The 526,548-nt window shown below is 45.5% G+C and overlaps 7 protein-coding genes, 3 long non-coding RNA genes and 1 other non-coding gene across 39 annotated transcripts; 4 read left to right on the top strand and 7 right to left on the bottom strand.

Annotated features, from left to right (window-relative positions):
- Window positions 1–1,462: 1,462 nt before the first annotated feature.
- NT5C1A (5'-nucleotidase, cytosolic IA) lies at window positions 1,463–23,035 on the bottom strand. Its single transcript, XM_041738908.1, has 6 exons — window positions 22,854–23,035; window positions 16,234–16,401; window positions 15,705–15,834; window positions 13,972–14,094; window positions 12,020–12,204; window positions 1,463–10,514 (listed from the first exon to the last, which is right to left on the bottom strand). Exons 1-6 carry the CDS (start codon window positions 22,977–22,979, stop codon window positions 10,149–10,151), a joined length of 1,098 nt encoding a protein of 365 aa, XP_041594842.1. The 5' UTR covers window positions 22,980–23,035; the 3' UTR covers window positions 1,463–10,148.
- A 4,648-nt stretch (window positions 23,036–27,683) lies between these two features.
- HPCAL4 (hippocalcin like 4) lies at window positions 27,684–38,974 on the bottom strand. 3 transcript variants are annotated; one of them, XM_041737803.1, is made up of 4 exons: window positions 38,827–38,974; window positions 33,386–33,555; window positions 33,025–33,240; window positions 27,684–31,718 (listed from the first exon to the last, which is right to left on the bottom strand). In XM_041737803.1, exons 2-4 carry the CDS (start codon window positions 33,545–33,547, stop codon window positions 31,521–31,523), a joined length of 576 nt encoding a protein of 191 aa, XP_041593737.1. In that variant the 5' UTR covers window positions 33,548–33,555; window positions 38,827–38,974; the 3' UTR covers window positions 27,684–31,520. The 3 variants fall into 3 exon arrangements, with proteins under 3 accessions (XP_041593737.1, XP_041593735.1, XP_041593736.1); XM_041737801.1 differs by having other exon boundaries at window positions 33,386–33,584; window positions 38,827–38,931; XM_041737802.1 differs by having other exon boundaries at window positions 33,025–33,213; window positions 33,386–33,584; window positions 38,827–38,931.
- Window positions 38,975–50,551: 11,577 nt separating this feature from the next.
- On the bottom strand, window positions 50,552–52,321 carry LOC121480910. The gene is made up of 3 exons (XR_005985140.1): window positions 52,292–52,321; window positions 51,513–51,648; window positions 50,552–50,906 (listed from the first exon to the last, which is right to left on the bottom strand). It is a non-coding gene; the product is annotated as an uncharacterized LOC121480910 (long non-coding RNA).
- A 16,073-nt stretch (window positions 52,322–68,394) lies between these two features.
- Window positions 68,395–84,358, top strand: PPIE (peptidylprolyl isomerase E). 3 transcript variants are annotated; one of them, XM_041739205.1, is made up of 10 exons: window positions 68,395–68,457; window positions 69,337–69,435; window positions 71,744–71,787; window positions 72,259–72,285; window positions 73,642–73,723; window positions 74,395–74,495; window positions 76,805–76,928; window positions 82,646–82,831; window positions 83,690–83,832; window positions 83,992–84,358. In XM_041739205.1, the coding sequence occupies exons 1-10, from the start codon at window positions 68,427–68,429 to the stop codon at window positions 84,058–84,060; spliced, it is 906 nt and encodes a 301-aa protein (XP_041595139.1). In that variant the 5' UTR covers window positions 68,395–68,426; the 3' UTR covers window positions 84,061–84,358. The 3 variants fall into 3 exon arrangements, with proteins under 3 accessions (XP_041595139.1, XP_041595141.1, XP_041595140.1); XM_041739206.1 differs by lacking the exon at window positions 68,395–68,457 and adding an exon at window positions 69,070–69,160; XM_041739207.1 differs by lacking the exons at window positions 71,744–71,787; window positions 72,259–72,285 and adding an exon at window positions 69,070–69,168 and having other exon boundaries at window positions 68,438–68,457.
- A 2,148-nt stretch (window positions 84,359–86,506) lies between these two features.
- BMP8A (bone morphogenetic protein 8a) lies at window positions 86,507–118,915 on the bottom strand. 2 transcript variants are annotated; one of them, XR_005985277.1, is made up of 8 exons: window positions 118,551–118,915; window positions 107,105–107,294; window positions 106,530–106,678; window positions 99,485–99,679; window positions 98,610–98,689; window positions 98,023–98,133; window positions 89,243–89,710; window positions 86,507–88,695 (listed from the first exon to the last, which is right to left on the bottom strand). XR_005985277.1 is itself a non-coding variant. In XM_041738709.1 (7 exons), exons 1-7 carry the CDS (start codon window positions 118,882–118,884, stop codon window positions 89,561–89,563), a joined length of 1,209 nt encoding a protein of 402 aa, XP_041594643.1. In that variant the 5' UTR covers window positions 118,885–118,915; the 3' UTR covers window positions 86,507–89,560. The 2 variants fall into 2 exon arrangements, 1 of the variants encoding a protein (XP_041594643.1); XM_041738709.1 differs by having other exon boundaries at window positions 86,507–89,710.
- Window positions 118,916–123,144: 4,229 nt separating this feature from the next.
- LOC121481394 (microtubule-actin cross-linking factor 1) lies at window positions 123,145–457,538 on the bottom strand. 24 transcript variants are annotated; one of them, XM_041738684.1, is made up of 102 exons: window positions 457,304–457,538; window positions 332,857–332,918; window positions 319,824–319,913; window positions 317,682–317,777; window positions 315,633–315,710; window positions 311,847–311,939; window positions 288,644–288,810; window positions 287,516–287,628; window positions 287,305–287,411; window positions 286,773–286,892; window positions 286,526–286,621; window positions 285,757–285,884; window positions 285,580–285,673; window positions 285,218–285,372; window positions 283,903–284,179; window positions 282,613–282,741; window positions 281,710–281,787; window positions 280,936–281,097; window positions 279,003–279,107; window positions 278,029–278,124; window positions 276,821–276,946; window positions 274,160–274,312; window positions 271,979–272,133; window positions 270,301–270,427; window positions 269,575–269,758; window positions 268,964–269,133; window positions 265,105–265,283; window positions 264,305–264,443; window positions 263,437–263,630; window positions 262,077–262,239; window positions 261,055–261,138; window positions 257,895–258,002; window positions 257,594–257,692; window positions 255,822–255,974; window positions 255,222–255,310; window positions 252,276–252,411; window positions 243,248–248,701; window positions 242,578–242,727; window positions 240,534–240,749; window positions 240,297–240,446; window positions 237,275–237,508; window positions 234,671–234,820; window positions 233,202–233,435; window positions 231,501–231,704; window positions 229,492–230,010; window positions 228,529–228,705; window positions 228,148–228,271; window positions 227,132–227,340; window positions 226,437–226,754; window positions 223,051–223,217; window positions 221,410–221,566; window positions 219,246–219,363; window positions 215,375–215,437; window positions 214,472–214,713; window positions 213,433–213,562; window positions 212,569–212,768; window positions 208,462–208,957; window positions 206,333–207,804; window positions 176,809–176,970; window positions 176,447–176,617; window positions 175,621–175,787; window positions 172,737–172,896; window positions 172,042–172,368; window positions 170,984–171,068; window positions 170,214–170,455; window positions 169,138–169,344; window positions 167,646–167,765; window positions 167,108–167,215; window positions 165,709–165,927; window positions 164,603–164,806; window positions 163,872–163,880; window positions 162,681–162,912; window positions 161,510–161,736; window positions 159,916–160,038; window positions 159,728–159,829; window positions 158,992–159,093; window positions 158,728–158,901; window positions 158,482–158,637; window positions 158,140–158,337; window positions 157,454–157,582; window positions 156,596–156,769; window positions 153,228–153,383; window positions 152,913–153,119; window positions 152,660–152,779; window positions 152,086–152,255; window positions 150,827–150,986; window positions 149,823–150,017; window positions 149,352–149,480; window positions 148,344–148,487; window positions 147,608–147,796; window positions 144,936–145,056; window positions 144,074–144,237; window positions 142,584–142,746; window positions 140,753–140,907; window positions 139,834–139,908; window positions 138,632–138,649; window positions 135,626–135,743; window positions 134,763–134,831; window positions 128,651–128,862; window positions 128,034–128,144; window positions 125,450–125,579; window positions 123,145–124,618 (listed from the first exon to the last, which is right to left on the bottom strand). In XM_041738684.1, the coding sequence occupies exons 1-102, from the start codon at window positions 457,521–457,523 to the stop codon at window positions 124,362–124,364; spliced, it is 22,770 nt and encodes a 7,589-aa protein (XP_041594618.1). In that variant the 5' UTR covers window positions 457,524–457,538; the 3' UTR covers window positions 123,145–124,361. The 24 variants fall into 24 exon arrangements, with proteins under 24 accessions (XP_041594618.1, XP_041594633.1, XP_041594628.1 ...); XM_041738699.1 differs by having other exon boundaries at window positions 248,582–248,701; XM_041738694.1 differs by lacking the exon at window positions 457,304–457,538 and adding an exon at window positions 443,130–443,473.
- Window positions 301,379–309,451, top strand: LOC121481397. The gene is made up of 3 exons (XR_005985278.1): window positions 301,379–301,726; window positions 302,875–304,030; window positions 308,782–309,451. It is a non-coding gene; the product is annotated as an uncharacterized LOC121481397 (long non-coding RNA).
- LOC121481737 lies at window positions 387,434–387,540 on the top strand. Its single transcript, XR_005985395.1, has one exon. It is a non-coding gene; the product is annotated as a U6 spliceosomal RNA (small nuclear RNA).
- A 36,503-nt stretch (window positions 457,539–494,041) lies between the features above and the next one.
- On the bottom strand, window positions 494,042–500,292 carry NDUFS5 (NADH:ubiquinone oxidoreductase subunit S5). Its single transcript, XM_041739110.1, has 3 exons — window positions 500,138–500,292; window positions 498,130–498,347; window positions 494,042–494,270 (listed from the first exon to the last, which is right to left on the bottom strand). The coding sequence occupies exons 2-3, from the start codon at window positions 498,343–498,345 to the stop codon at window positions 494,166–494,168; spliced, it is 321 nt and encodes a 106-aa protein (XP_041595044.1). The 5' UTR covers window positions 498,346–498,347; window positions 500,138–500,292; the 3' UTR covers window positions 494,042–494,165.
- Window positions 500,293–504,136: 3,844 nt separating this feature from the next.
- Window positions 504,137–515,388, top strand: LOC121481462. The gene is made up of 3 exons (XR_005985294.1): window positions 504,137–505,061; window positions 505,269–505,495; window positions 515,042–515,388. It is a non-coding gene; the product is annotated as an uncharacterized LOC121481462 (long non-coding RNA).
- Window positions 511,825–522,391, bottom strand: AKIRIN1 (akirin 1). The gene is made up of 5 exons (XM_041738840.1): window positions 521,885–522,391; window positions 517,870–518,010; window positions 515,659–515,793; window positions 513,978–514,049; window positions 511,825–513,325 (listed from the first exon to the last, which is right to left on the bottom strand). The coding sequence occupies exons 1-5, from the start codon at window positions 522,102–522,104 to the stop codon at window positions 513,315–513,317; spliced, it is 579 nt and encodes a 192-aa protein (XP_041594774.1). The 5' UTR covers window positions 522,105–522,391; the 3' UTR covers window positions 511,825–513,314.
- Between the last annotated feature and the right edge of the window lie 4,157 nt (window positions 522,392–526,548).

The raw sequence follows: 526,548 nt of genomic DNA, 5'->3' as shown, positions 1-526,548 counted from the left end.
CACTGAAGATATATAGACAACTTGAGTCTAAATCTAACTCTGCTATGGGCCGTCGGTGAGTTACTTTACCTCCCTGAGCCTCAGTTTTCTCCTCATAAAGTGGGATAATAATAGTGCCCACTTCGTAGGGTTACTGTGAGGATCAAATACATCGATTTATAGAAAGTGTGTAGAACAATCTGTTTACTGTTACGACATAAATTGGTCATTTGGTCCATGAATAACCTGTTTATTAAAATTTTTTTTTTTTTTTACTGGCTTACTGGCAAATAAAGCTGACTACCAGTAAGGAAGAGGAGAGAAAGGCAAAGAAAGAGAATGCTCAGTCCGCGGGCCTCAGCTCTCTGTTCTTTCAGCTTTGCAGGTTGACAAGTGAGGGCAGAACAGAGGAAAGAGGATTAGGTCTGTGTTTCCTCCATCCCCTTGTTTCGAGGCACAGTCCTGTCTCTTCCATGTTGGGGGTTGTTTTTTTTTTTTTTCTTTTCTCCCAAATCCAGTCCGAGATCCTGCCAGAAAGTGGAGGATTCAGTTATGGCATCAGAAGGTTGAGTCCGATCGCTCGAGGCCCGGGCAGGAAGGTGTGGCGTCACCCCCTGTCCCACCACCCATCGCACCCCTGCCCTTTCCCTCGCCTGAGACCTGGCCCATGGGCTACACCCGGCGTGAGCAGCTCTGGTACCGCCGGCCTTACGGACATCCCAAGAGCTTCACAGCGAGATCGAGACATCTCAGAACACCAAGTTTCCATGGTGTTCCCAAGTAGGTGACTGCAGGGCCCCTGAAAGAATCTGCTGGACCGGAGGTATGAGGATGGATGTGGATGAGAAGCCACATTTCTCCTTCTCCCTGGTGACTGGCTGGGAAGGTGGGGAGCTTCAGGTAGGAGAACCAAGGAGGCACATTTGGGTCTAGTCCTGCCTGGAGGCCGGGGAACGGCCAAGCTACCCTTGGAGGCCTCTCGTGAGGCCAGGAGGACGGGACTATAATGATACGTGGGAGTCAACCTCCAAGACAGCCCGGTCTGTCTCCACCTGCTGGTGTCCACACCCTGCATAGTTCCCGCCCACACTGGATCAGGCTGGTGTGCGTGATCCACAGCACATGGTAGAGATGATGATGTGTCACTTCTGAGGCTGGGTCTTCAAAGATAGTTTTTGTTGTTGTTGTTTGTTTTTTTTTTAAGAGTTTATTTATTTGAGAGAGAACACGAGCAGTGGGGAGCAGCAGAGGGAGAGGAGAAGCAGGCTCCTTGCGGGGAGCCCGATGTGGGACTCGATCCCAGGACCCCAGCATCACGACCTGAGCTGAAGGCAGATGTTCAACCACTGAGCCACCCAAGGTGCCCCTAAAGAGAGGTTTTTTTTTTCCTTAAGATTTTATTTATTTATTTATTTATTTATTTATTTATTTATTTATTCATGAGAGAGAGAGAGAGAGAGAGAGAGGGAGAGACATAGGCAGAGGCAGAAGCAGGCTCCATGCAGGAAGCCCGATGTGGGGACTCCATCTGGGGTCTCCAGGATCCCGCCCTGGGATGAAGGCGGCGTTAAACTGCTGAGCCACTGGGGCTGCCCGCCCAAAGAAAGTTTTAAAGTAAGCTTGCCTTGCTTTCTCTTCGATTCCTCTGGGAGAAGCCATAGCTATGTCATGAGGACACTTGAGCAACCCCGTGGCTAACTGCCAACAGCCATGTGCGTGAGCCACCTTGGAAGCACATCCTCCAGCTCCGGCCAAGCCTTCAGGTGACTTCCGCCCAAGCCGACAGCTTGGGCTTGAGGGGGGACAACCTCACGAGACGCTCTGAGCAAACACCACCCAGCCAAGCTGCTGCTGGATTCCAGCCCCACAGAACCTATGAGATCATAAATGCTTGTTGCTGTAAGCTGCTAAGTTAGTTGGGGCAATTTGTTACACGGCAACAGATAGCTAATGTGCCATAGGACTCCCATGCCTTTGGTTTCCTACCCAGAGGGGTGATCCTTTGGTGATCCTTTTAGGTGACATATCCAAAATATTTTGCGACTAGTTCAGCAATGACATGAGCTGCAAACAATTGGCCCAGTCCTAGCAGCTCTGAATTTGATTGTTCAATGATAGGCCTAATTCTTAAATTCTTAAAAATATTTTATTTATTTATTTATTTATTTATTGACTGACTGACTTATTTTATTTGAAAGAGTGAGAAAGAGAGAGAGAGTGAGAGTGAGGGGAGGGGCAGAGGGGGAAGGAGAGAGAGAAAATCCCAAGCAGACTCGGTGCTGAGCACAGAGCCCAGCATGGGGCTCGATCTCACAACACTGAGGTTATGATCTGAACCGAAACCACGGTCTAGTCCTGGTTTGGAGGCTTAACTGACTGAGCCACCCAGGCGCCCCCAATTACAGGCACATTTATCAATACCCACTGGGGGCAGGGGATGGGGAGACACCAAAATAAAGCAGGAGATTCTCCTTTGGGCTATGGGAGAAAGAGCCATAGACCTAAAGATCATGCGTGGGAGAAAGTGACCCGTCCCTCACGCTGTACCAGGTTCTGAGGGAACCTAGTTGAGGAAATTGTTTTAAGATGAGTCTTGACAGGGCCTCAGCAGACAGAGGGGAAGGTGAGTGGCAGGAGACACGAGGGGATGGACACATGGTGCTGAGATATGGGCCCCACGTCGGGCAGGCTGCAGAGGGGGCCGAGGTGCAAGAGGAGGCATAACGGGAGGGCTGAGGCTGGAGTCTGAGTCACCCCCTTCCTCCTCCACCTCACACCCTCCCTTATCTCCTCTTCTTCCTCCCACTCCATCCCATCCTCCTTTGCTAGTTCCAGATGGGAACATTGAGTCCCTGAGAGCCCTGCTGGGAGAAGCTTGCTTCCTGATGGATTCAGGCTGAGGAATCTGCCCCCAGGGTGGTCCTCCTGCGGAGGAATGTCTACAGAGACACCCTGGCACCCAAGGGTGGGAGTGATCTCAGGCCCGTTCACTGCATGCATCGCCATTTCCTTCCCGAGGCGTCTGTAAGTCAGTTAGGGAATATGATTGTGAGGAGGGAAAACCAGGCAATACGAGTTTATTTTTAAACATCTTCTATTTCTCTGAATGGCTTTCAAGAGGCAGAAGCCCAGAAATGGTGAAATTCAGTTACAGAACAAGCATGAGGGATGAGAGGCACCCAGGCGGACGAGCACACAGCACCCTTCGTCACATGACGGGGTAAATGCCATGAGCCAGACGCAGCTGGGCCGTGGGGAGGGCAGATCACAGACCAAGGGGGGGCAGAGCTGAGAAGGTAGGGGCTCTCTTATCCCCTCCTCAGACGAGGGAACTCGCGTAGATGAAGAAGCACATGCTCCAACCATTTAAGGAGGCACTTAGGAGATTTACCATAAAAAGCAACTCAAGGAGGTTAGGTTGTAAGGAAGACCAGGGCAGCCTATGTTTGCAAAAGATATAAATAGACCTATAAAGATATAAATAGGGCTTCTGACAGGTAAATACAAGCACACGACAGGTAAGGCTTCACTTTAAATCTTGTTCTGTACGAGACGGGACTGAGATGCTTTTTAAGTAGAAACCAGAAGCTAAAGATACGTGTACTAATCAAGAACTTTGTATGGACACAGTTTAAAACACCCAGGGACAAACCAGGTTATCTCTGAAGCCTCTCACAGACCCCAGGCCCCGTGAGCCTAAGGATCACATCCTTGCACGCTCAGCTGGTGGGTTCTGAACGACTCAATTCACTGGGCCCGGGCCAGAGGGTGCAGACGGGAGACTCCAGCACTGGCTTTGGCCTGCAAGATATGTTTTGTTTGGCCTGCACAATGCTCTCCGAATTCAAAATAGTTGCCAACATTTGAAAGTCCAGATTTTTAGCTTCCCTTGAAAAATGGGGTGGAATATTTGGCAAGGCCACCACACATTCCCACATGGCAGCCACCGAGTCAGACAACAGCATGTGTTGTGCTCCATTACCCTGAAGACCCGGCCTCATCTCTCTGCTCACTTATGGCTCCCGCCTGGTTCAGGGAGGCATCAGGGTCTGTGACCAGGGCCAGGCATCCAGTCTGCAGTGACCTCATGACTTTCTGCTTGGTGGCAGCTCCAAGCCTTCAGGCCTTAGTCTTGAGCCCTTTACCCTCATATCCATGGCAGACCCATCTTAGCAGTGGACCCAGGAAGGCATATTCACCCACAGGCCAGGGGTGGGGGAGGCATAACCCTTGCCTGTAGAACTCCCACGTGTCTTACAAAGACCTCTAACTCTGCAAAGGCCAGTCACTGAAAAGTTGCCAGCCATCTTCCACTTCCACAGACTCAATTCCACAGGCATCGAGGAGATCGAGGTCAAGGGTGAGTCACTTCTGGGGCAGACTAGAACACCCAAGCAGAGGAAGGAATCCCAGCTGAGGCTGGGCTGGGCCAAGGAGGGCCGGGAAAAAGGCAGCTTTTCTTGCCATGACCGCGACATGGCCAGGGCAGCCAGGTGAGGTTGGCAGGTTTTGCGGGTGTTTAGAAAGCTCCACTCAAGTCACAGTGTGAACGACTCCATCTGGATCTGTGCAGCATAAAATCTGCCCAACTGCACATGTTGGCCCTGGGACTAACAGCGAGAGCAAAGAAACAAGTGGAGATGATGAGGCAGGTGCAACCAAACGGGGTGTCCTAGCACAGATGTGCCACTTCCTTTCCAAGCTGCAGGAGGTAGGGCTGGGAGGCAGAGGGTTAGGAGCCAAGACCTTGTTGGCCAAAGTCAGACGCTGAAAAGAAAGATAAGGAGCTTGGCCTCAGCGGCCCCCATGCTGCACATGTGCAAATGCCCATGAGATGACGGGAATGGCCAGAAGCAGTCCCAGGAAACAGGGCTGGCCAGAATAAGTAGGGGAGCCCAGGATCCCCAGGTTAACAGATATAACCACCTGTACACACACACAGAGACACACACAGACACACACACAGGTTGTCAGCAGAGATATCTGACCCATTACCCCCCCACATAAACATGCATACATGCAGCTATATCCCATTGTGCACACTCATATGAAGGTGTCCACACACACAATCACAGTGGTTGCGGGTGAGAGCAGTCAGCTTGTCTCACCGGAGGTTTTCGGGGCCCCTCTGGCGCTTTTAGGCTGAGCTACCTGCGGGGGCCCAGCACAGCACAGAGCTCCATGGGACAGAAAATGAACCAAGTCCCCGGACTTGGGCCAGCGGCAACGTCCTGGCCTCCAGCGCCACCTACCGATGCGAGCAATTTTCAGGCTTTAAAGGCCTTGCGATGGTGAAACCCAGAGAACACCAGTTCCCAGGCGCCTCTAGTTTGGGGAAGCTGCCATCCTCCCTCCTCTCTGTGTCCTGTCCGAGTAGAGTGAGACCCCCACCCCCACCCCATCCTGAATTTAGAGAATGAACAATCAGGGCCTGGCCTGCCCTCTGGAAAGCAGTATCCAACACCAATAGGGATGTCAAAACAGGGTTTCATCTTCCAACTCCAACTCGCTGGTGGGGCTGCCCGGAAGGCTGGGTTGAGAAGGATTCTGAGGCCCAGTCTGGGCTCATGGGACAAGAGTATCCTGGTGGAAGTGCTGTCTATAGGTAAGACCATGTCTGCACTTTGCATTTCTCACAGTGGATTCTGGAACCTTGGTAAACTAGATCTTCAGGGTCCTAGATTTCTCCTAATCCACAATTTCACCATGAGGGTACATGTGCTGCTCACACCCGTCTAGGACCAGAAAATGGCCGTTCCGACTTTCACTGGAGTTTTCTCTCTTGCTCACTCAGTAATTTCTGGGCCAGCTGAAGCCCTCGCTGGAGCTGTCTTCATGAAGAACTGGTTCTTCCTTCCACAGAGAGCATATGGATGACTTGTTGTTAGATCAGAATGCTGAAGTCAACACTGGGTGCTCCATTTTACCCAAAACTAAGATTTAGCCAAAGCCCATCCATCTACCAGCACTTGTCACTTCCCAAGAGGCCCCATGAGGGCAATGAGGAGCCGAGAACAACAAAGCCACGCTAAGCAGGTGCCGGACAGCCAGCTGGGCTCAGGCCTAGCCAGGGGTCCTGCTCCCTGCCCCTCACCCATCTGCTTAGGAGGGCACACTCAACTCAACTTTAGGAGTCAAGAGCATTTCAAATTACAACAGGCCGCGGGGCACGTGGAAATAGCTAAAACTTGAAATCTGAACTCTTCGGATGCGAAGGATCTGTCATGTGTGACATCAAGGCACGTAGCTAGCGCCTGCAATTTTCTGCAGCCCTAAAGATGCCCACAGATAGGCGCAGAAGCCAGAGCAGGCCGCTCCCTTGGCAGTGAAACCAGACTCTGCCTCCAGTGCTTAGGTGGATATGAGCTGGTCTTCCCCCCCGCCGGTGGGTAGACCCGGGGATATTTGCCTTTGCCCAGGGTCAGATTAATATTTTCAGCTCCTTGATCTCTGTTGAAACAACTCAACTCTGCTGCTGGGTGCAAAAGCAGCCACAGACATATGCAAACCAACGGGCATAGCTGTATTCTGACAAAAGTGTCTACAAAAATGGGTGGTGGCCTAGATTTGGCCCATAAACTGCAAAACCCTGCATCAGCCCCATACAGGGTCTTCAAATGGGGTTCCGGAGAACTTGGGTGGTGCCTCAGGAGCTCTGCAAATGTTTGGCTCTCACTTCTTCTTAGCTATGTAGGACACTACAACAAAAACGCACCCGCTCACGTGTTTTATAGCATTTTGACGTGAAGGAGGTCAACACATCCACCGTTGGGCAAGCTCGTTGGTCACAAAGGTTCTCTTGCCATCTCCTCTCTGCTGTCCAGGCTGTCCAGAGAATGGCTAAGAGCCTGGGTCCCAACGTGAGCTTCAGTGCCAGCGCTGCCACTCGCTAGCTGCATGACTTTGGGCAAGTTGCTCTCTCTAAACAAGCAACCAGAGTGGGCAATGACCAACGTGCTGGTGCAGCCTCCAGGACGCCCCTTTGGCTGAATTGTGGGAAGATGGAATTGTCACAGTGGAGGGGCCAGGGAGGCTGAGGCCACGAAGGGGCACTCAGGGGCTCAGGGCAGTGCTGTTTACCAGCTGTTACAGAGGTATTTCAATGTTTTAATCACCAGCTTGGTGCACTGGTGCACACCAGTTACACCAGTTGAATATCATTATGATGCTGGATCCATCTGGGATTTGAGCTTCTCACTGGTTTTGATTTCTCCTGGCATCTCCTGCTCCATCCCCACCATTCTGATAGGGACGAGGAGAGAGTGGTTCTGCAATGGTCTTAGCAGGCTCAGGGCAGAGTGGCAGGGCTTGTTTTTCTGCCAACTGGCAGTTTCCATTGGGTCAGGGACTTGGTCGGCAAGCATTTCCTGGGAAGTGCCCTGCAGGACTTGTCAGGGAGTTGTGCTTTGGGCTCCAGGGGCCCAGCATTTCGGGAGCTGCAGCTCCTCTGGCCCAGCCCTGCAGTCCAGTGCGGGCCGTGATGCTCACCTGGCCTTCCAATCTGCCCAGTGATCCAGAAGCAGTGCTCCTCGCCCGGGGCTCCTCCTCGCCCCTGGAAAGAATCAGAACGTGCGTCTGGCGCTGCCTCGCCTGCCCCCAGGATCCTGGCCTTTTACTCCAGCCACTGAAAGCTTTTTTCCAGGCCTGAGATGCTCATTTACAGTCTCGATAATAGAGCCAGACCCTAGTGCCCCTCACGCCCAGGGCTGTCTATGTCTATTACTCGTGGCTCCAGTGAAAGGCACGGCTTTTACTGCACCTTATCTCTCTGCTTCCAGCATCATATTTTTCTGCCTCCTGAGAGACCCAGAAGAATCAGGGCTGTTTTATCTCTAGGTCCTGGAGGCAGGACCTCCTGGTTTCAGAATCCCTGGGGTTTATCTTAATTAGGCGCCATCTGGTGCCCAACGCACATGTCCATTCTGGCCATGCAGCCTCATACCATGAACCTCGGCTGTGCCAGCGTGCAGGCTGCTGGTGGTTGTGGCTGGCTCCGTGAGCCCTAGAGGCTCGTCCAACAGGGTGACTCTGAGACTGGGGAAGGACAGAGGGCCTTTTGGGGTTTAGCCAAGATCAAAGATGACTCTCTCACTTTCTTTCGTAGAGGCTGTTCTTGGGTCTCCCAGTATCTCTGGCCGGGTACCAAACAGAGGAAGGAACTCAAAACCAGGCCCCCTGCCCTGAGGCCTCCTCTGTTGGCCAGAAGGATCCCGGCTGTGGGTGGAAAGACCCATACGAAGACATCTTCATCACGTGCCCCGCCCCCTCCATGATAAGGCAGTCAGTGGTGGGGTCTGCCCCAGACACTCAGTACGGCCTTGACCTTCCTCCCAGGCCCAGTGTCCCACACAGAGAGTGAAAACCCGGCCCAGCTCTCCTCTTCCAGCCCAAACTATTGCTCATTTTGAGAGCCACCTCTGTCTCCTCACTTTTTCCTCCACCCTGGATTATCTTTCTGCAACTACTATCTTACCCTACACTGTCCAGACCATGTACTCAGTCAGACCCTGTGCTGAGTCCTCAAAATGACAAAAGTCAGACCCCAGGTGGCCCTTCACCCCCTTCTTCCGCCCTCACCAGCAGTCCAGCTCTCCTGCACACACCTCCAGGCTCCTGCTCCCTATGACAGTACCTTGGGCTTTCCTTACAAGGTGCTTGCTCACAGCGGGACTCCCCGGGGGCTGGGCGGTCTGTGGCCCACACGGATGGTGGCTCCCCTTTCTGGGTCTTCCTGAGGGACCAGCCATCAGTGTTCCCACCCTCCTTTATAGAGAGATCCTGGCTTGTTAGCAAAAAAGGAAACTGATTCATCAAAGAGAGTTCTCCCCTAGAAGCGGTGACAAGAGGCTCCTGTAAGGGGAGGCTTCGCTGGTGCGCTGCAGGGGGAAGTGACCTCATCTTGGAGCCCCCTGCACAGCAACCCGGTGACAGGGAGCTCAGTACTTCCACTCACAGTCCCAGAGCTGGAGAATCTTGCCAGTGCACCTCCTGGTTTCAGAATCCTTCCCGTCCAACTGTTCACTGCCTCCGACCAGACCTTCCCCCGTCACTCTGGGCAGGCCTTCCCTCGGGTGCAGGCAGGACAGGCCGGACAACCTCCCACTGCACCCACTGAGCTTCTTCCCCTGCATTTGGGCCCACCATAGTGAAGCCCAACACTCCCCTCTTCCCCAATGGCAAAGCTGCTCGGCTGAAGCCTGGGGTGAGGGGGTTGGCAGGCAGGAACTACTGAACTTGGGCTAAAAGCAAAAGCAAAGAAGCATGGAGGCCCCGGTGGTGAAAGCGCCTCCTGGGGAAGACCCTGCAGTGTCCCCTGCTGGCGGAAGGAGAGTTTGCAGCAGGTTAAATTCACTCCCCTCGCCTTCCAGGAGCCCGGCCCCTGGCTGCTGCTGACCCGATGGGTGACTCTAGGTAGGGGACCACAGGAAACAGGTCATCTTGTCCAGTGCTTTCCAAACATGCAGAATTAGAGGTAGGGTTGCTGCGGACGATTTGCCCATTTGACACAGGCCTCCGACCTGAGGAGCTGGGGGAGCCCGAGCAATGGGCTGACATCCAGGCTCTGTGCTGCTGAGCAGGCCCAGGACCGGGCTGACTTTTTGAAATTCATTCTCGGGACAGCATACCTCTCTAACTGCACTGAGATACCATATGGTCCAGCAGCAGCCCGGCACAGGGCAATCCTATTAAAACCAAGCTGCTTCGGCGGTGAGTTTGAAAACCACCCCCAAGATCCGGGAATTGAGGCCCCTGAAAGGGAGGGACTTACCCAAAGTCATCAGCTAATGCCAGGACATGGCTTGGAGCCAGGCTTCTCCCTCGAAGCCATGTTCTTTGCACCACACGGAGCTAGTTTTCATCCCCAGCCCCTTGTGAGACACCCCGGCTCCTCCGACACTGCCACCCTCCTTCGTCAACTGCCCCCTGCAGCCCAGCTACTCTGCAGTCTTACTCTCCTAGATGGGATCATGGCACAGTGTTGCCCACAAGGAGGGCTGGTGAGGATGCGGGCTCAGTCTGCCTAAGTCCCTGCAAGTACCTCACTCATGAGGATGAGGGCAGACGTGGAGAGGGACAGAGTGGTGATGAGCTAGAAGGGTCCAGGGGATGACATGGTGAAGTACGACAGGGAGCTGGAACAACGTGGGCCAGTGAAGCTGGTGGCTCAGCTACGGTGCAGATGCAGCCTGCTTCATAGCCGCCGTCTGCTTGGGGGTCTGTGCCACACCGTAAGGCACATGGGCGGCCACGGTGCCCATCTCCTGAGCCCCGGCCACATGGAACATCTGGTCATCAAAGAAGATGTGTGGGCGGATCTTCTCCAGGAGGGGGCCCTTGGGTGCTCCTGCCAGGAACAAAGCCTCATCCGTCTCCAGCCCCCAGCTGCGCAGTGTCTTGAGAGCTCGGGCCCCAGAACTGGCTGCGCTGCGCGCTGTCACCAAGTAGGTGCGGATTGGACACTCCAGCCGCAGGCCCTTGGAGTAAAACTTCTTCTGCAGCCTACCTAGCGCCTCCAGAAAGCCCTTCAAGGGGCCCTGTGAGAAGGCAAAAGAACACCATGAGTTCCTCTGTCTCCCAAACATTTACCCCCCTCTCCAGCTGGGCTCCTTCCGAAAGCCCTAGTGTCTTGCCGTTTGGGGTGGGAAAGCTCTCGAGAGCCCTAAATCTCCCAGGTCTGCTACACCTGCTAGGGCCACTGTGTGTATCAATGGGACTGTAGGTACCTATGTTGGTCTGGGTGTCCCTACTGCGGTGAGTGGGGATGCCTGGGTCAGAGTAACCGTAGCAGGGCAGCGGTTACTACGTATGTCCATCCATGTGCCCACCAGGTACACGGGTGTCTGTTGTGAGGCTGTGTGAGTGTGGCCTTCTGTGTTCTTCAGCAGGGAGGATATTAAAAACATTTGGTACCTGTGGCATGGGCAACCCTCCAATCATAATGGACGCCAGCTGCAAACAACTGGGACAGACAGACCAACATGCACCTGCCAGATATCGACCCTGCCCACTGGATATGGATGGCTCAGGGTGTCATGTTCCAGTTCTCTAGGGTCAGGGGAAAGATCTACTCTCTACCATGCCTGGAACGACAAAGCTTAATGGGGATGCATGAATAAAGAAGCAAACTGCATCAGTGGCTGGAAATCAGGGCTTCTAATCTTAGAGACCCTCACTAGTGGGGGGTGACCCGGAGCACGGAGTGGTCTCCTGGGCCTCTACCGACCACTTAGTGGTCAAACTGTCCTGCCCTGCACTCCTAGGGATTTCAGACGGACTCCACAGGAACGGAAGTCAGATGAATATATCCAGGAGCCACAACTGGAGCCCGCTGAGCTCTTGGAGAAAGAAAATTGAGCACCCAGATTTTTGTGAGAAGCACAAATAGGAGCTCCCAGGAGGCCTGCAAATCCCAACACCTCCAACCCCAGGGTTTTTTCTCCAGGCCCCAGGGCATATTCTATTCTCAGGGAGACCCCAAGCAGTGTGAGGGTCCCCGAGCCTCCCGGCCAAGGGATGGATGGCAGGGGTGGCCCAAAGCAGGTGGGTTGCTCCAGACCCCACCCCCAGCTGGGGTTCCCTGCCCCCTAAGGAGCTGCCAGGCTTTTTCTTTCCTCCGGGGAGGGAAACGAAGGGGTTCTTGAGGACGTGGGAGATGACTCAAAGGGCTGGGGGAGTCTCAGAAAGGGGATGAGCGGTCCAGAGAGAAGATGGCAGCTTTGGAGACAGGGTGAGGCCTTCGGAGAGGGGAGGGAAGCTTCAGGGAGGGCCGGGGAGCCTAGAGAGAGGGGGGCACTTCAAAGGTGGGAGATAGTAAAAAAAAAAAAAAAAAAAGGTGGGAGATAGTAAAGGGGATGCAGTTCAGTGAAGGAAAAGAAGCTCTTTGAGGGAGGCCGGGGGTCAGGTGAGAGCTGACCCCTGGTGAGGGGCTGGATTCTGGGCTGAGCTTGGGGTTTGGTTCTCGGCTTGAAGTTCCAGCCCAGGGCAAGTTCTGGGGACCCGCCTCGCCTCTCTCAGGGGTCTTGGGGAGTGTGTGGAGCACCTGAGCCAAAGGTTTGTTCTCGTGGGCCTTCTCATGCTCAAAGAACCTATCCAGCCCGTGGGCTTTGACGATGCGCTCCGACTCATCAGAGAAGAGCACAGCATCCCCGTCGAAGGCCACGCGCAGCTGGCTCTGGGACACAGCCACGTCCCTGCTGGGGCTGAAGATGGTGGCAGCGGCGATCCCTGGGCAGAGAGAGGCAAGTGTTGTCTTCCTTCATCCTGGCAATAGGGGTCCCCCCCCCCGACACCTGTCTCAGCTTCCTGGGGCCAATAGGAGGCTACCTCAAGCTGTCCTAGCCCTACGGGCCTCACCCAGGACTCAGCGAGAGGCTCATGAGGGCTCATATTCAGAATATTGAAAAACTGGTCAGTCAGATGGACGGTGGCTTTGCTCTGAGTAGGGCTCTGAGGGTCCTGGCCCATGTCAGGGTCCCCCTTTCGTTGTGGCTTTGCAGGAAGCTCTAGGGGAGCCCCCAGGAAACAGGGGTCCCTCAGAGGACTCAGGAAAGCAGCTGTTTATCAAACAGTATGGAGGAATTTCAATTCTTTGATATCTAGCAAGGTCATCCTGGTGTGGACCAGCTGAATGTCAGTCCTGACTGGGAGGAAGGGTCCCCCAGGCCACTGTTATCCTTCTAGGAGATCCTCATAGGCACTTGATGTGGACCTATGGGGGGCAGCTGGGAAGTAGCCCCAATCCTGGCTTGGCCTCAGTTACTCTCTACTGTTGATTCCAGCAAGTCCATCACCTTCTCTGAACCAAGGTAAGATTAAGTGTGTCTGCAGCTGAGATCCCAGGCTGAAGGCACCCCTGCTTTACTGCCACAATGACCACGCATGCCCAACTCAGGGTTCCTTGGGGCAACCTTGAGGATGACCATCAAGGGCAGTACCAGTGCCATCTGACTATGTACCCAGACTCTCTGCAATCCTGGGCTTCTCCAGGAGTCAGGATGCCCCAGACTGGAGCTGCACTGGACAGCAGAGCCAGCCCGAGGAGGCTGGAGGCCTGGGGCTCTCTTCTCTGGTGGTCATCGCTCCAAACCTGCTTCTGCCCTGCTCTTGGGACTCTAGGCTCACAAGGGCTGGACTAGAGTGGAACTCTGGAGGAGAGAGAGCAGTGCCAGGCAGCTCTCAGCAGCCTGAAGCTGCTCTAAGTAGGGCCGGGCCCTGGGCAGCAGGCCAGGCACCTTCTCAGCACCTGTAACACTGGGGCTGAGGTGAACCAGGACCACCCAGCTCTGAGCAAGGCCTCCCTCCTGACCCTCCCTGCTCGCTGGCCTGAGCTCAGATTTCAGACATACAAAGGCACACATGCAGTGGGGCAGCCCTTCCTCCTCTGTGGGCCTCTTTTCTTCCATGAGCAAGACAGATACACACCCCGTCAGGAGCACCAACACTGTGGATACCTCCCCAAGCTGCCCCTTGAGAGAGACACTTGGAGGGAAATTCTCTTGGTCAGTACCTGTGGCTGGGTCTCCTAACCCGACCTCAGCACTGGGCCGCCAGCTGCTGGAACGCTAGCCATTTCCCAGACCCCAGTGCTCAGGATGAGCTAGACACCCACCTTCCTCCCCACTGGCTCAGACAGGCAGAGGCTGCTCGTGGTCACACAGGCCTCAGAACCTGGAGGATTCTTAGAAGGGAGTAGCTTTCTGGGCTGTGAGGAGGGTTTCTACGGAAAGAGAAGGCTGTGCAATGCCAATGAGTAAAAAGCATCCTTCACACGGTAGGGTCGGAGGTGGGAGAGTGGACTAGAAGGCCAGTGGGTGGAGTAGGTGGGCCTTATTCTCAGAGCTCACAGGACAGGCCGTAGGAATTAAGGAAGGCACTCCCTCTCCAATGACCACAGTTGCCCCGAGCACCTGCTCAGAGATTTAGGACCAGGCCCCCCGCCTTGGGAACCCCTTCGTCGGACTCCCCAGATTCTCCTTCCCCAGGATGACTCACCTTCATCGATGGCTTCCCGCACTTTTTCTGCATCAGCTGACAAGTAGAGGTTGGTGTGATAGGCCTTGAGGTAGCAGATGGGGCTATTCCCACCTGTCATGCAGAACCGCTCGATGAACAGGTCTGGGGAGGAGGTAGAGAGCACCCAGGTGACACCGAGGCAACCCTCAGGGCCTCAGAGTGGTCCCTCCATGTCCAGCAGGAGCCCTCTGGGTTCTGAGTGGTGATGGGGCAGCAGAGGGATTCCCCGAGTGATTTTAGGCCTCCCTTCCCCTCTCTGAGCCCCTCCATCCTTCACCCACGAAATATGGATGATCAAGCAGGACTGACTGCCTGGAACAGCTCTTGTCAGGTAATCACGGTACTATAAAAGGGGGGTCTCCAGCCAAGATCTGACCCTCCAACCATACATAGCTGATTAGAGAGAGGCAGACACGTGACCCAAGCTGGGCCAATCAGATCGTCTCCAGGCCTCGGCTGATGGTCACCTGGAAGCCCTGAGTGCACAGGTTGGAAAAGATTTGCTGGTCGGTCAGTGGCTGCTGCTCTGACCCCCCAGAGTTACTCCATTGCTCTCCCTGCCCCACCAATGGGACAATCCACATGCAAGGGGTAACCCCTGGTGCACCAGGGGCCCTAGAGGGCCCTGCTCCAGTCCTGTGGGTGGTGTCTCTTGATTTCTCCCTACCTACATCCTAAAGGAGTTAAATATTTCGAATATCATCTCTGCTCCCATCAATCTGAAATTAGGATGAAAAAATGCCACTGAACTCCGTTGGTTGCTTAAAACAAGGGTTTGTAACTTACAAATTTTGGCCACGTTCAGGAAAAGCAGAGAAACCCAGTCTGGGGAGAGACATGTGGATGGGGCAGATGGAAACAGACGTGCTGAGAGGAGCTGAAATAAGGGCTCACGTGGCCCAAGAGAAAAAGCCCAGGAGAGGTCTCCAGTACTTGGATTCAGGCTGTGGTGGGCTCAATTGTATTTCCTTCCCTGTGGTTCTAGGAGACACTTTTTTAACCTAAAATAGGAAATTGGGCAACCCAGGTGGCTCAGCGGTTTAGGGCGTGATCCTGAAGACCTGGGATGGAGTCCCATGTCGGGCTCCCTGCATGGAGCCTGCTTCTCCCTGTGCCTCTCTCTCTCTCTCATCTCTGTGTATTCTCACGAAAAAATAAATAAATCTTTTAAAAAATAAGAAATTACCATATTCTCATCAGCATAAGCTAGCTCTGGAGGGTCTATTGCTTTCAGTCAAGAGTTTGGACGAAGACAAAGTCCCTTCACTCTGACAACTCCACCTGCTTCTCCTAGCAGCCTTGTGAGGCCTGTGAGCCTCACTGCAGATGGGGAAACTGAGGCACAAAGGCAACAAGTGCCCTGCTCAATACATAGGCAGTGGGGCCTGGGCAGCATACCGGAGCCAACTTGTACCGGCTTGTAAGAGTCAGATGCTAAACATTCAGGGATTTTTTTCCAAGCAAGTAAGATTGCTCAACTGTTGATAACTTGAAATCAGCCACGGCCGGGTATTTACATCCTAAGATGGCCATACTCTGATCAGGGTTGGTTTTTCTGGTTTTGTTTTGGTTTGGTTTTCTTAAAAACCCAATTTACCAGTGTACCTCTGGGCTGCAGGCTCTAGTTGGCATTGCCTACCCCCCTGCAGACGTGTGGCCCCATCCCCAGGTGTCTCATAGGGGCGTCCCAGGGCCAGGCCCCTGATGCTCACCGTAGTGGTTGATACTGTTGATGAGACGGACACCCACTTGAGCATGGTTGTTGGTGACGAGGACGATGTCGAAGATGTCCTCACTCTCGGGGTACAGCTCTCGCAGCCTCCTGTTCACAGCCTCCAGAGCCTGGATGGGAGAGAGGACCCCCACCTCTACTCAGGCCCCCAGGACCTGATGTCTGGAGTTGGTAGCCAGCGTGGAGGAGGAGTGAGCTGGAGTCTAACGGGGGCAGAGAGGGATGGTCAGGGGTTGGCCAGGGGCAAGATGCGTGGACCTAACGTCAGCCGTCGTGCTGGTTGACTGCTGCACAGGGGCGCCTCGCTGAAGGGTGAGTGGGGGCCCCATCCACCAGCTCTACTCACTGAACTAGTTGCCTGGAGCGGGGCTGCACTGGCGCAGAGGACAGGGAGGCTTCTTCCCACAGTGGCTCTGTCCCCACACCAAGCCCATGAATTTGCCCCTTTCCTTACTCAGACCCCCAGGAGTGCTCTTGCTCCCCCAACGAAGGCACCCTAGGGCACCCACCTTCACGAAGGGGAAGGCTGGCCCGGGGCTGAAGGGCTCGTTCTCGTGTTCCAGCTGGTAGCGCACATACTCCTCCACGCCCTGCTCCGTGTAGATGCGCTGCTCCTCATCCATGCGGAACAAGGCTCGGGAGGACACAGCAATGGTGACAGCATTCTGGGGCTTGGGCTGTGGAGGTGCCAGAGGAGGGCTGTTACTCACCCTCCCCGATGCAGGTCTCCGGTGCCAGCCTGTCTGGGTGCTGGGGACAGGGAGAGGACCCAGGCCCAGCCCCTGCCCTCAGATGGCTCAGCCTTGGGCAGGGGCAGCCCTGGATCAGAACCCCCTCTGTGCAGGACCCCACCAGGAGCTCAGGGAGATGGTGGCTCCTTGCCAAGGAGCACGATCTGGTGGGAAGACGTGCCTTCAGGGAGTTTGCAATCTAGTTGGCCATCTGGACAGTGGAAAAATGAACACAGGGCATGTAGCCAGAGTATGACTGATGCTCCAGATGGTCTCCAGATGCCCCTTAGGAAGACATGGTGCCCAGAAACATGGCACTTATGTAAGAAAGTTTTATGTCCAGCCCAGATCTTTCTTCTAAGATCCAGACTCCTATATCTAACTGCCCCAGTTGACTAACAGACACTCAGACTCAACATGCTCGAGGCTGAGGTCCCACCACCCCCTGCACCTCCAAACCTGGTTCTCCACCCCCTTCCTCATCTCCATGGACTCAACCCTGAGGTTAGAGCCCAGAAGTCCACCTCAACTCCTTCCCCCTCCTCAACTCCCCTCCCTACACCAATCCATCCATCCATCCATCCATCCTTCCATCCATCCATCACAAAAACCTGTCAACACTATAGAATCCATCCACCTCTTTGTGGTTTCTCTGTCAAGGTCCAGTCTGTCACCATCTCCCGCCCCAGGTCATCCATATTGTTGTCAGGGGATGTTTCTCAAGTTCAAATCTGATGACCCCCTTTCAGTGGTACTCACTCCTCACAAACTCTGTTCCACAGGCCTGCATATGGGGTAGGAAGCCCTTCGAGACTGATGCCCTACCTCTCTGCGCTGTCACCTTCCTGTTACCCCACTTTGCTCAATCTGACCCTTCTCATGTGGGACCATACCTTCCTGTCTGTCCCTGAGCCTTTGCACTCCATGTGCCCTCTTCCCTTAGCTCTTCATCTAGCTCCTCATCCAGCTACCCCCACCTACAGGTCTCAAACTACACGTCACCTACAGGAAGTCCTCCCTCGCTCCTAGTCATGGGCTTGCTACCTCTCCCATACATTTCCCATTTTAGTTAAGTTTAGCACAGGCCTTGGGATCCCTGGGTGGCTCAGAGGTTTGGTGCCTGCCTTTGGCCCAGGGCGTGATCCTTGAGTCCCAGGATCAAATCCCACATCAGGCTCCCTGCATGGAGTCTGCTTCTCCCTCTGCCTGTGTCTCTGTCTCTCTCTCCCTCTCTGTATCTCTCATAAATGAATAAATAAATAAATAAAATCTTAAAAAAAAAAGTTTAGCACAGGCCTGACTGCTTATTTAACTATTTCCAGACAGAGTTCTGGGGAGGAAGCAGGAACCATGCTTAAGCTCGGAGGAAGCACGAACAGGGACTGTCTTGTTCATTTATTGTATTGACAGTTCTTAAAGCTGTGCCGAGCACACAGTAGGTGCTCAGTAAATTTGTAATGCCTCCGAACTCTAAGTAATCTAGTTCAAAGAAAAACAGTACTTGCCATGACAAAGCTAACATGAACTGGAAGCCTCAGGGCGGTCCCCTAATCTGTTTAGCTTGCTTGACATATAGTAGGTGCTCCTGAAACACTTCTTTGGTTGATGCAAAGTTTACGAACATTTACTGGTTCTTTGTGCCAGGTACCTGGACTCTGCCTGGGAGTGGTCCTGGTAAGTGACTTGGCACCTGCCCTCAGAGTCACAAGCTGATGGGGAAGAAGGGGCAGTGAAAACACACACAAAAGGGGCCGGAATCAGTACTTAGGACACAAGTGAAAGAAGAGTCTTGATGACAGGGGTTCACAGTAGGTTGGGGGGGGGCATTTTCATGGAGCTGGGAAGGAGGAGTCAGGTGCAGGAAGGCCTAAGGAGGTGAGCATGCCCTGGTGCATTCACAAAGATGAGCAGAGCCCAGGGCAGAGGGAGTGGGTGTATGCGAGCCCAGATGAGTGGGCAGGTGCTAGGAGGCCTTCCCCAGGGCCCAGGAGGGCCTCAGAACTCCTTCAGCACCTGCAGTGGAATAGGGAGAGGCCATATGCCACCACAGCAGCTGGATCCTTTATAATCCCTGGGGAGGATCAGAATGTGGGGCTTGCCTGTGGGTACACAGGCACCCAGGGTCCCAATACACCTCTGTGACCTGCGCATCCCTGGAACGGTGATTCCCACATAGCAGGTGAGGAAACAGAAGCTCAAGTTGGACCTCCGATGCTGGCCTGCTCCTGACAGCGCTGCTGGCCACATACTCCACCCCAGTGCTTCTCTCTGGAATCAAGCCGGGACTCAATCAGTTGACAACACTGAGTGATTACCATGTGACAGGCACTGTGCCAGGGACATGGCAGGAAACAATATAGGCATGATCCTCGTCCCTATGGAGCTTGTGATCTATCTCTAAGGCCAAGATTTGTGCCCTCTTTTAGAAGAGCATTATCCAGAACTTTCTGTGATAATAGACACGTTCAGTCACTTGAAATGTGACTAGTGAATCTGAGGAACTGGAATTTTAATTGTATTTCATTTTAATCCATTTAGTTTAAGTAGCTATGAGTGGCTAGTGGCTAATGAAGCTTTAGACCTCAGAGTAGTAAGTGGAAGACCAGAGAGTTCCCCAAGCAGATGTGGTAAGCCTCAGTTTGCATATGACTTTTACTCCAATCAAGAGGGTGTATTTGGCCAGCAGGGTCAGAGAAGGGCAGTGGAAGGACAGGTGCCTCTGCTCTTTGCTCAACCCAAGTACTCTCCCAGTTGCCAACCACCCCAGTTTGTGGGATCACAGGCTGGGTACCTCCCAACCCCCTCAGCAACTGTGAGCTTTCAAGGAAAGAAGGGAAAATAAAAGAAAAGGGGTGACAGAGGGCTGGCCAGGGATGGTAAGGGTGGGGTTGGGGGAGTGCGGAGACCCTTCTCATAAACCCAGGAAGCCTGCTGGCCTTCCAGCCGCTGGGCTTACTGCCCCAGGGACAGGCCCATCACCCCTCAAGGACAGAAAGCCAGCTGCCCTCCCAGCCCCTTCAGGCAGGTGCCCAAAGCCACTGCTCCAGCCCAGGCAGCCAGCCAAGGTCTCACTCCTTACTTGCTGAACCACAGTCCCTGCCAGGCTGCTGTGTTCTGGGTCCCCTCTGGTTGACCTACCTAGACCCCATCCCATCCCACTGCTGGCCATCCCAAGAAAAATATCCCAGTTGCCTTGGCCCCAGGAGTCTCCATTTCCCTCTTTTACAAATGGGGACGTAAGCTCAGAGAGGGACAGAGTATTGGCTCTACATCACACAGCAAAGTCAAGGCCGATCCAGGTAGGTTAAGATCCCAAATCTCTGGCCTCTGTCCACACAGTAGTACCCCAGCCCGCTTAGGCCCCTCCTTGATAGCTCCCAGATGACTCCAACCCCTTCCATTTCAGACACTTCCTTGGGACCCTGGCCCCATGCACCCCTCCCCCTCCAGAGTTGGGAGAAATGGTGAGGGAACACCATGCCTTCAGTCTGAGGTCTCTAAGGGCAGGGCTCTCTCTCCTCAGAGTGGAGGCCCCCAGGGCAGGACCCTTCTTTCAGCTCTGCCTGCTGTGACGCTGGACAAGTAGGGTCCAGAAGGCGTGAACTGCTGTGACACATACAGAAAGAGCGGCCTCTCCAGGCTCCAGGGAAGAGCTGAAGGGACAGGTAAAGGGCTGGCCAGAGCTGGGGGGAAGCCAAGCCCTTGGAGATGCCCCTGGACCTACACGCAGAGGGAGACCACCCCCTCATTGGGTTATCAGGCATTCACCGAGGAACACCTCCTCCAGAACACAGGCCTTGGGAACCCGAAAGAAGTCTGGATTCCAGAGTGGGAATTGGGTCGGGCGACCCTTCTAGAGCAGGGACTCAGCCTGGGAACAGTGGGCTCCAGGGAGCTAGGGTCCTGGCAATTCTCCGCCTTCCCCCGGTACTGAGGGGCCGGTGGGGGGGGGGGGGTAATGGAGGAGAGCCAGCTCTCATGTAGGCCAACATGATTCTCCTCCTGTTAGGTCCAAGAGAGGAAGGCAGCCAAAAGCTGTTATTTCTAAAAAGTCTTATGGGAGAAGAGCTGCTGGAGGAGAGAGGGACAAGATAGGTCTGAACGGAGGAGTTGTCTGACCCCTTGAGGTGAGAGGCTCCTACAGGCCTCCAGGGCTGAAATATTCCACCCAGGCTCCTGGGAATGAGAATAAGCTCTAATGGGGCCCAAGAGGTCTAAGGCCCCAAAATAGCCTATGGGAGGAGGAGGGGCTACCGCAGGAAGGGGTGGGGACTGGGAGGACCATGAGGCCTCAGGGGTCATGGCTGACAACTAGGCCTGAGCTCCCTGGTTCCACCCTACTTGGGGAGGAGATGCATTGGTGAGCTCCACTCACCACCCCAGCCCCAGTGTCCATCTCCTGGGCCACGGCCAGGACACTAGTCAAGCTTCCTCCTCAGGCAGGGACCAGCCTCCTCATTGGTCTGCCTGCTGCCCCCCAGAGCGATCTTGCTCGAATGAAATGGGACCAATGGTTTTCTTCCTTTTTAAAAAGCAGGTTGACTTTTTCTTTCAATGGACTCCTGGGAGAACCCCAATATGTAAATTAGATATTGCTATAGTTTCTTAGCATAAATGTATGTTACTAGTTCATTCATACATTCCTACAAAAAATTTTATTTATTTATTTGTTATTTATTTATATTTATTTTGTCAACCAATGGAAACAGCACGGTTGTATAGCTGATAAATTTGAAACTTGGGGGTTAGGCTGCCCGTGCAGACTTAAACTTCATCGTCTAGTCAATCTGTTCCGGTGTTGGTCGGTGTGTGCACACAGTATTGAGAAAGTCCTGAGTCACGCCAATAAGTGGTTGCAAGTGGTAAAAAAATTTTTGCTTTGTTTTAAACTACGGGCCTCAAGGTACTCAGCAACAACAATCTCAAGATAAACTTCTAGTAAACAGTTTACAGGAAAAGCTTTAATCTGAAGTTTACTAAAAACAACAAAAACACCTAATCAACCTGCAGTATAAATTAGTATACTGGTGTAATCAATCGAAAGTGCTAAGATGTCCATCTAATGCATTAGAGTGAACTGAGTTTTATTACACGTTTTTAATTGTTTAGGGGGTAGTTTAAAGAAAAAGGAAAATAAATTGGATCCATATGTGTGCAGACCTCCAGAAACATGGGGCCCTAGTGGAACCTCCTTTTAAAACCCCTAACCTCATTGAACACCTAGGCTCCTTAGTATGGCATTCAAGGCCCTGTGTGGGATCTCTGGCATCCCTCCCACGTGTCTCCCAAAGATCCTGCATTCTCCTACTCAGGTTCAAAGTCAGCCCCAAGGCTTTAGGGGCTTGTTTCCCTGTCTGCCTGGGAAATGCTGCCTACCCAGGCTTCACGGTGAGCTCAAAGGCTAGGAGCTCAAAGGCTAGGTCTGCAGAGCCTTCCTCGGTGGCAGTCACTCAGTCTTGTTTGCTCCCTCCGCTGCATGTAGGGTGTTTGCTCTGAGCGCTCACCACGTCCCGGTCTCCCCCAGCCCCCGTGAGCTCCTGAGGCAGGGACTCAACCAAATTCATCTCCCAGTCCCCACTGCTGAGCAGAGCCTAGAGATGCTGCAGGGAATGACTGTGGAGTGACTGTTGCCCCCTTCCTGGGGAAGGGCCCTTGGAGGGAAGCAGCAGGATGCTTTAAGGTCAGGCGGGAACCGTCTAGAGGATGCCTCTGGGCCAGCCTCCTGCTCAGTCCCCTTCCCAAGCTCGGAGAGCTCGGAATGCGCAAGGCCCAGGGGACAGCCGGGACATCAGGGATCTGTCCGATGGCAAGAGGAGGTCTCGCCTCTGTGTGGGTCTCCCAGGGCTGAGACCGCCGGGGGGCCCGGGCGCGCTGATGCGCCCTGCGATGGGCGCGGAGGCCGCGGCTGTGCCGCAGAGCCCAGCGCGGCTCCTTCCCTAAGGACGCGGGCGGCGCAGCAGCCGGAGCCGGAGCGCAGGGCCTTGAGCCAGAAGCCGGAACGCAGGCGCCGGGTCCGGAGCCCGAAGCCCAGTGGCGGGCACCTGAGCGCCCCGCGAGGGGCCGGGTTTCCAGAGTCGGGTTACCCGAGCCCGGGCCGCGCGCCCGCTCCGCCGCCAAGTGCAGTGGGCGCGCCCTGGCCGCGCGCTCGCGCAGGAGCCGGGCCGAGGACGGCGTGGGGGAGGGGGCCCTGGCGGGGAACCCGAGCCCCGGGGACAAGAAGACACCCGCGCGCAGCTCCCAAAATAAACGCGAGCCGGCGCCAAAAGCCCGGCACAGGCTGGGGCGGAGGAGCCGCGTCCCCCCCGCCCCAGCGCTGCCTCGGGGCCCCTCCGGGGGCTGCCGCCCCTCCCGCGGAGCCCCCTCCCCTGCCCTCCTCCGTCCCCAGGCCCTGCTGTTACCGATTTGGGTTTCTTCTTGGGCGCGAGGTTGTCGTAGAAAGTCTTGCTCTCCTCCCAGCCCGGGGCCGCCGCGGTCTCTGCCCCCGGGCCGGGCTCGCGGGGCGCCCGGGGCTCCCCGGGTTCCATGCTCCGGAGGCCACCGGGCGGGCGGGAGCGGCGGCGGGGACGCGGCGCTGGCGGGGCTGCGCTGCAGCAGGAGGCGCGTCCCGGGCGTGGGAAGGGGGCGGGCCGCGGCGGGGGGGAGCGCGCGGGCGGCGGCGGGGGCTGGCCGGGGGCCGGGGGCCGGGGGCCGGGGGCCGGGGCTCGCCAAACTCGCCCTCCCCGCTGCGGGCGTGCGGCCGCCGCGGGATGTGCCCTGCGGGGCAGCTGAGTCCCCAAGTGAATGCGGGGCGGGGGCGGGCACTAGGGAGGCTTTGGCGTGTCGGGCTCCCGGGAGGAGGGGCCCCGAAGCAGGGCTTGCGGGCTGCGGCGGATTCGGGATTTCGGGGATCAAGGGCACCGACAGAGGAGAGGCCTGACAACTTTTCTTCCCAGGATGGTGGTCCTCAAAGGGGAAAATGAAAACCTGAGCCTCCCCCCACCCGCCCAAAGCTGAGCCGCCTCTTTCCCGGGTCCCTGGGAACCCGATGGCCGACCCTAGTCCACCCTGCGGAGGGAGAGGCGGTGGCGGTGGACAGCTCCGTCCTCGAGCAGGACCCGGCGCCCCGCCCGCCGCACCCCAGCGGGCCCAGCTGGCAGCTACTCCCCACCAAGGCGGAAGGACGTTTGAAGTCAGTGGCGACACCGGGGCGCGTCGGCCCGGCGGGGGACCCATACCGAGAGACACCCGGGGGCTCTGAACCCACGTTCTTGCTGGCCCCTTGACGGCCAGTAGGGGGCTCGCGCTCACAGGTTCCACCTGCAGAGCTCGGGGCGGTTGTGAAGCGGCTTAGAGAGGGAGGGTAGGAAAGGGGCTTGGGAAGCAAAGCCTGTTGGACCACCATCCCTGTGCCCTCCTGGTGCGGAGCCCGGGGTGCAGCCACTAATGCCACCGAGGCATAGATCAGGAAGCAGAAGGGGCATCTCTGCGGGAGCCTCGAGGTCGGCATAGGTATATGGGAGCAGCAGAACATGCTGGAGGGCATGTGGCTGGAAGGGGGTACAGAATGGAGGCATAGGCCCAGCCTCCACCATGTCCTGGGGTGGGGGGAACCAACCAAACCTCGTGCGGGAGGAAGGGGAAAACAATAAAAAACTTTTAGGATTGGGGTAAGTGTGTTTAGACTTGTCCTTCTCCCGATTCGATAGATTGTTTCCATGGATGGCCCCCAACTCTCTCTAGTGTGCCTGCCCCTTGGCGATGTGAGTTGGTCACACAGACCTGGATGAGCCTTCGCAGGCTGCAGCGATGGGCACCATATGGCTAAGATTGGGGAGACACTCTGTGAGCAGAATGAGCTGATCAGCAGAAAAAGATGGGGAAAGATGTGCAGAGGGCAGCAGAGACGCCCTGCAAGAGAGACCGTGCTGCCTTCACAGGGGGCCGCCTCCGGTTCAGACAGCTTCCCAAGCCCCAGGTGAGGCTGTCGTGTCTAAAGCCCCACGAGATTCTCCGTGTCACTTTAACAACTGCTCCCCCAAAAGCTGGTGGCTGTTGGTTTTGTCTGACTGGCAACCTGTCCCACCCTCTTCTTCTACAGTTGACTCTTGTGAAGCATGGGTTTGAAGCGCGTGAGCCCACTTAAATGCAGATTTTTTTCAATAGATATATGTACAGTACTGTAAATGTATTTTCTCTTCTTTATGATTTTTTCTTTATGATTTTCTTAAAACATTTTCTTTTCTCTAGCTTACTTCAGTGTAAGAATAGTGTATAATACATATACAAAATATGTGTTAACCAGACTATCTTACTAGTAAGGCTTCCAGTCAACAGGAGGCAATTAGTAATTAAGTTTTGGGGGAGTCAAAAGTTATACGTGTATTTTTGAATGCTTGGTGGTAGAGGGGTGGTCAGTGCTTCTAAACCCCGCATTGTTCAAGGGTCAATTGTAGTAACAGGCCCTACATCCCTGCCTCTCTGGTCACAGGAGTGGGCCCGTGAACCAGACCTGAACAGCAGTTGAACCAGGAATGAGCCTGGGACCCCAGCTGAGCCACTCTCCTGCACTGCTATATAGGGTTGCGGGGAGATTTGGCTCTTTCTGCTCCGGGGTTATTAATTTGGGGCAACGTGAGCTGGAAACCCATCTTTCCTTGTAGCAGGTGAAAGAACGTGGGAGAAGCCCTCTGGAACAGACAGTGAGGTCACCAAGACAGAGAAGCAGAAGCAGAGAGGGGGAGAGGATGTAACACTGAGCCTCTGGATCCAGCAGTACCCAAATTCCCAATTATGGGAGCCAATAAGCCTCCCTTTTTGCTTGAGCTTATTTGAATTGGGTTTTGTTCCTTTGAAACCAAACAAGTCTCGATTAATCTAGTCCTCTTACTCACACTGACATGAGTAGGCCTCTGTCTAAGGATCCTGTCTGACTCTGTGTTCAGTTCCTTTAAGAACTTTCCCTAGATCCCTGTTTGGAAGGGTCAGAACTCCATCCTAGACTGTCCTTTCCACCCTCTTAGGCTTCTGGCCACTGTCTCTGTCTTCTCTGTCACACCCTGACCACTGGCTTGGTGCAGGGGTTCCCTGGCTCTCTGCATGCTGCACTTCCGCCAACACTTCCCCTCAGGGTTCAGCTCCTCTGCAGGTGGATGAGCTGGGAACACAGCCCTCTGCACATGACTCCAGGATCCCAGCCCCTGAACTGCTTATCCGGGGCCCCCTGACCCAGCAAGCCTGGTCCTGTTGGCTGGTCTTTAGCAGAAGCCACTTGTTCCATGAAGCCTCTCTTTACCCTTCTCCAGACCCCCTCTCCCCACACAGAAAACACAATAAGCAATAGCCTTGATGTGAGAAGGGTCGAGTTCAAGTTGAAGACTTGCCATTCCCTGAGCCTTCATTTCCGTGTCTTAAAAAAAGAAAAAGACTTTAAACATGTGCTTGGCAGAGCTGACAGGGAATCACATGGAAAGCTGTTTGGTAGCTATGATGGACTGTGTCCACATGAAGGGTCAACTGAGGCTTGGGAGGGTTTCGCAGAGAAGGACATCATTGAGACAGGGAATGGGTGTCCCAGGGAGAGGCAATGGCTTGTGGATAAGCATGGAAGCGTGAGAGATGCCTTAGGGAAATGGAGGGCAACACAGGGTGGCTCAGATGTAGGGTGAAGGATGGGGGTGGGGAGGGAGAACAGGCTGCAGAGGTCAGCCGGTGGCAGGCAGATCATGAAGGACCTTGAGGGACTTTTAAGGAGCTCATCACATGGAGGGAACGGGGTGGAGATTCTGGAGAGTTGACATGGTCAGACTTGCACTTTAGGAACATCACTCTAGCTCCTTAGGGACAGTCGGATGGCACCCAGGGCAAGCCTGGAAGCAGGAGGTAGACCAACCTGAGTTAGAGGTGATGAAGGCCAGGAGGGTAGTTTTCAGGAGATGGTAACCCAGGACCTGTGCTCCCCAAGGTAGGCAGGGAGCAAAACTACCCCCCTCAGTGAGGCTTTGGCTGGGAACAGCAGCCCTAAGTTCTTGGGCTCCTGAGTCACCTCCTGAGGTTTATGGCTGCCCTGAGGCCAGGTCAGCCTCCTTCCTCTGTCCTAATTGCTTCCTGCCAAGGAAACTGGCCCCCTCCAAGCGTCCTTGAGAAAATCCTTGTTAATGCAATTGAGTGTTTCAGGAGGAAGCAGTCACCTCCAGCTGCCACTGCCCCCAACTCCCTGCAACAAACAGTGCCTCACTGGTCACGGGGGGTGGGCGGTGGTATTCTAAGAAAAACACATCAACACTAATGCCATTCCGGGAGGTCACAGGGCCTGGGCTGGTCTCCTTGTGGATGGTGGACCAGGTCACGCACTGCACAACCCCCTTGACCAGCAGGGCAGATGGGACTGAAATCCAAGATCTGCTCCACTTGCCAACCTGTGCACCACGGCAGGCTGTATTTATTCAGAAGAAGGGGTATACTTTTCTCATTAGGCCAAAGGTGCCATCCACTGGCCCAGCTGCATACTTACAAGGCTGTTTACACTCGGAAGGGTGACTTTTCCTAATTTGCACAACAGGCATCATATGGCCTAATTGTAATCCTGGCTCTTGGCTTTTCTCCCCACTCCCTGCCATCCACTCGTTTGGGCTCAATGATGCCTTCCACTGGACAGGGGGAGAAACTAAGTCCAATGTTGTCTGCCCTAAATTAGCTCTGTCCACAGGCCCAGATATCAGCACCAGGTCATTGATGGATGAATGGACCAAGCCCCCCCCCCTCCGCCCATAAGCCAAGCTCAACCAATCAGATTCGTGCACTTGAGAACTGAACTAATTGATGCAGACAGGAGTTGTCATCTGTTGGAAAGTCTTGATAGAGTTGGGGACGCAGCCACTTTTTGAAGGGAAATCAAGGAAGTCTGAAGAGAAACTGAGGAAAGAACAAATGCCAGATGCAAATATTGCCAAAGGGAAGAGAGAGGCCCAGAGTGAAGAAGGGAGAGGCCCCGCTGCCATTTCCAGTTCTTTCGAGGCTCTGTCATTCTTGATTTTTCCCTCTTCAGGGTCCCTTGTAATCTGCCCACCCCCTTCTTTGAATTAGCTCGAGTGGGTCTCTGTTCCACGCAACCAGAGTCCTTGCTGGAACAAGGCCTTCAGTCCCAAGGAGGTGACTGAGGTACCCCCACTGTTGAGCTGTCCCCAGGCCTCTTCTCCCCATGTCCCACACCCCAGCCCTATCTCAGCTTAGGGAAGAGTAAGAGCCCTCAGCATGGTCACACCTTTTATTCACAGTCAGTGAAAAACACACCATACAGCACAGGGTTGAACAGTGAGAACAGTCACTGTGGCCACAGCCAGGAGCAGCACATGTGGAGGGGACGGGGGGCCGCACTAGAAAATGAGTTGGGATGCCCTCCTCTGCCACCCAGCTCCGCTTTTCCCCTCCACCAAGCAGGAAAGGTCCTACACCCTGGGAGGCCCAGTTCTGCCCCACCTTCTGGCAAAAGTAAAAGAAACCCTTGAAAATTTCAGGAAGAAAATTCCATATTTTTCTGAAACTTTGCAACTGTAGGATTTAAAGAATTTTTTTTCAAAAATTATAAATAAAATATGTAGGAAGTGTATTCTTTCTTCCACAGTGATCTCTAATGTCAGAACAAAACCTCACCCAGGGTGGATCTTAGGAAAATTTGTGGCTTTAGTAAATTTTTGTGTAAAAATATTTACAGCGTCAGCTTACTACCCCCTGTAGAAATGCCAGCGTGCTCTCTCACTCTCTATCTTTGCTTTCTCTTTTCTCTCTCTCTCTCTCTCTCTCTCTGTAGCAGGATGAATTTCTACCTCTAGAAATTGGCAGGAAAAGATTCAGTGCCTTTGCTTATGGGCTTCCTTTTTCTTAACTTTGGATTCAGAGGCAAGTTATATTATCCTGACTACAGCTCAAAGGACTGGAGCAGCCATCAGACGTAGACCTTGTTGATGATTTTTAGAGATAAAAAATAGGGGGCTTATCAATTAGCCCAAAAGATTGAGGGAGGATAGAATGCAGTTAGGAGGTAGATTCTGGAACCTTTCAATTCGGACTTGGTGCAAGAAGATACAAAACTTCAGAAGGAGAGTTTGAATATATCATCGTTTTCAAGGTCTATGTATTTTTGTGTGTCTGCGAGTCATGCTTCCATGACTCCTAACGTTGTGCTCTATGGCAAGTCACTCATAGGTGGCACAGGGATCAGAGGCCTGCCTCTCTTCTGAAAGCAGGGCTGGTGCTCTACCACAGGAGCCCCCGAGCACACAGTGCCTGGGACATCTAGAAGCATGTGGGAGCAAGGCCTGGCCTGCCTGTGGCTCCTCCCATCAAGAAGATGGTGGTCCTGGTTCCCAGCCTGGCTTTATGTGTTCACACCGCTGGGCTATCTGAGACTCTTTGGCCTAACTGGCAAATATTGCCCACAGCATATGTCTAAAAGCTTGGAATTATCAAACATGCTCTCATGGGTAGGACTTGCCCACCAGCTGAAGAAAAACAAGAATAGTTCTCCTGGGGAGGAATATGGTAGTAAAGACAGTGCAAGATGCTTCTGCGGTTCTGAATCAGAGGCTTCCCAGGACAGCACTGACCTGTTAGCAGAGCTGCCCAGAAGCAGACGGAAGGTGCTTGAAAATGTTGGGAGTTCAACCAAGCTCCTGTTTCTTTTTGGAAGACCACGGCCTCAGAAACTTCTTAGCAGGAAGCTTGTCAAAGACCAAAACTAACTTAGCTGGCCCCACAGTCAACTTTGTATGACTCCGAGTCAGACAGATGAGGAGGGAGAGACTCTAAAGGAAGAAACCCTCCTCGAGCCTTGGGTTCAAGTCTTGGCACCGTGCCATCCCCGACCGTTTGCTCTCACAAGGGATTCCCACTTTCTGTACTTCACTTCCCAAGTCTGGAGAGGGGGAATGAAAATCTCTATTTCCCCAGGCTGGGGGATAGGATGAGATGGAGTAGATGGCGGGCCTTTGAAAGCTATGAAGTTCTGTGTGATTGTGAGTTAGGTTAGATTCAACATTTGGGGGGGGGGGCAGGAATCCCACTTTGTAAAAAGCCTTTACCAGAAGTCTCAGTTGAGCCAGGCTGTAGAGTATCTGTGTGTCTGCGGTGCTGACTGGTAGCACAAGAACATCTAATGACCAGCTCTTTAGAGCAATGGAATATTCCTTGAGGCATTACTGGATAAAAATCTGCTGGTTATGGCCTGATGATATGAATTCCCGGCCTTACCACATGGCCAGTCATAGGCAGAAGATAGAAAGAGAGTGGCAACAAAGTGGCCTTGCTACCTCCAAGGGCAGCAAGAAGGAAGGTCCAAGGGAGTTTGGGACCAAAGATCAGAGTCCCCAAGAGTTTCCACCTGCAGAAAGGGAGGACAGATGAGCACTCAGATGAGACATCACATCTCTTTCCCGGAGATGCAATCCGGCACCGCTGACTCAGTGATCACTCCCTGCTCCTACCTTGGGCTGACAGCACCTGTGTGCTAGACTGTTTTCATCAGCAGTTCAAGAGGAAATCTGTCACTGTACATCGAAGCTAATTTCTGATCACAAGTACAGGAGGAAATAAAGTGAAAGGCTTGAAGAAGCAAGATTAATTTTCTGGCAGTCAAAGCATGCAGCTGTATAGCTCATTGACCAAAAGCAGAAAGCAGAAAGCAAAGCCAGTGCACCTGGAAGATGATGAATTTACCTGGCAGGCTGAGGATTTGGGGTTAGAAAGAGCATGTCCCCAGCACATTTTTAGGCATTTGGTCCCATAAACGCAGTCTGGCAACCTAAACAGTCCTCTTCTCCTAGCTCCTTCTGTTTCTATAGCAGAAAGAACAAGCCCACCCTTGAAACTAGACCAAATCCAGAAAGGAACTACCAAGATGTGGAAGCTACCCTTGTCTCACACTCAGCAAACCTTGCTTTTGTTTTTTTTTGTTTTTTTTTTTTTTCTTTTTCTGAAGTCAGCATCCAACCAGGGCAAGTGCAGGATAGTTACTCAGTGAATTGAAAAAGGTCATTAAAAAGGAAGCAGCAGAAGCTGCTGATGGTGACACCTTGGGACTTAGTCTGATAAGAAAAAAGTGTTACTTGGTAAGTTTGCTGGTATTTTCCCTTTTTTTTTTTCTCAGCTCTCCCTCACCGCCCCCCCCCAAGTTAGCATTCTCTATATTCATTTCATCATTTTACAAGAAACCCAGTAATATAAAGTATGCTTTAATATCCTAAACTAATAAAATGACTTTAGCTCTTTTAAAGGGTGCTAAAAAAATAAGTATTACATAAATATCAGTGTTTCTTTCACAAACCTTCCACTCCTAGACACCCAAATACTTTTCATTTCATCCCTCTGCCGCTCTGGGTGGAGCTGAGCTGAAAGATTTAATAGTTCCTTTCAAACTAACTGGCCTTAGCACATCCTCTGCTCAGCTGTGTGGGACGTTCCCATCTGAGACTCTGACCACTGGAAGTTTGCCTCATTTCCCTTAGGAACTTCCAGAGGGCACAGAATGTGTCTTGTAAACTACCATAACCCTAGCACCTAGAGGTGCCTGGTATCAAACAGGTGCTCAATAAATGTTAAGTGAAGAAAGGACTGAATGAACGCTCCAAAGGCTGGGGCCGGAGGGGCCAGGTAGAGTCGAGGGGGCAGGGCAGAGACCACCTTCAAGGAATTTAGGTCCTCAGCAAAGGACAGACCCACTTTGGCCCTTTAACTGGGATCTGTGAGACCACATCCTATAAAGCATAATCCCAGGAAGAACAGAATTCCAAAGCAGACCCTCAGCCCCCCTTCCTCAATCCTGCCTCTTGGGGCAAAAGCCAACTCCCTATGCCCAGTGGATGTTGGTTCTGGGCCAAAACTGGGGGTGGGGCTAGACCACAGAATACCTGAGGATCTGTCTCTTTTCCAGGGTGAGGTGGTCCCTCAAGGATCTCGACTGAGGGGAGCAAGGGCTTGGGCAGAGGGGTGGATGGGCCAGAGAGTGAGGCTAGAGTACCCCTCCCCCTGAGAGATCAGCGGGTTGGGAGGTGGCCACGCCCCTCCTGGCCAGGGGCCCTGCCCCTCACCAGCCTCTACTTCTGCATGTCACATTGCAGCAGCAGTACAATGGATGGGTCACTCTTGGCTGCCTCCTTGAATTCCTCCAGCGTGATCTGGTCGTCCTTATCCTGGTCCATCTTCTTGAAGATCTTGTCCACACGCTGCTGGGGCGTGAGCCCATCTTGGTTCATGCGCATCATGATCACAGTGCCCACCATCTTGTAGATAGCCTGGTAAGGGTGGAGGGCACAGGGGAAACTGTGAACACTGACAGCCGGCAGGGATGATCAGTGATGAATGAAGGGGCCGGGGATGGGCAAGGCGAACACTTGGAGATGGTGAAGCTACTAGAAGGTGATGTATGGTCATTAAGACTGAATATTTAATGGGTATTTCCCATACATGTCTAAAACCCAGCTCTTCACCTCTAACCCGCTCTTCCAGTAGCATTCCCTGTCCTGGTAAGTAGCAAATTCATCTTTCTAGTTGTTCAGGCAAAAAAACCTCGACACCATTCTTAACTCTCCCTCATGTCCAATCCTTCAGCAAAACTTGTTGGCCCAAATTTTGCAGTAGGTCCCATATCCAATATCCAACCACTTCCATGGCTCCTCCAGAGTTGCTGTTCCCATCGGCTCCTGAGTGGCCTGCAGTGGAAGCATCCTAACTGGTCTCCCTGCTTCTACTGCCTTCCTGCACCCTTAGTCTGTTCTCCACACCAAGAATAGAGAGCTCTACATGGTTTCCCATTTAGTCAAGTCTCAATCCCAGACTGTGAGAGGCTAAGTGATTGGGCTCCTGTCTGACTAATTCCTACCACTCTCCCCTCATTCACTTCTCTTGAATCCTGGCCTCTTGGCTACTCCTTGAACACTTGCAAAAACAGTCTCACCTCAGTGACTTTGCATTTACTGTTCCCTCTGCATAGAACACTCTTCCCGCAGACATTTACATAATTAGCTCCCTCACCTTATTCAGGTTGCTGCTCACATTTCACCCCATATACTGCTCCTCTATCCTTCTCCCTCCCCTTACTTTGCTTCTCTTCTTCATAACACTTTCTGCTTGACATAGCACAGGTTTTTTTCTTGTTGCTTTTAAATCTTCTCACTAAAAGAGTGTCCAAAGCAGGAACTTTGAACAGTGCCTGGCGCAAGGTAGCCACTCAATACATATTCGGTGAAAAAATAATGAGTTCGAAACTTAGGCTCTGGAGTCAGACTCCTTGGATTTGAATCATGAACCATCACTTGCTATGTTTCCTCCTCTGTAAAATGGGGTTTCTGTTAGTACCTACCCCATAGGATTGCTGGGCAAAGCACTTAGTACAAGGTCTGTCCTACACTGTGCACCCAACCAACGCTAGCTAGCCACTGGGTCCTGGGAGGCGGGGTGTGGGGACAGGTGGAGTGCATCCAGGATGCTCCTGAGGGCCGACAGGAGGGTGCCTGGAGAGGGCTGGAGAGGACCTGCCGCGAAGACAAGGAGGGGCATCACCCCAGCACAACCTGGCCTCCCGGATCGGCCCCAGCGCACCTCGATGATCTCCAGCATCTCGAGGCGCGTGATGCGCCCGTCGCCATCCAGGTCGTACATCTCAAAGGCCCAGTTGAGTTTCTGCTCGAAGCTGCCGCGGGAGGTGACCGAAAGGGCACAGATGAACTCCCGGAAGTCGATGGTGCCGTCGCCGTTCTTGTCGAAGGTGCGGAAAGCGTGCTGCGCAAACTTGGAGGCGTCGCCGTAGGGAAAGAACTGAGACGTGGAGGGAACGTCGGGGAGAAGCCCCAGCCCTGCTGTCCCTGCCCGCCTCCTCGATTGCCTGGCCCCGCCCCCACCCGCCCGGCCCGCCCCGCCCCCTGGAGTTCCCTGGCCTCGCCCGGGCCGCCGGCCCGCCCACCTTGATGTAGAGCTGCTGGAACTCCTCCAGGTTAAGGATACCGCTGGGGCAGTCCTTCAGGAAGCCCTTGTACCACTGCTTCAGCTCCTGCTCGCTGAACTCGGTGTTCTGAACCAGGTCCTCCAGCACCTCTGGGGCCAGCTTGCTGTTGGTCTTCCCCATGGCAGGGCCTGGGGGGCAGGACCTCCTTCAGTTCCATCTAGGGCAAGGCCCTCACCTCAGCAGCGATCCCCCAGGACCCCATAGGACAGGGTTCCCTTTCTCCACAACAACCCCTCCCATAACAAACCCTACGTTCCCACAGCCAGGATCCATCCTTCCACAGCAGGGTGTGGCCCCTCCTGTCACCACCGCCCTCAACAAGCCCACCTTCCTAGAGCTAGGCCCTATGGTTCACACGCCTTCCGTAGGAGGTCCTGCCTCCTGGCCCCCACACAGGTAGGAATCTCTCCCCCCATCAATGCACGCCCCACAATGGCGAGGGCTCCTTTCTCCACAGCAGCACCCCCCTCCTCACAGCTGGTTTCCTCTCCCAGCACCTAGGATCTCCGCCCCCAGGTCTCAGCGCCCCACCTTCTCCCTGATGGTGCTGACTGATGCACAGTCTTCCTGCATACCTTCCCTCTCCCGCATACACCTGCCAGAGCTCCCCACACCCCTAGAACAGAGTCTTAATCGTCTCCTTGCAACTTAGAGCTTTCCACCCTCAGCCCCTAGCCACCTTGCTGCAGGCTCTTCTCCACCTAAGGACCTGAGGAAAGTTCCTTATGTGTCCCCCCCCCCCCCCCCGCATCATCTCCCAAGTTCTCCCTCGAGGCTTTTGGAGCCACCCCAGCAGGAAGCTTCTCTCCCTCCTTCCTCTGTACAAATAGAAGTCCTAGTCGCATTGAAGGCCTTGACTCATCCTGCTTTTCATTAGTCATTCAGTCCCTGAGCAATTATTGAGGCTGACTGTGGGTGCTAGTCCCGTTCCATGATGGGGATAAAGTAGATATGGGCCAACCTTCAGTAACTCATACTTGGGTCAAAGAGGTGGCTGGCTGATTGTCAAGGGCCTTCCATCCATGCTAAGGGGCTTGGCCGTTACCCATAGGGATTTTAAAGCAAGGGCTAGGAAGATAGCATTCAGTGCACAAACAGACGCTTTCAGCAGCAGGTCCTGAACTAGGTGCAGGGATGAGAGAGAAGGAATGTGTTTAGAATTTTTTCCTTTGGCTACAGTATGCAAGACGGCCTGGGTGGCGGGAAGATGGAGACCAGAGATGGGCCTGCTGCATAGTTCAGGTGAGAGATGGTGACACTAGGGCAGAGGCCATGGAATGACGTGGATGGATTGAGACATGTTAGGAGAGGCGGTGGCAAGGCTTGGGTTGGTGACTGAATGTGGGGGGTGTACAGAGAAGTTGAGGCAGATGTTTAGATTTGGGGCTGAATGGGGGCACCTTGGTGGCTCATCTGCCTTTGGCTCAGGTCATGATCCCGAGGTCCTGGGATCGAGTCCCACATCAGGCACAGGGAACCTGCTTCTCCCTCTCTGCGTCTCTTATGAATAAATAAATAAAATCTTAAAAAAAAAAAAAAAAAGATTTGGGGCTGGATGAATGGAGGTGGTGTTGCTGAGAAGCAGGTTCTGTTCCCCACTGGAACAGAAGCTGCTTGTGTAGCCTGTGATGGAGGCAGTTTCTGCAGGAGGCATAGGACCTCCCCAGGATATATCGGGAGCGAGGCCCTGCCAGGCCCTGAAGGTGGACATTCTCATCTGACCTCCATGGGAGGAATATCCTGAGTTTCCTAGGAAACTGAGGTTCCTAGGAATCCTGAGATTCCTAGGACATGGCCCAAGAGGTAACTTTGACCTGTCTGGGGTCTCTCTGGAAGGGCACCAGACTCTGACCCCGGGGTAACCAATCATGAAGATACTCTGGAAAAGGAAGTTGTCGGGCCAGCAGAAGGATTCCACTTCCATAGCCCGCTGCATGCCAGCATGGTGGCTTCTCATCCCTACTGCCAGGAGTGCCCTGAACAACCAGATCTGAGATTGGTCTCTTCCATGCCCCCTCCCTTGCTAGGTGGCCTCCAGTTAGTTATAGGATATCTCTGGGCCTCAGATTCCTCCACAGGGCCTTGAGGAAGATCAAGTAGCAGCAGGAGTAGCAACATCCTCCCCCACCTACCACCACCAGAGGATGTGGAATCCTCCATGCTCCCAGGAGAAGCTAGGGAGGGGGAGGCATGCCATCTTCAGGAACCTGGAGGTGGAGTCCAGGACAGCTACACTGGGCACAAGGATGCTGGCAGTGCCTTTAAGCTATCTCCTTATTTTAGTGAAAACTGGAACCCGGAGAAAGGAGAAAGCTGGCTCAGAGTTACGTAGCAGGTCAATGGAAGAGTCCAGATGAACACCCAAGCTGAATCCCTGCCATCCTCTCCAAATTATGGTTCCTCTCATCCAGAATAGACCTTCCCCACTCCTGCCTGCCTTCTTGGAAAACCCTAGCTCTGTTCTCCCTCTTGGCCTCTTACTGAACTCCAGGCCACCATCTAGGAAATATCCATCCCTGGGGGTGACCCAACAGCTCCCCTGACTCCACTCATCTACAAGCAGACACCCTCAACCTGCGGCCATTGTCCCACTGCATCAACCTTTCCTTCCTCCCCTCCCTCATCCCAAGGGGGAAATGTGATCTTTGTTACCTTTAGTTTCCCCTCTTGCTTTTCCCTAGGGCCAACCGGCACCAAGTTCTGTTGTTCTTTCCTTTGAAGCACTCCTGGAACCTCCACCGTGTCCTCTGTCTCCCCATCGTCAGGGCCAGGGGCACAGCCTAGGGGCTGAGAGCCTCCTGCTGCAATGCTGCACGCTAAGCCATGCCCCTGGGCTCAGCTGCCTCAAAGGGAGTGCCTTCTGATTTCCCTGTTTTGAAGCAAGGCCATTTCTGGTTTTGGCCAGAAGTACGACATAGGCTAGAGGTGCACATGCCCACGAGGCCCCTCACACTCTAGAACCCTGTAAAATCTGGACAGGTGCCCACCTTACCTCCTGTTGCTCCCCTCACAACTACATGCTTCCCAGTTAGACCTCACAGGCCAGGACCTGGCTCCCTCTCGCATAGCTGCCTTCTCCTCCCCTAATACCCTTTCTTTCCATCTGGGCTGGTGCGGCTCTCTCATTAGGCCTGAAGGGCCTTTCTTATGATCAGCCTCCCCCCGCCTGGACAGTGGACAGTCAGCAGCACAGATTCAGTATTTGAGGGCTATGGACCTGAGCCCCACAAGTGCATAGACTCCAGAACTCTCTGACCCTCACCTGGTGCCCTAGAATTCCAGAATGGAACCTGATTTGGGAGAGATCTTTGTATGAAATCCCGGCCCAAGCCAAAAAAAAAAAAAAAGTTCTTCAAGTCTTTTGCTCAATGGCAAAGGGCTCATGGCCTCCCCGTACAACCAAGTGCGCTGGGAGAGTGAGAAAAGCCCTCTTCCCATGGTCCCGAGGTGTGCCCTCTCGTACCTGCCCCACACCGGTCCCGTTCTCCCCTCGGTGCCTGCACGGAACTGCCTGCAGAGCCCCAGAAGCTATGTCTGGAACTCAGAGACGTTCAGTGAATGTCCCCTGGTGGATTCCAGAGGACAGAAGCCCCTTCCTCCTCCTTGGGATGGCGGCAGTCTCCTGCCACTGCGCCCAGCTCAGAGACAATGGAACCCAGACCCGGGGAAAGGACGGGGTCGCCCAAGGCCAACCGCAGCCCATCAGTACAAGGCCCAGGCCTTGGGGGCATCGCATGTTCTGTTGGGGCTGCGGCCCTGCAGGACATGGGCAGGCCTCTTTGCCCACCTCTGGAGGGCTGCCCTCCGGCTCTGAGGGGGGCTGGCACTGCCCCCCACCCAAAGCCACCACCCCTTTGTGCTCAGAGGCTCCTTCCAGAGGGCAGAGCTCAGGGTCGTGGGCTTCGTGGGCTTCGAATGAGGAAGTGACAGTGAGGGTGGGAGGGATTGAGGGATGCGATAATCCCACACCCTCACCCAGCTTCAGAGGAGCTGGTGCTGAGACAGTTGCCATGGCGACAATAGCTCCCTGGTCAGGAGATTTTCTCTTTCCTCTCCTCCCTTTGCTCTCCTCCAAGCAGCAGCCATAGCAGCAGCAGCCAGGTCTTCTCCCTCTCCTTCTCACTGAGGGGCAGGGCATGATAAACAAAGCGTGTCCATGCCACATGGGCTGGTGGCCTGGGAGGGACTTAAACGCAGCTGAGAAGGGGCCTAGGCCTGCAGAGCATGTGCGAGGGGGAGGCCCGGGTAAGGAGCCATGTCCCCTTGGTGAGGACTAACGCCCTCGGGCCCCTTCTATGAAATGTCCTTATGGCTCAGGGTAATAGTGCAATGGTCCCGTTTGCTCGTACTCAGCCACAGAGCCAGAGCGTGTCAGCGTTGGAAGGCCGTTCGAGATCAGCTCCGATCCACCCCCTGTCCTGCCCCTTCCCCATTTCATGAAGAATCAGAGAGGGAAGTGACTTGGCCAAAGGCAAACAGCAGCTGAGGCAAAAGCAAGCTTTAACCCAGCTCTTCTGCCTTCCAGATTCAGGCCACCTTAGGGAATAGAGTGACACAGTCCACATGGAGCTTTGGCAGGTCCTTGTGGAACAGCAGGAACATAGAGAGGGAGTGGCTGGGCGCAAGAGGGCCAGGGAGAATCCAAATTAGAGATGTTTGAGGTAGAATAAGAGGACTTTGCGCCTGTGAGGGGTGAGGGGAGAGGGGACGGCGGGGACCTTGGCAGCAGGACAGACTGGTGTGCTGGGGGTGATGCCCCTGGCTCATCCGAACAGGGGGCCTCTGCTTAGCCCTGGGACCATGGGGAGGGGGTGTTGCTGTTGAGAGAGCGTGAGGAGGAGAACTGGGAGGGGGGGGAGCTTCTTTCCTCCCCCAGATATGCTGTGAGCTCTGTCCACCTGAGGGGTGGGAGGTGGGGACAGTGAGAGGGACAACAGGAGGTGGGAATAGGCCCTCTTTGGAGGTGGGGCCGTCTTGGGGGGCAGGGGCCTGGTGATGTGAAGTACACAGCTAGCTGCTGGTGGGACCGGATGGTGTGGGTGGGGGCTATCCGTGGAGGTGGGAGGTTGCCGTGATGCTGGGCCACTACCCATCTCCAGAGAGGAAGGGTGCTCGGTGCTTCCTCGAGCACACCCCTAGTGTGTGTGTGCGTGTGGGTGTGGGTGTGTGTGCTGGGGGTCAGAGCAGGGGGTGTTCTTACCTGAGCTGGGGGTAAGGAGGCGGCTGTGCCTCCCGCCCTGGCACCCGAGGGACCTGGACGGGGTGGGAATCCCCTGCCCAGGGGCGGCCCCTCAGACGCCATGGGGGAACCGGGGGTCAAGGGGGGCAGGAGAGGGGAGCGGGAACGGGGAGTGGAGGGGGAGGGGACAAGAGCCTCTGCCCGGCCCCGCCCGCGTTACCTGAGGCCGCTCGCCGGGTCGCTGGATGGCCGTGAGCCTCGGCGGGCCGCGAGGACCGAGACTGGCTCGCGGGCTGGCGGCCAGGCTCTCCGAGGTCCGCACCGGAGCCGCCTCCCAGCTCTTGTATCACTCTGTCTCTCGGAGGCGACACGATTTGCATAAGCCCCGCCTCACCCCGGGCAGGTCGGGCGCTGATTGGCTCCGCTGGGGCGGAGTGGCAGGCGGGGTTTCAGGTGGGGACGGGATGGCCAGTGAGGCCGGGCTGCCCGAGCGCGCCCCGCCCGCCCGCGCTGACCTTCTGCGAGTCGCGAGGAAGTGGCGGCGGGGGCCGGGGGGGTGCTGTGCCCCCAGCGGTGCCCCGCCCTGGGGTTCAGGGCCCGGGCCGCCGTCTGGGGCCAAAAGTGATGATTGAAGTGGATTCGCGAAAACAACCGCACGGTTGCTGTGGAAACGGGAGAGCCACAGCCGAGTCTCTAAGCCCTTCCCTTCCAGGGCCCCAGCCGGGGGTGGGGATGGAAGAGGGGATGAGTCACAAGATGGGACCCCCTCCGTGTCCCATCCGAAACGGGAGGAGGGCGACGAGGAGCTGCCGAGTAGCGGAGCGGGGTTGGGGAGAGCTGGGGGGGGCGGCCCACGCCTTCCTCGCCCCCGCAGCACACCCGCCGCACGGAGCGGAGGTGGGGGCGCCCGAGCGCAGCCCTACTGGCCCCACGCTCGTCGTGGGCCCCCGACAGCCCCTAACGCCCGTCCTCTCCAGACAGGCCTTGCTTGTTGCTCACGGAGCCCCCACCCCAGGGGGGCCGCTCGGGATCTCCTCCAGAGGGTCCCGCTGCCTGCCCCGCGGACCCTCCTTTCCCCACCCTCCCACCTTCCCGTCCCGCAGACGGAGCCGGTCCCCAGCCGCCGCCAGTCTCCAGTCTCCGGCCTCGGATGTTGACACAAGCCCGAGGCGGTTTACACTGAGTGGGTCTGGAAGGTTTCAGGGCCCCGGGAACACCTCTTCCCTGCACTTGGGGGTCTCCCCAAAGCCCGGCCGAGCTGCCCTGGCTGCCCTGGCAGCTGAGAACTCCCGACCCAAGGAGGCGGGAAGGAACCCTTTGATTCCGACTTGGGGGGGTTGGGCTTGGGGTGGGTAGGGGGAGGAGAGCAGGTCGCTCCCCGACTGAGCCACGTGCGGGGGAGGGACCTCTAGGCCGCTGTCAAAAGTGGGGCGGGGCGTCTGGGGATTGGTCCAATGGGAGCTGGGATGCTGAAGAGCCGCGGCGGGAAGAGGCCCGGCAACTGGCCAAAGAGCACAAGTTGAGATGGTCCTGACGATGGGGGACGAGGACAGGCCAGCCAAGAGTGGACAAAACCCCCGGGGCCAGGCTCCCTGGGGTTTAACCAGCCGACGTCTTTTTTTTTTTTTTTTTTTTTTAAGGAACTGTCCCATTCCCTCTGGAACCTGTTTTGTGGTGGCGTTCTCCCGGCTGCAGGCTGTTTCCTCTCTGGAGCCCTCACAGGATGACAGCAGTACCTGGGCCTCCAGTTAGCTGGCACCTCCCTGGCCCCTTGGCTGATGATTCACAGGAACAGGTGTTTGGAAAGCCCTGACACTGTCACTTCCTGAGCACCTTCTCCCACTTCCTGTGGGCCCCGGGGACCTAGGGATAGGCAAAAACTCACCCCTTTTCACAGTGACACGGATACTATTATGATCCCCATATACCAGATGAGGAAATTGAGGCTCAGAGCACTTAAGCGACTAGCCCAAGGTCACAAAGCTAGTAAAGCGGCAGAGCTGGGATTTGAACCCAAGCAATCTGCTCCAGAACCCACACTCCTAGCCAGAAAACAATAGTGCCTCTCCTTAAGATTTTTCAAATCCTTAAGTGCAGAAACCTTGGTTTGGAATATTCTTTGCTGATCCTCCAAGCCATGAGAAAGGCAAAGCCCAGCCTGTTGGGAACAGCTTCTCTGACTCTGAGGTGGTCAAGACATAGTAGAGCTGGTAATCATGAAAGCAAAAAAGAAGCTCCTCTGAACTGCAAGAGGGCCAGAGTGTGACCGCTCCTGACTTCCCAGTCCCCCACCCTGGAATCAGCATGGGATCCAGGAATCCCAGGTGACCAGAGAAGGCAGGCAAGCAGCAGTTGGTGAAGCAGGACATGTTGGTCTTGCTCTAGCTCTTTAAACCAGGTACGACCACCCATGCAGCCTCGCCCATGAATCATCTCAGGTGTCTTGACTGTTCCTGAGCTGCCAAGCATAACCCATCTTCACCTGCTTGTAAGACTTGAGACCCTGATCTTGATCCTGCCTCAGCCTTTAGGTTTGATGCGTAAAGCAAAAACAGTTGACATTGACCGAGTTGCTTCACTCTGTACTAAACTCTCTGCCAAGTCCTTTGTCTGTATCATCTTACTTAATCCCACAGATAACCACTGCCATTAAAAATATCTAACAATCCATTCAGACGTGAGCATTGCCAATCAAAGTGGATGCTGGCCTTGGTGCTAGACCAAAGACTTAGTAAGTCTCTGTCCTGCCAAGAGTTAGCCCCTCAGTTACCAGATCAAGGGGAATAGGCAGAAGAAAAGCTAGGGATGGGGTGGGGGAGCCCAAGGCCCATGGTTCTTCGTTTACAATCAATTTGGAAGTATTGTGGTGTTTTAACAACCAATTCAGCTGTACCGGGGACTGAATATCAGCTGTGGTATCATTACTTTATTTCATGGCAGTGGATGGAAGTTCAGAGAGGTTCAGCAACTGGCCCACTGTCATACAGCTTGTTAGCAACAGAGCTGGATTCTGATCCAGGTCTGATTCCAGAACCCACACTCTTATCACTGACTGACTTGTGTTTCTAGGAGGAGGTTGTTGGGATTTCCACTTTCTATGGCTAAAGGCTGAGCCAGAAGAATGTGATTTATTTTTTTTTATTTTATTTATGACAGTCACAGAGAGAGAGAGAGAGGCAGAGACACAGGCAGAGGGAGAAGCAGGCTCCATGCACCGGGAGCCCGATGTGGGATTCGATCCCGGGTCTCCAGGATCGCACCCTGGGCCAAAGGCAGGCGCCAAACCGCTGCGCCACCCAGGGATCCCAGGAAGAATGTGATTTAAGTTCTGACTTTTGTTGTGGCCTTGGCTATTCTCAGGCTTGGAGCCTTGACAACACCTGTTCCGTGCTGCTGAGGGTGTGGACCCTGCTCCTGCAGAACGAGGAGCGCAGAGCAGACTGTCTTCTCTCTGGAGCCCTCACAGGATGACAGCAGTACCTGGGCCTCCAGTTAGCTGGCACCTCCCTGGCCCCTTGGCTGATGGCCCCTTGGCCATCAAATGGCCAGAGATAGAGCCAGTGAATAACCCCCTAGACCTTGTGTGTCATGTAAGTCCTACCCAGACTGCCTGGAATGGTGTGCATGTGTGGGAGGACCCAAAAGGGGGCACAGAGGGAAATCCCAGCAGGGTTTCCATGTCAGAGGTCTGCAGGCTATGGCCACTTCATTTTGCTTCCTGAAGTGCTAGCCTTCCTCACACTGGGTACTGCCAAGGCCTTTGTGATGGATAACACCTCCCTAACTCCCTGGGTTTCTCAGCCTTGTCACCAGTGCAGCCTGGTGACAGCTAGGATTCCCCTGGGTCCTAGATATTTCACAGCCTTTGTGACTGGGAGACAGTGAGATCACCAGCTTTGGACTCCTTCCCTCTCCCTTATTGGCTAAGCAGGACTTTTTTTTTTTTTTTAATTGCCAAAATAGTAATCTGTTATCTTTTTTCTTTTCCTGTTAATACATGGTAGCTTAAAAAAAAAAAAAAAGATACTAAGAGAGAGGAAGTTCCCTCTGCAGTTCCTCCTTTGAGTGTTACCTACAGGGGACTTTGTGTTTTGTCCACCCCTTCATTCACCTTCCTCTGGAGAAGCCCTATAGGTGTAGTGGGTTAAACATGCAGACTGTGGAGCCAGGCTGCCCGGGTTTTCATCCCAGCTCTATCACTTACCAGCTGTGTGACCATGGGCAAGTTACTTAACCTCTCTGTGTGTCAATAAGGATAATAATAACAGTCCCCACATCAAAGGGCTACTCTGAGGACTAAAATGAGTTAGTTTGCGCAAAGGGCTTAGAACAGATTTTTGCTTTGGGGAATTACACAGGCCTGACTGTGTGCAGTCTTTATTAGAATTATCAGCCTGGGTGTCCTGCCTTCCTGTGGACAAGGGCTCAGCATGTGACTCAGGTAGGGGGCTAAATAGGCACTCTGTCCCCTGCCCAAGCTAATCTGAATCTTGAGTAAAGCAACCCAAGCATGCTAGATGGTTACCACTGGTTTATTCCAGGGCAGTGTTCTGGAGACTGTCCACTCATTCCTCCTACCTGACTCCCCAGGGGTGACTCTGATACACATCCTTTCCAAGACCTAATTCTTCTTCTTTTCCTCCTACATCCTTCTCCCAAATCAATCAATCTATGTATCATCTATCTCTCTTATCTTCCTTCCTTTTACAACTTAAGTTATCTAGAGGTGATTTCTGCTTGCTTGCAGAAAACATATATGAGTTTGGCATAGTTCTCTATCAGTTATGACTCTTGGTTACAAGTAACAGAGAATCCAGCCCACAGTGGGTTAAGCAAAAAAAAGAATGCAGTAAGAGAAAACCCAGGAGTAGACTGGACTTTGGGGATGGCTTGATTCAGGGGCTTAAACAGTATAATTAATATCTGACCTCTTTCCAAGGCATGGCTTTGCTCTTCTGTGTTGACTTCATTCTTGAGACCCACATAAAGGCAAGCTATCTGCCAGCTTGGCCAACACACTCTCAGGCTGGAGTGCCACAGAAAAAAAAAAAAGAGAGCTTCTCTTCCCCAGTGCTGGCAGCCAGTACCCTGGGCTGGTTCTCATTGACCTGGCTCAGAACCAGTCACTGAAAACAGGGGATCTGGTGCTCTGATTGGCCAGGGCTGAGTCACTTACCCACGCCTAGATAAGGTCAGCTCCTCCCAAAGCGCGTATACCCAGGGAAGATGGATGTTCTTACCAAGGACAGCAGAAGTTCCTAAATTATAAGAACACACAAGCTATACTATCAGGATGCCAGCAGGAAACAGATGGCACTCAAAGAGATGACTGAAGATCGGTCAGTAGGGGAACTATTTGCACAGTTTTGGGCCGGGTTGAGAGAAATCCGTGAGATATTATCAAGCACTGGGACCAGCACCAGTGGAGAGCCATTACCACCTCCAGGCCTCAAAGGGCGAGGGGAGGAAGCAAAAATCTGTTGCTGTAGGAGGGAGTCTTCTAGGGAGAGTTGTGGCCTCTGGTAAGGAAACACAGCATTGCCAACACATGGCCTAGTACAGAGAGACTAAGGGTGAGTGGAATAAATGCCTTGACCTCCTTCTATTCCCATGTCTCATAGGTCTCCTACTTATGTCTCCCATTGGCCAAACCCAACTGGAAGTCAGAGGGCAAAGAAGCCCAACTGATGCAGTCCCCAGCAACCTCCTAGAGTGGCACCCAGAGGGTAGAGAGTGGAGAAAAACAGAACACAAACCTAATAGGACTAGATAATATCTGTATCTATACCTATCTATATATACATGTTACATATTTGTATGTAAAATATCTATATATCAATCCAGGTGCATAGGCTTTCAAGTTAGATAGCTCTTGAACAAGTGTCTTAATCGCTCTGCAATTCAGTTTCCCAGTCTGTAAATGGGAATAATAAAAAGAAGTACTTATTGTGTGAGGCTCCAATAGGGAAGAGTGCTTAGTGAAGTGCCTGACATTCACATAAATATATAAACCATGGCTGTGAAAGTGCCGTATTAGTTGAGGCAAAGGCTAAGCTGCTATAACAAATAGACCCCAACATACAATAAGTCAAATGCAATAGAAATTTATGTCTGGTTTACATATAGTCTAGGGCTGCTGTCAGGTGGGTGGATGGCTCTCCTCCTTACAGGGATCTGGGACTGAGTTTCCATCTACTGTGTGGTTCCACCATTCCCTGGGGTCTTCAACCAATGGAAAGGGAAGGAGAGAGTGGAGGAGGTAGACAGTGAGGTGACCCAGAGGTTTCTAATTGGAGGAAGCCACTACCACCCCTAGGCTGGAGGCGCAAAAGGGAAAATGATACAAGCCCGAGCCCAGGCTCACTGCAGGGGGAAGTTGAGCAGAGCACCTGTTGCCACCACCACCAGAACCAACACTGCTGCCGCCCTGCAGGAAGTCAGGAGCTCACACTCTTGCTGATGCTACAGTCTGGAAGTCTGAAGTCACTTGCTGCTGTTGTTGGACACTAAAAGCCCAGCAACCAACGTGTGGTTACTTGTGCAGGAGAGTAGCGGTTATGACCCACAGGAAGAGGCCTGCCCCGACTCACTATAGGCAGTCACATGAGAACCTGTTTTTTCCTTTCTTCCTCCACCCTAAAACCCACACTAGAGAAGCAATCACAGGGATGGGAGTGAGTGTCTAAGAGCTCCCCGCTCCTCGCACCGCCTCCAGCTGCTGGAGCCTTAAGTCTGCCCTTCATGAGGCGGGGCTGGGAAAGAGCTTCGATGGAGACTTTAATTGAATTTCAAGAATCAAAAGTGATTGAGATAATGGGCTCAGAATTGGGGTAGGGATGAGTGGCCCGGTAAAAGGAATCAACTCCCTTGATCCAAGTGCCAATCTCCTTAGTGACCTCCTTCTGCCATTGCCAATCCCTGGCACAGCTCCTCCCTTACCCTGGCCCTGGGATGCTCAGCCACTGAGCCCAGGGAATGCCTGGTCCTTTGGCCACCTATATACACACACACCCCAGAACACCCTTCCAGCTCCAAGGGCCTTTGGGAATACAGGAGCAGATCAAGGCATTCAGGGACCGGCCTGGCCCTTCTAAGGAGGAGCAAGAATCCACCATGGAGGCCCCATAACCTCAGTCTGCACTTGTCAGAAAACACCTGGCTCACGCTAGGCCAGTCAGATGTTATTTCCTGGGAACTGGGAATTTGGAATTTGGGACGGAGAGGCACAGAAGCCTCAGTGTCATTAGAGCAGAAGCACATTGATGGCGGTGCTCTAGGGAGAAAGCTCTCTGGTCCCCTGTTATGGGGTGGGGGCTCTAGCCTGGCCTTCTGAGAATTGTCTTGGTAGTTCAACCTTGTCTTATAATCCATGAGCTACTCCATGACTCTTCTAATGCTCATCCTCTGCTCTCCGCACTCACCCCCGCGCAAACCTTTCCCCCACTTAAGTTAGCCAGAGCTGGTTTCTAGGACTTTCAGTCAGATGATTCAACTAATAAAGGCCATTTAAGGTCAAAGACAGGAGGTGCAGTGAGAGGCAGAGGCCAGCAGAGGGCATTGTGGGCTTATTTTGAAGGGGCTTTTGAGTGGCCCCAAAGGTTCTGGAGGCCTTTGAAGGGAAGATGGGTGAAGGAGCCTGGGAGTGGGGACAAGGCTTTTCCATGCAGTATTTTATGGTAGCAAGTGTAGGAAGGGCACACAAGGAGATGGTGAGATGGAAAGTTGGAACCTTTGTTGCAACTGCATCTATCATTTCACTCACTGTGTGGCCTTGGGCAAGTCATATAATTTCTTTGGTTTCCTCATTTGTAAAACTGGGATAAGACTAGAACCTACTTGGGGTGCCTGGGTGACTCAGTCGGTTGTCTACCTTCAGCTCAGGTCATGAACCTGGGGCCCCGGGATTCAGTCCCACATTGGGCTCCCTGCTCAGCAGGAAGTCTGCTTCTCCCTCTGCCTGTGTCTGTGCCTTTCTCTCTGTGTCTTTCATGAATAAATAAATTAAATATTTTAAAAAATGATATAGTATTTTTTGAAAAAAGGACTAGAACCTACTTTACAAGGTTATTGTGAGGATTAAATACAATAATGCCTCTTAAGTGCTTAGAACATTGTCTGGCAAGGGACACCTAGGTGGCTGGGTTAAGCATCAGACTCTTCGTTTTGGCTCAGGTCATACTCTCAGGGCTGTGACATCGAACCCCAGGCTGGGCTCCATGCTAGATGTGGAGACTGCTTAAGATTCTTTCTCTCTCCCTCTCTCTCTCTGCACTTCCCCCCACCCTGGCTTATACTCTCTCTCTAAAAATAAAAAAAAAATTTTTTTAATTAAAAAAATTTTCTGGCAAATACACTCTTAATACATTTTAGTTATTATTATTACTCTCATTTCACTGAACACATTATCAAATGGCCAGAGATAGAGCCAGTGAATAACCCCCTAGACCTTGTGTGTCATGTAAGTCCTACATCTGTCTTCTTTTAGTTTTCATCATTCATCTGCTGAATACATATTTATTGGGTACCTATTACGTATTAAGCTCTGGAGATATAAATATTAAGGAGTCTATATTAGTCTAGGTTCTCAAGAGAAACAGAAAGGAGATGATAGATGATAGATAGGTAGATAGATAGATAAAAAGGAATGGCTCATGCAATCATGGAAGTTAAGAAATCCCAAGACCTGCCATCAGTCACCTGGGGACTCCAGAGAGTTGATGCCTTAAGTTCGAGTCTTCATCCATCCGAAGGCAGGAGACCAGTGCCCTAACTTGGAGATAGTCAGGCAGAGAGAGCAAATTCTCCCCCACCTTTTATTCTATTTGGGACTGAATGGGTTGGATGCTGCTCACCCACATTGGGGAGGGCGGCCTGCTTTACCGAGTCCAAATGTTCATCTCATCCAGAAACACCCTCACAGGCACCCCCAGAATAATATCTGGGCACCCTGTGGCCCAGTCAAGTTGATGTGTGATATTAACCATTACAAAGACCAATATGGCAACTCCTCGCATGCAGTTTATGGTCCAACATGAGCAACAGACACAAAAAGTAAAACAATGACTTTGTAATCCCACCTTGTCACAACATACTGGGAGAGAAATGAACAAGGGTCTGTCATCAAATAAGGGGGCGCCGAATTGAATGCAGAGTGGAGATCTAGGGGAGCATCTCCAAGAAGATGACATGTAAAGGATTGGCAGTGGGCAGCCAAGGGAAAAAAGGGGAAGAATGTTCTGGAGAGGAAGTGTGGCTCATTGCATGAGCTCAGAGAAGACCTTTGTAGCAGAAAGAGAAGGGAGTCTGCTAAGAGAAGTCTGTAGCCAGGAGTTTGGATTTTATCCTAAGGGCCACTAGACTGTTTTGTAGCTGGAGGTGGGTAATGTGAGCGCCTGAAGTACATTGTTCAGGGTGACTCGGGCTTCGAGGTAGAGACCAGATTGGAGAGGGCTGCAGGTGGAGGCGGCAGTGCTGGAGTGGTTGAGGGCTGGGGTCTGGGCTAGAGCGCCAGCCAGCAGCATAGGGAGAGGGGTGACAGGCAAAACTTCAGAGGAGGCTTTGCATACCTGCTTCCATGGCCTCTGACACCAGTAACATGAAGGTGACTGGGAGCCTGACTCCCCGTTCTGGATACTGGGGACATCTGGGTGCTCCGTGGGAAGGTGCCTGTGCTTCAGGGTGCTGGGCAAGGGGAACCCCGACAGTAGCCAACCCATGGAGAGGGACGCACTAAACTTATTCCCTCTTCCTCGTAGACAATAGCTAGCTAGACTGAATTCAGGGCTCCATTCCAGATCTGAGTTCTAGCTCCTGTTCATGGGTGAGCACGGAGGAAGGGAAAGAGCCGGGCTCAGGACAAGTCGGATTCAATCCCAGCTCTGCCCTAAACTCCTGCTGGGACTTCACTACTTACGTGGCATAAGCAGGATTGTTTGTTTGTTTTTTTTTTAAGATTTTTAAATTTTTATTTATTTGAGAGAGCAAACATGAGCAGGGTGGAGAGGGAGAAGCAGCTCCCCCTTGAGCCAGGAGCCACATGTGGGATCATGACCTGGGATCATGACCTGAGCCGAAGGCAGATGTTTAACTGACTGAGCCACCCAGGTGCTCCTGTAAGTAGGATTAAAATCCTGGGCTCACAGGATTTGTTGTCAGCATCAAGTGAGACGATGCATGAAAAATTACACAGCACAGTGTCAGGCACATAGTAGGGATTCAACAAATGGAAGCTGCTTCCTTATGCCTAGAGAAAGCTTTTGTTTCTGGCTGAGACTAGAGGGCCATCTGGGGCCAGGTCATATGATCTCAGCTGGCTCTGCAGCCTCACTCACCTCCTCTCTGCAGATGGAGCCTGGTTACATGGGGCTGGAGAATCTGTCTCCAGATCTGGAAGGTGGGGAGTTTGCCGGGGGCAGAAAGGGGCAGAGCTCGAAGTGACCCAGAGACTATCATCATATCATCTCAAAATTGGAAACTCTGGGGTGACTCCTGGGAATCTACATTCTCTGTACACTAAAATTTAAGAGCTGGCTTGTCCATCTTACTTGTTTGGGGTTCAGGAAGACTCGAGGCCAAAGGAGGGGAAGTAAGAGCAGGGTAGTGGGTGTGCTTGGGTGAGGAGCACGGGACAGGAAAGAAAGGACCCCCGGAATAAATGACATGTGCCAAGGGTGAGCTCACAGAGTTGGACTGCATTAGCAGGATGTTCCCCCTGTTTAAAAAGAACAAGCGCAACACTTCTGTAATGTGAATTCTGAAAGGAGAATTTGCAAGTGGGGAGAGATATCTAAGTAAGTAACCCGGTTTTGCCCCACCTACACCCCCCACGGAGGCTGAGGAAACATTGCCAACTAACATACTAGTTGGCAAAAGGTACCCAGGAACCTCACTAACTAGGAAAGTTAATTATTTATAAGTACAAGTATTTATTAGTTCATCGGATACCATCACGAACATTGATAAGTGGTCCTCCTAAAATAACCACTTCTGAGAAACATCCATTGGTGCTCTCTGCTACTCCGCCCATGTCTCTGCACCCAGCACACACTGCCTTGCTCATTCTTTATAAAGCGCTCTGGGCTCTAGGGGGGAATCATCAGTTTATCTTTACCCTCAAATTACCCACATGTTAGTGGCTCTAAATAGTTTACCCTTTCCATCTGCTCTCCTGGTGGTGCATTATACTTGTCTGAGTAGTAGGTGGGCAGGGTTTCAAAATTTTCTTAGAAGATTCAGGACTTAGTTTATCCTTTAAAGATGAAGATCCAGGAGCAGGAGACAGTGATGCTTGGGAAAATGTTTCTTTTATTTATTTTTTTAAATATATTTATTATTTATTTAAGAGAGAGAGAGAAAGAGAGAGAGCGCACAAGTAAAGGGAGCTGAAGAGGGAGAGGGAAAATCTGCAGGTTCCCTAATAAGCAGGGACCCTGATGTGGGATTCGATCCCAGGACCCTGAGATCATGACCTGAGCCGATGGCAGACACTCAACTGACAGAACCACCCCGGCACCCCGATGTGTCTTTTAAATATCAGAAAGAGGGGATCCCTGGGTGGCTCAGCGGTTTAGCGCCTGCCTTCGGCCCAGGGCGTGATCCTGGAGACCCGGGATCGAGTCTCACATCGGGCTCCCTGCATGGAGCCTGCTTCTTTCTCCCTCTGCCTGTATCTCTGCCTCTCTCTGTGTCTCTCGTGAATAAATAAATAAAATATTAAAAAAATAAATATCAGAAAGAAAAATCTTCTGGATCTGAGGGAGAAGTATTTAAAGAGATATTAATAACTGCTAGTAATAGAAATGTTGGATCAGAACATACCCCAATTCTATTAAAAGTTGAAGGTACTCAAGTTCTGTGGCATTTGTATCATGCAGAATGGCATGTCTGTTCGGCCAAAGTTCATGGTTTGTATCAGTCGGGGTTAGAACAGATAAGCAGAAACAGTATGAATAATATAGAAAAAGGAATTTATTAAGCGATTAGAGTTTATTCAATCTTAGGGTTTCCTTAAGGGCATAGGTGGTGGGAGTGGCTTCTCTCTGCAATGTCTGGGGCCTTAACTCAGAACATCTGAAACTGAGGGCTAACGTCATCTGGGGCCGTCTTCACCTGCACATCAGGTGCTTGATGCTGGTATCAGCGAGGACCTCAGCCAGGGCTGCTGTGTAGACATGGGACCAAGATCTGGCCAATGGAATAAGTGGAAGTGATGCGATCTCTTCCAGGCCTGACCCATACAAACTTCCTGTATGATCCTTTCTTGTTTCCGTCCATCAGCTGAATGGACAGGACTTCAAAGACCTAGAAGGAGGGAAAACCCAAAGGTGGAAAAGCCTGGGTTTCTGAGGGACCGTGTAGAGCAAAGCCCTCACCGCCCTGCCCTGGACCGTGACATGAATGAGAAACCAACACCTCGCTACCAAGCCATCTATAGCCAGGAGCTGCGTGTTGCCGCAGCTAATTCTCATCACCCTAATGACCATCTCTGCTCATTTACTGAAGTGACAGATGACCAGAGGCTTTCATCTGGTGGGGTCCGGCGAGCTGCAAACAGCCCTGGTGGTTGTGCTCAGCATCCCTCCGTGACAAGAGCCCTTTGTGTAGTCACCGTGTCAAGGGTTGCTCTTGCAGCTCCTATCAGCTAACGTGTGTTTGATGGAATTTTGATGATCTCATATGTCTTTTTCTGACTAAAGGTCACAACTCAGGGGTTCGTTTGGTTGGCATTTTGTTAAGGCAAAGGGCAAACTCCATTGTCTTTCTATCACCAAGTTTATAAAAGAACTCCTATCTGGATCCATTTCTTCTGCCCCCTGTGAACTTGGAGGAGGTTCATCTCCCACCCAAAGGCAGTCCAGGGTACAAATGTCTTCCCACTAACCGAATCCGATAGTAATTCCGTGTTACCGTCCCTCTTGATGCCCTCAACAATGTAGTTGAGCAAACTCCTTCTCCAGACACTTCATTTGACTCCTACAACACACCTTTCCTATAACGTGCTGACTTCACCATGGTCCCTTCCGCAGGCTCTTCGGTTGGATATCTAATAGCTCAGATCAAACAAACCCAAATTAGAAACTCATGCTCAACCCCTCCAAATCCAGGCCACCTGAACGTATCTGCACATCAACCCATGGCCCCACTCTTCACCTACTGGCTCAGGCCAGTCACCCAGGAATCATTCTTTTCGCCTCCTTCTCACACCCCTAAACCTCTAATCAATCAACAAATCCTGCGAAGTCGAGCTTCAAATGATATACACCAGGATCAATCCATTTCTTTCCATCTCTGTTTTTACTGCTCTATTTCCAACCACCATCATCTTGTGCCTGGATGATGGAATAGCCTTAGAATTGGTTTACCCTCCTCCACACTTGTTCCTACATTGTGTATTCTCCACAAAGAAACCAGAATGATCCTTTAAAAGTAAAAACTGTCCTTTGTCCTTTCAGTTCCCCAAATATACCAAATTCTTTCCTACCTCAGGGCCTTTGCACCTGTGGCTCTCTTTTCCTTGAACATCCTTTTCATATGAATTGCTATGTCTTATGCTTCAGATCCAAACCTACATGTCACAGTCTCAGAGAGCACTTATCATCCTATATGAATCTGGTTCTCCCTTGCTATTCTCTGTCACAGCACCTGATTTAATTTTCAGTAGGACTTATAATTATATTTTTGTTTACCTGTTTATACTGTTGAAATGTCGATCCTCGTAACAATCTCCATAAGGGCGTGCCCTGTGGACTGAATCATGCCCCCCCAAAAAAATCCATAAATTGCTCTAACCTCCAATGTATTTAGAGATATGGTCTTTAGGAGGCAATTAACATTAAATGAAGTCATAGGGCACCTGGGTGGCTCAGTAGGTTAAACGTCCAACTCTTGGTTTCAGCTCAGGTCATGATCTCAGGGTTGTGAGATCGAGCCCTGCATTGGGCTCCATGCTGAGTGTAAAACTTGCTTAGACTTCTCTCTCTCCTTCTCCTTCTGTCCCTCCCCCAACCTCTCTCTCTCACACACACACACAAAAAAAAAAGATTAAATGAAGTCATAAGGTGCAAATCTAATAGGACTGGTGAGCTTAGAAGAGGAAGATCTCTCCTTCCCTCCCTCCCTCTTAAGAAAGGCCAAGGAAGGGCATAGTGAGTAGGGGGCTGGCTTGAAGAGCACCCTCACTAGGAACTGGACTGGCTAGTACCTTAATCCTACCTTTCCCAGCTTCTAGAACTGGGAGAAAACACATTTCTGCAAAAGCCACCAAGCCTGTGGTATTTTGTTATAGCTGCCCAAGCTGAGACAGCAGGTTTACAGAGTTTGCTCGTCTCCACTTTTTCACCCCTTGCACTCAGCACAGTGCCTGGAACATGGTAGACATGCAAAAATTACGTGTTGAATCATGAATGGACTCCACACAAGCTACTGGTACCACTGCTTCAGCTCTACATCTACCAAATTCCCAAATTCCCTAGACAGTAGGCCCATCTCACACGAATTTAAAGAGCAGCTTTTCCTTCCTCCTGCCCCTTTACTGGTAAGTGGAAACATTACTGGCAGATGCTCCCACCGCTTCTGGCAGATTAAGATACTTTACCCAGAACTTGACTAATCGAGATCTGCCCAGGACATGAAACCTGTTTGCCTTCCCTGGACCACCTGTAAGCAGTTCTGGTGAGAAAATAAGGCCTGATGGGGGTGTGTGGGTAGCTCAGTCGGTTAAGCTTCTGACTCTTGGTTTTGATTCACCTTGGCATCTCAGGGCCATGAGATCTAGCCCCGCATCGGGCTCCACCCCGCGGTGCAGAGCGACTTCAGATTCTTTTGTTTTCCTCCCACCCCTCACCCGCCTACTCGCAGTCTCTGGTTCTCTCTCTCTCTCATAAAAATAAATAAATGTACGAATGAATGAATGAATGAATGAATGAATCTTTTAAAAAATACAAACAAAAAAAACCCCCGAAGCCTATCCACGTGGCCCTCACTCGGGGGCCGGGTTAATGAGTAACCGGGTTTGGGGTTTGTTCCTGTTTTGGGGGAAACCCGGGCCCCTCGGGGTGGTGACCCCCCCCCCCCCGCCCCTCGCTGTTCTCTGCGGAGGAGTGGGGGAGCCCGCGCCCCGCCTCCGCCCGGAGCTCGGTGCCTCTGCCGGGAGAGCCCGCGGGGGGCGGTGCAGGGGGGCCGCGGGGGTGCGGGGTCCAGGGCTCAGCCCGCCCCGGGGTGCCAAGGGGAGCACACAGCCCCGAGTCCCAGGCCGAGCACGGCGCCCCCCTGGTGGTCGCGGGCCAGGCGGCTCCGAGCTGCCGAGGGTCCCTCTCGGCCCAAGCCCCCCGAAGTCCGGATGGGGGCGCCCCCACGGCCACATCCCCGAGGGGCCCGGACCAGCAGGCCTCACAGCAAACTCCTGACTCCCAGCCCCCCGACCCTCCTCCCCAGACCCTCCTGGTCTCACCAAAGGCCGGCTCTGTCCTCCTGTCCGGCTCTGCGCCCGAGGGCGCCCCGCACCCCTCCGCCTTCCCAGCACCCGGTCCCCGAGGGCGCCCCGCACCCCTCCGGCCTCCCAGCACCCGGTCCCCGAGGGCGCCCCGCACCCCTCCGGCCTCCCAGCACCCGGTCCCCGAGGGCGCCCCGCACCCCTCCGGCCTCCCAGCACCCGGTCCCCGAGGGCGCCCCGCACCCCTCCGGCCTCCCAGCACCCGGTCCCCGAGGGCGCCCCGCACCCCTCCGGCCTCCCAGCACCCGGTCCCCGAGGGCGCCCCGCACCCCTCCGCCCTCCCAGCACCCGGTCCCCGAGGGCGCCCCGCACCCCTCCGCCCTCGCAGCGGCACCTATCCGTCAGCAGACCCCGTGGGCGCGGCCGCGTCGTCACCCCACGCCCGGAATCCGCGCACCTGTCCCCCCGCCTGTGCCCCGTCCCGGCCGGCAGGTGGATGCGCCCGGCCCGGCCCGCGTGGCCTCCTCTGCGCCCCCTGCTCCGCCCTCCCCCACCCCCCACCCCCGTCCTTGTCCTCGCGGCAGCCAGAGCGGCCTCGCACACGCAGGTCACGTGAGCACCCCCCAGCACCTGCGCCGACTCCCCTGCCCTCCCCGGGCTGCGAGGCCCCGCACCCTCGGCTCCCGCCCACGCCCCCCCCCCCGGGCCCGGGCCGCTCCCTCCTGCCCCCCCCCGCGCCGCCCGCGGTCCGGACTGTTGCAGAGAAGCAGGACCAGGCCGCTGCTGCCGTCGCGCGGAGGCAGGTTTCCTGGCGGCCGCGGCTCAGGTGCGGAGGCAGCGAGTCCCAACTTGCGGGCGGCCTGGGAATGCGGCAGGTGCTGCTGGGCCTTGGGGCTGGGAGCCGAGAGGTCAAGCGGGGGCTCCGGGCTGCCCCGGGGTCAGGATTTCCTTCCTCCTCGGGGACTTCAGTCTCTGCTCCCAAGGCCTTCAGCTGTGGCCCGGGCCCCGGGGCCTGGAGGGCGGCCTGCCTCGCTCAGAGTCTGCGATGGAAACATCCGTCCCCTCCAAGAAGTGCCTTCAGAGCCACAGAGACGGGGACCAGAGCCCTGGGCACCATGGCCTAGCCACGTTGACGGTAAAGCTGACACCAGGCGGCCTCTCTTGGGGTTCCTAGGAGGCAGGCCTCATCCTGCCTCAGGGCCTTCACCCCTCCTCCTCCCTCTGCCAAGGTTCTGCTTCTGGGTGTCCACCTGGACAGCCAGAAGTTCCCCCTCACTCCCCGTGGGCTTGGCTGGATGTCACTTGGTGACGCCTTCCCTGACAGGCCCAGCACTCCCAGTCCCCTCCCCTGGGCTTCCCTGCCAGGTGAGGTGTGTCTCAAAGGCACAGCTTTCTACTAGGACAGTCTCATGTGAAGAGTTTCCCTCCGGACTAGAAACTCCTTAACCAAAGGACCTTATCTAACTCGGCCAGTGGCCGGTGCTTTGGCTGGAATCTTCTATGTGTCCAATTCCACCCCCTTCTCTACTGGGCTTTGTGAGGCTAGAGCTGGGACTCTGGAGCTCACATTGTGCTTTGCTCATCGTCTCCCTGTCGGAGTTGCCACAGGGCCGCCACAGAAGGCTCTAAGGGAACCTGGGGTTTGTTTAATCAGATTTGGTGGGACATGCAAACACAGAAATGACTGTCATGAAGGAGGATGCTTAGGAAATAGTACATGCCATGCAGGGCTAGGTGGGGAAGCACCAGGGCGGGTCAGGGGGCAGAGGGAGTAAGGGGGAAATGTGGGAAGGGTATTGCTTGATTGCAGCTTTCCCTGGAAGGAACAGGCAAGGGGGGTAGGCAGGTGTAGAACTGCCCAGTTTGAATAATTTCAGTGGGCTCCAGGGTACAGGGGCTGTCCTTAGTCATCTGGTATCTGGCCCTGGAGTGATTAGAGCAGGTGAATAGTGACCTGAATGTGAGAGCCCACTAGAGGAGGTGGGTTTGCATATAAAAGGCATGCTCTGGGTAACATTGACATTTTTACAATATTAATTCTGCCAATCCATGAGCATGGAATATTTTTCCATCTCTTTGTGTCTTCCTCAATTTCTTTCAGAAGTGTTCTATAGTTTTTAGGGTATAGATCTTTTACCTCTTTGGTTAGGTTTATTCCTAGGTATCTTATGCTTTTGGGTGCAATTGTAAATGGGATTGACTCCTTAATTTCTCTTTCTTCAGTCTCATTGTTAGTGTATAGAAATGCCATTGATTTCTGGGCATTGATTTTGTATCCTGCCACGCTACCAAATTGCTGTATGAGTTCTAGCAATCTTGGGGTGGAGGCTTTTGGGTTTTCTATGTAGAGTATCATGTCATCGGCGAAGAGGGAGAGTTTGACTTCTTCTTTGCCAATTTGAATGCCTTTAATGTCTTTTTGTTGTCTGATTGCTGAGGCGAGGACTTCCAGAACTATGTTGAACAGCAGTGGTGAGAGTGGACATCCCTGTCTTGTTCCTGATCTTAGGGGAAAGGCTCCCAGTGCTTCCCCATTGAGAATGATATTTGCTGTGGGCTTTTCGTAAATGGCTTTTAAGATGTCGAGGAAAGTTCCCTCTATCCCAACACTCTGAAGGGTTTTGATCAGGAATGGATGCTGTATTTTGTCAAATGCTTTCTCTGCATCTAATGAGAGTATCATATGGTTCTTGGTTTTTCTCTTGCTGATATGATGAATCACATTGATGGTTTTACGAGTGTTGAACCAGCCTTGTGTCCCAGGGATAAATCCTACTTGGTCATGGTGAATAATTTTCTTAATGTGTTGTTGGATCCTATTGGCTAGTATCTTGTTGAGAATTTTTGCATCCATGTTCATCAGGGATATTGGTCTGTAATTCTCCTTTTTGGTGGGGTCTTTGTCTGGTTTCGGAATTAAGGTGATGCTGGCCTCGTAGAACGAATCTGGAAGTACTCCATCTCTTTCTATCTTTCCAAACAGCTTTAGTAGAATAGGTATGATTTCTTCTTTAAACGTTTGATACAATTCCCCTGGGAAGCCATCTGGCCCTGTACTCTTGTGTCTTGGGAGGTTTTTGATGACTGCTTCAATTTCCTCCCTGGTTATTGGCCTGTTCAGGTTTTCTATTTCTTCCTGCTCCAGTTTTGGTAGTTTGTGGCTTTCCAGGAATGCGTCCATTTCTTCTAGATTTCCTAATTTATTGGCGTACAGCTGTTCATAATATGTTTTTAAAATCGTTTGTATTTCCTTGGTGTTGGTAGTGATCTCTCCTTTCTCATTCATGATTTTATTAATTTGAGTCTTCTCTCTCTTCTTTTTAATAAGGTTGGCTAATGGTTTATCTATCTTATTAATTCTTTCAAAGAACCAATTCCTGGTTCTGTTGATCTGTTCCACAGTTCTTTTGGTCTCGATATCATTGAGTTCTGCTCGAATTTTAATTAACTGTCTTCTTCTGCTGGGGGTGGGGTCTATTTGTTGCTTTTTCTCTAGTTCCTTTATGTGTAGGGTGAGCTTTTGAATTTGAGATCTTTCCAGTTTTTGAATGGATGCTTGTATTGCGATGTATTTCCCCCTCAGGACTGCTTTTGCTGCATCCCAAAGATTTTGAACGGTTGTATCTTCATTCTCATTAGTTTCCATGAATCTTTTTAATTCTTCCTTAATTTCCTGGTTGACCTTTTCATCTTTTAGCAGGATGGTCCTTAACCTCCACGTGTTTGTGGTCCTTCCATACTTCTTGTTGTGATTAAGTTCTAATTTCAAGGCATTATGGTCTGAGAATATACAGGGGACTATCCCGATCTTTTGGTATCGGTTCAGACCCGATTTGTGACCCAGTATGTGCTCTATTCTGGAGAAAGTTCCATGTGCACTTGAGAAGAATGTGTATTCAGTTGAGTTTGGATGTAAAGTTCTGTAGATATCTGTGAAATCCATCTGGTCCAGTGTATCATTTAAAGCTCTTGTTTCTTTGGATATGTTGTGCTTAGAAGACCTATCCAGGGTAGAAAGAGCTAGATTGAAGTCACCAAGTATAAGTGTATTATTTTCAAGGTATTTCTTCAGTTTGGTTATTAATTGGTTTAAATATTTGTCAATGTTACCCAGGGCAATATATACGTTTAATGCAATCCCTATCAAAATACCATGGACTTTCTTCAGAGAGTTAGAACAAATTATTTTAAGATTTGTGTGGAATCAGAAAAGACCCCGAATAGCCGGGGGAATTTTAAAAAAGAAAACCATAGCTGGGGGCATCACAATGCCAGATTTCAGGTTGTACTACAAAGCTGTGGTCATCAAGACAGTGTGGTACTGGCACAAAAACAGACACATAGATCAATGGAACAGAATAGAGAACCCAGAAGTAGACCCTGAAATGTATGGTGATCTAATATTCGATAAAGGAGGAAAGACTATCCATTGGAAGAAAGACAGTCTCTTCAATAAATGGTGCTGGGAAAATTGGACATCCACATGCAGAAGAATGAAACTGGACCACTCTCTTTCACCATACACAAAGATAAACTCAAAACGGATGAGAGATCTAAATGTGAGACAAGATTCCATCAAAATCCTAGAGGAGAACACAGGCAACACCCTTTTTGAACTCAGCCACAGTAACTTCTTGCAAGATACATCCACAAAGGCAAAAGAAACAAAAGCAAAAATGAACTATTGGGACTTCATCAAGATAAGAAGCTTTTGCACAGCAAAGGATACAGTCAACAAAACTAAAAGACAACCTACAGAATGGGAGAAGATATTTGCAAATGACATATCAGATAAAGGGCTAGTTTCCAAAATCTATAAAGAACTTATTAAACTCAACACCAAAGAAACAAACAATCCAATCATGAAATGGGCAAAAGACATGAAGAGAAATCTCACAGAGGAAGACATGGACATGGCCAACAAGCACATGAGAAAATGCTCTGCATCACTTGCCATCAGGGAAATACAAATCAAAACCACAATGAGATACCACCTCACACCAGTGAGAATGGGGAACATTAACAAGGCAGGAAACCACAAATGTTGGAGAGGATGCGGAGAAAAGGGAACCCTCCTGCACTGTTGGTGGGAATGTGAACTGGTGCAGTCACTGTGGAAAACTGTGTGGAGGTTCCTCAAAGAGTTAAAAATAGACCTGCCCTACGACCCAGCAATTGCACTGTTGGGGATTTACCCCAAAGATTCAGATGCAATGAAACGTCGGGACACCTGCACCCCGATGTTTCTATCAGCAATGGCCACAATAGCCAAACTGTGGAAGGAGCCTCGGTGTCCATCGAAAGATGAATGGATAAAGAAGATGTGGTTTATGTATACAATGGAATATTACTCAGCAATTAGAAACGACAAATACCCACCATTTGCTTCAAAGTGGATGGAACTGGAGGGTATTATGCTGAGTGAAATAAGTCAATCGGAGAAGGACAAACAGTGTATGTTCTCATTCATTTGGGGAATATGAATAATAGTGCAAGGGAATATAAAGGAAGGGAGAAGAAATGTTGGGAAATATCAGGAAGGGAGACAGAACATAAAGACTCCTAACTCGGGGAAACGAACTAGGGGTGGTGGAAGGGGAGGAGGGCGGGTGTTGGAGGGGAATGGGTGACGGGCACTGAGGGGGACACTTGACGGGATGAGCACTGGGTGTTTTTCTGTATGTTGGTAAATTGAACACCAATAAAAATTAATTAAAAAATAAATAAATTGTTTGAAAAAAATAAAAAATAAAAAATAAAAGGCATGCTCTATGGGCAGCCCAGGTGGTTCAGCAGTTTAGCACCGCCTTTAGCCCAGGGCGTGATCCTGGAGTCCTGGGATCAAGTCCCACGTCGGGCTCCCTGCATGGAGCCTGCTTCTCCCTCTGCCTGTGTCTCGCCTCTCTCTCTCTCTGTCTCTCATGAATAAATAAATAAAATCTTTTTTTTAAAAGGCGAGCTCTAGGGCAAATTATGTGCCATCTCTATTTTTTTTTTAAGGATGTTATTTATTTGAGAAAGAGAGAGCAGGGGGGAGGGGCAGAGGGAGAAGCAGAGAGGCTCAAGCAGACTCCCAGCTGGGCTTGGAGCCCATCATGAGGCTTGATCTTATGACTCTGAGATCATGATAGCCAAAATCAAGAGTCTGGATGCCCAACCGACTGAGCCACCCGGGAGCTCCCTATCTCTAAAGGTGATGGTGGAAGCTAGCCCTGGGGGGGGGGAGCAGTCCCTCCAGAGTCAGTAAGGGCCCAAGGAAGCAAAGCATCAAATAAAAGGAATTTAAAAGGCATGATTAATATAGGCATACCTCATTTTATTGCACTTCGCTTTATTGTGCTTCATAGATATGGTGGTGGGTTTTTTTTTTTTACACAAATGTGGCTACTCTGCATCATCAAAATCTATCGACACCATTTTTCCAAGCATTTGCTCACTTCATGTCTCTGTGTCACATTCTGCTAATTCTGACAATATTTCAAACTTTTTCATTATGATTATATTTGTTGTGGTGATCTATGTATGATCAATGATTGCGACTTGCCCAGAGCTAAATGATGGCTAGTGCTTTTGAGCAATGAAGCATTTTTGAACTAAGGTATGTACATTTTTTTTAGACTACAGTACAGCACAGACTAACTTTCATATGCCCTGGGAAACCAAAAACTTCACCTGACCTGCGTTATTATGATATTTGCTTTATTGCAGTGCAAACAGCGGTGCCTTCCTGCCAGGCAGCTGAGTCCAGGGTACAGTATCTTACCACTTGCAAAGCCAGCCCCATTGTGCCCGTCTCAGAGATACCAGCTCCAGCCAGCCAGTGTCCTGTCCCCAAAAGGTCTGGGCCACGGCCCCATGGACTGACTCAGAGACACCAGCATCCTCCAAGCAGTCCCCACCCTTAGTGGCCTGTGTTCTCTCCTGCAAACTCACATGAGTTTTGATCACTCACACCTCCTCTCTGAGCTCCTTCAGCCCCGGGGTGGTAGCTGCTTCCTGCAGTTGCTACCTCTACGGTACCCTGGTGGTTTGCTAATTGCCCCTTTAGTGACCTCATTAACACCTTTATACCTAGTTAGCAATTACTTAAATTCAGTTCTCTCTGTTCAAATAACTGCTGGGGTTCTGTCTTCTGGTTGGACTCTGGCTGACAGAGAAAATGTGCCAGGAGGGGATTTCCTATTTTTTAATTTTTTTTGGCATTGCTTTGGTTGTGTTCTTGGAGTTGAACTCAGCACTGACCTCCTTGCCTGTGGACGATGAGATGAGAGCAACTGTGGCATGCAGAGACTTCACAATTAATCAATCACCCGTGGTTGACCATAATGAAGTGCCTATTGAAAGTGCCAGGGGACCAAGTGGCTGTTTCTCCTGGTCATTGTGGCAGTGATGATGACCTCAAGGGCCATGGTGTGGGGCGAATTCTTTTAAGTGCACCGCAGTCCTTATGGAAAGAAAGGGTGTGACTATTCAGTTTCGGGATCATGACCAAATTTGAGAAGTAATGAATGTATCTTAGAAATGAAGTATGAATGTCTCAAAAATGGATACAACCATTGCTGTTACTTTGCACCTTCTCATTTGGGGGAGAAGTTTAGATGTCTCCGTTTGTATGAAGGATGGTTTTATTTTGTTAGGTAGACAGAGCTGGTTTTATGGTCTTACAGAAGTTCAAATATGTGAAGATGTGTGCTTAGGGATGCTGAATAGTCAAAGGGACGGAGGGTGCCATGCATTAAGCTGTTGTCTGTTAGCTCCAACTCACCCTTCCATACTCTGCGGGTGATGCTGGGGCAGGGACCCTGCCAACCACATCTCTGCTTTGCCAACAGCAGGCTCCCTATAGGCTCCGTCAATACGTGGTACAGGGACGGCAAGATTGAAGGAAGTAGGAACTGGCTTCTTCCCCCGGACTTCCCAAAACTGTATCATCCTTCTTCAGCATGGCCATAGCAGGTCCCTCCTGTGGGACTTGCTGAATCCAGTGTTTGATCTTCCCAACATTTGGACACCAGGCTTATTGTGCTTTGCTCAGAAGCCCAACCACAGCTGAGCAGTACCCATCCCTCCTCAGAGATCTCAGTTTCAGCTCTGCACCACCTCTCCACTAAGCTTGAGTTGTAAAAATTTAAATACCTTCCCTCAGGGATCTCTGGGTGGCTCAGCGGTTTAGCGCCTGCCTTTGGCCCAGGGCGCTATCCTGGAGTCCCAGGATCGAGTCCTGCGTTGGGCTCCCGGCATGGAGTCTGCTTCTGTCTCTGCCTCTCTTTCTCTCTATGTCTATCCTGAATAAATAAATAAAATCTTAAAAAAATAAATAAATACCTTCCCTCTGTTCTCCCAGCCTAGATGGTGGCATTGCTTCCAGTAATTGCCACCGCCAGAATACCTCATTGTTCTGTTCTTGTCAGCTAACCAGTCAATAACTTTATATCTAGGTGACAATTGTTGAGATTAAATTCTCTCTGCTCAAATAAATAGTGTGGTTTCTATCTCCTGATCAGACCCTTCCTGATATATATGCCTTAGTGGGTGACATCGCAGCACTGAAACAAATATTTTGTCAAACTAGTGGCAATACCAGTTATTGAGTCTTACCACTCAGGCTTTGTTCTAAGTGCCCTACAAGCATTATCTCATTTTCTCATCCAAGTAATCTTATGAGTTAGGAATTGTGAACCCTAATAAGAGGAAAAATAAATACTGCTACGTAGGGAGTATTAAATTGAACGTACTGCCAGGTAAAGGAGGGACACTCAATCCAGTACAGAAGTTAGGCCATGTGAGATTGCATCTTCAGATTAAGTGTTAGCAAACAACTCAGGATGCAGGAAAGGTTTCCTTCGGGGCAAGTAAGGTACAAGGGCTGAACAGGGCCTGTGAAAACTGACTCCATCCAAAGGCAAGGGTGAGCTTCTAAGGGTGACAGCCCCAGTTTCAGCAGGAGGGGTGACTGGTGGGTGTAAACAAGTCTTTAGCTTGTCAACACAGGACTGTGCGGTTTGTAATGGATCTGAGCCCCAATCCCACCTGTGACTTTTTGGAACTTCACTGACCCAAAAAGTCATGAGGTTGAGTCCAAATAGTGCAGTTGAGGCAAAGATCACAAGTACAAGTTCATCAGCAGGCTTTTCTTTTTGCTGATTCTGAGTAGTTCTCCAAGAAGCAGTTGCTTTGGGCTTGACTAATGCTTTCTTGCATTTTAGTAATAGTACAGGCTCAGAGTCACGCAGTAGGTAAGCCTAACTGCGGATGCTCAAGACTCAGCAAAAATCTCCTTATCATCTCGTTTTTACCATGAGGAACCCAAGCCACAGGGCAGTTAGGTAGCCTCTCCCTTGGCCCCACAGCTGGCCAGTGAGAGAGCCACACATTGGTGGCTTACTTTGCATGGGGAATCGATTTCATGATGCCATGTTTCCCTACAGGTACTCATATGGGCCAAGCCTTCCTAGTCAGGCAGATTGACCTCAGAGTTGGTATATTTAACCTCTTCATTATACTATTTCTAAGGGAGAGAGACCAAGAATATAGTGTTGTTAAGAACATGGACTCTAGGGGTGCCTGGGTGGCTCAGTTGGTTAAGTGGCTACCTTGGACTCAGGTCACAATCCCAGTGTCCTGTGATCAAGTCCCTGGACTATCAAGCCCTGCAAATGGGCTCCCTACTCAGCAGGGAGTCTGTTTGTCCACCCCCTCCAAGCCCCTCCCTCTCACTCATGCTCTGTCTCTCTCCCAAATAAATAAATAAAATCTTAAAAAAAACAAACCATGGACTCTAGTGCTAAGTAGATCTTTACCGGCTTTACCTTATGCCACTTAGAGTTTCCATGATCTAGTTAAGTTACTTAGCTTCTCTAAGGCTTAGTTTCCTCAACTGTAAAGCGAAAAAACTAACACATACCTAAAAGGGCACTCAGTTTAATCTATTTTAGATCATTTTTTTAAAGCATCCAATTTGTGGTCCATGACTGCCCCCTAAAGGTAATATTAAAATTTGCACTCTAGAATTCTACCGGATACAATTCCTGAAAAGCCTTCTCATTTGGAAAAGCCCTTTTCTCCCCAAACTGTCCGGCAAAAAGCCAGTAGTTTCTGCAATAACCGCTGGCCTGTAGCGTCTCTGATGTCTTCGAATTGCAAGATCAGGCTTCTTCAAACAGAATCAGCAAGGCTTGACCCAGCTGGTGCTGCAGGGCACCCGGGGCACCGAGAAGTGAGTCCCATGAGAAGTAAGTCACCTGCTACCAACAATAACAACAGCACATGAAACCCAGAGAGCTTTACAAACGAGTGTCCCCCATTTCAAAGAAATAAATTATCCCTTATACAAAGTATTTCAAATAACAACAGGAAGGAAGGAAGAAAGGAAGGAAGAGAAGAAAACTGACCAATTTATTATATTAAGCTAAACTAAGTCTGCAATCTTTTATCTTAAATTCTTTGGGGTTTGGGAGTTTAGAAAGATAATGCAGTGTATACGTTGTGTACAACACCTCCAGCAAGTCTAGACCAGCTCCCACAACCAAATATGTTATATCTTTGCAGCATCACATACCGAGTAGAATAAATAAAAACTATAAATAGGCTCACATCGGTTCAGATCAGTTTTTTTTTTTTAAGATTTTTATTTATTGACAGAGAGAGAGAGAGAGAGCAGGGAGTGGCAAGCAGAGGCAGAGGAGGAAGCAGACTCCTTGCTGAGCAGGGAGCCCAACCCAGGACTGTATCCTAAGACCTTTAGCCGAGCCAAAGGCAGATACTCAACAGACTGAGCCACCCAGGTGCCCCAATTCAGATCAGGTTTTGCTGCCAAATGAGTTTGCTGAAAAAGTACTCTCCCTAAAACAAACAAAACCACCTATTGTTCTCAGAACTTTTGCATTTTAGAATTGCAGATAAAGATTGTGGACCTCTTAACAGATGCCAAACACATCTGGGATGCTAGTATGAGAAAAGAAAATTTAGCCCGAACTTGTGAAAATATTTGCAAAACTCCTAAAAGTAAAATGCTAGCAAATAGCATCCTGTAGCGTATAAGGCAAACAGCGTATAAATTTTCACCACCTCCACCACTATTCCCTCTGCACCACCTCATCATCTCTCTACTGAATTTTTGCAATAGCTTGCTAACTGACCTCTCTCCACAGAAGCCAGCATGGCTCCACTAAAACACATTAGAGTTGTCGATCCTCTGAGCAAACCTGTGGTGTCTTCCCATTTAATTCAGAATAAAAGCCAAAGATCTTACAATCCCCTGCAAAGCTTTCCATGAGCTGATCTCCCAGCAGCCTTTCTGGCCTCACCCCCTACTGCTTCCCCACGACTCACCCCACTTGAGCCACAATGGCCTCGAGGTTCCTTACCTGGAGGGAAAGAAGGAAGACATGAGAGCAGCCCCAGGCAAAACACCACAGACTCCTGCTATTCTTACCTGAAGTACACCAGTTTTTCATGAAAAAACACTTCTCAATTTGTTATGTGGCTGAGGCACAGGGGCACAGGAGCAATTGTGTTAGGTATTGGAGACAAAAGTCAAATAAATAAATAAATAAATAAATAAATAAATAAATAAATAAATATTTTTTAAAATTATAGCACTCGTACTTAAAGGATACCTGGTCAGATTCTTCTGGAGAGTGACCTGGTTGATCTGCACTACTGCCAGGAACCCAGGGAGATGACATAAATAGATCTCAGAGCCTGATTTCTAAGGAGCATCTCCTTGGTTTGGCCTGAGGGTGGTGAGGTCAGCTACTGCGTGGCTGTGGAAACACAACAGGCGCAGGCCTTGGTGTCAGAGTGGGACAGGCCAACGCACCTGACTGCAGTGACAGCATGTGTTCTAGTCGACTTCTGACCCTGGAGGGCTGTGGCCCCCGCCTGTGGGGGGGATGTGAGGGAAGCTTAACGAGGACCTCTGACAAGGACTGGCAGGTGCCTCCTGTTGCGGGGAGGAGAGACCCAGATGAACCAGAGGCAGAGGCAAGGGGAAAGGGGCCCGTGGTAAGGGCCAGAATTAGTACACAGGTTGGGGTTGACTTGACAGCTGTGGCCGCTTGCCAGGACCCTAGGAGCCACAGGATCCATCAGTGTTTAAGAAGGGAGCTCTTGGGATCCCTGGGTGGCGCAGCAGTTTGGCGCCTGCCTTTGGCCCAGGGCGCAATCCTGGAGACCCAGGATCGAATCCCACGTCGGGCTCCCGGTGCATGGAGCCTGCTTCTCCCTCTGCCTGTGTCTCTGCCCCTCTCTCTCTCTCTCTGTGTGACTATCATAAATAATAAATAAAAAATTTTTTAAAAAAGGGAGCTCTGGAGAGTTTAGGTTTATTTTGAAAAAAGATCACCCTAGGAAAAGGCTGGAGGGTAGATTGAAGGGACACTTTCCTAGTCAACTGCATTGACCTTCTGGTCTCCAGGATTCCCAACAATCCTTTCTGGCCACAGTGGTCAGAGCACTATTTTATTATTAATTTAATTTAATTTAATTTAATTTATTTTCAAAGACATTATTTATTTATTCATGAGAGATACACAGAGGCAGAGAGAGAAGCAGGCTCCCTGAGGGGAGTCCGAAGGGGTACTCCATCCCAGGACCCCAGGGATCACGCCCTGAGCCGAAGGCAGACGCTCACCCCCTGAGCCACCCGGGCGTCCCCACAGCACTATTTTAGAACATAAAATGTGATCATGAATTCCCTGTTACAACCTCCTGTAACTGCTCCAAGCTGCCAAATCCCGCACATGGCTTATGGGGTGGCGTCACCCTTGCCTACCTTTCCTGCTTGATCTCATGACCACCCCCTGCACACTCCAACCTTTCCATCCCTCGAGTGTGCACAAGCGGATCTCCTTAAAATCTCCCTGCTTCCTCCTCTCCCGGCTTCTTCTTCCTTTAGGCTTTGGCTTCGAGGAGACTTTATTTTATTTATTTATTTATTTATTTATTTATTTATTTATTTATTTATTTAGAGAGAAAGAGAGCACGCACACCTGGGGTGGGGGGCAGAGAAAGAATCTTTTTTTTAAATATTTATTTATTTATGATAGTCACAGAGAGAGAGAGAGAGAGAGAGAGAGAGAGAGAGGCAGAGAGAGAGAGAGGCAGAGAGAGAAGCAGGCTCCATGCACCGGGAGCCCGATGTGGGACTCGATCCCGGGTCTCCAGGATCGTGCCCCGGGCCAAAGGCAGGCGCCCAAACTGCTGTGCCACCCAGGGATCCCTAGAGAAAGAATCTTAAGCAGGCCTCACCCAGCTGGTTGCAGGATGGAGAGCAGAGCTTGACCTGCCCACACTGAGATTGTGACCTGAGCCTAAATCATAATCCCCCCTTAACCGACTGAGCCACCCACGTGCCCCTAGGCTTCAGCTTAAATGTGACCTCAAAGAGGTCTTAACCCGCAGCTCTATGGAAAACAGGTGGCCCCATTAGTTTCTGCCACAAATGGCAATCTGCGATTTCTGAATTGGCTTAGTCCAAGAGTCAGGGGGCAGGTATTTCAGGCCTTGTGGATGGACCATAGGTCTCCTGACCCTGTAGTGTGAAAGCAGCCACAGGCAAGTGATGAGCATGGCTGTGTTCCAATAAAACTTTATAAACACTGAAAATTGGATTTCATAAATTTTCATGTCTGCTAAGATTATTTTATTTTTTTAAATTTGGAGTTTATTTTAAGATTTTATTTATTCATGAGAGAAAGAGAGAGGCAGAGACACAGGCAGAGGGAGGAGCAGGCTCCATGCAGGGAGACCGATGTGGGATTTGATCCTGGGACTCCAGGATCATGCCCTGAGCCCAAGGCTGAGCCACCCAGGCATCCCTGCTAAGATTATTTAAAAAGTTCTCCCCGTCTACTTAAAAATGTAAGGGGATCCCTGGATGGCTCAGCGGTTTAGTGCCTGCCTTCAGCCCAGGGCATGATCCTGGGGTGCCAGGATGAGTCCCCCATCGGACTCCCTGCATGGAGCCTGCTCCTCCCTCTGCCTGTGTCTCTGCCTCTGTCTCTCTCTGTGGGTCTCTCATGAATAAATAAATAAAATCTTAAAAAATATATTTTTTAAATAAAATAAGTAAAAACCACCTGCAGCTGCCAGGGTGTCCAAGGGCCCGCGGGTGGGGCGGGGTGGCCCGTAGTTTGCAGATGGTTTACTACCCGCGGAGCCGGCGGTTCGGCCGAGCACCCACCGCGTGGGGCCGCGGGGCTCACCGCGAGGACCCACCGCCCCGACGGGGACAGCCGGGGGCGGAGCCTGCGAGCGCCTAGGGGCGGGGCGGGGCCGGGGGCGGGGACTGCGAGCGCCTAGGGGGCGGGGCGGGGCCTGTGGATGGGCGGGGCCTGTGAAGGGGGCGGGCTGAACTCCGGCTTCCGGCGGGTGCGCGCGGGAGCAAGATGGCCACCACCAAGCGCGTGCTGTACGTGGGTGAGCAGGCACGGAGCCGACGGAATCGGGGCTCGCTCGCCCCCAGGGGTCTTCGCGTGGGGCGGGAAGGCGTCTAGGGACGCGAAGGGTGGCGAGCCTGGGTCTCGGCCGGGTCCGTGGCGGTACTGCTTGGCTGCAGGGAGCTCGGCCGCCGTAGCAGTCTCGCCGGCTCCCTTCCAAGCCCGCTGAGCTCTGATGGGGACCGCTTCGCCTGCTGGGCGCGGAGGATTGGGAGAGGCGTCTGACGAGGCTCCAGATTTTCGCTGCAGCGGGGGCTCGGCCCGGGCCCCGGCCCGGACGGAGTCCCCGGACTCACCCGGTGGAAGTGAGAATGACCTCAATAGCGAAGTTTGATGAGCGCTTTATGGCCCAACTAGGGTCGTTACGTTTACTGAAAGGGGAGCAGCAAGAGCAAAAACCCCCGAGGTGTGAAATAGCCCTGCACCCATGGGGCAAAGGGATCATCTTGCGGGAAACCCAGAGAACTGAGGCAGCAAAGGGAAAGAAGGCGAAGAGATGGGCGGGGAGTTTGTACTGTATCTTGAGGACGGTGGGAAATCTCCGAAGGAGTTGAAGCAGGGAAGTGATGGGTGAAAATCTGCACGTTCCCAGGTTTGCTCTAGTTGGCTGCGTGGAGGAGAGGGAGGCCAGCTAGGAAGCTGTTGCAGTAATCCTGGCGCCAAGATGCGCGTCCGCAGGAAGGGTGAGGAGGTGTGTTTCATGAGTTTTGGGTGAGGGAGCAAATGAGAAACGTGCTTCTGAGCCCCAGGACTGGACGGAGCAGCCCCCTCTCCGTGGCTGTCACGTGCTAACTGGGCTGCAGGGACTTCTCCAGAGAGTGGAGGACAGTGGCTCAGAAGGCGCTTGGCATCTTCGCAGGTGGGCTGGCAGAGGAGGTGGACGACAAAGTTCTTCATGCTGCTTTTATTCCTTTTGGAGACATCACAGATATTCAGATTCCTCTGGATTATGAAACAGGTGAGTCCTTTTCATGTCATGTTCACAATTCTAAGAGGGGAAAAAAATTCTAACTGCATTCTAAATATGGTTGATATGTAGGAAAGCTCCAGAGGGAGACTCATTAGGGCAGCATGACAGGGATCTTGATGCAGAAGGAATGTTCGGAGGCTTGTGGTTATAAGGTTATATGCTATGACATAACTTTGCAGAGAGTCCCATCTGTCGAGTGTGAGAGAAGATTTTCAATAGCCAGGATGCCTGGGTGGCTCAGCGGTTTAGCACCTGCCTTCAGCCCAAGGCGTGATCCTGGGGTCCCAAGATCGAGTCCCTCATGGGGCTCCCTGCATGGAGCCTGCTTCTCCCGCTCCTTGTGTCTCTGCCTCTCTGTGTGTCTCTCATGAATAAATAAATAAAATCTTGAATTTTTTTTTTCAATAGCCCAATAGGAAGATAGGTTTTGAACTACATGGAGATCTGACTGTTGTCTCAAACTACCTGCTGGGTACCCCACCACCCCCTGTTGCTTTCTTGGCAGCTGTACTGTTGATCAGGGTAGCAGGGAAGCTCAGCCCCAGCTGAAGGGCTTTGGCCTCTGCTTTCCTGGGTGATATTTCCTTCAATTGGCATCACAGGTTCATTGCAGGTTTTCTATCTTGCTTTTGCTTTCTTTTCTTTTTTAAGATTTATTTTATTATTATTATTTTTAAAGGTTTTATTTATTTATTCATGATAGACATAGAGAGACAGAAGGAGAGACATAGGCAGAGGGAGAAGCAGGTTCCATGCCAGGAGACTGACGCGGAACTCGATCCTGGGACTCCAGGATCGCGCCCTGGGCCAAAGGCAGTCACCAAACCGCTGAGCCACCCAGGGGTCCCCCTTATTTATTTTAGAGATAGCACATGAGCACAGGAGTGGGGAGATGGGAAGAAGGAGAGAATCTCAGGCAGATTCCCTGCTGAACGCTGAGCCAGACAGCAGCTCAGCAGCTCATGAGATCATGACCTGAACTGAAATCATGAGTTGGGTGCTTAACGATCTGAGCCACCCGGGCACCCTGCTCACCCACTTAGTTGTCATTTTTAAGATTGGAGTTCTAGGCCTAAATCTGTCATCACCCTGCCTAATTATTAGCAAGGTCTTTAAACTCTCTGGGTCTGGGATCTTTATCTGTAAAAAAACAATACAAGCATACTTTGGAGATACTGCAGATTGGGTTCTAGACCACCACAACCAAACCAATTATCACCATGAAACGAGTGAAATGAAATTTTTGGTTTCCCAGTGCACGCAAGTTACGGTAACTATATTGTGGTCTATCAGATGTGCAATAGCATTATGTCTAAAAAAGTAATGTACTGCCTTAACTTAAAAATACTTTATTGCTGAGGTGCCTGGGTGCCTCAGTCAGTTAAGCATCTGACTCTCGCTCAGGTCATGGTCTCAGGGTCCTGGGATGGAGCCCTGAGTCAGGCTCCTGGCTCAATGGAGAGCCTGCTTCTCCCTCTTCCTCTGCCCCTCCCCTCGCTCGTGCTTGCACTCTTTCAAATAAATAAAGTCTTTTTTTAAAAAAAATACGTCATTACTAAAAAAGGCTAACCATTATATGAGCTTTCAGCGAATTGTAAATCCTGTAATCACAGATCACCATAGCAAATATAATAATAATGAAAAGTTTGAAATAGTGTGAGAATTTCCAACATGTGACACAAAAGACAGAGGAAGTGCTGTTGGAAAACTGGTACCAATAAAATTGTTTGCTGCCAGGTTCCCTTCAGTTTGTGAAAAACTGCTATCTATGACATGGAACAAAGCAAAATGCAATAAAATAAGGTGTGCCTGTAAGGTTATATTGGCTCTCTAAAGTTAATAGGTTTAATTAAATTAACACGGTTGTGCTTGGCCTTAGATCAGCATTTTTCTGAAGAAAAAGGAGTGAGCATCCTCATCCAGGTTTGAGGATTCATACTTTATGCACAGTCGATGCTCAAAATGTGGGATCAATAATTGAGAAGTTAAATAACTTCATTTTTCTGCTTGCCTCGTATGCAGAGGTTAAGGTTTTAATTTGGCTTTGGTAGAATAATTGACTGCCTGAAAGATTGAAAGTATAGTACATTATCTAGCCATGTTTTCTGAAAGACAAAGTTCAATATTGCTGAAATGTTTAAACTGGGAAGAAGCGAAGGAGGAGATTCCTTCTTCCAAGACAGTGATTGGATAGAATTTCTAGTGTCTGGATATGGCCTGTGAGTGACTTCACCTTCCTTGCCCCACATGGTAATAAGTTGTTTTTGTTTTCCTCCCTTTCTCCCCCCCACCTCAGAAAAACACCGAGGATTTGCTTTTGTTGAATTTGAGTTGGCGGAGGTGAGAAAATTCTGTGTCACCTGTGTTTAGTCTTTGGCTAGTTTTAGTGTTGGTACTGATTACAAAGGCAGCTGGTCTCCGTTCGGTCCGCTTCTGGGCCTCTTGCTGATGTTTCCATAGAGACAAGAAGTGCTGCTTGGTAGAAAGCTTCCCTCAGTTAATCAGATTGTAGACTGTTAACAGCCCAGGCCTGCCCCTCTTGTCTTGCCCAGCTCCTGCAGCTCTGCCCATTGAGCCTCCTGCCTGGCAGCGCTGCTGATTATTTCTCAGGCCTTCTGCTCCATGACAAATTGCTGCACCACCCGCTCTAAACTCAGCCAGGAAGTGCTTTGATAGACACACATTGAACCTAGGCAGGTGATGGAGGTGTGACCCCCCCCCCCATTATGTTTTGCTTTACTGTTTTTCTTCTGCTGAGTCAGCATGTAGACCCCACAAGAAGCTAAACCTGACCTTGTATTTTCTCGGCAGGATGCTGCAGCAGCTATTGACAACATGGTATGGCTGAGAATCTTCATTCTTACTGAAGTTCCTTTTTGGTGGTACAGAGGGGCTCCCATGCATCTGTTGCTTTGCCGAACTGCCAAAGTTACAAGGTCGCACGGGGAAGTAAAAAGTGTCGTTGTCATGTGAAAAGATTCACTGTGAATTGAATAAGATTGGTCCTTACTCAGACATCCTTCCCTGTTTAACAGTAATAGAAATCCAAATCCTCATCATTGGCTAGTCTCTCACTGGCCGCCCCATGTCTAGGATAATAAATTGCAAGCTCTAGGGAAATTGATTGCACAGTGAAATCACCTATTTTGCAGAAGCAGAATTTCATGAAGTTTCAGACCAATTACAAGTGAGAAGAGCTCCCAGTAAGGATAATGGCAGGGTGTGCTACTGATGCCGATGGTTTGGATATCCTGGAGAGGTCTTTGGGAGTAGTGACAAAACGCTGGAGTATCTGTGCCTCTTTGAGATCTTTGTGATTTTCACATCCGATAGGAAGCGCAATGATGTCATGTCGCACTGTTGATAGCTTTGTTGGAAAAAACACTGCAAATTAACCACCCATTACATCTTTGCTCTACAAATTAGTACGAAGTTAAACCTGAAATTTATAAGATATTTATTTCCCTTGTTTTTAGTTTCATCCCAATAAAGTCCCAGTCCTTCCCCCCCCCCGCCCCCCCCTTTTTCCTTCACTTTTTGCCATGGAATTTTTTTAACTGCTCTAAATGGGTTTACGTGAAGTGACTCTTCCTGATGCCAGTTATCTTTGGATGATAAAGTTCTTTATTACTGTTCGGTCACCCATTCGCCGAACATATTCCTCAGCCCCCAGAGATCATTTCTCACCATTTCAAAGTAGATCTTTTTTTTTTTTTTAAGATTTTATTTATTTATGAGAGACATAGAGAGGCAGAGACACAGGCAGAGGGAGGAGCAGGCTCCATGCAGGAAGCCCGACGTGGGGACTCGATCCCGGGTGTCCAGGATCATACCCTGGGCTGAAGGCAGGCTCTAAACTGCTGAGCCACCCAGGGATCCCCTCAAAGCAGATCTTGACTTTGGAAGGTGAATTCAAGTAGTTGGAAACTATGTGTATCCAGGGCACTCTGGACCTGGAGTCATTTTCAGGAGCACAGGTCTCTGCTAGTAGGAAAGAAAGGAGATGTGTGATGGGGGGAGATTGCCTGCAAGCCCTGGGCTGCCGGGTGTGGGCACAGAGCTTGCTGTTCGGGGCTCACGGATTAAGGGAGAACCGGTCACGGGCGTGTGTCTCAGATGTATCAAAAGCAAATGCAAAGCTGTCTGACTCTCTCAACCTGACAGTTTAAGCAGCTGGGCTTCCAATCTTTACAGAATGAATCTGAGCTCTTCGGACGGACAATTCGTGTCAATTTGGCAAAACCAATGAGGATTAAGGAAGGCTCTTCCAGACCAGGTGAGGGGGGGCAACCACGGGTTCCCCATCACGTCCTCCAGCGTGGCCTTCGTTGCGTTTTTATCCATATTTAGAAGTAGGTGCTGAAGGCCACTCTGGATGGATCGGAGTAGAGGGTGGTTCGTGTTGGCAGAGTCGGCGTGAGCCAGCTTGTGGGGAATAGAGTCCCAGCAGAGTAATTGTTCCCATTATGAAAGAAACCTTGCCTGATCTCTCATCTTTCCCAGTTTCCTTGGCACTTCGTTCCTGAGATGTTCCATCAGGGGCTGGAACTGGCAAGGCTACACCTTCCCTCTTGGCGACATGTTTTGTTTTGTTTGGTCTTAAGATTTTATTTATTTATTCATGAGAGAGACACAGAGAGAGAGGCAGAGACACAGGCAGAGGGAGAAGCAGGCTCCGTGCAGGGAGCCCGATGCGGGGCTCGGCTCGATCCTGGATCTCCAGGGTCACTCCCTGGGCCGAAGGCGGCGCTCAACTGCTGAGCCACCCAAGCTGCCCACGTTTTTTCACTTAGCTTCATGAGAGCTGGACTTCAGGGCTAACGTTCCCAGGGGAAGCATTAATTACACTTGAGACTTCCGCTGAATATGTACTTTGCTGACCAAGCTAGGGAGCAGGTGGCCGGTAGCTTGAATTTCTTACCGTTTGTTCGATTCTCTTCCTTTCAGTGTGGTCAGATGATGACTGGCTGAAGAAGTTTTCTGGGAAGACTCTTGAAGAGAATAAAGAGGAGGAAGGGTCGGAGCCTCCCAAAGTGGAAACCCAGGAGGTGAGATCGAAGGCCTGCGCTTCCTTGGGAGGGGCTGGCACTTTCCACTGGAGACTTTTTTTTTAAAGCTTTTGTGGAAATTTGCAAACAGGTATGCAAAAGCAGAGAGAATGAGAAACAAGGTGGTATTGAGTGAGTGAGAGACAAGCTCTAGGTCTCTCACCTTTGTGCCCTATGTGAGGAGCTGCCCCACTCAGACCAGTCCCCTTGGGATTGAGGTCGAGGATGCGTGAGGTGAGGAAGGCGAGTGAGTGCTCCTCTGCGCCCCTCTAGCCCAGTTCCTCCTTCACTGAAGCGCCTTGCACAGGCTCCTGGTCCCCCTGGCCCTGCCCCATGCAGGGGAGGCAGGCGAGGCAGGTGAGGGTCGTGGCACCCTCCCTCCAGTGGCAGCACCCTCCCTCTGTCTGCACACAGATTCGGGGCTCTCCGTTCCCAGGAGCAGCCTGCCAGCACACTCTCCTGACTCTGGCCTCCCTCCCTGGCTGGCTCCTTCGGCCTTCCCACCCCTCCCTGGGAGTGTTGTTCTCTGGATTTCTTTCTTGGCTCAGGGCATCACTCCCCCTCTTCCTGCCAAAACAGTAGCAGTCGCTGATTTTTTTGCAGCTTCTGCTGTGCCATTGCGTTTCCTGGCCTCTGTTCCTAGTGTCAAGCTGCAGACCTTTCGGCCACAAGTGTCACAGGCAGCTTAGAGTTGCCCAGAATGGGTGCCCTCTTCTCTCTAATCTTGTTCCCCATCTTGTTGATTCGCCACCGTGTATCCACCACATATTGACCCAAGCCGGAAATTAGGTTGCAAAGCAGAGCACACCCATGGCCTTTGTAGTCAGAGATCTCCTCCTTAAAACAGCCTGCACACAACACATCGAATGCCGTCAGGTTTTCCTCTCAGACCTTCTTGAGTCTCCTTCCCCCATTTGTCCCACACGTGCCCCACCCCCCCACCCAGCCTCTTCTGCACATAATTGCAGAAGCTCCCTAACTAGTCTCTGGCTGCAGTGCTCTCTCTTGTCCTTCATCAGGATCTCCAGAACAATCTGTTTAAAGCACACACTGATCCCTGACTCCTACTAGAACTTTCAGTAGCTTTTTATTGCCTGTCCAGAGGGATAAAGTTGGGGGTGCTCTCCAGCTCCTGTCCTCCCACCTGGCCATCTCACTTCCACCCTCAGGAACACCAGTCTGTTTCCTTGTGCATCTCTGCTTTTGTGCAGGCCGCTCAGGGGTTTCTTGCCTGTCCCTTTCTAGGCAGTAATTCTGTGAGGTTAGGGGCCTTGTACTCAGCATCGTATCGAAGTGTGAGGTGGAGGGTTGTGGGTAAGAGCATGGGCTCGGGATGGGGTGGTACGATTCAGGTTTGAATTCCAGCTTCACCACTTACCACCCTCTCGGCTTGGGCAAATGACTGCACTTCATTGTACCTCAGTTTCCCCACCTATAAAATGGGGACAAATAGTGGTACAGCTTCATCTTCAGGATGGTTGCAGAGTTGAGGAGCTAACGATATATAAACGTTGAGAAGAGCCCCCTGTCCGTTGACGGGTGCTCTGTGTGTGTTCTCTGCTACTGTTGCTGGCGGCAGTTAATAGTCACCGTGTCCCCAGTGCCAGCACCAGACCTTAGCACACGTCAGCTAAACCGAACCCCAAACCGGTCATGAACATTTGACTTTTTTCTCTTTGGAACACTTGTGATGTCTGTAAAGGTCTCCTTACCGTCTTGGCCTTGTCTCCTTGCGGTAGGAAACAGGGCCTTTACCTCCCCCAAGGCCTTCTGGTCCACCAGAGGGCTGCCCTCCTGGCTTCCATTGTAGCCAGCCCGTGGTGCCGCGGGGCTGTGCATAGAGAGGAGGTGCCATCCATCTAACTGGAGTGGGGGGGTCTGCAGGTGTGGAGAGCTGCGCACTGCAGGCCAGGGTGTGGTTGTGTGGCCGCAGGCCGGGGTGCAGCATGCTGGTGTGTCTCGGTGAGTGTGATGAGGTCCCAAGCCTGTGGGGCAGGGCTCAGGTAGCCAGTGCTTGAGGTCCCCGTCACTGGGGGTCGGGCTGGGGACCATGGCCCTGGCCTCTGCCTTCTACCTGCCCTTCCACGGCCCGGGGCCTTCCCCATCAGCACCTGCTGCAGCCCGCTCGCTGCATTTGGGTCCTTGGTGTGTGTTCAGAGAACTCAGTCTCCTGGGCCGCCTGGCAGGCTCCATTAGTAGAGCACGCGACTCTCGATCTCAGCGTTGGGAGTTCAAGGCCCATGTTGGGTGTAGAGATTACTTAAAAATAAAACTTAAGTTTCCAACCTAATGATTTCTTCTGCGCCCAGGGAGAGCCCGCTGCCAAAAAGGCCCGGTCAAATCCTCAGGTGTACATGGACATCAAGATTGGGAACAAGCCAGCCGGCCGCATCCAGATGCTGCTGCGTTCAGACGTTGTTCCCATGACAGCAGGTGAGCAGGACTCCGGCCCGAGGCTGGTGGCTGAGCAGTGGGCCTTCCCACAGTTCCCACTGCCTCAGTTCTTGTGCCCCTGACACGGTTGCTGACCTCAGTTGTTTTGAGGCATCTTAGATTCTGGGATCTAGTAACAAGTGAGTCTGAGCAGACACTTTTGAAGCTTTATAGGTAGCTTTACTATTTTTTTAATAATAGGGTTTTGTGGGGGGGTTTTTTGATACAAGTAAACATGTATTCATGGTAGAAAACAAAAACACCAAAAATCCGTACATATTCCAACAGTACTAAAGGCAGTAAGTTGGAAACTTCAGTCTTTTCCCCCCTCCACCTCCAATTTTATTCTCCAGAAGGTACTGTTAACTAACAGTTTCTTGAGTCTTTCTAGTATAAATATTGAATTCTACTCTTTCTTTCTTTTTTTTTTTTTATCTAAATTTTATTATGCAGACATACAGTTTAAAAAGCCAATTTCACAAAACTTCTTTTGAAAAACAGCAGTCCCTTGGTCCTGGCCCCCAACCCTGGGGCCCCACCACCCCCATCTGCCACTCCTCAGAGGCAGCCTCTTTCTCTCTTTCTTCCTTTCTTCCTTTCTTTTCTTTTCTTCCTTCCTTCCTTTTCTTCCTTCCTTCCTTCTTTCTTTCCTTTTCTTTCTTTCCTTTTCTTTTCTTTTTTCTTGATTTTATTTATTTATTCATGACAGACACAGAGAGAGAGAGAGAGGCAGACATAGGCAGAGGGGGAGAGAGAGAAGCAGGCTCCATGCAGGGAGCCTGATGTGGGACTCGATCCCGGGTCTCCAGGATCATACCCCAGGCTGAAGGCAGCACCAAACCGCTGGGCCACCGGGGCTGCCCAGAGGCAGCCACGTTCAACTCATAGCTGGTTCCTTTGTTTTTTTACGTCTGTATTGGTACATAAGATATTTATGTGTCTACTTTGTGTTTTTTTGTTTTGTTTTGCTTTAGACATCTGTTGGCTTCCCGCTTCAGGAGATAAGGAATCAGCTTTTTAAATCCCTTTCCCTGCCTTTTACCTTCCTTATATAGTTAGCATAGGTTTGGTTAGGCCGTAAATTATCCTGACTCTATAAGCATCATACTATGGTAACCTCCTTTCATGCACAGCATTTTGTTTTCCTGGGATTTGTAGTTGTCTTGTTTTCACGCACACTTCATCTTCTGTGCATTTATTCCTGATGCTCTCCCCAATTCTGCTACCTCTGTAAATCTGTCATCATGTTCACACACACCAGATATTGTCAGCTTCTCTCTGCTGTAGAAGTTCCTTCTTGGAGCCTCTGACCCTCCAGCTTGGACCATTGCTTTCCAGGCCCACAGCACAGTGGTGTTCACCTCTTAGGTTGGACTATCTGTTGTCTTCTTTTTTGGTGTGGTTCCTTATTTTAGTAGAAGACATCCTTCTGTAGCTTCTGCAGCAAAGAGCTTGGGAGGTAAGTTTTTTAAGAGTGAAGTCTAAATATATGTACCTTCCCACTTGATTGGTAGTTAGGGTATAGAATTCTAGAGAAGTCTAGTCATCCTGATTCTTCTTCTTCTTCTTCTTCTTCTTCTTCTTTCTTCTTTCTTCTTTCTTCTTTCTTCTTCTTTCTTCTTCTTCTTTCTTCTTCTTCTTTCTTCTTCTTTCTTCTTCTTTCTTCTTTCTTCTTCTTTCTTCTTCTTTCTTCTTTCTTCTTCTTTCTTCTTCTTTCTTCTTCTTCCTTCTTTCTTCTTCCTTCTTCTTTCTTCTTCTTCTTCTTCTTCTTCTTCTTCATTCATTCATTCATTCATTCATTCGAGACAGAGAGGCAGAGACATAGGGAGAGGGAGAAGCAGGCTCCCTGTGGGGAGCCTGATGCAGGACTCGATCCCAGGATCCTAGGATCCCAACCTGAGCCAAAGGCAGATGCTCAACCACTGAACCACCCAGGCGCCCCTGTCCTTCTGATTCTTGATCCTTTATAAAAGCTTTATTTTGCTGTCTAGTCCAGAGCTGTGCAAATATAGTAGCCACTAGCAAAGTGTAAATTTACATTTAAATTAAATAAAATTAAAATCCATTTACTTGGTTACACTAGCCAAGTGCTTAAGAGCCATTAGATAGCCCTGGCCTAGAGGCTCAGAGGGGGTCTGTTCTGTGTTCTGAAACCATGTGCCTTTGGATAGATCTTGCATCTGTCTGCTGGCTCTTCAGTGGGCCCCCCACTATTAGTTTTTTCTTGCTTTTGTCACAGATTACCACAAACTTAGTGGCTTACAACAACACAAATTTATTTATTATCTCGCATTCTGGAGGCCAGAAGGCTTGTAGGCTAAAATGAAGATGGTAGCTGGGTCACTGCCTTCCCTACTGGAAGCTCTAGGGGAGGATGTTTCCGGGGATATGCAGGTTGCTGGCGGAATTCAGTTTCCTGGATCTGTAGGACTGAGTATCCCCATTTCCTTGTTGCTATTCCCAGCTTCTGGAGGGTCACAGCCCCCCTTCCTCCATCTTCGGAGCCAACAGTGGTGGATCCAGTCCCTCTCACATTTTTGAATCTCTCTAACCTCAGCTGGGGCAAGTTCTGTTATAGCCTCTTGATTATATTAGGCCCATCCGGATAATGGGGGCTGCTTTCCCCATCTCGAGGTCCATCCATAACCCTAATCACACCTGCAGAGGCTCTTTTGCCATAAGACATTCTCAGGTTCCAGGGACTGGCATGGACATCTCCAGGGAGCCATTACTCTGTGTACCACACCCACGGGCAGTGTTTGTCTGGCTGGGAAATTTCTTTCAATTATTTCTTTGCTTTTGTCTTCTCTGATTTCTCTCTTCTTTCTTTCTGGAACCTTCCTAAGTGTTCTTTTTCTATAACACTGTGCTGATTTCACAGACATAGGATCATTTCATCTTTCTGGGGACATTACTAAAGTTTTTTCTCCCTATAGTTTTTGTCTAAGGTCACTTTTTCCTGAGTTGTTATGTTTTCCTTTGGTTTTGGTCTGTTTGTTTTGGTCTTTGCTTTTCACGTTAGATGCCTTCCTTATATGTAAGAATGGGGCCCTAACAATCTGCTTGGAAACTTCCTAAACGTTGGTAAGCCTTGCTGGTGGCATCTTCCACTGTGGGGTGATTCATTTGGGGTGCTTCTCTGTCAGACCCCGGATGTCCATTTCCCTGACTTATATAGGACAGCTTGGAGTCTCCCAAGAAGAGTCTAGTCTCCTGCTGGAGGCTCTCCATCCAGCTGTTTGTCATCTTGGTGGTGTGAGATGGGGACAGTACATAAACTTTCACTTACTCTGTTTGTCACTACAGCACCTCATTCCCCAGCTACGTATAGTGTATCCCGGGCCAGAGACCTCTGCTTTAACCTACCAGGGAGCAGAACTTCACCCAGCTGCCTCCAGGGGTGGCAGAGGATCTGGGGGTTGGCTCCTTTCTTAAACAGGCTTTCAGCCAGCTTTACTGTTTTTAGAACCACCTTCACCCTTGTACCTGAGCTTCTGGCATTTCCACAACACAAAGTGAGTTGCTTCTCAGCTCTACCAACTTCAGAGTCAGCTTGCTTGCTTTCTTTTTTTAATGTTCCAAGTTTTTATTTATATTCTAGTTAACATATAGTATAATAATAGTTTCGGGAGTAGAATTTAGTGATTCATCACTTATGGTTTGCCTCCCACTCTTTTTTTTTTTTCTTTCCCCCATTGCTCATCTGTTTTGTTTCTTAAATTCCACATATGAGTGAAATCATATGGTACTTTTCTCTCTCTGACTGACTTATTCTGCTTAGCCTAGGACTTTCTAGCTCCATCCATGCCACTGCAAATGGCAAGATTTCATTCCTTTCTGTGGCTAATACTCCACTGACTCTTGGCTCTTCCATAATTTGGCTCTTGTTGATCATGCTGCTGTAAACATTGGGGTGCATGTACCAAGATGCAGCTTTCTTAAGTCTGCTACATCAGGTATGATTCATCGGTTTGTTTTCTAGCTTTCAAAACTTTTATGTTGCTGTTGTCTCCCCCCCCCCTTTTTTTTTGGCTTTTTAAACTATTTTTAAGTGTACAGTTCAGTGGCATTGATTGCGTTCACAATGTTGTGCAATCATCACCACTGTCTTCAAAAGTTGTTCACCCCAAATAGAACTGAGCCTATTAAACCACTCCTCATTCTCCCCCTCTTGCCCCTCATGGCCTCTAATCTACTCTGTGGATTTGCCTGTTCTAAACATGTTCTATAAATAGAATCATATACTCTGTGGTCCTTTCTTTTTAACTGGCTTTTTTCCCTTAGCATCTTTTCAAGGCTCATCCGTGTTCTCGTATGTGTTGGGAGTTCCATCCCTTTTCTATGGCTGAATATATCCCATTGTCTAGTTATGTCCTTGTTGTTCATTCATTTGTTGATGGGTACAAGCATTGTTTCTACTTTCTGGCTATTGTGAATAATGCCACCATAAACATTTGTGTACAAGGTTACGTTTTAACGCCTATTGTCCACTCTTGGGTACATACCTACGGGTGGAAATGTGCTCACGTGGCAGTTCTGTGTTTACCTTTTTTGAGAAATTGCCAAACTCTTTTCTACAGTGGCTGCCTCATTTTACGTACCCACCTCCAATGTATGAGGGTCTCGGTTTCTCTCTATTCCTGCCAAGACTATTTTCTGTTGATTGCAGCCATCCTACTGGGTGTGAAGCGGTATCTCATGGTGGTTTAGATATGCGTTTCCCTGTTAGCTAATGGTATTGACCATCCTTTTATGAGCTGATAGGCCATTTGTAGATCTTTGGAGAAATGTCTGTGTTATTTGCCCATTTATCAACTGGGTTGTTTGTTGATCCTGTTTAGTTTTTCTTTTTCTTTTTTTTTTTTTTTTAAGATTTATTTATTTATGATAGACATAGAGAGAGAGAGGCAGAGACTCAGGAGGAGGGAGAAGCAGGCTCCATGCCGGGAGCCTGATGTGCGACTCGATCCCAGGACTCCAGGATCGCGCCCTGGGCCAAAGGCAGGCGCCAAACTGCTGAGCCACCCAGGGATCCCCCTAGTTTTTCTTTTTTTAAAAAAAATCGGTTGCCCACCATTCAGTAGAGCTGAGCTGGAATTCAGGTATTCGGTTTCCTTCTTACCCACAGTCCCTCCTATTCTTTACAGTGTGAGGATCACAAAGGCTTATAATACATGGCAGATTTTTTAATGAAAATACAAACACTAAGCAAATACAGCGTATCAGAATCTAGCTGCCTAGGTTTTGCTTTTTTGTTTGGGGGGTTTTGTTTTCGTTTTGCTGTTTTCCTCAAAGACTTGTTTTATTAGGGTACATGGGCTAGGCGTGATGGGAAGGGGAAGCTGTCGTGGGCGGCCACTGCGGTAATACCGGATGCCCCCCCCAACGGCCACCAACGTGCCAGAGGTGCTGCGCCGCCACCTGCGTTGTAGCATCATGGTTTTCCTGATGCCGCCCTCCAGCTCCCGACCTGCATTCTAGTCCTGGCCCCGGCCACCATGCCCACTGTGCAGCCCGTCACAGGGCTCATCCTCAGGTGACCGAAGCAGCTGGGCTAGGACTGTCCGTAGGGCCCCACGGCCACCGGCACCTCGCTGGCGGCTTTGGTTGCTGCCTTCTGTGTCTCACGCGGAAGGTGAGGCGGAGGGCACCCATGGCCCAAGGAACTGCGCTGTTTTGTTTTTTGACCTCAGCACCTTTTCCTTTCTCCGCGCCAGAGAATTTCCGATGCCTGTGCACCCACGAGAAGGGCTTTGGCTTTAAAGGAAGTAGCTTCCACCGCATCATCCCCCAGTTCATGTGCCAGGGCGGCGATTTCACAAACCACAACGGCACGGGGGGCAAGTCCATCTACGGGAAGAAGTTCGATGATGAGAACTTTATCCTCAAACACACGGGACCAGGTGGGAGCTGGTTGGGTGCCATGGCGGCGTCCTGGCTGGGTCGGGGAAGCGGCTTCTCTCCACACGGGCCTCCCGGCCACACTGTGGCCCACGCTGCGCAGTCAGGCTCGGGTTCTGGGGCCCTCGGCCCTGCTGCCCTGCTCTGTCCCACGCACCTCCCCGTGAGTGTTGGTTCCCCCGCACCTTGGCCGAAATAGCTACGACGCTGAATGGTCATCTTAAAACTCACGACTACACCTCCTTGGGGCCTGGGCGGCGTTACTGTAGCCCCGTGGTTAATCACGCTCAGTCCCCATCAGACGCCCTCCTCCCTCCACTCCCAAAGCCTCCACATTGCCTTCTGAGCTGCCGCGTGGCCTCCCACATCCCCCCGCCTGCACCCGCCCGCCTTTCCTCTGGGCCAGCCCCTCTGTTCTGGCCTGCCCCCTGCCCCCGCTGTCTTGCCCCTTAGGTGTTCCTCTGCTGCCTTAGGCCCGCATCCTCGGCTAGGCCGGCCAGCAGCGTAAAGCTGCAGTCACAATCTTTAAAAAAAAAAAAAAAAAAAAAAAGATCATCCTTTGACTTGTGTGAACTATCATCCAGGCCTCTAACCCCCTTTTGAGGCATACTTCTTAGAAGAAAGTTGTGTAGACTCCCTGTCCTTTGTTGTCTGCCCCCCTTCAGCCAGACTGGTAGCCCCACCCTTTCAGTGCAGCCACTCTTACCACAGATGCCAGCAGGAGCCACCTTGCCAGGAGCCAGTTCTTGGCCTGCATCCTGGGCCGGCTTCAGGCAGCATTTACACTTCTCCATCCGCTCAGATGTCCCTCCGAGGGCCGGGCCCGGGGTAGGGGCTGAGCCACCCCTTCTCGCCCCCAGGCCTGCTCTCCATGGCCAACTCTGGCCCCAACACCAACGGCTCCCAGTTCTTCCTGACGTGTGACAAGACGGATTGGCTGGATGGCAAGCACGTGGTGTTTGGGGAGGTCACAGAAGGCCTGGATGTCCTGCGGCAGATCGAGGTGGGGGGCTGCTGGGTCCTGGGTGCGTGGCCCCATGGGGGAGCTGGGGAGGGGGGCGCTGCTCTGCTCGGTAGGAGTGGGGGGTACGTGGGGAGGGGCCGTGAGCCACCCATCACCCTCTACCCTCCCCGGTTTCTGCCCCTGTCTGTCCCCGCGAAGGCCCAGGGCAGCAAGGATGGGAAGCCGAAGCAGAAGGTGATCATCGCCGACTGCGGGGAATACGTGTGAGTCTGCACGCCCCGTGTCTGCGCCGCCCTGCGTCCCGGAGCGGTCACCCTGTCTCGGGGCATCAGTCCCCTCTGGGCAAGCAGGGCTTTGTGTCCCGGCTCCTGGGATCCACTTGGAGTGACTCTTGTGCCGAGGCGGCCCGGGCTTCCTCTGGCTCTCTCCCTGGGGCGGCCGTGGGCTGGGAGAGCAGAGGCGCCGCGTCTTCTAGGCCTCTGCTGCCGCGGCTGCTCCTGGGCCCACCCGTGTGGCTCCCGGACGTCGCTTCTGCTAAAATAAATCCTAGTTCTTGTCCTGCCGAGTCCAGCCAGTTCCTAGTTGTTGTCAGAGATTGCCTCCGTGGCGAAGCTATCCTGCTGACTTCGTCTGGCAGAGGGTTAGGGCACAGTCGTTCATTCCTCCCCTGGGTTGATTCTCGGAGATGCCAGGTACCCTTGTCAGACTATTGTCAGGACAGTGGAAATCAAAAATACCGGAGAAGTTCCTGTCTTCTGCCTCTACTCCTAAGCTCACACTGGCCAGCCTTAGAGGCAGCAAGTGTACCTACCAGTCTCAACAATTCATTTGTTTGCTCCTTCACATTCATTCTACAGAATTTTTTTAAGTAGGCTTTATGCCCGATGTGGGGCTTGAATTCATGACCCTGAGATCAAGGATCACATGCTCGACTGAGCCAGCCAGGCATCCCCATTCTACAGAATTTTTTTTTTTTAAGATTTTATTTATTCATGAGAGACAGAGGCAGAGACACAGGCAGAGGGAGAAGCAGGCTCTCTGTGGGGAGCCCGACGTGGGACTCGATCCCGGGACCCCGGGATCATGGGCTGAGCTGAAGGCAGACGCTCCACCACTGAGCCACCCGGGTGCCCCTCTAAATAATTTTTTAAATGATATTTTATAACTCAAAGTGCCTTCTCTGTGCCAGGGCCTGTGCTTGCCTGGAGACAGGAGGTCTCCTAACTGTGGGCCTAACCCAGCTGCTGCCTTTTTTGTGAATCCAGTTAACCAACACAGCGTCAAAGCCTAAAGTATTTACTACTTGAATCTTTGGAGAAGTTTGCTAGTGGCTAAAACCACTGGCCCCACCCGATGCTGAGCTCTGGTCCTGATGCAGCCACTGCCTGGAGCTTGTCAGGCTGGCTTCTCTCCCATCGCTCGCCACATACTGGCCAACCAGGGGCTTTCAAGGATCCCCCACCTGCTGAGCCCTGTGGCCACTAGACACTCTGTGGCTGGGTTGCTAGGACCATCCAAATCCAGTGGGTTGTGTTTTTCATCTTGAGCTCTGGACAAGCCAGGTGCAGGAGAGGTCTGGTGCCTCCTGGCCCTGGTGACCCCAGCATAGCTGCTGTGAGGGAGGACGGCATTCTGGCCCTACCTCTGGCTTCCATGTGCCCAGTGGACTCCCAGCCCTTGGTTGAGCTCCTGCTTGGGGTTTGTGTCCTTGTATCTTGCTAGGATGTACATGGTGACCCTTGACCCCGTGGAGCTCCCAAAAGAGATCTTCCCTTAAAGCACAGGCCCCCACTCTGAGGGCTAACTATGGCCATCACAGGTCAGTCCCCAGGAAGGCATGTGTATGCAGGGCACGGTACGGCCCACCTCCCAAGAGGGCGCTGGCTTCTGTGACAATGACCTTGCTGCTTTCTGTTCTTCCCTGGTAACACCCACTGGGCACCAGCGTGCCCCCTGGTTCGCTCTGGAGTGTCCACAGGCGTTATTACTCTATCCAGAGCAGAACCCTATACAGAGGGGAAACCAAGGCCCGGGTGACAGGCTGCAAAGGTCACCCAAAACATGGCAGCACCGGGAGAGGAAGCTCAGCCTGCCTCCCTTTAGTTTAATGGGGTCCCGGGAGGTTTACTGGGCTCTAGCCTCAGTCTATGGCAGGGGGCCCATGGCCCCGGGGGGACACCTGGTCATGGTCCCTATAATGAGCCTGGAAGGAACAGAGACCGTTTGGCTCTGCACCCCGGGGTGCAGTGGCCTGGCTGCCCAGTTCAGCCACCACGGCACACCCAAACCTCTGTTGCTTGGAAAGGCTCCGGCCCATCAGAAGTGGACCTAAGGGTACCACGCAGCCTTGCTATGGCCCAAAGGACAGAGTGCCTTCCTGGGTCGGCCTGCCCCCGTCCGAGGTGGCCTCCGGTCTGTGCACACTGCTCCACTGCGGCAGACAGGGCCAGGGGTTGCCGGTGCGCTAACTCCTCGGGCTGTGGCCCTGAGGTCGGGCCTGTGGCTACGCGAGCCCCTGCTCTGACCGCACATCTACCTCCAGGGGCTGCGGGCTCTATGTCACAGTCACGACAGCCTCAGCAACCCCCCCAGGGATTAGGGACCTGTGTTGGAGTTGTGGACAGTCTTGTCAGCTTTGGGTATAAACGATCTAGAAAGCCATGTTTTCAAAAAATATTTATTAACAGGAAAATTTTTACGGCATAATAAAGTGGCAAAGGCATATTTGAAAGCAATCCATATAATACAGCATGATCCCAATTTTGTAAAAACATCTATAATATGTAAACATCTCTATGCGTGTATCCTAAGAGAAAAGCCTAGAAATAAATTCATCCAGATACTGCGTTTATCTGAGTCATACAACTGTGGTGACTTCAGTTGTATTTTTTCCTAATTTTTCCTCCAAAACGGCATTATTTTTGTGATAAGTTAAAAATCTGTTTTTCAACAGATGGGGCAAGCCTTGTGCCTTCAGCAGGCTGGTGGGCTCCCCCTGCTTCTGGGAGCACCGGGGGCGATTCCCAGCCTGGCCATAACCGGACACTTTCCTGAGGCCTTGAGAGCAGTGAGAACACAAAGTCCTCCCTCTGTGGATCGCAGGGTGTAGATTTTGTAGGAAAAAGCATCTGCAGAACATTTTCTGAGAGGAGGTTTGGTGGACAAGCACGGAAAGGGCTAAGCAGTCAGCAAATTCGTTGTGGTAATGCCAGCAAGTTCCAGTTGCTAAGTGTTTACGTGGGACACCTTGTCCTAAATGTGATCTTCACACTCGCTTGGAAGGAAGGAACCAAGATCCTGCTCCGCAGAAGAAAAACCAAGATTCAGACCCATCTGACTCCACACCTCTGTCCTCTTGCTATGTGGCCTCTTTTCCTGTTTCTGGATTTTTCCAGAACAGGTTACTTCCCCAATTTAGAAAACCTTAGAGCAGGTATGTGCCGACAAGGCCTCGAGGCCAGCCTCATGCTCCCCAAACCGAGGCTGCTGTACCTTTCTCCTCAGCCTTTTCCTGGCAGCAGTATGGACTCCTCGTGGCTGTCCACGGGCCTGACCATCCCCCTGTGAGTAGCCTTCAGTCCCGTGCAACCAGGTACACAAGCCACGGCCTGAGCAAGAGGAAGGGAAAGGGCGGCATCTGGGCCACTCCCTCGGCTGCCGTCCTGGGCTCAGCAAACTGACAACTGGGAACAGAACGCACGCAGCGAGCGCGTGCCTCACCGTGCAATAAACGGAGGGAGACAAACGGGCTTTGTGTCCACTCACGATTGCATCCTGCTCGGGGCAGTTCCTGTTGGATCTCATTTAGAGACTGCGTGGGCTGCAGAGGTTCTGCGAGCGGCACCCAGGGAGCCAGGCAAAGGCTTTTCAGTTGTTGTGCACGCGCAGGGAGACTTAGCTCCAGGCGCTTGTGCCGTGCTGCCCGACAGGAGGTTTTGACAGACACCCCTGGCGCACTGCTGGCTGTGCCAGGCCGCCACTGGGTGCTGGCTACCAGAGGAAGTAAAAAATTGTTGAAATAATTGGCTGATTTCAAATTTACATTTGCCTGAAAGACAATCCTTGATGTTAGGAAGACAAGTGTCAGCTGAGGACTCGAATGGCAAACAGGTTCCTGTCCTACCAGCCGATCTGTGACCGCCACCTGAGCCCCAAGTCCAGGGTCATGAGGCTGTCTCCGCGTGCAGGGTGAGAAAGGGTTAGACACGTTCCTGGCAGAAGGCCCAGTGCCCACAGGTACAGGTGGGAAAGTGAAGCCCAAAGGAGGCTCCAAGTCTGGTCGCCTCACATCTGGACCAGAGTTTAGGTCCTTATACTGACGGGGAACTCACCCCCTAGCACACAGTCCAGGCACAATCTGCGTCTGCTTCTGTCCCCCCAGGTCCTGTGGAGGGGCTTTTGCCCCCCAGCAGGGCCTGGCCTCCACACCTGCTGTCTCGGGGGGCGGGGTGACTGGGGATGTGCCCCCGGGGGTACATGGTGCTTCTGCCTCCGCCCGGCTGGACCTGGGGGGTGGGGGGAACAGGCCCAGGCAGCTGGACTGGGCTGAGCAGGGAAATTACAGGCTTGGCAGTGGCTCCGGGTAGAGGAGCGGTTTCCGGGAGCGCCCCGCCTGGGCCCCTAATTACTGCCTTTCGCGCCCTGGCTCACAGGTCCCGAGGTAGAGGACACCACTCCTGGGCACACAGGGTGGTGCAGATTATGGTGACAACTTCTGGCCATAGCAGGGGCTGGGAGGCCGTGCCCTGGCCGCAGCCTGCTCAGGGTCCCAGGTGCACTGCTCTGGGTGAAGCGGATTGCCCCCTGGCCTGCACAAGATGGCAAACAGTTTCCACTTAACATATCAACTTTGATCTGCTGGCAGTGGCTGCAGGGAACTCCAGTACACGTCATTTTGAAATTCTATACAGATTTGGAAGAAAAAAATATCAGGATTGATTGGTGTTTGCCACGCCAAAGGGAAATCACGTCACATGTGCTGAGCACTGTCATCTCGGGCCACCCAACGTATCACCGGATAGGCTCAATACGGAGCTTCCCATGGGGCTGAGCTGCTCGTGGCTCAGCATGGGGACAGGCAGGCAAACGAAGCCGTCCAAATGTTTTGTTCCTACAAAGGCCAAACGTCCATGCCCTGTACCCCTTCCCCAGATGGCAGAGGCAGATCAAGACAGGAAGACGGGAGGGGGAGACAAGTGCCATCGGCCTTTGTCCTACACCATATTGTTCATTCAACTCTTTTCTCGAGTTGACCCACATGCCTGTGGCCAGCGGGTTGTAATTCAGACCCACAACTACACAACGAGGGCAAGTCCATATTCTAACAAAAGTGCCCAGAAAGCGCCAGGAAGGGGCAGGCAACCGGAGGTGGACCAGACCCTGTCTACACATACCAAGCCCTAAAATGGACAGTGAAGACCCGGAGGTGGCCACCGTGGGCCCTAGGTACCTGTTTACCACAGACCACCCTGCACGGGTAGGTCCTCAGACAGGACTTCAGTTTCAACCCAAAATGCTGGTCAGGATGTGCTTGTGAAGGAGGCTGGGAGAGAACCTACTTGATGACTCAGACCACCAGGCCTGGAGGCCAAAGGACTGTCACAAACCGCAGGCAGGGAAGGATGAAGAGGCCTGGAGAAGATCCAGCCTGGGCAGGAAGGCGAGGGGAGCGTACATATGTTGATCTGAGGACCAGGCTGGGTTTCAGGGTTCCCTGCCTCCGGAGTGGCGGGGACACAGGCAGGAGGCACAGGGGGTGGGCAGCGCCTCAGTGGCAGCCGCACGCCCTGACCACCATGTTGCGGTGCTTGCGCAGGATGACGTTGTTGCTGCTGTCGTAGTAGAGCACGGAGGTGGCGCTCAGCTTGGTGGGGGCGCAGCACGCCTTGGGGACGGCATCCGGCTTCATCAGGTGCACCTGGCCAGACGGGGTGGCGGGCAGAGGCATGAACACGGGGCTTCCCCGAGCCCCCACCCCCTGTGCCCTCCCCACCTGCAGCTGAGGTGGGTGCTGACATGGAGACGTGCCCCACCCCTTCCCCGCCCCACTGTCCTCAGGGCACCCCCTGAGCCCCAGCTGGCTCCCCTCAGACGGGACAGTCCAGCACACGGTGCCCCTCCAGGTGCCCTCCCCGCCCCTCTCTGTGCCTCTGTGATGTGCCCCACCCCCCCAGCCGTGGTCTGTCTCCCTCCCACGTGCGAGCCGGTGATGGTCACAGGCCTGGAGATGGCCCAGCAGCCTAGGCCCGCCCCTAGGGTGTGCAACGCGCTTCTCCCACAAAGCGCTTCCCACACTGGAGCCCACCTCTAAGGCCACGACTGTTCTGGACAGACCAGGACTGAGGCCCGGGGCCTGGGGGCGGCACGAGGCTCCCCGCGTGGCAGTGGGACCTGGGCCCAGCGCACTGACCTCTTGCCCCCTACAGCTCTGCTGCCAGGAACGGGCCCGAGGGAGCGGCCTGCCTTCAGCATCCAAAAAATACGTGCCTGCAGCGCCAGCGGCTGGGCAGGGGCCACATGCAGGGTGCCTGGCCGGGGGGCTGCACAGGTGAGGTGGCCTCCCCACAACCCCGGCCTCCAGCCCTGGCAGGGGCACTGAGTGGGACCCAGGCGAAGCCATCTGGTGGGGGGCCCGCCGGCAGCCTGGCCCCCGCCCCCCCAGGCCCAGCCTTGGCCCCGTAGGCCCAGCGCGGAGCCGCCTGCAGGACACTGGTTGCTCGGGGCCCAGCAGCCTCGCGGAGGCCCAGCCCGGCGGGGACGCGGCTGCCACTGCCCCCAACATCCCCACCTCCACGCGCCATGGCTGGGCTTGGTGTCCGTAGGCCCACGGGACAGAAACCAGGGGACACGGCCCCCCTGCAGCAGCCGTGGGGCTCTGCGGGCTGGAAACCCACGAGGGCCGCTCCTGACCTGGGGCTGGGGGGAAAGTCTGGCGCCGCCGGGCGCGGCCTGAGACTCCCCGCAGACGACAGACAGAAAGACAGGCCTTTGTCCCATCTGGGCCCAGACCAGGGGCTGTGGAGGCCACGGTGCCAGCCCACTTAGCTTGGTGTGGGCCCTGGGTGAGCAGGTCACAGGGTCTGTCACTGGCTGGGCCGCTCTGGGTACAAGTCACGCCCCTGCCAAGGGGGTACAATGGCTCTCTGCTCGATCCCCACACCTGCGTATCCAGGACAAGGGCCTCGTGCCGGCACCACCGGGATCGGGGCACAGAGATGTCCCAACCTGGTCCCCGCTCTCATGGATTCCGTGGGGAGGGAAGGGGACACGGGGAATATTCCAGTCGGCACCCAGGACCTCGGGGTAGGCACAGCCCTCCAGCCGAACGGCTCACCTACAGACCCCAGGTGCCCCACTCCCTGCCCCTCCCGAGGGCCGCCCTGCCTCTGCCCTGTACCAGCTCTCAGACACCCTGTCGGGGGGCCACCGCAGCCCCCCGCTGGCACCCTGCCTGCCCCGCCCTCGTCCTTCTGTGCTGCAGCCGGAGCAGCACTTCCAGAGAGCAAGGAAGGTGGTGGCACTTTGCACCTGCTTGTCCCTGGACAAGGGATTAAGTCCACCCACCTGGCCCTGCAGGCGGGACCCAAGGCCCCATGAGCGGCCCCTGACCCCCGACGTCACCTGCCGCCCGAGCCCACCCAGCCAGCTGGACTTGGGAGCTGCAGGGGCCCCTCAGCCCGCACGCCCTTGAGCCCCGGGAGGAGCAGGAAGCAGGTACGTAAAGGGCAGCTGGGGCTCACGTGCCTCATCCCACTGAGCTCCAGGCTGAAGGCGGCTCCTGGGGGGCGGGGGGAGGGCAGACCCCACCTGACGTGGGAAAGGCGGTTACCACGGAGCCAAAGCCTCCACGGTGCTGCGTCTCCTCGCCCCTGGAGCTCCCAGACAGGCTTGGGGACACAGGAGCTAGGAGTCCAGGTCCACCTTCTAGGAGGTGTCCACCCCGAGTCAGTAACACATAAGCCTTGGGGTGCCGCGTTGGTAGCAGACGGCCCCCCGAGCTCCTGGTCCCTGCGCACAGCCGGGCACCCCCCGAGGGTGAGGGACGCACAGGCTGACCCCAGACGACTCCACCACGGCCCAAGGCAGAGAGAGGGCCCGGAAGGGGGCGGACCCTCACCAGGAGCTCCAGGAAGCACAGCCCCTGGCGGCCAGTGTTGAAACCCAGAGGGGCTGGATTTCAGAGTCCTAGGACCTGAGCACTTCCAGCGGCCCCTGGGCCAGCTGCAGCCTGGCTGGGCGGGGGGTGGGGGGATGGCGGGAGAAGCCACCCCGCCTGGGGCCCCACCTGAGTCGGGAGCTGCTCACCCTCCCAGAGCACAGCCCAGAGACCCCGGGGCACCCAGGGGCTGCGGAGCCTCTCCCCCACCAGCACCCCGTGGGAACCAGCGCCCCCGAGGCCCCGCCCACCTCTCCACCCCTCCCTGCAACCTGCCCCCCTCCAGGGGCCCCTCCCGAAGAAGGCCTTGCTGCCAGCAGCTCCCCGAGCAGCTCCCCACAACCCAAGCTGCTCCGGCCACACCCGGCTCGGGCCCTGCAGCAGCGGCTGCCCTCCAGCAGGAGAGCAGCGCACACACCTGCAAACACTGCGTGCCCCCCCCCCCCCCACTACACGGTGGACTGAGCCCCTTCGAGGTGGCACGCTAGCCCAGCAGCAGCAAGCAGCCCCACCAGGGCCGGCGGCTCCTTGGGACTCCTGCCCAGGGGAGAGGGAAGGACGACTACACGCACACAGAGGAGACGCCCCTGAAGACCGGTTCCGGTGAACGGGGCACCGCTGCAGGGCACTACAGGACCTCGGCTTCAGGAGGCCGCTGCCTTTAAGAGCCGGAGACGTAGCTGACCTTCCTCACACACAGAAACAGACATGGAGAGTTAGAATCAGGAGACAGTACATTCCAGATGAAAGAACGAGACACAATCACAGCAAGACACCTAAGAGAAATGTCAGCAATATACCTGCTAGAGATTTCAAAGGAATGACCACAATGATACCGTACGTGAAAAGAGTGGAGGACGTCGGTGAGACCATTAATGAGATAAAAAAACGACCAGTCAGAGATGAGGAACACCATAAATGCGATTTAAAACACACTGGAGGGGCGCCTGGGTAGCTCAGGGGCTTAAGTGTCTGATTCTTGGTTTTGGCTCAGGTGAGTCATGGGATCGAGTCCTGCATCGGACTCCTGCTTGGTGTTCAGTCTGCTGGAGATTCTCTCCCTCTGTCCCCTTCATGCTCTTCATCTCTCTGTCAAATAAATAAATCTTAACACACACACATGATAGAATAAAGAGTAGGCTAGAGGAATCAGAGAACAAATCAGTGACCTGGAAGACAGAGTAATGGAAAGTAATCAGGGGGGCACCTGGGTGGCTCAGTGATTGAGCATCTGCCTTTGGCTCAGGTCATTATCTCGGGGTCCAGGATCAAATCCCACATCAGGCATAAATAAATAAATAAATAAATAATAAATAAATAAAATCTTAAAAAAAAAAAAAGGAAAGTAATCAAGGTCACCAGATGAGAGAGGGGAAAATTACGCAGAATGAGAATAAATTTAAGGAACTCAGCAACACCATGAAGCATTTAACATCCGCATCACAGGGATCCCAGAATGAAAAGAGAGGGAAAAGGGGGCAGAATATTTATTTGAGGAAATAACAGCTGAAGAAATAGGAGGAAGGAAACAGAAATCCAGATTCAAGAGGTAGATCCTGGAACCAGATCAACCCAAGGAGATCTGCTCCAAGACACACAGTAATCAAAATGGCAAAAAGGAGTGCTACAGAGAATGTTTAAAGCACCAAGAGGGGATTTAAAACAACAAAAAAAAAACACCCAACAGCGCATACAGGGGAACCCTAGAAGGCAATCAGCTGAGTTTTCAGCAGAAACACTGCAGGCCAGAAGGGAGTGGTATGATATATTCAAAGTGCTGAAAGGAAAAAAGCTGTAGCCAGGACAACTTTGTCCAACAAGGCTACCACTCAGAACAGAAGGACAGATAAAGTGCTTCCCAGAAAACAAAAGTTAAAGGAATTCATGACCACTAATCAGCCCTACGAGAAGTGTTAAAGGAGATTTTTTCTAGTGGAAAGAAAAGATCATAAGTAAGATTAAGAAAAGTAGGAAGCACAACAGCAGTAAAAATAAGTATGTTTATAAAACTCAGCCAAAGGACTCACAAAGTAAAAGGATGTAAAGCACGACACCATATACCTAAATGATGAGGTGGGGGGAGAGGAGTAAAGAATGGGTTCATATGAAACAACCATCAACTTAATATAGACTGCTCTAAGCAGAAAATGTTATGTACAAACCCAACGGTAACCACAAATCAAAAGCCAGGAATAGGTGTGCAAAAATGAAAGGGCAAGGTAACCACATATATTACTAAAAAAAGTCTGCACCAGACATGAGAGTAGAGAGCAAGAGAGGAAAGGAACAGAAGACATACAAAAACAACCACAATGGAATGGCAAATAAAACAAAATGGCAACATGTACATCCCTATCAATAATTACTTTGAATGTAAACGGACTAAATGCCCCAAATAAAAAACACTGGGTAATAGAACGGATACAAAACAAAAAAAGACCCATCTATACGCTGCCTACGTAAAACACCCATTTCAGATGGTGAGACACCTGCAGACTGAAGGTGAAAGGGTGGAGAAGCATTTATCGTGCAGACAGACACGATAATGAAGCCAGGACATGGGACAAAACAGACGTTAAAGACTATAAGAGACAGAGAATGACACTATATAATCATAAAGGGAACAATCCAACAAGAAGCTGTAACAATTGTAAATATTTATACACCCAATATGGGAGCACTCATATACATAAAACAGTAACAACAAACACGCAGTAAACTGACAGTAATACAGTAATAACAGGGGACTTTAACACCCTCGTTACATCAACAGATAGATCATCTAAACAAAATCAACAAGAAAACAGTGTCTTTGAATGACACATTTGACCAGATGATTTTAACATATATTCAGAACATTCCATCTTAAGAACATACACTTTATGGGATCCCTGGGTGGCTCAGTGGTTTGGCACCTGACTTCGGCCCAGAGCATGATCCTGGAGTCCCAGGATTGAGGCCCACATCGGGCTCCCTGCATGGAGCCTGCTTCTCCCTCTGCCTGTGTCTCTGCCTCTCCCTGTGTATCTCTCATGAATAATGAATAAAATCGTTAAAAAAAAAAAAAAGAATATACACTTTACAAGTGCATATGGAACACCTTCCAGAACAGATCACATATGAGTCCACAAAACTAGTCTCAATAAATTACAAAAGATTAAAGTCATACCATGCATCTTTTCTAACCATAATATTAAAGAACTAGAAACCCAACACAAGAAAGAGTCTGGAAAGAGCACGAATACATGGAGGTTAAATAACATACTGTCAAAAAATGAATAGGTCAACCAAGAAATCAAAGAGTAAAATTTAAAAATATATGGAAAAAAAAACTAATGAAAATGAAAGCACAATTGTCCCAAATCCTTGGGATGCAGCAAAAGCTGTCCTAAGAAGGAATTTTATAAGCAACACAGGCCTACCTCAAAAAGCAAAAAAATCTGAAATAACCTTATCTCACAGCTAAAGGAGCTAGAAAAAGAACAAAATCAGCAGGAGGACAGAAATAATAAAGATGAGAACAGAAATAAATGAAACAGAAACAAAAAATATAAAAAGAGACCAAGGCACCTGGATGGCTCAGTTGGTGGAACATGGGACTCTGGATCCTGGGGTCATGAGTTTGAACTCCATTTTGGGTGCAGAGATTACTTAAAAAACAAAACCGGGATCCCTGGGTGGCGCAGCGGTTTGGCGCCTGCCTTTGGCCCAGGGCGCGATCCTGGAGACCCAGGATCGAATCCCACGTCACGCTTCCGGTGCATGGAGCCTGCTTCTCCCTCTGCCTGTGTCTCTGCCTCTCTCTCTCTCTCTCTGTGTGACTATCATAAATAAATAAAAATTAAAAAAAAAAAACAAAACCAATAATAGATCGCATCGATGAAATCAGGAAACCAGGAACTAGTTCTTTGAAAAGATCAATAAAATTGATGAACATTTAGTCAGGCTCAAAAAAAAAAGAGCAAGAGAGAGAGGACTCAAAATCAGAAGTGAAGAGGAGAAATAGCACTGCAGAAATATAAAAGATTATAATAGAAGAGTATTATGAAAATCATACGGCAGCAAACTGGGCAACAAGAAATGAATACATTCCTAGAAACATAATCTACCAAAACTAGAAGAGGGAAGAAAGAAAATTTGAACAGATCAATTACCAGCAAAGAAATGGTATCAGTATCAAAAGCTCCCAAGAAACAAAGTCCAGGCCCGGGTGGCTTCACAGGCGAATTCTACCAAACATTAAAAAAAGGAGTTACACCTATTCTCAAACTGTTCCTAAAACAAGAGTGGAAGGAAAACTTCCCAATTCATTCTACAAGGCCAGCATTGCACCGATACCATAACTAAAGACACTACAAGTAAAGAGAACTGAGGCCAACATTGCTGATGAATACACATGCAAAGTCCTCAACGAAATACTAGCAAACTGAATCCAACAATACATTAAAAAATTATTCACGATGATCAAGTCGATTTATTCCTGGGATGCAATGGTTGTTCAATATTTACAAATAAGTCAATCTGATACATGAATAAGAGAAAGAACTAAAACCATATAACCGGTTCAAAGGTTGCAGAAAACACATTTGACAAAGTACAACATCCATTCATGGAAAAAAAAAAAAAGAAAGAAAAACTCAGGAAAGTAGGTTTAACATACCTCAAAAATAAAAGCCGTATATGAAAAACCCAGAGTGAACATCATACTCAATGCTGAAAACCAGAGATTTTCGTAAGGTCAGGAACAAGGGAAGGATGCCCCTGCGCCACTTTTATTCGACGTAACACCGGAAGTCATAACCACAGCAATCAGACAAGAAAAAGGGAAACAAAGGCAACCAGATCAGTAAGAAAGAAGAAAAATTTTCACTGTTTGCAGATAACATGATACCATATGTAGAAAACGTTAGAGACGCCACCAAAAAACCTGCTAGAATTGATAAATGAACCCAGTAATGTCACAGGCTACAAAATCAATATACAGAAATGTGGGATTTGTATACACTAAATAGAAGCAGCAGAAAGAGAAAATAAGAAAACAAAGTTTCTTTTACAGTTTACACCAGTTTACACCCATTTACACTTGCACCAAAAATAATAAAACACCAAAGACTAAGCTTAACCAAGGAGGTGAAAGACCAATACTCCAAAAACTATAAAACAATCATGAAAGAAAGTGGAGATGACACAAACGGGCAGATCCCCAGGCTCAGTGGCTGAGAGAAGCAGCACTGTTAGAGCCCCCGCGCCTCCCAGGGTACACACGGCCTTAACTCAATCCCTATCATTACACCCGGAGCACTTGTGACAGAACTAGAACAATCCCAGAATTTATATGGAACCACAAAACCCCCCTAGGAGCCAAAGCATCGCGAAAGAGAAAAACGAAACTGGAAGTCTGACAATCCCAGATTCCAAGCTACACTGCAAAGCCATAGGAAAACCCTTAGCGACAAGCGGCAGCGACAACGCCCCTCCCAGGGGCGATCTTCCAGCACTGAGGCTGCCCCCGCCCCCAGCACGGGAGCCACAGCACCTGTGGGAAACACCAAGCGCCAAAGGAGCAGGACAAAGAGCCGACGGGGAGGTAACAGAAGGGGGCCGAGGCCCAGCAGCTCAGCGGGGCACCCGTCACCCGGCCCCGTACACATGCGGCGGGAGGCCCAATGCACACGCCCGTCGCTCACCCCGTGTACGTCTGTGCCACAGGAGACTGAGCACGCCGGCGACACGGTGGTGCGTGTGCTCAGAGCACACAGGGACCCAGGCGGGACACATGTGTGCTGTGTGTGCCGTGCGTCTGACCACAAGCGAGCAGGTCATGTAAGTCGCGTGTGTAGCGCACAGAGGTGGGGGCGCGCCAGCAGTCAGGGTAGGTCGGGTGTGTGCGGGTGCAGGTGCACACACAGCTCGGCCACCCGGGCACTGGCTCCTGGACAGGCGTGAGCCCGGAACTGCTCGTGCACGCAGGGAAGCTCCTGTGCACAGAGCCTCCCCGACACCCGGGGCTGCCACCCACCCGGCGCTGCGAGCCCCCGCCCCGTGGGTCCGGGCAGGACGGACGCGGTACTGACCAGGGACTGCAGGATGGCGTGGTTGGTGGCGTTCATGCACGAGTCCAGCGGGAAGGAGCACTCGCCCTCACAGTAATAGGCTGAGTAGCCCTGGGGGGCGATGACCCAATCCTGGCGGGTAATGGGAGAGGGTGAGTCCCAGCGGATGCCCCCTCCTGAGCCCCGAATCTAGCACCTGGTGCGGCATGACTCGGGGCCGCCCCTTCCCCTCCCGCAGCCCCAGGCCAGGCTGCCGACTCTCGGCTCCCTCCAGGCAGGCTCCCCCAGGAGGCTCCCCCAGCAGGCCCGGCAGGGGGCGGGCACAGCTCTGTCCCCCCCATGCCCACGCCTCCTGCAGCTGCAGCCCCAGCCTCTGTTTCCCTGTTGCAGAGCTGACGTGTCATGGCTGAGGATTCAGACTGTCCCCGTTTCCCCGGTTTTACCCCAAAGCACCTCCTCACACTAAGACATTCTCCCTTCAGAAAACACATCAGAACCTAACGCACAAGAAAATTAAAGTCACCGTAATGGGACCTCCCCCCGGGGACACACTTAGGATCTTCGGGTGGGGACGGTCATTTAAGCAAAGGAGGCGAATCGGAACTTACCAGCCAGCCCAGGTCCTGGAAGCTGACGTAGAGCTCGTGCCGCCGGCACACCTGCCGGCCATCGGCGCCGTGAACGTCATCTGCAGGGACAGAAGCAGGGGCTTTTCTGGGGTTCCTGCTCCAGGCAGCCACCACAGGGAGCTCCCAGGGCGGGGACACCCTTCCGGGCACATTTGTTGAATAAACGAATGAAGTGAAACTAATGCCCTGGCGTCCTGAAGCCCATCCTGCAGCAGTGCTGGTGCCACGACCCAGCTCGAGAGCCTTCGCCAGCTCCAGGTGGCTCCCGATCGCTGCAGGGCAACCCTGCACTTGCTCAGAGCCTCCCCTGACTTCCAACTGCGGCCCCGCGATGCTCCCGTGAACAGCCAGGGGACCCTGGGCCACAGGTGGCTCCTCCTTTTCTGCAGAGACCCCTCCTGACCTCACCACACCTCTCCCGCCACACCCATTCCACCAGATGGAGGGGCTCCCGGAGGCCAAAGGGTGACCCCCCGTGGAGGGAAGGGGGCAGGAGGGCAGGGGCAGAGCAGGCCCATCCCTGATCCTGAGCGGCTCAGCCTGGTGGGACACAAACAACTGTGGATCCTCGGGGGACCCAGGGGTGACCTGACAGCCACCAGTGCCTGGAGGAAGGGGCACCTGAAGCTAAGGGAGACTTCTGGAAAAAGCCCTGGTGCCAGGGGAGGGCAGAGAAGGCGCCCCTGGGAGGCGGGGACAGAGGATGGTGGCCGGTCCTCGGGGCCCACGAGGTAAGCAGGTGTCAGACAAGCGATGGAGGGTGACCACAGGCTCGAAGCCGCTGAGGCCCCGAGGGTTCGGTCCCCGCCGCCGTCCTCGACCCGGCCCAGGCCCAGGCCCGCCCCGGACCTCACCGAAGATCCCTGGGAGGCGGTTCGGGTGCGGCAGCTCGTTGCTTTTCTTCGGCGGCCTCCTCTTCAGGGGCCTCGCTGCCCGAGGGGTGCGGACGGGACCGGGGCTCGCCCTGAAAAAAGTGACCAGGAAAGGCTGCTTGGAGCGCGGCGCCCGTCGCCCCAGCAGACCGGCCAGGCCAGGATCCACGCTGTGCCCTGGGACGGAGAGAGGAGAAAGGCAGTCACTTGCGGGTGGGGGTGCACGGGGACGGCGGGGACCATCCACCACGGCCTGCACGGTGTCCCCACCCGGAGGGACACGGTCCCAGGGGCACAGGGGGGAGGGGCCTCGCCACCACAGGGTCGCTGTTTGTGACACCGGTGAACCCTCTACACGTTCGAGCTCCTCCCACTGGTGACCTCAGGCCTCTCCACGGTCCCTGGACCACGTGCTTCCCAGGACGCCTCAGAGCCAGGCTGCCAGGGGCGCACAGCACCCCGGGTCCCACCTCCGTCCGAGGGCCCCGAGGCTTTCGGGGGATCGATGGATCTATAACCCAGGGGACTGGGGCGGCCGCCAGGTGGGAGCCACGGCTTGCTCTGCCTGGCACGGCCAAGAGCAGGGCGCTGAGTGTCCCCTGAGGCCCACAGGCGGGACACAGGGCAGCGGGGCAGAGACATCTGGCCAGAGGCCCAGGGCCAGGGTCCAGCCCACGTCGGTCTGAACCCAGTCCTTACTCACTTACAGGGTTAACCCCAGGTCTGTGGGTCACAAGAGAGGAAAGGCTGTGGGCAGGGACACAGGGGCCTCGGGCTAAGAAGAGGGACACCTGGGAAAATGGGACTTGATCCCGTAGCTGCTTAGAGACGAGGATGCCGTGAGAAACACGACCCTGGGAACGTCCCCTCCACCAGCAAGACTCCCTGGGCCCCTTGTCTTTCCAAATGTCCTCCTGACTTCTTAAAGATCTTTTATTTATTTGCGGGGGGAGGGGCAGGCGGAGAGGGAGGGAGCCTCTCAAGCAGACTCCCCACTGGCGCAGGGCCGAGCAGGAAGCGGGCCCAGGACCCTGAGATCACGAGTTGAGCCAAACCCAAGAGTTGGCCGCTCCACCGACTGGGCCACTCGCCTCCTGGGTTTTTAATTGTCAAAGTGACACAACAGCAATGCAAAGTGGCCTCAGAGGGAAAATACCACTCGGAAATCTCTCCCCACTCCAACTCGGCATTTTCATTTTTCTGGAATGTTATCGTGTCAATCAAAGCTTTACACAACAGTCACCGTAATAGTCTCTATTTTTTCCAACTTTTTCACCCAACCATGGTCACTGCAATTAAGATGTCTCCACTCCGAGCATTTCAAGCCTATAAAACTCCTTTGAGAAAATATACATAATATTTGGATATTAGCTCCACTCCAGGCACGTGGGGTACGTGGTGGCTTTCGCGATAAAGACGAGTGGCCACAGGCCCCTTCATTTTCTCTTCCTGAGGAATTTCGTTAAACGACAGGAGCTGAACACTAAGTCCATTTTATGTTTCGTGTAACGCAGAGCCAACGGCTCCATTCCGGGGACACGTCACCTCGGGGTGGCCACCCTGACCCCCCCCACGTATGCAGAGAAACACATGCGTTGAGCACACAGTACGCAGACATGCACACGCACAAGCACACACGTTGTTCCATCGGCGGCCCTCCCGCGACTCGCCGTGACACAGCGCAGGTCAAGGGCATCGCCCGCCCCACCGCGGTCCTGCTCTGCTGGCGACGGGAGCCCCTAGACAGCCGAGCTTCGGGCCGTGTCCTCGGGCCAAGATGCTCCAACAACCAGTCAACCCGGACACTGACCTCTGACCTCACCGCCACAAACAGGTGCGCTGGACCCGTTAGAGGCTCCACTCGGGACGAATCCTGCCGGATCGCGGCCCCTGCTCTGGGTGCAGGCCCTTCCGCACCCTCCGGCCCACCTCAGCCTGCGGGGTGGGGGTGTGTGACCTGGGGGCCTCACTGAGGGACCTTCAGGGCGCCGGGCTGAAAGCTGGACAGTCCCAGCCCTGGCCCAGGTCCGCTTCTGTCCCTCTGCTTAGGTTTCTCTGTCCTGGGGGGACGAGGGGCTCATCCCTCCTCTTCCCTTCCAGCGCCCTACTCTCCTCTAGCCGGCTGCGCCCGGGAAGCCCGGCCTGCCCCACGGGGCGGCTGGACAACCGTCAGGTACCCTCCCCGACGCCCCAGATGGTGCCCCACCATCCATCCCGCCCCCAGGCGGCCCCATCAGGGCGCAGGGCCCCCCTCCATTCCAGGGGCTGCCTTCCCTCAGCGTGAGGCCCCAGGGAGGCCGTTCACAGGCCTTCCTTCACCCGCAAGACTCCCCAGGCCTGGCCCACATGCTCCTGAGGGCTGTGTGCACCTCACAGCGACGTGAGGGAGGGTGCCGCGCTCCACGCCAGGCTGTGGTCTCATCATCACGCACACACATTTGCACGCACACACGCCTGCAGATGAACTCACTTTGTTCCACAGCCTCTCCTGGTTCTAAGGGAGCAGCGACACCAGCAGGTGTAGTGCTCCAGGACAGACACAGGGGTCTGAGTGCCCGGGGTGACACAGGAAGCCTGTGACTGGACATGAGGACTCCCGGAAGGGGCCTAGGGTTGCTTCTAGAAGCCCTCCTACCACAGGCCGCCGCCTCTGACAGCACAGGCTGGACTGTTCATCCACGGAGGCACCTTGCTCCCCGCCCTGTCCCTGCACCCCCAGGGCTCCGGCCCAGCTCCACAGCCTCGCTGTCCTTCCAGAAACATCTATTTAGCCGTGAGGAGAACGAGCAGGGAGGAAGAAGGGAGGCTACCTACCGGGAAACAGAATTTGGCAGCGAGATGAAAGGCCCCAGAGGAACAGTCAGAGGGGCCGCGGGAAGACGAGCTCACGCCAACAGCACGCCCTGCTCATGACGCACATTGACGCTTGTGGATTTTTCACGGTGCTGGTGAAGTGGGGCCCTGGGCACGGGGGTGGTGGCTCCTTCATCATCACCCCCCACATCTCGGGGCCCAGTCGCCAGGGAAGGACCTTCCCAGAAAGCCTTGCTGCGGGCTCCCCCGAGCTGCAGGGAACTTCATGGAGTATCACAGGGAGGAAGGCCCCCGGGGGCCCCGGGACGAGCAAGTCCTCCTCAGGACCCACAGAACATACAGGACAAACGGCTGCGCTCTCCTCTTGTTTTTAACTGAAGCCACAGCCCTCGTGAGAGAAGAGTCTGGGCGGCGGTAGCAAGTCTGAGACGCCGGGATAACCGGTCGGGCCGCCTGGCCCCACAGCTGTGCTCACCTCCTCTGGGTGAAACCCCAACGGGCTCAGACGAGACGCGTCCTCTGTGAGCAGGGCTTCCTTCCTGGGCGAGGCTGCCAGTGCTGCGAGGGTCCGAGGTGGTGACACGTGGGGGGCCGCCCGCTGCCTCGTCCACCGTCAGGCCGTTCCAGAGCTCGATCAGCATCAGGACGTCCAGTGCACGTCGCACCCGGCCCTCCCGGCGGTGAGCCGGTCCACACGGCGCATCCCGGGCGGTGGCAGGTGCACCTGTCCCCGAGTTGGGGTTTGCTGTCCTTGGTGCAGTGGTCCACGGGGCCACCACTCCGGTCCTGAGCCTGGACACCAAATCCACGGCACCCCCTTGTCTCTCACCTTCTTTCCGGGTATCGTCCAGTTGCCAGGAATCCCACGTGGCTCCTGGGACACTGAGGTGGACGTGTCCCCTCGAATCATGGCAAACCAGTCATCGCTGGAGAAAAACAGCCCCTGGGGACAACATGGACTGTCCGCTTGCCCACAGCGACAGGATCTGCACCCACCTCATCTTTGAATGGAGACGGACCCAAGCCCAGGACCGTCCCCGTGCAGAGGACAGTCCAAGCCAGGCTGACGCAGCTGCTGGCCAGAGGGGGATTCCTACGCCCAAACCGGCGTGCGCACCTTCTCAAATTCCGGAGCTGCCCGTGTGGGATTCAGGCCTGGGGGTCACCGACAGACTCGGCCTCTTCACCCTCCTCCGTCTGCAGCTTCACCGCTCACTGCCTTTCTCATATTCCCCGCCCCCCCGCCCCGTGTTCTGGGTCCACATAAACGTCAGGAATGTGGATGGCTTCTGGGGCAAACGTCCCCATACCCACGATTTCTTCCACCTCCGCCACTGAGGTTTCTGCAGCTTTGCACATGGACACGTTGGAATTCCTGGCACTTCTTCCGAAGATGAGGTTTCCTGCGGGGTTGGCCTTCCACCCTTCTGCCCGCAGAACCGGCCGCGATGGCTCGCTGCAGAGGACAGTGGCTCCCGTGACACTCCCTCACCTCTCGGGGCTGGCTCGTGATCGAGATGCTGCCGAAGGGCGCGTACCTGATGTGGGGGGCCTCCTCCTGCACCACAGTCCCGGAGGCCGTGTAGAACGCGGGCACCCCAGCACCCGCCACCCCCGCACGGATGCGCTCGGCCAGGGAGCCCTGGGCTGGCAGCTCCAGCTCCCGCTCGCCCGACAGGGACTGGCTCTGGCACAGCGAGTTCTCCCCCACGTAGCAGCAGATGCTGCGGGTGATCCGCTCAGTCCCAGTAAGAGGCCCGGCCCGAAGTCGTCCACCTCATGTCGCTGCTGACCACACGCAAGTCCCTGACCCGCATCTTGAGCAGCGCCTTGCCAGGTTCTGGAATCCCACAGAGCCCTAAGCCGCCGACCATGGTCCTGGCCCTGTGGGTCGTGTCTCTCACCAGCTCCGTGGGATCTGTGTAGGAGAATCATCGCTAGTGACCAGGCTGCACACGGCGCCCTTGGTCTTGGCCAGCACAGGCCCTAAGCGGCCGGCGGGGACACAGCACCCCAGGGCCACCACGGGCCTCCAGAAGGCTGCCATCGTGGGCTCCACCTCCGGGCTCGGGTCCAGGTCAGGGACAGACCGCCACCACCCATCACGGAGCAGGGAGGGCAGGCAGGGCAGTGACACAGGACCAGGTTCCCCCCATGTCCCAGCCCCTCATGCTCAGAGGGCTCCGGAAGCCATGTGCTTCCAGGCATGCGGGACCCAGACCCTGGACCCTGCAGCCCCACAGGGAGGGAGTGGTGCCTGTGGAGGCCTCGACCAGGTCACTGAGGGGCAGACAGACCCTGGGTCTGGGGGTTGGTGGGAAGACCGCCCTCTTCAGCCCACCACCCTGCGGGATGGGAGACGCATCACGTGGTCCCTCCTGGGCAGCTCTCTCCATGTGAGAGGCCCCAGGGCTCTGGGCAGTCTCCTTCCTTCTCCATGGCCATCCCCTTCCCAGGACCTGCTCCAGGCCCATGGCTCTCAACCCACGTAGACGTCAGTGCTTCCCACACGGGTGCCTCCAGCACTCACCCGTCCTAGATGACGGTCCATCTGACGTCCCCCAGGGCTCTCAATAACATCACCCAAAGAGCACTATTGGTTTGCTCCCTCAAGCCCGCCCCTCCTCTACTGTTACTCAGGCAGGAGAAAAAAGATTCGATTAAAATGGCCCCTGGCTGGATCCACACTTTCCCCGATTCCTCCTCCACCCGCTTTTCTCCATTTCTGCCGCTGCCAACAAGCCCCTGTCTGCTCCTGCCGCACACGTGTGGCTCAGGGCCTCTGACTTGGCTCTTGTCCCGCACAGACTACTCCCCCTGCTGATGTCGGGGACGGGGCCTGTCGCATACATGTGGTCAAGGTCTTGTTCTACAACAGCTGACGTTTACAGAGAAACTGCAAAGACCCTGCAGAGTCCCAGGTGCCCAGGGCCAGTTTCCCCGGGAAATGTTGGCATTTGTCAGCACGGTGCATTTGTCACGACTAATGAACCGATGTTGCTGTCTGATGCTGCGCTAAACATGATGGGTTCGGACCTCATCCGTCTTCCTCAATGTCCTCTTCTCCTCCAGGGTCCCATCCACTTGTTACCACTGCTCAGGCCCCGTGGGCTGTTACAGTATCTCAGACCGTCTCTGTATGTGATGACCTCGACACGTTGCGAAGTACTTGTCAGACGTTCTGTAGCGTGTCCCGCAACTTGGGTTTGTCTGACGTCTCTCTCACAGTGAGAGGGGGTTCTGGGTTTGGGAGGAAGACCAGGAGATGAGGGCCCTTCTCATGCCATCATGTCAAGGGGACACAGGATGGACGTGACATTCCTGTGAGCGTTGATCACCTGCTGGGGTTGTGCGGTCAGCTTTCTCCTCTACTTCCCCCCCGCCCCGGCCCTCCTGGACTTCGGGAAAGCGAGTCACTAAGCGGAGTCCTACTGGGGTGGAGGGACCCCTCCTCGAGGGGCTGTCTCAGAGGCCTCTTTTCTAAAAACCGGAATCAGATCCTGTCATCCTCCGCTGCTATGGAATACAGCGAGCTGTCAAGGCTCCAACACCGGGCCCCGCGTCACCCGCACTCAGCGTGCCCTGCCAGCGGTCAGTCTCCTGTCCCACCTCGCCCTGACCCGCCCGCTCCAGCCACGGCAGCCCCGTGTGTGGCCCAGAAACACCCATCCTGCACCCGCCTTCGGCCTCTCCCTCTGCACTGCTGCCCACGAAGGAGGCTCTCCCTGGCTACCTGGGGAATGAGCGCAGGCGTGAAACCTCGTTCTACAGAGGAGGAAACAGACTGGGCAGGGAAGCATCCTGCCGAGGTCACCGGGGGAGAGCGCTACAGCGCTGGGACTTAAAGCCAGGGCCCTCTGATCCGAGTCTGAGGGTGTGATCCCTTCCCTGAGGCCCTGCCACTATGGACACTCCCCACTGCTCACACCGCTCCTGGCAGGGACAACATGGACTCTCTCTTAGCAACTCAAATGGTTCTGCAAAAGGAGAGGAGGGAGACCGTGGTGGTGGGGGCCTCCCACCATGGGAACCTCACCCTCTGTGCCCTGCTAAGGCCCCAGAGGGGGTAGGAGATTATCACCCAGCCACCGGGCTAAGAAGGGCCAGGCCTCTGGGGCCAGATGCGGGGGCGGGTGGGGGGCCGCAGCCACCTCCCGCCAGCAGCTTCGGAGGAGCCCCCAGGAGGAGGTCTGCTGCCGGGCCTGAGCCTTACCATTTTCCATTTCCACATAGAGGCGGAGCCCCAGGTCCTTGTTCCGGCCCAACAACCAGCGGCCACTGGCTGCTGTCACGTCCAACACCAGCCAGCCCTCGTCCCCAGCTTGGAGCGTCTGAAGATCCAAAAAGAACAAGTCAGACTCCCTGTGGACACGAAAAAACAATTAAATGAGGGCCGGCACAGCTGCCTTTGTGTTTCCAGCCCCCACCTTGGGGCCCACTCGTGGGGCACCTACCCCGCCTGGCTCGGCTGGGCCCCTCGCCTGCCTCATCTCACCGTATCTACCGTGGGAAGGTGTTGCTGTGCCCAGTAGGGACGTGGAAACTGAGGCTCGGGAGCTCAGTGAAACCGCCCATGGTCCCACAGCCAGGACAGCAGGGGAGGGATTTGCAGCAGGACAATGCTGGGCCTCTCCCCGCGGTGACGTGAGGCCTCCGGCCACTTGCCCTTCTGTCTCTGAGGGTGTGTCCCCTGGGAAGCTCCCATCCGTCCTCTGGGGAACGTCCCCTCCACCGCCAGGCCAGACACACCCACAGAGGCTCATCGGGAGGCGGGTGCAGGGTAGGCACCTGTTGGACTGCTCCCTGACCACCTCGAACGTGCTGATGTGCAGAGTCCTGTTGAGCAGGTGGGTGCTGGCCAGCTTGTAAATCCGGAACTCAGCGGCCGTGACCGCCTCCCCCTCCGGGATCTGGGTCAGGTCAAAGTGGAACTCCTTCCAGTGGGGCTCCTGGTGGCCCAGGGTGCGGTCACGCTCCACTGTAAGACAGAGCGGGGCCGCGGGTCACCTGTGTTCTGGGCAGAGCCGGGAGGGCGCTGGGGGCCTGGCGGCCTGGGTGGGGACGGCTCCCTCCTCCTCTGCAGAGGGGCCTGCTCCCAGGCCCCGCCTCCTGGGGCTGAGAAGGCTCCGCACAGGGCCCCGCACACAGTGGTGCCGCAAGAGCAGCCTCCGCCTCTGGCCCCCAACCCCAAACCCAGCCGGCCCTGCCCCATCCCCGCTGGCTCTGGGACCCCAGGATGAACAGAGGCCACATCCCTCCTCAGGGAAGAGGAGCAGGCACAGAACCGAGTGCATTTCTGAGGCCAGTGTGTGCACATGGGAGCCTGGGGAGGGGAGCATTTGCAGCTGACACTGGGGCTGGGCCCCGTGGGGTGATGGCACATGGGCCACAGCGTCCCGGGAGGAGGACACCGCAGAAGGAAAGGCCAGCCTGCACACAGGGCTGAGGCACAGACGGCACAGGCAGGGCAAACAACAGCCTGGAGACACAGCAAAGGGCCAAAGGATGGAGGTCCTGCCTGGGGAGAATGCGGAGGAGGAAGGAGGGCCAGGGGGAGACTTGGCAGGAGCAAGGACGAGTGAGGGACGAGCGACCGCCCCTGGGGACATCTGGTCAGGTCCTGGGGAGGCTGGACGGTGTCATGACATGGTGGGATCTGAGCAGGCTTCCCAGGGGAGCTGCCACCTGCCCTGGCCTTGAAGGACGGGACAGAGTCGTGTCAGGTGGAGCAGGTGGCGGGATGGTATTCCAGGCAGAGGGCACCTGGTGGGCGCAGGTGTGGGTGCGGGGGCGCCCGCAGATCAGCGGTGGGGCTGGGCGGTGAGCCTGGCTGTGCTCTGGCTCCGAGCCCTAGGGGCCCGGGCTGTGCCTCTGGCCAGTGGGGTTCAGGGTTCTGGGCAGCAGGGGTGCGATGTGGGTTGGGAGGCGGGGAGTGGAAGACAGATGAGGAGGGGAAGGTGAGGCACAGGTTGGAGGGGGCCAAGGCGGGCCCGGTGGCCGGGCTGGCTGGGGGGGGGGGGGCGACTGAAGCCCACATGTCCCCGCTGCCCGGAAATGCCCAGGACGGTATATTTAGCAGCGTCTTACTTTAGCCTCCTGTCACTTTCAAAGGCCACAAATCTGTGTTTCCGGAAAGCAGGGGCGGGAGCCGCCTAGCACCTTCCCCAACCCCGACGCTGAGATTTTAATTACATGTCTGTGAGTCTTTTTAAAAACTGTCTCTCTGGCTACTGGGCTCAGTGACCACAAGTCACCAGGCTGGTGGTGGAGGCGGATGTGGGAGCACTTCCTGGCTTCGCGGTGGGGACCGGATCCAGGGATGGACAGGCAGGCAGCTGGGCAGGGCGGGCCAGTGACACACACGATGACAGGAGGAGATGGGCTCCCGGCCCCGGGAGCAGAAGGAACGGGATGTCCAGCCTCTGACAGGGTGGGGGGCGCACAGCACGTGCCCACCCGGGAGCCAGGCTGCCCAGGGGCAGTGTGACCCAGGGTGGGATCCGGGTCCTCCCACGCGGGCAGAGAGCGTGGAGGGCAGGGCTCTGGACCCTCACCGAGGACGTGTGCCACGAATATGGACACACGTGTCCCCTCTGCCCTACAGACACACTCACGCCCACACTTGCAGAGCTTTGGTGACATTTTGTGGACTCAGGGTCCACACGGAGCACCTCTGTCACCTGGCTGTGTGAGGCTCCCGGATGTGCAGGACGACACAGGTGGAGGCCATAGGCCGTGACAGGGTGTGGCACAGAGAGTGAAGGAGGGTGGCTGGGGGGCAGCCTCCCGACTCCTCTCAGAGCAGCCAGCAGGGACCTGCTCCCCGGGCTGGGGGCTGACAGGCGGGTCCCCGGGCCCCGGGGAAGCTTGGTCTACAGGCCCAACGCGGACATCCTGCTGGATCTGGGGACTGAGAGAAAGACCCCGAGCCTGCCAGCTCCACAGGGGGACCGTGCTCTGCGGCCTCCCTCCCTGGCTGACCCGGGGGCCCACGTGCGCTGGGTCAAGGGAGCCTGGTGCACCCAGTTCCAAGCTTCCACCCTGTGGGTTTGTGAAACTGATGAACCGGCCAGCAGTTCAGCCAGGAGACTGCCACCCTGGCTGTCCCAGACGAGCACTGGGAGGAGGGACAGTCTCAGGAAAGTCTTATTTTTCATCAGAAATTAGTGATATTTATGCAGTGTGGAACCAGGTAAAGAAAGCTCCTTTATCTGACAGTCAGTTGGGAGGATGGAAAGAGGTAACCTACAGATTCGCCCCCTTTTCAGTGGCTGTTGCTCTGAGTTAGGAGACAGGTTTTCCAAAAGCTAGTTTTCTGGGAAAGTGTTTCCGGGTACCTCTATGCCCCCTTGTTATCTGTGCAGGCCAACCCTGTTTTAGCCAAAGGGGCAGCTCAGGGCACTACCGGGGACTCTGGCAGTGGTCAGGCCAGACCCTGCACCAACCAGGTACTATGTCCCCTCATGGCCTCATCTCCTCCATGAACCACCCAGCTTTCCTCACAAGGCCATGGAAGGGCTTGGTGAACAGCCACGCAACGCTGGGAGGAGCAGCCATTCAACAGGAGTTCTGAGGGAGCTGGACTGCAATCTCCCTACTTTGTGGCAAGATAGGACACCCTCAGGAGGCCATGCCAGAAATTCCAAAGCCATGGGGAGGAGAGGAAGGGGAGATCTGGAATGATCTTTTTCTAAATAAATGTCCTAATCTGCTCATTTAATTTTCATTAGTTTTTCAGGTTCAATTTATAAACAAATTTATTAAGTTCTTACTCTATGTGAGACTGTTCTTTTTTATTTTAAGGATTTTATTTATTTGACAGAGAAAAAGAGCAGAAGCAGAGGGAGCAGCAGGCAGAGGGAGAAGCAAGTTCCCTGCTGAGCAAGGAGCCCGGTGCAGGACTCGATCCCATGCCCTGGGATCTAGACCCGAGCCTAAAGCAAAGGCTTAACTGACTGAGCCCCACAGGCGCCTCCATCTGAGACTGTTCTGAGCACTGGAAATACAGTAAGTCAGGTCTCTGCACTGATGGGGTTTATGGTCTTAATGGGGGGAGACACAACAGAAACACCACCAGCAAAAAAAAAAAAGGAAGACAGATGATGCTGTTTACATTGTGAGTGGAATATAGAGGGTTATGGGCTCAAAAATAATGAGGAAGGGGAGAGGGTACTGCGGAGGGTGCTCAGAATGGCCTTTGAGAAATAGGTGAGAGCAGACATAAATATCCTACCACATCGCTGGGAGGAATGAGTTGGAGAGGAATTTGGCAATATCCTTTTGCAGTAAGGACCCCAGCAAAATTACATATGAATGTCCACTCCCAAAGATAAATGGGCAGAATATGAAGGGCCACACACAAAGTATTCATCAGGCCAGACAACAGGCACTGCTAAATGTTTATTTTCTACATAATTATAAAAGCTGCCCAGAATGATCAAACACTGAACCAGCTTCTGTCTGGAGAAGCAGCAAATGAATTTACTTTCTGAATCACTGTAATGCGGCTTCCGGAACCAGAAACAATTATGAATCACCAACGTGTGCTAATAGGACTCTCGGCCTTCTCCTTGGTCTCTGATAAACCAACCTCCAGATCCCACGTTCGGGAAGGGCCTGCTGTGGGGAGGTGGTGGCCTCCACCCTCCGTGACCGCCATCCACATCCGACCTACCGCGTCTGAGGCTGCAACTCCAGATGCCACACCCTAAGTCCACCAGTCCTATACCAACAAAAGCTGTGGCTATATTTGTGCCCTGGACAAAATTCAGAGTCACTCAGAAGACCTAAATCTGTCTTGTTTCTGACCAAAAGTAAGCCACCCCAAGCGGCTGTTAAGAGAACAGAATCTTCTGACCTGTCTGCCCGCAAACCCTTCCCCAGCCCCATAGGGCCCCCCGGGAGTAGCCCAAGCTCTGGCTCCAGGCCCCCCCTGAGCTGGCCTGGCCCAACCTCATGGCCCCCTGGGCCTCCTGGATGCAAATGCTGCCCTCCCCCACCTCAAGGCCCTCCCCAAAAGCCCCGTCTCCTGAGTGCCCCCATCCTGCTGGGTCTGAAGGCTCCCCTCCTCTGAGGCCACTTTCAAGGCCCCTTGTCCTCCTCTGACCCCACACTGATTAACCTGCTGGCCTCTCCCTTTCTCCTGGCCCGGGGGTCCCCATCTCTGGTTCATGTTCCCCTCTGGATGGTGAGCAACTGAGGGCAGGACCGTACAACGTGGGCCGGAGACAGGAGGCTCTCAGTGGACCTTCCCGAGCTCCTTGTGCCCTGGGGGCCCAGAGGGGGACGTGTCTGCCACGTTCTCCGGGACACGGGGCAGCCTGCTGGCCTGGGAATGGCTTCCATGCTACGGCGTGTCTCCATCAGAAGCCACCCGTGTTTCCACTTTGTTGTGGGACCGGCCCCCGTTCCCGGCCCGGCCGCTGAGGCGGAGGGCAGGCTCCCCAGGCTCCCAGAGGCAGAGGCGCGGGTCCGTCTGGCTCATCCTGCGAGTGACAGGGCTGAGGGGCCCCCTTCAACCTGGATCAACCCCCAGGCCTCCATGGCTGGTGCAGGCCCGTGGACGAGCTGCAGAACTGATCACCCACCAGGTCTGCATCTGAACCAGGTCTGCTTCCTCCCACCCACAAATCTCAGTGCTGCCCAGAGGAGGCCAGGGCTGCATTTCTAACGTATTTTTAGTCACTTTTCATTACTGACTTTCTCAAGAGCCATTCCATAAATGGCTCCACACGCGTGATTGCCGTCCAGGCCTCAGATGGCTTTAGACCCCAAATTAAAAGGGAACACCCGCACACTCGGCCACATCAAGTCTCTCAAGGCCAGAAATAGATCCAAGGAGACTGAGCAAGGATATGATTCCCTGGTGCAAACCCAGGGAGAGGACCGAACTGTGGGAGTTTTCCAGAAAGATGTGGTCACAGTGACACAGCCCTCTCTCCCTTGGGGAATGGGTTCCCATGAGGAGGTGGACTGGGTGTACCTCCTTGCCCTGGGCCTCACTGCTGGAGGGACCCCCCTCAGTGGGCAGGGGCGGGCACATTCTCTCAGATTTAAAGATGATGTAAAACAAGTGGCCCTAGATTCCCTCCAGGGGTCGATACTGGGATGGGGGGGGTCACCTGTCAATGAGGTTCTCCTGTCAATGCCCATCCCCTCCCAGAATGCCTGCTGAAGCCACCTTTCTCCAGGCAGGACCCTGGGAGGACTGGAGGTCCCAGGGAAGTGCCCAGGGAGATGCTGCACCCATGGTCGGCCTCCACAAAGACAGGGAGGGCGGCCCTGCTATGGCCCACCCAACCAGGCCCAGGCTCCTGCCCCTGCTCTCAGCCCCTGCCTCCTGCCGTGTTCCTCCTCCCTTAACCTTGCCTGGTCCATCTGGCTCATCCTGTGAGTGATGTGGTCACTCTGTGGTCTGCCCTGCGCACCTGCCACGCAGGGGCTGGGGTGAGTGCCATGAGGAGTCAGAAGATCTGGTCCCTGTTCTCAGGTTGTTCATGATTCCCAGGGATTAAAGAGGGATAAGACATGGCCCTAGGGATGCCTGGGTGGCTCAGCAGTTGAGCATCTGCCTTTGACTCAGGGTGTGATTCTGGGGTCCCAGGACCGAGTTTCACATTGGGATCCCCACAGGGAGCCTGCTTCTCCGGTTGCCTCTCTTTTTCTCTCATGAATAAGTAAAATCTTTTTTTAAAAAAATTCATACATGGGGATCCCTGGGTGGCTCGGCGGTTTAGCGCCTGCCTTTGGCCCAGAGCATGATCCCAGGGTCCCGGGATCGAGTCCCACATCGGGCTCCCAGCGTGGGGCCTGCTTCTCCCTCTGCCTGTGTCTCTGCCTCTCTCTCTCTCTCTCTCTGTATATCATGAATAAATAAATAAAATCTTAAAAAAAATTCATACAACAGCAAAAAAAAAAATTTTTTTTAATGGGCAGGGGAACTAAACATTTTCCAAAGACGACATACAAATGGCCAACAGACACATGAAAAGGTGCTCACCATCACTCATCATCAGAGAAATGAAAATCAAAACCACAATAAGGTATACCTCACACCTGTTAGAATGAATGACTGTCATCAAGAAGACAAGTGATAACAAGTGTTGGTGAGGATGTGGAGAAAAGGGAGCCCTCGTGCACTGCTGGCGGGAATAACCATTAATTTGGTTACAGCCACTGTGGAAATCATTATGGAGGTTCCTTGAAAAACTGACCCAGCAAGTGTACTTCTGAGAATCTATGCAAAGGAAATGAAAACAGGATCCCAAAGAGATCTCTGCACTCCCATATTCACTGCACATTATTCACAACAGCCGGGACATGGAAACAACCTAAGTGTTCATCAACAGATAGACAAAAAAGATGTAGTATGCACGTATCATGGAATATTCAGTCATGCAAAAAAGGAGGTCCTGTCATTTGTGACAACAGGCTGCACTTTGAGGGCATTATGCGAAGTGAAAATAAGCCAGACAGAGAAAGACAAATACTGCATGCTAAGTGAAATCTTTAAAATTTTTTTTAAAAAGTCAAAATCATAGAAACAGAGAGTAGAAAAGTGGATGCCAGGGGCTGGAGGAGGGGTGGGGGATATAGGAAGAGACTGATAAAAGGGTACAAACTTTCAGCTATCAAATAAATAAGGTCTGAGGACCTAATGTAAAATATGAGGACTAAAGCTGGTAAAACAATAGCGCATGATTAAATGTGTGAGGTGATGGATGTGGTAAATAATAACTGGGAAGAATCCTGTAACAATGCACATGTGTATCAAGTCACCACACAGCACGCTTTAGATATCTTATAATTTTATATGTCAATTACATACCAATAAAGCTAAATTAATTTTTAATATGGGATGCCACTTTGGGCATACGGTCGCATTAATAGCTTTTAAGATGGACAAAGGATTTACTGTTAAATGAAAGATAAAGTAGCAAGATGGTATGTATTTGTGCCCCATTTTATTAAAAAATAAAATATTAGTTTCTGTATTGATATAATGTCAGGGGTGGTTGAGGAGACTACAACAAAGGAATGAAATGCTGGTTTTCTCTGAAGTGGAGAGAGGATTACAAGGGGCTTTCATATCATGTTTCTGAACATATGGTCTGATTTTCTATAATGAAATTCTATAATGAGCCTAATGGTATAAATTTTTTATAATGAATATCCATTAATTATATAAAATCCCAAAATAAAGGTATTTTTGAAATGAGCTACTCAGTTTACAACATACATTCAAGCCAGTCCAATTGGGCGACACTAACACACCTAGTGGTGGGCCAGGCCTCCCCCTGGGTGGAGAGGCAGCTTCTCTAGAGGAGAAGGGTAGAGGACACAGCAATCACCTGCTGGGTGGCCTTGGGAAAATCACCTAACTCCTCTCACTCTCCTCTTTTCAAAACAAAATTGTGACCAAAACTGTGATGCAAATGAAGGGACAGACCTGAGGGCCCTGGGCATGTGGTCCTCACAGGTGCGATCTCACGTGGTCCCTGAACAGCCCTGCAGGGTGGGTACGACAAGGGCCTGCATGTTACAGAGGAAGGAACTGAGGCTCCCACAGGTGGACTGGAAAGCCCAGATCACACGCGCAGCAGGTGGTGGCACCAAGATGCAGAATCTGAGTCCAGGTTAGAACCCCCCTCCCAGGTCCGTCTGCCCCCGCATTGTCCATCTGCTCCTGGTTTCCAGATGGGGAGTGTCACTGTCTAGACCACTTGATGACCATCTTTGTGGCTTATGTATTTATTATCTGCTCCCCCCAGAAGGCCAGCTCCCCCAGGGCAGGGACTTTGTTAGGTGCACCGTCACATCCCAGGAACTAGAAATGTGCCTGGCACGGAGCAGGTGCCACAGGACTATCTGCTGAGTGAATTCATAAAAATGAAATAATTCCTTGGTAAAGAACCAAAGAAAGTGACCCTGGGGCTCGTGGACACCAAGCATTGCCCCTTCAAGGTCACAGGACTGAGGAGGACGTGGGCCAGGTCCCTCGCTCCCACTCAGGCCTGCCGCCCCCAAATCCAACACCTCAGGTCAACTCCCCCGTCCTCGCCGCCTGAGGCTCGGGAATAAGTCTGGTCAGAGAAGGGTTGGGACAACAGTGAAGACGGCTCCATGCATCTCTGGCTGGACCTCTGCCTGGAGGGCTGTCTGTGCCTCAGTTTCTCTACCTAGAACACGGCAGCTGCTGCTCCTCTGCCTCAGGTGCAGAAGGACCAGGAGAGACTTGCAGAGTCGGTCCTTCCTGCCTCATTCCTCCCTCCCCGTGGGCTGGGCCATGCTCCAGTCAGACCCACGCTCCTGCCCAGGGGACAGGGTGGTGCCATGAGGAGCTGCCTCCAAAACAGGGCCACAGGGTCAGCGATGGGAGGCCCCCAGTTTTCCGGCACCATCGCTGGACTGGACGAGAAAACAGAGGCGGACGAGAAAACAGAGGCTCAGAGAAGGAAGGGAGGTGACTCGGGACAGGAAGGAATCAGTGATGGGCCCAGGGGATACCAGAACGTGGGCGCTGCCTCCCAGCTCGGAGCTCTCCTCTCCCTGAGCACGGGGACACCCAGGACAGACCCTGACTGCTCCATGTGGGTATCCGCCCCCATGACCGTGTCCTGACACGGACCCAAGGGGAGCCAAGGGTGTACAGTCTGAGACTGACTTACAGGCCGCCAGGGGCCCCAGCTCTGACCATAGCGCCGGCCTCCCTAGAGAGACACCATCAGCCACGACGCGGCTTCCTAAAGCATCTGCTTGTGACAGGTCCCTGGCCTCTGGGTCCCACAGGCTGCCGTGGATGCTCAGGGGCCTGGCAGACACCAGGTCTGGCTTCTCAGGAGCCACATGAGGCCCACAGGAGAGGTGGAGCTGGAGGCTCAGGTATGGGAGCCCGGGCGTGGGCGCCGATACCACGGTGACTCTGCCATCAGGCTCGGTGGTTCAAGGGCCTGGGGCCTGGGCCTCCAAACAAGGAAAGAATCCTGCCAGGTGTCTAACCCCTCCCCCCATCCCAGCCCAACAGCCTAGGTAATTACCAGGTAAAACCACTCAAACTGCAAGAGTTCTACTAGTGCAATTAGTACATCAGAATAAAGAAGGCCCTTCTGACAGCTGCTGGGCCCGCCCACAGCCTGGGCCTCCCCGGAACAAAGATCTGCTTGTTAATCCCACAGCGTCAGAGGCCCTAGATCTTAATGAAACACGCACAGACGGCGTGGGAAGAAGCCGGCATCTGGAATCCACAGCCCCGGATGATGTCATGGACATGCTGTGTGGCCCTGGGCTGGCCACTTTACCTCTCGGAGCCCATGAAAAGGGGGCTGGTACAACAGCTTACATGTTACCACATGGATGGAATGTGGACTTTTCCGGCTACAGAACTTCAAGCGCTAGTTTGTATTCTAAAAATAGGTAGAGACACCTTTGGGTTGGCTTTTAAAACCCATTTCGGTTGCACATAAGATGCCTGGGACATTCCCAGGACATCCCCCCAAGGCTGGGCAGCAGCGGGGACGGAGGGGGGGCAGCAGGGACCAGGCGCAGGTGCACCTGTGTCAGGGCTGATGTTCTGCTCCTCCCATCCATCAACCAATCACTCGGTAACCTGTCGACACACTGATCTCAAGCAGCCCCATTTTACAAGGAGGGATCTGGGGCTCTAAGAGGGCAAGGGACTTGCTGGAGGCCACCCAGCAGAGGCAGGAGAGGAGGCCGATCTGCGTGAGCTCCGGGTGCTGCTTGATTCACAACGACAGCTCCCACCGAGGCTGTGCACGCCTTCACCAGGGGATGCTGGGAAGCAGGACACTGGCTGGGCGGTGACTCACTCTAGTGGACGTTTCCCTTAGGGATGGGGTCAGGATGACAGTACCCACAACCCTCTTGGTTCTGAGCCCCAGGTCAGCTAGTCCAGAGGACAGGGCTCTAGCCTCAGTTCCACACATGGTCTCTTTTGTCCTGAGCCCCCACCTGCCCTTCACCAGGAAGGCAGCGTTCAGAACCCCCGACCCAAGTCCTGTGCCCGGCACCTGGCTCTCAGCAGAGGTTAGCAGCCACCTCCTGCTGCTCACTTCCCCCTCGGCCACCCTCTGGGCTGTGGGGACAGAGGTCCCCTTGGCCGAGCCCTCTGCCTGCCCTAGTAGAGGAAGCAAATGGCTGAAGACCCCACAAAGCCTGCTGCTGCTCCATCCCCTGGGTTTCTCTGCCTCAACCTCCCTGGAAGCTCTCTCCACCCCGCAGGTCTGCCCTCCTGACAGTAGAAATGTCACCTCCTCGAGGGCTGGATGTAGGGCCAACACCCCGGGCCTGGGCCTGTCCTGACTGGGCCACCGCCAGGCTGCGCTGTCCTGGGCGGACGCCGCCTCTCTCAGCCTGTGTCCTCATCCTCACCTGGGAGACGGGCATGACACCACGTCTGTTCCCAGGTTGCGCGGAGGGTTAGGCGCGACGCTGCCGGTGAAGGGATGCTGGTGGCCTTGGCGAGGGTCCGTCCCCACCTCAGCCCGAGCTGGGGTCCCTGAACCCCCAGACCCAGTCTGCTGTGGGCTCCGGCCCAGAGCCCTGGCCTCTCTGGCCGCGGACAGGTGCAGAGCGGAGAGGGGACGCTGGTGACTTCAGGTTCAAGAGCGTGTGTGTAGTCACCCAGAGACGTCGGAGTCCTCTCACCACAAACGGCCCCGGGACTTGAAGAAAACTTGTGCGGAGCGCAGGCTGGGCTCCGAGCGGGCAGCGGGAGGGCCCGCCGGCCGGTCCGCCACTGGTCTGGACGGCAGCGCGCCGAGCCGGCTGCGGGGCTGGGCCCAGGCGACCGCACGGCCGAGCTCGGAGTCGCCCTTCCCGCCCGCGGCCCCGACAGCCACGCCCTCCCCAGGAGCTGGGGCTCGGCCGGCACCGGCGGCGGCGGCGGCTCGGCGTCTGGGCTCCCGGGCAGCTCCCTCCGCGGACGGGACGGGGCGGGGCGGCCCGCGCTCACCTTCGTCCCCGGCCCGGCCCGGCCCGGCCCGGCCCGGCCCCGCCTTATCGCTGCGCCGCATCCCCGCGGGGCCCGCCGCCCGCCGGCAGGAGAGGACTCCGACCCCGGGCGGCTGCGCGACTGCGGGAGATGGACGCGCGCCCCAGCGCTCCCGGTCGCGCCTCCGCGCCGCCGCCGCCGCCGCCGCCGCGGGGCCCACGGCCCCAGGCCCCAGCCCTGCCCCGCCCCGGCCCCGCCGCCCGGCCCGGCCGCCGCACTCACCCACGTTGACGAAGCTCATGACCAGGTCGGCGCGGCCCGGGCGCCGCGCGGGGGGGCCGCCGTCCTCGTGGTCGTCGCGGGCCATGGCGCGGTACAGGCCCAGCATGAAGAGCGGCGCCGACGCCGGCAGCCGGGCGGCGGCGGGCGGGGCGCGGGGCCGGGGCCGCCCGGGCAGCCCGAGCACCGCCAGGATCTCGCGCTGCATGTCGCGGCGCTCGCGCGGGCCCAGGCGGCGGGCCGGGCAGCCGGCCGGGGGGCGCGGGCCGGGGCCGCCGCCGCTCAGCGCGCACAGCGCCAGGCCCACGAGCCACAGCGGCCCGGGGCGCGCGGCCATGGCGGGCCGGGCGGGCCTCAGCGGGCGCGCATCCGCCCCGCGGCCGGGCGGGAGCCGGGGCCGCCCCGACGGCGGGCGGCGGGCGAGCGCGGGGCCGGCGCCGCGGGGGGGGCTGGCGGGCGGCCGCGGCGCTGTCCCCGCGCGCCCCCCGCGCCGCACCTGCCGGGTCCGCCGCCCCGCGGCAGGCGAGCGCTCCCCCGGGGCCCACGCGCGTGCGGCCGCCGCGCCGGCAAAGGCTCCGCCGAGGCCCGCGGGGCGGCAGGGGCGGCGGGGGCGGCGGCGAGCGGCCGTCGGGGCCGAGCGGCGCGGACGCAGCGGCGCCTCTGCAGCGGGACCCGCCGTCTGCGCCGCGCGCCCCGCCCCCGCCGCCCGTGGGGCCCGCGCGCCGCTCGGCCCCGCCCCGGCCCCGCCCCCTCCGGCCCCGACCAATGGGGGCGCGGGGCGGGGGCGGGGCCAAGGCCGCGGCCGCGGCGCCGGGAGGCTGCTGCGCCGCCTGCGCGAGGGGGCGAGGGGGCGAGGGGGCGAGGGGCCCCTGGGCGAGGGCCCCTGCCCGCCGTCGGGGCGTCTGCGCCGCGCTGGGCTCCTCTCCGGCCGCTGGTGGCGCCGTCGGGCGAGCGCGAGGCCCCGGCCCCGGCCCCGGGCCCCCCGGGGACCCCGAGTCTCCGTCCCGCCCGCGCAGGGACCCGCAGCCCCGCCCGGTGCGCAGACCGTCGCTGGGGACCCGAAACGCCTCGGGCGGGTGCGGAGGTACAGGGCCCCGCAGGTGCCCGCCGCGCCCGGAGGTGGGGCGCTTCCTCTGCCCGCGGCCGCCTCCGCACCTCCTCGCCCGCACCCGGGCCCTCCCCGCCGTCGCCTTGCACGCGCGGTGGGCGCTTCTCCTTGCGCGACCCCTGCTCAGCCTCTGCTCCCCGCGCGCCCCCACCTGGCTCCCCGTGCTCCCGGCCGGTGCCCCAGGCGGGCGCCCCACACCCCGCGCTGTGCCCGCGCCCTGCGGGCCCCAGGGCCGATCCAGCGGGCTTGGGAGACGCGCCCGGCGTCCCGCTGGGCCGGGCAGCTCCGGGCCCTGCAGAGCGCCTGGGACGGGCTTTGCTCGCCCCGTGGCCTGGGCCCTGGCGGCTCGCGAGAGCAGCTCTGCACGGAAGCCCCCGTCGCTTCAGCCCCCTCTGCACGCTCTGCTCTTCCTGGGCGCTCCCTCGCTGCGCTAACTCACGCTGGAAGGAAGTGGCCCCTCAACTGCGCTGGGAAGGCTGAAGGACTGGGCCCGGTGACAGCAAAGGGCAGGGGGAGAAGAGTGCTCCAGGCAGAGGGAACAGCGACTGACTCCGGGGAGCATAGTGCAGGCACCGCTTGGCACTTAGCATGTGCCGGCAGTGCTCTGCCTCGCTTCTTTAATGCTAGCACACACCGGCTTGATGCCATTTCACCCCCTTTTTAACAGACGAGGACGCTGAGGCACGCAGAGGTTAAGGGACTTTCCCTGTCACACGACCGCGGAGCTGGGCTGGGCAGGTGGGCGCTCGCAGGTGAGCTGTTCAGTGGAGCCCAGAGAGCCAAGGATGGATCCAGGGAGACTAGAGGAGGGCCCCAGTGTGGATTCAGTATTAGACTTCAAAATACATTAAGAAGTCCACCAAAATTAAGATTTTCTCATGATCACTTCGAAACTGGGCTGCTTGGCTGGCTCGCTCAGTGGAGCATGGGACTCCTGATCTCAGGTTGTGAGTTCAAGCCCCACATTGGGCGTGGAAGCTAAAGGCTACTGTACATAAACAATCATTTGTTGGTGCCTTAGGCTCGGGCTCAGTCTGCCTTTTATCCAACGGGTGCATTCCCACGCTGCTTATAAGCCTCTTAAGGATGCTGCAGCTTAGCCACCGAAAGTGCCCAAGGCAGAGTCTGCTGCAGGGGCGAGTGTGGATTGGAGGGACAAGATTAGAGTCAGCGCCCACAGTGGAGGCAGGTACAATAGGGCGGGGGTGGGGGGGGGGGACAATGACTGATCGTTTTGGTGACAGGGTGGAGGGCAGAGGAGAAAGCGGTTGAGGAGGCTGCATCCCCAGGGCTTGGTGACTGCGGACAGAGGCAGGGGCAGAGTCAAGGGGGCATCCCCGTGTCAGGCTCGTTCAGGGTCTCAATCTCAGGTCCTCTTCACTGTCCTCTGGGCATCCCTCGGCGCTCCCCACGGAGTCCACACCACATCATCGGGGGCCTCACGTCTAGCCTGTAACCCTCCGGTTGTGTATGGTGCAACACTGGGCTCCCAGCTAGACTGTCAGCAGCCCAGTGCAGGGCTCATACTTAGAAATCATTTATCTCAATATAGGGTTAGCGGAGACAGTGGTGTTCTTTAAATAATGGGTCTTGGGGCACCTGGGTGGCTCAGTGGTTGAGCATCCGCCTTTGTCTCAGGTCGTGATCCCCCGGGGTCCTGGGATGGAGTTCTGTAAAGGGCTCCCTGCAGGGAGCCTGCTTCTCCCTCAGCCTAGGTCTCTGCTTCTCTCTCTCATGGATAAATACATAAGACTTTTTAAGAATAATAATGGGCCTCACATTCCCATAAACCTAAACATCAGGTTTGAGCCATTTCGAAGGTTGTCACCCCACAACTCAGTTCAATAGCAACCACCATGGGCTGCTTCTTCATGCTCCACCAGAGATGAAGCTGACCAGTCCCTGTCCCCCAGTGGATCAGCACCCCCAAATAAGGGTAATAGCCAGGTGAACATAGTCTCTACAGAAGGCAGAACCAAGGCTGTGTTCCAAGATCCCAGGCCTGCAAACTGCCTGGAAGGGCAGAGAACAAGGAGCTGGGATATGGGGGTGGGGACGTGAGTGGAATCTTCAGGAACTGAGGTGGTTTCTTGGAGAATGTAGCATCAAACAAGGGCTTTCCCCAGCTGCGCCCGTCGTGCTATGACTTTGGGCCGTTTCTGAACCTCTCAGACTGTTTCTTATCTGTGAATGGGGTCACGATGGTAGGGCTGGATAGAGAGCATTTAGCAGTCACTGGCCTATGGCAAGCAGTCAGTAAATGTTAGCTGTTGTTACTGTATCATTCAAAACCCCAGGGACTCATCCATCTCTACCCAGCAAACACCAAATTAGTATCACACGTTTAGCACTAGTATCCCAGAAGTGTAATTTTAAGCTTTTTTTTCTGTCATCCCTATATTCTCTATATGGCCTTACATGTAGGTATTTGTTGAATGGAAAATAAACTTTGTGAAGATTCCACTAGCCGAGCTTTGTTGCAAATGGAAAACCTGAATTACTTGGTTTTAAAAAAAGTGATCACAGTCCAGAATCTGAAAGGATGGAGGAGGTCAAGCAGTTTGAAGTATGCTTCTGCTGCCAGGAAGCCTAGAGAAGCAAATTTGGGTGAAAACACTATCCTGCACAGTTCTGGCAATTTGAAGTTACCTAATCCCAGGAGGAATAGAGTAAGCACTTTCTTCAGAGTCAGTACATCAAGCTGGATTTCTTTTAATCTGGATAGTCAGGTTCCAATAGCTTTGGCAAACATGTATCCATCTCACTCAATCCTGATCAGCTAAGGAGTATGGCCTAATGATCAGAAACACAGGTGGCCGGAATTTGAACCCCTCTTACCTACACCTACCTACACCTCTTACCTCAGGTTCTCTTGTTACTCCTAGCCTAATTCCTGCTGTTAGAATTACTTAGTATTTGGCTGTTCTAATTACTATAAAGCCGACTAGGGTCTGGAGGAAACAAATGCCAGACTTCAATAGGGAATCAGTGATTTGCTTTAAGGTCCATTTTTGCCATTTATTAATTCTGTGATCTTAGGCAAATAACCCTCTCTCCCACTTTCCCATTGCTGTGTCTCCATCTGCAAAGGAGAAAAGAGCCAGATTTGATGACCAACTTTTGCTTTCACTTTTGAAATTCTGTCATTTAACCAGCCTACTGTGGGAAATTGGCCCCATTCTCTGAAACCTGGGATCTTTGTGGTTTCTAGTACAGAAATCTTATATATTGCTATTTGTGTAATCACCTAAGTGAAAGTGAAGCAGATACCCTACAGATTTACATTAACAATAGCCTGATTATTTTTGTTGCTTTGTTAAAATTAAAAAGGATGAAACGAGAAAAAAAAAATCTACTAGTGAGCTCCATAATTTATCCACCAAGATATTTTGATTTGAATAATGCATTTAAGTACCCAAAACACAATCATACCCAGGGTAACATGTTATATATAAGGTAATAGTTGAGAAGAAAATCAGGAAATACGAATTTGTTACTGCAAGCAATTTTAATACAAAAGTGTGTCTTGTTTTTAAACAGTTCATTGGTAGAGCTTCAGTTTCTGCCTCAATTAAAACCAATTGAGATAATCACACAGCAACATGGTCGGAGCTGAAGAACAGCAGCTAAAAAACAGGAGCCCCAGATAGCCCCTCTTCATGGTCACTTGGTCAGTTGTCTTTATTACTCACAAAAAAAGACGGAAGCAAACGGGACTTGTTAACAGGTGTGCTGGTGAACTCCTTTAAAGGACGAGCAAGTGTTTATGTCCATATTTTCAGAATAGGCTCGTGGAATTCATTCCTCAGTTTGTGGGAAGTTGATCAACCATTTAAATAAATAGCAAAAATGCAGATAAACAAATCTGTAATTCACAGTGCCACCAAGGAGTCTCCCCTTGCCAAGGGCCTGGGTCCTGGTGAGCACAGGAGTTATTGGTGGCAGGGCTGGATAGGAAGTTACAAACCAGGACTCTTAAAAACCCCAATGTTCTGATGTCTTCTCAACAGTCATTTACCCCTGAATTCTAGCAGCTATTTGTCCTTTAAACACCCAGTACTGAGACAGTATTTAAAGTATTGCAATGAACTCCTTTTGCTGATCATGTGCAAACATTACCTAGAGGAGGTTCTCTCTCTTCAGCTAAAATCACACAGCATTAAAAACATTGGAAAAAGCAATTAGAAGTGCCCTCCCCTCAGTTCTTGCTAGTTGAGGTGTCTGTGATTTACAAAAAAAGAGTTCCTTAAACACTGCAGGATTCTTATTATTTTTTTTTAATATAATTTATCTTGCTGAGACAGCAAGTCGAGTTTATAAAGAAGATGCATTTAGGAATAATCCTAAAAGATAAAGCAGGTTTACAACCCTGCACCGCGCAGAAACCCTATTTAGAGGCTTTTTTTTTTTTTTTTAATACACATTCTCATCTTGACCTTCTCATTTGTTTTTTTTTTTTTTTTTTCTCCAAATATTTCATTTCTGGGCCCCATCCATTACAGGGTTACCAGGAGGCAAATTTTATCTACATAAATATTCACATGAAAATAGTAACTTACAAAAAGAAAAAAAAATAAGGCAGCTTCATAACACAATTATTCTTTTACACTTTTAACAATATAACTTCTCCTGTTCAGAATAAATATACACCCAATGTACGGAGCAGGCTTCAAAGTGGATAGAGGCTTGGGGGTGCTTGTACAGTGTTATCGCTTGGGACCCGGAGTCCTGGGGGAGGCAGTGGTGGTCTTCTTAGACATGGTCGGGATTTTGGAAGGCTTGTTTAGCCCTCTCCTGGAGTTGCCCTGGCCCCCTGCGGCACTGCTCTCCGAAGTGTCTGAACAAGCAGACTGTGTCTCTAAAAGGTCAAAGTCAGAGGCATCGCTTCCTCGCCGGCTACTGGCCCGACTCCCGGCCCGACTCCCGGCCCGACTCCCAGGGCGACTGGCTGACTTTTTAGGGTCTGGAATTCGAGAATAAAGCAGCAGACTTAATAGAGACAACATGGCGGGGCAGCAAGAACAAGTGATCAGAGGTCAGGGATCTGATTCTAATACCACCCGATACGCTGTGTGGCCCTGGGCAAATCAGAGCCTTTCTGGACCACTTGTATCTCATCTACACAGCAGTGGCTTGAAACCTTTCCTGCCTCTGTGAGAAGCTTGCCTCCTGAGGATTAGAAGCTTCGCTCAGCAGCTCAGTGACCTCTTGTGCCCACAGAATGGTGCCAAGCAGGGCTGCTCAGTCACCTGGGCACAGAGAGAGCCTGCTAGAGGGAGTAGGGGTCGAGGACAGGCAAAAAGAGTGCCAGAAAGGAGGCTAATTCCTAGGCTCCCATGAGGAACATCAATGGGTGAACAGATGTGATCTTCCCCTGACTTTCTCTCAGCTTGCCAGCAGCTATGATAAATAGAGTGTGTTGCAAAAATTACTAGCAAACTGCCAGTCCCAACATTGAGGAAGGCCCACTTCAGGAAGCCCCTCCTGCCTTTTACATTCTCTCAAATGTGATCATTTCTGATCAAGAACAGGGGGCCTGGCTTTAGCCGTGGAAGTATCTACTCTTAGAAGTCATGGCTGCAGTTAGTAGCTATAGCAGCAGGAGGGAAAGAAAGAACAGCAGAAAGTCTACGGGTCTCTCTGGACATCACACCTACGTGCTGCTCTCCTTATTTGCTCTGTGAAGAGCAGGGAAGTATTGCCCAGAGGCTGTAGTTCCCCAATTCTCAGCCTGGCCAAGCCCCCTCCTCTTCACCCCAACGCGCATGCACATGCAATGGGGGCAGGTACTTACCTGCCCGATTCGTTTTGGCACCTGTGGAGGCTGGGGAAGAGCTATTGCTAGTATCACCAGCAAGGGATGTTCGACTAGAGTGAAAAGTTGGTGTTGGTCGTTTCAATTTGCTGCCTGTTGATGGAATAACCTTAAAAAAAAAAAAGTTTAAAAAGGTCATATTTACTAGGTATAATTTTTGAAATTCAATTTTAAAAGGTCTACTTAAGCCTCCTTATATCTAATCGATTGAAAAGCAAATTAAAAGTCCAGGAAAACAAAGATGTATTTTGAAAGTGTCCTAGGTCACATATTTTAATAATTTTACCCCGTAAGAGGCTTATGTTCCAATTTAAAATTTCATAATGTCTTCTAAACTTCTAACTAGAAATTTACTGACAAATTCTATGTTACTGACAAATCTACCAGAAATGGAAAAAAAAAAATCCCAATAATCCCAAGTGTCAAAGTGATGGGGTTAAAAATTTGAAAGATGGGTTTCTAGCCCTAAATATTTAGTATGGAGATGCAAAGATCACTCCAACCTCTCTTACTAGATGCATGTAGGAACTTCAGTCAAGCCAAGATTTTTCTGTCTGTTTTCCTCCCTGGAAAAAATGCAGATAACCACACTCCCTCTGTTCAGCCCACCGGGAACCCTGGCCTCCTTCTCCCTGTTCCCCCCATCCTGTATCTTATCTGCACAGCCCACTCCCTTCTTTCCTTCAGGCCACGTCGCTGGAGTGGCCTATCAGAGAGGTCCTGCCTTAGTACTCAAGTACTACCTCATCTTCTCCTCTGCTTCAGGTTTTGGCACAGCAAGTGTCAGCACCCGACAGAGGGCAGCTACCCTCGTTCTGAGGTCTTGCCTGCTCAAGTGTAAGCTCTGTAAGAACAGGGACTTTGTTTTGTTCGCTGTCCCATCCTCAGCACCTAAGGGAGTGTCTGGCACAGAGGAGGGGCTCAATAAAAACTTGCTGAATTGAATAAATCCTGTGTAGAAGCACTTCCTAATGGAAAAATTATTTCCGAATGGAAGGAGATACATGTTATTACTGCTACCGGGAGGAGCAACATTTCCCTTTTGAGTGTATTTTATTTTTAAATAGTAGCAGACTTAATTTGGAGAAAGAATATTTTAAGTCTGTTCTAAATACCCATATCCCAAGATGCTGTTCTAATCTTTTTTTGATATCAATTGTGTAAACTGTTTTCCAGGACCTTTAAGATGTTCATACAAATGCAAAGAGTAAAGCAACCTATTTCACTGTGTTTCCTGTACTTCTTTAATTTAGAAAGGAAAAGCAGAAGCGGCAGAAAGTGATTAACATTCACGCACAAAGCCTCCCGGCCCACACCGGAGGAAGAGCACCAGTTTCAGAAGCTACCGCTTGTGAGTGCTGCCGCCAGGAGGACCACAGCCCCAAGACCCTGGGCCGGGAGTCCATGTCAGGGCACAGCCTGTGCAACACCCACAGGCAAGGAAAGATGAAACCTCGAAATGAACAAAACAAAAGATAAAGCAAAAAGGCTGGTCTATTAGAATCCTGTGAGTGTTTTGTACTTCATAATTAAAACATTTAAAATTTTGGAACTTTTGAGACTTTAATGAAACTTGAGCCATTAAAGAAGAAGAAGAGCAAGATAAGCAGGTTGAATCTTGGGGTTTTGGTGGAAGTGGGTCCCCAGATCATGTTCTAAACCAGACAGATTTCTGAACTGGAGGTTTAGCTTGAAGCGGATGAATCCCAAAGCAGCAGCCCATTCACACGCATTGGCTTCCTACATTTCCCGATTTCTCGGGCTGAAGCTTTGCATGATTGAAGGCAATGCTATCTTTTGAGGCACAAGAATCAGTATGTTCCAGCTGGAGCTAGAATGCATATTTTCAGACAAGCCACTGGCCCATGTTTTGTGTCTGAAACACTGCTCTTCCAAAAATGTTTTGGGGCATCTTAATGGCTGCATCCAACATGCTTAACTGCCAGGGAGTGTATCTGGATCAAGGCTTCAGACACCTGAGTGACTAGGCCAAGAAATTCAGAAGTTAAAATCGGAGCCTCAGAGCAGTGTCCACTGATACTGGGCTTGGCTGAAGTAGGCAGCACCCATGCCTCAGACCAATCTGGCGATACCAACCACCCTGGGGATGTGGCTCAGGGCAGGGGACGCCAGCCACTCTTCTGTTCTAAGCAAAGATAGAACACTGCTGAACATGCACCACAGTTGAATTTCAAGTGTTCATAACTCGTCTGTGTATCTCATGTTTGGAGACTCCAAGAGGCCCGAATTTTAGAAATATCCATAAACAACAGATCACCAGGAATGACCACTGTTTATCACCCTGGAAAACACATTGTTTTAAAGACTGTCAGCAAGTTGTTAAACAATCCGGTTTTAGGCATCTCTTATTCATCTCCAATTTTGGTGAGCCCGAGTTAGAAACCCCTGAAAAACACTTGGCTAGACGAATCAGCTGTGAGAGCAAGCACCAGAGATGGAAAAAGAGCATGGACTCGTGTCAGGAAGAGTAGCTGATCAAGGTCCGGGCATTAGCGAGGGCCTCGTCTTGATTGTGCCCTTAGTCAGCAAAACCATACTCTACCTCGGGGCTGGGCAGCTGGAAGTCAGGATAATGGCTGTCCCTGACAGGGGTGCCCGCTTTACTGTTTACCAACCAGGGTTTGTCATAACAGCGAGAGGACTGAAGTGGAGTCTGCGAAACGGAAATCCAAAGGGAAGGATGGGAACAATTGAAAATGGAACAGAAAGGAAGCAAATTGGGAACACGAAAAAATAAATAGAAGACACTGAATTTTAAAGAAACAGAAAACAAAACAAAACGTGCATCAGTTCAACAGGATACAAGGGACCAGGCAGAAAGGCAACAGCATTCCTCATAAGTAACTCATCAAAATCAACAAAGTGTATCCATTAGCTTCAGCTGCACAGATAACGCCTGGATTTCCAAAATTAGTAACTCTGGATGTAAAATAGTGGAAAAAAAGGGTTTCTGACTTAACGACCTGAGTTCATATTTTAATAAATGTCTTAAAGGTCCTGTTTTCTAATGGGGCCTAGAAAGGCTGGTCTAAGTAAAGCTTGGTCTGTAGGTCCTCACGTTCCTCTCCTCGCTGGAGGTGTTCAGAGGCTACGCTCAACAACAACCATCTGAAAATACGGGAATGAGGAAGAAGGCCACGAAGAGAGGTCGGTGCGTACCTTGGTTCCACTGGCTGGGGTGGCTGGAGACGACGGCATGGACGTACAGCTGTGATTGCTCTGACTAGCACTGGAGCTGGAGCGGGTAGGGGAAGCAGCCCGGGAAGATGGTTTGGACCTTCGACCCCGCGATCGGAAAGGAGTCATTCCCTGGGATGCTCCCTCAGGTAGGATGAATTTCTCTCTAAGTTCAATGTTGGTTCTACCTCGTGCTAAACAGGAACAAACACACAACATGCAATGTCAGTTAATCTTAAAAAAAAAAAAAAAAGTGTATCTTCGATGGTCACACAGCTGCTTGACCCCATGATAACAGCTGGATAGGCTACAGGTTTAGTGCCATCTGTGGATTCTGTTGAAGTCGAGGTAAATTCATGATGTCAGTCTGTCATGACTCTTATCCATGGCTGACAAGGAACTCATTGGCTCCTTGGTTTGCCACGATAAAGAACTTTATATACAGAATGCCCTCCCACCATCCACTGGGGTAAGCACACCGTAACCAGTCACAGAAAGCCGATGCAGCAGTGCACAAACTTCTGACCGTAAATCAAAACCCCTCTTTTCTCTCTCATAGTACATGTGTACTTTTTGCTCAGGTTTTGCAGGATACATGGTAACTAATTAGTGGAGAAAAACAGATCACCAGAATCAACATTATCCAGACTCTTCTTTCTATTTGAGTTCAGTTCATAATAATCCTAAGGGAAGGGGTCCAGGAGCTCAGTATAGTCAAAAGATCAGAATAAAATCATTGAGAAGTAAACATGTGGGAGGAGAGAGAGAAAGATCAAGACCATGCACAAACCTTGCCAGTGAGAAATGGTTAAGTCAAAAACTGAAAGCAACAAGATGCTGAAGGGACAATGGAAAGTGGGAGGAACGTTGGGGTGGAAGCAATCTGGAAACTGCTCTGAAGGCAATAGGTGTTGTCCCATGGCTTTCTGGAGCTGGGAGACCAGAACTTAAAATCTGGATTTGGTCAGAAGATTCTAAGGATGGCCAGCATAAATGTTATATGTGAAAGACACTACAAATTTAAAAGAAACCATTCCTCTGGAATATGTCCTTAGATTACCTCTCACCAAAAGGTGTTCTTCTGCAATAAGTTCCTACCTCCTCATCCATCCTACACTGTTTACTTTTTAGACCATGCTAGATAGACCTGAACACGCAGGATTGCTGGTGAAACTTGGGAAAAGGGAATCATTATATACAAAATGTTTGTCATCCTTTTCTATGTAAGATTTTTCTTACTCTGGAGAAGAACCACGACTTCAGCAGGTCTGGGGTTTCTGTGCCCACCCCCGCTTCTGCCCAACCCTGCATGTCCTCAAGGGAGCTAGCTGAGTACTCTTGGTAGACTCAGATTTTAAATCAGGTTGCACAGGTGTCTATCCAAGCAGTGTTGTTCCAAATTCCTAAATCAAATTCTTCTCAGTATACTATGCTGACATAACATACCCAAGGATCAGGTTAAAAGGGCTGATGTGGATATCACAACCTGAGTGACAATCCAGGCTCAGCTACCAACCAGGTCTTCCTGCTCTGGGCCTCAGTTTCCTCAGGCTGATCCCAAATAGTCTGTGAACGCTAAGCTGTTTCCTTCCTCCTCAGGCCCCAACAGAATGCACCCCTTAAGGCTCATTCCTTGGCCCTGGATTCTCTACTCATCCAGTTTCTGGACGTCAGTGCTTTCTTCTGTGTCTACACTAATGATACTCCAAGAGAATTTCCTTCAGCCCTAACACAGGTACTTTCAGTAATACTTTCTGTCACTAGTAACTGTGGATTCAGGACTTACGTGTTGTGTTTGCTAACGTGCCCAGGATAACAGTGGGCACACAGGAAAAGCGCTAACAGTGATGAATGGAAATCATGGCTCAGCTGAGAACTGCCTGTGACCCTGAGCCATACAAAACTTCAGACATGTGGTTTAAACCTAGTAAACATTTAACAGTTTACCTCTGCACCAACTCTCCCAAACAACAACAGAGTGATACAAGAGGAAGACTCTGAAATGCCATCTCAGATGAGGGCCATGGCATTTAAAATGACATACTGACATCACGTTCCCCAAGCACCGCACCATTTATAGTGTGATCACGTGCGGTAGGGCACCTGTCAGTCATAGACAAAGGAACTAAAGCACTCACAGAGGCAGAGGTTGAGGTCGAGGAGAACCGAGTACGGGCTGGAACTGGAAGTGACAGCTCCCACCTGGGCTCTCTATCCCAGCCCCAGCTCTTCTTCGTCTCACCTACACTACCGGTTCTCTGCCCGTTCCCCACCCTACTCAGGCTCTCATCCCCACTACACTACCTAAATCACTCTGGCAAGTTCTTACTGGTAACTTTGAACTGTACAAAGGTTGAAATATATGGAAAAATACAAAGAGTAAAAATTCCTTAATCTGACAACCTAAGGGACATACGATGCTGTGACAAACTACTTGTAAAAGGTTTTTATGCAGTGGATCCCTGGGTGGCTCAGCGGTTTAGCACCTGCCTTTGGCCCAGGGCACGATCCTGGAGTCCTGGGATCGAGTCCCACATTGGGCTCCCGGCATGGAGCCTGCTTCTCCCTCCTCCTGTGTCTCTGCCCCCTCAATCTCTCTATCATAAATAAATAAATAAATAAATCTTAAAAGAAAAAAGGTTTTTATGCATATCAGCGATGATTTCCTTAAAATAAATTTCTGTAAGTGGATTTTCTGGGAAAAAAGGATGCACACAAGATGTCTGATATTTATCAACTGATCCCCCAAATTTTATACCAATGAACAGTGTCCAAAATAACGTAGGAGTATACTGAATTTACTTCACTTTTGTTAATGCTCTCTGTATTATTAAGAGTATGTGTGCACATACTTATATGTATAGGTAAAAATCTAGTGATTTGACAAGTAAATATAACCTCTCTGCTGCTGTAATTTGCACATGGGGGGATAACTGTTCTCTTCTTGAAACACTCTCTTCCCTGGACTCCCAGGACACCTGGTTTTCTGCTTCTCCTCCTTCCTGCCCATTCTTAGACATTGATGTTCCTCTGTCTGCAGTCCTGTTCTTTTAGACTTTGAACCATGTGGTGATACGTTCACCCACCTGACTTCATTGCTGTCATACAGTCATGCCTGATTCCAAATGTATCCCCCCTGCAGACCCGTGCCTGCATGTCAGAATCTTATAACCAACGACTGATTAGACATGATCAGAGCCAGAAACTGGGAAATCAACACAGGTCCCTTCCTCCCGATGACAGGAGTTCTAGAGTTAGAGTTTTTTCTACTGATTGTATCTTCTAAAGCTTCTCGAACCCTCAGTGTATTTCTACACCCCCTGTACTCCCTTACCCTTATGTGATTCATGGAGCATCTCCTCCACCCTGGATGGCTGTAATAGGCTTCTAACTGGTCTCATTTCTCATCCCATCCCCAAAAATGGAATTTTTTTTTAAAGATTTTATTTATTTATTCATGAGAGACATAGAGAGGCAGAGACACAGGCAAAGGGAAAAGCAGGCTCCATGCAGGGAGCCCAATGTGGGCCTCAATCCTGGGACTCCAGGATCATGCCCTGGGCCGAAGGCAGGTGCCAAACCGCTGAGCCACCCAGGGATCCCCCAAAATGGAATTTCTAAATAAAAACCTGAGAACTCTGAATGGCTCCAAATCCTGCCATCGTTTTCCACTTTTTATAGCAGTTTCCCAAACTAAGGTTTCTGAGGGGGTTCCTACATAAAGAGTTCTTTTTGTAGGAACACTTTCCCCTTTTGGGAGAGCCCCAATGCAATCAGCATTTTGTAAGCTCTGGGACATCCTACAGTAAAGAAACCTGCTTAGTTTTAACCCAGTGTCTTCCAAAAACATTTGGCCATGATTTTTTGAGGATCACATCTTAGAGGCCAGGCTCTGAAGGCAACCATTTGTTTTTCAACACCAGAGGCCACCATTTTCTAAGGGACTCAGGTTGGCCACAGTGATGTTGGCTGGAACAGGACACCTAGTTACAACTGAGTTTCTAAGCCACTGTTTAATGGGCACAGAGTTTCAATTTTACAAGATGAAAAGAGCTCTGTGGATGTGTGACGGTAGCACAACCGCTTAATTGAACACTTCAAAATGGTTAAGATGGTAACTTTTATGTGTATTTTACAATAAGAAAAAAGAAAAAGAATCAGTTCTCAGCCAGATAGATAGTCTTTCAAATCTTCACAAATGGAAGTTTTCTAGATCTTCACTAATTTGTCTAACGCTCAAAATATATCTTCACGTATTTCTAGATCTTCACTAATTTGTCTAACGCTCAAAAACTACGCTCAGGTAAAGGTAGACCTATTCCTTAGGCATTATTTTCATCAACATCCAAAACATCATGATCTCCTTTGCCATGGATGGATTCATAAACTGAAATCTCCAATTTTGGCAGTGTCATGAACCTACTGAGTTGAATATTTTCACTTTACGCATGTGGCTAGAGCAATGTGCAGTTTGAGCTACCTCTCACCTTTTTAAATAGCCATGTGGAAGGAGGCAACAAATGATCGTGCACATCAGATTATACTGTCATCGATTATGTTCTCTATGGTCCAGAGAGCCAAGGAAATGCAATATAAACGAATACAGAATCTACCCCAAGTGGTGCTTCTAGAAGCCACATGAATCCTCTCAGAATCCTAGATAGCTTCAGGGAACCTTTCTTTTTGTGATGTTCACGCCCTCCCCAGTCACTTCTTACCTCTGCCCCAGCCCTTAAAGGTTCAACTCCTAGCACAACTTACTTGATTAGAAATACTCATCCTGTCACTGGTAGAGGTATGATATCTAAGACTGCTGGGAAGTACTGGACTTTGCCATTAGAGCAATCAAGAGGATTGCTGAGTGCTAGGAGGGCACAGAGGCAAGCCTTACCTTGTTTGCTCCCAGGGCTGCCGAAAAGGCTACTATGTTCCATAGAAAGTAGGTTACTAGATGGCCCTCCCAAACTTTCTGGGGGTTCCAGTTTTAAGCTTTTAACATAAGGACAAAGCAAGCAGTGTTCCCCTTGGCCATCAGCATAAAGTTACTGTAAATAGAGCAAGTACAGCAGGCAGCAAACAGGCATCCAGATTCCAAAATGTCACATGCAGTATCTCTTCTGTTTATTTGTTTAGTCCAATCATACAGGACAGAAAAAAATAAAACCTTACTAATAAATTTGCAAAGGAATAATGTTGTTTTACTGAGTTATGGTTAAAATCTTATCTATTGCTCCTGCTTCTGATGTAAAACAGTAGAAGACTTTTATATCAAGGAAATTAGTTTGCAATATAGTAACTTCTAAAACTGATTAAACCCTTTCAAGTTTTGATCAGAACAGGTGTTTTTAAAATTTACTATTATAAACTAATGAAAATTACTCTTGTGTACTGGAGTAAATGCAGAATGACATTCAAAATAGAAGCTATTCATGGGCATATCTGAATTCATATGTGAACCACACCCTTTAGCTCTAAACACTTCAAAATAGGACTATAAATCACTTCCAAAGAAGTTATATAACTGTACTGTAAACATTTCTGCTAGGTTTATAAATATGCCTTACCAACTTAATTATGGTGGCTGAACCAGCGGTCCACACACAGAAAGGGGTGTGGCACATATGTCAGCCTCGGAGACACACAGCACCTTGATCAGGAGCACATACTTTAGAGCCACACTGTCTTGGATTGGAATCCTATCTCTGCTATTTATGAGTTGTCTTAGGTAGGTAGTTGAACTTTTCTATACTTTATCTCCTATTCTGTAAAATGGAGGCAATGACAGAATCTATACCTCGCAGAAGTGTAAATGTGTTCTTATTCATAAATTGCTTGTAACAGCCTGTGACGCCTAAAAATCTATCTAAGTATTTGTTAAATACATAGAAACTCTGACGAATTCCACCGGTATGGTTCCAACAGAAGCGTTCTATGCTGTCACCTTGTAATAGTCAGAAAAGCTATGGCCTGGCTATTTCAAAGCATTCATAAAGGCAGCAGATCCCACAGAGCCAAGAGGTGCTACAGGTGAAGAAGCAAAGCCATTCTCAACGGGCTGGGGTGTGGGTAAGGGGGACAAAGCTTAAAAGCCAACCTATGGGAGACTGACTGGAAATCGAAGAGCTGGAATCAGAGCGCTTTATTTTACTCCCAGGATGGTGAACTAGAATAAAAAAAAAAAATAAAGAAACACAAAGAGACAGCAGGAAACGCAGAAACTGGTCAAGAAAGACAAACTGGCAGACAGTGGAGGAACCTCCTATGAACCCACATGCAGCTTGGCTAACAGGAAAAAGGAAAGGACGCAGTTGAAGAGGATTTAGCCACCAGAACTTGACCACCTTGCCTTGCAGCAGCCCTCACATACCTGTAGTTGCCAGTCTTCATATTCAATTCCCTCTCTTCTTCTGCCTTTGGGCTGGCATGCCTGCCCTTTCATGTTTAGCACCATCTTGCTTCGGTGATCAACTATCTTAGAAGTGTCTGGGCTCACTGCTAGATATTCTTTATCCCCTCTCCCAGCCAAGGGAGATTCCCCCCCACCGTCCTTCCCTGCATGGGACGGGCCCAACACCCTCCCGAGTTTCTGACATAGGAGTTACAGGCAGAGGGACACTGTGTTCCTGGAGCACACTAACCAGGAACCGCAAAGACTTCATTAGGCTCCTTTCCAGGCTACTGTTAACTGAACACCTTTCAACCTGAAACATCTGAAGACACCAATACATCCTAACTCTTGTTACTATATCCCTCTAAACCTGTCTCCCTCTACAGCATCAAGCCCTCCTGCTTTCTCTTCCTGGTCGACTCAGGCACCCCCAAGTTCCAATCTGTGCTGGCAGAGCACTATCTAGGCAGCTTACACAATAAAACCCAAACGGAGCCACTACTGACACTTTGTGAAAGCATGAAAGGTCAGTGGCAAGGGCGCAATTCATGCTCAGGAAGGTTCCTTACCTCGGCAGGGGTCATTTTTCACTAAAAATTCATCCAGGGCCATCCATCCTCCACCAACTCGGACCATCACGGTGCTGCGCAGGATGCGGACCAGCCGCAGCTGCTGGGAGTCCCCGAACTGTGGGTCCAAGGGAGAGTGATGAGCAAGTGTGCCTTAAAGCAGGCCAAGGCCTTCTTCCCAGAGCAGACTGTATTCAGACAAGACAAATGACAATCTGACAGTTTGGGAAGAATTTTAACTTCCCAACTTATACATTTTTTCAAAAAAGAATTTAAAATATGTAAAAGCTGGGATATTGAGGTAAAGACCAGTGTCAATAGTCTTTCCACTGGGACAAAATTAACTTTTGGTGGTCACGCCCCTGCCCCTGCACCAAAGTGGGGAGGGCAGAGGACAAATGTTAGCTCACCTTAATTCTTTTAAATATTCTGCCCAAATTAAAACCTAGTAGTACAATTGTTACATTAGCTTTCATAAAAGGTAGATGTGAACTTCTGAATACAGTGTGCTCAAAAGGTAAATGGAGAACAGCAAATACTATTTCAAGTCTTAAACCCTTGCAAGCATCATTATTATTATTAAAAGCTTAGAAGGAAATTTGATTTTCCACACAAGGTTTTCAGAAATAAGCCCTTGATATTCTCTAATTGTGATGTCACCAAGCAGAAAAGTTTCTTCAGCTGAACAAATGACTATGGCATTTAGACTAAAATTTAGTTGAAAAAATTAAAATTTAATCTACAATGCTGATTATAAATAGTATTCAACAATCATTTTGGGATATTAAGACAAGCATGACTTTCTGATATTTATTTTTTCCTTTTTCCTTAACATCCCTACTTCTCAGCCCTGTTCACATCTGGAGTTTCCTATTGCATAAATTACCCTCTCCCTAAAATAAGGTCAAGAGGCAACAAAAGGGAATCATGTGGAGATCCCAGAATACAAAATCAAACATTTGGTTGGAAAAGTAGCATCCCTAAAATTATTTAATTCAAGGAGAAAATTGCAGTTGGGGAGAGGAGTAAAGGGACTTATTAGTTCATTAAGATTTCTAAAGTTATAAAGGAGAACCATAACTTTGAAACAAGGCACAAAAATTGAAAATGCCAGAAAAGATATTTAAGAAGGACACATAACCAACCTCCCTCAAAATTAGTGTGTCTATGGTTAATTCTCTGTATTACCCTGCATTGGCTCAAGTGCACTATTTATATAGGCAGCAAGGTGACTGAAAATAACACCAGCCCCCTCCCCCAATCCTTTACTTAGAAAATGAAAATAGTCTTACATCTCTTATCTCCCACTGTTGTTAAGATTTTATAGAGGGTGACCACAGCAACAGCATGGTGTAGTATAAAAAGCACTGGAGTGGGTGCCCAGAGTTGAGAGGGAATAAACGTCCTGGATCCCGGGAAGGAAGCTGCCCCTTTGGCCCCTGAGGGCCCCTCCAAGAACAGTGACGGCCTGAGTCACTAGCCAGGGTTCTCTCTGGATCAGTGAGAAGAGGGAGGAAATAAGGGCCTCTACATCCTCCCCAGTGCATCAGGCCACGACTCCAAGAAGTACTTTACCCTTATGTTACTGTGTCCTGTAGTTTATGTCAGCTTTTAGGATTACCCCACTTAACTCATTCTTTTTTTCTCCTTCACTTCTTACGAAGGCTCTTTCTGAAGGATTCTAACTTGTTTCTGCTATAGGGAAAAGGAGGTGTAAGCCAAGCCAGCAGCCAGAGTGACGAATGGGAGAAGGGGCCACGGCAGCTCTAATACCAGGGAGGGACTGTGCAAATCTGACAGAGGTGGGCCATCAGTGAGGCACTGACCCCAGAAGTGTCTTGGGGGACCAGGGACTTTGGTTTCCTTCTCTTAACTGGAAATTCCCTTATGGTGACCTGGGCTCTGACACTAGTGTCAGCATGGGCGCCTTCAGGTCTCAGGTGCCTCGTGCACAAAATGGACTTCATGATTCTGTTCCAACATTGGAACTAACTCGTCTGGCCCTCTGCCAGTCAGTGGAGTGGCGGACGAGGATGCAGGTGCCACTTCAGAGGACCCCTGGGCCCCACATGCAGTTATTAGGAAACAGGCACAGCTTTGAGGTATGCCTTGGCATACTGATGCAATGATATTTTAAACCAGTCTGGCTGTTCTTGTCTTTTGTCTTTTTCTATCCTCTGTTCTGCCCACTGGCCCAGAATGTTACTAGAGTGAAGGATTATTGCAGTGCCTGGAACTTAACATTGATTGAGGACCTCAAATCAACTGTTAGTGTTTCTGATTTCACATCCCAAGACAGACTTTACCCATGCAACTTCCTTCCATTTGAAGACACAGGACCCCAGAGCCCTCAAAAAGATCTATTAGGTTAGAATTACCAAGTGGAGTCAAAAGCATTCAATCTCTTCTTGCAAGTCTAATTTGATCCCTTAGATTTTTGGCTGGCTGGACATAATCAGCAAACTTCAGGCTATGACCAAATCATGATTATTACACTGTGGTTCTCAGGCACCTTATAATTATAAAATATGATATAAATACATGAGGTATTTGAACAGATTGAGTACTTAAGTACCCCACAAGACTTTTTGATTTCGTGTATGCTATAGAATTCATGTTAACTGTCAAAAGACTCGTGTATAAATCAGAACTGTGCTGTCGGTATTCTGACTTCTAGCACAGAAGTAACAGACCAGGTTCTTTTTAGAAGTGGGATGGATTGATATCATAACTTCAAAGTCCCCCAAAGGGAGACTGTCTTCAGCCAATCTAAGTTCAAATAGAAAATTTCATCTTTTTAAAAACACATACACACTCTTCTATCCTGCTGCTGCTGCTGTGACAGCTTTACAAGATTAGCTCTGTTAGCAGTTTCTCCACTTGGTAAGACAACCAGATGTGACCCAGGCATGCTTCAGATTGTGTCCTCTCCCCACAGCAAAGAACAGGCAGCATGAGCTACACAGACCATTTCCACCAAGAAGGATATTGCAAGGCACACTGTACCTGATTGCCGAGGAAGAACTACAAACAAAAAGAGTAAAGGACGAAGGAAATGGAAAAAAAAAAAAAAAGAGAACATTTTGTCAAATTAACACTAAGGAATGAAAATCATGCAATGACGTTACCAGTCTTCAAGCATATTCTTCGAGAGCTCCTGCCACAGGGGCGTTGTTTTACAAATTAATAAGACCTAACTCTTCCACTCTACTGATTGCTTTTGTTAATTCATTTCTCTCACAATTTAAAAAAACCACACACACACAAACAAGAAAATAAAAAGCAACAAGCAAGCACAAGATTGCTTAGTTTTATTAACAAAATGCCCTGGGCTGGATCCAAGGCAGACTCACCCAAACTCCTCAGCTATGAGCAGCCCAGGGTGGTTTTGGTGTACTTTGAAGACATTTTGATGTACTAATGGAACCTGGATTTTCCTGTTTCTAACTTGTACAACTTCCTTGTACAATCTGAGCCCTCTTTACCAATCCTAGGTTTTCCTTAGGACTTTAGAGAATCCAGATACACTGCTGAATATTTTTTGAAGTGCTGTTTCAGATTCCTTCTATGCCTTAACCTTAGTCCTAAAAGAAGCTAAAACACAGCATAATTCGTGGTTGAATTATGTCCATAGCATAGCTTTCCAGGGAAGACTACTGAGCCTGGTGTCCCCTTGGTGCATCTGGTGCATCTTGGCTGTTTTGTAGCTCAGCTCAGAGCAGACAGGGTATCCCTTGGGACCTTGACAGAGTTCCTCCAGCCCTCTCTGCCCTGGGAGCCAGCCACTCAGGCTCACAATGACCAGCACTCTGGGGGGTATGGGTTCGTTTTCAGATAATTGGCACAGTTGTCACCATTTCCCTTAAGACTTTGGTCAGCAAAAGAGAGGACTTTGAAATGTCTCCAATATTGGAACTCAAGGACAAGCTACTACTAGCTAAATATGGCACTATTTTTCAGATGGAACTATGCAGGGCACTAAGCTTAGCCTAACAGGACACCTGACATTTGGAATCTACAGACATGAGGGCCAGAGAGTGACTACATCTTAAGTTCCACTGGCTCTGGTCTGCTCCTCCAAGCACTGGTAGTGGGAAGGTGGGATCATCTGGTCTTCTGTGTATCAGGTTGCTTTCACCTGTAAGGGCCACATAGGAAGAACCACCATCACCACCACCACCACAAAGGACCGGTTTTCTCTTCCTTACCCGGTATTTATTCTCTCCAATCTGCTCCACCTGAAACCTTTTTGCACATTTGCACTGAGCCACTTGTCTTGTGACCTATTGGTTGTAAACAACAAAAAAGAAAAATGTGAAGGATAAAACAAGATTTTCTCTTCAGAGAAACAAAGATTTTTATATGTAAGCAGAAAGCTATTCATTACATCTCTTTGAAGTATATTAGGCTTTTGATATGTGCATTTATTCTTTACTCCAAATTAATACATTACACATTTACTTCCAAGTTCCTTCAGAGAAATGTGCTATTATGCATCAAAATAAAATCAAATAAAGCAAATTATGAATAGAATTATAAATTTCAACCCAGGAACCTTTGCGTCTCCAGAAGTCAGTCTGGGGTGTTCCCGGCCGTACCCAAGACATACCCTGCTAATCTCTCCCTATATAGGATCAACAGATCCTGGGATCTCCGAGTGTTACTAATGAATTTGCTATTTTCAAGGTGATGGGTGCAATTTCCAGTGTGAAAAAGTCCTTAACTAGGCAGAAAGCTTGGTTGGTACACACACCAACTCAAGCAGTACTTCACATTTTACCCCTTAAATGCTGATGTGGGATGCCCAGGATTGAGAGAAGAGTCCTTTCTAAGTAACATGGTGCCTATGAACCAGGATGAGCGTGGTTTGTGAACTCTGGAGGAACCTTATAGATGTGACTCATTTGAGTAAGAAGTCATCTAGACAGAGAGAGCTCAACAGTCAGAGATCTTCTGCGGTGTCATCCTCCAAGTAGGGATCCCCAAATGGGACTCCAGATAATACTCTTCTAACAGATAAGTCATGGTGCTGATATGGCCACTACGCCCAACCACTACAGCCAAAAGTATGCTCAAAAAACAGTAATTTCAAAAAACAAAACAAAACAAAACAGTAATTTCCCATACCTCATCTTCAATTTTATCTGCGTCGGTTGTTGGGCGATAAGCATCCTTGTTGGGATGGAGAGCAGCCACGAATTCATAGTAATCAATGTAGCCATCTCCATCTCGGTCAAAAATGTCAGCCACAGCAGTCATCTCCAACTTGGTGGTAGGGAATTCTGGAGAAAAGTAATTGTATTTGGAACATTAAAGGGCTTACTTGGGTTGTTGGAGGGTATACAAAAATTTCTTGAAAGTAGAAATATTTATATCTTGCTTTTTTTCTGAAAAGTAAGATGTAATGTTATAAAGATTTTTTTTTTTAATACCCAAAGATACAGTACCTAAAGACCACTCACTGTTAAGTTTTTTGGTGTTTTTGCTTTAGACTCCCTCCTTCCCCATGCAATAAATAAATAAATAAATAAATAAATAAATAAATAAATAAATAAATAAAACAGTATTTCAGATATACCAAAAGATGTAAAATTACAACTACCCATAGACCTACCATCCACCCTAAGCATGTACTTATCCACTCTATCGCTGGATACTTCGATGATTTCAGAATAGTGACAATGTGGAGTGGTTGCAGTTTTCCCTATGTTTAGATAATTGCCTTAACAATTAAGGTTAAAGGTTCTTAACAAACTGCTTCCCAAAGGAATTGTGAATATCTACAGCAGCCTGGGTGATTTATTAAAATGTAGATCAGATCTCTCAGGTGGTCTCCTACTGTCCCACTGCCTCTAGAATAAGAGGTCAGATATGCTAACTCTCCCAGGCCCTGCCAGAATGGCTGCTGCTGATCCTTCCAACTTCACCTCTCACCACTCCCCCAGGTCATGATGCCCCCAACCATCTTCAATTCCTAGAACATGCTAAGCCCGTGCCCACCTAAGTGCTTTGTACCTGCTATTCCCTTGGCCTCTAACTCTTCCCTCAAATATCAGCTCTGCAGACAGGCCTTCCCTGGCCACTCATGTAAAGCAGCACAGCTGAGATGTGCTTTGTGATCCTGGCAATTCACTTAACTACATTATGCCTCAATTATTTTTCCTGCTAAAAATAAATGAGATCATGTATTTTTTAAGCTGCTATACAGATGTCAGAAACTATTATGAAAACTTTATTTTTTTAAACATTTTACTTAGAACCTCATCATTCATAAAGTTTGGTTCCTTAATCTTTTTTTTTTAAAATATTTTTTAAATTTTTTTATTTATTTATGGTGTATATATATATATATATATATAGAGAGAGAGAGAGAGAGGCAGAGACACAGGCAGAGGGAGAAGCAGGCTCCATGCACCGGGAGCCCGATGTGGGACTCGACCCCGGGTCTCCAGGATCGCGCCCTGGGCCGAAGGCAGGCGCCAAACCGCTGCGCCACCCAGGGATCCCCTTGGTTCCTTAATCTATACTTCAAACATGTTTTACTTGCCAAAGACCTGTTTTGTTTCTTAATTCCCAGCAAAATGAGGTTCTTCTTTCCATCAAAATGATGGACCAATTTTAGTAATAAGCAGTTACATTACTTCTCCTTTAAGACTATTGCTTTGGGGGATCCCTGGGTGGCTCAGCGGTTTCGCGCCTGCCTTTGGCCCAGGGCACGATCCTGGAGTCCCGGGATCGAGTCCCGCATTGGGCTCCTGGCATGGAGCCTGCTTCTCCCTCTGCCTGTGTCTCTGCCTCTCTCTCTCTCTATCATAAATAAATAAAAAATAAATCCTAAAAAAAAAGAAAAGACTATTGCTTTGATTTCAGAAAGATTATTTAACCAGAGTATCATGGGCTTCCACCAAGTGCAAGGAATCTAGGTGTGATCCATGTTTGGAACTATGAGTGAACTCACTGGATGCCAGAATGCCATCAATAAACTCCTGACGTGTTATCTTCCCATCCTGGTCCTTGTCAATTCGCCGGAAGAAATCCATCACCCGAGATTTTTTGTGATTCATCCATCGCATATACTTTTTCCTCCAGACATCAAAGTCAAAGTTGGCAAATTCCTTCAACTAGACAGAAATCGTAGGTGTCAACAAGACTTATTGTTTTGGCCCTCAAGTGTGCCCAGAGCATACCAAAACTTTCAGACATTCAGTAAAGCCATGCAGGCCTTTTGGAGGGCACCAACAATGATATCCATGTGTTGCCTCTTTGGTGAAGGCACAATCTGGATCCTTCACTTAAAGCCATGATTATTTACATGAGCTGTGGTGTAATGAAGCAGTGAGAGAAACAGTAACTGAATGACCACCATGGAAAATACGGAGCACGCAGAACAAGAATGGATAGAGCCAGCCTTGCTTTCCCTTTGCACTTTTTCAAAGGACCACCTTCTTAGACGTAAGGGAATGGATTCTATCCCAGAAGAGAAGTCCTGAGCACTCCTCACTGATGTGATTTTGAAAAGAACTATGATCACACAGGCCTGTGTTGGAAGACTCATGTTTTCCATCATTTTCTGAGATGAGATAACTTGAGTTCTGGCTGGAAGCATTAAGGATCCAACCCTGCACGCAAGCATGTTTCTTTGGAATGGCACCAGAGGGGGCAAAGTGCCCATCTGACTTGCATGTGAAGTATGTGATTCTGGCAGACAACAGCAGGCCTGTGCAGTGGGCAAGGCGATGTTTAGCCGCTTGGACTATGTTAGTGAGAGAGACTCAGGATGACTGAGATAGCATAGCAGTTTTCCCCCTGGTCTTTCAAACTCCAAAGTTGGAAGGAATAGGGAAAAAAAAGAAAAAGCCAAAACCCAAAAATGCTTAAAACTCAACTGACCTACAGAGATAACAACAAAAAACACAGAACACTCACTTCCAGGCATAGCTGCTTTGATACGCACAAATAAAAAAATATAAATGGTATTAGAGGTTTGTTTTAGAAACTAGGAAGGGTAGTACTACATTTTTTAGGTTGGTTAATGATACTTCAAAGTAGAATTTGATTTCATTCTTAGTAAAAACTAGTGGAATACCAAGGCCATAAATATTACATAATTGTGTAGCTTATTATCTTTACATAGAGGGCCCAATAATGGCCATTACTATGATTAGCTCTGTGCTTGGGAGGTAACTTTGCCAAGTCATGCTCTGGACTTTTGACCACAGCCAGGTGCTAAGGAGGGTCGGGTCAGAGGCCAGACCCTCAAATACACTGGCTGGTTGTCTGCTTGCTTTCCACAACTAGGTGCTATGGCCTAACCTGTTGTAAGTGGTCTCCTTGCCCTTGTGCTTTTTTCCTAGGGGGCCTGAGGGATAGAGTACTGGCTCACCCTGGTCTGTTTCTACTTCTAGAGAAGTAGGTCAAGACGCACAGGTCATAATAAGAGGGCCTCACCTCTTCGAGTCGATCCAAGGCGTCATTTAGCTTCCGCTGTCGCTCCAGTGCTAACAGCCACACCTGCTGCCAGCGGGCAGACAGCTGGTTGATCCGTGGGTTTTTTGCTTCGGACTGTGAAAGGATTGGCATAGGAGGTGGCGTGGGCTGACTCAAGGACTTCCCTAAAAAGAAAAATAACTACGAGATTAGAAAAGCTGGTTTTGTCACTTCACAAAGAGAAAGTGCCATATGTGTTAACTCAGGACACCTTTAAAATGGTATCCAAGCAGTAAATGTGAAAAGAAACATGGGATGTGATAATATTTAGGTATTCAGCATACTAATGTCAAAATACTGCTCCTCCTCCCAGCCAACTGGTATTCATCTCTTATCTTCAATTCATTTTGTCCTTAGCGAACTGAGGAAATGTCAACTCAACCAGAACAGCAATGGCTCTACAAGAGCTGATTTATGTCATAATTAAATTAGTGCAAACCAAATGTAAACAGCTAGCTGATGACCAAAACAACAGAAAGGCCACTGCAAAACAATCTGCTTGACCACTTCAAAATTTTATGCAATCCCAAGAAAATGGAATATAGTTTTACTATGTGTCCGTGTAATAAAAGTGAGTTTCAAAAAAATATTTTAGTTCAAATCCAATATAGTTTTTGAAAACTGAAAAGAAGGTTTTTGTTTTGAAGTAGGGTCCACAACCAACACGGGGCTTGAATTTACAACTCTGAGATTAAGGGCTGCAAGCTCTACCGACTGAGCCAGCCAGGCACCCCCAAAAGAAGTTTTTTGACAGGGATTTGGAAAGTGCTCATCTTCAAATAACAGGAATGAAACACCCGAACACAGGAGGCTAGAAACATACTGCTGCCACTGCGAGATTTCTCGATGAAAGGTGTGTGAGCAGGCTCTATATTTTTCCTTTTGTATGTCTTCGTGACCCGGTCTACGTCAGGCTGTTTGCGAGTCATCTCCTCCATAAATGTCTGCCAAACACAAACAACAGGGAACAGAGTTAAGTGTTTTCTTGGACTAAGCATCAGACAACTTCTTACAAAGCCCAAGCTCATGACAGAACAGATGCCTTTGAACACTGTCTCACACCTTTTAAGAAAAACAGTTAAGCAAGGCACTTCATCAGGTGCTAGAAACCTGAAGGGATCAAACAGGGCTTCTGATTCCAAGGAGCTCACAGCTGAGTGAGGAAAACCAGGAAGTCAGTGCAATGAATGCCACCCAGGATTCCAAAGGCAGACCAGGGTTCCAAGGACAGCTGCCTGGAGACTGGGGCCTGAGTGGAGTAGTGAGGGAGGAAGAACTGGACAAAGACTGGGTGGAAGGCAGTCCCAGGAGAAGGCATGGCACAGAGATCCAGGGAGCTTGACAGTGTAGTGAGCTAGGGCTCTGGGGATAGCTGGCCGAGCCCAAGATGCAATTCGAAGAGCAGCAGGAGGGGTAGGTAGGAGAAAGATCCATTAAGGCTTTGTGTTAGGCTAAGGTATTGGGATTTTATTTGGAGAGCAATGGTGGGCAACTGAACGATTTTGATCCAGAGAAGAGACCTGTTAAGATCCTTATTTTAGAGCTATGGTTCTGGCTTCAGTGTAGAAGGAAGAACATAGTGGGGGATGAGTCAGGAAACCACTGCTGTAACTGAGGCAAAACATGGGGAAGGCCTGAGCCAGGGCAGGAGAGACAAAACCAAGAGGTATTCTGGAAATAGGACAGCTAGAACCCGGAGGTTGGTTAGACATAGGGGGCATAAGAAAGGCAGGCATCCCAGATGCATCACACATTCCAGGCAGCAGGCCTGGAAGAGAGGGTGGGGTCGGCACAGATAAAGTGGAGTTTCTGTGCTGCCTCTGATTTGCCATAGGTCTAGACTTCAGGGAGACAGTACTACTGAAAGATGTGAAAATTTTGGATTCTAGGTGGTGGCTGAAGCTGTTGGACTAGGTAAGACGTCAGCACTGTGAGAAGAGGGTCAAGAATGCAATTTCAGGGATGCCTGGGTGGCTTAGCGGTTGAGTGGCTGCCTTTGGCTCAGGTCCTGATCCCAGGATCCTTGGATCGAGTCCCACATCGGGCTCCCTGCGAGTCCCACGTTACTGTCTCTGTGTGTCTTTCATGAATAAATAAAATTAAAATAAAATAAAAAAAAAAAGAATGCAATTTCAGCAAACACAACACTAACAAGTGGAGAGAGGAAGAGGAATCAGCTAAGACTGAGAAGGAACAATCAGAGAGGTGGGAGAAAAACAAGACAAAAGGACAGAAGTCAAAAGAAGAGTTTTCAGAAGGAAGAGGCAACTCTGTTACATGTCAAATAAGACAAAGACTGGAAGCATGGGCTGGATTTAGCCAGTGGGATGTGACTGGGACAGTATTAGTGGTCTGATGGGGATGGGAGCCAAACCACAGGGGCCTGGGGAGGGAGTGGGAAACAAGGAGAAAAGACGGGGGGGGGGGGTGCGGGGACGGACAACAGGCTTGTTTGAAAGAAGAGGAAGGGAACACAGAGTGGAAAGGACATGTCTAGAAGACTTGGAAGAGCGAGCAAACAAAATGGGAGAGCTTGAAGACACAGGAAACGAGGGGATCACAGAAAGGAGAGGGGTGGCCTTGAATAAGAAGATAATTTCTCAGTCAGGAGAGAAGGTGTCAATGCAGGCAACCTCGACTGGAAGTACAGGGGGTTCTCAATGGTAAGGCTGATTATTTACAGTCACTAAAGACTGTACGCCTGCAGTATAACTAAGCAAGATCCATGCTTGCATTCAGTGTAATGATCATGGTTAAAAACCATCTTTGAAAAAAAAAAGCCATCTCTACTTCCAAAGGATACATTATGGAGACAGCTCAACTGAGCTTTCCTTCATTCTGTTTAGTTTGATGTGCTGTCTCGGCCCATCTCTGGGCTCATGCAAGAGATCTTTCTGCACCCAGGTGTGAAACCTTGGCTCAGAGGAATAGGATGTGGCAGGCAGACTTCCAAGATGGCCCACAGGATTCCCACTCCTGGTGTCCATGCTCTGTATAATCCCTTCCCTTGAGGGTGGGTCACACCCATGGAAAGAAGGGGAGACTCACTCCCTTGATTGTATTTTACCATATAAGATCTGAGCTAACTGGAAAGCCTTTCCTGCTGGTGCTGAAGACTGACGTTGCTACACTGTGAGTGTACTGGGTGGCTGAGACCTGAGGTGGCCTCTAGGAGCTAACAGACTCCTGGGTGATGGCTAGCAAGAAAACAGAGCCCCAGGTCCCACAACCACAAGGAGTCAGATTCTCCCAACAACCTGAGGGAGCCTGGGTGAGATCTGCAGCACCTTGATTTTGGCCCAGTAAGACTCTAAGGGGAGAAGCCAGCTGACTCGTGCCCAGACTCCTGCCCCACGAAAACGGCCTGTTTTCAGCTGCTAAGTCTGTGTGCATAAACATAAGCAGCCATTAAAAAACAAAAATACACAGGGCAAAGGAAACGGGCTCCAGAGCCACGCAGGGAACACCTGCAGCCACACGACACAGCTAGGCTACCTGATGCTCGGCAATAAGGGCTTTCACTCGGTCAATGTTCTGAGGGATCGGCTCCTGGTCCCGCTGAATGAGGGTGGTCTCAGCCCACTGGATCCATGCCAGAAGTTCTTCCAAGAGCTCAGCATTAGCCACCAGTTCTGACAGGGCTGTTTCGAGACGCTGCTGGTGCTGCTGAGCCCAGGTCAGGACCTGGGGAGAGAGAAACCATCGCCTCTCTCAGTTGAGCACCCCCTTTGTCTCCAAAGTCCATTTTGGTTTTTTTTTTTTTTTTTTTTTTTTTTCCAAAGTCCATTTTGTCGTCTGATCCTACTAATGGCCTTTAGGAGGAAGACCACTCAAGAGGCCTCACTTTTACTCCAGTGACAGAGCTGAAATCAACACCCCCTGGAGGCAAATCTAGAACGTACAGCCTATTAAACACAGGACTTCTCTGGAAGGAGGGAAAAATATAGAACTGAGTCGGCTGGACTTTATCAATTACCACTGTGCTTTATCAATTACCATAGTGCTAGCACTATGCCAGCACTATTCTTCCAGACTGCAGCTCATTGCCAAGAAAACAGTCATTACTAAAACACTACCTTAACTCTTATTGAGACATTCACAGTGAGTGAGATTCCTTATCTGGGGTGTGGGGGGAGCAGGGGCGGTGGGTGGAGAAAGCTCAGTAGCATTTTCTTCCTATAAACTCACTGTATGGGGTGTGTGCCACCTTCCTCTCAAACCGGGAACTCACCTCCTCAAAGCGAGCCCGGATGATGGTGATCCAGTGCTTGATGGTGGTGATGCAATCGGGGTGGCAGACAGCCAGGATGGCCTCTCCCATTGCTACCGCTGTGCTAACATCCGCTCGCTTTTCTTCCACTTTCTTCATGAACTCCTAAACAAAAAAGGTTTGAAAACAAAAACTGAGGAAACCTACTCAGCAGCACTGTTAGTTTACACTGTGGGGACGGGGGAATGGAGAAGATTTCTATGTATTTTTTTCCTCTGTGTGTGTTCACACAGGCCCCTACAAGCCTGCATCCTGGTGTCTCTGGTACTTTCTTTCCAGCTCTAAAAGATGTCAGAAGTATAGGGTTACACAAAATGGACTGTTTCTGCTACAGATGACAAGGATGAGGGACACAGAGGGGCACTCCCTTTCCAGGCTGGGCATGATCCTCGTCCTAATATCTGGGTTCATTTCTCTCTTTAAGAAATCCTGTTTTAATTCACTTCCATGTAAATAAACAAACAATATTGTCTTGGACAAATGACAACTATAAAATACTAAATATTTAAAAAATACCAGCAAGAGAATACCAAATGACAAAATCAAGATTAAAATCTCTTGGTGGCTAACACAAAAATTAAAAAAGGAAATATTTCCCATCTTATTAGGACAGATTGTGGTCTCAGATACTGAATCCTATGCTGCAGCTTGGTAGGAGGCTCAGGGTCTGAAGCTGGTAACATAAGGAAAGCCAAACCAAGCCGTGTGCGGGTGATGGTTCTAGAGTCCACATTGTTCTTTATATGATACCATGCTGTTTCACTTGTTTACAACCAACATGCGTTACTTTTGGAAAAAGTAGGAATGACTCTCATTCTTGCTAAACCAGTAAAAGCTGGGCCCATTCCAGTTCCAGTCTTTTACATATAAGGTTGGAAATTCCCAAGCAAAAGCTGCTCTCCTTTAGAGCTGGGCAGACAGCCCTCACCCTGTGGTGGCATGGGTCACTGCACGCTGGGGCTGGATTACCTTATGGGTGTCAATGAGAGACTGTAAGGCCTCCGTGTCATCGGGAAGTGCTCCCCGAAAGCGGAGCGTTTGCTCTGCTTCAGAGAGCCACTCCAATAGCATGTGGACGGTGTCCCGAAACTCTTCCGCCTGCAAGAACCAAGCAGAGCAGATTGAACCTCTCTGCAGCCAAGGCCTTGAGCACTGGGGTGCACCACGGAAAGGGCTGCACCTGAACTCAGTGCATCACAAGTGCTGATGATCCTATCAAGGCCCCATAAAAGTTCTCTTTCACTTGTGGACGTTTGAAAACCAATTGAATTCAGTTTTTTCTCTAATACAAATGAACATTAAAATCTTGTAGAACTTTCTGAATATCAATGTTTGACCTTATGTTCATTTTGAGACTGGTTGGAACTGATCCTGATAAAGAAACAAGAATGAATCTGCTCAGATCCTCCCCCACAGGTTGCCCCCACAAAAGTCTCTGACCTGTTTTAAGGCCTGCTCCAGTCGGCTTTGTTTGGAGACAGAGAGTTTACACACAGTGTCCCAGCGAGTGCTCAGTTCCTGGAGCTGTCCTTTCACCCACGTGGTGTCATCACGACTGTTCTCAATCAGCTCTCGGCCTGACCGCTTCAGTACCTGAACGGTGCCTGTGCGCTTTCCCAGTTCCTTCTGGAAAACCTAGAACAGAAAAACAGAGAAATTAGTTTGCTGAGAAATGTTCTGAACCAGGAAGCAAAACTCGAGAGAAAAGTCATCGCTTAGTTGCGCTCTCCTCAGTAAGTTCCAGTCACATGTCTTTTATGCAGAGGGAGGCAGGACAATGTTTAAGAAAGAACCACCAGAAGAAGTGGCTCTAAAGATGAGTGGCATGGCCTTGGGTAAGTTGCTTAGCTGGAGTCCCCGTTTCCTAACATAAAATATGAATGATATTAGAACAGAATCTCCAGAATTGTGGAAGTAAGAACATTATCGGCCATGTGCATAAGAGTTTGATGTAATTTCAAGTAAAGCTGAATGCTTTTGCTAAAACAAGAGGACCTTAAGGAGGTGAACATGACAGGTGTAGGTTATACATTGATATTACTGTGAATGGTGCTGGGCTTGCTTGGGTCAAAAGCAGCTAAAGAATAGAAGTCATTTTCATTTTAGGAGTCAGTGGAAATGGGTATCTTGAGGGGCTCCTGAATTTAAATTCATTGTGTGACTCAACGGAGAGATGCAAACAGAAAGGGGGGAACCCCAAGATAAAATTTACACATTGCCAAATCTGAATCAAAGGAATTTTGTCAAGTCTTGGTGGCAGACACGGAACCCCAGTAACAGTTTAAGCACACAGAACAAGGAGTGGTCTCTCTGGGTCTAATGAGCAGACACAGGCTCATTCAGATTTCCTTTCTCTCCTGGATGGTGAGCACAAGCAGAAGGCCGGCAGAGGCAGGGGACCGACCCAATGGCTGCCTCCATGCAGCGCAGCTCCTGCCTCTCACCTTATGGGCGTCCATGAGGTTCATGACAAGGTCGAGGTCCCCATGCACAGGCTGGTCCTCGGCCAGCTGTGGCTCCACCTTGTACAGCCAGTCGACCAAGGCCTGCAAAGCATCCATGAACTGGCCAGAAAACAGCAGGGCCTCCTCCAACTTGTGCTGCCTGAGAAAAGCACACAAACCTCACTGTGTTTAGAGATCCCTTTTCTTTGGCTGGCTCACAATTCTGACTGCAGAATGGAATACTGCTAGAACTCTACAGACAGAGGGCCCTCCATGCCAGACTGGTTTAAGATAGAGTAGAAAGTAACTAAGAGAGATGCTTAGACATTTTTTTGTTTGTTTGTTTTTTGCTTAGACATTTTTAATCAAATCTCTCTAGAATGGAGTAAGTGTAGCATAGGAGATAGGTACAGCTGCCCTCCTAGCACCCTAAGAGTCCGCATGGATACACCCTAATGATCCAAGGTCTGTGTTAATCACCTTATACCACTCAGGTAGAGGATGATGGTTTTGGTCATGGTCTCAGTCAGGAGTTCAACTCCTAGCTCTATGCCAGTTGCATGATCCTGGGCTTTCTCTTTACCTCTTGGAACCTCAGTCACTTCATCCAAAAAATAGAAGTACAAATAATACAAAGATATCGTAATTCTTAGCATAGCAGAATGGGTACAAGTGGAAAAAAGGACAACTTATAGAACCAAATCAAACAGCTTCAAATCCCAGCTCTGCTGCTTAGTAGCTGAGTGACCTTGGGGGAGTTACTAAAATCTCTTTAGGATCATTTTTCTGGAAAACGGGAATAACAGTATTTCCCCTCAGTGGTTGTTACAAGGATTAAATGATTAGTAGCCTCTGTCTGGCACATGCTCAGTAGTAACCACCCAGTAAAGGTCAGGCATTATGACAGTTATATGAGGTGATGTGTGCGGAGGTTTTGCTCGCTGACACAGAGTGAGAGTGCTCACGGAGATGGCTTTAGGATCACAAACTGGTCACTGACAAATATTTGGAGTTACTAAACTTCTGTGGCTGTTGGGTTGAGTTTATGGGCTTCTCTCTGATACAGTAAGATTGAAGCTTAAAATGAGAATTTTAATATTTTACTATTCAACTTATTTCATAACTCTGATTCAATGAACTAGAAGTATCGAGATGCTTAAACCTGTTATTGGTGCATTACCTTTATTGCCATTTTATGGAATCTAATATTGGTCTTCGTCAATTTGGGGATGATACACGAAGCAAATATTCATACTCACCTCTCCACAGACTTGCCACAAACAGTATCCCATTTATCTCTGACTTCTCCTAGTAAATTGTCAAGTTTCTGAGTGTCATCAGGAAGCAAAGTCTTCTCTTTCAGGGCCCTGCCAGTTCGAATTGTGGTATCATACACAGGTTGTTTACCGCCAAGAGTTTTCTGAAACTCCTGTTTCCAAAAGGGAAAGAAAAAACTGATGCTAAGAGTCAGATGACGTTTTGATTTGGAACAAAGAAAAATTTTCAGTATTTGGGTTGGGAATCAGAGTATGAACGTCACTACCTCTTGAACTAACAATAGCTTATCCTTAAGAAATTTCTAAATTTTTGTTTATACCACACACAGTAGGGCATGGCAATTTCTAAAAGTCTGTGGTTTTTATTGGTTACTGCCTCAATCACTTTGCTTGAATTGTTACTTAAATGACCGACTCTTACGGTTGGACATGGCCTAGATATAAAACGGAATGCTGGTTTTCTCACCCGATTTTCTTTTGACTAGCTCTGACCTCCATTTTTAGCAATCTTCAGTGAACACCAAGATCAAGACTGAAGAGCCACGAACTACTTTACCTTATGCTTAGAGAGCTGGAGTTTAATTTTGTCTGGGTCATTGGATATCTCCAGCTCTGAGTCCAGGTGACTCTCTGCATCTTCTAGCCAGTCAATCAGTTTTTTCCAAGCTTCATGGAACTATAATCATATAAAAAGTAACTTATAACAGGAATGAATATGCAAACTACACTTTAATGCAAATTATTCAGAGCTGCCACACATGCAGCCCAAGGGTTGTTCAATAAATTAGTATCTTTCTTTCATAACTCACTTGTTTTGCCCGCTTCCTAGCATCATCCAGAGATCTCCCTCTTTCAATAGACCGCTGGACAACCTTCTCCCATCGAGACTGGACGCTGACCAGTAAATTCTTGATCAGAACAACGTCCTGTTTTTGGCTAAGAAACTTTAACTGATTTCCAGTTTGATCCAGTTCAATGATCTGGTCTCGATGAGCATTGACTTCATTAGCAAATACCTGAGGGGAAAATATTGCTCTTCTTAAAACTAAAAATAAGATGGAGGAGTTTCTCTTTTAACTAGTCGTCCTCTCAAAGGGAAAGCAACACCATAACATCAGAGTTACCTTGTGCTCCTCTATCTGGGAAAGGACAGTGTTTAGAATCAGGCTGGGAGGAGAGGCGATGTTGAGATTCTGCTCTGCTAGAGTGAGCCAGTTGATAAACTCTTGCAGGGAATTCTGGAATTCTGTTGCCAGGTTGAGGGCCTCTTCCAGCTTTGACTGAATTTTAATTAAAACACACACACAAAAAGAAAAAGTGCCAAATTCAGGAATTGTAGCTTTAGGGACAAAGGCGTGAATTGTACACCAAATGAAATGACCTCTAAAAAGGAAGCCTCATTTAATGAACCTCCAAACATGCCTTGTTTACAAAAAAGGGGGCAATTTAGTGTCTGAAACTAAAACTATGTATGAAAGGGAACGAGGACAACTTGCAGCTATGTTGCTTTCTCTGCCATTCCCCACTTCCTGGGACATTAAAGAACAGGGATGAAACTATTCAGTAAATATAAGTGAACAGATCCTTCCGTGGTGACAGCTGCAGGGTCTGTAACCTGTTTGGGGCAAAGCCTCACTTCCCTTTGCTGTACTTTTGGGGTGTAAAAACAACTAAATGAAATGCAGTTTACTGTAAAGATTATATTCACGCAGCGCTCTCTGTTTAAATGTGTTTTCAGAAAATATGGCACCTGAAAATGTGTGAGGCTGAAGCTTATTTTTTTTTTTTTAACTTTTATTTTTTAAGTAAGCTCTGGGGCCAATGCAGGGCTTGAACTCACAACCCTGAGATCAAGAGTCGCAAGCTCCTGGGGCACCTGGTGGCTCAGTCGGTTAAGCGTTTGCCTGTGGCTCAGGTCATGATCTCAGGGTTCTGGCATCAAGCCCTGCATCAGGCTTCCTGCTGAGTGGGAGTCTGTTTCTCCTTCTCTTTGTGCCCCTCCACACTTGTATATATGCAGTCTCTCTCAAATAAATAACATCTTAAAAAAAAAAAAGTCCCATGCTCTACTGACTAAACCAGCTAGGAGCCCCTTAAACTCATTTTTAAGCTACAAAAAGAAAAGGTAATAAAAGCCATAATATTCTAAGCAAAAACCTGACAACACTAGATATAAATTTTTAGATACTTTGATCTAAATCAGAATGGCAAAAACAATGGCTCATTTGGGGGGCATGTGCCACTGCCCAAGGACACACTCCAATTCTAGAGTCTCTAACTTCCAGCCTCAGAGATAAGCTCTACCCACACACCTAGGTGACGTCCCCTGTCCCCTGGCAGGCATAATGGAATGATGACAGGTTATTAAAAATGAATATACCTAAAATATTCATAGAAAGAAACCCAAGATGTATACTACAAATGTTAACTGTTGTTAACTGAGTCACACTGTAGAGGTTTTTCTTTGTTTTTTCAGGTTACTTTTGTAACCTAGAAAAATACTATAATAAATGTCACAAAAATAAGGACCCAGTCTAAATAAATCAAGAGGAAAAAGAAAATCTCCCTCAAATTTATCATAGAAATGCTTGGAAATTAATATAAGTTCCTAGATGACAGGAAATCTCTCCACATCATTTTATCTATCTATCTATCTATCTATCTATCTATCTATCTATCTATCTATTTTTTAAGATTCTATTTACTCACCACACACACACACACACACACACACACACACACACGCAGAGACACAGGCAGAGGGAGAAGCACGCTCCATGCAGGGAGCCTGACATGGGACTCGATTCCAGGTCTCCAGGTTCAGGCCCTGGGCTGAAGGCGGCGCTAAACCGCTGAGCCACCTGGGCTGCCCCTATATTTTCTTTAATAAAGCACCACACACGTTTAATAAATGATTAGTGATACTGAAATGTAATGTTCTTACAAAATCAGAAATAACTGTTCTTGATACCCTGGTGCTTGTCTGACCCATTCCACCAGTGATGGAAACCTTGAGGCAACCTGCTCCACTGATGGGAAAACTTTCTAGAAAATTCTTAATTATGAGCCAGAATCTGCCTCAGTTTCTTCAATTAGTCTTAGTTCTGTGTTATGCAAGAATTACAGATGATAGTCTGTCTAAAAATTAGAACAAAGATTTACACTCAGCTCCTCTAGTCACTCTTCATATTTCTGGACCCCACATTAAAAGAATTCTTTTTTCTTTTTTTTTAAATGTGGTCTTAGAACATCCAGGGTGTTTATTTATTTACTTATTTATTTTATTTTTTATTTATGAGAGATACACAGAGAGAGAGATAGAGACACAGGCAGAGGGAGAAGCAGGCTCCATGCAGGGAGGCCGATGTGGGACTTGATCCCGAGTCTCCAGGATCACGCCCTGGGCTGAAGGTGGCCCTAAACCGCTGAGCCACCAGGGCTGCCCCATTAAAAGAATTCTAAGAAACTAATGCTTCTCTCAAAATGCTCATTTAGATGGGTGAATATTTGTTTTATGTCCTTCTGCTCTTAAATTTTCACAATGATAAGGGTCCATAACTTTGCTTCCACTATACACCTAGCAGCATAGTGTCTGGTACATCCAGGCTTAATAATTATTGAATGGGTGTGGCCAATAGATGTGAACACATATTTTACATTTGATCTGCCCCGTACAGAAACTCTGTGCTGAGTGATACTCTGAAACTTGGTTTTCATAAAAAACAATGTTTTGAGGCCTTGATTCCTGGTCACTTTTTTTTTTTAAATTTTTATTTATTTATGATAGACACACAGAGAGAGAGGCAGAGACACAGGCAGAGGGAGAAGCAGGCTCCATGCACCGGGAGCCCGACGTGGGATTCAATCCCGGGTCTCCAGGATTGCGCCCTGGGCCAAGCAGGCGCCAAACCGCTGCGCCACCCAGGGATCCCCGGTCACTTTTCTTTTGAAGAGAATTTGTGCAAAAGAGTGGGAAGAGGTCACATAATTTGCCTGTGTCTTGAATTTTAGTAAAATTCTTTACATATTGCATTTATACTAGAGTACAAATTCCTCGTGGAGAATATTAGCCCAACTTCCTACATGCTCTGTTCCCACCCTCCCGATCCTAAGACAGTGACCCCAATATAACCTTGTTTTTCAGCAGGAACACAAATCTATGATTAATATGAGCTATAAGACCATCACTGAGCAGTAACAGCCAGTAATGTCGTAACTGGTAAAGGCAGAAAAAGAATGAATAATAAAAGCAAATACCAGCAGAAACTAATATTGTCAGTGCAACCTGACACAGACAGAAATAGATATTTAACAGCAAAAAAAATAGCTTGATTAGCACAAAAGTGATCCTGAGGATCCAGTTCTGCAACTTCTGGTACCATATACTGGTCTTTGAAAAATCCTTACAGAAACTAGAAGGTAATTAATTACATGCAATCCCCAAGCAAACTACTCAAGCCTAGTAATCACACACTGTATTTTGTGGTGATACCTTTCTTTCTTCCATCTTACTGCTGACCACATGCCACTTCTGTTCCAAGAGAGCTACACTCTGTTCTGTCTTTGAGCCAGACCCAGAGTCATCACGGCTTAGAAGCATGAGCCTGCCCTTGTCAAGCAATTGATTATAAGTCTCTTCCTTGGCTTTGAGCTGGGAATAGAGTTCCTGCAAATAAAAAAAAAGGGGGGGGGGCAAGAAAGAAACTGGTAATGCCAATTCCTTGAGAGACACCCACACACAGATTTATGAGCACAGTTGGAAAAGTCCAAGAAGGTCTCATTCTTGATTAAAACCCTTTTTTTTTTTTGGATTCAGTTCAACTACTGAGCAATGAATCCCACCATTCTTCATTAAAATTAAAATAATTTTGTTATCAAGAGGAAAATTTTTTTAAGGATCAGAGATCACAAAAATAGACCTCAATAATTTATTTCTTTTCCTGAAACATTTGCCTAGAAATTATGTGGGCTTTTGTTCTCAGCCCCTTTCTAAAGATATGATTTCCCTACGCCCCCCCCCCACCAAAGACTCTTAAGTAGAGACAAATTTGTGTTATGCATTTGTCTTCTTGATGCTCTTACCTTCAAATCAATACTCTTGTGCCAACCAACTGACCAACTCAATTTACAAGCTAACCAATATATTTCCAGTCAAGCTTCCCCGTCACCACTGCTGCTTGTAAGTAGGGGGTATTAAAGCCCATGTAAAAGCAGCAATCCTTAATAAGATTGTACTGTACTGTCGGTAAAAACCAGTACTTTGTAGACTCCCAGATACGTACAGGTCTGTGAATTCAGTAAGGAGCTGTGGAATAGGGGGTTATGTTCAACTTCAAGAAACGTCTATTACCATATGTGTATCAAGCTGTTCCCTAGCAGTTTCAGGAAGCCCTCCTGTGGGCTTAGATGCAGAAAGTTGGGTCTCCATTCTAGTTAGTTCCAAGAGGAAATCTTCAATTTCACTGTGGAAACCCTGGGCCTTTGAGAAAAGACATATCAGCAAGGTTAGCAGTCAATTCTCAGCTTCAAAACTAAACTTCCTAAATGACTATATGAGGAACCTATACTGAGGGAGGAATTCTGAGCTATTCTCAGGGTTGTTCTGTTGCTGGATTAACATGGGGTCAATAGCTATTTATTTCTAGAAAACAGAATCCTTTGGACTTCACTGTAACCTATCACTGATGCCTGATACAACTTGATGAATTGATTAAGGTACTACTGTATATGGATAGTGGGGGGCTACTGACTTGATGCAAGAAATAACTGAATCTGTGAGCAAGGTTTGCCATAGCAAAGACTTACTAACTTTGAATCATAAAAAAAGAGACTAGGCTACAAATCCATGAAAAACCACTCAATCAAAAGTGATACTTTCCAGACAAGTTCCAGCACGGAACTGACCTTCCTCTTAAGACATAGAGTGTTGGAGGTGGAGGGGATTCTGCTGCAAACTGCTTTCCTCTGACGGACTTAGGCATTCCGAGTGCTATGACAGGCACAACCCCACCTACCTAGCCTGGACAACATGCATACCTGCTGCAGTGTCAACTGAAGCTGCTGCTCCCTCTCTTCTGTTTTTTGTAACACGGATTCCCAGCACTGGTTCATGGTTTCCAAGCGGCTCCTTAGGCTGCTGGCGTCGTCTCCAGCACTAGATTCAAGCAGCTCGTTGCCAGCTTTGTTGACGGTTTCCACTGTGGCTTGGTGGGCTAAAACATCATTTTTTAGAACCTAAAAAATGTCGAATGACACAATTTATTTCCACGGATATCATCAGGCCTGGTTCTCTACAGTGCACACAGTATCCGAAGGCTTCTGGTGACAATATTTGGTCTCAAACTGACAGGCCTAGAGATGAAAATTGAGAGCACTTACGTGGTGCTTTGCGAGTTCAACTTCAATGACTTTTGGGTCTCCGCTTACTGGTCTCTGAGCATCTAACAATTCCTCAGTGTGAGTCAGCCAGCTCATCAGTTCCTCTAAGGCATGCTGGAACTGGCCAAGGGCCAGGAGGGCACCTTCTAGTTTGTGCTATTCAGAAAAAGATATAGAAGGAACATTTGTCAGGAGATTAGAAAACAGTAGCTAGTTGTCCACTGACAGACCCTGCCTCTGCCTCACCTGTCTGTGGGCAATTTTTTCACCCAGGTTCTCCCAGAGGTGCTTGAGTTCTGTCAATGGTTCTCGGATGATGTCTCTGTCTGTCTCATCCATAGCCTTCTTTAACATCAGTTCACCCTGGTGGTTGAGCTTTTCCATCTCAATTTGCTGTTGGTAAACTTCCACTTTGAACTCCTACCAGAGACATACTTCATGTTAACACCAAACCAAGTCTTTAAAAATGAAAAAGCAACTTTTCTTCAAAAGCCATATCTGGTTACAAACCTTCATTTCATTTAACTGATCTTTAACAGTGTTGAGGTCGGTGCCGACAGGGGGCATGGTGCAGAGCTTAATCACAGTGTTATCTAGCCAGTCAAACATAGCCTAAAATAAAAATACAAACAAATAGTCAAAAACCAAAAAAAATCCAAACCCACCAGCTGTTGGGAAAGATTTAGCATTATCTCTGCTGATGTAAGCAGACAAAAATCAAAGTACCTTGTGCTGTTTGCATTTGTAGGTGGGGGGTAGACATAAGGGAAAATGAGCTTTATTCCAATAATATGGAGATTTAAGGACAGAGCCAGTGTTATTAGGATAATGTCCAAAGTATACTACAGTCTGGAGAAACTAAATGTGAATAAAAGTTAGTATTTGTCACAGCCACCTAGCAAGCTCAGGATGTGGTCAAAGTCGTGTGCCAAGCTGTTTCCAGGTAACCTGGGTTTGGAGCCTCTGGCAAGCAAGGACTTACAGAGTACGGCCAGCTTCTCTGCATAGCCACCCTGAGGATAAATATGATGATGAAAAACATGGCAAGAAGAGTAGAAATTTGGAGATCATTACTTTTCTCAGTAGGAATGGGAAACTTCGGCTAGAAATACTGAAACAGCCCTGTCTTAGGTCTGAGAATGCTCCAGTCCTGTAAAAGTGGGTGACCCCTCTGGTGCTGGATTCAGAACGGGACAAAAAAAATACAGCACCTTGATTCTGCGGTGGTCGCCCTGGGGCCTCTCACCTGAAGAGTGTCCTGATACTGTACAGCGGCTTGCATGGCATCCTCAAGCTTTTCTAGCCTCTCTTTCCAGGTTTTGTTTAAGCTCTCCCAGGCATTATTCAGCTAGGGGGAAAAACAGACTCTTTAGTTAATCTTTGGTGTGAGTCCACTCATGTTTCATCTGAATGCCATCTCCATTTTTTCCACACCTCATCAATGCTCTTCTTCACTTCGGGCTTCTCCGTTTCTCCACAGGCAAAAATCAAATCTGCTCCAAGGATTCGAATAAACTCCAATTCCTCATGCAGACCATCTGTCTCTTCCTTAATAGTCTACATGTAAATGAACAGAACATAAGCCAAAACAGAAAGTAGAACAGAACTTCCCAAACTTTGCAAATGTAATTTATATCCCCATCAATAGCAGATGTTGAACAGAACTGTCAATTTCACAAAAGCCTTTCAATGTCCTTAATATTTCACTTACCCAAACAGTGAAGCTTCAGGCTCAGTTCATTTCTCTTTCTCACACACACAATATAGATGTGTGAAAGGTATTTCTCTATTTAACAATATATATAAAATAGTTTCGGAAAGGTGTAGTGGGCTTCAATAATTTACCAAAGGTTTACCTTTCCAGCCTCCAAGAGATTATATTCTACAGCCAAAAATCTATCATGGGGATTGTGGGATTGAGCCCCTTGTCGGACTCTGTGCTCAGCATGGAGTCTGCCTCAGATTTTCTCCCCCTCCTGTTCACGCTTTTTCTTTCTCTCTCTCAAATAAATAAAATCTTAAAAGAAAAGAAAAAAGAAATCTATCATAGGGGAGCATATCAATAAGACAAAATAATATGGTATTTCCCATTTAAGAGCTGAGAGACTGGGACGCTTGGGTGGCTCAGGGGTTGAGCGTCTGCCTTCGGCCCAGGCTGTGATCATGGAGTCCTGGAATCAAGCCCCACATTGGGCTCCCTGCATGGAGCCTCCTTCTCTCTGCCTGTCTCTGTCTCTGTGTATCTCATGAATAAATAAAATCTTCAAAAAAAAAAAAAAAAAAGCAAAAGCTGAGAGACTAACATCATAGAAATGATAGGCTATATAATCTTGGAGAAAGTCAGTTCTGTGCCAGATCCTAAAAACTGGTTCATGTACTGGCAATGACAGGGACAGGGAGAGGGAAGAGGGGCTGAAATAAAAGCAAGACAAAATACCAAGCCAGACTATGGCTTATACAAAAGAGACAAAATGAGGCAAAAAATATATTTAGTAATAGGCTCTCCAAAAAGACTAGAAAAAGGTATGTCAAAGTAACCATTAGTTAGCTCTGGATGATGATGAATCCTGAATTTATTTTCTTTTTATCTGCTCTTTTTCTACAATGAAGAAATTTACTTGAAAAACAAAACAAAATTAAAAAAGAAATTTACTTGGGAAATAATGTACACTAGAGAGGACTAAAATCAGAAGCACATTCTACTAATTTGAATTGAATTTAAAACTGATGGGAGAATTACTTTTGAGTGATGAGACTGTCCTATATAATAATTGTGGAGGTGTGTGAGTCCGTATAAGCGGTAAAACTCGTATATAGGAAAAAGGATGCAATCTCTACTATAATAAGCACATTATTTCTTCAAGTGGAAAAAAGTCCTATTAAATAGACACTACCACCACCATCACCACCACCACCACCACCACTCACCTTTCAAGGCACTAGGCCCAGGAAAGCAGTTAGTGCTGGGATAAAAGTGATTTTTCTAGAGGACAGACACACAAGAGACGGGGCTTCATTTCTGTCTCACCTCAGCAGCTTCCACCTGCTGTTTGATTATAGACGGGTCGATGCCTGGGCTTTCCAAGTCATGGACGATGTCCTGGGTGTCTCTGACAGTGGTCAGGAGAGCAGCCATGTCATACCAGAACTTCTCTGCGAGTTCAAGGACATCAAGGAACTTAATTTCTCGCTCTTCGGCCCGAGCTTTGATGTCCTCCCAGAAGAATACCATTTGATCCAATTTGTCCTGGATTTCTGAGGGAATAAAGAATAGATATGAATGAGACTCTCTTAAGTACTTGAATCTGCTTTATCAGAAATTTTGCCTAGTTATTATCCTTGAAAAAGCTCTATAAATTTAAACTGAAGGATAGTTTTTTATCTTTGCCTTATTTATTATTTGGACATCTGTATTTTCCACTTATGCTGGTCTCTCAGAAAGAGATCACCGAGGTAATGTGGAAATGAGTTATCATCTAACCTAAAGGTACTGCTAAGATGTAAAAGATCTAGGGGAGCCTGGGTGGCTCTGTCAGTTGAGTGTCCGACTCTTGATTTCGGCTCAGGTCATGACCTCAGGGTTGTTGAGATGGAGCCCCATGTTGGACTCTGTGCTCAGGAGGCCGTCTGCTTGGGATCCCCCCCACCTTTCTCTGAAATAAATAAATACAATCTTTAAAAAAACAAAAGACCTAACTTATAAAGGGGCTGAGATGAGTACTCTGTTTCCAGCATTGTGTTGAACTCGCAATGTTTCCCATATAAAGTGTTACAAAAGCTGGTTATGTTCCACCTGCTATGGATACTGCAGCTTACTCATATTAGGGGTTAAAAGAACATTTGTTTCCTGGCCTGGGAATCTAACTACCAATTGTAATCTTGTTTCAATGTGGAGATGTGTTCTGAATTCTAAATGACTTCCAAAAGGCTTTGTGGAATACTCATTACTTGAGAACTGCCTTCACATTCAGTGAAATATATCTGGTGGTGTGCTGGAGTAACCACAGCCTAGAATTTATTCTACTGATTTTCTTTAAATATTAATTTGATTGAGGGGCACCTGGGTGGCTCTGTAGGTTAAGCATCTGACTCTTGATCTCAGCTCAGGTCTTGGATCTCAGGATCCTGAGTTCAAGCCTCATCTTGGCCCTGGAGGCTACTTTAAAAAAATAATAAATTAGACACATTAGATTAGGTACCTTTTGCAGCCAGATCCTTGTCAGCTCCCTGAGATCGCCCAATGAGCTCTTCTCCACGGCGCTTCAGCGCCTCAAAAGCAGGCTGCAGCTTTTCCAGCTCCACAGCAGCACTCTTATTGTCACTGATGCACTCTCTGATCTTGTCTACCTCAGCAGGGATCAGCGGTGGCATACGCAGGCGAGAGGAGAGATTCTCCAGAGTCTCCAACATGGGCTCAATTTTATCATGGAACTAAACAGATGTTGGACCGTTAGCCATCACAGCAATACTTCATCTCACTTCTAGGGGAAATATTAGGGAATAAAGCTAGGGTATAATCTACTACTGCTTAGGATAACTTGCATTCGGCCTAGCCCGATGGCTGTCAAGCATTAGGTTTGCCTAAGAAACTGTTTTGGGCATAGCATACCAGTGCTGGCCGATCAAAAAAAGAAATTAAATGTTTATTTTCCAAACAAAAAAAGATATTAATATGCCAAAAGTCAATTCAAGTCATTAGTTCCGTCACAATACTCCCCCCCCTTTCCAACTAGTGGGACAAGGGACAAGACCATGAAACTGGTGAGTGTCAGTGTGTCAACATCTCAGATGACAGTTGCATGCAACAGATTAGACCAACAAGTTAGAGGCCCTCCACCAACTGTGTAAATGAATGGGGAACTCAATATGCCACATGATTTGAAGATTAAAAGTAACATGGCATGCAGCTTAATAACCCACCATATGTAATAGTGAGAAGGGAAAATGCTGGCATGATGAAAGGTAATTAAGGAAGGTCAAATCTATCTTTATTCTCAAAGAACAATTTACCTTCCCACTTTTCTGGTACTTTGAATAACAAGACTATAATAATAAAATTTTCATTTATAATCTGAAGCAGAGAAGGGGGAAAAGCAGGCAATGCAGATAAGCCTGCCTCCTTAAAAAGCTCTCTAAATCCAACTCTGGATTCACTGGAATAAGGCTTATCACCTCTAAGCGTCTTATGTGAAAGACACATGGGTCTCCCTCAACAAAATCACTCCCCACCACTCCCTCACTTCTAGGTTTCACCCCAAGTAAGACTGGCGTAATAAACTACACTAATAAAACTTATTTCACTACAGTTAAGGACATTTCCTTCTAGGTAAACTCTCTCAATTCTCAGCTTCATAAGAACCCCCTTATCCCAGTGGGGGTGGGCACCTTACCTCTGCAATCTGTAATGGTGGGCGCGGTCAACACAACAATGAAATGTGACGATGTGGGGAAGACAGGAGCAGGCAGCAACAACACAAAGTAACACATTCCACAATGTGAGTGAGAGATGGGACGGAAGGTGGGGGGAAAAACTTGAGTAAGTACAAATATTAACCAAGAATATTGAGACTAAACATAGGAATAAAATACCCAGACATGACAAAAATACCACTAACAGTAATATATTAGTTGAAAAGTATGTAGTTACATGCTTTAAACTCCTCTGCTGGTGGTTTAGGTTTCTCTTTGGCTCTTACTTCTCCCTACGCAAGCATCTTTCTCTGAACCAGGGGCTAGCTGGTGGCCTCTTGAGTAAGAAAGCTAATGTGCTGTCCTCTAAATTTCAAAAGTAATAAGCCAAATAGGAATCTGACATGACACATTTGTTGCTTCAAGGTGAATTCATTCAGAATCATCCCTGCTAAAGACTCATCACAATATAAAGTTTTCAAGGAAACTGTCCACAGACAGAATATAGTGGCCAAGATGAGTTTACCACCCCCGCCTCCCCATGTCAGTATATCAATGTTCCCTTGATTAAAAAATGTAGAGAGGCAAAAGTTCCTGGTCTATTGATGATCTATCACCATCATTTGGTCTAGACATTCGAGACCGCAAGGGCACACCTGATACAGAGACCTCCTGCTTAGAATACAGGACAGTTGAAGACATACACATGTACCTGAGCCGACTGGGAAACAGCCTCGTCCAGAGCCAGTGCCCGCTGGCGCACCTCCTCTTTTATTTGAGCATACAGGTTTTCTGCTTTCTGGTATTTTTCCTCCACCATTTCCCCCTCCTCTGGGTTTAACTCCTTTAGTTGTGGTCCTATCTTTAGCAGCTTATCAATATGAGGTTTGTGCTCGGCAATGGATTCCCTGAGTTGCTATGCAAAAAAATAAAGTGAAGGCTTTTATACCAGTTTGCCTAAATACTTTGATCAGAGCTCGTATCAACTTTGAGAGGAACAAACTGAATTGTTAAAAACCAGCAAATCCCAGCATCTCACCATTTATGAAAGAAAAAAATCCCACCTAAGTCTTAGGTTCTAATGCTACTTAATTCTCTTAATTTTCAAAAGCCATCAGATATCCCATCACTCGGGAACCCTCCCAGACACATACTCTCTCACTACCCTCATCCCTCCCCACTGATACAAGTTTAATTTCCCTCCTCTGTACATATAAATATTTGTGTACTCTATTATAATTTACATGGCTAATTGTCTGACTCCCTCCCCCAACTGACAGACACGAAGCAGGACAAGGCACAAATCACACATTTATAGTAATCCAACCACTCCTGGACTCTACTGCCAGTTCCGTCCAGTTTATATCCTTCAACATATAGGAACACAGAGAAAGGAATAAGTGCAAGCCATCAACCACAAATTAAAGAAACATAATGCTCTCTGCCTTTCTTCACGGATCTCACTCCAGCTGGGGTCTAACCAAATGCAAAAAGCCAACCAACCACACTCCACATCTCACAACACAATGCTGTAGCTGGAAAGATGAAAAATTCCCTGATGTTTACTTAGTTCTTTACTTCTGCAGCACCAGATCTCTGACATCTCCATGCTCCTCTACTTGAATGCATTTGTATTGAGGACAAGGGAAATAATTCAGTTATGTGTTTGTATTGTGCAAAGAAATTCTAGCTGATTAAAAAATAGCTTCATAACACCGAACTTACACCTGGTAGGCACTAATAAATATCTTGTTTTAAAATAAATCGTGGAGCCCACGTTCAATTCTGCAATGAAATAAAAGCCAGCATGCTCCTTACCCTCATTTCCTCTTGTTGCTGCCTGAGCTGCTCATGATCAATGGCTGGAGGAGGTAACTGTGCTATCAGTGCCCGGGTTTCCTCAATCCAGGGGCTGAGCTCCTCGTAAGTTTCCCAAAACTGGTTCACCAAGACCTGAGCCCGCTCGAGGCGGGTGTAACGCTCTGCATTGAGCAGACTAATGGCTTCATATTGCTGTATTAGAGACTCTGTCTTTTCCTATGAACAACAAAGTATAAAATTTATTACTATTATGAACCTTTTTTTAAGGAAAAATGTAGATGCATATACATTAAAAACTAAAGAATTTTAGCCTTTAATGCAGAAACTTATTAACTGGGCAAAATTACAAGTGATCGATATATTTTCCTTATACTTATCCAAATTTTCTATTTTTTCCTATCATATACATGCGTTGTTTCTAGCCTTTTTAACAAATGAAAGTAGTTTCAAAGACAAAGAAAGCAGAACACAGCATTAACCTTTTAATGATGACACATAACTTCAGACACAGCATTATTACAACAAATCAGTTCAAGACAGAACATCTCAGGGCCCATGATGGACCCTTTGGCCATCAAATTTTACTTGACTCTTCTGATAAAAATGTCTCCACAAACCCAACACTTATGCTTCATAGGTTTAAAGTGAGTAGCTCAATTTGTGAATATTTCTGAGGAAACAGTGGTTAACCATAACCTTTATATAAACAAACAAAACTGGTCTACAAAAAACAAAATAAAACCAACTCTCTTGGCCAATCCCTTTAGAAATGGGTACGATCATTTAAAAGGACCTGAAGAAAGAAAGAAAGATAGATAGATAAAATAAAATAAAATAAAGTAAAATAAAAGGACCCGAAGAAAGAATATCTGCATATGGTTCTGAAAAAATCTATCATAGATATTTTGAAAGGTAACTTGAAGATCCTTATGGACTGAAGATAAGAAGCAATTCCTCTATTATACAGAAAATAGATTTGTACTATATTTCCCATCATACAGTAGGACTGTTTGGATATTTGCGCACAAAGAGTTAGGGTGTGAATCCCCCAGAACATCAAGCTGTACTTTAAAGATTTTATTTATTTATTCATAGAGATGCAGAGAGAGAGAGAGAGAGAGAGAGAGAGGCAGAGACACAGGCAGAGGTTGAGAAGCAGGCTCCATGCAGAGAGCCTGACGTGGGACTCAATCCAGGGTCTCCAGGATCACGCCCTGGGCTGTAGGCGGTGCTAAACCACTGCGCCACCTGGGCTGCCCCACCTGGGCTTCCCCAAGCTGCACTTTAATACCATTACCAGTAATAGTGGGGGGAAAAATCTTTATCATTTCACAATTGTACTGATTCACCATGGTCAAGACAAGAGAAACACGGTGAATAAATAAATGCAATTCACCTGTAATACAGCTTTTTGCTCCTCCCCACACGTGCCAAAGATTTCACCACGATGACTGAAGAGTTCGTCCATTGAATCTTTGTGTCGAATGATGTCAATAGAGAAAGCCTTTGAAAATGAACTAGAGTTAGGTCACGAAGTAAAAGGACACCAAGCCGTGTTACCGAAATGTTAGACACAATCTATGAAAAACTCCTTACTCCTTGCTCTGATAAAGCCACATCAAAACTATTCTATGAAGTCTGACACTCTGCCTATCCCTACATCTTCAGTGCTTATCTTTTACTAGCTTACAAAAGTATCATCTCTCCTAAAAATCATCCAGAAAACTGCTATTCTTTACTAAATTAAAGAACCTATTGCTCCCTTTTCACAAAGCCAAAAATCTCTTCCTCATCTTAACAAATATTTTTAATATCTATCCATCATCATCAAATTGCATTATTCCACCTGGGATAGTCAGAAACTCTATGGTGCTCTAAGTTGGTAAAGATTCTACTAGCTCAGGGCACAGTGGATACATCAGTGTTACACTTACCTTCTGTACCTGCAGCTGAGCTGTGGTCTGGTCCTGTTCCAGGCGAATTGGACCCAAGGCCATCAGCTTTCGTTTTGTTTCAGCAACCCAAGCTAGTTCTGCATCAGCAGCTTGCTCATACTAATAGATATATTAAAGGAAAATGAGTAAGTTACGTATAACAAAAGTCCTTGTCCTTAGAATTATAATTTCTTCAACACAGAAAGGTCTGGATTTTCACTAGTATGGTTTCTATTTACAAAGTAAAGCCAAAATGGGAGAATTTCATAAAATCATAAATCAAGATGCAGACAATTTGGAATGGATTATACTTCAACAAATATGAGTTGATACTATTTCAACTTCTTTAAAAAGAAGTTACGAAACCCCATTAGTGGTCCTAGAGCTAGAAACAACAATGGAACTTGACACTCTTAAAAATATACTTCTAATCACAATGCTTTTATGAGACTGTGCTCTTTCTGCTAGTTCTTTTCCTACCCATACACCGAACAGTAGTTTTAGTTACATGATTAAATATATGGTTAAACATGGCAGCAGGCAGTTAAATCAAATTAACTTGGAAGTACTTGCTCAGCTGAAGAAGCCTAAAAACCCAGGAGAACACTCAACTTTTAAAGGGTCATGCAGAAACAAAGAAAAATGAATAACATGTTCTATGTGACTGCAGTTTAATGAGGGTCTCCCAATTTTTTTTCTCTTCAACTTTACCAACCTACACTAGTATCTTTTTAAAGAGGAAAATAAGCTCCTTCAAGTATGATTGATTTCTTAATCATACTTGATATCTTAAATATCTGGCCAAAATTAGGGATATCAATAAAGACACGTTGGGGATGCACTTGAAGTCAGAGCAAACTTCTACATGGTTCACAAAGATTTTGCTCATCACTATGAACCCAAGAAGTCATGTTATATTTACTTTGCACCATGACACATTAATAGGTGCCTATCCAGCTACAAAGGAAAGCAAATGACTTTTTCCAGAAAGCAGGAAGGAAAAAACATCAAGGGAAATATGACACCTGTGTTTACTGGGAAGGTTCTATTTTGGATGGCTCTGCTATTTTGGTTAGCATATTTGATAGTAATTATAGTTCTTGGTTCCTTCCCCTCTTCCACCACCTAATGCTAAAACAGTTGATTATGTCAAAGTAAGACTGGGATGCATTTGGACCTTTTGGTCCTAGATATTATCTACTTCTATCAGAATTTTAATGGTGCAATAGCTGAGAAGAGGGCTTGCACAGACTCTACCACAAATTCCTGTCTTCTCAAAAAAAGGTCAGATATTTTGGGTCAAACTAAGATCCATCCTCACATACCTTTACCCAATCACTTCCCATCACTGAAATAATTTGTTGCATCAGATTTAGCTTAATCTCATCATTCCTATTCCTGAGCTGGTATTTATGTGGGTCATAGTTTTGTACTTTATACACACACCCCTGGCTGCCTAAAATATTAATGCAGAGTTGTCTATAAACATTACCTGTTGCGATCTCTGAATAGCAGCATCAATTTCATCCACCCTTTGTCCCACAGTGTCACTGACCAACTTGTACTGTTCGTTGGCATCAGATACAAGTTTATCCAGCCCTTCTCTGGCTCTCCAGGGCACCAGCTCTAAGAGAGCACGGCTAACTTCATTCACTGTGTCCAACACCAGCCTGTGCTCCATGACCTCCTTCTTTAATTCCTAAGGAGGGAAAAAAAGTTTTCAGGCCATTCCTTGCTAAATTAAGCACATTAGCAGCTGTGCTGGATGGAAAGTGCTATCTCTACCACACATCCCAGCAGGGCTCTGACCTCCTTCCTCCAATTTTTTTTTTTCTTGTCTCAGATTTTTCAATCATTCCACAGCCTGACTGTAGGCTTAGCTGCTGCTTAGAACTGTCTGCAACACTTTTTGGGCCAGACTCGCTCTGGGTAAAATAATTAGTGCCTTTCTTTTTTCCTCCTTACTTCAAAAGTAATAAAATAATTCTTTAACCACATTTAACTCGGTAAGTACCTACAAAGGATTTCTGCATATCTAGAACTGCACTAGATCCTGCAGGAGAGTCAAACATAATCATGAAACACTCTCTAGAGAATGAGTTACAGAAGTACCTTTTAAAATGTTACCTGTGAAGCAAACTTCCCAGGGACCTGTGATTCAATCTTTTTCCCCCTTCAGACCATATCAAGTGGTCTTATGTAAGTCTGCCTTTATATTAAATCTTATTGTCCATAAGTAAACAAGAAACAAGGCACAACTTTTTTTAAGGTAGAGAGAGTTAGTGATGAAACTTAAAAATTTGAACTTCAGGATTTTTTTTTTTAAAGATTTTATTTATTCATGAGAGAGAGAGAAAGAGAGAGAGAGGTAGAGAGGCAGAGACACAGGCAGAGGGAGAAGCAGGCTCCATGCAGGAAGCCCAATGTGGGACTTGATCCCGGGTCTCCAGGATCACGCCATGGGCTGAAGGCAGCGCTAAACCACTAAATCTGGGCTGCCCGAACTTCAGGATTTTAAGAGGAAAAAAAACCTTTTTTTCCCTTGGGGAAAAAAAAATGACAGCTTACCTTCTGTCTTTGCTGAAACTGGGGTATCTGCTCCCCTGTGGGAGACTGTCCTCCACTGGCTGCCAGCTCCTCCTCCACCTCCCTTAGCCACCCGGTCAGTTCCTCGTAAGTAGACTGGAACTTGGTGGCCAGTTGTCGGGCTTGCTCTAAAGTTCTGAGGGCCTTGGAGCTGGTGACCGTGATGTCTGCATAGCGAGTCTTTATTCCATCCAGTTTCTCTTGGATAAGCAATACCTCTTCACCTGTGGGGAACAGCATACGATTATTTATATTTCAGAGAATATGAAGGAGTCTCCTTCTGGGGATGAGGAAGTCTCTTTAATCCCCCTTTCTTTAAGTCAGAGCTTAAATCTTATAGATGCTCTCTCCCTATGGCAGCAATTTCACCTACTATCCCACACAAAGGGAGGTGGGAAATAATACTTCTAATTAATAAAAGAAGCCACTTCTGAGTCTATTAAGATCTGAACTCAATTGCAGGTGTTTCTAGATGTTCCCAGCACCATTCCATGATGCTGGCCTTGGACACACTAGAGGGCAGGGGGAGCCACCATCTACAACCAAATGTGAGACAAGGTCTTTTAGTTTTCAAAAGATTTAGCAGAAAATAGGACTCTAGGCTGCCAGTCTCTAGGAGCACATGGTAATACCACCAGTGAACACTAAGCTTCTCCTATATACAAAGAGAAGTGGCTAGTGCAAGATGCTTATTTCAGGGATATGTGATTGTATGACTGTAGAGCTGCTAAGAGATATACTTTTCGAAGTACCTGTGGTTTGTTTTAGAAGAGCCTGACCATTTTTAATAGCTTGATCTACATTCTTCTTTCTATTAATGATTTCTTCATTTAAAGCCTGAAAGGGAAGAATAGCATTAATCTTAAAGCTATGGCATGACAAAGGGGAAGAAAGGTGAGACCACGTTTAAAGTAAGGAGACAAACACCAGGTCAGTTTACACATCAGATATTTGATTCCTTATCTCTTTGGTTACTTCATTAATTACTCAAAATAATTAAATCTGATACTTATAGGCAAGTTCTTCCTTGTATTGGCTAAGAAGAGATTTAGGATCAAATCGGTTTTACTAATCTACTGGTACCAAACCCGAGCTCAAGAAAGGCAGAAATAGAATGCAGCAGAAATGTCTACTATGTCCAAAACCAAGACTCAGATAGAAAGTTCAAGAGAAGAAAGTCAGTAAGAACAGGATGACCTCAATCAGGACCCTGCTTAAAAATTCTCAGTATTTGAAGTCAACAAAGCAGAAGAATCTTGGGTTATTTAAAACAACAACAATGACAAAACAACTGCTTTGCCTATTTTTACTATCCCCAAAGAAATGTCATCAAAATGAGATGAAAAGAGAGCAAACTGTTATTTCTATTAAGATGACAAATAATCCCTGGAATTTCAGCATATAAATTCTAGAAATATTTTAGAAGTTATAGCTATATGGTCAAACCCTGGGCAGTACTTAGGTATTCTGGTTCTGTTAAATTACATTTTCTTTCATAAAACTGCTCAGATGGAAACTGAGTGATACATTTACCTAATGATGTAAAACATGAGTTGGAATCGAGATGGTCCCTGACTGTACTCTGGATCATCTTCTATAGTTATTGATTCAGTCTGGTAAGTACAAGTATTTCCATGGACTCATCTAAGAATAGGTTAGTCCTTAGCAACAAGTCTATAACTCTGTGCTTTATGTATAAAATTAAGCTGAAATGTTTGGAATTAAAAAGAGAAAGAAATGAAGAGAAACATGAATCAAAATGACAAAACAACTTAGTAACTTGACCAATAAAAATGGAAAACATGAATACCAGGTGATCAGCATGCTGTTTCTGCAGGACATCCTGTCTGTAATCCTTTACGAACACTGAACTGAGCTTGTCCTCAACCTCAGCCAGCCAGTTGAGCACCTCCACCTCATCCTCCCCGAACAGTCTAGCGTTAGACAGTGCCTGTTCAAGCAGGGCTGCTTTCCGAGAGCCCCAGTCTTGAATCTCACTGTATCGGGCCTGCAAGGAGTCTAGCTTTTCTGACAGCACACCCTGTTCTGCAGAGCATGTCAGGGAGGAGAGGGACTGCCCAATTTTGACTGCCTGGTGCACATCTGTTGCATGGCTTTCTATTTCTTCCTCCAGAGCCTAGAAATCCAGATGGAAAAAACGAATAACAGAAACAGAATAAATGAAAAGTAAACATGAAACAATGAATAATAAATGATATAATAAATTAAATAATATAAAAAGCTCACCTACTGAAAGGCAAAAATAATATTAAAAGTGAGAACAAAAGCTTGTTTTTCCTGATGGTAGCCTATTAGTCTATTGCTGTTTTTCCTTCAAGGATGTGATTATTCTAATGGATAATTTGACCATATTTCAAATTCAACTTTTAAAAATCACCTTCCCCCCATCTCGCCAAACATATCTTCTCAACTGTTACTGGCAGTTAATTTCTAGGATTTCTGACTGCAGTGCTATGTTTTCACTTACCAACAGCCTCTCCCTACCTTGTGCCGGATGATCTGCTGCTGTATTTTGGCAGTCTGAGTGCCAACAGGTTCTGAGTTAGCAAGCTTTTTCTCTGTGACAGATAAGAAGTCAGAAATAGGCTCAGCTGTCTCATGGAATTGTTTGGCCAGAACCAGGATATCTTCCAGCTGTTTTTGCCTACACAAATATACAGAACAAACTGCTCAGGCAAAAATTTACATAACGACTGATAATAGTATTATATTCAGTGAAAGATCAATCTTTACCAGGTACATTCTAAGCATCAATAGTAAACAGAACACATATACATAGCACTCTGTGGTTTTAAAGGCTTCCCATAAGCATTGCCTTATTTTGATTGTCATAACCCTGTAAGGTAGGGGGGAGGAGGGTGTGTCTGGAAATGTTTTGGACTTGGGTCCAAAGCATATTCCATTATTACAAAAGAGAAAACTGACCCTGAAGGCTTAAAAAAAGATCTGTCCATTTCACCCAGTGAGTGTTAACAGTGCAATGAGGATTAGAATCAGACTAATACTCTTTCTCCTATGGGATGTAGCACATGTATCATCTAAACATGAGACCAAAATAAAGTTTAAAGGAGTCAAAATAAATAATCAGTTTTCATTTCTCTCCCTGTCATTGCTACCTTCACTTGTGAGTTCAGAGAAATGAGCATGTGAGGAGCAAAGGCAGACTATGAACTAGAAATCCATCATCTCCCTGGTTCCAGTGATATCAAGCACCAGAACATAACTTTGAATCCAGATCTAAGGCAAAAAAGAAAAAAAAAAAAATGACCTCGGAATAGCTGAATTTGCCAACACACGTGGCAGTCAAAAGAACTATAGACTTCACAGATCACTTGGAATCTTATTTAATATAACATTCATACTAAGCTTAGATTTCAACTATACTGTATATTAAAAGCAGCAAATTACAAAGGGGAGAGGAAGCCTGATAGGAAAAAGAAAAACCTCCACAGACCTCTGTTAACACACAGATTAATAATAAAAGGCCACAATTATGTCTCTGAATCATTAAGAAAAGAGTAAATGCTATGTCATTTAAAAGGCCTGGAAGTATATGGCGCACTTTAGTTCAACAAACCTTTACTAAACAGGACCTGTGCTGGGTCCTATGCTGTGTGTCCTGGACAAATTATATTTTATATATAAATCATTTTATATATAATTATTCACTCATTCAAGAGGAAAAAAGCACGCATGCAAAAGTACATAAAATAATGATAAAGATACAAATAAAGAATTACAGTAGTTAAGAGGAAGGGGAGGGAACAAAGAAAAACTTCGCAGGAAGAAGTAAACATAGGTATTTCATGGAGGAGGCAATATTGTCAGTAAAGACATGGAATTACAAAGTGACAGAAGATACTGAAGAATATGGTGTACTTCACCTACAACATAAGGAGTGAGAAGAAGAGCAGAAACTAAGAAATGTGGGTTAGGGCCAAATGCTGAGGGCTTCCCGTGTTGGGTTAAAGAGTTTAGATTTTATTTCATAAGCAATAGGGAGTCATTAAATTTCTGAGCAAGGCAAAAGGGAAGCTGGAGAGTAAGCAGCAATGGAACAATGAGTTAGAGAACTAGCTACCTCAGGTGAGCTACTTCAAGTGGACTAGTGCAAGACAGGAACTGAGGTAGGTGAGCGGGAATTAGAGAAATGGATGAATCGGGAAGACATTACAGAAGTAAAATGGACAGAATTTAGCATCCTAATAGACATAAGACATAAAAGAGTACGGAAAAGGCTAAAAATGAGGTTAAGGTTTGAAGCCTAGATAACTGCAAATGGCACTATTAATGGAAATGGACAAAGAGAAGGAAAAAAGCAGTGCAATCTGGAAATAAAAATAAGGTGAGTTCTCTCATTTTTGTTTCTCCCTCTAATATGGAACAATACTTTGCAACTCAGAATTAAGCACATCACAGGCCAGTGGAAATAAGGAGCCTGAAAAGCTAGATAGCTGACAACTGACAGTGGCTACCTAGAAAACTGAAAGCATACAATCATAAATGATTGCCTATACTACTCTCATATGGATTTCTAACTAGCTAGCATTTATTTTTAAAATTGGGGACAGTACGGGATGCCTGGGTGGCTCAGTCATTTAAACTGGGCTTCAGCTCAGGTCATGATTCTAGGGTCCTGGGATCAAGCCCTGCATTGAGCTCCCTGCTCCTCCCTATCCCTCTGCTACTCCCCCTGCTTATGTTCTCTGTGCCAGAAAAATAAGTAAAATCTTTAGAAACCAAATAAGCTGCAAACAATAGAAGCCAAAAGACATTCAGGCAATGCTGGGGTATAGCTATGGAAGGAGAAAGTACTTCCTCGGAGGAGAAAAGCATACTGCCTATCTTTTGGCCACTTATTGAAGACTACTTATACATCCCTTAAATGTCCATATATTTAACAGAATCACAGACTAGCTCTGGGATGCAAAAACATCTAATATTGGAATAAGCTATCAGAAAAAAAATATGATAGATTTCAATTCCAAGTATCAAAAGTATTATTTATAAATATGAAGAGGAAAAAATCTGTTTCAAAAACTCAGAAAATAACTTGGCTGGATTGCAGGCGTTGGTGTCTGTCGGTTTGGAACCGTGATTATATCTCAGCAGAAAAACAACACAGAGCAATGAGTCTTCCAGTTCTCAGAAATTCATGGAGTAGCTGAGGCTTACTTCCTGAGAGTGACTGTGATTATGAGGATCATCTCCAAAAACTTATTCCTCTTTAAGACAGAAGCCATTATACACCTTCTAGAGTGCTCTATGACTCACCCAGGACCTTTTAGAGCACCCTAACAATAGGAAGTCAAAAACTGAACAAAAGAAACCTTCTCTGACCCATTCCTCCAAACCTCTTTGGCCTTACCTGGCTGCTGCCTTGCTGAGCAGTCCAGTCCATCTACTTTCAAGACCTTCCAACTGACCAGTGATTTTCTCTCTATCAGCCAGCTCAGCTGACTGGGCTATTCTACCTCCTTCTGCTTGAAGCATATCTACTGTGGCCTTTCGATCATCGAGGAGCCGCTGGAGCAACTAGTGCATATAATGTTTAAGGAGAATGAAAAGCAGTAACACAAGGTCACTTTAAAATCTGAATTCAGAGAAAGAAAATACAAATAAACAAAAGATCCCCAAACCCCACCCCACCAAATCCTAAAGTGAATCAAATAATGGTGGCTTTTTCCCCTGTCCTGAGGCAAAAGCATGGGCTACAGTATAGCTCCTACCACCCACGTAAACTTCTCATACACTGACTTTAGATACACAGTCTTTAGATGAAGGAGTGATGGTCATTATGTGGCTAACAGGGAACTTACTTTGAACCAGGAGGAAAATGAGCTGAAATGGGAATTAAACAAACAAAAAATATAGATGGAACCTTATACATGATATACAACCTTATTCAGACCATTGCTGACCCTGAAAAAACAAAAAACCTCGTAAGATAGAGCTGTGTATGAAACACCGAAGCGGGACACAAACAAATACAATTGTTGGGTCTAATACGTGCCACAGGCAGCTGGTAGATTCAAAAGGAGGCTGAAATCAGCTTCCACCTTTCTTTTCATGATCATACAAACTAGGTCAGGAGTCTCCTAAAACTCCGGAATATGCTCCCGAACTCTAAACACATGTGTTGTCTGCCACTCCCTACGGCTGTTCCAGTTCACTGTCCCAACATTCTCGCTTACCTTCTGTTCTTGGATCTGTGCTTTCACCACTTTATACTCGGCAGATGGAGGTTTCTGATTGGCTATGAGCTCCTCAGTGTCTGCCAACCAGCTGAGCAACGGCTCCAAGGCATCTTGAAACTTCCCACAATGCAACAAAGCCTCCTGCAGTTGCGCAATCCTTTGTGCGACCTGTATCATAGATGCAGAGGCTCATTATGAGAAAGGAGGGAGCTTTTAAAATCACTGACGTCCCTTTCGTAACTACAGATTACAACTGCTAAATTTATATTTGCATTAAGATTGCAGGGAAACCTCAGATTGAGATGTGTCTTTTCTAAGTTATCCATTCCTGGGGCACTAGCTACCCCCTGGTCACTCACCTTTTTGTTCAGTGTGTTCCATCGAGCATTGATCTCTTCCATGTCATGTTCCAAACCCTGCACGTCACAGTTTTTTCCGGCACTCTGAATCAACCCCTGGCCGAGTCCATTCACCTGCTGTAGCTTCATTTGAAGGGGATCCACCTGTTCTTTCTGAAACATCTAGATAATTGCAAGGCAAAGATTTAATCTAAAGGCAGCATTCAGACCCTTTATACCACATAATGACTGGTCATTCTTGGGAGATTTCAGATTTAACAAAGGAGCAGCAGGAATAAAAAGAGAAAACAAGCCATTTGTACAGGAAACTATCAAGGAAAAAACGTGATTTCATATTTCAATAGATCCTCCTATGGACAAGTAATTACAGAGAGTTATGGCACTACTTAGGTCTTTAACTCAATGATTCATGGTTGGTTGGTTGGTTTCTGCTTGCTTAATTTTTAATGCAAAAAGCTATAGAGAACACAGAAGCATCAGCCTCAAGGTATCATAAAAGTGTGATATATATCAATCCTAAAAGGGAAGAATAATACCAAATGACCAGTACTGAAGATTAAAAATACCTTGGGGAATAGTTTTTAACTGACCACCGATACATGCGATGCTCTTCTTTGAGTAGGGCTAATAACTCAATTAGCCAAAAACATTATTAATGTTGTGAAAAACGCCAACCTCATAGCTTAATTCCCCTGTGATCATTTAAGTCCATTCTGCACCAGAGCCACAGACCACACACCGCTAATAATTTTGGAGCAGTATTCCTGAGATTACAAAGGGAAATGTGTCACTAATACTGGGAAATGCCCTTACCAACTTCAGACACATACTCTGAAATGCAGATATACATAAAGTATTTTAAAAATTATAATACTGCATATCAATGTTTATCATTAAACAATGGAATTTTAAAACAATGTGAAGGACTGTAACCAAAAAAGTGTGTTTCTTTTTACTGCAGCTAATAAGCTCTATTATGATTTAGAAGTTTCTTAAAGGAAACAAAGAGAAGAAAATAATACTTTGACACTCAAATGGTATTAAGGAAAAGAACGAAATAAGTAATTGTCTCTAAGATCAGAGTTTCCTCAATTATAAGAGGATAAAATCAGCCACCTTCCATACATTTTATAGATCCATTCTGGATCTATTTCCACTCTTTTTTCTCCCATAAATTGTCCCTTCAGTTTCAGTGATACAGGTGAGTTGATTAAAGCCAAAGAATGACAGAAAATGGAAGAGAACAAAAATATAAAGGAAAAATATAAGTTTGGGTTAAGATTAATTTTGGCCCATATGAGACTACAGATCACACTTGGATTAGGAAAATGATCCTTGAAAGAATGGGCTATGGCTGGATAAGTGAGTCATCAGGGAGGACAAGCCCTAGGGAACACTAAAAAAAGGAAGGTTACAAAGGTAATTACCAGTGAGCTTCATTTTATACTATAATTTGATTACACCATATTTTGTTAGGCAACACTACAAGGCGGTTCAGCTAAAAATTACTGTTTCCCCAACAACATGATTCCCAGAAAAAGCAAGTGCTATGATTCCATTTTCTACTAAAGATGTTTTCTTTGGGGAAAAATCAAAGCAAAAGGGAAAAAACCAACTCCCGTGTTTTAAGTTGCTTGAGTGCAACAAAATGGTGGTGGTGGTAGGGTGTGGGGGGTTGGAAAGGCTAAGAATGAAAGCCAAAGGTAAGGAGGGAAAATGTCAAGTCCACACGGAAGAGCCCCTTTTATCCAGTAAGCAAATCTTGACTCCTACTATGACATTTAAATTCCTTTTGTGGGGAATCCCTGAGGGGCTCCATGGTTTAGCGCCTGCCTTTGGCCCAGGGTGTGATCCTGGAGACCCAGAATCGAGTCCCACATCGGGCTTCCTGCATGGAGCCTGCTTCTCCCTCTGCCTGTGTCTCTGCCTCTCTCTCTCTCCTGTGTCTTTCATGAATAAATAAATGAAATCTTAAAAATAAATAAATAGGGGATCCATGGGTGGCTCAACAGTGTAGCGCCTGCTTTTGGCCCAGGGCGCGATCCTGGAGCCCCGGGATGGAGTCCCACGTCGGGCTTCCGGCATGGAGCCTGCCTCTCCCTCTGCCTGTGTCTCTGCCTCTCTCTCTCTGTCTATCATAAATTAATAAAATCTTAAAAATAAATAAATAAATTCCTTTTGTGCGTCCAATATGAGGCCATTTCACTAAAAATTCAGTTCCTTACCCACACTGACACATTTCATGTGGTCAACAGCCACCTGTGGCTAAGTGCCTACTGTACTGGGCAGTACAGATAGAGAGAATATCTCCATGTTGGCAAGAGGCTCTACTGGGTAGTGATATAAATGACACAGAAAAGTAAAATATATTTAAATAGCCTAGTAATCTCTTTCATAATATAGAGCTAATTCTTTTTAAAAAATTTGCATTTACTTTGTCAATGAACATCTTCTATAGAAGCATTAGAGATTTCTTCCTTCATTTCTCAATCTCCACTCTATGGATTAAGTTGACAGGGAATGGGTATTTCATCTTTTTTCCAGAAGTCTGAAAATCTATGAAAGTACTTCAAAATAAATACTATCTAAATATTTATTTTGAACACAAGTGAACAGAATGTTATAGAAAGTACATTTGAAAACACTTGCTCCCTTCTCTCAACTCCCAAATAAAGCTGTTCTGCAAAATCAGTGCTTTTAGATACATTAAAATTCCTACTCCTCAGTATTTCAATGGGGCTGTGCCATGTTATTAACCAACCAGAGCTGGCAGACATTTCCCAGAGCAGAACACTAGTAAAAATTATTGTAAGAGTGTAAGATGCAACTGGGACATAAAACAGAAAATTTCCCAAAGAACTTCTTAAAACACTTATCTTTGGTAATACCACATTCTCCCAGTTTTCATCTCGCCTGATCCATTTTTTATCTCCTTTGTTCTCTTCCTCCTTCTCTCCTAGACCTCCAAATGTTCATCTTTGGGGGGTGAAGATCAGGGGAGGATGTTCTATGCTCTCTTCTTGGCAATTCCATCTACTCCCATGGCTTTAAATATTCACTATGATGCTTACGGCTAAAATTTATATGTATATCCATAAATCCAAATACTTTAATATTGCCATACAAATCAATCATTGGTACCTCAAGAACCTAGCCATTCCAAAATTGAATAGTACTTCCTATTTCCCTCTTCTCCCAAATCTGTTCTTCCCTAAATCACCAATTTATTACTGCTTCCATCTGTTCAGTTGTACAAACTAGGACCTAGAAGCCAAACTTGATAACTCCCTTTTCTTTCTCCCTCCCTCCTGACATAGAAGCCATTGTCAGGTCTTGTTGATTCTACTTCCAAAATGTATCTTGAATCCAATCAACTGCCTTTAAATCCACTGACATCTCGCTAGTCCAAGCCATCCAGACAACTGCAGTAACCTAGCAGACCTCTCTACTATCCTTGATCCCCTATAAGGCACTCTACACACAGCAGTGTGATTCTTTTGTTTTTTCTTTTCCTTTTTTTTTTTTTTAAAGATTTTATTTATTTATTCATGAGAGAGAGCGAGAGAGAGAGAGAGAGAGAGAGCGTGCGCACCAGAGACACAGGCAGAGGAAGAAGCAGGCTCCATTCAGGGAGTCTGATGTGGGACTCGATCCCAGGTCTCCAGGATCACACCCTGGGCGAAAGGCAGGCGCTAAACCGCTGAGCCACCCAGGGATTCCTGGTTTGTTTTTTCAAACCATTCAGTGTTTCTTGTATTTCATGCCAATCATCCTTAGACAAACAAATAAAGGATAAGACCAAAGAGATGTGAAATTCATAAACCCCAGCCAATGGTGAGAATGTTACTGCCAATGTAGACTGGTTTTCTCTATCTTTAAGCTGAGAGTAATGTTTTAAAAATTGTAAATAAATCATTTCACTCCCCTACTTAAAATCCTTCAATAGCTTATCATGGCTTTTAAAGTATAGATTCTTTTGAAAATGTCTTAGTCCCTGCATCATCTGGCCTCTTCCTACCTTTCCTGATTTACTTCAGGGCCCTCTTCCAGAACCTCACTCACCGTGGGCTAACCACATGGCCTTCCTAAGATCCCAAGCTCTTCCCACCTTCCATTTCCTCTGCCTGGGGTATTCTTCCCTCTGACTCTCTAAGTAACTTCCACCATCCTTTACCTGACACAATTAAATACCCCTCTTATTTATTTAAGCCTTTTTTTTTATTCAAAATATTTGCTGTGATTTGCAGCTATATACTTGTGTCTTATTTTTAAAGTTAGTTTATTATTTATTTTAGTAATCTCTACACCCAATGTGGGGCTCAAACCCATGACCCTGAGGTCACAAGCTCTTCTGGAGCGCCTATGTGGTGTAATCAGTTGGAACATCTGACTCTTAGTTTCGGCTCAAGTCGTGATCTCATGGTTGTGGGATTGAGCTCGGTGTGGGGCTCTGTGGTCAGCATGGGAGTCTGCTTGAGATTCTCATTTCCTCCAAAATAAGTAAGTAAATCTTTGGAAAAAAAAAAAAAAAAAAAAGGTCACATGCTCTTCTGACTGAGCCAGCCAGGCACTCCTATATATTTGTGTCCTTTTTGGTTAATATCTGCCAGCCCTAATAATACAGTATAAGTTCCACAAGGGCAAGGACTATGCCCATCCTATTCACTGTGGGAGCCCTGATACCTGGCACAGAGTAGGTATGCAATAAGTATTTGTCCCGTGAATGAATGAATACTTGTATAGAAATAGTATTAGAGAAGACAAATTAGGAAAGTTCTGATCAGTTGAGCGTTCAAACACTGAGCTAAGATTGTGGAGCTTGCAATTTTTTCTTTAAAAGACCTCCCTGACAATTCTGAATTTTATAGAATCCCTAATTTTATATAAAAGATTTTTTGTCTTCCATTTAACAGCTGTCTGGAAATAAGACTAAGGAAGTCTGCAAAAGAGAAGAGGGTTTAAATAGCCACAGATTGTTCTCAGTGGGCCTAGGAGCCCACTAAAGAGAGAGCAAACAAGTTCTAGCATTTTGCTTCTTCTACCAATCTCTCGTTAATGCTATTACAAAATTCATATCTATCTTAGTTATGTGTGCATTTGTGTATACACACAGAATCTAAACCACATTTTGAGTGTGATCACTTGCCGAGTTCTAAGTGTTTATGTATTAAAATGACAGGATCAGTTGCCCCTAGGAACCCTTTGGGAAGACATGAAATCCATACATCTCTCATCTTGGAAAAACTTTTTCTCTCAATAATATTTCACCAGTTTTGCAAAATTTGTATACTCGTGTCACCTCTATAATGATATTTGTTTTGTTTCATTAAGTATATTCAGAATAGCCTCTCTACATTCTTATTGGTTAATGTCCTGGCTGGGGTGAGAGCTTAGATTTCTTCTTTTGTACACAAATGCAGACATCTGCTTGCTTCCAGATATTCCATAAAGTAACCATACTTCAAAGATGATGGACCAACCTTGCTTGCAACCCACCACTGCCTTCTCCCATTTGTATCAGGCAATATTTCATAAAATGTTTACCTCTTGCAACTGAAGGGATCCTCAAAAATTACCTAGTCCCATTTACTCATTTTGTAGATGAGGAAACAGAGATCTGAGACTGATATTAAGGGTTCCTCTGAGTTCTTCCTTTATACAGTTTTGACCAGCTCCTTACAAACTTAATCCCTGTATTTCATGGATTATTGCTGTAGACTTTATACTAAAAATATTCTGTATAATCAAGAATGCCCCCGAAAAAAAAAAAAAAGAATGCCCGTGACTTTGGACAGGTTACTGGGATCCCGATGTCACTCTCAAATCCAGTAAAATTCAGAAAACGGAATCAATGCAGCAGTCTGAAAGTGATGCATTATAGCTTGATGGGATGCTATATTACAAAATATTTGGAGAAGCCCAAGGTGACACCACCACCACTAAACTAAATGAATCTGTAGCAAAGTTGTCAGCTAGTGGCCTGCAATCAAAATAACTTTTTGATTTAATTGGTGCTCTAGCAACAAGGCTGCCTGGAAAGGCTCTGCCATGGGGTGGATGTGAAACCCATCTTTCTCGCAGCAACCACAGTGAATAATATTCTGTAGACTGACATTCGGTCCATTAGTCAACACAGTCAACAGTGAATACCTACTACATGGAAGGCACTGTTTTGGGCCATGGGGATGGTATAAACTCAAAACCACCTCTGTACACCATAATCCCCGATTGCATTAGATTAGACGAAACTTCTACCTCCTTCATTCTCTACCACTGACCAAATGACACTGGGACAGTGAAAGCAGCCAATCTTAAATGTCTTTGACTAGGAGTGCTCAAGGATGTGTGAACAGTGTTCCCATTAGTTTCCTAACACATTCTGTTCTCTAACATTAAGAATCTCAGAACCTCAGGACACTTGGCCCAATTCCCTTATTTTATGGATTAGGAAACAAGAGGTCCAGGAAAAAAAGTAAGTGACTTGCTTCAGGACACAACGTTTGACAAGACGGCTAAAATACCTCTTTTTGTAAACACTATTACACCTTATCCTGGCTTTAAGAAACATATATTTGTATTAAAAAGCAATTATTCATACTTCCAGATATTGCTTTCACCCAACTTGTTCTGGTGAATTCTTTCAACTAACCAACACAGATCTGTGGAAGAGTAAGGAGGAGGATACTGACAGTGATTGAAATCTTACATACGTGTGTTTCCCATGGGTTATCTCATTATCCTCACAAGGTTCTGCCTTAATAAATAATCCAGCTGGAGACTCAGGACATCAAACTAACTTGCCAAGTGCTAAGTATCCCAGTTCTCTCTCCGAAGCTCATACTCCAGCTCCAACCTCACTGCTGACATCGCCGATTAAAGAGCAGCCACTTGATTTAGGACAGAACATGCTTCCTGCCATTTTCAAAAGCAGAATCACCCTTTCCTGCTAATAATCTTTTCCAAAATGTAAACCAACGACGGTTTACAATCCTGTTTTCCTTGGCCTTGGCTTATCACTGAATAAAAAAAAAACAAGAGTACGAATTGTCAAGCTTTTCACTAAATCAAAGTAAGACCTATTTCCCCCATAAATGCAATAGAAGGACCAGAAAAGCCCAGGGCCCCAAAGAGAACCAAAGGACTAGCTGTGCCCTTTATAATCATTAACTCGGAGAGCTTGCAAATCTCACTTTACTCCCCAGATCCTTTCCCAACAAAATGAGCAACAATTACCTCATTTGAATTTAATCCATCAGTTGCAGCCAGGGGTACTTTCCCATGCAGTACTGTGCCAGCCACCTCTTTTATTCCAAATCCTGGGGAATCGAGGTCCTCCTTGATCCATATTCTAGCAGGGGAAGCCTCCTCTAGAACAGGAGTTCCTTCTTCTGAGACAGGCACTGAATCAGTGTGGGCAAAATCTCCCAGGAAGGGTACACCAGTAGGGAACACTTCTTCCATAGCAGACACTGCAGCAGCTGGGGCTGCAGGCTCCGCCAGGATGAGCATTCTATCAGCTAGGGTAGGAGGCTCCTCCAGGGTGGGCACTGAAGCAGCTTGGGCTGCAGGCTCCTCCGGGGTGGGCGCTGCAGCAGCTGAGGCTGCAGGCTCCTCTGGCGAGGGCACTGCAGCAGTTGGGCTAATAGGCTCCTCTGGGGTGGACACTGCAGCAGCTGGGTTAACAGGCTCCTCCAGGGTGGGCACTGCAGCAGCTGGGCTAACAGGCTCCTCCAGGGTGGGCACTGCAGCAGCTGGGCTAATAGGCTCCTCCAGGGTGGGCATTGCAGCAGCTGGGCTAACAGGCTCCTCCAGGGTGGGCACTGCAACAGCTGGGTTAACAGGCTCCTCCAGGGTGGGCACTGCAGCAGCTGGGCTAACAGGCTCCTCCAGGGTGGGCACTGCAGCAGCTGGGCTAATAGGCTCCTCCAGGGTAGGCTCTGCAGCAGCTGGGGCTGCAGACTCCTCTAGGGTGGGCACTGCAGCAGCTGAGATCACAGACTCCTCCAGGGTGAGCACTGCAGCAGCTGGGATCGCAGACTCCTCCAGGGTGAGCACTGCAGCAGCTGGGATCGTAGACTCCTCCAGGGTGAGCACTACAGCAGCTGGGATAACAGGCTCACCTGGAGTGGGCACTGCAGCAGCTGGGCTGACAGATCCCTCTGGGATGTCATCCCTTGTGGTGGGCACTGCAGCAGCTGGAGCAGTCCCTCCTGGGGAGGGCTCTGCAACAGTTGGTGCATCCTCCTCGGTGATGGCCACTGCAGCAACTGGAGCAGTCTCCTCATAGGCAGACACTGCAACAGCTGGAGCAGCAGCCAGGACATCCTTCTCTACGGTGACCACTGAAGCAACTGGGACATATGCCTCTACGGTGGCCACTGAAGCCACTAGTATGTCTGCTGCTGGGAAAGGCACTGTAGCAGTTACAGCCATTCCCTCTGGGGCAGGCACCACAGCAACTGGGGCATCCTCCTCTGGGACGAGCACTGCAGCATCTAGGGCATCTTCTGTAGTGGGCACTGCAGCAGTTGGGGCAGGCTTCTGGGGGATGGGTATCCATCCCTCCAAAACTGGTTCAGTACTACTAGCCTTGGTAACTTGTTCTTCCACAAAGATACTCAGCAACAATTCTGAATCTCTCATTTCTGTCTCCCCGTTCTCTGATGATGCCACATTCAGCTTGGGCTTTGTATCATTTACAGTTTCTACTCCATCTCTGCTATGTCTCAGTCCTCCAACCAGCTGGGGCAGATTCAGAAAACCTGACTCTGCGGATTTGCTCTGGAGATCCCGGAAGATCTGCTCTGGTGAGGCTCTGTGAAGATGTGCTAGGGCTTGGTCCTCCAAAAGCTTGGCTTCATAACCCAGCTCTTGCCCCCCCCCATCCTCATTGCAGATCTCTTTAGACAATTCACAAGGGTCCACGTTCCCCAAGGAAGTCAGACTGCTATTTTCTTGATTAATAGCTCCTTTCTCACTTTCCAAATGCATTTCATCTGTTAGTAAATGTGAATCATATGAGAACACCTCTACTTCAGGTCCTGAGGTAACATCTGTTAGTTCATAGCTAAAAGCACGACTGAGGGGGACCCTCTCAACACACTCCCTAACATTCCCCTCAGAGTGACTGCAGTCCACCTGGGACAAACTGCCATTTTCTTTGGCCAGCTCAGCTACAAAGCCTGATAAGTCTTCTTCCTGGGAAGCCCTGTGATCAGTATTGGGCAGTCCTCCTAGGCCCAGTGACTCCAGATCAGCTGGGTGTGTGAACTGAAATTCCCCTGCAGTCTCGGCGCTAGAAGGCACTTTTTCACGCTCCTCCTCACTAACAGTGGAAGTGTCTCTCATGGAATAGGAGTGGACTGTAAGTTCCATAGCATTAGGCACCTGAGAAGAATCCAGGGCATTAAAATATTCACAATCCAATCCACTATCAGAGTCTTTCACCCTTATATTTAAAAGGCCTATGTGTTCCTCTTCTAAGGCAGCCCCTGGAACATGACCAATTACAAGTGCATTTTCTGCATCCTGGGATGGGGCCAGCCCTTCAGAAGAGGCTTGATTCTCCAGCTCAACTAGAGGAGTTATTCCTTCTTCACATAAACACTCCTTTTCAAGTTCAAGAAACATCTGCACTGAATCTGTGTCGGAGAGCTGTTCTGAATCAATAGGACCAACAATACATTCTAAGTCGGAAACGAGACCCTCCAGCCCCTGAGCAGTTCTGTTTGTTAGCTCACCTACAGCACTCTCACCTGTGAGTACAGAGCTGTAATCAAGAGGTGCATCCTCAAGAACAGAAGCCAAATGGTTCTTAGCTGACTGTAGGCCATCAGAGCAACAAATCTGACCAAGAGTTAGGTCGTCAAAAGTTCTCAAGACAGTGGCCGAGCAGTCGGCACCATCCTCTGCCACTGCTACAGCGTTTGCTTGTTCTCTTTCTTCAAAAATATCTGCCAGGCTGTTCTTTTTCTCATCTGCCATTAGAAAAATCTTTCCTCTCTCTGACAGTTTCTCTTCCTCCCACTCCTCCTCAGCCTCCATCATGATCCATCGCTCATCCTCCTCAAACTTGAGCTCAGACTCTGTTTTCTCTCTCAGGCTGGGAGTTATGAGAACATGCAATTCTGGATCCAACAGCTCTTCACTCAGGCAAGGGGAGAGAGGTGGCATTTCCACAGTGCAGGCTGTGTCCCCAAGGGGGTGCTGCTTCTCGCTGAAGCCTCCCTTAGCTAAACTTTTCATGGCTCTGGGCCAGGTTGCACTTGAGAATCTGTGTTCCTGCATTACATCTGTGTTACCACTTGCTGCTGCTGCTTCTGATTCTAGAGGCTGGAATTCATGGGGAGAGCGCTCACTGTGCGGCTGCAATCTGAAATCTTGGCACTCTCCACTTAAATTTTTCACATCCTGCCCTTCTGGAACATCTATGGATTTAGACACATGTTCCAGAGTCACAGACTCTGACTGAGGCTCCCTCTGGTCCAAATGACCAGAACTCTCTGTTAATGCAGAATTGGATTCCTTCTTCTCTTGCAGGGAAGGGTTTGAAACACCAGCTTCTGAAACCTCGCTGAGAGAAGCTTCAATCCTTTCTGCAAATTCTGGGAAATTGGGTGGCATGAAGGACTTCCATGATCTCCTGTTAATGTTGTCTTTGCGTTCTGCATTTGGCCGCCTTCTGGGTGGCACGGGTGCTGACTTCTGCACATCGCTGCTTAACTTTAGTGCATCAAATATTATTCTCTCATCCAGCTTTTTGCCTTCTGGTGCTCTAGATTCAAAAACATTAGATGCTGCTCCTAACGTACCATTACTGGATATAGTACTTCCTTCCATCTTTTCCATGGTGCTTTTTGATGTCTGATTAAGCTTTGACCCCTGGTCAATTTGTTCATTTATCCTCATTGTATCATATATAGATCGCTGTGGAACATAACAATCCTCTATATAGCCATCCTCTTCCTCTCCTTTCCCCAGGCAGGTGGGGTTCTGCCTTAAACAGTCCGGCCTGCTGAGTGGCTTACCCATACTTTTTCAGTCAAGATGAAACATCAACCTTTTAAAAGTTTTTCACCGGTTACCCAAAAATGCATTCTGCACAGGTTAAAAATCCTTTTACATGTTCACAACCTGGAACCACCAATCAGATCTGCCCTCCAGAAAGGCCTGCAAGTCCAACTCTGAAGTCATTCTGGGAAAAGCTCTAAGAGAAATAGCTTTTTCCTCACAGGCTAACAGCCTCATAGCTGCAGCCAGTTAAGTGGTATAATCTAGTCAACAAACATAAAATAATTCCTTGTATGGCTTCTTTTGTGGGTCTTTTAAGAGCACAGCTCTAGTTCAGTCAGTAAAAACAAAACAAAACAAACAAAACATTTGATATTGACAAGTCTTACTCAGTATCTAGTTCCACTCACTTCTCACCCAGAAGCTTTATACCAATTGTGTCCTTTAATAACAATGGCACAGCCTCCCCAGTCTTCAAGTATGGCCCAAGCTCCTAAGAATTCCTTTCATTTTATCCTCAGTTCCAGTCCTGGAGAGTCCAGCTGGTCTGAATTAGCCATCCGTCCTCCCTAGTTCGGGTGTTTGCATTTGAACTGGGCTGGTCGGCGGATATTCCTGCAACTTTAAACACAGGAAGTCCTTCATTCGGGGCCAGCTTGGGGCTTCCTGTCTCCAAAACATCATGGCATTGTTGTGGCTCCCAGAACAGCCCAGCGCTGTGGCCGCAGAACAAGGCGAGCGGAGCCGGGCGCCGGGCCTTGGAGAGGCCGGCAGGCTGCAGCCGCGGCCGAGGGCCGGTCCCAGGGCTCGCTCCGCGCGGCCCACTCCCCCGCGCCGTGCCGCGCGCCCCGAGGGCCAGGGATGCCTCACCGCAGGCTGGCAGGTGGCTCCGGGCCGCGCCCGCCTCCAGTCCCGCGCTCAGGAAGTTAGTTTGTCCCTCCGGCAGCTGAGTCCCGCGTGCTGTGGGCGCCGCCTCCCCCGCCGCTGCCAGTCCCCGGCCCGCAGCCGCCGCGCCGTGGGCTGCATGTCAAGCAGACGCCTCTATTCTCCGCCACCGCCGGCCCCGCGGCCCCGCCGTCCTCCCCGCCCGCAGCTGTCACGGTCCCGGCATGCAAACTTCTGGCTGGGAACAAAAGGCTCCGCTCGGGCCGGGCGGGGGCGAGCCCTCCTCTCTCGCACGGAGCGGCCCGCTCGCCCGCCGCTCGCCGCCAAGTGCTGGGCCGGCGGGCGGCTCTGCTCCCCCTTCCCCGCGCCGCCGCGCCGCGCCTCCCCGCCCGGGCAGCCCCCCTGGAAGCCCGGGAGCGCGACGCGGAGGGCCGAGGGGAGGAGGACGGAGGCGGAGCCGCGGCGGGGGCAGGGAAGAGGAGCGACCCGAGCCGCCAGGGAGGGGGCGGCGGAGAGGATTGGAGGCCGAGGCGGCGGGGGCGGCGCTTCGGCGCGGTTCGGGGCCAGGGAGCCCGGCGCCAGCCGCTCGGCTCCGCGAGTCCACGCCCACCGCGCCCCGGGGCACCGGGGAGAGCCCCGCCTCCGGGAGGGCGAGCGGAGGGGGGCGGTCCCCGCGCGAGGCCCGGCCGCGCCGCGCAAATCCCCTGACAAAGGAAAGCCCCGCCCTCCCCCGCCGGCCCGACCCCCTGCCGCCCCCGCCGCGTCCCGACCCGCCGGGCTCCGAGCCCAGCCCAAGGGCGGGCGAACCCAGAGGGGCGCCCCCCGCCTCCCCCACGGCCGCCCGGGGCCCCTCTGCCGGCGGGGTCGCGGCGGCTGCGGCGGGCCGCGCGCGTGGTGCTCGGCTCCAGCTCCACCGCCGAAGGCTGCCCCGGTCCCTCCAATGTCACCTTTAGCGCGCCCCCGCCGGGCCCAAGAACACGCTAGCCTTAAACGCGGCACTTTCCCGGGGTCCGAAGGCGTCCTGTTAACGAACGGCCAGAGGTCAAGGTACTAGATGAACTCTGGGCACCTTCTCTCTTTCCCTTCTCCCGTCCATCCTCCCACCAGAAATTTCTCTGCCCCCAGACGGGAGAGGTGGCAAGGCCGGAGGAAGGGGTGCGGGGCGGTGGAGACGCCGGCGGCAGAGACCCACGCCCTAACACCTGGGCTGCTTTATTGCCGCGCACATCCAAGGAAACCCGAGCCTCCCTGGGGCGGCTCAAAAGCATGCGTCTGTATTTCAAGTCTCAAAACGGAAAATACGAGAGAAAGGTGGCCCACAATCCTGTGCACAGATTTCTGGCTTTTGGAAACGCCATCCAATCACCTGGTGACTGTTAAACCGGGAAAGTACAACGGGCAACCCAGGCAACTGCCCACAGAGGCAGCTGCATTTCTGAAGGGGGGCAACACTCTGCTCCCCTTGTGATGGTCATTTTCTAATTTTGTGAAGGAAAAGCAACAAAGTCTACTAACAATTTCTGCCTCTCTTTTGAACCATGTGGTCAATATAGATGGTAAAACTTATGGAAAAGTTATTTCTGTCCTTTACACAAACAGTAAGTGAAGCCAATAGTTGGCATATGGAGTATCTGGCACTGAACCCCTGAGCTGAGCCTTCGGCTTAACTTAGAGAGCCAGAGAGGTCCCTGGCAAAATGAGGTGTGGGCTGAAGCCTGTGATCAGAATTAAGCAACTAAAGGGGCACCCGCCTGGCTTTGGTCGTAGAGCATGCATGCCACTCTCTATCTCAGGGCTGTGAGTTCAAACCCCATGTTAGGAGTGCATCTACCAAAAAATAAAAAATAAAAAAAAAGGCAACTTAAAAAAGACCACTTACTGGCAAAATACGTCACACTTCATTTCTAACTTCAAAAGAAGCTGTGATCAATTCTGCCCTCTCAAACCCAAAAGACTATCTCCCCATCTGGAAACTGCTGGGAGGGGTTGGGCTGGACTGTATCTTGACAGCCTTTCTAACTTATTCTTTAGTTCTAGAAGTTTTAAAGAAGCCACCCCAAAATCCTGAGTCTTCCTAGTGCTATACTACAAGACACTAGAAACCTTGTCCCCTGAGGAACAAACAGTAGAAAGAACCAAGAATGCTTGACCCAGAGAAGGTTCCAGGCAATGCAATCAATGTGACGGATCTGAAGGGCTGGGATGTGGGAGGAAGGAGGTTTGTTCTGGATGTCTCCTTAAGCTGGCACACTAAGATCCAAGGGCAGATTTGGAACCAACAAAAAACTTTCTCACAGCTATTCAAATAATAGAGTGTCCCCTAAAGGGATGACTTCCCTGACCCTGGAGGTGTTTGAGCAGAAATTCAAGGAATCATTTGGCAAGGATTTGGGGAAACAAATCCTCTATCAGTTTGTTCAGGATGAATTTTAAAGTCCCTTCTAACTCTGACACACTGTGATCCTAAGGTATGATCAGCTTACAGATCTGATACTTAACATTTCAGGAAATCTGGGTCTTAATTTTCCTTTAATTATTCAGCACAACTGGAGAAACCCAGAGAAAGCAAGATCAATTTCACTAGCAAGTCTCCTGGCCAAATACACTCACTTAAGTGTTCAGATATCATAACAGACTGTTTAGTGTGCCAGGGCCCCTCTGGTTGGAAGAATCTGAGGAATTCTGGCTCTCAACTAGGGTGGGTGGTTATTCCATTATAAAGAATGATCTTGATGTGGAATCACAAACTTCATGGCCAGAAATTCCTTTCCTGTTTCCTCACCAAGTCAGGTGCCAACCAATTCAGTCTTCTTAATCCCTCCCCACACCTAGCTATCTACCTTATTGTCACTACTCTCAATGAATGCTCCACATTATAATATAAATAAGCAGAGCATTTTAACAACTCTGAAGTTAAAATCTGAAGTATTTATTGACTTAAGTTATACTCTGACTAAAAGTGTTGAGAGATTATTATAGAGAAATCTTTCCCCAAAGTTACAGTCTTACAGAAAGGATTACATAAAGTTACCCAATTCTTTCCCCCACCACAAAAAAGAAGCCAGAGAGTGGTGAGTCCACTGCTCTCTTTTTATCATCAGTATGTGTTTAGGAAGAAATCAGGAGAGGAAGCACAGGGCTCTTTCTTTTATATCTTATTTTCTTTTTAATCTGTTCATGAGTTTCTCTTTAGTTTTGGTATGTGGAACTCTGCCAATAGCCATCTCAGTGACTGAAATAAATACCTGATATAGCTTTCAGCCTCTTGTTACCCTGATAGCTCCAACAAAAAAAGCATCTGTTCATTTCACATGCTGTGTGTAAACTTTTTAAAAGACAAGTACAGGGAGCTCCAAAGAACCTCTTTGGATGCTTCCCCCACTCCCTGTAACCACAAATATAAGGGCTGAAGCCAAATTTCAAATTAGTTTCCAGTTAGTTGATTACAGAGTTCAAAGAATTCTGTACTTATTTTGAAATTCCTAAGAACGAAATTTGGTGTTGGATTTTCTTTCAGTGAACTTAGAAGAAAGAACAATCCTGGCCCTTCCTGCTGTCTTCTTAATTAAAGACAGCTGGGTGGAGTCTCCTCACACCCTAACACAGCTCCCTCTCCAAGTTTTGAACCCAGCATTTTGCCTTTGCTCCAGTCTTAAACCACGAGCCCCCTAGGACAATCTGGAGACCCCAGATCCATACTTCCTCAGATTGTTTAATGCCTTTTCATGCACCCCTCTCTCTCAGAAGATTAGTTCTGATTAGAGACGGTTTTAGAGAACTCGTTACATCTTGCACATTTTAAATCTACAAAATGCCTTTCATCTTAGGCTTGCTAGACTTTACAAGCACTTATTTAGTGGCAAGTGGAAACTCCACAGGATTAGTCTGTACCTGTTGGGCATCAGTAACTACCATCCTAAGGTGTTTTTATTATAGAAAGATGGCTACAGAGTGGCTCATTAGGCAATACAACATGATATGAAATTTGTTTTAAATGGGATACTGAGGATTTTGATGCTCTGTGAGCTCGCATGTATTTCCAAACCCATGAGAAAACTTTCCACACGCTCTGCAGGAACTCTCATGACCCCTGTAAGCCCTTTCCTGCTTACAGACTTTCTAAAAGACAGTGTATTAATCCCTCTTTTAGCCACTCACCAAGATAGTAATGACAAAAGCATGGGGCTCTGCGAATTAGAAAAGACTGGACAGAAGAACATAGGGAAGGAAGGCAGGGGGAATCATGGAAGGAAGGCTTTATGGAGGGAATCACATTTACTCACTAGGATGTGGATATGCAGAGATGGTGAAGACAAGATTTCTAAGCGAAAGGCTCGAGGCAAGGATCCTAAAGAAGCAAATTCAAAGTAAGCATGGCTTAAGTACAGGCTGTATGAAAGAGAAAAATGAGAGGTCAGAATGGTAAGCACTCAAGGCCGGTTCACCAAAGCCCTTGAATGCCAAGCACGAATTTGTGCTTTATTCAGAAAACCATTATGTTATTGAGATTTACTTATTTCAACTTCTCAGCAGCTCATGAGAGTTACTAAGTGGTCTGTGGAAAGTTTCTTAATAATTTGGGACTGGGTGCTCATTAAACTGCCATTTAATATACACGATCTCATTTTAAAAATCCAAATTCTTAAATTAGCTTGAGGTGGTAAACTTACTTGTCCAAAGTAGCATAGCTATTTGAACTCATGGAAATGAGGAAGGGAGCTGTGAAAGAAATCAGAGAGACCGAATACTTGGACTTCACAACTGAACAGATAGAAAGTAGAGGTTAAGGGGAAAATAAACTTAAAAGAATGCTGTAGCATTACTCTTAAATTCCTGGGGGCATAATTGTCCTATAAAACAGTAGCAGAGAGGAAGAAACTATTTGAAGAAGTTAACATTCAATTTAGAGGATACTGAGTGTGAAGTACGCAAAGGCAACTCAGGTGGAGGTGTCCAGAAAGGCCCCTCACACAAAAGACTGAGGTTTGGGATAGAGATACAGGTTTGGAAGCCTTCCTCCAGAGAAGAGTGAGGAGGTGGACATCCAGGGGTTAACTGTGGAGAGAAAAGGGAAGAGGATAGATGTTCAGAATTTTAGAACCACATATTTGGGAAGTAGGAGGACAAACCAAAAAAGAAAGCAGAATAGCAGCCAGAGAAAAGAATGGAGAGAATACCATGTCAGGAAAGTAAATGCACAGGAGGGTTTTAAGAAAGAAGCTATGATGCTAAATGCTGCGTAACAGATGAGGAGGACTATGAGTTAGACAAGGCCACTAGACTTGGCAACTAGGACATGAGTGAATATTTGGAAGACAACAGTTTCAGTGCAGTGATAGGGGTTAGGATCATATTAGGGGGTTAAGGATAAGCAGTGGTGAGAAAGTACTGATCCCCCCTTCTTCCTGAGACTCTGTTCCTTGGCTTCCACAACACGGCGCTATTCTGATTCTTTTTAGCCAGCACTTCTTTGTCCTTTGGGTTCCTTTTAGGCCTCTTAAGGCAAGTAATTTCATAAGATGTAGCCTTGATTCTTTTCAATTGGTTCAGTATTTACTGGAGTCTACTATGTGCTCTAAATTATACCAGGAACCAAGGGAGAGGGATGAGCAACATGTGGTTAGGAGCCTATGTTCCGGTAGGAGTGGCAGACCTTCACTTTAATTCACTTGCAAGGAGTACTCAGAAAGGATAGCAAACGGTACTGGGAGAGTATCAGTCAAGGGGGTCTGCTCGGGCCCGCAGGTCCAGGAAAGACTTTCCGGAGTAGGTGACCATGTAGGCTTTCATTAGGGACTGAGAGCAGTCTTCCCGCTCCAGGTTTGCAGGACTTCACAACTTTTGCACGTTAACAACTACACGAAATTGCTCAGCTATCTTTATAAAACAGGTCCTTGGAGTGAGTTGCCAAGAAATCTTGCTATAGGGGTCCTTTCTCTAATATTAGAAAAGGAGGTAGGATAAATAAGTCAGAGGGAAGAGATTTATGAAGACTGTCTGTTTCATTTTGTTACTAAAGCAATTCTTACCATTGATCAACAACCAACCAACTTAGGTTTGAATGTAAAGAACTGGACCCCCATCAGAGCTTTTCCTTTGGAATCAACTGCAAGATGACAGAGATATTAAATGGGTCATTTAGTTAGTTGCAATAAATTCAAGCTGGAGGAGGCCTCAGAGAAGTTCAATTTCTTTGAATGCTTAGCATCTTCTTCCCTTGACTCATACATACATACATCTAATTGAACATTAAAAACATGTCTGCTGAAGCTGAAGAATTAAAGCTTTTCTATAAAACTATCTGGATCCGGTATGTATGCTTGGCAGAGAGATTAATTATATCTGTGTTTTTTTAAGCTGCTTTCCTCTGAAGCTACTAAGCTGATACCTTTTCTCCTCATTCCTCCATGCTTTTTTTTTTTTAAAGATTTTATTTACTTATTCATAGACACAGAGAGAGGCAGAGACACAGGCAGAGGGAGAAGCAGGCTCCATGCAGGGAGCCCGACGTGGGACTCGATCCCAGGTCTTCCAGGATCACACCCCAGGCTGCAGGCGGCGCCAAACCGCTGTGCCACCGGGGCTGCCCTCCTCCATGCTTTAATTAAAAGTTTGATTAATATTAAGAAGTGTCTCTCCCAAAGATGCTGACTTGGTAGTTGCCATTGTATGGCAACAGGGGAAGATAACATGGTCTATGTTAAAAGCTAATTAGGCCAAGGACCCTGAGATCATTAAAGCTATCTGATGGGTAACTGAGTTACTGGGGAAGTCACTGAGCTAGTAATGGCTTCTGGTTAATTCTGGTTAATGATATGAAAATAACACTGATTTGTAGAGCACATAAGCCAAGGTCAAAATGGTCTTAGAAAAACATGCTGGCTGTGGGATTTTGATATAAATGAATAAATTAACAAGTTAATGAATAAGTAAGCAAATATGTATATGTATATACATGTACATAAAGTCTATTTAAAGTTGTGTTACAAGTCATGAACTACACTATGTACTGCTACTCTAAGGTTAGAAACCAGCTCTAAACTTGTTCCTCATAAAATTGCTCGGGAAAGCTGTTTGTCCATCCATTTGTTTCACTGCTGCCACTGAACTAACTTTATCCTCATAACTGCCATTTTTCCATGAAGAGAATGAGCTAATCTAATCGGGTACTGGGCCTTAGAGCAAATCTTCTGGAGAATAATTATCTCTAGGCACAAAGGGCATAATTTTTTTATTCAAAAGATTTCATAATATTCCAATTTGTATGCCTGGATACATTTAAAAAAAATAAAAATTATCATTTATTGAGCACTTAATATATGCCTACTGCTTTCATCTACATCACTTAACTCTCATAAAAACTCCAAAGGTATGATTTACCACTGTTCACATTTTATAGTTAAAGTAACTATACAGAGAGGTTAAGTAATTTCCCCCAAGGTCATACAGCTAGCAAATGATAGAGCCGGAATTCAAAGCTGGATACTTCGGACTCAAACTCATATTCAATTTTTCTCACTACACTAAGTTGAGCGAAATATGAAGACTCTGCCTAACTGTGAACTAATTGGGTCAGTGACAATGACTCTAAAGTGATGGACAACTATAAGACAGTATTTCAGGATCTGGCTTTCATTAAGTCCATTTGAAATCGCAGGTTTCTTTCTTTGTTTTGTTCAGGCTAATACTGAAATGAAACTGCGTTCCTTTAACATAAACTAACTCATAGAGAAGGAAGGGAATCCAGAGGCAAGGAGAGTTGAGGAATCCAGGCTAGGATCAGCATTTCTCAGGATTCACAAAGATTTGCCTCAAGTCTTACAAAGTAGACAGCATTTTGAATCCCACAGCTCACATGGCTTATGAGAAATAAAGAGCACTTGTCCCATCAGTTAAATATTCACTAATTTCCAACTACACGCATACCCATAAGTTAACTACTTTGAGGGACACAAAAATGAATTTATTGAGATTAGAGATAGGACAAATGCACAGAATCAGAAAACGTCAAAGTTTGGTAGTCTATGATAAAGGCCAAATGAGTTACACATCTTAAGTCGTTTAGAACAGAAGAAGTAGTGAGCTAGGTAGACCAAGGAGGCTTTGTGGAGACAATGGGACTTGAACCAAGGCTTCAGGTTTGGGTAGAAATAGGTAAAATGTATAAGGAGTGTTTGGGATGAGTGGATGTAGTAGATGGTCTGTATAGGAAATAAGACTAATAAGCGGGGATCAAATATGTAGTTTCCAAGGCCAGAGAAGGAAAAGACTAGAAGCACAAATATAGACCAGTTCTGAAGGATGCCATCAGTTGACCTATCAGATCAGATGGCTCCTACACTGATCTGGGTGAAGGGTAGGCACTCACAGAAAGAAAGGTGAATAAAGATAGAAGCTAAGGGAAAAAAGCACCTAGGAAGCCCAAGTTCTAGAAGGCTACCACATAATTTGTCTGTTTTTTTCCGTGGGAACCATGTGCGTACACGCTTGCTGTCCAATCAGAGGAGCTCTCTGCATTCCTGACAGAGGATCCTTTGTTCCAAACAGCAAGGCTCAAAAGAGACAGAGTCTGATAAAATCACACTGAGACCAGGACTCCCAGCTGGTGCAGGGCCTGATGCCATTCCATAACACACCCTACAGGAAGCAGCTTGAGATACACAGCTGATTGATTTCCACAGCAGGAGCCTTGTGGCAGGGTGGGGTGGGGACTGGTCAAGCATTAAGAGAATTCCTTAGCCATTGACTCAAATTAGTTCACCAGGATCCTGACTTTATCCAACAGATCTGAATAAGTCACTCTTAGAACACTATTTTTTTTTTAAGATTTTATTTATTTATTCATGAGAGACATACACAGAGAGAGAAAGGCTGAGACACAGGCAGAGGGAGGAGCAGGATCCATGCAAGGAGCCTGATACGGGACTCGACCCTAGGCCTCCAGGATCACGCCCTGGACTGAAGGTGGTGCTAAACCGCTGAGCCACCGGGGCTGCCCCACTAACACTATTTCCTAACTAATTTTTTTTTTAAAAAGGGAGGAAAACCATGAAGCTTTCCCAGGCAGTGGAATTCTTTTGTTGGTTAACTTTTACTTGTCATGGCATCTGAAGTGGGGGAAAAAACCATCAAACTCCCACCTTATTCAGAAGTGGGCTGAATAATTCTGTGTACAGAGAGGCTCTCCTCTGTATTAAAGGATGTTTAACAGCACCCACTAGATGCTAGTAGCAGCCTCTCCAGTTGTGACAATCAAAAATGTCTCTGGATATTGCCTAATATCCCCTAGGGGGCAAAACTGCCCCCCAGTTAAGAACTATTGGTCAAGCATAGCTTTTGAGGCCAAACAAACCTTTCCAATCCTGGCTCTAACGGTCACTTGCTGTATGGCTTCAACAAGATGCTATAACACCTTCAAATCGCAGTTCCCTTGTCTGCAACTGGAATTTTCAATGTCTGGTTGATGGGGGGTTAGGGTTAGAGCTCACTTAGACTTAGGTGGCTCTCACTGTACTCGCCACCACACATCACTGCCACTGCACTCCCTCATGCCTGCTTCCCATAACACACTGTCCCACCACAAGGTTTGGCAAGAGCAAGGGCTCAGAAAGGGTGGACTGGAAGGAGTAAGGAGCCCCCTGCTCCTAACCCCCACCAAGGGATCCATAGACCACTACCATGTAGCATGTACTCTTATGCCTGATTGGCCAAGGTTCTGAAAGCTCCACATCTCAAATCATAGTGCTGGTAGTAGGAAAACAGTGTGTGAAGCCTTAGGAATAAGTGTACCCCATTAATCTTTGATAACCAAGACCAGAGACTGGTATTTGAAAAGCACTTAGTGGGGGGAAATCCCTGGGTGGCTCAGCGGTATGGCACCTGTCTTTGGCCCAGGGCAGGATCCTGGAGCCCTGGGATCCAGTCCCGCATCGGGCTCCCGGCATGGAGCCTACTTCTCCCTCTGCCTGTGTCTCTGCCTCTCTCTATGTCTATCATAAATAAATAAATAAATAATAAATAAATCTTAAAAAAAAAAAAAAAAAAGAAAAGCACTTGGTAGTGGTAGTAGCAAAGTATTAAGGAAGGTAGGGAGGGAACACATTCTTCCCATAGCTATGTTTTCCCAACCAGGACAGCTGAGACTTGGGAAGAATCTGTTTGGCAGGAGACAACCCTTTGGTGCAGCTAGGATTTGGTGTAGTGACCTGAAACGACTCCCTGTGGGGCGCATTTCATTCTTGGTGAACCAACCAACCCTGACAATAAAGTGTCCTTCAGGGCAACTCATCACACTTCCTAGAAGCTTCCTGCTTATGCTATGGCTCGTGGGCCAGCTAGCTAGCTTCAAAGTGCCTACGATTTTTCTGAAGCTAAGACTGAGGACTAGGCTAAGGCTTAAAATTGTTTACCATTCATTTCCAGACACAAGAAACAGTCCTGTTTTGCAAGTCTGTGCTTATCTCAACCGTGTTCACTAATCAAACAATGAATGTAAGTTCTGCATGGGGTAAATTCTAGTTTTTCTGGAAACATGTTTTTCTTTCTTTGTATACAAAATCACATGGTGAACCTTAGTTGCAAATGCTACGTGCCGACACGATACATGAAGAATTTCAGTAAACTCAAACTGCTCAGTCCTTTCTTTTGTTGCTTTAAAATCTTCCCTTGCTATCAAAACTTCCAGACAGAGGTGTTTGTGTGTGTGTGTGTGTGTGTGTGTGTGTGTGTGTGAAATCCATCAACGCTTCCTGGACAATCTTCCATTTGGTTTTACTACCTTCACTAAGGCATGAGGCTCCTTTAAGATGATGTAATCTTAAAAATCCCAAGGCTGTAATCTTGGGATTTTGCTTTGTGATGCTGCTGATATTTAAAATACTAATGGGGATACTGTAAAATGGGGCTGGAAAAAGTTCAACACGAAGCAAACCTAAAGTCTTAAAGGCACCTTCTTCACCTTCTCCCCACCCAGTGGGGGCGGAGAGGATTATTACAGAGCACTGGGATTCTTTGGGTGGGGGGTTGGGGAGGAGTGGTCTCTGAAGGGTTATAAATATCAGCAGCCAAACTGTGAGTTTCTGGGCTGAGGAGAGCAACTGACAGACCGCAGTCTCCCCTTAGAGGCAGGGAACAAGGAAGCTTCCTGAAGTATTTCCACACAGGAAGTTCCTCTTCTCTTTAGAAATGCATCATCAACCAAACACCTGCATCAACAGCTCTACAAAAAATAAACTGCTGACGCCAGGAAAAGTGCCTAGGAAATTTTAAGCCAGACATGGATTAGTACCAGCAAAAATCAAGAATCCGGGGCCTGGCCTAGAGGCTGACTTAAAGAAAGTTGCTGCTACCACACAGTCTTAATCAGATTATGAGAGGGCGTCTGGTACATAAATATTTAACTTAATCAACCAGCACCTTTTCCAGCTGATTTCTAAATTTCCCACATGTAGGTGGCAATTTTCTTCTAAATCAGTGGTTCTCAATGGAGAAAGATTTTTGCCTTTGAGGGGACTTTGGCAATGTCTAGACAGACGTTTTTGGTTGTCACACAGGGGAAGGGTTGCTACTGGCATCTAGTGGGTAGAGATCAGGGATGCTGTTGAACATCCTGCTACGGACAGAACAGCCCCCCACAACAAAGAATTATCCAGCCCCAAATGTCAAGAACGCCGAGGCGGAGAAACCTTGTTCTAGGGCATTCTCTTCACTTCCCTGGACTCTAGTAGTTCCTTTTTTTTTTTTTTTTTTTAAGATTTTTATTTATTTATTCATGAGAGACATAGAGAGGCAGAGACACAAGCTGAGGGAGAAGCAGGCTCCATGCAGGGAACCCGACATGGGACTCGATCCTGGATCTCCAGGATCCTGCCCCGGGCTGAAGGCGACGCTAAACTGCTGAGCCACTGGGGTTGCCCACTCTAGTAGTTCCTATTGGGGTAGCCTTGTGGAAGGAAGGAAAGAAGGAAGGGAGAAAGAGAAAAAGAGAGAGCAGCCTGGGTGGCTCAGCAGTTTAGCGCCTGCTTCAGCCCAGGGCATTATCCTGGAGATCCCATGTCAGGCTCCCTGCATGGAGCCTGCTTCTAACCTCTGCCTGTGTCTCTGCCTTATTTTCTCTCTCTCTCTCTCATGAATAAATAAATAAAATCTTTAAAAAAAGAGAGGGTGGGTGGGAGAGAGGGTAAGGCAAAACCAAGTCAGGCCAAGGGTCAGCACGAGGCAGGGCAAGGGGTGCCTACTCAGCTTACCTTGCTGTTGTAGAGCTAGAGATACTGAAACCTCTAGGTGATAGACAGGTCATACCAAGTGTGGTTTCCTTTCTCTCCAAGGGCAGGTAGATAATGCTGATTTCATTTGCTCTATTCTCTAGTGAATCTAACTGGCAAAACCATAGATGGGCTGATACTGTCTGTAATTGTTTGAAAGGAAGGAAAGTATCTTTGTGCAAATTGGCAGCCTTTCAGCTTCACATCAGGCCCTGTCTTCTAAGGGTTTTCACATGTGCTCAGAGGGAAGCCTAAACTCGCCTTCTATGAAGCTGGGGGGTGGGGATCAAATGAAGAGGTTTACTGGGCTTTCTTGTTCTGCCCTTATGGTGGGATACTGAGTCTCCAGACAAAGGCTGCAAGCATGCACAATCCCCGACCTGGGGCTCTGTTCGGCCAGAATTAGAACTGAGAACGGTCCAGCCTCAAGTAGTCCAGCCTCAAAGGCAAGGAAGGAAAAGACCAACAGGCTTGGGTGCTTCCAATGCATCATTAGGTGAAGTGAACCTTTGTGAGAAACCTACAGACCTTAAAAAGGTCTCCATTTTTTCCCACTTACTCTTTCTTGTCACTGAGTGGTACAGTGCTGAGTCTGAGGCCTGGCCCGAATATGCAGTAAATGTAAATATACATGACATTCAGAGTGCAAGGGCATCCAGGTTTCTTGATATTGCTCTTGATGCCTAAACCACCACCTACTTTCTGACTGAGAAGCCACTGTGGTTCTTGGGCAAGGGTATGTGTGTGTATACAGGAAAGGGCTGGTCTGAGACTCAGAATGATCCCAATTCCTGACTATAAAACTAGCACAGGGAATTTCAAAATGAGGAAAAGCCTCTTGTTATTATCAGTTAACAGATTTCTTTGGCTTATGTTTCAGTGAAATAAAGGTCCCTCCTTTCTTGTTAGTGTCCTGTTATGCACATACAATTCCTTTTCCTCAATAATCATGGACTCTCTTGTTCAGGAAAACAAAGTTTCCTGAAGAGATTAGCCAGTCTTTTCCTTCCAGTCTTCTGAAAATATGCTCAATATTCTCATTTGAGATTCCTGGAATGGCTGAACCCAGTAAAGTGCCTAACTCTGGAAGGTTTGAGGTCTTTGCCTATTTAGAGTGGGAGAGGACTCTCTTCCCACTTGATAGATCCCCACTAGCTGACCATATTCTTTTTTTTTTTCACTGATTTCTTGTTTTATTTTTTATTGTTATTTTTTTTAAATATTTTTTTTAATGTTTATTTATTTATGATAGTCACACACAGAGAGAGAGAGAGAGGCAGAGACACAGGCAGAGGGAGAAGCAGGCTCCATGCACGGGGAGCCCGACGTGGGATTCGATCCCGGGTCTCCAGGATCGCGCCCTGGGCCAAAGACAGGCGCTAAACCGCTGCGCCACCCAGGGATCCCTTGTTATTTTTAATAATAAATTTATTTTTTATTGGTGTTCAATTTGCCAACATACAGAATAACACCCAGTGCTCATCCCATCAAGTGCCCCCCTCAGTGCCTGCCACCCTAGGTGACCATATTCTATAATTTATTCAGAAGCAATTGACAGAAAAGACTTTCCAAGGAATAATGACTTTCAGGTTTTCATGTCATTTAAGGAGGAAATAACTTTTCCCATAAGCTGCCTCTCCACGCATTTCTCAGCACTACTGCGCAGAGGCTGAAGTAAGCCCAGGGTAGTCCCCAGGCCTGACTCATCCGTCTATTCCACCATCCGCAGTGGAGTTAGCCAGGTCAGAGCAGAGCCCATGCTTCTGTCTATAGACTCACATCCTTCTCTCTTCAGCAGATTCTGTGCTGAGAGTGTGATCCCATTAAAAAAAAGCTGAAATCTTAAAGCTAATGCTGTTCTATAATGTTCATCTTCACCTCTGGTTTTTCCTTATTTTTAAAAATGATTTATTTGAGAGAGAGGGAGAGTGAATGTGAGTGCACACACGAGTGGGAGGAGGGGAGAAGCAACAAGCAGACTCCCAGCTGAGCAGGGATTCCCAGTGAGTCTGGGGGCTGGATCCCAGGACCCCAAGATCATGTCTTGAGCGAAGGCAGAGCTTAACCGACTGAGCTACCCAGGCACACCTCTGGCTTTTCCTCTGAATCTGAAAGCAGAGTCATGCTTTATGCATCTGGTCTGCTGCTTTAGTGAGGAGAGATGAATCTGTTGCTGGATGCAGAGCACATTCACCCGGAACTCAACACCCAAACCACGAAAATGACTCAGTCCTCAGGATGGGCCCAAAAAGACCTTCCCTTCACTCAGCCTCCAGAGGACTGTGGGACTGACACACACAGAGCTTTTCCCCCTCCCATTGTTTTCACTTCCCATGAGCTCAGTGGGAGCTGAGCCAGGAGTGTGCTCCTCCCCTCCTGACCAAATGCTGGGAGGAGGCAAAAACTCTACCCGAAGACTTTGACTTTATAAAGTCAAGAAGCCTGTGGAACCAGGCTTCTGACTTGCACCCCCAACTTGAGGACACACACAGGGAACACAACTCCACCACCCTCTTTCTCCTTTCTTCCAGTCTTGCATTTCCACACCAGTGCCCTGCAGAGAAGCATACTCTGCAGGTGGCCAGCTCATCAGTGTCTGGTCCCACCCTCCACATCCAGGGTATGGTAGTGAGAGGCTGAGTTTTGGAAACCAGTGAAACAAGTATGATATAACAAACAACTATGCAGTGACTGAACTCTGAGTAGTTTTAGGTTACATACTAGGCTACAAATAAAATACGGGACTGTCCAGTAATTTCTGAAAATCTTTCAGCTGCATCAAAATTCAGAATGTTTCTAGCAATGAAGGATGAAATGAAAAGGAAATGATTAGTTGTCCTCAGATCCAAACACTCTGTGTGCCTGCCTATGGACTCTTTTTTATATTCTAGCTTGTATTTAATGCAATTTTAACAGGCTTGTTTACTTCATTTTCTAGCTCACTGAAGATGAGAAGCAAGGGACAGACTGCTAAAGGCTGTGAGAAGTAACCACGGTAGGAAAGAATACCTGCTGCCTGGGGAAGGGTGAAGAACAGAAATTGCACACACACTTGAGAGGCACTAGACAAGAACCTCCGTACCCAAATCAAACTGCATAGTCACTTAAGAATATTCAATACAAAGCAGCCCTGAATGTCTCTAATATCCTTGAGGATATCACCATCAGAGAGAACAGTACCATCTTTTTAATAATGTTAAACCATACTTATAAAGAAAAACAGGCACAACATAGTGTTTAGAAGATTAGGCAAATAACATTTAAAATAATTCCCATGTAGGGGATCCCTGGGTGGCTCAGTGGTTAAGCACCTGCCTTTGGCCCAGGGCGCGACCCTGGAGTCCTGGGATCAAGTCCCGCTTCGGGCTCCCTGCATGGGGCCTGCTTCTCCCTCTGCCTGTGTCTCTGCCTCTCTCTCTCTATGTCTATCATGAATAAATAAGTAAATAAAAATAAAAAACAAAAAAACCCCAAATAATTCCCATGTAAATCAGATTCTAGTTTGATAAAACAAAATATCAAAGCCCAAAGGGATCGGCTTCAGTTTTCTAAGTCATTCATTTAGTTGGTTAGACAGTTAATTCTAGGTAACCCAGAGCCTGTAGAAGACAGTTTCTCCTTTGAGGCACTTACAGTGGAAGAGGCCAGAACGCCACACATGATGAAGCAAGAAAGGCCACCCCACCACTGCAATGGAGGTGTGGGAGTTTCTTAGAGGAAAACATGTGGGGATCCCTGGGTGGCGCAGTGGTTTAGCGCCTGCCTTTGGCCCAGGGCGCGATCCTGGAGACCCGGGATCGAATCCCACGTCGGGCTCCCTGCATGGAGCCTGCTTCTCCCTCTGCCTGTGTCTCTGCCTCTCTCTGTCTCTCTCTCTGTGACTATCATAAATAATAAAAAAAAAAAAAAAAAAGAAAACATGTGGGCTCATGGGTCTGAATTTTCCCTCCCTACCCTCTCCTTATTTGGGGCCTCAAGAATCCCCAAAATGATGATTTGCTGCTCCCAGATATAGCATATCCAAACACTGTTAGGGGGCCTTCACCCAATGTCCCGCTTCAGAGCTGAACATCCCCTAAGCAGGGAGGCCTGGGTGGCTCAGCAGTTGAGAGTCTGCCTTTGGCTCAGGGCATGATCCCAGGGTCCTGGGATCGAGTCCCGCATCGGGCTTACTGCATGGAGCCTGCTTCTCCCTCTGCCTGTGTCTCTGCCTCTCTGTGTGTATCTCTCATGAATAAATAAATAAAATCTTAAAAAAAAAAAAATCCCCTAAGCAGAAGGCCTTCCTGAAATAGCCACCTGTCTGCATGTGGATCTTGTAACTTTCCTCAGGACCGTGTGGGACTCTGTCCTGGTGTCACCACCTCTCCATCCGTATCTGTACTCAAAAGAATCCTGACAGGCAGGGGCCTTAGAGAACAAACGAACTCTGACGGCAGGAGTATGACTGGTACGTGGGAATAATTAACACCAGTGCTGGAAACAGTGCTGGAAGTAGTCTTTCCACATCTACTCCATGCACCAAGAAGGAAAAGCAGCTGAGGGGCCTCCAGCAGTGGGCTGAGGCCCTTTTTGGCATCGACAACAGAAGAAACGCAGGATGAAAGGCTCCCATCCTGAGAGCCATGACCCACCAGGCAGTCCTGAGAGTTCCAAGCCCCTAACCTGGCAAAATCACATTTTCAAGTCAATTCCTCCAGTCTTCCCCTGTTGTTTTAATTTGGACTCACAAAATCACCAGACTGGAAATTCTGACTCAGGCAAAGAATTAAAACATTTTTGCAGTTAGGGCAGTGCTTTTCAAACTCTCCTACAGGCCAAGTACTTGTACTCCTGGGGGTCTGGGGTATAGTCTTAGGCACTGCCTGCTGTTAAGTGGGAAATTTCTTTAAAGTGTCACATTTTATCTTAATAACTCATGAGAATTTTTATTTTATTTCATAATACATCAGTAACTTTCCCCTGAAGTATGAGAAAAAGAAAGCCAACACTTTAGGAAGATGACCCTTGTTTATCTTATGACTTCTTACACCTCAGTTGAAAAACAGGGACCTGGAAAAACTCTCTCTGCTGTTACAAATCACAAGAGGAGATTCTCAGAGTAAGCAGTAACATTTGGACATTTCTTTCTATATCCTTAGTTGGTTATCAACACTGAAATAAATTACGATAGAAAAATGTTCAAACCAGTTGCCCAGAATCCAAGAGACTGTTTAGTCTTCAGATAGTGTGCTTTGACGGGGTTGGAAGCGAGCATAGCAGCCTCAAGGGCAGAAGTTAAGATGTATATACACCAGGTTTCCAAGCTACATGAAAAGAAATACCTATCAGATGGCAAAAGATGAGAAAACAAGGGCAAGACTTACTTTAAAATCTGCTAACTGTTGGTTGATGAGATCCACTTCGGTCCCCACGACCCACTGGAGGGCCTCCCCCTCCTCTGCTGCCGTGGTCATGTCATTGAGGGCTTTCAGCTTCCTGTAGAAATCCTCTACGCGGCCCAGAGTCAGTTCCAGCTGCTCCTGGCGAGCTCTGCTCCTCTCTGTCAGTTTACCACACTGCTTATTCAGGGCTTCGAGCTCCCTCTTGAGACCTAACAAATCCAGAGTCCCCTCTTCCTCCAGCATCTGCCGACACTCTGCTTCAGAGGCCTCTATGTCTAACCTGAGGGCTTGGCTTTTGTTGAGAAATAGCCGTACATCCTCGATTTGGGACTGGAGGCTATCGGTGTCTCTGCCGATGGCACCCATGCCATCAAGCTCATCGTCCAGGTCCGCCAGCTGAGAGAACATCTCTCGGACACGGCAGTGAAACTGGCCAATCCCTTCCAGCTTGTTTTCCATCATCATGCAACCACTGTTCACTCTTTGCTTCACTTCCAGGAACTCTTGCTGGGTGACCTCGGCTTGACGAAGAAGTTGGGAAGCATCAGATCCATCTGGGGCATCTTCCACCAGGCCCTGAGTGAAGTTCCTGAGATAGTCTACCTGGGGCTCCAGAGTCTGCAGCACTTCCTGCTGAGCTCTTAGCTTCTCCAAGTTCTTGTTGCTACAGGCTTGGGAGCCTAGAGCATCAAAGATCTCAAGTTGGTGTTTGGCCCCTTCGACTTTCTTTTCAATATTTTTAAGGCTTTCCTGGAACTCCTTGAGTCTCTGAGTCATTTCTTCGAGAGACCCTGTTTTGGCCTGTAGTTCTTCTGTAATGGAATCCATGTTCTGGTTGATCCCAGCCTTCTCATCCCGGATATCATCTTCATCTGTTTCAGAGGAATTGATCAGAATGTCAGCAGCACCGTTCAGTATTTCTAGCAGGGAGCGGCGCTTTTCCACCTCACTCAGCATAGCCTTTGATCTCAGGAGGCTGGACTCTAGCTGCACTGGATCCAGGGTGACCTGCAAGTCAGACATCTTGGCCTTACAATCTTCTATCCATGGCACGAGGTCTTGCACATGCCACTGATATTTCTGAGCTTTTTGCATACAGTCCTTGAGCCTGGATTGTCTGTCTGCAGTTTTTTTACTAAGCTCTTCCCAGTGGCTTTTGAGCTCAACCAACTGGTTTTGTAAAGTCTTTTTCTCTTCTCCAGGAGGTACAGAAAGAAGCAAAGATTCTCCTTCAGCCACAATCACCTCATAGGAACCACTGTGTTGATTAAGGCTCTTCTGAAACTCTTCATTCTCCTGTAGCTGAGACTGCAGCCGCTCCAATTTTGCAGAAATTGGGTAGTTTTTCGCTTGCTGGCTTTGTTTGTCATCCAACCAGGTTCTTAACTCATCAAACATTTGCTGGAACTGCTGGGTGCTGGCAAGAGCTGCCTGGAGTCTGTTCATGCGATCAGCTGAAATGAGAAAATCAAATTTAAACCAATCAAATCTGAACTGGGCATTAACATGTTTGCTGGGAGTATATGGTCTCATCTTAGGGGATGGAAACTAATGTCACCCGAGGGCCTTCCATAAAAGCAGCACAAAGCTAGTCTCCTTTATATACTAGATCTTACTTAATCCTTATACCAACCTTATAAGATGGTCTAAGTAACAAGTAAACTTTTACTTCTTAGTTGGTAAAAAGCCATGAAAGTTTCTAGAGGAAGGCAATAAATTGATGACAAAATTCTTCTTGTATGAGGCCATCATAAACATCTAATTCTATAATATGGTATATGTGTGTGTATGGTATAAACGAGGGTGAGTGAAAGTATCTGTGTAACTCCACCTATAAATACATCTAAGAGCATGAACGTCTACCTGCTGACAAAATTAGGATGAGTGCTTTTATCTCTGGGATTAAGCTACATAAAGCTCCAAGTACTGTTAGCACTCAGTCAACATCTGATAACCACAGAGGTTCTCACTGTAGCTGGACAAAGGGATAGGGTGACACTAGTCTGAGTCCAAAAGCTGCTTACAGGTCACACTAGATACTTGGGACTATCACGAAGCCCATCTTCTGGCTTGCCACTAACATCAGCAGTGTGTTCCTCACCCTAACTTACCTGCAAGGTCTTCTAAACCTTGGAGAGGTAGGGCAACTGTCTCCAAACGCTTCTTCAGCTCATCCTTGAGGTACTGCTCCCCAATGAGTACTGAGAGCTCATCGCAAAGTGCCTGTGCCTCCTGAATCTCATGATCCAACTGCTCCACATCAGATCGAATCTCACTAGTCTCCTCCAATTGCTGCTTCACAGCCTCAGGTTGGGTGCTGATGGCTGACTGGCCACTTAGTCTCTGTCCAACTGCCTTGACCTTCTCTGATAAGTCCTGGAGCAATTCTTGGTACTGGGTGCTTTTGACAATAGCTTGGTCAATTTGGCTGGAACGGGAATTGAGTTTGTCAGTCAGCTCAATCCACTTCTGATTGATGCTCTGAAGTTCTTTCTGTACTTGGCTGGTGGATGGCGAAACATCTCCAGGGCCTGTTAGGATGCCCTGAGCTGCCTCATTCAGCTGCTCGTGCTGTTGCCTGCGGGCTTCAAATTCCTTCAGCATAAACTGTAATAGAAATGACATCAAGATGCTTAGAGAGAAAAGACAGATCTGAAAAGAATGTCAAAACAAAAACTGATTTTGGATCGTGCCAAGTAGTGCCAACTCCTTTTGAAAATAAACCAGAAAACTCCAAGGACTGGGCTACTGGGAAAATAACAGTATCACTTTTAACAACCACTTAATAAAAATTTGTTCTGAAAGGGCCATTGATTGTACCTATTCTATTTCTTTTCCTTATTTGTCCTACTCTGTTTCAATATCAGTTACTAAGGTTGGCCTTGTTTTCTGGATTGGCACTCATCAGCTTTGCCAGATAAAACCCAGGCCTCTGAACTGCAAGCCTGGAACCCTGGGTCCCAGAGCTAGCTATAATCCTGGCTGGGCTTGCCATTTCAACTCTCTATACTTCTGTCTTTCTTAGTTGCTTTCTTGGAATTCCAACAGCACATACAATCTATATATTACAACACAGCACAATTAGACAATGAGCTTCTTTAAAGCATGTAGCATGTCTTTTTACACTTTTCTAGCCACTATTTCACTCAGCAAAGCAGTTAGGGTTACAGGCTCTGGAGTTGGACTGCTTGGATTCAAATCCTGACTCTATCACTCATAAACTGTATAAATAACCTTAGGTGAGTTTTTAAAGTTCTCCAAATCTCAGCTTCCTCATCTATAAAATGAGAATAGAAAGTACTTATCTTGGCTGTCTTAAGGATTAAATAAGAAAATTTATGGAAAGTATTCATCACTCACACTGTACATAAGTAAGAAAGACATGACTTTAAGGAGTTACAGATGTATAAACGATAAACTAATACAGAATGTAAAAAAAAGGACGAATGATAAACACCGATGTGAACATGGCACTGTGAAAGCAAAAAGTAGGGATGATTAGTTCTGTGGGAGGATGACAAAGTGGATGAGGCAAGTAAGGAAAGGCTTCACAGAGGACACAACAAAGGATATCTCCCAATAAGCAGACAGACTGAGGAGGGGCATTTCAGGCAGATGCCTAGGGATTAGCAAGGGCATGGAATGGTAGGAGCATGGTGTGTTCAAGGAAAGGATGCATTACCTGGTGCGAGCAGAAACCTGGGTATATGGGAGGAGAGTGGGGAATGAGGCTGGCAAGACACACTGGGATGAGACTGTGGAAAGCCTTCGATCTGACACCAGCCAGGTACTTGGACTTTGTTCAATCAGCAGCCAAGAGCCAGCAAAGCATTTTCATGTATTCAGATGCATGAGTTACAGAGATAATTTGATAATTGTGTGGAGGATGCACTATACAAAGCAGCCCATTGGGAGGCTGTTGCAATGGTATAGCCCTAAGATCAAACCTACCTAAGGGAGGAGCATTTAGAATGGAGAAGAATTAAACAGTAGTTCTCAAAGTATGCTCCAGGGATCCTCAGGAGTCTCTAGGCCCTTTCAGAGGGTCCATGAGGTCAAACTATTTTCATAATAATACTAAGATTATTTGCCTTTTATAATTTTTCTCTCAAGAATGTTCAGTGGAGTTTTCCAGAGGCTACATGACATCTAGTATTGCAATAGACTGAGTACAGAAGCAGATATGAAAACGTATGAGAATATTCTATTAAGTCAGACATCAAAGAGGTTTGCAAACTCATAAAACAATACTACTCTTATTAAAGTTTCTGTGTTTGGGGGCGCCTGGGTGGCTTAGTGGTTGAGAGTTTGCCTTCAGCTCAGGTCGTGATCCTGGAGTTCCAGGATCAAGTCCCACTCGGGCTCCCCGCAGGGAGTCTGCTTCTCCCTCTGCCTGTGTCTCTGCCTCTCTCTATGTGTCTCTCATAAATAAATTTTTTAAAATCTTTAAAAAAATAAAAAAAAATAAGTTACTATGTTTGGAAAATGTTACTTTTTAATAAAAAATAAATATGTAACTTATGTTAATGTTAGTTTTACCAAAGTGATTTTTAAATTAATTAATAAATATATATTTTTAAAACTCCTCATTGTTTTTCTGTTTTTGTTTTTAAGTAGGCTCCATACCCAGTGTGGAGCCTGAACTCACAACCCTGGAATCAATACCCAAGCTGAGATCAAGAGTCAGACGCTCAACCAATTAAACCAAGCAACCCCTCAGTTTTAATACAGCAAATATTAATAGATATCAATAAACATAAGCTCTTTGGGGTCCTCAATAACTTTTTTAAAAAAATATTTAATTTATTTGTTTACTTCAGAGAGAAACAGACAGACAGAGATGCAGAGGGAAAGGAAGAAAGAGAATCTCAAGCAGCTTTGTGCTAAGCACGGAGCCCAATGTGGGGCTTGATTTCACGACACTGAGTTTAATATCTGAGCCAAAAATCATGAGTCGGACGCTTACCCAACTGAGCCACCCAGGTGCCCCTGGGGTCCTCAATAATTTTTAAGAGCATGAATATGTTTTGAGACCAAAGAGTCTGAAAACCACTGGAATAGAAAAATATTTGTAAGTGAACCAGGATCCCTGGGTGGCGCAGCGGTTTAGCACCTGCCTTTGGCCCAGGGCGTGATCCTGGAGACCCGGGATCGAATCCCACGTCGGGCTCCCGGTGCATGGAGCCTGCTTCTCCCTCTGTCTGTGTCTCTGCCTCTCTCTCTCTCTCTGTGACTATCATAAATAAATAAAAATTAAAAAAAAAAAAAGAAAACATTAAAAAAAATATTTGTAAGTGAACCAAATAGGACTTGATAATTATATGCAGGGGCTAAAAGAAAGGGTTCCTTTAAAAACCACTCTTAGGTCTTAATTTAGGAAACCTGGTGGATGGTGAGAAGAAATGGAACAAGTCTGAAAGTATTTTGGAAGAGTTTGTAGAACAAGATACTACAGTGCTTACCAAAAAAAAAAAGAGGAGGAGGAAGAAGAAAAGGTTCTCAGCAGAAATTCATCAGAAATGACATAATTTGACCAACCTAGATTTCTATGACAGTAGGCACTTAGATCAATTTTTCTTTTTTTTTTTTAAACATTTCATTTTCTTTTTTTTTTTTTTTAAAAAGATTTTATTTATTTATTCATGATAGTCACAGAGAGAGAGACAGAGAGGCAGAGACACAGGCAGAGGGAGAAGCAGGCTCCATGCAGGGAGCCTGACGTGGGATTCGATCTCGGGTCTCCAGGATCGTGCCCTGGGCCAAAGGCAGGCGCCAAACCGCTGCACCACCCAGGGATCCCTAGATCAATTTTTCTTAAAAAAAAAAAAAAAAAAAAATTTTTCTTGAGGTTTGAGCAATAGAAAATCTTTAAGTGACATCAGCAGATATAAGACACTACATTAAGTTATATCACTACAATGGGGGATTAAAAGTAAAATACGATTCTACAAAGTAGTCAGAAATTCCCCATTCTCACAACCATTCATCTTACTACCTCTGTTAATGATATTAATATTATAGTTATTGGCTATTTACTATTTGACAGGCACTGTGATAAAACCCTTACAAACACCTTATTTATGCCGAGGAAACAGAACCCTCGAAGGTTAAGTGACTTGTCCAGGGTCATTTGAAATCTACTTGCTGACAGCAGCATTCAAATCTAGGTATGTGTGACTCCAATTTCTTTGCTGAGAGCCGTAAGCTTTGTGGCTCACCTGGACCTGCTGCTTTTGTGCAGTCAGCATGTTGGGGTCGATAGAAAGGGGCCCCAGCACCCCCATCATCAGTTCCTTCTCCATCAGCCAGGGCCGGAGCTGGGATTCTGCAGCCTGGAAGCTGGCCAGATGACTTGCGGATTCCTCCAGCTGCCTTTGCCGGGCCATGGTCACTTCGGTGGCCCTTTCCCATCGGGAATCTGCGGAAGGGAAATGAGAGAATGTGTTCATTTACTCTCACCAGCCACTGGCCTGATCCCTAAGTTATGTTCCTAATATACCACAGGAAATGACCCCAGAATTAGTTAAAAAATTTTAAGTTAAAAATAATCTTTATTTAATTTTAACTAAAGTAGCACAGTTCTGTACTTGATTGTGGTGGTGGTGATAATGAAACTGCACAGAACTACACACACAACACACACAAACACACACACGCATGCATGTCTAATAATATTTTATGACTGTTTTTAAACTCTTACTAAATTATAAAAACATCTTTCATGCCAATGTTTTTTTCAGGCTAATAAACATTCACCTATATCATTTATATTTAGGTCAATATGAATGCAGAATAATTCATCTAATCCTTCCAGTGAATAGATTATTTCCTATTTTTCATTTTTATCCCCAATATTCTCCATAGCATCCCCATAGCAGATTGTCAGACTGACTTGCCCATAAAAGCCAAATTTCTGACACTTTTGAGCGGAATCTCTAGATTTTTTCCGTTAATCAGACTCACTCTCTAACCCTATTCCTCTTGACTGCTTACGAAAATTAAAAATAAGTCCTGCTTTATAGGATATTTTGCTTTGAGGATAAGCAATTTAGTGAATTTGCAACATTCCTCTGATAACTTACTGAGTTCCTCTTGCATTTCCTTCCAGCTTTCTGCTTCTTGTGAGTTGGGATATGTCATCAGTAATCCAGCCAGGGCTTCCTTTACTTTTTGGATTTTTGGAGAATTCTGTTCCAATTCAGCCAGGAAGGCCTAGGAGAGAGAATATCAGGGATGCCACAAGATTTCTGCACAGGAAACAAAGCTATGTGTGTAGAGGAAAGTACCGGAAGACTGGCCTGCAATTACAGGCTCCACTTCTGATTCTATTAGTGACTTGTTTCATGATTTTAAGACACATTTTTGCTTCAATTTTTACTTTAAAATGAAAATCTAAGTGGCAGGATCTAAATTTTTTCATGTACAACGTATTGGTAGAACCAAATAAGAAGAAATTACTAATCCCCATACACAATGATGACGATGATGGTGATGTCAAGAACATTTATATAGCTGGAGAAGATGGCATGGTATGTCCAGTTAGAATAGAAAAAATTTTGGCAAAAAAAAGGTTTTATACGATTTTCTATATGATCTTATTCCTCCTGCTATTCTTGTCTTACATGTCAACCTTAAGAATGAACTGTAATAACAGCCATACTGAAATCCCCCAAGAGTTGGAAAGAGGCTTTGATGACAATGGTTTGACTTAAAGCATCATATGGGAAACAAGATCCCACTCTCAGTGAGCTGATATTTCAGAGGAGGGATATTCTCTTTCTGTAAACAGATCTGGTTTTTTTTTTCCTTTTTTTAAGTTTTATTTATTTAAGTAATCTCTATGTCCAATGTGGGGCTCGAACTCATGACCCCAAGATCAAGAGTTGCATGCTCTTCCAGCTGAACCATCCAGGTGTGCCCGGTTTTATTTCTGAGTATTATTTATAATAATTTCTCATTTCATAGGTAAGAAAATTCTCTAGGAGACTTTAGACATAGTCTTCATTTGAAAGGGCTCCTCATGGCATGGGTGTGTGGCTGAGTCCTGGGCTTAGGCAGGAACACTGGTACAACAGCCCCTTCCTCTTACTGTTTGGGACGCAGCTAATGTAAACACAGTACCTTGTTAGATTCAGCTTGGGCTCTCACTGTTTCTGGCTTGGTTGGAGATGAAGAGGCATCCATGGCTTTGAGGACTTCCTCTTTTGATTCCAGCCACTGCAACACTGAGCCTGCCTCCTTCTGAACTTCCTGCATTCTGCTGAGGACAGCCTGAAGGCTTTCCTGGCGTTCCCGAAGCACTCCCCCCAGTTTCTCATATTTCAAGTTTACATCTGACATGTCACACTGGATCTCCGTCAGATCTAGTATCATAGAAACAAAAATCAGATCGGGAATAGCTCTCCAAGCCTCCCCAAGGGTTCCTCATGCTAAATTACTCATCAGGATTAAGTGTCTCTCCTACTCCTTCTAGTGAACTAGAGAGTCTGTTCCTGGTAAATCACATAAAAGTCCTTGTTTATATATATACAAAGCAAAAGAGCTTTCATTAATCTGGCTTTCGGATTTTGACATTAGCTACATAGATGTACAAATAAAATGCTAAATAAACTTGGGAATTGCAGGAGTGAAGGGAGTGAAGGATCTGGGGCATTCTTCTGCTCCCTCTTCTCCAAATAACAGAGAAACCATGGGGCTGGGAGGCTGAGGTTTAGAACAGACTGCCTCTAATATGGCTTCTTTATGACTCAAAAGATTCACATGTATTTTCTGCAAGGTCTTTCCTTACTGGTCTTATCTAGCGGTCCAATTTATTTCCTAGTACTTTTATCTCCCTGGCTGCCAACCCGTTTAGCCTTTACCAAGCCAGCAAAGAAGCATCAACAGTGGCTTCTCCCCCAGATTTTTACCCTCATACCCATCCTGGCAGCAGTTCTTTCACACATACAGAAACATACACAGATGCCAATGTGAACACTATTCTAACACATCCAACAAAGAGGCACTGTGAGATGGCATTCTCACCTTTGCAGGTGTGGTATCCGTTTACACTGCCTATAGAGCTTCCTACAGAGGGCAGTATGGAACCTGAGCAGAAGGACAGGGAGACAAGCAGGGCAAGACAAACGTGTTAGGAATACATACAGGCACTGAATTTGTTCTCTGGCACTCACTTTAAGCTCAGGTGTCAGGAGGTTAACACAGCACAGGACAACATACTCATGGAAAGAGACAAATCATTTTAGCTGCCAGGCAACCAAGCATCACTTGGGTGTTTTGGGTTCTTAGCAGTAGTGATTCTTAACCAACCCTTTCTTTAGGAAAACTCTAATTTATTTCCTTCCTTGATCTCCAACTTGAATTCTTTGGATCCTGTCATGACTTTGTGAAGCAAGTATTGGTAAAATAATTAAGTCTTTAGAATATCTGTGCTGTCTGCCACACTTTAGAATGAGGATTTACAATAAAGCCAAAAGGCTCAACGTTAACATCAATGTCCTTCAACATAATAAAAATGAACAGTAAATGTAATTGAGGACATAAAAAGCAGTATTCTTTTAATAAAGACATTAAGACGAGTCCTTCTTGTATTACTTCAAAAGGAAGATTCTCTATTCTTCTGTGACTTTCTGCTTTCCTTCCCTACCAGAAAACGGAAATACTGAGCACCAATATATCTGGCTCGTAAATATTCCCAGAAATTCTGCTTTGGGCCTTTGGTTCTGTTTCTAATTACCATGATTTTACCTATATTCTCCTCAGGTTGATTCTTTGTATTTCAGGAGTGTCCCAAGTTAAATAAAAATCAGATCATGTAATTATAGAAATTATACAGAAATATGAAGAATATTCATGACATAATGTTACATTACAAGAAGAGATTAAACTCTCATGCACACTGATTTCATAGAAAAATGTTTTACATTAAGGTTATATTAAAAGATAGTAATTGTGAAACTTTTAAATGTTAACATTTCCTTCCTTCCTTCCTCCCTCCCTTCCTTCCTTCCTTCCTTCCTGTTCTTTTTTTCCTTAAGTAGGCTCCACCCCCAGTGTGAAGCCCAACTCGAGGCCTGAACTCAGGACCCTGAGATCAAGACCTGAGCTAAGATCAAGAGTTGGATGCTTAACCGAACAAACCACCAGGCACCCCAACATTATTGTATTTTCAATGAAAAAATGGATCAAACAAAAAGATCATATTCCATTGTAGTAGGGTGATGACCAAAAAAGAAACTGGACTAGTAATTAGGAGAAGGTGGTCCTGGCTAAGACTGTCACTAACTCGGTATGTGAGCCTTAATCTGCAGACAGACCTCAGTTTCTTCTCCAGGATATAAAGGTAATACTAGCTATCTTGTCAGCTCTCATGAAGTTACCTGAGAGAGGTAATGAGGTACTGTATACCGTAAGCACTTTATGAAACAAGAACTACACGAATGTTAAGAACTGCAATATTCATGATTTTTCAGAGGTAGAAGATAACTTTGAGAGCACTCAGGCTAGTGACTTTCAAAGCACCTAAGGAGGTGCTTTAGGGACTCTATAAATGGTTTAAATTTAATCTTCAGAATATATTTGTAACTACTTAGAAATGGCAATAAAACATGCGTGTTCAGTTATGTTGAACACCACACCTAAACCATTCGATACAACCAATTTATGCTGGTTTGGGGATAGAATGAAGTAGCTCCCATACATCCACTGCTGACATTTAAAAGTGTCACTTTTTGAGTGTGACTGATTAGAAAAGCCACAGCTCTTCATTAGCACTTTACACATGTCCACTTGTACAAAGAAAAACATTTGCAACATGTGGTTACTATATTAAAGAAAATGACAAAAAAGGCTAAGGTGCATCTGCTCAGAGCAGGCTCTCATTAGGGCAGAACCAGGTGGTAACAGAATTCTTAACACGCCAGGTCCTGGTGATGTCAGATTACAGGCTAACTGTTGTCCTCAATGCCAGTTTTAGGTGTTTTCTATGTTTAAGAAAAGAAGGTGATCCTTCATTAAAATTCTTGGTGTTTTAACTTTGAAACAAGAATTCCTTATTACATCACTTTCAAGCTCCTAGTTCAGTTTAACCGAGGAGTGCTCTGAGACTCTAAAGTGAACTTTTTTTTCCACCTTGAATCAAGTATATTTGTGTTTGAATTTAGGCTGCATCACTTACATAGGTGGGTGACATCTTCAGCTACTGTGCTCCCCCTCCCACTGGTCCCCTCCCTTCACCTGTTCTACCCCATGACTCTTGAGGACATTAATAAATGGGCAATTAAGGGGAAAGTGGTTAGAAAGTGGTTAAAGTTAATACTTGAGATTGTCTTTCCTGTGGGGCAAAATTTACTTGAATTGCTATGGACAAGTATCATTTGCATTACTATCAATTATCTACAAGTCAACTTTTATCATACAAAATTCTAGAATAGTTCAATAAACAAAAATTCAGTTAAAGGTACACACTCAGGACCAAATAATTTCCAAAAGCCTATCAGACAATGTCCAACACTTCATTGAAAGGACACCCAATACTTCTATGTTGTCCATTTCCAAGACTTTGACAATTCTTTCTGACACAGGTGGACTGTAAAGTGAACTTTTAAAGACATTTGTTATCCTTTACAACTACTTATCTGTGTGACCTGTATTTTCTGAATATGATGTAACCAAACAAAATGGAGAAATAAATCAGATTATAAAGCTGTCATCCAAAAATCCTTTGTCAAATCTTTATATTCCCTTAGATAGTCTCAATATCCTCACTGATTTTATAATAGATAAAATGCTAAAAATCCACTTATCAGGGAAATTTATGCCAACAAAGTATCATTTGTATCTGTTTTATGTAGTAGAGCTTTATTTGAGATTTTTTTAAAAAAGATTTTAGTGTTTTAAAATGTTTGAAAAACCACGGATCTACTCTAGAAGTCAAAAAACTGTAGTGGTCAAATCTGGCCCTCTGCCTATTTCTGTTTATAAAGTTTTATTTGAACACAGCCACATCCGTTCACTTGTATATCATCTATGACTGTTTTGTGTCACCACGGTAGAGATGTATAGTATGACAGAGACCATGTGGCTCACAAGCCTATAAAGTATTTAATACATGGCCCTTTATAGAAAGAGCTTGCTGACTCCTGATGTAGTCACACACCAATAAGTCCCTGAACTTAAGAGGTTTTATGTATTGCAATATAAGAAACACCAATTCCCTGAAATGTCATTTCTGGGTAATTCTAAGAGATCTTTAAGCTTTGACAGAAAAGTGACTGTTCTCAGGAGAAAAAAATAAACTTTTCTCTTATGATTTAACTGATTGTAGGAGTGCACTAACACAGTCTGGCAATAAAACCTCTGAGATCCCAATTTAAAACCAGAAAGTGACTATGAGCTCATATGGATTTTGTTTGGAAGACTTAATCTGCAGCCAGGGATTATTCACATATCTGGGCACAATCTTTGTATCTCCTTCCAAGAAGTGTGGCTGTCCTTGGTAGACCGACACCAACTCCTGAATACCTATTCTCTCTCAAGATATTATGCTTAAACTCTCAAGGGCTGACTCCAATTTAAAGATGATGCATAGCTATTCATGCAAATGTTTAAAAGAAAGCAACAGAATCCTATTTTAATTCTTCTCTGTTCATTTAGGCCAACTAGTCCCTTTACTCTTTCCCATCACAGGAAGAGGTTCTGCAAAATGGAGCAATGTCATATAACAAATGGGAGACAGGTCAGTTTGAAGGGGAAGACGGCTTTGTGGACCATTGCCCTTTGTTCTCATACTCAATGCTGATTCTGACTTTTATTAATTAAGGGGTCATAACCAAAGACCAAAGGCCAAAGTGAAGAATGTTGTTTACTCACTACATTTTTAAAAGCCTGTACTCACCTGTCTTGGCTTGGGAATCAGGTGCTGTGATCTCCATGATGAGATTTTCTAAAGAAGTGCCTTTGCAATTGATTTCTTCCACCAAACTTCCCTTACTTGCCCAGTCATCTAGAAGACCCTGTTGACAGAACAGCTAAATGTTAACATCTAGGGGCATTCTCCTCATCAGTAAGGACACCTATTCTATATTTCCTCCCTAAAGTTTTGATAAGCATTAAGTGATCATCCTCATATATTTAGTCACTTGAAGATCTTGGTTTAACCAGCCATGATACAGGAGAATGACATCCTAGAATATTCAGGAACGTCTCATTTATTCATCAATTATTTATTGAGCATTACTATAGGCCAGACATCATGCCTAACACTGAGGATACAAAATAGGATTATGATACAGTTCCTAAAACCAAGAGCTCAGATTATCAACTGCATTATAATGTGATAAATGCTACTACAAAAATACAGACAGTAAACTCAGAGCACAGAGGAGACACACCTAACTCTGCCTTGAGGGCGAAAGCTTTTAGTGAAAACAAAAGGTAGTAAAAGGGAACAGCATGTGTGTAAAGAATAAAAAGGAAATGACAAATGGGCGGTAAAATGAGGAGCTAGATATTGAAATGTAGAAAAATACATAGAATCATAGGCTACACTTTGCATTTTCAAGGGAACTTTATATTGGGCTTGAAGCCAGAGCTCTAACTACCAAAGAAAACCATTAAGAAACAAAGGCACCCTGCTCTAACTAGGTCATGTTTTCTTTAGCTGTGGATCCCCACCACAAAAGTAGATTTCTACTTCTTCCAAAGCAGGGAAACCTTCTTAGCCTTGAGTCCCTTCCTCCACACTGAATTTCCCTGACAATCAACTTAGTTTGCTTTTGACTTTAAGCTGCCCAGCAGCAGAGAAAGACAGAGCCATGACTATACAGCAAGCCCTTGCTGCCTAACTGCAAACTGAGCCTTGTCAATTCCTTTATCAATCACTCTAGATTCCAAAGAGCCATAGTTCCCAAATCATGCATCAACTCACAGGATATTTTAAATTTTTGAGGGAAATACAGTGACATCTATTGGACACCATGTGAACGACTACTATGAAAGTTTAGACCTAGCTACACAGCATGTGTAACATGTGAGGCTTTTTAGGTTTTTCTTTTTTTCCTTTCTTCTTTTTTTTGGCCCTGAGGTACCACGAAAAATTTATTGAAATAGTAAGGGCACTGTGAACTAAAAAATCAGAAAGCCTCTGCCCTAGGGGATTCCCCACACCAAATGTTCTGGGAGAGCAAATGTTCTGGGAACTCTCCCGGTGAAATCAACAAACTCTTCCCTGTCATCTGGTAAATCCTGCTTTACTAAGCAAATAAGGAGAATGCATGAGAACTAGTTGGAGGTAGATACAGCTTGATTTCAACAAAAGGAAGAGATGTGTTAAAAATGCAAGTAGAGGCTGAATGACTGAATCAAAGAAGAGACCCTGCAGGGGATGGGAGAAATATTGATCCTACTCTGGAAGGTACCTTCCAACTATCTGATTCTAACTTTTCCTTTTTTAGCTGTAGAGGTGGTAATCTTTCCTTAATCTCCTGATCATATATCTGGTCACTTGCTCACGGATAACTCTCTAATTCTCAAACACACAGTGAGATTATAAACTTCTCAAGGACAGGACTATAATGACTCTTTTTTCTAACGCCCCTTGGCACGAGAGGCATCCGAGAAATAGCTGAAACTTTATAGATGTTATTCCCAGGTTACTTTTTGATTTTGGTTTTGAAATAGGAGACATTTTGGTGGGATCCCTGGGTGGCGCAGCGGTTTGGCGCCTGCCTTTGGCCCAGGGCGTGATCCTTGAGACCCGGGATCAAATCCCACATCGGGCTCCTGGTGCATGGAGCCTGCTTCTCCCTCTGCCTATGTCTCTGCCTCTCTCTCTGTATGACTATCATAAGTAAATAAAATTAAAAAAAAAAAAAAAAGGGAGACATTTTGGTGCTCAATACTTGGATAGGGGTAGGTGGGAATCACATGAAGAAAATGGAGGGATTTCTATTCTGATGCAGAAGGATAACTTGGACTTGTCCCACCAGTTGAAGCTCAGTCCACATAAGCTTCCAAACTGTTGTCTAACCTGGTTCCTGGAGTTCCTTTTGTTCACCTACCTTCAGGTGTTCAATCTGCTTTTCCAGCTCTTTAGTACTCATGAAAGTCTCTGTAGGTGGAAGATCCCCTTCAGTTTCCTTCAGCCATTTCTGGAAGGTCCTAACCAGCTTCCGAAATTCATCCAATTGCTCCTGACAAGATGATGCATCTTCCTCTCTGTCAACGAAGACATTCTGTTACTTGCCAGACCAAGCTTTGTAAGGAAGTCAACTTGAACTAAAACTATACTCATTTGGGGACTCTAGGCATGTTTTCCTTACAGGGCCTTTCCGTCCCATAACTTTTTTCACTGCAGCTTTGGCTAAACCACAACATACAAATGTAGGAGAGCATCAAACTAAGGAATCTGTTGCCCTTGTTTGGACATTTCTGGGGAGAGGAGTCTTCAATCTTACTCCAGGCTAAAGTGAAAGTGAGAGAAACTAAAAGGAGCCTGCTATTTAGGTGCAATGATACAATGGAAAGAATGTAAGCTTTGGATCCCAAATCCAGCTCTGTCACTTTTTAGGTAGCTGACTTTTTCAAGGCCTAATTCAAATGCTAATCCCCTTAGCAAGGAAGACATTGTAACAGAGGCTCACAGAAGTTAGGTCAAGCACACAAATGGGTAAAACAAGCCAAGGACAAAGGAGAATTCAATTTCAAAATTAAGTTTTGGAAGTGGCCACATCTATCAGACTTTAAGCTCTTTTAGGCAGAGAACCTGGTTCTTCCTCCTGCTAAACGGCCCCGCCCCGCAGCATAGAGGATGAACAAGCCTTCCTGACCTCTGTCCCCCTTCTCTCCACAAAATAACCTGAGGCTGACAGTGTTGCCTTAAGCAACACTGCTTAAACAAGCTTACTTTCCATAAGGCAGTCATCTGCCAAATCAAGATTATATATATGGCTAAACCAAGAGAAGTCTTTCTCAAGCTCCTAAACAAATCCACATGAGGTTTTTGAATGGAATCATGGCTTTTCAACAGCGGATAATATGAAATCAGCCACTCCTGTCAAATATTCCCATGTTAAGCTTGAAAGAAGAATCCAGACACTCTTCCAAAACAACAACTTAAATGTGGTCAAAACAAGCAGAGAGAGAGCCAGAGCCAATATAACCATTAATTACGCCTCCAGGGCACCCCTGGTGGCTCAGCGGTTTAACACCGCCTTCAGCCCAGGGCGTGATCCTGGAAACCCAGGACTGAGTCCCACATCGGGCTCCCTGCATGGAGCCTGCTTCTCCCTCTGCCTGTGTCTCTGTATGTCTCTCATGAATAAATAAATAAAATCTTAAAAAAAAAAAATCTTAAAAAAAAAAATTACGCCTGCAAGTCTCCTCCAATTTTTCTCTTTATTTCAAAATCCTGCCACAATCCTACTTGCTGCCCCAAATTTATTGTTTGGTCCAGGTGACCCAGGCTTTTGATTGCACAGAGGGAAATAGCCCCATTAGCGAAAGGGAATTCATTATTTAGTATTAGAAAATCACTAAGCACCAAGTACACTGGACAGCTTTGCCTCAAAGAGGCATTTTCCAATCTCCTAAAATAGCAGACTTTTTGATGCCATCTTTTCTACTGAAGGAGGAAGAGAAAATCATTTAACAGCAAGAAAAAACTTAGCTCTCCAAATTGACCAACACATATGAAAACTCACCTTTCTTTAACTGTCTTCTGTAACTCTATGAAGTCCTTTCTGAGGTTCTGTACCCTGTCCTGATTCTGGGATAGGTCCAGGGCAAAGCCACAGGAGCCCAGTTCAGTGACTAGATTCTCAAGAGTCTCGAGGTTCTCCTGTTGATCTTCCATTTCCGAATTGAGCTCCTGTCAAGCAAAATGGGAAATGTACTAAATCCTCTTATCATTATAAACAAATATACTAAAAAAAAAAAAAAAAAAAAAAGATATCTACATTAAATCTGGGGCAAGTTCCCCCTAATCTGTGGAAAAAGGGAATAAGAAAAGTGGCATGCTTGCTGGTCAACTGCAAAATCAAAGCAATAAATAGGGAGGATTTTTCCAATCCATCTGAGAGTGGCTAAGAATTGAAAATAAGTCTTGTCTCCTTTAAACAAATGTTCAAAGACTTGGGAGGCAGCATGACAGAATGAAAAGAATGGAGGTTTCTGGAGTCAAAAAGACTCCAGAAAATCAATCATGGCTTTGCTACTTACTAGGTTTGCAATCTCAAGCTATTCAATTTCCCTAAGCTTATCTCTTCTGTAAAACATAGCAAACATACTCTCTTCACTATAATTTAACACTGTATTCAAGATATTAGCCAATGCAATTAGGTAAGAGAAAACAATCTGTGGCATACACAAAGTAGAAAAGAGGAAGTAAAAGCATATTTGCAGATTATATGAAAGTATACTTGTAAAACCCGAGAGAATCAATAATACAATTAATCAAACAATGAAGTAATCCAATAAGGTGGCAGGATATAAAACCAATATATAAAAATCAAGAATGAAAACTTCATTTATAATAGCAGCATAAAAGGTACAATTTTAAGAACCAACTAACAAGAAACATACAAAACCCTTATGAATAAAACATTAAGATATTTCTGACAGACACAGAAGCAGACCTCAGTAAATGGAAAGACATCCATAAAGATATGTGTATGTATGTGTGCGTATAGGCACACGTGAATAAATAAATTCAATGTGATCCAAATAAAAATACCAATATTTTCCCCCTATGGCTAATAAAGTTGACTTTAAAGTTCACACAGAAAAATTAATGTATGAAAAACCCTGGGAGACGCCTGGGTGGCTCAGTGGTTGAGCATCTGCCTTTGGCTCAGGGCACGATCCTGGGATCTGGGACCGAGTCCCGTAACGGGCTCCTTGTGGGAGGCCTGCTTCTCTCTCTGTGTCTCTCATGAATAAATAAATAAAATCTTTAAAAAAAAAAAAAGAAAAAGAAAAAGAAAGATGAAGGAAGGAAGGAAGGAAGGAAGGAAGGAAGGAAGGAAGGAAGGAAGAGTGGCAGGGAGGGAGAAAGTGAAGACTAGCCCTCCTAGATAGTAAAACACACCATGAAGTCTCTAGAATAAAAAATAGTATGCTATGGTTCGTGAACAGATAGAACAGCAAAGAACAGAAAATCCAGAAATAGATCTGAGTCCACATGGACATTGTATATCTGATAAAGAGGACTTCTCAAATCACTGGAGAAAAGGAGTTTTCAAAGAAATGATACTGGGAACAACTAGATAGACTTCAGAAAAGATAAACATGGATTCATATTGTGCACTGTATCCCAGAATGAACTTAAAATGTTAAAAGATTCAAATGTAAAAGAAAGAATAAAAGAAAAAAACCATTCAAGTTCTAGAAGCACGCATGGGTGAATTCAAGCATGGGTGTGGCAAAAGGCTTTCAAATCATGACCAAAAAGACATGTTCAATAAGAAGTAATAAAATCTACTGTGTAAAAATTTAAAAACCTTTTACATGGCCCAAAACACTATAAGCAAGGACAAAGGACAAACTGTGAAAAAAGATTTTCAACATACTACATATAAAGAACTAATCTCCCTAATACAGAACTCTTGTAAGTTGAAAGAAGGGGGGAAAAACCCCAAAAACAAAGTTCTGACAGAAAACAGTAAAAGGCTATGAACCAAGAGTTTACAATAAATGTCCCTTATGTGTATAAAAATATACTCAATTTCATCAGAGAAGAAATAAAAATTAAAGCCACACTGAAATATCATGTTTTATCAATCAGATTAACAGAAACTTGAATGCTGACAACACATTCTCCTGGTGAGGCTGTAGGGGAACAGGTACTTCCATGTGCACTGCTGGTGGGAATGCAAAATGGTGCAATTCTGACAGACTGGGATCTAGGTGAAAAGGATCCTGGTGTTTATTGTGCCATTCCTTCTACTTTTCTGTAAGTTTGAAATTATTCAAAGCAAAACCCAAAAAGGACAGCAAACCGAAGAGGACCATAAGACCCTACTTCAATATGGAAAAAGTTAGAGTCAGATAACCTCAATGCATCAATATAGGGATACAGAAATGTTGAGATACTATAGGTGGAAATGTGGGGGCACCTGCAGCCATTCTGGAGCCAAGATGGCCACTTTTTGGTCAAATTAAATATATGCATATACTATGACCTAGCAATCCTACTCCTGCATACGTATCTAGATCTGTGGTTTGTAAGACTCTTCATCAGATATTTCTAACTCTGCGCCTACTGGGTATATGGTAGGAATACATCTCTCTGCTTCCTTGAAAACCAGGTGTGAAAGTTGCTTTAACTAACGAAATGAAAATGGATTTGATATGCCCTCTCCCTGCTGCAGCAGTAGTCATGAAGGTAGGGCAGAATGAAGCTCCCACTGACTTGAATCCCTGAGTGACCATGATGACCTAAGTAGCCCAGCTGATCCGGGTTGAACATGCAGAATGAGTGAAAAATAAATCTAAGCTGTGTTTTCAAAAAATGGACAAACTGGGATGTCTGGGTGGCCAGTGGTTGAGCATCTGCCTTTGGCTCAGGGCGTGATCCCGGAGCCAGGGTCTGGGGATGGAGTCCCACACTGAGTTCCCTGTAAGGAGCTTGCTTTTCCCTCTGCCTGTTTCTCAGCCTCTCGCTCTGTGTGTCTCATGAATAAATAAACAAAATCTTAAAAAAAAAAAAGGACAAACAATATCCAGTTTACACGATGGTTGTGGTAATTCTTTTTTTTTTTTTTTAAAGATTTTAATTATTTACTTGAGAGAGAACATGCACACAAGCAGGAGGAGGGGCAGAGGGAGAGAAAGAAGGAGAAGCAGACTCCTCGCTAAGCAGGGAGCCTGATGCAGGGCTTGATCCCAGGACTCCAGGATCATGACCTTAGCCGAAGGCAGATGCTTAACCAACTGAGCCACCCAGGTGCCCCTGGGTGTGATAATTCTTTAAGATAATGCAGGTAGAGTTCTAGTACGCTGACTGACATACTATGGACTCACTGAATGTTGGTCCCCTCCTTGCCCTTCTTTTCTCTTTGTTCTGCCAATGTGGCAGATAGATTCTCACCTGGATCTGCTGGAAGAAATGTGCAATATCTTGATCTGGCTGATTTCCAGAGGCTAGCATCCGGCTTTTGTTTTCCATGAACTGCTGCAGCTTATCAGAGAGATGTTCAAACATCTCTGCCTGGGGCAGAAGCTTCTTTAGGGAGCTCTCCTTTTCTTGCTGCTGTAGACAGAGCTGTTCAAAGCGCTGGCTCACCTCCGCCAGTTTGCCCTGCAGCACTGCAGCTGTGGAGCTATCTGCTGTCTCCATGAATCGTGTCACCATCTCACGGGTGGCCTCCAAGCTGCTCTTTTGCCGAGCAATGTCCTGCTTCAATTTCTGTCACCAAAAATTGTGTCTGTCAGCTCCTGGCTCACTTATTCCAGGATATCTGAGCCATGAACTAAGAAACTTCTAATAAGTACATGCTAACCTCCTCAAGGAAGGCTGGATTGCATCGAGCCTCTGGAATACCAAACATCCCATCCCCTTAATCCACCCCATTCCATTAATGATTGTGCAGTGCTACTTTTCCTCAAGCTTAACAATGGTTTGGAAATTGGGTAGAAATATCTTTACATGGATTCGTCATCATCTCTAATCTTATTATAAGATTCATAGAAATAAAGTCTTCTCCTGATACTTTTTCAAAATGATGTAATTCTGGAACACAGCAAATACACCATCTCTGCTAACCCTTGGGGCATAGGTCTCACCATGTTAGTGGCCAGGGCTTCCTGGATGACTCCCAATGACAGTGATGCCACCTGCTCCTCCTCCAGGTTTTGTTCAACTTCCCCAATGGACTGCAACAAGCTGTCCAGGCTTTCCTGGACACTCTGAGATTGGGCAATGGCCTTCTGCAGCAGAGCAGAGCGCTCAGCCAGGCTACTGGAGAGGCTCTGGAAATGGCGGAGTATGGAATCTGGAAAATCAAGGCCATGAGAAGAGTGAAGAGTATTTTTGTTGTGCTTTTAAAAACAATGCATTTAAATCACACGTGCTAATGATAACAACAGACATGAAGGCAAATAGAAGGAATAAGCTTAAAATGCATTTGTACTTGAACCAATTTCACAAAGCATTATTTATTTAGCACCTACTAAGTGCCAGAAATTGTGCTGGGTGCTGAGGACTGAAGATAATTAAGGTAAGTCCCTGGCTTCTACAAACTTCAGACTGTAAAAGCAAGCATAGGCAGAAAAGGGCACGTCACAACTAAGCATAAAAATAAAATCCTAAGTGCTATATTGATGCTAAGAGTAATGTACTAGAGGAGCCTGAAAGAAGAATGATTACTTCTTATCTTTTATTTCTTTTGAGGGTTGGAGGTGGTGGTCAGGATTTTACAAAGGAAATAACATCTCAGGTACACCTAGAAGCTGGAGCAAGATTTTATCACACATGCTAGGCAGTCAATAAATGTTAGCAGCTAAGCCATAGGGAAAACTTCAGGGGTAAAGTAATGAAGAAATAATAACTAGTTTACTTGAGAAAGGAAAGATGTAGGTGTGGCTACAAAGCAGAATACGTGGGGGAAAAGGGTTGAAATCAGATTGCAAAGGCCTTCAATGGTGCAAGAACAAAGTTCATTAGAAGGTGAGCTCTTGCTGTTTGTATCCTCAACCCCTAGCCAGCACCATAGATACCTGTACGATATAGTGTGACGTGTTACAGAATAGTGGTACACACTAAGAATTAAGGGTGCATCCTTGTTATTGCTGCTTCATACCTGTAGTTTCTTGAACATGCTTGCGATCTGGGGCTGGCTCTCCTTCAATTTCCATGAGGTCATGAGCTACTTTTTGGAGTTTTTCTACAGGTACTTGGTGCTCAGCTAATTCCTCCTGCAACTGCTGCTTGTGCATGAAAAAGGCCAAGAGTAAAATCTCTGAGTAATCAAAGCTGGTTCTAGGAACCAAAATCTACTTAGCATAATGTTACTAGAGCTACAAAGAATACTTCTATTTATCCATACCCACAGATGTTAGAAATAAGTGTTTCGGAATCAGATCTTGTCCCAGGCATCCCAATCACTGCCTTTAAGCTATGTATTTGCTTTATTTTGGGGTACTCTACCCTATGCAATAGAATAGCCTATGTCCCTGCTTACCTTTGTTGTTGCAAGCTGCTGTTGTAGGACCCCAGGGTCCGAGGCAATAGTATCTGAAAGGAGCTTCTCCACATTGGCCTCACAAGCCTGCATCCAGGTCTGCAGGCTGTCGGCACTGCTCTGGAACTGCTGGTACTGGCCTAGGAGCATGTTCAGGTGAGAGCCCAAACGTGTACACTGTGTCAGAGGAAAAAGGGAGAGTAGGCTTATGCAAGGTCAGGCTAAAGGCAGCGGCTTCCCAAGCATAGTCCAAAGAAAAGCCTGGCTTTATTATAGGTATCTCACTCTAATTAAACTGAAGGGTAGTGCTGAGGCCTCTAGGGACAGATGAGTAGCAACCATCTTCTACAAGTGGGGCCTTGTTGTTTGATCCATACTATTCATCCCAACTTTATTATATACCTGCGAAGATGGGGTGAATTGGATGACAAGATGCCAAAGAAGTACACATCAGGTTGCAGGTTAAGGGAGGGACTGGGAGGTACAGACAGTGTTCCTTGTGGCTGGGTTAGAGATGTTGCCAAAATGCATGAGACAGGTAAGAGGAACTGACTAGATTCTACAGTTCCAGAGCTAATAGGAGTTGGTAGGGAGGTAGGTAAGGATGTACCCTAGATGCTCTGTCCGGGAATAAGACTGTGTACAGGGTTTCCGTTTCCCCTGTACTATCTCTCCCGGGAGCCTATGTCTGCTGGTCAGGATTCAGGAAGGCGAGCACCTCCACCTTCCCTACCAGAGCAAGACATATCCCAATATTGCTGGGATCAGACACTAACAAGCCCATGGGCCTCCCCCTTTTGCATTTTTTGCAGAGCTCATGAAGACACTCTGCCTGTGGTCAATACAGAATTCAGCTCACTCACTGTGTCTTAAGATTCTTATCCTGAGCCCCAGAAACTGCCCGCAGTTGCAGGACGGCTCCTACAATCATTCCCCCAGAGGCTGTCAGGACCCTCTTGGTACCTTTGAATGGAGAGCAGTGTATCTTTCTGTTGCATCCTTCAGCTTGCCCTTCACTAAATTTCCAGTGGCTGATGGTTCTTTGCCTTCCTCAAAACTGTTTTCTGTGTCCAAGACTTTCTGTCCTGAGATAGTCACAAATCGCAAGTCTCCTTTGTGGGAAATCACATCCTCTGAGAAGCTCCCCTGCCGCTTTAGCAGGGAGGGAAGGGTTTCAGGGCTGCTGACTCCCTTGTGCATGTTCTCCAGTTCCCTCTCAGACCGTTCCAGCCAGTTCTCAAACTCTTGATGGTCCTGCAGAAACTTCTGCAGCTCGTCCCGTAGTGTCTGCACCTGCTTCAGCTCTGCCTCCGACCGGGCCAGGGAAGCTGCATACTGCCCCTTCAGCTCTCCTAGCTTGTCCTGTAGCACCTGGCGTTCCTCAGGTGTGAGGTTGTGGCCATGCTGGTCCAGGAAGGCCTGAGCTGACTGGGTGGCCAGGATGAAATTTTGCTGCTGAGACAGCAATTCTTGGTGACGGGCCTGGCAAAAAATTCCCCCAAACATAGGACAATCAGAAGGGATACCACAGAAATTCAGTTATGTCTATGGCTAGAAGTGGAGAGTGATCTCCATAGGCCACTTTTCTAGCTGTTCAAAAATCACCAATCTCTCTCACTCTCCAAGCATTATGCCATATGCTAGTTCCAGCTGAACTGACACATATAGGATCTTATGGTTTTCAAAGAGACTTCACATGTAATATATCAACTGATTTGCGGCATAGTCTGTAATGTAAGCAGATAATATCTATACTAAAGATAGGGTAAGTGATATCAAAAAGATGTTACGTGTCTTGCCTAAGGTTATGTAGACAGTTAAGGGACAAACTGAGACTAGAATCTGGCTTTCTTCACTAAAATATCCTAAGTCTAAGAGAAGACACAAATGGCCAGCTAATAACTACCCACATTAATGGAAGGAGAGAGTGAGGTGGATAAGCCAAACATACGACAATGTAAAAATTACAAATATTTGCCTGTGAAATATGTCACTTACATATCCACGAAGACTATCCCAACTGGGAAAGTTATTGGAAAATTAATTCATTAAATAAACAATTTGTATTCTAGTGGGAGTTAAAATATATTTCTGTAGCATAGGTAATTTGTGTTTTTTATTTGTATGTGCTATGTTTATGTGCTTACACATGGACTTTTTTTCTATTTCAATGGAATGTAAGTTATTTTAGGGAGTTGTGGTTGTTTTGTTTTTTAAAATGTTCTTCCTGGGTGTTGGGGCGCCTGAGTGGGTCAATCAGTTAAGCATCTGACTCTTGATTTTGGCTCAGGTCATGATCTCAGGGTCGTGGGATTGAGCCCTACATTGGACTCCATGCTCAGCAGGGAGTCTGCGAGAGATTCTTTCTCCCTCTCTCTTTGCCTCTCCCCCTGCTCACTTGCAAGCTCTCTCTCAAATAAATAGATTTTAAAAATAACATAATAAAAAAAAATAATAACATAAAATGTTCTTCCTGAGTCTAACAGACAACAGTGGGAGATCAGTCAGTGTTCTTGCCTTATCTATCCATACTGTTTAAGGCAACTACCTAGATGAGGAAAACAGCATGGATTTATGTACTAGTTTGATGCTCTGCATGGGGATTTAGGAGGGAGACTCACACATGGAATTCGCTAGTACAAGCAATAACTGAAGTGGCATAAGTGGATAAAACTACCCAAGGGAAGTATATTCTGAAAGATGAGAAGAGGCTAGGGCTGTCACTTGGAAGCACATCGGCATCTCACGAACTGGCCAGAGGAAAGGAAAAAGGGTTATGAGGGTAGAGTAGCACTTTGGAAACCAAAGGACAGAGTATTTCAATAGTATCCAAGACACTGAGGTATCAAAGAGGGCATGAACCGAGAAGCACTCACTGTGCTTACTGGATATAGGGGCCAGGAGGTTATGGTGACTTGCCCAGTGCAGCAGAGAGGCCCTCCAGCATAGTGAGGACAAGCTAACGTTCTCACCTTCATCTTCTCATACTGCTGGTCTAGTTCTTTTGGGGCCTGGCTTGACCCCTGGTGGCCATCAGTGGTATCAAAGGCTCCTTTCCTCAGGCCAGCTCCTGACAGCTGCTCCATCTGTCCTCCGGAGGATTCCACCGCAGTCACCCAATCCAGGAGAGCATCAATCTTACTCCTGTTCTCTGCCAGCTCTTTTGCTGCTTTACTCTGAAAGCCACAGAAAGAGTCTAGTAAGAAGGCCTTAGACACTCAGATATACAAGGAAAGGTTAAGGAAAAAGGTGAGACTTTGATGCTAAAGAAGAAAAGTTTTAAGACTGTAGAAACAGTCTTTACATGCATAAAAACACCCAAGCATCTTCTAAAACATTTCTAGATTTTTGTCTATATTTCACTGCTCAAAAAGAAAAGTGTGTGGGAGGGGTGGGGGTGGCAAAACTCAAGATTTAAAGGGGCTTTAAGAGATGATTTAGTCCTGGCAGCCCAGCAAAGGATCATGGGATCCTTTGTAGGTGTGCAGAAGTGATGCCCTGGCTTGGCAGGGTCAGAAACAGCAGTCACACTTGATTACCAGCTGTCTTTCTCTAAGGGAAACACAGGCTTCTCCCATCCTTTTTTCTGCCAGAGTACTGAGTTCTAAAACTTACCTCTCGAGTTCTGACTGTTCAAGTATTGTAATTAATTTTTTTAAAGTTTTTATTTATTCATTCATGAGAAACACAGAGAGACAGAGATGCAGGCAGAGGGAGAAGCAGGCTCCCTACAAGAAGCCTGATGTAGGACTTGATCTTCAGATTCCGAGATTACTCCCTGAGCCAAAGGCAGACCCCTGAGTCACCCAGGTGCCCCAAGTATTGTAATTTTTAAAACAGGTTATGCCAGGTGATAAAACTTTATGTATTTCAGAATTCTCCTTCAGGTAACTTTTTTCACTTTTTCAATTTTCTACTTCCCCCATTTGTGTCAGAGTCCATGGCCATAATTTAATCTCCCAGTGCAAGTGAGGTACAGAAAACCATTGGAGACTTTACCTTCTAGGTTTATCCCAATGCCACAGTTGCATGGATCTACAGGGGTGGCCTGGGGATAGTGTGTGGAACACTAAGACACCGCAGATATTTCCCCCTTGTGCTCTTGGATTATCAATCTAGACTCATGTTTGAAATATGTCATTTGCTTTTTCCTCCCCAGGGTATTACCCTTCTTCACTAAGTTCTTTCCAAGATTTTTCAATTAGAGTACTGGGTACACACACAGCAAGAAAGACTTTTTCTGGGCAGCCCAGGTGCTCAGCGGTTTAGCGCCACCTTCAGCCCAGAGCCTGATCCTGGAGACCCAGGATGGAGTCCCATGTCAGGCTCCCTGCATGGAGCCTGCTTCTCCCTCTGCCTGTGTCTCTGCCTCTCTCTGTGTGTGTCTCTCAGGAATAAATAAATAAAATCTTAAAATAAATAAAATACATGCATACATACATACTTTTTCTTTGGAGGATGGGGGTAGTGAAATGAACTTCCTACCAACTATTCCTGACTTAAAGTCCTTCAGGATAGGATTAATACTGACTCACAGACCAGCTCCCTAACTAGCCCCTTTTCATGATTCTATGCTCTCTACAAGGCAGTTTCCCTGCATTACCTTTTCTTTATTTGCCAGTACCAACATTTTCTTTTTGGAAAAATACCAAGTATGAAAGCTGTTGAGTTACCTTTGCAGTCTCCTGCTGTACAGCTGAGGTCACAACTTCCTCCAGCTCCTTCCGGGCGACCCGCGTCCGTTCCTGGAGAGCCTCATACTGCTCCTTGGCCTGATGAAGCCTCTCCCGGAGTGCTGTCAACTTGTGGGGGCTCAGCTTGGCCCGGTTCTCTTCCAGAAACCCTTCAATGTCTTTGACAACACTGGCAAACGAGGCGGCCCGATTCTGAATGTCATCCTGTAAATCCTAACACATGAACACAGAGATTTCAATGTTACTTCTTCTAAGACTGCCAAAGCACACAGATGGAACACCTGCACCAAACGTGTGTCCCTGACTATAATCTGCTTAAGGTTTAGGCCTAAACCAATACAAATAAAAACTTCTAAGATATTACTTTACTTAAGAAATTTTCTAATACTTCATCTCCTAAGCAAAATTTAAATTTCTAAGTAAATATTTAATGAAGATAGAAAGGAGATTGCCCACAAACATGATGCTTATTTTGTAATGAGTTATCCCCAAAGAGATCATTTTTCTATACAGAGGAGCTGACAATAGGATTCTAGCTGAGTCAAGCCTTGATTGGTCCTTTATACTCTTGGTTATCACTCCTTATTCTTTCTTTTTTTTTTTTTTTTTAACTTAACTCTATACCCAGCGTGAGGCTGGAACTTGTAACTCTAAGATCAAGAGTCACATGTTCCACTAACTGCGCCAGCCAGGTGCCCACCACTCCTTATCTTTAATGCAGCCCAGGAGGCCCAGTATGATGGGTCCCATCTTATCATTCAACTAACCTTCCTTCTGTTCCTTGCAATCCAACCAAACTAGCTTTCTTTCAGTTCTTGAATATGTTGTACTTGATCTTATCCCTACCTCAAGATGGATGCTCAGGCCTCTGACTGGAATATTCTCCTCCTTCCTCCACCCCTTCATGCATTAACCCCTACATGCTCTTCATTTTTCAGTTTAAATGACACTTCTTCAAAGTAATCTTTTCGAACATCCTAAACAAGATTGGGCCTGACTGCTAAATATTCTTGGGTAACCTTCCCTTTATACATATAAGAGTTAAAGATTTATTTGATCAAGAGAAAGAGAGCGCACACGCATGAGCAAGTGAGCAGAGCGAGGGGCAGAGGGAGAGAGAGAATCCTGAAGCTGATTCCCTGCTGTGCAGGGAGCCCAACACGGAGCTGGATCTAACGACCCTGAGATCATGACCTGAGACTGAATTAAGAGTCAGCTGCTTAACCAACTGAGCCACCCAGATGCCCCTATACATATAACAGTTAAAAATTACATGTTCATTTTTGTGCTTATCTGTGTAATGTTTGTCTCTCCCACTAGACTCTAAGACTCTGAGAACAAGGATGTTTACTGTTATGTTGCCAGCACGAAGCACTGTGCCTGGCACATAGTAAGCCTTTATAAAGATTTGCTGAAGGAATGAGAAAAGTAGACTAACTCATACTGACCTTCAAGTCACTCTGGTTCTTCTGCAAAGTAGAGAGATCCTGCTGGGTGGCTCTACCTTGGTGGCCTGCCAATGTGCTTTCTGCCTGTCCTAGCCAATTGCAAAGATCCTCCAGTTTCTGGTGACAGGTATTTTGTTGTTTCTGCAGGGTCTAATTAAAATGCAAAGGGGCCAAGAGATGGTTAATAATTCTTATTTTACAAATACAAAATAACTCCCTGAAACATAAAACAGAAAGGTTATATCTTAAGGATGGAACTTAAGGATGGAAGAGTTGGTGAGAGACTAGAACAGGAAAAAGCACAGAAGTCATATTCAGAAAGCTCCCCTCATTTGGATTGTCTGTTGATCTGGGTCAATAATTTGGATTATATTCAGGGGTAATTTCAGATGAGAATGCTCCCAGGTTTGGGGTGGGAGTTCCTTTGCCAGACTGCTGTTATTAGCCCTGGAAATGGAACAGAGAGTCCAGATGCTCCAAATCCATAAGTGATAACAGTGATAATAATAAATTAGTGGTTATGATCAATTCCTCCACCAGAACTGGAAGATATGCTGCATACTAAGTTAAAATACAGAAAATTAGAAGGACTGGATTAGGAGGAAAAAAATCAAGAATCTGGATAATTCATAAGCTAATCGAGCTTAATAATTGAGCTGATTTTATAAATCAAATGTCTCACAAATGCAGATACCCATTAAATAGAATGATTATATGCCAGGCATGAGAGGCTTGGCTATTTTGAGAAGGAAACTGCCCAAGAATGGCAACTGGTTTAGTCCTTCAGGTGTCTACAATTGGTATCAAAGAGAAAAGCCAGGCCCATGGAGAGGGAGAGAATATGTTTCTGTGCCTGATCCTTTCTCCAAATCTCATCTCAGCTGCATGATACTGAAGCACCTAATTGAGCCATTGAGCATGATGTTTTTCTCCTGACCATCCTTCTAGAACCACTGTCCATCAGTTCTACCTTCTGATGGGTGTGTTAGTCACCTGCACTTACAAACAGGTGCTCAAATTGGCCCTCTCTCCCCCTCTTTAGGACAAATAGAAGGGATCTGGAAGAGAACTCCTAAGAGCTCTTCAGCTGTAAAACAGGATCTTCATGGGTTAGGATGTGTGCAGACTGAATCTGAAAAAAGCAAAGCAAACAAGTTAACACACAGACATACACATGCATTCAGGGCAAATATAGAGAGAAGAAGAGCATTTCTGACAATAACAAGGTTAATAAACATTGTGGAATTAATTATGTGCTCAGAGAGTGTTCACATGCAGCTCTACCACCTGCTGCAGCTCAGGGGCCTACCCTGGATCTGGGCTGTGCCTTAAAGCGGCTGAGACCAATGCTATTTCATTAATTATCCACAAACTACAACACATTATATACATTCCCAGGTGAGGACATTGCAAATTTTGAGATTTGGAAAGTAACCCAAAGGGTTTCATCAGTATTTTATTTCAATTTCAATACAGTTGGAACAACAAGCAGTAATGGGGGGTACATGGAGTTGACCAACTTAATTTCCACTAAGCCTAACTCAAAAGCTTCATTCAACTCTGCACAATATTTAATAAAGCCGACTATGAGACAGATGGCTGGTGATAATGACATTCTCATATCATCTTGTTGAACTCCAACTTACAGCAAAAATGGCCTAAGCATCATTCTTGGTATTCTTAGGTTATGATGTTACCACTAATAAAATTATGTTGAGTTCTGTAAGAAGAGGATTGTGATGGATGATGGTACGACTGTTTTCAAAATGTTTTGGTTAATTTTTTTTAAAGATTTTATTTATTTATTCATGAGAGACACAGGCAGAGGGAGAAGCAGGTTCCATGCAGTGAGCCCAACATGGGACTTGATCCCAGGTCTCCAGGATCATGCCCTGGGCTGAAGACAGCGCTAAACCCCTGAGCCACCCAGGCTGCCCTGTTTTCAAAATGTTAACACCAGGTTCAACACACTGTCTTCCATAATTGAATGAGCACTGGGCATCAGTGTGAAGAAAGGTGCTAGAAGCTAATAATGATTTTAAAAGTACTAAAAAATTAACAGGACTCTGATAAAAATGTTGTTGTCGGCTATTAGAAGGCAGTCAAAGAATATTACTGTTCATCATGTGAAAAGCCCCAGAATAAAACTCATTTCAGAACCATTCTTCTCAAGAGCTCAGAGTACCTTACTGTTCCTAATAGCCCTCAAAAGAATGCTGAGGGAGAAAGGAGGAGAAATAAGGGCGAGGGATGTGACTTTCATTTGGAAGTCAGATTCGATGAGACACAGTGAGGGTCGAGTCTCACTAAAAGGAAAATACTTGCACATGCAAACACACGTAAACACACACATTCTCTCTCTCTCTCTCTCTCTCTCTCTCTCTCACACACACACACACACACACACACACACATAAAACCAAAAACATAGCCAGAATAGCTGCCTCCTAGACCAGAACCAAACTGGCCTGGAAGACATGAAATCTCAAAAATTGGTCAATGCAGGCTCCTAGAATCATGACAGATGGAGTCTGGCAAGAAATCTCAAGGATAGAGAAGATACCCCAAGAGACAAAGTGAGCCCAGCCGCTGGTTCAGTCTGACCTTGACCCAGGCTGCCTGCTCCATTTGTTGAAAATGGCCCTGCAAGGCATCCATCCGAGCTGCAGTCTGCTCCACCAGGTCCTGGAAGGACCCCTGCAGTTCATTCAGAAGCCTCAGCATCTGCCAGTTCTGCTGAGGGGACATGTCCTGGGCATGCTCAGAGATAAAGAACTGAGTGTCAAAAGCAAGAGCATCTAGCTGAGATTTCCTTTCAGCCATGGGCTGCTTCAAACCCTAAGTAAGGAAATGAAAATAAATAAATAAATAAATAAATAAATAAATAAATAAATAAATAAAATAAAAACCTAATTCTCTTTAAAGCAGAAGCTGTTGGCTTTAATCAAACAGTCAACATAAATAAAGAGGGGTTAATTTGCTGTATTTTTATGGATATTGATCATTTCTAGAGCCAAACCAGCACAGGAAAGCTCTCTCACTTCTGGTCTCTCCAAACTCTTCATATATTACCATTTGGTCTACTTTACTGGACCCTGATCTCCAAATGCAGTAAACTTTTAAGGTCTGAGATGGATCTGCTTAATTGTGTTTTCTTAGGTTCAAATATCTATTTGGTTTTGTCCAGCAGTGAGTTACTGGTAGGCCAGAAGTGGGGAAGTATTTCATTTATTTGTAGTTCACTAAGATGTGACTTTTAGAGTAAATAATGTTGCTTATACAATTTAAGGGTGAAAAGATTCCAGTCAGACTTTCTTACATAATAGTTATATATACATACCCACCTAAGCACTAGACTTTATCTGTTTTCAGACAATTAAAAGCACGCAACTTTCCCATAAACATTTAGAGATCATCAGCTATGTAACACTGGATACAACAAAAACAATTAAGGTATCTACATCTCTATCGCTTTGAAACTGAGATGGTCAGCAATCCTGCAGAGCTGACTGAAAGGTCTTCTTGGGTATTTATCATCAAGCTAAGTGTCTTTCTTCATCTGTGACTAATGGACTTGGGAAACTGTCATTAGGAAAACAAGACTTATAGATGCCTTTGGCTCAGGGCATGTTTCTGGAGACCCAGGATTGAGTCCCACATTGGGCTCCCTGCAGGGAGCCTGCTTCTCTCTCTGCCTATGTCTCTGCCTTTGTCTCTCATGAATAAATAAATAAATCTTAAAAAAAAAAGAGAAAGAAAGAAAGAAAGAAAGAAAGAAAGAAAGAAAGAAAGAAAGAAAGAAAGAAAGAAAAAGAAAGAAAAGAGAAAGAAAGAAAGAAAGAAAGAAAGAAAGAAAGAAAGAAAGAAAGAAAGAAAGAAAGAAAGAAAAAGAAAAAAACAAGACTTGGACTGTGGCTGTCTTCCCATAAGGGCATTCATAACTAGGAGAGAAAAAAAATAACTAGGGGAGGAAACCGTGTATGTATGACATGCTCTCTGTTTTTATATCATATGCTACATCACAGAAATTTTTTTCACTCTTGCTTTTTTTTTAATACTCTGTTAGTGAACAGATCAAGTCTGCAATTCACTTGCCTAATGACAGATTTGGAGGAAAAGGCATGAACGAAGATGGCAGGTCAACTCTTTCAAGACAAAAAGGGATGGGTGGCATACAAGAAGCCTGACCATGGACAAATCGTGTCTGCTTCTCTTAAGATGGGGGGGAAAAGTACAGGATAGAACAGAAGGAGAGGACATCTTCAGTTCTACTCTGACTTTAGAAGGAATTTAAGGAGTGTACTATCTATAGCAGGAGGTGGATTAACCAGTGTGAGTAATGTCTGATATTATCTTAAGTATAACCAAAACAAAGAACAATGTTGGGAGGGGAAAAAAAAAAGTGAGTATCTCATGGTTTATTCTTTTCTCACTGACTTATGAAAAGAATCAATTAATTTAAAGCTTAAGAAGAAGAAAAGGGAAAAAAAAAAGGAAGAAGGAAGAAGGAAGAAAGGAGGAAGAAGGAAGAAGGAAGAAGAAGAAGAAGAAAGAAGAAGAGCCTCTCTCTAGATCAGGGGTTGGCAATCAACAGTCCCTAAGCCAAATCAGCCTGCCACTTGTTTTTGTAAATAAAGTTTTATTATAACACATCCATGAACATTCATTTATGTACTATCTATAGCTGCTTTCATGTTTCAACAGCAAAGGTAACTGGCAGCTACAAAAATGGTCCATTTGTGTATGACCTGCAAGGCCTAAAATATTTACTATCTGGCCCTTTACAGAAAGTTTGCCAAGCCATGCTCTCAATCATGGATCAACAAAGTCTCCTGAAATTGGCATGTGTAAAATTAGAAACAAAGGATGGATACTAGGTGCTCAGCTATAAAGATAAGATGAAGTTATAATAATAGGCCTTTATGCAGACTCTCCGTCAGAGAATAGCTGAAAGGAGAAATAACCATAATCACTGAAGCTCCAAGGGCATGATAACCTAAAAAACTAAACACAGCAGACTTTATTTCTAAAATGGAAAAATAAAAAATAAAATAAAATGGAAAAATCGGTCTTTTTTTTTTTTTTCTTAAAGATTTTATATTTATTCACGAGAGACACAGAGAAAGAGACAGAGAAAGAGGCAGAGACGGGATCCCAGGTGGCACAGTGGTTTAGCGCCTGCCTTTGGCCCAGGGCGCAATCCTGGAGACCCAGGATCGAATCCCACGTCGGGCTCCCGGTGCATGGAGCCTGCTTCTCCCTCTGCCTATGTCTCTGCCTCTCTCTCTCTCTCTCTCTCTCTCTCTGTGTGACTACCATAAATAAATTAAAAAAAAATTTAAAAAAAAAAGTTAAAAAAAAAAAAAAAAGAAAGAAAGAGGCAGAGACACAGGCAGAGGGAGAAGCAGGCTCCTAGGAGGAGCAGGGAGCCTGACGTGGGATCTCCACGTCTCCTGGATCTCGCCCTGGGCTGAAGGTGGTGCTAAACTGCTGAGCCACCCAGGCTGCCCCAAATCAGTCTTTCTTAGAAAGACAGGTACAGATACTGGTTTGCCTCGCAGGAAAATAAAATTGATGTAACACCAAGGACAATAAAAATGCACTTGAGGATCGGTGGAGAGCCTACCTCATACTGCTGGAGACAGTGTCTCAGGCTGTCAGTGTCGGTTTCATCGTTATATTCCTTGCTGTTCAGAAGAAGATTGGTATCGCCAACCCAGATTCTCAGATCTTGAAGTCTGCCTTCTAGCTGTTCATACTGACTTAACACTTTAGTCTAAGAAATAAATGGCAAATTAGATTATGAAAATCTTCAAGCCTCCCCAGACTTTGTGAGCCTTTGTGAATAAAAACAAGAAGCAACCTTTTTTACTTCCATGGCACTCTGGAGGTGTAGTAGTCTGGAACTCCAGGTGTCACTCACAGAGCTGAGGGACTTCTGAAGATTCTTGGCATCTTTCTCTAGAGCCTTCAACAGTTGAGCAGGGACTTCTTGAGGCTGGCTGATGATAATCTGATTCACACACTCTAATTCCTGATTCACCAAAGTGGACAGATCTTTTAGCTCCCTGTCTAATACCTGAGAGGACAAAGTGGAGTTACCTTCAAAATCAAGATCAGAACTCTTGCTAGTTAGGAATCAGCTGCAATGTGCAGCGGTTTAGTGCTGCCTGCAGCCCACTGCGTGATCCTGGAGACCCAAGATCGAGTCCCATGTCAGGCTCCCTGCATGGAGCCTGCTTCTCCCTCTGCCTGTGTCTCTGCCTCTTTCTGTGTCTCTCATGAATAAATAAATAAGTAAATAAATAAATAAATAAAGGAATCAGCTGCAAACAATATTCTATCACCCCATGCCTACAGCTGCTTTTCAACTTATGTTTTTATGTACATTCGATTGTTTGTTTGGTTCTTACCATCACTAATTCTTGAGGTAGGCAGAATAGATATTATTCCAGATTTACAGAAGAGATGCCTCAGCATTTGAAAATGTTATTTTTAATTTTATTTTATTTTAGTCTGAGGTCACCCACTTCAGCAGTGGAGCCAGGACTGGGATTCGGGTTTCCTGATTCAATCTAGTGCACTTTCCACTACAACCTGCTGCCTCTTTAAGAGTGTCATTATGCCATATCCAATATGACACAAAACAAGTCAAACAAAAGAACGACTCTTCTGGGGCACTTGGGTGGTTCAGTCAGTTAAGCGTGTCTGACTTCGGCTCAGGTCATGATTTCAGGGTTCAGGGATCGAGCCCTACGTTGGCTTCCCTACTATCTGCTCTCTCTCTCTCCTGCTCTGTCCCCCACCCCCACCCCCCGTGTGTACTCTCACTCTCAAATAAACAAATAAAACATTCAAAAAAAAAAAAAAAAAAAAAGAACTCTTCTACTCCAAATTCCAAGGGGATAGAACCAAAAAATATAAAAATATCCCAACGCAGCCTTCCCACTCAACCAGTCTATGATATTCTGATCCTCGGCAAAGAAGCCAGAAATATGCTATGGCGGTTCTGGGCATCATCCTCACCTGCCCTTCAGCCGCCCTACCCAAGGCCGTAGGGTATTGGATATTGAGAGACTACTTAACTTCTACAGGCTGTTCTCATTGTGACTCCAATCTGGTGACAAGTCTTAATCTCGGTTGACAGAAAGGGCTCCTCTTCCTCCCCCTCAAGCTGTCTGATTTTATGTCCTTGGGAACCTCATGCCATCCATTATCATTTCTTCTCTCCCCAAACTTCAAGTTCTCCTTTTCTATTGGTTCCTCCTTATTGGCCCCAAAATCCACTAAAAATATTCCTCTTTCAATGAATGCATCTCCTCCAGCTAGTATCCTACCTCTCTCCTCGCCTGTACCACCAAGCTTCTGGAAAGAATGATTTACATTCATTGCTCCGATCTTCCAACCTCCCATTCATTTTCACTGCAACTGTGTTTATAACCTACAATTCCACTGAAACTGTTCTTATTAAGGTTACCACTGACTCTCGGCACTAAATCCCCCTTTCAGCCCTCACTCAGTCTCCCAATTGGATTTACTCCCGCTGTAACTTCCCCCTTGAGTCTCTTCTGCTTTGGTTTTGGTGACACCAGTGTGTCCTGATGTTCTTCAGAGATTTCTAGTTTTTCAAATATATTTCTTTTTTTTGTCCTTTAAATGGTGGTATTTCCTTTCTTTCTTTTTTTCTTTTTAATAATTTTTCTTTTTTTAAGTAGGCTCCATGCCCAGGGTATATCCCAACATGGGGCTTGAACTCAAGAACCTCAAGATCAAGACCTGAGCTGAGATCAAGAGTCAGATGGTTTAACTAACTGCGCCACCCAGATGCCCCTAACATGTTTTTCTTCCTTAAATAGTCTCTGTTTCCTTCAAGCTGGTGGGCCTGCAGGAAGTCTCTGGGAACCCACCTTGCCCTGACACAGCAGATCCTGTAGCTCTGCCAGGTTTCGGTCAAGAGGTTGAATCTGTTTGGTCCTCATTTCGATGTCTCGTAATAGAGAGAGGTAGGATACCAGCTTCTCATCATGTTCTAGACAGAGTTGCCGGTTAAATACATTCTGTGGAATCAAAAAGAAAACTCACTCAGATTAGACATTCTCCTTTAATTCTGCCTTTAAAAGTAGGCCAGGTCTTATTGACAAATAGAAATTTTTACTACACACAGGTGGAATGAAATGAAACATGTTACTGTATCTATGTTGTCCCAAATCAATAGTCCAAAAAAAAAAAGTGATTTTATTAACTTTCCCGGAGAGGCTCATAATTACCAATCCATAAGCACCGTTTTAGCAAAACTTCCAGGTAGCATCACTCTGGTAGTTCATACTAGCTCCAATGCTATTTTCTAATTTAAAAACCTTGCACGTTTCAGAAAGACATTCTACCTAATTTTCTAACAACAGTGTAACAGATGGTAGTAAACTAAGTTATACCTTAGAGAACCCTCTAGTCTCCCGAAACTGTGTGTATGCACACAATTGTACATACTGTAAACTCAATATCCAGTCAAGAGTTTTAGCATTAAACTAGTTAGATCTTAAAAAATATGTATACAAACACGCCAAATGGGAAACTTACTTTAGTTGTTCTGGAGGGCTCTAGGTTTACACCTTCATTTCCCCTTCCCCCAGCTGTAGTCGTGAAGGGAGTCTGTTCACCACCAGGGCTTTCTCTGAGCTTTTCCAGTGGTGTCTTCTCAGCCATCTTCAATGTAGGGTGTATGTGTGGTACTGGCTTTTCTTCACTGGTCTCTGGAATAGTGGGACTAATGGTGGCATCTTGTTGCCCTGAACTCTCTTTTTGAGACACATCTTTGAACAGTTTCTCTGGAAGAACGGACACTAAGACTCTGGGAACACCCTGAGCTGCTATGCCTTCAAAAGATGCTGCTTCTACACCTGTAACTGTAGAGTTTGACCTTTCTAGAAATTTCTCTCCCGTCATTTCCTGAGTTGTTACTATGTTAGATGCAAGAACTCCACAAATTTCACCATCACTTCTGTTGTCCTGATGATGAAAGTCCTTTCTGTCTGAGAATTCCAGATAATTGATTTCTTTTGGGTCTACTGTAGAAACTGTAGTTTCTTCTAACTTAAGAGTTCTTGTTGAGTCAAAATGTAGCTCCTGGTATGACCTTTCTTTACATCCATCAGAGGAGCAAATCAGATCTTTGGTTTCTTTGGTCTTAAAAGTAACACAAGAATCTTGAAAAGAGTTGGTCTCCAGTCTGATGGTTCCTTGGAAAGGCTTGTTTGTTTCAGAAATTTGGGATCTCCCTGCAACTTGAGCCTTTCTAACTGATTCCTGGGAATGTAATCCTTCAGGTCTTGGGATCGTAGAAGAGGATGGTTCACTCTGGGCCCCACCAGTAATTTGGGATAAATTTTCTTCTTGTTTTAAGGTTAAGGAGAGGCTTAGATTTTTTGCTTCTCCTTCACTGACCTGATAAGATTTGGAGAATGTTAAAGCATCCTGATTTATAGAAATCCCTTTGGGTATCATTGGGGAAGAGTTTTCAGTTTTACAAATAATAGAAAATCCCAGCTTTCTACCAGCTTCTTCTCCTTTTTCATTTATGGTTATTTCCACAGGTGGACTCTCTACATTGGATCCCTGGTCAGCTCTAATGATGGTTTCTTGATTCAACTTTTCTTCAGAAAGAATTGGTTTGCATGTTTTGACACTTTCTTCTATTATCATCTCCCTCTTCCCCCTCTTACTTTTCTCGCTGGTATTCATTGGTTTCTGCATAACCTCCTCACTCGGCAATTTGCCTGAAGTTTCATAATCTGATTCTTGTACTTCTGAAATAATTCTTTCCTGGTTTTCTCCTATTTCTTTAGGAACTGGACCTGATATAGAATGTTTCATATGAGAAGTAATTTCTCTGTGGGCCCCCATGTTTTCCTGCTCTTCATTTGTGTTTTTTTCCATGTCATCACTAGCCACCTCTTTGAGTTTAAAATTACAAACTTCCGAGTGAGAGAGTGTCACCAAACCTTGGCCCAACGGTGTACCTTTATGATGACCAGGAATTATGATACTGACAGATTCTTCAGCATCTGGAGAAGCTCTCCTTTTATCTTGAGCCTTGCATTCTAATTCCTTTAATGAAATATCTCTGCTCTTTTTGGCCTGCCCCCTGTCAGAAACTCTTGTTTTAACCTTTCCTTGTGCAGACTGACTTCCAATCTGAAATAATTTCTCACTTGCTCCTTTACCATTATTCATTCCAGCAGTCTGATTACAATCAATTAACATTTCCTTTCTTAGAAATTCCTTTTCTATTTCACATACTTCAATTCCATCTTGCTTTTCAATCTGAGCCCTGTGATCACAGGACTCTAAAGTATCTATCTGGATCATAGTTGCCAGCTCAGGACTAATAAGTCTTTTCTCAACAGCTTCCTTTAGAGTCACTCTCTGATCATTAAATATGTCAACAATTCCTCCATTTACTACCTGATGAGACGCAATAATTCTGACCATGTTTTCATCCACTAATTCCTTTTCCAAAGCTGATGCTAAAGTCAGTCTTTTCCCTGTGGCAGTATCTATGATTCCCCCAGTATTTGCCTGAGCTTCCAGAACCTTCAGTGTAGATAAAAAGTCCACTTTTCCAAGCTGAGTTGCTTGAGACAGTGTTAGCACTTTGTCACTAGCCTCATCTTTAATGCCTGAGAAGGGAATTACTTCTAGATATCTCTGACCAGATTCAATATCAATCTTACATTTCTTTACTAATTCTGAATAAGGAACTATTCTGCAATTCTCAGGATCTACAATCCCATGCACCATTCCTGAAGACAATATTGCTTTATTACTTAACAGTCCTTCTTTTTCAGCTTCTGCCAAGGTCAATCTCTGGCTAGAAATGAGATCCACAAAGCTTCCAGTCAAAGCCTGAATTTCTTGGATTTCTCTTTTCAAGTCTGGGGTAACAAGATCTAATTTTATGGCTTCCAGAAGGGAAACAGTTTCCTTCGTTTCAGGATGAAAAAACTGACAGACGCTTAAGTTCTCAGCTTTTTTGAGTTGCTTAGCTAAATCTTCATCAATGATGCCATGTTCAAAGGCATTATCAACAGAAAGTCTCATCCCAGATATATGGTGAATGATACCTCCATCTACCACCTGCTTTGTCAACAACCGAATAGCCTCCTCTCTCTCCAGAAGTCCTCTGTCAATGGACTGCATGATTGTTAAAGGAGCTTTGCTCTCAGGGTCCATGATTCCAGTTGTCTCCATTTGCAAGCTAATAAATCTCTCCCTCACTGCTTTCTCAGCATCTCTGCCTTTGGAAGCTTTCTCCAGATTTATAAGCTCTGTCTGGTCAGCACAGTCTACCAAGCCAAGATTTGAGGCCAAAGTCACAGAAACCTTTTTGCCTCGTTTCAGGTCAACAATTCCACCAGTCACCACCTGCCCCTCTAAAATTCTGGAGGCTGTTTGTGTGTCAAGAAGTCCAAATGCAACTGCTTCCTTCACAGAGCAGAGTGTGCAGGTACGGGGGTCTAAGACTCCACTAATAGCTTTCTCTGCCATGAGGACATTATGTAACAGTTTCTCATCCATCAGACCTTCATCAATGACTTCTTCAGTGGTCAGAGACTCGCAGGTCTGAGAGTCAAAAAAGCCCCGAAACATGTTCAGTTTTCCCATAAGTTTCACAGCAGTGTGACTGGGCACGATACCTCGGGCTATTGCTTCATTTAGTAAGAGCTTCTGACCTGTTTTTTCGTGAATGATACCACTATCTAGTAATTGTGCAGATAATGTATTTAAGGTAGCTTCCTGGAGCATTTCTGAAGGATGACTGCATAACAGAGAGGGTTCATGACCATTATCTTCTGCATCTGTCTTTTCTAATGTCATCATCCTACCACCTACAATGTCATGTCCTTCTGGATTTTGTTTATGGTCATCTCTACCCGAAAATGTTTTACTTAAGTTTTTCTTTTTGTCTAGAGTAGGAATATTCATGTTATTTTCAGACTCTAATTTTGATTCTAAATTTAGCATTTTCTTTCTCTGAAATTGTGACTTTTTGCTTTGGGGTTTTAGGAGTGGCCTTTCACTTTCACCTGGAATTTCAATGTCAGGTGTGTTTGCTTGTTCTGTCCAACACAGAAAGGAAGTCTTTCCGGGAGTCTGCCATTCTTCATTCAGTTTCTCAACAGAAAAAGGATCTCTGCCTGCCGCCAAGGTCACATCTTCAGCTTCCTCAGTGGGTACTATATGGAGAAATCTCCTGCTAACATTTTCCCTGGCAGACATTCCTATTAGTTCTTCCTTTTTGGTATCTAGCAATTGTCTTTTTAACTCTGATTTGCCTTTATCTAAGACCATCAAAGTACCAACATTTGGATTTCTCACTTTTTGTTCCCACACAAATAGGTCTCTTTGAAAGTTCTCTATTGGGGAAGCTTCAATTTCTACAGTGGTCGTTTTGCCCTTTGCTTCAGCACAATCTGCCTTCTTAGGATATTCTTCATTCTGAAAGGAAGCCTGGAACTCACGTGGCTGCCTACTCGGCCCATCACAGAAAGTTTCTGTGGTTTTGACATTTACCGATTCTTGTAATCCCTCAGGAGTTTCTAGTCTCTGATGTCCAACTTCAAACATTTCTGGAGGACCTGCCTGATGTTCATCTCTTGCTGTCAGTGTCTCTATCAGTTTGTTGTCTAACAGGAGCAGCCTCTGACCATCCCTCACATTGATATAGCTGTGAGTCATCAGCTGAAACAACAGCTTTTCACTCGGGCTTACCATGCCCCCTGTCTGGCTCTGGCTGCGTGGCAGACCTACTGCTCCAGGATTAATGTTCAATTTGCTTCGTTCTGAAGAATCTGCTAATTGCATGTGGGGCATCACATCAGGTATGCAAACTGATCTTAAGTTATCAACAAGATCTTTGTCCAACATACCATCTTCTACTACTTTTTTCCAGGACCAAACCTCTGTGCTTGCTGGTAGAAATAGACCTTTAATATGCTGTCGGCCACTAAGGATTTTATGAGCTAGTTCAGTAGACACAAGACCTTGTTCCAAGGCATCTGTGATTGGGAGGATCTCTCCAGATTCAGGCCACAGCAACCCCATGAACGACCAAAGGGATTCCAGAATCACAAGGGCAATCTTAGCAGCTACTAGATCATTGTTCACGGCTTCATCTATGGTCAGCCTATGCCCAGTGACCGTGTCTATGATGCCTCCTGTCTGAAGCTGCCTTATGAGAAGAGCACAGGCCATGTCTTGGTCAATCAAATTATGTCTTACAGCCTCTTCCACGGTAAGTCTGTGTCCTGTTCTTGGATCTACTATGCCACCAGCAAAAAGCTGAGCTTCCAGCAGCCGGACAGTGACCTGCCTATCTATTAGGCCTTCCTGAACTGCACGGAAGATGCTAACCTTCCGGCCTGATTTCAAGCTTACCATTCCCCCTGCCAATTGCTTGACAGGCAGCAGTTTCAACCCTGAGTCCTGGTGAACAATACATCTCTGCATCAGATCCAGCAAACTGACTTTCTCAGCTGTGTTGGGGTCTATCAAATTCTTGGATGATTTCAGGGAAGACTCTAACACTGAGTGAAGCCTTGCAGAGATGAGGCCTTGGTGAAAAGCCTCCTCTAGGTTAATGCAGCTCTTATTAGGGGAGAGATGGAAACCTCCAGCTGCCAGGTGAGCTTCTAAAACTTTCAGCCCAACTCTCTCACTGATTATTTTCTTCTCAATTGCTTCCACCACAGAAAGAAGGCCTTTGCTCTCAGTAAGCCTGCTTATTAAGGACAGGACATCCTGTAGCTCTTGGAACTGCTGGTACATCTGGGGATTAATGAGGTTTCTGGCTAGACCCTCCTCCAGAGAGAGCTTCTCACTGGTCTCAGGGGCAATGAGGCCAGACATGATAACCTGGGATTCCAGGAGCACAAGGCCTGTGTCTTGGTCAATGAGGCCCTTTTGCATGGCTTTGAAGATGGGAAATATCTCCACTGTGCCTAGGTCAATCACCCCAGCAATTGCTCTGCAACCCTAAAAAAAAAAAAAAAAGAAAGAAAGAAAAAAGAAAAAAAAAGAAAAGAAAAAGAAAACTGAATCAGAGAAGCCCAACTGCTTAAAGGATTCATTTAAAGAACAACAGTTTATCAAATTCTGACCACAAGAAGAACCCAGCCTGGCCGCATTAATACTAAAACAGAATTTGTCAAAACCACAGAATGTTGAACATGGCCAGAAAATCACAGATTACTTGACTGATGGTAGCATTAAGCATATCTGAGTGACAAGCTCTACAAAGTAGCAAGCAGTGAAAGTGAAAGATCAACTACTTCTAAGACTCACCACACAAAGGTTCCTCTAGAAATACACCAGTTCCCCAGAAGTGAGAAGTCAACTCTATATAACAACTTCTCAATGTTGCAACCCACGCAGAAGACTCTTGAAATAGTACTTCCCTGCTAATAATGAGTTTGGCAGGACTAGCCCACAGGATTAGAAGAAAGATTCAAGCAGGCCAGTAGCCATACAACAGGTGTGCATCTCTGTAAACAGCCTAGTGTGTAGTACTCAAGCAGCTGCTTTACAATTGGGGCAGTCATAGTTGGTGGCCATTGCTAGAACCTCCTAAGGCAATGACCCTGAGTTAAATTAGTTCTGGGAACTGGAAGTAGCAAGTCAAGGAAGGAACAGACTGGGGACCTTTGCATCTGGAACCACTAGCAACTTTTCTTCTGGTCCAGGCTATCATGGGCAGTTACAAGTACCATGCTTCCAGATACTGTTTTTTGGGCACTTAATAAATTTACTGAAGGCAGATATTTAATCCTCACAACAATCCTATGAAAGCAATTATTTTAATCTTTAGTTTGCAGATAAGAAAATGAGGCACTGCAAGGTTATTAGATAACTTGTCCAAGATCACAATACAAGTGAGTTCAGAATCAAATCAAGTTCTGAATCTAAGTCTTGTGCTATTACTACTGCCTCCACCATCAGATCCAGAAGAGCATGAAGGATAGATGATACAGTTGAGCTGCATCATACACAGGAGTTATAATGTCCAAAGTCTAGGAAATAAGGCAAATCTTACACACTGCCGAAGTGACCCTTGCAAAAAAAAAACCCTAAAAAGAGCTCCTAAAAGAATTCCTTTTTTGAAGCCTTTAATCACAGAATGATGGTATTCTGAAATTAAATCATTCAAGTGTTTTGCCATTTAAAATACTTCTATTATTGTCAACTTTCTACCTCTCCTTGTTCATGTTCATTATCTTTATTTTCTATAAATGATTTTGTCTGTCCCTCTTGAGTCAGTATTACTTTCTGATCCTTATTTATTTCTTGAGCTTATCCATGGAGGATGTTGTTGAAGCAATTGCCAATCACTTCCCTGCCTCCTAAATAATGCATTTTATTCTGTCTCAGTGAGAGAAAGCTCTGCAAAAGCAGGTACTTCACCCATTCAGTGTCTAGTAACAGTTGCGGCAGTTCAATAAACATTTGCTGAATTAATAAATAAATTGGTAAATAGTAAGGAAATCCTTAAAATCCTCAACCTATGTGCCCCTCAATTTTAAAGACATGCACCAAGGATTTCAAATTCAGTTAGTCACATGCTCTAAGAGACAAAGAATTCAGAGCAAATGAGAGGACACGTTTGGTTCACATCCCCTTTCTCACTATATTTGTTTAAATAATGGAACAACAGAATTTTGCACACTACTTAAAATATTATGTGTTGTTCCCCATCCCCCTTCTGTGTTCTGATCTAGAAAGTAGTTCAACTTGTACTAAGAACCTACCAAGTTCTAAGAACCTACCAGGTATCAGTTCTACGGAGACTGAAGGGAAAATCGTATTGGCATATGACACTTTGAGATACATGAATAATCCCTTTATTTAACAAAATCCAGGACAAGACTGTTCAGAAGCAGATAAGATGACAAAGGAAAAAGACTCTTCTGAGAACTTCTAATTTCTTCTATAAGATTCCTAGAGTCCCAGAGATGCTGATATTGAAGACAGACCTGGAGTCCAGCCAATTGCTAGACAGAGAAAAGACTACAAGCTGTTCCTTCCAGTTTCTCTTAATTGAAGGACAGGCAAGAAGCACTGAGCTGGGAAGTAATCCAGAGAAATCCAGTTCAGTCCCACCAAACATGGGGATTCTGACCTAAACAAGCACAGCAAGACAGAGGGAGAGTAGGAAGGGAAACGTAAAAGGCTTCTACTTACCAGAGTCGCAGCACGCCTCGGGCAGACAGAGAGAGAGCCTTACGGAGCAGCTCAGCCGCATCGCACACACAGTGTAAGCTTGGGGTTAGCGTCCAGCATGCGACTGTTTTTTGTTTTTGTTTTTTTTTTTTTTTGCAAAAAAGAACCCCAAACAGGTCGTCCTCTTTTCCCTTTTGTGCATTTGTGCTTAAACTCCAAAGGGTTAGTGAAACTTGTAAGCAAGGATGTCAGTTAATTGGAACAATACTTCACATGAAACGCACATACAGTAACGGGGACACATCATGCTCAATGTAGTGGTGCTCAGCAGCTTGTCTTTCCTTTTGTTTTCTCCCCCTTTTTAACCTTTCAAAATGAGAACTGGGTGTTCTCAGCAAGCAATTGTTAAAACTTTTCACATACTCCCTTATATGGTGAAGCAATAAGCCACTAAGAAGTGGGCCACCTGACACAGAGAATGCTAAATCAGCAAGTTCTTTTTGGAAATCTACTCTCAAATAAATCATGGCTGGTTCTGTCTTGTGGTCTTTACAACTCTAGCTCCCGATGTACCAATTTCATATCCAAGGACCAGAGTCAAAGCATGTTTTGTGTGAATATCATTTTGAGCATCATCTAGACCAAATCTGATTAACCACAAGACATTAAATTTTGACCTGCCCCACACAGGATGGCCATTGCTTCACAACATAGGAAATAAGCAGGCAAACACACATATATATCCCAGAGACACATGTATATAATATGGTAAGTTTACATATACACACAAGTATCCAGGAAGAACTCAGGACAACCAGGAGGAATTTGACAATTTCATATGGTCCAGGAAGTGAATATGAGTGGGAACTGGTAAAGAAGTCACATGATGGGATGACTATGGGTAAGGGGAACCAGCGTCTCAGTCAGTGCAGCTAATCTACCAGTTTGCTTGGAAAATGAACATTTCTCATTTATTTAGTAGATATGAAAAAAGTATGGGGGAAGAGGACATGCCTTTTTCTTCCCAATATTCAGAACTCCTGGCTATCAACTTCTGGGAGACAATGCCAAGAAGGAATAATCCCACTGCCCTGTGATCACATATAATATAGGATTTATGTTCTCAACTGTGGTCTGCCACAAAATGGCAGACAACAGAAACGGTGAACCAGGATCTACAGTGTTGGTCATGAGTGCCTTCTAGTATTCTTGACTGACCAATACATCATGGAACCCCAGTAAAGAAACACAAGACAAATGGCTGCTATGGTGAGGTTAAAAATTAAGTCACATTGGTCATGGAAAGCTAGTGAACACGATTCTCAAACAGCAAAGCTGCTTTCATACCATTCAAAAGGTACCCTTCCCATTTGGAGAAAGAAAGTAAAAGTACCTTTTGTTCTGTCTGCTGGGCCAACTGGCTCTGAAGTTGCTGAAGCTGGTTTGCTGAACCATCACAAAGGTCATGGTAAGTCTTATTCAGGGCATTCAATTGCTCAGATATTTGTTCCTTCTCTTTTTCTGAGAGCCTGGAAGATGAAGCATTGAAGCTCTTTCAGAGAGAAATTTTTATCTTTTGCTTCAAAATCATGACTTCTCCACCTTGGATGGTATTCTTCTTTGTCACTGTTAACTATGGATGATCTGATCACTCTTCCATATTCATCTGGCTCATATTCCTATTTATCTCAAATCAAGTCATGATTCTTGGTGATGTCTCCAATCCAAAGAGCCTATACTCCACTTTAATTGAATCCACACATAGCAAACTCAGATCTTGCCATCATCTAAAATTATTCTAATTCTAAACTTTTAAGCTTCAAGAATCTACTATCTGATAATAACTTCTGATTATAACCCTACCTATAACTTCTGATTATAACCCTACCTTTCCAATTGTCTTTCTTTACTCTTATGCCGTTTCTCATTTCAAAATAAAATATTTTAAACAAACAAAAAAGAAAATAAATGAAGTCTTATTTACCTACTACTCAACTATCCAGTTTTACTAAATTTTGACATTATACCAGATTTGCTTTAGATCTTTTTCTTATTTTAAAAAAGATTTACTTATTTGAGAGAGAGCAGGGGGGGTGGGCAGAGGGAGAGGGAGAATCTCAAGCAGACCAGACCCACTACTAAGCATGGACCCTGATGCAGGGCTCTGTCTGATGACCCTGAGCCAAAACCAAGAGTTGGACTCTCAACCAACTGAGCCAACCAAGTGCCCCAATTTTAGATCTTTTCCATAGAAATAAGATATTACAGATATATCTAAAGTCCAATGTACATGTGTCACCAACCCCATTCTTTTACCCTTCTCCCTAGAGGTGACCATGATCTTGAACCTGGTGAATTTCATGACTTTTTTTTTTTTATGACTTCTTTATCTCATTCAATACTGTTTCTGAGAATGAATCCTGTGATACATATTACAACTATCCATCAATTTACTGAGATTTCCAAAGCCTTCCTTACCTCCACTCCTCATTTTTTCTTAATCTATCAGTCCTCTCTATGATCTACACATCTTCTTTTTGGAGTTCAAACACCACAGTCCATCAGCACAATCAGGTCCCTGCTATTATCCTTGAACTCTATCCTTGCTAACTTATGAAACTCCTGCCCAGATCAATTGAACCACTGGACTTCTCTACTCCTGCCTACAGGGGAAGTACATTGTATGTGTGTGCTGGGGGTCCCTGTGGAGGAGATCCTACTGGTTCCCAGACTCTACTAGATCTCAGAGCTTCTTGACAACCCTCTCAATCCTAATTCCCTTGCCCTCAGCTCCCCTAACTCACAGCAAATAACCAATCTGCCTATTTCAAGGAGAAAATGCAGACAGACCACTGTGCGTGAATTCTCTCACCTTTTGTCTTTACTTCTGGCATATATACCTCCATCCACACCTTTCCTAATCTCCTTTTCCTCAAACCTCAGAGGAAAAGTTGTCTCAACTCTAGTCTAGGGTTGTACTTTCCACTCATTAATGAATTTTATCCTTTCCTGCATGTTCCAGAACCTCTTTTGGATTACTTCAATCTCTTTCTCCCTTTTGGTCCTTGAGATCCAGGCCATAAACACAGCTACATCTCTCTGATCTTTTAAGAAAACAAGTCATTTTTTTTTTTTAGAGGATTCCACACCCTTGCAGAGGCCAATGAGGGGCTTGAACTCAATCCTGAGATCAAGACCTCAGTTGAGATCAAGAGTCAGATGATTAACTGAGTTAATTAAGGAGCCCCAAAACAAGTCTTTCTTGATTATATATTCTACTTTCATTGTATACTGTATTATTTGTCCTTTCCTATAGCCAGGCTTCTTGAAAGAGTAGTCTCTTTTTCCCATCACTACCTTCTTCCCCTCCTGTGCTCCCTACTCCAGACCAAACTCAATCTGACATCATGCCCTAACTTTATACCAGTCACCAAAAACTTCCAACTTGCCCAATTCAGAAACTTCTCAAGTCTCAATCTTTCTTGACTTTTGACCACTTTCTTTTTCTAGAATTCTGTTCTCTCTTGGGTTCTAAGGTATCACTCATAGTTTTCCCCATGCTTGTGTAAAACTTCCTTTACAGGCTGAGGAGCACCAACCAGGAAGCCCTTGAACCCTTGTAAGGTAATCCACTCATGCTTTCTTTCTACTATGCTGATGACTCAGATCTATATCACGTTAGATTTCTCTCATTAGTCCTAAATTTACAAACACAGTTACCCACTGGACAACTTTAGTGGAACTACGTAAGGCATAAATTAATGTATTAGGTACTTCCTAATACATGCTAAGTATTTCCACTCTGATGCCCTCTGAGCTCTTCACATTCATAATATCTAAAACCAAAGCTGCCTTCTTCTCCCTCAATCCATACCTGCTTTTGTATTCTCTATCTTGATTAGTGGCATCACCATACACTCAGGGGCCTAAGCCAGAAACTTGGAAGTTGTAGTTGACAATTTTCATTTGTCACTAACACTGTAAATTCATCATCTTTAGTATCTTTTGAACCTGTGCCCTTCTCTACCTTCATCATTTCTCACCTGTATCATCGCAACAGCCTCTTTACTGGTCTCTCAGGCCTCCAGTCCGGCCTATGTTAATCTACTCTCTGTAAAACTGTCCTAGAAACCTTCATCAACAAAATCCAATCAAGTATAAGGCATCTCCCCATAGCCAATAAGGTAAAATGTTAACTCTTCTCATGAACTATAAGGCTTTTCATAACCTGGCTCTTAAAGCTCTGAACTCTCCAGCCTGAAATCTCACCATAATCCTAAATTTTAGTCAGATAGATTCAGTCCCCTAGATGTGCCATAATCTCTCATCTAATACTCACTTATGACCATGCTTGGCCAAGAAGATCTGGGAAGTTTTAATTGCTTCAGAGACTTGTTCCCTCTTGGTTGTCAGCTCCTCTGCCAGAACCTACATGACAGAAATAAGAGTATAGCTTCAGAACCCAAGAAATTAAAGGATCAAAATTATTTGAAATAATGCTTAAAAAAATCCTAGGGAAAACCCTATCTTAGTTCAGTTATTATTATTTTTAAATATTTTATTCTTTATTCATGGATGACAGAGAGAGAGAGAGAGGCAGAGACACAGGCAGAGGGAGAAGCAGGCTCCATGCAGGGAGCCCGACGTGGGACGTGATCCCAGGTCTCCAGGATCACGCCCTGAGCTGAAGGTGGCGCTAAACCGCTGAGCCACTGGGGCTGCCCAGTTCAGATTATTATTACCAATGAACTAACGAAAGTTGACTAAGAAGGTAGAAGTACAAATAAGATGATTTCTTAAGTTTATTTAAGTCCTGGCAGTTAACATTTGTTGAGATAATCATTCCTGGGGTGGCCCATATGTGATTTGTTTTATTCCCACCTAATGTGTTATTATATATTATTCTAACCAACAAGAGACAGACAGATCTTCTACTCACCTGCTGATCTAAAATAGCTTTTTCAATGTCTGTTGATTCTTTGGTCTGGGATGAGGTAGCTTTGCTTTGTGTATTCCTTGCTAGGGTAGACACCCAGCCCAAAAGTTCTTTAACTTTCTCCACATGCTCCTGTTTTTCCTCTTCAACAACTTTCTAAAATAGGAATTAGAAAATCAGTATCTTGGTCAATGTCTTATTAAACTGACCTAACATCTGATTTCCTAAAATAGAGACACAAAAGTCACCTAAATCAGTAGGAAGCTAAAATAACCCCAAGATAAATATAATTTACCCAGCCAAAGCATTGTTCACAGGTGTAAAACTGCGTGATACTAGTAGCTAAATTCATCATATCTAAGTTGGCACCTTTCCTTAAAAAAGCACATTTTTTTAATATATGAAGGACGTTCAATAATTATTTACTGATTTTTAAAAATCCTTTACACATAACATCTTATTTTCATGATTCCTAGATTTATAGGTAAAGAGAGTGAAGTCTACAGAGATTAAACGAGGTAGTTTTTGACATAAAGAAGTTTTTTGCTAATTCACATAGACCAAAATTGATGTGAGTTAATATTTCCAACAATATTTCTTTTTTTTTTTTTTCAATATTTCTTTTATACAAGTGGGTGAACATGCAGAAACTTACTTTGGAAAGACACAGTTTTTTAGAATTACAAAAAGATTACATACACATTATAACAAATGCAAATAATCTGAAATGTGTAATATATGTCCCTTTAATCTCATTTCACAGAAATTTAGTGTACAGTTGACCTTTGAACAGCATGGGTTTGAATTGCCCAGCTCCACTTACACAACAATTTTTTTCGAGAAATACAGTATAGGATTATAAATGTATTTTCCTCATGAAATTCTTAACACTTTATCTTATAATAAGAATACAATATATAATAAACCTATTACATTATTTTTAACAGTTTCATAGCATTCCATTATATAGAATTTGAATGTTTCCAATATTTCCCTTTAACAGATTATACTTTATTAAGGATCTTTGCTCACATCTCCTTTTTTCACACAATATTTCTATAATGAAGATACTTAGAGGTGGGAGTGTTGGACGTAAGACAGTTAATCCTCATTATTCACAAATTCCCTATTTGTGAATTTGTGTACTCATTAGATTTTATTTTTAACCCCAAAATCAATACCTGTGCCATAAGCACATTCTCAGATATACTCAACATTCCCAGTTGAGATAGAACAAGGGGACACTCTATCTTCTTGTTTCAGCTCTGATACAGCTCTCAACAAGTGTCCTTTTCACAATCTACTTAGTGCCATTTTTTCCCACAATTTTTGTTGGTGATTTTGCCATTTAAAAGGGACCCAAGCATAGTTCTGAAGTGTTGTCTTGTGTTCCTAAGCACATGAAGGCTATGATGTGCCTTACAGAGAAAATGTATATTAAATAAACTTCATTCAGGTGTGAATTATAGTGCACTTGGCCTGAATCAACAGTATATATTAAATAAAGTGTTTTTACACAAAAACACACGTAAAACAAGATTATATATTATTTGTGCTCTAAAAGGTGTGACCAGAGGCTTACAGGAATCTAACTCTGTATTTCCCACTAAGTGCAAGAGTCCAGTATTCCCTAATGTAGTATGCATAGTAACGTCACAGAACATGACTACTGTGAATAATGAGAACTGGCTGTGTGTGCACTTTAAATTTTGATAGATGAGACACAGGATTTTTAATTCTATTTTCAAAATGATTTAGGACCCAACTGTCCTCACCTCTTCCTCCTCCAGTCGCCGGAGTGCATCACTGATATATTTTACATGCTGAGTGGTTAAGGTCACCAGTGCTGTATAGCGAGTCCTTAAGTCCATGAACTATGGTTCAAAAAAAAGAAAAAAAAAAAGTTTAGATAAATTATCTGCCAGAAAGATATATTTAAATAGTGAAAATAAGAGGAAGTTTTCATGAAATCACATGCTCAACAGAAAGATGAGCTCTAAATCAAACTGTCAGGGCCCTGACAACAAATCTTTCCTTAAGGGAAAATAGTGGCATGTCCTTTCCCCACCCTTTCACCTCTTGCGTGATTGCATCTGAGGAGGAAAGCATTCGACGGCGCTTGCCAGGGGATTTCTGCTGTGATTCCACAAAGGCCTTGTATGTCATCAGTTGCAATTCATAGTCCTTGGAGAGGAAGAAATTTCACTACATTTACATAGGGCTTTACAGCTCACATAATTCATACAACAAAATCATAGCATTTCATTGCTGGAAGCATTTTGGTGATCATTTAAACCAGTGGTTAGCAAACTTTTCCCCTAAAGGGCCAGATGGAAACTATCAGCCCATATGATCTGTCATAGCTGATCAACTCTGCCATTGTAATTAAAAGAAGCTGTAGACAATCAGTAAATGAAAGGGTGTGCTGTGTTATGATAAAATGTCATGTATGTGTGGACACTAAAGGTTGAAGTTTATAGAATTTTCATGTGTCATGAAGTACTATTCTTCCTTCAAAAAAAATTTTTTAGCCATTTCTCATGGGCCATGCAAAAACAGATATCCAGGCTCAGTTTAGCCTGTGGGTCACAGTTTGGTGAGTCTTGAGTTAGCGGTTTGTTGTTTGCTGACCATCCTTTTCATCTCATCCACTGGGAAACTGAAGCTCAGAGACAGGAAGTGAGTTCCCCTGATTACTCAGTGCGGGAGCCACAGAGTAATCCTAAACCAATGCTCTTCTCTTGTCCCTGTACTATGCTGACACTCCCTCTGCAATTCTGAGTGTTGCCACTGGCCAGGCCCTCTTCATATCTCATGGATGGGCACAAGAGCCTCTTACTACTCTCCTACTGTGCTCTCTTCACAATTTATTTTCTATCCTGCCACCGGAATAACTTTTCTAAAACACAAAGATGACCACTTCATTCCTCTGTTTGAAAGCTTTACAAAGATTAGAGCTTCTCAAATATCAACATGTACACAAATCATCCGGGGATCTTATTGAAATTGAGATTCTGATATGGCAGGCTGAAGATTCTGTATTTCTGACAAGCTCCAAAATGATCCTGATGTTCCTGGTTCTAACATCTCATGGTGAGAAATAAGAACAGAAGGTAAAGCGAAGAGAATTGGACATAGTCTTTCATAGATTGAACTCAACCTCCTCTTCTTTTTCATAGTCACTGCTTCTTATGTATCATACACTTTCTAGTTATGCCAGCATTTTTGCTATTTCCTCATACAGTTGTTATATTTCCATTCTTCTGTGCCTTTGATTATGCAGTTCCTTTTGCCTAGAATGTCTTGTTTTCTGTTGTCTACTTAGAAAACTCTAGGCAGAAGGAAAACACACAATGAGTTCCTTAAGTAGTCTATTAAAAAAAACAGTAGTAGTGGGGCGCCTGGGTGGCTCAGTTGGTTAAGTGTCTACTTTTGGCTCAGGTCATGATCCCACAGTCCTGGGATGGAGCCCTGCCTTGGGCTCCTTCCTGTTGCTCAGCAAGGGAGTCTGCTTCTCCCTCTCCATTTGCCCCTCCCCCTGCTCGTGCTTTCTCTCTCCCTCGTTCCCTCTCTCAAATAAATGGAATCTTTAAAAAAATAAAATTTAAAAAACAGTAGATGTAATAAAATGGTACTACTAATCAAAGCAGATGCTACCGTTTACTAAATGTATTTTAAGTTTGAGGAAATGTCCTATGTATACATTATCCCACATAATCTTTATAATCATTCAGTGAGGTAGTTACTGTTCCCATTTTGTAGACAGAGCAATAGATACCCTGAGAGGCTAAGACAGTTGCTCAAAGTCTTTAGCCTGGAAAACGGTGAAGCTAGGATTTGAACTAAATAAATAAATTCAATTTATGTTAAATAAATAAATAAATTAATTAATTAATTAATTCTTCATGTTATCAAGTCTTCTGTTATTAACTAAACAAATGTATTCATTCAAAAAATATTTGTTGAGCATCTACTATGTACCTGTCATTGTTCTGAGTGCTATACATAGAGTGGAGAACAAGTTAGAAAAAACCTTATTCGGGCAGCCATGGTGGCACAGCAGTTTAGCGCTGCCTGCAGCCTAGGGCATGTTCCTGGAGACCCGGAATCGAGTCCCACGTCAGGCTTCCTGCATGGAGCCTGCTTCTCCCTCTGTCTGTGTCTCTGCCCCACCCCGTCTCTGAATAAATAAATAAATCTTTAAAAAAAAAAAAAAACACCTTGTTCCCTTGGAACTTATATTCTCATGGGAAGGAACATAATAAATATATAATAATCTCAGGTCATTTTTATTTAAAGATGTTATCAGAGAAATAGGGAGGGGGGACCAGATTATGCAGGGCCTCATAAAGCCATATATAGCTTTAGGATTTTATTATGAGTAGGATATGAAATTTTGGACAGTTTTTAGCAGGAAGAGTGACATGATCCAATTTACCATATTTCAGCTGTTGTAAGGTACACATTTCCCCCATATTTTAGTATCTCTAAAACTAGAATAAGTTTTACAGTCAAATGGTATTTGCATAACTGGCAGAGTTTCCTCTTTCTTGGTAGTGTATAAAATAACGGTATGGTTTATAATTGGTGACATCTGTGATTCAGTGACACCTAGTATGTTCTAAAAAGGTGAACCTGGCTACCGTGTGGGACAATAGTCTGTGGGGCAGGAGTAAAAGCAAAAGGTCAGCTCAGAGGTTATTAGAATAGTCTATGGAAGATTCCTTACTTAGATGCAAAGCAGAGAAATGGAGGGGCAGGTGAGTGGGTAACGAAAGATAGGTCAATGATATACTGGAAGATGGAGACATTGGAGACATGTTGTTCACAGACTGAACATAAAGCTTAGGCAAGGAGAAGAGGTAAGGATGACTCTCGGGTTTTTTGCTTCAGCAAGTAGGAAAATAGGACACGATTTCCTGAAATAGGCAAGACAATGAGAAGTATATTTGAGAAGAAATCCAAAACATTCTGACATGGCAAATTTTAAAAACCTATGAATCACCCAAAGGGGTAACTCCTTGAATCAGAGCTGATGTCTGGTACCACTCTGAGCATTCCCATATGTAGGGCCATGAAGAGTATACATCTGCATTAATTGGAGGATGGGGCCAGCCTCTAGTAGAAGTGCTTATTTGTCTAGAAACAAAACCTACAGTGACAAGGAAGATCTTCCTACGCTGGAGATCATTTATGTTCCTCTGGGGATATGGTAGATATGTAAAGGTAACTCTACCTTTACAATAGTGGAGTATTGCTGGGAAAATTTTTGACATTGGTCCAGCTTTGTCTGATTCTTCTCGATTTCTGCAAACAGATCCTAGAAAACAAAGTACCACAACAGCATTATCTTTCTCCCTATTGTCATCGAAACAGCCGAGCATTTACTATACTCTAAACAGTTTCCAAATCTTAGCTACATCAGAATCACCTGTGAGGCTCAATAAAATACAGATTGCTGGGCCCCACACCACCTCCGGGGTTTCTGACTTGGTTGGTTTGGGTAGGTCTGAGAACTTGCATTTCTAAATGCTCCCAGGTGATGCTGATGCTACTAGTATGGAGTCCACACTTCAGAAACCACTGTTCTGCATATTTTACATGTGTCACTTCATTGAACCCTGACAACAATAACCTTATGAGTGAGGTAGGTTGAGCAAATAATGGACTAGATCCATTTTATTGATGAGGAAGTAGAATAATGAGAGGCTAAGTAATTTGGTCAAGGTCTCATAGTGAGTGAGTGAGCCAGGACTGGAATCTAAGCAATCCAATACCAGATTTCATACTCTAAACTATAATGCTAATCAAAACAAGCTAAAAAAAAAAATCCCCCAAATGCTAACAAGTGAAAACTTCAAACAATTTTTGTCCGTTCACATCTTTCCCAGTTTTAATGCCTCAGATTCCAATCCTAGTAAGATCAAATGCAGTATCAAGAAACAAAATGAAAAAAAAAAGAAACAAAATGAAGAAAGACAATTTTAATTTGTCCATCTATGGTTACAATAGATGGTCACTACAACTCAGAACTGGAAGGGACCTTACAAGTCTTTCTGGCCTAAATGCAAAACCAAAACCAGCATCATCTTGAAATCATTCTGCTTGAAGAAGAGGTTCAGAATGTCTTACCACTTGGGGGAAGCTTAATAGCTAGTTTATCATCTTCTTTTATGATGAACTAAACCCTCCCCACTCCCCTCTCACCTACCCCCACCCCCCTCCAGCCAACTATTACCACAAGAGTGCTACACCCACCGTCTGTTGGCTGAGCTGCTCTGACAGCACTCTGCTATCCTCTGCCTGGCCTGGCTTCATCATTTCCTGCTGGGCAGTGGTCTCCTCAATCCATCTGATGAGAGTTCCATGACAGGCTCTATAATCTCCAAGAACTTCCTGGATACTTTCTAGCTCAGACTGGCTGGAGGAGCAAAGGGAAAGAAACTGCCATCAGATACTTAGGTACAAACAATAAAATAAATGGAGCCATTCTTTCTCAGCCCTTTCCTCCAGTTGGGCTTGATCACAGAGGATACATCGTTATTTTGGTAGAACAGCAGTGCAATGCTGAAAACTATGCTTGTACCCAGTACCCTGTGGGGTAAAAGGGAATAGAAACCAGTTGTATATGCTAGCCCTGGATACTGCCTTGGAGTCTGGCATCCCATGATGATCCTTATCAAATTTTTACTTACCAAGGATCACCAGGGTTGCCAGTAAGGCAGTGCTGACTATACCTTCTGCTTCCTGATGACAGAGTACCCCAATTAGGACTGAGGAGGTGCTATAATTTCTTTGTGAAAGGTGGGTGAAAATAGTAATGATTTTCTATTAATTTCAGTAACAAGTTTCTTATATCACTTTTGTTAGTCTAACTAGACTTGGGATAGTAATTCAGTTATAGATAATCAATCCAAACTTATGAGTTCTAGCAACTCATACATAGGCAACTATATATAGGCAACCTTCTATATTTGCCTAGCCTCAGAAAGGTCATTTTTTATCTTTCCTATTCAAATCAGACATCAGAAGAAGGACTTCAAGTAACAAATATAAAAACCACTGACTAGCAAATGAAAGTGAAAGCAAGAAATTCTGCAAAACTTCACTATGAAAAATGGCTCATAGCTGGATTCATTGTCATCAATGGCTTTACTAGGTAAAAACTGGTACAGGAGAAGCATTCCTAACAGAACCATCACTGCTGACTTAAAAGCAAGCCTCAGATCTGCTTTGGGGTTGGTGTTCCCAATTTTCTATCATTTGTCTTATCTAGAAGGCATACTGTCATTCAATTTGTACCCTTCTCTATCACTTCCTACCTTTAAATAAGCAACATATAGATATAATTCAATTTCTGTTTAAAACCTAGTCCCTTGGGATCCCTGGGTGGCGCAGCGGTTTGGCGCCTGCCTTTGGCCTGGGGCGCGATCCTGAAGACCCGGGATCGAATCCCACGTCGAGCTCCCGGTGCATGGAGCCTGCTTCTCCCTCTGCCTGTGTCTCTGCCTCTTCTCTCTCTCTGTGTGACTATCATAAATAAATAAAAATTTAAAAAAAAAAAAAAAAAACCTAGTCCCTGAAAAGGAAGGAAAAAAAGGGGGAGGCCACCACTCACCGGGTCTCCAGCTGAACAATAACCCGATGCCAACGTTCCTGCAGCTGGGAACCTTTTTCCTGATAGCGCTCCAAATCCAGGTTTCGCTCTGGGGTCAGACGACTCAGCTGCTCTGCCACTACCTTAGCCTTGGCAATTTCCTCATCCAGGACTGAAAACACTGAATTCTTGTCCTTCACGTCACTAAGCCAGTGCTATATAAACACAAGTACAGCAACAGGTTAAATATGTTTCATGCTAAAAAGGATTCAGACTAAGGTGAAAAACAAGGCCATTGTCTATAGCTGACTCCACATTATATTTGGAATTCACAAGCTAGACCCTAGAATGTTTGTGCTAGAAACATCTTCACAGCGTTCATGCACATGGGAAGGCCAAGGACAGGTGGTACAGAGTACAGAGAAGTGTGCAAAGAACTAGTGTTTGAAACCTGGCTCTCCCACTTACAAGCTATGAAACCAAGATAAGTTGTTTAGCCAATCTGAATCTCAGTCTGCTCCTCTGTGAATCGGAGATGAAAATCTCTTCCCTATCCACTCACAATTTTGTGAGAATCAATGAGATAATAGCTAAATGATTTACAAATTTAACAGTATAACCATTGATTATACCTGATTTAGATATTATTTTACTGGGGACAAAAGGGAGAAAATAAATAGAAAGGTATAGCCCTTTATTTTCCCTTTCCAGCCAGACATACTTCTCAGTCCCAACTTCTTTGAATCCATATTAAAATATATTAGATATGATAGTCCACCTAGTTCAAATGCAAATTTAAATCACTGTCATGACATCCAAAATTTATTCTCTGCCAACCAAAGCAATGGACACGTTAAGTCAAGCTCCTGTAAAACTCAGAGCAACCAACCCGTAAGGTAGACCGATGGGACTCCAGAGCTGAGAGATCTGCGGGTACTGCTTCTTCTTGACTCAGCTTGATTTCATAACCTTTGACCAAGAGTTCAGCATCCTGGATGCTACGCGCTATAACTTCGATTGTCTTTAGCCTATGAGGGTAAAATCACCTTCGTTAATACACACATTTTTAAGAGCTGAGTCACAGACTTGGAGTGTAATAGAGAGGTTCACAAAATGTAACTGCTAAAAGTCGGTTTTCCCATTACTAGATGATGTCAGGGTTTCATAAAAACAGGAAACTATGATATATGTGTTGCCAATTTAAGCCAATTCAAAATAAAGTTCTTGGTGATTCTGGGACATGCACACATGTAGTGAACTCTCGGGAAAAACAGCATGAGGCCAGAAACACACTTACCACTATGAAGAGTCTAAGATTTGTGACTCCTCAAGGTCATGGTGGATAGGGGGAAAGCCTTCAAAGACTATACTTAGTTTAACAACAACAAAAATTTTTTTATTCTTTAGTATTCCTTTTTTTCCCCCCCAGAGGTATCTAATCAAACAGAAATGAGGTATGAAATAGTCCTAATACTGTAAATCCAACTCCCCCTCTGTATCACTGGCATTTGTTCACTGCATCGCATGAATCCCATGTTGCCTGGAACTAAAGACAAGATCTCTTTTCATGAGTACATGCTCTTCAAGATCTGCATCCTCTCTGGATTATTCATGAAACAATCCAGGCACTCCCCCTTCTCATCCCAGTGAAAATATTGCCTTTTGGATCCAAATCCTCAGCTTACTCACTTATTCAGATAGACAGTGGAGAGACCATACACATGGTCCATTTTCTCTACCAGCAGATTGAGTTCTGAGCGCAGAGTTGGGACACTCGAACCAGATGGAGACTGATGAAGAAAGCTGTTGCATTTCATGGAAATGGCATCAAACTCTGACCTCAGTTGCTGCAAATCCTCTTGGGTGCGCTGTTAGGAACAAGATACACAACAAAGATGGAGATAGAATTGAACAATGAAGTTAGAAAGAAGTTCTTGTTTATTTTTAAAATTTTTTAAAGATTTTATTTATTTATTTTACTTACTTACTTACTTATTTATTTATTTATTCATTTATTTATTTGAGACACAGAGAGAGAGGCAGAGACACAGACAGAGGGAGAAGCAGGCTCCTCACAGAGAGCCCAATATGGGACTCAATCTCTGGACCCAGGATCACACCTTGAGCCAAAGGCAGACACTCAACTGCCGAGCCACCCCAGCATCCCAAAGTTCTTGTTTATAATAGCAAATACTGTAAACAGCCTAAATGCTCACATATAAAAGAGTAGTTGAATAAACTACAAAACAGCACCAAAGGGGGAAGACAGGAAGAACATACAAGTATTTCTTAAACACAGTATTTGGACTATAGGCTAAAGACAAAAAGAATCATAAATAAATGTTGAACCCCATTTGGTAGGTTTGTCTTCTTTTGAATACCATGAGTCAGCAATTCTCAAACTGCTTATCTCTACATGCTAAAACTGAGCGGTAAGTAAATTTACTGCAGATAATACAAAGTAGGTTTTTCAGTCTTGGGGAAGGGAGTTACAAATACGAAAAGAAGAAAGGTTAGAATGAACCCCGTGGTACTGGTTTGGAACCAAATGAAGACAGCTGCATATAAATTCATAGTTATGTCTGTGTGTCTGTGTGTGTGTGTGTGTGTGTGTGCATGCGTGCACACACGTGAGAAAGAGACAGAGCTGGATAAATATACTGGTATCAGTATTTCATCTTTGTGACAAATTCCTATGGACATAATTACACATACATATACACACATGTAGAAATATATAGAAACGTTTGCATAACATAGGTGTGTTTTTGGATGTGTGTACACACGTGTGTTATAAGTATGTACTTTTCTAGTTCTGTCGGCTGAGCAGGCATAGAAACAATGACATGCCAACAATAATGAGCACACTCCGCACCCAGATCTTGGTTTCTAAATAGTATTCTCTACCTAAAGAAAGCAGGACTCCTTGGAGAAATGGCTGATTACATGGGTGGGGCTGGCAAAGGCAAGATGGGCTTGGAATATCTTGTTGAGAAATAAGAAAGCACTCAAAAAATGGTGGGGACATGTTAAAATGATAAAGATGCCACTTGAAGGGGCTTCCAATAGCTAAATTTGGGAAATTCTGAACATCAAAATAAAGACAATAACAGCTAACAACCTTAGAAAACATAAGAATCCAAAGTCTAGGGACGCCTGGGTGGCTCAGCAGTTGAGTGCCTGCCTTTGGCTCAGGGCATGATCCCAGAGTCCTGGGATTGAGTCCCACATCAGCCTCCCTGCATGGAGCCTGCTTCTCCTTCTGCCTATGTCTCTGCCTCTCTCCCTCTCTCCCTCTCTCTCTCTCTCATGAATAAATAAATAAAATCTTAAAAGAAAAAAAAAAAGAATCTAAAGTCCATACTGACATAAAGAAAGGAGGGAGGGAAGCAAGCTCTTCCATTTTGAAATAGAATAGAAATTTTAAACTGTAAAAGGAATAACAGAATTTAAAAATCACCTTTTGGCAACAGTCATACCAGTTAATTCAGTCAAGAATCAACAGGAGATGCTAAAACTAGTTGGTGAAAGTGTGATATAAGACAGGATATTTACATAGTCTCAAAGTATCTCTCCACAATATGCTTAGTAATTACAAAGGGGAAAAGAGCAACAAGTGATATGAGTTATTAACAGTAATGGGACAAATGAACAGAACATTACATGCATCCTGATTATCTAAAGTGCTGAGGACACAAGATCATTCCTGTGGTATTCTGCCAAAAACATGTAACCTATATCTAATCATGGAGAAGCCTCAGATAAATATTAATAAAGGAACACTCTACAAAATAAATGACTTGTACCCTTCACAAATGTAGAAGCATAAAACATAATGAAAAATTGAGAAAAGGTTTCAGGTTAAGGAAATTTAAAGAGGCACAGAAACTAAACGCAATGTGTGGTAAGTACTGGACTAAATTGTGTACTAAAAATATCCTTTGGTGTGTGTTGGTGGGGAACCATACTCAAAAAAGGTATTATTAGGTCAACTGATGAAATTTTAATAAAGTCTTGGGTAACATTATATCAATGTTCATTTCCTGATTTTAATCATTGTCCTCGGTTACATAAGAGATTACCCTTGGGGCGCCTGGGTGATTCAGTCAGTTAAATGACTCCTGGTTTCGGCTCAGGTCATGATCTCCCGGTTGTGATACTGAGCTCTACATAAAGCTCCACACTCTGTGGGGGACTCTGCTTGAGATTCTTTGTCTCTCTCTCTCTCTCTCCCCTCTGCCCCTCCCCCTAGATCAAGCACGCAAGTTCTCTCTCTTTCTCTCAAATAAGTAAGTAAATAAATCTTTTAAAAAAGAAAGAGACCACCCTTCATTTTTGGAAATGCACACTAAAGTATTTAGGGATAAAGGAGCATCACATACAGAACTTACTCTCAAGAAAAAATTATTATGATGTACATATGTAGAAAAAAACAATAAAGCAAAAAGAAAAAAATGTCAACATTTGTCGGATCTAGGTGAAGGCTATATGAGAAGAAAAATTTTTCCATATACTGAAAGTACTTCAAAATAAAAAGTTAATTTAAAAAGAAAGGTCATTTAGAAGAGGAATATTAACATTTCTTAGAATGTTCACTTTTCCTGAGACAGATTTCTGATGACTACAGAAAACTAAAAAGTTTCAATATGAAAATTACAGGTTTATATGATATGCCTCATTTGGGTATTTAGATCCATCTCAGCCAATGAGAATTATACTGCCCGCTCATCCTCTTCTTCACACTTAGGAATAATTGAGAAAGGTAAGAAAAATTACTCATATTTAGCCAATCCTTTCCATTCCTTTAAGTTCCCAGATCAAATCTACTATTCGTCACAGAGCTCTCTCCTACTCTAAATTTCTAAGGACTTTGTCTTAGTCTCTACACGCGGAGTATATAACAAGGCCAAAATATTTGCTTTTACTTCAAAAATACTCCCATAAAAACAAAACAAAACAAAACAAAACAAAACAAAAACAAAAATACTCCCCTACATTTTGATGGCATTTCACTTTTTCAAGAAACTCATTATATGTATACATCCAAAGTTTTTTGGAAGTTAAGTGATACAGTTTGGACTCATGTATTACCACCATTTTATAAGAAAGGAAACTAAGAATGAGAGTTAACTTGCTAAAAGTGTGCATCAGAGCCTAGAATAGAATGAGACCTTAATGTTTTTTGCATCCTATGGCTGATGGTATCCATGTCATAAAAAGTGACACATGCACAGAAGGGATAGAGCAGATAGTAGCATCTCTACTAAGCAGTCTTAAAATATGTAGCCCAAATGCAGTGCTGGAATAATTTGCCAATCTGTTTGCCTTCCCAGCTGTAGAAAACTAATCAACATTCAGCAACACACTGGGAGCTGAAATCATGCTTTGCCATAGATAAAAGGCATTTACAGGCTGCAGGGAAGAATTCTCGAGTAGGAGTGCCATGATTCTACTGCCTTATTTCTTCAGCTCCATATTTTCTTGCCATCCAATTTACCCTGAAAGCACTTACACTGCAGCTGGCACCCACCTTGTTCTCCAGGCTTACCTCTTGCTCTGCAATCCTTAATGCATTGTCCTGCCGGGCATCTTTGTCAGTCCTAGAACTGGCTGGAGACTGAATTCGTTTGACTAGCCGCTGTTCACATTCCTCTAGGCGTAGTCGGATATTCTTCAGCTCTGAAATGTACATCTTAGCCACAGTTTCCTCTTTGTCCTCTGTGAATGCACAAACACAGGTTACCATTAAGCACCACAACAGAGGTCAACAAACCTGAAAACAACAGATTCACCTTCAGACCTGATACAGCAGACCTGATACTCCACAAATGAAATTAAGGCCTTCTGTGGGGGGGGGGGGGGGGGGGGACACCTTCTACCTGGTCCTAATTCCCTGCATTATATACTCATCTTTAAGGATCTAACTATGTTATTTCCACAAGAGAATGCGATTGGTTGATTAGCAATAATGACTGAAATATGGCCTCTTCATCCATGACCAGATTTTGAGAATTCATCTCTAAGTGTTTCCCTATCTCAACTTTTTAGCCACTCAAATAAACAGTAAAAAGGTGGTGCTTTGTAGTCTACATGAAGGGTCTAGCAGTACCCTTCAAGGCTCTCAATCACCATTACTCTCCCTCTTCCCAAAGCACATACCATTTTCTATGGACTTCATCAGGTGCTGGAAATGGGTTTTACAAGCCTCCACCTCCTCTTCTAAGCGCAAACGATCAGCCACTGAGAAGAGCAGAGAGTCACGGCTATCCTGCAGAAAGTCTTCATAGTGGGCTTGGAGGTTCTTCATAACCTGGTGACACTCCCCTGGCCCAGAGGATCGAAGCTAAAGAGAAAGGGGGGAAAAATGGAAGAAATTTCAATAGAATGGGAACATAATACTTTATCTACTTCTTTTTATATTTAACATATATACAAATCAGGTGCACACATCATAATTGCAAATATGTTGATTTTTCAGAAATAGAACTTATCTGTGTAGTCAGCATTCGGATCAAGGAACAATATTACCAGCACCTCAAAAGCACCCATTGTGCCCTCTTGAACAGAACCCTTTATAATAGTTAATTCACCATTATTGCTCTACTACATACACACTTACACAAGAGCTGCTTGTCCTGCAGAGTGAGAAGAAGCCTACAACCTTTGGTTGGCCAAGAAGACTAAAGATGTTATTCATTTCCATGAGGAATTTCCTTAAACACTCAGACTGCTGTTTTTAGTATCTAGGACCCCCTAATCCTGAAATACTATTCCCAACTCCACTTTACATCTTTGGGATGGTGGGAGTGTCACAGCAATGAAAAGTTCCTTCTGAACAAAGTTTGCCAATAGCATATGAGCTGGAGGTAAGGCTTTCACAATTACCTTTTCCAGGTTCCAGGTCTTTACAAGGTCAAGATCCCTCCTCAGATAGTTCCAGGAGATAAGGCTTTTGGTGTTAACATGTAGCTGATGCCAAAGGGCCATCACTTTTTGATAAGACTGCTCCACTCTAAAAATAACAGAGAACCTGGCTGTAGCTTTTCTAAATTTGAGCTCCACATTAGAGACCTTCCAAGGGAAAAAATGTGATTGCCTTAGCAGAACTGGGTTTATATGCTGAGCAGAGAAAAGCAGGGATCAAATACTAACAAGGTAACCTTTAGAACAAAATTAATTGAGATATTCAAACAATCTGGATTTATTACTGTATTATGTCTCTGATATCAGCATATGTTTAGCAGTCTTATAAATGTGACCTATATACAATACAACCATGAGAAGTTAGAAGATATACCCATGAAGAGAAGAAATAGAGAAAAGTAGAAATAAATTAACGCCATCTAGAATCATTAAAAAATGACAATATCAATGCTTAAAAAGTGCATTATTGGGCACCTGGGTGGCTCAGTGGTTGTCTTGTCTACCTTTGGCTCAGGGCATGATCCCGGGGTCCTGAGATCAAGTTCTACATCAGGCCTCCCTGCAGGGAGCCTGCCTCTCCCTCTGCCTATGTTTTTGCATCTCTGTGTTTCTCATGAATAAATAGATAAAATCTTAAAGGGGGAGGGGGTATTGCTATGGTCCATATAGTCACAAAACTGCTAAGATGTTTGAAAGTTAAAAGCAACTTAAAAAGTCAACTGGCATGTTAAAAATAAAAAACAAGACTACATTATGAAGGACTGGAGAAAATTTTTTTCTAAAGTATCCATGCTTCATTCAATCTTAACTTCTGGAGGCCCTACAGACTCACAAATACACAGACATATTCAACACACACATACCTTGAATTCCTTCAAGTTGAGGAATATGAGATATAAAGAAAAGGATGGAAAACTAGAAGCCACTACTTCAGTTAAATATGTGACCTTATTAAACCCACTAGTTTATCTTCTTTCTCTCCAAAAATTCCACTAAAATTTCAGTGATGTCAAAATCTATAGTTGAAAATAGACTCTGGAAAGCAGAACTCTGGAGTGGGGGAGGTAACTGCTGACTTTTATTACAAGCTTCGTGGTATAATTCAGCTTTTAAAAATATGTTTGTATATTATGTTAATAAAATGCAGAAAATAGGGATCCCTGGGTGGCGCAGGAGTTTGGCGCCTGCCTTTGGCCCAGGGCGCGATCCTGGAGACCCGGGATCGAATCCCACATCAGGCTCCCGGTGCATGGAGCCTGCTTCTTCCTCTGCCTGTGTCTCTGCCTCTCTCTCTCTCTCTGTGACTATCATAAATAAATAAATAAAATAAAATAAAAATAAAAATAAAAAAAATAAAATGCAGAAAATAAAATTAACTAAAAAATCAATCTTCTGAGAGTGAACTGTTTATAATCAAGAACGAACACTGAATATATCTTAATTGAACATAAGCATTTACTGAAAACCAACAATGTAGCTGCCAGTGCAAGACTCGGTATCTAGGAGGTCTTTCCCAGAAGAAACTTTAAAATTTGGTTGCTCTGTTTAAGAACACAAATGCAGATTCATCCCTCCCTCAAGTTCACTCAAGGCCAAGTAGCACAGGTTGCAGTACAGAATGGTAGCTGAGCAAAGTTACCTGCTGGCCATCTCAATGGCATCCTTATTGGGTGAGGGGATGAGGAAACAGACCGATGGCACCATTGCCTCATTCCCTGTGGGGCTGATCACTTTCCACTTGGTCCGCTGAGAATTATCTTCCAACACGCACTCATCATTCTTGCAAATGGTGATCTGGAGAGACAAACTCACAAGTTTTTGCTAATGGATAAACCAACAACCCACTATGATAGGGTGCCTGATTCCACAGCTATGAAATTCTTAAGAAAAAAAAACATTTTTGAGATTTGCCATCACTTAGTGAGGGTCCCTGATTTTGATAAAAAGATAATCTTATAAATACACAATACAGGAAAGGTTGTGACATCAAATAAGTCAAAGAAGCAAGTGTTTGTTACATGTTCATTACACGGGGATCCCTGGGTGGCGCAGCGGTTTGGCGCCTGCCTTTGGCCCAGGGCGCGATCCTGGAGACCTGGGATCGAATCCCACATCGGGCTCCCGGTGCATGGAGCCTGCTTCTCCCTCTGCCTGTGTCTCTGCCTCTCTGTCTCTCTCTGTGTGACTATCATGAATAAATAAATAAAATCTTTAAAAAAAAAATTTTTTTAAATGTTCATTACACGTCAAGTAAGTAACTCAGTATATGAAAGTTATAAGGAGACTGTCTTAAGACCTCCAAGAGCAATCTCTCTGTGTCTACAAAGGTAAAAAAGGGACACAAATAATTGCAACTTTGCTTTTGTGATACTTCCTCTTCCACCCTTCTTGTCATCCCAGTCAAATCCCTGAAAAGGTTTAAGCATTCTGGAATCATCAATTCTTTCTCGTGGGAAATAACCAACATTACCATCCATATTTTATAGACAGAAACACTGAAGACACAGAAAAGTGCCAGAGAAGTTCATTTCTTTGCATTACAAACATTAACTGAGCCTAATATGTGCCTGGAATTTTGCTGGGCCACTGGACGTAAGAATGGTAAAATGGTAAACTGACAAATGTGGTCTATATCCCACATATTCTGGTGGGGTACAGTGTTACAATACTGTGTGAAAAATGCAATTTACCAGGGAATGCATGGAAGGGACATGACCCAGTCTTGCCTAGAGAGGTAAAGGAAGACTATTTGGGAACTTGAAGCCACATTAAGGAACTTAGACTTTCTAAATAGAATTGGGGAATTGTTATAGGATGTAAGCAGGGGAATGACTTTTTTAGAGAGCATGCTAGGGGGCGCCTGGGTTGCTTGGTCAGTTGGGCGACTGACTATTGATTTTGGCTCAGGACATGATCTTGGGGTCTTGCGACTGAGACTTGCTTTGGGCTCTGAGCTGAGCAGGGAGTCTGCTTGAGGATTCTCTCTCTCTTCCTCTTCCTCTGCCCCTAACCACTCATGCCATGTCTCTCTAAAATAAATGAATGAATCGTCGGGATCCCTGGGTGGCGCAGCGGTTTGGCACCTGCCTTTGGCCCAGGGCGCGATCCTGGAGACCCGGGATCGAATCCCACGTTGGGCTCCCGGTGCATGGAGCCTGCTTCTCCCTCTGCCTGTGTCTCTGCCTCTCTCTCTCTCTCTCTCTCTCTCTCTCTCTGTGTGACTATCATAAATAAATAAAAATTAAAAAAAAAATGAATGAATCGTAAGAAAAAAAACAAAAAAATATCATCTGGTGGAAAGATAAAGAATGCATTGAATGGAGGAGGCTAATGCCATGATCCAACTGGGAGAACTTAGGGTAGTAGCTGCAGGGTCAGAGAAAAGTACATCTAGGGGATATTTGTTTACAGGTTGGTATTGATTTAGTAGTCCTACTAACTGTAAGGGATAAGAGGGGAAAAGCCAAAGGTGTTGCTCAGGTGTTACCAAGTACCATTTCTGACATCACTAAGGAAATAGGGTGGATAATGATGCCAATCCCCGAGACAGGGAGCAGGTCAAGGCAGTAGAGTCTGGGCTTTTTTTTTTTTAAGAATGGCTAAGTTTCTAATTTAAAAAACAAAACAAGCTGCGCCTCCACCTCTTTCAGAGGGCTGAAATAAATAAATAAATAAATAAATAAATAAATAAATAAATAAAATAAAAAATAAAAAACAAAACAAAACCATTGGACCTCTCCCTATCATAAGCCTAACTGAAGGTTTGGCGTCTCCCCTTACTTCCCTCTGGAGCCAGAGGTACCCCTTCCACTTCCCTCACCTCTATCTGCCGATAGTCGCAGATGGCCTTTACAGAAATGGTACTCTTCAGCACGTGGTCAGGACTGCGTGGCTTGAGCTGAACAATGGTTTTTGATCTCCCAACAAGACTGGCAACAGAACTCTTGGACTGTATAAGCTGCTCCTTTTCATCCTAAGAAGTGAAAAGAAACACAAAGAAACATTAATGCTGCCACTCAGGGTGACTGAGCCAACAAAGAAAACTGAGTGCTCCACTCCCTCAGAGAATGTCATTTCTCAATTAAGTAGGGATCCATGGTGGAGCCATCTTAGAAATACAAAGATAAAAAAGAAACAAGGAGAGGATATTTCTGTTTTCTACCAAGTGCTTTTGTACTCATATTGCTCAGCTTTCTCCCTGTGCCCTTTTCAATGAATCATGAAGCCACATGCAAAAAATAATAAAAACATAAAACGAAAAAGAACTGCCAACTGCCAAATACAAATAAACACAGCTAACATGGGATTTCCCCAAATAAGGTTCAGAAAGCGTGGAAGTTTAAGAATAATAACAACTTTGCTGTTGCTATTATTATTATTATTCAGTTTCTTACTGGTAGAAGCCAGTTCTTGCCTTCTGCTTAGGAGAAGCCAGAATTGTGCTCTTTAAGAAATTTTTAAATAATTATACCTCCCAAGCTCCACTACTGAATTTCACTTTCTTAAATTGAGTCAAACTTTGTAGAGAAAGATCTTAGCTCTTCCACCAACAATTTATAAACCGGTGCTGTTGGTGAAGACATCATGACAAATGTAGGATTTACCTTTTAGTGTCTTGCTGTGCCACAGTCACGTAACTTTGACTAGTTTGAAAGAAGTATCATGCAAAATTCAAGCTCTCAAGTCTCTGCAAACCCCATTATCTTAAAAACTAATAACTTCTTGTCCACAAAATTGGTAGCAATCTACTACCAATTGTGTTAGAGAGTAAAAGGTAACTTTCATGTATTACCAGGATGTGTCAAGCCCATTTTGAGGTATAAAGTCCTTAGAAGAGGGCTTTCTTAGGATGGAAGTAGATGTGATGAGAGTAAAGAGTTAATAATGTTAAGAAATGCCATTAAAGAATTAAGAATATGCAAGTAAAGAAAAAGAAATGCTTAAATAAACTACCTGTGCCTGTCCCCGGGAGCATGATTGGAAGAAATACAACTTTAACTTATTAGTTAAGAAAGAGGAATGGAATATATCAGGGAGACAGCCACACTGTTCCATACTTGAGAGCTGGTCTACCCATTTCCGTTTCCTTGCAATAAAGATGTAAATTTCTGTCTAACCCACAGCCAAACATCTCAAGTTCCAGAGACCAAGTGCTCAGCGTGGTAAAAGTTCTGAAAAGAACCAGAAGCCATGACAGATGCTCCCGAACCTGACGGACAAGCTGAGGAAAAGCTGAGGAGCAGACCCAGGTGACTTCATGCCCAGATGACGCCGCCAACCCGATGCCCCTGACCTGGAGAGGAGGGAACAGAGCAGCGACCCTCGAGAAGAGAAGATATGACAACAATTGCAGAGGAGTTACCCTAAGACAGGAAGGTACTCTGTGGAAGGGAGGAGATAATAGCCAAGGATTATTATATTCCTCCTTCATATTTGAAGTACCTCCAAGAGAGACATTCTAGAGACAACATCTAAAACGTCAGGTTTTTATCCTTCATTCCAAGTTAATTAAATTAACAGATTATTTGCCCAGGTGAAACACTGAATGTGAACCCATTCACAGGTTAATAACATCTGAAAATGTAAAAACAAATCAATAAATAATCAACTAATGTTCACAAATACTCAAGTCTCATTTATGAAAAAAAATGACATTTTGGGTTTTTCTGGTTCTCTTATCATTTTCTACTGAAATGAGATCCCCCTGCTTCTCATATAGAAAAAATAATTTCCCTATTACATACTATTCTATCTTAATTTGGGATGTAGCTGGAGCCTTGTCTTGCCAACTCTGTGTAATATACATTCAATACATGTAAACTATCCTGCTCTGATTTTATTACTGGCACTCTTGAAAGAATAATTCACTGGAGAAAATGAATATAAAATTGATTGGATTAAACACTGCATGCCAAGATTTTTTTTTAAGTTCATATAGCTACATTAACTGGACAAATATTGCATTATATCTAAACAAGATATTAATGTCACCCTTAGTTAAATTGATATTCTAATATCTCATTTTACCAAAATGACCAATGAGGAAAAATTTGGCTCAGGTCTAATTCACTGGTTTGGTTTGGTTTTAATTCGTTTTGCATGAAAGAGTAAAAAAGATTTTGATGTCACCTAATCCCCTTCAACTCCATATTTTCATGCTCTACACATCTTTTATCCCAACTATTGAATTAAAATAAGAACAATGCAAAGAAAGTATGCTGAACACTAACTGGCTCAAGGGGAGAGGACTAGGCCATTACTGCAACAGCATACCCAAAGGAATCTAATTAGCAACTTCTTTAAGGAAAGAAAAGAAGAAAAAGAAAAAAAGAGCAAAATTGGGGTTAAACTCTATTTGAATGTGAGCCAAACTGTATAGTATTGACCCATTGCCCCAGAGCTTTCAAGGATATAAACAGCAGCAGCTGGGATGGTTTACTCTGTTTCTCAGAGGTAATCACCCCGCTGAGGCAACACCCACCATGGAGTCCTGGAGCAGGTCCTCAAGGCGAGATAAGCTGGTGTTGTGGTCACAGGAATATTTTCGTTTGATGGAGTCTTGGAGGTTCCTCAAGAATGACTCCAGGTCCCGCGCATCACTGAAGAACTGTGGGGATAGGAGGGGTACCTCATGCTCAACTCATCACAGCACAATGATGTTAACCGAGTGAGCAATCGTCTTGTGCTGAACTGAGCAGAACTGATTACTCTCCTGGATTAGTGATACGTCATTAGAAGGTCCACAGGAGTAGAAATGGGGCTGAAAATGCCACATCCGGGAAATATCCGTGATGACACCCACAGACCTTAAGGCACTCTCTAGGAAAGTCAGTCAGCTTCCCCTCCTCAGAAACACTGCAAGTGATGACACCTGGCTATGAGGTAAATGTCATGAAGAGCTTAGAGGCTGAGGGATCAAGTGTTCCAATCCACTGACAAGGTTACAAAATGATCAAAAAGATTATTTAATGTAGGGCAAACCCAAACAGAGGTTAACAGCTTCTTTCCTTCTGCCACCCTCCTTGTTGAAAACAAGGAGTATATTCTCGACATTGTGATAGACTGAAGAAAAATGGTCCTGATATTTTACAGCTTCTCCCATCAAGAGAGAGGGTCTTCTTCTCCCTTTGAACCTGGCTTTGAGCACATGTCTTGCTTTGGCCAAAGACACATTAATAAATGTGACAGCAGAAAAATGGGCTTATACACCAGGGCTTGCTCTCTCTGGCCACGTGTGGAACACAGCTACTCTGTGAAGAAGCCTAGGACAGTCTATTAGATGCTAGAGACTTGTATACAGACTTGTACCCCACCACCCAACCCAACTGTCTGACACGGAAGTGATGCTATTTGTGACCGGCCAGCCTCCAGCCTGCCTGCAGCCCTCCAGAAGCTGGTGAGAAAATCATCTTTTCTCATTTCAGCTGGCCTAACCCAAATTACCAACCCACAGAATCAAGAGGTAACTCAAGGACTGCTGCTTTGAGCAGCTGTGCTTTAGGGTGGTGGCTCACACAGTATAGGTTAACTGATACAGACGTGTTTTTCAGCCCACCTCTTCCATGCACAGGCTCTCGTGCACGCACACACAGACACATACCTGAATGGAAAAGGGTCTTCCTTTACCCTCTCTGATAATCACACACTCATCATGCACACAATGTGCACACAGACACAAAGTCCACATACCTGAAAGTAAGCAGTATTCTCTTTTACATGCTGCTCGACACACAAGCACAGCTGCTTCATCCACTGCAGCTGGGACTGGGCGGCAGCGCTGTAAGCCTGCAGCAGCCAAGCACACACACAGAAGGGCAGGGCTTAACAACATATGTGTGCAATGCTCTCTTCTAAGCACACCTCTGCCAACGACAGGCCAACAGAAGATACACGGGGATCTCTGATGGGCACCTGCTGAGCGCTGGCCATCAGAAAGAGGCTTGCCTTTCATCCAATGCGGTTAACATAGAAAAAAGGCCTCTTCCACACTCAGTTCCAACTACAACTAACCCTCGAACAATGGAGGAGTTAGGGGTGCCGAATCCCTGTACCGCTGGAAATCCACACATGACTCGACTCCCCAGAAACTTAACTACTAATAGTCTGTCTGGAAGACTTACCTAGAACATAAACAGTCCATAAGCACCTATTTTGTCTGTTATATGTATCATATACTGTATATATTTGCTAGAAAGTAAGCTACAACAAAGACAATGTTACTAAAAAAACCATTAAGAGAAAATACATTTACAGTACTATACAGAATTTATTTTTTAAAAAAATCCGCATATAAGTGGGCCCAGACAGTTCAAACCCAGGTTGTTCAAGAGTCAGCTGTAAATGATCAGCAAAACCTGGACTATATAAATCTCTCCCAGATTCCTCCACTCTCTCTCTACTATGGGCAAAGGCACCACACCAGGATCTGCCTGGATACTTATTTGAAAAAATATGGTTCATAGGAGTCAATAGCTCTTCTAGTATCTTATATTCTCCTTTGTCTGTACTCTTTTGGGGGCTGGGATGAAGAGAGAGGATCCAAGACAAACGATCACTGACACTTCCTCCTCCAGGTGTTTCAGCAGAACAAAGTCTCAGATCTGACTGCCTCTCTAATGACAACCTCTGAGCACTTGACCCCCACACATTCTCAAGTCACATACCTCCACAGTCTGCTTGGCTGGGTGGTTCTCAAGTGACAGCAGCTCTGCTGTATCTTGTAGAGACCGAAACACATCCTGTTTCTCCTCCAGCTGCATTGTCAACTCCTGAAAATTGAATTCCATTATATGCAATAAATGCTATTAAAGGGGGAGGAGCAAGAAAGAAAAGGCTGTGTTCCTTGCCTGACTTTAAAGGAGCTTACAACATGGGGTTGGTGCCAAAATCAGAGGAGTAAACAGCACATGCCAGAGGGTTTCAGAGAAGAGCAAAAATGCTAGAATTACTGGAGAATGATTCACAAAGGATATGGGACCTAGGCCAGACCTAAGAAGGCAGGGGAACATTGGATGAGCACTGAAGGCAGAGGAAGGAGGTAACTTGGCAGGAGCAGCTGGTTCATGTCCCCGTTGGCCTAACACAGTACCTGACATACCCCAAGATCCCAATCACTGACTGGCTGGCTTTGCTCAGACTGTTTCATTAGCCTGCAGTGCCCTCCCCTGACTATACATGCTGTTAACAATATGGGACCCTGTTTAAAGGCTTGCTCTTCTATGAAGCTGGGTACTGATCCCTGCTGTCAGATCCAATCCCTTCTTCCTACGCACTTTCTTTTTATCTTTACCATAGCCTACTTCCCATTCTCAGACAGATTGTTTTCTGTCTTCTAGCATCTATTCCTTCTCCTTTACTACAAGAAGAATCATATTACCATTCTCCAACCAGAAGAAGTTTATATTTTCTAAACCCTAATGGAATTAAAAAGTATCTAAAGTAAGTGTTAATTAAAAAAAAAAAAAAAAAGCTGGGCAGCCCTGGTAGCTCAGCAGTTTAGCCCCGCCTTCAGTCCAGGGTGTGATCCTGGAATCCCAGATCGAATCCCACATCGAGCTCCCTGCATGGAGCATGCTTCTCCCTCTGCCTGTGTCTCTGCCTCTCTCTCTCTCTTCTCTCTCTCTGTGTGTCTCTCATGAATAAATAAATAAATCTTTTTAAAAAAGCTGCTTATTTGCATAAAGTTTATAAAATCCTTAAAAAGACGCACTTAGCAACAAAATGACCCTACCTATATTCACTGAAAAAAAAAGAATAAAAAGTATTATACCATTGTCCAATACCGAATTTCCTTTCCCGTTCTACAAATGAAGAATTCTGACCAAAAAATTATTAAATGGATTTAAGGGAATTCAGAATTTGTGAGAAGCCAAGAGTATACGTCAGTTAAACAATTTCTAAGCTCCAAACTAAGTGCTTTGCCTTTATTAGTTAGTCAATCTTTTACACAATCCTTTGAAGTAGTACTACTGTCCCATTTTACAGAGAGGTCCACTGAGATTAAATAACTTGCTAAGGGTCAAAAAGCCAGTTAAGCAGAGGAGTAAGAGTTTGAACCTAGGTCTCTTTCACTGCAAAGCCTATCATCTTAAACACAAAGCTATTCTGAAATGATTCAACTTGCAGATTGATACTCTTTGTCCAAGACGCTGCCTTTTTAAAAAATTTATTTAAGAGCAAGGGTGTGTGTGTGTGTGTGTGTGTGTGTGTGTGTGAGAGAGAGAGAGAGAGAGAGAGAGACAGAGAGAGACAGAGAGAGAAGGAGCAGGGGGAGGGGAGAGGGAGAAACAGACTCCCACTGAGCAGAGGGACCCTGGGATCATGACCTAAGCCAAAGGCAGACACTTAAACTGACTGAGGCACCCAGGGGCTCCAAGACACTTCTTTTCTAAATGCAGTCTACGTAAATTCATTCCAGGGCTCAGGTTCCCATCTCTCCATGTATTCTTCTCACACGCACAGATGCATTTAAATAGGGAGGTGCCTATTTCTACCTAAGCAGAATGCAAATCCAGAAATCCAAGTTCTCAATAGACTAGCCTCTCTGTCTCCTTCTGCTATTACATAAAAATGACAGGTCTGTTGTGCTAGACTTACAGAGAAATAATTTCTCTTGGCTGAGATGTTGGGATTGTTGTCACTCCAATCATATGCTAGTTCCTCCTCCTCCTTCTCATTCAACCAGATCAACTCAGCTGTAGCTCTGGAGACAAATTTATGCAGGCTCTGGAGGTGCCTCATCCGGAAGCTAGAAGTTTCCTAGACAAAGCAAGGATTACAAAGTTAGATTCCCAGGATTTCCCATGTAAAAGACAGCACATGTGGCATCAAAGCAAAGAATAACCCAAGAAATAAATTTGGCCTTGATTTTTCATCACTGGGTGTGCCTACCTGAACTCAAATTTAGTACAAGTTTCGTACAGGACTCCCAGAGCCCTGGTCAATCCTAGCAAGAAGTTAGAACTCATCAGGCTTTTGTGGGGCTCCCTGAATAAAGGATGATCCTAGACCTGTCCTACCCTGGACAATCTCAAAAGACAGGAACAAAGAAGACATAGAAGAGGAGTCTCCTTCCTACTAATCTCAAACTTTTAGTTTTGGTGTCTCAAGACACATACAGCCACTCCCGGGTAAAACATGGAAACTAGGGCAGGTTCTACTTAATTAAACCGTTCTGGGGCAGTAGTTTCTGATCCACTAAGAAAACAGAAAATGCCATAATACATATGAACAATTACAAAGTAAGTGGTATAACCTAATAAACAGAAAACCAAAACAGGGCTGAACCATATAAACTTTCTGAATTAGTGAAGACAGTTGTTTGGAAAGAACTGTATTGTCCATGAAGAAAATAAAAGAGCCAAAACTCACCTTCAGTTTACAATATTGTGTCTCCAGCTTTCCAAGAGTTTCGACATAACTGGTATGAAAATTTTGGGACATTTTTCCCTGATAAGAAAGGAATGAAATAGATACATTAGAGAAAAAATAAGCAAACTATATGTACAATATGGTTTCAACTATGTCTGCACACAGATAAGAACTGGTTAGTTGAGATAACAAATCTCTGGGTCAGGTTTTAAAGCCTGGGTGAGGGACAATTCAGTGGGGTGAATACAGCTGACTGATCTGATACTTCCAGTAACTCTGGGAGGTTTCTAGCAAAACTTATGCCTAATGATACCCAAACTACTCGATTGCTTTTTTGAAGAGGAAAGTTAAAATTACAAATGGGGAAGACAGAATGAGGGAGGGAGAGACTGAAGAAATTTCCCTGTAATCAGCTCTCCCTTGCAGGCAGGAGGTGAAGTGGAAAGAGCAGAAAGTTTTAGGGGAGAGGGCCTGTGTTTGGAAACTGCATCCACTACATACTGATTTTGACTTTAGCTTTCTATATCACTATTCTTTTTTTAGTAAAAAGAGGTTAATAAAAATACCTTGCTCATAAGGGCAAAAGAGACATTTCATGTGGAAAGGGAATTTGTTTGTAAAGTGCTGCTCATATTATCATTCTTTTCCAGAGCCCCCTACTTGCCTTTTTTTTTTTTTTTTAAGTAGGCTCCATGCCCAGCATGGAACCCAAAACAGGGCTTGAACTTACAACCCTAAGATCAAGACCTGAGCTGAAATCAAGAGTTGGATGCTGAACTGACTGAGCCACCCAGATGGCCCCAGAACCCACTTCTCCTCGGAAATAGCTGCACCGTCCACCCTATTCCATTACCCGCCCTGCCCCACTGCACCTTCTTATAATGGATTCAGAATAGCACGTACCTCATACAGCCTGGCCTCTTTGACACTTGAGCCCAGTTCTTCCACACTAGTGTGGATGTGCTGCTGTGTTTCCAGCTGTAACTCCACACTAGGCAGGTCATTGCCCCATTCTGCTCGTTCTAGTTTCATCTGGAAAAGGAAAAATATGTACATAATTGACCAAATTGGCAAACACGGAAAAATTTCAGAATTGATGTTGGGCAAGGGGGTTGAAGGTAGAAGACTGGGCAAAAGGAGACCTAGGCCACCTCCATCATGGCCTCTCATAGGAAAATATGCCATTGTCACCCCCAAGGGGCTGGAGACTAGACCCCACCACCAGCTACTGCAGCAAGGGCAGCCTTCTGTTGGCGCATTTTGGGATACATTCCTGAATTTACCAACCAGAAAGGTTTTTCCACAGGCTGAAGATTAACTTTATAGTTTAGGCATTTTCCTTTATGGAGCCCCTTCATTTCACAATCAGAATGGATATAAGAAGTATCTGAAAATGTTAAACTTCATTCATGGCATCAACTATTGATCAATGGTAGGTAATTTTCAAATAGCTTCTCTTGGATGTTTTTATTTATTGGTATATGGGGAAGAATTTATTTATTTTTTCATGTGGAAGAATTTAATAGAAAACAAAAGGATGGGGCACCTGGGTGGCTCAGTCTATTAAGTGTCTGACTTTAGCTCAGGTCATAATCTTGGGGTCCTAGGACCAAGGCCCACATTGGGCTCTGCTCAGTGGGGAGTCTGCTTCTCCCTCTCCCTCTGCTTCTCTCCTGCTCATGCTCTCTCTCTCTCTCTCAAATAAATAAATAAAATCTTAAAAAGAGAAAACAAAAGGATTAGAAGGATAAGGACAATATCAAATTGAACCACTAACCTAGAAAACATGTAAACAGTGCCTCTAAGATTTGTGAAACACAGCAACCTTGCTTAAACTGAAGAGGTAAGACCAACAACAAAGAGTCAAGAATAAGCTCCTCTGCCAATGAGGAAATTTCTGAAAAGGTGACTGAGATTTACAGACTGCACTCTCTCCTATGAGCTCCACTTTGAGCATGGTTTGCTAAACGGAATGGATTCCCATAGAACTTCAAATCAGAAAAGCCTATGCTATTGGGTGTGGGATTTCTGAGGATTTGAGCTGACCCCACCCGTTTAACATTTGTGAAGGGGGCTTGAGTCAACAATTAAGAGTTTACACAAGGGGCACAGAGGAACCTAGCACCCTTAGGACAAGTTGCTGGATCCAGTAAACCTCAATACACTGCTTAAGTACTTGGAACATACACCCACCTGCATTTCTTCTACCCAAGACAGTAGTTCATACACAAATCGAAGACTGCCTTCATCTTCAGAGGAGGAGATAGTCACAAGTTCAGCCCGAGTCATGGGCTTTCGGAACCAGGAGGTAGAAGAAGAATGAGTTCCCTTGGTCAAGGGTTCTGCCTTAAGATGAGTAGTGGTTAAAGTAGAGGGTGGAGCCAATTCAAGTGAAGTGAAATGGCCCTTTCGATACAAGTTTGTGCACTCTAAACGCAAGGTGACCAGCTCATCCTGCAGGCGCATAACCCTGAAATGTAAGAAGAGAAAAAAGGAAGAGATTTATTTTTTTTTAAGATTTATTTATTTATTTATGATAGACAGAGAGAGAGAGAGAGAGAGAGAGAGACAGACAGACAGAGAGACAGAGAGGCAGAGACACAGGCAGAGGAACAAGCAGGCTCCATGCACCGGGAGCCCGACGTGGGATTCGATCCCGGGTCTCCAGGATCGCGCCCTGGGCCAAAGGCAGGCGCCAAACCGCTGCGTCACCCAGGGATCCCCAAAAAGGAAGAGATTTAAATCTGTAACCTACTTTTCTTTTTTTTTAAGTGGGCTCCATGTCCAACGTGGGGCTTGAACTCACAACCCTAAGATCAAAGGTCACAGGCTCCACCGACTGGGCCAACCCAAACCCCTGTAATGCACTTTTTAAGATAAAATATTCCTTATCCATTTGATAAGGATGAGGTAAAAATAAAAATGAGATCATATCAGGAAAAAGTGTTTTGAAAAAGAAGAAGTGTTATATGAACACAAGGAGGTATTAGTATCTTCATCGTTCATGAGGCAAATGCCAAATTGCAGTATTAATTGGAAGGAGGCAAACTAGTTTCTGTTTATTAACTTTTGGATAGTATAATAGAATGAACAATGGATAAGGGGTCAAAAGATGTGAGTCTAAGTCTCGGCTCTGTACCAACTACATGACTTAGATGATCCTCTTCCCCTTTATGGGGCTTGGTATTCTTCTCTATACAATAATGCATTGGCTCACCAGCAGCTCTAACCCAGATGTGGTACTGTATCCCTGCAGGTCACTCTGAAATATGTGTTGGGTATTATAAGGTACTACAATGATTAGGGATTCCTATAGTACTACAGGTACTACAGAGTCTGCAGTAAGGGGAAGTTGTCCTCCACCATGAGAACTTGCCTGCACCAAATACCCCTAGTAACCCCACCAAGATGCAGACCTCCGACCCAGATTACAAGATTCAGAGCCTGACTTTCCATCTGTGAGCCTCAGCAGTAAGCAAGTCCTCTGTCTGAATCCCATGTTCCTCACCTAAAAGCCAGCTCTTCTAGCTGGTAGTAATTCTCATCCCGTAGGATCTGGAGGTCCACCTGCAGCTGCCTGATGAGACCTTCACATTCCTGAATGTACATGATGACATCTGACTCACACTGAACCGGCTGTCCTGATTCCAGGTGAGCAGCGTCCTGAGAGAGAGAGAGAGAGAAAGGGAGTAATGGAAGTGGGAGAAAGCCAGTGGCCCCACCCGCAAGGGATCAAGGAGCCAGGGGGGTCACTGCACATCCAGGAGTGAGGAAGTGACACAGCTGGATTTCCCAATCAGTAATCTGGACCATGAGAGCAGAGAGTGAGAAGGGGAGAACATGTGACATGAGCAAAGAGACAGCACTCACAGCCTGCAGTGTATTCTTAGCTAGTGTCAGCTTCTCTTCACAGTTCAAAGCACCATTCTGGATTTTGTTTGCAATCTGTAGCAGCAATTCCAGCCTACAATAAGACAAACATCATAGTCACATGCCAGGCTCAAAGTGGGGAGGTAGCATCAGGTCACCTTCAGGCCCTGGGCCCACCTCTCCACAGCTGGGCGAAGCGACTTCTCTCGCTCCAGCATCTCAATGATGAGCTTTCCCCACTCTTCCTCCACGTCATTTGGGTGGTAACCTTGAGGCAGTTTAATTCGGCCAAATTCAATCCACACCTAAAAAAAACCCCAGAGACACTGATTTAGTCCAAAAACACAGACCCTCAGGCCCAGTTTTACACGTTCTCACTACCTCACTTCTAGCTTCTTCATCCCGCCACCTGCAGTTACTTCCATTGTCCAATAAGAGGAACCTGAATATTTAGCAGTACCTCACCTTGAGGTGAGAGAAACCACCTCCAAAATAGAGGGACTACTGCGTGTTCTAAATCTTTCCATTTCTTCTATGTTTTCCATAAATCCTCCTGTCCTCTCAATAACCCCCTGCTAGAAAGGCCCAATGTCCAAATCTACAGCTTCAAATTCTCTAGGAATCAAAATGTGGATGGAAGAGTCTTTCCATCTTAGTGAAAGAACTACTTCCTTTTGAAAAACAGAAAGCTCATTCACAAAACTCATATTTCTGAAAAAAATGCATGCCATTTTTCAAAAGCCTGCTTTAAAAATACAGGTGGTTGATACTGCCTGCCCCTTTACCACAAATTTTCAAGACGAGACCAAAAGTGAGGCTTGTTTGTCACCCTGACACTATTGTTATCATTCCAGGTTGGGAAGAGGATGCAGACAGTCTGACAAAGAAATAACAATAAGGCAAACCAGGCACACCCTAAGAATCAGCAAAGGATAAGCTTCCTTACCTCTAATAATTTATATAATTCCTCAATTCTTCCTTTTTCTCTCTCCTTGGCCAGAATTTCTGTTTCTTTGAAGTGTATATATTGGTTATAAAGTGCCTAAAAAATTAACATTTGGTAAATGAATACATGGATATAAGCAACCTGACCCACCTTTTATGCCACCTCACTCAGGAGCCAGCAGCAAAAGCTCTGAGACTTAATCACAGGAATGAATTTTATAAAAAACAATTTAAGTCCATGACCTTACCTTTAGTTCAACAGGGTTCTGGGGGAAAGATTTATCTGACATCAGTAATGTATGCTGTTTGATCCAAGGAATAAGGGAGTCCACTCGGCTTTGGTATTCTTGCCACCTGGAGTCTACTTCCTATTGCCAAAAGGTAGATATCATACCCTTCTGATTAGCAGTATACAAAACAAGCACAGAAGACAGCAGCTTAGGGTACCCCCAACCACATAAAACCCCCTTCTTCTAATTGCCTACACAGCTGCTCAGCTTAATGCTTTTAGTCCCAGTTTCAGGGCTCCTCAAGGGCTCTCAAGATGGGATTCAATTTTCTGGCACTAGAATAGTCTATGCTGGATGCTATAAAATTAGGAGCATCTAGACTCATTCCTGGGGACCAAAGACAATGACCATGTATAAAGATGTTGTGGATTCAGTTTGCTATGTATAAAAGTGCTCTGCATACAGTGAGTGTTTGAAAAATAAGGTCTAATTAATACTTCCACCCAAACATATCAAAGTCAGAAGGCATTTTGGGAAAGTGTTCATTTACCGTAGCACTGATCCCCTCTCCACCCTCAGGGACTTTAGGGAAGGCATCATAAATTGAAGACACATAAGTGATCACAGACTTTTCATCTGGAGATGGCACATCCACATCTGAGAGAGACAGGGTGAGAAATCTCTTAGTCAGAACAGAGGAAGCTGCCAGGAGAAGGACAATGAATATAAGCCAAACATACTCAACTCTGGCCAGGTCTCACCTTCTGCATCCAGTAAGCGGGTGACCCCCAGTCTTTCTGCCACTTCAAAAGCCTGCTCCAAATTCTCACGGTTACTTTGGATTTGTACCCTCTCCATATCCACCAGATCAGGTCTGTAAAAGTCCACCAAGGCAAATGAAAGGCCACCATCTACACATTACATATGCGTTCACACAAAGTAAACCTCTCAGAAGCACCCAGAACTGGACTACACTGATTGTGTTAGACAGAAAGCAAGAGGTTTAGAAAAGCACTAACTCCATTTTTAATTACATGCCAGGAACTCAGTGCTCGCTCACTCTAAACACAGACAGCAAGTAGACTGGATTTCACTGGAATCATAACCTAGTAGAAAGTGAAAATTGGGATGTGTTTATGACCACTAAGAGTGCAAGAATTTTTATTTTTGTCATCATAATTCCTATCTTCCTCACTCCTCTCACTCTAGCCACCTGCTGTTCCTCATCCACTACACGTAAGCCCCCACTTCAGGCCCTCTGCACTTGCTGTTCCCTCCCAGTGAAGTGCTCTGATCCTAGAAGGCCTGCATGGCTTGCTCCTTTACAGCTCTGCTCCAATACCCTAATCAGAGAGGCAATCTCCAGCTACCCTGTCCAAAATACAACAAACCCCATCACTTTCTACTCCTCCATTGTACTCCCCGTCATATAACACCATGTATTTATGTGTTTGTTGCCTAATAAACAAATAAGCTCTGGGAAAGCAAGAACTGTTGCTATTTTGTTTACTGTTATTTGTACCCAGTGCTAGAACTGTAGGGGTTCAATATATATTCATTTTTTATTTTTTAAATATTCATTCATTCATTCATTCATTCATGAGAGACACAGAGAGAGACAGAAAGAGGCAGAGACACAGGCAGAGGGAAAAGCAGGCTCCATGCAGGGAGCCCGACACGGGACTCGATCCCAGGTCTCCAGGATCATTCCCTGGGCCAAAGGCAGCTCTAAACCGCTGAGCCACCTGGGCTGCCTTATATATTCTTTTTCTAAATGAGTAACATGAACCAGAGTCTTGATTCTTGGTTGAGGGGAAAAACGGCATTATAACTCATTTCAAGCAAGGTGAGAAGCCCCTCTAGGAACAGTGAACTTCTACTGCATTTACCTGTATCGGTGAATAAGTGCATTGAACATCTTCCCATCACTCCAGCAAGAGGAAAAGTTAGTACATTTGATCCCTGTGTAGCCAGCTGTCACCTTCTGGGTCCACAAGAGCAGCTTTTCCTTGGCTGACATGTCCCCTGACTCTCCACTAATGTAGATGTCAGAGATCTGCCAACAAATCGGACACAGAGCACTTTAGTATAAATAAGATGAAGCCTTCGGGCCTTCTCTTCTTCATACACATGGCTCTTAGGAGATCCAAGGTTGGCAGAGCTTGAGATGACAACTGCAACACACATTCATTCTCTTTGGTTGTCAAAGGGATGCAAGTTAAAACCCCAAAAGAGGTCATTTTTCACCTATCAAACAGGAAGAGTTTTTTGTAATGACACTGTTTAGTACTGGAGAGAACACCCAACCCCAATTCTCACACACCACACAGGTGAGAGAGAGTCCACACAACAGAACTCCTCCAGATGGCAGTTTTGAATCAAAAGTCTTAAAATAAACATACACGACAGGAAACCATCAGAGATACACACACAAAAAAGTTTATACCAGAATGCTTATCAAAATATGATAAACATTACAGTAAAAACTGTAGAGCTTCAACTCTAATAAAGGATTGATTGGTTACAAATTAAGAGCACGTACACATGGTAGATGTCTTTGTAGGAGTTAAAAAAGTATTTTACCTTTTATATATCTGTCCCAATATTAAGGACACGGGAAAATGATCACCATATTTCATGAAAAGAAAAAGAATACAAAATAATATACAATGATAGTGGTTTGAATAAAAGATATATTGACTACCTAAGTATATAGTCATATGTATATAAATACACATACATATGCAGAGGGCATGTGGTAAATGCACATGTGTACATGAGAGTAAATAAGGGTAAGTACAAGAGAGAAAGACACGAAACCAGTCATCACAGGTATCTCTAAATGGTGGCATTAGAGGTGATGTTTATATTTTCCAAATTTTTTTATATGTGTGCATTTTTACAAGAAAAAAACTTTATTTTATGAAACTGCCAAATCTAGCAAAGGAACTACTTTAGAGAGAAGATTCTGTGGGACAGAAGGAAATCCATGCCTTTGGTTCCATGCAGACCTGGGCTTAAATGTCAACTTCATCAACTTCACCAACTGTAAGCTCATAACACCTCAGTCATAACATCTATAAAGTGGGAATAATACCTGAGACAAGGTTTTAGGACTGTCTTGGGATTGCTGTGATAACCAACAAGATTATATAGTAAAGACCTAGTCCAAACACAGGGCTATGTGTGCTCTTCCTTGCATGGATGATGGCTCTTCCTTCAACTCTTACTCCCACATAATATTAAATGTTATCTTTAATTATTGGCTTTTATTTCATACATTTTATCTTATCTCCCCTAGACTATAGGTTTCCTGAGGAGCCAGTACCACATCTTCATAGTCAGAACTATCTAAAATTCCAGGCAGCCCCTATGAGGGAGAGTTCCTCAACATGGTGTGTTCAAGCAGAAGTGGGGATATTGTAGAAGAAACAACCTCTAACTCTGAGACTCAGCGATCACAGTGCTTCCATATATCACCCACACACCTAGTATTGTGCTGGTCATATGCTGGATATTTACATGCTTAATATAATCACTTAGTTTAAAAATAAAACAATAAACAAATGTAAAAAAAATAAGATAAACGAACATATTTTGGGGTAAGGCCCACCTAGAATCCTGCAAACTTACTTATTAGTAAATTCAAAACAGTGTGTAGTATAACCAAACAAGTTTGAACATCAACAATGGTTGTCTCTCCTGGAGTGGGACTATGGATAATTTTCTTTTCTTTTTACCTTTCTTCAGACTTTAAATAATGAACATATTTTACTTTTATAATGAGAGCTACAAAATAACCTTTCTCAATAAGACAAAGAGTAACTAATAACTAAGCCTTTGAGTCAGAGAGACATGCATTTGAGAGGAGGTAATTAGCAGGAATGTAACCTCAGGCAAATTACTTAAGCTTTTTGCACCCTATCTTCCCCATATTTTTTTTTAAGATTTTATTTATTTATTCATGAGACACACACACACACACACAGAGAGAGAGAGAGAGAGAGAGAGAGAGAGAGAGAGAGAGAGGCAGAGACATAGGCAGAGGGAGAAGCAAGTTCCATGCAGGAAGCCCGATGTGGGACTCGATCCCGGGTCTCTAGGATTACGCCCTGGGCTGAAGGAGGCACTAAACCGCTGAGCCACTCAGGCTGTCTCTATCTTCCCCATATTTAAAATAGAAAATAACTTTCTCATAGTGTCATTATAAGGATGAAATAAAGTGATATAGGTAATATGCCTAGGGTATGTGCATTTCTTTCCCATCATAAGAAAACAGCATGCCCAGCACAATTTTGGGGCCAGGTGTTTTGGGCAGGGAAGGCACAGGCATGTTAGTAGAACACCTGTCTCTCAGCTATCTCCATCAGGTGTGGCAATGTGAAAGGAGTAGCCTCCCTGGTGATCAGTACAAGGGGGCAATCAACAATAGGTCACTTCCCAGTCTCTGAATGTTAAATTTATAAACTCAAGTCCTAGTAGATAAGATTAAATATCAGGTGAAGATATTCTAAATTCAGAAAAACACAGGGCCAGGAACTTTAATACTCCATTAGGAAAGCTGAAGACAACTAAATATCACTAAGGTGTCTGAAGAAAGACTAAGGGAACAAGAGTATGGGTAGTCTGCATGGAGTCTAGAAAGGAGAAATCAATGCATGATGCCGCCAAAACTGTAATGGCAAAATGGTGGTCTAACTAGTAGATTCCAGGACTCTCATTCCATTGATAAGTGCCTTTCTACAGGAGAAATCAGGCTGCCAAACTTTGATGATTCCAGTTAGTGAGATCACCCTACAAACCTATCCACTCTACCCACCGTGTCTTTGCTCTGAATCCATGTTCACCTAACAACCTTTAGATTAGTATTTGCTCACGATACAGATATCTTAAACCAACAAGATACACTGAGTGGTCTAATACTGTACCACTTGGCAGTTACAACTCATTATACTTATATATAATATATAATTATATAATTATATAATTATAATTATAATTAATTATAAATTAATTAATTTATATCAGTTAATCTCTAGCAAGTATGATCACTGTAAGTCAATCCCCTAAAAACCAGTCAACTCCAAGTATGCTTAAAAAGGAATGTACATACTTGCAAAATGGAGGGCCCAAAACAATGGATCATGGTACCCAAGCCATCATCCTGTGACTCCAATGAAAACAGTCCCTCCCTACTATCAATTCTATTGCAGTTCTCCTTAACAACACTTTGAGATGCTTATTTCAGTGGCTATATACCACCCACCACTGACAGATCTTAGCACTTCCACTGTAGCCATTTCACATACATATTAAGGCAAAACACGGTCAGGAACAGGATATGTTGAAGTGAAAAGGAATAGAATTTGAATAAACAAGAGGAAATTTGAGTATCTGGGTTCTTTATTCAAAAAAATTCCACTTGATTAATTAGTATTGTATGTCCAATACAACTACAGTCAATCTTGGGTGGCATCCTATCTGCCAATCATAGTATCTTGTATATTGCACCAAAAATAGTTCAATGAACAGCTTTACTTCAGATTCCCTACACAGCTATAATGAGACAGGGAAATGTCTGGATCCCTCAGGGAAAGGAAAAATACTCTATTTGGATTAGGGCCCTTCCTAGACTGTGAACTGGATGAAAAAAATGGAATTATCATCACAACCATCTCAGTAATTAAATTGGGCTTTTGTCCATCTCTTCATGGAATGCTCCCGCATGGTGTGCACAGTGCTGTCCTTGGGGCTAAACAGAAGCTTTTACCTTAATCTCCCAAATGCAGAAACCTGGCTTCAGCGTCAAGGAGCTTTCTTCTCCCTTATCTGGGTTTTATTTTATCTTATCATTTTATTTTATTTTTTAATTACTTACTTACTTACTTACTTACTTACTTACTTATTTATTTGAGAAAGAGTGAGCAAGCCCAAGCGAGCCAGGGAAGGGAGAGGCAGAGAGAAACTTTAACAGACTCTCCACCTGCCTGTGTAGCCTGACAGGGGGCTTGATCCCACAACCTTGAGATCATGACCTGAGCTGAAACCAAGAGTCAGACACCCAAATGACTGTACCATCCACGCAACCCATCTCATCTGAATTTTTAAGAAGAAGCCATCTGGAGAGGAGGACAGCCTCAAAACCATCCCAGAGACTATGCATGTCTACCTGAATTGTCTTTCAACTCACACTTCCCAAACCTTGATTAATTCCTTCTTTGAAGTATATCTAGAAACTTAGTGTGTTCCTAATAATTCAGTAAGTATTTATTGAACAACATCATCTGTGCCTAACAGTATTCCAGATACCATGGAGAAGAACAAAGTCAAACACCATTTGTTCATTCTGTTATTTCTTTGACAACCACTATATTCTAGGAACTGTGGTTAAGTTCTTGGTATTTCAAAATAAAAAGGTCAAACACTGGGGCTCCTGGCTGGCTCACTCATTAGAGCATGGGACTCCTGATCTCAAGATTGTGAGTTTGAGCCCCATGTCGGGGGTAGAGATTACTTTAAAAAAATAAAATCTTAAAAAAAAAAAGTCAAACACCAATTATTTATTCTGTTGTTCCTTGACAACCACTATATTCTAGAAGCTATGTTTAAGTTCTTGGTATCTCAAGATAAAAAGCACAACCTCAGGCCTCAAGCCCAAGCAATTTAGCAATATGCCACACAGAGGAGAGGGGTCAATGATGGGACAGAGGTAAGCAAGCAATCCAGACTAGCAATGCCAAGGAACCTCTCTGGGATTACATTTATGCTGAGTTTCAAGATATAAGTAGAAGTTATCCAGGTGAAAAGAGGGAAATAAAAAAAATAGACATGCTTGTCTTCAAAGAATTTAGGTGATGGCCACCCTATCTGGCTAAAATAAGACTATCCCAAATATAAGGCCTTTCCCAATTTTCCCAAATGATAATAGATGGATGGGAGAGAGGAATGGAGAAAGGGAAGCTCTCTGGTCCTCTTGAATATATAAACTTTTAGAAGGTTATTTACGTATATATACATATTTAAAATTAAGCAGTGTATCTAATGCATTAATTTAGAATTAATGTCACTTGCTATGATGAACACAGGTGTTATATGAAGCGTTGAATTACTGTATGATACACCCAAAACTAATATTATATTGTATGATAACTAACTGGAATTTAAATAAAATTTTTTAAAATTCAAATTAATGTATTTTCTACTTTTACATTTCATAAAACCATGTTATTCAAACTCTTTACATGCCTCTTTGGCATCAATGTTTTTTCATCAATAAAGCTACTTAAAAAAAATAAACTAAAGCTACTTTTTGAGTGAATAGTCTAGTTTCTTATTGAGATTAATAGTTTCTTATTAAGATTTCTGAGACACAATGGTACTTTTCTGGATCCATGTTGCTACTGGAAATTTTATCCCCAGTCACAGGAATCCAGTTGTATAACACTGGATTAGGGGTTTTTTCCCCATTCATTCATCCTATTGGTATTTATTTATGATTTCTATAATATGAACACTTGCTGTGTGTTTTTATAAGCGATGTGAATTATTTTTTTAAACTTCTAATGTGATTAAGACTTATACACAATACATTCAACGCTTCAAATTAGGATGCTTATATTCTCAGAAACAATATAACTAAAACTGTCTTAGGTTTCTTTGTCTCTCTTTTTTGTTTAACCAATTATGTGGGTTGATCTCTATAAAAGTTGATATCGACTGAACTAGCCAGATGGTGACACAAATTGATTCATCATTTTTCATGAACTGACTATAATTTCACTGGGAGCCCAATAACAAGAAAAACTTTATAAAAGGTCAAATACAAAGGGGATCCCTCTTTTCTTGTATGTACCATATGTGGTAGGTTATGCTGAAGGCCCCAAAAAAGCAACCATAATACTATTTACTAATAGTGATATCCAGCAGAGGATCTCAGCAGAATGAAAAGTTAGTACGGGTTAGAGTGATTAAAAAAAAAAAGTATGATTTAAACTTATCCTTAAAGGATATAGAATAGACAAAGAGAAAGAAGGTAAGAATTATAGGTAGAAAGTAGATGTAAACAAGACTAGAAGTTGAAATAAGTTGAAACTGGAATAGACAATTGAGGGGTTGATCCATTAAGATAGGTAGGTTCAAGAGGAAAATTGACACAGGAGAGAAGATTAGATAGATTATAGAGGGTTGGAAGATTAGGCTGTGAAGTTTGGACCTTGTAAGTTTAGATAAGTCTCAGAGAATGGGACTAGAAGTAGTGAGCAGATAGTTGATTCTCATGTCCTGACGTTTCTAGCTGAACTCATCCCATGACAGAGAGGGCATCGGACTGAAAACTTCCACCTGAGGAGCAGGTGAGGGCCCGGTGCAGTCGTTCACAACATTCCTGCCTAGTTAGAGGGCTCTAACGGCAGCTGTGTTTATTACCAATATCTGAGTTAGGTAATGGTCAAGGGTTGTTCCTTTCAGGGATCCCTGGGTGGCGCAGCGGTTTGGCGCCTGCCTTTGGCCCGGGGCGCGATCCTGGAGACCCAGGATCGAGTCCCACATCAGGCTCCCGGTGCATGGAGCCTGCTTCTCCCTCTGCCTGTGTCTCTGCCTCTCTCTCTCTCTGTGACTATCATAAATAAATAAAAAAATTTAAAAAAAAAAAAAAAAAGGTTGTTCCTTTCAGCATTCAAATTCAGAGTCTTGGAGGGCTTTTGAAGGAAATCTTAGGTCATAAAATATGGGGATCCTTCAATTCTACTAAATATTGGTAAGCTGCTCTCCGAATATCAGTTCTATTTTATACCTCCACACACAGGGTGCAAAGAGATTTTCCATCACTCTATACCCTCATCTGCACTTGGGATTTTCAGACTTTATTTTCTGATGGGAATAAATTGCTAACTGGTTTTGATATTCACATCTTTGATTACTAGAGAGAAAGACCTGAATATGAGGCAACTGGGCTGCCTTTTGTGTGAATTTCTTATTCCTGGGTTTTCCCCTTATTTTTCTATGAGGGTGTTTACCTTTTTCTTATTTGGTAGGGACTTTTTAAATAATACTAATAACTAGCATTGATTGCGCTAATACATAAAATTCTCACAACTCTACAAAGTATATTCTACTCTTATCCTCAATTTACAAATGAGGAAACTGTATCACAGAGAAGTTAAGTTACTTGCCCCAAGGTCACTGCTAGCAAGTATAGAGATGGAATTCAAACTGCCAATCTGGCTCCACACTCTTAACCGCCTTACTTGTACAGTTCACAGATCCTGAATAGTCATCCTTTTTCAGAATACGTATTATACAATAATTACCATTATTTTTCTTAACTTTCCATTTGAAATGGAAAATTTCAAATGCATGCAAAAAGAAACTAAATACTGTATTGAACTCCTAGGTACTCATCACCCAGTTCCAGCCATTTCAACTCAAGGCTAATCTTGTTTCATCTGCCCTCCTCCCACTTCACCCTCCCCTATTATTATGAAGCAAACCCACACACATGGCATTTCTCCCATAAACACTTCAGTAAGCATCTCTGAAACATGACTGTTTTTTCCCTTAAAAAAAGATTTTATTTTTAAGTACTCTCTATTCCCAACATGGGGCTCAAACTTGGAACCCCAAGATCAAGAGTCATTCACTCTATCAATTGAGTCAGTGAGGCACCCCAATAAGAAAGGTGCTTTTTCTTTTTTTTAATTTTTAAGTAATCTCTATACCCAACATGAGATTTGAACTTACAACCCTGAGATAAGGAGTCACATGCTCTACTGACTGAGCCAGCCAGACGTCCCTAAATCAGGAGGACTCTTTTTAACATAACCATACCACCATGTTATATCTAAAATTCATGATGATTCTTTAGTAATAATTTTTGAAAAAGAAGGAAGTCCTTTCTTATACAAAACACTTGACTTTAACTGCTACATTCGTCTAATAGGATGATCTGGTTAATTTTGCTTTCTTCTTACAATACAAAGCCAATATTAGTAAAATAACTCCCTGTAATTAAAGAGGAGAAATGGGAAAGGGATACTTGTAAACTAAAAAGGCTGAGCCCAGAAACTAATATACCAACCAATTTCCCTCTCATCACTTCTAGCCTCCAGTGTTATCTTACTATTCATTGTAGGGACTCTAAAGTTTTGTGGCAAGGACACTGGTATACAGCCAGATTCTTCATTTGACAGAACCCAACCAACAGTGTGGACAGGAGACTGGCATGGGAGCCAAGACAGGGAGGGGGGAAGGGATTTTCAGTAATTTTCCTTGTTCCAATAAGCCAGGCATCATGTATATCGATGGCAGCTGGGGGTAGGGAGTCCTCCTGAGAGAAGGTCTGTGCCTGACACTCCTACTCAGCTCCAAATCCTAGGCCACTTAGCATTCTGAAAACCATTTTTTGTTAGCTGGTCCCTGTCATCCTATTTCTGCATTAACTATTTCCTGACAAGGGAAGGATCAACTATCACAGGTGAATAGGAAAGGAGACCTTTTGTCTTCACTTATTTAATACCCACACTCAGCAAGAATCAGAATCAGTTCCCATTCATTTCTCTCTATCCCAAAAAGAAACGGAACCCATGGCGAAGTTCATCCAGCCACAGCCTGGTCCCATGGCCATCAATATGCCCTGGGTGGATCAACAGGAAAGATGATGCAGCCTGAGTTATGCCAAGGACAGACCCTTTCCCGAGGAGGGTTACTACTCTGACATATTTAAAACAAAACAAGCACAAAAAAGCAAACCAAAAAAATCAACTCCGTGGAACTGCCAACTGTCTCCTCTTTAGGAAGGAGCTGGAGTATGACCAGCAGCTGCTCTTCTGACCCCTGTGTCCTCCCTGGGCTCTCACACTCTCCTTTCTGATGTTCTCTTGCCTGGAGTCTCCACCCACATCTTACAGAAGGCCTGTGGCGTCAGGACATACCGCCTCTGTCTCCCTGGCCACTGCTGTCCTCAAGGCCTGGGAACAGCCTGCTGCTAAGGGAGCAGCTCCCTTAAGACAGTTCCTGTGAGAGCCAGTGAGGATTTCATGCCTCCTGGCCTAAAGGACTTGCATTCTGAAGGGACTTCACACTTAATCTTGAGAAGTTAGTCCTTATCTGTGATACAAGATGATCAATCTGTGTTCCTGCTTAACACGACGGACATGGACCCTCGGAGATGTATCAGTCATCTGAGCAGACACTCTGTCACTGAGGTTTTCAGCCTGGGCTGTAACTGAGTAGTCCGGCTATGTCTGCTCTGAAAGGGTAAAAGGGATGGGATGCCCAGAAAACACCACACACCAATTTAACTCACATACTGAACAGCCAAAGAATCACCCTGCTGCCAATACTGCTGAACTACAGATCATGGTCCAATATGTTTCTCCCACCAATCTTTTCCTTGAGACTCTGCCCAGGGTTATTCAGATCTTTCCCTTCTCAGAGTGGAGACCCCAGACTAAAAGTGCCTGGTCCCCTATGGTCCCATTACCTAGAATTGATTTCCACTAGGAGTTCCTTCAAATTTTACACTCCAAACTTTCTAAAAATCTTACACTCACTTAAAAACATGTTTCCGAAAACATTATGGTGCCTCCGAACTTCAACTTTCATGCCAATGGTACCAAAAGAGCAATCAGCTCAGCAAAACTGCTCTGTATCCATTCCACACAAAGGTAAGAGCTCAAATACTCATACACTCCACCCTAGCAGCCTCCACTGCTTTCCCTCCTATCTTCTCTCTCTCCCTTCCTCCTTGCCCCCAACACACATTTTTATATGGAAAAGTCTACTGGTGGAGGCCTTGCCCAACCATATAATGAGTATTTTCAATGGCCACACTTCCCTCCAGCTGTTGAGAGTCTCTAAACTCTGTAATATCAAAGGGCACTGACATGAGCCTATCCATGGAGCAATTCATCCCCAAAGAGAACATTTTAAACACAGATCAAGCATAAGAGATTGTGTCTCTACTCAGCCTCATGCTGTTGGGTGGTAAGCAGGGCATCACTATGTAGGCTACATCCTGGCTTTGCAGACACCAGGGCAGCTGGCCACAGCCTTAGCAAGGAAATGCCCTCCTTCATCTCCCACCATTTGCTGTTCTCTGATCCTAAAGCTTTTATTTCTTCTGGGGCAGAAGCTGACATGCCAACAAAAGTTTTTCTTTTTTCTTTTTTTAAAGATTTTATTTATTTATTCATGAGAGACAGAGGGGGGGGCAGGAAGTGGGCAGAGACACAGGCAGAGGGAGAAGCAGGCTCCATGCAGGAAGCCTGGCGTGGGACTCGATCCCAGGACTCCAGGATCACGCCCCAGGCTGAAGGCAAGCGCTAAACCACTGAGCCATCCAGGGATCCCCAAGTTTTTCAATCATTGGTGAATTATAACTTCAGTCACCCACACAATCACATGCTTACATCCAGACCCTGTGCCACCCAGTGTCTTGCTGGGTCTTCTTCCCCTCTCAGTGAGTAGATCTCTTGAATGTCTACTTGCTCCTTGACCCTGAAAGCATTCACAGCACCCACCATCATCACCACAGCCACCTATGCCTCAATATATACCTCACAAACAAAAGTCCAACAAGAACACAAACTTTTTCTAGCCTTGAACCTTTAAACTACCCTAACTCCCCTCCCTGGAGCAATCTCCAGATAATTCTGTGCGCTTCTCCCCTAATGCTGGAGTTAGGAACCAAAGGAAGATTGGCCCTCTCCACCTGTATGAATATCGGATGGGTGTTGTCATTAGCAGCATCCCCACAAGAGCAGGATTAAATCAGCTCCTAGGAACATCACTCTCCAGGGAAGAACAATCACGTCGGTGAGAGCCATCTCTCCCTGAATCCCTTCAACACCCTCCACGCCTCCCACACTCACTTAGCAGGTGCAGCCAGGCCTCCTCTCATCCTTTCTACTACACCACAACTTCCTGTAGCAGGGAAGCCGATAAACAGACCTGCCTGAGAAAGTTAAGTGGTACCTAGCACTGCACGTTGAAAGATAACCCCACCAGATAGCTCGAGTAATTATGTTGCGTGGTTACCTGGAATCAGGGATTCCCTAGAGACAACAAAAGACTTGGTTTCAAGCATCAAGGGGCAGACCTTAAATAGACTCCGTTTGCCAAACCCAGTCACTAACTCCTGGTATGTGATGCAGGTAAGCTTGCAAAGAAGCACCAAGATCCTCGTCACTTAGCACACTCCACTTTAATAAGTTTGAGGGCCAGGAATCCAAATGTGAACGTAGCCCACCCACCTCTTCCAGACCCCACAATGGGGCATGACTTGCCTCCAAAGAAAGGGTGCCATCCTCCTCCGAGAAGGATGTAGAGGTCTTTTCAGGTTCTGTGTCTCTAGGTTGAGCCCCACGTAAATGTGGCCCATCACTGCCATAACCAGAGGAGGAGGGCAAAACGCTCACAGTCCTGCCGCTGATGGATAAATCACTCTGAGAAGTAGGCAGTCTGGAACCCTGGGGGGGGACTCGGCCCACGCTGGGGGGTTCTGTGCATCTGTGGCCCCTCGACTGGTCCAGCAGGGATGAAGGAACAGAAGGTTCTGCAATCCAGGAACCTGTGTGAGGGGTGCTGCAAATAGCCATGGTTCCTGCCCCCCAACACCAGCCCTCTGAAAGGTGGTTTTGAGTCTCTGCGTTGGTGGTGGGGTGCTCTGTCCTGGGGAAAGTGCTGCTCCGATGTCCAAACCGAGTCCCCCCTTTCCCCACTGCAGCCTCTCCTTGCAAAGGCAGCAGCACAGCCCTGCTGCTGCAGGATGCTGTCCTTGGAAATTCCACCAGTTGGCTCACTGACTTCTCACAGTTCCTTTCTGCTGGGTTATCAAGCAGGTGAGCAATGACAGTCATCCCTTCTTCTTCCAGGGAATCCCAGACCCCTTCGGCAACTGATGACTCATTCTCTAACAAAAGGTGAGCAGTCTGGATCTCCCCCTGGAATCTCTCCTTCACCTGCACGATCATCCCCTGATCACCCACCCCTGAGCTGGGGGCTGAGTCCCGAGGCAGCGAAACGTCTGCGGGGGGATGCTCTACCCCTCCTGCCCCTTCTTCCTTTTGGAGACTCACTGTTAACTTCAGTTGGGTTTCCGTCTCTTCGATGACTCTGGTTCCTTCCGAGGGTTCTTCCTCATGAGACACCTCTGGAGTAGGGGTTTTCTTCCCCCTCCACTTCCTTTTAAACCGAACCCTTTTCTTAGGAGATATGGGAGCCTTCTCAGGAATAGGTAGTGATTCTTTCGGCTCTTTAACACAGCCCAGTGAATTTCCCATTGCCTTCCTCTCCTAATCTCATCAAAAACGCAGCTAAGCCGGTCCTGGTATCCCAGAGAAATCCCAACCTTAGCTTCATCGGATTCGATGCACATTGAAAAACATGCACTATGCCGGCAATCCCTCCAATTCTTTTTCCCTCCCTCCCCGCCTCTCTGTCTCTCCCAGCCGCTGCCGATTCAGACAGCCATCTTACAGGCTCAGAGCTGCAACAAGACAAATTCAAAGCATCTCACTGCAGTTCAGAAATCACTTGACCTAAAAGCAGACAGAAACCGGATTGGCTGCTGCTTCCTCTCTCCAAATATGAGGTAATTGGAGCACTGCCCTCAGAAACACAAACAGAAAGCAAAAAGGAGCCAGAAACCAGGGGAGGGGAAAACCTCCGGAGGGTGGGGAGGAGGGGGTGGGATGTAAGAGTAAAGGGGAATGGGAGAGGAAAGCGGGAAGGCCACGGAAGAAGGGTACCGTGAGGGGGGGAGGAGGTAGGGGGGGAGAAGGAAGAGGAGGAGGAGGAAGAGGCGAGGAGGAGGAAGAACAAGCAAACCAGCCTGCTGCTACCAGCCGGGCAGGGAAGGGCCAAGAAGAACCAGGGCTGGAGACGCTGCCATTATTGCCACCCCCAGACTGTGAATGGAAAGAGATTTCAATTGTTGTGCCAGGATGTCCAAAAGGAAATATCAAGCCATGCAGGTACATGTTCAAATTTTTCTGGTCAGAATAATAAGATTATTCTAAACAAAATATAATCTGAGCTTCCTCCTCACAGTTAAGGCACAGACTTTAAAGATCTAGCTTCATAGAATATTTATTGCCCTCTTCCTTGCCTTCCCAGAAAGAGAGACAGAAGAGAGAAAGACAGCAGACAGATCCGTCAATTCTGTTAGCCAATGACAAAGAGGGGACACTCAGAAATGGGTTGAGTATTGTGTAAGGAAGCTCCATGATAAAGGATATAGCTTCCAAATACAACAGAGAAGCTCCATCTCTGCTGCACAAGAGTTGACACAGGTGCTCAGCAGTAATGTCTCTGGCTGACATTTTTCTCCCCAGCATTTGTTAGGTGCCAAGCACTGTGCTAAGCTATGCTTTACCTCATTTAATTCTGACGGTAACCATTATCGGTCAAAACTGCTCTTTTCGGTAGGTTTGCTCGGGGCTACCTGGCTGGTAACTGGCGAAGCCTGTAGGCAAACTCCTATTTAAGACTTTTAATTTCAACCTCATGTTATACTGTGTTCTAACTGTGGCAGGGACAGGTGTGTCCTCAGTTAGGTAAAACAGGAAGGTACCCACTGTTCTGAATTGTCAACTAGACTCACATGGGCCAAGGGCTCAAACAGAGAACACTAGCTGTTGGGAGTAAGAGAGGAAGTTGCTAAAATGAGGCCCAGGTGGTTTTTATCAAGTTGCAGTGGGGCAGGAAGTCTGAACTCAAGTCTTAGAAGTTGGATTCAAAAATCCCCGTTACATCAATGGGATTCACTCACCTCAGTCTTTAGTACAGTGCCTGACAGATGACACAACATCCCAACCCAAGGGGCTCTGGATGGAGTGGGAAGAGGTTGTATGGAGCTGGGAGCTGGGAATTGGCACCTACGCCTACTTTACAGAAAGCTCTGTTCCTTCCTTAGGCCAGTTTTCCTCTGGAGCAGAAAGAAATGAAGGCCTGATTTGTCCAACATACCTAAGAAGTTTAAAAAAGAAAAGGCTCATAGAAATAAATATGCTAGACTTTGTCAGGCCTCTGTGTCAGCAGCCGGCAGACTAAGCAGCTGATGGAGAGGGAAGAGGTTGTATGTGCTTTTTCCCGACCGCCACTGTTTATTCTACGCCAACAGGATCCAGACCCCACAGCCTGGCTCTGTGTAAGTCCTGCCCGCCTCTCCTGGAGTCCTGAGAAATGGCCTCCACATAAGGAAAGCAGCAAGAGATCCTAAAGCAACAGCTCCTTCACAACTGCTCCTGAGCCCCTGCACCCACCTTGCCTCCACTGCGGTAGGTGTTTCTCCCCAGGCCTTCTCCTACAGCTGAGTGCAAAGCCGCAGCACCATCTTATGTTGGTCATAAACCATAGCAAGAAACCAGACAAGGAGACCAGCATGGGAGAGAAACTCACTCAGACTACAGGAAATCATTTAATCAGCACAATGACCCTGACATCATAATTCTCTAGGCAGGCACCAGCCCTTCGCTCCTCCAACAAAGAGAACTACAACTATAGAACTTCCTAGATGCATATCCAAAGGCCCAAGCTTGAATTTTATTCGTGAAATACAAGCAAATCAAATTCCTGAAACCGCTCGACTCCAGGGCAAGAAAGACAGCTGCTTAGTCTGCCGGCTGCTGACACAGAGGCCTGACAAAGTCTAGCATATTTATTTCTATGAGCCTTTTCTTTTTTAAACTTCTTAGGTATGTTGGACAAATCAGGCCTTCATTTCTTTCTGCTCCAGAGGAAAACTGGCCTAAGGAAGGAACAGAGCTTTCTGTAAAGTAGGCGTAGGTGCCAATTCCCAGCTCCAGGAACTTCATAGCTAAGTAACTACCTAACTTGCTTGGGTGGTGCAGTTTCCTCACCTGTAAAATGTGGATCCTACATCCTGCGTAAGGGGGCGCGAGAGGGCTGATGAGACAACCCCTACAAATAGTCCTAGGCTCAGTGCCTGGTTTATAGTAAATCCCTTTGCTTCCCATTTGTTATTTATTAAGCTACAAGACAGAAGACACTCAACCACCACCACCACTAGGATCCTAATATACTCTTTCTTGATTAGGCTTTTAGGAAAGTAGATCCGTTCTAGGGCCCAAAGTTTAGGTGCTTTTTTCTTCCCCCTTGCTTGTTTCTTCTTTTATTTTTAAGCAATCTCTATACCCAACATGAGGCTCGAGTTTACAACCCCGGGATCAAGAGTCACATGTTCCACAGACTGAGCCAGCCAGGCACCCTGAGTCTTGTTTGACTTCACACGGGCTCCGCTTCCACTATTCCACTAAGTAAGTTAACTCTGATCACCAAGACCTCCCCCTGGCCCTTTTTCTCATCTCGCCTGCACTCTGAACACACAGCCTTCTGGGAAAGCAGCCGACCAGGGGTGACTAGGACACAGACATTCTGCAGGTCTTCTGCTCTAGCTTTTTTTAGTTAACTATTTACTGCCCACAGTTCTCCCATGGATATAGCCAGAGTGAACGAGCTCATTCATTCATTCCACAAACACGAATGGTGCCTCATCTATATGTCAAGTAACAAGTGCCACAAAGTGCACAAAAATGTAAATTTCGCATGTAAGCAGCTAAAACCACTTTTCACCTTAACTCTGAATTGTTTTATTTCAGAGTGATAGATGTACCCTAGCATCTAATAAACATTTGAGAGTTGGAAAGCTAATTTTGTCAGATTCTGATTTTGAAGAATTTATTTTTAGAAAAACTATAAATCCTAACATTAAAACAGGTTTGGACAGAATCAAGAGACAAGAAACCCTATTTGGATCTGAAAGTGTAACCCAAAAATGTCAGTTGGACTGTTGCAGTTGCTCATCTGAACAATGAGCACTGGAAAATGGCTATCACAGTCTATTTATCTAGTTTAACCACCCCACAGCTTTGAGAAGATCAAATTCATAAAATATTCATTCATTTAACAAATATTTATTAAGCACCTGTTCTAAGCCAGGCAAAGAAGAGAACAAAAGAGACAAAATCCATTATTAAGTTGGCATCCAACTACAGGGATCCGGACAACACATAAACAAACATTCAAATAGAAGTAGGTGTTATCCAACACAACACTGTGTGTCACACACTGGTTCTGAGAGTAATCTGCCAAAATAAAGTGTATAACGCAGCAACTCCAGTCCAGGTATCTACCCAAAAAACACAAAAACAAAAAACAACAACAAAAACCCACTTTCCTATATGCATAAGGACACATGTACACAGATGTTCACTGTAGCAATGAATGCCTTTTTCATACCAGTAAGAAATAAACTGCAAATAGCAGCTGTGTCACACAGCTGCAAGGGGCTCCACTCACAGTATAGTCCACATAAATTAGTTAAGATGAACAAATCAGATCCTCTTTTATCAACACAATAGACTTCAAAAACAATGTTTAGTTTAAAAAAGAAAGGGTATATAGAAGACAGGACCTGTGTCAACTATAAAAACAGTACATGGTGTTTATGAATCCCTCATCTGTCATAAAGGTACAGAAGAATATATGGGAATGATCTACATCAACCTCAGGACAGTATTTACCCGTGGGGGTCAGAGGGAGCAAGAAAGTCGGTTGTATTAGAAATGTTTCATTAGCACCAACCATAGAGATTATAATGATTATTTTACTGATCCCCTAGCATTTGATAGCTCTATTCTACATTTCTATTTGGCTTTACATAGTTTTGGTGTCCTCGGTAAGAACAGCTAACAGATACTCAATAACAAAAGACTAGAAAACAGCATAATCCATAACTAGCAAGAGACATGTCACACTCTCTCTGAAGCAAGACAAGGACAGTAGAGGCCCTATATAACCCTTTGTCAGCCAACCAAAAGCTTTCCAAGCAGGGAACCCTTCCCCACACTCCCAAACATTTAGCTAATATAGACAAACCCCAAGTCATCAAGAACAGCAAAGAAAAGGAATTGGAATTCATAGTTAGTTGCCTCTGAGAATATACTCTGGCATCAGAGCTTCCCCCTACAAAAAAGACAAAATAGTCATTCAGCTATGCTGAAATAGCAAACGGAGAAAAGCAGGTAGCTAACGTGCGTGCAGAAGACAGATGCAGCCAGAAGTATTTTATCTTCTAGTGAAATTGGTAACAGGGCAGAGTACAGTGAGCTAAGTCAAAGCTATGGGAAATACAAGGTCTGTTAATAATTATCACAAGTTGCTACCAATAACTGTTAATTATCGAGTACATCCCATGCTCCATCTCCCTGCCTCATACCTCCCTGCTTCTTTAAACCTCCATCAAGTTATTTTATGGTGCATCTCTTCTCATTTCCCCGAATCATTTAGGTGAACTTGGACTGAGTCTGTGTCTAGTTCACTTTATATCTCTCAGGGACTCTACCTAGGACCCTGCTCATAGATGGTCCTCTGTAAATGTTTGTGAAATTCAGTTAAAGAATACATTTTCCTGTAAACTAAAACTACAAGATATCATTTCACACTTACTATGATGGCTATCATCAAAAGACAGACAATAACAAACCTTGACAAGGATGTGGAGAAATGAGAGTCCTCACAGATTGCTGATAAGAAGATAAAATGGTATAGCCACTCTGGAGGACAGTTAGGCAGTTTCTTAAAAGTTATACATAAACTTATCATACAACCCAGCAATTCCTCTCCAAAGTATATATCCAAGGGAAATAAATACATCTGCACAAAGACTGGTACTCAAATATTCATAAACATTATTTGTAATAGCCAAAATATGAAAACAACCCAAGAGTCCATCAACTGCTGAAAAGATAAACAAAATATATGGTGTATCTATGCCACAGATGAGTACGCAGCAATAAAAAGGAATAAAATACTGACACATGCTACAGCAGAGATGAACCTCAAAAATTTAATCCTAAGTAAAAGAGGCCAGACACAAAAGGGCACATATTCCATAATCCCATTTATGTGAAATGTCCAGGACAGGGAAATCTATAGAGACCGGAAATAGGTTGGTGGTTGCCTGAAGCTGGGGAGGAGAATGGAGGATGATGGTAAGCAGGCAGGAAGGGTGTTACTGGTATGGGGAAAATGTTCTAACATGTGGGTTATAGTGATGGCTGTAAAACCTGTAAAAATCATTGAATTGTATAATGAATATGGGTCAATTTTTATGGTATGTAAATTTTACCTCAAGAAAGTCATTTTTTTTTTAAGAAAGTCATTTTTTAAAAGGAACATATTTTCCTAAAATAAACAAACAATAGAATGGCAACCAAAAAGGGGTTTTAAAATGGTTAACAAACTGGGGATCTCTGGGTGGCTCAGCAGTTTAGCGCCACCTTCAGCCCAGGGCGTGACCCTGGAGACCCATGATTGAGTCCCACATAGGGCTCCTGGCATGGGGCCTGCTTCTCCCTCTGTCTGTGTCTCTGCCTCTCTCTGTCTTTCATGAATAAATAAATAAAATATTTTTTTAAAAAATGGTTAACAAACTAATATGGAAGGGGAAGAAATAGGATGGAAGGAACAGGTATAGAAGCTAGACTTCATTCATGTTTACTTTTAAAATGTCCCTTTGGAACAACATAGATGGTCTATATAATGTGAAATAAAACTAAAAGGGGGAAAAGGCAATCCCTAAAAATGTGGAGGCAAATAAAAAACAAATGAGCCTAGTTGTGTATTGAATTAACGGTGTCACAAAACAAATTTTTTTCAAATGATTTTTTCTCTTAAGATTTTATATATTTACTCATGAAAGACACACACACAGAGGGAGAGAGAGGGGCAGAGACATAGGCAGAGGGAGAAGCAGGCTGCATGCAGGGAGCCTGATGTGGGACTCAATCCCAGGACCCCAGGATCAGGCCCTGGGCCGAAGGCAGGCTTTGCTAAACCGCTGAGCCACCAGGGCTGCCCTCAAATGACTTTAAATTATAATTATTTGTACATCCTTAGGAGATATATACAAAGGACAAAGAAAACTGCAAAGAAATCACAAATGTCTCAGTAATCATATTGTTAATAACACTGAGATTGTTGTTTTAGTTCAAGTACATTACATGTAATATACACATGTGATTATATAGATATCTAGGGGTCTGTGTGTGTCTGGAAAAGGGAAAAAGTAATAAGCTACTGTTGTTAGGATCAAGATTTTTTAGAATGAGTAAAAGAGATATAGAGTAAAAATAAGTTAAACAAAACTCTGTAATTTGGGGGCACCTGGCTGGCTCAGTTGGAAGAGCATGTGACTCTTGATCTCAAAGTCATAAGTTCGAGCCCCGTGTGAGGTGTATAAAGATTACTAAAAAATAAGTAAACTTAAACTGTAATTTAAGTTTTTGTTCAGACATATCAGTATAAGTTCATGATTTTTTTTTTAATTTTTTTTGTTTATTTATTATTTATTTATGATAGTCATACAGAGAGAGAGAGAGAGGCAGAGACACAGGCAGAGGGAGAAGCAGGCTCCATGCACTGGGAGCCTGATGTGGGATTCGATCCCGGGTCTCCAGGATCGCGCCCCGGGCCAAAGGCAGGCGCCAAACCGCTGCGCCACCCAGGGATCCCCAAGTTCATGATTTTTTAAAAGAGAAAAATACACATATTGGCGAGCTCTGTCCACAGAAAAAGTGACTAACCCAGTAGCATTCAGATTGTGGCCAATAAAGAATGAGAGTTCCTTGGAGAAATTGCTAATTTCAAGCCTTGGACAGGAAATACACAAAAAAAGTCTGGAACATCCCATCACAAAGAAAGAAAAGAGATTATCAAAAAGGACTATGGGAGTCATGCCAAAGGACTGAGTCAACTTTAGGAAGCTCTCATTGGTCAAAGATGAAGCTATTTGAGTAGTAAGAAGAATGATAGTTGCATTTTATTGCAATACATTTAAGTCTGTTAAAAACCCATAAGTTATAAGTGATACTAAGAAAAAAAAAGAAGAAATAAATTTTCATATGTCATCTTTGGAGAATATTAGGGAACCAATTAGTTATACTGAAAACTGATAAATAGAGGGAAAGAAGGGAGCATTGATCTTGTCATCACCCTTTGTCTATAGGTGTGACCTCTCAGGGTGATTGATGAGGTGAAATTCTTTACAGAAGCACTCCAGCTAAATAATGAAGATGGAATGAAAGAACTGGAGTAGCGCCATTCTATAACTTCTAATGAAATAGTGGAACTAGCAACATAATCAGTAGTTAGGTGAACAACTAACTACTATTCGGTGAACAGTTAATAGGGAACTGATGGATCGGGCTGATGACAGCTGAACCCATTGCGCCTCCTGACAAGCAGCAATAGGAGTATGCAACTCAACCATCCCTGCTCTCCACATCCCCCAGAAAGGAACCCGAATGGGACCGAGCCTCAGGTCTAGATCTAAACCACCAGTTTAAAGCAAGACAACAAAAGGATGGAGGATATTGTTCCAAAAGACACCCGAGACATGCTATCAGCATCTTTATAAACCTGTAAGGACAAAAGACTTGATTTTCTCAATGAACCGCAAGGTGGCCAGGTGGGGGCAGGGATGAAGGAGGGGGTGGAGGGGAGGATTTAATGCAATATGCAGACTTTGTTGGGATTCTGATTCAAAGATATCAGAATATCTTTTTTTTAAATGAGGTAATTGGGGAAATCTGAACACCAATCAGATATTTGATGATTTTAAGAAATTACTGAATTTTATAGTGTTATAATAGTTTGCTTAAACTAAGAATTCTTATCTTTCAGAGATACACACTGACATATGTACAGAAGTTACATGAAGTTTCAGATTTCTTTCAAGATAACCTACTGGGGTTTGAGGAGTGCATTAGCATACAGGTAAAATAATACTGGCCAAGAGCTAAGAATTATTGAGCTAGGTGATGGGTACATCACAGTTCTTCATATTATATTCTCTACTTTCATAAATGTTTAAAAGTTTCTGTAAGGAATTTTTAAAGAAAGAGAGAGTAAGCTTTTTCCTGATGGAGGTTTTCAGGAAAAGAAGAGTTCCATTACCCCATCTCCTCAGTCCTCAGCAAAGTGTTGATTAACCAATTCAGTTCTTATTCCTTAGGACACGAACCTTCCTTTTAAAAAGAGTTTGAGTTGCAGTCAGGGTAAATAGAGACATAGTGGATAGAGACCTCCCACCTCATCCCTATGAGACCAATACTGACTGGGCACTCACAGGACAAGTCTGCAGCAAAAATATAAACAACCAAAACAGTTTCTCTAAAAACAAAACAAAAAAACAAAAAACAAGAACAAAGCAAAAAAAATCTCCTCCTGGGCTTATAAGGGTCCTCTGGGGAGTAACCCTAGTCCTCCATGAAAGCTCAACAAAGTTCTTGTTCCCACCCTGCTAAGGCACACTTGCCAAGTTCATGCTCCTAGTTATCCCTATATCCAATACATGCCTGAAGACACCCCGTGGTTGCACAAAAATGCATGTTACTTCCACACTTTCCAGACTGTCAGCAGTGCCTCCAAACCAGAGCCTCAAGAAATAAGTCCAAAACTCAGAATTTTCTCAGGTGATTAGGAATTCTGGGACACCTGCTGCTCTGCTTTTACCCAGTAGGTGGCACTAGTGCCCCAACTAGGACACCACTGCTGCTTCAGCCCCTGGAGCCAGAGCCCTGAGTTATCTATACTAGCCTTTTTCTTACCTGCTCCAGAAGTGCTCCCTCTAATCTGTCTGCTTCATAAACAGCAATTGTGTATGAGGGCTGTCAGAAACAGCTTTGTTTGGTTGGGCTAAAATGATTCAAGATCGTCTTTCCATAAAAATAAGGCCGTACTTTTCCAACAGTAGTCCAGACTTGAAAAGGATTTGCTTTCTCAGGAAAGTGCAGGAGGAGGAAGGCAGTGTGACCATGTGAACACTACCAAGATGTCACTGCTCTCAAGTGGATGGAAGCGACAAGCTTGCGCTTACAAGCACATATATACAAACCCGGCCTCTGAGGTGCTTGCTACTGACCGAATGTTTCATGTCCCCTCAAAATTTGTGTTGAAGCCCTAACCCACAGTGTAACATATTTGGAGGTGGGGGGGCCTTCGGGAGGTAACTAGGTTTAGATGAGGTGATGAGGACAGAGCCCCCATAATGGGATGAAGGCCCTTATGAAAGGATGAAGAGACAGGAGATCTCTTTCTCTGCGTGCAAGCTCCTGTGAGGAAATAACCAGGAACAGTGCCCGCACCAAGAATCTGCACGTGCTGCACCCTCATCTCAGACTTCCAGCCTCCAGAACAACAAGAAGAAAGTGTTTGTTGGCTAAGCCACCTGGTCCATGGCATACATGCACCTCACTTCATTGCACTTCATGTTATTGCACTCTGAGGTCTGGGGCAACCCTGCCTCGAGCAGGTCTGTCGGTGCCGTGTTTCCAACAGCATTTGTTCAGCTCGTGTCTGTGTCCCATTTTGGTAATTCTCCCAACAGTTCAAAATTTTTCATTATATCTGTTATGGTGATGTGCGATCAGTGATTATGACTCACTGAAAACTCAGAGGGTGAGTTTTTTAGCAATAAAGTATTTTTTAATTAAGATCTCCATACTTTTTTAAAGGTTTGATGCTAATACACACTTATGGACTATATAGTACAGTGTAAACATGACATATATGCACTGGGAAACCAAAAACTTCATCTGACTTGCTTTCCTGTGGTGGTCTAGAAGCAAACCTGCAGTATCTCTAAGGTGCGCCTGTATTTCTCTATTGAAGCCCAAACTGACTAAGGCAGTGCTATAATTAACCTGGCTTGTTTTAAGATCATTAGAGATGAGGAAAAGTCTACATCAAAGCAGGATTATAACCTTCACTCCACCCTCCTAAAGCATCAAACCTTTCACACACTCTGAGTCCCCACAGAGCCAGTTTTGACTCAGCGGAGCAGACTTCTTACCTGACTGCCAGCACGCAGACCAGACAAATGAAAAAAATCCCATTTTAGCATGCAAATGAGCAGGAAGTCCTGGGTTTAGACTACTCTGTCCCCAAGCCACTCCCACACACAGAGAAGGAAGGCTAGGGGCTCAGCCCATGGATGTCCATACAGCTTCTAGTTCTTTCTAGGCAATGTTCAAGCCAAGTAACAGTGGCCCCAAACTTCACAAGCCCTACCTGGAAGTGCAAAATAATGGTCCAGATCAGGCCCAGGGTCAGCTTGGGGTTGCCATCCGTGATGTCGTCATTGCGAATATTCACTAGTTTCACCTGGAAAAGAAACAGAAGCTGATGTCAGAGCTCTGGGGACTTTCTGATTTCATTTTTATAGATTTTCATCATTGTATACAATTAAACTGTGTGCACATGCACACACAGTTCTATGAGTTTTCACATCTATAGAGATGTGGGTAATTACACTATAGGAAACAGAACAGTTCTGTCATCCCAAGAAAGGTGATGTTACACTGCCCCTTGTAGTCAACACTCTGGCCCTACCACTAATTCCGGCCAACCCCTGATCCGTTCTCAGTTTTACTTGTTCTAGAATGTTGTATGAATAAGTAAGACTTTGATAATGGCTTTTTTTTTCCCAGTCAGCATAATGCCCTTGAGATCTCCATCCACACTGTCACATATACCAGTAGTTTGCTCCTTTTTGTTGCTGGGTAGTATTCCCTTGTATCAACAGACAACACTGTGTTTACCCATTCATCCACTGAAAAACATTCCGGTTGTTTTCAGTTTGGGACAATAATGAATAAAGGTCCTAGGTTCATGAGCATATGCTTTCATTTCTACAGGGTAAATGTGCAGGCGTGGGACTGCTGGGTCATACGGTGTATGTTCAGCTTTAAAGAAATTGCCAACTATTTTCCAGCACAATTGCACAAATTTGCATTCCCATCAGTGAGGCAACCCCATAAGCACATGGTATTATTCTGACTTGCTTTTTTATTAAGTCATCACAGCCCTGACTTTGTTTCTTTTTTCCCCAAGCTCTCCTTCCTTGCCAGTCTTTGGCCTGCTCCCACCTCCATTTTCCCTCCTCTGTTGAAGATATCCACACCTGGCCATGCCTCCAGTAGCATCTGCGTTTACTTAGAAGATTGCATTCCAACAACACAAAGTGCATAGACACACGGGCCCTATCCCCTGCTTGGGCAGCAACCGTCCCATGTGCTGGAAGCAGAGATTTCCTGGGATGTGGGACTTTCAGTGCTAAAACTGAGGATACCTGGAAAACCAGCTCAGCAAGCCTCTTCTGTCCTACCTTCACGGAGCTCCTGTTCAATTGTTTTCTCTGCCTTTATCTCTTCAACTGAACTGAAATCTGCATGTCTCTAGAGAACTCCAGTGACCTCAAACAAGCGTCACTTCTCCCCTACTGTGTCCTGATACTACAGGCTAACTGCTTGTGTCCCTTCAAAATTCATTATGTTAAATCATAAGACTCAATGTGATGGTATTTGGAGGTGGGGCCTTGGGAGATGATTAAGTCATGAGGGTGAAGCCATCATGAGTAGGAATGGTGCCCCTGTAAAAGAAACCCCAGAGAGCTCTCTCGTCCTTCAGCCAGGTGAGGACATAGCCAGAAGACTGCAGACTATGAACCAGAAAATAGGCCCTTGCCAGACACTGAATCTGCCAGTAGTGCCTTGCTCTTGGACTTCCCAGTCTCCAGAACTGTGAGAAATACATTTCTGCTGCTTATAGGCCACCTAGTGGATAGTATTTTTGTTATGGCAACCTGAACAGACTAAGGCACCAGTATCTCCATCTGCTCTTCTATATACTGAGGGTAGGAAAAGCTGCCCTTCTAGACTGAGAATACCGTTTTCTAATCACTAATCACTGACCCACAGATGGGTCCCCTTTCTCCCCACTTCCAGTCGGATGCAGGATCAGCTAAGTACAGGTTTCTCAGTCCCACATCCAACAGCTTCCTCTTTCATCCTGAAATCTACCTTGGCAAACTACCTTCCAATCTCTCCAAACCCCTGATTTAGCACCTAACTCCTAAACTAGCAACCTTAGCACTCATCTCAGGGACCCAAATATTACCCTATCTGCACAATTCGTGTGCCTTCTCCATTCTGAGGACTTTTACTCTACAATTTGGATACCTATACAACTACAACTTGGACCTTCCCATTACCAAGAGCTGTCCCAGAGTTCACCTCGCCCTTCTCTGCATCCACCATTCTGATCTGCACACACACATTCTCTCCTTTGATCATAGTAATCAAATCTACCGTCGGTTCTTATTTAGACTTGTAGCTAATCAATCCTTCTCAATCGATCTTGGCTATTAAGAACCCTCAGGTTCCCTCCAGCTCTACACACAGACATTTCCAATCTTGCTTTCTCCTGTACCCTAAACACTGTCTCTAATCCTCCCACCACTTTTCATTTGTCAATTTATTTCAACAAATATTTATTAAGTGTCAGTTATGGGCTATTCATTATGACAGGTGATGAAGATAAAAATGTTAAGTAGATCCTGTTCCTGGTCCTCACAGGGCCTACATAACATGACAGCAAACAGAGAAATAATAGAGTAGTAGATTTTATATTGGGAGTAAACTGCTCTGGGAGCACAGAGAAAGAATTTCCCAAGTTAATGAGAACTACTGATAAAAGTGACAAAAATGAACTAATTCTAAAAACATGCATACCATTCAATGTCAGCTTGGCCCGAGCTACTGCCCAGCACCCGCAGCCAGACCTATCTCTTCCACACAGCTGGTTCTCAGCAGACAGACTCTTGGACACCCTCATCCATCTACCTTTCCACCACATACTACCCCTGCATCTTTATCTCTCCCTCCTTCCTTCTCCCTGTATCTTAAAGAGAGGGGGATTTTCCTTTTCTTTTTCAGAGATAACCATGCCAGCTGTGCTCAGAATCTCATCCCCAATCCCTGGACTTCGTTTCTTCCAACAGGAAGTGGGGAAAAAGGGGAGAAACAGCACGGGTGGTGGCAGGATTACTGAATCCCAGTGCAGGAGACCCAGGTCAAAGTCCCAGCTCACTCCAGCTTGTGCGCTCTGGGGCAGGTTATTTCACCTGTTCAGATCCCAGTTTCGTTATCTAGGAGATGCAGAAACTCGGCTGGTATCTCTCTATGGCATCTCCCAGGGCTAACATTTTATCACTCAGGACTCCTTCTTACTCTCATTTCTGTCTGCTTCTTTTCACTGGCTTCTCCTCCTATGTCCAAAAACACGTGGGAAACTTCTTTCTTCCCCTCCTATATCCAGGCCCACTAAACTACATCTGCTTTTCTGTTCTATTCCTACCATTCTCTTAAGTCAACAATGCTTGATGGCTTGATCTTTCCCTCGGGTCTGACGTGGCTCCAGCACAACGGCAATCCTGACCAGCCCCTCCTCTACTTTTCAGGATCATGTAGCCTTCTGGCTTTCCCTCTTCCTGGACAATGTACTTTTTTTCTATCTTCTTTGCCAATTTAATTTCCCATCTTCCTTTTGACCTCCACCTAAAGTGAGTCCATAACGTTTGATCTTGTTTTTTTTTTTTAAAGATTTTATTTATTTATTCATGAGAGACACAGTGAGAGAGGCAGAGACATAGGCAAAGGGAGAAGCAGACTCCCTGTAGGGAATCAGATGTGGGACTTGATCCCAGGACCCCGGGATCACGCCCTAAGCCGAAGGCTCACTGCGGAGCCACCCAGACATCCCCATAAGGTTTGATCTTTAGTGTCCTGCTCTTCTCTGTTAACACTGTCCCATTGAGGAAAGCCACGGATTCTATGCAAGGACTACCAAATGATTTGTCCAAACATAATGCAATTGCTCACTAGCAAATAAGACTCAGACTTGGCCAGTCAAATGCAGCAATTACCAGGGGCCCAGGAGGAGCATTGAGAACCCCCTATGGAGGGACTCAACGCCAACAGTCCCTGGCAGAGCAGAGAAAGCATGGAATCATCCTACCTGTCGCTGCTTTAGGAAGTCCAGGGCGATCTGCACGTTCTGCAGCCTGTGAAAACGCATCCTGCCCTTCTCCCGGGGCTGCAGACAAACAAAAAGAGTTGTTAATTTTAGCTGCACCAATCTACCCATGCAGACCCCAGTCTTTTTTCATTTCAGGGACTAAAAGACCACAAAGAATCCCTGATGGTGGAAGCCAGCCATGGGAGCATCACATAAAGTACCCTTTAGTGGCAGGACCTGTGTGTCTCGCCATGCTGAGGCCTGCAAAATGCTTGTTTACCATTGTGCCTCCAGTGAACACACAGTGTATTTTGACTATAATGCTGAACCAATGCCGAAGCTTCTCTACAGGTTCTTCTGTAGCCATAATACAGATGTGCAGGTAATGGGAACAAAGACTGGCTGTATGGCTCCTGAAATCACAGTTAAATGCTATTTTAAGGGAAGGTGGAAAGTCCTAACTGCATATTGTGCCGTAATAAAGCCAACCTTATTAAAAACCTGGCAAAAGAAGTCAGAGGCAGCCAATTTTAAACCAGGGAATGAGTTATATATGCTCAATAAACAAGTTAAAAAATAAAAAACGAGAGACAAAAATCAGGAAGAAACCTATTTTCCAGACAGATAGGTGTCTGTTTAGGAAAGCCACCTTTTACATCAGTATGAAATAACAAGAGCAATGAAAGTCTTGGTGATGTAGGGCTGTTCAACAGTGATACTCCAAATAAAGGTATTTCCCACTAGTTGCTCAGTCCTGGATGTCTTACAAGCCATATCCATCCTCTGGTACCTCTGCTGCCCTGTCCAAAGTCCAGCTGTTATCCCTCCAAAAGTGTTTAGAATCCATTTGCCCAGTGAGAACATGCAGGGATGGCTATCTACCTCTGGCACCTTTTCTCCTGCTCATTTTCCAATGTTGTTTTTATTTTACTAAAACTGGGCCTGAGACAACATTCTTGCTAGATTATATACACCCAATTCATTTGTACATGTCAAAGTGGTACACTAATTAAAGGCTGATGAATAATAAGGTAGTTCTGTGGCAGGTGCGTGCACAGAGAGAACATTGCCCCAGGTTGAACTGCACAAAAAGTAACCCAACACGTGTAAAGATATGGGTAGTAGCATCTCTCTGGGAGCCCCCAATATTTCTAAACAACACTCCCACATGAGGATAATCTACAGAGATGTTGAGGCCTCTCTGGGCAACAGGATAACTTCTTACATCAAAGATTTAGGAAAAATCTTTCTCGCAAGAACCTCTTTATCAGTCATCTCAGCTAACATGGCTTTAAGGACGACACAGCCTATGAAACTGAAGAATCTACGGCAATGGGCAGGGATATTGAAAAGGTAAAACATGACTTTAAGAGGACAGGAAATAGGGATATTGCCTAATCTCTATTTCTGGAGAAAGGTTATGGGCTATAATTTAGGGCCTACAAACAGGAAATGCCCTTCTTACACACTCTTATCTTTACTCCTTGCTACTCCCCACCACAAAGAGCATGCAAGTTAAAAATCACTGTCCTCTACAGCAACTAGAGATATTATTGACCAAGGCAGAGTATCTCCATGCAGTGTGTGGTTTGCAAACAACAGGCTGCTTTGAAAACAAATGACATGTTGTGTGGTGAGTACCTGAAGGGTAGAAGTGCAGAGAGGGTGAGAGTTAGTCTCAAGTGTGGAGCCATGAGCAATTAACTGTCATGCCTTCAACTAAACTTTCCACAGCTCTGCAATCCAGACTCAGAAAACACAGCAAGGCCAGCAGAACAGTATGGGTCTCCAGGTCACAGAGGCACGTGACACCTCCGAACACCATTATTCTTCTTGTGCCAACCACTCTCATATAAGCAAAACAAGCCTCACTCTAGGATCATCTAACAGTGGCAAGAGGCACAATTAGTTTTAACCACTTTCTTTGGGACCCAAATTCCCAGAGGCAGAGGGAAGAAGGCAGTTGGTAACTGAGCTACTTGGAGACCTTGAGAACCTCAGACTCTCTGATGGCCCTGCAGTGCCAGCTGGGATCCCAGGAGGACCTACGACATCATCATCATCTTCCTCCTCCTGCTCCTCGCTGTTTGTATGGCGCCAGGAGGGCATGCTCAAGAGGCGGAGGGTCTTCAGCCCTGCTGGCTCCTTTGGCCACCAACCAACACAAAGATATGAGAGAGTAACAGAAAATTCACAACACAAAGATGAAAAGGAAATGAATGCAACATTTAAAAAAAAAGTGAAAATAAATATGAAAATACCCTCCCACCTCCCAAAACATGCAAAACCAAATCAAGACCATATCACACAGTTATACTGAACACTTATGTTGCAACACATCTTCAGGGCGCCTGCGTGGCTCAGTTGGTTAAGCATCTGTCTCTTGATTTCAGCTCAGGGCTTAGGTCACGATCTCAAGGTGCTGGGATCGAGTCCCTCCTCAGTCTCTGCACTCAGTGGGGAGTCTACTTGTCCCTTCTCTCCCTGTTCCTCTGCTCTTCTCCTCTCTCTCCTGCTCTTTCTCCCCACCCCCCCCCCCAATAAATGAAATAAAATCTTTAAAAAAAAAAAGAGAGAGAGAGAGAGAGACAGACATCTTTAATTCTCAATGGCCGCCTACCCTCTGTTTTTGTGAGTCAACTAAAGGAGAAAGAGATTGTGAGAATAAACATGAAAGAGAAATTTGGATGGTTCTCAGTGAAAGGATGATATCTTATGAATATCTCCATAAAAATAAACAACCTCCAGGTTTTCAAAAGCTAGGCAAAGAAATTAGATCAGAGTGTTTTCAACCTGTTTGGAAGCAATGTCACCCCAAAATATCATTTTCAATAGAAAATCACTATGAGTTCATCAGATATGCCCAAAATGTAACTTTGTGAGTGCTGAAGAATAAAGTCCAGCAATGTGAAAGTGACATTTTGATTACTTATCAGATTTATAAATGAAGGCCAGATAAGAAATGGAATTCACCAGTAGTGGCTGTGCTAATAAAAAGTGTCAATTTTAAAATTAAAAATTTTATAAAAGTTGGGATGCCCGGAATCCAGGATCAAGTCCCACATTGGGCTCCTTGCAGGGAGCCTGCTTCTCCTTCTGCCTGTGTCTCTGCTTCTCTTTGTGTGTCTCTCATAAATAAATAAAATCTTTATAAAAAAAAAACAAAATTTTATTTATAAAAGTAATTCTATCGTAAGACAAAAAAGATATGAAACCAAGACAAAGAGGCTATGGGAAGCCAAGCCTCAATCCTTGAAGAAACTGAATATTACTTAAGGAGCGAAATTTAATGTGACAAATTCCCTTCTTGAAACACAACAAACAATGACTAAGAATTCACCAAAGGCAGTGAGTGGGCTGGGCTTCAGTTCTTTCTCCCCAGAGATGTTTCCAGTATTCAGACCTGGACTTTTCTAAATGAAAAATATATTGTCTATGACACTAGAGGCAGAACACAAACTGCAGAGGATCACCTGCTTCCATTAGGCTCAAATATACGAACAAAGAGTCAACAAGTGGGGTTATTTTGATTCCTCAAAGCAAATATAAGAACTATCATCCGACAAGCCAAGAAGCCTGGGCAGGATTTGCCTTCGGTTATGTAGGTGTTTCCCACAAGCAATGTTTAACACATTTGGGAGGAGGCAGGCATATTTAATTATCCAAGGAACTCAAATGTACTTGGGCTGTGCTCAGATACTAACTTTAGTACTTTCCTTTTTTTTTTTTTTACTTTAGTACTTTCCAAACCTGTGAGATTCAGTGAATCAAAGAAGGAAGAGTATGAGGTGAACTGGAAAAAATATCTCTACATAACCTTGAAAATAACTCTAAATAGCTCTGAAAATAGCTCTTAAATGTGAAATCTACTGTTCCTAAATACTATCTCTACAAACAGATAAAGAACAAGTAAGGAGAAAAAAAATGCAGATATGAAAGGAATAAAACTGATACCTAACTCCATCAAGAAATAATATGATACATCAATTCACATTAAGATAAAATTACATCATTTTAAAACTCAGTCTGAGTTAGAAACAAAGTCCACCAATAATATCTCTATTTCTTCCTCTATCATAACAGAAAGCAGGCAGTGGTGGCCACCGTCCTGGCACTCAACAAGACGGACCAGCAGGTCATTAGCAGGGATGCATTTGTGAGGTCACTCATGAGAAAAAGGGAGAAGCTCACCAGTTTGATGCCCGAGAGGACCTCCAGCAGAGAGATCAGGTTGTGGCCATCCCGCAGATCTTCATAAAGATCATTGATGTGTTTACGGACCTGTGTATAAGAGTGAAACAGATAGATTTTTATTTGATCTTGAATTATTTTATTATCTACACGAGAATTTCTGGTTCTAGGTAAACAAAGATTAAAGAATTTGAAACAGGGCAGCCCCAGTGGCGCAGCAGTTTAGCACCGCCTGCAGCCCAGGGTGTGATCCTGGAGACCCGGGATCGAGTCCCACATCGGACTCCCTGCATGGAGCCTGCTTCTCCTTCTGCCTGTGTCTCTGCCTCTCTCTCTGTGTGTGTCTCTCATGAATAAGTAAATAAAATCTTAAAAATAATAAAATAAAATAAAATAAAATAAAATAAAATAAAATAAAATAAAATAAAATAAAATAAAATAAAGAATTTGAAACAGCAAACAATAATAAAATTCAGGAATTTTCAGTTTGCAGTACAATATATATGAAATGGTAACACTTAACAGAAATGTATGTGCGATGTAAAGCCAGATCTATTACATACTCTAACCAACTGTAAACAATGTTGTAAAAAGTCTGGACAAAGAGATGGTGAGTCAATCATCCTAAAACCCTCAAGAATTATTTTGGACCAAAATGTGATATAATGGCCAATGACAGATGAGTCCAGTCAGAATCAGAAAAGCCTTCAGAGGGCGCGTGGCTGGCTCAGCCGGAAGAGCATATAACTCTTGATCTCAAAGTTGTGAGTTTGAGCCCCAATTGGGTGCAGAGATTATTTAAATTAATAAAAACCTAGAAAAGAAAAGAAAGAAAAGAAAAGAAAAGAAAAGAAAAGAAAAGAAAAGAAAAGAAAAGAAAAGAAAAGAAAAGAAAAGCCTTCCATAGTGCCAAGGGAACAAAAATGCTAGATACCCAGTGTTTCATGGGATGTACCTACATGTTAACTCCTCTCCTACCAAATATTTCTTTCCAAAAAAAAAAAAAGATTTATCTATTTAGGGGCTTCTGGATGGCACAGTCAAGTGTCCAACTCTTGATTTTAGTTCAGGTCATGATCTCAGGATCGTGAGATTGAGCCCTGGGTTGGGCTCCACACTCAGAATCTCAGTCTGCTTGAGATTCTGTCTCTCCCTCTGCCTCTGCCCTTCTTGCTTGTGCTTATTCTCTCTCAAAAGAAATAAAAAAAACTTTTGAGGGTGATTTTCCTTGTGAAAATAACAATTGCAATTTTATAACTTGAAACCGTGGGAAAACATCTCACTTTGGGAAAATCTGTGGTTAATGTCAAACACCATGCTGAATGCTGTACACATTACCTCAGCTCTCTCTGACACTGACAAAGTAGGTAGTACTTCTATTTTACACATTTAGAAACAAGGGAAAGAGAGGTTGAGTAACTTGCCCAAGGTCACAAGTGGAAAAACTGGCCTCAGTTTGGTCTTTTCTGAAGTTAGTCTTTGCCATTAACTACTGTGCTTTATAATCAGTCAGAATCTCATTTTATTTATTTAATCCAAACTGCCCTGTGACGTTTATTTATGTATCCTCAGAAGGAACTGAGACTTTAAGAAGTTAACGTCACACAGCTGCAGGAAGTGGCAGTAGGTTTTCTGGTTCGTTCCAAGTCCAGTGACAACTTCACTGAGTGACACAACACAGAATCAGAAGACTAGTGGCAAGTATAATAAGGAAGAAGATTCATTTCCAACATAAATAATTCTCTAGACAACAATAAAAAGGGCTACTTCCAGAAGCAGTGGGTTTCTAGTCACTGAAATTTTCAAGCAGAGCCTGGGATACTAGGATTTCCACATTTGAGTGGAAAACTGTACTGCAGTCATTTCCAATTATAATATTCTAACATTCCAAACAGAATGAGAGTCAGAAAAGATCATGGCTATGGGGGTCGTCTGACTGTTCAGTGGGTAGAGCATGTGACTTGATTTTGATGTGAGTTCAAGCCCCACATTGAGTGTAGAGATTACTTAAAAAAAAATAAAAAAAAGATAAAGGCTGGAAATAGCTGGTGATACTTCCTGGAAGAAGACGAACTAGAAGGACGGGGGGCGGGGGGTTAAGATTTTATCTATTTGAGAGAGACAGAGAGCTGGGGGAGGCACAGAAGGAGAGCATCTCAAGCCAACTTCGTGCTGAGTGCAGAGACTAAAGCAGGGCTCAATCACATGACCCTGAGATCAAGATCTGAGCCAAAATCAAAAGTTGAACACTCAACCAACGGAGCTACCCAGGCACCCCTGGAAGGATTAGAAAATGTTTAGACAGAAGACAAAAGATCATAAAACCACAGCACATAAGGTACAGAGGTAGAAATATGCAAGGCATAAGTGTTTGTACCTGTGTGAGTGAAGGATTAAGAAGGTGATGGGTAGATTATCACCAGTTGGAGAAAATGGTTATGATGAATTGGTTAATAGCTTTCAAACACTGAAGGAATATTTCTTTAATATTTTTGTGCTATTCATAATATGAATATAGATATAACACTTTTTATTTTAATTTGCAATATTAACATTTTCTCCACTACTTCAAGTCTAGACAAAATAACACATCTAGCTCAGACTTGTAGCATCTGTTGATTTCCATGATGTACATACTCCCACCATGACCAAATTCCAGCCACTAATATAATACCACTAAACTCAATGTTGGGAAGAAATGTACAACAGCACACCACTATATACTTTTTTCATCAGAGATACAACAGACATAATTAACCTCAAGAGCATAGACAATATTAACATGTAGTAAAATAATTACGAGGTGATGTGTTTTGAGCATTTATTGCATTTATTTTAAATATAATTTATTTAATTGTAAGTTTATATAATTTAATTTTTCATAATGGCTATGCTTAGCAATCAGCTCACAAAATTAGTATTCAGCTCTTGTGAGCCCATGTAACCTGGCTCCAAGATTTTAAGAGCTCTCCCTCAAATGGGTCTAAGATTTCAAACTTGCACAACAGAAACAAGCAGGTCGTGAGGGTTGGGAAGAAAGTGGATTTGAAAAGTTCAATTTTGGGTGCCTGGGTGGCTCAGGGGTTGAGCATCTGCCTTCAGCTCCAGTCATGATCCCGGGGTCCTGGGATGGAGTCCCACATCCAGCTCCCAGGAAGGAGCCTGCTTCTCCCTCTGCCTATGTTTCTGCCTCTCTCTGTGTGTCTCTCATGAATAAATAAATAAATAAAATCTTTTTTTAAATTTTTATTTATTTATGATAGTCGTACAGAGAGAGAGAGGCAGAGACACAGGCAGAGGGAGAAGCAGGCTCCATGCACCAGGAGCCCGACGTGGGATTCGATCACGGGTCTCCAGGATCGCGCCCTGGGCCAAAGGCAGGCGCCAAACCGCTGCGCCACCCAGGGATCCCAAAATCTTTTTTTTTAATTCAGTTTTTTTAATTTAATTTTTTTTAAGATTTTATTTTTAAGTAATCTCTACACCCAATGTGGGGCTTGAACTCACAACCCAAGATCAAAAGCTGTACACTCTACCAACTGAGCCAGTCAGTGACCCTGAAAAGTTCAATTTTAAATATACTGAATTTAAAACAGCAGCAAAGGAGCTACAAACAGTAATGTTCTGGAAGCAGCTGAAAATACCAGAATTCAATTTGAGTCAGCTGAGAACTTAAGTTTAGAAGTCATATGCGTGGAGGTGCTAGCTAAAGACATGGGAAATGCTGGCCGTTAGGCTTGGGGCAAGAAAGAAGAGCAGAGTGCTAAGGACTAAGCCTGTGGGGATAGCCAAAATTAGAAAGCAGGAGATGGAAAAGCAATCAACAAAGGATAGGGGGTGGAAAAAAGGCAGTGAGAGAGGTAGGGAAAAAAACAAGAAAGGGTAATCAAGGAGGGAATGGATGATCACCAGTATCAAATGCTCCAGGACAAGCATGAGGACCAAGAAAGGGTTTTTTAGTCTTTTTACAAATAATGGTGTTTTTTGTGAGACTCACTTTCTAAAGAGTGGTAAAACAGAACTCAGATTACATATGAATGGTAGGTTAAAAAAATAAACAGAGAATATATTAAATACTTAAATATTAAGGGTTAAAAAGAGAAGTGATAACAATGAGCAACTTACTTTTGATAGATAAGACCTGAGCATAGGGCATTAAAATCAGGAATGGGCACTAAAAAATTATTTAAATAAATTATAATAGGAATGAGGACCAAGTGAGATCATATTATCAACAGGACACTAAATACCACAGAGTACTGAAAAGGAAAAAGTAGTACTTTGAAATATAAAGTTAATCTCACATCGAGGACTCAACATCTCCTTCTAAAAATCCCAGTTGTTTTATACCTGAGAACAGCAAAATTCAACCACCTTACAAGAAATTTTGCGAGACTAGTTTATTATGTCTCTCAGTCTTTGTCTGATTAGGACTAAATAACTATGAAAAACTATAAAACAGAGATACAGACAGAAGTAATGGGGGCAAAGAGAGGAGTGGTTTTTTCCCTGGAGAATTTTCAGTAACAGAGAACAATCTATTTCTGAAGCATACTGGATATATCTCTGCCTAGAGAAGGATAAAGTACTAGCTAATACTTACTAGTGCTTCTATGTCAGAAAATTTTTAGATACAGAAATGAGATTTGGAGGGCTCAATTCACATCCCAAGGTCACATACTACTAAATGGCCAGGTCAATAAAATCTGCTGGTAAATGGCCAAGCCAATAAAGTCCAGGTCTGTCCCATTCCAAAGTCTTTACCCTCTTCTGCACATACTAAATTGCCTCTAAAATTTTCCACAAATCTCTTAAGAAAAAATCCAATAGCTAAAAAATAAAAAATTCTGAGTTAACACTGCGTATGATACATATGAAATCCTAAGAGTTAAAAAAAATTTAAAAATTAAAATAAATAAAAATAAAAGAAATAAAAGAAATCCTAAGAGTTGCCATCACAAGGGGAAAGTAATTTTTTTGCTTCCTTTTTTGATCATATCCATATGACACAATGGATGCTAAGCTAACTAAACTTACTGCTTATCATTTCATAATATATGTAACTCAAACCAATGCACTGTACACATTACACTTATACAATGATGTATGTCATTTCTGTCTCAATAAAACTGGGAGAGGAAAGACAAGAAAAAGTCCAGTGGACCAAGCGTCAGATGTTTTAGAGGCAGCCAGGCGAAGCTAAGACTGCTCAGAAATCATCAATATATGTTTCTCTTCAACAAAGACTCATGTTATTCTGTCAACAAAAAGATGACTGAACTTCAACTACCTAGGTCTTTGCCTGTTTGCACACCCTGTGAAAATCACTGTCAACGTTAGTGAATGTCTCCAAAGAATATATGCAAATGGCTAACAAATTCATGAAAAGATGCTCAGTATCACTACTAAGTCAGGAGGAAAATGTAATCAAAACTATCCTCCCCATCCAACAGGAGGACTATAATCAAAAAGATTACAACTGTTGATGAGGATATTGAGAGACTGGAACCCTCATACAATGCTGGTAAGAATGTAAAATGGTGCAGCTGCTTTGGAAAACAGTCTGATGATTCCTCAAAAGGCTGAACACAAGTTGCCATAAGACCCAGTGATTCCACTCCCAGATGTATACCCAAGACAACTGAAAAATGTATGTGCAGGAAAAATATATATATATGAATGGATGTTCATAGTATTTACTATCCATAATAATAGCCAAAAAGTGAAAACAACTCAAATGTCTATCAATTGATAAATGGACAAACAAAATGTGGGACATCCATAAAATGGAATATTATCTGGCAATTAAATACTGATATTTGTTATAATGTAGATGAACTTTGAAAACAATATGCTACGTGAAAGAAGCCAGTTACAGGGATCCCTGGGTGGCTCAGTGGTTTAGTGCCTGCCTTCAGCCCAGGGCGCAATCCTGGAGTCCTGGGGTCGAGTCCCGCATCAGGCTCCCTGCATGGAGACTGCTTCTCCCTCTGTCTATGTCTCTGGCCCTCTCTCGCTCTGTGTCTCTCATGAATGAATAAATAAAATCTTAAGAAAAAAAAAAAAAAAGAAGAAGCCAGTTACAAAGAAAAGGGTCACTTATTATATGATTCCATTTATAAACGATATCTAGAATAGGCAAATCTATAGAATCAGAAAGTAGATTAGTGGTTGTCTGGGGCTGGGGAAAGGTATGCGGGTGGGCGTTGAGGGAGAGACTGAACAGTACAGGGTTTTCTTTGGGGATGATAAGATGTTCTAGAATGGATGGTGGTGATGGTTGCACAACTCTGAATATACTATAAGCCACCATATACTTTAAATGGGAAACTTGTAGGATATGTGCATTAAATCTCAAAAAAAAAAAAAGCTACTTTTAATAATTAACAAATGACTAACTTTTGAGGGATCAAGTCCACCCAGACCAATCCTCCCCAACTCCTGGGCGTTAATAAGCCAAGGAAAGCTCTGCTCTGCCAGTTCTTTAAAAATTAACTTGAAGTTATGGGCGCCTGGCGGGCTCAGTCAGGAGAGCATGTGACTCTTGATCTTGGGGTCGTGAGTTCAAGCCCCATGTTGGGTGTACAGCTACTTAAAAAAAAAAAAAAAAGATTAATGTGAAGTTAGAGAAAAACAAACGGCTCCCCCCAGCTTCTGAGTGGCTTTAGCAAGGGAATAAACTGGTACTTAAGTACTTAGAACCAGAATCTGGCCCAAAGGGATTTTAACACTCTCAGCTGCCAGATGAGAAGAGTGTTGCCTGGAGAAGTTAAGTAACCTGTGAAAGATCACTGAGCTGGGAAGTGTCCCCTCACTGTCTCCTGAGTCTGAGTTCAGTGCTCTTTCCCTTTACAAGGCTTCCGTGATGCCTGACAGGCAGAAAGGACATACTAAGAGGACCTCCCCCTCCTCCAAAAAGAACCAAGGACTGTCACATGGTATTCTGATACCTGCAGAAAACCTCACTAAGGAAAGCTTTCCTCTAAGACTTAAAAGAAACACAAGCAGCTCAATTTCCTTGACCCAAACTATGTTGAAGAACGATAAAGAGGTCAGAAGAGAAAGCTTTGAAGAGTCTGTTATTTACTTTCCTCTATACTTATAAAAGGTACAGGGTAAACTAGAGTGAGCCTGGTTACTTTAAATGGGTTTCTGAATTTGTGATTTCTAAACTGCAAGAGGGGGATCCCATGCTGATTCAATGGCCAAATTTATCCTCAAGGAAAAGCCTAAATGCTAAGGCTTAAAAACAGATTGCAGTTGTCCTAGACTTTTTGCTTGTGAAAGAACATGCAGGGAATGAGTAGAGGCTGGAAACCTGTTGGGGTAAGTAGAGGGAGAGGGGAGCAGAGTGTGAGGCTCTTTACTGATAAGAATTCTATTGTCTCTCTGTTTAGAGAATTCCTTAAGCTTTGAGGAATCTAACAGTGAGTGGCACCAGCCACACCTGATTCACAAAGGTTCTCTGAAGATGACTACGATTCTAAAATCCACATAAGGTAGCTTTACCTAACAGGCAGGCAAGGCACTTAGGTGTAGGAGTAGAAAAACCAATCCAAATGTAGGACCAAAACTTCAAGTGGGGGTTGAGATGTGTTTGGAATGAAATCAGGTCCTGAAAACACAGGTCCGGGCAGAGATGGTTCCTGAACCACCAACATGTGGCCACATGGGCAGTGCTCCTCCCCTCTGTGTCTCAAGCGCACTGCTCTGTCAATCTCTTCAATGAAACTCTTCTGCCAGTCTCCTTTTGATTGTCCGCACAGATGCGAATAAGCAAAGGCGTGTAAAAGTCCACGCCATGCTTCCGTGAGTTGTCTCACGGCTACGGCACAACAAGGGTTCCTAGAATCACCACAGCTATCTACAACCTAGTGTCCAATTAGACAGCCTCACACAAAGAAGTTGAGAATGTTGGAGTAAAAATTCAGAGTTGGAAAAGTTTTATTGGTATACTGGAATTCTTCACTGAAAATCGAGGAAGGCCAATAGCTACTAGATTGCATACATGAATAAAAAGGGAAAGAACTGTTCCATCTGTGAGGCTAATATCGGCCTCTCCCTTCTAGCTATAACTTCTGAAGTCACCAAGAACTGATCAGAGAGGGGCAGCCTGGGTGGCTCAGCGGTTTAGCACCGCCTTCAGCCCAGGACCTGATCCTGGAGACCCAGGATCGGGTCCCACGTCGGGCTCCCTGCATGGAGCCTGCTTCTTCCTCTGCCTGCCGGCCTGTCTGTCTCTCTCTCATGAATAAATAAATAAAATGTTAAAAAAAAAAAAAAAAAAAGAACTAATCAGAGAAAGCATTTCTCTTCCTTAGGAGCTCATGCGCTCAGTTCTCTCATCCTTCCTGGGAGTTCTCTCTGGGGGCATAAGTTTTACCAGCTACCAGGACCTTGAGACACAGCATAAATAACTTACATAAAACCTCATTTAAAACTCTAGATTTTTCAGGGTGCCTGGCTTAGTTGGTAGAACATGCAACTCTTGATCTTGTGGTTATGAGTCTAAGCCCCAAGTAGGGCATGGAGCCTACTTTAAAAAAAATTTCTTTTAGTAATAAAACTCTGATTTTTCTTTTTTCTTGCTTTTTTTTAACATTTTATTCTCTTATATTTTTTAAGTAATATCTAAACTTACAACCCTGAGATCAAGAGTCACACATTCCACTGACTGAGACAGCCAGGTACCCCTCCAGATTTTTTTTTTGATATTTTATTTATTTATTCATGAAAGGGGGGGGGAGCACAAGCAGGGGGAGTGGCAGAGGGAGAGAGAGAAGCAGACTCTCCGCTGAGCAGGGAGCCCAACTCGGGATCATGACCCGAGCCGATCATGACCCGAGCGGAAGGCAGATGCTTAACTGACTGAGCCACCCAGGTACCCCTAGATTATTCTTTTTGACAGTTCTAGCATATGCCCAGAACTCTTGGGTTTGTAGGTTTGCATTCTAAATTAGCTTATTTATATATTACAGATGCTAACAACCTTAACAAACATCTTTTAAGATTGGACCAACAGTATTCTCAACTAATAAAGAATTGTTTATTCCACAACAAACTGTTTCCCACAGAGATAGCTGGGGATCCACAGAGATAGCTGGGGATCCAAGAGATCCTAGGTCAACTAAATCCACAACTTGGAGAGACTTGGTTGCTTTGATCTTATAACCATCTACTTGCCAACGGCCACATTTCCAGGTATACTTGGGGAGCAGAGCAAGGGATGTCTGAATTACAAAAAAAAAATCTTGATCCGTAGTTCTCAGCCCAAAGTTTCAAGAATGACAGCATGGAGCAAGGATTCTGATTAGTAGTGAATCTCTTTCTCTCTCTCTCTCTGAAATATCCCAAGATGAGAAAATGCCATTGGAACTTATAGGGTTGGGGGTCCAAGGAGAGAGGAAAAATAGCCAGGGACTGAAGTAAGGCTCTGGCTGGCCTCCAATTTCTAACAATGCTCTGCTGTGTTCATCTCATTTCTCCCTCCCTGGGCCTCCTGTCATCACGCAGCACTGAGGCAGAGGTCCAACCGGCAACAGCAGAGAGCCAGGGCATTTGTGTTCAACTACAAAGTTTAGGAGACAAGCCTGAGTCAGGATAAATTCAGTTCTTTCAATTGTTAGTGATGAGGCACAAAAGAGTAAGTTGGGGGCATATTTAGTAGAAAGAGCATATGATTTTGGTCAGAAGACTCATGAATGGTCCCTAGGTCCCACTTTCACTAGCTATATGATCTTGGGAAAGTCACTTTATGCCCTTCTAATTCTCACTTTCCTTCATTGTGAAAATAGACAAGATAAAATACCTTTACTGCCTTCAGAATTATCATAAGAATCAAGCCAGGTAAGAATGTGGTCTGTAAGCTATAAAATACTATTAAAATATTAAAATATTATTTACTCAAGGCAACCAGTCCTGGGTATCTCTTACATCCACAGTGTAGTATGTGGCAGAGAAAGCAGTACATATACAAGCTCTCTCATATACAGAGAAAGCATACTGAGCACTCAGTGAGCACACTGATGGGGGGAGACCAATGTGTGAACACACAAGCCATCACTTCAAAGCGGTGTGGAATAGAGATAGAGTTGAGATTAATTTAGGCTGAGGACTGGAGGTCAGATTCTCAGGAAGGTGATACTGGACATGGACCTTGAAGGATAAGTGGGTGATGGCCAGGCAGAGGAGATTGGGACGTGCCTTCTAGGGAGAGATGAAGAAGCAAAGAGGTGTGAAAGCACACTGTGTTTAGAGAGCAGTGACTTATCTCCTGTGGCCACAGCTCCGGCTACACAGGGGAGAATGCCTGCAAATGAAGCTGGGCAGCTTGGAGGCAGGTTGTTAAGGACTGTGCATCATGACGGAGTTCTGTGTCACCGAACTAGAGGCAAATGGTACATATTGAAGAAATTAAAGGGGAATAGCAATTTTCTCTCCCTGTCTCTCTGCCTTTCTTCTTTATCCTGGCACTAACCAAGTAAGACGTAATGTCTGCCTTCAAGTTAAAATCAAACAGAAAGATATAGAATGTACACAAGTGCTATAACAAAAGCACACAGGGAAAACAATGAGGGCACAAAGGAAAGGGTAGCCAATTCCATGTGGGAGATTCAGTTACATATTTAACGAGGTGGTATTGAATTGGGATTATGCAGACAGAACAGAGATTGGGGGAGGCTTCACACACGGGGAACAGGATGAGCTAAGATACAGGTTCATAAAATAGCATGGCACACAGTTCAGCAAGTGCCTGAGGTAGAAGGGGAATTCGACACTATGAGCCTGGAAAGGTAGGCAGAGGTTGGGCCATTACTGTAGATGTTAAGAGCACAGGTTCTAGACTTTAGGTTACCTGAATTCTAAAATCTCAGTTCTGGGTCGCCTAGGTGGCTTAGGGGGCTAAGCGTCTGCCTTCAGCACAGGTCATGATCCCAGGGTCCTGGGATGGAGCCCTGCAGTGGGCTTCCTGCTCAGCAGGGAGTCTGCTTCTCCCTCTCCCTCTGCCTGCCACTCACTCCCCCTGCTTATGCTCTGTCAAATAAAATCAAAATCTTAAAAATAAAATTTCTGTTCTGCCTCTTTCTAGTGGTATGACCTTAAGTTAACCTCTCTAAACCTCCTTTTCCTCACTGATAAAATGGGAAAACTAAAAGAGTCTCCAACATCAGGTCACTGAGGAGTAATCAAGATAATCCACATAGAAGACTTAGTCCAGAATGCTAGCTTTACGGTAAGCACTCAATAAACTATTACTACTATTTGCATTATCAGTGTTACTACAGAAAACTTTATTAGGAACTATCAAGTGATCAAGGCAAGCTGAAAAGGCCCTGGACCAGAGCAGAAGTCATGGGGATGGAGAAGTGAGGTACAGGCATCTTTCTGAGTTGGAAGTGACTAACTAGAGATGGTAACAAGGGAGATGATGGGTAGAAAACATTCTAGATTCCTAACCTGGATAATTATGTATGTGAATGAAAATATTTAGCAATTTAGGATGTGTTGGATATGGGATATTGTCTGGGTGACGTCCAGATGAACGTGTCCAGTGCACTGTCTTTGGCTTAGGAAAGAATATAGGAAATGGCTCTCTCATTACATCCACATCCATATCTTTTATTTTGAAAACTGTCCTCACCTGCAGTCCCAACTAAACGTGGCCTCTAGGAGCCACGTCTGATTTATGTAACCATCTCCCTAGCCATAGATTACTAAGCTATAGATGGACACCTGACCCAGGGAGGGAAAGAAAATTCCAGCCAATCAGAATTTTGTTTTGTGTCTTCAGAATTATAGCCACAGGGGTTTACGTCACCATTTGAGAGACAGCCACCACAGTTTCCACAAACAATGGCAAAAGCAATTAACGTAGGAGATATGTAGGAAGAAATAAAAGTGAGACAACACAAGGCCTCAATAAAAAGACGGAGTAGCTCCCTGATAATGTTTAGTTTTCATAAAGTCTAGCTGCATCCAGACACCAGATTCTATGAGATCACTTCATATCCTTTTTCTACTTGTGCTTCTTTATGTTCTACACCACCAGTGATCACTGTGACTAACACACATGAGACTGCCAAAGAAGAGTACAGAGAACCAAACAAGAAAATGAGTATGGTTAGGACCCTAGGGACCAGCAACATGGAGGAGTCAGAGAAAGAAAAGCCACTCAAAGAGGCATGAAAAAGGCATTCATAGAGGAAAGAGGTAATTCAGGAAAAAGCAGTGTGTTAGAAGCCAACATAAAAGAGGGTTTTAAGAAATAATGTTAGTCAACAGTATCAGATGCAATGGAGAAACCAAATAAGAGGAAGATAAACTAGGCTACTGGATATGGCAAGTAAGAGGTCACTGGTGACCTTTCCCTGAGCAGTAATCAATATAACTCAAAATTATGTAAATTATTTGAGTAGTTATTATATAATATCCAAAAACTTTGTCTGCAAATCTTGACTGTCACATTAGTCATACTGGTCGTCCTCAGGAGGGCTTTTAACATACCTCTGCCTTGGTTTCTCTTCTATTTAAAAACAATAATACAATCTCCCCCCAACCCAAGCCATTCTGGGAAGTGTTCTGCAACTTAAACCGCATGGTGGTGATAATGTATAGGCACATGTAAAAATTGCTTAAACTAAACATTTAAGATTCATGCACTTAAAGAGAAAGAAGGAGAACAAAAGCCCCTCTCTGCCCCATCCTGTTTCTCTAGAAATAAAAAGAAAGAAGGAAGCTTATAAAATAATGTATAAAGCTAGAAACAAAGGTTTTTGAGTCCAGGAATCACCCCCTGGTATCCTCACCCTCAATCTTCTGAGGTAATGGCATCTATTACTCTCCTTTCCAAGAAACTGATCAGTACAAGTTTCCACACTGTTATGACTACGTTAGTTATTTTTAAAAAGTCACATGTGTATCTCCATGAGGCACATGACAAGCACTCTGAACTATCAGTGAGAAAGGACTGGATCTCGGAGAGATCCAGCTTAAGAGTAGCCAAGGGGCTAGGGCAGCATCTATGGAGTCCTACCTTCATCAGGTGCTTGTTCACCCATTTGGTGAACGTCTTCTTCTGAACACGGTCCCGTTCATCTGTAAAGGAAACACAGAGAAGGCATTGGCTCAGCACTGCCCGGATAAGTTCCCATACCCCTGCTTTGTCCACACCCCAGCTTCTGCACACACTGTGGTGATGGTTTCCACAGACCCATGAGAAATGTTGTGTTGTTGGGAAGATTTCTCCTGTCTGAGCTTCATCTTCTGTCCTGACCATCTTGCTACTTTACAGATTAGACAGACGCATAGCCTCAAAACCCACAGCCATGACAAAGTCTCTTTCGCACCATAACCTGGTGGGTGAGTGATTCTCTGCTTCCCCGCAAAGCAACCTCCAAAAAGTCAAAGCTGTGAACAACGCCCGCAGGAGAAGCAGAGCGGCCTTGGCGTTTGGGCCACTTGTACATCTCCCTCTTCACAAACCCACCTGCAAGACCAGTGCTCTGCTCTCACCCCCTTCCTACCCCACTTTCTACCCCTAGTTCCAGTTTCCTCACCAGTCATTACCAACTCGGCAACCTCGGAAAGCTGCTCAGTTTACCTGCGCTGCACATCTCCATCACCTCCACCTTCTTATAGAGCCTCCTCTTTGGAGGCACACTCTCTTTCATCCTCAGTTTTGTGGACCTCATTAACAGAAGCATGACTGCCGCTGTTCCAGAGGCCCGATCCTGCAGAGGACTCCCTTTCTCCCACACCTGCCAATTCCCCAGAGCACCTCCAGACCACTGATCCTTCGGCCTTGCTCCTTTTCACCTACTTGAAGCCCATGCCATCCCCCTATTATCTTGTTCAAATCATCCTCACTATCATCAACCACTCCCTGCCACTGCCGCCCACCCCCCATATGGTGAATCTACCTTAGCTTCCCAACAACTTGGTTCACATTTACTACCTCCACATGCATCCTCTGGCGTCATCCTCACCTTACCTCATCTCCAGTTCATATTCAGCCACCACGCTCCCACACTGCATTTCCTGCTCCAAATATGCCTCCTTAGCAGTCATCCTAATCATTCCCAAGCTTTATCACTCCATTCTCATTTTATTCCTTTTATTAAGAGCATCTAAACTTACTCTGGTCTGTGCTAGAAAACACAGTCAAGCAATTCAAAGCTGCCATCACTAATCCCCCAGGAACTGCCACCTGCCTAACCTTCTACCACTAAGCACACCATGACAATTTGCGAAACTGAATTACCACCATTGCTCAACTCTTCCATTTTTAATCCAAGTCAGAGAATTAAGTAACTCTAGTTCACTAGTAATCCACACAAAGTGAGGTTTTTCCGTCTCTCCTGCCCAGTTCCTCCTAACTGACTGCCTCATAAGAGCCACATAGGTGCGATTCTGAACAATGCTAGCATGCTCTCCACTTCCAGGTCAATGTACCACCTACTCACATTTCTGAATTTATAGCCACTCGGTAAATGCTATCTCTTCATTGTCTCTGGTCTTAACGTCACATCCTTCTTTCAGCCTTGAATTTTTTCCTGCTTTGCAAGGAACAGCAATCTCTTCCTATTATATACCACAGAACTTGGGAATCAGAATTAGCTATCTACTCTTATCCCCTGCTGAAACACGATTCCTTTCAAGAACAAAGAATCATCTGTTCAGGGTTGAAAGGTCTGCCCAAATCCTACATAACTCTATACTATTCCTGATACTTAAAATTTAATAGAGAATTCATTAGCTCCTAAGGCAATATGTATCACTTTAATAGTTCTATAAAGTGTCATCATTTGCTTCCTTATAAATTCTCCCTACTGGCTCTCATTTAGAACTGTTAGAATTTTAAGTACAGGCCACCTTTCACTTAACAGTCCTGCAAGTACTCAAAGCTGGGATTTTTGTTAGATTTGACCACTGTCATTCCAATATATTTTTATCTTTTTAGAGGCTGATTCAGTTATCCAACATCTTCATTAACCCTTCCAAGTCTGTGTCATCTACAGACGGAATGAGAATCAGCTTACAAATGCAGTCTCTTCTAAATCACTGATGCTGCTCACACTATTTTCTCTTTATGGCATGCTACTCTCTCCCTTTCTACCTCTCTCCAAATGCTATTTACTATTTAAAAAAAAATATATATATATATAGATATATATATAGGTATATATATATCTATATATATATTTGAGAAAGAGAGAGAACATGAACAGGGGGAGGAACAGAGGAAGAAGGACAAGCAGATTCTGCGTGGAGCATACAGCCTGATGACCCCAATCCCATGGCCCCAAGATGATGACCCGAGCCAAAATCAAGAATTGGACACCCAACCAATTGAGCCACCCAAGTGCCCCAAACACTGTTTACTCTTTAAAATCTAGTTCAGGGATCCCTGGGTGGTGCAGGGGTTTAGCGCCTGCCTTTGGCCCAGGGCGTGATCCTGGAGACCCGGGATCGAGTCCCACATCGGGCTCTGGGTGCATGGAGCCTGCTTCTCCCTCTGCCTGTGTCTCTGCCTCTCTCTCTCTCACTGTGTGCCTATCATTAAAAAAAAAAAAAAAATCTAGTTCATTCATTCATTCACTCATTTCTTCTTTGAATACATCTTTATTAAGGACCTAGATGCTTGGAAGAGCCTGTGTTTGACTCTGACAATAGATACCAATGACACAGTCCCTATCTTTAAAAGAATGACATTTGGGACATCTGGCTGGCTCAGTTGGTGGAGTGTACAACTCCTGATCTTGGGATCATAAGTTCAAGCCCCATGTTAGGTGTAGAGCCTACCTTAAAAAATAATAAAATAGATGACAGTCTAGCAGAGAAAAGAAATAACTTAAAAAAAAAAAAAGAACTTCAGTGCAGTTTCATACACACTATAACAGAGCTAAGCACAGAGTGTCCAAGAACAGAAGAAAATGGTTAGGCCCCTTGAACAAGAGAGGGAAACATGGGCAGTTAGTGAAAGTTTCCAGAGGAGAGACCCTAACTAAATGGTAAAAGGGGAGTAGAAGCTAGCCAAGAATTAAAGGGAAGGAACAAAGCTACTACATGTAAACTTCACCTAATGCAAATTCGTGGAGACAACCAGGAGCTTATGTTCAGAGAAGTGCACAGAATCAAGGATGCCTGAAAGACAGGATGTGTATTAAGTAGTGGAGAGACTTCAAACTAGATAGGATGCCATGGGCCAAATCACAACCTTTCTTACAAGTTAAGGAGTCCAAACTTTACCACTAAGAAATTGATAGGAGAAGGTAAGGGAAAGCTTCAAAAGATTTTAAATAGGAGATGACATGATCAAATGTGTGATTAAGAAAAATTACTCTGGCAGCCTTTCCTGACAACTCCAGGTCCCAACTGTCTCTTTGTCCTACACATTTTTATGGTACTTACTATGCTAATCACTCAATCAGCACTTATATAGAGTCCTGAACTTTTAATATGTTCATTCTTACATCACCAATGAGATCACTAACTCCTTAAGAAATCATGTTTTACTTTTTTGTATCTCTTAAAGCGGCTAACAGCTACCACTCTGCAAGATATGACCTAAAACAAAAACAAAAACTTTCTTCACTGGCCAATATATGATTAGAAGAATGGTTAATGAAACACACAGAATGAAATCAGAGCCAAGTCACCTACAGGAAAACAGTCCAATATGTAAAAAAAACCCAATACCCCAATAAGTGTCACTCTTGTACTGAAACATGCATCCACGACAGGAAAATAAAATTAAAGCTAACAAAAAGTTCTGCCCCCCTAACATTTTCACCACTACCAAAGCCATTCTGCTTTACTACACTAATATCTTCATAACCAAGAACGGCCTGTTTCCATTTTTACAAAATTCTCACTCCAGAAACACAAGTTTACCCTTTTTTTCCTTCTCAGAATTTCTTTTATTATAAAGGTTATATACGTTTGTCTTGACAGGTTAAATAATACATAGATGGAAAAGGAAGTTATCAAATTTCCTTTTAAACTAATCAACATTTTAAAGAAGAGGCAGGGAAATCCTGGGTGGCTCAGTCGGTAAGTCATCCATGGTCTTGATCTCGGGGTCATGAGTTCAAGCCCTACATTGGGCACCATGCTGGGCATGGAGCCTACTTAATATATATAAAGATATTTATTATTTCTTTTATTGTATATACAAATATGTTTATATATTTACGTGTATGACTATATGAAGAAGAGGCAGAATTCATGGGATTTCTTTTTCTTTTTTTTTTTTTTTTAAGATTTTATTTATTTATCCATGAGAGACACAGAAAGAAAAACAGAGGCAGAGACACAGGCAGAGGGAGAAGCAGGCCCCATCACAGGGAGACCGATGTAGGACTCGATCCCGGGTCTCCAGGATCACGCCCTGGGCCAAAGGCAGGCACTAAACCGCTGAGCCACCCAGGGATCCCCAGGATTTCTTTTTAGTCCACTGCCTCCTTTATTTTTGACCTGAAGATGCGACACCGGTTCATTTTACTATTTCCGTAAGTAATTCCGTTCACCTACCAAGCCCTCCAGGAGAATAATATGCTAGGGAGACCTGATGTTCTGATACTAGTCATATTTCAATAGCTAAAAAACAGACCTTCAAATCACCGGCAAGAGGTCAAGTATTTATTCCGAGCCTAATTATTAAGGGCAACATGATTTCACAAGCCCTTCTCAAGACCAGCTAGCCTTCTTTAGAGCTGAGCTATAAGTTCCTCAGAAAAAGATTTTATGGAACAACTGTGCTCCAAAGCTGAAGGATTCTTTTTTAGGATCCTGTGTTACAGACCCACCAATTACATGCAAGCTCTTTCCTGATTTAAGCATTGAGACAAGAGGATACTAGAGTGCCTCAAGTTTAAGATCATAATATTTCAGCAAGGAAATTCATTACAGAAGCCAAAGAACAACTTAACTATTATTAAACTTTCAGAATGCTCCAAACAGCTCAGACTTTCAAACTTTTTAATAAATTTTACATTTGGCTCCCCACACATAAATCCCTAATTTAATCCCAGGCTCAGCAAGAATCTTTCTACCTAATGCTGGAAGTAGAATTTTCTTTTTTTTTTTTTTTTTTTTTTTTAATTTTTTTTTTTTTTTTAAATTTTATTTATCTATGATAGGCACACAGTGAGAGAGAGAGAAGCAGAGACACAGGCAGAGGGAGAAGCAGGCTCCATGCACCGGGAGCCCGACGTGGGATTCGATCCCGGGTCTCCAGGATCGCGCCCTGGGCCAAAGGCAGGCGCCAAACCGCTGCGCCACCCAGGGATCCCTGGAAGTAGAATTTTCAAAGACACACTAGTCAATCAAAAAGAAGGGGGGGGGGGGCGGAGATCATATTCTTTTTTGATGCTTCTTAGAAACTTGGCCCAAAAAAAAAAGAAAAGAAAAGAAAAGAAACTTGGCCCAACCAAATGCTATGAAGACCCAACAAATTACCCAACTGCCCACTGGGAAATTCTAAGATTAAACATATTAATGTTCAGTTAATCATGGGAGGTTACTTAATTAGAAGGATTTGATACTTGTTTCTGACTTTTAATAAGACCATTACAGTCCAGGGGATCCCTGGGTGGCTCAGCGGCTTGGTGCCTGCCTTCGGCCCAGGGCGTGATCCTGGAGTCCCGGGATCAAGTCCCACATCAGGCTCCCTGTGTGGGGCCTGCTTCTCCCTCGGCCTATGTCTCTGCCTCTCTCTTTTTCTTTCATTAATGAATAAATAAAATCTTTAAAAAAAAAAAAAAAAAAAAAAAAGGAAAGACCATTACAGTCCACCAAGCTATCAAAAATACCCTAATTTTCTTTGTTTTATTTTCATCTGCAGAGACATCCTTTGGTAACTTAGGCAAGTCCTTCCACCTGAAATCTGGATCCCACCTCTTCCCTTCTCTTTGGGAATTTAATGATCCCCTAGCTTGTAGATCTTTAACTTCTCTCTTTCCTTTTCCTTGGCTTCCTGAACAAGTATGATGACAATGTTGTCTTCCTTTCCTCACCTCCTCTTTCCCCCCATGTGACCTATGTAGCTTTGAGCCCCACAAATTCACCGAAACTGCTTTCTCCATAGTCACCTACCAAACTGCCAACTCAGATGACACTGCTAACCTTTCTTTCACTTTTTTTTTTTAAGATTTTATTTATTTATTCATGAGGGACACACAGAGAGGCACGGGTAGAGGGAGAAGTAGGCTCCTCGAGGGGAGTCCAATGTGGGACTTGATCCTGGGACTCTGGGACCACATCCTGAGTTGAGGGCAACTGCTCAACCGCTGAGCTACCCAGGCGCCCCCATCTTTCATCTTTTAAATTCACTCTCCCTCTTGAATATGAAACTCCTTTGCACCCTTGTGTTCCTCCTTCATCTTTGGTTATTCCTTCTCTTCTTAAATGTTTACTCACTGTTAGCCCTCTTTCCTTCATTTTGTATTACAGGTTCTTAAGATATCCATGGACCCACAGGTCCGTACATGGGTCCATACATTTGGAGAGGGGTGCCATGACCCACCTAAAATTGCATGTAAAACTTAGGGTGTTATGCGCATGTTGGGAGGGGGTAAAAAGACCCATAGCTTAAAATAAAATAAAGAAAAAGAAAAGAAAAACGTTATAAAGAGCAGTTCTCCCCATTTTCCCAGAATAATTCTATCTACTTCCATTTTTCAAACTGTAACTGATCACTTTCATTTGCTGACAGTTGGAACGTTAGGTCTAGAGTTCAGAATAGCAGTCAAAAGTGAGGCTACAAATTTGAAGCTAACAGCTGGCAGCTGAGGCTATGGCAAGTACAGCAGACTAGCCTATCTCAACAAATCTTCCGAAATCACCACTTTGCCCATATTATCTCTCTACTCAAAAATCCTTTACTGGCTTCCAGAAGACCAAGTCCAGGTCCTTCATTTCCACAGTTTGCTATAACCCTTTGAAATTCAATTCTAGTTTTTATTCATTGTGTGTTAAGTGGTTGGAGTAGATAAAGAAGTGGCCTCTGACCTGAGGAAATTTACAATCTACTCTTCCAACTTTATCTTTGGGCTCTTCCCTGCATGACTCAACTACAACCATTCTGATACCATTGTTTCCCAACATAACTTGCACATTCTTGTCCTTGTTGCCCCTACTGTAATATCTCTCCCTCTCTTTTTGGGTTATCTAAGAGCCTCCTTACAAGGTCCAGATGAAGTCCCATTTCTCCCCTCTCTCTTTCTAGCTATGCCAGCCACTTCTATATGCCTGCAGATGCCTGCGTTTATTCAGTTGACTTGGCACCAAGCATATAAAACCTATTACTAGATACTTCTCTATGTAAATCCTATTTATCAACTTTAGCTCTTTGGAGTCAAGAATCATGTTTCAAATTTCCTTAAATATTCAACATTTAAGACAACAATGGGTACTCAAGAACACTCACTCATTTAACAAATATATACTGAAAGCCCTCTATGTGCCAAGGTTATACCTATAAGGACACGTTAAGATGGTATTTTCAAAGTCAGACTAAGAAGTATTCCCAAATGATAATTAAAAGGTTGCTTTTCAGCAGGAAACAGGGATTTCCATTCAGGTGTCCCATCTACAGTTACAGCTTTCCTAAATTCTTCTCGCCACATCTGGATCCAGGAGACTTTGCACCACTTAATGTAGGTTCAAAGAAAATGGGCTGAAAAAAACAGACCCGTAAATACAAAGGAAAAACTGATGGTTGCCACCGGGTAGGGGAGTGCAGGGAGGGGCAAAATGGGCAAAGAGGAGTTGAAGGTACAGGCTTCCAGTTATGGAATGAGTAAGTCATGGGAATAAAAGGTACAGCACAGGCAATATAGTCAATAATATTGTAATAGCGTATGGTGACAGATGATAGATACACCTGTGGTGAGATAGCAGAACATATAAACTTACTGAATCATATGCCTGAACCTAATGTAACATTACATGTCAGCTATATAGCAAGAGGGAAGGAGGGAAAGGAAGGAAAGGAAGAAAGGAGGGGAAGGAAGGAAGGAAGGAAGGAAGGAAGGAAGGAAGGAAGGGAGGGAGGGAGGAAGGGAGGAAGGAAGAAGTGGGGAGGGGGAGACAGATCAAGCAATTAATTGTGCTTACCAAAAATATATAATTGCACCAGCATTATAAGTGATTCCTATCCTCAGACAAACATAAGTCAACTTTGGGATATAAGACTGACCTAGACATTGTATTTACATTGTATTGACTCAGTCCTCACAACTCTATCAAGTACACACTATTTGTCCTCAATTTTATAGTGCAAATTGAGGCTCAAAAAGGCTTATTAATAATTTTTCCGAAGTCACCCAGTTAGCAAGTAGCAGAATTGAGATTCAAATCCAAGTCTGTCATGGACTTTTAACCTCCACACCTACTGCCACCATGAAATTATTAGAAGGCAATACACTACAGTCCTGTGTAAGGACAGTAAGAAGGGAGGTGCAAACCATCACTGTAATCAGAATTCATCACCAGCATCTATCACCAAGTGTTAGCACAGGCTTAGAATGTCTCAGTGAAGATTGAGAATTGGGAGTTTAAGGAGGTGATAATTCTAGAAAATTCAATGCAAATTAAAGTTTATGTTATTTCTCAGGCAAATTAGAACTTTATTTTTTTAAATTAGAACTTTATTAATGATAATTCTTTGCTCTTTTGGGAATTCAAGAGTAAACAACAGAAGTTAGATATGGGAATAAGAATGGTGACAAGAAATGAGCCATAGAGATGACTGGACAGGCACACAAGGAGAAGGGAAGAGGGAGAAAAGCTCAATAGTTTCATTAGGTTATCAGAAAAACTAAATCACAAAGAGATCAGAGGTTTAAGAATTCTCAAAATATCCTCTTAGAGATGAAGAAATCTAAGCCCTAAGAGGTTTAAGAACTTGGAAAAAGTGACACAGGGGCAGAATCAGATCCGTAGCTTGGATCTGTTGGCCTCTAGTCTATGATGCTTACCCTATCGAACACTCAGCATCCCTCTCTGAATCTGAGTTTCATCTGCAATATAAGGAGTTTGGACTAGGTCAATGGTTCCCAAATACCAGTCTGTGAACTGGCCACATCAAAATCACTTGCAGAGCTTACACTGGGCTAAGCACCTGAATATCATGTACTCCTCATAACGACTCTGAGTTAGGGCCTATTTAAATCCCCCTCTAAAAAATGGGAAATCACGGCATAGAAAGATAAAGCAATTCTCTCAGCTCATCTAAACTATTTAGTATAGAGCAGGGGCCCCAAGCAGACGGGTGATGCCAAAGTCCATTCTCTTAACCACTAGACCACAATGCCTCCATGGGATTAAACAGGGCAAGATGAGACAGAATAAGGTTTCTGCCCCAAAACTTTTTTTTTAATTTGTTTATTTACTTATTTATTTATGAGAGACACAGAGAGGCAGAAACACAGGCAGAAGGAGAAGCAGGTTCCACACAGGGAGCTGGATGCAGGACTTGAACCCGGGACCCCGGGATCATGCCCTGGGCTGAAGGCAGACACTCAACCACTGAGCCACCCAGCCATCCCCACCCCAAAACTTTCAATAAAGATTCTAAACTTTCTTATACTTCTCGTTGATTACAGGAAAGGGAACCTTTATCTCCAAGCACTTTCAGATCCAGACGATTCTTTTCTCTAAGTCTCAGGGAAGAAATCTCAATGATACCAGAAAGATAAAAGGCTAGACTGCATGGCAACAACAGACTAACTCGGCCTCTCCGTGTTAGTTATATTATAATATTATAATATTATATTATCAATATTATAATTATATTATTATTATATTATCAATATTATAATATCACCTTTGGGGATCCCTGGGTGGCGCAGCGTTTTGGCGCCTGCCTTTGGCCCAGGGCGCGATCCTGGAGACCCGGGATCGAATCCCACATCGGGCTCCCGGTGCATGGAGCCTGCTTCTCCCTCGGCCTGTGTCTCTGCCTCTCTCTCTCTCTCTGTGACTATCATAAATAAATAAAAAATTAAAAAAAAAATATATCACCTTTGTTTCTCAGAAAGCACTTCAATATCTGGCAGTACTGGCCTAGTGGTCAGGAGACAGGATCAGAACCATAGCTCTCTGCTACATCCCTTTTGAAATTTCTTCTGCCCTCTCCTCTCGATGAAACAGCTGACGATTTCAATTTTAGTGAAAACCTGCCTATTTGGGTCATGATTTTGTTCTGCTTTGGAGACTCGAGAGTATAATATCAAAGATACTTTGATTATCAAAGTCAGTGATCAATCCAGGAGCTTCCAAACTCAGATTTTACAAACCAGTAAAGGTTCCAAAATAAATTGGAAAATCTAACATAAAGCTGTCAACCTTTTGCTAAGTAGGGATATCTAAAACCAAGCTACCACCTAAGAACCATTCTTTCATAAATAAAGGACACTTTAACACCAGAAAAGTAGGAAGAGGGATTCCAGAGTAAAGGACAGTTATTTAAATGAGTTCCCCTTTATGAAAAGCACACTACCTTCTCCTTACCTTTTTCATTTTACCAAGAACTTGATAAATTGATATCTCATTCCAGTACCAGTCTACATACCCTGCTGTTTGGAAGCCAAAGAAACCTGTGGCCAAAAAGGCTGGGCCACTTGCTCAAGGTCACAGAACATGATTTTAATGAACTCTTGTCCTTTATCCAGGGAGATCTAAGTCACAGCCCATACAACACTCCTCCCTAGCCTGCAATTTGTTTTTAGGTTCCATCCCCAGACCACCTTGGAGCCTTCTTACCTCCTACAGCTGGCAGAAGAGAGTAAGTGAAAGAGGAAACCCAGGCCATGACTCCTCCTCTCCACCCCACCCCCCCACCCCCCCGCTTCCAGTCCACTCAGAGGTGGACTCCGTAACCAACCAACTTCTGCTAAAAATACACCCTGGACTTTCAGAACTATGCAACATAACTTAAAAGTAGTTTCCTGATACAGGCAAAAAGAAGCGTGAGCATGAATTCAGTCTCTATAAAAAAGTCCCACACCCAAAGCTCAGGCTCTCAACTGCCAGTCTACAAGCTTAAAAAGTTCCCCAGGAAGTAGAGCACCCCAGTCTCTTCCCCTGAACATTTTAACAAGCCCAGAAGTTGTAACATCTGCAAGACTTCAAAGCCCATATATTCCTATGAGTTGATGACAGCAAGAGCTACTTGGTATACCCAGGCCCAGACAAGGAAAAAACTTCACATACTAACCCATACAGCACATGCGGCAAACCAGGTGGGCGTTGAACTCGTGCTCATCTTGGTAACTAGGCCACATGGCACTCTTGTGTCTGCTGACCCCACCCAAAAGGAGGGTGTTCCAAAGAACCTCCGGCTAGTGGTTCATGCACCCTCTGCAGCTCCTCCAAAAAGTCTTCAAGGTAAACAGAGACAGCTAGCCAAAGGGCTATTCGATGAGCAAAGAGAGACAGCAGAAGTAGAGACGTGGCTCCACCCACCACTTCCTAATGACCTCCTCCTCCCCTTGAGGTCAGAGAGGAAGCTCCTCCCTAGAGCACTTCCAAAAGCTGGGTTCAGGTCTTCAGACAAAGAGCATCCCATTCAAAAGTGGCACCAGCTCAGTGTTTTCAGACCAAAGGCAGCAGATGGAGATGGGAGATTCATGTGAAAAAGTCCAGCCAAGTTACTGAGTAAGCCTGAACAGGTAGGAGGAGGCTGGTCTTTGGGTAACCCTCCATTTGCAGAGCCGAAGTTTGTGACCTGGCAAATCTTAGACAGCTGCAGGAGAGCTGGTAAGGTAGGACAGCTTACTGCCAAGTCAGGAACAGTGCAGCCGTTGCCCAACAAACTGCTCCTCTGGCTGGCCTCTTCTCAGGCAGAAGTACATATGAAGTGTTAACCAACTGAGAAGGTCCCACAATGGGAGAGACTATAACGGAGTGAATCCCATACGCTGTCCACTGCCGACAGACTCCCAGATTCTAAATGGAGCTTCATTTCCCCACATTTACAGCTGCCCGAAGGGAAGAGTCACAGTCTCTCCTCAATGACCCCACCTACTTCTCAGAGTAGCCCTGCCTCAGCCAGTCTCTCAGGTAGATCAGCAGGGCAGATTTCATCAACTTCAAAAATACTGTTTGCTTGTTGCTCCATTCTTTCTCCTCATCCAGCCAGGAACCTCATCCTCAAGTCCCCTTCCTCCTCCCAGAGCCTCCCACCCTGTCTCTGCAGTCAGTGCACTTAACTCAGCAGTGCCAGCGACCCCTTTATCCATCAGTGGAAGGCGGCTTGCTTGTTTGTCCAACTTGTTTTCTGAGTCCTGGCTAATTGTACCAGACACTGGAATGTTGAAGGAACACAATGAAGGGCTTTTTCATTCGGATGGCCCAGCCCATCTATCGCTTCTTCACACTTCTGATCCAACCAGGGGTTAGAAAAGCTGAGTCTCTGTTGAAGGCAGGAGAGCCATGCCGATCCTGGCCCCACACTACTCAGAAAGGCTCCACTGCAGATAAGGGCCTAATCACTGGCCCTCCGCCCCAGCTCCCTAAATAGAATGACTTCTTCAGGCTAATGCTACTTCCAATCCTGTTCCTAAAGGCAGGGAGGGAGGGGCAACACCCAGGAAAGCCAGTTCGAAGAGATTAGCCCCAAAGACTGCAAGTGAAAAAGAGTAAACGTGAGCTTGCCTAGAGGCCACTCAATTTAAACAAGCCCTGAGACCTGCCTCAGTACCCTGACAGCTTTCTTCACTCCCTACCGGGTAGCCCTCCCACCTACAAACTGCTAATAATCCTGTTACTACTTACTAATAACGGGACTCACAGCTGACTTTATCCCTCCTTGACTAAGCTCCCAGTCACCCCGATAACCTGAGACAACTCTACTCAGTTTGTTCTTCATATTAGACTTTTCTTAGTCAGTCTTGGAAGAAAGGGTCCTCCTAGAATTTACCTTGTCCTAAGAAGAGAAATGCATAAGAAATAGGGAAGAGAGAAGAAAAAGGAATAAATGTCTCCTGATTCATACTTAGTAACCTTTTCCTTTATCTGATTTAAATTTCTTGAGTCTTATATCTTCGGTCTTCATATCCTGGTCTCTAACACATTTTGAAGGTGCTCAATAACCTAAGTTAAAATTAATTCAGCATCTACCATAACTGTTTTTTAATACTTTAAAAAGGCTAAGTAACTTGAGGGTGCCTGGGTGGCACAGCTGGTTAATCATCCGACTCTTGGTTTCAACTCAGGTCATGATCTCAGGGTCGTGAGATGGAGCTCCACATCTGTTTAGGACTCTCTCTCCCTCAGCAACACCTCCTCTCTCCCCCATTCACATGCTCGCTCTCTATCACTTTCTTTCTAAGTAATTAAAAAAAAAATTTAAAGGCTAAATAACTTGACCAATATTACATATCCATTTGTCCAGCTCCAAAGCTACACTTCCTATTACACCCTACTGTTTCTGACAGGGACCTAATCCAGAATAACTACACTGCCATGAGGGGGCTGGATATTTAAGGTGGCGGAATATCCCTCAGAAGATTAAGAAACAGAAATATTTGACTATAGCCAATTAGAGATTTAAGGCATATCCCAAATGAATAATGTGAGATAATTTTTAGAAATACTAAATAATTCCAGAGTCTCTAAAAGTCAAAATAATCATCACCAGGAAAGGTTTGAAAAATGTAAACCAAAGCCTCCTCCCTGCTCCTCACTCCCCTGGGATCCAAACAGAATCTTTTTTTTTTTTTTTTTTTAAATGATAGTCACAGAGAGAGAAAGAGAGAGAGGCAGAGACATAGGCAGAGGGAGAAGCAGGCTCCATGCACCGGGAGCCCGACATGGGATTCGATCCCGGGTCTCCAGGATCGCGCCCTGGGCCAAAGGCAGGCGCCAAACCGCTGTGCCACCCAGGGATCCCCCAAACAGAATCTATGTCCTGTGAAGGCAATACAGACTGATGAAGTTAGGGTGGAGAGTCTTAGGGATGAGGTCAGTCTGACTGCCAGGAGGCAGGCCTTTCCTCCTAAGAGGTCCTGAGCCTCAAAAGGGAAGCTACTGCTGATAGCAAGACCTTGATTAAGACAGTCAGCTCTTAATTCAGAGGAGACCCGCCTGAGTAGTGATTACCCAGGTCATCCCCCCTTTTTTTGCCCAGCTTTTAGTCATGTCATAGGTCATTGGGTGTCCAGAGATGTCAGGGGCAGGAAAAAGAGAATCTGGCTGCTACCTGTAGATATTTAAAATGTTGAATGGGGAAAAAAATAAAAAATAAAATGTTGAGTGAAAGGAAGAAATTCAAGTCAGTATTTCCATACACGGCTAGAAGTTATTGGAGAATTTACAGAAGCACTGACTTTCTTACAATAGCACAGGAAATCGAAGCTATACATTTATTTCCTTAAATGCCAGAATCACCTACTGTTAAGGATACTGAAGTGGACACAGAGTCTTTCCTTCTAAAATGTAAGACAATAATTCATAATATATCACTAACTTTTTGCATACTCCCACATTGGCTTTTTTCACATTTCTTCATTCCCAACTGTAAAGACAAATATTTATACTTTGTCCGTGCAGCATACAGGAAATTACTATATCCTCAATGATTCCTTTTGTGGAAAAAGCATCATGAGTAGAGTAAACAAATTATATAGTCCTTGGAGCATCTGGCTGGCTTAGCTGCAAAAGCATGTGACCCCTGAACTCAGGGTTGTGAGTTCAAGCCCCACGTTGGGTGTAGATATTACTACTACTACTACTAATAATAATAATAATAATACATACATACATACATACATAAAGCCCACAATCATATAGTCCTTACTATGGGCAGAATGTATTCTTAAAACTAACTCAAACCAACCATGCAGTATTATTAACCCCCCTTACAGAGGAGGAAGCTCAAACCCAGACAGACTGACGTCAATCCATCAGCAGTGGCAGAGCTAGGATGATAACACAGGCAGTCTGATCCAGACCCTCAACCACAACTCCATGTCACATCCAAGTAAAGGCCAAATGATTGCACTGCCAGAAGCCACAGGAAATTAGAGACCTTAGTCTTTAATCTTCTTATTCAAAGGGAAATTTGAGGTGCAGAGGAAGTAACTGTCTAACATCTCATGTAGTCAGCAGAAGAGCCAGGACTTAGAATCCATGGCTCCTGACACCAAGTTTAGTGGTCTTCCTACACACTGCACAGATCTATAAAGAATAGCTAAGGAAAGAAAAAAGGCAAGACTTCCACCTTGATTAAAACAGCTAATGGTAAAAACACACACACACACACACACACACAAACAAAAACAGCTAATGGTTTAGTTATCAGAGTAAAAATATATTAGATATATGACTGTTTACTAATTTACCGAGTACCTGTTACATGCCTAACAAATTTTTAGATAAGATAAATGGAGGATGCTCAGCTAATGTCATAATAATCTCAAAAGGTGACACCAAATCTCACAGGACAAAATGTAATGACAACTCCTATGTCTTATACTGAAGTTCAAGAAAACTAAAGGCATAGCAGTGTCTAGAGGGGTGATATCAGCAATTCATGTACTGTATCAGCATTTATTACTGATCTTAAGGTTAACAGACTCAAAGGTGTGATGGAGCTGATTTAGGGAAAAGAAAAGAAACGAAACGAAACGAAACGAAACGAAACTAAAAGAAAAGAAAAGAAAAGAGAAAAGAAAAAAGAAAAGGAAAGGAAAGAAAAAAGAAAAGAAAAGAGAAAGGGGATGCAAAAAAAAAAGAAAGGAGATGCAGGAGAGGAAAGAAGGAAAGGAAAGGGAAGAAGGAAGGAAGGAAAAGATAGATAAGATAGATAGATAGATAGATAGATAGATAGATAGATGATAGATAGATAGATGATGCTATCTTAGATTGCACTATGTTCATATGGTCCAGATCCAGGGATTATAGCTGGTCTGCCTAGTGGGATGTTGGAAAATGGAAAGAACCTTAAGAAACTGGACTGTCCAACTTTTTTATTTTGCAGATTAAAAAAACAAGACCATAGAAAGGGACACATTTTTACTTTGGTAAACACACAAAAATTAAAATGTACTTCTCAAGGAACCATAAAGCTTTTTTCCTGTTTATGTTATCATGATGTGAGATATTAATAAACTAAAACACAGGGCAGCTCTATATCATTCATACTGAAGCACCTACCTTGGGGCCCACATGTCAAGCTAAGCCAAGCCCTATAGGTATAAATGAATAGGACAAGTTCCCTGCTACAGCTTATATCGAATACTATCTTAATCCTTTCAATTTATTTGTTCAAGTAACATTTACTGACAGCTATTTTGTCTCAGACACTTGAGAAACTGAGATGAGTAAGTGTCCCTGCTCTTAAAAATCTTACACACTAATAGACTGTCATTAGTGGAGAGAGAGAGAGACAGACAAGCAGAACAAGATGACAATACAGGTTTGAATAAGAAGCACTAACACAGTGCCACTGACCCACAAAAGAGGAACTCTTACTTCAGTGGAGGAATGCTTTCCAGAGGCTCTAACTACTTACCTTGAAGGACAGGAATCAACTAGTCCAGTTGAAAAGAGGATATGGGCATTTGGGGTAGAGAACTACAAGTTTTTAAATGATGCTAGAGTACTAGGTGTTTGTAAGGCCAAGACAGGAAATAGAACTAGTGAAATAGGCAGGGAGCAGATCATAAAAACACCTTTTTTTTTAAAGTTATCGCCACAACCAACATGGGGTTCAAATTCACAACCCCGAGATCAAGAGTCACATGCTCTACCCACCAAATCAGACAAGCGCCCCATAAAAACACTTTTATGTCATCCTGAAAGGTTTGAACTTTCTTCTTAAAAGCAGAGGGGAAGCACTGAAGGATTTTAAGCAGGAGAGTGATACAGACAGCTCTGTATTTTAGAAAGTTAACTCTGGCTACAGCTGGAACACAGGTGGGGGTGGGAAGGAGTATGGGGGAAATAGATTGTTTCAACAGCCCTAAACATGAGGATGCAAACTAAAACATTAGGAAGTGTTTGGAATAAAAGATAATATATGTGAATGTAAGTGTGGGCAAGGTATTTTGAAGACTATTTAAAAATCTAAATACTAATTGAAAGCAAAGTTCTATCTTATGAGTATTTTATGACTTCAATACAAACTGTCTATGTCTTCCTGTATCTTGTTTACAACTGCTGAAGAAAAAAAAAAAAAAACAACTGCTGAAGAGACTGTGACTTAGGAACGTGGTCCTAAGTTCTGGTTCTGTAAACAGAACTCACCAATGGACCCATAACATCTAGGAAAATGAAGGAATAGTGATCCATGACTCCTTCCCCACACTTCTGCTGTACTCCCTTCACCTCTCCACATGCACACCTGGCCTCCAAATTTTCAAAGCAAAACCAATCAATTTAACTGTCCAATGGGAATAATAAGGAGTTAGGGAATCATATATAGTAAATGGAGAAGGAAGGACTGGCAAAGATAGCCTTCAAACCTAAGCAATTAAGCAAGCCTGACACCTAGAAGAGAAAGAACTTGATCTTTGCCAGGCTGAATTGGGACTAATGGGCCTAAGTTACAAAAGAGGTAACCTCCAGTTTAAAAAAGAATACCTGTTACCAACACAGTGAATAGTCCATAGGTTGTATGTTCTACAATCACTTTTTCAAACAAATCTTATATGCAACTCAACATATAGAACATATAAAAACAGTATTTTAAAAAAATAAAGAAAGGATCCCTGGGTGGCTCAGCGGTTTAGAGCCTGCCTTTGTCCCAGGATGTGATCCTGGAGTCCTGGTATCAAGTCCCATGCCAGGCTTCTGCATGGAGCCTGCTTCTCCCTCTGCCTGTGTCTCTGCCTCTCTCTCTCTCTCTCCCCCTCTTCCTCTCTCTCTGTGGCTCTTGTGAATAAATGAATAAAATCTTTAAAAAATAATAATTAATAAATAAATAATAAAGATAAAAGCAGTGTTTAATAGTATAAATCAATTTTATGGGTTCAAATTTGTGTTGCATATTTTATTTTTTTTATTATTTTTTTTAAATTTTATTTATTTATGATAAGCACACAGTGAGAGAGAGAGAAAGAGAGAGAGAGAGGCAGAGACATAGGCAGAGGGAGAAGCAGGCTCCATGCACCGGGAGCCCGATGTGGGATTCGATCCCGGGTCTCCAGGATCGCGCCCCGGGCCAAAGGCAGGCGCCAAACCGCTGTGCCACCCAGGGATCCCCCTGTGTTGCATATTTTAAAGCTAAATGATATAACCACTCAAGTAATTTTGATTAAAATTAGAGATTAATTAATTACAGTCATATCCTTTGGTATCCAGTCTATTTCTAAGTTGCACTTTATCAGAGTGACTCCTTTTTTAAAAACTGGTTCATACAAATAGCAACAAACAGTAGTAGTTTCACAGTGTGCCTGGTAATCTCAGGATATTATTCAAAAAAATTGATACAAGACCCTGAAAGAATAGCAGAAATATTTGTTTCAATGTCAAATACTTTGGACATCTAAAATTGTGTACATCCTTTACAATACGTAAATATGACTAGAAATGTGGGACAAGAAGCACAAAATCTTTTAGTACACACTCAGCCCAGTGTTATAGTGTCATCACTTAGCAATGTGTAACCCATTCACTGTTATGGACTGAGCACCTGAGCCTTACCTAGAATTAACCAGGCACAGGACCTATGTTCTGTAGTATGTTCTGCAATAGGGAAACATTTCCAATTTAAAAAAAAAAAAAAAAAAAAGACCAGATAAAAAGATACAAATTTCACTTTTTTAATAAACATTCATAAGGAGTTTAAATATGTACTTAGAGATGGTGGAGAAACTTTATTTTGGTGATATCCAACTGGCAGGTAGTATATTAGAGCATACGTGTTACTTTTATTTTTTTTTTTAAGATTTTATTTATTTATTTGACAGAGAGAGAGCACAAGCAGGGAGAGTGTTAGAGAGGGAGAAGCAGGCTCTCCTCTAAGCAGGGAGCCTAATTCAGGGCTCAGGGCTTGGATGACCTGAGCCAAAGACAATTAACCAACTGAGCCACCCAGGCATCCCACATACGTGTTACTTTTAAAAACATTTTAAATAGATAAAATACATCCCAAAATTGAAATTAAAATAAATCTTAATTTATTTTAATTTATCTGGGTACAGAATCTCTTAAACACTTCTACAGAAGTTCTGGTATCTGTAATCTCCAATTATAAAACCCCTGCTCCAGTTTTACAGATAAATGAACGCGGCACCTTCCCAACTATTAGGTACTAGAACCAAAGTTGTTTCACAAAAATAAAAAACTTTTACAATTTATTTTTCTTTTTATTTCAATGCATTTTATGGATGTTTACAAAATACATTTTCTAAAACATAAAAAAGAAAGCACTTGAAAGATAGGGCTCTGACTCCTAAGTATCATAGAAAATCCTATACTGAAGATAAACTTTTAAAATATTAATCAATTAGTGGTTTAAAAATGTCATTACTACCGTGCACAGGGAAAGGAAAGGAGCAGGCTCCTTCTAGATGGCAATTACTTTCTCATTGCATATGAAATAGTATATAGGGCCAAATAATTCATGCCTGTCTGCTCCTTTCTTTCTAAGATCCAGTACAGGCTTACATTTCAGGAAAGTCACTTTGGGCTATCTCCTTAAACACATCACCACACAAGCTAAACATATTTCTAAATGTCTGTTTTTGCTGATATAGACACATGCTGGGATCTGAATATTTAGTCAAAAGCTTTTCTGGGACTTACTGGAAAGGACACTGAGGAATGACTGAATCTAATTCTAATTCTGTCAAGCATTCATGAACTTTTAATAGAAAGCGAAGTAATAAGTCATCAAATCTCCATCTTAACTTGTAAGACACAAAGGAACAAGTATCTGAATACTTTGGTTTGAAGGTAGTAGGCAGATCACAAGGACAGTCCTGAAGGCACTATGATCAGAGGGTGGACTCCAGGAGAAGCCAGTCTTTATTAGTCCTCAACCATGGAGATTCAGAATTAGCTAAACATGAGGCTGATTCCTGCACTGGGCTTTTAGAAATCAAAGGCATATAATGTAATTAATACCAAATACGAGGAGAAAGAAGGGTCTGCTTTTTTTTTTTTTAAATCAGGGCCTGACTCCCTGGGGAAAAGAATAGTTAACTTCATTGCATTGAACAGGATGACTTAGATAAACAAGTAAACTCTACCGCTGCCTGAAGGGAAAGGAACAATTTTAATCTACCAAAGAGAACAGAGGCACCTTGGTAGGGGGGACACCACTCACCCCTTCCTCTCACTGGCCTTTCCTCCTCTGTCTTTACTTATCTGAAAATACACCAAATCCAGAAACTTCTCTAATCCCACAAGTTTTGTCCTATCTCTACCTAAAAGGATGATAGAATCACTGTATGTGTTTGGTTAAAGACAGAGATCCAGAAGCCACTTTGAGATTGTGAGAAAGTAGGGAAAGGAAGAGCTTGACTCTCTGAGGAAGGACCCATGTCAGCACAGTTGCCACTTCCCTCAGCTTGGAGTCCAGACATCACCTCATCAAACCAGCACCCTCCAGCAGACAGCTGCACAGACCAGGGAAGAGTCCAGGTCTCAAACTAGTCCCAGGGTGGCCCAGTTTCCTCAGTAGGTCCAAACACGCATAAAGTCTCACAGCACTCCAGCTGAGAAGAGGTACTGGCCCTTTAAGGATAGCCACTGGGAAGCCCTCGTCATTTAGCCCACCCTCAAACGCCCCCCAGTAGATTTAAAGAATAACTGGGTTCACACATTACCTGCTCTGCCTCTGGCACATCTCTTCCAGTACAGGACACCGGCAATCCCAAGAATGTGAGTCAAAATAAAGATGGTTGATGGCAAATAAGATGAATCTAAGAGCGGCATTTCCAGGCCCGGCTTTCCTCCTCCCCTGAGTTGAGCCACAAGCCCACAGCTCTGCGGCGCAGGCCTCCGAATGCCTTTCTCCTGAGGTTACTGCTGTCCTGTCCCGAACTGTCAGCACAGAGGCGGCGGCCCCCAGCACAGTGTTGTCAGAAACTTCCTGGCGGCTTCTCCTCCATCTCGCTCCTGACTGAAGGGCAGCCCTAGATGGGGCTGACACCGCACAGTGTTTCTCAGACAAAGCCCAGGAAACAACTGGCCAGAGGGGGGAGGGGAAGGAGGAACCAGGAGAGTGAAAAGGAGCGCCTAAGCTAGTGCTGGGCTGACTCAAATTTCTATCTTTGGCATCCTCTGTCCAGCTTAAACAAACAAACCTCAGACCCATCTATAAGAAGGGGGGGTGTCAGAGGACGTCACACTCTTAACTTTCCATTCCCCGCCAGGCTGGAACGCCAGGCTTCAGGATGAAGCCAAAAGAAAAAAGTCACAGAATTACTGGGCAATCACTTGTGGGGAGGAGTTAAAAGTACACAAGGACGTATTTTAAGTGTCCATGTAGTACCCTGGCCAGTCGGGCCAACCCTTCCACACCCACGGCCTAGGAGGAGGAGGAGAGGCGCCAGAGCATCACATACACAGCAAGCTCCAGGAGATAGATCTGACATCACGGCGTGATGAAGATGAACGAGGAGGACAAAAAAACCCAGTGTTTTCAGAGTTGGAAAATCCACCACTAGCTGCCCAAGGGGATACGGGGAATAGCTGCTCAATGACAGTAGAAAACAATGCCTTCCACAAAACTAAGGCCTGCTGACAAATGAAAACCTGATACGGAGGCTGTAGCAGCAACTGAAAACACTTTACCACCACATACCTACTAGAAGGACTAAAATTAAAAAGATCGATTATATCAAGTCTTGGCAAGGATATGAAGCAACTGGAACTTTCATACAGTGCTGGTGAGGGTGTCAATCGGCACAACTGCTCTGGTTTGGCAATTTCTTATAGAGTGATGCATACACATACCAAATGATCGGGCGATATCACTCCTAGGATTTACCCAAGAAAAGTGAAAACATTGTGTTCACAGAAAAACCTGTATGTAAACTAAGAGCAGCTTTATTCAAAATAATGAAAATCTGGAAACAGCCCAAAATCCATGAACTGGTGGACTAATAAACAAATCACAGGGCGTCCATACAATGGACTACAACATGGCAATAAAAAAGGAACAACCTACAGCTACCACAGCCTGGATGACTCTCAAGAGCACTGTGCTACATGGAAGAAGCCAAACACAAAAGGCTACATACTGTATGGTTCCATCCACGTGACATTCTAGAAAAGCAAAACTATACATAGGACAGAAAGCAGGTAACTGGTTGCCAAGGCCTGGGGGTGAGGGAAGGAACAAACTACAAAAAACACAAGGGAACTTTTTGTGGTAATGATTCCTTAAACTGTATGCATTTGTCAAAATCCACTGTATTGTACACCCAAAATGGTGACTTTAGTTGTACATAAAATATACTTCAATAAACCTAACACACTGAAAACCTGGAAAGAAGTTCACACAGCCTAAGTTGAATATGCAAAAGCCTCCTTGTACCACTGTTCCTCTTGTCATCTACTTTTCTCTGAAGAGATTTTTTATAAAATGAAGTGTGGATACAAAACATAACACAGAAGACCCAATAGCAAGGAGCACATCTAACATCCTCTGTGACACCTTTCACTCGGGGAAGAGTTATAGCTTCTCCTACTAACAAACTAGTTCTTTATTTATTCCTATGGTGCCTTTTATACTATGGTATGTAAATATGCTGTATTCTCTCACAAATAAGCCTTAAAAACACAAATTGTTTTAATATCCATAAAGTTACCCTTATTTATTTTATTTATTTGGGGGGAATAGGGAAAGAGAAAGAATCTTAGGCAGGGGGGCTCAATGCCTAGTGCAGAGCTGGACATGGGGCTCCATCTCACAACCCTAAGATCATGACCTGAATTGAAATCAAGAGTCAGACGCTCGGGGGGTGGGGGTGAATGGGTGACGGGCACTGAGGGGGGCACTTGACAGGATGAGCATTGGGTGTTATTCTGTATGTTGGTAAATTGAACACCAATAAAAAATAAATTTATTATTTAAAAAAAAAGTCAGACGCTTAAGCAACTGAGCCACTCAGGTGGTTCATTCCTTTATTTGTTTAGAGCTATAAGAAAAATAAATAAAAGAGGAAGTGTTTTAGATTTGAATAATCTATTAAAGGGATAATAAAGGGCCCTTGATGGGTGAACAAATGCAATATATTTTAATCTGGCATCCAGATCATCTATAATTTTGTGCGAACCCGTATCTCATTTATCCAATATTTACTGTTTACTCTGTTTCAGGCTCTGTTCTAGATACTGGGAATGTAGTAGTGAACAAAACAAAGACCTTGCTTTCATGAGGCTTATATATGAGTAGAAGAAGATGGAAAGTAAACACAAACAAGCACATATACAGTTTGTCAGACAAATATAATGGAGAACACCAAAAGAGATGAAGAGGAGAAGGGAGTGTCAGTAGGGTCAAGTTTCCCATTTTATATATAAGATGTTCAGGGAAGGCTTCTCTAATAAGATGGCATTTAAGCAGAGACCTAAAGAATATGAGCAAACCAATCATATGGCTATCTAGAGAAAAGATGAGCCAAATTTTTTAAGAAGCAAGTGCAAAGGGCAAAAGTAGATTTGGTGTGTTCAAGGAACATGGGGAAAACTATATTGATTGGAGCCCACAGAGAAAAGGGGAGAATGTCAAGAGATGAAGCAAGAGAGATTATCAGATCACCTACATCTGTATAGGCCACTTGTAAAGACTCTGGCTTTTATTCTAAATGAAGTAGGAAACCTTTGGAAAGTTTTGTGTGAGTGTGTGACACGATTTTAAAAAGAACCCCCCTTGCTGCTAAACTGAGAAGAGACTATTAAGAGGCAAGAATGGGAGCAGGGCCACTAGTTAAAATGCCATTACAACAATGTAAGTGAAAACTGGTGGCTGAGAAACAATAGCTGGGACCAGAGTGTGGTGTTAGAGCTGGCAAGATGTGGTCATATTCTGGATAAATTATAAAGGAAGAGTCATCAGAATTTGCTCATAGACTGGATGTGGGGTGAGGACAGAGCCATGGACAGAGCCTTGGCACTAAGAGTTAAGGCCTGAGAAACTGAATGAACAGAACTGCTACTGCCTGAGATGGGAAAGACCGTTGGAGAAGCAAAGGGTTTGGGCTTCACTGGTGGTTGTAGTTGTTTTTGTTTTGTTTTGGTTTTTTGGTTTTTTGAGGAGGAGGCAGAAATTCTCTTTTGGATATAGCAGATTTGAAATGCTAGTAGACATACCAGTAGAACTTTGAATATGCAACTGAATATCTGAATCTAGAGTTCCAGGAGAGACCCAGGATGAGTTTTAAAGCCAGAAAATCAGGTGAGATCACTTGGGGAGTGAAGAGAGAGAGAGGAGATGAAGTTCATGGACTAAGTGTGGAAAACCCTACAACATTAGATAGGGAAGAGGAAGAACCATCAAAAGAGAAACCAGTGGATTAGGAAAACCAAAAAATCATGATGCCCCAGAAGCCAGGGGAAGGAAATGTTTTAAGAAGAAGTAATTAGGGGCACCTGGCTAGCTCTGTTGGGGGAGTGTGTGACTCTTGAGCTAAAGGTTGTAGGTTTGAGGTCCATGTAGAGTGTAGAGATTACCTAAAAATAAAATCTTAAAAAAGAAAGTAGTAATTAATTAATCATTGCCAAAGCTCTTAATGTGTCATGATGAAGATCAAGAATGGACCACTGAGGGACGCCTGGATGGCTCAGTGGTTTAGCGTCTGCCTTTGACTCAGGGCGTGACCCTGAGTCCCAGGATCAAGTCCCACATCGGGCTCCCTGCATGGAGCTTGCTTCTCCCTCTGCCTGTGTCTCTGTCTCTGCCTCTCTCTCTCTCTCTCTCTTTGTGTGTCTCTCATGAATAAATAAAATCTTAAAAAAAAAAAAAAAAGAACGGACCACTGAATTTAGGGATGTGGAGGTTGCTAGTGACTTTAATAAGGGGAGTTTTGATGCCAGAAAAGACCTGACTGGAGTGATTCATGAGAGAATGGGATTTATAGGGCTATGACGAACAGCATGGCGACTACAGTTAAAAATTTTTTAATAGATTGCATATGTGAAAGCTGTGAAGAGAGTGTATCTTAAAAGTGCTCATCACAAGGGGGGAAAAAGCTTTTTGGTATCTATATAAGGTGACAGATGGTAACCAGACTTACTGTAGTAATCATTTTGCAAGATATGCAAATATCAAAGTATTATGTTGTACACCTGAAACTAATATAATGTGTCAATTATACCTCAAATATAATTTTTAAAAGTTAAATGTAAAAAAGAGAGAATGAAGTGAAAAATACTCAAGAACTTTGCTGTAAAACAAAAGCAAAGAGAGGGATGTAGGGTCAAGAGAACTTTTCTTGACATGTGAAATGTATTAGTGTTTGCTGAAAAGAATAAGTGCAACAGAAGGAAAATGGATAGTGGAATCCAGGGGAGACTAAACCAGAGCTCCCTCTGGAGCAGGGCTCTCTTGCAAAACAGAACATTTTGTTCATTCAATTTAAAAACACAGAGCATAAAGCTAGACACGGTGGACACAAAGATGATGATAATGACCCACGCCTTGCTGTGGAGAAGCCCCGGAGCTTTGATAGCCAAAGAAGAAGTACTTGCTTGGAAGGGCATTTATAATAATATACTATACTAATAATATGATATGCTAACATGTATTGAGTGGCAACTAGAAAACACTTTCACATCTGTTACTTCATTCAACTCTGACAATATTATTAGCATTAATGTTATATTATACATTATTATTATTATAAATGGGGATATTTTATAAATCAAGAACTTGGGGCTCACAACATTTTGTCACCTATACTCAAATTTTTAAAGTTTTATTATAAATAAAAAATATTTTTTAAAGAGAAACTGGGGCTCAGAAAAGTCAAGTCATTTTGCCCAAAGTCACAAAGTAAGAAGATGAACTGACATCTGAACTTTTATCTGCCTGATTTTAAATCAATGTATTTTATCACACTGTCTTCCTTTACTAAAATGTTCTGGCATTTTGCAGTCTTATAAATATCTTTACCATGTTTTCATTTCCTAAAGTAAAAGCCATTTCTCTACCTTATTCTACTACCAGAAGCCATTGCAAAACTATCTTAATTAGAAAATCACATATCATGCTTGTGCCATTCAAAAATACCTAGATAAAAAATCCAAAGCACTCGAATGTCAAGACACATTCTGAACCTACTGTTATTATTAGAGAAGACAATGAAAGGTATCCAAAAGCCATTTGCTCTTCATAAGATGGCACCCTATACCTTGGATACACCATTTTTCTACATGTTTCCAGCCTTTGTGTGTATGTACATTTGTCTAGAGGGAGAAAGGAGGACTGCCTTTGTGAAAACAAAATGAATTTTTCACTTAACAAAACTAAAATGGATCTGTGTGCTGTCATTTATAGGAAGTGGTTAGAGGCTGGCAGGAGGGAGTGACTCGGGGTTTTTTTAGAGATCATTTATTATACAAAGAATGAGCCATTTAAAGTCATATTTAGCACCCCCCAGGATATCCCTTCCATACAGCCATTAGGCAGGGCCCCAAACCACCAAAGAAGCCCTGTAAAAAGCAAGACTCTAAACTTCATTAAGATTTTAGATCTGCCTCTCTTTAGGGTTACTTCACTCATGAGAATTTAGGATGGTCACCCACAACCATTACTCACAAGAAATCTCAAAACAAGGCAACACCTCAGAATCACTAACATTTGCAACTGAGATGAAAGGAAGCCTGTGAAAAGGGGCGCCACAACTGTTACTCACACTGCCATGGAGTTATACCTGATCTCAAAAAGCTTGTGGACAGGGCAGCCTGGGTGGCTCAGCGGTTTAGTGCCGCTTTCAGCCCAGGGCATGATCCTGGAGACCTGAGATCAAGTCCCACGTCAGGCTCCCTGCATGGAGCCAGGTTCCCCCTCTGCCTGTGTCTCTGCCCCTCTCTCTGTCTCTCATGAATAAATAAATAAAATAAAATAAAATTTAAAAAGCTGTGGACAAGCCTCTTGAGCAGATATGGACTAAAACTCTAAGACTGAAATCTGGGAAAACAATGCTTACAAAGAGGAGGCATTTTTCAAACAACAAATATACCTCAGATTAAAAATTTGGTAGAGACTGGGGGTGCCTGGGTGTCTCAGTTGGTTAAACATCCAACTCCTGATTTCAGCTCAGGTCATGATCTCAGGGTTGTGGAGCCTACTTAAAGTTCTCTCTCTCCTTCTCCCTCTACCTCCCAACCGCCTCCACTTGCAGAAGCACACACCTTCTCTGTCTCTCTCTCTCCTTAAAAAAAAAAAAATTCAGAGACTAGCATATGACTAATAGCACTGGAAACCCCAGCCTGCTGAAAATTGCAGGATCCAGGCATCAAAGCCTGGCCCTGAGCTCTGGTCATCTGTCTCCTTCCATGAGTCCAGTAGGCAGAAGGACTTGTGTTTCACAGGAGCTAATCAGGAGACTCTGTGACTCCTGGCTCTAATGTCTAGCAATGTGGGATTTTGACAACAATCAATACACAAAGGCCCAGGAATACCTACAAAGAATATTCTACATACCCGAGTGTCCCTGAAAATAGTAATGTTAGAAAACTCTCCCAAATTTCTTGCTCAGTAACCTAGATTCCATGAGCTTTATAGTAGCATGGTAATTACAAGCTCAGTCTGAAGTCACATCACCTAAGTTCAAATCCAGACTTTACTATGTTTATGTCACATTAGCACTTTTGGGCAAATTATTTAATTAACCTCATACAGCCTCAATTTCCTCATCCGTAAAATGACACTACTAATAATAACCGTCTCATAGAGCTGTAGTGAGTATTAAATGAGTTAATATATTTATGGTGCTTAGATAATGCCTGGCAAACAACCTGTGCTAAATAATTATTGGCTATTATTATTATTTGGAGGAGCAGTATACAAACCACATCTGACCACAAAGACCTCTGAATACTGTGCAGACTGCACAAAACCTTAATAAATTGATAATCTCTCTAACTTGCCTAATCCCAGTCTCCAACATGCCAATCCTGTCCACATTCACTGTGAGTTTAATTTCCCTGACACATACATAATGACCAGTACATCTTAAATGCTTACTAAATATCCATTTGTAATTTTATTCTAAAACTTTCAATTCCCCACTGTCAGCAAATTAAATCCAAAAATCTCCGGCTTTACAATATTTTCCTCATTTACTCTAGAATGTATTTCCTTCTCATTCCCTCAAGTCAAAATCCCATTTGTATGGACCAGCTTAAAACCAATTCCATAGAATTTTCCCTGGTGACTCCCTCCATCCCAGTTAGAAGTAAACGTCTCCCTCTCTTGAGATTATACTATACTTTATTTGTGTGCTTATTTTTACTCTCTCACTCAAGTTTTTGAAGCTAGATGAATTCTGCTCTCCTATATGAAATCTCATCCCTAAACAACTATTTGTGTAATGAGTGAATTAATTAATTAATGAACAAGAAGAGTCCAAAAGAGCACTGTGAGAGCCAAGGGTATAAGGGTGGAACATACTGAAAAGAACTAAACAAGGTCCCATAAACCATGAAGAGTCACAAAATATAAGTATTTCTTGGGAATGCATCTATTTTGACTGCAAAAACATACTAGAGAGAGCAAATGCCTGGAAAACTATCCATCTTACAGCAGGAATAACTCACTATTCTCCTCTAGATGACCCAGCAGATAAAACACACTAACAAAGAAGCTGAACCACTTTTAACACCAGAATTCTAAATCCACTTGGGAGTTTTAGGGAAAAAATGACTCCAAGAACACAGTAGAAATTTTGCTTTTTCTTAAAGCTGGCAAAAAATTGATTTACTGATCCAGAAATTTCACAAGAACATCTAGAACACTCTGTATTTTATTTTTTAAATGGAGAACAGAAAGGGCACCCAGGGGATGCAGTCAATTGAACATCTGACTCTTGTTTTGGGGAGGTCGTGATCTCTAGGTTGTGGGTCTCCACGTTGTGGGTTGGGGTTCAAACATCATCCAGCTCTGTGCTCAACAGGGAGTCTGCTTGAGATTCATTCTCTCCTCGTCTGCCCCTCTCACTCTCTCTCTCTCTCTCTCTCTCTCTCAAATAAATAAATCTTTTTTAAAAACGGAGGACAGAAGACAGTGGATCACCATTTTTAAAGATTTTTATTTTAAGTAATGTCTACAGCTGATGTGGGACTGAAACTTACAACAGGTCAAGAGGCACATGCTCGAATGACCAAGCCAGCCAGGCGCCCCTAGAAAACCCATTCTTAGAACCCAAGTGCCTCTTTCTCTGCCCAGAGTTCTCAACTTAACACATTCTGTTAGAAACCTAGATTCAAATTCTGACTTCACAGTTTCTAGCTGTGTGTCTTTGAGTGAATTACTTAATCTTTTTCATTCTCAGTTTCTTCATCTGTAAAATGGGAATAATAAAATCACCTCTTCGTGGTGTTACAGTGGGGATAAAGGGAGAAAACACATGCACTATCTGGCCCACCAGATAGCATTCACTATTGACTTTTTTTTAAAGCATTAAAAATTATCTCATTAATGTTAGCTATTGTTATTGTTACTCTACTCAAGCTTTTATACCCCAGCAGGGTATCGAGACAACTTCAGTGGCCAATGCTAAGAGGTAAGTCAACGTAAAATGTGTGGTATTTAACAGCTCTAAGCTGCCAACTCAATGAATAAATCAAATAAGGTTTCAATGGCATTGCTTCAAAAAGGGAAAGGACAAAAATATTTAGTCCATATTAAAATCCATATTATTATTGTAAATAATCTCTCTTCAAGAATCTGATTATTTCCCCCCACAAAGTAATAATGAGATCTAGCTATTGAGTTTTTTCCAGGAAACTCTGGTAGCCAGTATCTTAAATAAATGGAGACAATTCAAGGGAAAGAAGCTCTGTCCATGGAGATTGCTCTTGAATTTTGCTAAGGATTGTTATTTTTATCCAGAAATATCCCTCATTCCAAGTGAATTCATGATGGAGAGTTAGCATCTGACTCCTATCCAGCCTAAACACATTTTTAAAATGCTTTCCCAAATAAAAATGGTTTCAATGGCAAACATCTTTTAGTGTGGTCTGGCTAAGAAATATGTGATCCACTTTAGTTTCTCGGAAACACCTTGGAACGCAAGAGGGCAGAATGGGCATGTGGCTGACAAAGGGTGAGGACCTCAACAATAAGAATAAGGTAAACAGGCAGGCTTGAGAATGATAATTGCTAGTTATATTCAAGACTCAGAAGAAGAGTCCAGGCAACGATGATAAGAGGTAGGTAAGTGAGACCAAGTTAAACTACTTATCCATGGAAACCAAGCTTTGCACACAAACAGCTAATTTTAGATCTCTGCGAGATTGTTTTCTAGATCCTAGCAGTAGTCCTAAATGATAAAGAGGGAAAACTTAACACCTGAAGACAAAGATTTGTCAGTTTTATACCTGCGGACCCCCAGAGCCTGCTCTGAACCCTAATCCACAACACAAGAATCATTTTGGTTTTTCTCAGGAGAATTCTAACACCAGGCCTTCTCTCTCTCTCAGGAGAATCAGATCACCAGGCCTGATCTTCTAAACTGAACTTCAGTTTCCTAAAGTGTACAATGTGTATAAATGTACCCGTTTCTCAGGGTTGTAGGTAGGTACACACCAGATGCTTAATAAACAGTTTTCTTCCCTGGTCTCCTTTGATTTTTTTTGAAAAGTCTCTTCCAGTCTTATTTATAAAACCAATTCCAAAAAAAAAAAAAAAAAAAAACCAATTCCACCTCAGTCTTGGTTTCTTGCTTCACCTAGTGCTTGAAATAATCTGTTCTTCAAATACTCAATAGATAGATATTTTTCTTTCTTTTTATTGGATTTTTTATTTTTCTAATTTTGCAAATTTGTATTATTTTCATGTTCAAAATTAGACATCTTAAAATGATCGGTGTACACCTGACACTGATATAATACTGTATGCTAACTGTACTGGAATTGAAAAAATTAAAAGAATATTTCATATCCCTTCAGTTCCTTTCCATCGTGGAATCTTCAAGTAGTTACAGCTTTATAAAAAAAAAATTGCTTTACCTTGCACTCTTTGACTACAAATATTACCAGAGACTATTCCTAACAGAGGGCCCCCATAGGCATCCATTTCTTTCTTTATAGCTTGGGATTGCCCCTGGAAATCTCTTAGATCCAGTTGTCATTGGATCCACAAAATTCTTTTTTTTTTTTTTTTTTTTTTGGATCCACAAAATTCTTAATATAAGTTCACATTTTTAGGATGCCTGGGTGGCTCAGCAGTTTAGCACCGCCTTCAGTCCAGGGCGTGATCCTGGAGTCCCCGGAGTGTCGAGTGTCGGGATGTAGTACCACGTGGGGCTCCCTGCATGGAGCCTGCTTCTCCCTCTGCCTGTGTCTCTGCCTCTCTCTTTCTCTGTGTCTCTCATGAATAAATAAATAAAATCTTAAAAAAAAAAAAAGTCCACATTTTTTATTTCTGCTCTAATATTTAAAAAAAGTGCTCATCGAAAGATGAATGGATAAAGAAGATGTGGTTTATGTATACAATGGAATATTACTCAGCAATTAGAAACGACAAATACCCACCATTTGCTTCAACGTGGATGGAACTGGAGGGTATTATGATGAGTGAAATAAGTCAATCGGAGAAGGACAAACAGTGTATGTTCTCATTCATTTGGGGAATATGAATAAGTGTATGTTCTCATTCATTTGGGGAAACGAACTAGGGGTGGTGGAAGGGGAGGAGGGCGGGTGTTGGAGGGGAATGGGTGACGGGCACTGAGGTGGACACTTGACGGGATGAGCACTGGGTGTTTTTCTGTATGTTGGTAAATTGAACACCAATAAAAATTAATTAAAAAAATAAATAAATAAAAAATTTAAAAAGTGCTCAATATACAAAGGGGCCAATAAAGACAAGGAATCTTTTTTTTTTTTTTTAAAGATGAGAAATCTGATTGGTCTATCATAAGATTAGTGGTAGCTTCTCTCATTTAGAGCTTAAACCCCCAGTGACCCCTACTGGACAAAGATGGACACAGAAGACTGAATTTTATAACCAAAACCAAGAGATTCTGTGACTGCTTTTATTCTATGTGTGTGAAATTCACACACATAGCATTTTCATTACACAAGCTCAAGCTTGCTTCAAAACCCACACACACGACATAAAACGCAGAGATGCTAGGTCCAGTCAGTTCACTCCTTCCATGAAAATATTCTCACCTCAAAGTTGGTTGGCTTACTGGCTGCGCCAACTGGATCCCCAGTATTCAGAGCTTTGTGAGATTTTTTTTTTAAGATTTTATTTATTTGACACACAGAGTGAGAGAACAAGCAGGGGGAAAGGGGGAGCAGTAGGCAGAGGGAAAGGTAGAAGTAGGCTCTCCGCTGAACATAGTGCCCTACGTGAGGCTCAATCCCAGGATCTCGGGTCATAACTTGAGCAAGAGGCAGGCGCTTAAACGAATGAGCCACCCAGGCACCCCATGTGATGAGTTCTTAAATAGAGGAAAGAACAGGCAGTGAAGAAGCAGTCACTGGCATACAATCCCTACCCCCCACTACCCTACATTTTTCCATTTCCAAAACTGACTCACTCTCAGCTCAGCCCAGACTCCCTACCAGCAGTCAGGGCCACTATGTGTGCCCAGTGAGTAATGTTTCCCCAATGCATCCTCCCAGCTGCCTCTGACTTAACAAGTCATAAAAGGAAATATGGGTAACAGTTTTAAGGGAAGAGAACACACACTCCATCCTGGAGACAGGGATAGTTCCTCTCAGCCCTCTGCAGGGACTCAAAGCTACAGTGAATTCCCTCTAACGGCAGCCAGGTGGCAATGCGGAAACGGTCAAAGGCAGAAACACCAATGAGAACAATAAACCCTTACTCTCTCAAATCTGAGAACAACAGATTCTATTTTGGATAAAACCAAAAGTCGTGGATATTAGGCAGAGCCCAATCTAGCCTAGAGGTTGTGGTTATGGTTATGGTTATGGTTCATCACCACAGACTGTCTACAATCATCAGCCTCATTTGTAAGGCAAAACCCTAATGAAAACTGAATCTCAAAGAAAGGTATAAATACCTGCCCATCTACCCTCAAGTTCCGAAAGGAGGGTGATGAGGAAAAGGATGGTATTACGTTTTTGATTAATCAGTGACTGGCACAGCTGATATTCAACAAACCCTAAACAGACAATAGTCATCATAGTTTTTTCTTTCTAAGATTTTATTTACTATTCAGTTACAGAGAGAGAGACAGAGACACAGACAGAGGGAGAAGCAGGCTCCCCACAGGGAGCCCAATGTGGGACTCAATCCCCAGATCCCGGATCACACCCTAAGCCAAGGCAGACGCTCTTAGCTCAGCTCATCGCTCATTGGCTGAGCCACCCAGGCGTCCCAATACCCAATAGTCCTAGTTTAACTTTCCCCAGTAGATATTCCCAGAGCATTTAAATCTCTGAAGTTTATCTGTGAAACATTCTGGAAATGCCTGTCAAGAGCTAGATAATTTTCAACATAACTTAAAGATAACTTTGAAGCAATAATCCTTATGAATTACCAAACAGCAAAACTCCAATTAACTAGAACTCATCCAAATTGGGTCTGCACTCTACTGGTAAATGAAAAAGAATCACCCCAAATGCATAATATCACTGATTTTTGAAGATTTCCTTGTAATCAGGGCACTTTCAGTACAGTTGCTTGTGTTTTTCTCTTACCTATAATCCATGGGTCCCTGATACTTTGGAATAAAACTATTAGCCAGCTCAGTTTTTTTATTAAACCTATAAATGAAGAGCCTAATTTATCGAAAAAACAAAACAAAGAAAGAAAGAAAAGAAGAAAAAAAATTACCTATGACAAAATTTCCTAATTACTAAGACCAAAAAGATTATGTACAAAAATGTTCAAGAAGAATGAAACATAAAGTGCCCTTTGGTTAATCCTGGATTAATGAGAATATTTGATTAAGCACATATCAGATTTTATCACTACATTTAGCAGTTCAAGAACTAGAGAAGGAGGTGACAGTTCCAGTTCTGTTCCTAGTTTATCATATGACTGTAGGATCACTTAATCACACTGGATCTGTTTATTCATTCATAAAATGAGCTGACATTCTAGAGCTCTATATTCTTTTCTAGCCCTAAACTACTGTGGTTTTGTGAAATATTTAGTTGCCTAGGTTCTATGTTGTTACCCATGACAACAACAACCACAAATTACAAATCAGTCTTACAATACACTTTAAAACCTTACAATCTAACTGGGGAAGTGGTATGTGTATAAATAATTATAGCATAAGGCAGTATGCTGTGTCATGAGGGTGGTAAGACCACAAGAATTTGGTGCACAAGAAATCTAGAAGTTTAGTCAATGGGATGGTCATTTCCAGTAGGAGAAATGTTTTTTAAAAAAGGCTTCCATGTATTGAGGTACATAAACTTGCTCTAAGAGAATGCGTAGGATGTCAACAGTCTGAAATGAGAAGAGCAGACATTCCAGGAGGAAAGATGGCCTGAGCAAGAAAACAGAAACAAGAAAATATAAGCAAAGCTAGAGTACAGGGTTTGTGTATTTGGGAGAGAGTGAACAAGTGAGAAGTTGGGAAGATTCATTTCTGCCAACTTCAGGTTATAGGTGGCAGACTTAACATGAATATTTATGTTCATTCTTTGAGACCTCAGGAAAATGACAGTGAAGGAATAAAAATGGCAGAAACCCACAGAAAAGGAGAACAAAAAACATCAACAAAAGTTTGAAAAATAGCAGAGTGGACAGATCAATGGTCACTAACTTCAATTTCAGCTTACTCTTTCTGCTAAGTGCCTGTGAAGAGTGGGGAACAGTAAGAAACCAGGTAATCTGTGCTGCAGGGCTCCAGAAAGGCTGGGGAACTGGATGTACTGCGGGCCTCTGAAGGCTTGAGGGGAGCAGAAGGAAGCTGCAGGGTGAGGGTGCAAACAAGACCGGTTGAAGTCTTCAGGCCCACATGAGGTCAGAAGTGTGCCTCACTAAAAATAGGGGGATCAAGTGAAATTTGACATAATGAACAAGCCTTTCCACCGGGACTCCTAACCTGACTGGCAACCCTAGAGTTCTGGGACTACGAGGCCCCAGTAGCAAACTAGCCAATTCCCCTCTGGAGAAAAAGACCTTCCCCTACATGGTTATTGTTAAGAGTACACCACTGATCAGCTTTTTGGGCTTCCATTCAGCTTTTTAAAGGGTTAAGTCTTATATTATGAAGATCACCAAGAAAAGTGGACATTTTAAGAGTCTCGAACATGAAAAACAGACTAAAATGAACAAAAGGAGCTTGAAACAGAGACAATGTTGGAAGCAAAGGAAAACATCGAGGGGGTTGGGGGCACTGTAACTAATATCCTCAGCACTAAAAGGCAACATTGCCATAAAACAAGAACAAGTAGTATTATAAAAGAATACTCAGAAAATCTCTTACATGCTTAGAAATAAAAATACAATAGCAAAAATAAACCATTGCAAGAAAGAGTTGAAAGATATCATTGAGGATCTTTACCATAAATTAGAACAAAAAGAAAAAGAAAATATTGGGGGGGAGGAATTCAGTGAAGCCATCAAATTAGCCCATAATCCAACAGAAGAATCAGAAAGACTCTGGAAAGTGTTAAAGAATAATAGTGACCAGCAGCACTCTCTTCCAATCTTAATATAAATGGAAGCCTGGGGGTGTTTGGTTCTCTCAGCAGGGGTTGCAAGGGTATGTGAAACATGTGACTCTTGATCTTAGGGGTCATGAGTTCAAGCCCCATGTTGGGTGGAGAGATTACTAAAAATAAATTAGTTAATTAATAAAATAAAACAAATGGAAGCCTGAATACCTAACCAACTTTAGTGATTTGAAATATGAAGGGATACCAAAACTTACTATCCTTTTTCCTGACTGTAAGGTTTCCCCATTTATCAGCTTTATCCATACACATTACAAAGGGCCTCTAATTCAAAGGGGGGGAAAAAGAAATTTATCTGAGGTTAGAGCAAGGATCCAGCTCTTGCCAAACACTGAAAGGAACTGAAAAAACGAAACAAAACAAAACAAAAACACTGGAGGGAACCAGAGTACTTTTGGCAATAAAGTAAAGTCCCTGAGATTTGACCTTCTGATATCTAGGCAAGTTCCTGTATCTAATATATCAAGAGAAATGCCACACTTCCAGCTGCCATGAGCATGTGCGGTTCAATTCCAAGACACAGACCCTGCCAGCCATAGAGTTAATGTACAGGGTGCAGGAACACAGCACACTGCGTGTCATGAGATGTCTCATCCAGATATGAACACAGTACACCCAAGACAGGCAGAGACTTGACCACATGCTCTAAAGGCACATGAACAGCACTGCCCACACCAAAGCTCATGAGAAAGGAACTACAAAACAGGTTATGTTTCTTGTGATCTCTGCCAGTCCATCGTTCTGACTGCCCAGGCAACCGTTCTATTCAACCCCTCCCTCCAGCCTCAATCAAGGTTCCTGTCTCCACCTGCTCCTCTGACATCATCCTGTCATTATATTTTCTTTGAAATGCCTTTGATGAAAAATGAGTCATCTCTTCCTGCCAACACAGGCCTAAGCATCTTCCTGGCAAGTTATTCCTTTTTTTCTGTCCTCTGAGGGCAGGGCGCCCCCCAGTGGCTCCTCCAGCTGCTGTCTCTACACCTCCAAGGAAAGCCTGTTCAGACCAAGATCAAAAGCCTGGAGGAAAAATATAAGAAATGAAAGTGAGGTTCTTGGTGGAGCTGGAACGAGGCCTGCGATCCAAAACGTAAACTATCTATGTGGTGTGTGTGGATGAAGTTGGGAAAATAAATAAGAACTCGGGAAGGACAGAGTCACACTTAAAACTCGAAACGCCAAAAAAACAAAAAACAAAACAAAACAAAAAAAACAAACTCGAAACGCCTTCAACTCAACCTCAGGGCATTCTCCTTAAAAGGTTTCGTTCCTCAGTGTGCCTGTCGTCAACTTTTCTCCTGCACAAAGTGATCGAAGTGATCGCAAACCTTAATTTCTCATCTTGAGGCTTTGAGGGCAATGGTAACCTGCCCAGTGCTCAAGACAGTGATGCTCTATTTAAGATTCACAGTGGCAAGAAGGGGACAAGCACAAATCAACAAAATGCTATTTACACATACAAAATCACCCTCAATTTTTTATAACAGTTTTATTGAATTTAGTTCACACACCAAACAATTCACCCTTTTCAAGTGAACAATCCAATAGATGTTAATATATTCACCATCAACACTATGTAATTTTAGAACATTTCATTACCCGCCCCCAAAGAAACCCTATATCCATTAGCAGTCATGTCCCATTCCACCCTCTCCTAGCCCCAGCAACCACTAATCTACTTATTGTCTCTGTGGACTTGCCTATTGTGTACAATGGAATCATACCATATGTGGTCTTTTGTAACAGCCTTCTTTCACTTAGCATGTTTTTTAATCTGATCCATCTTAGCATCAATTAGTACTTCATTCCTTTCAACTGCTGAATAATATTCCATTGTATGGATATGACACATTTTGTTTATCCCCTCATCAGTTGACAGATATTTGGGTTGTCTCCACTTCTGAGCTATTATGGATAGTGCTGCTATGAGCAATTGTGTACAAGTTTTATGTGGACATACATATTTGTTTCTCTTAGATATATGCTTAGTGGAATTGCTGGGTCTCCTTAACTTTTTAAGGAACCACTAAGTTATTTTCTGAAGCAGCTGCACCATTTTACATTCCCAATAGCAAGGCATAATGGTCCCAATTTCTCCACATCCTCACCATATCTTTCCTATTACAGTAGCCATTCTAGTAGGTATGAAAAGGTATTCTCATAATGATTTTGATTTGCATTTTCTTAATGACTAATGATGTTGAGCATCTCTTCATGTGCTTATTGGTCATTTGTGTATCTTCTCTGGAAAAATGCCTATTCAAATCTTTTGCCCATTTTTGACTGAGTTGTCTTTTTACTATTATATTTAAAATATAAAGATTCATTGAAGTCTCTTATTAAATATATGACTTATAAATATTTTCTCCCATTCTGTGGTGTGTTTCTTCACTTTTTAAATAGTGTCCTTTGAAGCACTAAAGTTTTTAATTTTGATCAAGTTCAATTTACCTATTTTTTCTTTTGTTGCTTATGCTTTTGGTGTCATATTCAAGAAATCATTGCTTAATCCAAGGTCGCCAAAATTTATTCCTAAATATTCTAAGAGTTTTAGCTCTTACACATAGGTCTGTGAGTCATTTTGAACTTTTGCATATAGTGTCAGGTAGGAGTCTAACTTCATTCTTTTGCATCTGGATATCTGGTTGTTCCCCAGTATAATTTGTTGAAAAGATCATCCCTTCTACATCGAATTGTCTTGGTATCTTTGTCAAAAATTATTTGATCAGGGACGCCTGGGTGGCTCAGTGGTTAAGCGTCTGCCTTTGGCTCAGGGTGTGCTCCTGGGGTCCTGAGATCGAGTCCCACATCGGGCTCTCCGTGGGGAGCCTGCTTCTTCCTCTCTATATCTCTATATCTCCACCTCTCTCTGTCTCTCATGAATAAATAAATAAAATCTTTTAAAAAATCATTTGATCATAAATGCAGGGGTTTAATTTTGGACTTTCAATTCTATTCCATCAATCTACATATCTATTCTTTTTTTTTTTTTTAAGATTTTATTTACTTATTAGACACAGAGAGAGAGGCAGAGACACAGGCAGAGGGAGAAGCAGACTCCATGCAGGGAGCCCGATGCGGGACTCGATCCCAAATCTCCAGGATCAGGCCCTAAACCACTGAGCCACCAGGGCTGCCCTACATATCTATTCTTATGCTAGAACCACACTGTCTTGATTGCTGTAGCTTGTTAATAAGTTTTCAAATTGGGAATGTGAGTCTTCCTTTTCAAGATTATTTTGACTACTATAGATCCCTTGCATTTCCATATGAATTTTAGGGTCAACTTGTCAATTTCTGCAACAAAAGGTTAAAAAAAAAAAAGGCCGCGATTGTAGTGGGGACCACATTGAATCTGTAGATCAACTGGAGGGTACTGTCATCTTAACAATATTAATTTTTACAGTCATGAATATATAAGGTAAGATGCAATCTGAGCCACTGTTTTCTGATACTTTGAGACATAAATATTTAAATTTCCGTATGCTCTATCAAATACTTAGCACACTGGGGAGCCTGAGTGCCTCAGGCTGTTAAGCATCCAACTCTTGATTTTAGCTCAGGTCCTGATCTCAGGGTTTTAAGATCAGGCCTCACACTGGGCTCTGCTTGCCCCTTTCCCTCTGTTGCTCCCCAGACCCTCAAATAAATAAATAAATAAATAAATAAATAAATAAATAAATAAATAAAATCTCAAAAAAAAAATACTGATCACCCTGGAGATACTCGATATTAAGTCCCCCTCAAAAGAAACAATATGCTAAAAGATACTAATTAAAAAGCCACAAAGTATCTTTCATATTGCCAACACATTATGCTTTTTAATCAAGTTTCCAAAACAGCTGCTAAGACCTAGAGACTCAGCAAAGCTTAACTAGGGCTGAGAGGAATAGCAAAGGCCCCGTGATCTGCGAGGACCCACTGGCCTTGGCTCATTCCACTTTAGTAAAGCACAAAGGGTAGAATAAACATGACCCATTTCTCTCCTACAAATGCCTCAAATAAGACAAAATAAAATGTTCAGAAATTATTTTACATCTTCTTTTATATAAATCGGCGACAAATCATTTCTGGGAGAAATAAGTCTTTGCATCAGTACCACAGTAAGGAACCAGACATTTTTAATAAAACAGACTTGTATGTAACAATTGGGTTGGAAGAGGGAACACGATCATAGGAACTCCTAATGCTGTATTTATATAACAATCAATTTGCACTTATATTTATTTAGAGTGGATGGGGTAAGGGGAGATGATGACAGGAGTGGGAGGGAATGGCGACAAGGGGACACTAAAGGCCCACTTAGCCCTCCTTTGGGTCGCCACTATACTTACTAAAGTAAATAAAGGCAAGGAATAGTATAACTTTATGTAATAATATGTGAACTATACAATTAACATTATGTAGTTAAGTAGGCAAAAAGCTAACCAACGGCAGTCCACTAGCTACCATCAACCCTGACCTCTTCTATCACTCAGCAAAGCTCCTGCTTTCAAACATAATTAAATGCCTCTTGGGTGTGCCTGGCAATGATCTTTACATGCACAACTCTAATCCTCTCTAAATCCTACTCTTTCAAGTAGGAATTATCACCCCCATTTTACAGAAGAGGAAACTGAGACTTGCAGAGATTAAGTAACTTGTCTAAGATCATACAGCTAATAAGCAGCGGAGCTGGGATTCAAACCCAGGTACCTATAATTCTTTATCTGGTGATTCTTCCACCTGTCCGGTGGTTTTCCAAATATTCCAAATCTCCTATCCTGCTTCATCCCAAGGCCTCCAAGGAACAGAAGACACAGAGGAGCAGCCAAGTCCCACTCTGTGCTGAGTGGACCTGGCTTTCTGAGACCAATAAAGCAGCATGAAAGAGGGAGAGAGAAGCAGAGGTGACGGTGGGAAGAAAGGGGGCTGAGGACAGGGACAAAGAGAAACACAACCAAAAACAAAAATGGGCATCAGTAAAGTGTGTGGGGAGTTCACCTTGTAGCTAAAAATGAAACTGAAAAAGTGCAGGCAGCCTTGGCCAAGAAAGATAAGATGATTTCAGTCAAAACTACAAACTTTGTTTTACTGATGATTTCCATTTCTTCTCTGTAAACAGAAGTTAAACTATCACTTAATCACTGTTTAATTATTCTCCAAGTTCACTGCAGTTTAACTACTTATATTCTGATGGCTTCCAGCATGCTTCTAGAATACTCTGGAGGGAGCTAAGGAGACCATCAAAAGAGGGCTAAAGCTAACAAGAAAGCAGAAGGAAACTTTCAGTAAGCATGAGGTTCCAAAACCACTTTTCCAAGCCGGAAGTTTTATATTAAGCTCACAGGCCACCTGTTCCTTCAGCTTTTCGATCTGACACCTAATCCACGCATGGCTACGGCTCAGGATAGGATTCCAGGAGTGAGACGCCAGACCAGAATTTCACTCCTCAGGGCCAGGGCTTCAAGACTGCTGGAATGTGCCTAGTAAAGATGTGGGGGTGTCTGGGCAGCTGAAAGCCCACAAGGGAATTCAGTAAAGACAACTGCTTTCCTTCAACCCAAGATGATGAATTTAAAAATAAATTTCAATGACCCTCATGCCTGAAGAATCATTTGGGAAAGAATGTTGTTGAATCCAGTAACAATTTGTCCCATTTGGGTGAAACAGAGAGAGGGAAAGAGAGACGTTCTTACCATCCCTCCCAAGGAGCTGGATTGGGGAGAAAAAAAAAAAAAACAAGGGAACTTCCAAGTTGGCTTCCCCAAAAGCCAGGGCTTATAAAGTATGAATTTTTATATTTCTTGTATTTGCAGTTTTCAAGAAGTATGTTAATGCATATGCAGCAAGTGAGAGGCAGTAAGATTATGTTCAGTATATAATGTATTTTTAAAAGGAAAAACTACAGTGTAACTATAATGCAGAATACTGGCAGGCCTCTGTGGACTGCTTGTCATACTGAAGATAGGGACACAGCCTTGAGGCCTCATGTTCCTCTCCCGAAATTTGTAAATAGAAGACAGTGGGGAATAACTGTTTCCCCGACAGCCTAGATACTGCAGAAATCCCCTTCTCAGTGATCCCATTTCTCAACTTGATTAAAATTACTACCACCCAGATTCTTGGAAATTGGCATTTTCCTTATTCAACTAGGAGCTTTATCACCATGGCAGTGCAGCTTTTCTTCTGAGCCAAATAGCTACAGGATTTCAGCATTATTCTCACCCAAATGATTCTTAAGACTTGAGGGTCACTGGGAACAGCCTAAGGGCACTTGAGAAGGCCAAGACTCTCCCATTCACTACAGCTGCTGGTAGAGATAGCAAAGTAAACAGGGCTCAGAGCAAAACTGAGAGGCTTCCACAAAGTCACCTTACGGAGCAGATTCTCTGAAAGGTTATTATCACCAACGCCAGTTAGAAACTGGTCATGGGGGACGTCTGGGTGGCTCAGTGGTTGAGCGTCTGCTTCTGCATGGGAAAACTATTTCACCCTCTGCCTGTGTCTCTGCCTCTCTCTGTGTGTCTCTCATGAATAAATAAAATCTTAAAAAAAGAAACAAACAAATAAACTGGGCATGGGGTTGATTTGCAGTCCTTCCTTGCTCTACACACACAAATGTTCCTACCACCACCACCACTACCACCATCCCCCCTCAGCAATAAAAATGTTATGAATAGGGCAGCCCGGTGGTGCAGCAGTTTAGTGCTGCCTGCAGCCCAGGGCGTGATCCTGGAGACCCAGGATAGAGTCCCATGTCAGGCTCTCTGCATAGAGCCTGCTTCTCCTTCTGTCTGTGTCTCTGCCTCTCTGTGTGTGTGTGTGTGTCTCTATGAATAAATAAATAAATAATCCTTAAAAAAATGTTATGAATGGCATGTGGACTGGTTTCTGGACCCTTCTCTGATGTACCCTCCTTGCACAGCAAAATGATGATAGCAGGGCCTGGTATAGTCCTTTGTACATTAGCTATCAATCTAGAAAAGTCCCATATAAGAAACCCTGTGAGGCTCTACAGGTCAATCATGGTTGTTGAAGTTTTTGTTTTATTGGAAGGTTCTAAGTTGTTCCCCCCCCCCCCCAAAAAAAAATTATTTTTATTTTTATTATTTTTTTTTCTGTTTTTCGTTCTAGGCGACCAGAACAACTGCAGGGACCTCCCATCCATAAGCTCCTTCTGCCTCTATGTCTGAAAGTACTGACTACATAGACTTCCCCTATGCCTGATAACTGTTTGATTTACATACAGCAGGGACTATCTTTCACAAATCTTTTTTTTTTTTTAAGATTTTATTTATTTATTCATGAGAGACATAGCGAGAGAGGCAGAGACACATGCAGAGGGAGAAGCAGGTTCCATGCAGGGAGCCTGTTGTGGGGCTTGATCCCAGGACCCCGAGATCACACCCTGAGCCAAAGGCAGATGCTTAACCACTGAGCTACCCAGGCATCCCCACAAATTTTTTTTATCAGTTACTTATTTCTGATAGCCCCTCAATTCTCAAAAGAAACATTTAAAAATTTTTTAAGAATGAGAACTTACCTAACTTCACTGCTTATCAGCAGTAATTCCCAGAAGGAAAAACATTAGGAAGAAAAGAAAAAAAGGGGTATAAAGAACTCCATTCTTCCCCAACTGACCTTTTCACTGAGTAAATACCACTGACCCTTGAGACCCTAGGGAAACCCCACTTCAACCTATTTGAGACCAACCTAGCATTCAGTGCCTTGTGTTTTAGGATTTTTCCAAGGTCCAAATGAACAGAAACTGTATCTTCTCCAGTTCTGTGACCAAATCAGGACAAAAGAAATTACATCCTTGCTGAAGTATCTCTCCAAATATACACACTGCCATCTTTCCTCAAGTTGAACCAGGGGACTGTCTGAGCCCCCTGAAAGCCATGACTATGCTTGTATATTCAACACCTAGTTCTATACCTTGCAAAGGATGAAATTCAACAAATGTTTGTTGACTTCAACTATCCTTTGAGGTTCCAAGTGGTGCCATATACAAACTCTCGTCGTCCTCTACTATGGTCATCAATCTCCCTGCCCTCAAATCTCTAGGCCAATGACAGTAACTCCCAGTCCTGGAAATCGTAACATAGCTCCAAGTTTCTTTTTTTCCTTTTTAAGATTTTATTTATTCATGAGAGACACAGAAAGAGAGAGAGAGGCAGAGACACAGGCAAAAGCAGGCTCCATGCAGGAAACCCGACGTGGGACTCAATGATCATACCCTGAGCCAAAGGCAGACGCTCAACCGTTGAGCCATCCAGGTGTCCCACAGCTCCAAGTTTCTAGCCTATCTCAAAAGATGCCACATAATTCTCAAATACGTCTTTGAAACAGAACTCATTTTAACCCTCTTGAAGTTCACACTGTCTGGCATTCTTGTCAAGGGAAGGAACCAAAATAAAATTAAACAAAGTCATAAGTCCCCAAAAGGCTGGAGGTAAAAACAGTTAAAGGGTCTTTCAAAGGACTGCTCCTCTCCAAGACTTCGACGGCAAGCAATGTGATTCAGAGAAACCGGGTCATGGTTTCATCTTGTCAATAACCAGCTCTGTGACTTGAGCAAAGTGTCCTTTGACCTCTCTGGGTGGGTCTTCCTCATCTATCTTTTTATGATATATAAATTTGGGGTTGATCCCAGAACCAACTAAACCTCTAGAGCTAAACCAGTGATGCCTAGTAGGTAAAACAAGAATTCAGTTCTAAAAGGCCTAACCTAAGCAGGAATTTCCTACAGAAAAATAGCCTTAAAAAGGAAGAAAATGAAGGAAAGAAAAGGCTTTCTATGCAAGGGATAAGAATCATAAGTTAGTGGAGGCCCCCAAGAAGAAGAAAGTGGAATTTGTGACTACAGAATTTAAATGAAGACTCTTAGAGGTGTCCCCCGACCCCCAGCCATTTGCTCTCTCCTAGCCCTGTTTAAAGAATCCTGAACACTGAAAATAATTAAGAAATGCAAAAGGCAAACATATGAATCAGTATTCTGGATAAGAGAAAAATTGCTGAGAGCTATAAAATGGGTTTAGGAGAAGAAAATAAGGACATAAAAAAAACAGAAGAAATAAGAAAAACAGAAAGCAAAAAAAGATAGAACCAAAACGCAAATGTAGAACCACAACGCACTTACATTTAACTGTAGAGACTTGACCAGAGAGAGAAATAACTTAAACACACACAGAGGTCTGCTCATGCCTCCACTCAGCAACGTCTGACACCAAGGTAAGGTTATGCACCAGGGTGAATGTGAGAGAGAATGGGGATCTGAGACGTCAGCAAGTCTCGGTTCCCATGTGCCTCTCACACCGAGGGCACCTAGAATACTGAATATGATCCTAGTGCTTGAGAATACTTATTTTTTCATATGAAATGCCCCCTACTTACAAACCAACTACTTCATATGGTGTTCTAACTCTGTCCTGGTATACATACAAAGCCGTGTTTATACACTTTGGGTTTCTTTGTTTGTTTTGGGGGGCTTTTATTTTTTATTTATTTATTTATTCATTCATTCATTCATTCATTCATTCATGAGAGACACACACGGAGAGAGACAGAGGGAGGGACGGAGGGAGGGAGGGAGGCAAAGACACAAGCAGAGGGAGAAGCAGGCTCCATGCAGGGAGCCTGTCGTGGGACTTGATCCTGGGTCTCTAGGATCAGGCCCCGGGCTGAAGGCGGCACTAAACCGCTGAGCCACCCAAGCTGCCCAATATACACTTTGATTTATGGGTCACTTAAGGTATTTTCCCAAGATAATTTTGATTATTTGGGATTTTCATTTTATGGCTGACTTTAGGATCTAGCCTCCTACAAGATGTAAGATGAGACTTGGCCTTGAGGGGAAGACAGGAGAGACATGGAAATCCTTCAAAAGCTAAAGACAATACAGAGAAGGCCAAGAAAGAAAAAACTGACTTATATTTGTGTGTCACTCCTGAGCCCCAGCAACTTGGGAAAGGAGGTGGCAAGTGCATGAAACAGCCCAGAGGCTTGCTTGGGGCAGGTGGTTCAGCAGGTCTCTTATCAATGGCCAGGGAGATGCAGTGACAGGGCACTTGCTCAGAGGCACCATTAATGACACTCCCCAGACCTGGTGCTAGAGTCACTAGGGCCAGACCAGCCCTGCGGATGACCCCTTCCTTACTGAATTTCCTTTTCCTGCTTCTCTCACTACTGTGTATTTGGAAGACCAAGGGCTCCTTCTCTATAGCTCAGTTCAGGCTCTCCTAGAGCACAAGAAATCTCACTACCCGCAGACAAAGACCAAGAAAGCAGATGACCTCCTATAGTCATGACCCACACCCACTCCACAAATAAGAACTGTTTTTGCCAAACAGTACTAATAAAAGTTCCCCAAAATGAAATGGAATCCTTGCTGATATACAACTATGGAGACACTGAACCTCCAAGATGTATCCACAGAGAGAATAAATCTTTCCCTTTGCCTATGATTGATAAAAAGATCATGCCCAATGGGAAGGTCTATCTCTTTTTCACTCTAAAAGAACAAAAGCCTGACACCATTAGAAAGCAATATTTGAAATCAGGAAAATAAAACTAAACCCAGCATTTATAGTAAACAGGCAGTAACAGCAATATTTACAGAACTAGCAGTCAATATTTCCTGAACACTTACTTTGTGCCAGGTACTATTCTAAGTACTTTTTAACAAAATTATCTTGCTCAATTCACATTACCATTCTATAAAAATGGCACCATTATAATCTTCTGTAATAGCTGAGAAATTCTGGCTTAAAGAGGAAGGTGAAGTAACTTGCCTGTAGTCACACCAAGTGACAACATGCGATTCAAGGGTCATCAGCAGTGTAGGTCCTTGGGGAACTACTATTTTAGATGCATTTCCGAAAAGACAGGATGAAAGAAAGGCTAGCAAAAGCAATCACCAAAAATTGGACAAATTTTGTTGTTTCCTTTTTTTTCCAGCTCTGCAAAATGGATGGTAAAACCTGATTAAGCCTCTCCTAGTTATATTTAGCTATGGTTCCTTCCCCCAAGCCCCTCAAACACAGTACCTTCACAGGCTCTGAAGTCTTCCCACAGCAGCTTAAGGAAAGGAAAAAAATGAGAAGAAGGCCTTCATCAAAAGCCCTTTTCTTCTGGCAAACAAAAGGCCTTGGTATTTCCACAGACAGACTAGTTATTCTTAACCCTAACCAAAGATTCTTTGGCAGAGAAAGAAATATGAAAATGTTAGGCTTGTGGGAATGGCTTGTGCTCTAGGCTTTTGTGTCTCGGTCAGTAAAGCCAGCCCACTGAAACACAAACACACGGCCCCTCAGTAACTCCAGGCCGATTCAGTTAACTCCAGGGTCCAGGGAGAGACCAGAGCAGAGATCCTACTACTCCTGATGGTCTAAGCCCTCTCTCCCCTACCCCCTTCCTGAGAGAGGAGTGTTCCACAGTTTTCCAAGTACACGAGGCAGAAAAATACATCTGAAGATACAGACACGTAAAGGTCAAATTCTGACAGTGTAAGGAAACCAACAAGTAGTAGTGGAAGCAGGCAGAGATGAGGCCTAACTCCGGGTGCTCTCACTAGCCTCCATGCTTCTCACCCCAAATCAACAGTGCAGAGTTTTAGCACTTTCTTAAGTAAACTGTGAAGATCTGGTGATTGTTTCAAGTGTTTTCTCCACTCAGCACTGGGTTTTAGAGGCATAGTGTGGCTCTGAATGGCCTTAAGTGGTCATTATTTGCCCAGCAGGGAAGAGAGAAATTAACACTATTTTTAAAAATAGGTTGATAAGGAAAAAAAAGGAGGGGAGACTGTCCGCCAGAAGACAGGAAGGTCCTAGCAACATTGACTCCAGATATATCTGGGCTAAACTCTGAGTCTGTAATACTTCCAACTTGCATCCACAGCATGAGCACGGTAGCATTATGATAATAAAAGTATCTAAAGCCTTTATACCCTCAACAGCACCCTCCCCTTGTTACCTTACTCATGATATTATGAACAAAACCGCTATGAAGACACAGGCACAAATGGCATACCTCCTAGCAGCTGAGTCTCTGTCACAGCGGGAAACAAGAGTAGCCAGGTATGAGGAGTTTCAACCTGGCTTTGAAATCCCGGGAATGAACAGCCTAAATTAAGGTGTTTTCTTCTATCTATAATCCACCAATCCTTGAGGTGTTAAACCACGAGGTAATAAGGACCCATGTGGTTTACGATTCTGAATCCTCTTGATTACCCAGGAAGCAGGTCCTCATTTTGCTTCCATGCAGTATCAAAGGCAGGTAGAGTAAAAGGTCCTCTCAGCTAGGCTCAACCCACTGGCAAGTTTCAAAAGTCTGGCATATAGCAGGCACACAAATTTTTGTTGAATGAATAAATGAATAAAACATTTCATCTTCAACTGCTATAACTGCTATAATCAGTTCCTTCCTACACCCAAGAGGGTGGAGACAGTGTCAGAGAATTCTAGACAATAGGAAGAAAAAAAAAATCTTTCTTTTCCCTGCCATTCCTTGGTGGTGATCAAGCTCTTCTGTTACAAAGTATAATGCTCCCTTCAATATAAAATTCATTACTTGACTGTTCTCCCACAGAGTTGGATAACAGGCCACACTATCCTAATCAAGGACAATGGTTCCTCTGCAGCTGGGGTGCAACATAGAGTCCTCTCAAAGATGGCAGGGCATAGTCAGGGAGATGTCCCTTGCAGCAGTTTTTATACAGCAACAACTTGGGAGACAATTCAAGCATTCAACAATTAAGAGATGGCTAAGTGAGGCCATTATCAACTTTATAACTTAACTTATAATGACTATAGGGAAATACTTAAAAAAAAATCTTTACAATGTTACCAGGAAAAGGCATAAAAATATATATGTATATGTTAAGTGAAAAAAAGCCAGACACAGAATGCCACATTTATATGAAAGATCCAGAATAGGCAAGTCAGAAAGCAGATCATTGGTTGCCAGGGACTGAGGGAGGGGAGGAGGTGGGGAGTGACTGCTTAATGGGTACAGGGTTTCCATTTGGAGTCAGGAAAAGGTTCTGGAGGCTAGACAGTCCTAATGCACAACACTGCAGACCTATGTAATGTCTATGAAATGTACTCTTTCTTTCTTTTCTTTCCCAAGACTGTGAGATGGAGGCCTGAGCTGAGATCAAGAGTCAGACGCTTAGCTGACTGAGCCACCCAGGCACCCCTGAACTGTACATTTTAAAACAGTTACAATAAGGGGTGCCTGGTTACCTTAGTCAGTTAGGCATCTGCCTTCAGCTCAGATCATTATCCAGGGTCCTGAGATAGAGCCCTGGGTCAGGCTCTCTGCTCAGAGTATGCTTCTCTGCCTTTCCCCACTCCTCCCATTTCTGCTATTGCTCATTCTCTCTCTCAAATGAATAAATAGAAAAAAAATTGTTTTAATAGTTACAATGGTAATTTTAATGGTATTTTATCACAAAAACAAAACAAAGCAAAACTTGGATTGGAAAAAAACAACAACTAAAAACCCACATCAACAACACATATATAGGCCAGGATTACAATTATGTATAAAAGGAGACATGAACTAGAGGAACACAGACAAGTCCCAACATCTGTTAAAATAAAATGGGACTTCACCGATACTGGACAATAAATAAAAATTGAGAAAGGAAAATAAGAAAGCCAGGAGCATACAGCCAGCCCCAAAGCCACACTTGCAAGCCTGCAAATAAGTACGGACCAAGTGGGGGACAAGTTACATTGCTCACCAGGCACCAGAACAGCAGGTGTGTGTGTTACAGGGTGAGGGAGAGAGGTCTCAGACCCTCCACAGCCCAGTCCTCTAATCCCCCTTAAAAACACTCCCTAGGGCAGAGAAACCATCTGTTTCAACAAAGCCCAGAGCCCTACAAGCATATTAACTCCTTCACTGCTGACTTCCTATAGATGGGTTTCCCTCAACATTAAGTGTTCATTTTTAAAATGCCTTTAAATGTTAGAACATAAGCTATTTAAAAGGGAAGAGACTTGCCCCTATTCTCTGGTATATCCTTAATACTCGGAATAAATCAACATCTGGGGATACTAAATAAATTATTGTTTCATTTATGCCTATTTTACAAGTCTTGTCATTTGTCCTCACTTAGAGCCTGACCTGGTTTCCTCAAATCCACTCCACCAACCAATATTCTGTGTACTTGTGTACAAGATAACTAGTCTCCTCACTGTGCAGTTTATTGCTAGATCCCAGTGCCCAGCACAGCACACACAGTGGATGCTCATACCTATTTGTCAAATGAAGGAATGAATGATTCGCCTTTGGTCACCATGCCTTGTAAGCATTCAGCAATGAGCACTTAAACCTGGCTAGGTTTGGACTAAGTACCATGAGAATTCACAGAGCTAGAATATCTACAGAATGGTCCTCTCAAAAAGCATACAATTTTGGGGATCCCTGGGTGGCGCAGCGGTTTGGTGCCTGCCTTTGGCCCAGGGCGTGATCCTGGAGAACCGGGATCGAATCCCACATCAGGCTCCTGATGCATGGAGCCTGCTTCTCCCTCTGCCTATGTCTCTGCCTCTCTCTCTCTCTCTCTCTCTGTGACTATCATAAATAAATAAAAAAATTAAAAAAAAAAAAGCATACAATTTTGACAGGAAGACAAAACTACCGTGTAGGAAAGTGATACATCAGTGTGAACAATGATAATCTGAGAAGTCCACAGGGAGAAGAAAGGCCTGAAATGAGGATGGAAGGGATGGATAGGTTTCAGTGAAGTATAAAGAACAAGGTGTCCCGGGTAAAGAGAACTGCCGAAGACACAGCAACAGGAAAGAGTAAATGGGGCATTTCGAGGTACTAGGAGGAGATGAGTCTGTTTGCTGCTGGGAAGTGTGTTCTAGGATATTACATGAGATGAGCCTGGAAGAGTTGGAGGGGGTCAGAACACAACAGTCTGTCATGGGGCATCCGGCTGGCTTGGTCGGAGGGGTGTGTGATTCTTGATCCTGGGGTCATGGGCTCGAACTCCATGTTGGGTGTAGAGATTACTTAGACTTTTTAAAAATAATTTAAAAAATAATTTTAAATTACTTTTTAAATAGGGTCTGTCCTACTTTTGGTAACAGAAAGCACAGGAAACAAAATATGAGGCGGTGGTAGTGATTCAGGCATAAGGTAATGAGTGACTGGACCAGAGTCATGGCAAACGAAGTGGGGGGGAAAAGGCAAATTTAAGAGAAATTCTGAAGAAACAAAAGGACTTGATGACAGACTAAAAATGGGGGTTGATGAAGGGAGAGAAGCCAAAGATGTCTCCAGGGTTTCTGATCTCAGACACTGGAAGAATGTGAACACAACTGTCAAAAATGGGGAATCAAGGAGAAAAGCCAAGCCTAGGCTTGGTTTTGAAAACACTGAGCTAGAGGCGATATCCAAGTATAGATGTCCTGCAGGCAGCTGAAAAATAGACCAAAAAAATGAGGGTTTTTTATACATACAATGGAATATTATTCAGCCTTTAAGAAAGGAAATCCTGTCATGTGCTACAACATAGGTGAACCTGAGGACGTTAGACTAAGTGAAATAAGTTAGACATAAAAGGGCTGAGACTGCATGATTCCACTTATATGAGGTATTTAAAGCAATTAAACTCATGGAAGCAGAAAGTAAAGTGGTGGTTGCCAGTGGGGGGAGTTGCTGTTCAACCAGTATAGAGTTTCAGTCACGCAAGATGAAAAAGTTCTAGAGATCTGCTGTACAAAAAATGTGCACACAGCTAACAATACTGTGCTGTATATGTAAAATTTGCTAAGAGGGTAGATTTGGTACTTTATGTTTTTGTATCACAATAAAAAACAGTAACACCTGAAAACACTGGGAAATTTTTAAGTAGCAGAAGACAGACGGGGAAGTTTGCAATTTCAAAGTAAAGCAGACGTCAAAAGAACTGGCTAAAAGAAAAAAGAGGTCAGGAGCAGCATAATAATGCCAGGTATGTCTGTATCGTGTGTTTATGTGTCAGCACTGTTTTGGGAGTTTTACATAAGCCACTCCATTTAATCCTCATCATTTCATGTGGGACATATTATTATCCCCATTTTACAGATGAGAAAATGAAAGCGCAGAGAAAGTGAGTAACCTGCCCCAAGTCACGCAGCTGGTAAATGTAGAAACTTGGATTTTAACCCAAACTAGCCTAGATCCAAAGCCCATGTTCCTCCAACTTCACCACATTGCCTCATCCCTTAGGAAACTGCCAGAGGTACAGTGTTAGAAAAAAGAAAAGACCCGGCACACAAACAGCAGTCTGGGTAAAGGAAAACGAAGAAATGCCCTCATTGAAAATAACAGAAGAGAACGTTTTAAATAGGCAGCAAAGGGGATCCCTGGGTGGCTCAGCAGTTTGGCGCCTGCCTTTGGCCGGGGATGTGATCCTGGAGTTCTGGGATGGAGTCCCGCGTCGGGCTCCCGGCGTGGAGCCTGCTTCTCCCTCTGCCTGTGTCTCTGCCACTTTCTCTCTCTCTGTGTCTATCATAAATAAATAAATAAATCTTAAAAAATAAATCAAAAAAAATAAATAGGCAGCGAAGTCATCAACAGTGTCAAATGCCAACACTCCTCCCAACACAGAAGGAAGTCCACACTTCAAGTCGATCTCTGTAAAGATGGGCCAGGTAGTACAGCACAGAGAATTTCAAAGAACCAGAAGCCCAACCTAGAACTAAATGGGCTTCTTCTCTCCCTCTTCTCACTGGCAGGCACCTGGGGCTGCTGGTCTCCAGGATACTCCATGGGCCTCATCGTGAAGTGCAGCGCCTGACCAATCCCAGGAAATACCGACCCAAACACAGACTGTTGTGCAACAGGTTCAACTTGAGCTGTGGGAGAAGTGGATCTCCACTCAAACTATAGTTCAATATCTGATGTTTGCTTCTAAAACCAAACTTGCTTTTAGAAGAATTTCATGTGCCTGCTCTCTTCTCTCATCCTAGACAAACTAAAATCAGGTACGTACAGCTCCACTTCAGCTACAGCCCTACTTTCCTATAAATGACCTGTCACACTGCTGCCATTGTTATACTTCTCTCAAAAAGCTCTGGATTGTTTATATCATTTCTCTGCCTTGAAAATATCTAGAGCCTTCTTCTGCCTATGTTATTCCTTAGCCCTTTATGAACACAGGCTCAACTTTCCATTCCAGCCTCATCTCTCACCCTAAACAACTGCCCATTCTCCCCAGATTTCTAATTTATAACACTTCTCATTCTTCCCCAGAGGAAACAGAAACATCCATGAGTCTATTCCTCTGCACATCTGTTGTCTTTCCAGAATATTACTTCTCCCTTCTGAACTGACAAACTGCTAAACTATTACCTTGCTAATCTCAAGGTTCAGCTCAAATGCCAATTCCACTGTCAAGTCTTCCCCATCACCCACTGTGCTGCCCCTAGTAATCACTTCACCTCTGCTCTCACAGCACTTTGTTCATATCTCTACAGGTAGCACCTGACAGGCAGATAGGTAACTATATCCCCACTAGACTATGCATAGGACTGGCAAGCCCTCAGTGCCTTGTACAGGGTCTGGCATACTGAAGGTTCTCAATGAAAGGAAGGAAGTGGGGGAGACCCCTGGCTGGTTCAGTCAGTGAAGCAGGCAACTCTTCATCTTGGGGTTGTGAGTTCAAGCCCCACACTGGGTGTAGAGACTACTTAAATAAAATCTTTAGAGAAGGAAGGAAGGAAGGAAGGAAGGAAGGAGGGAAGGAAGGAAGGAAGGAAGGAAGGGAGGGAGGGAGGGAGGGAGGGAGGGAGGGAAAAGATGGGGACTCCTAGAGAAAGAGACAGGAAGCATGGCACATTATCAGGGAGCAAACTAGTTAGTTGATAACAAATTATAAAAAGTGATCTTCCAAATCAAAGGATTTCAAGATATATCAAACCAAGAAGTCTAAAAGGTTCCTACCACTCCACAATGAGCAAAACATGCTGTTTAGCAACTGGTATTCATTCAGAGAGACCATCCTCATAGTTGTTGTAATGTAAAATATATACGATTAGGGCTACCAGCCTGGTGTTTCTCCAGAAAAGTAGCCAAAAGAAACTGTGGCAGAATGGTCGTAACCTATCTTTTTTTCTTTTTCTTTTTTTAAGATTTTATTTATTTACTCATGAGAAACACAGAGCGAGAGAGGCAGAGACACAGGCAGAGACAGAAGCAGGCTCCATGCAGGGAGCCTGACATGGGACTCGATCCGGAGTCCCCAGGATCATGCCCTAGGCTGAAGGCGGTGCTAACTAAACCCCTGAGCCACCCAGGCTGCCCAGTCGTAACCTTTCAATACTGATATCTAGTCTAAAAAAAACTCCACAAAACCAAGGATGGGAGAAAAATAATAATTTATACTTTGTTAGCATATAGGGTCACTGAGACAGAGGCATAGGGTAACGCTCATCTCCTGTTGTAACAAAAAACACAGAACTACCCCACACGTTTGAAAAGTCCAGAATACTAATCATAACGCCATCGAACCCCATATTCTCCATGCATTTAAAACCAGTGGCAATAGGGACGCCTGGGTGGCTCAGTGGTTGAGCATCTGCTTTGGCTCAGGGCATGACCCGGGAGTCCTGGGATCCAGTCAGCAGGCTCCCCGCAGGGAACCTGCTTCTCCCTCTGCCTATGTCTCTGCCTCTCTCTGTGTCTCTCATGAATAAATAAATAAAATATTAATTAATTAATTACTTTTAAAAACCAGTGGCAATAGAAGGCAAACCCAATGTGAACTTGTATTGATAACCCTCTCCAGGCCAGTGACATACAGTAAGCCTTAAAAAAATACAATTAAGGTGCTCACTTGGGCAGCACATATACTAAAATCAGAACAACACAGAGAAAATTAGCATGAGCTCTGCACAAGGATGACTCGCAAATTCGTGAAGCAGCGATCATATTTTTGATGGTAGCTGTACTTGTGGTAAACACAGCATAATGTGTAAATCTGTCAAATCACTAAATTGTACACCTGAGACTAATGTAACATTATGTGTCAACTATACTCACATAAAAATAAAAATTATTTTTAAAGCTAAATATAGGATCCCTGGGTGGCTCAGTGGTTTAGCGCCTGCCTTCGGCCCAGGGCATGATTCTGGAGACCCGGGATCGAGTCCCAGGTCAGGCTCCCTGCACAGAGCCTACTTCTCCTGCCTCTCTCTCTCTCTCTGTGTGTCTATCATGAATAAATAAATAAAATCTTAAAAAAAAAAAAAAGCTAAATATAGGGGCATCTGCCTGGCAGTCAGTGGAGCATACAACTCTTCATCTCCGGGTTGTGAGTCTGAACCCCAAACTGGATATACAGATTACTTAAAAGTATTAAAATATTTTTTTAAAAAAGCTAAATACACATGCAGTGCACACACACAATTAAGGAAGGGATATACTTTAACAGTACAAAAACTGCCATGCATCTAAAAACTACAGGATTTATCAAAGGTTTAAATAGGTGCCTAGTGCTATAAAAGATGTTGACAGGCCTCACCCCAGAAACATGCAGATTCCCAAATTCCTTGGCTACAGAGAATCACCCCATTGTGATAGGTTTGCTTAAGGGCCTTGGGAATGGGAGGAGCAGACAATTCTCACTGTGAAGGATGCAATCCTGTGGGTGACTCAAGCCATTTTCCACTATCCAGGCTACTGTAGAGACAGGAAATTTTATTGACCTCCCCCCCACCTGCACACAAAGTCGCACACATCTGCCTTCCTTCTCTCAGTCCTCAAGCTAATTTCCAAACACCCCAGTGTATCATCAGCTAGAAAACCCACAATGTCGGCTCCAGGATGTCAACTCCAAGTCAGCAACAAAACTGTACTCTCATCAAGTCTATGATTCTACCCTAAGGCTGTCAGTCCCAAGTAACAGAAGCCAATCTGCACTTCACTGCAATATGTTGATTTTAAACACAGCACTGGGGTGCCTGGGTGGCTTAGACGGTTAAGCATCTGCCTCCTATGATGGAGTCCCAAGTCCCAAGTCCCTGCTTAGCAGGGAGCCTGCTTCTCCCACTCCTGCTCCCTCTGTTTGTGTGCCTTCTCTCACTGTCAAATAAATAAATAAAATATTTTTAAATAAATAAATAAATAAAAATAAACACAGGATCAGCTCCATTTCTTCCAGAGGCAGTCACCTACCACAAGCAAGGAGAATGACATAGTAGTTTGTCAACCAATTTTATCAGGTTAAGCTGGCCTGATGTACTAGCTAAACTCTAGCTCAGTAACAGCAAGAAAAAAGAGAATCTCAACCTCAGACCAATCTGGGGTTCCAGTGCAGAATCTCTTTACAGCAATGATTAGGTCATTCGTGGTACTGCAGTTTGCTGACCAACACTGATGGATCTGTGTACAAGTGGAAAAGTTACTAGGGTTGGGAGGATCAATGAAGCCATTTAAATGCCTGGAGTTGCTAGAAATAAAGTTTCAGAATAAAACAATGCAGTGGTGAAATGATGACATGTGTGAGCTGCTGACTAAGTGAAAGAGACACTTGGCACCTGTCCCATGGTGCAATTAACTGCATGGTAAAATATCTGAAACAGCTGGTCACTAAGCCTGAAGACACAGCTATCCTCAGAGGTTAAAGGACCCAGAGCTATCAGAGGGGTATTCAAAGGGTTACAGGTAACTTCAGCAGCTTTTAAAAGTGCAATAAAGTTAAAATTCAACACCCAGAGCTTTAAATTATATATTTTAAGACCAGTAATTCCACTTCTAGAGCTCTATCCTAAAAAGATAATCAGAAACACACAGAAAACTTTATCTATGAGGATATTATCATATCCTAGCAGAAAAAAATTAAAATTGTTGAGCACCTGGGTGGCTCAGTTGGTTGAGTGTCTGCCTTCAGCTCAGGACATGATCTTGGTCCCGCACTGGGCTCCCTACTTCTCCCTCTCCCCCCCAACTTGTGCTCTCTCTCTCTCTCTCTCTCAAATAAATGAATAAAATCTTTAAAAAAAGAAGAAATGTTGTAGACAAATGGATAAAGGTATCAAAAATGCTCACAAAATAATAAACAGCGGGACAGAGAACTACATCATAATAATTAAAAATATATGAAATATATTTCATATATCACAAATATATGAAAGCACAAAGTTATATATATAAAGGTATAAAAAGATTAAATGGAAACAATAAGATATGAACACAGTAATCTGTGAATTGTAGGATTTTCGTGATTTGGGGGTTTTATTTTTCTATGCTTTCTGCAAGGCTAAAATTATGCATCTATTTAATGGCAGAGGGAAAAAAATCTAAGTTTTTTTTTCTAAGATTCTTTATTAGCCGCATTGAAGAGGGAAAAAATCCCCCCCAAAAAGGCCAATCTCTGAAGGGTAAGTGTCGGGGTTTAAGGACTTCTCCTGCTTGCCCAGACATGGCAATAAAGGACAGTCTTGGGATCCCTGGGTGGCGCAGCGGTTTGGCGCCTGCCTTTGGCCCAGGGCGCGATCCTGGAGATCCGGGATCGAATCCCACGTCGGGCTCCCGGTGCATGGAGCCTGCTTCTCCCTCTGCCTGTGTCTCTGCCTCTCTCTCTCTCTCTATGTCTATCATAAATAAATAAATAAATCTTTAAAAAAAAAAAAATAAAGGACAGTCTTCCAGGCTGGCCAACTAAGAGGATGTCCAAAGTAAAGCTATAAGAAAGATAACAAGAAAGGTGACTTAAAAACACCTCAGCATTAAGAACCCAAACTGGGTGTGCACCTTGTCAGTCATCACTTTGTTCACTTGTTCAATGTTGCCATTGCCCAAAACATACCAGGAACTCCTCATGTGGAACTGCCTGCAGACTAGTAATACCATCTTCCCAATGTTTTCAAGAGCAGTCCATTTTTATTCTTTGAGATTGGATTCAATGTTTCAAAACAGTCTGTCTCAGATAGTATCATTTTCTGACCAAAAATTAAGTAGGACAATAAAATGACTATAGTTTCCCATGGAAGTCATTAAGTCTGTTGGTGAAAAGAAAAACCACAAGGGTTTTATGAATATGCAACAGGCACCAATGTCAGGGTGGCTTTTTTAGAACCCCCTATGGTGACTACTGACGGACATATACATGAGTTTAGTTCAATTCTTCAAATGTTTTTTATGCTTAACATGTGCTGGGCAGTTACAGATGCAAGAAGGGAGTCATAGTTCCCACCTTTAGCAACTGTTAGACTTCCCTTTAACTCTGTGCCAGATGTGAATCGTACTATTGCATTTAATCCTCACAACATTTTGTGAGATAAATTGTATTATCATCCCCATTTACAGGTGAGCATATTGAGGTTCACAGAAGTTACAGCAAACTTGCCCAAGAAATAAAGACTAGGAGGAAAAACAAATGTTTAATAATTAACACATAACTATAACATATTTAATAATATAACTAGTTAATATCTATAAATATAAGCATGCTCTAAAATAAGTACATTGAAAGTGCTATGGCAACACAGACAAAGAAAAGAGAATTCTATCTCAAAATGCAAAATTCTATCTCTTCATTGAAAGAGAGAGGCAGCAAGGAAAGAAAAGGAAACTATGGGAGAAAGCGAGGTTGGGTTGAGCACTGAAAGGTGAGTGGAAGTTTGGTTTATAAAGAGAAGGACAGGACGCCTAGGGGTGGTTAAACCTCCGCTTCTTGGTTTCAGCTACGGTCATGATCCTGGGGTCCTGGGATCAAGTTCCCATCGGGTTCAGCGCTCAGCGTGGGGTCTGCTTGTCCCTCTCTCTGTTCCTCCAGTTCTCTAACAAAAAAACAATAAATAAAATCCAGAGAGAGAGTGACAGAAAGAAGGACAATGGTATTTCAGGCAAAGGCACCAGGACAGTATATACAAAGGAAGAGAAAGATGAAAGTGTGTGGGTATACTGGTTGTTTTTTTTTTTAAGGTTTTTTAAATTTATTTATTCATAGAGATACACAGAATGAGAGAGAGAGACAGAGAGAGAGTCAGAGACACAGGCAGAGGGAGAAGTGGGCTCCATGCTGGGAGCCTGACGTGGGACTGGATCCCGGGTCTCCAAGATCACACTCCGGGCCACAGGTGGCACTAAACCGCTGCTCCACTGGGGCTGCCCAGTATACTGGTTTTTAAAAATCAGTCATTATCTCACAGACTTAACAAAATTTTTTTTAGCAAAGACTAGAGAACCACTTTCTCATCATTCAACTTCAACTACCTCTCTGCCTCCCTAATTAATCCCCAATTACCAATCCACAGCACAGGCCTGGACTCTGCCAAAGAGCAGGACTTGGGCCAATATTTGAACCTGTTATACCCACAGGAGAGGTCCATCTGGGCAGAAATCGCTCAAAGACTATGGGTTTTGACAGGACTGAGAAGTAGAAATTAAAGCCCAGAAGCCTCAGCAATAGGATACACTGTATTCCAATACTGGTATCAGAGCACCAAAGAGTCACAGGAAATTGGGGGCCAGAACTTTAAGGACTTCTACAATGTCTCTGTTCTCCCACGGGGCTCCCTTCAATGCTAGATGGGAAGAATGGCTATAAGCTGAACCATGTCAAGAAAAGCAAAGTAAGCAACTAAACAAAAAGGGGAGCCCAGGACCTCCTTCTATCAGCTCCTCCGGAATCACAAAGGTACAGGTGAAAAGGAAAAGGGAAGTAGTTAATCACTATAATCAGAGGACACAGAGGGTGACACTCAGCCCACAGGACAGTTTGACAAAGGCACTGGTTTGTATCTAACCGTCTGCCTGGCCGCCCAGGGTTGGGGGCCAATGACAACATTCCAGAAATTATTATAAAGACCAAACCAAAACAGCTATGTGCCCTCTTTCCAGGTACCTCTCCCACCTGAAAAAGATTCAGGTTCTGGAAAAGAAGGAAGATTAAATCAGATGCTTTCTCTGGGTGAATGAACAAGATAGACTGCTGTATCTTACACATTTTATGCTGTAAAAACTATTACACAGTGGATATAAATGAAGATAGGATTAGGAAACAGGACACAGCTCAAAGAGGCTAGTGTAGGGAAAGAGGAAAAAAAAGATCTCGTCTTCACTTCAAAGCACCATACTCTGCTCTCCCACAGGGAATAAGGTGCTCCAACATGGGCAGTTGTGGGTATTCTCCTACACAGCACATGGTCCCCAGCACAGGACAGCAACACAAGATAGCCATCTTGGAAATCCTTAGCAGGACAGATGTTCTCAGAACAGCCAAGCCTTGGGTTTTCCAAAGTAAACTACCTATGTCATGGGAGTATTTAAAGAGCTATGTGGATTAATACATGTAAAGTGCTTAGAACAGGACCTTGTTCCCAACTAACATTTGCTGAGTGCTTCCTTTCATTACTATTATCACTACTGCTATTATCTTCCCCTCTCAACCATCATAACTGTCCTACAGTGAGATCAAGTAAGACCTGGAGCCAACCATGTGGATGGGGGACTAGAGCTACAACTCCCCAGCTAGAGTGTGGCTTGACCCAGCTCATCCTGGACTAAAGCAATAACGAGAACTCACCATGATTCAAAGTCTCTGGGAGGGACAGGGGAGAGAAGAGATAGAACTAACATCTGGTGAACTCTGGCAACATTCCAGACACCAAGCAGTATATGTATCCTCCTGTTTAATGCCCACAGCAGTAAGTGTAGAATCAAAATAACCCCAGTATCTGGGGTGGGAAAAGTAGAGTGTGAGCTCCCCCTGCACCTGTGGTCTTTTTTCTTCTCTGATTTCAGCCCCACACAGGACACACCCCCGTGAGAGGTGTACCTCGTCTGTTACTGGTTCATTCCTAGCACTGTTACTCACTCCTTCCCAGAAAAGACAGCAAAGGAGGGAGGGAGCGAAAAACTTTATAGGTAGGTTAAGAAAATAAATGATTGCCAAGCTGGTTTTACTATAACCCCTTTCAAAAGCAGAAATAACCCTTGCTAGGGTGCAATTTCTAACCGCTATACCCCTGAAAAGATCAATTCAAGACCTATTTGTTCCATTGGCCCCACTGAGGAAGTCAGAAGAGTTAGAAGAAACTGGGGACCAAGGTGACCCCCCCCACTTAGGAAGTGAAAAAGGACTCCTTCCTCCATGCATGTTTTATGGGAGGAAAACAAGAAGTGCCCCTACCAGTCATATCTGCACTTGGTCCTGAAGCACAGGTAGCAGAGGACAGGATTATGTGTGGTGTGGTCTCTTGAGAGCCTCAGTAATCTACTTAGGTCACTGCTAAACTGGATTCACTTGGGCCACGGCCATCCTCATGTGGTTTAACTGCTCATCTAAACCCCTGACACAAAGAAGAACCAAAAAGAAAAGTTATATTCTCCAACTCTATAGATAAGTAAATCTGTAGTTTCCATCCACCACCTGCCCATCTTCAGGAAGCTCTGGCCTTTTATCAGAAGGATGGTGCCAAGGATAATAGAGAATAAATCTATACTAAGGAGCTCAGTGTCTAAGGAGAGGCCTGGGCTTCCTACTCTAAACCTCTTCTTCTACTGAAGGAACATGCAAGCTAATTAAGCCTGATAATCCTTCCATGAGTTTTGTAAACAGAGGAGGGAAAGGGCTCCTGCTGCTGGGTGGGCATCATGCCCAGAAATATAGAAGGATCCCTCTAAGACAGGAAATAAGGCAAGAAAAGGGGGCTCTTCTTTTTTTTTTAATAATAAATTTATTTTTTATTGGTGTTCAATTTGCCAACATACAGAATAACACCCAGTGCTCATCCCGTCAAGTGAAAAGGGGGCTCTTCTATGGCACAAGGCTACATTCCTGTATCTCCCTTCACCCAGGCCCCAACAAAGCCCAAGAACTGGAAGAGCTGCTGAGAAGCTCCACTGGTTCTGTCCCACATCTATACCTCTCCCCCATGAGTCTGGATGAAGAAGTCCAGCCTCCTTCTGCCCTCTCAAAACTTACTTTGACAGGGAAACAAGTAACTGTGACTCATTCTTGCTAAGACCTGCCTGATGCCCAATGAGCTTACAGAGCCCCAAATGTAAATGGGAGCCAGGAGTCCTGGGAAAAAAATATATTTATGTGGTGTGATGGGAGACAAAAGGGATGAGAAGGTAGAAATTACTAGAACAGTACTCAGAGTTGCATATCCCTTTAGAGCATACAAAGTTCTCCATGTAGACACTCTCTTGGAAACAGTTCTTCGATAATGGAAGAAAGGAAAATACCAACAAATCCTGGCAGGATGGGAATCCAAGGAGTACCCCCATTCTCTCCTCCCTGAAGAAACCCACTTACTCTGTTCCTTTCTCTATCTCCCCTACTCTCTCTGCCCCTACCCCCACCATGGTTGCTCTGGATCCAGAATCCAGACTGCTGATGAAAGAGGGAGGGCTTGGGCACCTTTCTAAGCAGATGGAAATAAAACCACCTATTAATTAGAAAATCAGAAGCAAGATGTCATTCACCTTTCTCCTTAAGAGCCAAAGAGGTCTGCATTTTTATCATCTGTGTTCAGTGAACAGTTAGCCAACAATGTAAAGCAGACACTATTCCCTTTAATACTATTTTATAAAAAGTTACCTCCTTTAAAGTCACTGACGTACCCTTTATATGGCTTTCCTGGCCTGTCCACCTGCATTCCTCCTTCCTCCACCCCCCAACCACTCCCAATTCCCTGTTCTCTCCAGGTGGGACTCTGACTCACTGTAGACACTGGCACTGAAAAACCTAGCCCAAGAAAAAGCTACACCTAGGTGAGGCTGCAGCACCCAATGGCAAAAGCCCTCCACCCACACTGCCCCAGGAGTGCCCTGAGCTCTCCTCCACTCAGGAGAGCAGGACACATGTCTTCACTGCTCATTCAAGCAAAAGAACAGACTGCTGTTGAAGCAGCTGAGAGGATCCCCTCCCACTCACTCACAATCACATTTACAATGCTAGCCCCGCTATGTCATTGCCTAAACACACCCAAACATATGGCCGGCTGGGAGTAAGAGGGCTCTTTCCGAGCCCCTCGGCAACTGATGGAAAGTAAAGACCCCACATGACACCAACACAGAAGTGCTGGCGAATTCAGCCAGGGTAAAAGCAGGGAGCCAGAAGCCCCATCATACCTCTAAGGTTGTTGAGTCCCTCCAGGAACTTCTGGTACTTGTAGGCATTCATGCCCCTGCCCAGCTGTGTTGGTTCAGTGGCTAGAAGTAGGCAGCATGGCACAGTGACAGCTGAGAAGTGAGAGCGTTCCAATCGGCTGATCTCCACCACCGCCTTCTAGCCTCCTAGCCCCCAAGAACTGGACTTTGACCACATTTACAAGTGACGTCACCAGAGAAGCCTAATTTCATGACAGCCTCTGCGCTCCCTCATTTGTCGCAGCAAGCGGAAATACCTCCCCAGGACGGGACAGCCCCTCCTTTGTGTGAAAATGAGGCAGGAGACCACAACGGGCCCCTGCCTATCATCTGTCACCTCATCTGCCACCTCCTCTCTAGACTCCAGCCCAGGCTCCACTGGGATTACCGCTCCTCTGGTGTAAACTCTAGGGACAGGGGCTTTAATGTTTTTCAAGACACCAGTTAGGGGTTCATCTAACATTTGAGAACGAAACCTTTAAAGGGCCACACTCACCACAAGAATGTCACTACAACGGAAGCTCTTGGGCAAATATCACACAGCAACGGAGCAGGTTTTACAAAATAAAAAACCGAAGCTGCGCTCTGTTTACAGCAGGCCTGTTGACAGAATGGAACACAGCCACAAACAAGCGAGACACTGCTGATCAACACAGTCCAAGGCAGAAGCAGAAACTGTGAAGCCCATTCCCTAAGTGCTAAACACACAATTCTGGGAGGCAGGGCCTTCTCCATAGATAACTAGGGGGAAAATGCAGTTCTGACACCCCCTCATGTTTCCCCCTCCAGGGCACTATTCTACTCAGCTGACTTGTTTCTGGTTTGCTTTATTTTTTTTTTTTCAGATTTTATTTATTTATGAAAGACACAGAGAGAGAGGCAGAGACACAGGCAGAGGGAGAAGCAGGCTCCATGCAGGGAGCCCGATGCGGGACACTTTCCCAGGACCCCAGGATCATGACCTGAGCCAAAGGCAGATGCTCCACCACTGAGCCACCCAGGCATCTCTTTGGTTTGCTTTAATGATATTAGAAGGTACTGAAAATTTCCTCCTACTCCATTAGCCTCAAAAAAATGACCCCTGTCCAATAATCATAGGCTCATACGATAAGCTACACAGCTTATATAATAAGAGGAGGAAAAAAAACCTCTGAATTTTCTACAGCATCTCATTGTAAGAAACTCAAAGTGGTCCATCTGCAGGGTGCCTGGATGGCTCAGGCAGTTCAGCAGCTGCCTCTTAATTTCTGCTCAGGTCTTGATCTCAGGGTCATGAGATCGAGCCCCACGTGGGCTACATGCTAAATGGGGAGTCTGCTTAAGATTCTCTCCCTCTCCCTATCCCTCTCTCAACTTGCACACACTAACATGTGTGCTCTTTCTAATAATCCTTTTTTTAAAAAAAAAGTAAAAGAATAAAAATAAAAAGTAGTTCATCTGCATCATTATACTTATCTTCTAAAATGTCTTTATAAAGGGTGCCTGGGTGGCTTAGTCAGTTAAGGGTATGTCTTCAGCTTGGGTCATGGTCTCAGGGTCCTGGGACTGAGCCCTGCATTGGGTTCCATGCTTGCCGGGGAGCCTGCTTCTCCCCCTCCCTCTGCCACTCCCCTAAGCCTGTGCTCTCTCTCCCTCACTCTCTCACTCTCTCTCTAATAAAGTATTTTTTAAAAATAAATAAAACAAAATATCTTTATAAAGATAATTGTACATTTTATTTTTATTATTTTTTAAAGATTTTATTTATTTATTCATGAGAGACACAGAGAGGCAGAGACACAGGCAGAGGGAGAAGCAGGCTCCATGCAGGGAGCCCGATGTAGGACTCAATCCTGGGACTCCAGGGTCATGCCCTGGGCTGAAGGGAGGCACCCAACCACTGAGCCACCCAGGTGTCTGTACATTTTAAATTGTATATGAGAAAATAAGCTAAGCAATCTGCCTAAGAACTGTACTCTGGTGCTCTGGCTCATCTTACCATAAAAGCCTTGGAATCCTAGAAACCCACAGGCAACCAACCGAATCAGACTCTACAGAACAACTCCTCATAAGAGAGACACCCCTCTCCCAGTCCTGAAGGTTTTCCAAGCAACCTGCCATGCAGGCTGCCATTCAGTGATTCGGGTAGAACTCACAGCATGTCCAACATAATGTTCCACAAGAACTCCTAATTATGCAGGTTGAATGCAAGTGAAGAAACTGTATAAGTAGCACTGTGAAAACAAAAAAGAGACTGTGCCCACTTGAAAAGATCAGGCTAAGTAATACTAACAGCTGCTAAGATAATAGAGAGGGGAACATTTTTAAATAATAAAAATATCCAACCCAAGGTTTTGTGCCTTCTGATGCTACTAGTCAGTGCTAACAAGGTAGCCAACCACTGTGTGCAGACCTGAGTATTTACAGGAGTCAAGGGGGACACAATACATGTTTCCTTTTTTCAAAAGAACAATTTCATAGGCAAGATTCAATGGTTAAAAGGGACTTCTGCTTGAAGACCATAAGTTAGACAGTGGAAAACAGTAAAAAATAAATAAATAAACAGATTCTATGACCTATTACTGTAAGAATCACTGTATCTTTGATGTCACCTAGGCCAAAAGACCAGGTCCTTGGATTCCTTATCTGTAAAATAAGGCTGTGGACAGAGAAAGGCAAACATTAAACATCAGTTCAGATCATGTGTGTCTGTTTCCTGGCATTATTCCACTTATTACTCCAGGAAGAGAATGAATAATAGAGTACAGTGCAAAGAATTTGTGTTGCAGAATCAAAATACCTGGATTCCAGAGTCTATATCAAGATCCAACTTTACCACAAATTAGCTATGTGAGCAGGAGCCCCCAAATTCCTATAAAATGTTAGTTACTCTTTTCTTTTTAGGTACAAACTCCAATGACAATCTGACGAAAACCAAGGATACTTTCCCTAGAAAAAGGCACATAACTCACCTACATACAAACTTCTGTTTACAAGTGGAGGGGGGTCAATGAACCACAGATCTCTAAGATCCGTTCTGTGTCATGATCTGGAAGCAATTAATAGCGCAATATGAATATAAGAATGTAAAAGAAAGATCAATTAGCCAGGGCAGAGCTGGGTCCTCTTGCTTTAACGCCACCATAACATCCTATTCAGAGACTCCTCCCACCTGAAGGAGCAAAGCAGCCCAGACAACAGTAATCTAACGGCAGGAAAAACTGACTTTTAAAATAGCCACTCGAACTAAGTGCATTTAAAAGACAACACATGCTAGTTTGTCATTTCCTCTGTGTGTTTCACCATTGAAATTGTTTAATGACATTTTATCAGATAAAAATTAAACAAAAACAAGGATGTTTGGAATTATGAATGAAGTGAAGGCTTCGTAAGACTTAAGGCTTTTGGGGAAAGAGTAGAGGAGGACGGCAGTCTCCACTCCAATTGTATTCTTGCAGACTAGGGACCTTTCCTCAAAATTAGAGCATTTCAAAGCACTGTAGCCCAATACCTCTCTATGCTTTGCGGGGCTGTTCATCTTTCATCTTCATAGGTCCCACATGACGAACGGTGAGGTGAAAGCTCAGGGGGCAGGAGAGATGCTCCCCTATGTTCCAGAACAATGTGAAAGGCTCAGGATCTGGCAGTCCAATAGGCACCCTCCGGCCAGCTGCTGACAGAGGGAGAAAGCCCTGCTGTCTCCAACAGCCCATACAAAAGCACAGACACCTCCGAGTGATGTGGAACTTGACTGAATGCAGACAGACGAGGAAATGCAGACGACAGGGCATAGATGTAGTCCTCAGGGCTCCCCACTCTATAATGACAGGATGACAGTTAAAAAGGAATACCTGCCCTGCCCCTGAGTGGGCTCAGGGACACCAGAACCTAGGTGGAATGAAGGCCTGAGTCAGGCCCAGGATATAAACCCTAAAATAGGAGGACAAGTCTGCCAGTTGAGCATTACAATTGAGGAGAAAGTTCTAGGCTGATGAAGAGAGAAAAGATCCAGCGTGGGAGTTCACACAGTCCCCCCAAACCCTACTACAAATCAATAATTTCCATAATTCCTTTGAAGCAATCTTTCCTCAAAAAACAAAGGTCCTGGGGCCCCCAGTGGCTCAGTCAGTTGAGCATCTGCCTTCAGCTCAGGTCAGAGTCTTGGGATTGAGCCCAAAGTCGAGCTCCCTGCTCAGCCAGCTTCTTCTCCCTCAGCCCCCTCTCTCTCTATAATCTTTAAAAAATAAAACAAAAATAAAAGACCTTCTCCCCCAGGCACCCCCATGTCAGGGTGTGGTAAGCTAAACCTAGAGAGCCAGTTTAAGGACTTCACCCATGCATACATTTGTTGCATACTCCGCACACACGAGGCACTAACCTAGGTACTGGGAACATAGAACTCAGTCTAACGAGATACAGAACAGGACAAAAAAGGAATCAATCTGTTCAGATTCAGAGAAGGTGAGGGTCATAGGTGGTTCAACAGAAGGCACAGCTGACTTCCAACTGCTCACTCCCTAGACTAGCCCTAACAAGAGGTTTAGGGACATGAAAGGTAACTCTCCTCATATAAATACATCCATTTTCTTTGAGGCCAGTTGCTACTGTTACTCCAAAGCAGCTGCTGACCCAGGAAGACAGCAAAAATGTCTCCAGTGACTTAAGAAGCCAGTAACAAAAGCAGGTGCCAGGTTCATGGTCCTATTCAGGGAGCAACAAAGATCACTTTCTCCATTGTCTCTCCCTGGCAGCAGTGTCTGATGGAGAAAGGGGTTGAATTACACCTCGTCCTTCTGGTCTGCTAGAGAGAAAATGAGTTTGCCATCTGAAGAAAAGAGTTGTCCCCAGGGCCAGAGTTGCCTCTGCAGGGCTGAGGAATAGAAGACAAAGCAAGTCAGACTTCATGCTTAGAAGGACAGAACTGAAATGGCAAGACCAAGGGAGGCTTTAAAGGGAACTAAGCGTGGGCCTGGCAGCAAAGGTCCAAGGAGCTGTGCCCACTCTGTGCTCACCCCAGGCTTGGAAAGCAAATTTGTGTGGACCAGATTTATGCTCTGGGGCCTGGCAATAAGCTTTAAAAGGCCTTGTGTTTTAGGCCACGTGCTCTCAAGTCAGTCCTCTCTCCTTGATCCTTTTCTTTCTGGCTGTATGGTCCATGGAAAAATGGGTGAAACCTAGGAGTTCTCTCCTCCCTACATTGGTTTTATAATACTTCAAGACCAAATAAGGTGAAAATTGGGAGGGAAGGCAAAAATACCTGCCCTTAAGGTCAATCTGTACCTGCCATGATCTCTGATTCTAGTTCTACCTGAGACTAAAGTTCCCTGCTATGTTTATAACATCATAACCTAAAAGCTTCCTTGGGCATTCTGGGGACCTAAGAAAAAGGCCAGAGACCAGAGTCACCTACTACTGGAACAAGGTTATGGACCTCCAGCAGAGAGATGGGAGGGAAGGACATTTATTTCAACAAAAGCACCCTGACACAGCTACAGGCATCCATGTGTAATAGAGATCAACAGCTTCCTCTTGCTCCAGAAGAGCTTCTCTCACTAAACCCATCAGGACTCAGAGGATGCAGCTGCACCTCCATATCAGATAAAGGCGCCCACTAAAGAGAACCACATTTAGTTATTCTGACAAACCCAGAGCGGGGAGAGGGAGTGCTTACCAGCTCAATTCACCTGAGCTCCTCCACAGCAACTAAAACAAGTCTCCAAGACAACAGGAGTGGCCTGTGTTGCTTTTGAGCAGAGGAAGGAGGCAAAATAAACATTTTTGAAACTCAGATGCTAGACACTAAAAATAGCATAATGGAATTTTCCTTCGAAGCTTTCTTTTCCTAAAAATGAGGTTACATTACCAAAAACAAAACAAACAAACAAACAAACAAAAAACAGTCCAAGATAGACTGTATAGTGATGACTCCAGGATGGCAGGGTATGAGTTCTAAGAAACTTAGTATCTTAAGTCTGAGATAATATTCAGTGGGACAACATCACGATGCTAAAAAGGTGCTAATAGGCAGACAGACCCTCAGTAAGGGTGTCAACAACTGTTTAAGGAGTAGTGGGTACATATGTATCTGCTATAGTGTTTTCTATACTTGTCTACATGCTTGAAATATTCATAATAAGAAAATTAAAGTCATGGATCAAACTACCCAGCAACTGCACACTTATATATGTCCTATATACACATGCAAAATGACAAATACACAACAGGTTTTTGCAGCATTTTGCAGCATTTTATAATAACAAAAGATCATCCATCAGTAGGGAACCGGCTAAATAAATGATAGTATATCCATATAATGGAATAATAAGCAGGAAAAGAAAGAGGTCTTTATGAGCTAAAATGGATTAATCTTCAAGATACAGTAAGTAAAACAAAGTAAGGTCAAACAGAGTTTATGTTATCCTCTCTCTCTCTCTCTTTTTTTTTTTTTTACAAAGGAGGGAATAAAAATATATAGAATTTAGGTTCCAGGGGTGCCTGGATGGCTCAGTGGGTTAAGCATCTGCCTTCGGCTCGGGTGACGATCCCAGACTCCCACATCAGGATCCCTGCTCAGTGAGGAGTCTACTCCTCTCCCTATTCATGCTTGCGCTCTCTCTCTTGCTCTCTTTCTCAAATAAATAAATAAAATCTTTTAAAAAAAATTAGGTTCCAGAAAGTCAAGGATTTTTATCTGCTTTCTTCACTATTCATCCCCAGAGCCTAGCTTAGGACCTGGCACGTAGTGCATGCTCAACAGTTATTTGTTGAATAAATAAGTGTGCGTATCATCTCTGAAAGGCACAAAAAAACTGATAATATTCATGGTCTTCAAGGAGGGGGAAAGGTTGGCCGGAGTGGAAGAAAGAGTTTACTGTACATCTTTTCGCACCTTTTTAAATAGTCCATTATATGAACAACCTAGTCAAAAAGTAAATGAAAAGCCTATAAGCCAAGAACCAGAGATTCTAAATCCTAATGCCAGCACTGCCACTGACCACATACCTCCTCACTAAATCATTCATACATCCAACAAGCCTGCCCTGTACCAAATTTGTATAGCAGCAAGGATGGAGGTGAGGAGCTCAGAGCCTCTTCTCTCAAAAGTGAGACAAGCCAAGTGTACCAACATGCAATACAGTGCAGCCGACGCTGGTAAACGTGCACAAAAGCAAAGCAGCACATGGAAGCCTTGGGAAGGCTTTCCAAAGGAGGTGCTACTGCGCCTTCGGGGCCAGAAAGAACTGGATTGATGGGGGCAGGAGTGCTGTGGAGGGAAAAAGCAAAGTAGAAAACACAAGAGAACACAATGCAGTAAAGGAACTTAAAATAGTTTGACATGGCTACAGTGTAGGGTACTCTGTTCCCTGGAAGAATGATGGCAGGACATGAAAGCTTGGCATGCCATGCTAAAGAAACCATATTTCACTCTGAAGACAATGAAGTCTTTGGAAGTCACTGAAAGCATTTATGCTTAGGGGTGACTTTTTTTATAATTAGATTTTAATTTCAGAAAGTGTATTCTAGCAGCTGTGCAAGGAAGGGGAGCAAGACAGAATGGAGGGGAACCAGTTAGAACACTATCCCAGTTATATACTGAGAAATAATAGAATCATAACAAAAAAGTAGCATTGGGGATGCAAAGAAAGGAAGGGATGTGTGATCCGCAGTCGAATTATACAGCATTTGAGCACTGCCATATTTGAGGTAGGGTGGATGTAAGCTGATGGACCAAATGAGAGAAGATTCTCAAATGATTCCCCAAGTATCTCACTCAATGTGACTGGGTAGAAGACAGATAGGAGAGAAAGAAGCAGGCTTGCCAGGGTGAAGATGAAGGGTTCAGTGTGGAATGAGCTGAGTAAAAGGTGCCTGCAAGGTATGTAAAAGAAATCCTCCAATACCCCCAATACCCAGAGATCAATGCACGCAGCTCAGGAGAGAGCTCTGACCCAGCAGTTGAATCTAAGGATATGAGTAAGATCACTCAAGAAAATGATATACAGGGACAAAGACAAAACCCTAGAAAGCACCTTTATTTAAAAGAAGATAAATCTGTAAATGAAGGAGGAAATCAGGAGAGGATATGGTCACAGTAAGTTAGGGAAGGAGAACCTTTCAAGGAGGACGGAGTGTTTCATAGTCAAATACATGAGAAGGTCACATGAGATCAGGGCTGGAAAATTCCCATTGGATTTGGCAATTAGGAGGTGATTAATGACCTTGGCAACTGCAATTTTGGGAGACCGGAGGGGGTTGGAAGCTAGTGGGCAAGGATATATACCACACTTAAGAATCTTGGAGGAAAAAAAATAAAAATAAAAATAAAAAAAAAAAAAGAATCTTGGAGGAAACAAAGAACATGGCTGTGAAAGGGGAAACAAAAAAAAAAAAAAAAAAAAGAAAGGGGAAACATTTCACACCTCTTGTTTTCCACTTCACTTCCCATATCTGCCTATTTAAGAAAAATAAGTAGGAAAATGCACATAAAATAGTGTTAGCACTTTATTAGGTGTTAGGTAGAGAACAATAATCCAATTCATTAATAATACATTAAAGTGGGTTCTATTTACTCCATAAATCACCAACTATTTTTGGATACTTATGTGCCAGCAATAATGTGGAAGATAAAATGGAGTATATGACACAGTCCTCAACATCGAGGAGCTTCCAATCTTTTGGAAGAAAATAATGCACATGTACAAATGGGATGTTAAGATACAATATAAAAGATACAAGGGGAAAAAATGACCATTAGCATTTAAGAAATGAGGAACTAATTTCCAGTGTGGGTGATCAAAGGTTTCCTGGAGGACTCTGAGGTGGGTCGCAAACAATGGGTAAGATTCCACAAGACAGACACAATGAAGGGAGGCCCTCCAGGAAGACAGTGTTGTCTGGCTTAGATCTGAGGAGACAGCTGGAAGAGGATGCTGGAAAGGTTATTATGGAGGGGTTTAAGTATCAGGATGAGATGACTGAGCCCTGCCTCTCCCGACGGCTGTTGTGCCATGCCAATTGCCTGCGGGCCATTTCCATCTGAGCGTGCCACAACAGCTAGAACCCAAGTTATTAAAAAGGAATCCACAGCTTCCTTCCCCAAATTGATACCTCCTTTTAGTTTCCCACTTCAGGCAATGGCACCCTTTACCTAGCTGGCCCACTATCAAGTCCTTATCAGTTCTCCCCGCCCCCCACCCCCCATCATCTCCTTTACGCAACAGTCACTTCTCCCACCTAATCCTAGTAATATCACACCAGAATTGCTAAAATGGCCTCCAAAGAAGGGAGGCCAATCCATGTTGCATATGGTGCAAAATCAGTCTTCCTAAAACACAGCCTTAATTAAATCATTCTAATACGTAAAACCTCCAATAACAATAAAAAAAACAACCACAGGGGAAAAAATCTCAAGGAAGTGTAAAAACTCAACTACATGGTACAACTTATTCGGAGGGCAATGCCCATGCAACGGAATATTGAAAACAGTATAGATTATCATATGGGGGGATCCCTGGGTGGCGCAGCTGTTTGGCGCCTGCCTTTGGCCCAGGGCGCGATCCTGGAGACCCGGGATCGAATCCCACATCGGTCTCCCGGTGCATGGAGCCTGCTTCTCCCTCTGCCTGTGTCTCTGCCTCTCTCTCTCTCTCTGTGACTATCATAAATAAATAAATAAAAATTTAAAAAAATAGATTATCATATGGGTACGTGTTTTTTTAAGATATATTTATTTATGATAGACATAGAGAGAGAGAGAGAGAGAGGCAGAGACACTGGAGGAGGGAGAAGCAGGCTCCATGCAGGAGCCTGACGTGGGACTCGATCCTAGGTCTCCAGGATCAGGCCCTGGGCTGCAGGCGGCGCTAAACCACTGCGCCACCGGGGCTGCCCTGGGTACGTATTTCTTGACACTGACTTTTACCATAAAGAAAACAAGTAATAGTATAATTTTGCAAAATATATATTTACATGTATATATATTCATAGAAGAAATATCTGAAAGAAAATACAGCAAAATGTTTATAGTGGTTATCCAAGTGATGGGATTTTAGGTGACTTCAACTTTTTTTTAAGATTTTATTTTTAAGGGGAGCCTAGAGGGCTCAGTCAGTTGGCCATTTGCCTTCATCTCAGGTCATGATCCCAGTGTCTGGGGATGGAGTCCCACATCAGGCTCCCTGCTCAGTGGGGATCTGCTTCTCCCTCTCCCTCTGTTCATTCTCTCTCTCTCTCTCTCTCTCTCTCTCTCTCTCTCTGATAAATCTTTTTTTAAAAATTATTTTTAATTAATCTCTACACCCAACAAGGGACTCAAATTTACAACCCTGAGATTGTAAATTGTAGATTTTGAGATTGTAGAGTCCCATGCTCTACCGACTGACCAGCCAAGCACCCCTAGGTGACTCTAGTTTTACAGTTTTCATTATTTTATAATTCCACATAGTAAACACATATACTTTGTGAAATAAAAAGAGGACAGGAGATCCTACCACAACTAATACCCACCAGCATCTTTGCTCTTTCAGACTTCCAAAATGTGGAGACAACAGACTCTGTACACATGACTCAACAACTCGATCAAGCGCATGGCACCAAAGAAACAAGGATGAAAAAGGTATAGTCTGCCCTCATTAAACTCAGGGTGTAAAGGAGCCAGACGATTCAACAGATAACTATAAAGATAAGTACTATTACAAAGGGATGTATAAAGTACCATGAGAACTCAGATGAGGTGATAAATTCCATTTTTCCTGGTTGGGGCAAGGGGAAATAATCTGGAACATCATCAACAGCTAGTTAGTTTTGAGCTGCCATGAAAGATTGCTTTACAATAGGAAAGGAATTTGTGAGCAGATGGAGTAAAAAGAACATCCAAAGTATAGGAAAGTGCATAAATAAGGGATAAAACTGAGAATCATATCCCTTCTAAGAGATCTGAACTTCACCCTCTGAAGGAATAGAAAGCAGTGAGCATTGGAATTTTCAACAAGAGATATAATGTAAAACTCAACCATGTGGTACAACTTCCATGGAGAGTACTTTTGTAAAATGTATCGAAAAAAAATTTTAGGTGTTCAATGACTGTGGACCCTGCAAAAGTCACTGGCAGTAAGCCAACGATGATGAGGATCTAAAACAGGGCAGTGGGTCCTGCCAGGATGGATGGATGAGAAAGGATGGATGTTGAGATGTTTCTGAACTAGAACAAACAGAACTTAGTGTTCAATCAGATATGGAGAATGAAGACAACAAAAAATAAATCCAAAGTTCCTAGCTTGGGCAAATAGGCAGAGTGATACTGGTATCGGAGATGGGGGACACTAGAAGAGAAGTGGGTTTGGCTGGGCAGGAGAAGAAGGGGGATGATGATGAACTTGGTTTCAGATATATTATATAGAATTTCTGCAAACTCTGAAGTGGAAAAGGACCATAGCTACTTGGAAATACAAGGTTGGAATCCAGGGAAAAGTCCTTAGAGATTCTGCTGTGAGAGTCATCACCATACACATAGACAACATTCATAAATGAAATCACCAAACTAGGTAAACTCATCCAGGAAGAGGGCAGAGTGGGAGGGAAAAGAGATCCAAAGAGGGTCAAATGCTGTGACAAGGTCAAAGAGCATGAGAAATGAAGGAGATTCGGGAAAACTTTGCAAGTAGGTTACTACAAGTGATGGCAGCTTCACTTGGGATGGTGGTCACCACAGCCAGGCTACAGGGGTCAAGATGACTAGTGGTTTAAAAGGGGGAGGGGGGCAGAAAAAGACAACAAAGAAGAGACCAGCTTAAAAGAATTTCTGTCCTAGGATGGAGGAAATCTAAACATATTTATAAAGAGTTACTAAAAAAAAAAAGTCACTAGGTGGGGAGAGACTGGGAATACAAACCATGTGCATGCCCAGAGACCTGCCTCTGACCCAGGTTGTACACAGTGAGGACAGGAAGATCACAGGTGCGCTGAGAGGCAGAGCCATGGTGAGTGCAAGGCTGCAGGACTTATTGAGAGTTACCAGGTAGGGGTGGAGCAGCAAGTCTGAGGAGATGGGAAAGTTTGGGATAGCTGCTATAGGGGCAATGAGCAGGAGTCAGCCAGGAGAGAAGAAAAAGACTTCAGGGCCGGGCTCAGAGTCAAACTGCGGCTGGAGCTTATAAATCTGTAAAGGCTCAGTCAGCACAATGCTATGCAGCAGAACTCGGTAGCTCAATGGCGAAAATGAACCTGGGTCCAGCTTTGGGGAATGGAAAGTAAGGTGTGGCAGCCAGAGACTTGGAATGCCAGGACAGGTGTTGTCATATAGGATAGAGGTGGGGAAGGAATGACACCATTCAGAGGCTGAGAGACCAGGTTTCAGGGGCATAAAGGAACAGAAGCTTGTGACCAGACTCTGGGACGTCTAGGAGGAGGGGAGCAATTTCAGGTCACCTCAAATCCTCTTCCCCTAGAAATTTAGCCATTCACACAATCCACATTGATGCCATGCTGACTTCTGACCCATGCTCTGAGATGTAACCCAGATCTTCAGACAGGCTTTCATCTCAAAGGCTATCAGGCAGAGTTCCAACAAGAGAATAGCAGGACTGAGTCCTCCTAAACTTCTTCTTTCCTGTACTTGAAGATCTGATCTGGATCTCTGGGTGCATTATCAATAACTTCTTTCTATTGACTGGGAGATTATGGAAGTTGTCACGTGTGTGGAGTTGCTAAAAATAAAAGTTGAAGAAACTGCCTAATTGCTGACTTAGTAAATCCCCCAGGGTCCTGGAGCCGGCAGATATAGGACAGGAGTCACAGCCCTTCTCAGGGCACCAGATCCTTCCAGTGCTAAAGGATAACAGGCGTAAGCATATTCAACAGAGAGGCAGGACTGACTGGGCTTTGCTAAACAAGGTAGGTGACATCTAGGACTGAAGTGGGAAAGAGTTCACACCCTCTCACTGTAAAGCCTGAATCTAACCCTTGTCTCACAGGACAGGAAAACCTACACAAGCTACTCACTCCTTTCCTAAACGTCTAGGCTCCCATGCAGCCTCTTAGCCCAGCCTAGAAAAAAAAGACTCGAATCCTCTCAGAGGGTGAGCCAGGACATTGCCACCAAAAAAGCTGCTGGCTTACAACGCTGATTCACTCTAAGAGCCCCAGCTTCCTTCCAAACCTTCTCCTCTCACCCAAAGACAAAGGGGTCAATGATCACAGAAGGTGATTTCTTATATTAAAGCTCACTGATGGATGGATTGAGATTTCGAGGGTGGCTATCTGGATAAGCATCTGGAATTTGGCCCCCACATCAGCCTGGCTGGCCCGTTCCATTTGTACTGAGATGGACCCTGCTGTGTGAGACAAAAAAAGTAACTGCAAATGTTTGTTTAATGCAGCTCTGGTTCACCTTCACTTGGGTCACCGCCTTCTTTTGCTCACAGACACTTAATTGTCTCTGAAAAGTAGGTCAGCGCCTTGTGGAACAAGCTGGGGGGGGCGGGGGCGCGGCTAAGACCCAGCCTATCACTCCAACAGGCCTGGAGAGGCCCAAGCTGTGTCTAGGAGACCAAGAGCAGTCAACAGTGCATCACGCGGAGAGCGCTCCAGGTGTTCCGGGCAGCAACCTGGCTCCTGCCATTCCTACGTGGTGATTCAGCAGGCTGGGAGAGCAGAAGATGCCCGAGACGTGGGGCTGAGGTTCATGTGAATCCAAGAAATACTTGTCCCACTCCAATGGCTAATGAGGTGTCCCTAATCGTCCCTGAATGGAGGGAGCAAGAGGTGAACAATCAGAATGCTAAACTCTTCCCCACCGTCCATATGGTCCCTTCTGTAGAATGCCAAGCATTGCTCAACCATAAATGGAACTATCTGAACTTCTCCCCACTCCTTTACCAAATATTTTATTCAGGACACCCAAAAATAAACACTGCTCCTTGCCCATGAGCTAGAGGTACATTCTTAGCACTGTACGCTGACCTTTGAACGTGGCTGATGATGAAGATGAGGTTAAAGTTTTTTTAACAGGACACATCATGTTCCTGGGTCCAAATACTCCATCCAGCCAGAATTCTAAGGTGGGAGAGACATCCCCCTCAAAGCTCTAACTGGCTAGCTTACTAAATATAGGATACTGCTTCAAAGTCAAAAAGAAGGGGCCCAGGGAAATGAGGCGACAAAGGGCTGGTAGTTTGGGAAATAGCTACCAGAGGGTTAGCTGTCCAGCTGGCTCTGGAATCTGAAAACTTCCAAACCTAACAACTGCCTTTCTCAGCAAGAATCAAAAGTATGTGAATCAGCTGTGGAGGATCAAGGCCGCAGAGCCCAGCTTCAGAAGCCAGTAGCAAACCACTTCCTTAACCATTGTTCCCCACAAAGAGCAAACTGCCAGGAAAGTCACCATCAGCCCAGCTACCAGTGCTATGAAAGAGGAATGAGAAAAGGAGTTGGGTTATCTCTGGTAAACATAGTGCCAGCATCTCTCACTCGTCCCCCATCCCCTTCTCTTCCCCCTCTTTCTCTCTTCTTTCCTGCTTCCTTTTTCTCTCTCAATTCCTTCAATTCTCTGGTTTTAAAACCAAAACCACTGATAACCCCGATCTTTCCAAATTTTGATTATAGAACTTTCTATTATCTCATCTCATGTACCTCTCCTCCTCCTGACCCCTCACTGCTTCTCCCACCCCCAACATACACATACTTCATCTCTAAAGGACTTTAAGGTCAGAACCACATGAACTGGGCAGCCCCGGTGGCCCAGTGGTTTAGCGCCTGCCTTCAGCCCCGGGTGTGATCCTGGAGACCCAGCATCAAGTCCCACGTAAGGCTTCCTGCATGGAGTCTGCTTCTCCCTCTGCCTGTGTCTCTGCCTCTCTCTGTGTGTCTGTCATGAATAAATAAATAAAATCATTAAAAAAAAAAAAGAACTACTTGAACTAATCTAATCTCACACTATTTTTTATTATTTATTCGAGTCTAGTCTTTGTAACTAGACTGTAAACTCTTACTACCATTACTGTAGTTAACACTGCATATTTATTGTGAGCCAATAACCATCATGTATCATTTCCTTCAATCTCCGTAAGAATTCTATGATGTAGATGCTAACAATATGATCACTTTCTAGATGAGGACTGAAAGCACAGAAAGGCTTAAGAACTTGCCCAGGCTCACAGTAAATGGCAGGGCTGAGATTCAAACCCTAGTAGCTTAGCTCCAGAGTCCATGCTCTTAACTCATACTCTATGCAAGTAGTCCCAGACCAACAGCAGCAGCAGCATCTCCTGGGAACATGTTAGAAATTCTCAAGCCTCACCCCAGACTTACTGAAATCAGAAACTGGGGGGTGGGGCCCAGCAGTCTGTTTGAACAAGCCCTCCAGGTGATTCTGATGGAACCACTACTCTACATTACATTCACAAACTACGCTGCTTCTGCTTTTTCTAGTTGTGCCACACCTGAGACAGAGAGGAGTTCATAAGGAATAGTGTAAAAATATTCTTAACAACTGATAATGGCATAACAATTAGGAGTGCAGGGGGATTCTGGGGCTGGAACACCTGTCAACATGAAACCCAACTCTCTGCTTCTTAACTGTATGGCCTTGGGCAAGTCACTTAGCTCTCCTGTCACTCAGTTACATCGAGTATAAAATGCAAATGAAACAGTACCTATCTCATGTAGTTGTTGAGAGAATTAACTGAGTTAATATCATGCAAAATATTTATAAAAGTATCTGGCACTTAGTAAATGTCATATAAGTGCTTATACTAAGGTCTTTGATCCATTTTACAATTAAATCCTACAAATATGCATTATGCATCTGTGCTACATAAATGTATTCACTTACATCTCCCTGACTTATCAGCCTTTCAAATGTTTACTGATGGCTTATTATATGCAATACTCTGTGCTATGGGCTTATTATACACAATACTCTGTGCTATGGGATATAAGGGTCACAGAGAACAAGAACAGCACAAAGTAGTGCGCCAGATAAATAACCGTAACACACAGAAGCAAAAGATAAGAATCATAAGATAGCATTGTTTGGTAGAAAGAACATGGGGTTTGAGGTCATAAGATTTATATTCAGTTCCAGCTGTGTGTGACCCCAGGTAAGTCACTTAGCCTCCCTGAGCCTCAGTTTCCTCAGCTGTAAAGCAGAAGGCAAAAACTGTACACAAAGCTCAAAAGAGCTAATATGCATGAATAGCATTTTGTAAAAGGTCGTAGGAATGTCAGTTGTCAGTTGTGATTAATATTCCTTTTAAGTGAATTTCTTTCAATAATATTATGTAAGGTCAGAAAGATGATAGGACTTCTACCTGAAGGGATTAGGAAAATGTTGCACCAAAACCAGTGATGCTTGAGATGGATGTGGAAGGACAAATAAGATGTAGAACTGAAAATAAAATCCAGGCAGAGGAAACAGCCTAAGCAAAGGCACAAAACAGGAAAACACAGGGCACATATAGGAAGGGCACTAGTTCATTTTGCTGTAACGTAAAGAATAATGAGTGAGAACATTTAAAAAGTAGGTAAAGAATAAACAAAGGCGGGGAAAATCTGTTCATTTGTTCCCCCTATAAACATCTTTGGTAATTCCAGTAGCAGTAATGATAGAACAGTTGGTTAAAATTAGTTTTAGGATTTATCTGTGAGTCTAAAGTATTCAGCATGCCCTCCTCCATTTTCATGGGTTAAGAGCCAACTATATCGTATGTATGGAAAACGGAATACCTATAATTATGCAGTTTGTGCACAGGCCAATTTGAAAATGATACTGTTATTCCTCATCAAAGTTGCTCACAGGGAATTCGGGAGAGGGATCGCTCACAACTAATTGTTTTGGCCTTTAGAACCTTTTGACAATATTATTCAAATAAGAGAAAGCTATGTTCGTTTAACATCAGCTACAAAATGCAAGTGGAAAGGGTTCAAACCTCTTAGGCATTTTTCAAGTGTTTGTTGGTACCTCTAGGCACACACAATATGAAGTACATTCGTTTTTTTCTTTGTTATCACTCTTTGTTTTTGTACAAGAAACTATTTGAATAAGATCCTTGAGTGACTAACAGAGTAGTAAGAATGTGCCGACAACAGAAATTGAAGCTTCTAATAGATTGTTTCAGACAAATTTTTAAAGATTTTTATGTTGATATTGTTTTTTGTTTTTTTTTTTTTTTAACTTTTATTTACTTATGATAGTCACAGAGAGAGAGAGAGAGAGGCAGAGACACACAGGCAGAGGGAGAAGCAGGCTCCATGCATCGGGAGCCCGACGTGGGATTCGATCCCGGGTCTCCAGGATCGCGCCCTGGGCCAAAGGCAGGCGCCAAACCGCTGCGCCACCCAGGGATCCCTATGTTGATATTGTTAAATGAAATAATGTTTAATCTGGTAATTTCGGCTTGCCAAAGAGCACCTGAAAGTAAGAAAATAAATTTAACAAAAAAATTTTTTTAAGATTTTATTTATTGGGGATCCCTGGGTGGCTCAGCGGTTTGGCGCATGCCTTTGGCCCAGGGCGCAATCCTGGAGTCCCGGGATCGAGTCCCACGTCGGGCTCCCTGCATGGAGCCTGCTTCTCCCTCTGCCTGTGTCTCTGCCTCTCTCTCTCTATCTCTCATTAATAAATAAAATCTTTTTTTTTTAAAGATTTTATTTATTATTTATTCATGATATATACATATATATATATATATATATATATATATATATAGAGAGAGAGAGAGAGAGAGAGAGAGAGAGAGGCAGAGACACAGGCAGAAGGAGAAGCAGGCTCCATGCAGGGAGCCTGATGTGGGACTCAATCCCGGGTTTCCAGGATCACACCCTAGGCTGAAGGCGGACGCCAAACCACCCGGGCGTCCCAAATTTAACAAATTTGAAGAAAGTCCATTTTTAGTCGACAGAGCAAACAGACCTTGTTGAATATGCCAAATATTTTTATGTTTAAAATCCAACTGTCAGTTTTGCATAAAGAAAACTGCATAAGGAAAAAAAAAAGAAAACTGCATAAGGGAAAAACATGAACTTTCCAAGAAACATGTTAAAGCTCAAAAATCAAACTGAAGAGTCTTGGGCATGTCTACTCCACTGTCATACAAGTGCCCCCTACTGTCCTTTGTATTTAACCTATGTTTCTCTAAAACAGATTATTTTTGTATATTCATTTTTAGATCCTCTCCTGTAGTGGCCTTCACAAAGCACAAATGTAATTCCTTAGTCATGTATGTTTATACAACCATACTAACACTAAATGTAATCTTTATTAACTTAATACAGAATTAATATATTATGTGGACAACATAAAATCACCCTGAATAGCTTTTGAAAGATAACTGGTCTCTAGGCACTGGAGGTTGGAAAGCAGGAAATATGAAGGTAGGCCAACTTGGGAGGGGGATGTTTCCCTGTATCCATGATACAACCCAGCAAAAAACCCCAATGACACTCCAGTCCTCTTACACATAGAGAGAGAGGACTGGAGACAAATCATTAGGAACCACACGTTACCCTATAAGCAAACAGAAGAGTACACATTATAGCTATCCAGGAGTTTAGAGGGGGCTGCCTCTCCCTCTCAACCTCAACCTCCATCCCCTGCGTTCAGCATAAGCACAGGATACAGAAGCCTGGGCTCTTGGACTTGTAGAGGTCTAACCCAGGCCTGGTATGGCGCAAACACTCTTCAGAATTTTGTTAGAAACCTCAAGTGCCTGTCCAAACTATCAAGACCTTCCTGCTATGGTTTTTTATGCCTCGATCCCCTAGAAAATCTCTCCCATCATCCTGGGAACCCCCTGTTGCCAATGTGTATATTCTGGTGGTGGGCTGGGTTGAGGGGACGCCAGAGGAGAACATGTAGCTTCCATGCTGTATCAACTGTCAAGAACAGTATGTGTGTGGATAGTCATGTGCATATATACCTGTGTACCCACACACATGTGTGTATATCCTGTAACCTGCACCCTGGCAAGCCAGGCTGGATACGGCTAGTCATTCATTGAGCTCATCACACCCGTGGTACAGCAATTCCTCTCAGCCCCTGACCTGTGTAAGACAAACTAAGAGTCTCGGGTGCCTGGCTGGCTCAGTGGGTAGAACATGTGACTCTTGGGCAGCCCCGGTGGCTTAGTGGTTTAGCGCCGCCTTCAGCCCAGGGCATGATCCTGGAGACCCAGGATCAAGTCCCACATCAGGCTCCCTGCATGGAGCCTGCTTCTCCCTCTGCCTGAGTCTCTGCCTCTCTCTCTCTCTGTCTCTAATAAATAAATAAAAATCTTAAAAAAAAAAAAAAAAAAAGAACATGTGACTCTTGATCTTGGTTATAAGTTCAAGCCCCAAGTTGGGTATAGAGATTACTTAAAAAGAAAATCTTTAAAAACAACAACAATGCAAACTAAGTCTAAGATATGTTCCAACAGCAAGAATAGCATTCATAATAAGAGCAGAGGAAGGAGGGAGGCAGGCAAGGCTGGTAAGTCACAGGCACTGCAAAGTACTCTATCCTTGGGAAAAATTAGACTAGGAACTTTCCCCCCTGGGTTTCTACCATGCTTGGACCCTCCGTACGGGCTCCAGTGGGTCCATCATGTCAAGCCCCTATCAAAATGGGGTTCCATCATCCATCAGACTCCTATCAAAATAGGTCCTGTAACCAAAACCCAGAGAGATGAAGTCAACACAAAAACAATGATTATCTTCCTTCACTTCATCCTCTTCCCCCCAGCTTTGGACTTCTAACTGTAGAGAATCAATCCAACAATATTTTTTTTTTTTGAGATTTTATTTATTTGAAAGGGAGAGAGAGAAAGAGCAAGAGCATGCACACACAGGAGCAGGGGGAGGGGCAAAGGGAGAGGGAGAAGCAGACTCCCTGCTGAGTAGGGAGCCCAACACAGGTATAAATCCCAGGATTGGGAATCAATCCCAGGAGCTGGAGATCATGACCTGAGCTGAAGGCATATGCCCAGATGCCCCCCAACAATATTAATATTAAAAATAATCACATTGCTAGCAACTCAAATGTCCATCAATGGATGAATGAATGAACAAAATGTGGTATGTACAAAGGATTATTCAGCCTTAAAAAGGAATAAAATTGGGCAGCCCCGGTGGCTCAGTGGTTTAGCACCACCTTCAGCCCAGGGTGGGATCCTGGGGACCTGGGATTGAGTCCCATGTTGGGCTCCCTGCGTGAAGCTGCTTCTCCCTCTGTGTCTCTGCCTCTCTCTATGTCTCTCATGCATAAATAAATAAAATCTTTTTTTAAAAAAAGGAATAAAATTCTGAGACTATAATATAGATGAACCTTGAAGATATTATGCTAACTGAAATAAGTCAGTCACAAGAGGACAAATAATATACAATTCCACTTATATGAAGTACCTAGAGTATTCAAATTCATACAGACAGAAAGTAGAAGGATGGTTGCCAGGGGCTGGAGGGTAGGGGGAATGAGGAGTTACTGTTTAAAGGGTATAGAATTTAAGTTCGGAAGACAAAGTCCTGGAGATGGATGGTAGTAATGGCTGCACAACAGTGTGAACATACTTAATGCCACTGAACTGTACACTTAAAAACAGTTAAAGAGGGGCCACCTGGGTGGCTCACTCTGTTAGGCGACTGACTCTTGGTTTTGGCTCAGGTCATGATCTCAGGGTCATGGGATGGAGCCCCGAGTCCGGCTCTGTGCTTAGCATCGAGTCCAGTTGGGACTCCCTCCCCATCTCTCTCTGCCACCCTCCCCACTCTCTCTCTCAAATAGATACATCTATTTAAAAAATGGTTAAAGAGGTAAATTTTATGTTATGTACATTTTACCACTATTTTAAAAATCATTGTTATCATGACTCTACTAAAAATTCCAAATACATGCCCACTATGTACCAACCAATGAGCTTCATATGCATTCATTTAACCTTTGCAAAAACCCTGCAAGTAGTTACTATCATCAACATCTGCTAATTAAATAGAAAAGGCACAGCTCAGAGCAGTTAAGTGACTGACCAAGGTCACAGAGCTAGTATGGAGCAGAACCACAATTCTAACACCTACACTACCCTTCCACTGAAAGATGCTGCTTTCCACCCTAAAGGAGAAATTTATCTGATACTGTAAAATAGTCCCAAACCAGAAAGTCCCTGGAGCAAGGAGAAAGGGCACACGGTCCACAACAAAAGGAAGAATTTACTGTTAAAAGTTAGGCACATGCTTGCTTATTCTATTTATAAGGCTGTTCTACCTCCAATGATCTCCAAGAACTTTAAACGTACCAATTACCCAGCCATGTAAAACCCTGGTAAACTAGAAAAAGCTGTTTGTGTTACCACAGAACCTAAAAATGACATTTCTTATAACCTACCAAGCAATGTCCTATTTTGTAAGAATTTCTAAGGACTTCTCCAAGGTCCAAAAAAAAAAAAAGAAAGAAAGAAAGAAAAAGAAATCTAAGAAATTAGTATGTTGCAAATTGAACTCCAGCTCCCCCAACACTAAGCAGAGCTCCACTACAAGCAAAGCAGATCGTGATGCCTTCATCCCCAGTCTTCTCTTCTAGTACTCTGCTCTCACTCCAGATGGATCAGGAACAAGCCAGTCTGGACCTATGGGCAGCTCTCACTTAGGAACACAGAAACTGCTGTGCGGGTCCACAGGTGGCGCTGCTTGTTAACAACCAGCTCCCACCAGGCCAGAAAGGAAGCTAGAGGGTCAGCTCCTAAGGACAGATGACAGGAAATCTGGAGAGCCAGAGCCCGGCCAGCCCGTGACAGTCAGGACTCAGAGGCACATCCTGCCAGCTTCCACTCCAAGGGTGGAGTCACTTCCACCAGAGGCTAACAGTGGCTCCCCGGTAGACCCAGGCACCAAAAGGGCTAACCAGGGGATGTGAAGAGAGTGGAATCTATAGCGAGGTCTGCATGAGGGACCACGCTTTTCTGAGCCAAGTGAGAGATGAGGCTCCACCACTACAGGTCAGGTGGGAAAGGGGTTCAAAACAAACCCTTTTAAGGCATGTATCTCCCCCAAGGGGACAAGGAAGCTTGGGTTCGTGTATATGCTCTGAATTCCTCAAACAAAAGCCACTCTGCTGAAAACAAGAGCAGCCACCCTCCCACCCCACCCCCCAACTGATTTATAGTCAGCCAGTGTCTCCTGGTACTCAGAAAATACGCTATCAAACAGGAAATGAGAAAATACCCATTCTTCCAAAAGGAAGGGGGAGGAATCACATCCCTGTAGAGACAGGAAATCAGCTGATCAGGATCCAAGTGTCTTCTCAGGGAAGCAACTGCTCCCTTCTCAAGGCAGGAGGTTGTGCAAAGCCTAGCTCCCTTCAGGCTTCAGTCACACCCTAGGTAAGAATGTCCAACCTGGCCTATCTTCTTATATAGACCTTTACCAGTTTAGATATTTACTAGTTATATGTGGAAAATGAAGGCACTTCATGCTCAAATGCCAACTAAAAGCACATCTCCACAAACTTCCTCTTTTTTGCTGCTGGACAGAAGGAAAAGAGCCAGAAAGTAATGCTTGCACAGGACTCTGAGAAACCACAGGGGCATTTGCCAACAGCCACAGGTGACCCCAACATACAAGTCTGCACCCACTCAATCTGAGGTTGATACACACCAGACAAGAGGCTGAGACTTTCTTGTTTGCCAACAGCAATAATCATAACAACTTTGTATTTCTACCGTGCCTGGCCAGAAGGGGCTCAAAGCTTTCTTTCCCCACTCCCAATCTCATCCTGGGCCCCTCCCTTTGCTGAATCCCTCCATTGAGAGGCAAAGGCAAGTAGGTATCTTTATAGTCCCTGCTACAAAGGTCACAGTGACTAGAAGCCTTGCTCAAGGTCATCAGCTAGTCAGATGAACTAACACAACTTCTAAATGCTTTCTCACATAAGAAAAACTGCAAAACACGTATTTCTCAAGAAATTCTTAGGCAACTGTGTCCTATCCACAAAAATTCTTTCCTTTATCCATCTCCACTCTCTACTAATGTCTCCCAACTCAATATGCCAGGCATGCATCTGCCTGTAGTCAATGCATTTAAAGCTTCCCTCCACTATCCAAATCAACATACATTTATAAGCACTTCAAGTTGGGCACTGTGTTAAACACTAGGGACACAAAGATGAGTAAGACTCCATCCCAGCTTTCAAGATACTCAGTTTCACAGAGGACAGAAAAACAAGTAACTTATTCAGAGGAATTGGTAACAACAAAAAAGAAGAGTATATGCTTTTATTTCTTTAGCTCTCGAGCCATACCATCTAGGGGGACTTGGAGTGCCACTGAAAGGAACCTTTACCTTTCTCTCAAGAAACTTCTGAAAATACTTCTACTTTCCTCATTCCCAACTTAACACCTCCAAATGATGCCACCCGGGATGCCAAAGCTATAAATTGGTACAACATGTAAAAACAAGAACACCATCACAATGGAAGAGAATTCTTGAGTCAGCTCTTGGAGGAAGTTCTGCAGAACCGCACCCAGGAAAGGACCTGAACAATGTGATGAGTGTATTAAATCTCCCCCCACCACCTCATCCATCCCTCCCAGAGCCAGAGAATGGGACACGTGGGAGGATTTTATCTGAAGGGAGAGAAAGAAGTAGACACCACAGCCCACATTATTCCCGTGGACCAAAACTCTCCCCACCAAGTCTCAAGTAACATCACAATGTTCATTGATGTACAAAGTCATTTAGCATTGTTATTCCCTCTAGATTAGTCTGCAGCTAAATCACCCCAAAGAAAGCAGGGTGGCATCTAACCTAAAACAATGTACTTTAAAATGATGTTTTTAAAACCCAAAACTATGGGACACCTGGGCAGCTCAGCGGTTAAGCATCTGACTTCAGCTCAGGGTGTGATCCTGGAGTCCCGGGATCGAATCCCACATCGGGCTCCCTGCATGGAGCCTGCTTCTCCCTCTGCCTATTTCTCTGCCTGTCTCTCAAATGCCAACTAAAAGCACATCTCCACAAACTTCTTCTTTTTTGCTGCTGGACAGAAGGAAAAGTGCATCTCATGAATACATAAATAAAATCTTTAAAAAAAAAAATCCCAAAGCTCAATCATTACAAATGTATTAGTGTCTTGCCTATAGTCATAGTCTGTCCAAAATCATTAATTTTTATCTTATGATAATGCTATATTCTATAACAGGAAAAAAAAAGTCAAGTCAAAGAGTGATCTTTTCCCATTTGGGGACAGTAGCAACCCTTCAATATAAATCTGTCTCTGGGTCCACATTACTCAGAATAAAAGAATGAAGAATGGAGTGAAGCCTTTCCATTAACAGGAGAGAGAATAGATCTTCATATTAGGAGACCCCACAAGCCCTAAACCCAGCAATCAAAACATTCTGCCCTCTAAACCAGACTTCACACAATCACATTCCATTTCCTTTTCTCTACCTTCCTACTATTTGGAGAAGGCAGAAGAGTAGAGGATAGACAAATTACATTTGAAGTCTAGACAGCTCATGGCAGGGTAGTCCCCTGCACACCTGGGCCTCAGAGATGGGAAAGGACTAATCTAGCATGTGTGGTAGGAGGGCATCAAGTGAAGGAGGAAAACAAGATGGGGCTAAAGGAAGTGGTAGGGGTGGAAACAAGAGGGCTTTCACCACTCCAGTAGCAAACCCTACTAGCAAATGCAAAGGGATCTTGGCAACCAGTAAAGCATAGGGCTGATAGGACAAATAAGAGAAAGGAATATTGCTATCTCTTAACCTGCTCTGACTACCCTGCATCTCTCTTGGATTTCCTAATCCTAAAGTAAGCCCTTTCTCCAGACTCATCCTAATGAGAAAGCAAGTAGCTGGGTGGTACAGTTTTATTGCAAAGAAAATAAATGGCAATTAATAACTGGTTTACACCAGAGAAGCTGGTTTGTCTAATCAGCCTACTGGTTCCAAGAAGTTTCTCTCTGCATTACACCATCCTTTTATTTATATTTTTAATAAAGCCACATCCCTGTCTAACGATGTAGCATCCTCCCTTTCATCCCCTTGTCAGCCCTCCTCCTACCTACACTTACTATCTCTTTTCCCCACTATGGAGTCTTAATCCCATTCATTAGAGGAGGAAATAGAACCTGTTGCACAAGTATTTCATCTGCTGACACTCCTGGTCACTCCTCTCGGTGGCACACGCCCCATCCTGAGAGGCAGGCAAGATGATGTCATCAGTTAAGTGTTCCCTCAGCCATCCGGCTCTGAGCACCCAATCTTTAAAAGGGTGTTAAGTATTAAGAAAATCTAATCGCATCAACATTTGGTGAATACTTGCTAAATGCAGGGCACTGTGCAAGGCAAAATGAGGAACAGAAAGAACAAATCATAATCTGTGAGCCCAGGAGCACATCTAATTGGGCAAATATGTGAGAAGTTAAAATGCAAATAATAAAATACCAGTGACGATACACAGCATTACACTGTCAACAGGCAAATAAACAGTCTTAAGTTTGTGCTAGGAGTTCAGAAGCAGAATGAGCAAACTCAGGTTAGCATGGTTTACAAAAGATTAATGAGAAAGACAGGACTGGAGCTGAGCTCCACAAAGAAGTAGATTTCACTGGGAGAGATGGGGAAAGGCTCTTTGGAAGAGGGGTTGGCTCTGGCCATGGCATAAATCCTAAGTACCAAACAGAGGCCCAGAAGTAAGCCAGATTTATGACAATAAACATATATAAGAGGTAAGGCTGTGAGACAAGAGACGTGAGCAATACAAAAGAGAAAAAGCAGGCAGCAGTTCCAGAATAAGCCTGGTCAGGGAAAAGCCAGGAGAATATGGACTAAACCTTGAACACTGGTTACCCCAACCAGTGGGACAAAGCAGAGAGCAAGATGAGAAAATAGAACTTTTGCTTTTTCCTTTGTACTGCTTAAATGTGTTACAATGAGCACGTGTAATTCTGTACTAATAATACAGAGTTCGATAAACATAGTCAAATTGTGTTTGTCTTCGGATGGTATTTGTTTTAAAGTAACTCACAAGGCTGCTCACCTGCCCAGGGCCCCTGGACAAGTCTTAAACTACTAGGTAAAAAGTGCAAGCTGAAGTCACACTCCCCCTTCCCCTCGCAAACAATAAGACTCACAAGAATGCAAGTAAAGGTCACTTTCCTGACCCCTTCAGTAGGCATGCTTCCAGAACCAGGAGTTTTTAGAGAAAAGAAGGAGACTGGGGCCAGACAGTTCTATTCAAGGAAATGAAGACAAAGTGTAAGATCTGGTTAAGAGCTGGAGCTCTGTAGTCCCCAAAGAGCTAGATTTAAATGCCTGCTCTATCGTTTTCTAGGTGTTACCTTGGGCAAGTTATTTCACTGGCTGAGCCCCACTTTCCCCTTCTGTAAAAAAAACGATAGTAATATCTACTTCATGGGGCCGTTTTGCAAATTAAACGGGCTAATGTATATAAAGTGCTTAACACAGCCCCCGGCACACAGTAAAAACTCAACTAATGGGAACGATTATCATTACTATTATTTCTTTTTTTAAGATTTATTTATTTGAGAGAGAGAGCACAAGCGGAGCAGGAGTGGGGGCCTTGCGGGAAGGAAGAACAGAAGGAGAGGGAGAAGCAGACTCTCCGCAGAGCAGGGAGCCAGACATGAGGCTTGATCCCAGGACCCTGAGCTCATGACCTGAGCCAAGGCAGACACTTAACCAACTGGGCCACTTATTATTATTGCTATTACTATTATTAATCCATTCAGCTCATAAAAGTGAAACATCACCCATTGAAGCTAAAAAGCCAGGTCCAATTCAGCTCTTTCTTAAATGCAGCCAAAACCTGAGAGCAGAATTAGCAGGAGCAGGGTTAAACCTGAGTTCTTCCTGTGTCTCTACTGATAGAATCTTAGTAATAAGTCTTAAGAGACCCGCAAAAGCTAATTTCATATATGTTCCTCTCTCTAGGTTAGAAAGTGGCTAAACCTTCTGTTATAGGTTGAATTGTGTCCCCCAAAGAGATGTTGAAGTCCTAATCCCCAGTACCTGTGAATGTGACTTTATCTGGAAATAGGGCCTTTACAAATGATCAAGCTCAAATGAGGTCATTAGGACGGACTCCAACCCAGTATCAGACAGGTGTTCTTAGAAAAGGGGAAATTTGGACACAGAGAAATACAAATGACATGAAAGCAGAGAGAGAAAATGCCATCTACTAGCTAAGGAACTTCTGAAGCTACCAGAATCTAGGAGAGAGGACTGAACAGATTCTTCCTCAAAGTCCTCAGAAGGAATTAACCCTGCTGACACCTTGATATCAGACTGCTGGCCTCCAGAACTGTAAGACAATACATTTCTGTTGTTTAAGCCACCCAGTTTGTGATACCTTGTCATGGCAGCCCCAGAAAATTAATATATATTTTAAAATTAGTATTTATCCTATTATAAACTATATATTTTTAAAGGAATATTAAATTAAAATCAAAACGTGTGTGGGGCACTTGGGTGGCTCAGTTGGTGCAGCATCTCGATTTTTCGGCTTAGGTCATGATCTCAGGGTCATGAGATCGACCCTGAGTCAGACTCCACACTTAGCCAGGAGTCTACTTCTCTCCTTCTCCCTCTCCCTCTGCCCCTGCTCACGTGTGTGTGCTCGTGCTCTCTCAAATAAATAAATAAATCTTTTTTTAAAAAATCAAAAAATAAAATAAAATAAAATAAAAAATAAATAAAAAATAAAAATGTGGGTTAATGTAAAAATGACAGGACCTGGCTATATGTACACTTCTTTCTCTACTATTTCTCATCTCCCAACAGTGAGAATATCATTATGGAAAAAAGTACATTAGGACCAAGAGACTCTTACTTTGTTTGAATCTGGTATATCTGCTTCCCTAGTCATCCTTGGATGAACAGAAAGAAGGAAAGAGAACTCACGTATATTGATTACCCACTGTGTGCCTCACATATGCTAGGTGCTGACCTACATTATCTTATTCGAACTTCACAATCCCTGCAAGGTATGGACTATTCTCCCCATTACTAATGAAGAAATTGATGTCTGAAAGGTTAAGTTGCCCAACACCATAGTAGATGAGCCAAGATTCAAACCCCCTGTTCTTAAATATACCAACCTGCTTGAACAAGTACTTTTGAACCAATTCCCTAGATATGATTTTCTTCCAAACTTTCTATTTTAATAACTATGTGCTAAATGAATCAATGAAGAGACCTTATAAATCCTAATTCTCCCATTTTTACAGTACAGAAATGGGCCCAGAGAAGCAAAGTGACTTGAAAAAGGTCACAAAGAAGCTAGTGGCAGAGTCAGGTAACCAACCTCCAAGTCTTCTGATTTCCATTACACCACATACATTTGATGACAGTAGCAGTACATGAAAATAGAGAGCATGGATGCTAGAATCAGACTGCCTCAATTCACATCTTAGCTCTGCAATTTACTGGCTGTGTGATCTTGGGCAACTCAACCTCTCTGTTCTGTTTCCTGATCTGCAAATAAAGATGATAATACATAACTCACATGGACCGAATGAATTTATAAGTACTTTATAGTACTTAAAATAATGCCTGGCACATTAATAAGAGCTGCATTTGTTAACTGCTGCTGCTGCAACTATTATTATTACATAATGCTAAGCAAAACACCAGAGAATATACACACACTGACCATACTTCATAAAATTGCAAATACACTCAGTAAGAGAGAAAAGAGAGGCTCTTTACTCCTGCAAATTTGCCTAACTTAATTATTAGTTATAACATTTATTTTTTATTTTGTGCCAGGCTCAGTATCTGGTATGTTACAGACTTTACTAAATTTCATTAAATCTAAGGCACTATCAATTGCAAAATGCACCAATATTTCATTTACTTTTCCCAACAGCCCTACAGAATTAAGAGTCTTCACATCATGGTCCTCACATCACCACCCAGCGCCACACTATTCTGCAACCCATTACAACCTCTCCTTCTCCAGGGTCTCCACCATCTCAGCAATCAGCTCATGAAAGGACCCAAGGCCCAAAGGACAGAGAAGCCTCCTAATTAAGCCTTTTGTTTCTCTGCCACCTTGGCAATCCCTTCCTTTCCCCTATGGGCTCTCAGTCCCTACTCTTCTTCCTAAGGCAAGCTACACAAAGCTACCTGAGAGGAAGCTAACAGGGAGATAAAAATGAATGGCTGTGTTTCCAAGGGGACCTTTCCAATGGGGAGGGAAAATGTTAACCTTATGCTTAGATGATTGGGGTGACAAGGTGCTAACTCAAAAGTCCACACCCACCACTGTCACTGAATGGTGAGCGAACACTTCTGGAGTAAAATGGAAACTAAGAGTTATTTACTCCCATCATTTCTCCAAAGAATGGGTGTGACCTCTTCCCACCCCCACTCTCAGATCAGGTCTCTGAGCAACACAGGTAATTACGGTCTGCCTACTTACCACAGAAACAGCTAGTTTCAATTGGGTTCACTCCTCTCATGCTTTACCTGTCCTACATTTTAGGTACTGTGTTTGTGCTCTGGGGGCATAAGAGCACTACCAAACACATTCAGAAGTGGCTGCACTGCACAAGAGTGTGACATAACCATCTTCCTATAGTGGTTCTGGATGCCTGAGTTAAAAAGGAAGCCTGAACTTGAATTATATGTGATATAACTGAGTAGAGGTATTTAGCACTACCCACAACATGGGACTGTCGTGGGGGTTTTACTCAAGACCCCTACAGACTCCTTCCTATACCACAAACCTCACTATTACATGGGGTTGTCTTCTGCAATTCTACTTGAGCGGTTCAAATCCGACCATTTTCAAGAGTAGTCTGACTTGAAAACCTTAAAGCAACTCAGACCACAAATCCAAAAAACTTTTAACACCTTAAGGTAAAAGGGCCTGTTGCCAAGTGGAGTTTATCAGGCCAGAGTTCAAAACCCAGTTCAGTCACTTACTAGGTATGTGACCCTCGGGGAACTTATTTCGGTTCCTAAAGCTCTAGTTTCCTCATCTGTAAAATCTTCCAATGTTTTTGGACCATCGTGAGATGTTATTTGTGATGATTAAATGAGATCAAGCACCTAGCATTTAGGAAGGGCTTGGTCCATATTAGTTTGTTCCTCGAACTCTGGTCATAGGGATATACAGTTAAGTCCATAATGCACATCAGTATCAAATCACATGAAGGAACTATGATTAAGCATGATTTCATGAAAAAAAAAAAAAAACACAACTCACCTAGTGAGATCTGGGGTTAGCACTAACTAGTTATATAACCTTGACCCAGTTATTGACCCTTTCCATGCCTCATTTCATTCCCCTACAAGGAATAAGAAGGGTGAGCTGAGTGGATCATTTCCAGTTCATTCACTCAACAAATATTTCTTGATTATCTACTACATGCCAGACATTCTTCTGGGTGCTGGGAATACAAGAGTTAATAAGCAAATAAAAATCTCTACTTGCAAAAGGAGGCTGCATTCTAGTAGAGAGGAAGACTCAGACAATAAAGTAGAATATGTTAGATGAAAAAAAAAAAAAGAATATGTTAGATGGTAAGGAGGAGTTCTGGGAGTAAGGTGAAGTAGAATTGTAACATTCCAAAAGGGAAAGGGAGTTTGAGAAATAGAGGTTAGGGGCATACATAGTTCTAAAACTTCAGGAGACGGAACTTGGAAGATCATGTAAAGGAACGGTATTATATTCTGCAGGGTGGAATTCTCCATCCACTGTAACACACTGGCCTTCAACTCTTCAAAGGGATAGATTATATATTTAGCATACACAAAGCACTCAGCACAGAAGCATCTCATACTGTACCCTATACGTAAGCTGGCCACACATTCAGAAGACAGAGAGCCAGGGATCTAAAAGGGTCCTCAGAAGAGCAACTGGCTCAGTTTTCTATCTCTATAAAGTGAAGAATTATTTTTTTAAAAGATTTATTTATTCACGAGAGACATAGAGAGGCAGAGACGCAGGAAGAGGGAGCAGCAGGCTCCACACAGGGAACCCAACATGGGACTCAATCCCAGATCCTGGGATCACACCCTGAGCCGAAGGCAGCCACACAACAGCTGAGCCACCCAGGCATCCCCCAAATGAAGAATTAAACCATCCAGGAGACCGCTCTATTTCCTTCTTGAAATTCCTCCAGAGCAAAACTGGCATGCCATTCTCACAATCTAATATTATTATTATTATTATCATCAATTATATTATTATTATTACCCCAATAACAGGAATCCCTGGAATGTTTTCTACTAGTAACCAGTGCGATAGCCTCTTATTTATTATTTAGGCTGATTTCATGCAGTGAACATTTGTAAAAAATCTGTGCAGAGTCTTCACTCACCAAACACTTCTCCAGAACCTCTATATGCCAGGCTCTGTGCTAAGGCTCAGGACCAGAGCTTAAAGTGTGTAGAGGAGATAATTGTAAGACCAACCAAACCACAATCCACTGTGATATGCATTATCAGAGGACTACAGCAGGGAGGAGAGAGATTAACCACATGGGAAGAAAGGGTAAAGAAAGGCTTCCCAAAAACAAATGTCTGAATTGTGTTTAAGGGTAAAGTCGAGGGCAGCCCGGGTGGCTCAGTGGTTTACGCCTCCTTCAGCCCAGGGCGTGATCCTGGAGACCCGGGATCGAGTCCCATGTCGGGCTCCCTGCATGGAGCCTGCTTCTCTCTCTGCCTGTGTCTCTGCCTCTCCCTCTCTCTGTGTGTGTGTGTGTGTGTGTGTGTGTGTGTGTTTCTCATGAATAAATAAATAAAATCTTTAAAAAAAAAAAAAAAGGGTAAAGTCGAATTTACCAGCAGGTAAAGTTAACAGGTAAAAGAGGAATTTCAGGCAAGGGGGAAAACACAGACACACAGGGACATTCTCCAGCCTGGCAGGCTAAGGCAACTGAACAGAGCTTCTTCCTGACACAGTGAAAAATGCAAGGAAAATGAAGTTACAGAAGCAAGCAGGGATTTAACTTTTTGCTAAGTCTTGGTCTTTCTTGTGGGGGTTTCAAGCAGAATACATCTTTACAAATCAGAATATGAAAGGTACCCAAGAAAAGGAGAAGGAAGAGAAGAAATGAATGCAGGGGATCCAAGTCTGCTTAGACAATATATATATGTGACAAAAGGCAAAGGAAAGCAGCTCCATGAGAGCAAAAATATGTTGTCTATATTAGCCCCCTTAATACTACCCCACACCTATCTTCTCTTACTCGCACCACCAGGCACGATCAGTTTTATTTTTTTTAAGATTTATTTTTTATTTATTTATGATAGAGAGAGAAAGAGAGAGAGAGGCAGAGACACAGGCAGAGGGAGAAGCAGGCCCCACGCTGGGAGCCCAACGCGGGACTTGATCCCAGGACTCCAGGATCACGCCCTGGGCCAAAAGCAGACGCGAAACCGCTGAGCCACCCAGGGATCCCCATGATCAGTTTTATACTTCTGAAGTTTGGTGGGGTTTTTCTGGTAGAAGTGTGAAAGAAAGATTGATGGGGAAGTAGAGTTAAGCTGTTAGGAGGAATCACAGCAGTAATAAGGCCCTGAGCTCAGGCCTTAGCAATGAGGCTGTAGGAGGTGACAGAGGAGAGAGAGAGAGATGAATCCACAGGACCTGCTAAAAGATTGGCTGCCTGGACAGCACAGGGGAGAGAGAGAAGGAATGCACAAAGCCCAGGTCTCAGGATGCCTGGGTGGCTCAGTTGCTGAGCATATGCCTTTGGCCCAGGGTGTGATTCCGGAGTCCCGGGATCAAGTCCCATGTCAGGCTCTCTGCATGGAGCCTGCTTCTCCTTCTGCCTGTGTCTCTGCCTCTCCTCTCTGTCTCTCATGAATAAATAAAATCTTTAAAAAAAAAAACAAAAGCCCAGGTCTCTGGCAGGAACGAATGGATGGGTGGGGAAGGCATTCATGGAGATGGGGGACACTGGAGAAGAAGCAGGTCTGGAGGCAAGGATGGCACCCATTTTGGACACAGCAAGTTTGAGATGTCTGTAGGACAATCACACGGAAAAACCCATCGTGAAGGGTGCTTGAAGTTGCTGGAAATACGAAAAATTAGAACAACTACCACCATTTGCCAAGTGGTTCAATTCATGACATGCTTCTCATTCAATATAACCTATCCTTTCAACAAGATAACAATAAGGTTGGGGAGTTCGGACAAATATACACAAACAGTTAAGTAACAAAAAACACAATAAGAAAAGCTACCAGGTAGTTTTGGTTTATGACGATTTGAAAGAAAAATACTTGTTTTACTTAAAGACCAGAATCAAATCACCACTTAGCTTTTCAATTTACTGAGACTTTCATTTAACTTTGCATTTTCTCACAAGTCTATTATTGAAGGTGTTATTCATCTTTACAAGTCAGAAAAAGAGAATCAAGAAAAGGAGGAGGAGGAAGAGCAAAATCATGCAGGAGTTCTGGCTATGTTTTGAGACAACATATGTAGGCAAAGGCAAAGAGAAGCAACTAATGATGGCACCAAATATTTTCTGCCTTTACCAGCCCCCTGAATCCTGCCCCCACACCTATCTTCTCTTGCTAACATACACCTGTGCTACAGCTATTTGGATACTGCCTCTTATCCCTCCTCAACAACATATTTATGCTGGGGCCTCCACCCCCTCACCCCTTCCCAAAAGCTACCCGAAGGATGATCAGAGAGGAAGCCTAAGAGATGAAAATCTAATGCTCCCTCTCTCCCACAATGAGGGTGGAGGGAAATTGCAGCCCCGGAGAGTTCCCCATTCTTCCTTAAAAAGGCAGTATTGGGGCGCCTGGGTGGCTCAGGCAGTTGAGCATCCAATTCTTGATTTCAGCTCAGGGAATGATCTCCAGGTCATGGGATCGAGTCCCGTGACCAGCTCCACACTAAGCACAGTATGCTTCTCTCCCTCTGCACAACCCCCCAGCAGGTGCACATGCTCCCTCGCTCTTTCTCCCCCCGCCCCCGCCAAGATAAATAAATCCTTTTTTTAAAGGCAGTATTATATGAATACTGTTATTATATGAATTAACAATAACAATAATAAAAACAATGAGCCAGTCCTCTGAGAGATGTTAGAACCTCAAAAACCTCAACTAAACCACTCTGGTCTCAGTTTTCCATTTGGGAAACTAGCCAACAGAGGCTGGGATGGGTCCTACATTCTTGCCCTGCAGAGGTGTCCCACACCAAGCCAGACCAGCTTCTTTCAAACCCAACCCTGACCCCAGGGCTCATGGCTCATTTGTGAGCACGAGGGTGTTTGCAGGTAAGTCTGGGGTGAACTTTCTCATAACACAAAGATAATTGTAGCAGAGGGCCCAAGTCTTCTGGATGTTCTCCTGCCTACCACTTCAGTCACTAGAGAGTGAGGGCCCTGTTAGGATCCTGTTCTAGCTGTAGAGAAAGATAACAGAGCAATAAAGTCCTGCATGACAAGAAAGGACATTATAGAAAAAGTGCCTGGTACCAAGGAGCCACGGAGGGCAGCTCCCCTGCCATCCGAGTCAGAACAGAAGATGACCTTGTCTCCGTTGGTCCCATTTCCCTCAGGATTAGGTCTCTTTTTGGGATATCTTCTAGTGTGAAAATGATAGCTGAAGGAGGAGTGGCCTTCCATTATTTATGAAACTACTTACACATTCCTTATTGTCTTGTGTCATTTGCAATGTTTATTGTATACTGTAAACTACAGAACAGAGGGTTTATGAACTCTATTTATTCAGTGCTAGACACTCTACTACATTCAAAAAGGCTCTTAGAGGCATTTTTGCTGCCAGCGATGACAAGGACAGTAGAGGGAATCCACACATGCAGAGTAGCATCCCCTGGAGTAGGCCGCTCACTGCAATATATGAAACCAGAGGCAGGTGACGCAAGTGTACACACACACCCCTTGCAGGACACAGAAATTGTACCTGATAAGCCAAACCAGAGACTGAAACAAGATCAAAGATTCTCCAAATTAGTGGAGACACACCTTCCACTCCCTGGAGTGACTCATGTCAAGTTTATCCAATACCCAGTCCAAATTTACAAAACAAGGAGGAGAAAACAAGCTACCCTGTGGGGAGCATGCCAGTTAACAACCAAAGGATGGACTGTATGCCAAAAGGGAGAAGACCTCAGCCACTTCTGAGCTGAACCTAACACACTAGGAAACATCCTCCTTCCTAGACTAAAGGGGAAGGACCCAAGCAAGCAGAGGACAAAGGAAAGGGTAACCAATACTCTTTTCAGATATAAAGGTCAGATAAACGCTGTTGGACACTATCGCCATCTGAAAGGTAGTGATTATACTGAACCTGTCAAGGTAAGGCAGGGAGGACTCTGAGTCATGAGAACAAATACATCACGTTTACTGCCTGCCTGCCAAAATAAACAAGGAGGAGGCTGCATATTGTGGAGACAATAGCCACTCTGTCTAGTCTTACAAAGAACCCTGGTCTTCACAAGTCCAGCCCAAATAGACTAGGGAATACTAATCCCGCGGCCTTCATGGAAAGCACAAATGTTTCTAAGTTCAACTATTCTGGGAGAGTAAGTGAAGCTAGCCTGTGAGATTTATGCCCAAGCCTAGCATGGAGCTCCCTTCTCTCACCAATGAGTCTGGCACTCTCCATATCAGATAGTAAGATGAGGATTAAAGACCACAGGTGAGAAAAGGTTCTATGTCAAGAGTCAAGATGCCCCTGGCCACAAAAGCCAGATGAAATAAAATATGTAAGAATGGGGGCACCTGGGTGGCTCAGTGGCTGAGCGTCTGCCTTTGGCTCAGGTCTTGGTCCTAGGGTCCTAGGATGGGGTCCCCCATTGGGCTCCCTGGAGGGAACCTGCTTCTCCCCTGCCTGTGTCTCTGCTTCTCTCTGTGTATCTCTCATGAATAAATAAAATCTTTAAAAAAAAAAAAAGTAAGAAACAATTTCTGCCCTACATTTTACTAAATGATAGAAAGGAATGCAAAAGTTACATATTTGGTTCCTCCCCTTGAAAGAGTTTACAATTTTGCTGGGGGAACAAAACACAAGCTAGCCAGAGAGCAATGCAATGAATAATCAAGCAGATGTTACATTTTGGGGGGGAAGGATTCTTAATTCCACAAGTACCACTTATTCTTCCATCAAACCTATGCTGGAGGGATGCCTGGGTGGCTCAGCGGTTGAACGTCTGCCTTCGGCCCAGGGCATGATCCTGGAATCCAGAGATTGGGTCCCATGTCGGGCTCCCTGCAGGAAGCCTGCTTCTCCCTCTGCCTGTGTCTCTGCCTTTCTCTGTGTCTCTGATGAATAAATAAATAAAATCTTTAAAAAAAAAAAAAAAAAACCTATGCAGGAAAACTGATCCCGGATCAATCCTGCAGTCTGTCTATCTATACCCGGGTCACTTCCCTCTGCAACTAGAAAGAATGTGCACATGCGTGCAAGTGCAGATACATGTGCGTGCACACACACAGAGCCCCTACACTTAGCAGATAACTTCACCCCCCACTTCAAAGACAGAGTAAAAGCCATCAGGAAAAATTCCCTCAAGTTCCTACACCTGTAGCCAACCACCTACATTCTTGCCTTCCTTCTAATCTTTTTCATCAGACACATTCCTCTTCTTACTCCAGAACCCATTCTCCCATGGATTATTCTCTCCCTGGAATTTTATTATAGATCTTTCTCTACTGACTCTTTCCAAACAGCATTTTTTTAAAATATTTTATTTATTTATTCATGAGAGACACACACACACACACACAGAGGTAGAGACAGGCAGAGAGAAGAAGGCTGCATGCAGGGAGCCTGACGTGGGACTCGATCCTGGGTCTCCAGGATCAGGCCCTGGGCTGAAGGCGGCGCTAAACCACTGAGCCATCCGGGCTGCCCAGCAAACAGCACTTAAACATGTTTACATCTCTCCTACGTTACAAAATAAACAAAACTCGGGCAGGCCAGTGGCTCAGAGGTTTAACACGGCGTTCAGCCCAGGGTGTGGTCTTGGAGACCCAGGATCGAGTCCCGCATTGGACTCCCTGCATGGAGCCTGCTTCTCCCTCTGCCTGTGTCTCTGCCTCTCTCTCTCTCTCTCTGTGTGTGTGTCTCTCATGAATAAATAAAATCTTAAAAAAAAAATAAACAAAACTCCCTCCACCCAACATCCCCCTCTTTCAAATGCCTTCCTCCCCTCTATGTCTTCTAAGTCCAGGTTTCAAAACTCACTGACTCCACTTCTGCACTTATTCATTTCCCAACCCACTGCCTTCAGGACTGCACTTCCCAAAACTCCACTAGAAATACTCCAGTCGAGGTGATCTTTATATTCTAGAGCCTCAAGTTCTTATCTTGCTTGACCTCTTCATAATCTGACACTGTGCAATACAGCCTCCTTCTTGAACTCGCTTCTCTCCCTCCTACATCTTTAGGCACTCCCTTTTGGTGGACAGTTTCCTTCAGGGGATCCTCTGCTCCCAAACCACCCCTCTCCCCTTGGAGTTCCCCAGTTTCTGTCTCAAACTTCTTCCGGTACACACACTCCCAGCAATCTCTTTGTATCCACCCCTGTGGTTCCAAAAGCTAACAAGTGCCTCATCCATAGCTCTCCTGAGGGCCATACTCTATACAGCCACCTACCTGCTGGACACCTCTGCCCAGCATCCCAAAGAAACCTTGACTTCAATACAACCAAAATAACTCAGTATCTTCCCCTGCACCAGCACTGCCACTAAGCCACCACAAATAACCTTCCTCCTCTTACATTCCCTCTCTTTTAGTTAATGATACCATCACCCACCCACACAGAACCCCCAGCCAGAAACCTGCAAGTCATCCTAGGTGCTTCCCTCTCCTCTCATACCCGCATTCAATTAGTCATCAAAAACACGTGGACTTTACCCCTTAACCTGGTTTCTTGATTTGCCCACTTGGCTGTATTAGTATTTCCACAAACTAAAACTCTAATCACTCCCTGCCTAAATTATTGTAACGGCCTCCTAACTGATCTGTCACTCGTCTTGCCCCTCTGCAATCCTTCTTCACAGTGCTGCCAGGGGGAAAATATTTCTAAAACATAAATCCAATCATAGTCTTTCTTCCCTGCCCCAAATCCTTCAACGGCACCCAAAAGCCCATAGGATCAAGTCCAGTATGACACATAAAGCCGCTCAACACTGTAAACCCATCCACTTCTCCTTCCCTCACATCCTACATTCCGACCTTATTAATACCCCTTATTTTCTCTCCTCAAGCTCTCATCCACTTGCTTCTGTTCATGCTTCTCTGAATGCCCTTTACCTGAACTTTTGGCCCAAAATCCCAAATCTTTAGGTGACAGGTCAGTCATTCCCTCCTGGATGCCTTCCCTGACCCTTTTCCACCCTGGCCGTAATGGCTACTCCACTTCCACAGCACCAGCATCTATCTCTATGAAAGCACTCCCTACAATGGATTGTAACTGTCAGTACCAATATGTTTTCCCCATTAAACCGTAAGATCATAGAGATGCAAGGACAGTATCTTTGTTACTTGAGCACTTTGCCTACTGCCTGGTTCAGAGAACACATTCGATAAATGTTTATTAAATGAATCAACGGATCCTCCAAGCCCCCTGACACCCTAGGAGATTAGCCATTCAAGATATAACTGCAGATTTTAGAAGGGATTTCAGAGGATTTCTTAGGCAATTCTTGGAAGGTATTCCTAGAAACATACAATGAAGGCTGTCCAGAGAATGAGTAGAATTAGGTGTTCTGGGGCACTCAACATTGTTAATTCAAATGAGAAGCTCAAGGGTGCCTGGGTAGCTCAGTCAGTTAAGCATCCCACTCTTGATTTCAGCTCAGGTCATGTTCTCAGGGTCATGGGATCAAGGCCCAAGAGGACTCCACACTCAGCGGGGAATCTGCTTGAGGATTTTTTCTCTCTCTCTCTCTCTCTCTCTCTCTCTCTCTCAAATAAATACATAAACCTTTAAAAAATAAGACTCATGGGACACCTAGGTGGCTCAGTGGTTGGGCATCTGCCTTCAGCTCAGGGGTAGTCCCGGGATCTGGGATCGAGTCCCATATCGGGCTCCTTGCGGGAAGCGTACTTCTCCCTCTGCTTGTATCTCTGCCTCTCTCTCTCTCTCTCATGAATAAATAAAATATTTTTTAAATAAAATATTTTAAAAAAAATAAAATAAAAAATAAGACTCAAAAACACAACTTTGAGTCACAGGTCCAAATGTCCAGCTCTATCTAACAAGTTCAGAATGGAGTAAAATCTTTAAAAGAAGATTTTTATACAAGAAGAAACAGGGCTTTGTTTTACAACAAAGCAGGGCAACAGCCCTGACATAAGGGGTAGTTCATTCTTTTTCTCAAGAGTAAATCTTCTACAAAAAGAGTTATCAATGTTAGTATCTAAAGCCCCTGTACCTGCCCAAAATGTCTCTCAAATATACACCTCTCCTCTTTAAAATCCTTTAATCTAACCTCGTGATACAATTACAACAGTGGCCTCCTAGAGACTAAAGCTCCACTTTCATCCATCATTTATACAGCCGCCACATTAATCCTGTCCATTTCCTAATGGTTCCTCATATTAACATTCAGGATCTTCTCTCCCTCCACCCCTAATCCTCATATCACTCTTCTAATGTTTTTTCAGTGCCCCCCCAACTCCCCACTATCACTTTCCCCAACACACTGTTTATATATACTAGCATATGCAGTGTACAATGTGAGCTTATTTACTGTTGTTGACTAAAAAGGAGAGCCAAAAAAAAAACCCTTTCCTATATGTCTCAATCCAACATGCTCCTGCGGGTTGAAACCATCTGCGCTCCAAGACACTTCAAGCACGCTCAAGTTCTTTTCACCAACACAAAGGAATTGTGTTTACCTTTCTGAACAAACTTCACAATTGAAATTCGCTATGGTAAGAGGAAATCCAGTAGTACAGCTGGCAAAACCCTTGCCCAAAAGAAAGATACTGACTGACCAGTTAATTAACTTGTCCTAGGCAACAATCCAAATCATTCCCAAACACTGGCACATCCTAGATGACTGACACATGGTTTTTGCAGAAGAAAGCAAATTCTGAACAGAGAAAAACAAATGCTTGTGCCCAATGAGAATAGACGTAACACTGTTGCATAGATTTATGGAAGCAGAGCGAGCTGAGGGCGTCAGATCTCCAGATGACCAAAAAGGGCCTATCCTTGACCATTGCATTCTGCCCCGGGGCAGAGCACATCTATCTGCTGGTCGGGCTGCCTCTTCACTCTCTCCTTATACACATACACAACTAAGGAAAGTGTATTATCTAAAACTCTATATACTTTCCTGTACTTTTTTTTACAATTTTCCACATTAAACATATATTACTTTTATAATTTGAGAAGAAAATCATCTTAGTTTTTTATTAAAGATTTTATTTACTTATTCATGAGAGACACAGAGAGAGAGAGCAAGGCAGAGACACAGGCAGAGGAAGAAGCAGGCTCCATGCAGGGAGCCCCATGTGGGACTCCATCCCGGGACTCCAGGATCATGCCCTGGAGCCAAAGGCAGATGCTTAACCGCTGAGCCACCCAGGTGTCCCGAAAATTATTTTAAAATACAACTTGAAAGTGCTCATATGATTGCCTCTTCCCTCTTGAAAGAAACTCCCTGCCAATCAACCACATACAAAAGTATAAAAAGTCCCTATGCTGTAAGCACATAAAACTTCATTAGGGAAACAATTCTAACAGACATAAGACAATGCAAAAATAATACAAAACAGAAGAGAGGTAAGAGACTGTCAGGTAGACACTGTAAGAATAAGGAAGGAGCAAAAAAAAAAAAAAAAAAAAAGAATAAGGAAGGAGAAGAGTGCCTGGGTGGCTCAGTCGGTTAAGCATCTGCCTTTGGCTCAAACCATGATCTCTGGTTCCTGGGATCAAGCCCTGCGTCAGGGTCCCTACTCAGTGGGGAGTCTGCTTCTCTCTCTCTCCCTCTGCCCCTCCTCCCTACTTGTTCTCTCTCGCATATAAATAAAATCTTTAAAGAAAAAAAGAATAAGGAAAGAGAGGTTAATTTCTGAAAGAGTAAGGTGAGAAAGCTGCATGGAATACACAAGTCCCATGCTTAGTTTTAATTTTTTTAAAAAGAGATAAGATTTGAATAATCAGAAAGACAGAGGGTATTCCAGGAAGAGAAAACATAAAGGCACAGGAGCAGATGTAAAGACCTAAGGGGAAGGAATACCGAGACCTGCCCAAATGCAGCAGAGAACTGTGTGGGACAGTAACAGTTGATACATTTAGGTATACAGAATAAGTCAAATAATGGAAGGCCCTAAAAGCTGGAGACAAAGAATCAGTGATTCACTGTAATTTATTCCAGGAACTAAGAAGTTCTGGAAGGAAAAACAATAAGTAACCAAAAATGGGGCACCTGATTGAGCATCCAACTCTTGGTTTCAGCTCAGGTCATGATCCCAGTCAGGATCATGAGATCAAGCCCCCAAGCTGGGCTCCATGCTCAGCGTGGAATCTGCTGGAAATTTTTTCTTTCCTTCTCCCTCTGGCCATCCCACTCATTCATTCTCTCTCTCTCTCTCTCTCTCTCTCTCTCTCTCTCTCATAAATAAATAAACAAACAAACAAACCTTAGGGAAAAAAGTAGTAATCCCAAAAAAGTGGAAGTAAACATTCTTAGATACTATGCACCAAGCCAACAGGCCTGAAAGGGATCCTCCAGGCCAGAAATAAGCAAATGCCCCTGGTAGAAGCAAGACAACAGAAGTTTAAACTCCAATCAAAACCATGAAGAGTCGGGTGCCTGGATGGTTTAGTCAGTTGAGCGGCTGACCCTTGATTTCAGCTCAGGTCATGACCTCAGGGTTATGGGATCCAGCCCCATGATGGGCTCCACACTATGCATGTAGCTGTAGTCTGCTTGGGATACTCTCCTTCTCCCTCTCCCTCCTCCCTCCTCTGGTGAGTTCTCTCTCTTTAAAATAAATGGATAAATAAAATCTTAAAAAAACAAAAAGCCATGAAGAGCAAAAGCAGGCTTTAGCATACCATATAACCTCATCACAACATGGCTCAACATATAATTATCAGAAGGTAAAATAGCCAACCTTATTTAGTAAAAAGAGGGCCTAGGTGTTTTTCCAGACCACTGAGGAAAATGCTACAAGTTCATTTTGCAACCCATTGTTTACTTGTGACCTTTGATCTTAGAATGTGCAATCTAAACAGCTTTCTTTCTACCATCATCTCTAAAACCTGAAATTGGCACTGAGAAATACCAGGATAATAAGGCCTCAACTGATGCATTTCCCTGGCGTGTATTATGTCACTTGCCAAGCAAGCCCAAGATGAAAGCAGCAGCTCCCATAAGCACTGTTAGCACATGCACACATTTTATGATTTCAACAGTATGAATGTGGCCAAAGTTTGTGATTTCCCAGAAGACGGACTTGACTCATTTTCTGAATTAACACTGTTCATGTCCAGAAGCAGCAATTATTCTATTGTTCTGTCTAGAAGCGATCCACTCCAATCCAAGGGCTGTGTTCTAAAAAAAACTTAAAAACTGAGTTTACATTTAACCAAGAGGTTGCTTCAGAAAGTCACCTAGTTAAACAATACTAAAGCCTCAGCCTATATTTTCTAACCACTGTGCTAACAAAACCTTATCACTTTGCATTACATTGTTGTTGTTGTTGTTGTTTTTTAAAGATTTTATTTATTTATTCACGAGAGACAGGAAGAGAGACAGAGCATAGAGACACAGGCAGAGGGAGAAGCAGGCTCCACGCAGGGAGGCCGACGCGGAACTCAATCCTGGGGCTCCAGAATCAGGCCCCGGGCCAAAGGCGGTGCCAAACCGCTGAGCCACCCGGGCTGCCCTGAATTACATTGTTTTTTGCATAAAAATTTCAAAGTGGAGGTGCTTTGCTGGCTCAACTGATGGAGCACATGACTCTTGATCTCAGGGTCCTGAGTTTGAGCCCCACCTTGGGTATAGAGATTACTTTAAAAAAAATATGAGGGGGGTGGGTGGCACCTGGGTGGCTCAATCAGGTTAAGAGTCTGACTCTTGATCTCCACTCAGGTCTTGGTCTCAGGATCATGAGTTCAAGCCCCAATTTGGGCTCCAGGCTCACTGTGGGGCCTATTAAAAAAAAAAAAAAAAAAGATTTAAATATCAAAACAATTTACATACCATACTAAAAGGAAAGGAAAAGAAATTTTCCACAGTTCAGAGATCTGGAAATGTATGCCACATAAGGGTTGGGAGTAGAGTTCAGAGGCTAAAAACTAACAATGATATTAACAATTAAGGTATTTTCACAATCATCTAGTTTAACCCAAGTTACTGCTCTGATTTTATTTATTTTTTTAAGATTTAACTTATTTATTCATGAGCATCACAGAGAGAGAGAGAGGCACAGACACAGGCAGAGGGAGAAGCAGGCTCCCTGCAGGGAGCCCGACGTGGGACTCGATCCCGGGTCTCCAGGACCACACCCTGGGCTGAAGGCAGCGCTAAACCCCTGAGCCACCCGGGCTGCCCTACTGCTCTGATTTTAAAACTTCTTCCTGTGATACAATGTGAAAACTTCATATAGAAATCTGGGATCTTGGCTCTTGGACAATAATTTAAGTCTCTATGCCTAAATTTTATCCATGTATATATTACCTTCCTTACAAAATAGTATAAAGATCAAATAAGATAATAAATATGAAACTACCTTGTAAAAAATAAAGTATTATCTACATAGAAGTCTTTCTAAACATGAGTGGCGTAATATGTGCCAGTAGCTCTTTTGGGTTGGGTTCTCATGAATCCCAAGGAGTTTGTATTACCATCCCCATTTTAACCCAAAGGAGATGTTAAATGGCACAACTAGGACTGGAGCACAAGACTAAAGAAATCCAAAACCTCATCTCTACTATATTGTGTTGCCTTGCTAGTTTTGAATGTTAAGTAATATGCAGACTCTTCACTCTTCTCTGCACAGTAAGTTCTTTAAATTATTTTCGTGATACAATAAACAAAAATCGGTCCTAACTAGGTTCACATAACCCATGGCACCTAGTGAGAACTCTCTGGTTTTTAAGTACCAGATAATTCATGTTACCAACGTTGAAATGTGAATGTTTTTCACTCCTAGGTGAGCCTGGAATGTAAAGACCCTTTAGTCTTCAGGGCTTTATGAAAAACCAAAGTCTAATTCCACACAAACCAACTTACACATTACCCTTCTGCTTAACCCACTACCAGGAGCCCAGATTGTATTTCCTTTTACACTTCTTCTCTAAAACCTAAAACTATGCCTGTGTGTGCCTTGCTACTTCCGTGGAGTTTGTGCCTACCCCAGGAAAAGAATCAGATCCAGGTTCTCCTGCCTCTCTGACCCAGTTTGCTTTGGTGTTCTCAAGGACCTCAATCTACTGAAAGGAAAACTTTGCAACTGGCCAGAATCATCTGGGTGAAATATTCCTGAAAACAATGCACGTCTCTTTTGTTTCTATGTATACCAAGCAAACCATCTGATTACTAGCTTCATAATCACTCTGGTACAGGGAAAAGGGTGCCCCAGACAGCAATGTAAATATTCCAACTATGCCATGATAAAGGACAGGTATGTCCTCTATGATGAATTAATAAAATTGACATAGTCGTTGTTGCTTCTTTTTAAACTTTCAATGACGCCCCAGCTGCCCGTGGAACAAAGCCGTAAGTTGGACTCCGGGTCCTCTACAGGATCATCTGCTCCCAAAAAACTCTGGCCCTTTAGTCATATCCAACTACTCACATTCTGTTCCTCAAACCCTTCCATTCACTTTTACCTTCAAACCTTTGCATGTGGTATTTATTTCTGTCTTCTCTCTTCCTCATCCACCTCCACCTGACTAAAATTCCATTCATCCCAAAGGCCCACTCAAGGGTCACCTCCTTTGTCAAATCTCCTAATGAACCCCAAATGGAAATACTCATCCTTCCTCTTGCTTCCACAGCATTCCTTCATACATATCTCTTTATACATACCTTTATACATAACCTCTGTTCTAGCACGTACAGTATCATAATTACTTGTTCGGGTATGCCTTTTCCTTTGCTAGATGTGAATAACCAAGGGCAGGAACCAGATCTCATTCATTATTCTAGCATCTCCAGTGCCTAACACTGTGCTACTTGTAATAGCTATTTAATAATTGTTTGTTGGAGGATTAAAAGAATAAAAACGTGGTCTGGCTCTACTGGTTGCTATCCACTCTGAAATATTAGGATAGAAAGTTATCATCTAATACCTCCTGTTTGCTGGAAGGTCAGGCTCTGAAAAAGCCTTTGGGATATTTAGGAAATGAGAGAGTGTTTATGTCCATGCTGAATCATCTAATCCTGCCAAAACCATGCTCACTACCAACACACAGGGAAATGGTTGCCAGGCACAATTATGGAAAATCCATGCCTGACAACCATTCCTAATACAGCTGCAATACATACTGTTCTACACCCTTCACAATGCAAATGCATCACTTCCCTTCTAGCCTCTGCCCCTTTCCAGGGACAGCTGATTCAGCTGAAAACTTTAGCTCTCCTTCTGAATACAAAAATCCTGTTTCATTTGTAGAACGAGGTGACTACAAATCAACAGCAGCGGAGAGAGAAAGATCCAAGTAATCTGGTGGCCTACCAATGAGACCTAGCATCCGAACGTCATCAATATCTATTTCCCCAAGTCTCTCCAAAACTAATTCCTGTCTTTGTTCTCACAAGCTACACCCCTGGTCTCTCTCTTGATCCCAGCTTAGGCAAAGAGTTCTCCTATAAAGGCAGTCAGGGGATTTCTAAGTCTGGAAAAATGCAAGAATTCCATACAGCGAAGTAACAAAGGCCTGGATGCTAATCCACCCTGACTTCCGTAAGACTGATGCAGCGGAGGAAAGAGAAATTCTTCTGCACCTATCCTAGAGCAGCCTGCACAGCAACTCAAGAACAGCTCAACCTGATTTATTCTGGCCAACCATTTTCCACTCATTCCTCCCCTCAAGAAAGAGATCTGTGCCTGGAAAGGATCAAATTCCTATACACCTGATCAAAGTCTTTCAGAGGAAACCAAACTAAGTGAGCCAGCGAAAGAGGGGCTGAGCACAGGAGGCCTCCCCTGGAGCCAGCCCTACGCCCCCCCCCCCTTTTTCCGCGTTTCATTTGCTAGGAATCCAACTTCCTTTCAGCTGGAGGCCACCAGCAACACGATCCAGTGAGGCGCTGAGATTTCTTCACCTAACTTGTGTTATAATTCTGCTAGTTTTTGAAGCTGTCACAGCCCAAGACAGGCCCAGAGTACCCTCCCTCTAAAGAGTGCAGAGTTGCTCAGAAGCCCGCAAGGGACCTTGAGGGAACCAACCACTCCTTAGCAGCAGGTTTTCAAAGAAGTTCACAGCAGCACAGTACAACCTCTTTGTGCTCTGAAACGAACCACATTTCTTAAAAGAAAGACCGCGGCGGGGAGTGGGGGGGGGGGGGGCGGTGACAAGAACACTTGCTGCGGGCAGGGAAACCTGGACGGCTTACAGGAGCTGGTGCAGAAGGGAACAAGCGGACCTCCTCAGCAGGTCCCCTTTTAGCCTTTCATCTCTCTCTCTCCCCCTTTTCTGCGGCATTCCGGGGCAGCGCTCTAGTGCCACAAGAGAAGAAAAAGAGAGAGCGTTTTACAGCTCCTGCATTAGTTTCCCTTCACTGGGTCGTAAACAAGCACGCAGGGCTCGGTCGGAAGGGCCGAAGTTTCGCCTCCCGAGGAAGAGCAGCTGGAGGCCCAGTCACAGGGCTGCCCGTGGAGTCGCCGGGGGACGTCGCCCGGTCCGGACGGCACGACTGCCACACAAAGCAAAAGCCCGGCGCTGGACGTTCGAGACCAGAGCGGGGTGGGGGGCGGGGGGCGCCCCCAGCGCGCGCGCAGGGCACGTCGGGCGCCGGGGACACGCGGGGGCGCCGCAGGCCGCAGCCCCTCCGCCTGTCAAAACTTTCTCGCGGACGCGCGCGGCTGCAACCCCCGCGAGCCTCCCGCCCCCCCCCCCCCCCCGCCTCACCGGCGCGAAGCCAGCAGGCCTCTCCCGCAGAGGCGCCCGCTCACGGGACCCCGGGCGCCCCGCGACGGCGCGGAGACCCAGGGAGACAAAGGGGGGCGAGGGGAGCCGGGCGCCCGGGGCGGACGAGGAGGCTCCAGGCGCGCGGCTCCCCCTCCTCCTCCTCCTCCCGGCAACTCCCCGCCGCGCCGGGGCTCCCGCGGCAGCGCCGGGCTCGCGCCCCTCACATAATGGGGCGGCCAGTGTGGCCAGCGCCGGGGAGAGCGCCGTCTCCGCCGGCTTATCTCCACTCCGCAAACAAGGCGGCCCGCGCCAGAGCAGGTCCGGGGCGAGCCCGAGCCCGAGCCCGAGCCCGGCCGCCCCCGCCCCCGCCCCCGCCCCGCGAGCCCCGGCCCGCGAGCCCCGGCCCCGCCGCACCTTTGTAGCGCTCCAGCACATCCTCGTACGCCTGCACGAACTCCTTCTCCTGGCTGCGGTTGGCCGGCTGCTGACCCGGCACGTACCCGGCCATGGCCGCCCGCGCCGCGCTCTCCGCGGGCCTCGGAGGGCGCCGGCTGCGGGCCCGCGCGCTGAGGCTGAGGCGGCGGCTGAGGCGGCGGCTGAGGCGGCCCCAGCGTCGGCCCTTTGTGCGGCTCGGCGGCGGCGGCCCTGCTGTCGGCTGTCGGCGGTCCGCCCGCCTCGCCCGGCCTGGCAGTGGCGCTCCGCTCCTCCGCCGGTCCCGGCTCGCGTTTCCGCCTCCCCACCCCTCGCTCCGCTCCTCCCTCGGCCCGCCCCGGCGGCGGCGGCGGCGGCGGCGGCGGCGGCGGCGGCGGCGGCGGCTCCTCCTGTCAGGAGCGCCCGGCCCGGCCCGCTCCCGCCCCTCTCCCGCCGCCCGGGCGGCCCACGCGGGTCCCGGCGGGCTGCGGGCGGCGGGGGCGGGGGGCGGGGCGCGCGTGCGAGGGCAGGGCTGGGCGGGCCGCGGGGCGGGGGGGACCCCGGCCGACGCCCCAGGGCGGGCGGGCACCCCGCGGCGCTGACCTGCACCCGCCCCCGGGACAAAGGAGGGAGCCCCCGCCCCACGCCGCTGGAGGAGCCGAGCGGGCCTGCGCCGCCGCGGGAGGAGGCCCAGAGCCCCGCCGGGCAAGGGCGGCAGCCGACGGCCCGGAGAGCGCCGGGCGAGGCCCGGGACGAGACCCCGGGCGGCCGCGGACGGCGGGGGGGCCACAGGGCAGCCCCGAGACAAAGGCTCTTCCAGAAACGGAAGACACTGAACTTGAGACGGGAGGGCACGCCGAGCACCGCGAAGTAAACCAGGCCAAGGATGAGGAGCCGGAGGCCGAGAGACGACCGGGGGGAGGGGCGGAAACGGGATCCCGGGCGCCGGGGGGGTGGGGGGGTGGGGGGAGGGGAGGCCGCAGACGGAGGGCGTCGGGGGGCGCGGGCAGACCCCGCGGGGTCGTGGCGCTGGGACAGCCCTCCGGACGGACACACTTCGGCCGGCGAGGGGGACCGTGGGGACCTGTTAGGACCTGGAACAAAGGAAAGGATCCTGGAGCCCGAACGGGTCAGGGAGGAATAAAAGGAAGCCCAGGATTGTCTGTCAGGGCAAAGGAAAGTGAGGGGAGGAAACTGGGGAATATGGGTGGGGATTTACTTGGGACCGTGGAGAGAAGGGAGTTCCCAGGATCATCTGACCCTCCATTCACTCATCCCTGTGTCCCTTCACGGTGCACAGACCCGCACTGGGGCCCCGGGCTGGGAAGGGACAGCTCAGGTAAATGTGGGTGATCTTTTTGCCGCCCCCCCTTTTCCCTCACCCGGTCACGATCCTCCAGAGGCCTCATCATGTCTGTTCACTTGATTTTTTTTCAGTGGATGTGGTTAAAAAAAGTTAAGCTGGCTGATCTCACAATAGCAGCGTATTAGCAAGTTAAAAAAAAAAAAAAGAGTTCATGGGACACTGAGCAGGCAAAATTGGGATTTGGGTTTCCATTTCAGTTCCTCTTCTCAAGATTTTTAAAGAGGAGCTTCTTCCCCCTGGGGCAAGGCCTGCCCGCCTCTTCATAGACTACTGAGTAGTGCCAAGCCAAGCGCTTGTTCAATGCTCAGCACAGTAATGATAAGAAGAAATGATGTTTTTCACTAATAGGCATGCACTGGTTGTTTCCATCCTACCATGATCAAAAAATCAGGGTGAGCAAATCCTTAATCATATCTCCCATCATCCATCAAGTTCTGCTGGCCTGCCCAAGTTCTAGGTGCGGAAATCATATAGGGAAGGGCCTAAAAGAGGGCAGACAGAGAGGGTCTTTGGACAAAGGCTCTTTTCCTTCCAGTTTAATCCTTTGTGCTTCGGAAAAAAAGCTAGTCCACCACATTTTGGTGTCAGCTGCTTGTGAGCTCAATTTAAGAAGAATAAAGCTTGAGGTTTATTATTTTACAAATAAAAGACATAGTGGAAAAAAATGCAGGGGGGAAGGAGTTGAAGATTGATGGCATAAGCACATTTTTTGTAAACAGCAGAGAATATAGAAATGCTAACTCTGGGGACCTTGACTGTCTCCGTGCTGAGTCATCTGCATTTCCTATATTATTTTATCCCAGTAGGGCTAAGAAGGCCCAGACACAAATACACACATACACACCTCCACCCTCACCACCAGACATCTGCCTCGTTTTCATTACAGTAAATAGAAAAGTCCCTGCATCCCCTCCTGGAATTGCTACGTATGCCACTTTGTAAGCAGGTTCCTCAAGAACTGTGACCGAGGCTTGCCAAAAGTAAAGCAAGACAAGGGCACCAAGGGAAAGAGAATCTGTTCTGGGAATCAGACTTTGTTGAAGGCTTGGGGGGCTTGGGGGGGGGGGAGGGCAAAAGGTTGACATTCCTATTAAGAAACATGGTAATCAAGGAGGAAAGTTCTGGTTTGGGTTGTGGCTGGAGGGCTTCTCAGACTCAAGTAGCTTTCTTGACAAGATTTGCATTTAAATGCTCCCATGAGATTTTGAAGTAATGAATTCTTCTAATGAATGGAAAAGGGGAAGTCCACATGTTTGGCTGATATTTCTGTTTTATACAGAGAAAATTTTATAAGGATAGAGGAAACAAAGCAGCTGCCGGAGGGTGGGGGGATGGGAAGAAGGAAGACTATGAAGGGGAGGTTTCTGGGTTTTTCCAAGCAATGGTCTAAATTTATAGCCAGACCACACAATCAGGACAGCTCTGAGGCTTTCTCCTTTTGGGCTATGATTTTCCTTTTGCTTCTCAAGGCAAGACTGCTGTTGCATTTCTAAGGAGGCTGCAATGGGGAAGCCAAGGAGGCAGGATGTACTCAGGAGGACATCTAGTGGGGGCAGAGGGTAATATGCGTAAATAAAGCCTCATTTTTCCTTGGTGTCCTCCCCTACTGACGCCTCAAGTGCCCCTCCCTAAGGTCCAGCCACTTTCAACTTCTTTCAGCCTCTCAAATCTGTGCTCTCTCTCGCCTCCTGCCTTCCCACCTATTCTCCCGGGCTGTAACCCTTCACTGCGCTCCTCTTTGGGTCTGGCTCATCCCTACTCACACCTCTGCTGAAACTCCTGCAGAGAAGCCTGCCTTGATCTCCAGGATTAGTAGATCCTCCCTCCCCCTCTACTCCCCTTGGTAATATCCATCACACTTGAAGCTATCAGTTCCATGGCTTTCATCCTTACTAAACCAATAGCTCCCTGAGGACTGGGGCTGTTGTCTGCCTCCTTCACCACAGGACCTGCACCTAGCAAATGACCTGGCAAGTGTGCAGGGCATTCGGTTAAATATTTGTTTAAAATTTTGATTAAGGGTGCCTAGGTGGCTCAGTTGGTTAAGCGGCTGCCTTGGGCTCAGGTCATGACCCCAGGGTCCTGGGATCCAGTGCCACATAGACTCCCTGCTCAGCAGGGAGTCTGCTTCTCCCTCTCCTACTACCCCTCCCCCTGTTTCTCTCTCTCTCTCTCTCTCTCTCTCTCAAATAAAATCTTTAAAATTTTGACTAAGGGCACCCCGGGTGGCTCAGCAGTTTAGTGCTTGCCTTCAGCCCAGGGCGTGATCCTGGAGACCCGGGATCGAGTCCCATGTCGGGCTCCCTGCATGGAGCCTGCTTCTCCCTCTGCCTGTCTCTCTACCTCTGTGTGTGTGTGTGTGTGTGTGTGTGTGTGTGTGTGTGTGTGTGTGTCTCATGAATAAATAAATAAAATCTTTAGGGCAGCCCTGGTGGCTCAGAGGTTTAGCACCACCTTCAGCCAGGGGCGTGATCCTGGAGACCCAGGATTGAGTCCCACATCGGGCTCTCTGCATGGAGCCTGCTTCTCCCTCTGCCTGTGTCTCTGCCTCTTTCTCTCTCTGTGTCTCTCATCAATCAATAAATAAAATCTTTTAAAAAATAAATAAAATCTTTAAATAAATCAATAAAATTTTGATTAAGCGGATGAATGAGCAAACCAGATGATCCTAAAACACTCAGCTGCCTGTGGCTTCTGACTAGCTAGAAGGCTAGAGTACTTTTTTTTAATTTTTTGAAAGAATTTATTTATGAGAAGCACAGAGAGGAGAGAAAGAGAGGCAGAGACATAGGCAGAGGGAGAAGCAGGCTCGATCCGAGTCTCCAGGATCACGCCCTAGGCTGAAGGCGGCGCTAAACCGCTGAGCCACCAGGGCTGCCCTAGAGTATTTAAGAAGAGAATATGCTTGTCTCTCACAGTATCCCTCACCTGTGCCTGGCATTCAAAGTCCTCCATATTTTGACATCTACTTTCCTTTAGGAGCCAATCTCCCAAGATCCCCTCGTGTGCAGCGTCTTCCCCTATAATCAAGCTCTGAGCCTTTGCCTGGAATGTCCCCCACTCCTCAATGTCACCTAATGAAATCCCACCCATCTCAAAAGCTCACCCAAAACGACACAGAGTCATTTTTAATCAACCTAGGTAGAAGAGACTCTTCTCAAAACCCCAGCCACATTTTCTCTCTCTCATTCCTAGGGCTCCGGCCACATGCATTGTGGGTGTCTGCATCGCTGCCTCCTTAATGTCCTGGTTCAGAAGTTCCTTGAGGTAGACACACCTCTTTCATCCTCCCCATCATAGGACCCAACACAGTGCTTTGCACCTAGTAGACGTTGCAGAAATATTTGCGGAAGACATAGATGCCTCAGTTGAAGACATCCGCGGGTGGGGGATGTGGGCTGGAGCTGTGATTCAAGACAATGAGAATCCAATTCAGTGTCCACTCTGTGGCCAAGGGCTTCAGGTGCAGAGAAGAAAGAGGAAAGTGGAAAAGTATTTCTCTTTCGGCTAGTGCTCTCATCCAACCTCTAAAAGGTTTACTCCCAGCACTTCTTCAGCTTGGCTCCTACTGCATTATTTTACATGTGTTGATGGATGCTGTATAAATAAATTCTCTGCTAGTAGCAAGTGTGTGCGCGTGTGTGCGCACACGTGCAGTTCTTCCTTGCAGGGGTAAGCTGTCCCCTGTGCCTTCTGCATTCCCCAGTAGTAAGTAGACAGCGAAGAAGCTGCCCCATGCCCTATCCTTCAGGTAGATCTTGGAAGAAAATTGCCCAGTTCTAGTCTCAGGACACCTGCCTCCAGGCCCAGCCCCACCAGCCTTTCCATCACCAGCCAAAACCCAACTAAGCTTTCCCTCCAGTTCCCCCACTCAGCTCTGGGGTGGGAAGCCTATGCCCACCATCCTGCTGCCCTCTTCTGTTCAGAAGGTGCAACGTCACTCATTTCAGAGGTCTGGATGGTGCCAGCCACCCAGGAAGACAAGATCCCTGCCACAGGCGGCCCGTCACCATAGCAACCCTCAAAATGGTTACTCAGCCATCTGGGTTACCATAGCAACTGGCCAAGTCTCTCCACCTCAGCCTCTCCCCAGGCCTTCTCCCCTGGCTTGCCGGAGCCAATGCCAAAGAATTTCCAGTCCTTCCTGGGGGAAGCTGGACCTCTGATAGGCAGCTGTCCCGAAGGGGCGTGGAATGCCTCCCCCGCCTGGGGCTTCCCCAGGCTCCGTGGACATAATGGGAGTTAAGGCACTCTGTGAACCTTGAAGCGCTGCGCAGATGTTAGCTATTATTAAACTACCCTTCCTTGTAATGGGGGAGGCAGTGGGCGGCCCGAGGCAGAGCTAGTGCCATCCCCGGCCTGGCCCCTTCCTGGCTAGGAGACCTTGACCAAGTTCCGGGACTCTCCGGGTTTCTGGTTCCAACTACTGCAGCACATCTGCCTCTTAAAGTTGTTTTAACGATGAGGTCAAATAAAGCACATGTGCTAAGCACAACCCTGGCATTCAGGACGTGTCAACAGTAGCTAGAAAAACTATTGGTCCCTCTGCTGTCTCCCGGGCTTTCTGGGACTATGACTATTTTATTTTCTCTCTTGAAGGAAACAGGAATGGGAGCCACACTTGATCAACCACACCCAACCTTCCTTCCCGCTCATCCTGCGTAGGGCCTCTGGTTCCTATGAAACAGGGCTGTAGGCACTCTGCACTTTGGGGGGGTGGGGATTAGGAGGTTCCCCAAATTAGGAGCTGTGGCCAGTGCCTCCATTTGACAGCACATCTCCCCACACAATACTACCTCTAACGGGCCAGTGATGGGCAGCCTGGAAAGTGAGCATATATCCCAGAGAGGCCCTAAAGAGTGGTGGCTGCTCACATGGAACAGCTCGCCAGCATCAGGGCAGTCTGGGGGGCACAGGCCCCTCTCACGAGACCAGAATTCCTCCCCTTTATGATTTTAAAGACTTCAGTCCTATCACATCTCAAGTTCAGTCTCTTAAGACTGATGAATCCTCGAAATCCACTGTCAGGGTCCTTCCTTAATTACACCAGCAGAGTCCTGATTCAAACCCAGGGTCCGTAGGCTTGAAGGGTTTTAGGCAAAACAGACAGACACCATCCACAAAAATCAAATTTCCAAACAGAGAGCCAGGTATGCTTTCGCCTAACTGTGTATGTTCTAGGAGCAGGGCATGAACCTCCAGCTGGAAGGGACAGAGGAGCAGAGAAGCAACTCTGGAAGGGACACACTACCCCTAAGACCCTGGCCCTGGGAGGTCAGAATCCTCTGGGATTCTGCTGATGCCTCTGGGAAATGGATGGAGTGGGACGATTCCGGCTCAGATAAGGCTACTGAGCAGATAAATCACTATATTTACTATAGGAGGTGAGAGTATGTGATTCCTAGAACTTCCATCTCTGTGTCTGGGGAGGCAGGAGTGAGGTGCATGAATGAAATAAGATTGGCCATAAATCGATCATTCTTGAATCTGGGTGATGGGGGTTCATTATACTATTCCCACAGCTCTAGCATAAGTTTGAACTGTTTCTGAAGAACGCAGGGAGTCTGGAGGCAGGCCAGCCTGAACCACGGCCATGAACTCCAAAGGACACACGGCACGTGTGGTGTACCAGGGCGTGCCATACACATTCCAGCAATGCTGAATCCCAGCTCCACTCCCTGCTTACCGCACAACCTCAGACAAGTTCTGTAGCCTCTCTCTTCTATAAAACAGGGAGAACAGCAACTAGTTCCCAGGGTTCTGGGAGGATCGAATGATATATGTAAAATGCCTGGCGCACTTCTAGGCCTCAATACGCAGTAGCTCTTACAACTATTATTTCCTAGGGGGATCCCAGCTGGCATCAGTTCTCAGGAGCTCCTGGACTGAGTCCAGAGTTCAAATCCCCAAATCACCCTCTGAATTCTTTAATTCCCAACTCCTACTGGCTATTCTCTCTTCATTTCCCTTCCTTCCTTTCTACTGAGGCCAAAGAGAGGAGAGCCGGAATAGAAAGAAACAACAGGGACGTGCCCTTTCTCTTCACGTTGTCCTGGCTAAGTCCTATTCCTTTTCCAAGTCCCAGATCAAATGCTATCACAGCACTAAGCTATCAGCAGGGGCAGAAGTCGGAGGAAGGCCTTCCCTCTCAGAACTTCCAGATAACTCTGGCTTGCGATGATATGCACAGCTAGAGGCTGCATGCTGGCTGCCTTGCAAGGGAGGAAGCTGGGTTCTGAAGCCCAGTCGGTGCCTAGCAGAAAGCAGCTCTGGAAATATGTGGTAAACGAGGAAGAGTGATCAATGAATAAGCAAAGGAATGAATCGACGCATTCATGAATTAGTGAACAAGTGTATGATATGCATGAGAATAGTTAATGCGTATCTAGCGCTGATTACAAAGCAGGCATCGGGCCAAGCACCTCACTCCCACTATCTCATTTAATCCACCCCTCGAGACTCTGTGGTGGCACTCTCGCTCCCCCATTTTAACTGTGAGAAAGTGAGGCTCCGTGAGGTTAGTAACTTTCCAGGCTCACCCAACTGGCAAGTGATGGAACTGGAACTGGGACTCTGGCTGGCTCCCAAAGCCCATGCCCTTGAGTGAATGAATGGGAGAGTGAGCACGGGAGGAGGAAATGAGTAAGGAGAGAATACAGAGGGAAAGGCCTGGCCAGGGACACACCCACTGGGGCTCCAGGCTGAACCTTCCCCTGGATACAAGGCAAGGATTTTCTTGGGTAGGGTTGGGACACGGCTAAGGACACAAACTTCCACTCGTCATCAGGTTTCGAGTTACAGGGGCTTCCAGCCCTTCTCTGCGGCAGCATCCTAAGTCCAAGCAGAGATTGCAGCCAGGTGCACCAGGCTGCTCCTGCAGGAGCGCCAAGGCAGAACCGGGAAGCTGGCCTACTTCTACCTGACAGGTGGCAACAGGCAGACCCGGGGCCAAATCACGGCAGGCCCTAGCCGCAGCAACTGGCCAAACTGGGGAGAGCACGTTGGTGATGGTGGGTTATTAACACTCACCCCCAGATATGTTCACAGACCTTCCCCAGGGGAAACCTGCTGGAGCAAAAGATAAGCACAGTCCTAGACGCTGCTGCACGGTCAGCTCCTCTGGTGGCATGTCATCTCAAACCCCGTGGGACTGAGAAATGACAGCCTTCCGCAGCCCCCACATGAGCCAGTCCTTCTTCCGCATTCCTAACCCCAGTCTGTGGCAGCTCCAGAACAGAAAGGCATGAGTCAGACTGCCATTCTAAACCTGTCTCCATGTCACCTGGGAAGTCACGAGAAAAGCATGATGGGAAACCAACAGCACAAAGCCCACACCTTGCAATGTGGCAACCACCTTCCTTCACCAGCTGGGGTCCCCCAAAGACCCTGAGCCTCAGAGAAAAGACAGCCGGGCTGTCTTTTCTGCTGCCTGCACAAAAATTCTGCCCACGTGGTCACTTTCCACCCCTGCAGCTACTGTGACCCAGATTCACTTTCAAAGAGCTGGGGCTGAGCTGGGCGTGTGTAGCTACAATTCATTCTGTCCCACTTTCAGGGGACTCTCCTGATCATCTCTCCTGCTATTGAAACCAAGCTCTAGGACAGGAGCAGGAACTTCTGAGGATACTGCCAGGAAGAAGTAGAGAAGCTAGGAAGGAAGAGGAGCCTCTTTAGGTGCAACGTTCAAAGAGCCTGGGGCGAGCAAGGCTGGTGGCTCTGGAGTAAGGGTTCCTAGTGGAACGGTTTTTAGGGCTCCCTTTCCCGCCTGCATTCCCTTCTTCTCACCGTGGCTTGGCCAGAAATAAAAAAACCATCTCCATCTGCCCTCTGACAAAACCCTAGTGGGAACAAAAGAAAGGGACAGAACTAAGAGGCCTGGAGCCCCTCCTTGCTCACATTCCTAGAGACTCCATTGCCTCTTCTAGTGGCCCAGAGAAGGTACAAGGAATGACACGTTACATGCAGTAACGGGCATTTTAACCCATGTTTGTCTAACACATTCCGACTCTCATTCAATGATCATTCAAAGCAGATACCATCATCTCCCTTTTACAGATAAGGAAACTGAGGCTCTAAGCACCAAAGTCATTTGCCAAGTTTTCTGACTCCAGGCCAACTCGTCTCTCCACAGTGCCTGGCACCTAGATGGGGCTAAATCCATTTTTTTACTGAACGAACCAATGAATGAACAAACAGGCACCTTCTCAGAGCTTCCATCCCAGACGCATGGGTGCAGAGAAGCAGGCACCTTCCTCTGACCAGGCATGTGCTCTCAAAGGCTGTCTCCCCAAAGGTAAGCCCTTGAGAGCTTCCAGCAGCTGAGCGAAGGCTCTGAAAGTGGGGCAGACACCAGCACTGGAGCTGCATGCATTTTGTGGCCCTCACTGGGCTTCTGGATTCTAGAAGAATCACAGAAGAATCTAAAGATCTCAGAGTGAGATCTTGGGGCAACACCAGGAAGGGTAAGATGGTACTCCTGACTATAGCCAACTCCAGTTCTGGTGGCAGAAACAAAGAACTTTTTTTTTTTAAAGATTGTATTTATTTATTCATGATAGACATAGAGAGAGAGAGAGAGAGAGAGAGGCAGAGAGACAGGCAGAGGGAGAAGCAGGCTCCATGCCGGGAGCCCGACGCGGGACTCCATCCCGGGACTCCAGAATCGCACCCTGGGCCAAAGGCAGGTGCCAAACCGCTGAGCCACCCAGGGATCCCCCAACAATGAACTTTAATATGAGGTCAACTGAAACAAGGGCTGGGGGGAGATACAATTGCTATCTGAGTGGAGGGATCAGGGAAGGCTTCCTGGGGGAGGCCACATGGGAGGAGATGTTGGGGATGATGATTTCACCAGTACCTGCTGGTGGGCCCCCAGGAACAAGTCCAGTGGATGCCCTGGGTCCCATGCTTCTCTCTTACACAGCGTACACAGGAATGTAATTATTTTTTCCCCACTATCCTTTCAACCACACCGAGCTCCGTGAAGAAGGGACCACATCCTCAGCCATCTTGGCATGTGAATGCCAAGAACAGGGAGGGCCCTGATGCTGTGATGTTAGAGAGATGAATACCCGACTGATAAGTGGACTGATAAGTGGACGGTGAATTCCTCCCGCACCCAGCCCAGCCCCTTCTTCCAGACACTTTACCGCCATCTGCAGGAAACTTGTTATAATAAATATACAAATCCACAATGATGAAAAGCATGAATGGCGCCCCCTAGAATCGTACAGTGCGAGACAGTGTGACACCGCCCTGCACCCATAGTCGCCCCCCACCAGGGAGGGGTGCTCCCCACAAGCCCCTTCTGTCCTCTCCTGTGGGCTTATGCTCTTGCTAGAATACCTTCCCCAGTCCCTCCCATTCCTTGTTGCCCCCCAACGACGAGGAAGGGTATCACGATTGCTGTTCACCCACAACAGAAGCCAGAGGTCTTCAAAGAGGCAAAGTTTCGGAGATCTTTGTCTCTGCCTTTTTATAGGCCCGGACCTTGAGGCCTCTCCTAGAAGTGACCAGAAGGGCTCTCAGGTGAGTCTGGAGACCACCAACTCATCTTTTTATTATTATCACCTGCAGAAGATTCGGCTTAGCCTAGTTGCCACACGTTGCCTAAGGAAATGGCAGTAGCGGTGTTTCCCAGAGTCAGAGGATCTGTAGCTACCTGGGTCTGACTGCAGGCCAGGTGTCCAAATCCTCTGAGCCTCAGATCCTTTTTTGGGGGGGGGGGGGGGGGCTCAGATCCTAACACGCATCCTCCCTAACTCAGCTAAGGAAATCCTATGCAAACCAAAACACTGATCCACAGAAACAGGCTTTCTTGCTAATGGACTATTGTTCCTGAAAGTGGCCAGGCTTAAGGAGTTGAGAATAGGGATGGCAAAGAAGAGAGAGAAACAGGCGGGAAAGATGCGGATGGGAAGAATTGGGTTTCGGCCTGTGTGGAACCCCTAGGACCTGTTTTGACTTTGTAGAATAAGATCAGCAGATTTCTCAGCCCTCACAGGCCTCTCCAGTGTGACACGTGTGGCCAGCAGGGGCCCCCATCAGGCCTCTGAAGCCCAGGACACTGAATGGGGCCAGGAAAGGAGGGAGGACTCTGTGTTTGGTGAGACTGATTCAGACACCACCTCATGGCTTCCCACCCAGACCCCTAGGAGGAGAAAACTGCATGGGCCACCGCTGGCTTCCAGTGCAAGACTGACTTCACTTCCTCCCAGCATGAGAGCTGTAACTTCAGAGAGCCTCAGAGCACCCGGGGGGCTCCCAGGCGTGCCCTTCCTGCACCTCACAGGAAGCAGTCCCTGCAGAAGTCGGGCTGCCTTTTAAATAACCCTGGAAGAGCCCCCGCCACATTCCAAAATCACAGCGAGATTTCAGCCAGGCCTTGAAACAGCAGTCCCGCCTCTTCTCTGCTGCCTCGCTCCTCTCCTGCTAACGAAACACGCCTAACTGCAGCACACAAGTTATTTTTAACTATGACAGTCTCCACATTTTCAGCCTCACCGGCCCAGCCCCCTCCTCAAGACTGTCATTTGGCAGCATCAGGAGGTGCAGAAGATCAGCATGGATGCTGAAACACAACCCAGCGCCCGCCAACCCTCTGCTTGGTTGACCCAGCAGCATCTTTAGGCACTCTGCCTGGGTCTGAAGCCCCCTCAAGTCCACTCCACTTCTGGTCTAGATTGGGAATGTTAAACGGTAGGCAAATCATCCTGTGGGACCCCTGAGAGCAGAATGGAAGGGGAAATCATCACAAAGGGACCTATAGGTGTGGACATGTGGTGGCAGATGGGACGAGAGGGCATAAGGAGGGAGGAGGAGGCTGCCTTCAGGAGAACGAGAGCTTTGTGGGTCCTGAGACCCCTTGGTCGGGGCCCCTCCAGGCTGGAAACAAGCAAAGCCCTTCCAGCATCCTACAGACAGCTGTGAAACTCCATGGACTGGCTAAGGTGACAGGCCCAAAGGTCTTGAGAAGGACTGAAGACCTTTGTCCGAGAGCTTCCTATCACTCACAGGAGTGCAAGGTCTCCAACCTGCCTTCCAGGTCTCCTCCTTGGAAAGTGACTCTTTGCTAAAACCCCTCCATCCTGACCTGAGTCCACATAACCCTCTCCCTACCTAGCACTCCACTCCAGCCCACTGCCTGTCCCTGGAGCACAATATGTCACCTATTCTCCTCTAAACGCTCCCTGCATTCATTCAGTCATTCAGGGCTGGTTGATCTCCAACATGCACAAGGCCCCATGCAAGTAGCTGGGGGCAAAACCATAAGCAAGAGGCAGTCAGGCCTTGCTGACAGTCCTGAGGGAGGGACAGGTTCCCTGAGGAGGTAAGTGCCATGCTCTACAAGGGAACGCAGGGGAGGGAAAAGTATGAACATGGGAGCAGAGCGAGGGCAGAGGAGGGAGCTCTGCGTACCCCTGGAGGGCCGGGGGGCAGACGAGGAGGTACTTTCCCAGTGCCTTGCACAGAAGAAAGCTAAAGCACGGAGGTCTGAGCCTGCAAGCCGCACACCTCTGGGGTTCAAGGTACAGCTCAGAATGGCAAGGTGCTTAGAGGCAGAGATAACAGAAGGTGAAGCTCAGGAGGGGCCTGATTCCAGGGGCCCCATTCCACAGGCAAGGAAGAGCCAAAGAAGGCTTACAAGCACTGAGTAAAAACAGGATCAGGTTCGCATTTTGGAGCAAAATACTCTTATGAGTCGCATGGAGGTGGGGCGAGACTGGAGGAAGAGAAGTGCCAGAGGCAGGCTGGAGGGTCCAGGTGCAAAGCGGCAAAGCAGAGGCGAGCAGGGGGTCGAGAGACTCAAAAGAGGGAGCAGGACAGGCCTTGGTGATGGAATGAAAGCCGGTGATGTCACCGAACGAAGCTGCTGGCACTGCTTTGTCTGGCTTTGCCTCTGCACTCTGGCCCGGAGGCTGCGGGGACGCTGAGCACAACCCACCCAGGCGGCTCTGGAAGGCCTCCGAGGAAGCCGCAGAGCGCTTCGCAACACCGCCCTCCGCTGAGAGCTTGACCTATGCATCTCATCTCCTCCTCAAGGCAGCTCTGCAAGGGGAAGCAGCCTGAGCCGAGGAAAGAGGCTCTCACACAGGACAAGAGCCATTCGAGGGCAGGGCCTCCCTCCAGCACCTCTGACTGCCTAGGCCGCACTCCGAACCACTGGCAAAGCCGAAGCGGGCATCTCCCACGGGAGTGGGCGACCCCAGGCCTCGACAGCAGGAAGGGTAAGCGCGCACCACATTTTCAGAAAGCTATGCGACTGAAACTGCCCTCTCCAAGGACCTATTCCAAGGAAATAACTCGACAGAAGTCAAGTGTTATTAATCATCAAGATGTTCTCTGCAGCACCATCTATTATGATGAAAAGAAAAGGGGAGGGCACTAGAAAATGAGTAGGATTTTTAAAATCCTGAAATGTTAACACAGCCTTTATAAATGGTAATTCGAAAGCCTAAGGTGTAATGTGGAAAATCGTTTGGATATAAGAGTAAGCGAAAAAAGTCAGATTCAAGAATGGCATGTAAGCCATGAAGGCAATGGCGTGAGGGCAAGACAGAGAAGGTGCAAAAATGGAAACAGGTCCCCTGCTAGCTCACAGGGATGACGAGTAGCAGATGCTACTCCCTCTGGCTTTCCCTTAACGTTATTCCATCATCTTTCCAACAGTAATAATACCAAACTGTATTCCAGCTGGCTTGTCAGAGCCTCCCCGCCACCAGCAGGACCCCTCCACTACTGGCCCCCAGCTGGGGGACACTGGCCCACTGTCCCCTCGCCTCCCACCACCACTCACTCGGGCCTCTCTTACCAGCAACTCTGACCACAGCCCGCTCAGCAGGGTCCAGCACCGAGTCCTGGCTCTTCCGCTTTTTCTGCTCATGTAGCGGCAGGTTCCAGGGTAAGGTGTCCCCTGGGGGACATGGGGACAGGCTCCCTGACCTCTCGCTCCTGTACGATCGCTCGCTCCGGCAGGACCGCTCACTCCGGCAGGACCGCTCGCTGAGCGTTTCTTCATCGGAGGAAGACATCGCCCAGGCAGGAGCTGCGGTGGGAGGGCCTGGGAGCCCAGGGACAGGTGATCTGTAGGAGAGAGGAGTGCAGGTGAACCGACGAAGGGGTCGCATAAGGTACACAGGGACTTGGGAAGCAGGTGCTAGTCCTAGTTCTGCCACTGGCTTGACCTCTTCACCTCTCTGAATCTCAGTTTCTTCATCTGGGAAATGGGGTGATGAGAATACACAGCAAAACCAATTCACGGTGCTTAAGAGAAATACCATGAGGCAACCTACGAGAAGGTGTTTATAAATCTGAAAACTCTGAGGGCGCCTAAGTGGTGCAGTTCATTGACTCTTGGTTTTGGCTCAGGTCATGATCCCAGGGTTGTGGTGTCTTGCCGCCCCCCCCCCCCCAATTGGGCTCTGCACTCAGCAGAAAATCTGCTGGAGGTTCTCTCTCCCTCTCCCTGTGCCCCTCCCCCTCCACCCTGACTCTCTCAAAATAGATAAAATCTTTAAAATAAATAAAGCTGCAAATGCTCTGTGAAAGCTCCTATTACTAGTAACCACTATTCTTGTTAGTTGCTACATTTGAAGCTTTCAAGTCCCACAAATTGGAGGACATGGATTCAAGTTCTCCCCTGGGGAAGCCATTTGAACTCTGAGCCTCAGCATCTTCACCTCACAGGGTTGTATGCAAGGTACGAATGAGATCCTGCCGGGAAAGCGCTGAACAGTGCGCAGTGTCCAATAAGCACTTAATAAACAGCATCTATTATATTCCTGTGCGACCCACCTCCCAGGAATGCTGTAAGGATATAATGGGGCAGCAGATGGGAAGTATCTTCAAAAAGCCAAAACACGATCTCACTATCAGGCACGAAACAAAGCATGAGCTAGAATAGACAGAAATTTTACATTTCTCCCATTCCATCTCCAGCCAGTCTATTAGGAAAAGTGCTCCAAGTAGACCAGCCCGCGTATAAACTCTGGTCTGGCCACTTTACAACTGGTGTGCTCTGGGGCAAGTCATTTGCCTCTCTGGGACTCTGTTTCCTCATCTGCAACATGGACCTAATATCTCACCTGCGACGATTTCTCAAGAACATAGTGAAATGCAGATACAAAACTGGCTGGCCCTACACAGGGCACACAATAGGCACGAGATAAAAGGTTCATTTGCTTATTCCAGGGGCTGTTGTGGAAATAAGTGGCACAGCACCGGGTGGGGAGGGTGGTACAGAAAGTCCGTTCGGCTAGTGGAGAGATCTGAATGAAAACACAACCACTCTGGGGCCTGCTGGACTCCACCACCAGCCAGACTGGGCAGCCGGTCCTCCGCCAGGCCCAGCTCACTTCCCAGAACCATCTGCTACACGTGGCCGACCACCCCGCCGGCCTCACCGGAGCCTGGATGGTGCATGCCTTCAGCTGCCAGCCTCCCTGCAGGCCCCAAATCCTGCTCAGCTAACCAGCTCTAACTCGGGCTCTGGGGGCCAGGTGGGCAGCAGACTGCCGACTCTCCCGTAGGGGGAATGCCTGCACACAGGGCTGCGCGGAGACCCTGGGGTGGCCCAAATGCCTGGACCCCATGGCTCTCTGGGCACAGCTCCTCCCCGAACCTGGGAACCTCGGCCTGGAGGCAGCAAGAGCCAGGGACAGGCTCCCGGGCCATGGGCAGATTCCCACCAGAAGCACAGAATGTGAAGAGATAACAAAAGAAACATCAACGGTTGCGGGAAGCCTCCGAGCAGCCTGGAGCAGACCCAACGGGCCGCCAGAGCACCTCCTGTGCCAGGAGCCTGCGGGGCCCTGTTCCCAGGGAACGTCAGCCGGGACCGGCCACAGAAGGCAGGGGAAAGGTCCCCGGGCGGGCGCAGCCTCGCCTTTCATCCCAGCGCGCGCCCCCGCCCGCCCCCCGCGCCCCGCCCCCCCACCTGTACCGCCGGGTCGGCGGAGGCTCGGGCCGCGCTTCCTCCCCCGGCGTCGGCCCCGCCCGGAAAACGCCCCTCCTCCCGGGCCACCTGCTTCACGCCCGAACCGCGTCCCTGCCCGAGACGCCCATTTACTACAAAGGCCGGCGCGTCCCGGCCCCGCTCCCCGCGACCGTCCCTCCCCGCCCCGCGCGCCCCGCCCGCACCTGCGTGACCTCCGGGCGCCCTCCCGGCCCTCGGGCTCCCGAGTCGCCGCCGGCGCCCGCGGCCGCCCCGCCCCCGAGGCCGACGGGCCCCTCGCCCGCCGCCGCCCCCGCCCCCGCCCGCCGCCCGCCGCGGGGGAGGGGCGCGCCCCGAGCCCGAGCCGGAGCCCGAGCCCGGGTGGGTCCGCGTGCCCGCCGCGCGCGGCTGACAAAGAGCGGGGCCGCGCCATGCGGATGCGCGACCGCGGGGGCCGGCGGCGGGGCCCCGGGCGGGCAGCGCCCTCCGCGGCCCCCCGGCCCCGCCCGCAGCTGCCGGGCCCGGCCCCGAGGGCTCGGCTCCCCTCCTCCCGGAGAGCCGCCTCCCGCTGGCCCACTTCCCCGCGCCCCCGCGCGCTCGGCGCCCCCGCCCGGGCCCGGGGGCTGCAGGTGCGAGGCCCGGCGGCCGCGATGCCCGCGCTGTCAGCCCGCCCGCCCGCGGCCGCGCCTTACCCCGGGAGCCGGAGCCGGAGCCGGAGCCGGAGCCGGAGCCGGGGACGCGGCCGGCGGCAGCGCCAAGGCGAAGGCGGCGGGGCGCGCCCGGGGCTGGAGCGCGGCGGAGCCGAGGGGAGCGGCTCCCACAATGGCCGAGCTCGCGGCGCCGAGCCCCCCGCCCCCCGCGCCCTAGCGGCAGCGGCTGAAGCGGAGCCGGCGCAGCCGCCCAACCCGCTCCCCCACCCCCGGCGCCGACGCCGCCCCCCGCCCCCCGCCCCCCGCCCCCCGCCGCGCGCTCCCCCCGCCCCGCCCCGCCCCGCCCCGCACCCCACCCGCGGCCGCCGCCTGCGCTCCCCGCGCGCTCCTGCCCGGCCGCGGCCCCGCTCCCTCCCGCCGCCAACGCCTGGGGTGCGGCCGCGGGGTCCCCGGGCCAACTCCTCCCCCGCTGCTCCCGCGCCCCTGCACCCGGGAGCCCGCCGCCCGCGTGAAGCTCCTCACCGCCGGCCCCCGGTCGCCGTCCCAGGCTGCCCGGCTGCCTCTCAGCCCGGACCCGGTGCTCGATGGGCCCCTTCCCCTGCCCGCCCCGCCTTCGCCCGCTTTCCCCAAACCCACATTCTCTCCCTGCGCCTGGGCCTCCGCTCCCGCTCCCGCTCCCGCTCCCGGAGAGCGCCCAAGCCGTGCGCACGTAGGAGGGCCCGGGAGCTCCTGGATCTGCACGTAGGAGGGCCCGGGAGGAGGCCCCATCTTCCCCACGGGGTAAAGGGCAGAGGGGATCCAGGCCCCGGGAGCACCAGCCCCGTTCAGAGCCCCGGAAGAGGCTTCATTCATCTACTGAGAAAACATTTATTGAGCTGCTTCTGCATGCTCCGCGCCTAGTAATACAGAAAATAAGAAATGCCTTCAGTGCCGTCAGGGTACAGATAAGTGACTATCTTCGGAGACGGGAGGGCACCTGCCCCAAGTCACTCCACTAGTAATCCCAATAGCGACACTACAATTTGGGTGTGCCCCCGGGGGGACCATGCAAGGACCAGCAAGGACCAGCAAGGTGCTTTCCCCAGGTCATGCCGTAGCCAGTCCTCACGATCCTGTTCATTCATTCTTTCAACAAATATGTGTGACCATCTGGCATGTGCCAGGCCCTGGGCTCCATGCTAAGAATACAGTGATAAGCAAGATGCACCTGGTCCCTTCCCATGGACTCCACTGACATAACAGTAAAGATAGAGGATAGAAATCACACTGCCCCCCCTCAAGGCAGTATGATGATCTTTAATTTCTGGATGTAGAAAAGCTGAGACTAGATAATTCACTCAGTCATCTAGGAAGAAAGTAGCCAATTCAGGACTGGAATCCGTGTCCTCAGACTCCACATCCTGGGTTCTTTTTCACTGTAAAGGTTAGGAAAATGTGGGTGGGATCAATGTACAGGCCCTTCAACTTCAAGCCAAGAAATTTTGGTCTAAATCAAATGGTTATGAGCAGCCAAGGAAGGAAGGAAAGCAGAATGACAGTGACCCAAGGACAGGCACAAGATGGGCATGGATGGTTATGCCGAAGACTCTTGCAATAGTCCCAGCAAAGGGTAGTGAGGCTCTGATCTCGAGAAGGGACGGTGGGGATGGGAAGGGGGGATTTCCACCCACTGAAACCTTCTAGATCTCTGTTTGCAAGCATTCTTATGTTAAATAAAGGAAAGGAACCACCAGTACCAAGTTTCTACTAAGTGCTAGGCAATGCCCCAAGCATTTTGTGTATATGATCTTGTTAAATCCTCCCCAGTATGCTGCGCGAAGGTATTTTTATTCTCATTTCAGGATAAGGAAACAGAGACTTTGAGAGGTTAAATGACTTGCTGGTGCCCACAAAGCAAGCTGTGTTGGGGTTGGGTTAGAGCCCAGGCCTGTCTCCAAAATCTCACGCTGTAACCACTGCTCTCTACTGTCTGAAGCCAAGGCAAAGAACCAAAGTCCTCTGATTCAGCCAAAGGTTCTTTACCGTTGGACCACAGGTACCTTTGAGGCTTCCAGAGAAAGGTCAGGAGGTCCCCAAAGGTAACCTATAGCATAGCTGGGCCGGTGGTGCAGGCTCCCATGTGGGACATCTCTCCCCAGGACCCTGCAGAGGCCTCAGCCCTGGAGAATTCTGCAGCCCAGTTCCAGAGTTCCTGTGGGGATGGGCCGAGAAACCCTGAGGCAGAAGCAGAAGTGCAAAAACCCTTCTGGGGTGAGAGGGGAACCATGGGTGCCAAGCGGAAGATGTAGCCAGAGTGCCGGTGGCTGGGTATGACTCTGAGTGTCTGCTGGGACCTGTGTCCCGCAGCTTGGCGCTACACAGACAGGCCCAGCTGCAGAGAGCTCGTGAGGCAGGGCCGTCTAACCACCCGGGAAGCCTGCAGTCCGGGCCTCTCTGACTGGAGAGCATCGGAAGCTTTGCCTCTTCTCAACCTCATTGTCCTTCCCAAAACTGACCACCAATCCTGCCCTGAATTATTCATGCTGTGGGCTGTGAGAAGGTGGAGCTTCCAGAGGCTTCCGGACTTAGGACCTAGGACATTCAGCTGTGTCTCCCTGGGGCTCTAGCTCCAACAGTGCTACCCTGGGATTGAGCTGCTGGTAAGATTTGCCAAGCTTTCTGCAGCTGGCAGCTGGCCAGTAACCTTGGGCTACTAGGCTTCAATTCATTTCAGCAATCTTTTATTGAGGAATACTATGTGCTGGGGACAGTTCTGCGACGTGTTGGGAACACGGAAGGGAATCTGATCAGGTCTTTGTCCTTGAGGATTTGCAGGATGGTAGAAGGGGCACTTAGGAATATTTCCCTTCTACAATGTCCTCTGGGGCTGGGAAGTGCTCCCTCGACTGTCCCCCATTTCGCCAACTGAAGGCCTCTGCTAATCCCCCCACAGAAATCGGTGGCCTTGGAAGTAGGGAACCCCACACCCAGACACCTGGGCAGAGTTCTCTCCTTGGAGGGGCACCAAAACAACTTATTCCCTAGGACTATTTGGAGTCCTGAACTTGGCCTCAGACTGTGGCTCAGGCCCCTAGCTTTGCAGCCACATCAGGAGAATGACACTCACTCTCAAATCTATCCATTCAGCAAATACTAATTAAGCATGGAATCAGTGCCAAGCACCCAGCTTTGTGCTGTGCTGCTGGTTCAGAACCAAATCACACAGGCATAGCCCCTGTTCTCATGCTGCTCACAGTCTGGGTGGGGGGACAGACAAGCAAAAGGGCAATTATGCTTCAGCTGATGGTGTGGAGATGGGGCAAGTACGGGGCACCCTGGGATGAAGCACACCACAGGGACACTTCCTGGAAACTTGAGGCTGGATAATCTTACCAGAACTTCCATCTTTGTCTTTCTAGGTCTTTACTTAAATGGAAACTCTTCGGGTCGCCTATCTACATCTTCCCTACTGGCTTTTTCTTCCACTATTACCCTTTATCCCAGCCGATTCCTCTGGACCCTTTGGAATCAGACAGGTGTCCAATGGAAGGTGTGAAGTAAAGCTATCCAGAGGAAAGAGCACAGAATCCCCAAACTAGGAGGGACTATGAAGATTTCTAAGCTCTGCCTAGAACATTCCCTCCCACCATTCACGAGGTGATTCCTCACAACCAGACACTGATGACATCCACATTTGTATCCCATCTGTATCTCCTCCCAGCCCCAGATTCATATCCAACTGCCTCCTTGACATCCCCCCCACCCTGGATATCTCAAGCTCACAGTGTCCCATATGGAGCTCTTGATATCCGCCCCTACCAGCTGCAACACTGCTCCTCCCCATCTCTGCCATCGCAGAAAAATGGCCCCACTACCTACACACATACTCAAGTCAAAGATCTAGGAGTTTCCATTGATTTTTCTCTCATTGTCTTCCACATCAGGAAAAGCTGACAAGCCACCTCCGGAATGTATGCTGAACGCATCCACTTCCTCCCTCCGTGACCACCTTCATCTGTCATTCACTGGACAACTGCACTCGCCTTCTGAATGATTTTCCAGTTTCCACTCTTGCTCCCACCCACTTCAATCCTTGAAGCAGCCTAGAGTGAGCCTTTTTAACCATAAATCATGTCATGTCACCCCCCACAGTGCAGTTCCAACCTGCACTTAGAATAAAATATAAACTCCTTATAAAGATCCATAATGATCTGGTCCTGGCTTAGACCTCATCTCAAGACCCCTGGCTCACTGGATTCCAACATATCGGACCTTCTTCCTGTTGCTCTAACAAGCTAATCTCATTCTCATTTTAGGGCTTTGCCAAGCTGTCTTAGCTGCCTGGAATTCCCTTCTCTAAAATGTTACATGATTGGGGCACCTGGCTGGCTCAGTGGGTAGAACAAGGGACTCTTGATCTTGGGGTCATGAGTTCAAGACCCATGTGGGCCATGGAGTAGGCCTACTTAAAAAAAAAAAAAAAAAAAAAAAAAAAACTAAAATGTTGCATACTTGGTGTCCTTTTCATTGTCCAGGACTCAGCTTAAAATACACCCTCAAAGGGACACCTGGGTGCCTCAGTGATTGAGAGTCTGCCTTCAGCTCAGGTCATGATCCCAGGGCCCTAGGATCGAGTCCCACATCGGGTTCTTCTCAGGAAGCCTGCTTCTCCCTCTGCCTGTGTCTCTGCCTCTCTCTGTGCGTCTCTCATGAATAAATAAAATATTTAGAAAAAAATTCACCCTCTAAAAAAGGCCTTTTTTGACTACCCATCTAAAGTAACCACCTCCGTTAAACATTTTTATTTACTTTGTAACAGTTATCACTTTGTCATTATCTTGCCTATTTGTTTACTTCTTTCTTTCTTTTGTTTTTTAAGATTTTATTTATTTATTCATGAGAGACACACAGAGAGGCAGAGACATAGGCAGAGGGAGAGGCTCCCTGCGGGGAGGTTGATGTGGGACCTGATCCCAGGATCCCAGGATCACGCCCTGAGCCAAAGGCAGATGTTCAACCACTGAGCCACCCAGGCGTCCTACCTGTTTCTCTTCTGTTCCCCCACCAGCATGCTCCAGGAGAGTGAGGAGGCTGTCTGTGCTGTTCACTGCTGTATCCCTACAGTGCCTGGCACATGGTAGCTTGCATAGACACTTGCTGAATGAATGAGCTTGACTGAGTGGATCATTGAAGTGAGAACAGCAGAGGAAGAGACTTACCAGCAGAGAGATCAGTATGGATCAGTATGTACAAAGACCTGAAGTGGAGGGAGAGTATCTAATGCTCAAGAAATTGAAAGAAGTTCAGAATAATTGGTATGAAGAGCACTAGGGGGTCAGTTGTCCCAAAATAAGGCTTGAGAAGTAGTTAGGAGAAATTACAGAGAATATTGGATTTTAGATTCTCTCAAGTTCCATGTGAAGTAATTGGAGGGTTGAGTTGTTTGGGTGGTTTTTTTTTTTTTTTAGCTTTATTAAGGTATAATTGACAATAAAATTGTAAGATATTTAAAGTGTACATCACGATGATTTGGTTATCACATCCACGTGGAAAAATTCCCTCCATCTAGTGAATTAATACATCCATCATCACACACACAAACACACAATTTTGGGGGGCGGGTGAGAACATTTAAGTTCTACTCTTAGTAAATTTCAGTATATAATATAATTTATCAACTATAGTCACCATATATGGGATCCCTGAGTGGCTCAGCAGTTTGGTGCCTGCCTTTGGCTCAGGGAGTGATCCTGGAGACCCAGGATGGAGTTCCACATCGGGCTCCCTGCATGGAGCCTGCTTCTCCCTCTGCCTGTGTCTCTGCCTCTCTCTCTCTCTCATGAATAAATAAATAAAAAAATATTTTTAAAAAATATAGTCACCATATATTACATTAGCTTTTCAGACCTTATTCATCTTAGAGCTGAAAGTTTGTACACTTTTTTTTCCCCCTTGTATCTCCTACCCTCCAGCCCCTGGCAACCACTCTTCCACTCTGTTTCTATAACTTTGACTTTTTTTTTTTAAAAAAAGTTATGGATGCTTATTCCATATATAAATGATACCATGCAGTCTTGGTCTTTCTCTGTCTTGTTTCACTTAACAAAATGCCCTCAAGATCCATCCATGTTGTTCAAATGGCAGGACTTCCTTCTTTCTCATGGCTGAATAATATTCTGTTGCACATATATACCACATCTTCTTTATCCATTTATCTGTTGGTGGACACTTAGGTTATTTCCATATCTTGGCTACTGTGAATAATGTGCAGTGAACCTCTTTGAGATTCTGTTCTCTTTCTTCTTCTTCTTCTTCTTTTTTTTTTTAAAAAGATTTTCTTTATCTGACAGAGAGCACAAGTAGGGGTAGAGGGTGAAGCAGGCTCCCTGCTAAGATCATGACCTGAGCCAAAGGCAGACACTTAACTGGCTGAGCCACCCAGGCACCCTGAGATTCTGTTTTCATTTCTGTTGGATATATATCCAGAAGTGGGATTGCTGCATCATATGGTAATTCTATTTTTAATATTTTAAGAAACCTCTATACTTTTATCCACAGTGGCTGCACCCATTTACATCATCACCAACAGTGCACAAAGTTTTCCTTTTCTCCACATCCACACCAACACTTGTTATCTCTCTCTCTCTCTCTTTTTTTTTTTTTTTTTTTTTTTTGATGATAGCCATTCTAACATTTCCAACAGGGCAGGGACTTAGTCCAATAGGTGTTTTAAAAAAATTTCTAGGTGCTAGGAGGAGAATAGACTAGAAGAAAACTTGTAAATTGAGTGTGAGAAAGCTACTGACGGGTGCCAATGAAAAGACATTTTAAACTTGTCCTGACAAGACTAGACAAGAGTGACAATAGTGAAGATGGAGAGAATTGCATAGAATCAAAGACCGTTTTTTAAAATATATGTATATAAAGATTTTATTTATTTACTAGAGAGAGAGCGTGAGCAGGGAGGAGGGGTAGAGGGAGAAGCAGACTCCCTGCTGAGCAGAAAGCCCAACGTGGGACTCTATCCCAGCACCCCAGAATCATGACCTGAGCCGAAGACAGACATTTAACCAACTGAGCCACCCAAACAAAGACCTTTAAAAGGGCATCAATAGGGACACCTGGCTGGCTCAGTCACTGGAGCGTGTGAGTCTTGATCTTGAGGTTGTGAGTTCGAACCCCACGTTGGGTGTAGAGATTACCTTAAAATAAAATCTTTAGAAAATAAATAAATAAATAAAAGTACATCAACAGGGGTGTGTGGCTGGCTCAGAGCATCGGATTCTTGATCTTGGGGTCATGAACTTGAGCCCCACATTGGGGGTAGGGTTTACTTAAAAAAGGAAGGGCTGCAACAGGACTTAAGGATGAATTAAATGTAGAGTGGGGCGGGGGGGAAGAGGTGCCAAGCATAACTTCCTGATTTCTCGGCGCCTGGGTGGCTCAGTGGTTGAGCGTCTGCCTTTGGATCAGGTTGTGATCCCTGAGCCAAAGGCAGATGCTTAAGCATCTGAGCCACCCAGGCGCCCCTAAACATCTTTTTTTGTGAACTAGGTCCTCAAAAATCCCATGTGCGTTTTACAGTCATAGCACGTCTCAATTTGGAGCAGCCACATGTGGCTGGTCGTTTCCAAATTGGGTGATGTAGAGGGAGGAACGTTTCAGGCAAAGGAAGCAGCAAGTGCAAGAGTGCTGAGGCAGGAATAAGTTCGTGTGTTTGAGGAGAGCCAGGAGGCATGGGAAGGAGCGAGGGTAAGTGGGCGGGATGCTGATGAGGCTGGTGGGAGCTAGACCCAGGGGACCCGGGCCCAAGCAGTCTGGAATTATTCTAAGTGGGATCAGGAAACCACTGAAGCGCTCTGAGCAGGGAACATGTGCGGTCCCTTTGTGACATGAAATGCAGGGCACATGTTCCTTATCATTATACTGTTTCTAATTATAGGGGAAGCAGCGTGGGGCCTTGGATCCTGCTTCTGCTGCACAGGAAAGCCAGCTCGCTCTCTCTCTCTCCAGTTTCCCACTTGCAGACCAGAGGCCCAGAGACAAAGAGGGCCTGTACCACGATGCACAGCACGTCTTCCCCTGTTGCCGGGGGTGGGCGTGAACATGCTCCGTGGGCCTCCAAGAGTAGGGCCCAGGCCGAGGGTAGGGCCAGGCAGAGGGTAGGGGCCAGGCCGAGTGTAGGGCCCAGGCCAAGGGTAGGGCCAGGCAGAGGGTAGGGCCCAGGCCAGAGAGAGCTGAAAAGGAGATGGAGGGCAGCCCGGGTGGCTCAGTGGTTTAGCGCTGCCTTCAGCCCCAGGCCTGATCCTGGGGTCCCAGGATCAAGTCCCAATGGAGCCTGCTTCTCCCTCTGCCTGTGTCTCTGCCTCTCTCTCTTCTCTGTGTCTCTCATGAATAAATAAATAAAATCTTAAAAAAGAAAGAAAGAAAGAAAGAAAGAAAGAAAGAAAGAAAGCAAGCAGATGGAGAGTCGGCCGTGAAGGGAAGGAGAAATGCTGGGGCGGGGGAGGGGTGTCACCTAAACAACCTGGAGTTTGTTCACTTGGGTTTAAGCAGGGAAAGATTTGGGCAGGCCTGAAAACCGATGTGAAAGGAGGAGTAGAGAGGGAGAGGCTGGGGAGGACGGTCCCGGAGGGTGTGGGTCTCCCAAAGGGCAGGGGGGCCTGCTGTACTGGGGGAGGCCACGGGGGTGTTGGTAGGTCCGGGGACTTGGTGGCGGCTGCCTCGGCTGCCTGGGCCCCAGCCTTCCCGGGCGTCTGTGCCTTTGCCCCCTGCACCGCAGGACCCGCAGGCCACCTCCATCCTGCTGCCCTTTCTTCCCTTTGCTCGTCCCTCACAGACCCCCGGACCAGAGAGGACCCTGGCAGGGCTGCCACCACCTGCCACTTCTGCCCTGAGCTCCTGTGCTCTGGCTAGGGACCGCTGCTCAGTGCCTCCTGTCCTTTACTCTCTTCCATTCTCTTTTATTTCTTTTTTCTTTTTTCTTTTTCTTTCTTTCTTCTTTCTTTCTTTCTTTCTCTCTTTCTTTCTTCTTTTCTTTCTTTCTTCTTTTCTTTCTTTCTTTCTTTCTTTCTTTCTTTTTTTTTTTTTTTTAATTTTTATTTATTTATGATAGTCACACACAGAGAGAGAGAGAGGCAGAGACACAGGCAGAGGGAGAAGCAGGCTCCATGCACCGGGAGCCCGACGTGGGATTCGATCCCGGGTCTCCAGGATCGCGCCCTAGGCCAAAGGCAGGCGCCAAACCGCTGCGCCACCCAGGGATCCCTCTTTCTTTCTTTCTTTCTTTCTTTCTTTCAGATTTTATTTATTCATTCATGAGAGACACAGAGGCAGAGACACAGGCAGAGCGAGAAGCAGGATCCCTGCAGGGAGCCTGACATGGGACTCGATCCCAGGACCCCGGGGTCACGCCCTGAGCCAAAGGCAGATGCTCAACCTCTGAACCACCCGGGCGCCCCCTCTCTTCCATTCTCTTGCCCCAGCTCCTGGATGCTGCCTCAGTCTACCTACCTCCCCAGCAGAGCACGAGCCTCCGGGCTCTGACACCCGAAACTCACACATGTGCCACGTGCAAACCCCTCCGTGTTGACGCTTCTGCTCCTTGCTTCCTGGGTAACAGTGCATCGGTCCTTACCAGGCTACAAGCCATGTGATGCCAGCATCCCATTTTACAGATGAGGAAACTGGGGCTCAGGATGGAGAAGCATCTTCAGCGAGGTCTCGTAGCCAGTACAGCGCCGGAGGGAAGATTTGTCCTAAATAAAATCTTTAAAAAAGGGGGGGGGGGCAGCCCCGGTGGTGCAGCGGTTTAGTACCACCTGCAGCCTGGGGTGTGATCCTGGAGACTCGGGATCGAGTCCCGCATCGGGCTCCCTGCATGGAGCCTGCTTCTCCCTCTGCCTCTCTCTCTCTGTGTCTATGAATAAATAAATAAAATCTTAAAAAAAAAAAAAAAAAGATTTGTCCTAAGTCAGTGAGCTCTAAAAACTGGCCTCGTTCTTCGGTGCCACACTGTCAGGTGTCAGCGCTGACGCTTTGCAGATCTGTTCCCATTTGGGCGATGGGCTGCGGACGACAGCAGCCAAGACCGGGGCTCAGCTACGGGGAGACTGGTTCCAGGAGAGCCAGAGAATGTAAGTTCTATGAAGGCGACGACTAGTGCCTGTTCACTCCCTGCTGCATCTCCCCCAGCTCCAGCCCAGCCCAGCCCGGCCCCCAGAACAGTATCAGGCGGAAAATAATGTGCAAGGGACGCCTGGGTGGCTCAGGGTTGAGCATCTGCCTATGGCTTGCGGTGTGATCCCGGAGTCCTGGGATGAAGTCCCCCATCAGGCTCCCCGCGGGGAGCCTGCATCTCCCTCGGCCTGTGTCTCTGCCTCTCTCTCTGTGTGTCTCTCATGAGCAAATAAATAAAATCTTTTTTTAAAAATGTGCAATAAGTATTTACTGAATGAATGAATGAATGAATGAACTCTAGCCACTGAGAGGGCTGGTTAAAACCCACCCAGAAATGAAATCAGGCAAGAGTACAAAGCAGTGCAAAGCAGGGAGCAAGGGCCTGGAACTGGCCAAGGTGCAGCTTGGTTACAGGAAAGTCACAGGTCCGGGACTCCCCGACCCACTCAGTGGGATCTTGTAAATTCAGCCTAAACTGATCGAGACGTTGCATTTCTCGGCCACAAGAATCAATTCAGAGGAAAGCACATAAAAAGCTGCTTTATTCAGGACACTGGGTGGCTCAGTGGTTGAACATCTGCCTTTGGCTCAGGTCGTGATCCCAGGGTCCTGGGTTCAAGTCCTGCATCAGGCTCCCCGCAGGAAGCCTGCTTCTCCCTCTGCCTGTGTCTCTGCCCTTTTCTCTGTATCTCTCATGAATGAATAAATAAAATATATTTTTTAAAAGCTGCTGTATTCTTTATAAACGACTGTGTGTAATTTCACTATATGGATGTATTAACATTAATTTCACTGGCACCATAATGAGGGGCTTTTAGGTGATTTCGAATCTTTTGTCATTACAAACAATGCTGCAGGACGGTGGAAGTGTCAAGGCTCATGCATATGTCATACCTGAAATACGGATTTCTAGAGGTGAAATCCCTGAGTCGAAAGGTGTGTGTACTTATAATTTTCATAGATATTTCAAGCTGCCCACCCCTGAGGTTGCAGCCATGTAAACTCCTTCCAGAAGTGTCTGAGATCTGCTTATTGCGTTCCGGCCAAAACAATATCACTGAAATGTTTTATCCTTGATAGTCTGACAGGTGAAAAATGAAATGCCAGTGCCGTGTCAGCTCACGCTGCTCTTTTTTTTAATTTAGATTCAATTAGCCAACATATCATACATTATTAGTCTCAGATGCAGGGCGTAGTAATTCATCAGTTGCGTGAAGCACCCAGCACTGTTGGATCACATGCCCTCCTTACTCACACTGCTCTTAAGAGGAGTGAGAATTCGTATGTTTTCATGGATCTAAGAGGGCTTTTCTTAAAAACCTACTATAGGGGAACCTGGGTGGCTCAGCGGTTGGGCGTCTACTGTGATCTTAAACCTTAAACCTTAAAAAAAATAAAAATAAAAATCTGTCTCTAATCTCAGAAAAGCAATTAGTGCTATTATGTACTTCCAGGGTTTTCCCTAAATTCATATATATTTATATAATTTCATTTTTTTAAAGATCTATTTATTTATTCATGAGAGACACAGAGAGAGAGAGAGGCAGAGACACAGGCAGAGGGAGAAGCAGGCTCCATGCAGGGAGCCCAACGTGGGGCTCAATGCCGGAACCCCGGGATCACGCCCTGGGTCAAAGGTAGGTGCCAAACCGCTGAGCCACCCAGGGATCCCCTAAAGATTTTATTTTTAAGTAATCTCTACACCCAACACAGAACTCAGACTCACCACCCTGAGATCAAGAGTTGCTTGCTCCGCCGATCAAGCCAGCCAGGCACCCAGATGCCTTGCATTTTATTTTTAAAGATTTATTCATTCATTTGAGAGGGGGAGGGGGTGGGGCAGTGGGAGAGAACTCCTCAGGCAGGCTCCCTGCTGAGCACGGAGCCCAACTCCAGTGTGATCTCATGACCCCAAGATCGTGACCTGAGCCAAAACCCAAAGTTCTGATTCTCAACTGACTGAGCCACTCAAGTGCCCCAAAGATTTATTTATTTAGTTTTTAGAGAGAGAGGGAGATGGGGGGCGGAGGCAGAGGGAAAGGGAAAGAGAATCTCAAGCAGACTCTGCACTGAGCACAGAGCCCAACTTGTGGCTCAATCTCATGACCCTGAGATCATGACCTGAGCCAAAACTAAGGGTTGGTGGCTTAACTGATAGAGCCATCCAGGCACCCCTGCATTTTATTATTAATATATAACTTTTTCATGGTCTGACTCTCATTTCCTTATTTTTTAAAGGATTTTATTTTTATTTATTTATTCATGTGAGAGAGAGGGAGGGAGGGAGGGAGGCAGAGACACAGGCAGAGGGAGAAGCAGGCTCCATGCAGGGAGCCCGATGTGGGACTCGATCCTGGGTCTCCAGGGTCAGGCCCTGGGCTGAAGGCAGCGCTAAACCGCTGAGCCACCGGGGCTGCCCCTGCCTCTCATTTCTTTAAGGCTGTTTAGTATGACTTTTGGGGTATGCAATAATCTATTGCATTTTGACTATTTGGGTTTTTTTTTTCAATGTGTTAAATCCCAACATGATGCAATGAATATTCGTCTGCGTGCATTTTTATTTACATGTGCTATTATTTCTTTAAGCTTTATTCCTAAAAGTGGTCTTTGGCTTCTTTCGATGCTACACTGATCTGATCTGGGATGAATCTAAAAGTGACAAAATAGGGGCATCCCAGATGGCTCAGCGGTTTAGCGCCACCTTCAGCCCAGGGCATGATCCTGGAGACCCAGGATCAAGTCCCATGTCGGGCTCCCTGCATGGAGCCTGCTTCTCCCTCTGCCTGTGTCTCTGCCTCTCTCTTTCTCTCTCTCTGTGTCTCTCATGAATAAATAAATAAAATCTTAAAAAAAATAAAAGTGACAAAATGACACAGCTATCGGGGCGCCTGGGATGGGAGAGGCTTCCCTGTTAAGTATTTTACCTTCTGTCTTGGGCAAAGAAAATAGGTCCACTTTCAAATTTGTTCCCGTGCGTGTCACGCATAGCTGGGTATTTCCCCGAACAAATGATATTACAATTCATCAACGGCAAAGGATTCTTGAGTGGCTGCTGAATTCAAAGTAAGGAGAGAGAACAACGGAGAAAGGTCTCTGCCTTCCAACTCGCAGTCTAGTAGACAAGAGGGATCTAGAAAGAGAAATCACGATTCAAAGGATAGAAAGAAGAATCGTCTCCCTCTAGACTTGCTTCTCGGATGTCCTGACTATTTACGGTCCAGGGTGGCGGGAACATCACCTACGGTTGGCCGGCTCCATGTGCGGGCTCCGTGGACTGGGAGAGAGTGGCTCCTGTAAGCAAGGGCAGATCCACGTGATTCCACTAGGCTGGAAGCTCCAGGGTCTCTATCTCTTCGCCAACACAAGGTAAACAGGCTCTGTCAGAGGTTGGGGACACAGTGCCACCCTGGCACTCAGGTGCTCACTAACACACGTTGTTATCTGGAAGGCACTGGGCGGCAAAAGATGAAATAGTCCAACATTTGGCCTAGAAAAACTCAGGCTGAAAGCTGGCGTAGTTTGTTGACGCCCCCTCTTTCGCTGTCGTTGTTGGACCTAAGATGCTTTATTGGGGTATAGTCTACATGCAGTGACATGCGGCCATCTCCAGGAAATGGTTCGGTAAGTTTGGAGAACTCTATCCACCTATGTCACCACCGCAAACAAAGCCTGTAGAACACGACCATCCCCCCCAAAGTTCCCTCATGCTATTTAACTGAAAATAAAAACTTTTCCTTTGTTTTTCAGTTAATTTCAGTGACCTCTCTATCCAGTGTGGGGCTCGAACTCACAACCGTGAGGTCAAGAGTTGCACGGCGCTCTCACCGAGCCAGCCAGGGGTCCCAGAATCTTTCATTTTGAGAGAATTATATATTCACAGGAAGTTGCAACGATAGCGCAGAAGAGCTCCACGCACCCTTGGCTCAGTTCCCCCCCACCCCCCCGCGGTTACATCTCATGTGACTGTAGTACAGCATCAGGAGCAGGACATTTACATTTGTAGAATATGAACAGGTAATCTAAGTAAATAGCTCTTTGTCATTTTTTTAAAATTTTTATTTATTTATGATAGTCACAGAGAGAGAGAGGCAGAGACACAGGCGGAGGGAGAAGCAGGCTCCATGCACCGGGAGCCTGATATGGGATTCGATCCCGGGTCTCCAGGATTGTGCCCTGGGCCAAAGGCAGGCGCCAAACCGCTGCACCACCCAGGGATCCCTCTTTGTCATTTTTTAAAAAGATGGATTTATTTATTTGAGAGCGGGGGTGTGCACGCGAGGCAGGGCAGGGGCAGAGGGAGACCATCTCAAGCAGACTCCCTCTCGGTGCGGAGCCCCATGCGGGGCGCGATCTGATGACCCCTGAGATCACGATCTGAGCAGAAACCACAAATCAGACGCTTAACCGACTGACCCACCCAGGCCCCCCGACAGCTGTGTCATTTTGTCACTTTTAGATTCATGTAACCACTGCCACAATCAAGATACAGTGTGTTCCATCATCACAGAGATCTCCCTGGTGTGGCCCGTTTGCAGTCATGCTCCCCCCGCCCCACCATCCCTAACCTCTGGCAGCTAGCAACCTCTTTTCCATCTCTACAATTGTGTTATTCGTTTGTTTAAAGATTTTATTTATTTATTTATTTATTTATTTATTTATTTATTTATTTACAAGACACAGGGAGAGCGAGGCAGAGACACAGGCAGAGGGAGGAGCAGGCTCCAGGCAGGGAGCCCGATGCAGGACTCAATCCTGGGACCCCAGGGTCACGCCCTGGGCCAAAGGCAGAGACGCTCAACCACTGAGCCACCCAGGCGTCCTTCCATCTCTACAATTTTGTTTTTTTAGTAATGTTACATTAAATGGAATTATACAGCGTGTGACCTTTTGAGATGGCTTTTTTTTCACTCAGCTTGAGATTCATCTAAGCTGTTGCCGTATCGGGTTTGGTCCCTCTCAGGGATGCACAGTATGCCCTGGTATATTTATTTCCTTGTGCTGTGATAATAAATTATCAAGAGCTTGGTGGTGGCTTCTAATGACAGAAATTTATCCTCTCCTACCTGGAGGCTCTAAGTCCTAAAACCGGGTGTCAGCAGGGCCATGCTCACAATCCTAAAACTTGAAAGGAGGGTCCTCCCTTGCGTCTTCCAGTGTCTTCCGGCTTCCCCCATTCCCTGGCTTGTGGCTGCATAAGCCCAGTGTCCATCTCTATCTTCACATGGCCTTCACCAGTAAGTCTGTGTCTTCTCTTCTATCTCTTACCAGGACACGTGTGGTTGGGTTTAGGGCCCAGTGAAATAATCCAGGATGATTGTATCTCAAGATCCTTAACCTAATCCCGGCTGTTTCGCTAGACTTTGCAGGAGGAATAGGGAAAAGTATGTCTGTTCCATCGTTCCAGAAGTGGAAGTTGTTCGACATCCTTTAATAAAATTAAGACGAACATTTAGGGCAGCCCCCGTGGCACAGCGGTTTAGCGCCGCCTGCAGCCTGGGGTGTGATCCTGGAGACCCGGGATCGAGTCCCACGTCAGGCTCCCTGCACGGAGCCTGCTTCTCCCTCTGCTGTGTCTCTGCCTCTCTCTCTCTCTCTGTGTCTCTCTGAATAAATAAATAAAATCTTAAAAAAAAAAAAAAGACCAACATTTAGAAATCACACATTTCTCATAAAAATGTAGACTTCTGGGCAGCCTGGGTGGCTCAGTGCTTTAGCACCACCTTCAGCCCAGGCCCTGAACCTGGAGATCCAAGATCGAGTCCCACGTCGGGCTCCCTGCATGGAGCCTGCTTCTCCCTCTGCCCCTCTCTCTCTCTGTCTCTATGAATAAATAAATAAAATCTTAAAAAAAAAAAGTAGGCTTCTGGTTTCTCACGAACCACTGGAAGACAAGTCATCTTGGCCTGCACTTCTGCTTGGTAACAACTGGCTGGAGCTGGACATCACTGCCGAGTGGGTGGCCGTGATGACTTTGCCACAGGGCCTGCCCTCTCCCAGGGAATGTATTTATACCTATGAAAGGGTTGTATCGCTGGTTCTCACTTTACAGTAGCAGTAGGAGTGAACTCGCTGCCTCCGTATAAGAACTTGTGTTTGATCTCCAAGAAGTGTTGGCCACAACAGAGACTGGATGGGACACCAGAAAACGAGCCACTGGCGGGATCTTTTTTTTTTTAAGGTTTTATTTATTCATTCATGAGAGACACACACACAGAGAGAGAGAGAAGCAGAAAGGCAGAGGGAGAAGCAGGCTCCACGCAGGGAGCCCCATGTGGGACCCGATCCCGGATCCCAGGATCTCGCCCTGGGCTGAAGGTGGGCGCCCAACCGCTGAGCCACCCGGGGATCCCAGGGGGGATTCTTAAAGGATGCTGCTTTATCATCGTGGAAATGTTCTCTCTCTCCCAGCACAAAACAAAACCCTCTGCTCTAGCACAGACTGTTCTAAGCAGTTACAGTAAAAAAATAAAATAATAATAATAATAATTAATTTAGAAAAAAACAGAAAGAAAAAGAAAAGAAATTCTCCTCTCTCATCTCAGGAAACAGCTAGCTTATGCCTCCTCTTGACAGCTCCTAATCATGACCTGACCCAGGCTGAGCTCCCAGCCCATCCTTGCGGAAGCGCGACCCAGTGAGCCAGTTGGGCCACAGGAACACGTAGGTCAGCAAAAGTCTTGGATTCTTGGTGGCTGCAGAGTAAAGCCCCGAGGGGAGGCAGCTTTGTGTTCTCAAACGGCAAAGAATGTTGTGTTGGAAGAGCTCCAGCCAGACTGATGACCCCGGGAGTGTCAGCGGGCCCAAGGAAAGGCCTAGAAACGATCCATTTCTCATCACAGATTCAAACAAGTGGTTCTGTTTGCCTGGTCTGTGATGTCAGTGTCCAAACTTATCAGCGCAGCTGGGGGGCAGAATCGGGCTCAGGGAAGAGATTTTTCAAATTGTTGATTTCACTGACTCTTTCGGAGACGCGAGGCCCCATGAGCCGCTTACTCTCTTCAATCCAGTGCACTTGGCTTCTTCCTGAGAGAGAAAAACCAAGAGGGAGCCGCTGATCTGTGCCTGCATGCTCACGCCTCCTTGTCCCCAGAGCATCACGTCAGGGGCCATCGGTGTGCAGGAACAGCCACCACTGCTTCCGGCAGAGCCGGGAAATGAGGAGCAACAACCTCTTTGCTCTGTTTGGACAAAGCAAAACCCCTGGGTGGCTCAGCGGTTTAGGACCTGCCTTTGGCCCAGGGTGTGATCCTGGGGTCCCGGGATTGAGTCCCACATCGGGCTCCCTGCATGGAGCCGGCTTCTCCCTCCTCCTGTGTCTCTGCCTCTCTCTCTCTTTCTGTCTATAATAAATAAATAAATAAGTAAATCTTTTTAAAAAATTAAAAAAAAAAAAAAGCAAAACCCAACAACTGACGGCGGGCATGAGCTCCCTGAGGAGCCCTGGTTCCCTGACGTGGTCAGTCTTTGGGAGATCAAAGGTGAAACCACCCGGGTTGCCAACAAGGATGTGTTCGGCCGGGGACAGCATCACTCTCCTTGGCCAGAGCCACAGGCCCGGCCCTCTGTGCCATCGGGAAGCAAAAGCACTGGTGCCACCGGGGAGGAAACTCAACTCAAAGAGACCTTTCAGGAGGGCTGGCCATGTAATAATGAGCGAGAGGAGGAGGAGGAGAAAAAGCCCAGGCCGCCTAGCCAGGGCTGGCAGACAGGCACCTCTAAATTTTATGTAGATTAATAATAAGTACCCACGGCCTGCATCATTTCCGCTCCTGTCTTTATGGCCTGCACATGACAGGTGCCACTGTCGCTCTGAATGGTCACTGGAATCAAGTGAGTCCTGCAGGTGCCTGGGATGGACAGTGGGACGGATGCCAGGCAGGGACCTCAGGGCCACCCTCGCATGGGGTGCAGGGGCTTTACCTGCAGGCGTGCCTCCCCCCGTCCCCTCCTCTGCGTGCTCACCCCCCACTCTAGGCCAGGTCAGTGCTCTTCCGCAGTCGCCACGACTCCCCCTGCTTCCTCCAAGCCAGAGATGGAGGGCCAACACGTGCCTCCTAGAAACAGAGCTCTAGCCTTCCTTGCCCTCCCAGAGGCCACCTGGTCAGTCCCCTGAAGCTCCGGTCATGTCACTCCTTTGCTCCTGAGCCTACTGGGGCTCCCCGGTGGTGTCACTAAACTCCTGCACTCATGTTCATGGCTCATCTTGATGTAGGAAGGACGTGAGGGTTGGAAGCCAACAGCCCAGAAATAATTCTTGAGACGTCTTTGGTGCAAAAAGGTGGTTTTATCAAAGCACAGGGACACAACCTGTGGGCAGAAAGAGCTGCACCGGGGTCATGAGGAGTGGCCCCTTACATACTTTCGAGCTGGGAGGGGGTTAGGAACAGGGTAAGTCTCTGAGGACCTTGAGGGCCTCGTTATTGTTGGTACAGGGTCACTTATCACTGTCTAATAAAACCTTCCCCAGGACCCTTCAGATGTACTTCGGTGGGTCATATGCTTGGGGGATGATCGCCAACAGGTGTCTTGCAGGGTAGAGACAAAGGAAGTTTCCAAGGAAACTTTCATATATATATATTTCATATATATATATATTTTTTTTTATTTATGATAGTCACAGAGAGAGAGAGAGGCAGAGACACAGGCGGAGGAAGAAGCAGGCTCCGTGCACCGGGAGCCTGATGTGGGATTCGATCCCGGATCTCCAGGATCGCGCCCTGGGCCAAAGGCAGGCGCCAAACCCCTGCGCCACCCAGGGATCCCGGAACTTTCATATATTAAAGTAGACTCACAGCTCCTGGGGGTCGGGCTAAGACTGCCTTGTGGCCTTAGCAAAGGATTAACACAGAGGCGGTGGAGTCTCTAGAGGAACGTCACGCTGCCTGGTTCAAGGCTTTGTCACTGGGCTCTAGACAGTAAGGCAATTTATTTATTTTTTTTTTTAAGATTTTATTTATTTATTCAGGAGAGACAGAGAGAGGCAGAGACCCAGGCAGAGGGAGAAGCAGGCTCCATGCGGGGAGCCCGACGTGGGACTTGATCCCGGGTCTCCAGGATCAGGCCCTGGGCCGAAGGTGGTGCTAAACCATTGAGCCACCCAGGCTGCCCAGTAAGGCAATTTAATAATTTTTCTTCTGTCCTTGTTTCCCGCATCAATCTCATCTATTCTGTTAGGTCGCTCTTTGCTCCCCATTGGCTACTCCACATTTGGGCCCTGTGGTTCTTAAACATTCCTTGGTTGCACCAGAACACTCCACCGAAGCTATTTCACGATGAGGACCTCTGCTTCAGGAGACACTGGGACACCTGATGATCCCTTCTCCCCTTCTACTGGAAAACCATGGCTTGAACCCAGGGATTCTGAGCATGGTTGCTCTGAAATACCTCGAGGTTTTAGCTCGAGTACCCTCTGGCATGTGTGGAGCATCTCCATGTCTAAATTCTATTAGTTCTTCGAGGGTCAACATGAGTGGCACAGTGGCATCCCAGTGCCCTGACACCACAACGTCTACTGCCATGCCAGCAAGGCCTTCTCCCCTCCCCGGGCTCACACAAGATATGCATATGCCTTGTGGCAGGGCGCCTGGGTGGCTCAGCCAGTTAAGCTTCTGCTTTCAGCTCATGTGTGGTCCCAGGATCCAGGGATTGAGCCCTGCACCGGGCACCCTACTCACGGGGAGCCTGCTTCTCGATCTTCTCCTCCCAGCTTGAGCGCACTCTCACTCTCTCTCTCTCTCTCTCTCTCAAATAAATAAATTCTTAAAAAAAAAAAAGAAAGAAAAGAAAAGAAAAAGAGCATATACGCCATGGAACCGAGCAAGTACTTTCTACACTGAACGACTTGTATCCATATTTGCTCTCTCACTGTGCTGTGAGCTCCAAGACGGTAGGGACCATGTTCTTTCATCCTGGACTCTTCCTCAAGGCCCAACACAGGATCTTGTACTTGGTCTCACATCTAATGTCACGCCTTGAATAAAAATAATGTCCGGTAAATGAAAGTCGGTTGTCCAGTTCCAGTTTCTTCTCTATCCTTCCGGATAAGAAAGTTCTAATCCTTCATTTTCCAAACTGGGTACCGTAGGACACTAGGGCCATGCGATGCTTCATCCGAAGTGGGTTCTTGCACCAAACACAGTTGGTAACATTGCATAGTCTATCGTTTCCTTGGTGATTCACACATTCTTTTTTTTTAAGATTTTATTTATTCATGAAAGACAGAGAGAGACAGGCTCCATGCAGGGACCTGATGTGGGACTCGATCCCGGGTCTCCAGGGTCATGCCCTGGGCTGAAGGCAGGCGCGCTAAACCACTGAGCCACCCAGGGATCCCCTGATTCACACATTCTATTAGCATAGTAAAAGTTCTAAGTTTTGCAGTTAAAAATAACCAACAACAACAACAACAACAACAACAACTGGTTTACTCAGCTTTACTGAATTGTACTGACCTTTTCCAACCGCCCCAAAGAGTTCATACTGCCATCTCATACAGTACTGTTGCAGGGGCACTTGGGTGACTCAGTGGTTGAGCCGCTGCCTGCGGCCCAGGGCATGATCCCGGGGTCCTGAGATGGAGTCCCACCTCGGGCTCCCTGCAGGGAGCCTGCTTCCCCCTCTGCCTGTGTCTCTGCTTCTCTGTGTCTCTCATGAATAAAAAAATGAAATCTTAAAAAAAGAAGTACCGTTGCACAGCACACACTATGAAAAGCTGTTCTAAATTCCTTTTCATAGCTTCGGTCTCGAGTCCTCCTTCACGTGACCTAGGAGAATATTTAGGAGGTAGGTCAAATACAGCAGCGATGCTGAGTAAGACTGCGACATCTTTAGGGTCTGGGACCTTTTTTACTGCACATAAGCACCAAGGAAAGGGACAGACATGTAGGGAAGAAGTAGATTCAGAGCCTAGTTGCTTTCCTTCTGCTGTCCCCTCTTTCCCAGATGCTTCTGGAATCCTGTACTGCTGGGTGAGATTCCTAGCCTGGCAGTCATGGCCCCAGTCTGGCCTCACCTACCTTTTCAGGTTTCCCCCCCTCGACTCCCCAACACATCCCCAACCTTCACTCTGAAGATGGGGCACTTTCTCTTCCCTGAGCAGGGCAGTGCTTTCCAACTATCACACCTTTGCCCACGTAACACTACCTGCACTGCCATGCTCACAAGTTTGCTAGTGGAAATCCTGCCCCACCTTCCAAGATCTCGCCGCAACCTGCACTAAATTAGTCGGAAGTTCATGGATCAGTGAACTTGAGCCCTGGAAGAAAACAGAACTGGTCTAATCTTCATTTCAGGAAACAGTGACTCAGATAGGCTTAGTGACTTACGCAGGTGATAGAGCTCAGTCGGAGATAATCCAGAAACAAGCTCCTCTTCAGTCTTTTAAAGTTTCCCTCCAGTTGTATTTATCTTATTGTGCCTTGAATTATAGTTAAAATGTAAGCCCCTCCACAGAATTTACTTTTTCTTTTCTTTTTTTTACTTTTTCTTTTCATTGATAAATCGTAATGCTCTGACCAGAGAATACAGAGATGGATGTAGATTCAATATCTTTCAAGAATGTGAGCTTTGGAGTTAAATAAACCAGAACTTTTTTTTCTTAATGGAGGTAAAATTTATACATAAAATGCACACATTTTAAAGTGTATAGTTCTAGTTTGGAAACACTCATGTGACTTATCACCACCATCAAAATATGGACCATCCCATTACCCCAAAAGGTTTTCTTGTGCTGGTTCCCAGTCAACCCCCATCCCACTTCCCTCCCCACAACCACTGATCTGCCCTCTATATACGGGTTCCATTTGTTTTTTTCAGAATTTTGTGTAAGTGGAATCATACACTGTACACTGTGTCTGGCTTCTCTCACTCAACATAAAGACTTTAGGTTTTGTCCAAGTGCTTGCATGTTTCTAGTTTATTCATTGTTATTGCTGGGAAGTATTTCATTATATGGATATGCCACAATTTGTTTATTATACTGATGGCCATTTGGTTTTTTTTTTATTGTGAATAAAGTTGCTATGAACATTCAATACAACCTGGATTAAATGTGCATTTTCACTTATCTTGAGAAAACATCTCAGAGTGAAACTTCTTGATCATATGTGATCAATGTATATTTAACTTTAAGAAACTGCAAAATAGGAGCACCTGCATGGCTCAGTCAGCGAGTGTCTGACTGTTGGCTTAAGCTCAGGTCCTGATCTCATGGGTCATGAGATTGAGGCCCATGGTCGGGCTCCATGCTCACTGGGGAGTCTGCTTGAAGATGCTCTCCCTCTGCCCTTCCCCTCATGCCCACACATGCTCTCTAGAGAGGAAAGAAAAGGAGAGGAGAGGAGAGGAGAGGAGAGGAGAGGAGAGGAGAGGAGAGGAGAGGAGAGGAGAAGGGAGGGGAGGGAAGGAATACATCTTCCTTTTGGAAATATGTATTCAAGTCTTTTGCCATTAAAAAAAAATTGGAGGATGCCTGGGTGGCTCAGCAGTTGAGCGTGTGCCTTCGGCTCAGGGCATGATCCCGGAGTCCCAGGATCAAGTCCCACATCGGGCTCCCTGCATGGAGCCTGCTTCTCCCTCTGCCTGTGTCTCTGCCTCTCTCTCTCTCTCTCTCTCTCTGTGTGTGTGTGTGTGTGTGTGTGTCTGAGAGCCACCCGGGCTGCCCAATTTATCAATGTTTCTTAATGGTTAGTAGCTCCTGTGTTCTTTGTGAGGTATCTCTGCCAACCTAAGATCATATATACACTCTCTTACATTTTCTTCTAGAACTGTACTACTGGCAAAGTCACTGATTCTTCTGTCATTGGGATACTGAGCTCATCCAGTGACTTTTCAGCTCAATAATTTCAGATTGGTTCTTTTATATATTTTTCTACTTGCTGAGATTTTGGTTTCAAGATTGTAATTGCTCGCTGAAGTATTTTTGTGATGACTGCTTTAAAATCTTTGTCAGACAATGCCAACATCTGAATTATCTTTGTGTTGGCATCTGTTGGTTCTGTTTTCTCATTCAAGTTCCTAGTTCTTGGCATGATGAATGATTTTCTATTGAAACCTGGACATTTTGGGTATTAGGCTATGAGACTCTGGATCCTACTTAAATCTTTTTTAGCTAGCAGTCACACTAGTTTAGTGACCAGGTGCTGGCTTAGTTTTGAGAGCTGTCATTCCAAAGACAATTTAGTTGTCAGAGTGCTTGCAGTGCTATTCCGGTCTGCTTCCTTTGTGTGCTACCAGAGACCCATCTGAAAACCTGCATACTATTCCACACTGCAATTCAATTCCCAAATGTTTGCCATACAAATGATATTCATTTTGACCTTTGGGTCATGCTAGGGTGGCCTAGGACCTCACATATAGGTTTTAAAGGACATTTCTCATCAGTTTTCTCATCTCCAAAATCCTCCTCTGCCTGGATGAGGGGTTACCTCGCTGCTGTTGGGTGGGTGATGGGGGTAGGGGTCAAAGTCCAAGGCATCCTGCTTCTTCATGAGGAGAGTGAGTGAGGGAGCGAGCGAGCCAGCAAGGTGGAAATAAGTCTTTTGTAACCTAATCTCAGAAGTGACATCCTTTCACTTTTAACATATTCTATCCGTTAGAAGAAAGTCTTACACACCATAAATGGGGAAGAAGAAAGGCTTACACACCATAAATGGGGATTACATAGGACATGAGTATCAGGGGATGGTGATCACTGGGAGTCATTTAGAAGCAGCCTACCACAGTTATCTTTAATTTTTCTCATCATTTTATAGTTTTCAAAGATATTAAGAGAAGTAGAAAAGCTACCTTTTACATTTACTCATATATGTACCATTTCTTAAGTATTAATCTGGTGGGGTTTATTTTTATTTATTTATTTTTTAACTTTTTGGTGGGGTTTAAATACACCACTTTGCTACTTGTTTCCTATCTATTTCACCTGGGTTTTCTTGCTCCTGTTACTGTTTTCTTGCCTTATTTTAGGTTAATCCTGTACATACAGCGAAATACATAGCTCTTAAGTGTATAGTTTTATAAGTTCTGATGACTGTGTACATCCATGTAATCACCACTACAATCAAGATAAAGAACCTTTCTGCCACCCTCAAAAGTTCTCATGTCCTCTCCCATTCCAGCCCCATCCAATTGCCCCTCTTAGGCAATTACTGCCTTGTTTTCTATTACCAGTGATTACTTTGTTCCTGAAATCCGTATATATAGTCTCCTGTGTCTGACTTCTTTCATGTAACCCACTTTTGAGATTCCTTCTATTGGCTTTTTTTGCTCTTTCTCTGTATTAAACCTCTTTGACTGATCTTCAGTGTCACTGAACCTTTCTCCTTGTGTCTCTGGTTTGTTGTTAAGCCCATCTAGTGAAGTTTTCATTTTATTTTTTAAAATATTTTAAAAAGTGCTCACTTCAGCAGCACATATACTAAAGAGTTAAAAAATTTATCCATTGAGAAAGAAGAGGGGGAGGGGCAGAGGAGAGGGAGACAACCTCAAGCAGATTCCATACTGAGCACAGAGCCCCATCGAGCACACAGCTTGATCTCATGATCCTGAGATGGTGACTGAGCTGAAATCAAGAGTCAGTTGCTCAACCAAATGAACCACCCAGGCACCCCTAGTGCATTTTTCATTTTATTTTATTATTATTTTGTAAGATTTTATTTATTTATTCATGAGAGACATATATAGAGAGAGGCACAGACACAGGCAGAGGGAGAAGCAGGCTCCATGCAGGTAGCATGATGTGGGACTTGATCCCGGGTCTCCAGGATCACGCCCTGGGCTGAAGGCGGCGCTAAACCACTGAGTCACCCAGGCTGCCCACATTTTTCATTTTAGATATGATAATTTTCAGTTCTAAGATTTCATTTGCTTTCTTCCATGTTTTCATTTCTCTTCTAAGATTCCCTACCTCTTCATGTATTATATACATGAACATATATATTTTTTAAGATTTATTCACTTGAGAGAGACAGAGAGAGAAAGAGGGAGAGGGGCTGAAGGAGACAGAGAGGAGAGAATCTAAAGCAGACTCCCTGCTGAACATGGAGCTCATGATCATGGATCATGATCTGAGCTAAAATCAAGAGTCAGCCCCTTACCCCACTGCACCATCCAGGTGCCCCATGAACATATTTTTAACAGGTGCTTTTAAGTCCTTGTCTGGTAACTGAAGTTCTGAATGATCTTCGGGTCTGTTTCTGTTGACTGCTTTTTCCCTTTACTGTGGGCCATATTTCCTGCTTACAGTATACAGGTCTCCTATATGTTGAATATTGTGAGTGATAAAAGTAGTAGGAAAAATAATAATAAAAGTAGTAGAGACTCTGGCTTCTGTTATTATCTTCTCAAGTGTGTTGATTTTATTCTTTCAAATAGTCATATTACTGGCTGATCTCCTTGGACTTGTGGAAATGTAATTTTATCCAATGTCAGAAATTGTCAAAAATCAATTGACCAATAGATATATGGGTTTATTTCTGGACTCTCAATTCTGTTCCACTTATCTATAGGTTTACCTTTATGCCAGTATCGCACTATGTTGATTACTATTGCTTTGTAGTAATTTTGAAACTAGTAGGTGAGAGCCTTCCTCTTTGTTTTTCCTTTTCATGGCTGCTTTGGCTATTCTGGCTTCCTTATAATTCCTTTTTTTTTTTTTTTTTTTTAGATTTTATTTATTTATTCATGAGAGACAGAGAGAGAGAGAAAGGCAGAGACACAGGCAGAGGGAGAAGCAGGCTCCATGCAGGGAGCCCGATGCGGGACTTGATCCCAGGTCTCCAGGATCACACCCTGGGCCGAAGCCAGGTGCTAAACCGCTGAGCCACCCAGGGATCCCCTTCCTTATAATTCCATATGAATTTTAAGATCAGTTTGTCAATTTCTACAAAGAAACTAGCTGGAATTCTGACAGGAATTATGTTAAATTTGTAGATCAATCGGGGAGTATTGCCATTCTCACAATAGTATCTTCTGATCCATGAACATGATGTCTTTCCATTTTATAGATTTTCTTTCTTTTCGTTCACTAATGTTTTGAAGTTTTAAAAGTTTTACACTTTTGCGAAATTTATTCCTAAGTGTTTTATTCTTTTCAATACTATTGTTAAGTGGAATTGTTCTCTTAATTACATTTTTAGATTGTTTTCGAATGTCATAGGCAGTATTCTCTCCTGCCCTTTTGAAACTCCAAATATATGTAGACTGCTTCATATTATTACATGGGTAACTGATACTTCTCTTTATGCTTTAGTTTTTACTGATCTGTATTCACATCCACTGATTCTTTCTTTTATAGCATCCAATCTGCTAAGTCCATTCAATGCATTTACTTCATTATATTTTTCAGTTCTATAATATTCATTTGTTTATAATAATAAAACTTTATTTTAAATTATTTATTTGAGAGGAAGAGAGCATGAGAGTGCACATGCGGTAGAGAGGGAGAAGTAAGCTGCCCATCAAGCAGGGAGCCTGATGCGAGGGTCAATCCCAGGACACTGGGATCATGACCTGAGCCAAAAGCAGACACCCAACAGACCCAACCACCTTGGCACCCTGTAAAATTTATTTATAATAGTTCTGTGACTTTTTCTCCTTGATTACAGATCACACTTGCTTAATTTGCATGTCTTACAATTTGATAGCGTATTTCAGATACAGTATATAAAAGAATAAAGTAGAGCCTGAATGGCTCAGTGGTTGAGTGTCTGCCTTCAGCTCTGTTCATGATCCTGGGGTCCTGGGATCGAGTCTCGCATCGGGCTCCCACTAGGGAGCTTGCTTTTCCCTCTGCTTATGTCTCTGCCTTTCTCTTTGTGTCTCTTATGAATAAATAAAATCTTTTTTAAAAAAAGAAGGAAGAAAGTATAAGAAACAATAAAAAATAAATAAACAGGGGGAACCCTGGGTGGCTCAGCAGTTTAGCTCCTGATTTGGGCTCAGGGTGTGATCCTGGGGTCTGGGATTGGGTCACACATCAGGCTCCCTGCATGGAGCCTGCTTCTCCCTCTGCCTGTGTCTCTGCCTCTCTCTCATGAATACATAAAATCTTTTAAAAAATAAAAAATAAACAGAATAAGAATAAATAAAATACTTGTTTTGTAGAAACTGTTCTCTAACCATCAGAGGGACTCATCCTTCAGATTCATCTTAGAGTAGCATTAGGACTGAATTGTGGCTCAATTAAATTGATTTCATCTGTGATTAACCCAACCCCAAACCTTCCTAGATGTTGTCTTTTTTATCTTGTCAGAATTTGAACTCGGAAGAATCTGAGTTGGCTGCACTTCTAGATATTCTTGATTCACCTTTGGAGCCAACTCTGACATGGTTGGTCCCAGAACGTTATCACCCCCAAGAATGTGCAGTGTTTACATGCAGGGGAAAGCAGCAGGAGTGAAAGCAGAATTGTCGAACCAGGCACTTAGGAGGTTCTTCTAGATTCCCACCTGTCTTCCCCTTCCCAACAGTCATCTCAGACCCAGCTGATTTCCTCTTAACCCTGCAGTATCTCCCTACAGGCCTACCCCATGACTGGAGCCCAACCCCCGCCCTGAGATGGGAAGCTGATCAATTTTGTTACCTAGATATTTTTCTGAAGTTCAGTTCAAGATTTCCTGCATATACCATTTTTTATTAGCACCATGGAAAACTATTAATTATTTTGTCCAGATTTTTCTTATCATATTAGCAAAAGACTATCAAGGTTATTTAGAGGTGGAAGTCTAGTTTTAGACTCAAATCCTACTTTTAACACTTAGATGTTTGATACCAGCTAAGTTACTTCACTCTTCTAAGCCTGTTTCCTAAGATGTAAAATGAGGCAACTTTGATGTATTTGGTACCTTTGGTGGGGCCTTTTTTTAATTGCAAGTGACAAAAATCCAACTGGCATTGGTTTAGGGAAAAGGAAATTTATTGGCTCATAGAACTTCAAAGTCCAAGGGCAGGGCAAATTTTATAAAAGACTTGATGTGGAAGCTCTTGTTACCAGTTTTTCTAATTGGCTGTTCCTCTTCATCTTTTTTTTTTTTTTTTTTTTTTTTTTTTTTAGGATTTTATTTATTCATCCATGAGAGACAGAGAAAGAGGGGCATGGATAGAGGCAGAGAGAGAAGCAGGCTCCATGCAGGAAGCCTGATGTGGGACTTGATCCCAGGACTCCGGGATCACGCCCTGAGCTGAAGGCAGAGGCTCAACAGCTGAGCCACCCAGGCACCCTTCATCTGTTCAATATATACATTTATATTTGTTAGTAACATGGTTGCTTAATCAAGAATAAAACATTTCTACAGCACCTATAGCACTTAAACCTCCCCTGCACTAAATCCAGAGGAAACATCATTCCTTTCTATAATTCCAAGCAAGCTTCATTCATTGGCTCCAATTGGGCCATGTGCTTGATTTGGAAGATTACTGAAAGTACAGTTAAGAAAGTAAAATGTGGGGATCCCTGGGTGGCGCAGTGGTTTGGCGCTTGCCTTTGGCCCAGGGCGCGATCCTGGAGACCCGGGATCGAATCCCACATCAGGCTCCCGGTGCATGGAGCCTGCTTCTCCCTCTGCCTATGTCTCTGCCTCTCTCTCTCTCTCTCTATCATAAATAAATAAAAATTAAAAAAAAAAAGAAAGTAAAATGTGGAAATTATGTGCATAATATGGTACCATTTGTTTTAAAAAGGGCAAAGGAAACGAGTGTATGTGTGTACAGGCACAGAGTATCTCTAGGATACTCAAAATATGGTTGCCTCTGGGTAGGGGTACTGTATGTCTGGGGAAGGTTTTTTTTTTCTTAAAGATTTATTTATTCATTCATGATAGAGAGAGAGAGAGGCAGAGACACAGGCAGAGGGAGAAGCAGGCTCCATGCCGGGAGCCCGACGCGGGACTCCATTCCGGGACCCCAGGATCGTGCCCTGGGCCAAAGGCAGGCGCCAAACCGCTAAGCCACCCAGGGATCCCCCCCCGCTTTTTTTTTTAAGATTTTAATTATTTATTCATGAGAGACACACAGAGAGGCAGAGACACAGGCAGAGAGAGAAGCAGGCTCCTTGCAGGGACCCTGATGTGGGACTTGATCCCAGGACTCCGGGATCACAACCTGAGCCAAAGGCAGACACTCAAGTGCAGAGCCACCCAGGTGTCCCCAGGGAAGATTTTTCATTATCTTTTATACCTTTTGAATTTTGAACCACATCAATTACCTATTCAAAAAAATTAAAAAACATAGTCACCAAAGCTCTCAGTGTTTTCCCTTGTGTACGGAGTTCAACAGTCAGGATCAAAAAGCACAGGCCAAAGGGGTTATGAGTCCCATTTAACAGAGTGTAGGGAAAGAAGGGACTTAAGGGCAACAAATAATGGTGTTTAGAGAAAGTAACTTGTCCTGTTTAATCATCAATTGCAAAGAACCTAACAGCTTTATCCCTCCTTCCTCCCAAACCCAACAGAGTTGGCCAACAGTCTTGGGGCGGCTCGGTGGCTTGACCACTTACGCACCAGTCTTTGACTCAGGTCATGATCTCAGGGTCCTGGGGTTGAACCCTGCATCCAGCCTCCCCCCTCAGCAGGGAGTCGGCTTGTCTATCTCCCTCTATCCCTCCCCACCCTCATGCTTGCTAATAAATAAAATCTTAATTAAAAAAAGAAATCATACAGTCCTATTTGTTCTTATTCAAACCGCTTAAAGAACGGGGGTCTTGGAGCTGGCTCCTTGCTTTCAAGTCCATTAAAAAAAAAAATTAAAGTTCTCAAAAAAGCAATACAGGGAAAGAATTGACTAAACATACAAAGGCAAAAGACAAGGTTGCTTGTTCCAGAGCTATTTGTGGGTATCTGATAGAAATGAAGGCTTTTGATATTCTGTAAAGACGTGAAGGCAATGCTTTCCAACAAACAGAATTAAGTGTTCTCTGTCACTCTTTTTTTACCTTCAGGTAAATACAATCGAATGGAATTTGGTCTCCTCTCATTCTACAACCAAGAGCTCAGGAATGAAAAGAGATCTTGAATGAAAGGGCATGTACCTACTTTAAGCCTTGATTAATATTGTGCTTTACTCTCCAGCATTTCCATTTGACGTCTCTGATTTTCCAAAATTATATATACATGGGAATCCCACTTTGGACTTAAAAATTTCAAAAAAGCTCATGAGCACAGAGCACAGTGAAACAATCTGACATAGGACACGCACCGCATGGGACTTTGCTAGAAGGTCTCCAGCTTGTTTCTCCATTGTGACTGATTAGTGAGTAGTTTGTTTGTTTATTTATTTATTTATTTATTTATTATTTTTTTAGTGAGTAGTTTAACAAAATGCTGCTTGGATAAAGATTTGCCCTATAACAAAGAATAAGCAGGATCTTGCTCAAGTGCCAAATCCCTTCCTTCCAATTTTGAGACTGCAATGTTACTTTCTCTTTTGAGGAGACTCTTATATTCAGCTGGTATTTTTTTTTTAAGATTTTATTTATTTATTCATGAGACACACACACAGGGAGAGGCAGAGACACAGGCAGAGGGAGAAGCAGGCTCCATGTGGGGAGCCCGATGTGACACTTGATTCCGGGTCTCCAGGATCATGTTCTGGGCTGAAGGCAGCGCTAAACCGTGGAGCCACCCGCGCTGCCCCTCAGCTGGTATTTTTAACTTAAAATGCTGCAAAACTAATAATGAACAATACAAAAAGGAAATCACAATACCAATTCCACTTAAAGTAGCATTAAAAACAAAAACAAAAAATATAACCCAGGGGTACCTGGCTGGTTCAATTGGTAGAGCATGCGACTCTTGATCTCCAGGGTATTAAATTAGTTCAAAACCCACTTTAGGTGTAGAGATTACTAAGATATAAATAAACTTAAAAATATTTAATTTTATTTTTTATCTTATTTATTTATTCATGGGGGGGGGGGGGGCAGAGACACAGGGAGAGGGAGAAGCAGGCTCCATGCAGGGAGCCCAATGTGGGACTCAATCCCAGGTCTCCAGGATCACGCCCTGGGCCGAAGGCAGGCGCTAAACCGCTGAGCCACCCGGGCTGCCCTAAAATTTTTTAAGTTGGCAGCTGCATGTATTAAACAAAACTCACCAAATTTAGGAATTAACTTTACCAGGAGGTAAAAGACTTGTACAATGAAAATTACATAACACAGCTGAAAGAAACTAAGAAAGACCTAAATACACAGAAAGACATCCTACGCTCATAGATTCAAAGATTTATTGTTGCTGTCAATATTACCCAAAGCAAGCTACAGATTTAATACAATTCCTATCAAAATCCCAGTATTTTTTGCAAAAAAGAAAAACCCATCCTACAATTCATACAGAATCTCACGGGACCCTGAGGAGCCAAAACAATCCTGAAAAACAATAACAAAACTGGAAGACTCCCACTTCCTGATTTTAAAACATATTAAGGCTACAGTAATCACAACTGTGTGGAAGCAGCAGAAAGACAGATATATGGACAGTACTGATCTGAATCCAGAAATAAACCCTTGCACACATAACCAAATGCCTTCTGAGAAGGGTTTCAAGACCACTCACCAAGGAAAAGAGTCAACAAATGCTGGAAAATCTGGATATCTACATGCAAAAGAATGAAGTCAGACCTTTATGTAACAAGATATACAAAAACTCAAAATGGATCCAGGACCTGAAACTATAAAATTTAAAAGAAAACACAGGGGAAAAGTTTCACAATGCTGGATTTGAAATGATTACTTGGATAGGACATCAAAGGCAAGAAAAACAAATTGGATTTGATGAAATATTTAAAATTTGGTGCATCAAAAGACATCATCGGCAGAGTAAAAAGACAACTTCCAAAATGAAAATATTTGCAAATCATGTATCTGATAATCAATATCCCAAATATAAGAGAACTCCAAAAACTCAGCAACAAAAAAATAACTCAATTAAAAAATGGGCAAAAGACCTGAATATTTATCCAAAGAAGATACAGAAATGACCAATAAGCACATGAAAAGATTCAGCATTGCTAATCACTACAGAAATGCAAAATCAAAACTACAATGAGAGGGCGTCTGGGTGGCTCAGTTAAGCATCTGCCTTTGGCTCAGGTCATGATCCCAAGGTCCTGGAGCCATGAGTTGGGCTTCCTGCTCGGTGGGGAGTCTGCTTCTCTTTCTGCTCCCCGCCTACCATGTGCTATCTCTCTCTCAAATAATTAAATAAAAATTTAAAAAACCTACAATGAGATACCACCTCTTATCTACTAGATAGCTACTAACAACCCCCCCCCGCCCCCACCCCCAGAAAATAACAAGTGTTGACGAAGATATGGAGAGACTAGAACACTTGTGTGCTGTTGGTGGGAATGTAAAAAATGATGCAGCCACTATGGACAATAGTATGGTAGTTCCTCCAACTATTAAAAATGTAATTACCTTATAATCTAGCAATTCCACTCCTGGGTATATATTAAAACCAACAGAAAACAGGGTCTTAAAAGAGATTATCTGTACACCCATATTCACAGCAGCATTCCTCACAAAAGCTAAAACATGGAAGCAACTGACATGTCCACCAACGGATAAACAGGTAAACAAAATGTGGTATACACACAATGGAATATTATTCAGACTTCAAAAGGAAAGATATTCTGCAATATGCTACATGGTGACCCCTGAAAATAGTATGCTAAATGAAATAAACCAGCCACAAAAAGACAAATAGTATGTGAAGCAGAATAACCAAAATCCAAGAAAGCAGAATAGTGGTTGACAGGGGCCGTGGGGAAAGGAGGAGTAGTAGGTGGAACTAAAGAGCTTCGGTTTTGCAAGATGAAAAGTGTTCTCCATACGGATGGATGGTGGTGATGGTTGTACAATGTGAATATATTTAGTATCAATGAACTGTATACTTAGAAGGGGTTAAGATGAAAAAAAAAGTGGTTAAGATGGTAAACTTTGTGTTATGTGTATTTTACCAAAATAAAAGTTAGGAAAATTCTAAAAGATATCGGAGATCTTAATTCTATTCTCAACACATATTAATTTTTACAGTTCAAACCTCCCTTCTTCCCTATTTCCCTACTTCTTTTAAAAACCATTTCTAGGAGCGCCTAGGTAGGCTCAGTCAGTTAAGCATCTGCCTTCGGCTCAGGTCATAATTCCTGGGTCCTGGGATCGAGCTCTGAATTGGGCTCCTTGCTCATTGGGGAGCCTGCTTCACCCTCTCCCTGCCGCTCCTCCTGCTTGTGCTGTCAAATAAAATCTTAAAAACAAACAAATCTAGGGGCACCTGGGATTGGGCCCTGCTTGGTAGTGAGTCTGCTTGTCCCGCCCCTCTGCCCCACCACTTGTGTTCTCTTCCCAAAAAGTAAATATAATCTTAAAACAACAATCCCCCCCCACCATTTCTAAATATGTCAAGAGAAGTACTAATATGCCACATGTAAGATAGCATGAACCAATGTATTGTTTCTTCAAAATTATCTGAAAATTAATTAAATGAAATAAAAACAAAATTAAGCTATCTGAACTTGCCCTTTTCTTAGCCTTAATGTTCACAGACCTTACAGTAAACACAACCACTCTCTCTACTGCCTCTCCCTCCCAGCCCAAGTCTATATTTTATGGAAAATAAACCAGAATGAAAGCAGTAAAGAAATTGCAACTTCTTAAATGACTTAACATGTTTAAAGTACTTTATATATAGTAAATGTCATTAAATGCTGCTTATTATTACCTACATGCTAATTTTTAAGGCATTGGTAAAGCCATTTTTCCAAATTTAAAAAATAGGTTGCAATCTCATTATAGAGAAGTATGATCCAAGAGAAAAGAGGATAAACAGGATAGAGCAATCCTTTATTTTTAGACACTTTTCACAGAAGTTTTCAGTAAATGAACTTTCCGGGGCGGGGAGGAGAGAACATGAAAACCAGCGTCCAGCCATCAGCAGCAGCTCTGCTCAGGGCCTGGGATCCTCCTTGCCCAAGTGGTGAGGTGGAGGTGTGTACTTCCCTTCCTTTATTAGCTTATCCCGCTGCCTCCTGATGTCACTCAGACGCTTCATCTGTCAAAGGAGAGAAGTATTTAAACTAGGGAAAAGATGAACCAGAAACTGGAGGGCTAGAGAAACAGAACGAAAACTGGTTTCATTTTTAAACTATGGAAGCTTTTCATCCTAGACGGCCTGAGATGAAATCCTCCTTTAAAAAAGTAACTTGAAAATAAATAAATAAATAAATAAAAATAAAAATAAAAAAGTAACTTGAAATCACTTCCCAAGCTCTTAACAAATTCCTAGTATGTATAATAATATCTCCTTCAAAAATAGTAACTAGAACATTCCTGTTATATACAGGATTACAGGTGTTTGCATAAACATGAACAAAACATAGATCAAAAACCTTTAAGAGGCATACCTGTGCACACTTGTCTTTAATAATCTAGTATCTAAAATATTAAAAGATGAGATCATCTCACAGCTGATACATCCTGACCTCTCCGTGTAAAGTTGGCACTGCTGCCGGTGACTGATCACTGGGTATGAAGAAGGAAGAAAGAGCTAACATGACGCTCTCTCTCTCTCTCTCTCTTATTTTTTACATGACGTTCTCTTTACCACAGAAACCAAGCCCTGATATGTGCTTGGCTACTGGTCAGTACTGGGCCCTGAGCTCTGCTTCTGTCTCTCAGGTAGGACACTGGCTGGTGCCCAACAAAAGCCACACCATACAAGACTGCAGGAAAGCTGTCATTCACCGGGATTCTGCAACACAGAAAAAAAAAAACACACCCTCATCCTAACTGCATTATTCCTCTGCCCAAAGCCCAACGCCTTCCCATTTTACCGAGAAAAAAAGCTGAATCCTTCCTTACGACAACTTACTAGGCCTACCTCTGACTTCATGTCCTATTTTTCCTTCTGATTCTATGTATGTCTTAATACTTTCTCTCATTCTCTCTGCTTCACTGCAGGGACCTTTGCACTTGCTCCTTCCTCTAACCAGAACATTCTTCCCTCGAATCCATATGGCCCACTTTAAGTCTCTGCTCAAACGTCTCCTTGTTGCTGAGCTCTTCTCCAACAACCCTATTTAAAAGAGCATCCAGGACAGCCCGGGTGGCTCCATGGTTTGGCGCTGCCTTCAGCCCAGGGCCTGATCCTGGAGACCCGGGATTGAGTCCCACATCGGGCTCCCTGCATGGAGCTTGCTTCCCCCTCTGCCTGTGTCTCTGCCTCTCTCTCTGTCTCCAATAAATAAAAATAAATAAATAAATGAATAAATAAATAAATATTTAAAAAAAAGAGCATCCATTCAGCTCCTACATGCATGCTTTCTATCTTTATCTTCCCTGCTGCACTTATCAACACAGAACACTTTTTTAAAAAACTTGTTAATTTTGACACCCTTTTACCCAAACATAAGCTCTATTAGGGCAGGGTTTTTTTTTTGCAGTTTTCTTACTGTATATTCCTAGCATCTACAATAGCTCCTGACATAATAGGTGCTTCAATAAACTTTTCTGGTGATTTAGTTTTCACAAAGACACGAAGAGTTAGTATATTTAGTTAAAGATTCCATTAACCTTAAATAATCAGTCAGGATATAACTTCAGGAGAAAAAACTCTAGGTGTCCTAAATAATGGTATGAACGTTAGCCATTTTTAAAAGATCACATTTTTAAAATTTCATTATAGGTAACGTAAAATATTGCATCCTTAAACATTTCTCTATTAAAGAATCTCTCCCCCCAACCCCCCAAAAAATAATCTCCAACACAGGACTAGTCATGATTGAGCTATCACTAACACATAATGTCAAACCTTTCTCTGAGGTCTAACAAATCACCTCTTAGCATTGTAGACAGAAGCACAGGCTCTGAAGATGGTAGTATGGTCAGGTTCAAGTCCCAGTTCCCCTGCTCACTACAATATGACCTCAGGCAATGGCCTTGATTTTTTTTTGTCTTGCTCCAAGTTTTTAATTGCATAGTGGAAAAATTCCAGTAAAGCATCTCCCAGGGTTATTGTGTGAAATAAATCCACTATTACAAGCTATGAACTTAGAACAGTGCTTAATTCTAATTCCCTGATTCACTAGCTTCTTCGCCTAGGGCTTAGTATCTGGTCATTCAGGGTGACCCCTAAAACAGTAATGGACCTATTTACAAATTCACAGGCTGAGGAAGTGACCTGAGAGCAACTCTTTAGTATCTCCAGGTAAAGAAATCGAGACAAAAAAAGGAAGTGAGAAAAAAAAAAAAAAAAAGGAAGTGAGTTGCCCAAAGTCACAAAGCCAGTGGTGGCAGAACCATCGTCAAAACCCAGCTCTCAGGCAACCCGGGTGGCTCAGCAGTTTAGCGCCGCCTTCAGCCCAGGGTATGATCCTGGATACCTGGGATGGAGTCCCAGGTTAGGCTTCCTGCATGGAGCCTGCTCCTCCCTCTGCCTGTGCCTCTCTCTCTCTCTCTGTGTCTGTCACGAATGAATAAATAAAATCTTTAAACAAAACAAAACCCAGCTCTTCCAGAGGCACCTGGCTGGCTCAGTTGGTGGAGTGTGTGGCTCTTGATCTCCAGATTGTGGGTTCAAGCCCCATGTTGGGTGCAGATTATTTTAAAATAAAATCTTAAAAGAACAACAACAAAATCAGCCCTGCTAACTCCCAATCCAATGTTCTTTCCACCTCACCACACTGCCTCCCTTTGGTGTAAATTTTCCATGAAGAGTAGTCTTAATCTGAGCAATGAGTAACTAGGGTCCACAGGAAGAGAAGTTGGGACCCTACTGTGAACTAAATGCTGGTAGGTGGCTAACCATGACCCACTCAATGTCCCTCAGTAATACTAATATATCACCCACTTAATAACTGATATTCCTGTATAGATCATATCCCCTAATTCCTTCCAAGTCTGGCTTCACTTTACCCAAATGCCAATAGCAGATGTTAAAAGATAAGGAATTAAAATTTTTTGATACAAATAACTGTGATAAATTTAACTAAAATCTAAATTGCCTTCTTGAACTCCAAGGAGTTGGAAGGAATAAAAACATTTCTAGGGTCACTTGGGTGGCCCAGGTGATTAGGCATCTGCCTTCGGCTCAGGTCAGGATCCCCGGATCCTGAGATCAAACTCCACACTGGGCATCCTGCTCAGTGGGGAGCTTGCTTATCCTACTCCCTGTGCCCCCTTGCTTGTGCTTTCTCGCTCTCACTCTATCTCAAATCAATAAATAAAATCTTAAAAAAAAGAAAACATTTCTATTTGTTATATCTGGAGCAGAGAAATAGGCAGAATAACAGCCCATACCCAAAGATTTCATCTCTAAGGGAGAATAGAGCCCTATATGTTATGTAACTCATTCAACTCTTAAAGAGGTAGATATTATGCTATTAATATCCTTTTTCCCCTGCCTCTTTCGTCAGGCTCTCCTAAAGCAATCTCATTAACACCTCTATCTTCCCCAGAGTAGAAATTAACCCAGATTGTTATATCAAGTTCAGTGTAAAAGTATGCAGGGTTTTAATCTCTTCTCAAATGAGGGTTCAATGAATTTGAAACACTTTCACTCAGAAATGTTCAAAGACAAACATCCAAAGCTGGTTGGTAACTTCTGCCTTTAGCCTACTGCAAAAACGGGAATGCACACACATGCAATTTCTACTCCGGTGGCAGTAGCAGGGCACAACGCCAAGGAAAATCGGTCAGAAGATGAGGAGGAACACTGAGGAATAAGAGACCCTCCTCAGATCCGAAGGCACTTAACTTCCTTGACATGCTACCTATGTAGAGAAAGTGTTTCACTACCAACGTTTGGCCAATTCGCACTGAGCAAGCCATTGCCAATGACCAACTAAAAACACTTAAAAGCAGCCCCAGTGAAGCAAGGAAATAATTCAGCTCCCGTATCCATCACTCCTCACCGTTTTCTGCCGAAGCAGACATTCTACGAAATCATCAAATTCTATCTTGCACTCTTTCTCTGCACGGGTAGCACCAATTCCATGCGCACATTCTATCCATTCTTTTTCAAAAGCATGGCATCGACTTGGAATCTTGTGAGGCTGTTCGGCACTTTGGATTGTCATCCAATGATCTAAGTTTAGGCCCAGCCTTTTCTGCACATCAAAGAAAGGCATGGCTGAAATGGAAGATAGAAAAAGAAATAATGCCATAAAAGTGCAACCAAATGAGAAATTCCTAAGAAAAATGGGATAGTCAATTAAAAGTATCCCTCTAGAAAGATATTTTATGCTATTCTCCCAATATATTCTCATTAATTTTTTTCATCTCACAGGTGCCTCCAGTTTATGGTAGATGAACAATATTTGTTTTTAGCAACCCCCCCCCCAAATTGTCTGTACTGATAAGGTCATTTTTTTTATAAGGTCATCTTAATAAAAAGTCAGTGTTTATGTTTTGACTCAGTAATTCCAATTCTTTGACATAGATCTGAAGAAGTAACTGAAAAGAAAAAAACAAGCACAAAAACATTTCTTTACACTTCTCTATCCATATGAACTCAAATGACACCTCTGCGATGTCATCCTAAATCTGGTGTCCGTCCTGTGTTCACACAGCATCTCAACTTCCCACAGGAGTACTCTGCATGCCTCTGTAATGGTTTATTAACCCGAATGTCTCCCTTATTGAACAATGAGTGCTGCGAGGGTAGGGACGAGGTAGGGGCTCAGTAATTGTTGGGGATGGGGGAGGGAGACCCCCCCCAAAAAGAATCTCAAACAACTTAAGTGTGCAAAAATAGGGATACGGATAGTTAAATCTGGTACCTGCCTAGGAGAATACGTTGGACGTTAGGAAAAACAGATAATACAGATGTACACTTTAATATTAAATGAGAAAAAGGGTCTCCAGTGTCAAAGAAAAATTGCAAAAGAAGACCGGAAAGCACAATAAAAAAGGTCAATAAAGTCATGTACGAGTGGGCAGATTTACACGTGAACTTAATTTTTATATTTTCTACAGATTCCTTCGTTTACTGAATAATAACAGGCACTGGAATGGTGTGTGTGTGTGTGTGTGTGTAGGGGGAGGGGAAGCAGCAGCTTCAACGTTAAGCACTAGAAATGGAGACAGACACACAAGGAACTGGGGACCCAACAGACAAGAGGGTAAGAGCTCGGGCAGCCCGGGTGGCTCAGCGGTTTAGCTCCGCCTGCAGCCCAGGGTGTGATCCTGGAGACCTGGGATTAAGTCCCACATCGGGCTCCTTGCATGGAGCCTGCTTCTCCCTCTGCCTGTGTCTCTGCCTCTCTCTCTGTGTATCTCTAATGAATAAATAAATAAAATCTTAAAAAAAAAAAAAAAGAGGGTAAGAGCTCGAAAGGGTAAGCACCAACTCGGCGCAGGAGGCTTAAAATGCCTTTTAAAGACGGGCTGGAAAAAATAAAAAAAAAATAAAATAAAATAACTAACTAAATAAAGACAGACAGACAGACGGACGGACGGGCTGAGCCTGCCAAGGGAAGGTCGGTGGGCAGCGAGCTCCAGCCGGAGGTCCCGGGTTCGGGGGCGGGGGTGGGGGCACCGAGCACCTAGACGTAGCCGGGGAGCAGAGTGCATGCCGGGATCAAGACCGGGAGAAGCCGGAAGCGGGCGGGGCCGCAACCACTCCGGGCCTCGGAAGCCAGGATGAGGTGGGTGGACCTCAGATTAAAAAACAGAAGGCCAAAAAATAAAAAAATAATAAAGAAAGAAAAAAGAAACAGAAGGCCGAAGCATGAGTCCGGCAGAAGGAGCCGAGGGAGGCGCGCGCTCCAGGCTTCAGTGACGCAGGGGCCCGGGAGCGCAGGAACCCTGCTCAGAGCTCGGGCCTGGAAGAACGGACACCCGGGGAAGCTAGAAGAAACTCGTTAAAGGAATCTCAGAGCGGAGCTCCGCAGGCTACGCCGCCCGCGTAGCCCGACCTACCGTCGCGCCGCGGTGCCCTTGTCGCCTCGCCGGCCGCCGCTCCCGCAGGCTCTACGAGCGGCGCCGAGGCCTGCCGCAAAGGACGCCCAACAGCGCGACGCTTGCAGCGCGACAGCGAAGCCCGCCGTCGCGCCCGGAAACCATAGAAACCAAGCCCTTCGGTCTGCCCCTGCGCGGCTGAGCTGGAACCGATTCGTGATGAGCTGACGGTTGCGTTGGGGGCTTCGATGGGGTTCCTGCTGCCTCTTTGCCTTGTGCCCCTCGCTGTCACGGCGGCTCGGCTTGGTGAGGGGCTTGGCTCAGGCCACGGAGAGAAAAAGTGGTGCCTTCACCACCTCCGCGTCGGCCCGTGGGGGTCCTGGGCGGTGGACCTCCGCTGGGGGCGTGACACTCGGGCTGCGCCACCTCCGTGCGACCTGACAAAGCGTCTTAACCGCAGAGGGCCTCTGTTCTCCCGTCGTAGGTACCTACAGCGTCGCATTACTTTGGGGGTTAAATGACTTAAGTGTGAAACCCCGAGGAGGTTCCTGGCACGTGGAAAGCTCTCCAAGGCAATCAGTTCTCTGCATATCTCAGCTTCTAGGTTGGTTTTTTTTTTTTTTTTTTTTTTAAGATTTTATTTATTCATGAGAACACACAGAGAGAGGCAGGCTCCCTGCAGGGATCCCGACGTGGGATTCGATCCCAGGTCTCCAGGGTCATGCCCTGGGCCGAAGGCGGTTGGAGCCCCCCGGGCTGCCCTCAGCTTCTAGGATTTGAAGATTCGAGAGAGTCATCAGGACATCCTGGGGGCTCCCCTTGGCTACAGCAGGGCCTCGGAAGTGGCGTATGCGGTATACACTGGATGTGAGGGAACAAAGTACTCAAATACTTGTATTTTTAGTCTAATCTTTTTAACTTTATATTTAAAAAAAAATTTTTTATTAAGTAAAAATTCTGCACCCAACATGGGACTCGAACTCAAGACCTAGAGATCAAGAGTCGCAATGCTCCCCTGACTGAGGCAGCCACATGTCCCTTTAATGTCTATTTTTTGGTGTAAATGTTTACAAAGTATGTTAATATTACTGCAGTTGTACCTGCAGTTGTTTCTATAAGTAACTTCTAGAAAATAATACTTAACTTGGGGTTTGGACTGAAAGTTTATTGTCCTTTAAAAGATGTGTTCTATGGGCAGCCCTGGTGGCTCAGCGGTTTAGCGCCGCCTTCAGCCCAGGGCGTGATTCTGGAGACTTGGGATCAAGTCCCACCTCGGGCTCCCTGCATGGAGCCTGCTTCTCCCTCTGCCTGTGTCTGTGTCTCTCATAAATAAGTAAATAAGAAATTTAAATAAAAATAAAAGATGTGTTCTCTGGGGCGCCTGGGTGGCTCAGTTAGTTAAGCGTCTGCCTTCAGCTCAGGTCCTGATCCCGAGCCAGGCATTGGGCTTCCTACTCCGTGGGGGGCCTGCTTCTCCCTCTGCCTCCTGCCCTGCTTGTTGTTGCTCCCTCTGGCGCTCTGTCAAATAAATCTTTAAAAAAACCAAAATAATGGGGCGGGGGGAGGTGTGCTGTCAGAAACGTTTAGAGAAGTCAGGCCTTCCAAGCCTCATTGTCCAAAATCCTCTGCTTAATCCTCCACCCAAAAGTTTGCTGTTCCATTGTATTCTTGGAAAAGTCCTGCCAGCCAGTCTCTGATTTTTCTCCCCTTTCCCCTGGAGTGACATTGTTTCCACCCCATCAACATTTCTATGGTCAAATTCTTGCTCTGCTTCAGGACTTTTGTGTAATTTTTTCCCCAGAACGGGTGAACTGCCTCCAAGCCCTAGGATCACCCACCCTGGAGAGAATTCCTAAGATCCCACAACTTAACTGGTTTCTTTTAAACATTCTAATTCTCCCGCTGTTCCCTGCAGCCCGTCAGAAACCTCCCAACTGAGATCAGTTTCAATTCAGATAGAATTTCCTAAACACTTCATGTCAAACAGAATACTGGAAGATTATAGAATTAGTAATTAATGGCCCTTGCCTGTAAAATAGGGGTAGCAAGATAATGATTGCCAACCTTTTCCGCATCTTCCACTTTCTTGTTTAAATTGGTAATATCATCTTCCCAGTCATTCAGGCAGGAATGTTGTATTTTGCCTTCATCTTTCATCCAATCTTTTTTTTTTTTTTAAGATTTAATTTATTCATGAGAGAGACAGAGAGAGGCAGAGACACAGAGAGAGGGAGAAGCAGGCTCCATGCAGGGAGCTCAACGTGGGACTCGATCTTAGGACTCCAGGATTAGGCCCTGGACTGAAGGCGACACTAAACCAATGAGCCACCCAGGCTGCCCATCATCCAATCTTTTTTTTTTTTAATATTTTATTTATTTATTCATGAGAGACACAGAGAGAGACAGAGAGGCAGAGTGAGAAGGAGGCTCCATGCAGGGAGCCTGACGTGGGACTCGGTCCCGGGTCTCCAGGATCAGGCCCTGGGCTGAAGGCGGCACTAAACCGCTAAGCCACCAGGGCTGCCCCTCCAATCTTTTAATTACTGGCCAAGTTCTCTCATATATCCCTTTAACAGGTTTCTCATTTATTTATTTTTTCTTTCTGCCTCCGCAGCTCCTCACTTCAACCTGTTTTTCACTGAGTAATGTTTCTAAAATACTGATTTAATTGTATCACTCCTCAGGTACCAGGCAGGATAGATCAGTACAAAGATGGATGACTCAAATGTCTCCAAGGCCAAACCATTCACTATGAGGAAATAAAAACAAGCACCATAATAAATAGTAATTGGTATTTGGCCTCAGTTTGACTGATGGAAGGAGTGGTGTGGCATGTGACAAAGTACAGGGGGTATGCCCTGTCTGAAGGTGGCAGCAGCTATTCAGTTCCATCCTACAGCTATGGAGATCAGGGCCCCCAAATTGTCAAATCTTCCAAGTTCTTCAAGAAAAGCCAGAAATCTTTTGTTATTGTTTAAATGTGAAACCTACCACTTTTAAAAAGCAGGGTAACTAATATTTTTTTTAACTGCTGGCCAAACAAAACCCACATTGGAAATGGATGTTGATGAGCCAGATTTTAAACTTTGGATAGAGGATGGAATCTGAAGGTAGGGAAAGCAATTTCCTTTGATGGCTTTTTATATCCAGCTTTCCTCCCTTCTTACTCTATTGCTGCCAGTTGCTTTTCTAAAACTCAAAACTGATCATTCAAAAATACACTTCCTGGGGCAGCCCCGGTGGCTCAGTGGTTTAGCGCCGCCTTCAGCCCAGGGCCTGATCCTGGAGCCCCGGGATAGAGTCCATGTCGGGCTCCCAGCATGGAGCCTGCTTCTCCCTCTGCCTGTGTCTCTGCCTCTCTCTCTCTCTCTCATGAATAAGTAAATAAAATCTTAAAAAAACAAAACAAAACAAAACACTTCCTAAAAAAGCAAACTAAAAGAACCCAAAACACTTCCTGAGCTCTTATGTGCCATGGCCCTTGTTGAGCTCTTGGGAGTAAGACACAAAAAGCCGGAGCAAGCGATAAAACAGAAAAATGAACAAAACAAGGGACGACACAAAGGAGTGGGTGATTCATACTGCTAGGGTTGTGTATTTAAGAAAAGCGTATTTAAGAAAAGGTTCAAATTCTTGGGTTTGGCATTCAAGACTCCTCATGATCTGATTTCTTCCCATTTCTAAATCTTTGGATATAATTGCTTACTCAGCCTCCATGTGTTCTCAGCCATCTAGAACTGCTCTTTCAAACTTTATAGGAGCAGCTGCTTCTGCCTGGAATGGTCCCAGCCTGCCCGCTGCCACCTTCCTACTGTCTCCCAGGCGGATACCTAATCTGTGCAGACCATTTATGGAGCGTTTTCTGGTGAAAGCTTCCCAAAATTCCTCAGGCATTTTCCTAGACCTTTTTTTTTTTTCAACTGATTTTATAAAAAGATTTATTTATTTATTCATGATAGATATAGATATATATCTATGTATATATAGAGAGAGGCAGAGACACAGGAGGAGGGAGAAGCAGGCTCCATGCCGGGAGCCCGACGTGGGACTCGATTCTGTGACCCCAGGATCGCGCCCTGGGCCAAAGGCAGGCGCCAAACCACTGAGCCATCCAGGGATCCCCTCCTAGGCCTTTCTTGAAGTCCCGCCAGCCCTGTAGCCTTCTGTTATAGATGCTGTTAACTGTTGACACGCCGGCCCCCTCCACTTGACAGCGCAGACACCCCCGTGTCCACACGGTGCATAAGGATGTCGGGGGCGGGTCCTCCTCTACTGCGAATCCTGGAAAACTACAACTCCCAGAATTCCCACTCCAGAACTGAGTCTGCGCCGTCGCTATGGTGAGCACGCGCTCCCGTTCGGACGTTTGCGCTTCACGTGACAGGTGACGTGCCCCCCGACCTTGGGTGGCGGAGGCCGCGGCCCTCCCACGCCCTTCGTTTCCCTAACATTTGCCTTTCTGCGCGGATTCTCTGCCTCGGGGAAGTGTGGTTTTTACAAGGACCTGGAAGAACTTAATACGCAGAAGCGAGGCGGCGCTGCCACGCGGTGTCTGGGAAGCGAGGCGCGGAGACCGAGTGGACTGCGGCTGTGCGGCGGCAGTGCCCGGCCCCCAGGTCCTGCGCGGGGACGGCCCGGTGACCGCAGACTGTGGCCACAGGCCTCGCAGAGGACCCCGCCGGTCTCCCCACGGGGGACTTCCGTCCTTGACCTCCAGAGTGCCCTCCTCTTGACACACTTGACTCAGCTGTATCCTGAGAAAAGCCTTAACTCTTCTGACCGGTAGGCCCACCCAGATGGCTTCGCACAGGGGAGCTTCAGACCTGCGTCTGCTGCCACTGCTGCAGACCTGAGCACACCTGTGGGTGGCCTGAGGGCCCTAACACATCCAGGGAAGATTCACCCCTCAAGCCTCCAGCTACAGGATGAATACCAAAAAAAGCCAGTAAGCAAAGTGATCCTAAAGTAATGGAGACTAAGGCCAAGGCACCTGGCTGGCTCCGTCGTGGAGCATGGGGCCCCTGAGTTCCAGCCCCCTGTTGGATGTAGAGGACTGTAAAAAATAAACTAAAAAAAAAAAAAAAAAAAAAAGCACTAATGCTTGGAATATACTGGAGACTACAGTGATCTTTTTTTTTTTTTTTTTTTTAAGGATTTTATTTATTCATGAGAATCCTACAGAGGCAGAGACACAGGCAGAGGGAGAAGCAGGCTTGATCCTAGGACCCCAGGATCACGCCCTGGGTGAAGGCAGGGGCTAAACCGCTGAGCCACCCAGGGATCCCTACAGTGATCATTTAAAGAAGAATGCTGACTGGGGTGGAGGAGATACCAAGTTGAAGATGCAGAAGGATCAGGAACTAAAGAAGCATAATTGAGGTGGGAAGGCTGTGCCTGCTTCACCATGGCAGGGGTAATCTGATGTTGGTAAACATTCCATCCCTATTATTAACTCCCCTCATTCTGACTTTAATAAGGCTTCCCAAGTAGTATGATTATATGACAAAAACACACTGTTAAAGCCAATGGGGTAGGCTGCTGCACTCAAATTAACACACTGGAGGGGTGCCTGGCTGGCTCAGTAGGGCATGGAACTCCATCTCAGGGTCATGAGGTCAGGCCCCACGTTGGGCACAGAACCTACCTAAAATTGAAAAAAATAACACAGTGGAGTCTGGTTTTATAGACCAATACAGCTGTATTAATGAGTCAGCCTTTCTGAGAACAGGTCAGGTGATTAAACTACCTGCAGGGAATCTGCCAGGGCAGCTGTGTAGCCTTCCCCAGGAAACACCCTCATCTCTCTATCCAGATGCACAGAACACTTACCAGAGCAAGTTTTTTCATATTTCTGCCTACAGACTGAGTTTTTCTAGGATAAGGAGTGCAGTTCTCTTAACCCTGGCTGCAGAGAGACAACCTGCAGAAGGTTAAAATTATCAGATCTGAGGGCCACCTGTGTGGCTCAGAGGGTGGGGCATCTGCCTTTGGTTCAGGTCATGATCCCCAGGTCCTGGGATCAAGCTCCTTGCTCAGTGGGGAGCCTGCTTCTCCCTCTCCCTGCCACTCCCCCTGCTTGTGCTATTATAAATAAGTAAATAATCTAAAAAAATAATTTGATCTGAGAGTTAAGGGAAAAGAGTTTCAGGTAGTGCGCTGAGGGGGAAAAAGGGAGTAACCACATAATTCATTTAGTTACTCATTTAAGAGGCAAGAATAGAGGGGGGCCTGGCTTTCTCAGTGGACGGATCATGGACTCTTCAGCTGAGGGTTGTGAGTTTGAGCCCCATGTTAAGTGTAGAGACTTTAAAGTTTTATTTTAAAGATTTTACTTATTCATGAGAGACATACAGAGAGAGGCAAAAACATAGGCAGAGGGTAGGCAAGCTCCCCGCGGGGAGCCTGATGTGGGACTCAATCCCAGGACCCCCGGGATCACGCCCTGAGGCAAAGGTAGACAGACACTCAACCACTGAACCACCCAGGTAGGCGTCCCTACGTTTTTTTTAAATCTTAAAAAAAGGCGAAAGATTTATTCGATCTGAAGAGAAACCAGAGTATCCCTAGGTGGTGCAGCGGTTTGGCGCCTGCCTTTGGCCCAGGGCGCGATCCTGGAGACCCGGGATTGAATCCCACATCGGGCTCCCGGTGCATGGAGCCTGCTTCTCCCTCTGCCTATGTCTCTGCCTCTCTCTCTCTCTCTCTCTCTCTGTGACTATCATAAATAAATAAAAAATACCTTTAAAAAAAATAAATCTTAAAAAAAATAGAGAATAGCTCAAGGTGCTACTAATTGCTCAGTATAGTGGAAGAGTGATGTAGACACATAAATGCATTATATAACTTTATATCAAGACAAGGAACTGCGTAAGAGTATGCCTCAGAAAGGTCTTCCTTACAGTCCAATTTAGGCATCTAGTTACTCTCATTACCATTTTATTTTCTTTAAACACCTTTAAATCTTGGATTAACTTGTTTTGCTAGATTGCCTGTCTTGCCTCATAAGAATTGAAGTATATGAGCAAGAACTTTGTCCAGCTCAGTGATCCACTGCTAGTGTTCAGAACAGTACTTGGCAAACAGTAGGTGCTCAATTAATATGTATCAGATGAACAGGTAACTCTTACCTGTTAGGGAGGGAGCAGGGAGAGCAAGGGAGAAGGACAAGAGCCACTTGAGCAGACAGTTGTCAAGTGAGAAGAGCTTTAATTCCACGCAGAGGAACAGCAAGAGCACCATTAAAAATGACACAGAGAGAAAAAAAAAAAAAAAATGACACAGAGTTGGCGGTGAGGACAGTTTGAGGAAAATCAGTAATTCATTCAAGAACTAACCAGTGCTTTTAAGAGCAGGTAAAGAGAAGCTATGCAAATAAAACTAAGCAGCAGCAGCAGCAGCAGCAGCAGCAGCGGAACTGGGCTAGATTAAGTGAAGGGCAAAGACAAGCCAAAACAAAAAGGATCTTTCAAAGTGTGTCTGTGTGAAGAGGGAAAAGGAGACCAGAGATCCTTCAAGCATCTTCTTAGCTAGGCAAAGCCAGAGCCATGTTTAATCATCCTTCCCAACGTACAGGCCTTGGTTATCTCTGATGAGACAAAAAAGAGGCTCTTTAACTGGTCAATCTGTTCTATGGTGTGGTATTTCCTTCTCTCTTGTATTTACCCCTGAATTCGTTTCCCCAAAAGTCTCCAGATTCCCACAGATTAATAGCTAAATGCCTAGTAGCCAAAACCCTTCATTATCTAGCCTCTGCTACCTAGCTTCAGGCTCTCTTTCCCAGGATCTACAAGATTTCCTACTCTGGCTAAACAAGAATGTCCTCCCTACACACCACCATGACTTTCCACCTCCCTGCCTTTGCTCATTTCAAGCCCCAATTCCTTTTTTTTTTTTTTTTTTTAAAGATTTTTGAGAGAAAGCGAGCATGAGCAGGGGAAAGGGCTGAGGGAGGGAGAAACAGATTCCCTGCTGAGCAGGGTTCCCAACTCAGGGCTCCATCCCAGGTCCCTGGGATCATGACCTGAGCAGAAGAAGGCAGACACTTACCCCGCCGAGCCACCCAGATGCCTTGCCAATTCCTACTTTTGCCTGAACCTTATTCATCCTTTTGAAACTTTGCTCCAACTCTGCCTCCCCAAATGAAAACTTCCTGGAACACCACTGCTAAGTACCATCTGTTCCTTAGACCATTATCTGTACCATTCACACAACTACTCAGCAACTTTTACCTCACCTGTTTGTGTTCCTCACTAGACTGAGCCCCCATCTCAGGGGTCAAGATCGCAATGCCTAAGTATATTTATTTATGTATGTTAGTTCCAAGTCAGGTACTGAGGGTGTAAGACAGACTAGGGCTACTTACAAAATTTTTCAGGCTAGGGACGCTTGGGTGGCTAAGTTGGTTAAGCCTCTGACTCTTGATTCCAGCCTGATTTCATGATCTCAGGGTCATGAGATCCAGCCCTGTGTTGTGCTCCATGCTGCTTGGGGAGTCGGCTAGAGCTTGTCTCCCTTTGCCCGCCACCCCCGTTCTCTCTAAAATAATAAATCTTTAAAAAATAAAACAAGCTTGTCAGGCTTTAAAAACTCAAATACCTGCCCTCCACAATAAAGAACTCAGAAGACACAAGTAACATTTGCCGAATGATTGGGAAAATACTCAAATCCAATATAAACATATCTTTCCCTACTTGTCTCCCACTAACATGAAGGCATGTTGGGTACCAAGCCAGGTTAAGCATCTTCACCAAAGCTCTGATGAGACCAAAAACACATAGGATTTGAACTTCTAGAAATAGAGCATGGGGAAGTGTGGATCAGCCTATTACTAAGGTCAACTAAAAAGCAGTTGAAAAATTATTTTTCTTAAAAGCATAAAAAGGATAAGGAATTACTGAGCCAAAGTTTGAGAACCCAGAGAACCTCAAACTGAAAGCTGCATTGTTAAGGCATTTATTTGCCAGTCTGGAAGTCCCTGGATGCCTGCAGTGCATTTTCCAGAAGTCTCAGACTGAGCGGGACAAAAATCAAAATCTAAAGCCAGCTGAAGGTGGAAACCCCCATCACAAACTCTTTAAGCTGAGATTCCAAAGTATTACACTTTCAAGATAAAAGTGAAACACAAGTAAACCAGTTTTCACATGGACCTGGTTGTGTGCCATCTAGATCTAGAGTACCTCCAGCCTTCAATCTGAGCTAAGGTGTAGTAGCATCTTCAGCACAGGAAACCAGAATTCTTTGTAAGGGTAGATGCCTCATCCTTGTCCTGTTTATCCCTACAATTGCTCAAATATAGTATCCAGCTCACAGTAACCTGGCACATAAAGAGACAAGACACTATAAGCAACAATCAGTAGAGACCCAGACTTCAGGTGCTTAAATTTTAGGCAAATTTAGGTAATCTTCATAATGAAGTGCTTTTTCAAGGTATCATTTGGGGTAAGTAGGTGGAGATTTTTCCGTAGGTAAACTTGCTTCTTCCTTAAGGTATCAAAATTATTCAAGGTCCAGTTTAGCTGTGGACTATAGCACCTCTGAGGCCATTTTCAAGGAAATAATCACCCCAGCAGCACTGAAGTCACTGTTCCTTAAAGAGTAATACTTAACAAACGATCTTCAAAAAACAAAACAAAAAAAACGATCTTCTAATAACATAAAATTCTTAACACCCACTTTTGTATCTAAAATTTCAAAATAAATTTGCCAAAAATAAAACTCATACTAATCACCCCCTCCCCCTGCCCAAGCAGGTTTCCTATCCCCATCCTTGAGAATCCTTGCTTTGAAAACTTCATTGGATTTTTCTGTAAGATACTCACTTTGACTATCAGTTTTCATTTCTAAGCACAGGATTTTTTTTTTTTTAATCATGCCACAACCTGATGTGTAACTCCCCCAGAAATGACAAATTAAAGGTACTTGTCCACCAATCCATGATGCACCAAGTTTGCCTGTGAGTTTTTCAAATGTGTATCAATGCTACAGTGCCAAGGGCTCACAAACTTTTGTGCGAAGGGCCAGTTATCTTCAATTCCGTGGCCCATACTACCTTTCTGGAGCTGCAGACTGTGAAAGCAGCCACAGATGCAAGCAAACAGGTGTGGCAGTGTTTGAATATAACTTTATTTACAAAACCAGGCCTTAGTTTCTGACCCCTGCTAGGGTGAATAACAAAATACAGATTCACCGAAAGGCATTACTGAATTCATCGGTCATTCATCTTTTATTGTTTTCTTAGTCAAACACTTGAAAAGTACAAATTCTAATTAGAGGATGTGAGATTCTGATGTTAACAAAGGGCTATTCAGACTGGAAAGTTGAGAACTGCTGCTGCAGAAAGGAATGTTTGGCTTTCAGATCTAATGAAGACCACTGTAAAGAACCCCCCCCCCCCCCCCCATGTAACAGTGTCAAATGCATATCTCGTGTCCCAGGCTGTGCTTTCTTTACATGGGCTATTGAACTTAATCTCGCATTTGAAAACAAAACCCAGTGATGTACATACAATTAACCCTCATTTTACAGACAAGAAAACTATGGCTCACAAGTTTCAGTAGCTTGGCAAGGCTCACGTAGCAAACTAAACTCTAGGGCTACACACATCCAAAGGCCGTTCCTTTAACTACTACACAGCCAACCCAACCTCCCTGGCAGGCAGAGAAGATTCACCACGTGTGAGAGGTTGGCTCAAATTCTTGTATTCCCAGATGTTCTTCTCCTTGGGGAGCTCTTAACAATTATCTGCCTCAGGAACTTCATCTACCTCTGACCTAAGCTTGAACACCCACTCCTTTTATTCTCCTTAAGCTTAAGATTTTACCAAAAGAGGATAACAAACAAATATCATTAAAACAAAAAAATTTTAACTAGGTCAGTAGATGTGGCTGTTCTAAGACCCCAGGTCCTGGCCTATCCTTATAGGTCTCTGTAGGTTGACTTCTTCCCTGAGCATTGACCTACCTCCATGGGACAAAGGCACTTCCCTACCCCGGGAATGCCCCTAAGTTCAACTCTAGGAATCAAGGTCCAGGGAAAAACTCCTTTTGCTAGTCTAAGGCCTACATTACAGGTCCCTATTTTCTGTCCTAAGAACGGTCTCTTCTCTAGATAAAACACTAAACAAACATCTCTAGTCCCTTTTGAGGAGATTCCAAAACCCAGCCACTGGTGGTGTGGTCTTACTTTATGGCCCCAAAGGGCAACCATATCGTAATAGCCTAACACCACCAGGTGCAGTGAGTGTCTATAATTTTCCTTATAGAAACCTACTCTACCTCCCAGCCAGAAGCCATTTAGTAAGAATGGGGCTGACACTTGCCCCACATCACACTGATTCTATTCTGTAACAAGATGTCAGTACAGCATTGCCCATTCCTGATCCATCCTTCATGACTCATGATGGCCCCCACAGCTGCCCTTCCCTTGTTTTGGTGTGCCTATCTCACTCTAAGGCCACTCCCATGACAGCCACTGCTATGCTCCTCCTTCCAGGAACAAGGGACTACCCTGGAAAAAGAAGAGATGAAACAATCTGCCCTTCAAATATGAAGTAAAATAATTCTTTAATTATTTAAAGATCACTGATGGGCTTTTTAAAGTCTATAAATCTTAAGTGTAATGTTTTGCTAGGGAAATGGTTATAGCAGCCTCACATAAATTATTTGAATAAATAAACATTATCACAGTATTAAGAAGGCAAGGTAAACAAATAGCTTAAGTATTTTATTTGTTTGCAACTAAGCTTGTTAACACTACATAATGAAAATGTACAAAGAATAATGTTGCAGTTTTTGGTTAGATTTAAGTCAAAGACATTCATTAATAAGGAATCTTCGAATATGAATATCCCAAAATTTCTCTAAGCCATCTGATCAGAACTGTCTCTGAATATTACCTTACTTTGGAAGGTACTGGCATACATTTGAATTAAACTCAGAATTTTTCAAAATAAGCCCTAATTAATAAAACTATTCTATATTCAAACTAAAACAATTTTAATAGAACTTTCCTTTCCAGAAACAATAATAAAGGAAACAAGGCATTTTGTAAAATGTGGTCCTGAACAAGTCACAGTAAAAAATAAACTTCCACCTCCTCAAAACAGAGGCTACTTTCTGTTCCACAGCCTTGGAAACAAGGTGAAGAACAGTCTGTAAGCAACTTTGGGCAGGGGGTTGCCAAAACAAAGCTCAAGCAGTTGAACATGGTCACTTTTTAAAAAGAATTTGGGGGAGCCTGACCAAAGGATCCAAATTCTGTTTTTAATAACCGATACAAAGGCGAAGTGGCTCCTCACAAGTAGCAGTGCCACCAGGGGCTGGCCCCGCCCCTTGCTCACCTATGTTGTGCTCCCAAGCAAACCCTGATGCTCCTGCTCCAGGGCAGACTTTTTCTTTTTAGAGGTTCAGTGTCCAGGGAGCTCTCTGTGTGAATGAGGTGAGCACAGACTCCACGTGGGTATTTTAAGGCTTGGAGTCAAAGTATTTTTCAACACGGCTAGGCAGTCCATGTGTCAAACGGCCCGTCTCCAGTTTGTCCTAATTCCTCACCACGCATTTGTAGACCTAGGACCACAGACCTTTGTTATGTCATCATAATCACATCTAATGTCCATCCTAACTTATGATTCATATTCTGTGCCTGGAAACAGTCCCTGTATTTAACAATAATACCTACACATAAAACAATCCACCGTTACAACTTATATGGTCACAAAACATTAATGATCTTCTGTAGACCAAGCGAATGTTTTTAACCATAATTGTCGTGCATCAAATTCACAGCCAGAATCCCCAAGATCAAAAAAATTTGCACAATACAAATAATAACTTAAAATACACACACACACATATACACACACTCTCACACACACTTCTTACAGAACTGTGCTTGGGGAAACTCCATTTGTTGAGTGCCACTGAGGGCATATTTTACTAAACTGCTGCTCCAGGTATTTTTGTTTGGAAAATCTATCACAGTAGGGCACAGCTGTTTATTGGATGAGCAGAAAAGAAAGATATGCTTGTGGCAACCAGAAAGTTTTAAGGTCTTTCAAGTTGTATAAAATGGACCTGCAGAAACGTTTAAGTGTTCTCAGGATGCAAAGTTGGAGCTGAAATGTGATATCAAACCAGTTGCAAAAAGTGTACAGCAGCCATCTCTTGAGGTCAAACCTGGTACCCAGATATGCAAGAAAGCTTCAGGACACGTCTATAAATTAAGAAAAAAAAATAAGAGTTTACTAAAAATACAGTGCCATGCTTTTTAAAAATATTAACCAATGGGAAATGTGATAAATGTGGAGAACGTAAGTCAACACTTAAAATGTCTTAGGTTTCCCAGAATTTAAGAAACTTGACTCCACTTCAGTTTAGATAAACAGCTATTTATTATTTTATGCTTTGAGTAACTGGTAGTTCCAAGATGTCTAGAATTAAGAAATCTGACCACACACTTGATAACCTACCCTAAGGAATTAACTTTCGTAAATAATTGAAACTACTTTCCTGGAGGAAAAGCCATGTAACAAACTGGTATTGCAGTCAAACTATTTAGGTTTCAGTCCTGGCTGAACCACTAGCTTTATGAGCTGGACAAATTATTTAACCTCCTTAAGCACTATCCTTACCTGTAAAATGGGTCCAACGATACTTCCTCCCTCAAAGGGTTATTATAGATTAAATAAATTTCATGAGGATTTAAAAGGCTTAGCACGATGCTGGGCATGCTTTTTTTTTTTTAATGTTAGCTATTACTAACATTACTTCACAGGGGTTTTTTGCTCTCAGGAGACAAAGTATTCAGTGTCAACATCTTGCTCTTGGAAGTTGGAAAATTCAAAGAAAAACTTGGCAATACTTACAGCTTGTTGGCCTTGTCCCATATCGTCGCATAATCTGATCATGTGTGAATTTCACAAAAGATTCATATTGTTCTGTAAGGGGAAAGACAGTATATACTATCCCCAGAATTCTCCCCTGGTTTTTTCAAGAATCAAGTGTCAGGATCACATCTAGTTTTCCAGTTTAAATGATCCACTCTCAGACCCTCCTTATAACAGCCGCTCTGAGATCTGTTACTTCCTCTTAGATCCCAGAGCCAAATCCCTGGCTCCTAGATTGGTCACTGATCTATAATATTATATTTTCCTAATCTCGCCCTGCTGTTATTTCATCCCCTACTAAGGGTTGACTTGCTCAGTACTACAAGCCAACAAATTTTAGGAACTCTATAGGACATAAAAGCTTGAAGATCTTTTCTGCATTGCTATCCTTGCTATAAATCTCAACAGACACACTGAGTAAAAGAAGTGGGATGGCTAGAAAGTGGAGAAAATTTCACACTCCCTAATTATAAACAGTTCCACAGAACTAACTTCTAAAGGGAAACTCAGTACAAAAGATATCAGGTAGTCTGACATCCATGAACAGAGAAGTGACTTAGAGCCAAGAGAACAACTTTGGGGTGGAGCCAGGATAGAGGAAATGGTATACTGGAGCTTCTTGTTTTAATACCCACTATTAGTATATTAAAGGATCAAAGAAGTTCGACTATAAAGAAACCCATTTAACTGTTGTTAAACCAATAGTTCTCAATTTATTTTTTTTTTAAGATTTTATTTATTCATGAGAGAGACACAGAGAGAGAGAGGCAGAGACACAGGCAGAGGGAGAAGCAGGCTCCACACAGAGATCCAGGGTCTCCAGGATCATGCCCCGGGCTGCAGGCAGCGCTAAACCCCTGCACCACTGGGGCTGCCCATAGTTCTCAATTTAGAATAGACTTTCTATCAATTTGAGGAATCATGTGATATGGATCACCAGATTAGAAAATACTGTTGCAGGAAGTTGTTGCCTAAAACCCCTCTCTCTCATCACAACATTATCTACTTTCACTAAATGAGTACTACTTTCTATTCCTGTCCAGGTCTCTTCCTTTCACAAAAGGCTCTACTTGTGTCAACTCCCTTTGTTCCAACCTGAGCTATGCTTTCCAAACTAATGATCTCCAAATCACAGAATGCTGGACTTCGTACATCCAAAAAGTGACTACCGTCAGGAAGTCTGATCATGTTGAATATACTCGTTAGCCCAAATTAACTGCTCACTGCAGTTCATTCGTATGGAAAAGTCTCAGAAGAAGAGCTTGGTTTATCTGGTTTCAGAAATGTAAATGAAAAATCCTTCCATATAATGTATAAATAAAATGTTTAGAATCACCAGAGAGGGATCCCTGGGTGGCGCAGCGGTTTGGCGCCTGCCTTTGGCCCAGGGCGCGATCCTGGAGATCCGGGATCGAATCCCACGTCAGGCTTCTGGTGCATGGAGCCTGCTTCTCCTTCTGCCTGTGTCTCTGCCTCTCTCTCTCTATGTGACTATCATAAATAAATAAAAATTAAAAAAAAAATCACCAGAGAGTAACTTATTATTCACAACTCATTAAACCTTCTTGCATGAAGTCCTCTTTTTCTAAGTCACCATCTGACTGAACCTTATTATCTACCAAACCCTATTATCAATGGCACAGCCATTGCCTCAGCCTACCTGCTAGTTTGGTATTGAGGATTTGCTCATACTCCTCCCGAATTTTATCTTCATAGTCTTTTAAGAGACGCTCACATATTATTCCAACTTGTCGGAGGGTAAAGGTGGGCTGGTCCTTCTTCATCCAGGAGGAACCTGGCCAAAAGACAAATCTAGTTGTTTGTTTGTTTTTTAAAGATTTTAAGTAATCTCCACACCCAATGTGGGACTCAAACTCACAACCCCGAGATTAAGAATCACATGTTTCTACCTACTGAGCCAACCACACACCCCAAGACAAATTCAGTTTAAATAATACATTATAGTTCTAAGGTTCAGAGTTAATAACTTTATGCAAACAGTCCTAGGATACAAAAACTCAGAAGAATAGCATTTTTCACAACTCTACAAGGAATATTTCACAAAATTCTCTGAACTTCTGCCATTAATTTTACAAAGTCAGGTCAAAAGGTAAATTGAGAAGTAGAAACAATGTGTAGCCAGGTGTGCTAGCTGAACTGCATACAGAAAAACAGTTCTGATGCCATAACAATGTGAGCCCATACTCAATAGTCATTTGGTAAAGAACAAGAACAAAAAGTAAATAAAGCCTCTACTCTGGATTAGAGAAAGTAGATTTAGAGAATTACCCAAATCCTTGGTGATTATGTAAACCTATGTTTAACTGAGGTGCATCATAATTATCTGTAGAATTCAAAAAACATGATACACATTCTGATTTAATTCTAGGTTAGGGCCTGGCCATCTTTTCTTCTTCTTCTTAGTTCTACCCAGTCATCATTTCTTTTTTTTTTTTTTTTTTTTTTTATGACAGTCACACACAGATAGAGAAAGAGGCAGAGACACAGGCAGAGGGAGAAGCAGGTTCCATGCACCGGGAGCCTGACGTGGGATTTGATCCCGGGTCTCCAGGATTGCGCTCTGGGCCAAAGGCAGGCGCCAACCGCTGCGCCACCCAGGAATCCCTACCCAATCATCATTATATTGTTTCTTTGTACCCGTATCATATTCTATTACTTCAAAATTCTAATACTAAAATCTCAAAAGAATATTAAGGAGAAAAAAAAAGAATATTAAGGAGAGACTTGCTAACTATTACCACTAAAAGGTCTATCACTCATGAACACACAAGAACAATTAAAGGGTGCTATTCCTAGAGCCAAGACCTTTGAGTCACAAAAATTTTTAATTATTTGAGGTGAAATTCATATAAAATGAATCATTTTAAAGTGAACAATTCAGTATAATTTAGTATACTCACAATTTTGTACCACCACATTTATCTAATTTCAAAATACTTCCACCACTCCAAAGTAACACCCCTTACTATTTAGCAGTTTTCCCCCATTCTCTTCTCTCCCTAGCTCCTGGCCAACACAATCTGTGTTCTGTAAGGCAATAATTTTTAATCAAGATAATTTTTAACTCTCAGAACTATTAAAAAGTAGAATATTTTGTGAGGAAATAAAGTTCTTTACTGATAAAGGACAGAGTTCTCCACCAATGGAGATGTTTGTGCACTGGCCTCTTGACTATTTGCAGGGATATGGCAGGCAAGACTGGTGGCTGAACTATGTGACTATGAAGATTCTCTCCAACCCTGAGATTCTATTTTTGAGCACATCCTCTCTGACCACCTGTCAATGTTACAGAGCACTGCTGTCACACAAATGTGGGCAATGATAGAACTGTCCCATAGCTGTGCTAATACAAGAACTACATGTGGCTACCAAGCACTTGAAATTTGGCTACTGCATCCAAGAAACTAAATGTTAAATTTTACTAAATTTTAATTAAATAGCCACAAGTGGCTAATCTAATGGCTAAGATATTAGTTACAGAGGGTACTTCTATACTGGGTGCATGGAAGCCAAATCAAAGCAAATCAAAGCCAATCAAAATTTTTCCCAATTTCATGACTCTATGGTTCCAAAAGTATTTATGAATAGTAATACAATGTGTATATTTTACCTATTTTATTACTTTAGATGAAATCCATTCTGGATCAGGAAACCATCATTTTAAGAACCATTCAGAAACCTTTTCAAATTTTTATTTAAATTCCAGTTAGGTAACGTACAGTATAATATTAGTTTCAAGCATAGAATTTAGTGACTCATCACTTACATACAACACCCAGGGTTCTTCACAACAAGTGTACCATTTAGAAACTCTTGAATGGTTGGTCTGTCCACACTAATGCTTGCTTACCTGGAGAACTAGGTGCTGTGAGTGCTGAGGAATGAGGCTGACTTTCTGAAGTACAAGCTTCACTCTGATTAAGAACAACTTCTAAATGTCTCCACCTCTGATAACGACTATATTCTTGTTTTATGTTCTGAAAGATTTGTTCTAATAAAAAAAGAAACACATTTGAGCATTCACTTGTGTCATGTCTTCAAACTTGTCCCATCCCCCATGTTATTAATATTAGCAAGAAAAATGCTTACACTGAGTAAAGCACTCCTCCTATAAACCCCAGTGTGCCCTTACTACTATTTCAACAATACATGAAAGAGCAGCTATTTTAGCATAAACCCTCCAGATAATTCCCCGTGCTTGTTTTGCTGTGACAATCCTAAAGCAAACCGTGTATCTGGCCTTCATTAGCACAATTTACAGCAAAACAAAAAACACATCCTTCACCTAATAGGAAGCTATTTTTGATCTATGTTAAGCTGCACAATTGCACAAACTAGTGTATTGGGGTAATTTTCTGACCACCCGAGGCTTTCTAAAAATAAAGGTCTTGTTCCATTTGGGACTCAAGATCTTTAGGGTAGAGGACAGCAGAAATCACGATATGGTCACCTCCTGGACACTGACCATGGGGAGACTGGAGATTTATTTCCTGGAACTGATGATCAGGGCATAGAAAAGAACTTTCTGATCCTGCCGAGAGGCTATACTTGATAGGACTCAGATTACTTCTCTGAGTCAAAGTAATCATAAACCAAATTTGCTAACGCTATTGAAGGGAGTCCAGGACACACAAATTCACTCTCAAGTACATTCCTAGAGACAACACAGAGTCTGAAAGGATGTGGTTTTCAAGGTTTTCATTTTTGTGGTAGAGTATGTATCCACTTTCCAGATAATAAAGCCTCCTTTATCAAAAACAAAACCCAGAAAATCGTATCGCCACCCCACTCACATTATTTTAATGTATACTTTGCCACAGTATACATATCTTTTTTTTTTTAATGGCTTTAACTGTAAATAATGCCATTTTGCTTCCTCCTATGACCTTGGAAAGTCATTCAGGATCTTTAGCCTACTTCTTCAATAAAAATGTTAAGGTTTTTTTTTTTTTTTTTTTTTATGATAGAGGGAAAGAGAGAAAAAGAGAGAGAGAGAGAGGCAGAGACACAGGAGGAGGGAGAAGCAGGCTCCATGCCGGAAGCCTGACGTGGGACTCGATCCCGGGACTCCAAGATCGCATCCTGGGCCAAAGGCAGGTGCTAAACCGCTGAGCCACCCAAGGATCCCCTAAAAATGTTAAGTTTTGAAAACAAGGGACAGTACATACAGCCCAGGAATCGACACAAACTCAAAAGTATCTCCACACATAACTAAATCTGCTAATATTCAGCCTAAACACACCAACAATGTAGGATTAGCAAAGCCTTTCCTTAAAAATGCTAGGAAGTTCATATTTTAAGATCCCCGAATTTATGAAGTCTTTGCTTCATCTTTAAAATGTAGTATTCTCCAAGCATCTACTTGCCAGATTCAATACAAGGATGTCAGGAACTGCAAAGACTTGAAACAAGAAAGGACAAGTATGAGGACAATGCTCATGAGAACAGAAGGTCTTTGATAAACCTCTAACTGCCTCCTGTATGGTGAAGTGAACAAATGGAAAGATAGAACTTTAAGGCTAGTTAAAGGACTAGCAAGCCCAATAATCTAAATATGGCATGCTCAGGAGAAAAATAAGGAAGTAGATTTAATTTCTCTCTCCAAGAAGGCCACTTACAAAAAAAAAAAAAAAAAAAAAAAAAAGCAGCGCAAATTTCTTTTTAACAGCAGATGATTACTTGGGATTGTACTTCTGGGTTATATCAGACTAAGCCTATCCTCAAAATTCTACAATGGTCCCTAGCTGTTACAGACCAAAATCCAAACTCTTCAACATGGCATTCCATGCCTTCCAAGTTTTGGCCCTAAATTGTTTCCAGTTCTACCTCCCACTACAGCCCAGTTATATTACATTATCCTTCGTTAATTTTGTGGGTTTTCGGGCCTTTGCTCAAGCAGTTTTCCTCTGCTTAAAATGTAGCTGTCAACCAAGAAAGTAGTTTGCATGATCTATGCAAAAAATAAAATTTAAGATTAAAAAAACAGCAATTCCCGTTTCTGCACTCCACAATACTGAGGGTTCCAAATACATTCAACAATCATTTATTACACATTTGCTGTAATGTGAACTACAACAGAATTAGTCTACAGGGTAGTCCTAAAGAAACAAAACATATGCATAAAGTCCATCAAGATAGATAGGACAAGTATTAATTCTATTTTGCAGAAGAGATCCAGAAAGATTATGATGACTATCCTTGGAATCTGTAGGAACAGAAGAAAAATTATTGCTTCAAGTGGGTATTTTTGTTCCCTGCTTCTCTTTTCTTTTTTCTAGGTAGGCTCCGTGCTTGGTGTGGAGCCCAACGTGGGGCTTGAACCCAGGACCATGGGATCAAGACCTGGATGCTTAACCGACTGGGCCACCTCAGCGCCCCTGACCCCTGCTTTTCAAGGGCTCTTTACAGAAAAAAAAAAAAAAAAAAAAAAAAAAAAACCGCTGCAAACATCTCATTCAGTACCTAAGGCTTTGCAACATCAAGTGGTGGTCCGGGAATTTAAAGTAGAACAGAGTTCCTTGTGAGGAAGGGTTAAGTCAGGTAATGGATGGAAGACTTGCTTAGAAATGACTGTATTTGGATTAGCAAATACAAGGGGAAAACATCATGATGGAAGAAGGCAAGGATAACAAGCACACCCAGGTGGATCTGGAGAAAAAAGAGCAGCAAAAGCATAGCTGGGGGGAAAAAATGTGCAAAAGACTAAAGTAAGACATATGGTCATAGCCGATAAATCCTTTGAAGGCCAGGATAAAAGAAGAGGTGAACATGACAAAGATTCAGTGTCTGGGGGAGCTTGGCTGGCAACTGCAGGAATCTCCCTTGGAGAGGAGGAGGGCCAGAAACCTGCATTATGGATATGCAGAGGAAAAAAGGAGAATAAACCCCAAAGACACAGGTAACTGGAAAAGGGTTGAGGAAAGAACGATTTTGAGGCAATCCTCAGGCTGAAGCAACAGAAAAACACAAAGAAATGTAACAACTTGGCAGAGGCCCCTTTTTGAGGACCTTCCCCCATTTCCAGAAGCCCTTTAAAACCCGCCACCTATGAACGCTGCGGCACTTTCCCCCTCCGTTCCTGCACAATGGGGTGGGGGGGAGTTCCGCCCTAACTTTGCAGTCACACTAGCTCTCCCCTTTCCTCGACCAACGTGTGTGATCCTTCTTGAAAGCGTCCCTGCGACCGAGAGCTGAATTCCTGCTTCCGGAATGTGTGCGTCTGTTGGAAGGATTCTCAAATACATTCTGGCTAACGACCTGCCCGTTCCGAGCCATATATGGTGCCAAGACAATAGCCATACAATAAAAAAAAGAACGCCAGCCAGCCCCTTGGAAATAGATTGAGAGGGGACTTCTGCGACGGCCTGCGGTCCCTCAAGACTCGGGGAAATCGGGTCTCGCGGCAGCGCCGCCGAACGGCGATCGGCGATGGGCGCGCGCTCAGGCCCCTTCCCAGGACGCCGCCGCCGCCAGCCCCCACCCTGCAGGCCGGGTTCGTGAGTAGAATCCCATTTTGCACGGCCCACTGGGTCTGCCGGGCGGCCCCGTGCAGGCCCGGGCCGCGGAGGCAGCAGGGGCCCCGAGCGCCCAGGGGTGCTCCCAGCTCGCCCTCGCTGCCCGCCCCGCGGGTCTCCACAGCTCCGGGAAGACGGAAAACCGACACTGGGCCGCCCCCCCGCCCCCCCAGATGTCTTCCATCCCCGGAAGCGACCAGGCCCGGCGCACCCCAGTTCCCGTTTCTCGGCGCTAGAGAAGGGGTCTGTGGGTGAAGGAGCCCGGCGCCCAGAGCCACCCCACCCCCACCCACCCCACCCCCACCCCCATGCCCGTGCCTGGCTTCCTGCCAAGCCCGCAACGCAGGTTACCCGGGGTCGGAAGGCGCCGCTCGCTGCCGGGCGGGGCGGGCTGCGGCAGAGCCGGCGGCGGGGGCTGCGTCTGGAGCAGCGGCGGCGGCTCGGCGTCCGGGGGCCTGAGGCCCGGAGTGGGGCCCGGCAGGGGGGCGCAGCGCCGCCGCTTCGGGGAACCGGGGCTCAGCAGCGCCGCCTCGAACTCCATGGGCCGCTTCAACGTCGCCCCGCACGCCATGCCGCCGCCGGGCCGGGGACCAGGAGCAGACGCGGAGGCAGCCGCGGCCCAACCTCCGGCTCCTCAGCGGGGCTCGCAAGCCAAGCCGGCTCCAATGGCGCCGCCAGCACCCGGCAGCCGCGCTGGCCCCGCCCCTGTGACGTCACGGGCCCCGACCACCGCCCGGCGGAGGGGGAAAAGCCGGAAGAGGCCCGCGCTGGGCAGCCCGGCAGCCGCGCTCCGGCCCGCGGTGCCTCCCCCGCCCCCGCTGAGGAATTGGAACGGTCTGGGCGGAGAGCTCGGTCGCCAAGCAACCGCGGGAAGGCCCCCCACCCCCGCCTCCGCCCCTACCGGGGTCCCATCTTCCCCCACCCCCGCCGCCCCGCGTGCCCCACGCTCCTCTTGCCGCCGCGCCGGGGTGGCCCCCGCGTGCCTCGCACCTGCGCGGCAGGGGCGTGGGGGAGGGGGCGCCCCGAGAGGCCCGGCTGACGAGGGCGCAGGCGTGGGCGCGGGCGCGGGGTCGTGGCTTGGGGTTCGTTAAGGCTCCTTCTATCTAGGCCGCTCTCGTCCCCGAGGTGGAAGAGAGGGGCGTTCCTGAAGGTCTTCCAGGGCCTTCCCGAGTCCGCGGAAGTCTGCGCTTAAGCAGAACCTGAGATCTGAGGATGGACTTTAAGGGGGGGTCCCCCAAGCGCGTGGAACTGCGTGCAGAATTGTGAGGGTGCATCTGGGGACGGATGGTCCAGATCTCCGGCAGCTCATCAAAGGGGTCTGCTCTTCAAAATAGTTACACACACACACACCCGGCTTAAATCATCCTGGAATGGTGTCAGAGTGTTAAGAACTTAAGCTGGCAACCGATTTACCAGTCTCCGCATCCGACCTGGCAGCTCAGTGCATCCTCGGGTCTATGAGAATTCTTCGCAGCCGTTACAGCTGTGAAATGCTTTTTCAAAAAAAGGGAAGGAAGGAAGGAAGGAAGGAAGGAAGGAAGGAAGGAAGGAAGGAAGGAAGGAAGGAGGGAGGAAGGAAGGAAGGAAGGAAGGAAGGAAGGAAGGAGTAAGGAAGGAAGGAAGAAATGCTTTTTTGATAAATTCTGGAAAGAGGCATAGATAACAGGAGGGATCCACTCTGGATTCCTGGGAAGCAGGTCAAATGCTTTCAAATGATCACCAAGGAATCTGGGTTCCAAAGAAGGTTAAAACCTTTCTACAACTGCTCATATACGTTGAATAATGGCCATTTCTCCTGGGATCTGTTGGCTTCACGTAGCTCTGGGGTTTCCCAGTACAGTTCAAGTTTCGGATACTTTGTTCTAATATGCCATATGCCAGGCCAAAGTACCCCAACAGTTGAGTTGAAAAATGTGGTCATACTACCTCAGTCCCATTCTTTATCCTTTTTCTATTGCCCTTGTCTGGATCTCCCCCAGTTTCTCCAGCTCTTCTAAAGATCCAAACACAGGTCGTTTTTTTCTTTTCTTTCTTTCTTTTTTTTTTTTTTTGTATTTATCTTTGACAAGTAGCAGAAACAACTCAAAAATGACTGAACATACCAGACGTCGAGTTTATTTTGTTCTGTTTCTTTTTCACAAGGACATAAGGAAGGTTTATGATGGGCTAGAAAACTAGAAATAGAATATTAGAGCCAAACTAAAGAAGAGATCACAATTACCCTAAAGTTAAATATACTTGTGACTGAATCTGAAACAGTTCTGAGCTTCCTGGCTGCCAGGGCAAAAATGGAAACATCGTATGTGACATCTAAAAGGAATTACTGCAACAGAGGAGACAGACCATACTTTTTTTTTTTCATAGCTAAAAATTCTAATTCTAAAGGTAGTTGCTCACATGACTTTATTAGGAACCAGTGAATGCAGACACCTGGGTGGCTCAGCGGTTCAGTGCCTGCCTTTCGCTCAGGGTGTGATCCTGGAGTCCTGGGATGGAGTCCTCACATCAGGCTCCGTGCATGGAGCCTGCTTCTCCCTCTGCCTATGCCTCTGCCTCTCTCTCTCTCTCTCTCTCTCATGAATAAATAAATAAAATCTTAAAAAAAAAAAAAAAGGAACCAGTGAAGGATGTAACAAAGCAATGAAGAAGATTTGAACAACAAATGCAAAAGCAAAATCCATATAGATAAGTCTTGTTATGCCCAATAAAAGCCAAGAACATAAAAGCAACCTAGTGATTTTTTTAAGGGGCTTGTCTAATGTGTAAATTGTTTCTGTGGTCTAAAGTGGTCCAAAGTTAGAGCTTAGAATGTTTGAAAAGTGTGTCCCCTGGGTCATCATTAACAGCATTTTTTTCTAGCTAGGGTTTTGCTAAGTGCTTTGATAATCAGTCTCTCCTCTATGACCCTTTAAAACTTTGAGTGTGCCTTGTAATAGTGTTTTAAAACAGGAAGTTATAATTTGTTTACATATTTGTGCATCAAAACTTTAAGTTCCTTGAGAATAATAACCAGTCTTCATTCATCTGTGTTTCCCCATCCCAGCACAATGCTTGACTACAGTGGGGGTAGGCATAGGATAAATATTGGTTGAATGAATAAATGGTAATTATTTTGAGGTTGTTCTTTCTGTCCCTGAAAGTTGATAGTCCACATTGCTGAATGAGGGTGGATTCAGATGATTCAGAAACCAAACAAGTAGGTGATATATCCTATATTATAAGTTGCAGTTGACAGTGGCCCAACCAGTGAGATATCCTTGAGGGAAGCAGATAGGCTGCACACCACTCTGTGTGGTGTCTCCTTATGGGATTACCACAGTAAAGGTGTGCATTGCTTTGCATATCCAGACAGTTGACCAGTCAGACACACGCACACACATATACATACATTACTCACTACCAGGCACTCTGCTATCACAGTTGAAGCTACTATGGTATGAAGAGAGATATGGTCCCCGTCCTCCTAGAGCTTCCAGTGTGTTAGAGATGGCAGACATTAATCAAATCATCACAACAAATATATAATCACAAACTGTGACAAGGACTGTATGGAAAAGGGCAGAAGATGATGAGAGAGTACAACAGACATCTTAACTGATCTTGGAGAGCAGTGAAGACCTCCTGAAGAAGTGACATTTGAGTTCGGTGTTAACTGAGCAAAGACAGGTTGGGAACATCTCAATCTGAGGGGACAGCATCCAGTATTTGTTATAAAAAAAAAAAAAAAAAGACCACAATGTGTTTGAAGAATCAAAGGAAGTCTCAAGTGGCTGTGGTACAAAGCACAAATGCAGAGTCAGGAGAGAAAAAACTGATGAGAAAGGTAAGAGCCTGATGACTTAGTCCCCTGTTGGCTGCCAAGAACTTTTTTACCTTTATCTTTCTTTTTTTTCTTAAGAGAATCTTTTTTCTTTTTTCTTTTTTTTTTTTTTTTAGAGAGAGAGAGAGAGCACATACCCAGGAGCTCGGGGGCAGGACATAGGGAGAATCCGAAACAGGCTCCACACCCAGCAGAGCGCCCAATACAGAGCTTGATCTCAAGACCCTGAGATCATGACCTGAGTTAAAATCAAGAGTCAATGCTGAACCAACTGAGCCACTCTTTCTTAAGGATAGTGAGAAACCACTTCAGGGGTTAAGGTGGGAACAAGGGGATCCCTGGGTGGCTCAGTGTTTTAGCTCCGCCAGGGTGTGATCCTGAAGGATTGAGGGGATTGAGTCCCAAGTCTGGCTCCTTGCATGGAGCCTGCTTCTCTCTCTACCTGTGTCTCTACCTTTCTCTCTTTCTCTGTGTCTCTCATGAATAAATAAATAAATAAAATCTTAAAAAAAAAAAAAGAGGAAGGAAAGAGCTGAAGTGTGATTATATTTACATTTGAAAAGAATCCTAGCTGCTGTATTGAGAACTAGTTGGAGGAGAGCTGGGGTGGATGAAGATCAGTAGAGGTTATTAGATCTGTCCAGATGCATACCTTGTAGTATTAGTTTTATACAATTACAAGGAACCTCCCACCTCCTGGCACACACAGTTCTTTCATATCCCCACCTGCGGGTGTTTCTACACTAGTTCATCCTGTGAAAGCTCCGAAGTCAGTCTCAGGCTCTGTTTCCTGGTACCAGCAGTTCTCTGACCCAGGGGCATGGCAGGGCTAAAAAGATGGGGATGGGAGTGAAAAGAAAGAAGGATATCATCTTCGAGAATCTTCCCGGATTCTTTGCCTACAGTTTTCTTTTTCTTTTCTTTTCTTTTTTTTTTTTTTTTTTTTGCCTTCAGTTTTCAAAGGAGTCTATATTTGCTGTCTCCTTTACATGCTTCCTACTCACCAAGCATTAACCCACATCAGTCTAATTTCTGCCCCTCCCATTCCACTAAAACATGTAAAGTCACCAATGATCTCCAAGCTATGGAGAGAAGCAGACTGACATGAGCAAAGTTTGGAAGATAAAGTGGACAGAGGCGCCTGGCTGGCTCAGTCAGAAGAGCATGTGACTTGATCTTGGGAATGTGAGTTCAA

The sequence above is a fragment of the Vulpes lagopus genome, chromosome 23, assembly GCF_018345385.1.
Source record: "Vulpes lagopus strain Blue_001 chromosome 23, ASM1834538v1, whole genome shotgun sequence".
NCBI classification, from domain to species: Eukaryota; Metazoa; Chordata; class Mammalia; order Carnivora; family Canidae; genus Vulpes; species Vulpes lagopus.
This window is presented reverse-complemented; position numbering and strand designations above follow the sequence as displayed.

Excerpts from the sequence above, each read along its gene's own strand:
- NT5C1A (XM_041738908.1), bottom strand. The coding sequence starts at position 22,979 with ATGGAACCCGGGGAGCCCCGGGCGCCCCGCGAGCCCGGCCCGGGGGCA. Across the intron at positions 16,402-22,853 it reads CCAAGAAGAAACCCAAATCG|CCCAAGCCCCAGAATGCTGT; the intron begins GTAACAGCAGGG and ends GCACCTCCACAG. Across the intron at positions 14,095-15,704 it reads CAACAGTATCAACCACTACG|ACCTGTTCATCGAGCGGTTC; the intron begins GTGAGCATCAGG and ends CCTCCTCCCCAG.
- HPCAL4 (XM_041737803.1), bottom strand. The coding sequence starts at position 33,547 with ATGGGGAAGACCAACAGCAAGCTGGCCCCAGAGGTGCTGGAGGACCTG. Across the intron at positions 33,241-33,385 it reads TCCAGCAGCTCTACATCAAG|TTCTTTCCCTACGGCGACGC; the intron begins GTGGGCGGGCCG and ends TCCACGTCTCAG. Across the intron at positions 31,719-33,024 it reads AGATGCTGGAGATCATCGAG|GCTATCTACAAGATGGTGGG; the intron begins GTGCGCTGGGGC and ends CACCCTTACCAG.
- PPIE (XM_041739205.1), top strand. The coding sequence starts at position 68,427 with ATGGCCACCACCAAGCGCGTGCTGTACGTGG. Across the intron at positions 68,458-69,336 it reads CAAGCGCGTGCTGTACGTGG|GTGGGCTGGCAGAGGAGGTG; the intron begins GTGAGCAGGCAC and ends GCATCTTCGCAG. Across the intron at positions 72,286-73,641 it reads CAGCAGCTATTGACAACATG|AATGAATCTGAGCTCTTCGG; the intron begins GTATGGCTGAGA and ends CAATCTTTACAG.
- BMP8A (XM_041738709.1), bottom strand. The coding sequence starts at position 118,884 with ATGGCCGCGCGCCCCGGGCCGCTGTGGCTCGTGGGCCTGGCGCTGTGC. Across the intron at positions 107,295-118,550 it reads CATGAGCTTCGTCAACGTGG|TGGAGCGTGACCGCACCCTG; the intron begins GTGAGTGCGGCG and ends TCTGTCTTACAG. Across the intron at positions 99,680-106,529 it reads CTATGTGGAAATGGAAAATG|GGCACAGCGTGGATCCTGGC; the intron begins GTAAGGCTCAGG and ends TCTCCGTCCCAG.
- LOC121481394 (XM_041738684.1), bottom strand. The coding sequence starts at position 457,523 with ATGTCTTCCTCCGATGAAGAAACGCTCAGCGAGCGGTCCTGCCGGAGT. Across the intron at positions 221,567-223,050 it reads CAGAAGACAGTTAAAGAAAG|AGAGGAAGATGCATCATCTT; the intron begins GTGAGTTTTCAT and ends CTTCGTTGACAG. Across the intron at positions 142,747-144,073 it reads CCTTGGATCGACTCGAAGAG|TTGAAGGAATTTGCCAACTT; the intron begins GTGAGGCCCTCT and ends ATTTCTGTCTAG.
- NDUFS5 (XM_041739110.1), bottom strand. The coding sequence starts at position 498,345 with ATGCCTTTCTTTGATGTGCAGAAAAGGCTGGGCCTAAACTTAGATCAT. Across the intron at positions 494,271-498,129 it reads GTCTGCTTCGGCAGAAAACG|ATGAAGCGTCTGAGTGACAT; the intron begins GTGAGGAGTGAT and ends CTCCTTTGACAG.
- AKIRIN1 (XM_041738840.1), bottom strand. The coding sequence starts at position 522,104 with ATGGCGTGCGGGGCGACGTTGAAGCGGCCCATGGAGTTCGAGGCGGCG. Across the intron at positions 518,011-521,884 it reads GCGGCGCCTTCCGACCCCGG|AACAAATCTTTCAGAACATA; the intron begins GTAACCTGCGTT and ends TTTTTTTATTAG. Across the intron at positions 514,050-515,658 it reads CCTCAATACCAAACTAGCAG|AACAATATGAATCTTTTGTG; the intron begins GTAGGCTGAGGC and ends TTCCCCTTACAG.